The sequence below is a fragment of the Megalobrama amblycephala genome, linkage group LG1 (assembly GCF_018812025.1).
Source record: "Megalobrama amblycephala isolate DHTTF-2021 linkage group LG1, ASM1881202v1, whole genome shotgun sequence".
NCBI classification, from domain to species: domain Eukaryota; kingdom Metazoa; phylum Chordata; class Actinopteri; order Cypriniformes; family Xenocyprididae; genus Megalobrama; species Megalobrama amblycephala.
In genome coordinates this window covers 19,322,725-19,768,512 of record NC_063044.1, presented here as the reverse complement: position 1 = coordinate 19,768,512, position 445,788 = coordinate 19,322,725, and the positions used below count along the sequence as shown (strand labels likewise).

Genomic DNA, 445,788 nt, shown 5'->3' with positions numbered 1-445,788 from the left:
GTGTACAGGTAAAACCAGCTCAAGGAATTCCAAATCACCACTGAGGTTGGACAATGACATCATGGGCTACAAAATGGATCTGTTGTGATAAGATGTTATAGAACCTACATTTGCATGCTAAATGTCTGTAAAATGAAGGATTTCTATGATTGGGTGATGTATCTGAATTTGTTGTTTGTATGAAGATCAGAAATGAAGAGCATAAATGTGACGTAAAGCCCATTCTTTATCTATCCTATTTAGCTTGCTAAAACACAGGGTCTATCCCCACAGAAAAAGCCTTAAGCATTTTTTAACTTTCTTCACAAATTTAAGAGTGTGATGTGAAATGAAGTAGAAGTAATCATTAGTTATCAATGAATGATAAGAAGAGGGAATTGTTGTGGAAATTTTAATTTTTCATATGCTTTTTACCTGTATTCTTGTGAAATATGATGCTTATGGAACATAATGATGATGTTGGCTTCATTGGTAATGTTTAACATAGATGTTGGAAATAGAAAGAGCAAGATATGGTATGGGGACATGCAAGATGTATGTTAAAAACATGTCTGTGCTAACAATGCGTGGAAAGTTAAAGCCACTAAGAGATGTTCCAAATATGGTAAAAGGATAGAGGCTTCGGCCTTGGAGGTTAGAGATATAAAAGTGAGGGGAAGCTTTCGTTCTTGGTCTTACACTCTGCAGCTACTTGTGTTTCTGTATGACCTGTCTGACCTTTCTTGCAAGAAATAAAAGCTTTAAAGACAATTGGACGTGTTTGTCTCTTATGCAGTAGAGTCGGAGTTGACCACCATGCTGCAGCTTTCAGGGTCTTGGCAATCTTGTAGAGCCTTGGGTCTTGTAGAGCAACAATTCTTTTTTTTAGATCCTCAGAGGGTTCTTTGCCATGAGGTGCCATGTTGAACTTCCAGTGACCAGTATGAGAGAGTGAGAGCAATAACACCATATTTAACACACCTGCTCCCCATTCACACCTGTGACTTTGTAACATTATTGAGTCACATGACTCCGGCGAGAGAAAATGGCTAATTGGGCCCAATTTGTACATTTTCACTTAGTGGTGTACTCACTTTTGTGGCCAACGGTGGCTCACTGTGTGTTGAGTTAATTTGAGGGGACAGCAAATTTACACTTATTCAAGCTGTACACTCACTATACTTTACATTGTAGTGTAAGTTGTTTGTAACTATTTCTGAGTGCCTTTTGAAGTGTGTTTCAGGTCATTGTCCTGCTGGAATACCCATGAACTCTGGTGGAGACTTTTGTATGCCTTTGTGTCAACAGTGGGTAACAATCCTTTGTTGTAATTGTCCATTAATTTTGCTCTTCCGTCCATGTCCAGGGAGGTTAGCTACAGTGCCATGGGCTGTAAACCTCTTGATGATATTGCGCACAGTGGACACAGGAACATTAAAGTCCCCCTGTAGTAAACTATTTTTTTTTACCTTAAAACTCATCTTTGATCACTAAAATGACATTTAAAAAAAAATTCAAGTGAAAAAAAAATTCTTCATACCTTAAAATAGCTTGACTGTAACTCTGTACCCTTGCCTCATTTAATATACACGGATCAATGAATATGCAAATTAGCCCCGCCTCCACTCGCACACGGCAGCTCGGTGAGTATAGCCTACTGTTGCTGCAGTGACGATTTGTTGTTTGTCGTCTCCGTACATAAAATAAATGCACATCCTTGAATGAGCGCGGATTTCCAGCGAACTCATCAGGTAGGCTAATATCTATGGTTTGATCCATTCCAGAGGCGGCCAAAATCAGAATTTATAATGGACTGAATATCTCTTTCTGAACTTGCCGTGCGAGTCCACACTGACTGACATATGCACATGAATCACGGTAACACGCTCAGAGCAATATTGTTTTAGCTATGTTTTATAGTATTAAAATATTTCGAAGGACAAAAACATTAACTTTATTGGCTTTACTTCAAGTCAGCTGTACTTTACTTTGGCGCGAGCCGCTATGCGCCGGTTCTGTCATTAATTAATATGATTAGCCTTTTGCTTGACTACGTTATCAAACAGCTAATAATGTGTTGCTAATGTTACACACACCATGTTCCTGTTCGAGAGTCAGACAGCTGCCTTTAAACAATCAGTATCCTTACAAATGCTTTGCACATCAGTGGAGGAAGGCTTATAGTTTATCATAACCTCGTAATAGACTCGCTATATTGATAAATAACACAATTTTTCATATCAACAGAATATATACCGGGATAACCTGTCTTCTCTCGAGACTTTCCTGCTTCAGAGCGGTCATAGTTAATGATATGCTAAAGCCTGCCGGCACGTTGTTGTGATTGGATACAAGGTAGTCTGTGATGTCACAAACACCACCGATTTTAAACCGCGGGTTTTTGGTTTACTGCAGTTTCAAACATAAAATACTCAGCAATGGTGCTGACTTATGAATTTGCATATGGTTTGACTTAAAGCATATTAAAAACACTACATAGACATATAAACAACATTAAAAACTTGATTTTCACCACAGGGGGGCTTTAAGATCTCTGGAGATGGACTTGTAGCCTTGAGATTGTCCATGTTTTTCCACAATTTTTTCTTTATGCTTCTTTCCTTTCTTTACTTCATCCTCAGTGAGAGACACAACACAAAGGTTTAGTCAACTTTTCTCCATTTTAACTGGCTGCAAGTGTGATTACTATATTGCCACAGGTGTCTAAATACAAATTACGGGAGCATCACATTCTTGAAAATTATTTCATAAAATTTTGTCAAGGTGCCAATAATTTTTTCCAGTCCATTTTTGAGTTCTGTGAAATTCTCATGTTTGAGAATTGGTGCTAGAACCACTGCCCCTCTGCCCTCATCAGCTGAGGTGCCCGAGACCCTCTCGACCCCCTCCTCTCCCTTTAACAGGATTTCCATAAAAGTGTTCCATTATCGCTCCGCTAAAGATGCACTAATTCTGTAAATCCGCTCCATGTTTTCCCGCTCGCTGCCCAGCATCACTCACAGTCTGTCCATGCTCAGGCGAGGGTGTGGAGATGACAGTTCCAAAAGTTCAGGTAGATGCATTATAATCCACATACAGACAGTAGTTGGGCCGCGAAATTAGTAATTTGGTGGTTTGTTTTTGTATTTCTGTCAGTAATGTTTTGCTCCTGTGCCTCTAATAATGCTAACAACTTGTACAGAACATTCACGTTCTTGGAAGGGAATTTGAATTTGTGTCTAATCACATTATTTTATCCAATCTTATATAATATAAAGAACACCAAATTTGCTGTTGTTGGCACACTTGGTAGACAAAAAACAATGCTTTCACAAAAAAAGACCAAGGCATAGCGAAGGGAGGCAAACATATTCAAAACTCCAGCACGCCAACGAAAATTAACAATGGATTTACTATGAAGAAGAACAAAAAACGTTACTGTAATTATTCCATGGTAACCACAAATTAACTATAATTCTGCTACAAAAACAGTTTAACTATAGCATTTGTGTGGTTAAATAGAAATGGTAATCAATACACCAGAAACCATGGTTTTATTAAATGGTACAGACTGAGACTCCAACAGCTTTATTTGCTGCTCAGCACTTTTGCTGCCCTCTTAATACAATTCATTTGACAGAAACTTTCCTTTAATGAGCCTTTATCTGACTGAGTTCTTCTGTTACTCACAAATCCTTTAACAATTCAATCATCTCTGTTCAGTTTTTGCAGAATATTGTTTTCATGACTTCAAGGTATTGCACTGTTTCATGATTTTCATCTTCAGAAAGAACTTTCTTCCTCTCCATACTGCACAAGAACTATGACATGCTTATTAATGCAGAACAACTTATTTAAGTAGGCTAGGTTTTCCATTTACCAAAGAAGACCTGGCAAACTATTGAACAAAACTGTCTGAGACTGGAAATAATTTTTATTTTATTGAAATCCTACTGATATGTCATTTGGGTTATAATTTGGAACACATTGTATAGATTTATGCTTTATAATATTAAATTAAATGTATTGTACTTCACTTCAAGATGAAACTGAGGCAGACTCAGAGAGTGAAGAAGATCCACTGAGCATCAGACAGAGAGTAAAAGAATATGCTAGAAATATGCTAAAGACAGACAATAAATGATGCGAATAGAAGAATAATTACAACAAATTAAATTCAATCGGACAAAAATAAGCAGTTTCATCAGCAGAAGCCAGCTTTTTCCCCAATAAATAAATAACATGAAATGTGATTTTTACAAATCTGTTTTGGACTACATCCATATGTGGTTTGAAATCCTATTCAAAAATCTCATTACTAGTTAAATGGTTATTGATATAGGGATTATGTACAAAATATTTTAAATAGGACTTATTTATTGCTTGATTTAATGTTCAATTACAGCTATTTATGTTCAGGTATGTTAAAATGTTAGTACAGCACTTTTGAGCATGAACAGAAAATAATCTTTTCCATTGTTCTCTATTCAGAAGTAGATGTTGGGTTTAATGTTGCATAAAATAATTATTTTGTTTTGGCTACTTCTGTAATATTCTCTATTTCTGTGGAGCTGGACATTTTAATAATGATCAAATGACTGAGTTCCCTTTCGATACTTCACTCGTACTGTGTATGGGGAAAAGTCTCCCTTTTTCCCCATCACTGAAGCCTTTTTCAATAACGCAGTGTAACTGCTCCGTCATTGGTTCACTCATAGACAAGTTGTTGAACCAATGGTGGCGCGGCATAGCTGCGCGGCCTATGGCGAGAAAGCGTGCGAACTTTCCCGCCGAAAGGGCCGGGGTTAAGGGCTATATAAGCAGGCGTTTCGCCATAGAATTTCAGTGCATTCTCCTTCAGCGACGACTTCTACTTCTCCTCGCTGATCTCCGCCTGAAGCCGAAGAAGCTCTCGCCGCCGTCAGAAGAGGCTCCTGCAGCGGACTCAGCTGGACTCGCCGGTCTGAGACAGCGCCGGCGCCCTCTCTGACTGCAGCCTTCTGCGCCATCTTCGAGCCGCCGCCTCCCGCTCCGGCCGTTTCACCAGCGTGTTTCCTGCCGCCATCCGGCGCGCCTTCTGAGAGCTTCTCCGCGGCTCATTGCCGCTCTAAAAGAGCAAACAACAGTGGTTTTCACCGCTCCGCAGAGCTTCCGCGGCCCTCGCTGCTCTAAAGAGCCCCCCAATCGCGTTTTTACTAATGCCACGCCACTCGTGTGGCACGTGCAGAGCCCCTCTGCACGATGATGACGGACACAGCGAGTGCGTCGCTTGACTGGGCAAGTCCCACGCTGACGGTGCGCTCGCTGGAGCCTCATGCCCGCACTGCGAGAGCATGAGTCTCGGTTCCCTGCGCTCACAGGTCGCCTTCTTCACGGAGGGTGATCTCGCCGCTCGCGCCCTCCCGTCTCCTTCCTCCCACGAGCCGGCTAGGAAGAGACAGTGGGGTAGAGCGATACAGCGCCCGGAGTTGAGCGAGCTCACGCCGGCCCAGCCCCCGCGTGCCTCGCCCTCTCCTCTCCCGTCCTGTTCTCCCGACCCGAGCAGCGTCCCTCTGCTGATGCAAGTGACCTCGTCTCGTTTGGAGGATCGGACGATGAAGCAGATGACTCTATGTCCCTTGCTGCCTCCAAAGCGGAAGGATGGGCTGGCGAGCTGGAGGATCCCGCTCCCCCACCTCCTCTGGAGCCCATTGAGCACGGCCAGGGCATGGATGCCGAGCTTTTCCGCATCCTGTCCAGGGCCGTGGAAGAGCTGGACCTCGAGTGGGCCCCTCCAGAGGAACCATCACGCAGCCGCCTGGATGAATGGTTTCTGCCAGGTCGCCACCAAGCACCTCGCCAGCGTTCAGCTCCATTCTTTCCTGAGGTCCACGAGGAGCTGACAAAGTCGTGGCGGGCACCCTACTCCGCCCGCCTCCACACGACTCATCGCTCTGCCCTCACTGCCGTCGACGGTGCCGAAGAGAAGGGATACAAGCACTTGCCGCCCCTGGACGAAGCGGTGGCAGCTCACCTCTGTCCTCCTGCGGCTGTAGGATGGAAAACGAAGAGGTCCCTTCCCTCCAAGCCCTGCCGGACTACCTCTACCCTGGCTGGACGAGCTTACACCTCGGCGGGCCAAGCTGCCTCCGCGCTCCATACTATGGCCATATTTCAGGTCTTCCAGGCCAAACTCCTCCGCTCGCTGGACGAGTCTGGCATAGACGCACTGGCCTTCAAGGACCTCCGCAGCGCCACCGACCTAGCCCTGCGAGCCACGAAGGCGACGGCCCAAGCCATTGGCCGCTCAATGGCCAGCTTGGTTGTCTTGGAGCGCCACCTTTGGCTCAACTTAAAGGGCACCTATTATGCCCCTTTTTACAAGATGTAATATTGGTCTTGGGTGTCCCCAGAATGTATTTGTGAAGTTTCAGCACAAAATACCCCACAGTTAATTTATTATAACCATTTGAAAATGTCATTTTTGGGGCCTGTTTTAAAAAGCGCTGTTTTGGTGTATACCACCTTAAATATAAATGAGCTGCATATCCCCGCCCTGCCTTTGGATGAGGGCGTAACTTGCATACCTATGGCAATAAACAGTCGGTAGAAGCAGAATGGCTGAGAGTGAGAGACCCGCTGTTTTGTATGGCATTCAGCCGTACATGTTTGAACCGGAATCAGACCCAGATGATGAAGAGACTCGGGCAGAAGAAACACAATTGAGAATGGAGCAGGACGTCTCTGAATGGTTATTTGATACATTTATGTACTTATAGAGTTTTAATCGCGTCCCCTTTGCAATTATGGATGTGCAACACACACACACACACACACTGTGATAACGTTCGCGCAATTTTTTGAAACTACAAACACAAATACTGTGATAACGTTTGCTAAGTACAAACGAAATTATATTTATGCGAGGGAACGGTTGCGTCATGTTGACATTACTTGTCGTACAGGTGCTTATGTGGCAAATGTGAGAAGATGGCTACAGAACTATACAAACAAGGTTTAAATTATATACACAGACATTCTACGACGACGACAACAACTTTAGACGCATTTGTTATTGAATTGGCTGACATCGACTGAAATGACTATTTGCTCAAAAAACATTAAATACACTTACTTCTTCTGGAGGTGACGTTGGATCGCGAACAGTAGGCAACGATCCACACTTGAGGATTAACTTTGAAGCAAGACCTGCTTTGAATTGACCCTCGTTCTCAAAACAGTCAGTCAAAAAATGATTCGCGCAAACATAAACGTATTTTGGAATTTTGAGTGGCGCCTTTCCTTCGTAAATAAAATCCATCCACTGCGTTTTCAGTGGCTCTGATGTCGGAAGTAAGTGAAAACTACTATGTTCATTATTACATCCCACAACAGAACACTTATGTTTCTTAGGAGACATTACCGGCTGTCGTTGAAACAATGGAGGATGGTTGACCGATCACCGAGGGCAGGGTCTATGCCAAAACCAGATTGTCAATCAAACCACGTGGGTGGGGCTTAGCGCAATTCTATGTCACAGTGAGAGCAATCTTAGAACAGGGCGTTCTGAGACAGTGCTTATGAATTATTGAGATTGTAAAAAAACCACTGGGTGGATTTTTCTCATTCTAGGGTGGTTTTGCTCACACACTGCCAACACACATTTATGGTCAAACACCATGTAAAGGTGAATTTTGCATAATAGGTGCCCTTTAATTACAATATTAGTGCATGGAAATAGAGCACTTTAAGTACATTATAGAAATGTAATTTTTTTTTTCATCTGGGATATGCAGGGTGCGAACTAGGGAGCTAAGGGGAGCTCGGATCCACTTAATAAGACCCCTGAAAACATGATTTGTGAAATTTTGTGGAGTCTCAAAAAATATTGACAATGTGTTATTTTGACGTGCAATTTCAGTTTTGTGTAATGTGATTGTGAATTATTATGTGTAAAATTGCAAAAATATCATTAATTCATGCATGACGGCGATTTAAACCTAATTCACTTTAATAAAGATAACTATACATGCAATTCTTGTCATGAGCATCAAGGTGTGGGGGCGCTGCGGTGCAAATTCCACTCATGTTTAGTACATCTTAACTCAAAGATTCATAGAAAAAAATATAAACATTGAAGGCCGTTGATCTGCACGTGAATCCTTGAAATCCATTCTGCAGTAAGCATGATATAGCATCATATAGCCACCCTGGCAAAAAGACCCCTCTTGCTCCTTTATCCAGTTAAACTTGTCTGATAAAATGTTTTTTTTTTTTTTGACATTGTAGAGCTGATGCAGGGCACAAATGCAGAGTCCATTCACAACAGATTAAGACAGTGGGATTAGATGATGAGTTTTTGGGGAAACACCTCATCAGCATGGCCACAGATGGGGCTGCAGTTCTCACTGGCAAAACCACTGGAGTCATTGCAAGGCTTAAGCGTGACTTTCCAAACATCCAGTCCATACATTGCTTGGCCCATTGCCTTGAATTGGCTGTTCCTGTCCTAGTGAAAAAAGCATGATAAGTATACTTGCAGCAAGACTAATTATTAGTATATTTAAGTGTGTTATTGATTAGTCAACTTAAAGTGTGCTATTTTGAAACAACTAATTTTGTACGAAGTATATTTTAGTTGTAATTAAGTTGTATTAAAACTAGGGATGGGCAGATCGATATGAAGTATCGATATATCGATACTGACATTGAGTATCGAAAGTATTGATACTCAAATAAAAATATCGATACTAAGGTGTGTTTTTTTTACCAGTGATTTTGTTTAATCAACAATAAAATGTATGCATACAATATGCATTGAATTGGACAAATAACCTATGTTAGCAAATAATTGTGCAGTAGAAGTATTTTCCTGCTCATCTGAACACGCAAATGTTGCAAGTTAGAATCAATCAATCACAGAAAGCGTTCGCTCACTGCCGACACTACATTCAAACGGCTGCATGCGTTTAATATTGTAAGAAACCATTGATGCTTTTGGGAAACGCAGCCCTGAACAATGCTTAACAGCAGACAGAACAACATAATATGTTTGAGTTATTTTACAACAAACAATATGAAATAGTAGCCTAAATAGTTGCAATTACATTTATTTAAATTGAACATTTAAAGTTCGTATTGAAGTTCTGTTCTGTAACTACACTGTCAGAATACAAAGTTTGCATTTTATGGGTGCAACAGCCTGTCACTGGCAGTCCCTTATGAAACTGAACCATTACTACAGTGACCATAGTTCAGCTAAGCATATAGTATTTGTAGATTTCCATGATTACCACTACAAATAAACATTTTAACAATGTGTAAACAATAATATAATCTAATAAATTGCAATTAAGGCATATTGAATGTTAAAATACCTTTCAAATATAATGTTAAGTGGATACTATTAACCATTTTACTCATAGTAATTCAATATTTCAAGGACTTAAATTATTAATAATTTAATAACTTAAATTCAGATTAGAGGTATCGTATCGTATCGCTATCGCTATCGGCGATTTTGGACTTGAAACTATCGGAATCGTATCGAAAACAAAATAAGTGGTATTGCCCATCCCTAATTAAAATACAACTTTAAATATATTTAGTGTACTTTTGTGTGCTAAATTGGAACAACTATACTTAGTACACTTTAAATATATGTCTGTGTAGGGACTAATTACATGCTTGATTAGTGATATTAAAGTGTACTTAATTTGTGTTATAAGTATACTTTATTTGTCTTATAAGTATACTTCATTTGTGATTTAAGTACATTACAAAATAATTACGAGTGTCTTCCGAACACACAAGCAATATACACTGAATATATTATTTTACAGGTAATAGTATATACTGTATGCTCAGTACCTTTGGCTTATTCCAAATATTAAACATTACACACTTTGCAGTCAATAACAATACACTTTGTTATTACTTATACTTTGTATAATATAGTCAACATTTGAAGCGGATCAAAACCTTTAATCAAAGTTGTCCTAACTTTTTTGATCCACTTCAAATGTTGACTACTGTACTTTGAATTACATAATCTCACACAATACAGTTGTGCTACTATTTAAATACAGTTTAACACATTTTCCCAAAGTTGAATGCATTTGTTTTCGAGGCCATTAAAATAAATAAAATGTAACAACATCACTAATGAAGAGACATATTTCATTGACAAATCCAATAGTTTTTATTTAAACTTAGATTCAGCAAAACTTACCATGTTTTTCATTAAAAAAAAAAAATATTGGACCAATGGTGACCCTCTATACACAAATACAAATTACACATTATATTCCATGTTCTGATGAGCTTCACATTGTGTCTGATGGCACAATGATGACCGCAGAGACTCGTGAAGAACAGCATCTGTTGACAGAATATACCAAAGATATAAGACAGCATGTTCAACTCTTTATTCACGTTTACAATAGTCTGTCTAAATCATACATTGAACCAATACTATTTTTGAACAGTAAATGAGGATTAGCAGCAGGGAACTGTATCAGAATGGCATGTCGATATTGTTTTCGGTACAAGCATAAAACACTTCATGAATTAATATCGTACAGAAAAAAAAAAGTTTGTTAACTGGTAGACTAAAACTCACCTCCCAATAGCAGCACTTTTCTCCGGTACTTTCAGGATCGCGTAGGCCATTAGATTAGTTCACTTTATTTCGTTCACTCTTTGCAGATATAGTGCACTCAAATGACATACAGTGGGTACGGAAAGTATTCAGACCCCCTTAAATTTTTCATTCTTTGTTATATTGCAGCCATTTGCTAAAATCATTTAAGTTCATTTTTTTTCCTCATTAATGTACACACAGCACCCCATATTGACAGAAAAACACAGAATTGTTGACATTTTTGCAGTTTTATTAAAAAAGAAAAACTGAAATATCACATGGTCCTAAGTATTCAGGCCCTTTGCTGTGACACTCATATATTTAACTCAGGTGCTGTCCATTTCTTCTGATCATCCTTGAGATGGTTCTACACCTTCATTTGAGTCCAGCTGTGTTTGATTATACTGATTGGACTTGATTAGGAAAGCCACACACCTGTCTATATAAGACCTTACAGCTCACAGTGCATGTCAGAGCAAATGAGAATCATGAGGTCAAAGGAACTGCCTGAAGAGCTCAGAGACAGAATGGTACAGATCTGGCCAAGGTTACAAAAAAAAAAATTCTGCTGCACTTAAGGTTCCTAAGAGCACAGTGGCCTCCATAATCCTTAAATGGAAGACATTTGGGACGACCAGAACCCTTCCTAGAGCTGGCCGTCCGGCCAAACTGAGCTATCGGGGGAGAAGAGCCTTGGTGAGAGAGGTAAAGAAGAACCCAAAGATCACTGGGAGAAAGTCAACCATCACTGCAGCCCTCCACTAGTCTGGGCTTTATGGCAGAGTGGCCGACGGAAGCCTCTCCTCAGTGCAAGACACATGAAAGCCCGCATGGAGTTTGCCAAGATGGTGAGAAATAAGAGTCTCTGGTCTGATGAGACCAAGATAGAACTTTTTGGCCTTAATTCTAAGCAGTATGTGTGGAGAAAACCAGGCACTGCTCATCACCTGTCCAATACAGTCCCAACAGTGAAGCATGGTGGTGGCAGCATCATGCTGTGGGGGTGTTTTTCAGCTGCAGGGACAGGACGACTGGTTGCAATCGAGGGAAAGATGAATGCGGCCAAGAACAGAGATATCCTGGACGAAAACCTTCTCCACAGTGCTCAGGACCTCAGACTGGGCCGAAGGTTTACCTTCCAAAAAGACAATGACCCTAAGCACACAGCTAAAATAACGAAGGAGTGGCTTCACAACAACTCCGTGACTGTTCTTGAATATCCCAGCCAGAGCCCTGACTTAAACCCAATTGAGCATCTCTGGAGAGACCTAAAAATGGCTGTCCACCAACGTTTACCATCCAACCTGACAGAACTGGAGAGGATCTGCAAGGAGGAATGGCAGAGGATCCCCAAATCCAGGTGTGAAAAACTTGTTGCATCTTTCCCAAAAGACTCATGGCTGTATTAGATCAAAAGGGTGCTTCTACTAAATACTGAGCAAAGGGTCTGAATACTTAGGACCATGTGATATTTCAGTTTTTCTTTTTTAATAAATCTGCAAACATGTCAACAATTCTGTGTTTTTCTGTCAATATGGGGTGCTGTGTGTACATTAATGAGGAAAAAAATGAACTTAAATGATTTTAGCAAATGGCTGCAATATAACAAAGAGTGAAAAATTTAAGGGGGTCTGAATACTTTCCGTACCCACTGTACATATATTTTTTATGAGTAGTTACAACACAGCACACATGGACCACACAATGCACATACAAGAAATACAGTTATTAAAAATACTGCTAAAAATGACCATTGTCAGGGTTGTCTTCAGTTCACTGTCTGTTCATCGTCAGTTGACCCAGCTTTCCCATGTTTCTATGTTTCATTTCATCACCTGTTTGTCCCCTCAGTGACTGATTAATTAGTGCTGTGTGTAGTTAATTGTTTTCCATGTGTATATAACCACTCAGTTTCTGTCTGTTCTTGGTCAAGCGTTGTTTAATGTCATGTGTGTTTGTGGCGTGTTTCGGCTCCATGATTCGACTGTTTATTGTTCTGATATATATTGTTCTGTTATATTAAATGTTTTCTGAATAGTTCTCCTGTGTTGTGTGCTTTACTACAGCCTGTTACATACTGTTACATGTGTAAAATAGTAGTAATTTCAAATATGTATTGTCTTAACGTATACTTTAATGTCATTGTAAATTAGTTTCTCTCTCTAAGGCAGTGGTTCCCAACCACGTTCCTGGATCCTCCCCAACACTGCACATTCTGCATGTCTCATTTGTCTGACGCACCCTTTTCAGGTCTTGAATCTCTACTAATAAGCTACTGACTTGAATAAGGTGTGTTTGATTAGGGAGACATGCAGAATGTGCAGTGTTGGGGGCTCCAGGAACGTTTTGGCGCACTGTTGAATGAAATAGAATAATTAGGTTCAAGAATGAAACTATACACATATGAGTATATATATATATATATATATATATATATATATATATATATATATATATATATATATATATATATATATATATATATATATTATGATAGAGACACCGGAGGCAGATATAAAAGCAGTAATGGATGTTTATTGAAGTGATCAGCAGAGCAACAGGTAAGGGAGTGATGATTAAGCAGTTCTTGGATGTAAATGAGAAGGTAATAATCTAGCGTAGCATCAGTTCTGGCAGGTCACGTCAGTCAAGCTGCATCAGCTGACTCCCAGGTGACTTGCGTCTACCTATAGGAATATGACGCCTATTACGGCATCAAGGAGTCATGAGCGAGGATACACAGGTGCATCCTTTTTGGAAGTCTTTCTCATCGTGAAACGTGACGCACACATAAATTCTCCTCCCCCTTCATATCTGTAACAATAATTTAAATATATGCCTTAATGTATGCAGTTTAAATAAACTTTACATCTCACATATTTCAACGGGGCATCTTGTTTTATTAATATTTATAATTTTTTTTTAATATTTATCACCCTTTTTTTTTTTTTTAAATAACCAAACTTTAACAACATGTGGGTAGATCCCTTGAGTGCAGCTGATGACGCTTTGAAGAGACGCTAAAGGGAGCGAGGATATCATTTCACTTTATTCAATTCATCCGTCCTCACATCTTTTCCTTGTTTCCTTCCCTCACATCCTGAAGGGGTGGAGCTAAGACGCGAGGAAAGGAATGGAGGATGCACAAATAAGAATTGAGAAGCACCCGAAGAAAAGAGCTATTTCAAGATGAGCATTTATGGTTAAAATGTATAAAATAAAAAAATAAAATAAAAAAAATGAGCGATGGTTTCTCTAGATAAGACCCTTATTTCTCGTCTGGGATCATGTAGAACGCTTTGAAGCTGCAATTAAACTAATTTTGACCTTCAACCGTTTGGAGTCCATTGAAATCCACTATATGGAGAAAAATCCTGGAATATTTTCATCAAAAAAAAAAAGAAAGAAAAAAAAAAGACATGAACATCTTGGATGACATGGGGGTGAGTAAATTATCAGGAAATTTTAATTAGAAAGTGAATTAATTCTTAAAAAACAGATTCAGTATGTGGCTCATGAGAGATCTGCCCCTGAATGGACGTGTTCTGCTCTCAAAAGCAGAAGGATCTCAAGGTCTGTTTATATATGGATGTCAGCAGATGCTCCAAACAATGTTGTCAGGAAATTAGACAAGATTCTTCAGGATTTTATTTGGAGGAAGAAAATACACTATTTACTGAAAGATATTCTAAACAATAATAGAGAATTTGGTGGCCTTCAAGTTTTACATTTTACAGATCCTAATAATGTGTTTAAGATAAAATAGATAATTGGATTTATTAAAAATAAAGATAGTGCATGGAATGTTTTCATATTTAAGTCTTTGGGTGGCATTCATTTTCTTTTAAAATTTATTCGGTCAATAAAATCCCAGTTAAACTGGCAAACTTTCATAAGCAGGCACTGCTGGCTTGGCAATTAATCTATAAAAATAATGTTTCACCGCATCAATACTTCATATGGAATAATAAAGACATCTTGTACAAAAAGAAGTCAATCTTTAATCAGAAATGGGATGTTGGATGGAATTCTTACTGTTAGTCAGCTGCTTAATGAACAAGATTTACTTTTAACATATTCTGAATTTATCAATAGATTTATGATTCTTGTGAGGCCAAAAGAATATGCTGTTATCTTTGATGCAATCCCTGACAGAGTTGTTACGAAATCCTGGATTCTATCCTATAAATGTTGATCGTCAAACCAGTTTTTGCAGTGATACAATATTTATGGGAGATATTAATATAGTAATAGATAAATGCAGTAACAAATATATATATATATATATATATAAAACTATTTGCCTTGTTCAACAGTGTTTTGATCTACTAAATATGAAAATATTAACTGGAAAAGAGTATGGTAATAACATAAACTTTTTTTTTTTATTAATAATAAAATTAGAGAAGTGCCCTATAAAATTGTACACAGAATTTACCCTGTCAAGGAGTTGCTTGAACATTTCCATTTGAATATTGAAAACTGATGCGAATTTTGTGGCAATGGCCAAAGAATCAGTGACTCATCTTTTTTTAATTGTATATATTAAAAAAAAATGTGTTGGTTGGATGTAATTTATTAATTTAATTTATTAATTTAATTTATTAGATCGTGTATACAAATAGATCTGTATGATGTGGTCTTTTTTTATTTATTTTTTATTCCAAATGCACCATGTGCTTCTTTATACAACTTTTTATTTTACTTGGAAAATATCACATTCATAGTTAGCACTTAATATTTCTGTATATGGCCAAATCATTCACAAAATCATACATAAAGGAATGTTTACGCTCAGGCTCGAAGCGTCTAAGCCAATAAGATTTGCTGAATTATCAACCAATGAAATTGTGCCCCGCCCTTTCGTCCAGACCGCTTGGAATCGTGAATCGTGGAACGCGTTATTGTGACGTCACAGTGCGCGCAGCCGCTTCATAAATCGAGTCAGTCGAAACTCTTTGTCAGAGTTTAAAGCTGCTCTTTGGTCTCTTGCGATCGATCTGTAGTACTGAGTGTTACAAGTCTACCGCTAGAACCAACAGGCAAATACAGTGTTCACAGCTCGTTGAGATGGAGCATCTGGCGACTGTTACATTGGACACTATGTTTGCAATCTTTCCACTGGATCTGGAAAGCTGCAGCAGCTTGGACTCATTCGAGGACGCTCAAGTTGAGCCGCTGAGTGGCGCTGTGAAGCCGGCTGACAGAAAGGCCTGCAGTAGCAGCTGCCAACAGCTCCCGACAGAGGCGCCTCGACCACCGGCTGTCCCTACAGTCGCCTGGGAGGACGATTCAACAGGTAACTGACAACGTTAATAAGTCAAACTGCAGGAGACAATTACTTTGTGACTTCTATGTAACAGCATCAGAACTGTGTTTTTATCTTTTCAAGTGTTCTTGGAAATTTGCTGAGCACAGAAACAATGCAAAACCTGCTAATTATTCACATGAACTCGCTGCATTAGGACAGTTTTATTTGTGAATCATGTAGCTGTAATCTGTGCTGATAAAAACAATGTTTCTAATCAACATTCATTCATATACTCTATATTGTGTTTTTTTTTTTTTTAAATATATTTTTTGCATGTTGTTATTTCCTGTTTACTACTTCTATTTTTATTATTTGTCTTGTCACTGTCATTCTGTCTCTCATGTGTAAACATACCTGGCAATAAAGCACTTTCTCACTCTGATTGTTTGCAGAAAAGCGCACACAAGGGAGGAAGTCAAAGAAAGAATCCATCCAAACCCAGGAAGAAACCCAAGTGTGTGCTTTTGTGCCTGAGGATCCATCGCAGGAGCTTCCACACACATCCAGAGTGGATCCGACAGGCACAGATCCGCAGGAGTCTGAGCCAACAGACCGTGAGTCTCCAGATATTACCACTCTGATTCATGTCTATGTCAGCCTGATGTTTCTGGGTTTAGTTTTCATTTTTCCTCGTCTTCTGCTGGTTCCTCACCTGAAAGACCACCAAAAGATCTGTAAGGTCATTTTTTTAGCGTGTGGAAAAAGCACCAATTACTAAAAACTAAACTAGCCAATCAGATTTCTCTTTACCAATCCCACACCCATACACACACAAACACATTTGACTTCACAACACACAAACGCACACCTTTATTTATTCTCATTCCCTCTTGCTTTCTTAGTATGTCATGAGTGCGCACAGATTAATAACCAATTTTGGGGAAAAACTGGCATTAGGTTAGTGCCCTTTATGGTACACACAATTAGGATAATTACGGTGTGACTTCAATGTGAAACAGCATCAGCACTGAGTTTGTAATCTTTCTAGTGTTGTTGGAAATTGGCCCAGAAACTCTCATGAACTCGCAACATAAAGCAGCTCTACATTAGGACAGTTTTACTAGTGAATCATTCAGCTGTAATCTGTGCTGATAAAAACAGATGTTTCTAATCAATATTCATACACGTACTATCTATTTTTGTATATTGTGTATTTTTTTAAATATATATTTTTTGCATGTTGTTATTTCCTGTTTACTTCTTCTATTTTATTATCTGTGTCTTGTCACTGTCATTCTGTCTCTAATGTGTAAACATACCTGGCAATAAAGCTCTTTCTCATTCTGATTGTTTGCAGAAAAGTGCACACAAGGGAGGAAACTCTTTGCTGGCCTCCGGAGAAGGAAGTGGAAGTCTAAGAAAGAATCCATCCAAACCCAGGAAGAAACCCAAGTGTGTGCTTTTGTGCCTGAGGATCCATCGCAGGAGCTTCCACACACATCCGGCGTGGATCCGACAGGCACAGATCCGCGGGAGTCTGAGCCAACAGACAGTGAGTCTCCAGATATTACCACTCTGATTCATGTCTATGTCAGCCTGATGTTTCTGGGTTTAGTTTTCATTTTTCCTCGTCTTCTGCTGGTTCCTCACCTGAAAGACCACCAAAAGATCTGTAAGGTCATTTTTTTAGCGTGTGGAAAAAGCACCAATTACTAAAAACTAAACTAGCCAATCAGATTTCTCTTTACCAATCCCACACCCATACACACACAAACACATTTGACTTCACAACACACAAACGCACACCTTTATTTATTCTCATTCCCTCTTGCTTTCTTAGTATGTCATGAGTGCACACAGATTAATAACCAATTAAAAACTGGCATTAGGTTAGTGCCCTTTATGGTACACACAATTAGGATAATTACGGTGTGACTTCAATGTGAAACAGCATCAGCACTGAGTTTGTAATCTTTCTAGTGTTGTTGGAAATTGGCCCAGAAACTCTCATGAACTCGCAACATAAAGCAGCTCTACATTAGGACAGTTTTACTAGTGAATCATTCAGCTGTAATCTGTGCTGATAAAAACAGATGTTTCTAATCAATATTCATACACGTACTATCTATTTTTGTATATTGTGTATTTTTTTAAATATATATTTTTTGCATGTTGTTATTTCCTGTTTACTTCTTCTATTTTATTATCTGTGTCTTGTCACTGTCATTCTGTCTCTAATGTGTAAACATACCTGGCAATAAAGCTCTTTCTCATTCTGATTGTTTGCAGAAAAGCGCACACAAGGGAGGAAACTCTTTGCTGGCCTCCGGAGAAGGAAGTGGAAGTCTAAGAAAGAATCCATCCAAACCCAGGAAGAAACCCAAGTGTGTGCTTTTGTGCCTGAGGATCCATCGCAGGAGCTTCCACACACATCCGGCGTGGATCCGACAGGCACAGATCCGCGGGAGTCTGAGCCAACAGACAGTGAGTCTCCAGATATTACCACTCTGATTCATGTCTATGTCAGCCTGATGTTCCTGGGTTTAGTTTTCATTTTTCCTCGTCTTCTGCTGGTTCCTCACCTGAAAGACCACCAAAAGATCTGTAAGGTCATTTTTTTAGCGTGTGGAAAAAGCGCCAATTACTAAAAACTAAACTAGCCAATCAGATTTCTCTTTACCAATCCCACACCCATACCACACAAACACATTTGACTTCACAACACACAAACGCACACCTTTATTTATTCTCATTCCCTCTTGCTTTCTTAGTATGTCATGAGTGCACACAGATTAATAACCAATTTGGGGAAAAAACTGGCATTAGGTTAGTGCCCTTTATGGTACACACAATTAGGATAATTACGGTGTGACTTCAATGTGAAACAGCATCAGCACTGAGTTTGTAATCTTTCTAGTGTTGTTGGAAATTGGCCCAGAAACTCTCATGAACTCGCAACATAAAGCAGCTCTACATTAGGACAGTTTTACTAGTGAATCATTCAGCTGTAATCTGTGCTGATAAAAACAGATGTTTCTAATCAATATTAATACATGTACTATCTATTTTTGTCTATTGTGTATTTTTTTTTAAATATATTTTTTGTATGTTGTTATTTCTTATTTACTTATTCTATTTTTATTATTTGTCTTGTCACTGTCATTCTGTCTCTCATGTGTAAACATACCTGGCAATAAAGCTCTTTCTCACTCTGATTGTTTGCAGAAAAGCGCACAAAATGGAGGAAATTCCTTGCTGGCCTCCGGAGAGCGTGGAAGTCGATAAAAGGATCCTTCCAAACCCAGGAAGAAACCCAAGTGTGTGCTTTTGTGCCTGAGGATCCATCGCAGGAGCTTCCACACACATCCAGAGTGGATCCGACAGGCACAGATCCGCGGGAGTCTGAGCCAACAGACCGTGAGTCTCCAGATATTACCACTCTGATTCATGTCTATGTCAGCCTGATGTTTCTGGGTTTAGTTTTCATTTTTCCTCGTCTTCTGCTGATCTGCACAGGTGTATTTCGTCACAAGCAGATGCTGCTGGAGTTCATTCTCATGCTGTATATTAACATGTTGTTGTGCATTTTTCAGGATCCTTTGAATCTCTTTATGATGTGGTAAAGAAACTGAAGTCGAGACGTGGTGTCAGTTATCATCTAGGATTTCGAAACTCCGATGACAAACGAGTATGTTGCCCTTTCTGTAGACACATATATATTCATATATTCTGTATATTTCTGTCTTTACTCTTTCAGTCCTGATGAAAACATCAGTGTTTACAGTTTTGATCAAAAAGGTACAGACTGTTAGATTAGATGTACACAATCAAAAATAAATCAGTTTACAAAAATGTTCTTCATTTTTCAGGTATTGATCAAATTTATTAAGAAGAACCGGCCTGAGAAACTAGTGGAATTGGTAAGTTGAAAAGACTTTATTCTTCATAAAATGTTTTATTAAATTCTAATTTGGTAATTGATTAAAGTTTGTATGTGGACAGAGTAAGATATAATTGAAATAGCCTAGAAACATCAGTTGTAAAGTACATTGCTTTCATCTTCGGCAGCCCTAGAGTGGAAAATGAAGTGTACCGGGCCTTTAGTTAGGAGATTTGAGATCGGTAAGGAGTTAACTAAGCTTTTGTCAATCTCTTTTCTTTAGCCTGGGTATTCCAACCCTTTAAGTCAAGAGGCAGCTGCAATGTTGATGGTGCAAAAGCCTCCAACTAGCGAGCATCTCGTACAACTATATGATCACTTTGTCATGGAAGATCAAGACATCTTGATTATGGAGTATCCACGTTCCTACATCAGCCTGTTTGATTATGTCCAACGAAACAGCAGTAACCTGACCGAAACCGAGGTGAAACTCATCATTCAGGGGCTCATTGTTGCTCTTCAGCACTGCATGAGTCGTGGTGTTTATCGCGCACGTATATGAAAAACATCCTTGTCCACACAAAAACCCTGCATGTAAAGCTGATGGACTTTGGAGGCGCGCTGCTCGTCGAAGAAAGACGTGAGTCGGCTTTTTAAGCACAGTTCACTGATGACTTATTTACTACAGTTCACTGATGGTGTTTTACTGAACACTGAGCATGTGTTGCTTACAGGAGATGCTGAACCTCTATTAATCAGTGCAATCAGAAAATATGCTGAATGGGCAACAACTGAGGACTTACGCATACTGCTGGATCTGATGGTCCCGACAATAAGTCGTTGCTTTTGGATGAGACCACGCGTGTCCAAAGGTGAGACCAATAACTAGTGTGAAAAACATATAAAGCCCTGACATGAGTGACCGTAAAATTATCAGTGGGCATCCAGAGAAAGTCATAGTAACAAATGCAGTGTATTTCATGGTAACATTACCTTACATGAACTACATGTCTCAGTCAAACATGACCAATCAGATCTCTTATAAAAAATGTTTACAGAATGCCTGGATCTTCTTGAGCACCTTCATGATGTAAAGTCACGGATGACGTTACAGGCTATGTTGAAGCATGACTGGTTTAAAAGAAAAACTGAAGCATAAGAAAAGTAAGTTAATTTTATTTATTTTTTGACAGATTAAGGCCGCCTTGACACCTCTTGACCATAATTAATATCATGCTCTCATTATTTGCCAGGTTCCCCTGCATTGGCAGCTCAGGGCCTATAGTTCAGCTGTATGGGTCATCAGCCGGGGACGGTTCACGCTTTAACCCTGGAGCGTGGATAAGACCACGTGTGTCCAAAGGTGAGACCAACAACAGGTACAAAATGGAAATGACATTGCTTGAAAAACATATAAAGCTCTGACATGAGTGACAGTAAAATTGTTTGTGTCAAACCTTGATTAGTGTAAAGAGATGGAGAGATGTTTTTTTGATAGATTCAGGCCTTCTTGGCACCTCTTGACCATAATTAATATCATGCTCTCATTATTTGGCAGGTTCCCCTGCATTGGCAGCTCAGGGCCTATAGCTCAGCTGCGGGGTCATCAGACTGGGACCCCGGGGACGGTTTACGGCTTTAACCCCGGGACGTTCCCCTTTCACCCCTGCATGATGACACTGATGGCAACTGTCCTCTACTTGTGAACTGTTTGTGTGCCACCAACCTACTCAGAACATTATCGCGTCCCACTGATAGCGGCCTTGTGCGAGCCCCACCTTGCAGCCTGACAGGAAGTGCTGGAGGCTTACATTTGGACTCCGTTCTTCCAGGCCAGACCACCATGTTTCAGACAAGCGTCGTGTCAAGCCCAGCCATTTTCCTGAATTACTGTGGACAGTGGATTTCACACAACTTCAGTGTCACACAATTTAACGCCACACCTTGTACTTGCCTGGAAGCTGGCTTTAATCAATCCTTCCTTAGTGAAAAAATAGCACAATTTATTCAAATGTAATTTAGTGTAACTAAATGTATTTGTGGCACACTGTAAATTGTTATACTTAAAGTCTGTTCAAGTGGATCAACTCATTTTGTACTAAATGCATTTTAGTTGTCCAAAAGCAGTGCTGAAGTTCAGGTTGTATTAATTGTAAACTTGAAGTGTGCTAATGGCATCATTATTGTGTGCTTTTAATACATTAAAGTGATCTTTCAAAATAATGGCACAGCTTAGGAATTTGCCTTTTACTGGTATTTTACAGACACCCCCTAGTATACCAGTAAAGCTCACTTATCTAGAGATCAGAGAGACATTGGGAACAGATATATGTACACCCATGGATTCAAACCCGGGTCGCTGCCACACAAGCGCGCTCGCTTTACCAGTTGCACCACCAAGCAGATTTACACAATGCAAAACTCGGGTTACTTTGTGTTTTTTCTATATTCTTATGTGTAACACTATAAGCAAACATTCCAAAAAATGCTTAAAACTTTAAAAAAGTCCTATTTCATCTTTAATCATTGGTTAACTAATTTAGATGGAAAATGTTTTTTTAGACATTCACCTCAATAGCAATACATTTTAGAGTTTACAGAGTAAACTAGAATTGTCTTGCTTAAACGAATTCAAGAGAAAAACCATGACGGTTAATCGCTACAAAAAACAATTATTCTGTTTTGAAACAAAAGCCAGATTCATTATTATTATTATTATTATTATTATGGTAACACTTTACAATAAGGTTCATTAGTAACATTAGTTAACATGAACTAATGATGAACTGCACTTATACAGCATTTATTAATCTTTGTTAATGTTAATTTCAGCATTTGCTAATACATTATTAAAATGAAGAGTTGTATTTGTTAACATTAGATAATATGCTGTGAATTAACATGAACAAACTAAGAACAGCTGTATTTTTATTAACTAATGTTAACAAAGACTAAAATACAGTTACAAATGTATTGCTCATGGTTAGTTCATGTTAGTTAATACATTAACTAATGAACCTTATTGTAAAGTGTTACCATTATTGTTATTGTACGATTGCTATCTGCATAAACATTTGCATATTTTATTAAACCTGTAAAAACTCTGCTATTATTACAAATGAATGTGATTCTGCTGTTTAATCAATGGAGACTGACTGAAGTGCTTATGCAAATACAGTAGTCAACATTTGAAGTGGATCAAAACCTTTCATCAAAGTTGACCTAAAACCTTCTTCTTAGGACAGCTTCGTTCTTAGGAGAACTTTGATTCACTTTTTTGATCCACTTCAGATGTTGACTACTATACATTTCAGAGAGATAAGATGCAACACGATAACAGGAAACGTCATAATGATGATGTTGAACACCAGGTGGCAGTGTTGTAAGAAAATATTACCCCTCATACTTAACGTTACAAACACGCTTCAAGTTGCAAAAATGCATCAATTACTGTAAATATTGTTTTGTTTTGAGAAGAAGCCTAACGCCTGAAATGATTAATTAACTGTTAAAAATATAATATAAATCCATATATTTGTTTATAAATTGAACTACTGTTTAAACTTAGTTTGAAATAGTCAGACAAAGACTAGACTGCATTTGTAAAATTTCATATTGCATTTTACAGACAGACAGATGTTTGCTCCATTAACTGTAGCACTTTAGAGTGAAACTCCTATTTTTTTGTATCCACTTTTCTCTTTTCGTTGTCTTTATTACCCACTGACAGCTAACTCTTAAAGAGATAGTTCACCCAAAATAAAAATTATGTCATCGTTTACTCAGCCTCAAGTTGTTCCAAACCTGTCTGAATTTCTTTCTTCAGTTTCTTCAACCAAACAGTTGATGGCCCTATTGACTTCTATAGTATCTGTTTGAGATGATTAATTACCCATATTCTTCAAAATATCTTCTTTTGTGCTCAACGGAAGAAAGAAATTCATACAGGTTTGGAGCAACTTGAGGGTGAGTAAATGATGACTGAATTTTCGCTTTTGGGTGAACTATCCCTTTAAGCCTGAAGTACCTGAGGGCTGTTTCATAAAAGATGCTAAGAAAAGCGAGGATTAAACTCCAAAACCTGACTTGAATTAACCTAACAAATGAGTTGGGGCTAAAGCGGTTTCATAAAAGGTAATTGAAGTTCACGCTGTCCCGCTAAATCAATCCAGGTTCACCTAGTCAAGATAATTTCGCGTGCACGCTTTTTTAAGCAGCCCTAGAGGTCGATCATGGATCAAATCGATCCACCATAGGAAACGGCATGTACATTTTGTGCTATTTTATGTGTTTAAGACATGGTGTTTTCAGTGCATAACTTACTTTTCACAAGTTTATTCTCCATCTGTAAATGTTAGAAAGTCATGATAATATTTCCATTTTGCTGCGCGCTAAACAGACGGGACGCAATAGAAGCGCAATAATTCTAAAATATACATTTCGCTAAAATATTTGATGTTGGACATTAAATGTGCCTTATGTACAATTTTAACCCTACAAGTAAGTGTATTTTTATGATAGTAACTGTAAATGGACTATTGTAATGGGGTAAATCAATATACTTTGGGCCAATTACTGAGTTTAGATTCATCTTACCAATTAAAATTTAGTCTCTTCATATTTATTTTAATTTTTAATTTTGTGATTTTAATTTCTGCTCTTCTAATAAACATAAAGAGAACTACAGCTGCCAAACAAAACCAGAGAGAAATGTATTCATATATTTTAAAACAATCTAATTAAATATTGGGCACAAAACATTTAGCCAGTAAGAAAAGAAAACCTGTAGGTGACACACACACACACACACACACACACACATACTGACATATGTGGTTTATGAGGTCATTGTGACTTTTTGGTGGTTTACGGGGACACACCTTTCCTAACATCCAATCGACATGAAAGTCGTGTCGACATCAAATCAGGCTTCAAAAAAACAATTTCACTTTCATAACACACAGATATTAAATATGTGACATTTCACAGTCTTGCGGGGTCGGTCCAAATTGTGGTTTTGTGGTTTATGAGGCCACTTTTACACACAACACACAAACCTAGCCTCAATCCTGGTTTAAGGGGACTGACAAACATTAATAACATTAGTTTGCTCTGCTACTGAAAGAAGGGTCTTCATGACAATAGCACAGCTCCTGGCTTTCCTCAGCTAAAATCCTAAGAAAATCAATTTCACAATTGATTTGTAGCCTAATTATGCAGTAAAATATTATATATGATCTGGGATTATTAAAAGAAGCTGTACCATTTGACATTTTTATTGGAAGGACAATGTAAATGCTTGGAAATATTTAACATCTTTAATTCCATTCATTATTTCTAGTGTGCCTGCAGTTCAATAATCACACTAAGTTTTGTGCTTTGTTACTTTTAATCAGAAATAAAGTATCAGCTTTCAAATTCTATCAGTTTTATCACAAAATTATTTTTTTTCAGCCACAGAGAGACGTCAGTAAAACCCAGTGTCACATAAAGCTTCATTTTTAATCGGTCATGGGAATGAGCAAGGAGACATGCGCAATGCAGACTTGTTAGAAAATGTGAACTCAATGAAATCGTGGCTTGGGGTGGCTTCACTTGTTACCATGTCTTGAGCAGTTCAGTCCTATATTGGTAGTTGTAGCCATTGCAGTGTGAATGTCATCTCAGCTATCACAGCGTAAGAATGTGTCAGCGTGGACACGCATTGTCTACGACAGGCATAGTTCTGCCTCATTGTAGTTTTAGTTGATGCAACAGGTGTAAATATTTATTGTAAAGATGGACGTTGCAAAGTCTGAGATCTTTTCGCTTTAACTAATTTAATGTATTCCATTTAAAAGTGTAAGTCGCTTATTGCAACTATTCGTTCATTAAATGAATAAAATCAATGTAAAATCTGCAATTGTGCTGATAGTCAAGAAACAACACTAATGGTAGTCTCATGTTGCTTACAGTTTTTTACAGACACTAGGACACATTTCTCAATACTTAGGTCACTTTTGCAAAACTCTTCACACAGTTCTCCTAACCAACTTTCAGCTTGGCAAAGCAGTTCATTTCACATTCAAAATGCACTACAACTACCAAAACACTTTATTCAGGTCTCAAATCAACTCATTCTTCCAGAGCACTAGCAAAGGTTGACAGCGGACAAACACACTTTGTCACCCACAAAACAATTACCTAAAAAACACTTAAAGGTGCTAAAGAGGATGTTTTGTTTTATACATTTTTGCAATATTACTTGAAACTGTCTTTACTAACTGATAAAAGACTATTTATTAGGTGCACTGAAAGGAATAATATTAATATACATCATCTGTGCACGAGGTAGGGCCTTAAAAACATCAGCCAATCGTTTACGTGATCATCGCATAAACGATTGGCCCTCTGGCTTGTCAATCACTGCCATTGACGTTCCTTGTGAGAGACGAGTGCGGCTGCGCGCTCCAGTAACTTTCCACACTCCACAGGCGCCGCATGCAATGTTTTTGTCAGGAGACAGGAGTAACAACTGCAGATTATGAGTTACCTGCGGTGAGTCCGACATAATGAATCCACGGCTTTAAGTCTCGCACACACTTAACGATTGTAAGGCTGATTATGAATGTAAATTGATACTTATGACTGATCGCGCTCAAACGCGTCCAGTCAGAGCCAGTTGCGTTCAGTCTGCGATTACAGTCGGTGTTCAAACTCCATGTGAAAGTATATAAATCTGCTTCAGGAGCAGGAAACAATCGCTGTATGTTGAGCTCAGTCAGAATGTTTTAGCTAGTCGTTAAATGTGTGCCCGGCTTAATAACACAGCGAATGCCGGTGGTAAACAAACACTCGTGCACGAGTTTTGGGAGGCGTTCACTCGAAATGAGCTGTGAAGGAGGGGGGTTGTTCTTATGTATGCGCTCATTTCAAAAACTCAGTCGACGAAAAGAACCTCTGTACCACCTTTAACAACATGTAGCATTATACAATGTTTTCTTGTGTAAAACAAGGACACATTTCTGTATATAATTCACTGCAATATATGCTACTGGAATAAATCAGACATGATGCAGAATTCGTCGACATTTTATGTCGTTTATTTATTTTTATTTTTTTGCACTGAGTAATTCCAAAATACAAGAATTTGTATACACACCATCCACTGATACAGATACAATTCAATTGTTTTTATAGCATTTAATTTTAAGATTTAAAATATATTTCATTAAAATGTTATTACTGTAGGAATGTAGAAAATTGCTGTCTTATTCAGTTTTGTATTATGTTATTGTTTTGAACATAAGTTTAACAGTTTTGAAAACAGTATGTAAGCATGTGCAAATTGGCCTGTACGTACAAAGAGTTTTGGCAGTTGTTGTGTCTGAGTGAGAAAAGAACTCATGAGATGTAGTCATTGAATGCATTTTGTGCCAAAGCAATGATAATTGATCCTCAGTTTAGCCCACATAGACTTCTGTTGTGCTCACTGTGTGAAGAGTTTTGCAAAAGTGACCTAAGTATTGAGAAATGTGTCCTAGCGTCTGTAAAAAACTGTAATGTTAGGAGGATGTCGACATGAAAGACTTCTTAGTCTTTCCAGGTTGGACCAAAGCAAACGGGCCAGAACACTTTGTTCTCTGTGTAAGGGAATGTTACTGTTACTAAATACTACATAGTATACGTATTGGTAATTAAGTTGGTTAGTTCATGTGTATTCCAACAAAGTGAACTGCAGCTCTACTCTTTGTCCTAATGACTTTTAAACTTATGTGAATGTCTTTAACCATTATCACATTATAGATCATGAAGCCACTCCTGAGAGAGATCCTCTTTTTAGACTCGCAGTACACATTGCATGAGTCTGGGTTCGGTGATGCTGAGTACAGAGCCATATTTAGGTCCACATTTGAGGCTTACTGTTTGCTATGTTCATATAGCAACTTACATTTTGGCTACGTTCCTATAGCCTGTACTGATATGTTTCAGCTGATAACGTCTCAGTGGTTGTCACATCTATCTGTTTCAAATTATTTATATTTTTTCTTGTATAGAGATCTTGCTCAGAAAATTGATACAGGGAGCTGGACTGAGAAGACTGGGCATGATATTGTGGTGAATAATATATTGCATCATTTGATATTACAATGAAATATGATTGCCTGTAATTTGCATTTCATATACAAGACATGTGACAGAGAAGACAGTAGCTTTGATCTACAGTCATGTTTCATGTATAACTAATCTTACCTTATTTTTTTGGTTGATTTTAGGGCTTGCCACACCAGATCTGTGGAAATGACTGTGGGATTTTTATGCTTATGGTAAAGTGTCCATTTGTGTGTGTGTGTGTGTGTGTGTGTGTGTGTGTGTGTGTGTGGTAAGCAAATGCATGTTTCTGTCAACATAGTAAATAAGATGTTTTCCTTCTTCTGTTTCAGTATACACTCTCCATTGTGACAGGCACAGGGTTTCAATTCCAGGAGGTGAGTTGATTCAGAAGGGTGAAATTGATACTTTAAATGTTTCTTATACACATACTTGTTTATATTGAAGGAAAGGGACAAATTAAAAATATGTGTGTATGTGTACATATACACATATGTAGATAAACAACACAATATTCTAGATTAATCTTGTTAATGTTTGAAAGGTATAGCCAGAGGTTTGCCTTCTGGACTGATGAGGCCAGAAGCTTGTTACAGGGAACCTTTCAGCCAATATTCAGAGTGCCAAGAAAGCGTGCCATCACTGAGGAAATTCCAGCCCACATGCAGGCTGTCTTTGACCGCACTGCACAGGAAAAGAGGTGGTGGACTTCATTGTACAGTCACCGGGAGCTGAACTGCATTTGGTGGTACTTAGACATATTCATCACTCGCAGTAAATAAATCAACCAGGGCTTTTGTTAAAAATATTGTCAACTATGCGCCCCATTTATTGGCAGTGACAGGCCAAAAAAAATCCTGTCTGTGATTGGTCACCTACCTACCTGCCCACACTCTGCCCATGCACTCATTGATCTTCAGCAGAGTCTTCCTCCACCAGCAGTATTTAGGCAGTGCATGCTAATTTGTTTGAGGTTTGGCTTTGAAATAAGCCCTAAATGTATGGGGTGGAATATTTTTGGTTGATTGCTTTCAAAATCTACCTTAGTCTTGCTTGTTTCTCCAATTCTGCATATTCTAGCTTTAAAGTCAGTTGTTCCTTCACTAACGGCGACCACACAATACACTTAAAAATCCTATTACAACAAAATAATTGTAATAATTGTGGCAAAATAATTTCCCCGTAGGACGTACTCAATGGGAAGACTTCAAAGTGGTATCCTCCGAAGTCCTTACGCCAGGTGCCTGTCTACCTTGACAGTGAAGGAACAACAGGACAACCTTTTTGCTTTTCTGAAGTCAGTATTACATAAGACACCAACGAAACTGAGCTTCACAGATGAAGTGCAGTTAATCTGTGGTGGTCTATTTCCAGAGGTATGCATAACAATATAATGTATTGTGCATGTTTCTGCCCTTTCAAACTCTTACTGTATATTATACCATATGCTGCTTATCTACAGACCATATTTCAATTAACAATTTTCTTTTGATAGGCCATCATATATGGCCTGGCTGGGCTTCAGAATTTGTCTCTGAAGGATGCTGAGCAGGTCTTCCTCTCTGGTCCACATTATCATCACAGGTAAGTGTAGAAAATTGAATTGTTTTTACACAATGTCCAACGTATCCTTTTATTTTTTTAACAGCATTTCTGTTAAACCAGCAGTGATTATTTTTTTTATTTACTATTTCAGTGAAGTGGAGGAATTTAACAGAATGATAGAGAAACGATAGAGAAACGATTGAGAAAAGAAGGGAGAGCATCCAGTTGGTAGGTAGTGCTGCTGCATACATCACAGTGTGTGCTTTAAATATTTAAAGGACAGGAAAAGTCAGATCTCTTGCATCTCTCTCTATTATTTTTTTTTTCTCGGTCCAGATGTGCTTTATTGACATGAATGTTTCAAGAACCTGTTCACCCAAATCTTTGAACAGTATGCAATAACAGTAATATGAACATTATTTGGTATGAAGATTGATATAATTTTGTATCGTATATAATGTGTGTGTTCTGTGGTGACTAAGATCTTTAAAATTTGAAATTAAAAATTAGAGAGTTGAACAAGTTCAACTAAATGTTCCTTATTTCATTCACTTCTCTATCTTTCTCTCTCTTAGGAGTCAGTGAAGACGTTGTGCATGAAGTTCTTCCTATGTGGTTCACGTCATGAACAAATTTGTTTTTGTGTGTGTTCAAATTCAACTGTTGCAATATATTATTTTATAAAATATACACAATCTTAAATCTACCCCCAGAGTCATCCTTGTGTTTTCCCTCTGTACTTGAAAATGTGATTGACTGAAAAGGCTATACCATTCCTTGTTTATTTTACTTGATGAGTTATTAAATTATGCAACTTGGACCCAATAATTACTCAACATTCCTAGAAACCTGATTTAATTGCAATAAAGAAAGCAGTAATTGGGTGTAATAAACCTTTAAAAACCTCTTTAAAAAAAAAAAGGGTTAAAATACTGCCTTGGTGGCACTTGTTTCGGTCCTCTAAAACTAGGGTCCTGGAAATGCATTCCTGGGATTGCGGTTCTCCGATTCATTTCGTTTTGACATCTCGCGTGGTTCTGTGTGATTTGGACAACTTCAAGTTACGCCCCTTTCTTGTTACACCCACCTCTTGCAGTCCGCAGACAGATTCTACTGGTTTTAACTGAAAAGAGCTTGCACTGACATATCTTAAAATATGTCAGGGCAATTGTTTGGCACACAAGTAATGTTTTTTTTTCTAAGGCACATTATAAAAAGGTAGTTAAAAATCCTAATTGAAATAAGGCCTAACAGCTTAATCTAAGCCATGTCTGTGAAACCCTGCCATTCTTTTTTATGTATTTAAACATAATGCTGTAAATTGCCAATATGCTTTGTTGTAACTTACAAGATACTTTTTCTATTAATGTTTCCTGCTATTTAGATAACTACCTAATATTACCTCTGATGTTATTTACTAATTGAATAACGTATTTTACTGGTCGAATTATTTAAAAAACATTCTGCACGGTGTGGCAAAAATAATTTGTTATGATATAAACGGCATATACCTTGTCTGTCCACAGTTTCTAATTCAGAAAGGCCTTTTTTTTTTTACTGTCAGCTCCCTAGTTCACTAGTCAGGGTACTGGTCGGGGATCGGCCGTTTTAAGGTATAAATCTTTTCAATCGCAAAACTATTTGCACTGAAACGTTTGCTCCCTAAAGTTCCTCAATTCAGCGTGAAAACGGCATGTTGATGTGCCCACTGTGTTTCTTTAACAGTCATTGTGAAGCGCGAAACAATAGATCTCCAGTTATTTTCTCCTCTGGGAATTAGATTTTTCTTTAAGGATAACTAAAAAATGAAGCCATCTGTTCGCATTATTTCAACTACTTTTTTTAAATGAACAATCATGTTTATCAGCTGGATTTGTGGTGGAAACCTACATTACCCATGAATCATGCTAAACAGAAAATTCCGCCGTGGCCATCACACATTTCGAAAAGCTTCAAATAGGAGCTTAAAAAATCCTTTATCTGTCTTTGCCCATAACAGGGATTTGAAAAGTCAGCACAGATAGGCCTACTACTAAATAGTGCATTCTCTATCAACACTGAATGCAAGTTTCATTTAAAAAGAAAAAGTTTGAACAAAAATTGAGAAAATGGCGTTGTTGTCAAACTACATTTATACGGAAGAGGATTAGGGCCAAGCAATAATAAAAAAATAAAACCATCTTGAGAATAAACTTGTTACTTTTTAAAAAAGTCGTTAAATTACGAGAAAAAAGTCGTCAAATTACGAGAAAAAATTCGTTAAATTATGAGATTATTAAATTTACATTTATTTAAATTTTCTTTTTTTGCTTTTTTTTGCACTTTGTCTATCTTGTAAATTTGTATATTATTATTTTATTCTTTTATGTGTCTTGTCGCTGTCACTCTGTTGCACTGTGGAGCTTCTGTCACTAAAACAAATTCCTAGTATGTGTAAACAACATACCTAGCAATAAAGCTCTTTCTGATTCTGATTCTGAAAAATGTTAAATTTCGAGAAAAAAGTTGAGATAAAATGTTGAGAATAAAGTCATTAAATTAACGAATTTATTCTCGTAATTTAACAACTTTTTTCTCGTAATTTATTGACTTTATTCTCATAATTTAATGACTTTATTCTCAACATTTTATCTCGACTTTTTTCTTGAAATTTAGCGAGTTCTCGTAATTTAATGACTTTATTCTCAACATTTTATCTCGAATTTTTTCTCGAAATTTAACGGCATTTTTCTCATAATTTAACGAATTTGTTCTCCTAATTTAATGACTTTTTTCTCGTAATTTAATGAGTTTATTCTCAACATTTTATCTCGAGTTTTTTCTCGTAATTTAACGAGTTTATTCTCAACATTTCAGTTCGACTTTTTTCTCTAAATTTAACAACTTTAATCTCGAGATGGTTTTTATTTTTTATTATTGCTTGGCCCTAATCCTCTTCCGTAACATTTATGAATGAACCACTTGTTTAAAAATATTCCTGGTCTACTGGCATTTGTCATCTGCCTGAAACATTACCATGCCCATGATAATAAACTATCATTAACTAGCAGAATTTGTCACTTTATATCAGTTAAATTGATTCAAAAATATTTGTTTTGGACCAATAATGTCCCATGCTGGTTGGAAATTGTCACAGACACGTCAGGTTCCACCTCACTCCCTTACCCACGCACTCAATCACCGGAGTACTGATCACCGCCACCTGCAACTCATTATCACAATCATCACCGCACTACTTAAGCCCCACACTCACACACACACATTGTCCGGTCTCGTTCGTTATACACAAGTTGTATACTTACCTCAAGGACTCCCAAAGCGATACTTACCTGTCTCCATACTCTCCATCGTCTCCTGGTCTCCTCGTGTCTCTACCTACCTGTGTGTGTGAGTGTTCCCGTCTGCCAGCTCCAACGTCTTCATCTACCTGCATCTGCAACACAAACAAAGGACAGTATTACCTCTCTTTCATCTCCACGATTATCATTATCCATCATTGCACTTACCCGTTGCTCTGCTGATTATCCAAATAAACATCCAAACTGCTTTTACATCTGTCTCCGGTGTCTCTACTGTAACAGAAGACCGGACCATAACAGCTAACCATCAGCATGAGCCGTCAAGACCCTTTCCAGGAGCTCGTGGACGCAGTTCGGCGAGCACTCACTCCTCAACCACCGTCACCGTCACCAGCACCAGCTACCGCTGCTGCCACCACCTCCACAGTCACCTCTGCATCGCCTGTATTCACCGCCAGTCCCATGGCCAAACTGGCGCCCTACTCAGGATCGGCGGAGGATTGCAGCGGATTCCTCCTTCAGTGTGAGTTGGTCCTGGAGATGCAGCCGCACCTCTACCCCACCGACACAGCGAAAATAGCGTTCATTATTTCCCAACTGCAAGGTAAGGCCTTGCAATGGGCAGATTCCCTCTGGACTCAAAAAGGATCAGTTGTCAAATCCTACGCGGCATTCGTCACCCACTTCAGAGAAGTCTTCGGAAAACCCTTGGCTGATTCTTCAACTGGTGAGAAATTGTACAATTTGAAACAAGGAAATAAGACTGTTAACGATTATGCCTTGCAGTTCAGAACGCTCGCCGCAACCAGCAGATGGAATGAACAAGCCCTCATCACTACCTTTCGACAAGGTCTGGAGCCTAATGTGCGGCTGCATCTCGCTGCATACGAGGACTCCATAGGACTTGAAAGATTCATCCAACTCGCCATCCGCGTGGTTTCTCGTATGCAGTCGTGTCTCCTCGAGCACCAGGGCCAGCCACAGACTACACCTCTCCTCCGTCGGTCCGAACCCGTCAGCTCCCCAGAACCAGCCCCCGAGCCCATGCAAGTGGATAACTCCCGTTTGTCACCCACAGAAAGACAGAGAAGGCTGACCCTGAATCTTTGCTTATACTGTGGATCTCCTGGGCATGTCATCTCCACATGCCCAACCCGTCCTCCTCGACCCGTGGTGAGTGCTATCATTCCCTCTATCCAAAAGATGAAACCACTCACTACTGTAGTAAACCTTACTGCTGCTAATGCTTCCATTCCAGTGGTGGCGCTCCTCGATTCAGGGTCAGCAGGAAATTTCATCTCCGGCGCCCTCTGTCGACACCTCGGGATCAAGACCTCGCCTTCTCCGATTAACTACCAGGTCCACTCTATCACGGGCAAACCCCTGAGCCGCAAGATGATTCGACGCGTCACTGGACCCCTTCAACTGCACGTGGGTATCTTCCACACTGAATCCATCCATCTGCTGGTTCTGGAGGAATCCACCGCTGACGTGGTTCTAGGGCGCCCGTGGCTGGAACTCCACAATCCCAACATCTCATGGCGCACGGGCGAAGTCCTGAAGTGGGGCGAACACTGCTTCCCTGGCTGTTTCCCAGAACTTCCTATTCCAAGATCTCCTCTCTCCACAAGTCTCTCCATCAACGCTACCTCCATCGAAAGTCCTGTGGAAAAACGCTCCGTCGAAGTTCCACCCGACTACGCCCCCTTCAGTGACGTCTTCTGCCCGCAACGCGCCTCCAAGCTTCCTCCACACCGGCCATGGGACTGTGCCATCGATCTGTTACCGGGTGAACCAGTGCCTAGGGGACGCATATACCCCCTGTCAGTACCGGAGGAGAAGGCCATGGAGGAATACATCAAAGAGGCCCTTAATCAAGGATACATCCGCCCGTCTACTTCCCCTGCTGCTTCAAGCTTCTTCTTCGTGGCCAAGAAGGACGGAGGCTTGAGGCCTTGCATTGATTACCGTTCATTAAACAAGATAACTGAAATTCCGGTATCCACTTCCCCTCGTCCCAGCGGCCCTGGAACATCTCCGCGGTGCCACTGTGTTCACCAAGCTGGACCTCCGCAGCGCGTACAACCTCATCCGGATACGCGAGGGGGACGAGTGGAAGACCGCCTTCGTCACGCCCACCGGCCACTATGAATACCTAGTTATGCCGTATGGCCTGGTCAACGCCCCCTCCGTATTCCAGGATTTCATCCATGAGGTGCTCCGGGAGTTCCTCCACAAGTTCGTTCTCGTGTATATTGATGACATCCTCATCTACTCCCGGAGCTTGGCCGAACATCGCCACCACGTTTCGGAGGTCCTCAAGCGCTTACGGCAGTTCCATCTCTTCCTAAAAGCAGAGAAGTGCTCGTTCCATCAGCCCTCAGTCCACTTCCTGGGATATGTGATTGACCACAGTGGCATCCGGATGGACGAGGGGAAGGTTTCTGCCATCCAGAACTGGCCCACTCCAAGTACCATAAAAGAACTCCAACGTTTCCTCGGATTTTCCAATTTCTACCGTCGGTTCATCAAGAATTACAGCACCATTGTCAGTCCACTCACCAACCTCCTCCGGAAGCAGCCCAAGTCTCTGTCCTGGTCCCAGCCTGCCACAGAAGCTTTTGAGTCGCTCAAGAAGGCCTTCACCACCGCTCCCCTCCTCGTCCACCCCAATCCAGACCTGCCATTCGACGTGGAGGTGGACGCCTCCACCACCGGAGTACTATCGCAGCAGCAGGGGAATCCAAGTAGGCTCCATCCATGCGCCTTCTTCTCCCGTAAGCTCAACCCGGCGGAGGTGAACTATGATATCGGGGACCGCGAACTCCTGGCTGTCAAGCTCGCCCTTGAAGAGTGGAGGCATTGGTTGGAGGGAGCAAACCACCCATTCCAAGCTCTAACTGACCATAAGAACCTCGAGTATCTGAAAGCTGCTAAGCGACTCAACCCTCGTCAAGCCCGGTGGGCAATGTTCTTCTCACGATTCAACTTCACCATTTCATACCGCCCTGGTGCCAAGAACCTCAAAGCCGATGCTCTCTCACGTCTCCACGCTCCCGAGGAAAAGAGCGACGAACCTGGACCTATCCTGCCTGAAACCATCTTCGTGAGCCCCATCGAATGGTCAGAAGAGACCTTACCCTCCTCCAATGCCTCCTCACGCACTCCGCCGGGTTGCCCCCAAGGCTTACGCTACATCACCCGGACACGACGCACTCCACTCCTGCACTCCGTTCACTCTTCACTTGGCACTGGTCACCCGGGGGTCAATGAGACCCTCTCGCTGCTTAAACAGCGCTTCTGGTGGCCCAACATGGCCAGCGACGTCAGAAGGTACGTGCAGGGCTGCAGGGAGTGCGCCATCTCCAAGAGCCCACGCCATCTTCCAACAAGCAATCCTCTGCCCGTTCCTGAGAGACCCTGGTCACACCTGGGAGTGGACTTCGTCACCGATCTCCCAGAGTCTGTGGTCACACCTGCATTCTGGTCGTCGTAGACCGTTTCTCCAAAGCCTGCCGTCTAATACCCCTGGAAGGTCTCGACTGCCATGGCCACAGCGGAATTAATGTTCAACCATGTCTTCCGTCACTATGGAATCCCCGAAGATATAGTCTCTGACAGAGGACCTCAATTCGTCTCTTGAGTCTGGAAGGCGTTCTTCTCCTTCCTGGGTGTGACCGTCAGTAGTCTGGATACCATTCTCAGTCGAACGGGCAGACGGAACGGAAGATCCAGGAGATCGGCCGCTTCCTGCGTACCTTCTGTCACGGCCACCAGGACTCCTGGAACCAGTACCTGGGTTGGGCCGAGTACGCCCAGAACTCCCTCCGTCAAGCCACTACTGGATTAACACCTTTCCAATGCGTACTCGGTTTCCAACCCCCACTGTTCCCCTGGGACGGGGAACCCTCCAACGTTCCTGCAGTTGACTACTGGTTCCGGGAGAGCGAGAGGGTATGGGACTCAGCTCACCACCAGCTGCAGAGAGCCCTGCGCAGGCGCAAGATGACAGCCAACCTTCGGCGCTCCCAAGCTCCAACCTACCAACCGGGGCAGAAGGTCTGGCTGTCCACCAGAGACATCAGGATGCGCCTGCCCTGCAAGAAGCTGAGTCCCCGCTTCATTGGCCCGTTCACCATCCTTCGACAGATCAACCCCGTCACCTACAGATTACAACTTCCTGCACAGTACAAAAGAATTCATCCCACCTTCCACGTGCCACTATTAAAACCTCACCACCCTTCTGTTCTTCCTTCCACAGAACCTGACGTGGCAGCCGGCGAGCCCCCCCTTCCACTCATCCTGGACGATGGAACTGCTTACGTGGTGCGAGAGATCCTGGACTCCCGGCGCCGTGGTGGTCTCTTAGAATACCTGGTGGATTGGGAAGGCTATGGCCCTGAGGAACGCTCATGGGTCCCCAAGAATGATATCCTTGATCCTACTCTGTTACAGACTTTCCACACCAACCACCCAGACAGACCTGCCCCACGACCTCGAGGACGACCACCACGACGTCGGGGTCCTCGGCCCTCAGGAGCGGGCTGTGGGAGGGGGGGTACTGTCACAGACACGTCAGGTTCCACCTCACTCCCTTACCCACGCACTCAATCACCGGAGTACTGATCACCGCCACCTGCAACTCATTATCACAATCATCACCGCACTACTTAAGCCCCACACTCACACACACACATTGTCCGGTCTCGTTCGTTATACACAAGTTGTATGCTTACCTCAAGGACTCCCAAAGCGATACTTACCTGTCTCCATACTCTCCATCGTCTCCTGGTCTCCTCGTGTCTCTACCTACCTGTGTGTGTGAGTGTTCCCGTCTGCCAGCTCCAACGTCTTCATCTACCTGCATCTGCAACACAAACAAAGGACAGTATTACCTCTCTTTCATCTCCACGATTATCATATCCATCATTGCACTTACCCGTTGCTCTGCTGATTATCCAAATAAACATCCAAACTGCTTTTACATCTGTCTCCGGTGTCTCTACTGTAACAGAAATCTCCTACCAGTAGATTTATTTTCTGTTGTCTTATGTTTTGAGATTTAGTTGGGCAGCCTAATAATGTTAGACAAACCCAAATGTTTGAGTTGGCAACCCTGCTTATGTACATGTTTTCAGGTGTTTCTTTAATGCTGAACTATGCTTGCTTCCCCCTATAGTTGTATCTGCACGCAAGAATGATCAGACTGAAAATACAGCAAACTCATCAGAAGGCAAGTAATTCAATACAATTGCTGATACATGTGTGAAGTGGGAAAAGATTCATTGGTATTTGCCTCTCCTGATATATCAAACAGTATTTCGGTATAAAAAGTATACTCAAGTGAAAGTATGCATACAGTGTTTGCACATTTTCAAAATAAATAAAATTATGGTTAATTATTTGTTGTTGTTTTTTGTAAAACTAAAATAACAAGTAGATTTATTCTAATAACTGTGGTATGTGTAGCTATTTTCCATTACAAATATCAACATGAATAATATACAAATGTAAATATCCGGGTCAATTTGCTTAAAGACAAAGTAAAATTTAAGGGCTTTTAACTTTACAAGGAAAAAATACATTTATATTTATGCAAAATACAAAATAATAATGTGGCTTTAATAAAAATATAATGGGCTTGCTCATTGAAGTTTAGCCATCCAACTACCTATTATATTATACACTACATAAAACCCATCTATTTTTTTTTTAGCTCATAGCATCCATCCAAGTACTCCTGGGATGGGTTCACAAATGAAATGACTGGTTATGTGGATTGAAAACAGTAGGCTTTTGACATAAACCATTCTTCACAATATGGAAATGAAGTTGATCGAAATGTCTGTTTCAGGCCAATGTTAAAACTGTTTAAAGGGGTCACATGATGCTGCTAAAAAAGAACATTATTTTGTGTATTTGGCGTAATGCAATGCGTTTATGCAGTTTAAGGTTAAAAACACTTTATTTTCCACATACTGCACTTACATCATATAGCATAGCATATTGGCTACAACTAGACGGGACATATCAGATGAAGACTCTTCTCCGCTTCCTCTTCTTGCTCCCTTTAAATACGTACCCTTTATAGACAGTGTTTTTGAGTAAAGACTCTAACACGTTACAATTTTTTTTTTTTTCAAACATCAGATCTCAATTTACCTTTGCATTGCATAGACGAGATGTCCAAACTGCGTGCGGCACTTCATTCACGAGGTTGTCGGATTTATGAGGTTTGACTAAAGCCGGATTCACACTGTGCGATTTATAATAGTCCTTTACGATGGTTGCTTGTCAGACTGTATGAACATGATCCTCATATCACACTGTGGGATCTCAGCTGTCATTAATGTCAGACTGTACGACAGTCAAGACGCATTAAAAACGGACGTGTGCATTGTAGCAAATTAGCTCAAAATAAATATGAATAATTAATCATAACTAGTTATAATTAATTGTTAATATTTGGATCAGTTAATAAAATTAACTTAATGTAATAAAAATAATATTACAATCAATTAACCCGTTGTCCAATGAACACACAGTGTTAATTGTTTATGAATTCTAAGAAATGTTCATTTCCAGGTTATGGGAAATAACAATCTTATTGTACAGTACTACTAAGAGCCTGTAAGTCAGGATCGACATGAATAGGGACTCCAGTATATGAGCGCAAAACACGGACAACTTTACGTGTGACATGAACAAGACTTTATTAACTAAACACTTAACTACTCTAACATTCACACACATACATGCATACAGTTTACCGAGAGAGAGAGAGAGCTAAAGCAGAGTACAGGAAAGCAAGAAGTTACAGCACTGTTTGAAATTCAGCAGATCAACAGCCTTGAGCAAACCATCAGTTTAGTTTTAACAGGCCCTTCTTTAAAAGGGGTAAGGATACTCAGTGTATCAGATAAGGAGACTATGTTTGATACTTGCATGTCTCTCCAAGTTGAATTAAATCTGTCCTGATGCAATTTGTGGAGGCTCCCGTTGAATCTTTGCTAAACTTGTCTTGATGAAAGAGAACCAGTTGGATTCAGAGGATCTTTGGTGAATGGAAGTTTCTAGGCCGAAGCCTGGCACATGCTTGGGGTTTCACAGAAGCTTCTAGCTTCTTACAGCATCATCTTAACATCATCATTTGTCAGTAAAAGAGAAACAGAAGAGAGTTTGATCTTGAGATCAGTGAATATAAGGGGTGAAGATGTCACACCCTCTTGAGGTGTCTGAGCCAATAAGGAGTTTCCCTTTCAGAGGGAAGTTTTACGAGTCTTTGTTCTGTAGCAAGATATTAGCTTAAGACACTGGATTGGATGAATGAGAGAATAACCTTCTAGATTCTTATAATACTAACATGTCACAGAGTTAGTAACATAAATTACCAAATAGGAAATGAATGAAATGATGTTGCCAATGTGATTTGAGTTAACTATACATTTGCAACTATGGAACATTAATACCAAAATAGTTCAAAAGAGAGAATTAATACATAGAATAAAGCCTAATGAAAGGAAAGTCATGAGATGGGAAACATGGATACATGTTTATACATTTCCCGAGTGGTTATATAGAGAATACATAGGATTAAGAGAGTTTATTTGTCCTTCTCAGAAAGAATGAAGTCAGAGTCACTAGTCTCTGCAAAATTCCTCCTGATCGTAAAAGGTCCAAGTATCTGTAACAGGACACCTCGTTCTGCCTGTGGTTTAGCTACGTTTGGGATGCTAGTTGCAGTTTTAGGGGGATGGGTTCACAGAATTTTGATAGAGTGAGTTCATGGGTAATTCATTAAATACAATGAATAATTGTGTGGCTGATTGATCCAGACGCTACAACATTCATTATACAGAATAATGAATATTAACATATATGAGCACAGAGAAAATGACAACAAACTCCCAAGCACAAGGGCAAAAGAATATTTAAAAGAGCTAATAATAGGCTACTTTGATTATGTTTACGAGCACTGCAGTCTCATGATAAACAACACAAACACAGAAAGAATAAAGACAATGTATTTTTTGTCCATTTTTCTTTGAATTTTCAATCTAAACCAGTCTTTTGTCTATTAGAATAATCATGTCATTGTGATAGGCCACACCACTGTATCAGTGTCCAATTTGCACATATAATTTATTTGAAGAAGACTTGATGAAATATGTGTGCATATACCGTGCTGGTTCAGGTTTGGTGAAGGAAAATATGTGAAATATGTCTATAAAAACTTTAAACATGGATACTTTATTCTGTATGAGCTTGGATCCATGTGGCTAGTGTTGTTAAACACAAAGCAAAGTTCCGCGCTAAAACCGTTCAAATGCACGCTAGAAGGCTTGTTCGAGATGCATCGGAGCAGCACGGACCGATTCGGCGGGTGACATTGGAGTGCCACGGGTCTCTCTGCGGGAAGCTGATGCATCTCGAACAAGCTTGGTGTGGTGTGTTTGTGTTTGGCGCTCCGCTGCACCGCTAGCTTTCCTGTGAAATATGAGACGTATACAATGACATAAGACCTGGCTCTCTAGCCCGTGGAAAGACAAACCGGTTCTTAGAAGGCTCGTCAGTTGAACCAACTCCGAACTGGCACTACCTCTGAACTAGCACCCGGTTCGTGCCGGTGGAAAGGGGGTATTAGAATTGGGCACTTTTAACTTATAACGCAGTCATTTTTATTGTAAAATATGTGTACATTTATTCAAGAATTGTTTTCAGGTACTCTTTAGACCTCTGCTCTTTCCAGTGATGACTTCTAAAACCGTTCTCTTTCCAGTGAATCCTCATGTGGACCTTAAGGTCCCCTTTAAATATGAAACTCTTTCCTCACTGACCACATGTAAATGACTTCTCTTCAGTGTGAATATTCATGTGTTCCCTAAGGCTTCGTTACCATGTTGAAGCCATTCCCGCACAGAGTGCAGGTGTAAAGGCAGGAATACAACAAAGCCAACATCAACGAACTAGTGGCACCGAAAGCAGACTGTGGTTTTGGCTCACGTCGGCAGCATCTGTGTCTAAAGTTGCCCTGACACACCAAAAAATGCCTTTCCGAACCAGCAGGTTTCAGTATCTGAACAGCCAATCAGAATGATCAGATGGACCGAGGAGCTCCGATGCCGATTCAACATGTCGAATCAGCCGGAAAAAAAAACAGCCAATGAGGACCAACTTCAGCCGACGGTGTGGGACAGAGATACATTTTTGTGAATACGCACAAATTTTGTATCAGATAGGCGTTTTGTCCACACGGATCCGACGTTTTCGGAAGGTAAAACCGCTATTTTTTTAAACCGGCCCCCAGAGTGGATAAATCTGAAAACGCCGTCTTTGCGTTTTTGTGTGTACAGCCTATCTGTATGTTTTGAGAAACTATGATGTCATCACCCCACGTGTCGACCCTAGTCAGACCCCGCTAACCGCACAAAACAGCAGCAACAAAAATAGCTGACTCTAGATGCTTGTGTTAATGTTGTAGAAGCCACTGAGCCAAAATAAAGCGTTATCCCTAAGCTTTACTATAGTTTGTATACAGCGCGCAAGGTTTATGCTCATGCTCCAAGTCTTATTCGCTGCTTTAAGTGTATCTCTGTGGCAGAATTACAGTGCCACATACTGGTCTGGCATGTAAATACATCGTTTTGATTTGTTTCAGAGGTTTTGTGTGGACACAGGACAAGGAAAAAAAAAAGATTGCATAGGGTAAGCTCCGGCTTTGTGTGGACATAGCCTTAGTCGGCCGACGAACAAAAACTACCCTAAAAAACTACTTAAGGCAGGAACAAACTAAGGTGTGTTCCTGCCTTAAGGCTTTTCTCCAGTGTGTGTTCTCATGTGGACTTTAAGGCTTCTTTTACGACTGAAACTCTTTCCACATTGTCGGCAGATATATGGCTTTTCTCCAGTGTGAATTCTCATGTGGTCTGTAAGGCTTTCTTCACGTGTGTAGCTCTTTCCACATTGTTGGCAGGTGAAAGGCTTTTCTCTAGTGTGAATTCTCATGTGGACTTTAAGGTTTTCTTCACGTGTGTAACTCTTTCCACATTGTTGGCAGGTGTAAGGCTTCTCTCCAGTGTGAATTCTCATGTGGCCTATAAGGCTTCTTTTATAACTGAAACTCTGTCCACATTGTCGGCAGATATATGGATTTTCTCCAGTGTGAATTCTCATGTGGACTTTAAGGCTTTCTTCATGTGTGTAGGGCTTCAAGTAGGGTGCCTGTGTCCGACCCATAAGATGTTCCAACATCAGGTATTACTGGTTTTACTTGAATATGTGCAGCTCTTGCCTGACTTGACTTTAAGGGTATGCTGGCATCTGAATCATAATCTTCATCATATTCTGACTCCGAGTCAGGTACGTATTCCTTGTCAGACATGTCCTCATCATCAGATGATATTTGGTCCAATTCTGGATGTGGAATTTTGTCCTGATCTGACAGCAGTTCATCCTCAGAAGCCTTAGGAGACTGCTGCACCTGATTTGGCGAGAAAGCAAATTATTTTACATGGTGATTGAATCTTTTAGACAGTTCAAGTTCAACACTCACTCAGTAGATACTCACCTGTGCTGTGCTGTTAAAGTCATCTCTTTTAGTTTGCTTGAGGCAAGATTTATGCCAGACCCCTGAACAAACTGTAACACATTGAGTAAAATAATGTTAACACAGCAGGTCTATTTAAGTGGTTAGAGCACAACACATGTACACTCTATACTAATTCACTAAATATCTAACCTGTGCATCGATAGCCAAGCCACTTGAAGGAAGATACGGGTCCCACACAATGAACACACTTGTCCAAGGAGGATACTGTTGCGCACACCAGGCTGTGTTTTTGACACTGTTGGCAAACAATTTAATTGCAGTATTAATTTGTGTCAAAGTTTGGACAAATATATTTCATATTTACATGTCGATATCTAATCACTTTAAATCCAATACCAATGTGACATTTAATTTAGCTCATACATATTACCCTTTTATTGCATTATATTTTGTTATTTATAGTGCATCTTATTTATATGCAGCTTATTTATAGCATATCCTATATGAAGCTATACCTTCTTCAAATTGTAAATTGTAGATTGTGAATTTGTGGTTAGCCTCAATGCCAGGAGCTGACTTGTAGCCCTCTATAACTAATAGGGTGCAAATGTAACCAAACAACTTAGCATTCACATTAAACCAACATGCAGATCCAATGCAGGCAGTCCAAGTGTTTTTAAAAACCAAAGTGAAGCTACTGGTGACAGGACACTCTAAACTGTATGGACCTCCCAAGTCATATTTGGGTGGGGTTCATGGTTTGATACACATACACTCAGATATTATACTGACGGAAGCCTGAAAAAGCATGTTTGAACAATGTCCTTCCATTTCATAGTCCACATAAAGCATGTTCTACTCAGGCGACTGCACACACACACGCATATATGCATATTGAAATGGGTTGGTAGATTTACCATTTTGCCACAAATAACTTCACTAAGTTGTACATTAGATTTAATTTACCTCTCCAACTTTGGTGAGTGGACCGAGCTCGGGACTAGTCTGATTCGGATGGCTGACGGCAGTATGGATGCACTTGCTCTCAGTTGTCAGCTGTAGAAGATGAAACAGAGACAAGGGACAATAAAGAGAAAGTCCTGGGAACGTGATACTAGAGAGGACATTTGCCATCTAAATAAAAAAAGAAACCATTCTACCGTTGACAGAAAGACAGAGGAAAGCCTTGCTTTAAAACTCACTGACAACTTTTCGAAGATATTAACAATCAGAGCAAGATATCTATAAAAATCTATCGTTTGAGAAGATATACCTCTTCAGTATCATCAATTGTGGATGGGGGATTTGTGGTACCACCAATCTTTGGAGCCATTTCGTCATCAAGGCCCTGTAAAAAAGGAAAAACAAAATATTGTAGACTGTGGACTATGAAAACTATACTCTAAAGAACACAGCATCTGATGACTTCATTGTTTTTGTTCTACCAATCTGTAATGGTCAGTATCTTTGCTATGGTGTGCTGGGTAGATGGTGCTAACAAAAGCTATAAAAATCATGTTCCACCTGAAGCTAGATGAAAAATGTACAGTATTTTGGTATGTGAAATGTTCTATGGTTAAAGCATTTCTTATATGAGAACTATCAATTTCACAAAGTCAAATTTTGACCACCTTGCATCTCCATGGCCAGTCTGAGTCACCATAATTATAGGTGATCTCCTCTCCTGGACTTATGTCTCGAACTGCAAACAAACAGAGATGGGGCTTCCCTTGAACAGTGAGGTACTTTATCTTGGCATTAGGATTTATATGGTCGTCATTCACGAGCCTGCCAAGGGACCCATTCTCTGTTGCTGCATCAACACTAGAAAAAAAAACAAGTAACATTTTCAAAACAATCAGTTTTTATACTAATGCAATGTAAATTAACCTGACGTGAGAAAAGAGAAAGAGTCATAATTCTGATTAGATTAACCAGAGATATATATACACGTACCACCACAGTTTTCCATTAAAATGGAACTCGAACATAAACACTTTGAGGCGGTTATGGTAAATTCTCTGTCTCCTCTCACGTTCTTGCTTGTTTATTAGATCACCTCTGTATTCCAATAGAAAGTCTCCTTTTTCAAATGGAACAGAGGTGAAGATGCCATGACCTAATTCAAAGACAAAACAACAAATAAGTGGCAAAAAGTGATATGTATTGAAGTTGAATCATGATTAAACAATCAGAAGATTCAACTTACCTTTTACAGCATTGATGTACTTGATGTCAAGTCCTACTTTATCACTTTCAGCATTAACATAAAATCTTGCATCATCCTTTGGATTAATGCGTCTACGCCGCTGCATGTTTACAGATGTCACAGTCTAAAATACCAAAAGTTATCGTTAGCATTACAGTGTTCACAGGGACAAGCATAATCAGAAAACAAAAGTCTGTGTAAATTAGTAACGTACATAGTTATGTATCTGGACAGAAGCCAGATGATGTGCTAATAACTGCACAATGCATATTTTATAGATTCTTTTAAGAATACATTAAAAAGTGTAACATCATCTTTCTCACAAAGTAACAGGCTGGTGGGAGTCTGTACTACATAACAGGAGGATGACAGTAGCTTTAATCTCCAGCTGTGCCAGACCACATTCAGACTAAATTTCATCCTGCCTCCAACTGATTTTGTTTTCTGATTGTAGAAAGTCACTGACCACATAAGATAATTTCTCTAATCAAAAACCAAATCGAGTGAATCTCTAGTAGGCTTCATAGACCATATTGTTCAGTGTTATCATCCAAAAATAACAGACAGGTAGCAAGAAAAAAAGTTAACTAACAGCAGCTGTGTTTAGTTTTCCAGGATAACATTATAAATTAATACATATTTGGTCAGATTCTCTTCTCTTCATATCATACTCTCTACATTTTCTCTCTCGTTGTGACAGTAATGGGATTCACATTGTGTTTTTGGGTTCAAAGTCCTTTTAAATTTGGTTTCTTTGGTTAATATGAATTGACATTAAAAAGAACCAGGGCATAAAATGTTATCACTGTGATGCTTCTGGCATTAGATTTATTCAAATAATTAACATGCATCTGACTGGTCAAAGAATGGTCCCATACAAGTTCACTAGATTCAACAGTCATATCTTTGGAAAGTAGTTTAAACCCAGACATTATGCTGGTTACTATAGAAACAATGGTGCTTATACTACTGCCTCTGTCTTCAGCTAACTAAATGAACAGTGTAAAGATCTATATTAACATTTTTTTAAAAATATCACTCTACACATTGCACCAAATAAATGTCAGGTCTGTTTCTCCTCATATTTTGTATATTGATCATTGTGGTTGGTTACTTTGGGTACCAATTCATTTATATTTTTAGTACACTAACAGAGCATCATAAACACCTTACATGTATTAAATGGCCTGAAAGTACTCCTATTAATGATATCTCTTGAAAATGCTAAAAGAGGCTTAACGAGCAGGCCATGTGACAACGCGCTGCTCATTAAGCCATGCCATTAGCCACAGCTCAACTTAACCTAGCTAGCTTTCATTTTAAAAACAAAACTACTAAATTTGATCTGCTGGCAATGTTGCTTCTGTCCTCATCTCTACCTGCTGTCCTCCACCTCTTTAGCCTGAGGCTTAATGAGCAGGAGATGTTGATAGCCAATCAAGCTAGCTCAGCTAATATATAGCATTATACACTAATTGTAACTTACAAGATAATTTCTTGCTAAAAGGAAACACTTCTTCATGCAAAAATGCAACAATATTTACAAATATAAATATTACCTGTATGTAATTAATCCATTAAATCCATGATGTCGAGCTGACGCTTCCAGGGTGTGGTCCATTTAAGGTTGCCATGCTCTGGGCGGACCTTCCAGTCGACTTCCGTTTGGTACCGCCCACGTGCGTAAACCAGCCAATCACAAGACGGCCCGCCAAAATGCACCGTGTGTATCAGAAATGTGTATGAAACTGCAATATAGAACCCAGCGATGGGGTCGCTGTTCTGATACACTGGGATACACTCAAAATCAGGTCAAGTGGTAAATGAGGACTTTCAAAGAAAAAGAGAATTTATGTTGTTCAGACACTAACACATGCCGTTACACTCTTTGGTTTATGAGGACTTTGGCATAGTCCCCGTATTACCCTTAGGTCCGGGTAGCCCAGGTGAAATGTCCGGCGTGTTGTCCATGTAAACCACATAACCCAACACACACACACACACACACACACACACACACCTATACTGGTACGGGTGGTTTATAAGGACTTTTTTTCCAAATAAGTTCCATTGTGGTTTATGGGGACCCACCTTTCCCATTGTCATAGAAATTAATAAGAAACATTAAACTGCTCCTTATGGCATGGGGTAAAACGCTGACTGCTCAGAATTTAATTCTAGTGAAGCAGTTTGGAAATATGAAGACCTGACATTCTACAGCACTGTGAGGATGGGGCGGGAGTGGGCGTGTCCTGATTTAATTATGACTTATGAGGACTACCCTGGTTTATCTGGACAGTCACCTACAGTACATCATTAAACATGAGCATCATACTTGTTTAACTTTAACTTTATCATTTAAGTACGTTTTAATACCAATATATAGAAAAACAAAATAAGAAAACAAAACAAAGCAAGAAATTATCAGCAATTGCTTAACCTGGCTTAATCTTATTAAATATTTCAGAAAACAATCCTGAGTTTGTAATGTGAGCTTTAACAGGTGTGAAGTGAGTGAAGAGCAAAGAGAGAAGAGGGGAAGTGAAATATGAAAATAATTTAGCTATAAAAATTAAGAAATAAAAAAAACAAAGGATAGTTTACTAGTTAACCGTCACTGACTAGATCAGTCACTTCCCAGTGAGAATACACATTTATGCATAATTTTTTTTCAACAGTTTGAGATTATGGTTTTATTGTAAGTTACATAAGTAGTTTTCATAATTGAACCTTGAATGTCAGTGTCTTAATTTATTCATTAGATTTTAAGTAGGTTTGTATAAAAAAAAATGTTTTGAATAAAGAAAAATTTTGGCATTTGATGGTGTTTTTTTATGTTATTGTGAAAAAGAGTACGATTGTTCAAGAATTGATTAGTATCTAAATGAAAATTGTTGACCATTTGGGTTTAACTGGACATTGTTTACATACACACACACAACCATAACTAACCCTTCATTATGAGGACAATCTGGGTTTAACTGGACTTCACACACACAAACACACACAACCCTAACTAACCCTTCATTACGAGGACAATCTGGGTTTAACTGGACTTCACACACACAAACACACACAACCATAACTAACCCTTCATTACAAGGACAATCTGGGTTTAACTGGACATCACACACACAAACACACACAACCATAACTAACCCTTCATTATGAGGACAATCTGGGTTTAACTGGACTTCACACACACAAACACACACAACCATAACTAACCCTTCATTATGAGGACAATCTGGGTTTAACTGGACTTCACACACACAAACACACACAACCATAACTAACCCTTCATTACGAGGACAATCTGGGTTTAACTGGACTTCACACACATACAAACACACAACCCTAACTAACCCTTCATTATGAGGACAATCTGGGTTTAACTGGACTTCACACACATACACACACACAACCCTAACTAACCCTTCATTACGAGGACAATCTGGGTTTAACTGGACTTCACACACACAAACACACACAACCCTAACTAACCCTTCATTACGAGGACAATCTGGGTTTAACTGGACTTCACACACATACACACACACAACCCTAACTAACCCTTCATTACGAGGACAATCTGGGTTTAACTGGACTTCACACACATACACACACAACCCTACCTAACCCTTCATTATGAGGACAATCTGGGTTTAACTGGACTTCACACACATACACACACACAACCCTAACTAACCCTTCATTACGAGGACAATCTGGGTTTAACTGGACTTCACACACACACAAACACACACAACCATAACTAACCCTTCATTATGAGGACAATCTGGGTTTAACTGGACTTCACACACATACAAACACACAACCCTAACTAACCCTTCATTACGAGGACAATCTGGGTTTAACTGGACTTCACACACAAACACACACAACCATAACTAACCCTTCATTACGAGGACAATCTGGGTTTAACTGGACTTCACACACACACACACACAACCCTAACTAACCCTTCATTACGAGGACAATCTGGGTTTAACTGGACTTCACACACATACACACACACAACCCTAACTAACCCTTCATTATGAGGACAATCTGGGTTTAACTGGACTTCACACACAACACACACACAACCCTACCTAACCCTTCATTATGAGGACAATCTGGGTTTAACTGGACATCACACACACAAACACACACAACCATACCTAACCCTTCATTATGAGGACAATCTGGGTTTAACTGGACTTCACACACACAAACACACACAACCATAACTAACCCTTCATTACGAGGACAATCTGGGTTTAACTGGACTTCACACACACACAAACACACACAACCATAACTAACCCTTCATTATGAGGACAATCTGGGTTTAACTGGACTTCACACACACAAACACACACAACCATAACTAACCCTTCATTATGAGGACAATCTGGGTTTAACTGGACATCACACACACAAACACACACAACCATAACTAACCCTTCATTATGAGGACAATCTGGGTTTAACTGGACTTCACACACACAAACACACGCAACCATAACTAACCCTTCATTATGAGGACAATCTGGGTTTAACTGGACATCACACACACAAACACACGCAACCATAACTAACCCTTCATTACGAGGACAATCTGGGTTTAACTGGACATCACACACACAAACACACGCAACCATAACTAACCCTTCATTACGAGGACAATCTGGGTTTAACTGGACATCACACACACAAACACACGCAACCATAACTAACCCTTCATTACGAGGACAATCTGGGTTTAACTGGACATCACACACACAAACACACGCAACCATAACTAACCCTTCATTACGAGGACAATCTGCGTTTAACTGGACTTCACACACACAAACACACACAACCATAACTAACCCTTCATTATGAGGACAATCTGGGTTTAACTGGACTTCACACACACAAACACACACAACCATAACTAACCCTTCATTACGAGGACAATCTGGGTTTAACTGGACATCACACACACAAACACACGCAACCATAACTAACCCTTCATTACGAGGACAATCTGCGTTTAACTGGACTTCACACACACAAACACACACAACCATAACTAACCCTTCATTACGAGGACAATCTGGGTTTAACTGGACTTCACACACACAAACACACACAACCATAACTAACCCTTCATTACGAGGACAATCTGGGTTTAACTGGACATCACACACACAAACACACGCAACCATAACTAACCCTTCATTACGAGGACAATCTGGGTTTAACTGGACATCACACACACAAACACACGCAACCATAACTAACCCTTCATTACGAGGACAATCTGGGTTTAACTGGACTTCACACACACAAACACACACAACCATAACTAACCCTTCATTACGAGGACAATCTGGGTTTAACTGGACTTCACACACACAAACACACACAACCATAACTAACCCTTCATTACGAGGACAATCTGGGTTTAACTGGACTTCACACACACAAACACACACAACCATAACTAACCCTTCATTACGAGGACAATCTGGGTTTAACTGGACATCACACGCACAAACACACTCAACCATGACTAACCCTTCATTACGAGGACAATCTGGGTTTAACTGGACATCACACGCACAAACACACTCAACCATGACTAACCCTTCATTACGAGGACAATCTGGGTTTAACTGGACATCACACGCACAAACACACACAACCATAACTAACCCTTCATTACGAGGACAATCTGGGTTTAACTGGACATCACACGCACAAACACACTCAACCATGACTAACCCTTCATTACGAGGACAATCTGGGTTTAACTGGACATCACACGCACAAACACACTCAACCATGACTAACCCTTCATTACGAGGACAATCTGGGTTTAACTGGACATCACACGCACAAACACACACAACCATGACTAACCCTTCATTACGAGGACAATCTGGGTTTAACTGGACATCACACACAAACACACTCAACCATGACTAACCCTTCATTACGAGGACAATCTGGGTTTAACTGGACTTCACACACACAAACACACACAACCATAACTAACCCTTCATTATGAGGACAATCTGAGTTTAACTGGACTTCACACACACAAACACACACAACCATAACTAACCCTTCATTATGAGGACAATCTGGGTTTAACTGGACTTCACTCCATTTACTCCATACATAGCAGGAGTACTAGTATTAGAGTTAACCATACTAAACCAAATCAGCTCTTCTACATTGAAGAGTGAATTCACAAATTATTGTGCATCTTTTTGCTGCCACTGAACCTGCAAAATTAATATGCATACCTAAGGAAATAGTGCTACAATGTGCTGTTGCTACAGTATGTCAGCCAACAAGCATACATGTGGTGCAATACACAGGTTAAATTAACTTGGTTGAAGAAAATTTACACTTCAGACAAGACTAGTTAAAGGTCAATTAATAAAAAATTAACAAATGGTAAAAAAGGCTCAACAACTAAGATATAAAATAAGTACGTTTATGGGACCAAAGTGCAACAGGGTATGGGCCACAAAATTCACTCAGCAACACAGTACCAGTGGAAAAAACAAATTATACTGCCTTCCAATAAAAATGCAATAATTTGTAAATTTCTATAAAAACAATGTTTTAACAAAAGTAAATAAAAGGATGTATTCAACACAAAAATAAGTCCTGAGTCAGACTCTTCTGCTTATAATTTCAGTGGTCCAACAACATTTTAGACAATTTTGCAGAACAAAAGCCACACACATTAATGTAAGGCCAAAATGATCTCTTTAGGAACTCTATAAGAAAATGTCTTTTTCAACATCAAACCTCGGTTCCTCACGAAGCCCCTTATATTTTGGACTGTTATTCTCTCAGAACAGGGTCCTCTGCAGTCTTGCACTGCTCACACTTGGTTTTTGCTGCAAGGTGTCCCTTTTAAATATGGACACACTATTCATGACAGCATTCACTTCATTTGGGCTCCATGGTCTTTTCACAGTTTTCCTCGATTTGGTCTCTGCAAAACAAATAAAAATATACATATATACATATACAGTATGTATATACAGTCAAAGCAAAAATTATTCAGACTCTAGATATAATTTTTGATATATATTTTTACTAGTGGGTGCAGGACACATATAGTTTATTTATGCAAGTGAGGATAGCAAAATAAAGTAAACTGTGACATATTATACCCAAATATTCTTCATACAGTGGACTACCAGTAAAATTGATAAAAATTTGGAACCTGACCATGTTTTGCTTAAGTGTTATTAGGGCTGGACGATTATGGCCTAAAATCAAAACCTTGATTAATTGAACATTTTACCTCGATTACGATTAATGAACAATTATTTTGTTTCTGGGTTTTTTTCCCCCTCATAGTTCACTGACAAGGTTTGTACTGTAAATATGATTGACTATTAAAGGTGGGATATTTTTTCCTATTGAAAGAGCGATCTGACATCGTAGCTCACTACCAGCAGTTATTTTATCCATGTTTGTAACATTTCTTACAGATTTCTGCTCGTTGTAAAATCATATAAAGATAAATTAGCACAGTACCAGTATACGCGTGATTGCGTGTGTGAATTAGTCATGCCGTCTCTATTAAAGGCAGGGTAGGTAAAAAATGTATAAAAAACTTTTTTTTCAAAATTTGTTTAAACTTTATTTATATATCAATACATATTTAAAATGTAAGTACTCTGAAAAAGAAAGTATAAAAATCGAGTGTCTGTAGACCTCTCACGACTGTTTTAAAGACAGCTCATTATTTCCATTCACTCCAACCCCTCCCTTCTGGGCTCCTTCCAAAGCCACGCCCCCAAAACGCATGAACGTGCGACTCCGACCACTGAGCTGGAAGACGCATTATTTACCTGAGACGAGCGGAGAGGAAGGAGCACAGTGCATGTAGTGACATCATGTCAGAATCACATGTAATAAAAATAACTTTATAATTATGAAGATAAACATAATTTAATTCACTAACGAGTTAGTTATCTATAAGGCAAAGCTAAAAACAGGTTGCATGATACACGTTTTTCCATTACCATCATTTACACTGTGATGAAGATGAATTTCGTGTAAGATTCATAACATATACGTTGTTCTACAGATAAACAGAGTAACATACATCAACTCACATCAATATCAACTCACAACTGCATTGCAGACACAAAATAATAACACACACATACAACAAAGTGTGTACGACACACACAGATACAAGATAAAGATAATCAGTAAACATAGGTAGAGAATATAAAAACAAAACAAAGGCGAAAAAAAACGTGCAGGTAAACTTACAGGTGAACATGGTAAAAGAGTTAGACAGAGGGTAAATATAGTTCTAAGAAAAGTTCCTAGATGCGGAGTAACGTTAGGCCTACTATCTGTTAAACATGTATTTAGTTATCTAAAGCAAAAATATGCACAATTCAACACTATAGCTATCATCTTTCTACTATGGCTCGCTAAGTAATGTTATGTTAGCTATATTACGCAGCTACGTGTGCTAATGACACATGCTTCATGAACAAATAAACAAAAAAATATGTATGATCAAAATACAAAAAGAAAGATTTACCTGTCCAGCAGAAATAAAGCCATCAAGGAGTCACTTTTCAGCCCCTTGAGTTCCCTCAGTTCTCGCCATCGCTGGAAAGCCACGCCGATATTAACTCGCGTTTTATTTCTTTGTTTATCCAAAGACTTTTTGTTCATTGCCTTTTCTTGTACTGTTACTGTCTTCCTTTTTTGCCTGGTTTGCCTTCACTAACTGCATAGCCCGGTACTGTGAATTTTGCTTGCTGTTTCTCTGCCATTGTTTTGGTATTCCTAGGATCCATGCCTCTTGAATTCCCCAAATCAAACGTGCGCGCGCAAGTGGGCAGGTCATGTGTGGCAAAAGGGTGGTTGCCATGGTTGCGAGAGAGTGACAGCCGCCTAAGCCAATCCTATGTTTCATCCCGGATGGAAATAATGAGCTGTGTTTAATACAAATTAAACGGTCTAGAGTCACTCGATTTTTATACTCTTTTTATCAGAGTTCTTACATTTTAATTATGCATGTATATATATAGAAAGTTTAAACAAATTTGGAACAAAATTTCTTACCTACCCTGCCTTTAATTGTCTATAAATCTAAATCAGTACTTTAAACTTTGTATTGCCTAAGTATTTCATGTTAAAACTTAACAGAAAAAATATCAGACAATGAAATAATTAATCATGTATATGAGAAGATTCTTGAAATTCTAGATATGTATACTATTTAGAGGGAGGAAGGGGGGGAGAGGGGGGGTACTGTATACAAAATGAGCTGGCCCTGATCCGGCACGGTTCTGGACCAGATCCAGAACAGAGCTGGACCAGATCTGGCCCACATTTGGCCCAAATCGGCATAAAGGAATCCACATCTGGTCCGGAGCTGGCCCAGTGCTGGTCCAGATGAGGAAAAACGGATCCGTGCCGGTATTGGCCCGTTGTGCCAAAAGACACCGGCCCGAGTCCGTTTTACGGATCTGGGCCAGAACTTAAGAAGTGTCTGGGCCAGATCTGGGCCAGATGATTTTTGCTATCTGGGATCCTCCTCAGCCTTTCACAAAAAAAGGAAACAAAAACCCTTGTTTACATTATGTATATTTTTCATATTCAAGATTCATAAGTATTTTGCGCACTTCTCTCACCCTTCAAGAAAGCAACAGAACATTAACACATTGTTTACAAACTATGCTGTACTTCTGACTTATTTTCCAGACCTGTAAGGATGACACCGGTCCGAAATGGAAAGGTGGTCGCCTTGGAGGCTTGGACCTGTGTCTGAGGTGTGCAGAATGCATGTGGGTGTTATCCAATCATGTGGGCATTGTTAAAACAAGTTTAAACACTTTCGGTGCATTCCAAACGGGATATATTGCCCTCTGAAGAGCACTTCGGAGTGAAAATAATCATGGCCGCCATGTTGAAGGGTCGTTCCAAACCGAAGTGCTCAAAACTGGCCACTTCAAAGGGCCCTTCGGAATGAAGGATTTCGAAGGGTACAACTGATGGACACTTCGGGCCCCCATGATCCTTTGCACAGGGAAGTTATTTGACATCACAGAATGGGTAAAGGAGGTTATAAGAGTTCGATTTTACCTAAATGTATATATAGTATTTTTCTATACTACTGTAATATTTATACGAGTTAGATTTGGTACATTAATATGGTCAAAACGACATTGTACTTCAACAAAAATACTTTACAGCTCCCTTTATCATTTCATTCAAATGTTTAAAATGCATAGCCTACATGCGATAAACCTAAAATAAATAAATAAATTAACGTTAAACAAAGGACGCAGCTTGCACAATCTACTCCTCTTTGATTGTCTCGTTAAGATGACGCAGAAGTGCGTTCCAAAAAAAAAGAGTTTTTTTGACCCCTACACCCTTCATCCCTTCGAAGCTCTCACTCCGGAGGGTAAACCCTTTGAAGGGATTAGGGCATAGGGATGAGCCCTTCCGAATGGAACGCAGGGTTAACCTGACTTGCCAAACCCACTTCTTCTTATTCTGGTGTTTTATGGCGGTTTGGCAAACCAACGAAAAAGGTGCATTACTGCCACCTACTGATCTGGAGTGTGGAGTGTACATAGATTTGGAAGAAAGAAATGCAAAAAAAAACAAAACAAAAAAAAACAGATTAACTAAATTCTATATATTGTTCCTGTATTTTTCAGATATTTAAATCATATTTCATATATTCTTGATTGCTTTGACCCGTTTCCTAACAATACTTTTAAAGAAATATTATCAACTCCCAACTGTCCTAATTCTTGTATTAATTTGAATCTTTCCCTTTCGTATGCAGAACACTCATTAAGAATATGTTTCACTGTTTCTAAGTCTCCACATTTGTCACAATCTCCCGATTCATGCTTACCTATTTTAAACAGACTATAGTTTAATGCTGTATGTCCAATTCTTAACCTTGAAATAATGACATCCTTCTTCCTATTTCCAAATCTTTTCCTCTCATTTCCAACATACTCCTGAATCTGAAAAAGATGTCTTCCTTTAGACCCACTATTCCATAACTCTTGCCATTTCTTTCTTACTTCAAATGTTATCACTCTCTTGAATTCAGCTTTACTTAATGCTAATTTAATTTCTATTTGTGTATGATTTAATGCTTTCTTTATATTTTCAAATATATTTTCAAATCCGTTAAAGGATTATTAGGCTGCATAAATTAGGTCAGCCGGAACCGGGAACACTTCCTATAACACCAGATGTACTCGTTACATCAGAAAAAGAATGGCATCTACGCTAATATTAGTCTTTCTGTTTATCCCGAGGTTTACCGTAGTCAACCGGATCCGGGCCGTATCCAGCTGAGACCAAGGACCGGTGCCATGACACGACCACAACGCAGCCCTGAAGTATCAGCAGAGATCGAGTCGACTACTAGATCATCCATTGTGAAGGCCTCATCAACACGACAGCCAGTGCCACAGTTCCTCAACAAACCATCCATACCGGCGTGATGAATACGATCCTCAACTGGACACGACCACAACGCAGCCCTGAAGTATCAGCAGAGATCGAGTCAACTGGATCATCCATTGTGAAGGCCTCATCAACACGACAGCCAGTAGCACAGTTCCTCAACAGACCGTCCATACTGGCGTGATGAATACGATCCTCAAATGGATGGAACTGAAATATATACTTTGAATGATGCGATCCTATCAGACTTATGATAGCAACCTGATTCGTAACAAAGCACTGTTCGCCAGAGGAGGACTGGCCCCCCGACTAAGCCTGGTTTCTCCCAAGGTTTTTTTTTTTTTTCTCTCCATCTTATCAACTATCTGCCACTTGTTTGCCACCTGATGGAGTTTGGGTTCCTTGCCGCTGTCGCCTTTGTCTTGCTTAGTTGGGGACACTTGACATTTGATATTCAACAGTATTCTTGACATTTATTCAACAGTGCTTTGATCTGCCTGCATTGACACTATTATTTAAGAGCTGCTGTGCAGCCAAATTATGTACCAGTTATCAATGTAAAGCTGCTTTGACACAATCTGCATTGTAAAAAGCGCTATATAAATAAAGGTGACTTGACTTGACTTCTTTGCTAGCACATCTACTTCCTCGTTTTCATCCACACCCACGTGTGCTCTAAACTTCAAATACTAAATCTTGTCTATCTTCAGATTTACCACTTAGTATACTAGTGAGCGCAGCCATAGAATCACTACATATCACAGTTCTTTCTGGTTGAACTTCTTCAATCCACTGTAGAGCTAGTATAATAGCTAATAATTCAGTAGTAAAAACTGACACATGATCTGATAATCTTTTTGCAATTTTTATTTTAAAATCAGGAATATATACTTCCGCTGCTGTTCTTCCAGACTCTGCTTCCTTAGACCCATCTGTAAATACCTGCAATACAGAATAATTATATAATATAAGCAATAATATTATATACTGTTGAACTATTAAATCTGTTGGTATATTCATCTCTGTTTTTTTCATTATTTTGTGAATTTGTAAATCTATTAATGGCATAGGAAACAACCAAGAAGGAATTGCTGGTATAGTCTTTCAACTTCAATCTGTTCACCTCCTTTCTTACTACCCAACCAAAACTTGATATTTCTTTGTATTCATATTCCCAACAATCTTTCAAAAGTACTTTAACTGGATGATTTTCTAGATGTCCCTTTACCCCACACCAGTACCTTAATCTCAACTGGAATCTACGCTGTTCTAGAGGCAGTTCTCCCATTTCAACTTGTAATGAAGCTACCGGGGAAGATCTAAATGCACCACAGCAAATACGCAAAGCTTGATTTTGTAATACGTCTATCTTTTTAAGTAAGGTTTTGTTCGCTGAACTATATACTACACTACCATAATCTATGTTTGACCTGATCACAGCACAATAAATTCTTTTCAATGACTTACAACTTGCCCCCCACTCAGCTCCTGACAAGCACCTTAAAACATTTATTCCTTTTTTGCATTTGTCTATTGTTTCTAAATATGAATTCTAAATTTTAAATTAGTATCCATCCACATACCCAAAAATCTTACTACATGAACTTGTTCCAGCTGATAACCGTACATTTTGACATTCAAGCTTGGATTATTTTTCTTTTTCGTAAAACATATTACATATTACCCCAATTATCTGCCCAATTTTCCACCTCATTCACTGCTCTTTGCATTTTATTTTCTACAAATAGAACATTTCGCCCCCTTTTTCAGGAGTCAGTCAGGTCGCACTAACCACCCTATTCCAACGCCCCATGACGCTTTACGCGAATTATGGGTGTTACTTCCGTTAAGCTGTAAACAGTGAAAGACTCGCTCTATGAACGCAGTAATATGTTTTATTCTTAAACTGGGTACAATGAGATGGCATTATTCTACTCACTCTTCAGCCAACAAACATTAAAAGGACATTTAAAGTGTGAAAGCATCAACAAGGTACTTTAACAGACCATAAAAAAGCGTGATTCTTTCCACAGCAATAATAGACGGGTTAAACATAACTATAGTGATATATATGTGCATTATGTAATATATGTTCCTTAATAAAAAATGTTCATGTACTTCAGCATTAATATTTCAAAGTGATTTCCATCATTTTTACAGATAATAAATTGTATTTACCTGTGAAAACAAACCCGGAAAGAGAAAAACGAGAGATTCTTCATGCATTCCAGTTAATTATTAATGTGCAGTATATGTTGTCCTTTTTCATACTATTACAGCGATATGCAAAGAGACAAAATAAAATAATCACGAGCAGCTGAAAAGAACTTTAGCCATATAGATATTCTTGTTTGTTACGTTAAAATACCAAACGTTACGTTATCCTCATGATGTCTGAAAATAAAACATGAAAGAAACATTGACAGCTCATTCAGTCAAACTGACGGATAAGCTTTATTTGTAGGGTAAACTTATGATTTGAAACGATCCGTTTGTCTTTTTAAATGTTAGTTCCCCAAACCGGAAGTGCAACCCATAATTCGAAACACAGTGGGCTAGTCATCCTGTCGATATGGCGGATAAATGACGTCAGATTCATATTCTCTATAACGTCAGAAACTGAGAATATATACTGCATGGAGACAGAACAGGTATAGTTTTGAATTTTGCATAATTGGTCCCCTTTAAAACCTTGAAAGATAACTTTTTACACATTTTATACCCATTTTTAGACTAAAATTATATATATATATATATATATATATATATATATATATATATATATATATATATATATATAAATATTTTTTTTTTTTTTTTTTTTTTTTTTTTTTTTTTTACCTTTATTTAACCAGGAAAGGTCCCATTGAGTTACAGTAACTCTTCTCCCAGGGAGTCCTGGCCAAGACAGGCGGCCAAAAGTTTAAATACATAAGAGACAGGACATATATTACATAATACACCACAAATCTCTATACACTATACATACTAGAGAACAAAACAAGACATTAACGTCAGCAAATACAAACATACAATTGTATAAGATAACCAATTAAAAACAATTGCACTGTTCAGTCAGAGATGACTTTAAAAGGTTTTTAAAAGTATTAATAGATGGAAGCGATACTAGATTTAAAGTATTTTGGAGTTCATTCCAGGTATTTGGTGCATATGATGAGAAAGCTTTTTTTACCAATGATTGTTTTTGTTGATGGAATAATATATATACATATATATATATATATATATATATATATATATATATATATATATATATATACTTTGACCTTTAATGTGTTTCAATTCGGACACATGAATGAACTCTGCTTTATGAACTCATACAACCTTTTTACCATGATTGTTTGTATCATATTTCTCACTGTTAATTTTAATACAAATATAATTATCTGGTAAAACAGTCTGTGCACTTCTGTGATTGTAGACAATGCATGACTTTTATTTTGGAGTGACGACATGACGTCATAAGACTGCGCCGCGCTCCTGCATCTGTTGTGATTCTGCTGAAGAAAGGTTTGTTTTAAGAATTTAAGCTGATTTATTCGATAGAAACAGTTCAAGGTTTTAATATTTTTACAAGCGATGTTAAAATAGTTTATTTACTATTTAATGTAACATTGTGATTCTTTATCTAACTGTAATGAAGGATATTTGTGTGAGTAAAACTCATCCACTGATGAGAAACAGTAAACCTGCGTCTCATTTCTCTCTCTATATATATCATAAATCAGTTTATCATGAACACGAGTTCAGTCTCTGGAGAGTCATGATGGAGAAACTGAACTTTTCAACTCCGAGTCAACTGAATCAAATACTTTGAGAAATGATTCAGTGAATCACGACACGTGCTGCTCGAACAGTGAACATGAACGAGAACAACAAACACTAACAAACTAATCATGTTTTCATCATTCATAAATGCCTAAATATTAAGTTTATTAATTTGCAGCGTTAGTTTTGAGTGTTTTTTTTTTTCTCTAACCGGGTCATTAGACCAATAACTCTGTTATTCTTTTATTAAAGATGGAGTTCATTAAAGAGGAGACTGAAGACATGAAGATTGAGTTTATTAAAGAGGAAAGTGAAGATATGAAGATAATTATTAAAGATGAGACTGAAGACGTGAAGATTGAAGAAACATTGAGTGTGAAACATGAAGATATTGAGGAACAAACAGGTTGGTTTTATTCTCAAAGCTGAACTCAGTCATTTGATCATTATAAATATGTCCAGCTCTACAGAAATAGAGAATATACATAAGTATAATTTTACAGAAACGTGTCCTAATTCACTCAGTTGGTTCATTCACTTCTTCAAGTGGACTTACTGTAGAGCTAGAGTTAGGGTTTGGTTACTTGTAATTAAGCATTATTAACTCACTAGTGTAGTGTTTCTCAACGGGGCGTTCAGAGAACAAGATTTCTGAAAGGGGGTCGTTCAGGTGTTCAGGGGGGGCGTTCACACGTTTACACCAAAGATCCAGGCAAGACAAGATTAAACTTGTAATTACTTGCAAAAGAATTGCCTACAACATTCTAAAATCTGCCAGTTTAATGCGACGTCAAAGCTATAGTTTCTTTTGCAACGACCAATGCTCAGGCGCTGACAAGAATCTCGCAGCGGAGGAATAGGAAGTTGACAAGCCATTAAAAAGTATATTAAATTAAGAACTTATATTTTCAAATATTTTCAATAAATAATTTTAAGCTTTAACAATTTTTTAAATTCATTAAACTAACTTTTATTTATAAGGTGAAACTTTTTAATTTTTTTAGGCATTAATTAACTAATGCCTGATGCCAAAATGTTTTCTTTGTTCACAAAATAATTTACTGGTCAGGCATTATTGTTAACTCGCAAGACTGTAAGGAGAAAATGACAATTTGATGGATAATAAAAATATATTTGGTAATCACATTTAGGTATTAATTCGGATACTTTCAAGATTGTATTATTAAAAATTAATAATACAATATTAATTTAATTATTAATTTACCCTTGTTAGAAGATTGTTTCTATTTTACTAATTATGAACATAAACTAATTTTAATTGTATTTATTATACCACTGATGAATACACAAGGTGTTACCTAGGTATTTAGGCCTATAATTACAACATACTTTCATGAAAAATACATTTATAAATCATGAATGTTTTTTTTTTCTACGGCCCGGGAGAAAGTCGGAAGTTGATTTGTTAGCATATTTTAACTAGATTTTCAAATAGATAATGAAAAAAACTGGAAAATGTTTTTAAATGCTGGCTTTATTAAACTGTTTTAAACATGTCAATAAACAGTCTCATATGCTCATTTATTTTTAATAATTACTACTATTTAATAATTTAACTATTTAATTAATTAATTTAACTATTTTCTAATTTAAGATTTTTACATTTAACAGATTAATCAACCATTTAACATAAAACAAGAATTGCAAAAAAAATTTTTGATTGATATTGGTATTACTTATTCTTCCAGTTTATAATGTGTCACAACAAATCCTGCATTTCAGTCTTCCATGCATAATAGCCTCTGACATTTAGTCACTTTTCTGTTCTAAATCACAGTCCACAAACAGTGAATTCAAAAAAAGATCGGTACACTTTTGCGCGGGCAAATATACTATCATAAAAAATGGCACCGCCGAAAAAGAAAAAATGCAGACAATATTCTATTGAATACCTTAATTATGGATTTATACCTTCTCCTACCAACGCCCAACTCCCAATGTGTTTACTCTGCGAACAAGTGTTTTCAAACGAAGCCATGAAACGTCTTCATGTCTCAAGGAGCATCTTATGAGGATCCACCCAGATAAGGACTGTCCATTCTTCCAGGCCTTAAAACACGAACACAATAAGCAAACAAACAAAATAATATGATAAATGCCATTAAAAAGTTTCCACGATAAATGCTATTAAAAAGTCATTTATTCATTTTGAGCAAAATGCGATTTCCATCGTGTTATTTTCTCCTGTGTTCTCCCTTTTTTCCAAAACGTGACAAATGCCAGTCTCCTTTTTCTGCAGAACGCGATATATCCGCTTAACCAATCACAACGCACCATTCCGCACACTAAACAGTAAGGGATGCTCTCTGAATACACCCGGCTTCCTAATTTTCCTAATCTGCTTTGTACTTTGTGATTGAAAAAACAAAAAAAAATGAAAAATAAATACTTTTGACGGCACTGATGAATCTGTGGTGGTTTCTGCGGAGGGGAAGAGATGCAAGTCATCGAAATGTAATCGTGAGGAGATCAAGAATAGGCACTCGGTGAAGCTGTTGCTTGTTCCATGACAAACACTGTTTCCATTAAGTGTCATAAGTCACACGGGTATATTTGTAGCAATAGCCAACAATTCAATATGGGTCAAAATTCAAAATCAATTTCTCTTTTATGCCTAAAATATATTAAGTAAAGATCATGTTTCATAAAGATATTTTGTAAATTTTTTACCTTAAATATATAAATGTATTTTTGTAAGGAATGTATGCCAAGGACTCCTGTTTGTGTGTCTCTCTTTAAAAGCCAATGGTAATTGAAACCAAGTAGATAACACAATAAATTTTGCATACAAAATCAGAGACTTTACACGCTCAGACCAAGCCTCCAACGTGCTCCTGTTGCGATATTTGCACCCTCTGCACAAATTGAGTTTACAACAAAAACAGCGCACAGGCGCTAGGGCTTGCATAGACTAATCGAGTAGTTGAGAGATCGACTACTTCAACAACTAGTCAGCGCTATCGGAAACCTGAATGAATATTGACCATTTTGGATCCACCAATTGCGCTTCTGATTTGAAAGTGAAATTGGCAGATTTTGTGTGCGCAAGATGTGAAGGATTCTGTGGTCCAGTTAGTACGGAGGTCGGCAACCCGCGGCTCTTTAGCGCTCTCCTAGTGGCTCCCTGGAGCTTTTTAAAAAATGTATGAAAATGGAAAAATATTTTTTGTTTTCATATGGTTTCTGTAGGAGGACAAACATGACACAAACATTCTTAACGTTTTCCAATGCTGTAAAAATGTGTATAATAAATATTAAATTTCAACATTTCTGTCAACGAAGATTTGCGTCATAGCTTGCGACACACGTTTCAGCGCGGCGCGAGGGTATGCATCAACATCACTTTCCCGCCGAAAGCGTGCTCCATCAGCTGGACTGAGTGGCAAAAAAACCTGCTGAGTGACTGGATTTAATTGGGGAAACGTGAGTTAAACAAATGAATTACACTAAAGGTTGGACTTGAAAGTGTTTCTTACAACTTGTCAAATAAACCTAATCCATGCATATTGACATGTAGCCAGGAGTCGTGTTTCCTGACATTTATATATGTCTGATTTGACGCCGGGAAATACATAAAGCAAATCTGCCTGTGAATATTTTATAGAACTACAATATAGGTAGGTTTAAGTCCACGTAATCACTTAAATCAATGTTATATATATATATATATCGTCCAGCCCTAAAACATATAGTTTTACAGTACGTTATAGTTTTTGTCAGTGTTTATTTTAAAACACAATTATGCAGAATATAAGATGGTAAATATTTAATTGATGATTTGTCAACATAATATATAACAATACAATATATATGGTATGACTTTACCTCAAAATCCAACAATTTGACACACAAAGATAAATGCAAATCCATGTTTCTCTGCCTGGAGTCCAGCTGTTTCTGTGAATTGCACCGATCCATTTGCTTCTTTTTTCTGTAGCTTTCAGTAGTTTTTAAATATATACCTCGGGAATACCTCATTATGTAGGTATTTGTAGTCTACTTAGTCATTTTGATAGTAGGCTAATATAGCTAATATACACTTGCAGCCTGTGTTGCCTTCATATAAGGCTTATATAAGGCTTTTAATTTTTTTGCGGCTCCAGATAGATTTGTTTTTTGTTTTTTTTGGTCCAATATGGCTCTTTGAACATTTTGGGTTGCCGACCCCTGAGTTAGTATTTTCACCCCATAATGGCGGCCACGCTACTGGAGCGCCATCTAGTGGCGGTTACCCAAAGAGTATCAAAGTGTCGCCTCCTGGGTTCTAAGCTCTTTGGTTTAGATCCAACCCTGATCAAACACACCTGCCTGCAATTATCAAGTGCCCCTGAAGATCTTAATTCACTGCTTCAGGTGTGTCTGAACTCTGAATGTACGTAGATCTCCAGGAACAGGACGTCTAGTGTTTCATTTCTATTCAACTGTGCTCCGTCTGTTTGACGCACATGTTTGTACTGGTATTCATTCACTGAAATCTGTGAAGTTAACCATAGTTATAGTATAACCAGTTTTGTGCTGAGGAAAACACATCTCATAAGCACTCATTCTTTCCGTCTAATGTCACTAGTGTGATCGCTCTGTACCGGGCCCTGGCCTTCTTGAAGGGGCAGTGAGATCGCTAACCGTGCCGGAGTACAGAATGGCTACTACTATTGTGTGTGCTATGTCTGACATCATCACAACAACAAATATCTTCTATTACTTATTGAATAGTTAAATACTTTCCAATTAATTTAAATAATTTGAGTATATTTAGGTTTATATTGTGTCCGGTTCTCACCTTAGTGATGAACAGACATTGTAGTTTGTAAATTCCTCCATCAATGTCAGCAATCTTCTAACAAGCTGATGATCTTAACCAGATGTGAAAAATAAAGCACACATACAAAATGTGCAGCGATGGGTCCCTTTGGACCAGGTTTGAAAACCACTGGTGTATAAGATCTATAGATGGGCAACTCTGATCCTGGAGAGACACTATTCTGCAGAGTTTAGCTCCATCATTGATCAAATACACCTTTAAAAAATTAACCCAACCCCAAAATGTAATAGTAAAGGCTGATTTTTATTTCTGTGCCGCACCTACACCCGAGACACTGCGCAGTAGTCTATACAAGGGGTGTGCACAAATAGTCCAATATTTAAATATTCAATCTATAATTAATATTTGAAAAAAATAAAAAGACTATTTGAATGTTACTCTGTTGCTTTGCAGGCCGTAATGCAGTCAATTCATGATAAATCCTATGAACTAAAACTTGCAGTTATAACTAAATGCACTGGGTGGTGCTGTGGAGCATGTTTAAAAGGTTTATTTTATTTGATTGTCACAAAATGTTGTCACCTGCCTCGTGAAGTTTGGAATTACTTAGATAAAAATGATCTTACAAAATGGAATTACTTTTGATCAAATGAATTACTGAAACTGAGTTATCATAATATCAGCACCATAACGAGAAAGCACGTGAAATCAAAACACCCGTCGAATGAGGAAAGACCGCTGTCCATCACTGCATTCACAACAGGTAAGCGCAGCTATACCCAAGTGAGCAGAGAAGATAACTTATGTGATAGCAAAATGATTTTGAGACATATGCTTCCTTTAAGTTTCATCGAGGGAGATATATTTACAAACAGAAAATACAAAGTGCTGCTGTTAGAAACTTAGTTTAGCACAGCGTTATGTATTATTGTTATCTTTGTGTCTCTGCAACGTCTGTCAGTGCAGCTTGTTTTCTCACCCGAGCATGTGGATATTATAGTTTTTTTCTCAACATGAACATGTGAAACAATATAAACACGATAATCATATACTGACTTGAGTGTATTATGTACATTACGTTTTGTACGATAACTGGCGCTGTTTGCTGTATTAGTGTTTTTCCCGTTCGCGCTGCTTGAGCTTAAATGCTTTTGTCCTTTATATGTGTAACGTATGGGACGGGACAACGGAGTTGGAGATCCACATGCAGGCTTTATTAATAGGATGAGCGTAGTCGTACAGGCAGAGGGTCAAACGCCAGCAAACCGATACAAGAAGGCAAGGCAAAAGAATAATCCAATCACAGGCAAAGGTCTAGGCAGGCAGCAAAAGATCATCAACAAGGAAACAGTCCAGGGTCAAAAACACTGGCAAGGATCAAGGAACACGGAGACAAGGTCGGATACAAGGCTAAACGATAGCTGTGTCTCATTTTGAAGGCTGCATCCTCCAGAGGTCGCATTCGAAGATTGTATACGTCATTGAGGCTGTATCATTTCAGAAAAGTAGGACTTTCCGAACGTGACCTTTGAATGCGTCCTTCTTTCACAGGAATGCGGAGGATGCATGAGGTGTATCCTTCGCTGCTGCAGATAACCCACAATTCTTTGCGTCGCTGTTAACAACCGTCATTTATTTGAAAAAAATAAATAATAAATGATGGCGTCTGCAAATGTACATACAAGCGAAGATGAGTTTAAATGTAAGTAGTTTCAAGCTTGTTTTTGTTTTAAACTGTTCTGCTTAATATCCTCCTCCTTTGTCTCTGTAACAGATATCTGTTGTACATAAGCCAGCTCCTCAAGCATAACCCAAAATAAAACAAGTAAATACATTTTCTTTTCAAATTACATATAAATTTATTAATAATTTTCATTCATTGGCTGAGAGCGCAACTCTCAGAACTCGTCCTCTTGAGGATGCAGCCTTCGAAATTAAATTAAATGAGACACGGATAATTTAGCAATGGGTGTGTGTGTGAGTGCAACTTATAAAGTGTCACTGATGGGAAACAGGTGTGAGTGAATGATTGGTTCCTAGGTTGGGGATTGTGGGAAATTGAGTCCATATGATGATTATAGAGCATGGACCCAGGGCACATGTAACAATATGTTTTGTTTGCACATATTTTTTAATGCTTTGAACTCGTCTCCTGCCTCTCTCTCCCACTGTAGACCTCGCTGAACCGCACCAGTTTTTTGACCCAAGGGAGGGATTCTAACAGACCAATCACAGCACTTGCGGTCTGGGTAGAATTCACGTGTTGTTACATCTTTTTAAGAGGTGCGCATCAGGCTACGTCATAGGCTACATGTGGTATTCACAGCCAACACCGTACCTACAGGGTACACACGACGCAGAAGTAAAAATCAGCCTAAAGTCTTCAGGAATGCTTGAAAATTACAGGCAGGTGTATTTGATTAGGGATGAAACTTAACTCTGCATAAGAGTGGCCCTCCAGTACCAAAGCTGCTCATCCCTGATCCATAGGATACAAACATGTTGTTGGTTTTGATACTTTAAATGTCTAAATAGTTTTATGTCTATTTTTGCCCTAGACCTGATGGCACTGAAAGAGATGAGTCATGAACTTAATGAAAAGCAAGAAGAGGAAGAACATTATTATAAACATCATGATTTCATGACTGGGGAAAGATCAACACAGGGTTCCTCACTAAAAAGAGATCAAAAGACTGGAACTAAAAGTTTTTTCACCTGCCAACAGTGTGGAAAGAGTTTCAGACTTAAAGAAACCTTTAAATACCACATGAGAATTCACACTGGAGAGAAACCCTTCACCTGCCAACAATGTGGACAGAGTTTCAGACATAAAGGAAGCATTAAAGTCCACATGAGAATTCACACTGGAGAAAAGCCTTACACCTGCCAACAATGTGGAAAGAGTTTCACACGTGAAGAAAGCCTTAAAGTCCACATGAGAATTCACACTGGAGAAAAGCCATATATCTGCCAACAATGTGGAAAGAGTTTCACACGTGAAGAAAGCCTTAAAGTCCACATGAGAATTCACACTGGAGAAAAGCCATATATCTGCCAACAATGTGGAAAGAGTTTCAGTCATAAAAGAAGCCTTATGGTCCACATGGGAATTCACACTGGAGAAAAGGCTTAGAAAAGGAAGAAAAGGAAGACTTGAAATCCACATGAGAATTCACACTGGAGAGAAACATTATGCCTGTCAACAGTGTGGAAAGAGTTTCAGTTGAAAAGAAAACCTTAAAGATGACATGAGAACTCACACTGGAGAAAAGGAGAAAACCCTCTGGAGTCTGAGGCTGATTTGGGGCTTGGAGAAGTTTTGACATGCTCTGACATTTGTGCTTTTTTCAGTTGTTCATAAACCTATTAATGGAAAAAGTGTCATTACACTGTATTCAGCACAAACTAGGCTACAATAATATGTGAGGAACATGTATGTGCATGTTTGTATTTTTGAAGGAATAATGTTTATGCGTGGTTATTGAAAAAACAAAAAACTTAAGTCACTGAAATAAGGCCAAAAAAGTAAATTAAATCTGTGTTCACAAGACTTCTGGTTATTGGGGGTTGTAGACTAGAGTTTTTGCTTAAGAATTATGTAAAAAATTATGCTGACTACTCTTTCATATAAAACAATAGAGAGATTTAAATTTTGTAAGACACTTTTTGTCAAGAAACAGTATGCGAGGAGGCGTGAATCTACATAAATAATGGGCCATTTACACCTAAGAAGACAAAAGAATCACATAATAATGACCTGAAATGACTTGCATATTAATGAGGCCTTTCAGCCAGGTAGGCTGTGAAAAAAACCCTCTGTAATAATGTCTCAGCTCATCATAAACAGCAATACTGTGAAATATTATTACAATTTAAAATAATGGTATTCTATTATATTCTTTAAAATATAATGTATTTCTGTGATGCAAAGTGTCTGAACAATTATGTTACCTCTGTGGCATTTCATATAGGCTTTTAGCTTAAAGGCATGCACATTTGGAGAAATATTGATGGATTCTTATATATTTATGTCAAATTTCTATACTTAGAAGTAATATTTATTGTCATCACTATGAGTGCTGGATACTGTGTTTTTAATTCATACTTGCAGCCGGAGGGCGCTCTCTGTGCACATTTAGTCCACAAATTATTCTAATGAAGAAGAGAACATTTCAGGAATGGTGTTTTTAATTCATACTTGCAGCCGGAGGGCGCTCTGTACACCTTTAGGCCACAAATTCATATAAAGAAGAAAAGGAACTAGGAACTAACGGCATGTCTTCTAGAGATCGCTAATCATGGCTTTACCATCCAAATAAACACTTTTCAAGACAATAAATACACGATTGAGACGATGTATGCATGTATTGCCTCTGAATTTGCCTCTGAATAGCGCTGGCTCCGTGGGCGTGGCCGCATTAGCGGATAATGAGCTGAATCACAGACTTCTGACATGGCTCTCTTTTCATACAGATTACATAAACAGAGAAGGTTTGTTTTCGATTTGACTTGCACGATTTAAAACCTGACATTTCAACGTTTCTTTAGAAATAAGTGTCATTTTTTTTGTCATTCGTATTCAGAAGTTACAGTTCATTTTCTGAGAACTATCAGATTGGACTTCGTTCAGAGGGAGACGAGAGATCATGCATCATGTTAGTTTCCTTTATTTTACAAAAAGCACAACATTGTGTTTTTACTCTGAGTGTACACAAATAAAAGAAGATATTCTATAGTTTCAATTGATATATTACTTATGTCTCTATGACAAGAAATGACAGAGTAATTTAAGTCTGTTTTGCTGCAATGTGAAAAAACACCTGCAAAACGCGCCGGCGCGTTTTCAGACCTCAGAGAGTTAAGGCGGGAACACGCCAAGCCGACAGTCAGTTGTCGGGTAGTTTTTGTTAGTCGGCCGACTAAGGCTATGTCCACACAAAGCCGGAGCTTACAATCTTTTTTTTTTTTCTCGTATCAAGAAATATCTGCATCCACACAAAACCTCTGAAATGAATCAAAACTATGTACATGCCAGACCAGCATGTGGCGCTGTAATTCTGCCACAGAGATGCACTTAAAGCAGCAAATAAGACTTGGAGCATGAGCATAAACCTTGCGCTCTGTATACAAACTACAGGTGCTGGTCATATAATTAGAATATCATCAAAAAGTTGATTTATTTCACTAATTCCATTCAAAAAGTGAAACTTGTATATTATTGTTGGGGATAAACAGTTTAGGACCCTTGAGACCAGATATGTTGAATAAAGACCCGGAGTCAAAGTTAAAAAAATAATAAATTGAAGAAAAATTTAATGAAGAATAGTTTGCAGTTTCATCAGCAGAAGCCAGCTTCAAGACTCACGAGGAGTTCGTAGGCCGCTCTGCGTACATTCACATTTCCACAACAATTATACTCTAACAGAGTCAACTAACTGCGTCATTACTTCAGGTTGAATGATTCTGATTGGCTAAGAAAAATAGACAAGATTAGAAATTTTCTACACGTGGACAGATAGTAAGAAGCATATCTCCCTTCGTCACGGTGATGACGAGGGGGACCCTAGATTTAGGTACCGGATGTCCTTTTTGGGGTCATGATGTGGCGTCTGCTGGTCTCAAGCAGAATGCCAGTTGTCCAGTACAAAGGGACCTGCACAAAACACTTAGCACACATACACAGATATACATGATTCACAGCTTCTTCAAGGCTGAAGTTGATCTGAGCTCTGCTCTGAGCAGGAAACTTTCCCAAAACATACTGATAACATGTTCTTTTCTCTCAGTGAGAGGTACAGAGGAAAATAGATGCTTTAACATACATTGAAGAAGTCATTCAAATATTTTAACAGAAATATAAATGTTGATTAATAACTTAAAAGATATATATTGAAGCGGCAGTGGATTCCAGAATCCACCCCTTCAGTCCCCCCTTAAAAGGCCGATGTGAAGTCTTAAACACCACATCTGGTCTTAACAATTTAGGCTGCTTCAAAATGTAACATTGTTCACCCATGCTCCCCTGGCATGTTACAATTGTATAAAATAGATAATAGGTTTTCCCTCGAAGAGCTTAACTAGAACAGAATATTCTACAGAGCACATAGTGCATTATTGACCTTCAGTCCTTACATATAGTCGTCTTACATCAATCTTTCTTATTCGGTTTTATCATCAAATTTCTTGACTACAAAGCAAATACATATTTATTCTCTGGAAGCCGGGCTAAATGAGCAAGCACTGTTACTGCATTCCTGGCATGGGCCAGACCCCCAGTCACTCCTCAGATACTAAATACAGACATTGCCTGTAATCATAAACACCAGGATCTATACACTGGTTTTTAGAAAAATATAATTTCCAATTCATTATATATTACAAGGTGATGGATCGCAAATCCACTCCTTTCACTATACCTTTATAGATAATTTTTAATATTAAAAACAAAATTGTGGTCTAATTCAAAATAAACAACAAAAAAATAAATAAATAAATAAATAACTAACTAAGACCCATCATAATCCATCTAAGTATTTTAAGTTTCTTAAATCATTGTTCAGTTTACAGTCTATAGACATAGCATGTACCACCTTAATTGTAGAACATCTTTTAAATCTCTTTTTTTAAACACCTTTAAAAATAGAAATAAAAGAAAACAAATTTACATGACCATAACCATTTCAATTATCATTTTCAATAAAACATAGAATTGTGACTTTCAAGTAATAGCCTTTTTTTTTCAAGATTTCTTTTCACAACAGATCTATTATAGCCCACAAAGAAACAAACAAAACATAAACCTAAGCTTTTTCATCTTTAAAACATTTCATTACAAAACTTTCATCAAGTGAAATAATCCTCAAAACATATTAATTCAATTATAGTAACAATTTGTCTTGACTGACATATATCTTTTTCATGGCATTCACTGTTAATAATACCCAATACCTAATTATTATTAATCTGAAACTCAATTTTCACAACATTTCACAGTATTGAGACTGTCAAAAGTACAGCATTCAAAATAATTTAATAATAATTAAGACTTCCTTTAAAGTCAGTTTTAAACTCAAGTTTCTTGTCAATTATAACTGCATAGGCTGACCAAAATCTTAATGACCAAAATCTTAACCCTCTTCTTTGGCAGGGAGCTTTTTCATTTCATTAATCTTGCCACTGCACCAAAATTGTCAAACAAAAACACAAACTGACAGATTTTCTTCCATAACACTTATAAATTATTCAAATTTGTACTATAAGACATTATCAATTTCTTTAAAGCTGTTTTTGAAACAGTTTCTCTCTCTTTTTTTTCTCATCACAATAATTTAAACTGCTTATAATTTTGTCACATCCTATCAAATTGTTAGTCTGCAGATCTAAAAATATATTATCGTTACTGTCTCAGTCCCACTTATCTCTACTGTGTTTCAGAAACCAAAGTATTATTTTTCTCAAATCTCAACCCCTAGGTTACACGGACAGCCTTATAGCTTCTTTCACCTTCAACCCTTATTACATAAATTATATTTCTCTAGGCATCTAATGTCATGCATCCATTTAATGGATGAAAAATAAAACTTATCAGTTATATTCACTCCTCCTTTGTTTGCCCACCGGCCTTCCATAAATTTGAGGGATTTCTCTGGATAATTTACTAGTGACTTAGCCAATGTGTCACTTTGTCTCTGCCATCAAATCTTATAACATTTACGTTTATCATTCTGATCAAACAAAGACAGTGTTTAAATCAGTTGAATTTAGACAAGGGTTTTTAACCCATGAACGGCAATCTTCAATTCCACAATTCCAATTTATATAAATGTTCTTAAAAATACTAATCCAGAGAATAATTAAAATCAACATCATAAATGACAAAAGTCATAATTACCATTAGCAGACAGAGCTGGATATCCAATCCATTTAAAGCTCGTCCCATGTTCTGTATCGTCTGTTCATAAGATTCAATCCGAAATATCGGCTTGTCAAAATTTGTCATTTCACTTAAAGGAGCTGTATGTAGGATTGTGGCCTAAACTGGTACTGCAATCACTATAAAAATACTGTAGAGCGGTGTATCCCCTCCCCCTACCCCCTGACTCGAGGTTGCCAGATGAGCTGCAGGATTCAGCAGAAACGTAGGCTGCTTCAATGAGCTTCCAATGGCAAGTGACGAACAGACGTACACAGTAAGTTTTTTTCCTGTTAATTCTGTTTATGCTTCATGAGAGATATTTTGATAAGTAATTATGTATTTAAAAAATGTACTAATTGTCATTAGTTAAATATAATCGTAAAGATTTATGCTCGTATGTGACAGTATAATCGTAAAGATTTATGCTCGTATGTGACAGACAGAACGGTAACTGTTAGTCTAACTTGTAACGTTATTTATCTGTCATTAATGTAAGTACAAGCACAAGCCTATGTCACTATGTGTAACCAATATCAAAGATACAGCTATTCATTTAGCTGATGCTATAAGTGAAAGTGGCCAGCTGTATTTTTTTACTTACCCTGCAGCACACGTCCATAACGCTAAAATATGTGATGTGAAAGATTACATGACATTCTATTATTTATCACAGGGTTGTTTTCAGTTCCATCAGAAAATATTGTTAGAGTAACTAAATTACATTAGCAATGGTCATACAGGTCAACTTGCAGCATGTGTAACTTAGTCCACGATATACGTGAAGAACAAATGACGAATCATTTTTACTGAGGTAACATTAGGCTACTGTCTCAATTACGTTTCAAATTGCCATAATGGGCGTGCTAATGTTGTTTTCCTCAGCGTCTCAGCATAATGACAGAGCATACGTCCATGTGAGCTAACGTTATGTTACTTTGCACAAACATGCATAACTTTGTTCGACTGTCATGAATATATGAAATGTCCATTGACATCAAGTACAAGTTAGCCAAGCATAGATGAATCTTACCTGTCCAGGAGAAAATTAGCAACGTTGGCGTCTGTGTTCAAATTCTTCTCCGTTTTCAGCCGTCTCCATCTTTCAAAAGCATCTCCAATACAAATTCTGGTTTTATTTCGGACTTTGTCACGACGAATTTCTGAATAATAACGAGGTCTTTTTGATTTAGTAACATTAGACATTTTTATCCAACTGGAGTTAGGGTAGGTTACAGCAAAGCTGGCAACACGGATCCCGAAACACTACTGACTTCGTGATTGGTAGATGGGTGGAGGGAGGCGCATCAGGCCAAAACACAAAATGACAACATCAACATCAGTTGAGGGCTGCAAGTCCACTTTTTAAATGACAATATCCTGGCCGGACTACTTTTGTCAGTGATATAAGTATTTGAAATGAACATGATTTCTTAATGTCTAGTGACACATCAGGGCCATTTTATGATTAATTGAAATAGATTTCTTACATACAGCTCCTTTAACCCATCTGTAATGATAAAACACTCATTCCAGAGGTTAATGACATATACACACTGAGGACAGATTATTTCCCCAAGCTAACACATACAAAACATAAAGTCCAGTCAGCCTCACACACACTAGACACATGAATATGAACCTGCTCATTGTCAATGTTTGCTTTTGGATTTAAATCTAAAAACATATTTGAACTTAACAGTTTTCCTGTAGGTTTTACTCTTATTCAGTCTAATTTGTTTTCAGAAAGGTCAGCTGGGTTGTTTTGGTTCTAATCTCATTGCTTTGTTTAAGCTTTAGCAGGCTGATAACAGACAGACAGAGCACCATCCCTTTCCTCCACTCAAGCAGTCTCTCTCTCTTACTGCACTAATAATCTTTTCAACAGAATCAAAAGTCTGTAACTTAGACAGAATTTAATATTAAATTATTATATGGAAACCTTGGTCATTCACAAAGGTTAAAATGTAAATTTTTTTAACTTCCAAATAAAAGCCATTACCACCATCTAAAATGTTATGCTAGTAGCCATTTTTGAGGTTATCTTTAGTTTAAATGCTGAATGCACTTATCTGTCTCTTGACTCTTCAAAATCAGTCTTTATCTTTAACCACCACCATGTCTACGAATTATTCTCTGCCATGTCCAATGACCTGCAGGAGTAAAAACTATAATACAGACACATTAGTTCAAAATCAACACAGCCTCATGAATTCAGGGATTCACAGTACTGTTGAATCTAAAACTTCTATACAGTTCTTGCCAATAGGGCAACCAACATTATGTTACTAAACTTTACTCTGGTCTCCCCAGAAATTACGGACAATCACCTCATGGTCTCAGTCGGCTCTTGAAAGCTCATTCCCATCGGCTCTTTATCAATAATCTTCTTCTCCTCAGGGTCTTGTCCCCTGGCATAGTTGTGGACTTGTCACAATGAAAAACAAGCCATTTTAGGAATGTGGTTTCTGGTGAGTGGTATAGAGGAACATTTTTGGGGCAGACTGCTGTACCTTTCACAGGTCATCCCCCCTTAATGATGCTGCTGGCCTCACAGACATCCGCTCAACTCTCATACCCATCTCACATAAACACCTCCCTCCAGGGTAGATGCCCAGTGGCGGCGGTAACCCCCTGCCTTAGGTTGTCCTCGTCTGGCCAAAGAGGATCTTACCCGTCATTGAGAAATCACCTCGTGCACACTGGTACCCGCTCTTTCCCATTCCAGATCTTTGACAGTTTTCTTCAACAGAATCAGGTGTTTTCTGGAGCTTTAGGGAAGTTGCATTCAAGAGCCACCAGAGCCATTGGACTGCCTAATAGTGTTAAAACATGGAGACAGGTTAATGACAGCAGTATTTAATCACTGAAATCATTTGACTGTGCATTCTCTGAGCAGCAACATATTAGTGCTGAGACTGTTCTCAGTGAATTTAATTCTCACAGCTGTCCATTCAGAGTAATGTTCTGCCACATCTGTAACTGGAGCCATCGGCCCTGCACATGGTGGTGACAAAGATCAGACAAAAAAATTACTGGTCATAGAATAAATTCATCAAAATAGTCACTTCTATCATTCAAGGTCTGTATTACCATTTTAGAGACCTCTTTATATTCATTGAGTTTTCCTTTGACAAATTTAACAACAAATTTAACTAATTTAACAACTTAACCTCTTTATGGCAATCATTTCTTTTAACATCTCTGTGTCCATGATTTTCAACTTAGACACTGTGCTTTTATAAAGAGCTTGTTATCACTTATGACACAAGCTCAGATAGCAGCCTTTAGCTGACTTTGAATGAGAGAGAGACTCTGAGGATTTCAGGACTGGTACACTGCCTTTTTATAACTTTTAACATCAAACTTTACCTATTTCTTGTAACTCTGGCCCAACTTAAGACTTTGCCAGAATTGACATTTGTTTTCAAATAAACATTATTTTTATATTTGTCTTTGACCCATATATCAGGGAATTTAGGCATTACAAACTTCAGATCAGGTCGAGTCTGTGACACTGGCAGTCTCATGTCACTTTGACCATCATAAACAAACATTTAGAAATTTAAGGTCCTGTGATAGCGATGCGCTCATCACATAAAAACATACTTGAGACTGTTCAAATATTTTTCCATAAATTGAAACTTTCAGAACATCCAATCATCCCTATTTTCATTCTCTACTTACTTTTTATATATTTTTGTAAATCACGTTTTAGATTTATTTTCAGTAATTTTATATTAACCTGTTTTTGTCCAAAACTTATTATTATAGTTTTCCCTTCAAAAGAAATTCCTTTTGACCTTATTGTTATCTCTTGTTCTTTCTCAGTTTCACAAGCTCTCAGACAGAGTGGAAGTCTCTTTTTTGTTTCTTTCTTTCTTTTGTTTACAAAATGTGTGGCTATGGCCAAGTTTCCCACACTTGTGGCATTTTAACGGATGTTTACGGCATGAACGAGCCAAATGCCCTTTCCTACCACACTGGTAACATTCTATGTTATTTTGTAGATTTGTTTTAGCTTCAACCACAGCAGCAGATACTTCGCCTATATTTTGATCCTTATTAGCTTGTAAACGGCTCCAGCATACAGCACACCATTGAAGCAGGCATTCCCAGTTTGGAATGTGAACAGAGCCACTGATAAGCAGTTCTCTGTATACTTTGGACAATCCTCCTGTGGCAGATTCAATCACAATAGCCGAATCATAATCTTCATCATTATCATTGGCAGCACAGTAATTTTCATAAGCTGCTCTGTGTTACACTTGTCCAGGGAAAGGATCCCCGACACAAAATGTATTTTACTTGTCTTTTATAGTCACTGTAAGCCATGCAATATATAAGTTACTGGGGCCCTAGGGCCAAACTCAATTCCCTGAACTCTACGTAATTTACTTGAGGGAACCAGACTTTCTACCAGAACCTCTACATCGGCTATCCCCAAATTTTGTTGCCTAGCAACTGCTTCTATTTTATCCCACAAGACTTTGTTTGGGTTAAACAATTTAAAAGGTTCCAACCCTGCAAGCAAACTGTTTTTCTCAGAGGCTGAGAGTCTAGTCCACTCTCCGAGCTCAAAAGCGGCTCCCACCTCTATGTTTCTCTCAACATTGTCAGAACGTCTGACTGGAGCAGCTGAGACAGTCCCTTTGGAAGTGACCACATTCAGTTCCATGGGGGTCAGATGGAGATTTCTGACTTTGGGACCTGTGTTAGGTTTTGCTTGCATGGTAGGAAGCTCTGGGGTTTCTACATAAGTGTGAAGGGTATTTGCAGCAGCAACATTCAATAAACTGCACATCTCAGTGTAAGGGCTATCAGTCTGGTTCTCAGTCTGTGGGGTGGTGCCTGAAGTGGCAGCTGCCTGAACAGTCTGAGAAAGGAGCTCAGAAGCGGAGAGAGCAGACACACTCTGCAATAATTTACAGCTCATGGCTCTATCTGCTTTTTCACAAACTACTTCAAGTCCTTTACTCCAACTACTCAGATCAAACCCTACATCAATTCCTGTGATTTCACATATTTTATCACATTGGGCAGTCAGACTGTACCATCCCTCAGTTATGTCTGGGATTTTCTTTTCAAGAGTTAAAGGTACACCACCCATTTTACAAATCAAAAAAAAAAGAATAAGCACAAACAGCAAGAAATTTAAATCTTTCAGGCTCTTTCTTGGTCTGTAGCCAGTCAAGTTGTTGAACAACATTCCAATCAGAATCAAAGCCCTGACTAACCATTTTCTTGATTAGCTCTGCATATTTCTTTGAAGTGAGAGCCTCAGAGCAAAGCTGCTTACAGCGTTTACTCCCTTCTGTGTCATCTGTATCAGGACTGATCAAGTTACTCCATTTGTCAGCCATATCTTAGTAAAAGTTAATACTCACCTGAACAGATGAAGGCGGCGATCTTTAAACAACACAGCTTTGGCTTCTGCTTGATGAAACTGCAAAGTATACTCCAAAATCACAGTTACATATACTGGTCCAATCCAATTAGTGTCACAATTTTATTGTTGTCGGGATCGTTCCTGATGCATCCGTGACCAACCAACCCTATCCCTATCTTTATTTTGTCGTATTTAACTAAAAGCTTCTATTCCTGACTACCTGAATCTCTAAGCTCGGGGCGCCCCTGTCTGGAATTGGAGTCAGAGAGCTTTGGTTTGTGAGACACACTAGTAGTAACTTCTTTACAACCCCTTAATGGAGTGTAGTATCCCCACACTGTCTGCCTCTTATGGCTTCCAGTGTCTTTATCAACCCTTTAATAGAGTACAGTATCCCAGCTTACTAGTGTCTTTCCTACCCCTTAATGGGGTGGGGTATCCACCACACTGTCTGCCTATTATGGCTTTCAGTGCTTTCCAACTCCTTAATGGAGTGTAGTTATCACCAACCGTCTGCCTCTTATGGCTTTCGGTAATACACCAGCCTGTATTCAAGGACCTGGTGTCCTACACTCACGTCTGAGTGCGTAAACCCACCGTCTCACTTCCCAATCCTCTCAACTCTTTCAACCAGACAGCCCTAACCAATAAATAAATAAATCTTCCTACCTTGTTTGTTGGTTAGTCAGGGATGTCACCAAAGAATGAATGCTTGCAATTCCTTCACCATAAACTGTTGGGGATAAACAGTTTAGGACCCTTGAAACCAGATATGTTGAATAAAGACCCAGAGTCAAAGTTTAAAAAAAAATAATACATTGAAGAAAAATTAAATGAAGAATAGTTTGCAGTTTCATCAGCAGAAGCCAGCTTCATGTCTCACAAGGAGTTTGTAGGCCGCTCTGTGTACATTCATATTTCCACAACAATTATACTCTAACAAAGTCAACTAACTACGTCATTACTTCAGGTTGGATGATTCTGATTGGCTAAGAAAAATAGACAAGATTAGATATTTTCCACACGTGGACAGATAGTAAGAAGCATATCTCCCTTCGTCGCGGTGATGACGAGGGGGACCCTGGATTTAGTTACCGGATGTCCTTTTGGACTCATGACATGGCGTCTGCTGGTCTCGAGCAGAATGGCAGTTGTCCAGTACAAAGGGACCTGCACAAAACTCTTAGCGCACATACACAGATACACATGATTCACAGCTTCTGCAAGGCTGAAGTTGATCTGAGCTCTGCTCTGAGCAGGAAACTTTCCCCAAAACATACAGATAACATGTTCTTTTCTCTCAGTGAGAGGTACAGAGGAAAATACATTGAAGAAGTCATTCAAATATTTTAACAGAAATATAAATGTTGATTAATAACTTAAAAGATATATATTGAAGTGACAGTGGATTCCAGAATCCACCCCTTCAATATATATATATATATATATATATATATATATATATATATATATAAAACATTGTTTGTACCATATCTGTCACTGTTTTAATATTACTATTTTAATATACAAAAATTATCTGGTAAAATAGTTGGATTTCTATGCACTTCTGTGATTGTAGACAATGCATGACTTTTATTTTGGAGTGACGACATGACGTCATAAGACTGCGCCGCGCTCCTGCATCTGTTGTGATTCTGCTGAATAAAGGTTTGTTTTAAGAATTTAAGCTGTTTTAATCGACAGAAATAGTTTTAATAGTTTTACTAGCGATGTGAAATGAGTTAATTTACTATCTAATGTAACATTGTGATTCTTTATCTAACTGTAATGAAGGATATTTGTGTGAGTAAAACTCATATCCACTGATGAGAAACAGTAAACCTGCGTCTCATTTCTCTCTATATATATATATAATAAATCAGTTTATCATGAACACGAGTTCAGTCTCTGGAGAGTAATGATGGAGAAACTGAACTTTTCAACTCCGAGTCAATTGAATCAAATACTTTGAGAAATGATTCAGTGAATCACGACTCGTGCTGCTCAAACAGTGAACATGAACGAGAACAACAAACACTAACAAACTAACTGACAGTGTTGGTCATCTTACTTCACAAACACATAACATACATAAAGGGTCACACACACACACACCGGAAACCGGAAGAGATGCTGTTACTAGAGCTACATGAAATGTCAAAGACAATCTGGAAAGGAATCATCAGTTTCTTCAGCAATAGCAAAGGTAAGTCTTACAAATTAATACTAAATCGCTATTTAGTGTTAAAATGTACGATACTTGCAAGATGTCCTTAGGCTGAGGAGCATCGGCTCTGCCATCTGAGGAGAGGTCTTGAGGATTCAGTCCAGAGTTTTTATCAGTCTTTTCCATGTTGGATGAGGAGCACATGGCTCGTTTGTAGGCGAGGCCTACAGGCCTTGCAGGCCTCGCCTAGGCCGGCCGCAAGGACAGTCCGTTCGGTCGTTCGGGAGCAAGGAGAAAGAGCGGGAGTGGCACTGTTCGCTGGTTTTTAACCTCTGATCAAAGTCACACCTCTCAGTTGTTGACCGGACCAATGAAGATGTTGTAATTCTGGGTGGCAACACCCCTCCTGTCAGGGCTTTTACAACCCAGAAAGATTAACAAGCTGAGTTCTATAACTATTAAATATTCTTTTAATACTGATGTGTTGCACAGGTATGGATGTACCGCATACACAAGCATTTAAATCTTCCCGCTATGAACGTATAGACACTAAACATGGCATGATTGAAGTTACCGTGCAGGTCATAACATTTAACAATCATCAAACATGTAAATACAATGAGTACAATACAACATCAGTAATAATGGATACCATTTCCTGAGAAGGATTCATTTATAGCACAGTCTGTCTATACATTAATGCCATAGAGTCTGTGTTCTGTGTGGAAAATGCAGGGAAGATGCAGATTTTCTGTGTCTCTACTCTGTTCTCCATGCGGCAACCACATTCCTCAGTGCAATAAACTTGTAACTGAAAACTTCCCGGGGATGGGGACAGACTCCAGAGTGAGCTTAAAACTATTGGTTAACTAACCAAAAATTGTGTCTGATTTGCCTCAGTCATTACACTGCCATATGATATGCATAGAAATAAAAACATATAAAAAATAAATATTGAAAATAAAATTCAAGTGCAAAATTAAGACACACAAATGTAAACTTGGGTAAAAAGAAACAAAGGAGAACCTAGCCATTAGTGCAAATCTCTGTAACTGTATATTAGGCCTACTGTACAATAAACAGAACACTATCCAACTCTTAAATATTCAGTACAGTAACAAAATTAAATATTGAAAATAAATAATGTTCACACACTTTGCATTCAAGTGCAAAACTAAGACACACAACTGTAATAAGAAACAAAGGAAAATCTGGCCTTTAATTAGTGCAATTATCTGTATCTGTATAATACTGCACAATAAACAAGAGCACTATCCAACCCTTAAATATTCAGTAAAGTAATACAAATTGAATATTGAAAATAAATAATATTCAGTTATTCACACACTTTGCAATCAAGTGCAAAACTAAGACAAACAAATGTAAACTTGTGTAAAAAGAAACAAAGGAAGATCTGGCCATTAAGTAGTGCAAATCTCTGTACCTGTATATTATTGCACAATAAACAGAACACTATCCAACTCTCTATGTAGATTAACATGTTGTTCGTTCTCAGTGAAAATGAACAATACATTAATCTATACTAAAATACTCCTCTCATCTAACAACTAAACCAGTGGTTGTAACGTAGGAGGAGAAGCTTTTCGAATCTTTTGTCTGACAGTCTGTTCCTCTTCGGAGAGAAGACAAGCTTGCCCAGGCTGAACAGTCTCTCAACAGGTGTACTAGATGGAGTAGCAGCATTGTAACGTAGTGAAATTTTCTTGATGAGAGAAAATCCACACAGAGAGTTAAAGTTTTGTGCTGAAGATCTAATATAGTCTGCCACCTGGTTTTCTGCTGAAGAGGAGGTTTCCTCCTCATCCTCCTCAAAGGAAAAGAAATCGTTCTCTTTGGCTGAATCTGTGTGATGTGAAGATGTGCTGGTACCTGGCTGTGGTTCTTCAAGGACAATTCTTCGGCACTCTGCCAGCAAACTTGCCTTAGCCTTATCCTTTAACTCCTGTGACCGCAGCCAGCGAAGTTTGAATTTTGGAAGAGTTACGGCAGCAAGTATAGCCTCTTCATTTCCCAGGACATCAGCAAATCTGGTTTTGATAGCCTGAAATGATAAGAATAATAACATTAAATGTAAGTATCAACACAAATCAGTGATATTATTATTATTATTTATTATTATTATAATCATAATAAGTAGCAGTTGTATTTATTATTATGAGTACTACAGCAATGTTCACTTAATAAATAATAAAATGTTAAATTCAAGTTCTTACTGTGACTATGGCGTTAGGAAGGTCCCTCAGTATTTGCAGGTCACTTTTAAGGGCTTCTGTCTTCAGCATTAATGTCTCAATCGTTGGTAGGAGTGTACCATGAAAACAGTTGTCTTCTCCCTGAAGTATATCCAAGGCAACTGTAAGGGGCTTCATCGCAGTACAGTACTCCTTTAAAAACTGGTGTTCCCTTTCTGTTATCGCTGTCAGTCCTAATTTGGAGGAAATGGTGTTAAGGTCTACCATGGATATTTCACAGATTCGAGCCAGGGCATCATAGAAGGAATTCCATCCATTGTGTTGTACAAGGTACAAGCAGCTTTTTTGACACCAACTCATCAACTGTTTCAGAAGCCAAAGCTGATCGACTAGTCTTGTTCCATAGGGCAGTACATTTGGCAGTAGCACTTCTATAAACAGCCTTTGTTGCAGATTTTGACAGCAGCCATTTGTCAACATCTGTGCATGAAATCAGGTTTAGTGTGTGTGATGCACATCTCTTGTGGGGGGGCAAAGTGATCACAACATCACCATCATTATCATCAGTTGCATGTAGAGCATCATTAATGTCTGTAAACGTCACCTCATCCTCATCGTCTTCTTCAGAATCACTTTCCTCAAGTGGCTGGTACCTCTTAAATGCTTTAACAAAATTAGAGCCATTATCAGTCACTGTTGCTGTGATTTTGTGTGTTATCCCATATGTTGAGTGTATATTGTCAAGCTCAACTGCAATGGCGTCATGAGTATGATGCCCCTTAAACCGTCTGCAGGCAAGAGCTGCTTTCTCTCTTTCCATGTTATTTGGATTGATCCAATGTGCTGTCACACCCAGGTAACTTTTATTGTGGGCAGTCCAGATGTCTGCTGTAGTTGAAATGTACTCTAATTCCTCAAATGACGTTTTGAGCTCAATATTCATTTTTTCGTATTCACTGTCTATGAATTTAGCAAAAGTGTTTCGGCATGGGGCAACCCCCTTTCCTCCTCCTCGTATTGGTATTTTAGCAAGGATAGCTCTGAATGACTCAGACACCACAGTGGACAGGGGGAGCATGTTTTCAACAACATACCTTGCAATCAATGTGTTCAGCTCGTGCTTGGTCACCTGTTGCTGACCCGAAAAATCGAGCGTTGCTTGTTTTAACAGAGTGGCTCCGTCTCCTTCGCTGGAGCTCACGCTAGCTGCATTTGTAGCAACAAGTGCCGTGTTAGCATGTGTTGATGTGAGGTGCTTCATAAGATTTGAGTTGCTTGAGGCAGACTTGGATAAAGTCTTTTTTCCTGGGCATAGTGTGCATGTTACATAAACATTCTTGCCTTTAATTTCAATTAACGAGAAGTAGTGCCGGTACTTCCAGTTCGAGAACGCTACCTTTGAATTTCCCCGGCTCGTCGCCATTGTCGCTGACGCTGTCTTGTGTTTATGGTAACGTTAGTCAGATCGTGCAGTGAGACAGCGTGAGCAGGGCACCACCCAAATCGTCATCGCATTTGCAACGGCGTCATCACCCCCACCCCTTCCTCCAGGCAGCTGATGTGTAGCCAAAGCATGACACCTCGCGCTTTATTCAACCAAATTGTAGTAACGCGACACTTTACATTCTCAGTAAAGATAACGGCGTTGCAACGATGGGAAAAGTAATTAATTAGATTACTCCGTTACTGAAAAATAAACCCCGTTAGTAACGCCGTTATACTTAAACGCCGTTACTCCCAACACTGCTAACTGATCATGTTTTCGTCAAAGTGTAATCATTTAAATATCATATATAATTCTTTAAATACCAAATGTAGATAATAAATGCCTGAAATATGAAGTTTATTAAATTGCACCGTTAGTTATGACATGTTTTTTGTTGTCTAAACGGGTCATTGAAGACTTTTAACTCTGTTAATCATTCTCTTCTTACAGATGGAGTTCATTAAAGAGGAGACTGAAGACATAAAGATGGTGTTTATTAAAGAGGAGACTGAAGACACGAAGATGGTGATCATTAAAGATGAGGCTGAAGACATAAAGATTGAGTTTAATAAAGAGGAGACTGAAGAAATAAAGATTGAAGAAACATTGAGTGTGAAACATGGAGACACTGAGGAACAAACAGGTTGGTTTTATTCTCAAAGCTGAACTCAGTCATTTGATCATTATTAAAATGTCCAGCTCTACAGAAATAGAGAATATACAGAAGTATAATCTTACAGATAATATTACAGAATCCATTCATTCCAGCATAATATCATTCAGGTATAAATTCCTGTTTAATTGATCATTAAATGGTTTAATTAAGGTTTGCACATGCTGAATGAATTTCCAGTTTCAAATGATTATTAAACAGCAGCACAAACTCTGTGAAATCAGCAGCTCTTCCGGCGCACTCAGTGTCTGAATTCACTCAGTCGTTTCATTCAAGTGGACTTACTGTAGAGCAAGAGTTAGGGTTTGGTTTAAGGCTGGTTACTTGTAATTAAAGGGTTAGTTCACCCAAAAATCAAAATTCTGTCATTTATTACTTACCTTCATGCCGTTCCACACCCGTAAGACAACATCACTTTAAAATTCAGTGTTTCCATTAAATGTGACCCCTGACCACAAAACCAGTCGTAAGTCACACGGGTATATTTGTAGCAATAGCCAACAATACATTGTCAAAATTATGCAATATTAAGTAAAGATCATGTTCTATTAAGATATTTTGTCCATTATTTTAGTCCGTTATATTCAAACAAATCATGTATGAGCTCTCTCTCTCTCTCTCTCTCTCTCTCTGTGCGCATGTGCGAGTGTGGTGGGTAGAGTAGAGCGTGTTGGTTTGAGTGAGTGTGAAAAACTGTTCTTTTTTCAGTTCTTTTTTTCTATTTTTCCCCTTTTTTGGTAATTTCATTATAATTTAGGGAAGTTTTGTCTTCTAAGCCGCTCACGGCGTTTGTCACGTGACGGTATGATGTATGACCCTGTACAGGTAAACCCACACCTGTCGATGCGAAATGGTTGCAGGTGTGTGGCTGAGCCTGGCGTTAGCGTGGAGGATGTACTCGTGGTGGTGGGAGAATTAGTAGGTTTTGAAAACATTCTCTCAGCATCACGAATGAACAAGGCTATTGTAGTGTTTTTAAAAACGGAGCAGTTAGTGAACCAGCTGACAGAGAGCGGAATCTGGATTAATGAAATGTTTGTGCCCGTGACTCCTTTAGCGGCTCCGGCTACTAAAGTGACAACTTCAAATGTGCCACCTTTCATCTCAAATGAAGCAATTACTAAAGAATTGACACGATATGGAAAAATTGCAAGTCCAGTTAGAATGATCCCATTAGGATGTAAAAACACGGCACTGAAACACGTTTTGTCTTTTAGACGTCAAGTTTTGATGTTTTTAATTTCCCCTGAGCGTACGTTAGAAATCTCGTTCCGTGTGAATAATGAAGAAAATTCATATATGCTGTATGCAAGTACCGACAATCTTAAGTGCTTTGAATGTGGAAACTTGGGCCACAAACGTTTCTCTTGCCTGAATAAGAAAGTGGATAATGAACAGCGTTTGCCTGTCGATTCAACGGAGAGCGAACCATCTAAAAACAACGATAGTACTGATGCAGTGGAAATTACAACGACACCACAAATGCCAGTGACAGAGAAAAAAAGGCCATCTGAGAGAGTCATCGGGCACAATGAGGTGAGTGAAAGCGATGATGATGCTGAAGACAAGCAAGCTGGATGTAGTTATGCTGTTGTCAGGCTTTTAAGTGAAGTTGAAGATGTGGTTAGTGAGAGTGTGACTGATGCACAAGCAGTAGAGGAAGGCTCAGTAGATGAGTTGGATGGGGTGTCTCAATGTACTGATGATAACATGAATGAACAATGGTTTGAAGGAGAAGAGATGTCAAAAGTGATGAAAGAAGATTTGTATACTGTGGCTCAAATTAGTGGGTTTCTTGATGAAACAAAGGGTAAAAAAGTTGAAGTGAGTGATTTTTTTCCAGATTTGGATAAATTTATAGCATCTGTTATGTGGGCAAGGAGACATAGTAGTTATGAGGAGCTTTCACAGCAGAAGCGTTTTAGGCTAAAGAAACATATTACTGCAATCCGACAAAAAAGTGAAACCGGTAAAGGTAGACCAAAGAGGGGGAAAAAAACGAACTAAACACTATGGTTAATATGCTTTTCTTGTCTGCTTTCTTTTTTATCTCTCTTCTTCTGGAGACTTTACGGGTGGGATCTTTGAATGTTAATGGGATGAGGGATATGAGGAAGGCAGAAATGATCATAGAATTCATTAAGTTGAAAAATTTAAATGTGACTTTCTTGCAAGAAACTCATAGTGATGTTAATAATGAGGTTGACTGGCAACTGTGGTGGGGTAATGAGTGTGTTTTCACTCATGGTACTAACTTGAGTACAGGAGCGGCAATTCTTTTTTCTCCAAACACTAAATTTAAAATACTGTCCAAAAAAGAAATTGAACCAGGACGGTTAATAGCAGTTAGAGTTGATATTAACGGTCTGTTTTTTGTCTTTGTTAATATCTATGCGCCTAATAGTGGTTCTGATAGGACAAACACTTTTAAAAAATTGGAAGTTTTTTTAAAACAACAGCAGGCTAATGATTCAATATTTCTAGGAGGGGATTGGAATTGTACACTTGACCCTTCTTTGGATAGAAATGGAGAAGAACCTAATTTTCATTCACCTACTGTTTTAGCTAATATTATTGAAACTTTTAATCTGATGGATATTTGGAGAGAAAATAATCCCTTGGTAAAACAATATACTTGGGTAAAGGTGAATGGGGGGAGAATTTCAGCTGCACGCTTAGACCGATTGTATTTATCAAAGAATAGTAAAAACAGAGTTGTACATACAGCTATTGTTCCCACACATTTTACTGATCATAAGCTTATCACTGTTGACTGCACATTGATGTCTACACGAAATAAGAGTTCCTATTGGCATTTTAATGTAAAGTTATTACAAGACAAAAGTTTTTGTGAATCTTTTAAGCATTTTTGGGAAACCTGGAAAAGTGAAAAAAGTAGATATGAAAATGTAATTCTTTGGTGGGAAATTGGTAAAGCACATATAAGGGATTTTTGTCAACAATATACATCTTATTCAACTTTGTCTTTGAAATGGACTTTGGAGTGGATTGAGAAAGAAATTTTAGTAATTGAAGAGAAAATGATGACAGATAGTTCTGCTAATTTACAAGAGTGGACTGACAAGAAATGAAAGTTGAGTTCTATTTTAAACGAGAGAGTCAAAGGTGCTCTTGTGAGGACCATGTTTTTATCAAGGAATGATATGGATGGGCCTACTTCTTTTTTTTTAACTTGGAACATAAACATGTACAAGAAAAAAAAAAGTATAATTTGAAAAACAGTCATGGTCATAATACAAGTGACCCTGTGGAAATGCGAAGAATGGCAGTGGACTTTTATTCTAAGTTATATTCTGCTGAGAAAACTGACTAGAAGAGGCAAAACGAACTTTTACAGGATCTTCCCCAGTTAACCGCTGAAGACAAACAAACTTTGGAGTCGGAAATTACTTTTGAGGAATTAAGTACTGCAGTATTAGGACTTGCTTCAGGCCGTACCCCAGGTATAGATGGACTTCCTGGTGAATTTTACAAGCACTTCTGGACATTAATTGGAGCTGATTTCTATGAAGTACTAAAACAAGTTTTTCGTGTGGGTTTGATGTCTAAAAGTTGTCAGCGAGCAGTTTTAACATTACTTCCAAAGAAAGGTGATCTTACTTTAATTAAGAATTGGAGACCAGTGGCAGTTTTATGTTCTGAATACAAACTAATATCAAAATGTCTGGCTAATAGGTTAAACAAAGTATTACATAGTATTGTACACAAAGACCAATCCTACTGTATAAAAGAGAGATGTATCACTGACAATTTGCATTTAGTACGTGATGTTATTGATTATGCCTTGAAAAATAATGTTGATATAGGAATTTTATCACTAGATCAGGAAAAGGCATTTGATCGAGTTGATCATCAGTTTCTTTTCAGAGTTTTAAAGGATTTTGGTTTTGGAGAAAAATTTGTTGCAATGATTCAACTGTTGTATAATAATGCTACGTGTATGATAAAGATGGCGGGTGGACTGAGTGTTCCTGTTAAAGTAGAGAGGGGCATAAGACAGGGATGCCCACTCTCAGGTCAACTGTATAGTTTGGTCATTGAACCTCTCCTATGTAAACTAAGGAAAAATCTAACGGGTTTACAGATAAATGTTCCAGTTTTTAATGAGTGTGTAAAAATCTCAGCGTATGCTGATGATATCACTGTGGTTTTAAGAAATGAATATGATGTTCAGGTTTTAACTGATACTTTGGATAGTTATGGTAAAGCTTCCTCTGCCAAAGTGAATTGGGATAAAAGTGATGCACTTTGGTGTGGTTTAGATTATAATAGTCCTAGTCTTCCTGGTAGTTTACAGTGGGGCAGGTCTGGATTAAAGTATTTGGGAGTTTTTTTAGGAAGAGAGGATTATAAGAGGCAGAATTGGGAGGGCCTGTTGGAAAAGGTGTCTGCTCGGTTGTCTCACTGGCATTGGCTGCTCCCCCAGCTATCGTACAGGGGAAGAGTTTTGGTCTGCAACAACCTTGTAGCCTCATCCTTATGACATAAATTGACTGTCTTAGAACCCCCTGAGGAATTGGTGGTAAATGTTCAAAGACGTCTAGTGAATTTTTTTTGGTCTGGCCAGCACTGGCTAAGAGCTCCTGTATTATATCTACCTAGACAAGAAGGAGGCCAAGGATTGGTGGACATTAAAAGCAGCATAAAGACTTTTAGACTCCAGACAATAAAAAGACTACTTTATGGAAAGGATGTAAACTGGGCTGGAGTAGCTTGTTCCCTTCTAAGAGAAGCGGGCAATATGGGACTGGACCGACATCTTTTTCTGATGGACACTGAAGGAGTTGATTTGTCTGGATTGACACCTTTTTATCGGTCTATGCTGAAAGCTTGGAAAAGTTTAAGTGTATCAAGGAGTCTCAAGGATGTGAACAGCCTTTGGATGAGAGAAGAACCCCTGTTGCATAATCCGGTTGTGGACTTAGAGATTTTGAAGTCGGCGTCAATGAGGAATATTTTAAGGAATGCTGGAATTACAAAGATCGGACATTTAATAACAACAAATGAATGGATGTCTGCTGAAATGCTGGCTGCTAAGCTGGGTGTGAGGTCAATTCGTTTGATACAGAGACTGTTTGATGATCTTCTTGATTGTTTACCTATGGATTTTAAACATGGTCTGGAAACATCAAATGAAGACACAGAGGTCTCTTTTCCAGAGTTAAAAATTGCACCTGCTTATGATGCTTTTCAAGAAAGGGAAGGGGCTTTGCTTACCTTCAGGACTCCTGAACTAGAACTAGCACTAGTGTCAAAGTCTCACATATGAACTCTTTAGAAGGACTAAAAGAATCTAAGTGGCAGGAGAGTTTTGGATCAGAAACTTCCCCTAAATGTAGCTGGAGGACCTTGTACAAGGCTCCCATTGAGAAAAGGTCCGGGGACCTTCAGTGGAGAATTGTGCATGGTTTAATAGCTACAAACAGACACAGAGCGCACCTTGATCCACAGGTAGAGGAGGGGTGTCCTTTTTGTGGGCAAACTGAAACTGTTTTTCATTTATTTTTTCACTGTGGTAGACTGGAAGCTTTGCTATCTCAATTAGAAGAATGGTGTAGAATTTTGGGAGAAGTGTTCTCTCCTGTACTTTTTATTTATGGGCCCAAGTATAATAAAAATAGAAAGCAGATTCATGTGATGTTAAATTTTTTGTTTGGGCAGGCTAAAATGGCAGTGTGGCTATCACGTAAAAGTAAACTAAATGGAACGGTGTTAACTGATGCAGTGTCCATTTTAAAATGTCTAATAAAAACAAGGATAAAGGTGGAATATGCTTATTTTCAATTGGTTAAAGACATGGAGACCTTTAAGTATACTTGGGGAGTGGAAAACTGTTTATGTGAAATTGACATTGATGGTTCTCTACAAATGTATGTCTAATTGGTGTATTTTTTGTAAACAACGTTTGAGTAGTCTTTTTTGGTCTTATTTTAATTTATTTTTTTAATTTATTTGTTTTATATTTAATGTAGGATTTATGGAATTATGTAATTTATAAGGAAAATTGTAATTAAAGGATTGTTAAAAGTCAAGTCTCTCTCTCTCTCTCTCGGCACTGATCGCATGTTGTTTTCTGCACAGACACATTTCAGTTGTTTTCACACACATTCAGGACAATGTTTGGATTTGTCCTGTGTATGTTGCTGTGTACTTAAAAATAATAAAAATGGAATGCATAAGAAATAGAGATAACAGTAAAAACTGAGAATTTTGCTATCTGGATGGAATAGCTAGGAAGTTTCAGGGAGATTTTTGTTGTCCGTCAGAGCGGATCTAAACAGATCTTCTTCACAGATCAGGACTGCTGTCTAGCTCTACCTGTTAAGGCACTTCGAACTGATACAAAGTTTCAATCTCCCCTTTTGCCAAGACACCTCAAACTGCACCAATCCCCTTTCCGGAGATATCTTAACTATGCAACGCAGCTCAAATTTCCCCTTTGAAAATGGATTTGTATGCATCACATTTAATGTTGGGGTTGTTTGTTTGGTCATGGGAGCTGATCAATTGTTGTTCATCAATTGTTATCGTGTCACCAGCTGGCAGCAGTAAGTGTGGCACATATTCAAGCCTTTAAAATGGTCGTTTTATAGTCACAGTATTTTCTATGCTTCCGCTTGGCAACATAATTAGAAAATACAAAATTTCTTTTCATTTCTATGCTGATGATTCTCAGTTATACCTTCCATTGAAAACTAGAGATTCTCTGCTGCCTCTCATGGACTGTCTTGAGGATATTAAATGCTGGATGGCAAATAATTTCCTCCAGCTTAACAATAAAAAAACTCTATAGCCAATTACTTAGACAGTCTTACTCCATATATTAAGTCACATGCAAAAAATGTAGGTGTTATGTTTGACTCTGAGCTTTGTCTTGAAAAACAAAAATAGCTCAGTTGTTAAAAACAGCTTCTATCAACTGAGAATCATTTCCAGACTTAAATCAACACTTTTTCTTTCAAGATTTGGAGAAAGTTATTCATATATTTATCACAGCACGGCTGGACTGTTGTAATTCACTGTACTTTGGCCTTCCTCGTTCTTCATTGCCACATTTGCAGATGGTCCAGAATGCAGCAGATAGACCGTTAACTAGTGCAAAAAACAAGATCATATCACTCCAATTTTAGCTTCTCCTCACTGGCTTCCTGTCTTTTTCAGAATTCAATTTAAAATGTTGCTGATTGTTTTTAAAGCAATTAATGGACAAGCACCATCCTATATCTCTGATCTTATTTATTTGAGCTCAGGTCCTAGGTCCCTCAGATCTGCCAATAACTTACTTAGTATAAGTGCATCTACAGATCAGCTCCATTGCATGTTCCAAGCAATCAAGAGCTCAGAGAGGTACATTTAAAGTAGCTAGACAGATTCTGCCAGTGTTGGTTCAGAGTAAACAATGATGTACTTCTGAGTCCTTAAGGTGGAGGGAAGTTAACAAGGGAAGGGCATAAAAATCTGAACTTGAGTGCAGCCCTGGAGTACCTCAACAGGACACTTGTAGATTTATTTGAAATATTAATTTCCGATCATGAGTTTCTAATAATAAGCTGATGAGTTGAACCTAGAGCAAGAATGCCCAATCCTGTTCCTGGAGATCTACATACATGCAGAGTTCAGATCCAACCCTGATCGAACACGCCTGCTTTTAGTTATCAAGTGCCCCTGAAGACCTTATTTCACTGCTTCAGGTGTTTTTGATTAATGTTGGATCTGAACTCTGCAGGAAATGTAGATCTCCAAGAACAGGACGTCTAGTGTTTCATTTCTATTCAACTGTGCGCCGTCTGTTTGATGCACATGTTCGTACTGGTATAGACCCTTTTCACAATGACGTCAGTTAACTTCCGCCTATCCGCAAAGCAGTGTATCAGTTGTTCCGTCTTACCTTCGTGCCGGCAACTTCTCGGGAAAATGCTTTAATAACTTTAAATGCGAACTGTTTATGTCAAAGATTTACACAGTCGGGTTTTTCTGGTAATGATATTTATTAGTTCCTTTCTGTAAATGCCTTGGTTAGGGTTTCCACAAGCAGAAACTTTAGCAATGTTGTGTCCTTGAATTTCTGTCAGAGTTTTATCACAATGATTGTGTGTCCACACAAATCTGTTAGCCTATGTGGAATAACAAGAATACTGTCTTTTAAACAAATCTTTATTTTTAGAAATTGGTAGGCTATGATAATGGATATTGATCTTGTGAGATTTATTTACGAGTATTGGACACCTGAAAGTAGCACATCCACATATAATACTCCGAAAAATTAATTGTGTTAAGATTTTAGATAATTTTAGATCATACCAGTTTAAACTGAACTGCTGCAATATATTAAGATTGTATAACTTGTAAGAAGTGTAAATGAAAATACAAAATGGAAGTGTCCATTTAATGTTATTCCCTGGAGAAATAATTTGATTTCGTTCATTTAATGCTGCTATTATAATGAGTATTGTTGTAAATCCTCTGTATATTTTTGTATGCGACGATCTTGTTCTGCAATAAACGATAAGATGATGACAATGTTTTTTTTACTATGGTGAAAATGCCATGTACACAAGTCAGTTTTTACAACATTAACAGTCTTCATGTAGAAATAGTATTATTTTAAACACAATTTGTATTATTATGTATGTCATATTTATCGAAATAAAAGTGGAAAAATAGACTGATATTTAAAAAGAATAAGCTTATGTTGATCTTCATTGTAGGCACTGAAATAAGTAGTACATACATTTAAATGAGAAGTTTTTTACTGCACGTAAAAGTTGGAAACATGCGTTTATTTCACAAATATATATAAATGGCTTCATCTGCAATAAAGACAGCAAAGTTTGCAAGATACGGGGAGCAGAAAGTGTATGTATGGCGTCAGTACGTATTCAACTCCTCCGACTTCAAGCAGCAAATCACACCGATCAGTAAGTTTGTTTGAGATCTGCAGCTGCCAAATACCTCACCTTGAATTTACATGAAATTAGGCAACTACAGTCATCCTCTAACCACATTTATGGCATATGTACAACTAATGAGTGCACTTCATTCGAGTCGCGCTAGTATTCCACTATGCTGACGGAAGTGAGGATGCACTGCATCGAGTCTTAACGGAAGCTGTGTGACGTCACGTGAAAAGGGTCTATTTGTTCACTGAAGTTTAATGGAGCCTGTTGTCAGAAAATGCACACTTGCATGAATTTGTAACATTTACAGGTAAGAGTATAACCATAGTTATAGTATAACCAGTTTTGTGCTGAGGAAAATACATCTCATAAGCACTCAATCTTTCCGTCTAATGCGTGTGCTATGTCCGACATTACAACAACAAATATCTTCTTTTACTTACTGAATAGTAAAACACTTTCCAATTTAAATAATTTGAGTATATTTAGGTTTATATTGTGTCTGGTTCTCACCTTAGTGATGAACAGAAATTGTAGTTTGTAAATTCCTCCATCAATGTCAGCAATCTTCTAACAAGCTGATGATCTTAACCAGATGTGAAAAATAAAGGATACACACAAAATGTACAGTGGTGGGTCCCTTTGGACCTGGTTTGAAAACCACTGCTGTATAAGATCTGTAGATGGGCAACTCTGGTCCTGGAGAGACACTATTCTGTTTAGCTCCATCATTGATCAAACAAACCTGTAAAAAATTAACCCAACCCCAAAATGTAACGGTAAAGGCTGATATTTATTTCTGTGTTGCACCTTCACCCGAGACTCTGCGCAGTAGTCTATACTAAGGCTGTGCACAAATAGTCCAGTATTTGAATTTTACTCTGTTGCTTTCCTGGCCGTAATGCAGTGAATCCATGATAAATCCTAAGAACTAAAATTTGCAGTTATAACTAAATGCACCGGGTGGTGCTGTGGAGCATGTTTAAAAGGTTTATTTTATTGGATCATCACAAAATGTTGTCGCTTGTCTCGCGATGTTTGTAATAACCTAGATGAAAATGATCTTACAAAATGGAATTACTTTTGATCAAATGAATTAATGAAACTGAGTTATCATAATATCACCACCATAATGAAAAAGCACATGAAATCAAAACACCCGTTGAATGAGGAAAGACAGCTGTCCATCACTGCATTCACAACAGGTAAGCGCAGCTGTAACCCAAGTGAGCAGAGAAGATAACGTACTTGGTTACTAACGTAACCTCGGTTCCCTGAGATACGGAACCAGTACTGCGTATGGGGAAAGGTCTCCTTTTTCCCCATTACTGAAGCCTTTTTCAATAACGCAGTGTAACTTCATCACTCATAGACAAGTTGTTGAACCAATGACGGCGCGGCATAGCTGCGTGGCCTATGGCGACAAAGCGCGTGAAAATTCTCGCCGAAAGGGGCGGGGATTAGTGCTATATAAGCAGGTGTTTCGCCATAGGATTTCAGGTCATACGACTGAAGCGACGACACTGAAGTCGCAGCCTCGTGGCACGGCATGTAAAGCAGCACTCGTTCCATATCTCAGGGAACCGAGGTTACGTCAGTAACCGAGTACGTTCCCTTTCGATACTTCACTCGTACTGCGTATGGGGAACGAATTAAGCCGCGCCGTGCCACGGCAGGGAATGACTGGACTTGTCTTGGACACCGTGAGGGAACCAGTGGACAAGTGAGAAGGCCGGAGCCGTTGAACCCAGTGTTACACTACAGAAGGGAGTTAACTCCTGGAGAAGTATGAAGTGGAGCTCAAAAGAGGCCGCTGTATCATACCGAGAGGACCCGAGCTTGTAAGGTCGGGATATCCAAATTATAAAATCTGACAAAAGTGGACGGCGAGGACCAGCCGGCTGCTTCACTCCACTGGACCAGGCCCAAGAGGAAGCCATTCCTCTAGTGGAGTGGGCTCTAACTCCTAGGGGCAGTTCTGGCCCATAGAGGAGTAACAAAGAGCGATAGCGTCGACTATCCAACGCGAGAGACGTTGCCTAGAGACCGAAGACCCTTTGGTGCGGCCGCCAAAGCAGATAAAGAGTTGATCGGATTGCCGGAAAGGCTGTGACCAATCAACATAGGTCCTCAATGCCCTGAATGTAACCAACGTAACCATTCCAAGGTTTCAAAACGAGTCGTTGGGCCCGAATTCAAGGCACGCAGGGCTCACAGAGAGGGCCTGCAAGTCGCCAACACGCTTGACCGATGCTAGAGCAAGTAGCAGAGCGGTTTTGAGCGTCAGGGGCCTGAGGTCAGCTGAATGCAGTGGCTCAAAGGGTGGCCCTTTAAGAGCTCTGAGGACCAAAGAGAGGTCCCATGTGGGAATGGTGAAAGGAAGAGGAATCAGTCGCCTAGAACCTCTCAAGAAACGTGCCACAAGGCTGTTTCGTTACACTGACTGGCCAGCGATAGAAGCGTGAAACGCTGCAATGGCTGCTACGTAAACTTTGAGCGTTGAAGGGGAGCGACCCATATCTAAACACTCTTGGAGGAAAGACAGTATCGGTGATACGTCACACTAAACTGGGTCTATGTTGCGTGCAGAGCACCAGCCAACAAAGACCAACCATTTCTGGGCGTAGAGGCGTCTCGTGGATGGGGCTCTTGCCTGAGAGATGGTATTTAGCACGTCCCCTGGGAGGCTTGCAGGCTCCCATCGAGGGACCAGAGGTGCAGAGCCCAGAGTTCTGGCTGAGGATGCCAGATTGTCCTGTTCGCCTAAAGGGGGGGGTCCCGTCTCAGGGGGATCGGCCATGGGGCTTCCGTGGAAAGCCTGAGCAGCTCTGAGGACCAAACTTGGCATTGGAGGACTCTGTGCTTGTCTTCCCTGATTCGTCTGATGACCTGAGGGATCAGAGCGATCGGGGGAAATGTGTAAAGGGAGGGTCCTTCGAAAAATAAATTGGGCAGTGAGAGTTGTCTTCTGAGGCGAAGAGGTCTACCTCTGCCCTCCCGGAGATCTCCCAGATTGTGAGAACCCTCTGGGGGTGGAGCATCCACTCATCTGAGGGGACGTTGCTCTGAGATAGCATATCTGCTCCCAAATTCGTTCTCCCAGGTATGTGAGTCGCTTTGAGTGACTGTAGCCTCGGTAATGCCCATTCCAGAAGACGCTTCGCCAAAGCGCATAAGCGGCTGGACGAAAGACCACCCTGGTGATTTATATATGACACCACTGTCATGCTGTCCGACTGGACAAGGATGTGGCGTCCCATCAGGTGTGCCTGAAACGCGTGAAGGGCTTGAATCACTGCCAGCATTTCGAGGCAGTTGATGTGCAGATGGCTTTCCTCGTGGGACCACGAGCCAAAGGCAGGTCTGCCCTCGCAAAGAGCACCCCAACCTGTGTTGGATGCATCTGTCGAGAGCATCGTCCTTCTGAACACTGCCTGTAGGGGTACTCCTTGACTGAACCATGCAGGGTTCGTCCAGGGTTTCAGAGCTGTCAAACAGGCCCGATTGACCCTGAGACGCAGGCAGCCGTGCCGCCAGGCGTGAGGAGGGACCCGAAACTTCAACCAGTATTGTAGAGGCCGCATCCGAAGAAGGCCGAGCTGCAGAACCGTGAAGGTGGAAGCCATCAGCCCTAACATCCTCTGGAAGAGCTTCAGAGGGAGATAGGCTCTGTTCCTGACTGATGCCTTGAGCTGCCGAATGGCCAGAGCACGCTCTGGCGAGACTACAGCCGTCATGCTGGCTGAGTCGAGAACTGCACCCAGGAACGTTATACACTGGCTGGGGAGCAGTGAGCTCTTGGCAAAATTGACCCTGAGTCCCAGGCACTCCATGTGGCTGAGTAGCACAGATCTGTGATGCTCCAACTCTGCTCGTGACTGGGCTAGAATGAGCCAGTTGTCGAGATAATTGAGAACCCAGATTCCCATCTGTCTCAGTGGGGAAAGCGCCGCGTTCATGCACTTGGAAAAAGTGAGAGGAGCCAGGGACAGCCCGAAGGGAAGGACTGTATATTGGTGAGCCACACCCTCGAACGCAAATCTCAAGAATCGCCTGTGACGGGGGGGCTATCTGGATATGAAAGTATGCATCTTTCAGGTCCAGCAAGCAGAACCAGTCCACGGGGCAAACCTGCACGTGGGTCTGCTTCAGCGTTAACATCTTGAACTTCCGTCTCATGAGGGAGAGGTTCAAGAGTCTGAGATCTAAGATGGGTCTGAGACCGCCATCTTTCTTGGGGACCAGGAAATAATGGCTGTAGAACCCCGACTCGCTCTCTGAGGGGGAGACTATTTCTATAGCTCCCTTCCTCAGCAGAGTCGTGACTTCGGCTCGGAGGATGTGTGAGTCGTCCGTGTTTACTGAAGTCAGAAGCACCCCGCTAAAATGCGGGGGTCGTCGGGCGAACTGCAGCGAGTAGCCCCGATTTATGGTCCCTAGAACCCAACTTGACACTCCGGGGATGGCCTGCCAGGCCTTGGCCCGTGTGACAAGGGGTTGAATGGCATCGGATGACAGACCGCAGATTGGGGGCCCATACACCGGAGAGAGTGGAAGAGGAGAACTGCTCTTTCTTTGAGAAGGTAAAATATTTATTGTGTTCGTCATAAGAACGGCGTTTTGCATGGACGCAACATTTTTGGGCCCAGTTAGCACAACGATGAACATATCTCCCACGCCCGGAGTTAAACGGGGCGGAGGGGAGGAGCACTTTGCGGGGCATGAGCGCTGGCGCTGATCCTTAGGAGGTGCTGCCTGAGAGGTAGAGGGGGCAGGCTTGTTCTGCTGAGCCGGCGCAGACCTGGGGCGGCTGGAAGCAGATGCAGAACTGGAGCGCTTGGGCAGGAAGTGTTGCATGGCTTGGGACAATTTCTGTGTTCTGCAGTGAAGCATTCCGTAAAGCCCTCTACCGCTGGCCCAAAGAGACCGGAGGGAGAGACCAGGGCGTCCAAGAAGACCATCTTGTCTAGTTCCTTTATCTCGGTCAGGTTGAGCCATAAATGGTGCTCGAGCACGACCAGGCTGGCCATGAAACACCTGGAGGATTGCCATGGTGTGCAGCGCTGAGGCAGCTTGGCCCGCGGACGTGTAGGCTCTGCCGGCCAGGGCAGAGGTGGTCCTGCAGGGCTTGGATGGAAGGGCCTTCTTCATCTTCCAGCCCACAGCCGCTGGGGACAAAGGTGAGCCGCCACTGCTTCGTCCAGGGGCAGTGGGTGCTCGTAGCCCTTCTCTTCAGAGCTGTCCACAGTGGTGAGAGCTGAATGATGTGTAGTACGTAGGCGAGCAGAATACGGAGCGCTCCACGACTTCATCAGCTCGTTGTGCACCTCTGGGAGAAACGGGGCGGAGCGTTGGTGAGGGGCCTGGTGACGGCCCGGCAGGAACCACTCATTAAGCCTGCTCCGCGATGGCTCTTCTGGTGGGGCCAACTCGAGGTGTAATTCCTCCACTGCCTTCGAGAGGATGTGGAAGAGCTCGGCATCCTTACCTGGCTTGCAGTCAATGGGCTCCAATGTGGGAAGGTGGGCGGGGTCCTCCGTGTCACTGGCCCATCCTTTCGTTTCAGAGGCCGCGAGAGACATGGAGTCATCGAGCGGCTCTTTCTCTGATCCGCCGAATGAGACGAGGTCGCTCGCTTCTGCAGAGGGATGCAGCTCAGGGCGGGAGAACAGGACGGAGGACTGCTTTCTAGTGGGAGAGGGTGAGGCACGCGAGGGCTGAGCCGGCGTGAGCTTGCACAACTCAGGGCGCTGATCCACTCTACCCTGCTGTCTCTTCCTAGGCGCGAGCGGCGGGACCGCCTTCACTGAAGAAGGGCGCGAGCGCAGAGAGGTAAGACTCATGTTCTCGCAGTGAGAACATGAGGTCCCGGTGAGCGCAGCCTCTGCGTGGGGCTTGCCAAGGCAGCAGACGCACTCACCGTGCCCGTCGTCATCATGCAGAGGGGCTCTGCATGTGCCACAAGAGTGTCGCGGCATTTGCAGCAACGCCGCCGCTGTGAAATGCCGTTTGAGGGGCTCTTTTAGAGCGGCGAGAACCGCTAGGAAAAGCTCTTTTAGAGCGGTGATAAACCGCGGGAAAACACTCTGATAGGCGCGCCGGATGGTGGCAGGAGACGGGCTGGCAGGCGGCCGGAAGCGGGTGGCTCGAAACGGCGCTCGAGGCGGCGCTGTCTCCGTCCGACGAGCTCAGCAGTTCTCTGCGGGAGCCTCTTCAACGCCGGCGAGAGCTTCTTCAAGGCGAGCTTCTTCCTTAGCTTAGCACACCGTTATGTATTGTCATTATCTTTGTGTCAGCGCAGCTCATTTTCTCACCCAAGCATGTGGATATTATAGTTTTTTCTCAACATGAACATGTGAAACAACATAAACACGATAATCATATACTGACTCGAGTGTATTATGTACATTACGTTTTGTACGATAACTGGCGCTGTCTGCTTTATTAGTGTTTTTCCCGTTTGCGCTGCTTTTGTTCTTTATATGTGTAACTTATGGGACGGGCAACAGATTTGGAGACTACATGCAGGTTTTATTAATAGGATGAGCGTAGTCATACAGGCAGAGGGTCAAACACCAGCAAACAGATACAATAATTCAAGGCAAAAGATTAATCCGATCACAGGCAAAGGTCTAGGTAGGCAGCAAACGATCATCAACAAGGAAACAGTCCAGGGTCAAAAACACAGGAAAGGATCAAGGAACACGGAGACAAGGTCAGATACAAGGCTAAACAATAGCTGTCTCATTTTGAAGGCTGCATCCTCCAGAGGTCGCATTCAAAGGTTGCATACATCATTGAGGCTGTATAATTTCAGAAAAGTAAGTAGGACTCTCCGAAGGCGACCTTTGAATGCGTCCTTCTTTCACGGGAATTTGGAGGATGCATGAGGTGTATCCTTCGCTGCTGCAGATAACCCACAATTCTTTGAGTCTCTGTTAACAACCGTCATTTTTTTGAAAAAAAATAAATAAATAAATGGTGGCGTCAGCAAATGTATATACAAGCGAAGATGTGTTTAAATGTAAGTAGTTTCAAGCTTGTTTTTGTTTTAAACTTTGTTCTTCCTAATATCCTCATCCTTTGTCTCTGTAACAGATATCTGTTGTACATAAGCCAGCTCCTCAAGCATTACCCAAAATAAAACAAGTAAATACATTTTCTTTTCAAATTACACACAAATTTATTCATAATTTTCATTCATTGGCTGAGAGCACAACGAGGCTGCCGTGAATGTGTTGGCATAGCAACGATATACTTCCTGTTTCCTTTCCTGCCTGTGTGTCCTACAAAAGACGTCTCATTTAATTCTGGCTAAGGATACTCCATATATCGCATCCTTCACAGAATTCGTCCTCTTGAGGATGCAGCCTTCGAAATGAAATTAGATGAAATGAGACACAGCTATAATTTAGCAAAGAGTGTGTGTGTGAGTGCAGCTTATAAAGTGTCACTGATGGGAACAGGTGTGAGTGCATGATTGGTTCCTAGGTGGGGGATTGTGGGAAATGGAGTCCATATGATGATAATAGAACATGGACCCAGGGCACATGTAACAATATGTTTTGTTTGCACATATTGTTTAAAGGTGCCCTAGTATCAAAAATTGAATTTACCTTGGCATAGTTGAATAACAAGAGTTCAGTACATGGAAATGACATACAGTGAGTCTCAAACACCATTGTTTCCTCCTTGTGTAAATCTAATTTGTTTAAAAGACCTCTGAAGAACAGGCGAATCTCAACATAACACCGACTGTTACGCAACAGTCAGGATCATTAATATGTATGCCCCCCAGGGAGCACGCGATTTAAAGGGGCCGCGCAGCCTGAATTGGTGCATAGTTAATGATGCCCCAAAATAGGCAGTAAAAAAAATTAATAAAAAAAAAATCTATGGGGTATTTTGACCTGAAACTTCACAGACACATTCAGGGGACATCTTAGACTTATAATACCTCTTGTAAAAACTGGTTCTAGGGCACCTTTAATGCTTTGAACTAAAAGAAAATCTTATAGGATATAATAAAATCTTAGGATATAATGTAAGCTTGTTGTGTATATTGCCTAATTATAAGTTTGTTCAAAAATCTTGATGAATATAAAAAAATAACGTATTTTTTCGTTTAACATCATTTAAATAAACCAATATTTGTTTTTTTACGAGCCCATATATTCGAATACAAAATTTTGGAAAAATGCCCATCCCTAGTCTATGCGTCGGTTTTTAATTTATACTTTGTGTCGTTGTCTGTGTCACATGCATGCAGAGTCCACGTAGTGTCCACAGTCTTGAGTATCAAGGCAAAAGCCAAAGAACAAGCAGCTTGTCATGTACGTTGTCAGAGAAGCAGCAAATAGGACTAACGACTTTTGTTGCAGTTTGATTGCATGTGTCCCCTTCCTATGGAAGTTGAAAACACTCTGTTACGAGGTTCAAAAGTGTGGAAGGAAGATGACGGGGTCAGTGTGACTTGAACTGGTTTATTCAGTTCTTATATGGTACAAACAAATAAAAGTTGTGCTCTCTGCACTCTCAAAACTTAATCAACATAAAGCGCTTGCAGTCTGGGTAGAATTGACGTGTTGTTACATTTTTTTAAGAGGTGCGCATCAGGCTACGTCATAGGCTACATGTCATACTCGCAGCCTACACCGTACCTACGAGGAACATGTGACGCAGAAGTATAAATCAGCTTCAAGTCTTCAGGAATGCTTGAAAATTACAGGCAGGTGTATTTGATTAGGTATGAAACTTAACTCTGCAAAACAGTGGCCCTCCAGTACCAAAGTTGCCCATCCCTGATCCATAGGGTACAAACATGTTGTTGGTTTTGCTTTAAATGTCTAAATTGTTTTATGTCTATTTTTGCCCTAGACCTGATGGCACTGAAAGAAGCGAGTCATGAACTTGATGAAAGGCAAGAAGAGGAAGAACATTATTATAAACATAATTTCATGACTGGGGAAAGATCAACACAAGCTTCATCACAAAAAAGAGCTCAAAAGACTGGACCTAAAAATTTTTTCACCTGCCAACAGTGTGGAAAGAGTTTCAGACATAAAAAGAGCCTTAAAGTCCACATGAGAATTCACACCGGAGAAAAGCCTTTCACCTGCCAACAATGTGGACAGAGTTTCACATATAAAGGAAGCCTTAAAGTCCACATGAGAACTCACACTGGAGAGAAGCCTTACACCTGCCAACAATGTGGACAGAGTTTCAGTCAAAAAATAAGCCTTAAAGTCCACATGAGAATTCACACTGGAGAGAAGCCTTACACCTGCCAACAATGTGGACAGAGTTTCACACGTGAAGGAAGCCTTAAAGTCCACATGAGAATTCACACTGGAGAGAAGCCTTACACCTGCCAACAATGTGGACAGAGTTTCAGTCAAAAAATAAGCCTTATAGGCCACATGATAACTCACACTGGAGAGAAACCTTTTACCTGCCACAAATGTGGACAGAGTTTCACATATAAAGGAAGCCTTAAAGTCCACATGAGAAATCACACCAGAGAGAAGCCTTACACCTGCCAACAATGTGGACAGATTTTCAGTCAAAAACGAAGCCTTAAAGTCCACATGAGAATTCACACTGGAGAGAAGCCTTACACCTGCAAACAATGTGGACAGAGTTTCACACGTGAAGGAAGCCTTAAAGTCCACATGAGAATTCACACCGGAGAGAAGCCTTTCACCTGCCAACAATGTGGACAGAGTTTCAGTCAAAAATTAAGCCTTATAGGCCACATGAGAATTCACACTGGAGAGAAACCTTTCACTTGCCAAGAGTGTGGAAAGGGTTTCATTAGAAATGAAAACCTTAAAGTCCACATGAGAGTTCACACTGGAGACAAGCCATATATCTGCCGACAATGTCAACAGAGTTTCAGTTATAAAAGAAGCCTTAAAGACCACATGAGAACTCACACTGGAGAAAAGCCTTAAGGCAGGAACACACCAAGTCAGTTGTCGGGTAGTTTTTGTTCGGCCGACTAAGGCTATGTCCACACGAAGCCGGAGCTTACCCTATCCAATCTTTTTTTTTTCTCATCTCAAGAAATATCTGTGTCCACACGAAACCTCTGAAACTAATCAAAACGATGTAGTATACAAGCCAGACCAGTATGTGGCGCTGTAATTCTGCCACAGGGATACAAAAAGACTTGGAGCATGAGCATAAACCTTGTGCACTGTATACAAACTATAGTAAAGCTTAGAAATAACACTTTATTTTGGCTCAGTAGCTTCTGCAGCACGAATACAAGCATCAAGAGTCTGCTATTGTTGTTGTTGTTGCTGTTAGCGGCATCTGACTAGGGTCAAAATAATACGGATAATTGAAAAAATATACTGATAGGCTGTACACAAAAACGCAAAGACGGCGTTTTCAGATTTATCCACTCTGGGGGCCAGTTTAAAAAAAATTGCATTTTCGGAAGATGAAACTGCTGGATCCGTGTGGACAAAACGCCTATCCAATACAAAATTTGTGCATATTCACAAAAATGTGTCTCCATGTGGACGGGCCCTAAGTTTTCTCAGTGTGTTCCACACCGTCAGCTGAAGTTGATCCTCGTCTGCTTTTTTTTTCAGGACGATTCGACATGTTGAATTGGCATTGGAGCTCCTCGGTCCATCTGATCATTCTGATTGGCTGTTCAGCTACTGCCACCTGCTGGTCCGGAAAGGCATTTCATCTTACGCAGGCGCAGAAGGGACGTGCTACTTGTCCGTCGGCTGTCTAGCGTCGGTTTGGTGTGTCAGGGCAACTTTGTACACAGACACTGCCGACGTGAGCCAAACCCACAGTCAGCTTTCGGCACCACTAGTTTGTTGGTGTTGGTAATGACTTCACACAAGAACAAAGCCTTAGGGAATACATGAATATTCACACTGAAGAGAAGTCATTTACATGTGATTAGTGTGGAAAGAGTTTCATATTTAAAGGTGACCTTAAGGTCCACATGAGGATTCACTCGAAAGAGAACTGTTTTAGAAGTCATACCTGTGGAAAGAGCAGAGGTGTAAAGAGTACCTGAAAACAATTCTTGAATAAAAGTACACATACTTTACAACAAAAATGACTCTGTTACAAGTTATAAGTGACCAATTCTAAGACAATTTGAGTTAAAGTCTTGGAGTATCTGATTTTAACTGTACTTTGTCATTATTATTGTTCCTTGTTAAAGATACAGCCATGATATTTTCCCTGATCTTGTATGTAATTATTGGTCCTGCAATAAAAATAAAGATATGAGCAACAGGTGCACTAACACCTCACAGCACCAGTAACTCCACAACCCTACCTAGTGCAGTTTTCCTCAGTGTTACCAATGTCTGCACAGAGGAGACGTTGGACAGCTGCTCGAAGATCTCGTCTTTGAAGAAGACTGATTTTATACTCAAAGTAGTAAAAAGTACTTAAAATTAAGATGACTGTGCATAGCTGCATAGATAGCTGTGCATGAACACACACGAGACAAATACAGCTGATACAAATACATCTCCGTTTACAGTCAATTCGTGCATTAATTCATTGCTTAATAAAATATAAATTTACTGATAATAATACCATAATTAATAAAAAAGTAAAAGAATTATTAAAAGTAATAATGACAATAAATAAATGCATATACAAGTCAACAACACATGAAACAAAAGTTTATTCAAACTTATTGATCTAACAATCACATATTTACAGTCTCGCTGCCATCTCAACACAGCTGTGCCAATTCTGCAGCTTTATTTTGATCAAGCAGCTGACCACCATGAACACCTTCATCCATCATGTCCCTCACTGCTGCTCTTCTCAATGGAGACATCGTTGATCCAGAGCATGAGGAAGATGATGAGGATGGACCCCTGAACCCCTCAACCTTGAAGCAAGAGTGGGAGAAGATGTGTGGGACAATCTGCTGCTGCTGTGTCTGCTGCAAACATTCATGTGCTCTCCATCAGCATGATTAAAATAAACAGATTAAAACTATTCACAATTCATTCATGTCATTCATTTCATATTTTTACAATTACAGGTTAATTTCTGTTCTAGCTTCATTACTTTTGTGGTGTTGTGGTCTAAACCACTGAGCTGGTCAGCAGAAGGTTGCTGGTTTTATCTCTGCAGCATCACCTCCAGTGTGTCCTTGAGCAAGACACTTGGAAGGAGGCGTGATGGAGGGTTTCGTCCATGACACTGAACCATTTCCAGGATCTGCTGTGTCTCTCCATCCTCAGTGCTCACACCAATCTGAGGTCATTTCACATCCTACAATAATGCACAAATACAATACAAAAGCAGTCATTTTTTAACAGCACAGTGCCATTTAATTTCTGTATTAGAAGTAACAAAATGATCTTACTTCATATTTTTGTTTCAGGTTTTCCCTTTTTTTTCTAACAAATGCCACAGTCACCTTTCCTTGCAGGTCCTGCTCCACCACAAAAGCTCTGCAGCAAATGCACAGACATCAAGAATCAGAAAAGTGCTGTAATAACTCTTTTTAAGTTACAATAATTAAAATAAACTGGACTTTAGATTTAAATAGACTTAGGCCCAATCCCAGTTCTACCCCTTACCCTTTCCCCTTCCCCTTTCCCTTTCCCCCTTCCCCTTTGTTTCGCACGTTCACGTGAAGGGGTAGGGGTGTTCCAATTCTCATTTGGTTGGAGGGGAAGGGGTAGGGGGAAGGGCCAGGTAGCCCTTCAAACGAAGATTTTTCGGGACCACACTTCAGACGAAGGGGTATGATAAATTTCCAACATGGCCGACCGAGCGAGCAGAGAGACCCATAAATGTAAGTATTTTTTTACGGTAAACAGTATTTTAGTAATAAATAATCACTTGTTTTATGTTGCCTTTAATCTTGTGTTCATGTTATGTTCTCCGAAAAAAGATTTGTTAAAATCGCTATGAAAAAAGTTCGCTAATGTTTTTTACTTTATGATAGTTCCACAACATATTTTTTTATATTTTTCGCGTTGATTTGACAACATAAATTCAAATCTGGTGGCGGCTAACTTGTCTTTTTGCCGCATGCCTGATTAATGTATTGTTTTGTTGTGGTTACGTCCATAAATACGTGTACGTTACATGATATAAACAAAAAGTGCATTCAGTTTGCGTGCTTATTCATCAGTATTGTATGTTCTGTATCAACCAGGGACTCCTGAGGAAACACGCAGGCTCATACGTTTTCGTGCAGAAAACGAGCACTACAGCTATCGATGGCATCTTAGAAGTGTGTGATAAACATCGGCGCATCTAAGACGTAGGAGCTAGCGACGACTTATGATGACGTGTAACGGTCTAGTAGTGGTGTCCCATTTCTTAGGGGAATATTTTCAGCCCTACCCCTTGATACTCTGTTTCAAGGGGCAAGGGGAAGGGGTAGGCGTAGGGGGAAGGGGAAGGGGTATAAAATAGAATTGGGATTGGGCCTTAGTATTCATTTCTGTAGTATACTCACTCAAAGCCTTTGATGGCATCATTCCTTCATCAGCCTTCCAGTGGAGAGAGGCTGTGTTGACAATTTTAAACAGTGTTGACGGTGAATTCTACTCATAGATCATAATCCATCACTCATAAGTCATAATACTTAAAGATGATGTTCCTGTCAGATGTTAAATAAACATTTAATAAGCACCTTTAAGATATATATGGTTTAGAATATGTAAATCCACTTCGGAGTATTAAGTCATGTGTGTTTACTAGAGCTCCCCTGTTATCTATACATAATAAAACGTGTTTTTACAGTAAAATCACAACTATAGTGTCTAGCATCTTTACACATTCAGCACTTTACTCTACAGTAGTGCAACAAATGTGACTTTAACACAAGGAACCGTGTTTTTGGTTTTCAATACTCACATTTGACAGCATCTGCGTCGCTTTTCTCCTCCGTGTTTGATCATGACGTATCCTCTCCCGTGGCCTCCTGGGATAGAAAAGTATCCAGCGAGGAACACTTCAGAATCTGGGTGGAAGCAGTAGGCCATCCGGGAATTTCTCGACTACTCATTAATGATTACTGAGGTTTCTGACATACTTAATCGCTCACCTACTGCTTTTCCCCTATTATATAGTAGGTGAGTAGGCGGTTTCGGACGCACTTAAAGTAGACGCACGGCCGGATCTCACGAGAATTAGTACGTCACCCAGGTAATTTTCACCTACTCTTTTTGCTTTAGAAATACTTATTCGCTCGCCTACTGCTTTTCCCCTACTAAATAGTAGAGAAGTAGGCGGTTTCGGACGCAGTCACTTACTTTGCTGAGTATTGTTTAGCCCTTTATCTGACCTTGTCTCCGTGTTTCCTTGTCGTTGCCTTGCCTTTGTTTTTGACCCTGGACTGTTTTCCTTGTTTGATGATCGTTTGCTGCCTGTCTTGACCATTGCCTGTGTTTGGATTACTCTTTTGCCTTGCCCTCTTGTATCTGTTTGCTGGTGTTTGACCTCTGCCTGTATGACTGCGCTCATATTAATAAAGCCTGCACATGGATCTCCAACTCTGTTGTCCAGTTCCCTTCGTTACAGTTTTAACTGACTAAAGCCAAACTATTTTGTTTAAACAACAGCATGCTGTGTCCATTTCATCAGGTAAAGACAGCAGCTGAGGTGGCTCAATGCATCATCAAATTCTTCCATCAGTTTGAGGTTCTGAAAAGGATACTGACTGATCCAGGCACAGTGTTTGTGAATGCGGTACTTTTGGTAATACTTGAAAAAAATGTTTCTGAAACATGTTAGTGTTTTGATCTGTGACAAAAATGATTTTTTAAAGAATTTCTTTTAAAATCATATTTCAATATTGGGATAATATAAGTTATATTATGCTCTTTATATTAACAGATAAACAAGAATGTATGTGTCATGCTTGGAATTAAAAGGAGCCTTTGTTCACCGTACCATCCTCAAACGAATGGACTGGTAGAGAGGATGAATGGTACAATTCAAAGGTAAGGGAAATTGTTCATTTAACACATATTTATCTATACTTAATGTACATTATTGTCATATGTACTATATTGTCTTCAATCTACAGCAGCAAATGCAAGTGGGATAAATTAAAATTAAATTAAAAATTAATCTGTTTGGAAGAATTCTACTGTCAGTTAAAATTATTATTTTTTCTTTCTTTCTTTTTCTTTCTTTTTTTTGTGTAGAGCTCTCAGCAAGCTGGTGGCACAAAAACTGGAAAATTGGGATGAGTACTTGGAGGCAGTAATGTTTGGGTTGAGGAAGAAAAAACAAATCACCACTAAGTTCTCCCCATTCTTTTTGATGTTTGGCCGAGAGGCTCTGTACCCAACAGAGGTGCCAGAACACTTCATGGTTGGTAAAGTCATGTCTAAAAATAACTGTAGGTCTATTGATACAGTGTTGAAAACATAGAATGAAAGAATGTAAAAACATTTTCACAGGTAGCCCGCAGTGTTGAGGTTGTTGAGGAGGAAACTGTGTCTGAGAACATAAAACGCCTTGATAAAATTAAAGAAACTGTTCATGGCAACGTCACCAAACAGCAGGAGAGCGCACGGAGGCATATGAAGCACGGTGCTCCTATACCTGCCTTCAAAGTATGGGAGCAGGTGTGTAGGGCAAAACTTTAGAAGCCAACAAAGAAAAGGTGGCAAGCTGGAAGCAAACTTCCTTGGCCCCTTCACTATAATGGCTCTACAGGGAAAAGTGCTGATCTGCTGAAAGAAGATGGTACAGTTATTTACAAACATTGATCACTTAAAAATTGCAAGGGTGGAGATGGCCCGAATCAATGATGTTAATAATGTTACCTCAACAATAAAAAAATTCAGAGGATTGGTCCCAACAAGGAGCTTGAGAGTGAGGGTATCCCTTCTTCGTTTCAAAATTACTACTTTCCAATCCCTAACGCCTAGTAATTTAACAATGACAGCTACAACATTGTTTTGCAACTCAAAGCCAGTCATGCAAAGAAGTTCAGCAATACTACAACAATACAGGTAATAGTATAAAAATGAAACTGCCTCTGTGCAGAAAATGAAAACATCAAGTGAGTTCTAGTAACCATTTCAATTCAACTGCCTCTGGAAGAAAAAATTTGGAAGAATCCGGGAATGTGCTGGATTGTAATGACTTCACATTTTGTAAATGTTGCAAATATGCATTTTTTGAGTAACTGAGATTTGGGGTTTTTTTGTGACTACCGTCAGATTGATCCACTGGCACACAAAGTAATTGTGGGAATCATAAACGAAAACCACCATTGGATGTTGGTGGTGAGAACAAGAGCATTGCACAAATCTCGCTACTTAAATGTCTGTATCTATAGTTATGTATACACTCAGTGTTGGGGAGTAACTTAATTGAACATAATTAAATTACAGAATAAATGTAACTGTAATCCGTTACAGTTACTGAGGAAAAAATTCATACACTTAATTAGCCATTTACTAATTATATTGGGCCATGCATACATGCTCTCACTTATTGTTAATGATATCCACACAATACTCTATATTGTAGAATTTCACTAATATCACTAATAGGCTACCATGGGTTTCTGCCTAATATATGTTGTGTTTTCATGTCAATAATAAAAGGTAATGTACCCACACGAGAAGCGATCCCTCTTCTTGGATCCAATGGGGGAACTGCAAGTAAAATCAAGAAGGCTGTGTTTAAACTGGCACAAAAGATCCGATCCTTTGCACACATCTGACACAGATCGGAATTAGTTGCACACATGTAAACACAAAAATCCACATGAGATCCGCTTTTTCAAATGTGGTTTTAAATCCGATAAATATCCAATCTCTGGACATGCGACATACGTCTAAACACGCATATCCGATTCCCATTGGAATTCCAAGCCACCACACGGCAAGGGCGACACGTTTGCTCACTAAAAGGTATAACTTTTATGTTTATTGTTATTGTATTGTGAAGCAGACGCACTTGTATGCACTCGCACTGAAAATTCGCAGCTTAATTATTGAGGAGGGAACTTTATATGTCTAACGTTATCTATTTTTCTAGAAAGAAATTGGGCACACACACATACATTCAGCAGCTGAATTTCAACATTTGCCCGGTTAATTTAAAAGAGACCGCCGTGTTGTTGTTTTTCTTATAAGCCAAAAGCTACTCTCTCTCTCTCCCTAGCTCGCTTGAATTCAAAAAAAAAAAAAAGGAATTCTAAAACTGATAACTGTATAAAATAACAAACGCAAATTACCTTTTATTTTCCTGTCTATATAAAAAAAAAACACAATCTCCTTATTTTTTGTTTTATCTTTTTTTTTTTTTGTAACTCTGACTGCATGTGCTGAAAAAATTGAGAAATAATATTTCATAAAAACTTTTAAAAATGCCAGAGAAGTACATGCTGTCTTTAAATGCATGCATGCAAAAAAAAATCATAAAGCTGTCATTTGTATTCATAAAGTCAATGTGTAATATAATGTGGTGTAAGTTTAAACGTTAGAAAAAGAAATACATTTTAAGACATTTTGTCATACCAAAAGTGGACTTTTCTGTAGAATGACCCGAATTCAAATAGACCTACTATTTTTACTTGCAGTAAAATCATAATATCAACCTGCACAAAAAAAACAAAAAACAAACAAACATGGTTTCTGTAAAATCCATTATCATATTTAAAGGGATTTTTAAGGAACACGACCTCTTTTAAATCCAATAGGTTTCGTTTAATTTGTCCTTTGTCTGAGTTGCAAGGTGTCAGGTCTGTTGATAAAAGGCAACGCATGGGCGACTGGTTTTTGCAAGTGTTGTTATGGAAATATCAGATGAGGGACGTCAGTAGGACTTTCGCAAACTGGCAAGGACTTGAATGTCCTCAGAACGTCGGTCAGCGAACGTTACAAAGCGGACCTACTGCGGACCTTAACGGACGTTCACAACGTCCGGGGGACGTCCCTTGTTTGCTGGGTTGTTACTAAATGTGAAAATGTGTAAAAGTATGTGTCAAGGACTTGATATTGAATTCTGTAAATTTTAAAAATGCAATAAAAAAAGGAAAAAAAAAAAAAAGAACCATTGCGCATCTTACAGCAAAAAAAAGTACATTTAATCTGTGTTTTTGTCACCAGCAATACAGTACGTTGCTCAGTTTTGTTACAGTAAGTTAAGCTCCGAAAATTTTTTAAAGCTCCAGTGAGTTTCTTCTGTTGTCCTGTTTTGTTTTTGTTTTTTACAAAATCCGGATTATGGAGCTCTCCCCAATTACTCTCTGGAGTCGTTGATTAAGATAAGCCAAAATTATTGCCAACCTCATGAACATGTAGACTACATAATTCGATGAAATATGTATGCAAAAGTGTATTAGTCAAGTATGTTGCTGGGGTATTGTCATGACTGCCTTATGCCCTAATTTAACTTTTTGTGACATTGTTTTGGTATTTCCATTTGTCTGATTTCATCCTCTCTGGGTTGTATTCACTATAACAACCGCATCTCTCTACATTATCCTATTACATGGCTTCTTACCAAATAAATCAATCATTTGACACAAAAATATTGATTTTAAAAAGGAGTTTAGTTTATTGATTTAAATACGATTTTATTGCTTCCACTAAACAAAATAGTCCGTTCAGTTTTTTTTACGGTTGTAATCCTGCAACGTAAACTTCTGTTTAATTATCCGGACTTTTTGAGATCTTCAGTGCTCATTAAAAAAAGTTATATTTAGCTGCACCAGTCACAAAAATGTATATTTTATCCATTGTTAAGTAAATTCATTGTCTCTGTCCCATTAACTCCCTTCCCCTAAACGAGTGTTGTTTTTGTTTTTTAGATTCTACCAACCTACCTGCTAGTAGATCACCAGTAGATCACCACAACCAAAGGCCCTTTTAAGCGCCAACCTATCTGGATTTGGTTTGTCTTTCGGTCTGTCTCTCATTTCTGTCTGTGTCTCTTATCTCTGTCTGCCCCTCTGTCCATCTTAGTGTCTGTCCTTCTTTTTCTGTCTGCCCCTCTCTCCATTTCTGTGATGACCACTACACGTGTCACCGACTGTCAAGATGGCAATTACATGGATGGCTCTTGAAATGAGCTTAGAACATGTCCTGACTGAAGCCAGGGTAGGTGTTTTTTAGATGTTGAATTTTCGGATGCAATGAAGTGGAGTGCCTACATCGGGTCCTATTCTATGTATTGCCACGTACAAAAAACAACTATCCATTGTATCTTAATGGTTGAAGAAATATTTAGGCTATAATAATCACTCTGTAGCTTATTAGAAAACAGTATTATATAAGGCTATTATATAAGCCTTGGTAGCTCAGACTCATTCAGTCTGTGATTGCATCTAGCTGCTCTCAACTGTCAAACATTTTCATGAAAGGGGTGTAGAGTTGGTTTTTACTTTTGAACTCCTTGGTCCAGCCAAACTGAATGCATTGATCAAGGATTCTTTCTTGAATTTTTTTTCCCCCTCAAAATATATAGGGTATAAATTGTATGGTAAGAGTTTTTTTTCTTATCCATTGCATCCTTTGTTAAAAATAAATTAACAGCCTAATCATGATTTTCACTTCAACCCCCAGAAAGAATTCGAGGAGCAGAGGCAAGTTGCCCCTCCGCCAATCCCAAAAAGGGTGTCTTTAGGGCTTGGCAAGCCAAGGGGGAGGCGTGGAGGGTGGCCCAAAGCCTCAGCTACCGGTTATAATATTAATAGTAATTGGTTACACATCATTGTCAAGAAATCAAGTTGTGTTGCTGGTAGACTTAAGTAACATATACTTGTATCCAGATAATGAGCTCATTATAATGAGGTTGAACCATGTGAAATATGTTTATGCAGTATTTGATTTGATAACTGTATTGTATTGCATCCACAGGTTAATTGTACTATTATTTCCATTTATTATTTCCAAGTTCTGTTGTTATTATTTTTTAAATGTAATTTCCACCGTATTTGAAATGTATAGAAATGTAGATTCAACCAAAAAAGTATGCATTCGGTGGTATAACTTGGTTTTATTCCCCTGTGTGCTGTTGTAGTTACACACAACCAGATCGGGAACTACCTGCTCACTGAAGAGCTTCCTGCAGCCAGTCTTCATCCTCAAGAGGAATTTGGTAAAATATGGTCAAATACATTTGAATTATTATTAGGTAATTTTCTGAAGGAGATCTGAAAGCAGTGTTCACACAAATCCTGGAACACCTGTATCATTGGAGACTAGATTGCCATTCATGTAAAATCCTGGCAAAAAAAATGTAAAAACTCGAAAGCTCGCCATACCTCCCATGCCTAGTTACGGGCTGCTAAGCCACAATTGGCCTGTGGCGGTTTTCGGGTGTGGCTTAGCGAAGGGTCAATTGTACCCACATCAACTGCTTATAAATCAGCAAAGCCACGAATTGTGTCCACAATGAGTCCTATTATTGAACCACTTTTTTGTAGTAGTTTCAATTTTGTCCCAATGGAATTCTGTCTCAATTTTCACGTTGATACAGTTTACCCTGATCCATGTTTCAAAGAATGCTGAATTTGGCCCTAGACTGTGGGAAAGTTGATTTGGAAAAGTTTTGAAATTTATGTTACTGAAAGCATTGGCAAGATATTTACCCATTATTATGAAATCATAGATCTGCATAGAAATGGTCCTTTGTCAATTAAATTAATATTTGTCTTTGCAGAAAAAAACATGGAGAGCCTCTCTGCTATGATGTCTGACTCCCCTGAAATCCAGAGGGCATCATCATCATGGACTTTCAGGCAGCAGCAAGCCTCACAAAGATGGAAGGAGGCAAGGCCATTCCACCTTAAATGCCTCATCCAAACTCAGGATGTTGGCCATTTTGTAGCAAGCCTGCGGTTGTTAGGTGAGATCTCATTAATGTTCTTTCATACTTTGTAGGTTTTTAGAGTGCATCACTAATTGATGTCTTCATGTTTCGGATCAGGGGTGGAATCAGGGCTGTTTCAAAGAGTTGATTCAATGACTAAATTGGTTCATTGATTTCGTTCCTAGATGCAGAAGTGTCTACCAGATCAGTGGTTCTGTGAAACCTGCGATACCAAGAATCACAGGAGATGGCCTTGAGGGCTTTTTTCCCATCCACATATTTTGTAAGAGGGGAGGGAGGATACAGCTCACACGACCAAGGTAGGTAATTGCAAAACTCTTTTGTACTCTTGTCCAATAAATCTAGTAGGCTAATTTTGTGTCTATCTTTCCTTTGCTAGCTTGTATTTTGCCAACGGTGAGAGTGACTCAAAAATGTCCCTGTGAAGTCCCCAGCATAACTGTGTCACCTGGCAAAGCGGTCATTTTAATTTCCATCAATGGTAATATTTCTAAACTCTAATCTTTTTTCAATATTCAGCTTTTTTCCCCCTTTTTTGGCTTTGCTTTGCAATGAAAATAACAGTACTCAAAAATTACAGAATATATCTTGTCATTATGATAAACCAACAAAAATATACTTATTTGAACTATGCTGGTGTGATTCTACTCAAGATGTAGCCCAAGTGTCTTAAAGTGTGCCAGCTGATTGTTTCTAAAAGCTCAGGTATCCATGGGTTTGTTTTCTTATAACCCAAGGGCGTTATGACATGCACCAGCCATTGTTTGCATGCCAAACATGCCAGCAGCAGTGGGCTCCAGAGTTCATGGACCTCGTAAACAGTGGATACTGGCCAGCTTCCACCAGCTCTTCTACTTTGAATTCCCTCAATCTTTTCAGCATTGTAAGAGAACTGAAAATCATCGCGCCGGCACTGTCCAGACAAGCCTTTGCAAAGCTCCTGGAGCATCGTACAAAATTTGGTGGGCGGGTAAGTGTTCACCATATTATAGAATTGTTTACCATATGTAGACATCTCCAAAGTAACATTTAATAAAATGCATCTTTCAGTCAGGACCAGTGTGCGGGGACACGCTGCAGCGTAGCTTCCTGGAGTTTTCCTATTGTGCTTTTGAGGAAGATAACTTCTCCTGTGGTGCACCTTTCACCTGCCCCGCTTGCACCCCAGACATGCTGGCAATCTCTGTGGATGGCAACAGGAAGCTATACCGGTTTCTCCAAAACGGAAGGTGATATTTTTTTCTTCCAGTATAGATTGATCTGGATTTTTTTTGTATTCAATATTCAGCATGGATAAATGTTCTGTTTCGTTTCTTCCTCAGCTCCGACTCTTCGTTTTTTGAAGGGGCATTTATCGCAGAAGACACATCTGTGTCTGCATTTGTTGATGTCTTGCATAAAGCTGTGAAACAGGCAGGTTTCAAATTATTTGTTAATTAAATTACTATGCTTTTACAGGCCAGATTTTCTTTGCATTGGTGAAAAACTGCCCTCAACTTCAAAATACAAGGTGTATATACAGTATGTTTATAGTGTGTTTCATTTACATCACAGCTACCTGGACAAGGCAGATGTGGGAGCTCCTCATGGACAGCAGCGAAAGGAGACTCCTAGGAGGACCTTCAAGTTGGACGAAGAGGGCATGGAGGTTGCGGTGTGTCGGCATAGTTTCCTCCTTAAAGTGCTTAATATGTTTAGAGGTGAGATTATAATAAATTGTTTGCTGATAAGTCCCTCTGCTGCGCGTCAGGGTCCTGTTCGCCTTGTCGTTACTTATCCGATATTGACCTGCGGACATTACATTATCCCTTACATGTCTTTTTACAGGGTCAACTGCGGGGGAGGAAGTTGAACAGATGAACAGCTACCTCTCCCGCTGTGCCTTAACGACTAAATACATGTCAAAAGGAGGTGATTGTAGTATTTCTCTTCTAATGTAATTTTTTATTGCTTATTGCATGACATTCACTCAACATTTACTCTCAACAGCACGTGTGGATATGCTTACAATCTATGCTATGGCCTGGAACTACAAAAAAATCACAACACTACATCGGTGAAGGTGTGTTCTCTGTAAATGGTTTCAATTTGTGGTTATTGTGTAGCTTTGTGTAACTGTATTGTTTAACTGTCGCATTAGACTTGCCAGAGGCTTCAGGAGGAGACTGCAAGTCTAGCGGAACTTAAAAAAAGCTTGGCAATAAGGTAATAAGATAATAAGGCACATTACCTCTATGCACGCTTCAGAAATTACAATGCATTTAAATGTCATGTTTACCATCATCATCGGCAGTCATCTTCTGCATCACAGTGTGTCTCAGTTCTCTGTTGCTGAAAGCCACTCAGATGAAGGGCAGATGATGATGGGGTGAGGAGGATATACTAGATCCTGCACAACTGAAGAGCTTATATATGAGAAATCTGTCCATGTTTTACATGAAGTTACAGGCAAAGCACCTGATCCCTTCCTCCACAGTACAGTTAATTGTAAAAGAGATTAATAAGCTCAGTGGAGTGTGCCAGCAGTACACAAAGAATCAACTACAAGTATCTCTTCAAACAAAAACTAAACTCTCTGAGACAGAAATTGAAGATGTTCTGAAAACCCTAGATGGCATGGATAACAGAGAAAACAGTACTTTGAGGAAGATTTTCCCTATGTGCATCCAAAATGCATTTTTCTTGGGATTGATGAAAACAGAAAGGAGTGACATGCCCAGTATATTCCCATAAAAGACACATTAACAACTCTCCTGAAAGAACCTGCTGTGTGGAAAGAATGGTGTACATTTAGGAATGAGAGTACACCTCTTATTTTTAATGATGTATGTGATGGATCTGCTCAACTATGCAAAGGTAAATTCAATTTTACAATCTGGAGCACCTTTAAATTCATTTTATTCTTCTCATACTGGCATTTCTTTCAATGTGTCTTTATCTGTCACAGTGAGAAGGTGCATCTGATTTCCCTTCCACTGGTGTGTAGTACTGGATCTTTTTGGCCTGATAATCATGCTTTTGTGCGTGTTACAGCTGAAGCGTTCCTGCCTGTGAGTCTCTGAGCATCAGCTCCAGTTATTCTTGCCACACAGACCGCCTGAGTCTAATATGGGATTTTATTTTCATTGCATCAACAGATAAATGGAGACCCTCTTTATGAAGAGGACCCATGCTGGAGAGTTCCCTTCGCCCACCTCTGACCAGTTTGGGACGGTGTGTGTCGTCATACAAAACACAAAACATTCATACAGTCTCTCTGCTTCTGTCACACACAGTACCACCAAACACAGTGTGATCATCTTCATCTACATCTCGACCTGAGGACAGTAAGCTGAGCGTCAGTAGTCCATGCCACGTGCTCAGATACCAGCAGAAAACAACAGAAATTTTATTTAGCCATACATATGTTTTTATAAATCATTTTATTCTTTACATATAATTTGATCATGTTTTATTGATTATGCATCATTAGCCTGTAAATGATCAACAGTTGTGGTGTTTTTTTTGAGCGGTTGTAATCCTGATCCACGCTCAGACACAAACACTAGACCGGATGCTGAAGCTGCACTCGCTATTTTCGACAGGTCAGTCTGTTTACGGTGTTCGTGAATTATTGTAAGTACTGATTTAATGTTTATGTTTTTATCTCTAGATCACAATTACACTAAACTATGTCTAATGCATATCTTTATCCAGAATATTCATAATCGTGTTCTTGGGCGGCCCGATTCTCAACAGTGAAAAGGATCATTCAAGGATGTGCATTTATTTCATGTAGCCACGACACAAACAACAAATTGCTCGTCACTATAGCAACAGCAGACTCTCCAAGCTGGCGTGAGCGGGTGGAGGCGGGGCTAATTAGCATATTCATTGATCCGTGTATATTAAATGAGGCAACGGTGTAGAGTTACATTCAAACTATTATAATGCATGAAGAAATTTTTTCACTTGAATTGTTTTTAAAATATATCATTTTGGTGATCAAAGATGAGTTTTAAGGGATAAAATAATTGACTACAAGGGGACTTTAACCATACACTGTTTTATTGTTTTTATCAATTAATTAATATTACCCAGAGCTTTTTCTAATTACAATGTAATTACTTCACCTTAAAATAAATATTATATATAATATATTATCGGCCGACTAGCCTCTTCAGCTAGTTAGCACAGTAATGCATGTAATTACTCACTTAAAACTTTCATTTGGAATAATTAACTAGGTTTCATTTACATCCAATTTGTTGGCAATTTTATTTATTGTATTTTCCATTGCTGCTGACACAGTAAGCACTTTCACACTTAGCAGAGACAGACTTACTTTAAATAGCAATACAAAGGAGGATTTATAGAGTGTAAACTCAATACTAACTTACACACTCTTCTTAAATCTCAGTCATGTCAGTTCATAATTCATAGATATTGGTAAAGTGCTAATGTGTTTTATTGTATGTTTTAACAAAGGCTACACTAGTGTTTTATTCAGTTACGTTCAGCCCAAGCAAAGGCTGGATATCTAGTCTTTATTCGTTTATTATCAAACACTGTGTTTCATATGCTGCATATCATATACCCAACACTTGATTAGTTAACTACTCCACCATGCAGTACTTTTCTTTCCTTTGCTTTTTAAAAAAAAAAAAATTCTCTCAGATTTGTTTTGCCTTCATTGCTGCTTAACAAGTTATCCCGCAATTGGCCCTTCGCCAGAAGTTTGATTGACAAGCGATCTAACCAATCAGAGCGCAGAATCCGCCATTTTGTCCGACAAAGCAGTCAGGAGTTAGAAGGTTAACCTCGGTGGAGTTAAAACTTGAAAAATTGTGTATACTGACGTCTTTCCGCATTTGAAACAACATTCATTCTCATGTTCATTCATGTTTATTTGATGCTATAAATGAACTAGTAGGAAGAGATGATGGGTTTACGAGCCTCTTGAGCTGAGGGGCTAACAGTTACAGCAATCTGTCACGATCATGGTCACGACACATTAAAGAGCCACAAAACGGTTTTTATTGTTTGAATTTCTTAAAACACGACACAGTTTGAAAGCTGGGACTTTGTTTAATATCATAAGTAACCTGCTCTGTCTTGTCTGTCGACGTGTTGTCAGTTTCCTCTTTGCTCCGCGATGTATTTTTCACTGCTTGTGGAGTGACAGCGCCACGGCTTGTCGGACAAAGCAACAGTAACTAAGGGGGGCGGGTCTTTGCGAAGGGTCAATTGCATCTGCAAATTTGTACCTGACGAAGAATTGAGCAATATCTCATGTAGATTTTCTTCCCTATGCATTTTATAATGTCCACTAGGAGTTGCGCTCGACAAATGTTTTCCTTTATTGGTTTTCCCTGAAGAGAGATGCAGTTTTTGAAAAGGAAAGTAAGCGTGATGCACATTCATTGCGTTTTACCATGAAATGAGAGTTTGTGTCTTTATTAAAGGGATAGTTCACCCAAAAATGAAGATTTGATGTTTATCTGCATACCCCCAGCGCATCCAAGATGTAGGTGATTTTTTTTCTTCAGTAGAACACAAATGATGATTTTTAACTCCGACCGTTGCCGTCTGTCAGTCGTATAAAGGCGGGCGTACACGGTACGAATTCTGACGGTCGGAAGATCGTATGTGCACGCACACGTCACGAGTGAGTTTATCTGAAAATCGCACGGACGAGGTGATATACGACACGATTTTTAGACCTGCCGATTTCCGAAGCGAGAGAGAGAGAGCGCATTCGAGCGGAGTGCGAGCTCATATCAGAATACCCTTTGTGACATGCTGGATAGAAAAAAAGGGACATGTGAAATAATTATTTTCTCATCGACTAGTTGTTCAAGCCATTAGTTGACTATTGATTAGTTGATTACATTCAATTTCTTAAATACTGGAGAGAATAAACTATTTTAATAAGCATTTATAGCACTCATGCGCACGCATACAACTTGCCATAAAGGACCGGCAAAAGAAACGATTATAAATTTGACCAAAAAAAACAGCAAGGAGACATTTTAATTGTTTTTTAATAATCTAATGTTTTCTAAATCAATGTCGGCTGCAAAGATGAAGTGACATTGCTGACTCTCACCATCTTCGCAGTGGATGTGCAGAATGCACTTTTCATTCGGATTACATAATCAGAGAGTAGCCCATTTCTTTTCGTTTTGAATTATTTTGTTTAAAAGAAGACATTTCAAGCTTTCTATAGATATTTTTCTCGTGTCTGTGAGGCAAACAGTCTATAGTTTCAGTTCATTTGAGTTTCTGAATAGGCTATATTTGCTTCTTATTTATTAAATCCAGGCAATTGGTTGATGAAACATTGATTAAAATTAAGATACAATTTTTACAAAACGAAATTCACGTTAAAGAAAGGCTTTCTACAAAACAAAACGTATGAAGTGATCAAAATCACATCTGACCCACTCCATGTCTCCAGATGTAGGCTATTGCGCATCTTATGATGTATTGTTCACTTGTCTTAATAAAATAGATTAAATAAAAAAATAAATAACATTATAATAGGCATATTTAAACATAAATATAAAACTAAATATGTTTTCTTTAATGCTACCAACACGTACAGTACAGTAGTTCAGAGAAATTTCATGTCGATCAAGGGCGGATCATGAGTCGAGTCGTATCAAGCATAATTTATTTTTTAACCTGATAACTGTAGCTCTTGGGCGATCCGCTGTAAAATATCATCTCAGACGACCCTGTCATATACACACTGCTTGACGCATCATACAGCACTCGCCCAAAGTTCAGCGAGTTTATCCTCCTTTTCAAATTCGCCGTGGCGCTGTCATCTTCATCTCTATCTTTCTTCTTCTTCTGTGGTTTTTCTTAGCTCCTGATTGGACAACTTCAAATAGATCGAAAAATCGGCTCGTTCAACCGCACACATGTCACGAATTCAAACCGATAGCTCCCGAACTTTTTTGACATGTTTAAAAATAATCGTGAGGTCGGGAAGTGCTCGTAAGGCACTCTGCTCGGCTCGTAATTCCTCGCACACGATACGAGCCGCGACCATGCGAGCATACACGATTTCCACACGATTGAAAAAAATCGCATGCGAATTCGTACGACAGCAAAAAACGCACCGTGTACGCCCGCCTTAATGCATGTTAGTGGGAACTCCATCTAATAGAGTCGAAAAACCTTGCATAGACAAATCCAAATTAAACCCTGTGGCTCGTGAGGACACATTGGTGTCCTAAAACTTGAAACGATCAGTTTGTAAGAGAAACCGAACAGTATTTGTATCATTTTATACCTCTTAATACAGCACTCCTTTAGTGAGGTCTGATTGCGCTCTGACAATGGCAGTAATGTCTCACACTCATTAAGCTCATTAAGGTTTCTCGCACAAACCGATCGTTTCGTGTCTTAGGACATCAATGTGTCGTCACGAGCCGCAGGGTTTAATTTGGATTTGTCTATGCAAGTTTTATTTACTCTTATAGACGAAGTTCCCACTGACATGCATTATATGGCTGACAGACAGCAAAATCATCATTTGTGTTCTACTGAAGAAACAAAGTCACCTACATCTAGGATGCGCTGGGGGTAAGCAGATAAACATCACATTTTCATTTTTGGGTGAACTATCCCTTTAAAATCAAAACATTCATGATTTTTGTCTCATCCGCCCGTGACCCACCTGCATTTAATTAACTGTTATTTTTAATTACCGCCCTGCGGATACCGTGATCCGCGCATCTGTAGTACACACCTATGAAACAGAGATATTTGGTGATCATTTATTTTTCTTCCTTTTTTATTTTGTCTAAACAACAAACCTGACAACCACATAAAAGCACAAAACAGAACCGACAGTCTCTTTTAAGAGCATCACAGAATTTGAATCACTACATAGGCAGCAACTCACACAAATGACCCTTGACACTGAAGACTTTATTTGCTATTGATTTAATTACAAATATGTGAAAGATTACATTTTTAATTTGACTGAATCTTTTAGTAATTTTTGGTATTGAATGAATGAATGAATTTAATATTGATTGCTTTTTTTACTTATACTGAACCTTGAAAGATAACTTTTTACACATTTTATACCCATGTTTAAACTAAAATTTGTCCACATTTTATATATTGGTAAAACACACTGAGTTTAAATGTGTTTCAATTCGGACACATGAATGAACTCTGCTTTATGAACTCAAACAACCTTTTTAACACGTTTGTTTGTATCATATTTGTCACTGTTTTAATTTTACTACAAAGATTACCCGGTAAAATTGTTGGATTTTTATGCACTTCTGTGATTGTAGACGATGCAGCGTCTGAACAGGACTTTTATTTTGGAGTGGCGACATGACGTCATAAGACTGCGCCGAGTTCCTGCATCTGCTGTGATTCAATGAAGAAAGGTTTGTTTTAAGAATTTAATCTGTTTTAATCAACAGAAATAGTTTTAATGGTTTTTAATAGTTTAAAAGCGATGTGAAATGAGTTTATTTGCTATCTAATGTAACATTGTGATTCTTTATCTAACTGTAATGAAGGATATTTGTAAAATTCATATCCACTGATGAGAAACAGTAAACCTGCATCTAATTTCTCTCTCTATAGACCTTATGTAGCCCCGCCCCTTTTTAGCGCTGCGCTCGTTGTCTTTTGACTTCCGGTTTGTATTTCCACAGCGATCTTACGTATTTATGAATGAACTGCTCATTTTAAAATCTTCCCGGTCTACTTACATTTGTTAAGACATCTGCTTTAAACATAACAATGCTCATGATAACTTTCATTAACTCTACAACAGGTAAATCCACTTCACCAGTTAATTATTCTTCAACAGCGATGCCACAGAAATATATGGGCTACCGCAAAAACGGAAGTTCAAAGACAATTTTCTAAAGATGGCGGCGTGCTTGTTTCTCTGGTAAATAAGGTCTATAAATCAGTTTATCATGAACACGAGTTCAGTCTCTGGAGAGTCATGATGGAGAAACTGAACTTTTCAACTCCGAGTCAATTGAATCAAACCCTTTGAACAATGATTCAGTGAATCACGACTCGTGCTGCTCAAACAGTGAACATGAACAACAAACACTAACTAACTAATCGTGTTTTCATCAAAGTGTAATCTTTTAAATATAATCTATAATTCATTACATACTAAATGTAGATTATAAATGCCTAAAAATTTATAATTTAAGTTTATAGCGATAGTTTTGATTTTTTTGTTTGTTTGTTTGTCTAACCAGGTCATTGAAGACCATTAACTCTGTTAATTAAGGGTGTAACGGTACACAAAACCCAGTTCGGTACATAGTCACGGTTCAGTACGGTTTTCTTTACTGCAGGTGGGGAGAAAACTTAACATAAAATTGCTTCTTTCTTTTTTTTTACCAGTAGGCCTAGTTTACTGAACAAATTGTGTTTTTGTCTTTAAATACATTAAATTATAACTAAAAATTTCTTACGGATAAATTATAGGTTTTGAAGTCACGATTCGGTACGGTTACTAAAAGTTAATTTCTCTGGTGAACTAACAAGCTGTGGACACTGAATGGCTTTTCTGAGGTAAATGCTACATGACATATTGTTTACTATCTGATTTATTGACGTCTTTCTGCCGTTGAAACACTGATTGAGCGATTACATGAAATATGGCAGTTTCTGTAAGTTGTACTGTGTCTTTTCTACATACCTTCAGCTGTGTTTTCATGTTTAATTCTGTAACTAGCATTAAAGAAGAAGAGATGGTCATGTTGCCGGTTTTAACAGTGATCTGTCACATCACAAAGAGCGTCAAAACGGCATTTTCTGTTTAAATTTATTGCGATTAATAGGAGAACTTAATGTTGCAATGTTATGCTTCGAGCACCATACCGAAAGCCCTGTACCGAAACTGTTCAGTATGAATATGTGTATGTTACACCTCAACTGTTAATCATTCTCTTCTTAAAGATGGCGTTTATTAAAGAGGAGACTGAAGACATGAAGATTGATTTTATTAAAGAAGAGACTGAAGAAATTATGATTAAAGATGAGACTGAAGACTTGAAGATTGAAGAAACATTCAGAGTGAAACATGAAGATATTGAGGAACAAACAGGTTGGTTTTATTCTCACAGCTGAACTTTTGATCATTATTAAAATGTCCAGCTCTACAGAAATAGAGAATATACAGAAGTATAATCTTACAGAGAATATTACAGAAGTAGCCAAAATGAAATAATTATTTTCTGCAACATTAAACCCAATATCTACTTATGGATAGAGAACAATGAAAGAATTTTTTTTCTGTTCATAATCAAAAGTGCTGTACTAACATTTAACATACCTGAAAATAAATAGCAGGAACTGAACATTAAATCAAGCAATAAATAAGTCTTAATTTAAATATTTTACATCAATAATCATTTCATGTGTGTGTCATATGGAGGAAAGTCAGCAGTGGAAGTGTGTAAAACATTTTGAAGTAGAACCGAGTGAACTGATAATATTTGATGAAACCAGTGAAAAATATTTACCTTGTCATTCGTGGTTCAGGTGTAGGTTAGAAATTAATAATATTGAGGCTAGAGGTGAAATTGTATGAAATTGTCATGATTATCATTTACATGTTTTGTTAATATTCTGTAAATGATTAAAAAGTACTGATACAAACTAAAATAAGTTCAGAAAATTTTGTGTTAAACTAAGGCTACCTTTACACGTGGGCGGCTATTTTCATAAACGGACATTTCAACCTCTCCGGTTTCAAAAATAACATCATGCACACATGTCAGTTTTCAGAAAAGTGTTCATTTACACGTACCCATGTATAAATGACGTCAAGAGTGTAACGAGCAGCTCAAGCCCACGTAAGCCAATCAGAATCCTGAAAATAGCAACAAATCACTTCCTCTTGAAGTGATTCGAAGTTGTTTCAAAATTGCTGATCTCCGAGCACTCATTCGTCTCTGCTCCTCGACATAATGGAGCAGCTGTATTTGCAAATGCAAACACACAAGAAGAGTTTGCACCAACATAAATGCGCCTGCTACTCTGAACCCCATGATCACATGTAAACATAGGTCGCACTTTTGACGTAGCTCTGGCGCATACTGTGATGTTGGCTGCCTAAACACCCGTTTACATAGTTCTCAGTTTACATACAAACGTGCAAACGAAGATTTTCAAAATCTCCACTCTGGCAGTTTTTAGAAAGACTCGTTTTCAGAGGCGAATTCTCCAGATTTTATGAGTCAATAAACATTAAAGGAGTAGTTCACTGAAAAATTAAAATTCTGTCATTGTTTACTCGTCCTGATGTCGCCCCAAAGCTTTGAGTTTTTCTTTTGCTGAACACAAAAGAAGATACACTATATGACCAAATATTTTTGGGATGCCTGCCTTTACGTGCATATGAACTTTAATGACATCCCATTCTTAATCCGTAGGGTTTAATATGGAGTCTTATGATTAAAGCCTTATGAGTAATTATGATTTTATATATATATATATATATATATCGACCCAAGAGGGAATTATGTTGTGAATTATAATCAATTACATATATGATTAGATTTAGTTTAATAGTTGTTTTAGAAAAACTATCCTAGTTTGTCCAGCAAACCATCAGTTTTCTCATAGACTATTATAAAATGAAATTTCACTCTCTGGCCACGAGAATAAATTCCTATTATAGCATCAAAGCGTAAAGCAGTATTGCAGAAACGAAACGTAGAAGTGACTTGGTTTTCTGAATGAGCAGCAGAACAATCAAACATGAATATAATGTATTTAATATATGAAAGTCACAAGGGAGATGTTCAGGAATCTATCGAAATAGCCATAAAATAGACATAGCCATGTCCAGTGAGCTGTTAGTGTCCGCCAGGCCGGAGCCAATGTGAGATTTACAAACAAAAGTTCAATGAGTTAAGGCTTAAACACAGTTTATGGTTGGCCTGCTAATTTTTGATCCGGTGCAGACCTTACAAAACGTACTTACAGTTTGGGGCCCAAAAACAGCTTCTGCTTTTAAAGTGAGAACTGCTTCACCTTTCAGTAAAAGCCTTTGTGCAAATCCAGCATTGAACTCGTGTAGATTCTGGAAGCTTCTTCAGCACCGCATCCAGTGTAGAAAATATCACAGATTATAATGGGTGTTATTATCTTTTGACGCGTCGCTTACACAACTCTTCCGCTTCCATTATGCCGCGCCATATGGCCTTGCCCACTTTGTTGCGTGTTCCCGGGGGCGTGGTTTGCAGGGTTTATGATGTCACCAACCCGGGAAGAAGCTTGTTGTAGTCCAAACCGGTCGTTTTTGTAGGCGTTAAACTGACATAACTTTAAAAGATGATATCTCCGTTTGCATTGAACTTTCAGCGCTGTAACTTTGCAGATACTGTTTATGCTCAAGCAGCAACATTACACACTAACTAAAGTTAAAAAAGTGAAATCACAATGAACCACGGTAATGCTTTAGATTACAGCCCGGAAAGTACTGCATAATTACAATGAATTTACAGTGTAACTTTCGATAATTATATTGAACCTATAAAGTTAGTACGTGTAAGTATAGGGGAACAATATGTAATATGTAAAGGAATAAAGGGGTAACAACCAGGAAAATAACAAATTATTTATACTGTAAGTATTTCAGAACTAAGGGGTACTTATAGTGTTATGATAGACAACAGTCTTATGTTGGGGAGCAATTTAGCAAGAAAATGCACTGATTAAGTTGTTTCAAGGCAAGTAGAAAGATACGGAGCCCCTAAAGGGACCTTTGCAAAAAAAAAAAAAAAAAAATTGACAGAGTTTCGCGTGCTCACGAGAAACTGTCGCGTGCTCACGAGAAACTGTCGCGTGCTCACGAGAAAATATCGCGTGCTCACGAAAACTATAGCGTGCTCACGAGAAACTATCGCGTGCTCACGAGAAACTATCGCGTGCTCACGAGAAAATATCGCGTGCTCACGAAAACTATAGCGTGCTCACGAAAAACTATCGCGTGCTCACGAGAAACTATCGCGTGCTCACGAGAAAATATCGCGTGCTCACGAAAACTATAGCGTGCTCACGAAAAACTATCGCGTGCTCACGAGAAACTATCGCGTGCTCACGAAAACTATAGCGTGCTCACGCGAGAAACTATCACGTGCTCACGAGAAACTATCGCGTGTTCACAAAAACTATCGCGTGCTCACGAAAACTATAGCGTGCTCACGAGAAACTATCGCGTGCTCACGAGAAACTGTCGCGTGCTCACGAGAAAATATCGCGTGCTCACGAAAACTATAGCGTGCTCACGAAAAACTATCGCGTGCTCACGAGAAACTAGTGCACGCGAGTGCTCACGAAAACTATAGCGTGCTCACGCGAGAAACTATCACGTGCTCACGAGAAACTATCGCGTGTTCACAAAAACTATAGCGTGCTCATGAAAACTATCGCGTGCTCACGAGAAACTTTCGCATGCGCACGAAAAACTATTGCTCTGTCAATTTTTTTTTTTTGCAAAGGTCCCTTTAGGGCAGATGGCATGAGGGTAAAAGATGAGTAAACAGTGAGCAGATTTCCGGGTGTACACTATTTTTTTTTAAATACAGAATAGCAAATGGGATTTCCTCTTAAAGGAGCTGTATGTAGGATTGTGGCCTAAACTGGTACTGCAATCACTATAAAAATACTGTAGAGCGGTGTATCCCCTCCCCCTACCCCCTGACTCGAGGTTGCCAGATGAGCTGCAGGATTCAGCAGAAACGTAGGCTGCTTCAATGAGCTTCCAATGGCAAGTGACGAACAGACGTACACAGTAAGTTTTTTTTTCTGTTAATTCTGTTTATGCTTCATGAGAGATATTTTGATAAGTAATTATGTATTTAAAAAATGTACTAATTGTCATTAGTTAAATATAATCGTAAAGGTTTATGCTCGTATGTGACAGACAGAACGGTAACTGTTAGTCTAACTTGTAACGTTATTTATCTGTCATTAATGTAAGTACAAGCACAAGCCTATGTCACTGTGTGTAACCAATATCAAAGACAGCTATTCATTTAGCTGATGCTATAAGTGAAAGTGGCCAGCTGTATTTTTTTACTTACCCTGCAGCACACGTCCATAACGCTAAAATATGTGATGTGAAAGATTACATGACATTCTATTATTTATCACAGGGTTGTTTTCAGTTCCATCAGAAAATATTGTTAGAGTAACTAAATTACATTAGCAATGGTCATACAGGTCAACTTGCAGCATGTGTAACTTAGTCCACAATATACGTGAAGAACAAATGACGAATCATTTTTACTGAGGTAACATTAGGCTACTGTCTCAATTACGTTTCAAATTGCCATAATGGGCGTGCTAATGTTGTTTTCCTCAGCGTCTCAGCATGATGACAGAGCATACGTCCATGTGAGCTAACGTTATGTTACTTTGCACAAACATGCATAACTTTGTTTGACTGTCATGAATATATGAAATGTCCATTGACATCAAGTACAAGTTAGCCAAGCATAGATGAATCTTACCTGTCCAGGAGAAAATTAGCAACGTTGGCGTCTGTGTTCAAATTCTTCTCCGTTTTCAGCCGTCTCCATCTTTCAAAAGCATCTCCAATACAAATTCTGGTTTTATTTCGGACTTTGTCACGACGAATTTGTGAATTATAACGAGGTCATTTTGATTTAGTAACATTAGACATTTTTATCCGACTGGAGTTAGGGTAGGTTACAGCAAAGCTGGCAACACGGATCCCGAAACACTACTGACTTCGTGATTGGTAGATAGGTGGAGGGAGGCGCGTCAGGCCAAAACACAAAATGACAACATCAACATCAGTTGAGGGCTGCAAGTCCACTTTTTAAATGACAATATCCTGGCCGGACTACTTTTGTCAGTGATATAAGTATTTGAAATGAACATGATTTCTTAATGTCTAGTGACACATCAGGGCCATTTTATGATTAATTGAAATAGATTTCTTGCATACAGCTCCTTTAAGATTCATCAGTGGAAAGAAAAAGAAGAAGAGGAACAAGAGGAGGAGGTAGCCAAGCAATAGAAACAAATGAGAAGTGTTGTAACTTTAAATCATATTTACCCTGTAACTTCATGAAACAAGAGTGTAACGAGTTCCGCTTTAATTTACGGCCCGTAATGTCATATTTACCCTGTAACTTCATGAAACAAGAGCATAACGAGCTCCACTTTAATTTACGGCCCGTGATGTCATATTTACCCTGTAACTACACGAAACAAGAGCGTAACGAGCTCCGCTTTAATTTACGGCCCGTAATGTCATACTTACCCTGTAACTACTCGAAACAAGAGCGTAACGAGCTCCGCTTTAATTTACAGCCCGTAATGTCATACTTATCCTGTAACTACATGAAACAAAAGCATATTTCCCATTTATAAATAAAGATTGCAATAGTTCTTTCTACTTTCCTTAACTTTATCAGTGCACTTTCTCGTTAAATTGCTCTCAAATGTAAAATTGTTGTCTATCGTAACACTGTAAGTACCCCTTAGTTATAAAATACAGTAAATATAATTAGATATTTTCCTTGTTGTTACCCCTTTATTCCTTTACATATTACATATGGTTCCCCTATACTTACACGTACTTACTGTATAAGTACACTATAATTATCTAAAGTTATGCTGTACATTCGCTGTAATTATGCAGTACTTTCCAGGCTTCCCTTTAATATATTAAAAAGTCTTCTTTATTATTTCTTAACATAATCTTAAGAACATCTAAGTGTAACTGCTATTTTGAGACACTATGAAATATGAACTTAGATGTGCTTTTAATATACTATCTCTGTATTTAGAAAATTTATTTAGATACTACTTATAGTACATTTGAACCCATAGTGTTCAATCTACAAATGGTAACTAAATACAGAGATAGTATATTAAAAGCACATTTTAGTTCACTGTGGTAAAGAGCATGTTGTTGGTTTTTATGCATTAAATGTCTAAATTGTTTTGTCTATTTTTTTCCTAGACCTAATGACACTGAAAGAGGCGAGTCATGAACTTAATGAAAGGGAAGAAGAGAAAGAACATTATAATGAACATCAGGATTTCATGACTGGAGAAAGATCGACACAGGCTAAAAAGTCTTCCTTACAAAAAAGAGCTCAAAAGACAGGAAGTAAAAGTTATTTCACCTGCCAACAGTGTGGAAAGAGTTTTGATCAACATAGAAACCTTCAAGTCCACATGAGAATTCACACTGGAGAGAAACCTTTCACCTGCCAGCAATGTGGACAGCGTTTCAGACATAAAGATAACCTTAAAATCCACATGAGAATTCACACTGGAGAGAAACCATTCACCTGCCAACAGTGTGGAAAGAGTTTCAGACATAAAGGGAACCTTATAACCCACATGAGAATTCACAATCAAGAGAAGGCTTACACCTGCCAACAGTGTGGAAAGAGTTTCAGACATAAAGTAAGCCTTGGAGTCCACATGAGAGTTCACACTGGAGAAAAGCCTTACACCTGCAAACAATGTGGACAGAGTTTCAGTCAAAAAGGAAGCCTTATAGGCCATATCAGAATTCATTCTGGAGAAAAGCCTTACACCTGCCAACAGTGTGGAAAGAGTTTCAGTCATAAAGGAAGCCTTATAGCCCACATGAGAGTTCACACTAGAGAAAAGCCTTACACATGCCAACAGTGTGGAAAGAATTTCAGTGAGAAAGGAAGTCTTACAGTCCACATGATAACTCACACTGGAGAGAAACCTTACACCTGACAACAGTGTGGAAAGAGTTTCAGTGGAAAAGGAAAGCTTGAAATCCACATGAGAATTCACACTGGAGAGAAGTCTTTCACCCACCAGCAATGTGGACAGAGTTTCATTCAAAAAGAACATCTTAAAAAACGGTGTAAAGGTGTAAAGAGTACCTGAAAACCATACTTGAGTAAAAGTACAGATACCTTACAGCAAAAAATTACTCCATTACAAGTTACAAGTCACCAATCTAATACAACTTGGGTAAAGGTCTTAACTGTACTTAAAGCTGCTGTCTAACTTTTTTGTGTTCAAAATGTACAAAAATTATATAATGAGAATGTACAACATGAATCCATTTTCCAAACTGTGTTTTGTCTCATACTGAATCATTATGGTATACTTATAATAAGTGTTTATATTCAGACTATTTTAGACCGGTCTGGTAGAAACCACTAGTAATTGCGGGAACCGCCATAGATATAAACGGAAAGAAGTAGCTCCGGCTACAATGTTCCTCCACAGGACGCATGCTGTTTTGTTTATTAACTGCTAGAGCGCCAAAAGTGAAGGATTGTAGTTTACTTTCAAATGAAAATTAGCCCAAGCTTTACTCGCCCTCACGCCATTAGTATATGACTAAATTCTTTCTGATGAACATAATTGAAGAAATATTAATAAATATCCTGTTGCATCTGAGCTTTATAATGGCAGTGAACAGGACCCAAGAGTATGAGTTGAAGAAGTGTTAGATCCGTAATTTGAATAGGGAAGGTGTAGGACATACAGCGCAAGCTTTTTGAAGAATAAGGAAGGCGGAAGCACTTGCAAGGTGATCATTTGTGTTTATAAAGCATATACATTGCTCATTTTCTAAAAAAAAAAAAAATTATTCATTTTGCTAGATAAGACCATTATTCCTCATCTGATATCGTTTAAAGCCCTTTGAAGCTGCACTGAAACTAATTTTTCAACCATTATAATCCTATCCAGAATAATCCTGGAATGTTTTAATCAAAATGCATAATTCCTTTTCGACTGAAGAAAGAAAGACATAAACATATTGGATGACATCAGGAAATTTTAATTTGAAAGTGAATTAATCCTTCAATATGTTTTCTCTTGGGCATGCCTGTGGGTGTATGGTCTGTATATCATTTTGTGTGTGTAGTCACTTGTAGAACATGATAATTATGCATGAATTAGACACATGCAGAAAATCACTTTCATATGTGAAAACCACTTACTTTCTTTCTCCCTGAAACATTTTTGGCACAAATTCCACATGTTTTTGTTTTATTTTTTTTTTATTTTTTTTTATTATTATTATTATTATAGGGAAAGTTTTGAATTTGAACAATTCATGCTGTGCTAATTCATAATGTGGCGACTTTCAATCTGTACAAAAAGCTGTGTACCCGTGCACTTTTTTTTTTAACAGTGGCCCGTTACTTTACTTTTTAGAAAGAAATATGGCAAGGGTCCAAAATTCTTCATTTTTAACTATATTAATATATACCCATTGATAACATTTACATCAATAAGGCACATACCTAAAGACGGAAACAAAAGTGAGGCCAGGTGCATTCTCTCTTGTATTGCAGGGCACTGGAAGGAGGAAATGCAGCCACCAGACCTCATAAATAGATATTTGTCAGAATTTGACAAGTACTGGTTTATGTATGATAATAGGTTAAAATTAACAAACATTAGGTTAAAATTAACACATGACACTGAATCGGTTTGCAAATAGTGTTTTGTGGTTTTGAGGTCCCACTTTCTTTTCACTTCCCTTGAATCTGCAAATGCACTGTAATCAACAAAATCACAATTGCCACTAGCAACTCCAAGAGTTGATAAAAAAAAAAAAAAAAAAAAAAAAAAAATATATATATATATATATATATATATATATATATATATATAGAGAGAGAGAGAGAGAGAGAGAAGCCATTTACATGTGGTCAGTGTGGAATGAGTTTTAGATTTAAAGGTAAAATATATATATATAAAGGTAATATATATATATATATATATATATATATATATATATATATATATATATATATATATATATATATATATATCACTGTGCAACATTTGGATTGTATACTGTATATAGTGAGAGTTGTGAGGCAGTTGGTTAAAAATTGGTTAGTTGGAAAATGACTTAATGAGGCAACAGTGTTAATGGCAGGTACTTCCATTATAAATAAATTGGCCCTTAAAGTACACATTTAGCCCATTAGACAACTGATTATCACTATAGTAAACAAAACAATGAATAACCACCAGTGTTAAGCAATTACTTTGCACTGCCACTCTGTCTCTCCAAGTGAGTTCAAGTAGGTGATGCACCTTCTGTCACCATGCAATGCTGAAACAGAAATATCTGAAGTAATAATAACTATAAGACAATTATTGCAATACTGTTCACTCTGCCTTCTGTCCAAACACGCAGCCCTGACATGCTCCAAGTTCTATGGTCCAACCCCCTCATACCAGCAGCAAACGGCACCAGACTGCACATGATCCTGACACCTTAGAGTTTGATAGTTTTTACATTTGGAAGTGGTAAAATTGCAGATAATAACTTTTTTGTATATAGGCAAGAATAAATTCCAAGGTTTTTAAATCTGAGATAACTAAGATTTTTGTATATAGGCAAGAATAAAATGACTCGGGTTACTTGTGTAACCCTGGTTCCCTGAATAGGGAACGAGACTCTACGTCGAGACGCATTGGAAACGCTCCTGCGTAATTGCATGATGAAGCACTTGTGAAATCAAACCAATAGCGTGATTAAATGTCAGAGGCGGGTGATGTCACAGACCAGGAAACTATAAAGCATACCCAGAACAAAGAACGCTAGCTTCTGATGGAAGGACCACCCAGCCGCATTACACACATATATCACACATATATCATGGAGGGGGACCCCCGAGGTTAAAGCCTTTGAGGCAGCCATTCCCCTAGTAGAATGTGCCCTGACAGCCAAAGGAGAAGACTGTCCAGTAGATTCATAAACAAGTGGTTTTTGGGGACCTTAGGTATACGACCAGGTCTAGGATGAAGAAAAGCCTTAAACATACCAGGCGCAAGTTCCAGACATGAAGGAGCAACCGAAAGTGCTTGAAGATCTCCAATTCTTTTGAGAGATGAGATAGCTAAAAGAAAGATGCTAGTTTTTAAGGTAAGAAACTTTTCCAAAGCTTTCTCGAGAGGTTCAAAGCGAGCAGATGCTAACCCTTCCAAAACAACAGTCAGGTATCAGGCCTGAGTCCTTGTACGTAGTGAAGGCCTAAGCCTCAGAGTACCACAAAGAAAGTGCATTACTAAGGTATCTCTTTCCACTGAAGAGTCACCCAAAGGTGCATGATAGGCGGATATAGACGCTACATAAACTTTTAAGGTGGAAGGAGACAAACCATCTGAGAACTTTTCTCGAAGAAATTGCAGCACTAAGCTGACAGAACAATAGACAGGGTCCAACTGACGTTGTCTATACCAGGTAGAAAACAACTTCCATTTATAGGCATACAAATTCCTTCTGGAGGGAGCTCTGGAGTGGAGTATGGTTTCCACAACTTCAATTGAGAGCGGATTCTATGAGCCTAGCCCCCTCAGAGGCCAGGCCCACAGTTTCCACAACTCTGAGTGGGGGTGAAGTATTGTGCTGCCCGCTTGAGACAGGAGGTCCTGTCTGACGGGGATCTCCAGAGGAGACCCGTCGAGAGGAGACACAAGGTCCGCAAACCAGACTTGGGTTGGCCAGAACGAGGCAACCAATATGAGATGGATCCTGTCCCGGCGAACACTCTCCAGAACTCCTAGGAGCAAAGCAATCGGGGGAAATGCATACAGACATATGGCCATGTATGCACCATGACGTCCAGACCCAGAGGGACTGGATGAGTGAGAGAGAACCACATAGGGCAATGAGTTGTTTCTTTCAAAGCAAAAAGGTTGACTTCTGCTCGACCAAAGTTTTTCCATATGAGCTCCACCACCTCGGGGTGGAGTCCCCATTCCCCGGGCCTCAGCCCCTGCCCCCACATTTTGATGCCCCGGGATGTTATCCACTCTCAAGGCAAGGCAATTTTATTTGTATAGCACATTTCATACACAATGGTAATTCAAAGTGCTTAAAGAAGAACCAAATACATAATAATAAAAATGGAATGCATAAGAAATAGAGATAACAGTAAAAACAGAGAATTCTGCTATCTGGATGGAAGAGTTAGGAAGTTTCAGGGAGTTTTTTGTTGTCCGTCAGAGCGGCTCTAAAAGGATCTATCCATCAGAGCGGATCTAAATGGATCTTCCTCACATTTAATTCTCCCAGAGCCTGCTCTACCTGTTAAGGCACTTCAAACATTTCAATCTCACGTTGCCTTTGCAAGTGATCTCAATTACCCTTAGAAAGCCCTTCTATTTACCACAGAGTCAGCTAGCCCCACCATCATGGTTTGTCCCCTTTTCCAAATTTACCAAATTTTAACCTAATCACTTACTTCATAATTCTACCAGCTCTTTCAACCAGACAGCAAGATTTAAAATGCATAAAAAAGATGATACATAAAAGATATAAAATGCATTATAAATGAAAGAAAAGGAATTAAAAGAATAAAAAGATAATACATGTGAAATAATTTGTAAAACAGTTTGGACATAGCACAGTGCTCAGTCAGTAAATGCATAGATAAAAAGATGTGTTTTAAAAGATGTGCATAGATAAAAAGAGGTTCTAGCTGCGACTGGTGTAACAGCTAAAAGCAGACTCTCCTTGCTTTGAGTGAACCCTTGGTATTTGGGACTTAATCTTGATGATCTGAATGATCTGTTAGGCTTATATTCTATGAGCATATCTGCAATGTATTAAGGTCCTAGGCCATTGAGTGATTTATAAATAAGTAACAGTACTTTAAAATCAATTCTAAATGCAACTGGAAGCCAGTGCAAGGACCTGAGGATTAGTGTGATGTGTTCATGTTTTCTGGTTCTGCTCAGAATCCTGGCAGCAGCATTCTGTACGAGCTGCAGCTGTCTTATGGTCTTTTTGGGAAGGGCAGTGAGGAGTCCATTACAATAATCCTGCTGGTGATGAAAGCATGAACAAGTTTCTCTAAGTCTTGACTGGAGACAAAGCATCTAATTCTTGCAATATTTTTTAGATAATATGCTGATTTAGTTATTGTCTTTACATGACTACTGAAACTCAGGTCTGACTCCAAAATCACACCAAGATTCCTGACTTGATTTTTAGTTGTTTGACCCTTCAAGTGAAGGTATGTGTTACTGTTACAATATGTACCAGTCGGAGACAGAAGATAACAGTTCAGGTAGTTTATTGGACACAAGCAGAGATTATAGTGACAACAGGTGAGTAAATAGCAGTTGTAGAAGTGAATGATGAATGAATGGGTGATAATACTGTCCTTTGTGGTTTGCAGGTTGGCAGCGGTAGCAGACTGGAGAATGCTGGCGGATGACACTCACACACAGACTTGGAGCACAGGAGGTTGTACGGAGACACAGGAGACAGGTAAGTAGCAATGGAGTCCTTGAGGTAAGCATAGAGGTAATTTCCTTGATGCGAACGAGACCGGACAATGTGACTGTATGTGTGAGTGTCTTAAATAGTGCTGGTGATGAGTGCACTGATGAGATGCAGGTGGCGGTGATTAGTACTCAGGGGAAGGTGTGCGCTGTGATTGGTGGATGCTGGAGCCTGGCGTGTCTGTGACAGTACCTCCCCCCTCCAGGGCCAGCTCCTGAGGGCCAAGGACCCCTTCCTCTTCCACGAGGGGCAGGTCTGTTGGGATGAGCAGCGTGGAAAGTGTCTAGCAGGTTGGGATCAAGAATGTCGTTACGTGGACTGTTCCTCAGGACCGTAACCCTCCCAGTCCACGAGATATTCGAGCTGACCACCACGGCATCGGGAGTCCAAGATCCCTCGCACCTCGTATGCAGCTCCGTTGTCCAGTATGAATGGAAGGGGGGGCTCGGCTTCGGTCACACCAGGCTCTGTGGAGAGAGGACCAGAAGGGTGGTGAGGTTTCAGAAGTGACACATGGAATGTGGGGTGAATGCAGTACTCAGGTGGTAACTGGAGCTTGTAGGTGACCGGGTTGACCTGCTCTAAGATGGTGAATGGGCCAATAAACCTGGGACTCAGCTTACGGCATGGTAGGTGCAAACGGATGTCCCTGGTGGACAGCCAGACCTTCTGTCCAGGTTGGTATGCAGGAGCTTCGAGCGGCGAAGGTCTGATGTCATCCTGCGCCTACGGAGAGCACGTTGCAGCTGGTGATGTGCCGAGTCCCAGACCCTCTCGCTCTCTCGGAACCAGTAATCCACAGAGGGTACGTCCGATGGTTCCCCGGTCCAGGGGAACAGTGGGGGTTGGTAACCAAGTACGCACTGGAAGGGTGTTAGTCCAGTGGTCGGTTGGCAAAGGGAGTTCTGCGTGTACTCGGCCCAACTCAGGTACTGGTTCCAAGAGTCCTGGTGGCCATGAAAGAAGGTACGGAGGAAGCGACCAATCTCTTGAATCTTCCGTTCCGTCTGCCCGTTCGACTGTGGATGGTATCCTGACGAGAGGCTGACAGTCACACCTAGGAGCGAGAGGAAAGCCTTCCACACTCGGGAGATGAACTGTGGTCCTCTATCAGACATGACGTCTTCGGGGATACCGTATTATCAGAACACATGGCTAAACATGATTTCAGCAGTTTCCTTAGCAGTGGGGAGTCCTTTCAGAGGGATGAGACAACAGGATTTAGAGAACCTGTCCACCACAACTAGTATGCAGGTACATCCATTGGAGGCTGGGAGGTCAGTGACGAAGTCCACTTCTAGGTGTGACCAGGGTCGATTAGGAACAGGCAGAGGAAGAAGCTTGCCGGATGGTAGATGGCGTGGGCTCTTAGAGATGGCGCAGGCTCTTAGAGATGGCGCATTCCTTGCATCCCTGCACGTGACTTCTGACATCGACTGCCATGTTGGGCCACCAGAAGCGCTCCTTCAGCAGCGAGAGGGTTTCATTGACCCCCGGGTAGCCAGTGCTGAGTGAAGAGTGGGCAAAGTGAATAAGTGGAGTGCGCCGTGTCCTGGTGACATACTGCAAGCCCGGTGGGCAACCCGGCGGAGTGTTGGTGGAGGCATTGGAGGAGGGAAGGGTCTCAGTGGATCAGGTGATGGGACTGACAATTATCTGCTCAGGGAGAATGGACTCAGGTTCTTCGGTGTTTTCTTCTGGAGCGTGAAGTCTTGATAAGGCATCTGCTTTAATGTTTCTTGAGCCGGGTCGGTAGGAGATGGTGAAGTTAAAGTTTGTGAAGAACAGCGCCCAATGGGCCTGTCTGGGGTTGAGTCTTTTAGCAGCTCGGAGGTACTCCAGGTTATGGTCAGTTAGTACCAGGAACGGGTGTCTGGCTCCCTCCAACCAATGCCTCCACTCCTCGAGGGCCAACTTGACAGCAAGAAGTTCTCGGTTGCCAATATCATAGTTAACCTCTGCCGGGTTGAGCTTGCGGGAGAAGGCGGCACATGGATGGAGGCGCCTCGGATTCCCCTGCTGCTGTGAGAGTACCGCTTCTACTCCTGTGGTGGAGGCGTCCACTTCCACAATGAAGGGTTTGTCTGGGTCAGGGTGGACCAGGAGAGGAGCGGTGGTGAAGGCCTTCTTGAGGATGTCAAATGCTTCTGTTGCAGCTGGAGTCCAGGACAGAGACTTGGATTTATTGCGGAGGAGGATTGTGAGCGGGCTGGTGATGGAGCTGTAGTTCTGGATGAAACGTCTGTAGAAATTGGCAAAGCCGAGGAAACGTTGGAGTTCCTTCACTGTTGTGTGGGCCAGTTCTGCCACCTTCCCCTTGTCCATCCGGATGCCACTGTGATCGATGTTATATCCAAGGAACTGCACTGAGGACTGGTGGAAGGAAGATTTCTCGGCTTTGAGGAAGAGCTGGAATTCTCTCAGTCGTTGCAGGACCTCCGCAACGTGACGGCGATGGTCGGCCATGCTCCAGGAGTAGATTAAGATGTCGTCGATGTAGACCAGCACAAATTTGTGGAGGAACTCCCAGAGCACCTCATGGATGAAGTCCTGGAATACAGAGGGGGCATTGACCAGGCAGTACCAGGCATCACTAGGTATTCGTAGTGGCCGGTGGGCGTGACAAAGGCGGTCTTCCACTCGTCCACCTCGCGTATCCGGATGAGGTTGTATGCGCTGCGGAGGTCCAACTTGGTGAACACAGTGGCACCATGGAGATGTTCCAGGGCCGCTGGGACGAGAGGAGGGGGGTACCTGAACTTGACGGTGATGGAGTTAAGTGCCCGGTAATCGATACATGGTCGCAAGCCATGTCTGTGACAGTTACGTGTTTAAAGATGTTAAATGGAATGAATGCAACATTTAGGTGAGATGCAGCTGTTGCAGCGTGAGGGAGAACAGACCAGACAACAAGGGATGCAGAAATAACCCAATATTTATTGACACAGGGAGAATTTAGACAATACAAGAGAAACATGAACTCAATAAAAGTAAGAAAAAAATGGAAACAAAAGAAATAATCAAAACAAAACCCATTAACTAGCGCCCATGCCCCTAAACTAACTACTAAAAATAAAATGTAGAAACAAAACCGAAATCTTTGGAATATGCGACGCCTTAACTAAACTTTACTATATAAATAACCAAAATACAATGAACACCCACACACTAACTAACATAGAGTACTAGCTACCAGTTCGAGCCGTCATGCACTACGGAATTAACAATTGTCAGTGAGGTTGAGATTAACACTGAGTAGGGCTGTACATAACAAAGGGATCATTATTTGCCAATCAAGACTGAATCAAGTGGTTAACAGATAACGACTTCTCACCAGCATACAAATGCGCACATACAATGAACATGTGAAACTTGTATCACGCTCTAACTCCATCAGGTTAACTATTACACGAGTGCATCAAACAAATCACAGAAATGCCGTCTCAGTAAACAACAGACTAAGTGAACAGTTCAAAGACTCATAGGTTGGCTGGCTGCTTCTGGCTCAACAAAGGTGAGTGAGGTCCGAAGCCCAAACTCTCACTGCAGGTAGAACGCCGACAAAGCCCTTTAAACGATCAGCCACCCGCAGATTGGCAGAACGCTGGCCATGACGTCAGAACGTCATGACATCACAAGGATGATTGCTGGCTTTCCCATCCAATAAGATCTACCTAAATAACTCAATAGATAGATAGATAGATAACAAAAGAGAGGGAGGAAAAAACAAAAAATACAAAACATATGTGGAACGTAACAGTATGCGTTCACTTTGAGAACTTCATCTTTGTTTCCAAATGCAATGACTTCAGTTTTGTCTTTGTTTAACTGAAAGAGGTTTAGGCACATCAAATGTAGTCGTTAAGTGATAGGGCTAGATAAATCTAGGTGTCATCTGCATAGCTGTGATATGCTATTTGGTTCTTTCTCATTATTTGGCTCAGTGGCAGCATATACAGGTGCTGGTCATATAATTACAATATCATCAAGTAGATTTATTTCACTAATATTATATTCATTCATTACACACAAACTGATATATTTCAAATGTTTTGTTTTTTTTATAATTTTGATGATTATAACTGACAACTAAGGAAAATCCCAAATTCAGTATCTCAGAAACTTAGAATATTGTGAAAAGGTTCAATATTGAAGATGCCTGGTGCCACACTCTAATCAGCTAATTAACTCAAAACACCTGCAAAGGCCTTTAAATGGTCTCTCAGTCTAGTTCTGTAGGCTACACAATCATGGGAAGACTGCTGACTTCACAGTTGTCCAAAAGACGACCATTGACACCTTGCACAAGGGCAAGACACAAAAGGTCATTGCAAAAGAGGCTGGCTGTTCACAGAGCTCTGTGTCCAAGCACATTAACACTCTGAGGTCTGAAAACGCGCCGGCGCGTTTTGCAGGTTTTTTTTCACATTGCAGCAAAACAGACTTAAAATACTCATTTTTTGTCATAGAGACATAAGTAATATATCAATTGAAACTATAGAATATCTTCTTTTATTTGTATACACTCAGAGTAAAAACACAATGTTGTGCTTTTTGTAAAATAAAGAAAACTAACATGATGCGTGATTTCTCCTCTCCCTCTGAACGAAGTCCAATCTGATAGTTCTCAGAAAATGAACTGTAACTTAGTGAATACTAATCACAGAAAAATTAAACTTATGTCTAAAAAAACGTTAAGATGTCAGGTTTTGAATCATGTAAGTCAAATCGAAAACAAACCTTCTGTGTTTATGTAATCTGTATGAAAAGAGAGCCATGTCAGAAGTCCGTGATTCAGCTCATTATCCGCTAATGCGGCCACGCCCACGGAGCCAGCGCTATTCAGACGCAAATTCAGAGGCAACACATGCATTCATTGTCTCAATCGTGTATTTATTGTCTTGAAAAGTGTTTATCTGGATGTAAAAGTCATGGTTAGGGAGCTCTAGAAGACATGCAGTTAGTTCCTGTTTTCTTTTCTTCTATAGATGAATTTTAGTTGAGTTTTTGTTTCTTTAGCGCCCTCTGGCTGCAGTATGAATTGGAAACTCCATTCATGGAATAGCCTCTTCTTCTTTTAGATGAATTTGTGGACTAAAAATGCACAGAGAGCGCCCTCCGACTTCAAGGATGAATTGAAAACACCAGCGCTCATAGTAATGACAATGAATATTAAATAAATATAACTTCTCTGTATAGAAAATTGACATAAGCATATGAGAATCCAATATTTCTCCAAATGTGCATGCTTTTAAACTAAAAGCCTATATTCAGACTCTTTGCATCACAGAAATACATTATATTTTAAAGTATAATATAAAACCATTACTTTATATTGTAATAATATTTTTCTGTATGTTTCATATATTATGATGAGCTTGAGACATCACAGAAGGTTTTTTTCACAGCCTACCTGACTGAAATGCCTCATTAATATGCAAGTCATTTCAGCTCATTACTATCCAATTCTTTTGTCTTCTCAGGTGAGAATGGTCCATTTTTCAGTGGTGATTCACGCCTCCATGCATACTGTGTTTCTTGGCAAAAAGTGTCTTACAAAAACTAAATCAATATATTGTTTTATATGAAGGAGTAGGCAGCATAATTTTTACATAATTTTGAAGCAAAAACTCTAGTTTACAACCTCCAATACCCTAAAGTATTGTAAACACAGATTTACTATACTTTTTTTGGCCTTATTTCAGTGACTTAAGTTTTTTGTTTTTTCAGTAACCACGCATAAACATTATTCCTTCAAAAACACAAACATGTACATACATGTTCCTCACATATTATTGTAGCCTAGTTTATGCTGAATACAGTGTAATGACACTTTTGTCATTTATATGTTTATGAACAACTGAAAAAAGCACAAATGTCAGGGCATGTCAAAACTTCTCCAGGCCCCAAATCAGCCTCAGACTCCAGAGGGTTAATAGAGAGGTGAAGGGAAGGAAAAGACGTGGTAGAAAAAAGTGTAGAAGCAATAGGGTTCACCGCACCCTGGAGAGGATTGTGAAACAAAACCCATTCAAAAATGTGGGGGAGATTCACAAAACCCATTCAAAAATGTGGGGGAGGTTCACAGTGGACTGCAGCTGGAGTCAGTGCTTCAAGAACCACTACGCACAGACGTATGCAAGACATGGGTTTTAGCTGTCGCATTCCTTGTGTAAAGCCACTCCTGAACAACAGACAGCGTCAGAAGCGTCTCGCCTGGGCTAAAGACAAAAAGGACTGGACTGCTGCTGAGTGGTCCAATGTTATGTTCTCTGATGAAAGTAAATTTTGCATTTCCTTTGATAATCAGGGTCCCAGAGTCTGGAGGAAGAGAGTCAAGTCAAGTCACCTTTATTTATATAGCGCTTTTTACAATGCAGATTGTATCAAAGCAGCTTTACATTGATGACTGGTATATAATATTTCCTCTTAAAGAATAGTGTCAATGCAGGCAGATCAAAAGCACTGTTGAATAAATGTCAAGAATACTGTTGAATATCAAATGTCAAGTCAAATTAGGGCTGCACGATTAATCGTATTTTAATCGCGATAACGATATTTGCTTCTCTTGATTGATTTTAAATAATCGTCACAATATTGGCCCGCTCTATGAAAATGAACATAATTTGGAAATAATATTTGGAGTTTTGCTGTTTTATCTTTTGAAGTTCCTAAAGGTTTTACCAGTTTTCATAATGTTGATCAGCTAGAAATGATATATAGCCAGGGATTTTTTTTTTTTTTTGATTTACCATATAACAAAGTTATCATAGTTGGTTAAATTAAGTCTTTGTGCCACCTACAGGCCTTTTGGGTGAAGTGTAGGTTGGTAAAGAACTTGCAAAATAGCAATAATTACATTACTCTTTTTGATAGAATAATCGTGATTATAATTTTGAGCAAAAATAATCGTGATTATCAGTTTGACCATTATTGTGCAGCGTAAGTCAAATGTCAAGTGTCCCCAACTAAGCAAGCCAAAGGCGACAGCGGCAAGGAACCCAAACTCCAACAGGTGACATCAGGTGGCAAATCGGGGGGCCAGTTCTCCTCTGGCGAACAGTGCTTTGTTATGATTTAGGTTGCTATCATAAGTCTGATAGGATCGCAACATTCAAAGTATTTATTTCAGTTCCATCCAGTTGAGGATCGTATTCATCACGCCGGTATGGACGGTTTGTTGAGGAACTGTGCTGCTGGCTGTCGTGTCGATGAGGCCTTCACAATGGATGATCTAGTTGACTCTATCTCTGCTGATACTTCAGGGCTATGCTGTGGTTGTGTCAAGGCACCAGTCCTCGGTCTCATCTGGATACGGCCCGGATCCAGTTGTCTACGGTAAACCTCGGGATAAACAGAAAGACTAATATTAGCGTAGATGCCATTCTTTTTCTGATGTAAGGAGTACATCTGGTGTTATAGGAAGTGTTCCCGGTTCCAGCTGACCTAATTTATGCAGCCTAATAATCCTTTAACGGATTTGAAAATATAAATTTAATTATCAGCTGGCCTGAATTCTGAGATCGCAATAAACGTGAAGGACTATAATGCATTAAGAGCTCGCTTAGGTACTGGGGAGCTAAACCATTTAGTGCTTTGTAAGTACTGTAATTAACAAGATTTTAAAATCTATACAATGTTTAACAGGAAGCCAATGCAGTGATGACAGAACTGGGCTAATATGGTCATACTTCCTAGTTCTAGTAAGAACTCTAGCTGCTGCATTTTGTACGAGCTGTAGTTTATATATCAAGCGGGAGGAACAACCACCCAGTAGAGCGTTACAGTAATCTAACCTCGAGGTCATGAACGCATGAACTAACTCTTCTGCATTCTTCATTGAGAGCATATGTCATAGTTTAGATATATTTTTAAGATGGAAGAATGCGGTTTTACAGATGCTAGTAACATGGCCTTCAAATGAAAGATTGGTATCAAAGAGCACACCCAGGTTCCTAACTGACGACGAAGACTTAACAGAGCAGCCATCAAGTGTTAGACAGTATTCTAGGTTATTACGTGAAGAAGTTTTTGGTCCAAAAATTAGAATCTCTGTTTTTTCTGAATTTAGTAGTAGGAAATTACTGGTCATCCAGCTTTTTATATCAGCTATACATTCCGTTAATTTTGTGAATTGGTAAGTTTCGTCAGGGCGCAAAGAAATATAGAGCTGAGTATCATCAGCGTAACAATGAAAACTAATGCCATGCTTCCTAATGATCTCTCCCAAGGTTAGCATGTACAGAGTGAAAAGCAATGGTCCTAGTACTGAGCCTTGTGGTACGCCATATTTAACTTGTGATCGATATGACATCTCTTCGTTTACTACTACAAACTGATAACGGTCAGATAAGTATGATTTGAACCATGACAATGCAATTCCACCAATGCCAACATAGTTTTCGAGTCTATTTAAGAGAATATTGTGATCGATAGTGTCAAATGCAGCACTAAGATCCAGTAACACTAATAGAGAGATACAACCACGATCTGATAAGAGCAAATCATTAGTAACTCTAATGAGAGCAGTCTCAGTACTATGGTACGGTCTAAATCCTGACTGGAAATCCTCACAGATACTATTTCTTTCTAAAAAGGAACATAGTTGCGATGAAACTGCCTTTTCTAGTATTTTTGACAGAAATGTAAGATTTGAGATCAGCCTATAATTGACTAATTCTTTAGGATCTAGTTGTGGTTTTTTAATAAGAGGTTTAATAATAGCCATCTTAAAAGTTTTTGGTATGTATCCTAGTGATAAAGATGAATTAGTGAAGTTCACAACGTAATTTCGGGAGGAGTGAACCCATCTAATCTTTAAATTAGTGAAACTCAAACATAATCTCAAGAGGAGGGAACCCTAATCTTTCAATTACATCCAGAGCATATAAGCAGCTACTCACCCTGCTCTGGCATCAGTTGTTTCGATATCATCCGGATGCGTCCGTTATCGAAACATGTCCGAACTCCAGCTATTCCCGTCAGACGACGAATTCTCCAGCGTCCCAGAGACGCCCGCTCTTCATCTCCAACCCAAACCAGGTCGTTCCACATTGGATTGTGATCCACTGCCGAATCGCACAGGACGTCAGCTCCAGCGCTCGTACAAGCCGCGCTCAAGAAGACCGCTCTCTCCTCCTCCATCAAGACCGTCATCTTCCTCCGTCTCCAGTTCTCCTTCTCCTCCTCCTCCTCAGTCTTTATCTCAAACTACTCGCCAGGACGTTCCGTTAATTCCCCCTGTTTCAAAATGGACTGTAAACAGCCTCCGTCAAGCACTGGCTAATTCCGGTGTCCATTTCCCACGCAGATCATCAAAGATCCAACTATACAAGCTTCTGACGAGTTCCCAAAATTCTCCCAGCCAGCCCGAACTTCAATCAAAAAATCCTAAAAACAAAATTCAACGCATCTCAACTATCCGTTCTTCCCCGCGGCAGCAGAGTAGTCGCCAAACTCGCCACCAGCACGAGCGCGCTAATCCGACCGCTCGTACTTCCTCGTTCGCTCCCGTCTCGTCCCGGCTGGCAACAGCGGCCGCCGAACACAGTTCTCCAGCGGCTCCGGCTCCAAATAACCCTCAAGTTTTATTTTCAGGTTCAAGATCCTCCAAGCATGACACGGAAATACCTTCTCATTTAATTCCTTTCTCTTCTGTTCCGTCTTTCCTTCCTAATTCTCAAAAAGGTGTGGAATCCAGTGTGAGGCTGCCTCCACTGAATGTTCCGCCCCCTCTCCCTTTTCCTTTTTCTTCTGGTGACGACCACAGCGTGAGGATGCCTCCGCAGTCAGTCCCACCTATATCTCTTCCTATTTTCCACTCTTTTCCACCTGCTGCAACTCATACTAATCAAGATCCTCAGCCCTCTACGTCTATAGCCCCAGCTCGCTGGCCATCTCATTCCCTTGCGTCAGCGGAACATCTTCCACCTCCTCCTCATGCGGTAGCCCAGGAACCTCCTCCAGTGTCTTCTCAACTTCGCTCACTAATCCTAGCAGGTGCAGATATAGATCTTCCTTCTCTTCTTACATCAGTTCCTATCAATGAATCCCATCGTTCTTTCGAATGCGGCCCCTTAACCATACACCTTAAAGACTCCATCCCCACCACCAAACGAGTACTCACCTTTTCAGAATTCTGCATTGCTTTCAGTAGACTAACAGATATCATATGCGCCATCTTTCCCACAAGACGCAAAGAGTTAAATGACTATCTCTCCATTATAGCCGAGCTCAGCCTCTCTTTCGGTGGTAGTCATTTTTACACATACCATAAACTTTTTTCTGCAAAATGCGCCGCTCGCATAACCCATTGGAACCAGTGCCCATATTGGGGGGCTCTCGACCTAGAGCTTTACAATAAAGTTTTTTTGGGCTGCCGAAGTGTCTCTTGTGCCATTTGCAGATCGATTTCTCACACAACTTCGTCTTGTCCCCAAATAACTCCGGATCCCCCAACTCTCCCGGAACCGCAAGCGCCCAAGTCTACATCATATGTCCCACGTTCCAGGAACGAACGCACCATCAGTTTCAACTCAGGGAAACAAGTCTGTATCAACTTTAATAACTTGGGCTGTGTTAGACAACGTTGTCGCTTCCTCCACATTTGTACTTACTGCGGCGGAGCTCATGCCCGTCCTACGTGTCCTGTACGCCGTTCGTCCGCAAATCTAAATAAAAATCTCAAAAAGTATCTCTCTTCTCCTATTATCATTTCTTCTATTGCAAATGAACTAAAAAACCATCCAGACAAAAACTTCACGCATTACCTCATTTCAGGTTTGAAAGAAGGCTTCGATCCCGGCTTAGAAAGCCTACCAAATTCCAGCCTAATTTGCGACAATCTTCAATCAGCCTTAGCCGAACCAGACTCCGTAGAGGCCCTCATCAAAAAAGAAGTTGATTCCGGTTTCATGATTGGTCCTTTTGATTTCCCCCCCTTCAAACTTTTCCGCATAAATCCTATCGGGATAGCCACCAGGAAATTCTCGGGTAAAAAACGCATCATAATTGACCTTTCTGCCCCCCATGGGAAAAATCAACCCAGTATCAACAGCTTAATCCCATTAGAAGAATTCTCACTGCATTATCATGACATAGACCAAGCAATCGATCTCATTAAACATGCTGGTACCGCAGCCTGGCTTGCAAAGGTCGACATAATTTCAGCTTTCAAAGTCATGCCCATACACCCTGATTTTTGGCATTTGTTCGGCATTCGCTGGCGTGAACGATTTTATTTTGCAGTCCGTTTGACTTTCGGTTGCAAAAGCAGCCCAAAAATATTTGACACCCTATCAGAAGCACTCTGCTGGATCCTGCAAAACAACTACGCCATTCCCTACCTCATTCATCTCCTCGACGATTTTCTCATAATTTCCCCCAGCCAAGCTCCCCCAGCAGAACACCTACGCACCGTCCAAAAGGTCTTCTCACAGTTAGGAGTCCCCCTCTCCCCAGAGAAAACCTCAGGCCCTTCTACATCTTTGGAATTCCTGGGAATCAACCTTGACTCCATTAAGTTCCAAGCCTCTCTTCCCAAGGAGAAGATAGACAGAATAATCGCCATTTCTTCAAACTTGCTAGAAGCCCCCCATTGTAGCAAGCGCGATTTGCTCTCTCTTCTAGGACATTTAAACTATGCCATGCGCATAATTCCTCAAGGCAGGCCTTTCATTTCACATCTCCTGACTCTCGCTACTGCAGCTCAAGATCTCGATGATCTAGTAGAACTAAATCCCCCCTGCCAATCAGATCTAAAACTTTGGATTACTTTCTTAAAACAATGGAACGGGCTCACTTTCTTTTACGACAACATTCTGTCCCAAGCTCATGACCTCTGTCTATTCACCGATGCTGCCCCCTCTGTTGGTTATGGAGGTTTCTACAAAGGCCATTGGTTCGCCTCAACTTGGCCACCCGAGCTTACTCTACTCCCCCATTCTGACCAATCAATTGCGCTGTTCGAGCTATATCCTATAACAGTAGCAGCCCATCTATGGGGCTCGGACTGGTCAACAAAAACCATTTGCTTTCTCTGCGATAACCAAACGGTAGTCCACTGCATCAACAAAGGCCGTTCTAATGCTCCAAAAATTATGCCCCTGCTGAGACGCCTCATTTGGACATCCGCTTGCAACCAATTCATAGTAAAAGCTGAACACATCCCAGGCCATAAAAACCAAATCGCTGATGCCCTTTCTCGTTTTCTTTTCCAGAAATTCAGAACATTGGCTCCAGATGCAGACTCCAACCCGACACCAGTTCCTCCCTTTTCAGAACTCATATTCCAGTAGACCATCCTCTCAGTCATCTCCACACCCTATCAATGGAATCAATATTGCAAGCTGTTTCTCCAAGAACTCTTCAATCTTACTGGACAGCCTGGAATTCTTTTAAAAACTTCCATATAATTTACAACATGGCTTTTCCAGATTTTTCCCTCCTCTCAATTACTTCTTTTATTTCCCACCTGAACAGTACCAAATCCATTCAGCCAGGATCCATTAAAGTCTACCTCAGCGGCATACATTTCCTGTTTAAACTCATCCATGGCCACCAGTGCCCCGCCATCTCAAATCCCCAGACATCCCTTCTTCTCAAAGGCCTTCAAAAAACTCACCCTACCAAACCAGATACCAGGCAACCTCTAACTATCGACCTCCTAGGCAAATGTCTGACCACCATCCGCTCCGGTCTCTTTCCTCCAAACATAACCAGAACCCTGGATGCCATGTTTAATTTAGCCTTTTTCGGCTTTCTTCGAGTTTCAGAGTTTACCACAAATTCTACTTTCAACCCAGCTACCCATCCAACATTCTCAGATCTTCAAATTTTAAATCACGACACGATTCGATTCAACATCAAACAGAGCAAAACCGACCAATTGAAACGTGGCCATTCGGTCTTCTTTTTCAATCTGCCAACACCTATTCAGCCCTACCAGTCCCTTGCCGCTTTCCTATCTCAGAGGCACTCACAAATTAACTCTCCGCTCGACCCTCTATTCATCGACGAGAATAACTTCCCAGCTTCTAGACATTGGTTTCAGAAGAAACTAAAATCTGTTCTCACCAGATCAGGTATCCCCACAAAAAACTTCTCCTCCCACTCTTTTCGCATAGGAGCAGCCACCACAGCCGCACAGAAAGGCCTTTCAGAAAACCAGATAAAAATGCTAGGTCGGTGGTCCTCCCACACCTTTGAAACTTATGTGAGATCAAACCTCTTCCATATCAGACAAGCCCACCAAACTCTCACATCCACATAAATCTCGCTGCTTAACAAGCCCCGCAGGGCTCACATACATCTGGATGCAGTGAGGGCTCTCCCGTTCAAATGAGCGTGAGTTACCACGCCTGGCGTGAGCTCTCCCATTTGAATCGCAGTGTGGGCCCCCCCATCCAGATGCAACGCGGGCTCTCCCGTTCGAATTGCAGTGTGGGCCCTCCCGTTCGCTAAACAAGAGCTTTCGTGTTTTATTTTTATCATGGGCTCCCCATTCGAATTGCAGTGAGGGCCCTCCCGTTCGAATCGCAGTGTGAGCTCTTCGTTCGGGCGCAGTGGGGGCTCTCCCTTTCCGAATTGCAGTGTGATCCTTCATGTTTTTCGTCATGGAGGCTCTCCCATTCGGATCGCAGTGTGGGCCCTCCTATCCGAACAGTGGACTGGAGGAACTCTGTTGTCGTCCTTTGGCAGTTGTGGACCATCGTGTTCCCATGCGATTCTGGCCCTCGCTTTAGAGGGAGGGGAGCACTGCGTTCGACACTTTCGCAGGCTCCCCCTCTCTGTTGCCGGGGGAGGGATTATCGCTGTGGATACCGTTCGGCCCGCTTCTCCGGGGACAAGTACCTCCTTCCTCACTCATGACATTATGAGCCCCCTGTTATTCTGACTCAGGGGACTCCATGTCATGAATGCCACGGAGGGACGTACTTCATCTCTTACATGTGTATCCCTCCAGTCCAAACGCTGCTCCCGCAGGAGCAAATTCGAGCGTCACTGCCGCAGCAGTGCTCGCTCACGACCCAGGTCGATAAACGCAGCAGTGAGATACATCAGAGTTCAACCCACTAAAACTCCCCTACAACTCCTCAGGAGCCATCTACAAACACGTCCTCAATATGGTTACTATCGGCTCTTGTCCCATATCTTCATTGCTCTTTTCATACTCTTTTGGGGGGTATTCCATAACGTAAATCGAATCCGTAAGACTACCAGCTTCATTTGCATCTTTCCAGCTTGCTGTCCTAAATGGAACTTGCGCTTTTTGGGGGGTATATCCAAGCTCGAGTTGAAGCTGCTTCCTCGAGCCCCTCCACAGCGGACAGCAAGCCAAATGCGCTTAACCTTATTAGCTTAAAGATTTTATGAGGAAACGAACTCGTGAAGTGAAGTTCACAACGTAATTTCGGGAGGAGTGAACCCATCTAATCTTTAAATTAGTGAAACTCAAACATAATCTCAAGAGGAGGGAACCCTAATCTTTCAATTACATCCAGAGCATATAAGCAGCTACTCACCCTGCTCTGGCATCAGTTGTTTCGATATCCCTCCACCTCCCCAACTCCACCACATAAATTAAGCATCTCATCTATCGTACTCCTCTTTCATGCAATAGTAGTCCCTGGGGGGTATATCCAAGCTCGAGTTGAAGCTGCTTCCTCGAGCCCCTCCACAGCGGACAGCAAGCCAAATACGCTTAACCTTATTAGCTTAAAGATTTTATGAGGAAACGAACTCGTGAAACAATATTAAGAAGAGGATCTATGACCCCTGGAAGCATCTCTTTCAATAGCTTAGTCAGTAAAGGGTCTAACATACATGTGGTTGATTTTGATGATTTAACAAGTTTAGACAATTCTTCCTCTCCTAAAGCTGTAAATTAATTGAATTTTTCCTCAGGGACACTACAATGCACTGTCTGACACGATACTGTAGTAGACGGTTGCATGGTTATAATTTTTTCTCTAATATTTTTTTCTAATCTTGCAAGTAAAGAAGTTCATAAAGTCATTACTGCTGTGCTCTTTGGAAACATCAGAAGTTGAAGCTTTATTTCTTGTTAATTTAGCCACTGTATCAAATAAATACCTAGGGTTGTGTTTATTTTCTTCTAAGAGTTTTGAAAAATAGGCAGATCTAGCAGTTTTTAAGGCCTTTCTGTACTCAATAATTTTCTCTCTCCACGAAATGCGAAATACTTCTAGTTTTGTTTTCTTAATACAATAAGTACAATAAGTGCTTTTGAAGAAAATGATCTAATGTTATGTCCTGTCCTGGGCCCCAGTTTGTCATGTTTCAAGACTATGTGCCATATTACTCTAAGACTATGTGTCTATTACTCTAAGACTATGTGCCATATTACTAGAGATAAGAGCAGCACCATCCCGGGATGGATGAATACCATCTCTTTTCAACAGGTCAGGTCTGCTCCAAAATGTTTTCCAATTGTCTTTGAAACCTATGTTATTCTACGGACACCACTTAGACAGCCAGCCATTGAGTGATGATAATCTGCTAACTATCTCATCACTCCGACGAACAGGAAGAGGGCCAGAGCAAATTAATGTTAATTTTAGTGATCTCCGACTGGCGAAGTCGAACATCATTTGTGCCGACGTGAATAATAATTTTAGAGTATTTAGGAATAGCATTATCCAGCACTTTTAAATTTGCTTTGATGTCAGGTGCTCTGGCTCCCAGCATACATGTGACTATGGTGGCTGGTGTCTCTATTTTCACGTTCCGTGTAATAGAATCGCCAATAACTAGGGCACGCGTGAGAGACTGATGACAAGTTAACAAGCTAGCGAGATGCAAAAGCGTTGTAACAGCGATTTAGATTCAAAGATTACAAGCTAGCGACATCAGATTAATGTGGTAGGCAATAATAATATAAGCAACAATGAATAAAAGTACGAGATTCAATAAAAATAAGAGAAAACAAAGCTATACGGAGACGCAAACCACTCTGAGCAGCAAGGCAGAGGCAGAGAGGCAGAGGCAGAGGCAGACGGGAGCAATGGGGAGCAGTACATAAAACTTCAGATGGTTTGAGGTTTCTTTGAGGTTTTTGAACTTGGTGTAGAATGCCACATAGCAGCTTTTTAGCAATGCACCAAGCAAAAATAATTATTGTTACAAAGAGAACAGATCAAGCGCCGAACAAGGTATAAGTGTGTTTTTCCTAAAGCAAATACTCTGCATTTTATAGAGCCAATTAGATAAATGATGCAGCTATAATTGTGTGGTGTGTTGGTGTGGATGTTTATGTGTTTAACCCTTTCGCGCGTAAGTTTTAAATATTCTGGCTGACCCCCCCAGCGTGAGTTTTTTTTAAGGCGACCGTTATTTAGAACGTATCACTTTATGGTTTCCATGGTGACGCGTCATTGCTTGTTATGTGACACACCGCAGCACTGTATGAATGATAATCTGCTTTCATTTAATTTTTCCTTTGTTATTCAAAATATTCACAAATTTGTTGACTATAGCATGAAATATCTAATATTTCGATTGACAAATATGTGCAAGTGGATGTGTTTTGCAGTTTAAACACCTTTATAACGATCATGTTAGTTGTCATATTAGTTTGCGCCGCACAGAGAATCGGATCTGTTGGATTTACAACCCGTGAATTTATTCACTTCTCCCGAAATACATGAAAGTAAGTGAGTCGGTGAACTGGGGAAGAATAGAGTAAGCTTTAAAGTTACTTTCACAATGTGTATCTGATATGAATAAAACGTATCGTCTAATTATAATGGAAAGGGTTGTTATTTCCGCTTCTATAGACATCATTGTGTATTTTACAAACTCTAAATATATTGTTTTGTTAGTACTCGTGTGTATTTAAATGTCTGAAATCTACAATAAACATTATTTGGTTGAAAACACTGCATATATGTAATATATGAAAAGCGCTGCACGCGTCCGTCTCTGGTTTAGCGCCAGCCAAAGCGCGCACACACATTTGAATTTGGCAGTTGATCACAAGATGCACTGAACGTTCTAATCACACCGGTGTGATCGTACGCTCCTGGGGCCAGCCAAGACTGATCACACCGGTGTGATCGTACGTGTTAAAGGGTTAATAAAAAATAATATTTGAGAGAGAAAAACGTTTCAGGTTACACATGTAACCATGGTTCCCTGAGAACAGGGAATGAGACGCTGCGTCAGAGTGCTAGAGCAACTGCCTCCGCAGGAACCGGTGTCTGAAACACATATCCAATCTCGGCCCATGACATCATAATCATGGGACCTGAAAGTACAGTTGAGCTCAAAAGTTTACTTACCCATTGCAGAATATGCAAAAATGTTAATCATTTAAACAAAATAAGAAGGATCATGAAAATTGCATGTTATTTTTTATTTAGTACTGTCCTGAATAAAGTATTTCACATAACAGATGTTTACTTTAAGTCCACAAGATAAAAACAATGAATTTATAAAAATTACCCCACACTGTGTGTGGTGACCTGTATGACCCCACGACTGTTTTTGTGTTTTGTGATGGTTGTTCATGAGTCTCTTGTTTGTCCTGAGCAGTTAAACTGAGCTCTGTTCTTCAGAAAAATCCTCCAGCTCCTGCAGATTCTTCAGTTTTCAAGCATTTTTTGCATATTTGAACCCTTTCCAGCAGTGACTGAATGATTTTGAGATCCATCTTTTCACACTGAGGACAAATGAGGGACTCAAACTCAACTATTAAAAAGGGTTCAAACATTCACTGATGCTCCAGAAGGAAACACGACGCATTAAGAGTCTGGGGTGTAAACTTTTTCAATTGGATGAACAAGGTAAATTATACTTTTTTTCTACTCTGGTAAACATGCAAAAATATTTTGATGCTTCCGAAGGGCAGTACTACAAAATAAGAAAAACTTGCACATCATCTATCTTCTTGTTCAAAAGTTTTCACCCCCCGACTCTTAATGCATCGTGTTTCCTTCTGGAGCATCAGTGAATGTTTGAACCTTTTTTAATAGTTGAGATTGAGTCCCTAATAGATTACAGCATTAGCAGGGAGAGATTTCTTTTTCTCCTTAAGAAAATTTTAATTATAATTGAATAAATTTAAAGACAGAGACACAGTTAGTTCAGTAAAACATTGTTTAATTAAAAAAAAGAAAAATAGTTTTGATTTCTCACCCTGCTGTACTGAACCAGTACCGAACCGAGGATTGTTTCTCATATATTATAGACTATCAGTTTTCATATTGTATTGATATCCAGTGTGATAGAGATTAAAGAAACTGCTTTAAATGAATACAATTATTCATTTTAATGCACACAGAGACACATAGTATACACAAGACTAGATAATGAATTGAGATGTCGTCACTCTGCTGCAGAATTTCAACGGCATCAATATCTATTCCATGTGACAATATTAGATCTAAAGTATGATCACGACAATGAGTGGGTCCCGACACGTGTTGTCTAACACCAATAGAGTTTAGAATGTCTGTAAATGCCAATCCCAATGAGTCTTTTTTATTATCTACATGGATATTAAAATCACCAACAACAAGGACTTTATCTGCAGCTAGTACTAATTCCGATAGAAAATCAGCAAATTCTTTAATAAAGTCTGTATGGTGAGCTGGTGGCCTGTATACAGTAGCCAGCACAAATGTCAACTTACATAATGTTACGTAAAGCACCATCACTTCGAAGGAATTATATTTGAAAGACTTTTGACTAATAGTGTAAATATTACTATAAATTACAGCAACACCTCCCCCTTTGCCTACTAATATCATTTACAATAAGTGATTTTGAAGAAAGTGATCTAATATTTAACAACCCAAGCTTTATCATTTGTTTATCATTATTATCTCTATTTTTTATTTGTTGAACATCAATTAAATTTTTACCATTAAATGGGTTTGGAAGTTTGGGTTTGTTTTTACTAATTTGGGGTACAGACACAGTCTCTATGTGATAATATCTAGGTGTGAGAGTTTCTATGTGTTGGGATTTATCTGACTTCTGTAACATGAGGCAGCTAGCAGACGGTCAGTTTAGCCAGTCTGTCTGCTGCTTTGTCCTGTCCTGGGCCCCAGTTTGTCATGTTTCAGCTCTAAGACTATGTGCCATATTACTAGAGAGAAGAGCAGCACCATCCCGGGACGGATGAATACCATCTCTTTTCACCAGGTCAGGTCTGCCCCAAAAAGTTTTCCAATTGTCTATGAAACCTATGTTATTCTGCGGACACCACTTAGACAGCCAGCCATTGAGTGATTATAATCTGCTAACTATCTCATCACTCCGACGAACAGGAAGAGGACCAGAGCAAATTACTTCTCCTGACATTGTACTTGCGAGTTCACACACCTCTCTAATGTTAATTTTAGTGATCTCCGACTGGCGAAGTCAAGTATAGAGATTAAAGAAACTGATTTAAATGAATAAAATTATTCATTTTAATGCACAGTAAGCAGCCTTTCGTTAGGATTATAAAATGTGATGTGTCTCTAGAACAGATTGATTTTTATCTCACCCAAACAGGTATGATCTTATGGCCCACCAGAATATCTTTACATTGGAAGATGGGGAATGTCATTCATTTTTTAGTAGAGAATGCTATTTATTTTTCTTATATGAATGTGATTGGTCACCTTACTTGTAATGTTGAAATGTTAATAAACCTGAACTCAACTATCATTATAGACCACTTGCCATTGGATATCTACTCCTTTGTGATAAAATCATTTATATTTGAGAACATTGGCTAATACTTCCAGCTTTGCAGTTTCAATCTGCACTTTTTCCGTCATTTGTTTCAGGCTGAGGATGTTCAGACAGAATCGTGACCCTGTTAGAGGAGAAGGAGGGTGAAAACACGGAAGGTAACATTGAAACCAAAAAATCAGGTGCCAGTATCTCTATCAGCCGAGGAGTTGATGTACTGAAAAACACACTTACACAGGAAATGAGAGAGTGGACATGAATTGAACTGCATCATAACAGGGGAATGGAGCGATGAAAAGAGTCATTTAACCAGCTGGAAGAACCATCAGTTTATCACTCTAAAGGGGTTCACAATCTTAATACTAAATCTGTGACGTGCAGCCTGTGCTGTTCGGATCTGCAGTCTCAGGAGAAATTCTTGATGGTCTGGTCCGATGGTGCTGAAGTTGTAGTCAATGTCTTTGTTGAATAAACTTGCACCATTAATTTGAGCCGGTTGATGGAGACATATCCAGCTGCAGAACTGCAGCACCACAGTTTTAGAACCGCAGCGACAGAACGGAAGTGAGTGGCGGGGCTTAAACAGTCAAATTTGCTCTAGTCATACATTTCATTTTCTTTTGTTAAATATAAGTTGTTTTTACATGGATTTTGATCTGATCGATGTCTACAGTATTATAATACTTTTAAATAAAGTCATTTTTCTGTTCATATAGTCCTAATATGCATAAGATATCATGATGTACAATGAGGAGTTTTAATTACCATGTTAATGGATAATACAAAGTATTATTTCTGTTTTGTTAAGGCATGAACTAATTTGTATAAACTGTGAACAAATACTTTTAACCATATAATTTTGAAAATATATGAATTAATCTGTAACCATATAGTAAAATGTCTCCCTTGACTGTATGTGATATTATTTCCGCATTTTCATGTTGTGAACTTGTGACAAATAGTATAAAGACATGGAGGTATGGGCATTTAATGTCAAAATATAGGCCTACATGTATTTAATCATTGCAAATCCATGAACAAGTGAAACGTGTGGTAGATTTTTCCCTACGCACCTGACTTAGCTAAACCTGGGTGTCCCTGACACCATATACCAATAAACCTGGGTGTCCCCGACACCTTAAACCAATAAATTTATACTCTACTGAGCGTACCTCAGTACCTGTTCGAGTCGGCCGACGTCTCGGCCTGTTTTGGGGGCCTATCACCTGATAATAAACTCTCTAATACTCCACTAAACACTATCACTATAGTATGGAAAGAGTTCTCTAGTGCTTAGTCGTTTGCTGCAGCCTAAAAACCAAACAGACTCCAATCTATGCCTCAGAATATGCTTTAATCACGGCCAGGAGAGTTCTCATCATTCCAGAGAATCTCTCTCCGAACATAGGAATACAACAGGTTTTATAGGATTTCAGGTACACTTCACAGTCAGCATGGCATGATCTATTACTCATTATCATCAGTCTCAATATGATTGGTTTAGATTTAAGGAAAACATCTCAGTTCCTCTGTCCCGCTTACTGCCGGAGTAAATTTAGATTAGGACAACTGAATCACAGGATCATCAAAAAATATCACTGGGTTAATAGTTCAGATTACTCAATAGGTTAAAACAACCTCTCAAAGACTATTTTTTATCCCCAAAAGGGATGCTGTCTAGCCAGCACAGCAGAATGTTTCTGAATCACAACACTCAGTCTTAGCGACTATTTCTCTATTTCAATAGTTAGGTTATTATCATTAGACCTGTAGAAGAAAAGAAATGTTAGTTCATTATAGTTCATTATTAGTTCAAAAATTCCATCACACATGCATTTAAGCCAGACATCAGAAAGTGTATATGGTGAGTGTATGATATTTCTGTCCTGATGTGGTGAACAAATTTATATTTATATTATTATAAGTGTTTATCTGCTATAGGCTATTGAATCATTTACATTTTATCATTAAAGATTTTTTTTTTTTTGCATGTCAAAGATATTTATCGTGTTAATATTAAATAAATATTAATTAATTCAACTTATTAATTTTGTTTTCAGGGATGAAGAGTTTTTTCTGCAGAAATCCCATGATATGGTCTTATAATCTTTAAGTGTTTTAAGATGATCATTTGTTTTTTGCTTGTTTTTATTTTATTATGAGCAGTTTAAATATGTTTTAACCCTATTATTTTAGAAATATTTTTTAAATATCCTATTTGTTTTCATACAGAGAAACACACGTTTCATTTACTCAAGTCTTTTTTTTAAATGGTTATTTTATTTGACATTAAATAGCCTGTGTAATGTTAGGGGTCCACTGGAGGCGAGTGTAGCAGAGAACCCAAGTGCAGTATTTAATGATAATCCCAAGATCCAAAAATACAAATACAAATACAAACATGAACATGAACATGAACATGAACATGAACATGAACATGAACATGAACAAAAACAAGACTTGACTTGAAACAAAACATACACTCACCAACAACGGGTTACATAAATCAAAGCTAGACAAGAGAACAATGAAACATGAGGGCTATTTATACAAAGGGACTAATGACAAACAAGGAACACCTGTGAACAATCAAGACAGAGGACCAATGGCAAGACAGAACTGAAATCACATGACAATGATAGCCAATCAGAACATGACACATGAGACAGGGGAAGCACATGACATGAACATATGAGGGCAATGGAATCACATGACATAAAACATGGCAAACAAGGAAAACAAACAAAGCAATGAAACAAAGCATAACAATGAAAAACAAACCATAAAACGTGAACATGAAACACCACAACAAGACAAGACATGACATTACACTATGTTACATAATTAAAGTATAAAGATTTATAAAAGTATAAAATATAAGTATTATAAAAGTATTATAAAGTATTAGCCTATTTGTAACAATTTGAACATGAAGGAAATAATACGATCAAATATACAAGGCAAGGCAAGTTTATTTGTATAGCACATTTCATACACAATGGTAATTCAAAGTGCTTTACATAAAGAAGAATGATAAAAATAAAACATAAGGAATAACAGTAAAAACAGAGAATTTTGCTATCTGGATAGAAGACCTAGGAAGTCTTAGGGAGTTTTTTTTGTTGTTGTTGTCATTGTTGTTGTCCATCAAAGTGGATCTAAACCTCACACGACAGGACCGCTGTCTAGCTCTACCTGTTAAGGCACTTCAAACTGATTAACAAAGTTTCAATCTCCCCTTTTGCCAAGACACCTTAAACTGTGCCACACAGCCCTAATCCCCCTTCCGGAGATATCTTATCTATGCAACACAGTTCAAATTTCCCTTTTGGAAATTTCTCCTTTGGAAAGTGTCCTGACTGTAATCCAGAGATATCTTAACCATGCACCACAGCTTAAATTTCCCCATGGTTTGTCCCCTTATCCAAATTTACCAAATTTACCAAATTTTAACCTAATCACAAATCCTGTCTTCCTAATTCTCCCAACTCTTTCAACCAGACAGCAAGATTTAAAATGCATTAAAAATCAGAACAAGATGATACATAAAAGATATAAAATACATTAAAAATGAAATAAAAACAGGAAAAATGATTAAAAGAATAAAAAGATAATACGTATAAAATAAAATGCAAACAGTTTGGACATAGCACAGTGCTCAGTCAGTAAATGCATAGATAAAAAGATGTGTTTTGAGTCTGGATTTGAATGTGGCTACTGTTGGAGCACACCTGATCTCTTCTGGAAGCTGGTTCCAGCTGTGGCTGGCATAACAGCTAAAAGCAGACTCTCCCTGTTTTGAGTGAACCCTTGGTATTTCTAAGTGACTTGATCCTGATGATCCTGATGATCTGAGTGATCTATTAGGTTTATATTCTATGAGCATATCTGCAATGTATTGAGGTCCTAGGCCATTGAGTGATTTATAAACAAGTAACAGTACTTTAAAATCAATTCTAAATGTAACTGGAAGCCAGTGTAAGGACCTGAGGACTGGTGTGATGTGTTCATGTTTTCTGGTTCTCCTCAGAATCCTGGCAGCAGCGTTCTGTACGAGCTGCAGCTGTCTTATGGTCTTTTTGGGAAGGCCAGTGAGGAGCCCATTACAATAATCCACCCTGCTGGTGATGAAAGCATGAACAAGTTTCTCTAAGTCTTGACTGGAGACAAAGCATCTAATTCTTGCAATATTTTTGAGATGATAATATGCTGATTTAGTTATTGTCTTTACATGGCTACTGAAACTCAGGTCTGACTCCAAAATCACACCAAGATTCCTGACCTGATTTTTAGTTGCTTGACCCCTAGAGTGAAGGTATGTGTTCACTTTGAGAACTTCATCTTTGTTTCCGAACGCAATGATTTCAGTTTTGTCTTTAACTGAAGGAAGTTTTGGCACATCCAGTTTTTAATTTCATCCACGCATTGGCACAGGGAGTCAATGGGGCTGTAGTCGTTAGGTGATAGGGCTAGGTAAATCTGGGTGTCATCTGCATAGCTGTGATATGCAATTTGGTTCTTTCTCATTATTTGGATTAGTGGCAGCATATATAGGTTGAACAAGAGGGGTGCAAGTATTGAACCTTGAGGGACTCCACGTCATGGATGTTCACTCAGACTTATGGTCACCGATACTCACATAATAACCTCTCCCTTCTAAGTATGACCTGAACCATTTAAGAACCATCCCAGAAAGCCCAACCCAGTTTTCCAGCCTGTCAAGAAGTATGTTGTGATCGACAGTGTCAAACGCAGCACTGAGGTCAAGTAAAACCAGCACTGATAATTTACCTGAATCTGTGTTTAGGCGAATATCATTTATTATCTTTATGAGTGCTGTCTCTGTGCTGTGATGCGGTCGTAAACCAGATTGAAAGTTGTCAAAGTATCCATTCAAGCTTAAGAACTTGTTCAGCTGATTGAAAACAACTTTTTCAATGATCTTGCCTATAAAAGGAAGATTTGAGATTGGTCTGTAGTTGCTCAATATGGTGTTATCCAGATTGCTCTTTTTCAGGAGGGGCTTAACAACTGCAGTTTTAGGGATTTTGGAAAAGTCCCAGAGAGAAGTGAGGCGTTTACCACTTCTAGGAGATCTGCTTCTAAACAGTTAAACACGCTTTGAAAAAAGATGTGGGAAGTGTGTCAAGGGTGCAGGTTGATGTTTTAAGGTGCTGTACTGTGTCTTCCAAAATTTTACCATCAATTGCTTCGAAAACAGACATAATAGCTACTTTCTGAGGTTGTGATCTGATCTGTTTTACCCCAGTGCAGCTCAAGAATGTGCTGATCGCCTTTCTGATATTATTAATTTTCTCAGAGAAGAAGGAAGCAAACTCACAGCATTTGCTGTCTGAGAGCATTTCACTGGGAATCTGACTTGGGGGGGTTTGTTAGTCTCTCTACAGTAGCAAGTGTGGGTGTTTCTGTTTATAATATTTGAGAAGAAGGTCTGTCTAGCTTTGCCTAGTTCCACATTGAAAGCATGAAGGTTATCTTTATAGAGGTTATAGTGGATTTCAAGTTTTGTCTTTTGCCACATGCGCTCAGCTTTTCTGCATTGTCTTTTCATATTTTGCACTGCTGTTGAGTTTCTCCACGGTGCTTTTTGCCTGCCACTCTTCTTCCTGACTTTCACAGGAGCAATGTTATCAATAACATTCTGTACTTTTGAGTTAAAAGAATCAAGGAGAAAATCAACAGAGTCTGCAGATATGCTTGGAGTTAAAGATATAGCCTTCATAAACAGTACACTAGTATTCTCATTTAAGCATCGCTTTTTGACCGAGATAGATCTAGCTTCAACAGTCGGAGAGATCAATAAATCAAAGAAAATACAGAAATGATCTGATAGTGCTACATCCTTAATGACAATGGATGAAATGTTTAGACCCTTACTAATAATTAAATAAAGTATGTCCACGATTGTGTGTGGGTCCATGTACATGCTAAGTCAGATCTATAGTATTCAAAACAGTTATGATTTCTTTTGCCATATTGGATTCTGCATTTTCTATGTGGATGTTAAAGTCTCCGGTAATAGCAAAACAGTCAAACTCTGAGGAAATTGCTGATAACAGTTCTGTAAAGTCCTCAACAATGGCTGGAGAATATTTAGGAGGCCTGTAAATGACTATAAGTAGAATGCGAGGAGCACCTTTTAACACAATACCCAAGTATTCAAAAGACAAGTAATCACCAAATGACACTTGCTTGCATTGATAGACATCTTTAAATAGAGCAGCTACACCTCCACCTCTTCTAACAGCTCTGCAGACACTCATTAAAGTAAAGTTAGGAGGGGCCGTTTCATTCGGGATTGTTGAACTGCAGCTGTCTTCAAGCCATGTTTCATTTAGAAGCATAAAATCTAGATTGTTTGTGGTTATTAAGTCATTGACTAGAAGTGATTTATTTTTAAGTGAACGGATGTTTAAAAGTGCTAACTTAACAGTCTTACTTTCTGTCTCTACAGTAATCTTAGTTTGACGTGTAATAGTCAGCAGATTAAATGGGTTTGCCAAACGGTTTGAGAAGGCCTTTGGCTTTCTATCACATAATAGAACAGAAATAGAGAAAGCAACAGGCACACTGGGTTCCCGCTTGTTCTGTAAACATTTGACAAAGTCACTGTTATCATAGCGGGGACACGACACACATCACTGAGAGCTGTTATCAGTTGTTTTTGGTTCACCTAGAACAGATGGAGGAGGGTGAGGGCCCTGGCGTTGTGGCAGGGGCCGAAGAGCTCTCACAGGAGGAGGGGGAGGCCGAGCTGGGCCCACAGGCTTTGGTGGTTTCGGGGCTTGTCGCTTTTTCGTTGATATCTGGGGGCTCGCAGCAAAAGAATGGCAGAGTTTGGTTCCAGCATAGACCAGTTCCTCCATTTTCTCTGAGAAGCACAGAAGAGGGGATGATGGAGAGAGGGATAATGTGTCCGGTGAGAGAGGCTGTTGCTCTGGTGTTACAGGAGGCTGTAATATGTTGTCCTGGCTTCCCTGGCTGTTTTCCAGAAAGTCGTCCTTGGGTGCTGAATCTTGGAGAAGTTCTAATACGTCACTCTCTATCGGTGAGCTCTGTGGGCAGGGCTCAGTTTGGATTGTGTCCGTGAGCAGTGGTTGTTATGGCTGCATGGTGTTATCATTGTCCTTGTGGGATGTGTGAGCCGCATGTCCATTCAGCTGCTGAAATGAAGTCCTGTGGTCAGTTGCACTCTGTCCAGGTGTGTTTGTGCCTTTCAGATCGAGTGGATTTGCACACACTGCTGAAGGATGATGGAGGGAGAAGTAGATATTGTCTTTTAGCACTCTTGAGCCCAGTTTGTTTGGGTGCAGGCCATCATGTGTGAACAACTGTCTCTGACTCCAGAAAAGATTGAAATTGTTGATGAAATTCAGTCCATTTAAGTTGCAGGTTTTTTGCAGCCATGTGTTAAGCCCAAGCAACCGTGTAAATCTATTTGTTCCTCTTGCTGGGAGTGGTCCACTGATGAACGACTGAACTTTTAGTCTTCTGAGTATTTCAAAAAGTTAATTGAAATCCTTTTTAAGGAGTTCTGACTGCTCCTTCCGAATATCATTCTTTCCCCACATGGATGATTAGTCGGTTTGCAGTTTTATATTTCATCAGAATGCTCTTAAGTTCCCTGCTTACATCAGAAACTGTTGCTTGTGGAAGGAAGCATGTAGTTGTATCCCTGCTGCTAATGTTTCTGATAATAGAGTCACCCACTATCAGAGTCCTGGGCTCGGCTGCTCTCTGAGCTGAGTGCCGCTGCCTGCTCGACCTTGAGAGGCAGTTAGCATCGGTGTTAGCTGCTGGCTGATTTGATCTGTGTCCGATCATGTTTGGGGATCTGTTCTCCAGATGTATTGGCAGCGGTAGGGAGCTAGTGTTTGGGGTAGAGGATGCTACTGCAAAATGTGATACTCGTGACAATCTGATGTCTCGAGTGCCTTTGGGTCTCGCTCCCTGTTTGTGCCATCGATTAGTATGTTGATCAGTTTCGGCACTCAGTATGGTCTGTTTAGGAGCACTAGATTCATGGGACTCACCGGCTGTGTGCTGAGGACGTCCATGACGAAGCTCTGTTGTGTGTTCTGTCTGGTTTGGTAGTCTAGCAAGTAACTTTGTTTCAATAACTGCAATCCTTTGTAGAAGTCTGTGGCAGTTTGTGCAGCAGGTAGATTCTTCAACCAGAGGAGGCATATTATTTCTAATCCTTTTGGATGTAGGCAGCTGTGTTTTCCCTTCTCCGGAATGTAAGCTGATGGTTCCCGTCAGTGGGAGGCTGGTTGGATAAAAATTCCAACCACTGAATTTTTTGTAGCAATTCTTCCAGTTAAAAACTTTGTTGGTGCCAAGATTTGTCGTTTGAGCACTGTGCTGTTTTGCTGTATTTAAAATTAGGAGATAAAATATAAAAGCAATAGAGCAGAGCGCAGAGCTGTAAGCAAGAGCGTCCGAACAGTAGCGAAGCAGGAAGCACGGTCGTAGCCTGCCTTATTTAGGCAGAGTGTTACAGTCTTCACTGCATGTATAATTACAAAATGAACTATAAAACACAGCTCTTCCACTTTTCATTTCCATTTTAAAAATATTAAACATGTGGAAATATGTGCATATAGTCTGCAAATATAAAACACAACCCTGACTCTTTTTGTTAAATGTCAGTTTTAATGGCCAACAATAGCCAAATACCCATTATAAAAGTATAAGCAATAGGTAAAAGAAGCTACAATAAAAATAAAACAAACGATTCAGTCAAACATACAAAATCAGCGCTCTAGTAGGCTACAAGAGTAAACTATAAGTTAAGAGATTAAACTTTTAGTTAAACAAATTATAGATTAATGAGACCAAAGATCACCCATTAGATTTACAAAAGATGAATTATATTTAACCACTACAGAGACATGAGAACCAGCATCAGAGCCAAACTGTTCTTGGCGGGGTATATGAGCGCTGAGCGCCCGGTGATTGCCCGGATCTCACAACTCCAAATAGGTGCTTCTTTTTATCAATAAACCACAAATTTGAGCTTTAAACCAGTACATTCCTACATGCCTGAACACTCTTAATTATACATATCATGACATAACAGTAATATGTTTAAATTTCACAGGTTTTCTGCTTTACTATTGATGCTTGCTGGTTAGTGCGCGATGCAGTCTGGGATACCTGGCTGTCTCAAGTCCGCACAAGTCACCTCTCGATGCATCCTCGATAAAAGGGGCAGATCAAGAACACATCTGGGGATTTGAACTGTACTTGGCTAGATGTGAACTTTGAATCGGAACAGTACTTGGGCAGCAACTGATGACGTTTCACACAAGTACAGACAAGAGCACATATTGAGAAACGGTTAACTATGAATGAATGAGGCATTTCGTGGTCGCTCCTCATCCACAACCTGGATAATTCAACAGCAGCCACAGAACAACAGCACCAACTATAGGTGGAGATGAGAGATTTGGCTGTATCTAACTTACACAGAAGAGACATTTTTTCTTAGCACGTAAGATGAACTACTTATCATGATTTCAGACTGTGGTGATGTGGTTTCTCCACTGCATGGATCTTCATGTGTATCTTCAGGTGGTTTTTAAAAGAGAAACTCTTTCCACACTGATCACACGTGTGCGGCTTCTCTCTGCTGTGGATCCTCTCATGTGTTTTCAGATGTGATGACTGATTGAATCTCTTGTCACACTGTGAACACTTGTAAGGTTTTTCTCCAGTGTGGACCATCTCATGTGTTTTCAGATATGATGACAGACTGAATCTCTTGTCGCAGTGTGAACACTTGTAAGGTTTCTCTCCAGTGTGGATCCTCTCATGTGTTTTCAGATGTTCTGCCCGACTGAATCTCTTGTCACACTGTGAACACTTGTAAGGTTTTTCTCCAGTGTGGATCTTCTCATGCGTTTTCAGATTTGTTGGCTGACTGAATCTCTTGTCACACTGTGAACACTTGTAAGGTTTTTCTCCAGTGTGGATCCTTTCATGTGTTTTCAGATATGATGACAGACTGAATATCTTGTCACACTGATCACACTTGTAAGGTTTTTCTCCAGTGTGGATCCTCTCATGTGTTTTCAGATGTTCTGCCCGACTGAATCTCTTGTTACACTGTGAACACTTGTAAGGTTTTTCTCCAGTGTGGATCTTCACATTTGTTTTCAGATATGATGACAGACTGAATCTCTTGTCACAGTGTGAACACTTGTAAGGTTTTTCTCCAGTGTGAATTCTCTGGCGCTTTTTTAAATCGCTCTGTGTAGTAAAAGTCTTCTCACACTCAAAGCACATGTACTCTCTCACACCAGTATGAATTTTCTCATGTTCTTGTAAACTATACAGCTGTGAAAAACTCTTTCCACACACAGAACATAAATGTGGCTTCTCCTTTGTATGAACTCTCAGATGTCTCTTCAGGGCTGATGACCCTAGAAATGTTTTGTTACACTGATCACATGTGTGTGGCTTCTCTCCAGTGTGAACTTTCATATGACTCTTAAGATGTCCTTTTTGTTTGAAGCTCTTCCCACACTGATCACATGTGAACGGCTTCTCTCCTGTGTGGATTCTCATGTGTGCTTTAAGGTGTGATGATTGACTGAAACTCTTCCCACACTGATCACATGTGAACAGCTTCTCTCCTGTATGAACTCTCATGTGATACTCAAGACTTTGTTTGGTCGATAAACTTTTTCCACACTGAGTACAGGTTGTAGATTTCTTGGTTCTTTTCTTTAAAAATGTCTTTTTAGTCTTTGAGGGACTTAAAGGTTGTTCTCCAGGTTTGTCATGATGTTCCTCCTCCACTTCACTCAGTTCTTCACTCTCCTCCTTCACTTCCATCAGCTCTGAAATGAAAGAAAAAGTCATTTAAATTTTCAGTAAATCAAAATAAAGGGAGAAATATGAAGTTAAAGGTGATAAAATTGAGACTGCTAAAAAACATTACGATCATTTTGATGCATTTGCATAAATTAGTTGCATACGTCCCTGAAACTTTAACATTAATCTTCCAATCGTAAAGGACCAGCTGTCGTTCCAGCGACAGAATCCAGTGGTCTGGGTGAAGGTATAATGTGTGTACGTCTTTTCAGCGCTCCTGTGAAGTTCACTTAATTTTAGAATTTAGTCTCAATTTTACTTTAGCTGCTCGTTTAATCTGACTCCAATTTCAAATGTTTTTACATCAAGATTTGCTGAATTAAGACAATCAGCACTGAATGGACGTCTTCTGGCTACAGAATTTCCCAAATAGCTGCTCTGTCACCTTCCCTTAAATAATTCTTAATAATTTATAAATAATATTAAGAAAATTTAAGAAAACATTGCTCTGAAATATTTTGAGTAATATATTTGATCAATGACAAAATAATCGAATGTGATATTAACAGCCATATTTTGACATCAACTTTTACGTTGATATTTAATTAATTTTCCTGAAAACTGTAATTATTAAGGGCCGGTCACAGCAGACTTCTCCTTCCACTAACTTCCTTTCATACACATGTGAATGTGGGACACCAGAAACACAAGATCAAGTGAAGTTTGCAGTAAAGTGGAGTAGATTGAATATTTTAAAATTTTGGAGTGATTATTATTCATTATTTATGTTTTTAAAAAAATATATCACGTCATATCTTGACCGTTGCCGTCTCTGTAGAAAGTTCACATGCTCAAAGTCTAGACTGACTGCATCTTTAAATGTGTCAGTGTCCTACATGATTCACTCAACCCTGTTGCTTCTGACATGATTTTCCTCCTTTCAAAACCAGAGGATACCAGGAAGTGACATCATCTGGGCTCTTTCGACAGTATGATGGGAGACAAGAAAATAATCTCAATCCATTGTCTCAGTTTTTACACATTAATGACAGCATTCATCAACCCTGTTACCAAAGTTACTGTAAGAAGAGATTTTGATCAAGTTACACTCACAACCCTGTCAGCCATTCTGGACAGTTCATTTACTTCATACATTTTGGTGTTTACAGTTTATTCCTAAAATTAGCAATGTTGTAAACTGTATTGAAAATGCCTCTATTTGGGTAACACTCCTGGAAATTGTGAACCAGATATGAAACAAATATAAAATATGTAAATATTTGGTTTGATCTGATGTTGAAAATCAGTATCAAAATGAAATCAGTAAGTGTGACTTACTGTGACAAGAGATTCAGTTGTTCATCATCTCTGAAAACACATGAGAGGATCCACACTGGAGAAAAACCTTACAAGTGTTCACACTGTGACAAGAGATTCACTCAGTCAGTAAATCTGAAAACATATGAGAAGATCCACAGCAGAGAGAAGCGGCACACGTGTGATCAGTGTGGAAAGAGTTTCTCTTTTAAAAACCACCTGAAGATACACATGAAGATCCATGCAGTGGAGAAACCACATCACCACAGTCTGAAATCATAAGTAGTTCATCTTATGTGCTCAGCAACAGTGTCTCTTCTGTGTAAGTTATATACAGCCAAATCTCTCCTCTCTACCTACCCATTAGCTGAAAGTCTGTGCAATCAGCTAGTCTTCCTGGGGTCTATTCTAAAATGTTACATAACAACAACAACATTTCAATCATCTCAGTAGATAAAATACACTATACACTTCCTGCTTCGCTACTGTTCGGACACTCTTGCTTACAGCTCCGCGCTGTAGCTTCTGGACCAATCAGTCACACAATTATTCATTGTATTTAATGAATTACCCATAAACTCACTCTATCAAAGTTTGGTGAACCCATCCCTCTAAAACTGCAACTAGCATCCCAAATGTAGCTAACACACAGGCAGAACTAGGTGTCCTGTTACAGATACATGGTACTTTTACGATCAGAAAGAATTCTGCAGAGACTAGTGACTCTGACTTCACTCTTTCTGAGAAGGACAAATAAACTCCTTTAATCCTATGTACTCTCTATATAACCACTTGGAAAATGTATAAACATGTATCCAATTTTCCCATCTCATGACTGTCCTTTTATAGGCTTTATTATATGTATTAATTCTCTCTTTTTTTTTTTACTATTTTGGTATTAATGTTCCTGAGTTGCAAATGTATAGATAACTGAAATTACATTGGTAGCATGTTTGGTATCTACGGACTCCAACTTTCGTTTCCTATTTGGTAATTTATGTTACATGTTACTAACTCTGTGACACATTAGTATTATAAGAATCTAGAAGGTTCTTCTCTCATTCATCCAACCCAGTTTCGTATGCTGATATCCTGCCAAAATCAAAAAGACTCATAAAACTTCCCTCTGAAAGGGAAACTCCTTATTGGCTCAGACACCTCAAGAGGGTGTGACGTCTTCACCCCTTATATTCACTGATCACAAGATCAATCCTCTCTTCTTCTTCTCTTTTACCGACACATGCTGATGTCAAAATGATGCTGTAAGAAGCTAGAAGCTTCTGTGAAACCCCAAGCTTGTGCCAGGCTTCGGCCTAGAAACGTCCATTCACCAAAGATCCTCTGAATTCAACTGGTTCTCTTTCATCAAGACAATATCAGCAAAGATTCAATGGAAGCCTCCACAAATTGAATCAGGACAGTTTTAATTCAACTTGGGGAGACATGCAAGTATCAAACTTAGTCTTATTTTTTGATACATTTACTATCCTTACCCCTTTCAAAGAAGGGCCTGTTAAAACTAAACTGATGGTTTGCTCAAGGCTGTTGATCTGCTGAATGTCAAACAATGCTGTAACTTCTTGCTTTCCTGTACTCTGCTTTAGCTCTCTCTCTCTTGGTAAACTGTATGCATGTATGAGTGTGAATGTTAGTTTAAGTGTTTAGTCTAGTTAATAAAGTCTTGTTCACGTCACACGTAAAGTTGTCTGTGTTTTGCGCTCATATACCAGAGTCCCTATTCATGCAGATCCTGACTACAGGTTCTGAGTAGTACTGTACAATAAGATTGTTATTTCACATAACCTGGAAATTAATATTTCTTAGAATTAATAAACAATTAACACTGTGTGTTCATTGGATAATGGGTTAATTGATTGTAATATTAATTATTACATTAAGTTAATTTTATTAACTGATCCAGATATTTATAATTAATTATAACTAGATATGATTAATTATTCATATTTATTTTAAGTTAATTTGCTACAGTGTTACTTGTAAATGTCCAATACTAGCAGAGTCTGTCTAGTACTTTACATGTAACTCTCTAAGCTCTTGATTGCTTGAAATCTTAAAATAAAATAAAATATAAAAATAAACTATAAAAGGATTTTAAATGCTTGAATACGTGCCACACTTATTGCTCCCAGCTGGTGGCATCATGACCATAAACAATAATTAATCAGCTCCATACAACCTCAACATAATCTAAATCAGGGGTTTTCAGTAGAGATGCACCAATACTAGTATCAGTATCGGGCCTACATACAAGCTACTGAAAAATGTAGTTAAACTAGTAGCGGCGCTACATGTAGTTAACTACTCCCAACACTGAGGGCACTCTAGCAAGTTTATCAAAGTGAATGCGTCTCTGAAGTCCAAGGTAACGGATTTAGATGCCAGATCTCATTGACAAATTATCAAGATAGCTGGTCTTTCTGAGAACATCGAGAAGGGCAACCCCACACAATTTGTCTCTGGCCTATTGCCTTCACTATCAGGAGAAGCTAATTTTCCGACAAAGGTTGACAGAGCTCACCGCATTGGCCGCGTCGTGAACAACAGCATGCAAGTTATGATTGCCAGGATACATCATGATACTGTTAAGACTGAGATACTGCATCTCATCTAACCAAAGCCCACTCTCTTTTGATGGGAGTCGTATCAGTATCTTCCCAGACTTTCCAGCAGAGTTATCTTCGCAACGCAAACTGCTTGATGGTCCACAGGAGAAACTAAGAGGTAAAGGAATAAAATATGCCCTGTTGTACCCTGTACATCATGGTAGGACTTAATTCCTAGCTGCTGGTGGCCTGCATAATCCAGATTATATATATTAACAGATCAGTTGGGCCAAAATTAGACAGGTGCATAAATTAGACAGGTGCATAAATTTGGGCACCCCAACAGAAAAATCACATCAATATTTAGTAGACCCTCTTTTAGTAGGAATAACAGCCTCTAGACGCTTCTAATAGCCTGTAATGAGTGTCTGGATTCTGGATTAATGTATTTTGGACCATTCCTCCTTGCACGGACAGCCCGCTTCAAATCACCCCACAGATGTTCAATGATATTCAGGTCTGGGGACTGGGATGGCAGAACATTGTACTTGATCCTCTGCATAAAGGCCCGAGTACATTTTGAGCAGTGTTTTGGGTCGTTTTCTTGTTGAAATATCCAGCCCCGTCTTAACTTCAACTTTGTGAGTGATTCCTTAACATTATTCTCAAGAATCTGCTGATATTGAGTGGAATCCATGCGACCCTCAACTTTAACCAGATTCCCAGTACCGGCACTGGCCACACAGCCCCACAGCATGATGGAACCTCCACCAAATTTTACTGTGAGTAGCAAGTGTTTTTCTTGGATTGCTGTGTTCTTTTGCCGCCATGCATAACGCCCCTTGTTATAACCAAATAACTCAATCTTTGTTTCATCAGTCCACAGCACCTTATTCCAAAATGAAGCTGGCTTGTCCAAATGTGCGTCTGCATACCTCAAGTGAATCTAGCGTTAGCGTCAGTTCTGGCAGGTCACGTCAGTCAAGCTTGCATCAGCTGACTCCCAGGTGACTTGCGTCTACCTATAGGAATACGACGCCTATTACGGCATCTATATATAAGCTCCTCAGTATTATCAGCAGCTATTGCATTTCTCAGGAGCAAATTACCCTCCTCCATCCCCAGCTCCTCCTCTCTTCAGTCAGGATTGGCCTTATTATTTCCCCTGAATCAGACTAATTCTCGAAAAATGTGTATGTTAAATCATGACATTTAATGATATCTGCATGTTGGTCCTGTTCTGTTACCCTGGGGGGTTTATTGCTGCTCTCCCTGCTCTTATCCATGCTAGGCTGCATGGATGCGCAGGGAGTTCTTGCCCAGAACAGAACCATACCGCCAATACAAACTCTATACATTATCTATCATATTTGACGATAGTGGTCCTGACAGAACTCAGTTTGTGGCGTGTGTGCAAAAAAGGCTTCTTTCGCATCACTCTCCCATACAGCTTCTCCTTGTGCAAAGTGTGCTGAATTGTTGAACGACGCACAGTGACACCATCTGCAGCAAGCTGATGTTGTAGTTCTTTGGAGGTGGTCTGTGGACTGTTTTTGACCGTTCTCAACATCCTTTGCCAATATTTTATGTGGCCTGCCAGCCTTAACAAGAACTGTGCCTGTGGTCTTTCATTTCCTCACTATGTTCCTCACAGCTTATATCTCTGCGATAACTTTTTGTAGCCTTCCCCTAAACCATAATGTAGAACAATCTTTGTTTTCAGGTCATTTGAGAGTTTTGAAGGCCCCCATGTTGCCACTCTTCAGAGGAGAATCGAAGAGAACAATAACTTGGCCACCTTAAATACCTTTTCTCATGATTGGATGCACCTGTCTATGAAGTTCAAGGCTTAATGAGATCACCAAACCAATTGTGTGTTCCAATTAATCAGTGTTAAGTAGTTATATGTATTCAAATCGACAAAATGACAAGGGTGCCCAAATTTATGCACCTGTCTAATTTCGTTTTGATGATATTGCACATTTTCTGTTAATCCAATAAACCTCATTTCACTACTGAAATATTACTGTGTCTGAAGTTGCTGATACAAACACCCAAATATTTATAAATGAAAATCATGGAAACTGTCAGGGGTTCCTAAACTTTTGCATACAACTTTAAATGGGGTGTTTTGACTTTCGCAGGGATTCTAGAAGCGAGTTTATTGGGTTAGAATTATGCCAGCTCATCTCTGTATTAGAAATGTTTGTTTTTTCTTTTATTTTTCACATTGACCAATACCTATGTGTGTACTAATTCATTGCGCATTCTACCCTATGGTTTATTTCACGCTGATGAGTTCCACTAGCCTTACGTGGTCATACTCAATTCTAGTCAGAATATGAGTCTGATACTGCTTCATTGGGCTTTGATTATGGGGGCGTATTTCAACCGATCCAGGAAAGACCTCAATTGGATAGACCTACAACCAATCAGAGCTACAGAGTAAGTGATGTATGTTGAGCGACGCATAGTTGTCAACAGAACTCAACTGCACACATGCTGGAACTACTAGAAGATATATACTGATATAGAGAGAGCAATCAGCTGGGACATCTTGTTTAAGATTATTTCCATGAGTAAATGAACCTGTTGTAAAGCACCGCTTGAACCGTCAGCCGCGTGAACGCTCAATTCGCGCCGCGCCACGCCACGCCATTCGCGCGTCAACGGCCGATTCGCACCGAAGGACATTTAGACGCGTTCGGTGTGAACGCAGAGCTGCGCGAGCGCGCTCACCTCACGTGCATCAGGCGCGTTCTCTGAGAGACGCCCTAACCATAAATATCTATGCTTCTAATAACATACTATATACAGAAGGAGCTGGCAACGACCGCTGGTTATGTCGATATCTTCTATAACGGACGCGATGGCGGAATCTACACATCTCAGTTATTCAACAGCCATCATTGTTGTAAACTAATTCAACCCAAGCGCTCTTTGATGACGTGGCTGATTACGTTTCTTTTGAGAATCTGTCAATCATCGCCCTGACAATGTGATTGGTCCGAACAGTTTCTGTTCGGGCATAATTACTCCTCTACGGATCGAGTCCAGACTGAACTTCCCGACCTACAAATGATTACTTTTCACTGGAGTGACAATAAAGAAGCTGTCCTACATTCATTAATCTAACTCTGTTGTGCTTGGAAAACTACAGAAATTGATTGGCAAGTAAAAAAAAAATATCGATCCTTAAAAAAAAAATGGCATGGTGCATGCCTCATTTTTTCATGTTTTTTTGGACATGCCCCCCTACGCTTATCTAATTTTACTAATCTAAACCTGATCTAAAGTCAGTGTTTGGTCAAGATTCTTCAAAATATCTTCTTTTGTGTTCAGCAGAAGTAAGAAACTCATACGGGTTTGAGACGACAACAGTTTTTGGGTCAACTATCCCTTTAATGTTTATTCACACAAATCCAGTGCTGCTAATTTAGTTTGTTAGTTTAATAAAGACGTTTTGAACTTATTTCAGTTCGAATCAGAACTTTTACAGAACATTAACAAAAACATGTAAACGACAACCATGATAACTTTGTCACATATAATTTTCACACCATTTCATCTGCCAGCGCTTATTGATTTCCAACCTACACCTGAACCACAAATGACAAGGTAAATATTTTCACTGGTTTCATCAGATATTAGCAGTTCACTCGCTTCCCCTGCTGACTTTCCTCCATATGACACACACACATTAAATTATAATTTTTTGCCTGATGTAATGTTCAATTACTGCTGTTTATGTTCAGGTATGGTAAAATGTAAGTAAAGCATTTTTAAGCACAAAGCATTTTTTTCATTGTTCTCTATTCAGAAGTAGATGTTGGGTTTAATGTTGCACAAAATATTCTCTATTTCTGTAGAGCTGGACATTTTAGCATCAATAAAACGATGAGAATAAAACCAACCTGTTTGTTCCTCAATATCTTCAATCTTCATGTCTTCAGTCTCATCTTTAATAATTATCTTCATGTCTTCAGTCTCATCTTTAATAATTATCTTCAAATCTTCAGTCTCATCTTTAATAATTATCTTCATATCTTCAGTCTCCTCCTCTTTAATAAACTCCATCTTTAAGAAGAGAATAATTAACAGAGTTAATGGTCTTCAATGACTTGTTTAGACAAAAGTCACACAAAAAAATTAATGCTGCAAATTAATAAACACTTCATATTTAGACATTTATGATCTACATTTTAGTATTTAATAAAATATTGACATGCAAATGATTACACTTTGATAAAAACATGTTTAATTTGTTAGTGTTTGTTGTTCTCGTTCATGTTCACTGTTAGAGCAGCACGAGTCGTGATTCACTGAATCATTTCTCAAAGTGTTTGATTCAATTGACTCGGAGTTGAAAAGTTCAGTTTCTCCATCATGACTCTCCAGAGACTGAACTCGTGTTCATGATAAACTGATTTAAACTGAGAGAGAAATGAGACGCAGGTTTACTGTTTCTCATCAGTGGATGAGTTTTACTCACACAAATATCCTTCATTATAGTTAGATAAAAAAATCACAATGTTACATTAAATAGTAAATAAACTCATTTCACATCGCTTTAAAAAAACTGTCACAACTATAAATCATTGAACTGTTTCTATCGATTAAAACAGCTTAAATTCTTAAAACAAACCTTTCTTCTTCAGAATCAACAGATGCAGGATCGCGGCGCAGTCTTATGACGTCATGTTGTCACTCCAAAATAAAAGTCCTGTTCAGACGCTGCATTGTCTACAATCACAGAAGTGCATAAAAATCCAACAATTTTACCAGGTAATCTTTGTATTAAAACAGTGTCAAATATGATACAAATAAACGTGTTAAAAAGGTTGTTTGAGTTCATAAAACAGAGTTCATTCATTTTTCTGAATTGAAACACATTTAAAGTGTGTTTTACCAATATATAAAACGTGGACAAATTTTAGTTTAAACTTGGGGATTTTATTTAGTTTTTTTGTACCGGAATGTAAAGGAATAAGGATGGCACTCTTAGTGTTTATTCATATATTAGTTAATGAAAGTGCTGCAGTTCCTTAAGTGACTCATTCCATTTTGGTTATTTTATGGTCACCTACAAATGTTACAACTAGGACATTTGGGAAGTTAACAGAATGTCCTATAGTAATAGTCCCCTAAACAGTCCCAGAACGTCCTGAATGTTCCCTGGAGGTCCACTAAGTAACGTCCCCCAAACCTTAAAGGTGCCCTAGAATCAAAATTTGAATTTACCTTGGCATAGTTGAATAACAAGAGTTCAGTACATGGAAATGACATACATTGAGTTTCAAACTCCATTGCTTTCTCTTTCTTATGTAAATCTCATTTGTTTAAAAGACTTCCGAAAAACATGCGGATCTCAACATAACACCGACTGTTACGTAACAGTCATTATCATCATTAACGTGTCATTATCATTTAGTAACGTTCCCACTACGTTCTGATGTGGAGTTCTTTTAAAGGTGCCCAAGAATGCTTTTTCACAAGATGTAATATATGTCTAAGGTGTCTCCTGAATGTGTCATTCAGAACTCCACATCAGAACGTAGTGGGAACGTTACTAAGTAACATCCTTAACACCAGTGGGGACATTCTGAGAACGTTCTGGGAGTGAAAATTCCTAGCAGGGTTATTTCTCACTGTGATTTATTTTAGTTACTGTAGTTTCCTGTTGCTGATTAAATGTCTTCTTCTGTTCAGGGTTTGTGTTAAGAACATGGCTGTTCCAGTTATGGCTAAACAAGCCAAGAAAAAATTGAACAATCTAAAAGAAAAATACAAGGTGTGTGTGAGTGTAATTATATAAATTACAATGCAGTGAAGGGATAATTTTTTTTTTTCTTGTAATAATAGTAACAATAATAATTATAATTATTATTATTATCAGCTGAGGGACCCACCAACAGGGAAAGGGGTAGAGGCGGGAGGAGGAACAGCTGCCACCTGACAGTGGTATTCAGAAATGGATGCTGTGCTCCAGCGGCAGCATTCCATTAATCCGATTAAATAGTTGCTGCTTCCTCCTCTGCCCCCATCCATGCAGAAAGAGACAAAGCTCTACTGAGCTCACTGACCTTCAGCGTGAGCAGGCAGATAGAGATGAGGAAAGAGAGAGACAGGCAGCCACTAAGAGGAAGAAAGAGAGACAGAGACGGACAGGGTACAGCGCTACCTTGATCTGCTTGAGAAACTTGTTAATAAGATGCAATAAAATTTAGTTAAGATTTACTATGATGGATTGAATTATTTATTCATTATTATTATATTGAATTGTTAACCTACACTACATAAAACACGAACAATTTCCAGCCCAGCCGCTAATTAATAAGACATTTTTAAATGTGTGTGAACATACCTGAGATTACAGCTGAAATCATTAGGATTACATACGAGACACACACTCAGAAGGAAGAAGAAATCATTACATTGTAAGTGAATTATTTAGTGGAGGACTGTCAACATGACCTCAATGACATGATGCACAGATGTTGGCATTGCAAACGCGTCTGCCGTAAGATGTCCCACAGGCCAGCCGGTGTAGAAGAACAAGGACTTGAATCTCATGGTTCCAGCCGTGATGCTTTCTCCTCGTCTCAATTGTTGCCCTGCTGAGTCTCAGTGAAGGCACTGCGTCTTCTTCAGAAAAACACACTCGTAAACCTGGCACGGGACTGTTCAGCATAAGTGTAATTAGGAATGTGCATTTTTCCTATAAATACAATCATCATATTTAATGTATGACCACACTTTATTATATTCAAATTTCATTTTACACTTTTAATAAATTGTTTTCTATAATCACAATTTAATAATTGAATGAGTAACATTTACAATAAAAAATATTAAACTCTTAGCCTACTAAAAAATATTAAATGTTTTGTTTACTTGCATTATGTCATAGGTAACCAAGATGAAATGTTGACAAAATATTTAAATATTAACTTAAAATCACAGGTGGACTTCAAGAATAAATAATTTAGATCAAGGGGGTTCTGTTTACAAAAAAAACCCCGAATCCCTTCTTTACAATTAAAAAATGACAAAATACAATAAATAATGTAGATAAGAGTTGTGTGTCCTCGCGTCTTCCAAATTCCAAACAGGACTTTTATTTTAGAGTTTTATTTCACAACATGACGTCATAAGACTGCGCCGCGCTGCTGCTTCTTGTGATTCTGCTGAAGAAAGTAAAAAAAGATAACTCTGTTAATTATTCTCTTCTTAAAGATGGAGTTTATTAAAGAGGAAAGTGAAGATATGAAGATAATTATTAAAGAGGAGACTGAAGACATGAAGATTGAGTTTAATAAAGAGGAAGAGACTGAAGACATGAACATTGAAGAAACATTCAGAGTGAAACATGAAGACACTGAGGAACAAACAGGTTGGTTTTATTCTCACAGCTGAACTCAGTCATTTGATCCTTATTAAAATGTCCAGCTCTACAGAAATAGAGAATATACTGAAGTATAATCTTAGAGAATACAAAACAAAACAATTATTTTCTACAACATTAAACCCAATATCATCTTCTGAATAGAGAACAATGGAAAATATTTTTTTCTGTTAATGCTCAAAAGTGCTGTACTAACACATAACATACCTCAACATAAATAGCAGTAATTGAATAGTAAATCAAGCAATAAATAAGCCCTATTTAAAATATATTGTACATGATCCCTATATGTCAATAACCAATTAACCAGAAATTAGATTTTTGAATAGGATTTTAAACCACATATGGATGTAGTTCAAAACAGATTTGCATTTCATGTGATTTATTTATTTTTTGAAAAAAAAGCTGGCTTCTGCTGATGAAACTGTTTCTTCAATTTATTATTATTTTTTTAAACTCTTTATTCAACATATCTGGTCTTTAACTGTAAAATTTCCCTACAGTATGAATAGCTGAACATACAATATGTAAAAAAACACAGAATCTGCTTTTAATAATAAAAACCAAACATTTTATTCTACCTTCATGTGATCTTTTTATTAACACTTTAATGTGGCTGACTTTCATTTAAAAATAGCAACATTTTGAACAATAAGCTGAGAAAATTGAGCTTTTTTTTAAAGGGTTAATTCAACCAAAAATGAAAATTCTGTCATTAATTACTCACCCTTATATAGGGAGCAATGACACTTCCTCTGTCAAGATCCATAGAGGTACTAAAAACATATTTAAATCAGTTCATGTGAGTACAGTGGTTCAATATTAATATTATAAAGCCATGAGAATATTTTTGGTGCACCAAAAAAAAAAAAAAAAACGACTTATTTAGTGAAACCGATTTCAAAACAATGCTTCAGGAAGCATCGGATCATAAATGAATCAGTGTATCGGATCTGCTGTTCAGAGCGCCAAAGTCACGTGATTTCAGCGGTTTGGCAGGTTTGACACGCAATCTGAATCATGATTGGATACACTGATTAATTTATGCTCTGAAGATTCCTGAAGCAGTGTTTTGAAATCGGTCATCACTAAATAAGTTGTTATTTTGATTTTTTGGCACTCCAAAAATATTCTTGTTGCTTTATAATATTAATATTGAACCACTGTACTCACATGAACTGATTTAGATGTGTTTTTAGTACCTTTATGGATCTTGAGAGAGGAAATGACATTGCTCCTTATGGAGGCCTCACGGAGCCATCGGATTTCAACTAAAATATCTTAATTTGTGTTCCGAAGATGAATGAAGGTCTTACGGGTGTGGAACGACATGAGGGTGAGTAATAAATGACATTATTTTCATTTTTGGGTGAACTAACCCTTTAAAGGCCATGTCTGGATCTGATTCATAGATCACGCTCCAAATCGTGCATGTTATACTTTTGATACCTGATATATTAGTTTGCATGTACTTGATCAAAGCTTTTATCATTTGTTTCTGCTGATCTTGATTCGGAGGTTTTGTACTGATTCAGATGAGTAATAGACCCCCACCATATATAATGTTTTATAACAAAGTTTGGGAGGAACAGGTTCAGATAATTAAACTAATTAGTTCAGGTGGAGAGCATTCAGTTTATCAACGCAAACCAGGACTGTGAACAGAAATTTTAAGGGGCAGTGGCCCAAACCAAAAAAAGGGGCACTAAAGGGATGCTTTGTTAAAACAAATTATTCATTTGTTACAAATATACAATTAAAAGAGAAGACTGCACCTTCACTCTGACTCTTTTTAGTTGACTCTTAAGCCCGGGATACACTGCCCGATTTAAACTGTTAAAGGTCCCGTTTTTCGTGGTTTTTTGAAGCTTTGGTTGTGTTTATAGTGTGCAATATAACATGTGTTCATGTCTCTTACCATAACGTGGAGATGCATGCGCTCAGTGTTATTGTAAACATGTCTTTAATTTTACCCTATCAATTTGGGCCTAAACATAGAACAATGATTCGCTTGGCTGCAGCTAAACCAGCATGTGGTTAAACAGTAAACAACAGATATAATCAACAAATAATTCAAACTGATCATTACAAACACCAACAATTGATGGTGTCCGGTTGAATTACTACACTTTTTAAAAAATTTTGTCGGATTAGTTTCAATTACCATCTAGTTAACAAAGCTAAACAGCGTTGCCCTTTGTGTGATAAGTTACAGAAACTGTTAAACGCACCAACTTAAATAATAAAATACACTTACCGGATATGGTCCATAAACAACGCCTTCTCCAGACAAAGAGGGAACTGCTCCATCTTTCAAGAATAATTTTCTTTGTGCAAATCTGGCATTAAACTGATTGAGATTGAGGAAGCTGTCCTCAGCAAAATGTGCTGCACATAGTTTTACATGTGGATTATAATTTTCGGGAACCGAGTACATAAATTGTAACCATTGATCTCTAAGTACAGCATCCCTGGGAAGGCCAAACAAAGGTGATTGGACTGCGGGATGAAAATAACAGCGTTTCGACGACATGGCGACAAACACACTCTACAAACGCAAGTCTTGCTCTTCTCCGTGGGAGCGCAACACGCCCCCGGGCGGAGGTTAGTCAAAAAACTGTTTTAGTGACGTCATTAAAGAAGGAAGTAGAGGGATGTAGTCCAAACTGGCCGTTCGATGTAGGCGACTTCTGTTAAATAAAATATCTCACTTGGCATTGAACTTTGAGCTTTAAAATTTTACAGATTTTATTTATACTCTAACAACAACATTACACACTAACTAAAGTTTGAAACATGGGATCACAAAGAACGGGACCTTTAACTGTCACCCCCACTTTTTTTATAGACATGAAAATGCACTATCCAAACTTAAATGGTTGTAATTCAAGAATAGTTTGGAAGGTAGACATCTGAACAAGTTGTGTTCCAAATTTCAGGTTGATATCTCAAAAAATGAGCTTTCAGTAAGATTTTGTTTGGGCGCAGTACCACACTTCTTCACTAGATGACACCCAAGCTCCATTACTGACCATATAAAGGCACCTCCATTTCCATATATGGTTTGAGTGATCTGAACCATATATTTTCATTATTTTCATGCAATTTATGAAGTAGACATCCTATATAGAAGTAGTATGGGAAGTTTGTCAGAATTTGATATGAATTCAGCCTCTAATAAACATAAAAACAACATGTATGTGGGTTATATTTTAATTTTTTTTCTATTAAAAACATTTTCAGACCTTTTTTTTCTCTTAAAAATGAATGGATGTTATCTTTTGAACTCCTGGCATGAAAACAAACATGTTTCAACCAATCTTTAATGATTTTTCATGTTCATTGCCATTTCAAAATAAAGGTCTGAATATGCCTTATGAGTATGAAAATATGCTTGTTGCAAATTGATAAATTACTGCTTCTCTAATCCTCTGTAATTTATTTTGAAAATCATGTCGCTTTGATTCCATGTCACATCTTCATTGTTTGCTGCTACGACCCATGTCTACTGACCAGCCACACTGTGAGATGATCATGCTGAATTTATGACACTGTCAGAAAATGATCGTAGGCTATCTTTGGTCACAAGACCTGGAAAACGGACGTCTTTGAACCTCTCTCACTGTACGACATAAGACCACCGATTAAGAGCCACGATCACAGAAATCGCCATGATTGTTTCACGATGGCAATCGTTCATCTGGGACAGCCAAAAATCGTGCAGTGTATCCCGGGCTATAGGCAATATCATCTTAAAATTGAGAATGAATAACAAAATATTTACAGTCACATATTGTTACCTTAATTTAGATTAGTGCTAATTCAATTTACATTTTTGTCTAATTGAATTTAATTTGTTGTAATTATTCTTCTATTCGCATCATTTATTTTCTGTCTTTAGCATATTTCTAGCATATTCTTTTACTCTCAGTCTGATGCTCAGTGGATCTCCTTCACTCTCTGAGTCTGCCTCAGTTTCATCTTGAAGTGAAGTACAATACATTTAATTTAATATTATACTGCATAAATCTATACAATGTGTTCCAAATTATAACCCAAATGACCTATCAGTTGGATTTCAGTAAAATAAAAATTATTTCTCATAACTTTTTAGATAACCAGTCTCAGACAGCTTTGTTCAATAGTTTGCCAGGTCTTCTTTGGCAAATGGAAATCTAGCCTACTTAAATAAGTTGTTCTGCATTATTCAGCATGTCATAGTACTTGTGCAATATAGAGAGGAAGAAAGATCTTTCTGAAGATGAAAATCATGAAACAGTGCAATTCCTTGAAGTCATGAAAACAATATTCTGCAAAAACTGAACATAGATTATTGAATTGTTAAAGGATTTGTGAGTGATTCAGAGCACAGAAGAACTCAGTCAGTTAAAGGCTTATTAAAGGAAAGTTTCTGTCAAATTAATTGTATTAAGAAGGCAGCAAATAAAGCTGTTTGAGTCTCAAGAACCTCTCCATACAGGCTGGCAGTTGAGTTTCCTTATAGGCCTGATAAGACAACAAACCTGTCTGAATACAATAAATACTGTACCATTTAATAAAACCATGGTTTCTGGTGTGTTGATTACCATTTCTATTGAACCACACAAATGCTATAGTTAAACTGTGGTTTTTGTAGCAGAATTATAGTTGATTTGTGGTTACCATGGAATAACTACAGTAACCTTTTTTTTTTTATTATTCGTAGTAAATCCATTGTTAATTTTCGTTGGCATGCTGGAGTTTAGAACATGTTTGCAATGATGAACGGCCTTTAGCAGCCTCCCTTCACTATGTCTTGGTCTTTTTTTGTGAAAGCATTGTTTTTTGTCTACCAAGTGTGGTTATGTGACATACCTGGGTATGTTTAAGAGTAAGTAAGCGGATAACCTCAACTTTCGGTTCCAAAAATGGAGGTAACTTTTAGGGTATGTAAGTAGCCATAGAAACTTGCTCTGGAGCAGGTTATTTTCAAGGGTTAGTTAGCTTAAGAGGAATTCAGATGCGTATTATATTATCAATATGGTTATATTAATGTATCCAAATTTGTTATATAGTTACAGTTATATACACAATGTTGTATTATTGAATATATAAATATTTATTCAATTCTAATATATGAATTTATTTTGTCATCTCACACATGGATCTGCTTTTTATCCTTTATAACAGGACATTTTCTATGCTATAATTTCTATAATAAAATACATATCATATATGTGATATATATTAAATAATTAGCATCAAACAAACAATATTAAGATTAAAAATGAATAGGTGGTGATGTGCACCAAGTAGGTTATGTATATTGCCATTAAACAAAAGAAGAATGAAGTAGAATGGCGTGCTTTTTCGTAACGTCTGTTTCCATGGTGAATCATCGATTCGTCGCTCTGTTGAGAATGTCCAGCGCAGAGCTATTCAATTACAAATTCAGTTGGGCCAGATTTTCAAACCAAGAAGGTTAGCTGGGCCAGTCATTTCAGTGGCGAAGCAGCTCGTAATGACAAATTTTAAAACCAACACAAACAAATTTATTGAAAAACATAAGGTTTATTCATCATTTCTCTTTTAACTTTGATCAGTTTGCACAGCTCCAGTTGTAAGATGCAATCAGGGCTTGACATTAACTTTTTTGCTCACCAGCCACTGTGGCTAGTGGTTTTCCAAAGTTACTAGCCACTCAGCATTTTCACTGGCCACAATTTTGATGTTGGTAAATTACATTTTATATGATTAAAGTTGACTTTGTTATACTTAAATTACTTTATTTTGAGTCATTTTACATGATTTAGAAGATTTAAAACCCTTTCAAACTTTTAAATGCAGATTGACCACCCAAATCAAGACTACATTGTATATCAGCTGGTATGTACAGGTGGGCAAGAGGTGGACAATATGAGCATGGGCTAATATGAGACATTTTATAAGTTATTTGTGTTAGACTATATAAAAGAACAAAGAAGCAAATTACAAAAACAATAGTAAATTCAAAATAATCTTTTTTCAGATACAGTAGGTATATTTAACATATAGCCTACATTTATATAACATCTTTTGTTGTTTGATTAACATTAATAACAGACAGGTAGGCATATTTAATTGTGCTACTGACTGCATGGACGTAACTGATGCATATCCAGTTATTGGCCACCTGTTTACGTCCACTTAAGCCATAACTGACTGTATTCACGTGAGATACTCCATACGATGGATATTTAGACATCTGTGTGCACGTGCATTTGCCTATTCAGGCGCGAGGAGAACTGATCGTTTCTGTTGTGTGTCATTCAGCGCAATTCCGCCTATCCCTCCTTCACTGTATTTCATTAGCAGTTTTACATTTCACTGTTGAGAAAGTCATATTGATAGTAATCTAGGCTACTACCGGCACGCTCTGCATTGTTTGTGTGTTGCTAGACTACGTGGTATGAATTTACGTATGAATGCACGTTTTTGGCGGGACCATATACATAATATTTACTTTATAATATATATAATAATAATATATATATATATATATATATATATATATATATATTAATAATTAAATTAAATTATATTAAATATTAATTTATAAATAATATATATATTTATTTATTAAGTCTATGGGCGGGACCACAGGCTGGTCCACTCGGAGGTTGCTTCAGGACCGCATGTGGCCCGCGGGCCGCCAATTGAATAGCCCTGGTCTAGTGTGTTAACCGGGAACATACTCTGGGTTGGCTGAACTTACTCCCGGACGCATTTTTGGAACCAGCATACCTTGAGTAAGCAAGGTTTGGGTTAATCAACCGAGAGTTCAGGGTATATGTGACAGTAAGTTAACCCTGCTTTCTGGAATACACCACCCCTGATCTGCCCAAAAAATAAATAAATCGGTTACTGTGTTTGTTTTTATAGGGTTAAAGTCCAGATATCAAACTGTAGTGTCTGCATCAAATGAAATGTACAATAGTGATTTTACATAGAAAACCCACTAAAAGAAATGTGTCTGTTTTAATGTTTCAAATTACTTTTCTTTTTTAATTAATTATTTTTTGTGCTATATTAACCCTTTTTGTATTTCACCCATAAACTAAACGCATTAAGCATGTATACCTGTCTATTTTAAAGCATCTTATGCTAATTCAGAACTTCATTCTGTTTCTCCATTAAAATATTGACAGATATCTAGAAAAGTAGTAAAGAACTGTAAGAAAGTCAGTTAAAAGCACAAAGACAAAAATAATTGTTCATATTTGAGGTCCACAAATCCCCTCAGTCTGTTGATAGCAATGAAATGAGCTTTAAGTGTCAATTTACAGCAGATCTGAAGACATCAGCATAATAAATGAGTTGAAAACAGGAACTATTGACATGAAATAAAGAGTGTTTTCAGCAGTTTCTCTGTTAATATTGATGATCCTCAGACTATCAATACTCATTCAACAAGACATTCAGATCATCTCACTTTATTTTGAGTGTTTGCTGATAGAAACTGATTATTGGAGTCAGGATATATGAGAAAATCCTATAAACAGCTTTAATTAAAGACAATACTGTTATTTCTCACAATGTGACACCAATATCTAGATATGCAGTTAATCTAATATTCAACAAATGGCCAGTAAAGTGAGATTTGAAAAATGTTCATATTGATTGTCAACATCAGGTCAAAATACAGATTATTTTACATTTATTTTATATCTTGTTCAAAATTTGCAACAACGTAACCAAAATTTTAGACATGTTTCAAAATAAAAAACAGTAATATCAGAAAACACCAAACTGTATCAAGTAAATTCACTAGAATGGCTGACATGGTTTTAAGCTTGACTTAAGCAAAATCTGATTTATAGTTATTGATAAAGTTGTATTTTTCATAAAATGTAGAAGTTATTCATAAATAAAAGTTGGTGTCAAAATATGTCAATAATTGTGATTCATCAACATATTTAATAATTCTCACTACAGAAACTTTTGATTTGTCTATAATGTTTTAAATATAATAATTGTTTCAGGGACATAATATATAAAAGGCATCAAAGTGATCAGAATATTGTATAGCAGTCGTCTACTTCAGTACATGAAGGTTCACTTTTAAGTTCTTTCACTTCATAATCCTCATTTTGAATTACTTTTATATACTGAAAATTAACTATTTTTGTAATTTCAGAGCTGATGGAAGTGAAGGAGGAGAGTGAAGAACTGAGTGAAGTGGAGGAGAAACATCATGACAAACCTGGAGAAAAACCTTTGAGTCACTCAAAGACTAAAAAGACATTTTTAAAGAAAAGAGACAAGAAATCTACAATCTGCACTCAGTGTGGAAAGAGTTTCTCAACCAAACAACATCTTGATGTTCACATGAGAGTTCATACAGGAGAAAAGCCGTTCACATGTGATCAGTGTGGGAAGAGATTCACACAAAAAGGACAAATTAAGGAACACATGAGAGTTCACACTGGAGAGAAATCACACATATGTGATCAGTGTGGGAAGAGTTTCACAACAAAACAAAGTCTTGAGATTCACAGTGCAATTCATACCGGAGAGAAGAAATTTGCATGTAATGAATGCGGCAAAACATTTCTCTGGGCATCAAATCTGAAGAAACATCTGACAGTTCATACAAAGGAGAAGCCACATTCATGTTCTGTGTGTGGAAAGAGTTTTTCACGGCTGTATTATTTACAAGAACATCAGAAAATACACACTGGTGTGAGAGAGTACATGTGCTTTGAGTGTGAGAAGACGTTTACTGCAGCAAACAGTTTAAAACATCACCAGAGAATTCACAATGGAGAAAAACCTTTCAAGTGTTCACAGTGTGACAAGAGATTCATTCAGTCATCATCTCTGAAAACACATGAGAAGATCCACACTGGAGAAAAACCTTACAAGTGTTCACACTGTGACAAGAGATTTAATCAGTCAGGAACACTGAAAACACATGAGATCATCCACACTGGAGAAAAACCTTTCAAGTGTTCACAGTGTGACAAGAGATTCAATCTGTCATCATCTCTGAAAACACACGAGATCATCCACACTGGAGAAAAACCTTACAAGTGTTCACAGTGTGACAAGAGATTCAATAAGTCATCATCTCTGAAAAGACATGAGAGGATCCACAGCAGAGAGAAACCGCACACGTGTGATCAGTGTGGAAAGAGTTTCACTTTTAAAAGTAACCTGAAGGTACACATGAAGATCCATGCAGTGGAGAAACCACATCACCACAGTCTGAAATCCAATAAGTAGTTCATCTTTATGTGCTGAGAAACAAAGTAGTTTCCTTAAAGCCACAATAAGCGGCAAGACGGTTTGGTGGTTGATTAGTGTCTGCTTGGAAAATCTGAATCTTCTCCTGAACTTCTGAACTTCAGGACCAGCTGCTTTTTCATTCAGATCTGGATCCAGTAGATCTGGAGAAATAAACACATGCACCTGCTTTTCTCCCATCTGTGTTTTACCATCACACACTTCAGACTCGTGCTCTTTAAACCTGGTATCTCCCAGTATAGTGTTTCCAGATAAGCTTTTCACAGAACCATTTCTGTCCATTAGAAGATTACAGATCACAGGATTATCTGGACAGGAGTTGGTATCTGAAAAGTCTGAAATAAAAACATGGAATATGTGATTTAAGTTAATGTCATTCTTCTCACTGGAGGTCAAGAGTAAGAAAAGAAAATGTTTCACAAACAAACATAAAATATTGTTTTAAGTGTGTAAATGAGTCTTAAAGCAGAAGCATGTGAACCTTGTATCCACTAGAACAAACAACTGCAATCATTATAAAAAAACTATTAAGGTACAAGTGATCAATCCGATCAGCTAATCTAAACAATGATCAATCAATATCGGAATGAAATGTTTTGATGTTTGACCTGAGAGCCTGTTCACATTAAAACTGGATTGAGTCTGAATCAGTGTTTTATTAGTTAATTAGTGTAACGCCACGCCAGCAGAGGGAGCCCTCACCTGAGTACTGACTGTGTCTCACTCCTTTTGCTTCTACTCTTACTTCCTGTTTGTTCAGTATTTCAGTGTGTGGCTGTGCACTTTCCCTTTGCGAAGTATTGCCAGTTTATCTGCCTTACCGAGTGTTTTTCTCTACTCCTGCCTGTTTGTTTAATGTATGATTCTGCCTGTTTACCCTGATTACGTCTGTTGGATTTTCCCCTTGCTTTGGTAGCCTGATTTGGACTGATTATTGTGTTTGGACCTTTTGCCTGTTTACCCATCTCTGCCTTTTGGATTCCCCTGATGTTTTGTTCATTGCCACCCAACCATGCAACCCTCCCATCAAAATCAAGGCCATAGATGATAACACCATTGGGGAAGGAATTACCCACCAGACCAAGCCATTAACTCTTCAAGTCAGTTTATTCCATCAAGAATTAATCTCCCTATACGTCACTGACTCACCTAAGCATGAAGTAATTCTCAAATTTCCATGGCTATACATTCATGACCCCATTATTTCCTGGCATCAGTGTGAGTTGATTAATTGGTCCAACTTCTGCAGAAGTCATTGTTTTTCCCAAGCCCCCCAACCATGTTTAACCACGAGTATTAAAAGCCCAGAAACGAACAAGACTGTTAACATCCCCAACTGTTATAACGATCTGGCAGAAGTCTTTAGCAAAACCAAAGCCATGCAATTACCACCTCATCACCCTTGGGACTGTGCTATAGAGTTACTGCCCAACGCCGTGTTCCCGGAAAGTAAAGTCTACCCACTGTCCGTAAAGGAGACCCAAGCCATGGAAGATTATATTGAAGAAGCTCTAAGCTCAGGGTTCATCCGACCCTCAACTTCTCCAGCTGCTGCAGGGTTTTTCTTTGTTGAAAAGAAGGATGGAGGGTTGAGGCCATGCATTTATTATAGGGAACTCAAAAATGTTACTGTTAAATTCCGCTACCCTCTTCCATTGGTTCCCTCAGCCCTGGAGCAGCTCCGTGAGGCCACCATTTACACTAAACTTGACCTACGGAGTGCTTATAATTTGATCAGAATCATGGAGGACGACGAATGGAAAAATGCCTTCCTCACCACTAGGGGGCACTACGAGTACCAAGTTATGCCATATGGGCTTGCCAAGTCTCCCGCCGTATTTGAGTCTTTCATTAATGAGATCTTCTGGGACATTCTGAACCAGTATGTAATAGCTTACATTGTTGATAATTTTATCAACTCGAAATCCAAAGATGAACATGTGAACCATGTCAGAACAGTCCATGCTCGTCTACTCCCAAACCAACTATACGTTAAGGCAGAGAAGTGTGAATTTCATGTCCAACAGACGTCATTCCTGGGCTACCACATCAGCCACCAGGTGGTAAAGATGGATGAATTCAATGTCAAAGCAGTCACAGAATGGCCTCAACCAGCCACTGTGAAGGAACTTCAAGGTTTTTGGGGTTTGCCAACTTTTATAGACACTTTATCAGAAACTACAGTATGATTGCTTCTCCCCTGACCTCTCTCTTGAAAGAAAAACCTACCAAGCTAAGGTGGACAGAAGAGGCCAGCCAGGCATTCAAATTGTTGAAAGAAAGGTTTACAACAGCCCCCATCCTAAAACACCCTAATCCGGATCTCCCGTTTGTGGTGGAATTAGACGCTTCTGACTGCGGTGTAGGAGCTGTGCTCTCTCAAAGTCACGGCCAACCCGGTAAACTATACCCATGTGCATTCTTCTCGAGAAAGTTAACCGCAGCAGAGAGGAATTATGATGTGTGGAATAAAGAACTTCTGTCCATGAAAGCAGCCATCGAAGTGTGGAGACACTGGCTTGAGGGAGCAGTCCATCCTTTTCAAGTAATAACCGACCACAAAAATCTAGAATAGAATGCTAAAAGATTCAACCCACACCAGGCTTGCTGGTCCCTATTTTTCACCTGATTCCAGTTTACTGTGACATATCGACCAGGCAGCAAAAACGGTAAGGCAGATGCAATATCCAGGAGGTATGATCTCCACACTGAAACCCTCACACCAGAATGCATTCTTTCTCCATCTGTTGTCACCTGGGACATAATGGAGGAGATTCAGAGAGAACAACTGCAAGATCCTGCACTTGAGAACTGTCCTCCTAACAAGCAGTATGTTCCACAAAATTTAAGTCATGGAGTAATGCAATGGGTCCACACCTCTATTAGCGCCGGTCATCCAGGTATATCTCGCACCCTTCACTTGCTACAGAATTCATTCTAGTGGCCCTCAATGACTAGAGATGTAACTACTTATGTCAAAGCCTGCCAATTCTGTGCTCAGTCCAAGACCCCCAAAGAATTACCTTCAGGCTTCCTCCAAACGCTACCCATCCCGCAACGTCCCTGGTCCCATCTCTCCATTGACTTTGTAACCAATCTACCACTTTCCAATGGCTTCACTACTATCCTGGTCATAATTGACCGGTTCTCCAAGTCCTGTCGCCTGGTGCCTCTAAAGGGTCTCCCCACAGCTATGGAGACTGCTCAAGCGCTCTTTCACCATGTCTTCAGGAATTATGGTTTACCTGACGATATTTTCAGCGATCGAGGAACACAATTCACGTCCCAAGTTTGGAGAGCCTTCTATAAACACCTGGACATTAATATCAGCCTCACGTCAGTTTATATGCTCAAAATTCCCTGACTCATTCCTCTACTGGCCTGACCCCCTTCCTGTGCGTCCTTGGATATCAACCTCCTTTGTTCCCGTGGTCTGGCGAACCTTCTTCGGTCCCTGCAGTGGATGACTGAATCCGACATAGCGAGAGGGTGTGGGACAGCGCACACGTCCGTCTGCAGAGAGCGGTGAGGGTACAGAAACTCCAAGCCAACCGACGATGTCGCCCACATCCTCCCTACCAACCAGGTCAACGGGTCTGGCTTTCAACAAGGGACCTCAAGCTGCGGCTACCCAGCATGAAGCTCAGCCCCAGGTATGTTGGTCCTTTCAAAATTCAGAAGCAAATAAATGAGTTGATATACCAATTAGAGATTCCTGCTAACTACCGTTTCCCTCCTCAAACTGGTCCACCTGGAAGCTGACCCTTACCCCCTTTCCACCAGCACGAACTGGGTTCACTCTACAACAAATCTTTAAAACTTACTAGTATTCAGAACAGAACAATATTGAAAAATCTAATATATAAACATCAAGCCAAAATGAATTCATTTAAAGCTTGAAACAGAAACCGGCGTTATTGACCTCTCTCATTTGGCACAAATCAAAATGTTATATCACGATGTATTTGGATGCTAAACTATTATTTAAACTTTGTGATTGTACACAGACTATTTAAAATGAGCACTTTTATTTTGACAACGAACAGGCTGCAATGTCAAGTTACTAAAAATTGTTATGTTGTGCGTCCGCGTGAGGCGCCGGGGCGATCACTTGAATTTTCTTATAAAAGCGGAAAAAAATTAAAATACTTAGATGTTTATGGTCATAAGAGTAACATCATTCATTCGAATCTTTGAAGGGTTAACTATATAAGGCTTATTGTTTTTTTACACTCACAATAAAAACAAAACATTGCTTGTAAAATAAAGAAAACAAAAGTAATTGTCGGCCGTCTCCTTTTCCTTTGAGCTTCTCAAAAATGAACCGAAACTCAGCATATGGTATATTACTTGATTTTTTTCTTTCATTTTTTTTAATCTGTTAATCATTTGAGTGAAATATATTTCGTGTTTAGAGCAGCATTTCTCATTTTCGTTTAGTTTAAGTTTTTCAACTAATATTTATATTTTATTATATTTCAGGTTTATTTATTTCGATTAGCATAAATGTTTTTAATAATTTTAGTTTTTGTTAGTTAAAAGTTAGTTAATAATTGTTACAAATGTAGCGCAAAAGCTCCATCTAGTGGCCATTAGTAGATGTGCTGGAAGCAATTGCGCATGAGAAATACGCATGACAAAACAGCTGCGCCACAGGAAGACTGTTCCAGAAGTCGCGATGTTTGGGTTAATTATTAATAACTGTGTGCATCCATTTGAGAAAAGTGAGTCTCTATTTTTTATTACTTGTTTAATATTTATCATTTAATAATAGAAATAGTCTAGTTTTTAGGCCATAAATCTACTCAATAGAATTGATGAGTCATGCCATGATATAAATTGAACATCACATTCAGAGTAGGCCTACTGAGTAATAAAAAAGAGCCTATCAATGACAAAAAACTCTTAATACCACCAACTCTTAATATTGACATAGTATTGATAATTGATAATCTCAAAACAAAATTAGCATTATTGCTTACCGTTTTAAATGCCTGTGTGGGGCAAATTTTAGCACCATTGAAATAAGGTCTTCCACGTCAGTTGCCTTTAAAGACTTAAAAATCTTTTGCGTTGCTCCTAGAAGAAAGAATAACATCGAAGGTTGATTATGTGAAAATTGGTGTTAGATTTGAGATATGGTACCATAACAATATTTATTTTATTTCAAAGTGCAAAATACAAAAAAATGATTGATAGCAGTTGTGGAAAAAACTTGCCTATAATTATATCGCATATAATTAAGTCTTTAAAGGCTAGTTTGCCCTTTTTTCCTTATAAGCTGTAGGCACTCAATACGTTATTTGATGCAACCTTGCGCAACATTTTGCGCACGGCTGCCCCTGAATTTGTTCCTCCAAGCGATCGAAGGTAGTTCATCTGTTAGAAAACAAACAAACAAACAAAAAAACATAATTAAACAACACTGTTATTTGGAATTTTGCCATTATGATAGCAACTATAAAGAATGTTTTGTTTGTTTGAATGGAAACTGTTGAATCCATGGCCGATGTGTTGAAAGTTTTTAAATGAGGAAGAGAAAGAGAGACAGAAGCGCGTTCATCTCCATTGTAAAGATTTATTTACTTTGCAAAAACACCTGTTCAAATATATTTTATTTTGAAATGTCTTTATTGTAATTATAGTTTTTAATTAATTGCTTTTAAACTTAACAAATAAGTTCAGTTTAGGGTTTGTAACTAAAAACATCAATACTTTTCATTTCAAGGCAAGGCAGACATGCACAGGTTTACTAAGAGCAAAAATGTAAAATCAATAAGATAACTGAGGAATTAGTCATCAGATGCCATGTCCGTTATTTGCAGCACAAATACAGCAAAAATCTGTATCTCAAACAGATTAATTTAAATAAGTTATTTCACCACCTGCGTGACATCATTAACCAACGTTTGCATCCGTAGGCTACTATGTTAGTTAAGCTGGAGATCAGGGCTCGATTTCCCGATAACGTTGTCTCTTAGCGCTCTACGAAGACTCTAAAGGTAGACCTTAACTGAAGATGTACCGTTTTTAGGCGTGTTCCCCGAACTATACCTTATGAGGTTGCTTAAGGTATATCTTCTTAAGTGTGACGTTACCAGGTGCTGTCCATGGCGGCGGTGCTGAATTGGTTGATATCGATGGCTCGAGAATCGATAATTCACTCTAAACAGGGGCTGCTTCACTGCGTTATGTGAGAAATCAGTGTTCTTTATAAAAAAGAAGCACTTAGAAGTAGAAATTGCATTTATCAGGACTCATGGGATGTTATAAAATGAATCCAAATTGCAAACTAAATCTATATTGTAATTTATCTATATTCTGGGGGTGCGAAGCCCTCATCAGCGCGAGTTTAAGGCGACCGTTATTTAGAACAAATTTTTAATTCCTTGGAGACGCGTCATGCAGCTGACAGACATGTAGGTTTCGTGTTTATATCGTTTATTTATTTATTATTTATTTTTTTTTTTTATATTTACAAACTTGTTTACTATATCATGAATTTTATGATATATTCTGATTGTAAAATATGTGGAAGTGAATGTGTTTTGTTGCGCGATGAGTTTGCACGGCAGTCAGAGCTGTCGGATATGCGAAATCTTCCCCGAAATACATATAAGTATGTGGCCGGTGAACTGAGAGAAGAATAGAGTAAACTTTATTGTTTCATAAACAATGTGTATCTGATATGAATAAAACACTTCGTCAAATTATAATTGAAAGGGTTATTGTTGCAGCTTCCGTAGACATCAGTGTAATTTGAATTTAACAAATTATAAATGTCTTTTTTATGCGCGGAGCCCCCATTAGCGCGAGTTTAAGGCCGTTATTTTTGAACAGTTTTAATTCCTTTGAGACGCGTCATGCAGCTGACAGACATGTAGGTATCGCGTTTATATCGTTTTTTTTTTTTTTTTTTCATTTTCTTATTCAAAATATTCACAAACTTGTTGACTATAACTTAAAAACACCGAATAGTTGTGATACATAAGCGGGAAGCGCGCGTCTGGCTCTGGATCAGCGCTAAAGCACTTTAGATGTCGCAGATAAAGAGCATTTTCTCGCTGAATATTTTGGTCACTTGAAAGTTTATTTTTGTTATAAATGTTGTTATAAATATAAATAATTGAATACTTGTTTGTTCGTGTATTGTATATTTTATTTGCATGATAGCTAACAATAGTGACATCTAGTGGAGTACATGACTAGCGTTTGATATGTGATTTTTTTTTTTTTATTTATTTATTTTTTTTTTGCTGCGTGAGCAACGGAAAACATGATGTGATGACAATTGAGAGGTGATCTGGGCTGGGTTTCCCGAAACCTTCTTAACTCTACGTCGTTCTTAAATTATACCTTAAGACATATATCACCGGCCACATACTTTTATGTATTTCGGGGAAGATTTCGTATATCCGACAGCTCTATTTGCCGTGCAAACGCATCGCGCGACAAAACATACTTCCACACAGTGGCGTAATTTTAATAAATTACAATATAGATTTAGTTTGCAATTTGGATTCATTTTATAACATCCCATGAGTCCTGATAAATGCAATTTATACTTCTGAAGTGCTTCTTTTTATAAAGAACACTGATTTCTCACATAATGCAGTGAAGAAGCCCCTGTATAGAGTGAATTATTGATTCTCGAGCCATCGATATCAACCAATTCAGCACCAGCGCCATGGACAGCACCTGGTAACATCACACTTAAGAAGATATACCTTAAGAAACCTCATAACATAAGGTATAGTTCGGGGAACACGCCTAGAAACGGTATATCTAAAGTTAAGGTCTACCTTTAGAGTCTTCGTAGCGCGCTAAGAGACAACGTTATGGGGAAATCCAGCCCAGATCTGACACAAAGATTGAGAATTTGATAAGAAGATGTCTCATAATACCTCCTGGATCCTTATTGGAAGGCACACGGTATGTTTGCTTATATTTTGTTCATAATTTAAGGTAGCTACTGTGTCACAGTGTGTATTATGTTTAATAAGCTATGGGCTTAATTGAACGACGTCATGGCAAATTTCACTTCACAAATTTGATTGTAATTTGTATTTATTTTCAGTTTTTTCACTGTGTTCATTTGATGGGTGATGTCGACTGTCTCTACTCCTAAGAAGAAGACATTAAAATTGAAGCAATCAAAGGCATCAGTTGAACCGTGTTTTTTCTAGTCACGGAGAAAAAATTCAGGAGCCGTTATAGTGAAAAAAAACGTGTATTCACATTCCCTGGAAGAGTGACAGATCGTGGAAAAAGAAAGATCGTTGTCAGACTTCGACGTGAAGATCCAATCGACCCCGCTGGAAAATTGCAGCTATTGGTGATGGAGAAGATGTCGCCATTCAGGGAGCAACGCGATTTCGTCGCATTGAAACTCCATTGTTTATCGTGACTGCATTCCTTGCCGTGCAGAAGAGCAATGCAAGAAGTTATTGCTGCAGTGACGAGATAGCCACAAGGCGACAACATTGCAAAGTTTTATGACAATTCGGTTGTCAATAAGAGTTGCTACCTTTGGATTCACAGGTCAGACTGTATCTTTTCAGCTTGAAATTTAATTTCTTGGTTGATGCTGCCTTAACATTTTTTTATAGTTGAAATTGTATGCAAATGGTTGAAACAAATATTTGCTTAGTTTATAGAAGTGTGTAACTTGTTTAATAATTGTCATTGAGCATTTTCTTGTGGTATTACAGCTTGCTATTAGTGTTTAAAGCTGAATAATAGTGTGGTTTAAAGTAAGTTACCAACATGGATCAAAATAGATCAGACAGTGTTTTAGACCAAGTGATTCAAGCTCTTGAAGATGAAAAGGCACAATTAGAGGGGAAATTAGAAACTGAAATTGATGTCTCAGACAGACAAAAATGTGAAGAATGCTTAGGAGAAATTAATGTAGATCTGGAAGTTAATAAGAGACTCCAGGAATCATCATCATGAGTTGAGCAAGAAGTTAGGAGATCAAAAAGAGAAAGGCGTCCAACAGAAAAAAATGCTTGGGACGAAAGTAGATGAGGTCTTGTTAGTGAAGGCATTAAAAGAATCCCTGATGATGACCAAACTTCCAGCTCCAGAGCCATTCACGTTTACAGGTGATCCACTCAAGTTCACTGAATGACGCACTTGCTTTAAAGCTTCGATTGAAACGAACTGCACAACCCCAGCGCATAGGCTGTTCTATCTTAAAAGGTACATAAGTGGAGATGCGCTTAGTGTACTAGAGGGAACCTTTTATAGGAGTGATGAGGATGCATACACTCAAGCTTGGGATGCCCTGAACAAACACTATGGACACCCTTTTGTAGTTCAAAGAGCATTTAGGGCAAAGCTGAGTAATTGGCCAAAAATCGGACCTAAGGAATCACTGAAGTTAAGGGAGTTTAGTGATTTCCTCATCTCCTGCAAAAATTCAATGCCTCATGTACAAGGTCTAGAAGTTTTGGACGATTGTGAAGAAAACCAAAAAATGCTGCAGAAACTTCCTGACTGGGTTACAACACGCTGGAATAGGTACGTCACTAAAGCACTAGATAATGGGAGGCTATACCCAAGTTTCACTGAGTTTTCAGACATTGTGGCAGAGGAGGCATGTAATGTAATCCCGTTTCCTCTCTACATGCTTTAAAACATGTAGATGAAAAGCCTGGGAAGGATCAGAAATGTCTCAAAGCCAGTGCTCTGATGCAAAATGTTAAACCCATTGCAAAATGTTTGAGTGCATTAGAAAAAGAGAACAGCTCCAAACCCAGCCCTTCTGCCACTCAGGATAAGAGACAAATTGAATGTGTCTGCTGCCAGCAAAGTCACTTTATATACAAATGTGAAAAGTTTGCCACAGTGCCTCTTAAGGAGAAGAAAAGATTCATCATCAACAACAAGATGTGCTTTGGTTGTCTCAGAATCGGCCATATCTCCAAAAACTGTAGAAAGCGAGCTACTTGCAACATCTGTAGGCAGTGTTGCACCCCTCTGCACTTCATGAAGAACGCTCTCAAGGAGGAAAGTCAGAAGCTTTACCTGATGAAAGGGCTTCCACTAGCTTATGCAGTGTGGGAATGGACAACTGTAATCGCACAAAACAATGATTGATAGCAGTTGTGGAAAAAACTTGCCTATAATTATATCGCAGATAATTAAATCTTTGAAGGCTAGTTTTCCCTTTTTTCCTTTGAAGCTGTAGGCACTCAATACGTTATTTGATGCAACCTTGCGCAACATTTTGCGCACGGCTGCCCCTGAATTTGTTCCTCCAAGCGATCGAAGGTAGTTCATCTGTTAGAAAACAAACAAACAAAAAAAACAGGGGCTGCTTCACTGTGTTATGTGAGAAATTAGTTGCTTCCACTAGCTTATGCAGTGTGGGAATGGACAACTGTAATCGCACTTCAATGATTGTTCCAGTATGGCTCTCTTGTACAACAAAGGATGGCCAGTGCCGCGTTAAGCCTTCGCTTAAAAAAAGCTCAGAGATGGATCCACCTGCTCAGTAGGGATGGGTACCGAAACCCGGTATTAAATTGACCCCGGGGCTAAATTTTGAAAGACCGGTGTATCGATAAGCTCTGACGTTAACGGTTCTGCTATCGGTACTGGAGAAATTATGAAGAGAATACATGTGCATTTATTATTACTATATAGACATTGTCTTGCAGATTCTATCTCGCCAGAGTCGCCAGCTGTTTCTATATGCAATAATATTAGGACATTTGTCTATGATGCATTTTTGCTTTCGCAAGAAGAGAGATCGCGCTCACGCAGAGGAGCTACAGCGCGCGCAGCCGCTCACATGAAAGCCCTGTTTAATGGTGACGATTGAGGAGAGAACTGAAAAACTAAACGTCTGCATACACTTTAGGCCTGTGCTTTGATATTAAGCTAATTTCATTTTTTATTTTGATGTTGGCTTTCAAGGATCATCAGAAAGAAGATATCTAAGGTAAAACTATTAAAAACTAGCCGCGTTTCGTCTAGCACACCTTCATTCTCTCCACGGCTGCGCGCGTTCCCTAAACTCAAACTTAACGTAAGAATCAGCACAGTCGGTGATTGTTGTAAAATGCAGTCTTTACTGTTGCTAAATTGCAGTAAATGTTTGAAAATTATTATCAACGTTTAAAACGTTGAAAGCACAATAATCCGCGCAAGAGACGTTGTTCCTCAGGCTGAATTGCGGCGCGCGCTTCAAAACGGATCGCAAATAGACAAACAAATTAGGCTACACGTTGGGCTTCAGGTGCACGTCCAAAAGATCAAATACACACAATAGTATGTTAAAATGACCGGACTAGACTGTGTTTAGCTACTTAAATGCAGTTTATATCGGAAGTGTACATGAACAGCTGGGAGAAAATCCGATGTGTGTTAATATCTATTGTCTTAAAGTGACAGCAGTCATCTTCTGACAATTATGCCATCAGTGTTAATCAAACAACAAAATGCAAAGAGAAAATTACTCACAGCACTTCTTCTGAATATAGTTAGCTTTAATGAGAGTTAAATCTATTAATTTATACTGTGAAAACCATGCAGTGTTATTTTACATTTGGTTACTTTACTTAGATTTCTTTTATAGGCTAGGTCTATATTACTTACATGAACACAAGAACAAATGAAAGCACTTTATTTCATTTGTGTCTTTGTTTTATTGTATTTGGCAGTTTGTTTCTTTGTTCATGTTCTTACTGTATCTTATATAAAACACCAAAAATGCCAGACACTATATAATATAAAGCAAAGTTAATTCAGATTTTTTTTATATATATATATATATATATATATATATATATATATATATTTATATATATTTTATATATCAAAAAGTACCGATAAGAATACCGTTAAAGTACCGGATCGATAAGCAGTATCGGTAAGAGTAGTAATACCGTTAAATCCTTAACGATACCCATCCCTACTGCTCAGTGTTGCAGACAAGATGCCAGATTTATTGGATTGTCCTGTAGGGCTTCTAATTGGCTATGATTGTCCAAGGGCTCTGAAGCCAACCCAAGTGATATCAGGAAAAGATCACAAACCATACGCTGTCAAGACAGACTTAGGCTGGAGTATAGTGGGATCCATAGCACCCAATACTTGCTCTAGAAATGTAATAGGGTTCTGTCATTGCATTTCTGTGAAGGAACTCCCAGCTATCACACCTGCCTCTATAATCAGGATGTTAGAAGCAGACTTTTGGGATACAGACACAAAAGAAAAGACAATATCTCAGAAGGACATTCAATTTCTTCAACAGCTGGATGAAAGGGTTCAACACAACAGAGAAGGACATGTGGAAATGCCCTTACCTTTCAGAGAGCTTCCTCAATTACCAAACAATAAGCAGCATGCTACAGTTCATTTGAAGCATTTGAAAAGAAAACTGGAGAAAAGTCCTAAGTACAGAGAGGATTTAAAGTTGGTGATGCCGAAGATGCAGATGCCACACCAAAAGAAGGCAATACTTGGTACATTCCACACCATGGGAATAATTCTTAAGAAGCAGACATTATAATTGAAGCAAACAAAGGCATCAGTTGAAGTGTGTTTTTTCTAATCACAGAGAAAAAAATCAGGAGCCGTTATAAGCACATTTGAATTTAGCAGTGAATATTTGCAGTTTATTTTTTGCCATAATTCTAATCTAACACTGGGTGTATTACAGCTTCAGAATTATATTCGTATTGACTGTCAACAGTGATAAGGTATAGCTAAGAGTGGTCCTAACCAACCTTATGAAAGATAGTTGTACATTTAAGTGACTTATGTATTACCAGCTTGGTCCTTTTGTCCTTATTTCCCAGTTCTGTGTTTAGTGTATTTAGCTCATCCACAGTCTGGCATGGTCCATTTTCCAGGACATCCCCCCCTTCCTCAGTCACTGTCACCATCCCAGCAACAGCAGCCAGTATGCTTCTTTGCATCGCTAAGATGTCTTGCTGGGTTTCTGCAATGTCTTGCAGTTTTTGCAAGACTTTTGTGCGATAGTCTGTGAAGCAATATTGCAGATTGGTACTTGAAAATACAGTACTGTTTTAGTGTGAAAAAAATCAAAAACGTGACTTACTCTTTGTTGCTGCTTCTGAATAACACTGGGGCTCTTCTAAGAGGAGCTGTGAGGCAGCTGTGGCATTACATCAGAATTTACTTTTCAAAGTTTAGAAGTAAATCACTCTATCTAGAATGGTTAATACATTAATATAATAATTAATGAAATTTTGTAAAATACCTTGAAGGAGTTGTGCCATAAACGATGGCCGGGATGCTGGCGGTGATGCTTCTGCTGCAAAAATAAAATCCAAACAGACTTAGCATTCATAAGTTAAAGGGATAAGTATACATAAAAAAGAAAGACAAGTCAAAATGTATCTGTTGCCAGTGAGAAGGCAGAGAGAGAAATATTTTTTTTAATGATGTCTTTATACTTAAAAATATATTTGTATATTCCACAAACCATTGTCCAGAGGGTGAAAATTGGAGAATGGCTTATCTGTGAATATAAAATAAAAAGGAAAAGGCATCTAATAGGTTGGTTAAAAGTTATGTGTTAATCATGTTACATGTTTAAAACTTACATTTGGGTGATTTTGAAACGGTTTTATTCTCAGTTGGGAAAACTCTGCTATCATCTAAAATTAAAAACAGAGTTCACAAATAGAACTGAAATTAATAAAACAATTATGACACATCGTGCAGTCCATAATGTTTGAGATAAATATATATATTTTTTCTTAACCCTTGTGCGATCTTCGTTTGGGGTACATTCAGGGTCTTTGGGGTCTCCAGAGACCCCAGGCAACAAAATTGTTTTTAAATGTAATTTTACTTTATTTATTAATGTTTTTACTTAACATTTGTGCAGTTTTTGGAAGAATTATCATATCTTTTAAATGTATATAAATAAATAAAAAAATATTTTTATACAAAAACAGCTTTTCACCTAAAAAATCACTTTATAAAAGACCCACATTTCTAACTTTCATTCAAGTGGATAACATGGATAATTTGACATGGTTTAGTGTAAGATTTTTGCCCATCTTTTGGAAAATGCAGTTTTAAAAGTTAAAAAAAATATCTTTCACCAGTAAATGGCTGCAGAGCTCCACCTTTTGATTTGTGCTATTTGACTAACTGAAATATATCTTTTCACAAGTTTTTTCAGTTGGATCCATATCTAAATATTATGAAATCACAATTATAAGAATAAAAATTATTTTTTTGTCAAAGTTTATCAGTTTTTTTGACTGAAATTTCTTTTTTTTAATAATCTTACATTACGATTAGACCCTGCTTAGAACATGGACAAAATTCATCCTCAAAAACATTATTGAATACTTACCATCTGAGGAGGAATCTGTTTCAGACAGATATCTTGTTGGCTTTTTGTGTGCCCTCTTTTTTTTCGTTGTGGAGCTTTCAATATTTGAGCCGACATTTCTGGACACCTTTGGTGTATGAGTCTGGAAAATATGTTGTTGGTGTAAAGTATAGTTTGTTTTGTTTTGTTTTGTTTTTTATAAGCAATTTTCTTGATAATTAGATATGATTTTAACAATCATCACTGTACTGAAGATACTGTAGATTAATTTAAATAATGCAAAAACTATTAAATTACCTGTTCTTAGCCACATTTTTTTTATTAGACACCGCCTCCACTTTCCTTTGTCTGGCATTGTGCAGTTTTTTACAAGCTGCCTTATGTTTCCAAATGTCCAGTAACAGAACGTTCCCTGAAAGAAAAAAAAAGGGGTTGCTTTACCATTCTTGAACAGGCAATTGTTCAAGAATGTTGTACTGTAAATGATTGTGAAAGCTTATTGAAACCAAAAACATACCTCTTTGGTCTCTTCCAGCCACGAGGTTGGGACTAGTTCCACTGCACTGTCCTCTGTAAATTCCACCACTGCATATTTTTTGTGTCCATCTGTTGAGATTAAATTAAACACACACACACACATACACACACACACACACACACACATTATATATATAAATGTAAAGATAAAGATATTACATTACAGTTATTCAACAACTTATTGTTGCGCATTTGCGTTTTATAACATTATAAATTTAATGACCTTCACTGTTTCTTGTCCTTGATTTCTCTGAATGTCCTGTAACTGGAGATCTCAACATTGGCAGTGTGTGTGTGTGTCTGTGTTATTTTCGAGAATATATATATATATATATATATATATATATATATATATATATATAAAGAATGTTAGAATTATGTTAGGTCTGTGACTGGTAGGTTTAGGGATGGGTTCCTGTGATGGGTAGGTTTAGGTATGGTGTAGGGAAGGGCCATTCTATAGTGAATTTCAAGATTTTATCAAACATTCCTATATATGACTTTTAAGATGTTGTCTTTGTGGGGTCCGACTAAAGAAGCCCACCACAACGTTGTAAATTCCTGACCTTACTATCTTAGTGGGGCCAGCAGTATAAACCAGAATGTGTGTGTGTGTGTGTGTGTGTGTGTGAGAGAGTGAGAGAGAGATAGAGAGAGAGAGAGAGATTGTGTGATCAGTGCTCATGCAGGATTGCTAAGAAAATCATCTCTTGTCTCTTTTCTACCATTATGGCATTTCTTGTCAGCTGCCATTCTGGAATGAGCTTCATAACTGAATGTCTTGATTGCACTTTGAAACAGCCAAGTATTCTTGAGTCACACGGATCTCTGAAAAGTGGTTCAGTTTTTTCAAAAAGTTTGCACAACAGCATCTGGGAACCTGAATCATCCAATTCTTCTCTCTCTTCGATGGCCTCGCAAAAATGTCCTTCAGCAAGAATGAAGGCATTGTTAGGCCTTTTGATTTTGGACTTGGAAGCCTCCACAGACAGTGGGGAATTCGACATTTCCCCCAGCCGTTTGACCACTTGAGTAAGTGGCTGCTTTCCTGATCTTACGAGACGTTTCAGTTTCCCAAGATAGTTCTCAAATGGGAATGCGCTGCACGCATCAAGACTGCCAAAAGCCATTGCCTGTTCCGGTAGATGTACCATTGAATGTATATTGTACACCATGAAGTGACTTCCATAGAGTTCTTTTGTTTTTCCAACAAAGTATGTCATCAGCTCTTTACAGTAGCTGTTGTGGTCCACTGCCAGAGTAGGGCAGAGCAGAAGACCCAAGGCAACACTGAACGCCATGAAATGTTCATACAACTGGTCCACCAGAATTCCCTTCAGCACGATCTTGCCAGTGTATACAGCAAACTGCCGCAGTTCTGTTGCCTTCCACCTGTCGATGTCTTCTAGGTTCCTTGGTTTTCAAGCAAAACAGCTTGGAATGACCTCCCTAAGTGACAGCAGCCTTTGAGTCACTTCATTTATTTGCCCAGCAGACATTCTCACCTTTCTGTCTCCTCTAACCCACTCTGTGATGAGCTTTTTCATTACACCCAGGCAGGCTTGGTGCATGTAGTCAATTGGAAATTGCTCTACCATGTCCAGTGGGAGGTTCAAAAATGGAGACATTGGAATGTCTTCATTCTCCTGACGTCTTGTCATTTCAGCACGGTATGTGGCATTGGTGCGTAGAGTGAGGTTGTCCACCTCTGGGTAAGTCACTCGACCAGAAACCCATGTGCCCTTCTGTGTGCATTTGTCGCACCCATAATACCCAGAATACTGCTTGATCTTTTTTACCATGGCTCTTGCGGGTGCGTCACACACAACACATCTGATTTTTATGTCTTTTCCATCCAAACCATTTTCAAGCAGTTCCTGAATGTCCTTTATGGCTTCTTCTGTAAAATCCAGGTTTGCTGGTTTGGTGGGTCCAAGTGTCAGTGTTACAGGAAAGACACTGATGGGTGTCAGGTGAATGGCACAGAGGATGGGCCAAAGATGTGCCCTGCTGCTTTTAAAAATGGGCAGGCCATCTATATTAAATGATAGTTCCAAAGTGCTAACTGCTTCTGTTGTCTCCCTTGGATAGCGCTGCAGCTGCATGTGAAGGGTCTCTCTTAAATTAAAATGGACACACTCCACTCCAGACTTTATCACTGATTTAACAAGTCTTGGAGTTTTCAGCAATGTCCTTGCTGTTGATGGGAGCTCTGGGTGTCCATTTGTTTTAAGTCCCCTCAGGAGATCATCTAAGGCATAATGTGTGATTAAGTGTTTTGTTGCCCATTCTTGTAAAAATGTTGTGAGGGAAGTTGAGGATATTTCTTTTTCACTCTCAGTTCCTGAGATGGGATTTCCTTCACTGAGCCCATCATCAACACTGCCAGGTCCAGAACTGCAGCTTTCCTCACTGACCCCAATTTGCACACTTTCAATAACAATTGACAAGTTTTCATCAATGGAATTGATGTGTTGAGGTGCTATTGGATGAGGTGATATTGGATGATCTGATGTTTCTGACGATTCCTCTCCTATAAACCTTTCAGCCAATGATCTCCGTGCATATTTCCACTGCCTTGTGTAGCGCTGCCTCTTGGATTTTGAATCTATTCTAAATTAAAAATATTAGACTTGATAAAAATGTGGTAATGGCATATTTTGCAATATTTCACTGTACCTACACTACATGGCCAAAAGAATGTGGACACTTAAACATCACACTCATTGGCAATCTTCAATCTTCTTATTGAGATTAACAGAGGTTTAGATGTTGATGTTTGGTTGAAAATGTTTCATTTGTGTGTGTGGTTTAGTTTGACTTTTCTCATTTTAGTTCTCTTTCAGTATTGTAGGTGTTTTCAGAAAACTTTTCTGCATTGATAAAGGAAGACATTAAAGATGTCTTTAACATCTAACTTTAAGTCTCAACATGGGCCAGAAAACATTGATGTTATGCTGCATGTTGCTTTATTTAAAAGCAATAACTGTGAAATCAGTAACACAGTGATGTTTATATTATCGCATGCATAATGGTTAACTGCAAGAGATTTGCATTTTACAGTGAAATTGTTTGATCCCAATTGAGGAAATGCCTGTAAAACTTTCCATTTCAAAATTATTTCCATACTTTTTTAAACCTCTCTGTAGATTTTTCAGACCATATTTAAACATAAATAGTAAATAAAGCAATTTTCAGCATAATATTTGGTATATAGCACAATCATATTTTCTGTTTTTGTTGTTGTTGTTTTCTTGAAGTGATGTGTCCTGCATATGCACCTCTGATACTGTCTTTAATGTTGCACTATCACAGCAAAGTCTGATTTAGATGATTGTTTGCTCCTCGTTTGCTGTTTGAGTGGCACATGTACATTTGTTAAGAGAAGTTTAAAAGAGTCATGATTAAGTTAAAGATAAACATTTTTGTGTGTGTAATAAAAATATGCACCTTGAACTCATTGTCATGTTTGAAAATCATTAAATGATTACACATTTTTTTGCCTTGAAATCAATTAAAAATTAATTTTTTAGAAATTTTAGAAAACTGTATTGGGGCAACACAAATATTTCTATATACTTCTTACCTTTCCCTGAACTGTGGAGACCAGAGCAGCTGAGCACACAGTGCTTGCTGAAGCTTTGGCACTGATGGGTCAAGAGGCTGGGGGAAAGGGGAGGGGGTAGAAGAGATTAGTGTTCTTGCTAACAGAAAGTGTCCATAATAACAGTTAAGTTGTGACCTGCCATTAAATAGAACAAGAAGAATTCAGCCCATCTTATTGGGGTAATTTGGATAGATAGTACTGTCCTGAATAAGATATTTTGCATAAGAGATGTTTAAATATAGTCAAAAAATAGCTGAATATATAAAATTGACCTGTTCAAAAATTTGCATACCCTTGATTCTTAATATTGTGTGTGGTTACCTTGTGATGGTTGTTCATGAGTCTCTAGTTTGTCCTGAACAGTTAAACTGACCACCGTTCTTCAGAAAAAATCCTTCAGGTCCTGCAAATTCTTCAGTTTACCAGCACCTTTTGCATATTTGAACCCTCTCCAGCAGTGACTGAATGATTTTGAGATCCATCTTTTCACACTGAGGACAACTGAGGGACTCAATGCTCCAGAAGAAAACATGACGCATTAAGAGCCGGGGGGTGAAAACGTTTGAACAAGAAGATGATGTGCAAGATCTGGAGAATTTTTCTGAAGAACGCTGGTCAGTTTTACTGCTCAGGACAAACAAGGGACTCATGAACAACCATCACAAAACATAAAAACAGTCGTGGATCATTCAGGTAACCACACACAGTTTTAAGAATCAACGGTAGGCTATGTAAACTTTTAAATGGGGTCATTTTTATAAATTCTGCTCTTTTTTTTCTCTTGTGCACTTTATGTAAACAACCATTATGTGAAATGCTTTATTCAGAACAGTACTAAATAAAAAATAACATGAAATTTTCATGATCCTTATTTTGTTAAAATGATTAACATTTTTTGCTGATTCTGCAAGGGGTAAACTTTTGAGTATATATACAGTACAGTCCAAAAGTTTGGAACCACTAAGATTTTTAATGTTTTTAAAAGAAGTTTCGTCTGCTCACCAAGGCTATATTTATTTAATTAAAAATACAGTAAAAACAGTAATATTGTGAAATATTATTACAATTTAAAATAACTGTTTTCTATTTGAATATATTTCACAAAGTAATTTATTCCTGTGATGCAAAGCTGAATTTTCAGCATCATTACTCCAGTCTTCAGTGTCACATGATCCTTCAGAAATCATTCTAATATGCTGATCTGCTGCTCAAGAAACATTTAATGTGTACAATTGTACAAAATATTTGTGTACAATATTTTTTTTCAGGATTATTTGATGAATAGAAAGTTCAAAAGAACAGTGTTTATCTGAAATATAATCTTTTGTAACATTATAAATGTCTTTACTGCCACTTTTGATTGATTTAATGCATCCTTGCTGAATAAAAGTATTCATTTCTTTAATTTCTTTTCAAAAAAATAAAAATAAAAATTCTTACTGACCCCAAACTTTTGAACGGTAGTGTATAATGCTACAGAAGCTTTGTATTTCAGATAAATGCTGTTCTTTTGAACTTTCTATTCATCAAGGAATCCTGAAAAAAAAAGTACACAACTGTTTTCAACATTGAAAATAATCATAAATCTTTATTGAGCAGCAAATCAGCATATTAGAATGATTTCTGAAGGATCATGTGACACTGAAGACTGGAGTAACGATGCTGAAAATTCAGCTTTGCATCACAGGAATAAATTACTTTGTCAAATATATTTAAATAGTACACAGTTATTTTAAATTGTAATAATATTTCACAATATTACTGTTTTTTACTGTATTTTTAATTAAATAAATGTAGCCTTGGTGAGCAGACGAAACTTCTTTTAAAAACATTAAAAATCTTAGTGGTTCCAAACTTTTGGACTGTACTGTATATATATATATATATATATATATATATATACACACACACACATATATTCATCATGGTGTCAATATCATTTGTGTCAATAAACTTGTTTGGTGACAGAATCAAGTTTTCCCACAGTTGAGATTTCAAAAAACAAACAAAAAAAAAAAAAAAAAATGGATTTGAGTTGGGGGTAAAACAACAAAATATTTTATTGAACAGCCATGTCTAGATAGGTAAAACAACATTAAAACATATGAAGTTACCTGAAAGTCTAAGATGACTTGCGTAGCTGCTGTTGACACAAGGAAAGGGGAGAGAAAGTAGAAATGTCTGAATATAATTTAAAATGCATTCAGTTTCATCAGTGGTTTTTGACTAAGGTTATGATGAACATGACAAATCATAGATGCAAGATGCATTTTAAAGAAGAAAAAAAAATCTTCAGTTATTTAAAGAAACCCAAATGTGTCTGATTGTTAGTCATACATATACTTACAAAGCCAAAAACGTTCTGTGCTGGGCTCTTAAAAGAGCCTTTGGGTGTATTTAACTGCTGTTAACACACAATGAAAGAGGAGAGAACATGAGTATACAAATTAAAATGCTTTCAGTTGCATCAGCGATTTCTGACTTCTCAGAATGTGTAGAATTATAACTTACAATAATCAGACGACAATTGACACTGAAAAAGAGAGACAAGAGAATAATTATTTATAGTATAAATTACAAAGTTAATTAAGGCTCTTGAACTATTAATAGCTTCTGAAAGTGCATGAAGATGAGAAGACTGCAGGCAGCAGTGCATCTGATAAAACTTTACAATAACAAGTAAGAAACCATATAAAGTCAGTAAAATACATGGTCATTCTTGAATATAATCATAATAATAACAATAGTAATATGCTAATTATTATTATTATTTGTATTATTATTAATTATAATTAAACTAAAATAATAACAAAACATAATAACTGTTATTATTATTATTGGTATTACTAATACTAGTAACCAAATAACAAGTAAGAAACACAAGGAGATAGAAACATGTCTGAATATGATATAAATTAAAATGCATTCAGTTTCATCAGTGTTTTTTGACTAAGGTTATGAGGAGCATGACAAATCGGAGATGCAGGATGTGTCTTAAAGAAGAAAAAAATCAAACATACTTACAAAGCCAAAAACGTTCTGTCCTGGGCTCTTAAAAGAGCCTTTGGGTGTATTTAACTGCTGTTAACACACAATGAAAGAGGCGAGAACATGAGTATACAAATTAAAATGCTTTCAGTTGCATCAGCGATTTCTGACTTATCAGGATGTGTAGAATTATCACTTACAATAATCAGACGACAATCGACACTAAAAAAGAGAGAAGAGAATAATTATTAGTATAAATTACAAAAGTTAATTAATGATTAAATATTTAAATATTAAATAATATCAATAATAGTGGTAATAATAGGCCTATTAATAGGAAGAATTATAAAAATAATAACATTAAATAATTTATTAATACAATAATAGTATTATTGTTTATACTACTACTACTACTACTACTAATAATAATTATTATTATTAATACTGTTAACAATAATAATTCAAATAAAATATAATAACTATAATATAATCATTTAAAATATAATAATTTTAAACATTAATTAATTAAATATATTTAAATATTAAATATTAATAGTAGTAGTATCAATAATAATAATAACAATAATAATAATTTTTTAATTAAATTAAAAAATGTCAATATTTAATTTCATTATACAGTTCTCATCTTACAGCGGCTTTTGTCTCGCTCTAGAAGTGACGCGTGTGCGCGCTCGCAGCCCTTAAGGCGCTACTTTCCATACAAAGTGAATAGGCCTATATTATAATTACAAAGTGAACATATTATAATTGTAGAATTTATTTCTTTTTACGCAAGGTTAACATGAAAGACATAACTCTGAAATGAAGAGCTTCTCTCAATCCGAGCGGATATGCTTTATTATCCCAAGTGACGTCACACAGACTAACGGCATTTAACGGTATTTAACGCTACCAGGTATTTGACGGTGCTGATAAATGGATAAAAAGACAGAAATCCATTGTTTATGTGAACAATATAGGTACATTTACTGGAAATGACAGTTAATCAATTTTATGACAATTTAAAAGGTTCATTATGTAAAAGTGGCCGTTATTTAGTGGTATACCCTGAGTATAGGCTATAATTAGATTTTATTATTTGCTTTCTTCAAGTTTTAAATGTTATTTACATTTATAGTGGGTTCATACATTTACATTAAAGTCATTTATACATTACAAAGTAATTTACCTAAATCGGTTAAATAAAAAAGTACTTTACCTGAGAAAAACTCGCAGGATGGGATTTCCTCTCACAAGGTACCGGGTTCTGCGCGCGGTGGTCACAAGACCCCAGCTTATATATGCCCGCCGGCAGGTTTAAGAATTTAAATGAAGACAGAAGTATATTATATATATATATATATATATATATATATATATATATATATATATATATATAATGTACATTTTGATACCATGTATATTATATAAACTTAGATTTATTGTATTATATTATATTATTAATTAATTAATTAACAATTGTTTTGGTGGTACCTGGATGTGGAAATATGTATAATATAGTATATAATGTATATAATATTAAACAACCCATAGGTGGCGATATCACTAGTGAGTCGCCAAAGATGCTGGAAGAGAAGAAGCATGTATGCACGAGAGAACTACGTGGGACCATTTGATGTTTTTGACGTGCAAGTGGTTGGAGGTAAGTATAGTATGATATGTGTTATGTTGAAATTGTATTGTATTTTATCGTAGTAGTCATTTGTGGGATATATGTGTGTTTTCCCCCCGACGTGCACCACAGTGTATGCAGTCTATGGTATGCACGCGCTAAATAAAAATACTTTGAAAATGGATCACTGTTAAAATCTATCTTTACTATTGAAACTTAATCAAATGTGTCAGAGAAGCTATATGTTATTAGGTGTTTATTACAAAGAATACCATGACAAATAATGGCTATTGAGTAACGTTAATCACATATTTTGTAGAGGGGGTGAAAATTAATATTGTCACCTGAAATTAACCCAAATTACAGGGGGTAAAAATGACATTAGTGAAAGTGAAGACCAAATATTGATTTTATATCATTTTATTAATTTTGTTTATTGAAAAAAAAGGTGAAAGTGCCATGTGAAGGCCAAGTATGGTAACCCAGAATTTGTCCTCTGCTATTAACCCATTGAAGTTAGTGCACACACATTAGGTGTAGTGAGTAGTGAGGACACACACACACAGAGCAGTGGGCAACCATTCACTTTTGGTGCCTGGTGCAATTGGGGTTTAGGTGCCTTGCTCAAGGGCACCTCAGTAATTTCCTGCTTGTATTGAGATTCGAACCTGTGACCTTCAGGTTACAAGTTCGACTCCCTAACCATTAGGCTTGGTAGGTCTATTTGGAAAATCTGTTGTTTTTATCAATATTTGTTGCTATTTTAATACCCCATACCTGTAACTAAAGAAATATTTAATATATCTTAATATCCTTTTAGATTCTGGTTCTTAAACTTTCTTTTGTTATTGTCATTTTGAAGGCCCTATACTGTTTAATTCTAGAGATATTTGGATCTCAGTATAATTTCATGAATAAATTGTTAAATTGACACCTTTTCAGTGGTCTGAAAAATGCATATCATATGCTAAATTATGACTTTGTTTTTCTCCATAGAGTTCTTTTGATTTTGGACTTGGAAGCCTCCACAGACAGTGGGGAATTTGACATTTCCCCCAGCCGTTTGACCACTTGAGTAAGTGGCTGCTTTCCTGACCTTACGAGACGTTTCAGTTTCCCAAAATCGGTTCCGGTAGATGCACCATTGAATGTATATTGTACACCATGAAGTGATTTATTTTGTTTCTCCAACAAAGTATGTCATCAGCTCTTTACGCCATGAAATGTTCGTATAACTGGTCCGCCAGAATTCCCTTCAGCACCACTGTATACAGGTTCCTTGGTTTTTGGGCAAAACAGCTTGGAATGACCTCCTTCCCTTGGAGTGACAGCAGTCATTGGGTCACTTCATTTATTTGCCCAGCAGACATTCTCACCTTTCTGTCTCCTCTAACCCACTCTGTGATGAGCTTTTTCATTACACCCAGGCAGGCTTGGTGCATGTAGTCGATTGGAAATTGCTCTACCATGTCCAGTGGGAGGTTCAAAAATGGAGACATTGGAATGTCTTCATTCTCCTGACGTCTTGTCATTTCAGCACGGTATGTGGCATTGGTCCGTTGACTTTTTTTTAGCATGGCTCTTGCGGGTGCGTCACACACAACACATCTGATTTTTATGTCTTTTCCATCCAAACCATTTTCAAGTAGTTTACATTTACATTTATGCATTTGGCAGACGCTTTTATCCAAAGCGACTTACATTGCATTATACTATACATTTGTATCTGAGTATGCGCAATCCCTGGGATCGAACCCATGACCTTGGCGTTGCTAGTGCCATGCTCTAACCACTGAGCTACAGGAAAGCAAAGTAGTTCCTGAATGTCTTTTATGGCTTCTTCTGTAAAATCCAGGTTTGCTGGTTTGGTGGGACCAAGTGTCAGTGTTACAGGAAAGACACTGATGGGTGGCAGGTGAATGGCACAGAGGATGGGCCATGACGTCTTGTCATGTGTCATTGGTGCATAGAGTGAGGTTGTTCACCTCTGGGTAAGTCACATGCCCAGAAAGGAAGCACCATAACAGCATCATATAATTAATTACAAGTGACCATCAGATTTTTACATCACTTTGAAATAAAGTTGTAAATCAGATCTGTAAAGCTAAAGCAAATTTCTTTATTGAGATAATTAAAGGGACAAACGGAAATGAAAAATTAATATGGGAAAATTTAAATGATCTGTTAGGACGAAATAAAGATGTAAATTTCAAAGATCTGATAATTTAGACTTTATCGTCAATAGCTTTAACAGATTCTTTATTAGCTCAGTTGAGGATTTGACAATGCATTTTAAATGCCCAGACATCCCATACAAGCCTCTAGATGCTAATAAACCAATATTTAGTATACAGGATATATCTGTTCCTGACGTTATAAAAATAATTTCATTTCTAAGAAGTTCAAAAGCCAGAGATACTTTTGGTTTCACTAAAACTCCATAAAGAGGCTTTTGCAAGCCCAATTGCACACCTGATAAATCTATCTATAAAACAGGGAAAAGTGCCCTCAACATGGAAGGACTGCTAGGATTATCCCAGTCTTTAAGGCTGGTGATAAGACAAAACCAGAGAATTTTTGCCCAATAAGCATTCTACCAATAATTTCAAAATAGCTGAAAAATGGGTTGCCTCACAGTTAATTGAACACCTAAACAGTAGTGATACCCCTTTCCATCCAATGCAGTTTGGATTTCGCAAACATCACTCTACAGAAACAGCCACTTGTTATTTTCTTGAGAATTTAAAAAGCCGGCTTTGTAGGGGCTGTTTCTGGACTTGAAACGAGCCTTTGATACCATTAATCATAATGTGCTTCTTGCTAAATTGACTTATTTTAATTTCTCTGAAAGAGCACATTGTTGGATGCAATCATATTTGTCAGACTGAAAACAAGCTGTACAAATAGGAAATTCACAGTCATCTTATCTTACTTGTTCTGCTGGAGTCCCACAAGGCTCAATACTGGGACCGATTTTATTCAGTCTCTATGTTAATAACTTACCAAATGTCTGTTCAAATATAAAAATGCAATTATACGCTGATGATACAGTATTGTATTCTCACGGCAGCCAGCAGTGGGGCCAGAGCCATCTGTCTTTGTCAGTGGAGATAGACTAGATGTGTTAGAACAATTTAAGTATCTTGGTGTGGTCTTTGATTCACATCTGACATTTAAGCAACATGTAAAAAAAATCACAAATATTATAAAATTTTACTTGTCAAATTTCCAACGTATAAGGCCTTTTCTTACTGTTGAGTCAGCAAAGGCTTATATGCATGCAATGATATTTACTCACATAACTTACTGTTATACAACCTGGTCTCATACAACCGAGAGCATCTTAAAACCCCTCAAGGGTTTTTGGCGACTCACTTAATGTACAATGGCACAGAACTAAATTTAGCCAAATGGTGGTGTCTAGCTCAAGTTAGGAATTGTGACAATTACTTAACCTTTAAAAAAAAACCTTAAACAATGGCTGAAATCAAACCAGCGATGTACCCATATGTAAATAATTTTCTCATTGGATGTCTGTTCATAGTGGCCTTTTAACTTCTACGTGACTGCTGTTTACTGTACTTAGTCTTTGTTTGTTCTGTGTAATATGTCTACATGCATGTTGTTATGTTTGTAAATAATCTGTATTTTGTGTTTTATGATACCTGCCGTAGGACAACGGATGAAATTGTGCTAATTCCGGCATATTTACACTGATGCTCATTGCAGATTTGTTGATCAATGTGCACTGTCCTAATTCAAATAAAAAAATAAAATAAAATAAAATAAAATAAATAAATAAATCATATAATTAAAATAGGAAACAGCCAAGCTGGCAAAATAATATAAAATGTTTAATAGATAAATAAAATTTGTAAATGATTGTCTTGACACACCCATTTTAGATCTTGGAGTCACTACTAATGAGATGATAACCTTAATCAGGTGTGTTTGATTGAGGAGACAATGTGCAGTGTTGGTGGGCCTCCAGGAATGTTGTTGGGAACCACTATCCTAATTGTTTACATTTTGCATAAAGTATAATAGCTGTCATCGTTCAAATTATTAATGCAAGGTTCATCCAAACTGTATTTAATGTAAAGCTCCAATTAAATTAAGATAATTATTCACTCACAAATAAATCTCTCAATGAGTAAAATTGTCTCTATTGACTACACATTATGTACAGTTGTGCTCAAAATTATTCATACCCTTTGTAAATATAATCAAAGAAGGCTGTGAAAATAAATCTGCATTGTTCATCCTTTTGATCTTTTATTTTAAAACTTTATAAAAATCCAACCGTTCATTGGAGAATAAGAATTTTAAATGGTTAATTATACTAATAATAATCTCATTGTGAAATAAATGTTTTTCTATAATACACATTGCTCACAATTAATCATACCCTTTTATTCAAAACTTTTTTAACCTCCTTTTGTCAAGATGGCCATTATATGACTTCTAACAGGGACAGGGATTTTTTTTTTAATCTTTTGCTGTTTGATAGAATCAATGATGCCATGTATCTGAACAAGATGTCCAGGATCTCCGGCGGAAAAATAGGCCCACAATATTCCAGCAGTACATTTCATAGCTCTTATCTTGACAAAAAAAGAGGTTACAAACAGATTAAAAGGGTATGATTAATTGTGAGCAGTGTGTATTAGAGAAAAAAACATTTATTTCATAATGAGATTATTATTAGTATTATTAGTATTATTAACCATTTAAAATTCTTATTCTCCAATAAACGGTTGCAGATTTATTTTCACAGCCTTCTTTGGTAATATTTACTAAGGGTATGAATAATTCTGAGCACAACTGTATGTAATGACAAGTAAGTTTATATTTTTAATTATTTCCCTGGTTCAGAAAGTAACAGTGGCTGTGATAAACTTTCACCTTATAAAGACAGTCTAATTTTGTTTCTGTCAAATATGCCTGCTCCTGAGCAAGTTTGAGCTTAATGACTTCAAAGAATCTAACAATCCTGGATCATCTCTAATCATCAACTGTAAATACTGATGATTAATCCACATACGAAAAACAAACCCCTGTTGTTTACCTGTAGATTATGATTATCATTATTAATTTAATCTCCGATCATTATTTTACAGGTGTTCATCTGTTTCCTTATTTGGCTGGTTTGGAAGGATTACAGAAAAGACACAGATGGTTGAATGGTGAATGACACAAAACAGGCAGAAGAAATACAACAAGTAACAAGGGTTAAGTTAAACATGAACTTTTCGTAGTGTCCATGGAAATGTGCAAAACCAATCTGACTGGCTTCTAGTTAATCCTGCCTGACTGTGTAGTGTCATTTGAACATAAAGCTTCCAGAGCCCTCCAAGTGTCAGTCTCCAGCATTGCAGGCTCATGGACATGTGCTACAAAAATTCTTGGCAAAACTCTCTGCAAAAAAAATAAACCTATATATAATTTACTCATTACTACATGTGACAACAGTGTTTATAGCACCTTAATATGTAATTTACTTTCCCTAATGTTGCTCCAGTCATGTATGACTTTTTGTTTCATGGAACAACACCTAGTTGTGAGCTGTCGACAAAGCCCTTAAGACCACAGTAGAAGTTGTAACAATTTAAAACATTATTTATTATTATTATGAACCTGCATGGAACGTTCCCAGAACGTTCTCTTTCGGTTATAAAAATAAAACCAAACAATAACCAACAGAACGTTCTTATTTGGTTCCCCAAAAAAATAACCAAACGGGAACCATATGGGAACGTTAGGGGAACGTTCTGTGTTTACTGGTTAGACTGTAGCCTAAGACTATCACACGTTTTGAAATTAACTCTCACGTTATTGTTGTTTTACTTCGTCCTTTCATCTCAGTTTACAAACCGACATTTTATTATTACAGTCACTTTCCAATCCGTCCCTTTGCGCCACCTGGCGGTAGTTTTTTTTTTACACACGACTGAATTTCAGTTAACGCAACGGCCCTGCGGCAGTAATACCCATTTTGGTTGTCCACCTACTGTACATGCATATAAATACATATATACACACACACACACTATATATATATATATATATATATATATATATATATATATAGGTGAAAGAAGAAGAAGAGAGGATAGATATAAATCACTCTCACTTCCTCCTCCTCCTGTCTGTTTGGGGGGTTTTCCATGCCCTCCTGATCTCAAACGCGGAGATCAGGAAGGAATGGAAATTCTATGGGAGCTGCAGCATTTATGGACAGAAAGGAATGTCGAACCGTCCGCATGGCCCCTTTCTTAACGCGCTCTCACGGCAGCGGCAGCCCGCCGAAAAGCGCATCCCAAAAACAGCAGCTCCACATACCCAGCAGCCAGAGGAGCGCTCTCTCGGACGTCATCATCATCCAACAACTTATCCTCGTCAGCCCCGGAGGAAGCCGAGAGATAATACAACTCTCTCAAACTTCCCAACGAGCTCACCTGCGAGCCTTATGATTGCAGCCGCCGTTTTGCCTCAGCACAGATGGGGCCAGAATCACCAGGCACAGATGCGGACATCTCTTCCCTCGGGAAGAGTGCTGAACGAGAATGGAGCATCCCGATAGGGAGACGCTCACAGTAAATAACAGAAAACACACAGACAGCACCCTCAAGCACCATCTATGCACACTCCTCTCCAGACAGAAAACCCAGAAATGTGTATATCAAGTATCAAACCCTGGGACACGGATGAACACACTCTCATGAACGTTTGTAAGGCATATTAAAGAATTCCTTACCGGAGTTGACATAGTCGCGATCAGACAGAACAGACCCGAAAGATAAGTTACTGACTGATTCTCTAGGCGCTCCTTATGTACTTCCAGGTCACGCCATATTACGTCATAGGCTGTCGCCAGCCAATGGAGATTGGAGTTGTTGGATGGTTGGCTTTCAGACACCTGGTCACATGGGACGTTCCCCAAAGCAGTAAGTTGAGTTCCCTTTCGAAAGGGAACCGTTCTAGGTAGGGTTGTGGAGTTACTGGTACTGTGAGGTGTTAGTGCACCTGTCGCTCATATCTTTATTTATTATTATTGCATAACTACAAGATCAGGGTAAATATCATGGTTGTGTCTTTAACAATGAAGAATCGTGGCAAAAGATCAAATATCATGGGTTTGTGTACATCATAATATGAGATTATATACACAGAATAAAGCACAATGACAAGGTTAAATATCTGAATAATTCATCATTAAGCTTTTTTAGTTATTTTATTTATAAGCCTGAGGGATGAAACAACTAAATTCGGGATAAATGTCCTAAAGCAGGGGTCTCAAACTCAAATTGGCGGGGGGGCGTTTCTGTGATTGACACCTCATAGGAGGGCCATATTAACATTCAAGTGCAAGAAAGCACAACATTTCAGAAAATTTACTTTCCTTTGCATTATTTCTCATTTACATCAAATTTGCCTACTAAAATATCTTTATACCTATACTATAAATATTCTATTTACCATACTAAATGTAAACAGCAGTGTCTCTCTCATTGTTACAGAGTGTAATATAATTATATAATACTATTACTAATATAATACTACTAATATACTATCAATTGCAATAGTCTGGTGCAACTTCTCACATCCAACAAGGTGCATGGAATAAAAAAATATAGTAATTTAGTTTATCCAATAGTATTTTGACATCAAAGGTTGCCAGTTGGCGGAAAACACCACATATTGCAGCCATGAAAACCAGCAAACAAACTGGGTCAGAGAATGGCAGATTCTACCTGACCTAAAAAGCCTCTGGATCCATCTAAACATCTCTGAACAGCAGCATATTAAAACACAGATAAATCCACTCACCAGCTTACAGTGTGTGTAAGTCTCTTCAGCTTTCATTGTCAATTGTGCTCCCTCTTGTTGCGTCTCCTCAAGCTGGCCACCTGCATCTTTGAACGAGGGGGCGGGGCAAACAATATTTTGAATTTGGACTGCAGTATTTGGAGTGGTATTTTAACCACTGGGTGTCATTCCTATGCAGAGCCCCTTTGAATCTCTATGCTAACCACTTGTTGTCGAGAACAGCACTTAATGTAGCGCGATTTGCTGGCTTATGCGGGTGCAGTTTTGACCACAAAAGATGAGGTAATTTGACTGAATGTCGTGTATTTACGGAATTTTACCTGCTAGAAAGACATGCACAGTTTTAATGTTATTTTAAGGTGGAGTAGATTAAAATGAACGGCAAAACTCAGCATTTTTGTCGTACGTCAGTGACCACTGTTGGATATCAGCCTTCACTTTGGTCGCAGATTTAGTCAGCAAATGAGCAGTGGAATATAGACCGACTGAATGACACATCAAATGATGTTCGCAGAACTTCAGCTTACTTATCTGAGGAAGAAGCGCGGATGATCTGAGAACACAGTGTAGACAGTGAAAGTAAAACATGTTCTTTTAACCCTCTGGAGTCTGAGGCTGATTTGGGGCCTGGAGAAGTTTTGACATGCCCTCACATTTGTGCTTTTTTCAGTTGTTCATAAACATATTAATGGCATAAGTGTCATTACACTGTATTCAGCACTGTCACGGTGCACACAAGAACAAGATGTTAGGATCCAGTTGCAGCATTTATTATAGGGTAATCCAAGGTCAAAATCCAGAGAACAGGCAAGGGTCAAAATCCATATAACAGTCCACAAAAAACAGAAAGCCAGAGGTAACAAAGTGCACGCAACAAATACAACAAACCACAACTGAGGACAGAAACAACTGAGACTAAATAGACAGACACTAATGAACAAACACAAAACAGCTGAGTGCAATGAACGAGGTTAATGAGTCCAGGAGTGAATTATGGGAAATGAAGTCCAAAACAGTGAAACAAAAGTCCATGTTGGAGTGCCCTCTGGTGGCTAAACGGGGCACTCCAACTCATGATCATGACAGTACCCCCTCCTTCCGGAGCAGCTACCAGACGCTCCATGAAACAAAACAAAAAAAAACACAACTCTCAGGAGGGAGGTGGACTGGAGGAGGACCAGGGGGAGGGACGGCGGGCCAGGACCAGAGCCCCCAACCGAAGGCCAGGGGGGAGCCGGAGGAACAGACCACGGGGGCTCTAAGAAGGTCGGGGTCCTGGCTGAATGCCAGGGCGGCACTGGAGGAAATGACCAGGCGGGTTCCCTGGGGTCTGGAATCCTGGCTGGTTGCCAGGGCGGCGCTGGAGGAACTGACCAGGCGGGTTCCCTGGGGTCTGGAGTCCTGGCTGGTTGCCAGGGCGGCGCTGGAGGAACTGACCCGGCGGGTTCCAGCGGGTCAGACGGCCGGGGCAGTGGCAGCAGGGCAGAAAGCCTGGACGACGATGGCAGGACAGAAGGCTTGGTTGATGGCGGCAAGACAGAAGGCTTGGTTGACAGCGGCAGGACAGACGGCCTGGATGGTGGCGGCAGGACAGAAGGCTTGGATGACGGCGGCAGGACAGACGGCCTGGGTGGCGGCGGCAGCAGGGCTGGTGGCAGGGCTGGCCAAGGGCGCTCCGCGGCCGCATCAGGGAGAGCGGGCAGCTCGGTGACGGCCTCCATGGCCGAATCAGGGAGAGCGGACAGCTCGGTGACGGCCTCCGTGGCCGTATCAGGAAGAGCGGACAGCTCGGCAACGGCAGCAGGCTCAGGCTAGGGCTGCTCTGGGACGGCAGCGGGCTCGGGCTGCTCTGGGACGGCAGCGGGCTCGGGCTGCTCTGGGGGCGCCGGCAGGGCAAGGCGCTTCGTTGGCGCCGGCAGGGCAAGGCATTTAGTTGGCGCCGGCAAGGCAAGGCGCTTAGGAAAACAGAGAACAACCTCTGGAACGGACTCACTGGCTGGAGCGGACTCACAGGCTGGAGCGAACTCACTGGCTGGAGCGGGCTCTGGAGCGGACTCACTGGCTGGAGCGGGCTCTGGAGTGGACTCACTGGCTGGAGCGGGCTCTGGAGCGGACTCACTGGCTGGAGCGGAGTCAGGGGAGGCCTCCGTGTCTTGAGGGATGGAAGTCTTCCTCCTTTTACGTGTGGGAAGCGGAGACATGCCCACCTCCTCTGTGGCCTCTGGAGCGGATTCACGGGCTGGAGTGGCCACTGGAGCGGACTCACGGGCTGGAACAGCCTCTGGCTGAACCGGTGTTTCCCAGTGGACTCTACGGGAGAGATAGCGAACAAAGTCCCAAAAATCCAGGACCTGAAGCCCTTCCATCTCCCATTGAGGCAATGGGTCCCTTAGGCACCCATTAAACAGATCCTTAAGGGCCGCCTCATACTCCAGCCCCACCGCCATTGTCCAAAAGAACTGTGCGAAGCAGCCTACCTCCCGTTCCCCCTGCCCAGCTCGTGGCTGGCCGACGAACCCTGAAGCTCATGCTGCTGGATCTCTGCAAAGGTGGTTTGTTCTGTCACGGTGCACACAAGAACAAGATGTTAGGATCCAGTTGCAGCATTTATTATAGGGTAATCCAAGGTCAAAATCCAGAGAACAGGCAAGGGTCAAAATCCATATAACAGTCCACAAAAAAACAGAAAGCCAGAGGTAACAAAAAGTGCACGCAACAAATACAACAAACCACAACTGAGGACAGAAACAACTGAGACTAAATAGACAGACACTAATGAACAAACACAAAACAGCTGAGTGCAATGAACGAGGTTAATGAGTCCAGGAGTGAATTATGGGAAATGAAGTCCAAAACAGTGAAACAAAAGTCCATGTTGGAGTGCCCTCTGGTGGCTAAACGGGGCACTCCAACTCATGATCATGAAAAGCACAAACTAGGCTACCATAATATGTGAGGAACATGTATGTACATGTTTGTGTTTTTGAAGGAATAACGTTTATGCGTGGTTATTGAAAAACAAAAAACTTAAGTCACTGAAATAAGGCCAAAAAAGTTTATATTAAATCTGTGTTCACAAGACTTCTGGGTATTGGAGGTTGTAGACTAGAGTTTTTGCTTCAAAATTATGTTAAAATTATGCTGCCTACTCCTTCATATAAAACAATATATTGATTTAGTTTTTGTAAGACACTTTTTGTCAAGAAACACAGTATGCGTGGAGGTGTGAATCATCATGAATAATGGGTGATTTACACATGAGAAGACAAAAGAATCGCATAATAATGACCTGAAATGACTTGCATATTAATGAGGCCTTTCAGTCAGGTAGGCTGTGAAAAAACCCTCTGTGATCATGTCTCAAGCAATCATGTTGTATATCAAACATACAGAAAAAACAGCAATACTGTGAAATATTATTACAATTTAAAATAATGGTATTCTATTATATTCTTTAAAATATAATGTATTCTTTAAAATATAATGTATTTCTGTAATGCAAAGTGTCTGAACAATTATGTTGCCTCTATGGCATTTCAAATAGGCTTTTAGCTTAAAAACATGGACATTTGGAGAAATATTGATGGATTCTTATATGTTTATGTAAATTTTCTATACAGAGGAGTAATATTTATTCAGTATTTATTGTCATCACTGTGAACGCTGGATACTGTGTTTTCAATTCATACTTGCAGCCAGAGGGCGCTCTGTGCACCTTTAGTCCACAAATTCATATAAAGAAGAACAGGAACTAACGGCATGTCTTCTAGAGGTCGCTAACCAAGGCTTTAACATCCAGATAAACACTTTTCAAGACAATAAATACACAATTGAGACGATGTATGCATGTATTGACCCAGAATTTGCCTCAGAATAGCGCTGGCTCCGTGGGCGTGGTCGCATTAGCAGATAATGAGCTGAATCACAGACCTCTGACATGGCTCTCTTTTCATACAGATTACATAAACACAGAATGTTTGTTTTTGATTTGACTTACACGATTTAAAACCTGACATTTCAACGTTTCTTTAGACATAAGTCAAAAATTTTTGTCATTAGTATTCACTAAGTTACAGTTCATTTTCTGAGAACTATCAGATTGGACTTCGTTCAGAGGGAGACGAGAAATCACGCATCATGTTAGTTTTCTTTATTTTACAAAAAGCACAACATTGTGTTTTTACTCTGAGTGTAAACAAATAAAAGAAGAAAACATTCTATAGTTTCAATTGATATATTACTTATGTCTCTATGACAAGAAATGACGGAGTATTTTAAGTCTGTTTTGCTGCAATGTGAAAAAAATCCTGCAAAACGCGCCGGCGCGTTACCCGACTCCAGAGAGTTAACAGAATAGCTCAGATTGGGGGTTTTAAATTCTGGAAATCTGCCAACCGTAAGCATGAAGCATGCAGGTTTCTATAGAAGAATAAAACGTCATCAGCATGCGCTAGTGTTAAACAAAACACTATGTAGAATCACACTTCAGCAGTTTTAGTTTTTATGTGTGCTGAAAATAAAAAGGAAGCGGCGAAAGAAGGAGGGAAAAGAGCTTGAGGTAAGCTGTTTCAAGTTTTAGTGCCATGTCTCTTTGATTTCATGTCGCATTTTTATTGGCTGTTCAGTAGACGTAGGTCATAGCAGCAAACACACTGTGATGATCATGCTGAATTTATGACACTGTCAGAAAATGATCGTAGGCTATGTGTCACAAGACCGGGAAAACGGCCATCTTTGAACCTCTCTCACCGATTAAAAGCCACGATCACAGAAATCATCAAGATTGTTTTACGATGGCAATCTTTCGTCTGGGACAGCCAAAAATCGTGCGGCATATCCCGGGCTTTAGTCATGGAAATAAGGGTCATCAATGAACATATTTCGTCAATTTTTGGTTAACGAAATTAAGACTGCAGCAAAGTAGTAAAAAGGTTTATCTCGGAACCCACAACTTTAAAAAAAAGCAGTGCCTTTCACATTATTTAAGGAAATATCCATGATCTCACTTTAAGTTATTTTTGCTTTGGTCTTTATTTTTATTGACAAAGTTATGAATAGAAATACAAACACGTTAAGAAAGAATTCTGTCTCCTTTCAAATGGCTACACTGTTGTCCACATTTTTGGGGTTCAGATAGGTGTAGGGAAGCTTCAAATTCTTGTTCCGCTCCTCGATGAGATCCGACAACTTCCTCAGATCCTTCTGAAACTCTTCAATGAGCTTGCAGGGGACCTCTTCATCATACAGATTTTCTGGGAAATGTCCCAGAGGGTACTACGGACAGGGTAACAAGATTGTAATCGTAAATAACATGTTGATAATAAACATGTCTATATCAATGTTTAACAGCACACTAATATTCTGCAAGAGTCCACTGCAACACTATGCTCACAGTTTGCTAAATGTCCTTTGTAATGTAACAGTCAGGTAATGCAAACCAGAGGAATGAAAGCAGTGTAAGTAAGACACTGAAATCCAGAGTAATATCATGCCATACACAAAAATGTTTTCACAGAATTGCAGTCTTTCAACACGTGCTCTGATGATGTACAAACTCACTTGGTCTGCATAATCCTGGGTCAGCAGTCTCAGGACAGCCATTATATTCACCGTCGTGCTCACATCAGGAAGGGTCTCCAGGATCATGTCCTCAGTGGTCTGGCCTTTCTTCTTGGGAGGGGGCTTTCTGAGGGCACTGGGGAAGTTAGGCATCCAGCCGCCTAAGTCAAACTGGGGGGAATGAAGTGGTGAAAAATTATGACATGTAAGCCAAATATTCACAAAGAATAATAAGAGCACATAATTAACATCACTTAGGCCATGAAAAGTGGATATGGACAGGTTTTTCTTGGCGTTGTGGAATACTTGCTCTAGGGGCTTGAAGTATCTTGAGGTAATGTTAAAGGATTAGTTCACTTTAGAATTAAAATTTCCTGATAATTTACTTACCCCCATGTCATCCAAGATGTCCATGTCCTTCTTTCTTCATTTTAAAAGAAATTAAGGTTTTTGATGAAAACATTCCAGGATTATTCTCCTTATAGTGGACTTCAATGCCTAGGACATTTAGCGTAAGTTTTTTGAAGAATACGAAATCGCACTTATGGCGGAAGCACTTGTGTTGCGATCATGTGTGTCTATAAAGCATATACATTTTCTTTTTCTTTTTTTTCGAAAATGACCGATCGTTTCTGTAGATAAGACCCTTATTCCTCTTCTGGTATTGTTTAAAGCTCTTTGAAGCTGCACTGAAACTTTAATTTTGACCTTCAACTGTTTGGAGGCCACTGAAGTCAACTATAAGGAGAATAATCCTGAAATGATTTCATCAAAAACCTTAATTTCTTTTCGACTGAAGAAAGAAGGACATGGACATCTTGGATGACATGGGGGTGAGTAAATTATCAGGAAGCATTTTTATTTGAAAGTGGACTAATCCTTTAATAACAGACAACAGTTAAAAGGCAGACTCCACAAATCTGTTGCGCTCAATTGCCAATCAACTGAAACCCCTCCCCTTCCTGCTCCTGAAGCTTGATTGGCTGGCATTGTTTATGTTTGTTACCCTTTCACATAGCCAGGACAACAGAGGGTTTTTTGAGCTCGGACACTGAACGGACAGCTAGAGGAAAGTTTGGAGCAATACGCTGGATTTGAGAAAAAGTATATGGGATTAGGATCAGGGACTGCAGCTTTAATGGCTCTGTGTGACTGGAAGTGAATTGACTTGTACTAACTGACCTGTCCATTGTTTAGAGCGGCATGTTGGGCTGATGCAGTGAAGACCACCATGGTGACAAACTTGACGAGCTCTGTCACAGTCTGAAGAGATGATGGTATTCCTGTGAAGAAGAATGAAAGGCTGTTTCTGTGAGGAACTCAATTTGGGATGCACACACACACTGAAATGGAGAGTTGAGCCATAAACTACAAACTACTTTTGACTGTTGACCTGGTTCAATTCTAGTCTATGAAACAGTTAATTACAGTGGGGTTTATAAAAGAGGTTGTGCCTCAATGCAAACATGTCTATGCTATGCTGTGCAAATACTGAGATGAACACAAAAAATAAAGGAAACCTTTGGAAATGCATACTCATTGGTCTAGCCTATTTCATTTCCTTTAATCGCTGCCTATTCTAGCTTATGCTGAAAGCTGTATTGTGAACACTTCTTGATATCTAATCGCTAGTTGTATTCCTTGTAAGTCGCTTTGGATAAAAGCGTCTACTAAATGTAAAGGTAAATAACACACCTGAGCCATCTCTTCCCAGGAAGCCATTGGTGAATATCTCACTGATCCATCGCTGCAGCTCTGTGTCCTTCTGCACGTGTGCATCACATTGATAGTAGTGTGATAAGAAAGCCGCAACAAACCTGTAAGCAACAAAGTCAGATGTTTTCCAGGTTTACAGCTTTACTTTTTTTTCTCTTTTTTTTTTAGATTTGCTTTGAATAAATTCCAGCTTAAGAAATAAATGCAATGCGACTTGCAACACAGTACAGCATGTGCTTACTGACTATTAAACCCATGAACCTGTATAATTTACAAACCCGATTCCAAAAAAGTTGGGACATTGTACAAATTGTGAATAAAAACAGAATGCAATGATGTGGAAGTTTCAAATTTCAATATTTTATTCAGAATACAACATAGATGACATATCAAATGTTTAAATTGAGAAAATGTATCATTTTAAGGGAAAAATAAGTTGATTTTAAATTTCATGGCATCAACACATCTCAAAAAAGTTGGGACAAGGCCATGTTTACCACTGTTTGGCATCCCCTCTTCTTTTTATAACAGTCTGCAAACGTCTGGGGACTGAGGAGACAAGTTGCTAAAGTTTAGGAATAGGAATGTTGTCCCATTCTTGTCTAATACAGGCTTCTAGTTGCTCAACTGTCTTAGGTCTTCTTTGTCGCATCTTCCTCTTTATGATGCGTCAAATGTTTTCTATGGGTGAAAGATCTGGACTGCAGGATCCTTCTTCTACGCAGCCATGATGTTGTAATTGATGCAGTATGTGGTCTGGCATTGTCATGTTGGAAAATGCATGGTCTTCCCTGAAAGAGACGACGTCTGGATGGGAGCATATGTTGTTCTAGAACTTGTGTAACGGGGTATTTAGCCCGTCTTATAGGGGGAATTGGTTAGAGCTGCCCTGGAAGACTGAATAACGAAAGGATCTTAGTCCCCGTTTTCAGTGCTTTTAGTCTTGTTATATACTGATGTATATATGTTGTGTCCTACTTTATTGAGATGTACTCTACAGACCGACAAGGGTAGGCTTCAGTTAGCGTAACGTCACAAGATGGCTTCCTGACATAAATGTATATGTGAGACACAGTCTAAAATACTCCTCCCTTAATACACTGGAGGCAAGTACAACAATTAAATAGGATTTATTGTCTGTCTATATTTTCCTTCTTGTAATGAAGTGTTACTTTAATTTAAATCACTAAATAAAAGCAAAAAAATAAAAAAATACAGTCTTTGAGTTTTCTTTTAAACTCACTAGGCCACAACCACCTTCAATGTAAAAGTTATTAACTTTTAACCAACACAAGAGTCAAACATAATGGTTATCCAAAAGAGAAAACACCAGTTATTTTCCGTAAACCCCACTTAGGATGAGTTTTCACTGTGCAAATGATCACCGTTAAACAGTCACACTTGAAGAAAAACAAAAAAACAATGGCATACACAATGAAATTTCACATTAGAAACACTTACGTGATACGTCTCTTTAGGTGTTCACATTTACAGTTCACATTTGGTTCTGTAGTTCAAATGAACTCTCACAGTTCACTGTTCATCAAAATATCAGAAAAGACTTACTTTGGGAAAAAAAACAGTCCATAGAAAAATGATTTGAGGTAAGTGGTCTCGACGTAGCGTGTGTTAAAATAAACTCCTAATTGAATCACTCACCCAAAAATGAAAAAGTATCAAGATGAGTCGACTCCCAAATGAATCAAACTGAGATGAATCAATCTACAATGTCGTTGGATGGCAGGATTACAAAAAATAGTCTGAAACGAATGGCTATGTACAGCAGTTCTTACGCGCGACAACAAGTGCAAAACAAACAAATAACGTGAGACCAGTTCGGATGAATCGAATGAAACTAGTTCGTAAGGCTGCTTCTCAATTAAAATGTAAAGAGTGCAAAACACTGCAAAAATGTGACAAATCTCTTCAATCGTTGTCAATCAAGGAAAAACTGTACTTTAGAAGAAGCACTTACAGTTCTCGTAGCCTTCACAAACTATTAACGTTGCTGCGTCATGGTTGCACAGCAATGCAATCCACGGAGCAAAACGACACAAAAACTCCAATGACGAAATGCGGGATACAGTTCACAAAAACGCTTGATGCTGTCATCCTTTAGTTGACTAAAGCCCCGATTAACACCATCGAACGAGCTTCTCGATCACGACACAACACTCACTTTCTTTTTGTGACACTATCAAACACAGCGTGCATCTCCTCTATCTCTCGCAGTGCGCTCCAAACACCGAATATCAGTTCACCCGTCAAAATAAAAGTCCCCCGAAAATAATATTTTTTTAAAAATATCTACCCGTTACACTTGGATATACCTTTCAGCATTGATGGTACCTTTCCAGATGTGTAAGCTGCCCATGCCACACGCACTCATGCAACCCCATACCATCAGAGATGCAGGCTTCTGAACTGAGCGCTGATAACAACTTGGGTTGTCCTTGTCCTCTTCAGTCCGGATGACATGGCGTCCCAGTTTTCCAAAAAGAACTTCAAATTTTGATTCGTCTGACCACAGAACAGTTTTCCACTCTGCCACAGTCCATTTTAAATGAGCCTTGGCCCAGGGAAAACGCCTGCGCTTCTGGATCATGTTTAGATATGGCTTCTTTTTTGACCTATAGAGTTTTAGCCGGCAACGGCGAATGGCACGGTGGACTGTGTTCACCGACAATGTTTTCTGGAAGTATTCCTGAGCCCATGTTGTGATTTCCATTACAGTAGCATTCCTGTATGTGATGCAGTGCCGTCTTAGGGCCCGAAGATCACGTGAATCCAGTATGGTTTTCCGGCCTTGACCCTTACGCACAGAGATTGTTCCAGATTCTCTGAATCTTTGGATGATATTATGCACAGTAGATGATGATAACTTCAAACTCTTTGCAATTTTTCTCTGAGAAACTCCTTTCTGATATTGCTCCACTATTTTTCACCGCAGCATTGGGGGAATTGGTGATCCTCTGCCCATCTTGACTTCTGAGAGACACTGCCACTCTGAGAGGCTCTTTTTATACCCAATCATGTTGCCAATTGACCTAATAAGTTGCAAATTGGTCCTCCAGCTGTTCCTTATATGTACATTTAACTTTTCCGGCCTCTTATTGCTACCTGTCCCAACTTTTTTGGAATGTGTAGCTCTCATGAAATCCAAAATGAGCCAATATTTGGCATGACATTTCAAAATGTCTCACTTTCAACATTTGATATGTTATCTACATTCTATTGTGAATAAAATATAGGTTTAAGAGATTTGTAAGTATTGCATTCCTTTTTTATTCACAATTTGTACGGTGTCCCAACTTTTTTGGAATCAGGTTTGTACACTGTATTTGTTGAAATATGAATCAGAAAGTGCACCAGGATAGTTCAGCCCTAAAAACGGGATGTCTTATGTAACACACACATTGTACTAAACTGAGGGCCAGTGATTAATATGTTCATTCATTCTTTGTATGTATAATAGTTAATTTGATCTTGTTATTTAGTCAGGCATCAGTCACTCGCCTATAGTTAGGACCCAGAAGGTGAAAAGGACCCGTATGCTGACGCAGTTTAGAATTCAGTTATTATCGTCTTTATTATTACTGCCACGAGACGAACCTAACAGTGATGATAATGCCGCTCTGTCGCGATATTGAGTAATCGCATGTGTGCGTGCATCAAAGAGTAAGTTTGTTCTTTATACTGTTTACATTTGATCGCGCATTTGTCTTTAAAGACGTGCTTATCGCGTCTGCCAAGCACATGTGTCTGTAAGCCAATCTCATTATACGATCACTGTACAGACATATTTTCAGTGTTAATGTCATAACAAATGCGGATATTATTCATTTGCATATTGATGTTTTATCAGTGTGTATATTTATACTTTATTGTTGTTTCCCATTCTAGAACCACACTTAATTAAAGACTGTTCAAGTTTGCAATGAGTGGTCTATGAGTAGTGTGTGCATCTAGCTCCTCCTAAACGGACAACACTTAATTGTTCTGATCGGACACTATTTGGTGGTTGCCACCGGGTATTAATTAGCACCTAAGAGCTGAACAATTCTTTACACACATACAGAGAGTAGCAAGCATAAAGCCTATTTTAAAAAAAATACACTAGATTAACTCCACTGGTAGTCATACCTGTTGATGATGTTCCACAGTTTCATCCCATCATCTCTGTAGTAGTAGTGGGGTACATTCTCCAGGCCTCTCTCAGAGATGTTATCGGGAAGACAGAGGGCGCTGTAGGTCAGGGAGGCGGTAGCACGCTTCAGAAACTTTGCCAATGACTCTCCACCTACTCCTGCATACTAAGAGTTAATGGAGAAAAGACACATGAAATAAAGTTAGGTTAAAAGCTATAAACAAAGATCTGGCACCACAAATGCCATTGTGAGGAGAAATTTGCTGGATTCAACAAAAAAGTATATTGGATTATAACTGAAGTTTGAACCTCTAGTGCCTCTTTAACAATGCTATTTGCATACCATGTTAATGACCCCATCCTTGGATATCAGACGATTCCGGGCTATGATGTTGATCTGGAGTGTGTATCGGATATGGGGAAAGAGGAGCTATAGAAGGAAAAGTAAGAGATTTGCATTCACTGTCATTATTATTTGAAGATAAAAATATATGAATAATGAATTTTAATGTTCTGTGTAGGCTGTGTTCACAGGCTATAGATGAGTCAGACCCGCTCTCCAAAAGGCAAATAGTGAAAGGGAGCAACACCTCTGAGGTAAAATAGACAACTGCGACCACAGACTACAACTGCAAAAACTCCCTACCGTCAAAAATTATACAAGTAACTATATTGCTAAAAGTTTTGGGATGCCTGCCTTTACGTCCACATGAACTTTAATGACATCCACTGCTTAATCCGTAGGGTTTAATATGGAGTTGGCCCATCCTTTGCAGCTATTACAGCTTCAACTTTTCTGGGAAGGCTTTCCACAAGGTTTAGGAGTGTGTTTATGGGAATTTTTGACCATTCTTCTAGAAGCACATTTGTGAGGTCAGGCAGTGATGTTGGCGAGAAGGCTTGGCTCGCAGTCTCCGCTCTAATTCATCCCAAAGGTGTTCTATCGGGTTGAGGTCAGGACTCTGAAGGCCAGTCAAGTTCCTTCACACCAAACTCGCTCATCCATGTCTTTATGGACCTTGCTTTGTGCACTGGTGCGCAGTCATGTTGGAACAGGAAGGGGCCATCCCCAAACTCTTCCCACAAAGTTGGGAGAATGAAATTGTTCAAAATGTATTGGTATGCTGAAGCATTAAGTGTTCCTTTCACTGGAACTAAGGGGTCAAGCCCAACCCCTGAAAAACAACCCCACACCATAATCCCCCTCCACCAAACTTTACACTTGGCACAATGCAGTCAGGCAAGTACCGTTCTCCTGGCAACCGCCAAACCCAGACTCGTCCATCGGATTGCAAGACAGAGAAGAGTGGTTGGTCACTCCAGAGAACACGTCTCCACTGCTCTAGAGTCCAGTGGCGGCATGTTTTACACCACTGCATCCGACACTTTGCATTGCACTTGGTGATGTAAGGCTTGGATGCAGCTGCTCGGCCATGGAAACTCTCTATGCACTGTTCTTGAGCTAATCTGAAGGCCACACAAAGTTTGGAGGTCTGTAGCTATTGACTCTGCAGAAAGTTGGCAACTTCTGCGCACTGTGATTTTACGTGATCTACCACTTCATGGCTGAGTTGCTGTTGTTCCCAATTGCTTCCACTTTGTTATGATACCACTAACAGTTGACGTTTGTCAATATAGTGTATTAAGTATATTAATTAACTCGCTATCATTCTCTCTCTCTGTGGATGTTGTAGTGTCTCTACAGGTATTTAATCAATTAGCTCAAATCATGGGTTGAAATATATATATAAAATAAATCATAAAGCCTTATGATTAATTATGATATATGTTGACCCAAAAGGGAATTATGCACATATATTGTGAATTAATTACAATGGATTATAATCAATTACATATATGATTAGTTCTAATTTAATAGTTGTTTTAGAAAAACTATCCTAGTTTGTCCAGCAAACCATTGTTTTCTCACTGACTATTATAAAAAGAATGTTATTCTCTGGCCACGAGAATAACTTCCTATTATAGCATTAAAGCGTACAGCAATGTTGCCGGATCAAGATACAGTTTATACTCGAATTTTATCATTTAGAATAAAAACGAACACAACTACAGTCATAGCTAAGCTTATACACTAGGGATACATACATGCACTTGAAAGACAATGACGGGTACACTTTGGCACAGTCATATTTTGAAAATAACTGTACATACAATCTCTAGGCATGTTTGTGTGTGTTTGTGTGTGTCTGTGTGTGTGTGTGTGTTGGGTTTTGGCTGGTGTCTGGAATGTGGCCGCATGGCCCCCAACCCACATAGGGTGATTCTTTTGAAGTCCCCAGAGCTGGGGACTGGGGCCTTCTGCGTAGCCTCTGATGGGCCACAAAGATGCCAAAGTCAGTCTCTCCTAGACCAGCCGGAGCCAATTCGTGATTTACATGCGCAGTTCAGGAGGCTAAAAGCATTCTGAAAATTCTAAAGTTGGTTGGCTAAGACTGATCTTATCCAGATGTTACAATGTGACATGTCTGGAACATACCCTAAGAGCCCTCACTGTTCACACGTCAAACCAACTCATTCATGACAGATTCAGTACCTTGTAGAGAGGGTGTGGAGGTGGAAGATTGCGCAACGTCGCCATGGTGAACACCTCTGCCAGCAGGTGAGTTCTCAGCAGGTGAAAGTCGACCTCGTGAACGGCAAACTCTGCATTTCGAATGAAGATCTTGGCCAGTTTCCAGTCTGCCTTTAAATCCGTTGGGAGGAAGATGGGATTCTCTTTGCTGGGCTTTTGCTTTAACTGTGCAGAATGAATTTGAACATGCATGAAAATTGTACAAATGGTTTCTGAGGGAATCTAGGTTATGATTTTTCTCACTTTAAGGAAATGACGAAGGATTTCCATGGCATATGTCATAATTACTCTATGAAGACAATGGCATCTTAAAAAAGAATTTTATTTAATGTTTAATTACTCAGACAGTTTTGCCTACTCAGTTACATATCACCTTTCCTTTGTTTCTTTTTAATAAGTAGATTGTTTACCTCATCTTTCAAGATTATTAATCTGAATTTATTTTTTAATATTGCCCCCTGACATTTGGTGCCTAGGTCCCCCAGGTCCTCTTTCGGTCAATGCACTTCGACGTCACCCTGTATGGGATATCTCTTCTTGAGCATTTCCCAGCTGAAGCAAATTCTAGTCCCACTACAGCTGCGTCAGTCAGCTTTAAAGTCGTCCCCCTGCAGCTGGCCCTAAAGCTAGATGTTACCCCAGCTCTTTCCTCCTCAGCCAAAGGCAGAAGCTTCTCTTCTCTGCCTCCTCAGCATGGTCTATAGGGGCCTTCCTCTGCCTTACTCCTGCTACCCCCATGCCTCTCAGGAAACAAGCTGCTGATGCACCAATGAAGCCACAACACCCTACCTGTACTGGATCTAGTTTTCAGTCCATAGTGGCGGGCTCTCCCCCTTTGGCCACACTCAGGGTGGGGAATGCATTGCCTACTCCTTCTCCAACAGACTGAGTGTGGCAGTCTGATGGGGAGGTATGACATCTGCACATCACCATTCTGTGCCTCTCCAACATCTCTGCCAGTCTGCCCCAGGACCTGTGCCATAAATCTCCCATACAGGTTGATGTCAAAGTGTTTTGAATGATCTCTCAGATCTCTGAGGAAGAACATGAGACGTCCCTCCCCTAACCAGTGGTGTGGATTAGAATTAACTTCAGCAAGGACATGCTCAAGGAGCGATATCTCATACAAGTTTGACATCTCGTGTTCTCCCTCAGAGAACTGAGGTTATATTCATAACCCATGTATTTCTGCACATCCTTGTCACTGTTGCCTATGACTTGCTTAGTTGGATAAATAGGAAATGACACCATTTTCTTTAAGAGCTGCTGTGCAGCCAATATTATTTGCCAGTTATCACTTTAAAGCTGCTTTGACACAATCTGCATTGTAAAAAGTACTATATAAATAAAAGTGACTTGACTTCAAATGCAAGATATTCACCTGTATGGCGATGGGCAGCATCATGCCATGGGGGTTACTGTACAGCAGGACCAGGGGAGCCATGAGGTACTGCTGCCTGCCATTGACTACATTTCCCACCAGCCCGTCCAACATCTTATAGTCAGACAGGAAGATGTTCCCTTTCTGGGTGTGGGAGTAGATCATACCAAATAATGAATAAACACAGAAAATTAGACAAAACCAATGCAAACCAGACCCAGTAATTCCAAATCATGGCAGTAGCGAGTAGTGTACCTTCATCTCCTGCTCCAAGCTGTTCCCTCTTAGGGAGTTTTTGACCATGTCGTCTGTGACGGGGAAATTCTCTGGCAGCTTTGAGCAGCGCTGGATCATCATGGGATTGAGGCCGTTCAGAAACTGGTAGCCAAAGAACTCATCCTCTTCCCAGTGCTTCTGAATGTATTCTGCAAAGCATGCTATTTCAGAACATATGCTGCAGTACAGACAGTACTTTACTTGTAATACAGTCATTTTAAACAGTTCGGTTGGTTTAAGATGATTACCAATGGTTTTCACTCTGTTTTCACAAAGAATTACTTCCAGTTGGCTGAGGCTTTCCCACGATCTTCTGCTGTCAGCTAATCCAGTTAGCTTCAGAGCAGATAACCTACACACACAGAATACACAGGGACACAGTTAAAACATTAATAGTGGAACTAACCTTGATATACAACCTATGAATTACAGCTTTAGTTGTGAGCATTTTTGTAGTTACTATTAGATATATTATTACTGTCTTCAAAAAGACAAAGCTATTTAGGGAATACCATCCACTTACATGCAAAATACACTGAATATAAATGGATCCTGTTTTTAAATCACCACAGTTAATTTTGAACTAAAGCATACTAAAAATTAAATCTAGCTATAAATATTCAGCATTTCCACCAGTGCAATCTATAACTAAAAACACACCATATTTAGACTAACCTACAAACAAAAAACATTGATACAGTCCATTGTCCGAATAATAATAGTGAAATAGTTAAGCTTGCTGTCATTGGCCCACTACTGATGAACTTCTCTAAATGCATCTCTGGAGTTACCATTACGTTGGGTACCCTGCTTTTAGCCGAGTATACATGGCGTATCATTGAAAATGTATCATAGTTCATTTTGAATAAAGCATAATCCAAAGTAATAGACTGACATTGCCTCTACGTCATCTATATAACTTATGTCTCCTGTGGTGCTTGGTGTGGTGCTGTGGAACCCGGATGCAACAGAAATTTGTAAACCGTAGGTGAGAAAAGACAAACATGGTAAAAAAAAAAAAAAGTTAATCCAATAAAGCAGATGCCGTGAATCTAAATCAACACTCAGACACAGTTGTAACAGTGATATTTTTTTAATCAGGAGAATCTGTCTTCTCCCTTATTACCAATAGTTGTGATCTGGAAGAGGTAGCCTATATGGCAAAGATTAACCATGAATAGGCCGACTGTCCACATTGCTTGTAACTGAAATTAGAGTCGACACTGTCACGGTTGATCAATCCGCTGTCTCATTCTGGTGTCTGTGTGTTTGTGTGGGTGTGTCTGGTATTGTTCTGTGTGGGCGTCGCCGCTGATTGTTGATCAGCGGCAGCTGTGTGCAATCATATCTGCCTATTTAACGCCTTGTCTTTCGTCTCGTGTTTGTCAGATCGTTGTTTGGAATCCTGGTGTTGTGTCCTGTGCTCTCTCGTGTTTGTTTGTTCCCCGGAGTGGATTACCTCGTCGTTGTTTCCTGTTCCTGTTCTCCGTCGGACTCTCACTTTGGATTGCACTCACGGATTCGGACGCACGGACTCACGGGCTCACGACACCATCTCACCTCACCACAGGATTCCAGCTGCCCATCGAAGTCCCTGCGTCACCACTCTCCTGCTACTGTCTTTTCTCGTTTTGATGACTACTCTGGTGTGAAGCTCTAATAAAGAGATTTACTTGCACTTGCATCTGTCATTCTTTCCGCGACAGACACCTGTTCAAGACTTGATTTTAATTTTAACAAAAAGGTGAAACAAAACTGTGTTTCCAAAGTAAGCAGTATAGAGAAGTGTAGGTCAAACTGTTTCCCTTTCCAATGCCATTGCCACATCACTTCCTGTTTAAAATGGCTGCCTGCAGGAAAATCCCAAATTGGGCGAAATTCATTCCCTTTAAAGTGTAAGTACAGAAATAGAGTAACTCATAGCCAGTGAATAACAACATTAGTAACCTTATGGCTTCTAGAGTGCGTAACAAAGAGATGAACACTACAGAAGGGTTAAAAATGACTTGGTGACTTACTGCTTTCCAGCACTGAAGTTAAACTCGGTTTCCTTTGTGAAAGAGAATCGGACTTCAGCTGGCAGAGCAAGGGCAGTGTCGTAATCAATAACTTGGGGCGTGCCCTCAGCATACACGCGCCACCTGGGAGTGGAAAATTAAAATAGGTTTCAACGGAAAGAATTAAATTTCACTGAATTTATTTTAATATAACACAGACACTTGTGTTGGTGTGCTGCCCACAAACCTAAATAACTTTTGTTGCTCTTCTAGCTGCCTCATCCTTTGTCTTTGGGCTATTGGGTTGATGTCCTGGAACACGAGTGAAGCTGGAACGCAAATGCCAACATTAATTTACAATCTGAATCTGTTTGCAAAACAAATGTAGGCTATATTTTGTATGTATCATTACTTGATCATAGGATGATGGCTTGTCATCCATGTAATTTTTTTTATCATAGACACTTACATTTTATTACATTAAAATAAAATTTAATCAATTAGCCTATAGCATTAGCCTGTAGCTAAGTCACAGTCTTCTGAGATGCATAAAAAAAAAGATGTCTTTAACTCGTGAATGAATGACAACTACAAACAGTATATCTCTCCATCATATGAAGACTGTAACGTCTGGATGGATCCGTTCAGAGTCAATAAACTTTGGAGTTTTCAGAACGCTTTTAACCTGGTGAACTTTGTTTATAAATCACTAAATCGGCGCCGGACGGCTGTGACTTTCGGCAGGTTTGTGGGCCTGCGATGGTAAACAAAAAAAGTCCAACTTCCTCACTTTGGTGACTTCAAAGGATCACCGCCCCCCCCCCAGATCCACATTCCAACACCCCACACACACAGGGACACACAAAAACACACACACAGACACATACAGAAACACACAATCATACATTTTTAACTGTATATGTGAACTACCACTATGCTGGAATATATATATGATATATTTTAGAGCCTATGCATGTTTCCTAGTGTTTAAATGAGTGTATTTGTGCTAGTGTGCATTTTAATAGGGGAATCCCGTCTGTAAATCATAACTTCTTGTCTATGCGTTTCTGATCTGTCGAGTTTGATCTCGTTTTAAAGCTCCGGACTTGAGCTATTCATTGAGACATGTCACAAAACGGACAAATGCATTTTTCTATGTGTTTAATGATCCTGTGAAGAACACACTCCATCTCGAAATCCGATCTGATAGCCATTAAGTATGCAAATTCAGCTAGGAGACCAAACAAAGCAACTTTGCCCGCCAAATAGTGCTGCGCCTCTATTGGCTGCTACAATTCAGGAGGTGTGTTAGCTTGGGTTTCCATAAAGACAACGACACACACCTTCGCTCGCTCTCTTGTCTTTTCGCGCTTCGCTCTTCTTCTTCGCCTTTGTCTCCCGACTGACTCACGAGCACCTCGTGCACGGACGCCTCAGGTGACCGCGCTTCCCAACCACGCGCGCAGTTCGGGAGGACCACTTCCTTAGACTTTCTCTCTCTTTGGCTAAGTTACTTAAGCTTAAACCTCTTTTGAAAACCCCGCTGGAGAAACCCTCTCTGAAAGGACCAACCCAGCCAGGCTCATTGAAACTGCTACACACGGACTTGAACCAATAAGCAAGTATTATCATTTATCTGAATTTGTCTAAACTGATTTCTGTGCTGGCTCTCTCTCTCTCAAAAGGGTTTACGTTAACTGTGTAATTTGCCATCCTTTGATCATCTTTCTTTCCATGTCTTTTCTTCATTCTCACTCTTGTGTATATATATGTGTATACTTCTGTATATATTTTAGACGTATAATCTCGGTAGCCGTAGCTGCATATATTAAACACATAATTCATGCTCGATTGTTCTGTTGTTCTTTCAACTGAAGACCAAGTCACTTTAACGTTTTTCGATCGCTTTATGCTTTAGTTATTTTCATGGCCAGAAAATAACTCTGTTTATAATATTCTGTGAGGGACTTAGTTTGCTGGACAAACGAACAGTTTCTCTAGATAATTATTAAACCAGAACTAATCATATATGTAATTGATTATAATTCGTTGTAATTGATTCACAATATATGTTTAATTCCCCGTTGGGTTGATATATGAATCATAATTTATTCATAACCTTATGAATTATTATATTCATATTTCATCCATAAATTAATTAATAACTGTACGAACCGCTACATTCGTTACATATTTATTTGGTGGAGAATGCGGGCAACGTTTTAAACTTGGTTTTCGGTAAAAGAGCAATGTAGAATAGTTTTGTATGATTTAATGTGCATGCGCGCTTTATTCAGTGAGAAGACGCACGGGTCCTCACTACGCACCGTTAACAAGCTGCTGTTTGTGTCTAAAAACACTGCAGGCCTAGCCTTGGTTGACCGTGAAATACACTGCAGTCTATTGATATTTCAAGCTCGTATCTGTGAAGGACGACAATCTTTGCAGTAAGTTACAGTTTTGAATATTAATTTCCGCTTGAATTAACAAATTGAATCGTATTCAACGCGTTTTGAAACGAGTTTAGTGGCGAGATTCCCACTAAATCTCTTGAAAGGCCTAAATTTTACCGCTATGTGAATTATTTGTGTCGTCCAAAAAAAAAAAAATTCACCATAGCCGGTTTGCTCCTGGGTTACGTCGTTCGGCCTAGCTAACCAAACCACGTGATCCCCCTTACAAATCTAATCGGAGAGCAGTTCATCTGCTTTAACGATTGATGTGTGAGAGTTTGGAGCTATATCAGCATCCTGATCCAATGTTGATTTGTAACCCGCGGCGAAGGAATCCCGCAAGCGTTACATGTTCGTGTGCACTAAGTCTGCACAAAACTTTGGGACTGATTCCCAAAGTTGTGTACTCGCGATAAGGAGTGCATGTTTAGTGTCCAGTGAATTGGCACCAAAGAATCCGCGAGATTCTATAGTGTAATCGTGATCGTGCAGTTAAAACAGCGTAAGGGCCAGAACCCCACAAGCGCGTTGGTTTTTATATCACGAATTAAAGAAAGGGGATGCAGTAACTCTGACCAGACGCCAGAGGGCAGTCTGCTCAGGTGTGCCACCCCTCCCTACTTATTGGTTGTGTGGACTCAGTGACGCCACCGCGTGGACGTTCTGAGTTAAAGCCGCTCCATATTTTGAACTGAAATTATCTCAAAGTTATCTTTTGCTTCTCTATACTGCGGGGAGTTGTAAAAGTAATTTGCTTTTGGTGGTTATGCTTTCCAATCATTGTTGGAATGTGGTTTACTGATTTAAATTTAATTTAAACACGTTTAAATTTTTAATTTAAATTAAGTTTCCCTTCCAACAAGGGAATTCACTTTCTGAGAGTGCGCCCCCTGGTGGACACTACCAGATAAGTCAATTCTCTTTTCCTTGAATTCTTTCCCTGTGTTCACCGATCTACTCTTATTTTATTCTAGTTTATTTTATTCTACTTTATTTTATTTCATCTATTCCCTTTTTGTCTGTTCTCTCTCTTCCTCTCAAGTTATTTCTTTATTTTTACTTTGGAAAGTCATTCCCTTTTATTACTTAATGTTTCATTTTATTCACTCTTAGCCCTGTGTCCTGTTTGTTATTGCCTAAGTAATAACATTCACGCACACCCAAGCCTCCCTTATTTCATACACTTATTTTAAATTTAATTAAATAACATTTAATTGAATTTTAAAATTAAGTAGTGTCAATCAGTTGGCATTTTGCTCATAAAAGAAGCAATTCTCTTCAAGGAAACTTACAAATAGGGAAGGCTTTCTCCTTTCTTTTTCCCGTTCTGTTATTCTATGCACTCATTTAAATTTGACTGAAAAAGATTTCATTCAAATTTGAATCAAATGCATCTGAATTATCCTCGTTGCTTTCTCTTTTCCCATTCTGCTATTCGGCGCACTCGTTTAATGCAAATTTGAATCAAGTGCATCTGAACTATTTTGTTTTTGTTTTACCCCCTCTGCTCATTTCAGTTCTAGTTTAACTAGCTCATTCTGACTGTCATTGTAGGCTCATTTTCCTTTGTCATACACACTTAATTATTTAAATTTGGTTTAAACAAGAGTTAAACTGAGATTTAAATTTACAATTAAGCTGTGTTTGTGCGACCACTTGTGTATTTGCAGATAAGGCCCTTTGCCGCCTGGTGGTGAGTTGACGGTCGCCCCAGTGAGTTCCAGTGAGTGGAGCTACCTGGCCTGACGGTCTTACACTAACCGTGTGTGAATCGGGGACATTCTGACCTCGTATCACGGGCAACACGCAAGGACATCGGCGAGTTGTGTATCAGGTACAGGGAGGCAACGAGACCCGGGGTGACAACAAACGGCAATTTTGTTTAATTTCCCTGCTCAGGCTTCTGCACGACAGAACCGCCCGTTTGGAGTAACTGCCCGTAAAGGGACAGACTCTGAGTTCAGGGAAAACTCAATTTTGACTGGTCACTCGGGCCGTTGGCGCAAATACCTTACCGAAGTGCGCAATTGTGCCAATGTTCCCTGTTTGAGAGGTTGCACCGTGTTACAAAGGGGACAGGTGACCACGGACACCGCAGTGGAGTGTTTGAACGTCGAGGAAAGGTTGCCTGCCATTGAGTTCTTGTCTGAGCACCCACAATTCACCCAGGCCTAAATTAGTGACATACAGTCACTTCACCTAATTGAAAGCCACAGAATATTACATATTCTTTGATTATTCAGGTGCGGGCCAACCCTTATACTCTTGAGCCATACCATCCCTCTAGGTTTTATGACACAACAGTGCACTCGCCTGACACTGTCATAAACCCAGCTGGAATAGGAAGTTTAAGTTTCACTTCTCCCCTCTAGCCCTTCCGTTTTAGTTTATTGCTATTCTATTTTTATTCCTTTCTATTTGTTTACTGCTCTATTTCTCATTTAATTGCATCCACCCTGTTCTGTTTTGCTTCTATACTGTGTTTGTTTCTTTCAGTTCATGTAAAAGCAGAGCCTGTGAGAGCCATCACGGAAAACTGAGTAATAGATAGACGACCAAGCAGCGAGAGTCATCAAAGGACTCTTAGGTCTACCGCCTGTCAAATTCTTTGTTTAAATCCGGCACTCACCCACACAAATTGACCCGCGTGGTCCTTTTGGCTATTGACAATTAAGTGTCTAGCCTACATTCCACTAACTGTCTGCACCAGTTAACTGGAACCAAACCAAAGAATTATATAATCATGCATTATTATAAGTCGTTAGTTCTGCGCGTGCTTGCATTGGTTCTGTTTGTGCTGTCTTTCTCTCGCCAACAGCAAGCTAACGTGTTCAGAGCAGCCAGCCCCAGCACCCACGGGGACCGACTCAAGACCTGGTTGGGCTCCCTGACCAGCACGTTCCTGCCCAACGCCGCTGTAGATCCCCAGCACCCAAGCAACGAGCAGCTGGACGACAACCTGAAACGACTGATGGCCCACGATCCGACGCCGAGCTACAAAGAATGGGCGAAAGTCATCCGAGCCATCGCCCACAACCTCAAGCTCCAGGCGGAGGATGCCCGGAGGAATCAGGCCCAGATTCATCGTCACCACGATCAGCGACTCGTCGAGACCCAGGACCAGCGTTGGACAGCGGATGAATCCAAACCTGAGCTACAGGAGGAGCTGCAAAGACTTCAAAAAGCCCTTGCAGAGCTCCACCTGGAGGTGGAGCGTAGAGAACTGACTGAAAAACTCCAACACAGCGAAGCTCCCCTAGCCGAAACAGAGACTAAGCCGAAAGACAGACACACTAAAGCCCTGACCTGTGAAAATCATCTTAAACAGGCCCAGAAAGGAGTTATGGCTCCGAAACAACAAAGAAACTATGTGAATGAACTTGACAATGGTTACAGAGAGCTGAAAAGTGGCATGGGAGGGGAAACACACATCACAGAGTTTCCCCTAACCAGTCAAGAAGCCCTAATTCCAAATGGGGTTAAAAGTCCACTGCCCAAAACGTCCAGCGGCCAAGAAACTTTGCCAGCAGCTGTCACATCCAACTGCCAGCACCTGCAACAGGCTCTGAGCCAAAAGCTTTCTGACCCTGCATCAGATCAAGGGCTCCCTGCTGCCATGGACCTAAAACGGGGCAGACTGAAAAACCCATACACTTGCTACAGCCGACTGCAAATGGCCTACTTCAGAGCACGTGGTCAGCCAGCAATGGAGGAAGATTTCATCTTCAACACTCTGTTTCTCCGAGAACTGCACCCTGCGGTGAGTGGTCATCTGGCAGCCTTGGCCTGCTCACGCAGTATGTCTACTCAGCAGCTGCAAAACTTGGTCGATGAAGCTCACTCCAAGCAGAACACTGCTCCTGAAAAGACTGTAGAAAATCAAACCAGTTACACAGTCTCTGATCACTGCCCAGAAACCTGTCCTTACCTTGTTGAAAGACTGAGAAATGAAGCTGAAAGCCAAAATCAGACTCTCAAGTCACAAAGATGTGAGCTGAATGTGCAGTCGCACAGTCCAAATGAGGTCCACCTTGAACACACAGCTCCCACGCACCACACCATTGGTCGAGTGAGCCTGGTACCTCCTGTGTGCGTAGCGCAAATGGACACGTTTCTCTGTTTCACCCACAAAGACCCGCTAGACTGTTTTGAGCCCTTATTGAACGCCAGACCACTGAAAATCTGGGCTCAAGTGTGTGAACTTCTGCCTTCCCAGTCACCCAGGCCACCTGAGCCAGACGGTCAGGTCAAGAGGTCGCGGGAAATCTCCCAGCTAACCGCGGGAACCCCGTCTCAGAGCACAGTTCAAGTTCGCTACCCGGCGCACTTCAACTCACCATAGACTGTAACTCCCTCTGCTCCAAGGTCACGACAGACTCACAGCTGAATGATGTAATTACAACAGATATTCTCACACTGTGGGCAGACAACTCAGCCTTCAGCCACACGCTGTTAAGTGCTCTCAGTGAAGGAACAGCGGACAACAAGCAACATTTGTCAACAAGCAAACACACTTTCCACTAGACTTTCGTCTGCCAACCATGATGACTGTCAAGTACATCTGTGTTTTGAACTTCAAATGGAACAACCGGCATTCAACCCATCACTTCCTGGTCCTTCCAGACCTCCTGATGCACTCTAATGCTCACACGGACAGTGCAAATGAGTTGTTGTGGGCCCCAATGACTGTACAGCTTCCTGTTGTTCCTGTCAACACTGCCAACTTCCTGTCAGGCCAGACTATCCAACAGGTCTGCATCCTGATCAACATACAGGAACCTGTAGTACCACCTTACTCCAAAGGGGGTGCTATTTGGCTCAACATACAGGAAATTGTAGTACCACCTTACACCAAAGGGGGTGCTGTTTGGCTCCACACACAGGAAACGGTAGTACCACCTTACACCAAAGGGGGTGCTGTTTGGCTCAACAAGCAATGTGGTCAAACCCTAAGCCACATGCTGGGCCCCTTTACACTTTCACCTGAAGGCGTGGAACTTGGACTTGCTCTAAAAGCCACACCTCTAACTGAAGTGTCACCCTACGTAGCTCACAGCTGGCTCAACGAATGCATGGTCGCAGACATCAGCATTCCCAAAGCCTACCATCTAGAATGGATAGTGGACCACGGCCCCTATGACTTTAAACTCAGGTTAACAGTCATTAACTTAATACCAGCTGCAATGGTCCCAGAAGGAAGCTCAGACAACGCAAGGTTCACAGCATCCTTGAAGAGCATCTCCATCACTCCCATCAAACTGGTACCCACAGCACAGGTGCGCAGAACGGAGCTGATGGAGGACAAACACCTTGCAGTACCCACAGTCTCTGACCAGCCTGCCTGTGAAACTCAAAAAGGCGCTGCACCTCTGACAGCCAACCTGACAGCTAACACCACAACAACAGAGCCATTCCCAAGGTTTGAGCCTAAAGGCCAACAGATCCAGAAAGATGCAAGTGCCCTAAAGAATGACGCAGACTGTCAAAGACTCAGAAACGTCTTGCACAAATTCAAAGTGACATTTGACAAAGACCTTTTATGCTGTGGTCTCACTAAACTTCACACAGTGCATAGTGCAACACACCCAAATGCTCCTCCCACCTTCATCAGGCAGTACGAAGGTCACATCGCCCCACATGAACCAGTGCAGGAGTTTGTTCATTCAACAGAAGGAAAAGGTGTTATCTGCCCATGCAACAGCACCTATTCAGTCCCTACCTGGTCCATTGTCAAGCCAGACAACAAGTGGCGACCCACCAGCGACTTCAGGAAGCTGAACCAGCAAGTGCCACTGCCACAACGTGCCAGAAAGCACAAGTCTGCACAGAGCAGAGATTCAGCTGCCTGCCAAAACGGCTATAACAGCACACCAGCATTGACACTTGAGATATTGGTACCCCAACAACAGCAACCAACCTGTCACAGGTACCTCAAAGAGAATGCGTGCCAAGGAATGCCCACGGCCTACGGTGATGGACGTTTCTACATCCATAAGGGCATCCCACAGGCAAATGCAGGGGTACGATGGTTAAGAAACCAACCCTGCCAACCACAGAACAGCAGGTGGGGTCCCCAGTCATGTCAGTATGGTGAAGCAGCAGCTACCCTCAAAACCCTTCACATCTCCTCAGCTCATAACATCAGAGAACGCATGTGCACAGACTCACACTTTGCCAGACCTTGTTTCACATGCCATCTTCCGAGCTGGAAACAGACTGGTTCCAAAACTAAACACAACATGCCGGTGAAACATCAACACATGTTCCAGACAAGTGATCACCTCACCCAAGCACACGACCTGATCGTTTACTGGGAAAAGGTGAAAAGATGCTTAAAGCAACCAGGGCGTGACAAAGGCGTGAACGACCAAACTAATGCCCTTGCCAAGACTGGCACCCTGCATAACAAACTATGGTCACACCCACCCCAGTCACCCACCCTTAGTGTGGCAACAACTACCCGCAGCCAGCGGACTGTTCCCGCAACATTTCCCGCCTTACTGCCACTGCCACTGACAACCAAACTTGCCAACACTTCCATGCGAAATGCTTTGCACCACCACTCATACCCCTCCAACCTCCCGTTCACGGCATCTGGTCCCACGACGGCCCCTGGCCACAAACAACTACATGAGACCAACCACATGCTGTGTGTGGGAGTGAACTTTCTAAAATATGTCCCTGATGCCCTCACAGTGCCAAAGCTTATACTGCCACAGGGCCAAAAGGGGGGTGAACGGATATACACCCACAGCACACCATGTGCCAAACACCATGGCACCAGAACTGTTTATGAGACTTTGAAACAAGTGGTGTACTGGCCCAGCATGCAGAAAGATGTGGCAGAGTATGTCAGAGAATGTCAGGTTTGCTGTCAAGTCCAAACTGCAAACGCAAGTCACAGAGCTCCACTGCAAAACCGAGGAGTCACGTTTCCACGGTCAGTCGACCAGAAAGACTGGACTGTAAAACCTCCTCTGATGCTCATGGCCATCACAGACACCATACAGGAGTCAACTCAGGTGTTCCCCACAGAACTACTGATGGCACGGCAGGTGCCACTGCCGCTGCACCTGTACCAACCAGGAGGCTCGGGTCTCATCCCAGCCTTCCCCACTCATCAGCATCGCAACAAGCTCCGCCTACAGCTGAGAGAACCACTCGCAACACAGAGCCAAACCCTGCAAATCACCTGCAAATCCCGGAAAGGTATTGTGATGGTTCTCTGTAATCACAGCTTCCTGCTGATCCAAACGGCGAACTCAATGAAGCAACTGTTTACAGCCTTCCCAAATGACTTTGCCCAAAAGCAGCTGGTCATAGCTCTGATGACAGACCTGCTGCGAGAAGTTAGCTTCTCTATGGACAGAGTGGCTATGAATAGGATCCCTCAGTATCCTACACAAAGCGTGCTGGACTTTGCTACTGGCAGACCCACCAAGACTGTTCCAGCCCACCTCACTGACTCCCTGGATGCTGCCATCCTACTGCACGTCGACCCTGAGCAGAATGAGTTGGCTGTCCTTCTCAATCTACCCAGCGGTGAACGAGATAACATCTCCAGACCCAAAGACAAGGTCAATATCAGGTGGTGGCAATGTAACACCCATGCCAAGAAACAAACCTCAGATGTGGTAGCCCACCACAACAGCAACCCACGGCAGTGCCTGGCTCCCCACTTTAGCAGGTGTAGTTTCACCAAAGACTTTCAGTACTTCTGCCCAAACCAGCTCTTCCTCAGAAACCATACTGAAGGAATGGGCCGGTTGCAGCCCATGACCAGCGACACACGCTGCCCGGCCAAACCTCACACCCCAGTCATCGGAACACAAGCTGAGATGGTGGGTGATCAACTGCTCATCCACACCCCCACTCATGCTGCCACCCTAACCTACAATCAGCACAGCACCGCCACTCGTGTCAACCTGCCCAATCCAAGTAAGTGGATCCAGGTACCCCTGGGTTCCATCCTTCATCGCAGCCATCTGGCAGTGTACTGTCTCTCAAGCAAAGAAGACCAGTCAGAACTGGAAATCCCATCCTCCTCCAGGAATCACCATAACGCCTTAGATCCAGGACTGGAACTGAGGATTGACAAAAGGGGGTCCCAGCTAAGTGACAGTACTCCCATCGATGCAACCCTCCAAGCACTCTCACGACTGCCTGTCCTGACCAGCTCACCTAGAGCCCGAGCTTGGACTGCTGCCAGCACAGTCCGTTGCCTCCCCATGGCAATCAAGTACGCGACCAAAAGGGATGCAAGAGTCCACAGACAAGTGCCCATCCGCCCTTCCTCAAGGACCAGTAGGAACCACCTGCTGTGTGACCATCCGGATCCATGTGCCATCAAACTTGGTTAACGTCCAACGAAGTCCGCACAGGAACTTCGTTGGCCGAAAGGGGGACTGTAACGTCTGGATGGATCCGTTCAGAGTCAATAAACTTTGGAGTTTTCAGAACGCTTTTAACCTGGTGAACTTTGTTTATAAATCACTAAATCGGCGCCGGACGGCTGTGACTTTCGGCAGGTTTGTGGGCCTGCGATGGTAAACAAAAAAAGTCCAACTTCCTCACTTTGGTGACTTCAAAGGAGCACCCCCCCCCAGAGACTGACCAGATCCACATTCCAACACCCCACACACACAGGGACACACAAAAACACACACACAGACACATACAGAAACACACAATCATACATTTTTAACTGTATATGTGAACTACCACTATGCTGGAATATATATATGATATATTTTAGAGCCTATGCATGTTTCCTAGTGTTTAAATGAGTGTATTTGTGCTAGTGTGCATTTTAATAGGGGAATCCCGTCTGTAAACCATAACTTCTTGTCTATGCGTTTCTGATCTGTCGAGTTTGATCTCGTTTTAAAGCTCCGGACTTGAGCTATTCATTGAGACATGTCACAAAACGGACAAATGCATTTTTCTATGTGTTTAATGATCCTGTGAAGAACACACTCCATCTCGAAATCCGATCTGATAGCCATTAAGTATGCAAATTCAGCTAGGAGACCAAACAAAGCAACTTTGCCCGCCAAATAGTGCTGCGCCTCTATTGGCTGCTACAATTCAGGACGTGTGTTAGCTTGGGTTTCCATAAAGACAACGACACACACCTTCGCTCGCTCTCTTGTCTTTTCGCGCTTCGCTCTTCTTCTTCGCCTTTGTCTCCCGACTGACTCACGAGCACCTCGTGCACGGACGCCTCAGGTGACCGCGCTTCCCAACCACGCGCGCAGTTCGGGAGGACCACTTCCTTAGACTTTCTCTCTCTTTGGCTAAGTTACTTAAGCTTAAACCTCTTTTGAAAACCCCGCCGGAGAAACCCTCTCTGAAAGGACCAACCCAGCCAGGCTCATTGAAACTGCTACACACGGACTTGAACCAATAAGCAAGTATTATCATTTATCTGAATTTGTCTAAACTGATTTCTGTGCTGGCTCTCTCTCTCTCAAAAGGGTTTACGTTAACTGTGTAATTTGCCATCCTTTGATCATCTTTCTTTCCATGTCTTTTCTTCATTCTCACTCTTGTGTATATATATGTGTATACTTATATATAATCTAATATATAATCTCGGTAGCCGTAGCTGCATATATTAAACACATAATTCATGCTCGATTGTTCTGTTGTTCTTTCAACTGAAGACCAAGTCACTTTAACGTTTTTCGATCGCTTTATGCTTTAGTTATTTTCATGGCCAGAAAATAACTCTGTTTATAATATTCTGTGAGGGACTTAGTTTGCTGGACAAACGAACAGTTTCTCTAGATAATTATTAAACCAGAACTAATCATATATGTAATTGATTATAATTCGTTGTAATTGATTCACAATATATGTTTAATTCCCCGTTGGGTTGATATATGAATCATAATTTATTCATAACCTTATGAATTATTATATTCATATTTCATCCATAAATTAATTAATAACTGTACGAACCGCTACATTCGTTACAGACACAAGTGTTTGCTTAAAGGAATTCTTCTGCAATATACAAAAGTGTGTGTGTGTGTGGCCCTTTTTGTGATTTATGAGAACACAAATATGTATAATGGCATTGGTATTACACTGGTATTACGACGTAAACCTTTCATGTGTCCTCATATTTAAAATACTAAATGTTTGTAAAATGCAAAAATGCAGACAGTTTTCTGTGATGGGTAGGTTTAGGGGGAGAGAATGTACAGTTTATACAGTATAAAAACAATTTGATAGCAAAACAAACCTGTGCGTGTGTTTATGTTTGTGTTTGTGTCCACGCAGTACATTTGCAAGACATCACCACTGAACTTTCAAGTACACTGGTAAATGAGAATTTTGCCCATGACCTGAATTGGAATTGCCTACCTTTAGCAGGTCTTAAAACGAGCCTCTCGTTGCTGTCAAGCCAGCTGTAGCACGGAAACAAAATCTCGTCACCTTCGGGCGTCTTGATCAAGATCTTATCGCAGAACCACTGGTTGTGAAGAAGACCCATAAACGGCTTAGAGTAGATCTCGACAGATACGAGCTCTCCCAGGGACGCCTTACAGTGTATCTTAAATGCTCGCTCCTGCACAGACATATTTATGAGGGCTTATTAGGGCCATTGTAGGTAAAATAATAATAATAATACAAATAATAATAATAATACAGAGTTGGGGGAGCCATGTGGTTCCTTGACACTATTTTCCCAAGTTTTTTCTTGCAAATTTGTGACTTTATAATCACAGAATATTCAAGTTTTTTCACAGAAATTTACTCCTCCAGCTCCATATTATTATTAGGGGCCAAGCACCTATTGTATCTGTTAGATTTCTTTTTCTTCTTCTTCTTTTTCTTCTTCTTCCGCTCTTGAAGTCTATTGCAGCCCATAGAACCGCTTGCGGGAAAGTTGTGAAATTTGGCACACAGTTAGAGGACAGTCTGACCTTTGTCCATAGCAAATTTGGATTCTCTAACTTAATCCCTCTAGCGCCACCAGCTGTCCAAATTTGCACTTATGTTTATGCTAATAACTTTTGAAGGGCTAGAAGCAAAATTCTTTTTTCGTCTGATTCCTTGGCTCATGATGATTCGAATGCACCCTATGACATCATTTTCCATCATGAAAATTTTTCCGCCATTTTGAATTTTCTGAAAAACCTACTTTTTCAAACTTCTCCTAGGCCGTTACTCTGATTTTCATGAAAATGTAACCAGATCATCTTCAGACCATGCCGACAAAAATGTATTGAATTCAAGTCGATTCATCAAACCGTTTTCGTAAAACACGCGAACGAATTCTATGTAGTGCTTGCGAAAATAGACATAAGGCTGTATTTCCGCAACGCTTTATCGTATTCAGACCAAACTTCGTACATGTCATCACAAGCATGACCTGAGGCATCATGCAGTGTTTTGGCTCAGCGCCACCTACTGGAGTGGAGATATGAAAAATGGCTATTTTTGCTTATAACTGCTGATGGGTTTGACCAAAAATCATAAATTTGGTCTCGTTAGATTTGGGGCATCATGTCGAGTCGAATGATATCCAATTTTCCCATATCGGCCATTTTGGCCGTCTGCCATTTTGAATTTTATGCTAAAACGCTGTATTTAATGAACGCATTAGCATATCGATACGAAACTCGGTATGGGTCATCAGGACAATGCCCTGAAGGAGCCTGAGAGGTTTCGGACCAGTGCATCCTTGTGGTCACAAGGTATTAACAAATTTACAAAAATGCTAATAACTTTTGACTATATTAACTGATTGTAATAAAACTGGTCTCAATTGATTCCTTGGGTAATGCCAAGAACACAAATATCAAATTTGCCATAGTCGGCTGAACTTCCTGTCCGCCATATTATTATTAAAAACCTACTTTTTGAACTCCTCCTAGACCGTTGCTCCGATTTTCACCAAAATCGAACCGTATCATCTTCAGACCATGCCGACAAAAAGTTATGTATTTCAAGTCGATACATCAAATCGTTTTCATATACCGAAGCAACTAATTTGAGGCATGATGCAAAACCCACTCTTGAAGCTGTATCTCTGCAATGCTTTGACATATTGACACCAAACTTTGCGGTTGTCATTGTCAACTCACTCTGACCATACCGCATGAATTTGGTCACAGCGCCACCTATTGGTGGAAAGTGATAAACCAGTAAATCTTTATTATTGACTGTATATGTGATTTTTCAGCTCTTTTGCCTAAAATGATCCTAATAGGTCTTTAATTGCCCACTGTTGCAGTTTGTCTGATGCTCACGGCCATGTTGGCTGGCTTGTTGTGCCGCTTTTGTGCTTGGCCCCGTAATTGCTGCTTGCAGCTATATTTATTATTATTATTATTATTAATATTATTATTATTTACCTACAATGGCCCTAATAAACCATTGTACATTTAGGAAGATCATTTTAAGGTAAATAAGGTTATCATTACTCCATACAGCGTTTATACTCACTCTTTCAAATATCTTCCATTAAATGTAGTTTTCTGACTGACGGTTTTTGAACCAAAACTCCTTACGGTTGGTTTAATTGGGCGCACTTACCGATCCTTGCCGAAACCCCTGAAGGTGGTTCAGATTCTGTTCCTCACTCTCAGCCTTAGTACCACGCAGCTGGATGTAGATGAGGCTAGTGGTGCCCGCCAAGAGCCCCTTTCCTGTGTGCACCGTTACTGTGTAGATCATCATGGCTGCTCTGCAAAGACATGAAAATCAAATATTGATGTCACTGTCACTGTCACTTGATGGAGGATCTGGTGAAGCTATCCGTGTTAGATATAGATCCGGGTCGCTAAAGACCCAAACATGTAAGAATGATTGGCAAAACATTGATGCATTTAAGGGTTAAAAAGTCAGTGTTGGACAATAAATGTTAACAAGAACAGTTGGAACTGGGCCATTAATCTGTAAAACAATGGACTCAAATGAAGTGAATTCAGGCACAGTTACACGCAACACTTTCCATGTCATGAGCCAGGTTTGATTGTTTTTTTGTTTTGTTTTTTTTCCTTCTCTGTTCATCTTGGCTGATTCGTTTCAGCTGTTCATCATTTCTGCCTGCTTTCACGTCCGCACCTGATCTGTGTTGATTGGTCTGGTTATTTCTCCCTGCTGTCTGTTCATGTCTGTGTTGGGTAATTATCTCACTGTTAGTGAGATAGGGAGGGAAATTTTGTGGACGAGGAATGCGCTCGGGAGAGGAACATTCCTGTCTGCAAGTTAGAAAGTCCTACCCCTGTGTTTGGACTAGACGGCAATGAGCTGCCTGGCATTCACCATGTCACCGTACCAGTGATTCTCACCATCTCTGGCAACCATCAAGAGACTATTTATTTTTTGTGTTTTTCATTCAACTGTTGCCCCTATTGTTTTGGGTCATCCCTGGCTCGTCCAACATAGTCCTCATATTTGTGAGGAACCCCGCATCGGCCACAAAAAAGGAATCCGACACGCCTGGGCGAAGGTTAACGCGTGTATGTCTTTTCAGCGTCTCTGAATGTTCACTTAATTTCACTCGTTTAATCTGACTCCAATTTCAAATTATTATTACTCTTAGGTTGTGTTTCCAATTAGAAATTAATCATTTGTTATGTATTAATTTAGATATTCGATTATTCTGATTACCTTATATCTTCAATTATTTCGTTCACTGCAGTCCCAGTATCGCTTTAGAAGAGTTACTTCAGCCAATTGAGCACTCTTCCCAGACACAAACTTGTCATTCTGACCTTAAACATTGGATGCAGGGTAAATATCTACCTTTAAGTCGGTCTGCTTACTCGTAACAAAAAGCATAGTTTTGATATAAAACTGCAACTTATTTAAGGCAGTGATTGTCAGAAATCGAAATAGACTTAATTGACTATGCTCCATCTATTAAACCTTTCGCATGAACAATCCTGAACACAGATTTGAGGTAATACCTTCGCTTTGATCTACTAGAAATAATGGATTAAGAATAATACAGAATCAACCAAATATAACATTTTATTTGTCAAGGAAAAATATATCATGCCAATTACATTACAATTAGACAATTAGAAGCCAATTCAGAAATGTTAAATGCATAACATCAATTACTCAAAGAAATGCATATACACACAGTTATACGTGAATGTCTTCAGACATTCACCCATCTCTGTATGGGGGTTCTGGTTACAGAGGGTCCCACATGACTGCTTTGCTCTTTACCTTTTATACCAGGACCAGAACAAAAGGATCGTAAATGTTTATTACACCAACACCTGTTTTGGGGGAGAGGAGAAGAAATACCACCCAAAAAGAGGACAGAATTTTCCTTGGTTTTCCATCTTCTTCATAATTCTAGTGACTGTTGTGAAATTGAGACCATTTTACCAATCGCACTGAGACTTTTAAAATGATACCAAACATGAAAAGGGAAAAACAATAGATACACAAGTTACATTATACGTTTTGAATAACTTTCAGTCAGGGAGAAGGAGAGTTTGTGTGTGTGGTGCGCCCTTTTGGAGTTAGGGCAAGGCGTTGCCCCTTGCTATTTCTCTGAGATCTTCTTCTCTAGGTGAGTTTTATTGCTTTATTGCAGGATGCTTGATCTAAATTTTCGTTTAGCAGGGAAATCAAGCCTTACAGATTAATTGGGTCGAGGGGACTATTCAGTCCTGGAATTTGTCATGTCATGTTCAATGTCTTGTGTCTGCTGTCCCTGCTGTTTCTTCTGTCTCTGTTTTACAGGAGGAACCTGGTGATTTGTCTGGAGTGCCGGAGGAGTATCACGATCTGCGGGCGGTCTTCAGTTTTTCCTGGGCTGCATCCCTTCCTCCTCACCGCCCGTATGACTGTAGCATTGAATTACTTCCCGGTACCACCCCCCCCCCGCGGTCAGTTGTACTCGTTGTCCGCTCCGGAGTGCGAAGCTCTTGAGAAATATGTTTCTGAAAGTCTCGCCGCAGGGACCATTGTCCCATCCACCTCGCCCGCCGGCGTGGGATTTTTCTTCATGAAAAAGAAAGATGGGTCCTTGCATCCTTGTATAGATTATCAAGGGCTCTATGACATAACAGCCAAGAACCATTACCCCTTGCCTCTTATGTCATCGGCCTTTGAGATCTTGCAGGGAGCTCCAATTTTCACAAAGCTTGATCTCCGCAACGCTTAACATTTGGTGCGTATAAAGGAGGGCGACGAATGGAAGACGGCGTTCAATACACCGCTTGGGCACTTTGAATATCGGGTTCTTCCATTCGGCCTGGTCAACGCACCGGCTTTTTTTCAGGCACTGGTAAATGATGTCTTGAGAGACATGCTGAATATTTTTGTTTTTGTCTACCTTGATGACATCCTAATTTTTTCACCCTCTCTCCAGGCACACATCCAGCATGTTGGTCACGTCTTACAGTGCCTCTTAGAAAATAAGCTCTTCGTTAAGGCAGAGAAGTGCGTTTTCCATGCCCAATCAGTAACATTCCTTGGCTCAGTGGTGTCTGCTGAGGGCATCAGTATGGACCCAGCCAAGGTGTGTGCGGTAAAAGAATGGCCCGTTCCTGATTCCCGAACCGCACTACAACGTTTCTTGGGGTTTGCTAATTTTTATCGCCGTTTATTTCAAATTTCAGTCTCATTGCCATGCCCCTAACCGCTCTCACCTCCTCCAGGCGCTTTGTCTGGACCAAGGCCGCCCAGCTCGCATTTAATAAGCTTAAGGAGCTGTTCACCACAGCACCCATTCGGACACCGGATCCTGGGAGACAATTCATAGTCGATGCCTCTGATGCAGCTGTTGGCGCTATACTTTGTCAACGTTCCCCCGTTGATGAAAAGGTCCATCCTTGTGCCTACTTTCTCATCGTCTTTCACCAGCCAAACGTAATTACGATATCGGCAATCACGAGCTTCTCGCCATTCGCCTGGCGTTGGGTGAGTGGTGCCACTGGCTAGAGGTTTCCGCTGTTCCGTTCATTGTATGGACGGATCATAGGAATCTCGAGTATATTCGAACAGCAAAGCGGCTAAATGCCCGCCAGGCTCGTTGGGCGCTTTTTTTTGGCCGCTTTGATTTCACCATTTTGTACCGGCCTGGCTCAAAGAACACGAAGCCTGACGCTCTATCTTGTCAGTTCGGTACCTCGGAGAGCGCATCCTCCACAGAACCTATCTTACCAGAGGGTTGTGTGGTGGGGGGCGTGACTTGGGGTATCGAGAGACAGGTCGAGGTGGCTTTAACTAATGTTTCTGTTCCTCGTCAATGCCTCCAGGTCAGTTGTTCGTTCCACAGTCCATGCATCCCGCTGTCCTCCGCTGGAGACATTCTTCTAAATTGGTTGTTCATCCTGGGGTAAGAGGAACTCTCGTGGCTGTCAGTCAATGTTTTTGGTGGCCCTCAAGGGCTCGTGACATGCGCCGGTTTGTCGCTTCGTGTGCTGTCTGCGCACAAACAAAGTCGAATAATTCTTCTTCCGGGGGACTCCATAGACCTCTCCCGGTTCCGTCCCGTCCATGGTCTCATATCGCCATGGATTTCGTTACCAGTCTTCCTTCTTCAGCCAATAACACAGTCATCCTTACAATTGTAGACCATTTTTTGAAAGCCGCCAACTCCGTTACGCTCTGTAAACTCCCCTCTGCTAAAGAAAATTTGGCAAATTGTCATTGAGCACGTCTTTCCTCTGCATGGTCTTCCCTCAGACGTCGTCTCGGACAGAGGCTCTCAATTTGCATCTCAATTCTGGAGGGAATTCTGCCGGCAGATTGGTGCTTCTGCCAGCTTGTCGTCAGGATTCCATCCTCAAGACAAATGGGCAAGCAGAATGTACTAGCTAGATTTTGGGTCGGATGCTCCGTACTTTGGCCTTTTGCAACCCTTCGTCCTGGAGCGAGCAGTTACCATGGGTTGAGTATGTCCATAATTCTCTCCCCTCTTCTGCCACCGGGTTATCACTGTTTCAGTCATCTCTCGGCTTGTCTCCTCTGTTTCCCTCTCAGGAGACTGAAGCCTCTGTTCCTTCGGTCCAAGCGTTTATCCGTCGTTGCCAACGCACCTGGAGGACAGTGAGATCCGCTTTATGTTGCAACAGAGAGCGCACTCGTTGTACTGCCAATCGCCATTGCATCAAAGCTCCCAGATACGTGTGCAGTTAAAAGATGTGGTTGTTCACCTGGGATTTGCCCCTGCAAAGTGAATCCCGCAAATTGGCTCCATGCTTCATCGGTCCCTTTTCCATTGTCAAAGTCATTAGTCCTGTGGCCGTCAAACTCAAATTGCCTCCCAACTTGCTCCACGTCCACCCAGTCTTTCATGTTTCTTGTGTTAAACCAGTTGTTTGCGCTCCCGCCCAACCCACCCATTGTCCAGTTCTGGTCGAGGGTTCCCCCCTTAGGAAACTGTTGGATGTGCGCCGCCGGGGGGCTACCAGTATCTGGTTGATTGGGCGGGTTACGGTCCCGAGAAGAGGAGCTGGATTCTAGCCCGGGACGTCCTGGACCACTTGCTCATTGATGACTTCCTTTGCTCTCGCCAGTCCTGTTCCTCATGAGCGCCAGGGGGCGCTCCTCGGGGGAGGGGTACTGTCATGAGCCAGGTTTGATTGTTTCTAATGCTGCGTTCACACTGAACGCGTCTGGGGTGTCAAATTCGTGTCTGACGCGTCTAGTTGGACGCTTGAACATTTTGAAGTCAGATGCACGTCAAATTCGCTCTATTCACGCGTCTAAACAAAGTGTGTTCAGATGCGAATTCGCGTCATGTGAGGGGCTTCCATCTCTTTCTGCACAGATCCTCTGAATAAATCATCTCGTCAGTTGGAAACTGGTAGCGGCAATTTAACTCTGTTATGTCGGCCGGCTTTTGCTAGCTAGCAGGTGGGCTATGATCAACGGCTAAAATCTTGCAAAGCGTTTTACAACTAACCAAATTGTCCGATTTCTTCGCTTATCCTCTTCCAGGCAAGGTCCTTTTTATTCCTGTCTCGATAAAAATATGATGACACATCATAGGTGGCCACACACAGACTATTATCATTGTTCTGGTCTCCACCGCTAATCACGTCATAAACACGTTACCAAAGCAGAGTCCCTGATTGGTTAACGCGCCGCGAATTTTCGCCAAAGTTCAGATTTTTCAACTCGGGCGTCTAGGGCGTTAGGCGTGTGAACCCTCAATTGGCGCCGCGCCACACTATATGCTTGATTCGTGTTGCAGGATGACTAGACCCGCGTTTACATTGACTTAACATGTAAATCAGACGCCCCAGACGCGTTCGGTGTGAACGCAGCATTAGTTTTCTGTCTTTTTCCCTTCTCTGTTCATCTTTGCTGATTCATTTCAGCTGTTCCTCATTTCTGCCGGCGTTCGCGCTTTCGCATCTGCACCTGTTCGGTGTCTGTGTCAGGTAATTATCTCACAGTTAGTGTGGTGTGCTATTGCAGTATCTCTCTACAACCGTTATAACTCTACTTGTGTGTGTGTGTTATCAGTCTGAGTCCCAGTACCTGAACTCGTGGTCCGTCTGTCTGAGACTTCTGTCTGCAGCCCTGGTCTCTACCATGTGACACTGTCCCATAAAATACATGTTTTACTGCTCTATTTATTACAATGATTTTATGTATAATAGAGTTTTAATTGGTTTACATGTGTTTTAGTCCATTTTATTCCTCTTATCTATTTAATGTGTGTATGTCTTTAAATGTGTATGGGTCTGCCTGTCATGTGACTGATCACATGACAGGAACAAGGAAGTAAGCCAGCATAAAGGAGGCAGCATGGCAAACAATCAGCCCCCTCATTACAAACGTGATCACGTGTAGCTGGACCGTGGAGTTACATTTAGTGAGTTACACTCACCTCTCCAGCAAACCACATCACTTTTTTCATTGGATTAACACTTCCGTGGACTTTGTATATACACCGGTGGACATTTCTCACTTTCACATTGGGACTTTATCAGCACTCTACTAGGACTCTTAAGGACTGTTTTAGGGTATGGTGCAAACGGACTCCACGCTTTTAAACAGCCTAAGTTATTCTAGTTTTATTGTGTTGTTTTAAGTTCCTTGTGAATATTGTAAATATACTTTTATTTATTCATTTGTTGTCTGTCTCATCTTTTTAAACACTCTAAAAGCTCACACAGTATAATCTGACCCCAATTTCAATCAATGTAAAATCGACCGATAGGGCCGATCGTTACAACCATCTACCAGCCTTGGTGTTTTCCTACCTCCTGAGACTCTCCAGATTGACCACCAAGCCTTTGAGAACTTGGGCTTCCTTCAGGGAACAAACTGTTGCTTTCTCTTCTGTTCTCCAGCTGCAGCGCGCTGTGTGATGACGCCTGGCAGTCTGTTTACGTTGTATTTTGCTTGGGACTCTGAATAAATTCTTTTAACTTCCTCCTTTTGCCTCTGGGTCTTCTGCAATCCTGCATAACATTCCAATTCTCGTTGTAAATGACTGCAAGACCTCCTAAAATATTTTTCAACATTTTCAGTTTGTTCAAATGTGTTCAAAAGTGAAAGGGTCACTATTGGTCATGTGAATGTAACTGTAAGTCACAAGTATAGACAAACTCTTCCCTAACCCTGATTTAACCCTAAATAACAGTGAATAGTGAACAGCACAGCAGCACCTAACCCTGGTTGTAAGCATGTGTGAAAACACCATTTGACCAATTCATTCAATTCAATTCATTTAGTTTGCTAGATTTGTAACCAGAATTACAGAGTTTGAATATAAAAATACAGCTAAATACAAAAACCAATAAGACTTACTTTAAAATTACAAAGAAGAAACTGTTAGTATGGATATCAACTTTTAACATAACGAGCTACATGTTTAATTACAGATTATGATTATTCCTGTAATTTTACATATAATTTATATCTAATTTAAGAAAACAGAAAAAATACTATATAATACAGTAATTTTCCTGTATGAAAAATGATAAAACACTTAAAATAGGTCAAGTTGTTGATTTACAGATACCGTTTGTAATTTTACATGAATTTGTCATTTAAGAAAAAATGTTATATAAATAATGCAGTAATTTTCCCATATTAAAAAAATGAGAATTACTGTAATTTGTCATTAATGAAATAATCCTTAAAATAACTCAAACGATTAATTTAAAGATTTGTAATTTTACAATAACAGAAAACTACTGTAAAAAAGGTTATTTTCCATAAAACTAGGATTTTTTACAGTGTGTGAACTCACCTTGTCTGTCCTCGTCTGTTAGCGACACAAATGTTTTTGTTCCTGAAGGATTTACAGACCTTCTTATACTCTGGGGACAGGCTGGGACGATTATTTTCTGGGCGTCTGATGTGATTCCCTTGTCCAAACCTGTTTGATGGATTCAGTTTCAGTTCAAACCCCACCTTTATCAAACAGGACCGTCCACACTGTTTGAGTTTGGAGCTTTGTTGAGTTGATTGACTAATTACAGTAATTATCTTTTTTATATATATATATATATATATATATATATATATACACAATTACTGTATTTTTACATTATATACAATGCATGTAAAATTACAAAAATAATCTGTAATTAAATATGTAGATAATATTAAAGGTTTATGTCCATAATAACAATTTAACATTTATCTTTGTAATTTGTAAAGTAAATCTTCTTAATTTTAAATTTAGGTGTATTTTACATGGCATACAGCCATCTTAATTGGTTACATGTCATCTGATCAGAATGTGCATTTGTTATTTGTGACAGAAACCCTAGACTGAGACATTTGAAACTAGAAAAAGCAGAACATGGAGAGAATGGTCTGAAATTACTGAAATGAATCCCAGCATGCAATGTGTTCAAATTTGGAAAATTTTGAATCCTCAGGTTTGTCAAAAGCGCACATCTGTATGGTGGAAACACCTTGCTGTGAGGTGACAGTATTAAAGTACCTGTAAAGCAATATTAATATGTGTGTTCAATATAACAATATAACATAAGTGACATATTCAATATGTGTTCTGAGTTTGTCACTCCACAGAAAAACGTGTTATTAACCACCTTTTGTCCGTTGTTCATGTTAGTTCATGTTAGTCCTTAATGAAGCTACATTATTTTAATAGCTTATTAAAATTGGCATTTGTAGAATGACACCAACTCCCAGAGTGAAAAGAACCCCAGAAATGTGAAAAGGGTCCATTATATTTCATCAGCTTCATAAAATAGTACACACCTGTCTTCACGTGGTGGTCGCATCATCATGCTTTGGGGCTGCTTTTCTTCAGCTGGAACTGGGGTTTTAGTGAATGTGGAGGGAAACATGAATCCAAGTATCAGTCAATTTTGGCACAGAACCTTCTGATGTTTGCTAGAAAGCTGCAAGTGAAGAGAAATTACACGTTTCAATATGACAAAAATCCATAACACATCTAAATCAACAGAAGAATGACTTCAGCAAAGAAAGATGAAAGTTTTGGAATGGCCCAGAGACCAGACATGAATCCTAACAGTGTTTTTTCTATGAAATGTGTCACTTTGGTTTTCAGTAGTATTGCTGGGTTGTAAATTTTACATTTAAAGTTCTGCAATAGTTCTGATATGATTTATCTTTTCTTTTTTTTTATCTCAGATACCAGCTCGTGATTACCGAATTATATTCTCTTTTATATTCTCTTCTAGCATTGGAATGGTTTAAAATCTATTAAATGTATAAACTAGCAAGACAAAACATGTGCAAATTATAAGCTTTCAATCTATGGTGGTTAAACTTGCAATTAATCTGTGAAACACACGCATGCCGAACCCTGGGGCCTGTTCCACAGATCACGGATCCACAACAATCCATTTAACCCCTAGAAGTTATACTAAAACTGCTTTGACAAAAATTAATTGTTTTATAAATTTACTTACCACAAACGCACTTGAATTGCCAATAGAACTCACTTTTCATTAGGTCCTATAATTTTTCATGGGAGTATTCGGGACAGGTCATTATAGCAGGCTGGAAAAAAGGTTTTAAAAACAAAATGAGAATTATGTACCATATACATTCATTAATGTTCTTTTAAAGGAAATAGTTCATTTAAATTTGAACCAGACAAGTTGAAAAGACAGTTTGAAGATAAAAAATATGATTGAAACCTGATACTTTTTATGTGTAACAGAACAATCTGACAATTTGATACTTTAAATTTTGGTACAGAAAAGTTGTTTTATTTATTTTATTAGAATTTGTATTCCTACTGTCCTTTTATGTAGTTGTTACCACATTATGTAGTTGTCTAATCACATTTATTGAATGATTTCTGATTCATAACATTTTTCAGATACAAACCAATAAAATTAAAAGGGCAAAAATTAACCCAAATTAACTAATGAAACTATACAGATAAAATACAAGACAGTTGTATTATTTAGCATATTCCATCTGCTTAGACCCCAGTAACAGACATTTGTTAAATGTGTTTAAAGTAATAACATCTGCACTAAAGAGATAACCAAAACAATAAAACATAGAACACATATTTTACAGATTTATAGAAATTCAGAAACTGTATCCAACATCCTTTACTCCTCGTCTCGAATGTTGTAAGATCTGTAAAATACACACACACACACACACACACACACACAAACAAATAATACATCAGCATAATGCAAAGTCATAAAATTACTTTTTTCTACAAAACATTACATTCAAAAATCTATACAGCACCTTTAAGTTACTGACCAACAAGGCATCTGTCTGTTTAAGATGTACCATATGTAAAATGTGCAATATGGGTATTATTTACCTTCCTTTCCTTGTGCATATCATAATAATAACAACACATGATGGTTTGATATTTAATAATAACTACTGTACTGTACAAAGGAAGGGATCCACTGTAACTGCATTACAGTAAACACATTTCCAGTTTCCTTTTTAAGATTTCTGGGGTATTCACCATTATGATATTATATCAATATGGTTTTAAGGGTTTGTTGACCTTAAAATGAAAATGAAGTTGAGGTAACCACAACTTAAAAGAAAAAAAACAGCCCAAACTCACGCCATAGGAAGGCAAATATTCTATCACCCTGCCCTAGATCACAAATTGCTGTCTTAACCTACCCTTTCCTGAACAGCTTGCTTGTATTGTTAAGCTTGTTTCTTGCTGCTCCTCTTAACTCATTAATGTTTGCAGATGGACACTTCTTTAAAGTGTACTCTAATATTTTACAGAGGAGTTTAACTCTTTCATGTCTATTAACTCTGCCTCAACTGAAGACTCATCTTTATTATGGGAAACAGCCAAAGCTTTTTCTAGAGGCCTTATTATATCATACACACTAAGTAAAAGGCGCAGACAAGCCAAACAAAAAGAGATCTTAGAATCGAAGCTTAAGGATGCTGAGAGATTATACATTAAAAAACCAACCCCTGGTAAGATGAAGGAAATTTCTGCACTTAGATCTGCTTTAGATTCTCTTCTAACAAAACAAGCGGAAGTTAAATTACGTTTTGCTAAACAGAAAATATTCGAACATGGGGATAAAGTGGGGAAATATTTGGCATATCTAACGAAGAAAAAGTCTGACTCTCAGTCTATCCTGTCCATTGTTGATGGTAGCGGTAAACGCTTCCTGGACAGCTTATCTATTAATAATATATTTAAAGAATGGTTCGAAAATTTATATAAGTCAGAATTAGAAGGGGATACAACACAGTCTACAGAGCTTTTCTTTTCCACCCTTAACATACCCACTTTATCAGAGGATCAGACCTCATCCCTTAACGCTCCCATATCTAAAAAGGAAGTTTTAGAAGCCATAAAGGCTTTGCAATCTGGAAAAGCACCTGGACCAGATGGGCTAAGTTGTGAATTTTACAAAGAATTTAGAGATTTATTAGTTGACCCCTTGCTAAATATGCTCAATGACTCATTTGTAATAGGCCATTTGCCACAGTCCCTGAGAGAAGCAAATATATCCCTGATTTTGAAAAAAGGCAAGCAAGCGGAGGACTGTTCGTCATATCAACCTATTTCACTGCTAAATGTAGATCTGAAGATTCTTTCTAAAATATTAGCAACATGATTAGGATGCCTTCTCCCTGCTCTAATAAAGGATGACCAAACAGGATTTATTGTAGGACGTAACTCTGTCAATAACATGCGTTGCTTGTTGAATGTGATACAGTTTGCTAAACAGCGGTCAGTAGACGGTCTTGTGATTTCTTTAGATGCGGAGAAGGCATTCGATCGCATCGAATGGCCCTACTTATTTCATACGTTATATAAATTTGGTCTTGGTGAGCACTTTATTAAGTGGGTCAAGTTATTGTATAATGAACCTCTTAGTGCCGTGCTCACTAATGGTTGTCGCTCCTCTACATTTAAAGTTGGGAGAGGGACAAGACAAGGCTGCCCTCTCTCACCTCTTTTATTTGCCTTGATAATTGAGCCATTGGCAGAGGCTATAAGATCAAATAATGAAATTTGTGGGTTAACGATAGCAAACAATCAACATAAGATTGCCTTATATGCCGATGATATTTTGATATTCATGGTGAATCCTGATACCTCTATCCCAGCTCTCTTAGACACAATTGACAAATTCGGTACATTTTCAGGATATAGAATTAATTATTGTAAGTCAATGGCAATGCCTATAGGTGGCTTGAAACAAATACCCCAAGGTTTACCATCCTTCCCATTTAGATGGACCCCTGAGGGTTTAATATATTTGGGCATTAATGTTACCCCCTCCTTTGAACAGATGTATAAAGCAAACTTTCTCCCACTTTTTGAACGTATTCGGTTGGACTTAGAAAGGTGGAATGTCCTTCCTGTTTCTTGGTTGGGGCGGATCTCCCTCCTGAAGATGAATATTCTTCCAAGATTACTTTACCCCATTCAAATGATTCCAATAAATTTTACACATAAAACCATTAAGAAATTGAATGGCTGGTTTAGTTCCTTTATATGGGCCAAAAAAAGAGCACGTATAAAAATTTCAACATTAATGCTTTCATCTTCAGTGGGAGGTCTCGACCTTCCAGATATTCGGAAATATCAGTTAAGTGTTCATTTGCGTTACATTTCTGACTGGGTACATAAAGGGTCCAGAACAGTGTGGTTTGATATTGAAAGTTCACTTAGTAAACTTCCCTTAGTAAATTTGCTTTTTCTTAAAAAGTTTAAATCCTTGAAAGTCGTTTGTAGTAACCCCATTACAATAAGTGCTATCAAGGCATGGCAAGTTATTAGGCGTTTGGAGGGCCGGCTCCAACTCACCTCAATTTTTACTCCCATTTGTGATAACTATGACTTCTTGCCAGGGACTGTAGACCCAAATTTTCGAGCCTGGGCACATAAAGGTCTTGCCACTTTACGTGATCTATTTGAGGGAGGCACTTTAATGTCATTTGACCAATTAGTCATTAAGTATAGTATTCCACGACAGGATTTTTTTCGTTATTTACAATTGAGAGACTTTGTGAAAAAGGACACTACTTTGCTCACAAACCAGGACACTTCGGCCGTGGAGAGACATCTTTTTTCACAAATGAACAGTTCTGCTGGTTCTTTTTACAAGGTTCTCAAGGACTGTGGTGTCTCAAATACAGATTCCTTGAAGGAGACATGGGAAAGGACACTTGATATACAAATCACAGACGATCAATGGGAGGAAGCATGGAAGAATGCTGGGACCTTAAGCATATGTAATAGAGTAAAAGCAATGCAGTTGAAAATTTTGCACCGAGCTCACATTTCTCCTTCACGGAGGCATAAGTTTAAAGAAGACTGCTCGCCAACGTGTCCAAAATGTAAAACCGAGGAAGGAGATCTTATTCACTGTCTCTGGTTCTGTAGGGAGATTCAGAAGTTTTGGATTATGGTTGAACAAGAACTTAATGCTATTTTATCTATTAATATTGGCTACGGTCCAAAACACTTGTTGCTTGGAATATACGATGACATTATCGTAGACAAACATAAAAAGGCGCTTTGTAAATTCCTAACATTCTGTGCAAGAAAATGCATTCTTTTAAATTGGTTAGTCGATAAAGCCCCTTCTAGGTCCCTATGGCACAGGGTTACATTGGAATATGTATCATTAGACTACTTAACCTGTGCTTCTTATAATAAAGATATCCTCTTTCATAGAAGGTGGGACCCATTTTTGGTATATATGGGCTTAGATATATCCTCTATTCTTATTAGAGGGTTTGTTTAATGAGGTTTAAATATGTGCGGCACATTGGAGCAAAAATGTCTAAGGTATGTTGTTTGTATGTTGATGTCATTCTCTATCTCATTTATTTCTTAAATTGATTTAATGAGGTGGTAAGCCTTTTTTTTTTTTTTTTTTTTCCCTCTTGTTCGATTTTAAATCTTGTTTTGAAATATTTAAAAATTAATAAATATACTTATTAAAAAAAAAAAAAGTGTACTCTAAATAAATAAATCAGTTAAATCAGTTATGAGAAATATTTAGTGCCACAATAGACAAGTTTACACGATTCAGTGATTACAAAATAATGTAAGTAGTACCATGCCAAAAATGGCATTGACAAGCTTCTTGGTTTCACACTGTCTGATGCACCTCCCTTTAATCCAGTTAATGAGTGTGTTGACAGCTCCTCCCGTGTGAACATCACTCCAAGCAGATCACACATGTTTTGTAGGTCTCTGATGGTTGCATCGCATAAGCTTTGTTTTCTTCACTGTAACTCCATCAGCAATGCTCACCTAAAACATATATATATATATATATATATATATATATATATATATATATATATATATATATATATATATATATATATATATATATATATATATTTGTAGAACATCTACAGTAATAATGGCAACACTTTACAATAAAGTTAAACTAACCTTAGTAAACTACTTTAGATAACATGAACTAAAAATAATAATACTTCTACAGCATTTAATAATCTTCATTGATGTTAATAAATATTTACATGTGTTCAGTTTGTATTTATTCCCACTTCATACTTTCAATAACAATCATTTATTTTGATAATATATGTCAACGCTTGCCTATTTCTTCCCCCAAATTTTATTCAGACTCATTTATTCAAATTGTGTAAGTGAAATTACACGTGAAAGACTTTTTTATTGTATAATAATAATTTACATTGTTTTATACGCTTTTCATAGCACAGACTGATTTATTACATGAAACAGTTCAATAATAGTGGGGTCGTCAGGGACGCAAAGGCAGTTTTTTCCACCTTTTGACCACTAGATGTCGTTAGTGTGCACCATGTTGAAAAGCTTTGAGTAATGAACCTTTTTACAATACACTTGAGGGGAAAGCCTCTGTGCTTCACAAAGCTTCATTTCGCCATCACTAATTTTCGGGATCCACAAGTTTCAAGTAGACATAGCAGAAGCTAAAGCAACATATCCAATGAATGGGCAAGATTAACACAGGGAAGAAAAAAAAAAAACTATTTAAAATCCAACAAACACCCCTCATTTCCACTGCTCTTTTATACTCTTGGCCCCCTCCCTTAGTATTCAAACGGACCAATCATAACACTCCATTTGTTAATCAGTACATTTCACACTTCACATAGACTTTCAACCTCACAAGTCACACCCAAGATGAAGTTTTCCTTTAACCAAAGGCTTCCCCCCATAATAATTCATCAAAGTATACATGTAAAATACATTTTAATCCACACATCCTTAATTGGGTATCTCCTCCCCTTCAGGATGCAATAAAACTGGTTTCCTGTTCGTGGGTCACTCCTTTTGGGCTTTCCAGGAACCGGTAAGACACAGAAACGAAACACACACACTAAAGGGATAGTTCACCCAAAAATGAAAATGTGATGTTTATCTGCTTACCCCCAGCGCATCCAAGATGTAGGTGACTTTGTTTCTTCAGTAGAACACAAATGATGATTTTTAACTGCAACCGCTGCTGTCTGTCAGTCAAATAATAGGAGTGAATGGGAACTTCTACTATAAGACTAAATAAAACTTGCTTAGACAAATCCAAATTAAACCCTGCGGCTCGTGACGACACATTGATGTCCTAAGACACAAAACGATCGGTTTGTGTGAGAAACTGAACAGTATTTATATCATTTTTTACCTCTAAAACACCACAATGTCCAACTGCATTCAGCACTCGCTTAGTGAGGTCTGATCGCACTCTGACAACGGCAGTGATGTCTGGCACTCATTAAAGTATATGCACGAGACATCACTTTTGACTCCTAAATGAAGAACCCCAGAGGGTTAAAGAGATGATGTCATTTCCTTTTATGTTACATTTTGTGTCATAACTGTGTCAGAAAAGGACCATTGACGTAAAGTAGGCATGTATAGAAAGGTCTGGCTGATTATTTTCAAATGAAATCTAGTAGTCTATCTAAAGATTTTTATTTTAACTGTTTTACCTTTATTACTTCGGGACTTTTATATAAATTTAACAACTCCCAAAAATTACTCTTTTTTTTTTTTTTTTTTTTTTTTGTCAGGGCCGGCGCGTGCCTATAGGCGAACTAGGCAGCCGCCTAGGGCGGCAAAAAAGAGAGGGATTTAGTTTTTAAGTTAATTAATTTATTTTTGGGACATTCGTTTGGAATTATTACACGTATCAAAAAGTTAGTTATTCTAAATCTAAATTATCTTTCTATTAGCTGTCCCTGGAAATGTCCCCGTTTTATAGGTCATTCAAAATAACCCGCAAATACATTGCAAAAAAGCCCGACCAACATAGCAGCCTGTTGGTTATCGGAGCAGTCGTGTAGTGATTATTTTCACCAACAGAGGGGGCTGTGCAGCTACACTGTCATTGCTACACTTGCAAATGGTTTACCTCAAATTTAATGGTTGGTGTAACAATACTTTAAGTAGTTTTTAATGACAAATTAAAACATTTTAAGAATGCTTATCTCTGACAATAAAAAAAATATATATTTATTCTGATGAGGTTATAACTGTATTTTGGTGTTCTGTGTATCAGTATTAATCTCTCTCTCTCTCTCTCTCTCTCTCTCTCTCTCTCTCTCTCTCTCTCTGCATTAGACAAGAACAAAAGTAGTGCTGGGATAGATGTTTCAGCTACTATCAATGACTCAGATTTTTCTAACTCATCAGAGTCATTTAAGCAAGCAGCATCTTACTCCCCTACATCATCTTCCTTGTCGTCTTCATCCTCCTCCTCCTCCTCTTCTGATTATCAGAGAAAAAACGGAAAAAAGCGCAACAAGTACAAGAAAAAGAAGAACCAGAAAGGGAAGAAAAAGAAGAAAGAGAAGACAAGGAAGGAAAGAAACTTTGTAAAGTGTTTTTTGGTGTGTAACTTTTACCTTGTAACGATCAGCCAAATTGGTTGAGTCACATGATTTAAAATGGGGTCAGATTTTACTGTGTGAGTTTGTTAGTGGTTAAAAGAATTAGACATAAAACGGTGATAAAGTTAAATAAGAATTGTGTATTTACAATATTCACAGGAACTTTAAAACAACACAATAAAACCAGGAAAACTCAGTCTGTTAAAAGCATACAGTCCCAAGTACCATACCCTAAAACAGTCCAAGAATCCTAGTGTGCTGATAAAAGTCCCAATGTGAGTGTCCACCAGTGTATATACAAATGTCCAAGTAGTGATAGTCCAAAAGTTGTCTGGAGAGGTAAGTCCGCAAATGGTAACTCCACAATCCAGTTAAGATGACTGTTAGTGAGTCTCTGGGTGCTTCTCAATTCTTATTTGTGCATCCTCGTTTCCTTTCCTTGCTTCCTTTCCTCGCGTCTTAGCTCCACCCCTCCAGGATGCGAGGGAAGGACGCAAGGAAAAGACGAGAGGACGGAGGAATTGAATCAAGTGAAATGACAAATCCTCGCTCCCTTTAGCGTCACTTCAAAGCGTCATCAGCTGCGCTCGAGGGATCTACCCACATGTTGTTAAAGTTTGGTTATTTTAAAAAATATAATAAATATTAATAAAGCAAGATGCCTAGTTGAAATATATGAGATATAAAGTTTATTTAATCTGTAAAAGTAAAGCATACATTTAAATTATTGTGACAGATAAGAAGGGGGAGGAGAATTTATGCGTGCGTCACGTTTCTCAATGAGAAAGACTTCCGCAAAGGATGCACCTGTGTATCCTCGCTCATAACTCCTCAGGAAGCCTCCTCACTCCTCGATCCTCGCCTCCTCGCGGTGCGATTAGAGAATTGAGATGTCCTTTAAGATGGCTGAGCTCGATTGTTTTCCGGGTCATAGGATGGAGGACGGAGGAGCGAGGAGACGAGGAGGGATATTGAGAAGCACCCTCTGTTTGTTGCCATGCTGCTCTCTTTATACAGATATTTTTCCTGCTTCCTGTCATGTGACTGGTCACATGACAGGCCAACCATTCATCTCTTAAAGACATACACACTTAAAATGTTAAGAGGAATAAAATGGACTAAAACACATGTAAACCAATTAAAACTCCATTATACATAAAATCATTGTAATAAATAGAGCGGTAAAACATGCATTTTGTGTGACAGTGTCACAACCTTAACACCTTTAACCTTATTATTTATTATTCTCAGGTTAGGTTGAGTAAGTCAAATCTGACCTAAATCATAAGCATTCAAACAATACTTACAATTTGTTCAGAAGACTTCTGTGTGGTCTGTTCGTGCTCAAGGGTTTAGTAATAAAAATATCGGTAGACAGTTATTTGTAATTAATGTAGTAATAGTTTTAATTACAATTTAACAAAAGTAAAGGCAAACAAAGGTTATTAACAAAGTTTAACAAAACAAAGTAAAGTTTCAATCAAAGGTGTAATAAGCAGGGCTTCTAGCGTCGAGAGACACTGCTCAATCAGTATCTGTCTGGCCAGTCTTCTCATCAGTCTTTTATACTCAAACAGTTCACTGCCGATGTTAACTTCTCTTCTGCTGTCATCAGTTGGAGAGCTGCCAAGTCTTCCACAATCCTTTTAAGGTGTTTCTGACGTAGCCTGCTTTTCCTCCTGTTAGCTCTCCTCTTGGCTCTTCTCCTCTGTGTCCGTCTTCTTTTCGTCTGTAAAATATGCCTTATCTACAGCATTACAATTCCCTTGTATCTAATACATAAATGCTTTCTACTCTATGTTACTTTAATATACTATACACCACAGTGTAATAGTTAACATATACTGTACACCCCGCTGGCCAGGCATGCATGACTCATAGTTTAAAGGGCACCTATTATGCAAAATTTACTTTTACATGGTGTTTGACCATAAATGTGTGTTGGCAGTGTGTGAGCAAAACCACCCTAGAATGAGAAAAATCCACCCAGTGTTTTTTTTTACAATCTCAATAATTCATAAGCACTGTCTCAGAACGCCCTGTTCTAAGATTGCTCTCACTGTGACGTAGAATTGCGCTAAGCCCCACCCACGTGGTTTGATTGACAATCTGGTTTTGGCATAGACCCCGCCCTCAGTGATCTGTCAACCATCCTCCATTGTTTCAACGACAGCCGGTAATGTCTCCTCAGAAACATAAGTGTTCTGTTGTGGGATGTAATAATGAACATAGTAGTTTTCACTTACTTCTGACATCAGAGCCACTGAAAACGCAGTGGATGGATTTTATTTACGAAAGAAAGGCGCCACTCAAAATTCCAAAATACGTTTATGTTTGCGCGAATCATTTTTTGACTGACTGTTTTGAGAACGAGGGTCAATTCAAAGCAGGTCTTGCTTCAAAGTTAATCCTCAAGTGTGGATCGTTGCCTACTGTTCGCGATCCAACGTCACCTCCAGAAGAAGTAAGTGTATTTAATGTTTTTTGAGCAAATAGTCATTTCAGTCCATGTCAGCCAATTCAATAACAAATGCGTCTAAAGTTGTTGTCGTCGTCGTAGAATGTCTGTGTATATAATTTAAACCTTGTTTGTATAGTGTGTATCCACACGTATATATATATATATATTTTTTTTTTAAAGATATTGTATTAAAAACTGTGTATGTTTACTTGGCAAACGTTATCACAGTATTTGTGTTTGTAGTTTCAAAAAATTGCGCGAACGTTATCACAGTGTGTGTGTGCGTGTTGCACATCCATAATTGCAAAGGGGGCGCGATTAAAACTCTATAAGTACATAAATGTATCAAATAACCATTCAGAGACGTCCTGCTCCATTCTCAATTGTGTTTCTTCTGCCGGAGTCTCTTCATCATCTGGGTCTGATTCCAGTTCAAACATGTACGGCTGAATGCCATACAAAACAGCGGGTCTCTCACTCTCAGCCATTCTGCTTCTACCGACTGTTTATTGCCATAGGTATGCAAGTTACGCCCTCATCCAAAGGCAGGGCGGGGATATGCAGTTCATTTATATTTAAGGTGGTACACACCAAAACAGCTCTTTTTAAAACAGGCCCCAAAAATGACATTTTCAAATGGTTATAATAAATTAACTGTGGGGTATTTTGTGCTGAAACTTCACAAATACATTCTGGGGACACCCAAGACCAATATTACATCTTGTAAAAAGGGGCATATTAGGTGCCCTTTAATATAAATTTCATACTATACACCACAGTTTAATAGTTCCTTCTAACATAAACATATACTGTAAGTAAAGTAGTCATATACAAATTACTTTAACATGGTTAAGTATACATGCATACATAATAGCAATTAATATCATTAGTTTGCTTTTCTACATTACATCATTTCAATACATTTTAATGCATTATCACTAATTGGGTTACATAAAACTACTACAAAGCAAAAACAACTTTAAACAAAATAGAGTAATTGCATAATCATCATATTCATCAACACCCACTCCTTGCAATTATTCTATTTCTCTAGGTTTGCAGTTTCAAACTCAGATACGGCACAACAAGGTCTTTGAATTTATTGTATTTGGCAAGCAGCATGTACACTGTTCCATCATTTATTAGCAAATTGGTGTGAAATACATCCATGTAGTGTTCCACCCAAATGCGGGTGTTTCTTGGTTTCAAATTCACCTTATGAATTATTGTACCTTTAACAGCATCACCTGGGGGCCAAATCTTTGTGCTCTACTTTAGGATAGTCAAATACTGGCCAAATTTTGATCTCAATAGCTTTCCATTTGTAATTTCATGTACACACATTCCAAGCAAGCGCCCTTTAGGATCCTCACACAGGAACATTCGGCTCCTCCTCTGGCTCAGACAAGGTTTGCAGTAGCCAAGCAAGGGAATCTGGTCTTCCAGGCAAAGTACCTTCGAGACTTGTGCCGTTTGCCTGTTCTTCGGATCCTTGGGGCGTAAAGGTGACTTGTTTGTTGTCTGATCTTCCGTCTCCAGAAAATCCACAAACTTCTCTGTCTACAACAAAAAACACCCCATCAAATTTAACCAATATTATAACTTCTGTAGTATATTTGCTGTGCAAGCAGTGCACAAAAACCTGGTCCCCCGACTGCCATGCCTTGTGTGCATCAAATCATTGTACCAATCTTTGAATCTGGGTTCAAAAATTTTTAAATTGTTCTTCCTCTAATCAATTCAAAAGATCTCACACTATACTCAATGGTTTCATCATCATTGTACCACAGAATATATGCCATACTTTTATAACAATCTTTACACAAATCCCCCATTACAAGGTTTACTCTTGGGTCCATCAGTGTCTGGCAGCATCTCATACATTTTCCATCATCAATAACCACCCAGTAATTAAATCGTCTTGTCAAAAGTTCTCCCCCGGAGCTCTTCTGAGTTCCTAGGAACATTAAATAAGTTATATCCAAAATGTGTTCCTTTTCCATTCATTGACATAATCAGCATATGTGTTAATTTAAATTAAATAAATATAAAAAAAAAAAACTAATTATCCCTTTACTAATACATAACCATTTTCTATAATTTAAGTTATTATCAGTTACTTAAAACCCAATAATTTATTTAATTCATTTCAGTCCTACACACAATATATTATTATAGTAAAATTCAAAAACATATTTATATTCATTATTAAGCAGTATAATAGTAAAATAATAATTACCAAAATCTCCCAAAGAGCCTCACTGATCTCAGCTGAGGTCTCAGCACCGGTAGATGCACGGTTGTCGTTACTTGCCATTTTGGTCTAGCTCGTGTACTTCTCAGTTGCAGTATGTCTTAATGCCTAAATTAATGTGTATGCAAACTATATAGAACTTATTCTAGTTCTGCCCCTCCTTTCGGAGTGGTTCTAGATCTAGTCAAGGCCTTGCAGTGCTTCTGACTTACAATGAGAGCCTGTTTGTCCTCCTTATCTGCTCTCTTGCTTTGCCCATACACCTGCTTGATAAACTTAAGGAGTCCACAACAAATATATAAAGCTCTCGTTACCCCTCCAAAGCCGGTAATTTCTAATAGAATCAAAATACCTATAATAGCTCCCACTATCAATATAACATACCAGTGATCAATTATCCACTGTATTGCATTATATGTCGTAGTAACCACTCCTTTTCCTACATTAACTATTGTTTCAATTGTTTCTTTAACATTTTGCCCACTATTTTCCATCCTTGAAATATTTTACTTCCTATATGTTTCCAGTCTTGGGTAGTCCATTGTCTGTATCCTGAATTTTTTTATGCATATTGTTGTCTAGCCACTGCCCAATAGAATGGGTAAGGAGGCATGCATCTCCCTTTATCCTCTTCATTATAAACAATTTTGTTATCCATATGTAGCGAAAATTAACTCAAAGGGGAAATATTAATAATTATTCATAACTCATTATGATTATTAATTATGATTAATTATGAATATGCAAATCCGTTAATCAGATTAACTGGACGTAGCTACATTAAAATTAACATTACAATCAGTTAACCTGTTCATCCAGTGAACGCTCAGCGTTGATTGTTTATTAATTCTAAGAAATGTCAATTTCCAAGTTATGGAAAAATAATATTTCTTATTGTACTGTACTACTCACGTAGTCCGGATCTATCACTTAAGAGGCAATTCATTAGCAGACGGAGTCAGAACCAAACGTGTATTGTGCACAATCTTTATTAACTAACTCACAAACACATAACATAACATACATAAAGGGTCACACACACACACACACACACACACACGCAAGTCAGAATGAGTAATGATAGTGTTGAACCGGAAGAGATGCTGTTACTAGAGCTACATGAAATGTCAAAGGCAATCTGGAAAAGAATCATCAGTTTCTTCAGCCATAGCAAGGTAAGTCTTACAAATTAATACTAACTCGCTGTTTAGTGTTAAAATGTACGATACTTGCAAGATGCCCTTAGGCTGAGGAGCATCGGCTCTGCCATCTGAGGAGAGATCTTGGGTGATTCAGTCCGAAGTTATTGCCAGTTTTTCCATGTTGGATGAGGAGCACATGGCTCGTTTGTAGGCCCAGGCCTGGCCTAGGCCGGCCGCAAGGAGATCGATTCGGTCGTTCAGAAGCAAGGAGAAAAAAAAAGCGGGAGTGGCACTGTTCGCTGGTTTTTAACCTCTGGTCAAAGTCACACCTCTCAGTTGTTGACCGGACCAATGAAGATGTTGTAATTCTGGGTGGCAACACCCCTCCTGTCAGGGCTTTTACAACACAGAAAGATTAACAAGCTGAGTTCTTGAATCAGAACTATTAAATATTCTTTTAATACTGATGTGTTGCACAGGTATGGATGTACCGCATACACAAACATTTAAATCTTCCCGCTACGAACGTATAGACACTAAACATGGCATGATTGAAGTTACCGTGCAGGTCATAACATTTAACAATCATCAAACATGTAAATACAATGAGTACAATACAACATCAGTAATAATGGATACCATTTCCTGAGAAGGAATCATTTATAGCACAGTCTGTCTATACATTAAAGGTCCCGTTTTTCGTGGTTTTTTGAAGCTTTGATTGTGTTTATAGTGTGCAATATAACATGTGTTCATGTTTCGCGTGTAAAAAAACACAGTATTTTTCACATAATTTACTTATCTGTATACCGCTGTTTCCACTGTCATAAAAACGGGCTGATGACTTCCTTGTTCTATGAAGTCCCTCCTTCAGAAATACGTAACGAGTTCTGATTGTGCCAGCGGTTCCTGTGTTGTGATTCGACAGCTCTGAGCGCACTGTGCCCGGAAAAGTCACGCCTCTTACCATAACGTGGAGATGCACGCGCTCAGTGTTATTGTAAACATGTCTTTAATTTTACCCTATCAATTTGAGCCGGAATCAGACCCGGTGATTGGACTGCGGGATGAAAATAACAGCGTTTCGACGACATGGCGACAAACACACTCTACAAACGCAACTCTTGTGTATTCCTGTGGGCGGAGGTTAGTCAAAAAACTGTTTTAGTGACGTCATTAAAGAAGGAAGTAGAGGGATGTAGTCCAAACTGGCCGTTCGATGTAGGCGACTTCTGTTAAATAAAATATCTCGCTTGGCATTGAACTTTGAGCTTTAAAATTTTACAGATTTTATTTATACTCTAACAACAACATTACACACTAACTAAAGTTTGAAACATGGGATCACGAAGAACGGGACCTTTAATGCCACAGAGTCTGTGTTCTGTGTGGAAAATGCAGGGAAGATGCAGATTTTCTGTCTCTACTCTGTTCTCCATGCGGCAACCACATTCCTCAGCGCAATAAACTTGTAACTGAAAACTTCCCAGGGGATGGGGACAGACTCCAGAGTGAGCTTAAAACTATTGGTTAACTAACCAATAATTGTGTCTGATTTGCCTCAGTCATTACACATATATATAGGTTTATAAGAAGTAACTTCATATGCCAACATCCTATTAATTCCCTGATTAATATCCATTCTCCTAAGGTTACTGCCTATAGTTGTATTTAGATAGGCCCATCCAGCATACACACGTCTTTTTACCTTCAAAGTAATAAACAGTCCATAAACTCCTGTCAACTGACATTTCTTCCTGGTCATCCAAAATGCCACTGACATTGACTGACATTCTATATTTTGGTGTTGGCACATTCTCTCTATTATGGTATTCAGGAATTTCTTTAGGAATAGCCCATATTATTCTACTATTATTTGCATATCTCATTCTCACTATAGGTAAGGGAAAATATCCTCCTAACCATGTATTCTTGTATTGTATTCTTATACCATTATGAGTTTCTTTATTTTATTTTATTTTTTTCAATTATTTTAGCTTTCATGCTTTTCACAGTAATCCTCTCCAAAATATTAGTTCCAATATCTCCCAATAAATCCCATAGTCTGAATTGTATTATCATTTGATCTGTCTCAGTCCCATTGTCCATAATCACCTTTTTCCACAATTCATTATTTCTCTCCATTATGGCTATTCGTAACCCTTGCCATGTTTGACCTCTTGGGTTTCTCCAAAAAGCTAACCAGTGTTTAGTTTTGTCCTCTTCTTTCCAAGTGATTCCAGCTCTAGCCATATAATCTTTCCCACAATTCCATTTTCTAGACTTGTGGTCGCATGGGCATATACTTGTAGTATATTTGTTCCCTCTTTCTACACAGTTTTCATTCTCAATCATTTTCCTATAGGCATCCAATGCCTTTAATCTCCAAATGGTATGTAAATCCCAATTATACTGAGTACCATCACATTTACTTAAATTCTTTTCTGGACAGTCTTCCCAGAATTTATGTGTTACAATACTAATTTGGTATAGGGTTCGTAATCTTCTAGAGTATCGGCTAATGCCTTCAGCAATTTCCCCCAATCTGGTGGATTCATTATACCACTTTATCCATAAAAATGGATCCCACATCTTTTTTGGCGTTTCATACATGGTATACTTATTTCTAGTAAAGTATTTTTCACAATTTCTCTGAAAATTTCTTTTAGGATTATACAACCCCCACTTTTCTATTTGTGATCCGCCAGTAGCTGGTGTGACAATTTGGGGACAATTTGAGGTTCCCTAGTCTCCATAATAATTTCCTTTTGATGTTCCTAATAACATCCATGCTTCTCTCCAGGTCCAATATATTCTATTCCTTGCATCTTATGCCAAATCCAAATTTTCTTTCTTTGTGTAATATTAAAGATGTTTGTTCTTGTTCTACATTTCACTAATGTATTTTTTCCCACTGTATAGTTCTTTACTATTTCTTCACATCGGCTACACTCCTCCAAAGTTCTCTGTTCACATGAGCCAAAAATGAATCTTGTTTCTATAGTACAGTTTGCTACTTCTCTTATAGTAATTTCATCCACTAACATCAATTGTGTGGTGAAATCAATTAAAGGCCAAATTCCTGTTAGAATTGCAATCCCTACTACTAGCATTACCACCAGACAAGGCCTAGGCAAACACGGTTTCCTCCATTGTTGTAATTTTCTTGCCCATTCTTCTCGTTCGTCTCCGTCTTGAAATTGCATCATTCCTGAAAAATATAATAGAAATTTTAGATCACCAAATAATTCCAATTCATTTTTCAGGCCGAAACATTCTGCCTTTTTCGTCAAAGCAAGTTTTTTAGGCTCTCTAACTCTCACCCTAGATCTCTAGGGTCAAGTAGCAGCCATTTACTTTGAACATCCTCCATATTTTTCTTCATACGGTAGGACCATAAATAATCGATGCTAGAATTACCCAGCTGTTTCTGATAATTTGTATTATCCACGTACACCTTTGCACCTTCAAGTCTGCCTTTACTAGATAAATCACCAAAAGTCTTATTCCAAGACCACACTCTATGTCTAATGTACACCAGCAATTTCCGTTGTTTAATGTCTTCAAGACATTCCTCACATTTAATCCATTTCATTCCTGTCCATAAACATTCACAGGCACCTTTCCTTTCCCCAAGTCTTGAGTCATTATCACTTCAAGTTTAGGGAAAATAATCCTGCATTCCTGGCAGATAACACATAATGCTGCTTTTATGCCTCCAGGGCATTTGAAATATTGGTCTCTTTGTACTTTGGACATTGTTTGTGGTTTGCTGTCTTTTAATTCCTTTCTGGATTTTGGTTTACTTTTAGCTGGCCCATCCCACCAAATATATTCACCAAAGCTACCACAAATTACACACATTCCTCCAAAAAATGCTTTATCACATTTTATTTTCACAGGTTTAGCTAACCTGCCTGTTTGTCTAGCTCTTTCATGTTCAACATTTGTGACTATATAATTAGCTTCACATTTTGTCATTAAATTGGTTTCAATTCTAATAACACCTCTTTGATTATGTATTTCTACTAACTTAAAGGGGTACTTCACCCCTGGAAAGATGAATGTGTATTTAAAATTGGTCATTTATGTAGTAGAAATGTGAAATTATTTTTGAATTTTGAGCTTTCTAGACTGAGAAAAGGCAGAAAATGTATTTTTGACTAATGTGGATGAAAGACAACAACTCCCAGAATGCACTTGTTTTGCTGCCCTTGCGAGGCCACGCCCAAACCACGCCTATCGGTTACAGGCTGCATTCAGGAAAATTCAAACAAATAAATCGTGAGTTAGTTCATACATTTACAGCGAAATGGTGCTAAATTGCTTTGTACCTGGATGTACACCCAAAACCAGGAAAGGACAAGTAAGTTTCCATAATTTTCCGATTAAGTTAAAGATTTGGAGCGATGTAAACAGTGGCTGCGGGCCATCAAACACCCGAAGTTTGGAGATGACACCGTTATAGAAAACCTAAAAAACCGCAGAATATGTAGTCTCCATTTCAAGCATGAGGACTACGAACCAAATATCTTTGCAATGAAGAGAACCATTCTGAAGGACACCGCGATACCATCGATATTCACTTTCCCAGAGGACGAACAGCCTGGGCATCTGGTACTAAGCGTATTCGCCTAGAGGTAAGACTCGCTGATACTAGACTGATAACACAGTAGCCTATATGTAGTGTTGTAGGTAGCAGTAAAACTGCAAACTTAGCAAAGTAACGTTAGCTAGACAATTACATATAAGTTGCATATAAGTTGACCGTTATCAAAGTAAAGCCTCTGTTCTGTAAAACTGAGTTTATTTATCTATTTATGCTAACGTTACCACAAAAGCCTGTTGCTGTATTGGTTGAGATGACTGCAGAGACCGATACATTTGCGAGATGAACCACTGATGTAGTGCAGACAAAATAAAGTGAATTACTGTAAGCTTAAAAATATAATTGACACCCACTTTTGATAAAATCTTTGATCTATATCCGTGAGTAACCTCAAAAGCGCATATGTAAGGGCGTGGTGAAAAAATGCGGAACTAGCTGCTATTACTGGCTGTAGTTTTAAGCCTCTGGCCAAAAAAGCCTCCGATGACGCAAAATGACGATTTTTGCGTCATCGGAGGCTTTTTTACAGAATAAAAATGCATAAATCTCTCATCTCGGGCTGATATGAAGGGGGAAAGCACGCTAATTCGAAAATACTAGTGGTATTCTACTAATACAAAGCTTAATGCTAAATCCTGAAGTAACCCTTTAAGCAGCTCTTCTTTATCTTGTTGATAATTCTCTTGTTTAATTTCTTTCTTTGCCTCCTTATTCCTTAACAAGGACCAAATTTCTTTTATTCCAGAGGCCATTTTCAGCTAATTCTACTGTATATTTATCAACTAGCCTGATTATTTTATCTTTTTTAGTAATTAAATCTTTAAATGGCTTATTTGTATTTTTATTGTCCAACCTGATCCAGACATAATCTCCTACTTGGCAATAGTCTTCTGGCTGCTTTTCCCGTATGGTAGTCTTTCGTTTAACCTCTGTAAGATTAATAAAAAACATCAGTTCTTCAATGTGTTGATCCCACTTGGCATGGTTACAGCTGGCACTAATCCAACTTTTGATAGTGCCCACAGCTCTTTCTGCAAGGCCATTGCTCTCTGGAGCATATCGCAAAGACTTAGTTAAGATAATATGTTTTCCAGTTAGAAAATCTTCACACTGTCTGCCAACAAAATATGTTCCATTATCCACACGTACACTTTCAGGATGGCCCCATGCAATCATTAACTCCTCAATGGCCTTGATTATTGCATTAGCTTTTGTTTCTTTTAAAGGCTTTGCCCAAATTCGTCCTGTAAATCCATCCACTGCCACCAATAAATATTTATTCCCTGCTTTAGATCGAGGGTTCAAAGGCCCTGCAATATCCAAAGACCATTCTTGATTTACTCTTTCTGGTGTTATACTTCCATAATCACTTCTGCATGTTCAATTGGTTTACCTTTTGATTTGGTATAACCGTTCTCTTTCCAAATTGGTAAATTATCGTTTATTCCTTCCACCACATAATTACTATCTGCAACTAAAATCGCTTGTGAAATTCCAAGGTTTCTCAGTGCTTTGAGTGCTTTCGCTACTCCCATTAATTCTGCGTACTGAGCTGTACCTTCTGTAACTCCCTTTTCAGAGACCCTGACCTTACCGCCTTGCTTCACAATGAAAGCCCAATGAGCTTCCTTATCTTTACTCGTTTTAGAACCATCTGTGAAAACAACTGTACTTTTATACACATCCAATGTCTTTCTCTGACATTTTTTTAATTCTTTATGTCTAATTATTAAGTCTGGATCCATGAGCATATGTGACCTGATCCAGCAAAATGAGTCACAGTGACCCAAATTTCAAAATTGAGCTTTAAAATGATATCCTAGTCAAAGTCATACCTTGAATGGTTTTAAAGATATACCCATTTGAATTATGGTCGTCTGCCCACTTTTTCCAATTGAAAACCTGAGAAAATCGCTTTCAACGTTTTTGGCCCGTTTTTTTGTTGATATCTTTCAAAATCCATTGCATTAAAAGGGATAAACTATTTATTTTACAGCTTAATTTGACCAAAGACATTTTTATATATATATATATAAATGCTAAACCAGGCTGAAGCTCAAATTATTTGAAAGCATTTATTTGAATTAACACTTTAAGACCTGAAGGCTTTTTTAGAGGGTTTTTTTTTTTTTTTTTTTTTTTCCCCTGAGCGACACACACAAAAGTAAAGACTCATAACTCCAAAACTGTAGCAAAGAGAGTCAAAAGGTAGGTATCATTTGATAGAAAACATTTAAAGTTTTAAGAAAATATAAATTACATTACATTTGGACATTTTATTGCTGAGAAACAGCTGATAAAAGACAAAAATATATAGGCCTATACTTTTTTTAAAATAATTTTTCTTTTTTTTATTTGACATGGAATAACTCAGGAACACATATTTTTTGGTGATGCTCTCCTATATGTGAGCTGCATCTGGTTCAAATTTCGTGGTGATAGCATAAAGAAGCAATTTTTACTTTGAAAAATTGTTGTTCATTTTTTCCGCAGCCAGGTGGCACCAACGGGCGGTAAACTCCGGTTTAGAGGTGCTTCTCAGCACTCGTTAGGAGTTTTTCAAAATGGTTAGATGCATTAAAAAGATGAGATTCTAAGCTTTAAAATGATATCTATTTTGTGTTATTCCACGTTGGAAAACGAACATGGATGGGTCCGGGATCATTGGATACACCCTGCATCCCGGAGAGATGAGAGACATGTTTTTAGCCAAGTATGTTAAATCATTCCGTGAGTAATATCTTGTGATCAACGCAATATATTATATTGATTTTGGATTCATTTTAATCTTGAGAGTCTGCTTTAAATATTGATGTGCCATTTTTATGATCTGTGCATTTTTCATGAAGTTATGAGCACGTGAAATATACACACTTGTATTCAGTTAGCGCATGCAACGTCAACTGGCGGCCCGCGGGCCAAATCCGGCCCGCCAGAGATTTCCATCCGGCCCCCAGAATAATACTGAATTCAGGAATAGCCTTGTAAGAGGAAAAAGTTTAGGGCTGGTCCGAATACCATTTTTTGATGAACATCGACTATTCGAAGCTTCGGAGAGAGGGGCTGAACATATTTTTCTCTCTAATAAAGGCAGGAATCTGTGTCTGTATATCCGTTTGCATTTTTATTATTTCGAGAACCGTTCATCCAATCGACTTCACAGGGGAGTGCAGTGTCGCATTTGGTGCAATATAGATGGACACGCGAGACGCGACACATTCAGAATTAATAAACTTTTAGTAAACTACAGTTAGAGCAGCGCGAGCGAGAAGCGGCGCACCTCACGCGGGCAGGGCTTATGCTCCGAGAACGGACACTGCACTAGTGATATAAAACGCACACACACAGGTCTGTTAAATTAAGCAATACTTTTAAGGTAGTCTAATAATTGTCTGACTAACAAATTGACACAGAAATTTAAACAAAGAAAAACGAAATTAAGTTAAATTAAAAACGAGATTAATTTAGATTGATAATAACGGGTAAAAATGCTAATACATTTTGTCTATTATTCTATTTTCCACAATGTCAAAGCAACAAAACACAAGCTCAGACATGCACAAACTCCGCTGTTCTGCGCTCTAGCCAGAGAACACTCCCGTTGCTGGAACACGCGTCGGTTCTATTTCTAGCATGCATGCGTTTTCTGCGTGGCTCGAGCGCGCCTGAGACGCGTGTCTCAGTGTGCAAACTCCAACCTGTTAAATATGGGAGCCGAAATAAAAACGGACACGCCACGCAGCTGAGTCGCTCACGCAGCCAGTGTGTCGCCGGCCTTATTCAAGGGGGAATGAGAACCGTTTTTTATTTTTAATCTAACGAAACAAAAAGCCTTCTGAAAAGTAGCTTGTGCCATAGCCTGCCTTCAGTCAAGAATGACGATAAACGCGTTCTCTCATTGAACATCTTTTATTGTTTCACATGCTCATTTTTTCACAAATGTCAAAATTTTCCTCGCCTGGGATTTGCGCACAATTGCGTGACAGTGATGGACAGCTTGAAAGCCTCACAAATATGAAGCCTAAAATATCGCTATCGCCCCCTGGTGGCTTGCTGCAGTACAGGTAATATGTAAAAAATAACATAAATTTGGAATTAGAATTAGTATATCAAATAATAACATACAGTATTAGGATACAATTCGAATTTTATTTTATATTACGAGTATCTGGCCCTTACAGTGTCTGCAGTGAAAAATTCTGGCCCTTGGACAAATATAGTTGATGACCCCTGAGTTAGCGGCTGTGCTGTTTTTGTTGTAAACGCATATTACTCAGACTCATTAGAGGGTGAAAACAATGCAACAGAAGCATGTTGGAGGCTTGATATTAAAGCTTAAAGTCTCTGGTTTTGTATGCAAAAAGAATTTTTGTGCTACCTTTATGGATTAAATTTTTATTGGCTTTTAAATTGAGACACGCAAATGGGAGTTTACAGGAGGATGGCTGGACCGATCACGTGCCTTCTTTAGCCCGCTGCATTTTGTAGGATTATATTCTGTTTTTCATGCTAATTTTTAATTATTTTTATGCCAGAATAACACTAGCCTGCTATGCCAGCCCATGTAAACTGGCCAAACATACCCATAATTCTTTGCGTTCTGATGACGTTGCCGCCCAGTTGGTCACATGTCTTAGCGATCTCTATTCTTGAGTGCACGCCGCTATCTCTGTGCTGTTGCGTGAGTCGCGCAGCTTTGCCACAGATTTTGATAGGTGGTCAGCAATAATAAAACAGACAGTGTGTCAAAGGTATTGGCTAGGTAGTTGTGAGTGCAGGTGCGTAGTAAATTGTTATTTCTGAGGTATAATGATTATAATAGCCTATTTCTGAGCTAAACACGCGTTTTTATGGACACACAGAAGAAAGCCTTGTCTATAGGCTCTGCCTCGATTTGTGTCTCAAATCATTCGTTAGTCTGGCTGTTTGAGAGATAGAGATTGAGAGATAGAGATCAAGAGATAGAGATTAAGATTAAATGTACATTTAAAAGTGATTATAGTTGCAATAAATGCGTTAAATCCATCGCAGCGAAGGACTATTATTCTGCTGCTCTGAACTGCGGAAGAGTTGATGACGGCACAGTTTAATGTTTGGTTGACCAATCAGCGGAAAGGGGCGTTTCATTCCCGCCCACATGTTGAGATCAAATATTCAAGTTATTTATTCATTTTCTACCCCCGAACGAAAAACGAAAAATCAAGCCGAATTCTTGTTTTTCGTTTTGTTTGAAAAAAATGAAAAACGAAAAAGGTGCCGTTTTTCATTTTACGATTTCATTTTTAAATCAAAAAACGAATGACCAAAAGATACACGGACAGCAAAGGTCCGTGTACTTTTGCGTCCATTCCTTTTTCGTTTTTTAACCACGTCAAGAAAAACAAAAAACGAACGGTTGTTGTATTTTTAAATGCTATGGTGAATACAAAAATTAAAATTAAAACCGAATACACAAATTTCATGTGCACAAAATAAATATTGACTTATTTTCAGATTTTTGTTTATTACGTTTTGCATCTTTATAAACCAAAATTAAAAAAGGACAGATTAAAGTCGAAGAAATGTCAATTTACAAGTTTTCTTTTGTAAAATTGTTGTTTCCCCCATACTTTCGAGAGCCATGTCTCTGAAACATGACAATACTTGACTTAGGGTGACCAACTGGCTATTGATCTGTTGCAGGACAGTAGATGTGATTTTGCGGGACACATGAAACAGATAAATTTACAACTATTACGCTATGTAAATATTATTTACATTTGTTGGCAAACTTAACACATCTATAGTTATGTGGTGGCACAGAGTTAGACCCTTTTGACTCCACACAGAAACAGCAACGCGTGCGGCACAACATCACTTTGTTGCAGAGACGCTATTGGTTAAATGCCGGCAAAGTAGAACACAGAAGCAGCTTGAAGCGGAAAGCGCGAGTATGTCTGCGGTCTGGAGTAGGGTGACCACCTGGCTATTGATCTGTTGCAGGACACTATGTGACTTTGCGGGACAAATTTACTACTATTACGCAATGTAAATAGTGATTTACACTTGTTGGCAAACTTGGCATATGCGCCGATTAATGTTTCTGCCGGTGGGTGCCCATAATGTTGCGCTTATGGCAACATTAAATCCTGGAGAGAAGATAGATTCACGACTGCATGCAGGAGGACAAAGTTTGAGCGCGCAGATGTAATATCTGAGCGAGAGCACGCGCGCATCCAGTTTTGTGCAAGGGAATCCGACTGTGGGCGGAGAGATTCCTGCTCGCGTATTTGATGCGCTCTCGACATTTTTCATTATAATAACCCGCATTACATGAACTATTAACGTGTGAAGAAAGTCGTGTCTGAATTTCGCAATTTTGTATTGGTTAAAACAAATGGAGAATATCTCGTTTTTCTGTAGGTGCTCGACCATTTCGACCATGTGTGGCGCTTGATCGTCGCAGTTTGTTGGAAATATTTAACATCAGGATGGATGATTACATGCTTTAATCGATTTGGGCAGCTTTGAGCAGGTCTTGAGGTTCTTATCCAGTAGGCCTATGTGAGATGAAATCCTTGCTGGTGTAGTTGTGTTTACTGACTTTGATGAGGCCCGCTCTTTGCCTGTCCAGTCAGTTGTATTCAGAGGGAAAACCTCTCTCTATGATTGCGTTGGTTGGTTATTTTCACAGCTAGAATATGACGGCTGCACAAATAGATTTTTAAATGCTCCCAATTTTTATTATATTTCTTATTGTGGTATTGTAATTTCAGGGATGAAAAAAATTACAGACATAAATGAAATGCGGGACACTAAGTTACTTAAGTCTTGCGGGACGCGGGACAAAGCCCCCAATTTCGGGATGGTCCCGCAAAATGGGAGACGGGTCGGGTGGTCACCCTAACTTGACTTGATTTCCACCCCCTTCTCACTCACAAGGGGTCCGATACTGCTGCATGTCCAAGAGATGCTATACTGGCGGCAAACGCGTCCAGCGAAGCGGGACATTCTAAGTGCTTAACGTGAAAAATCCTTAATGTGGCTTTGTAGGTGATATTGGCGGAGCAAATTCACTACACCTTATAAGCAGCCCACTATGAACACAATTAATAACACGTTAAGCATTTTCCTAGAAAATAAAACACAGTTATGAAGAAAACGCTAATGCATTAAGACACGTACCGATATTAAATGACCAAAGATATGCAGAGCAGGTCGAATATTAAGGCAACGCTCAACGTTCAGCGTTTTCAACTTGTAGAAAACCATTATAAACGCTTAAAATTATATTGTCCTTCCATTTTGTTTGCGTTGCCGTTATAGCAGATGCTGTTGATGACAAGAAAATGTGCTAGAAAATGTAGTTTCTCCCTGGTTGTTGTTTTAGTAGGATTAAGCCACGTAAAAGTGCATATTGCAGGTTAAACATTTTTTTCGAGATGAATATATAACCTTGTACAAAAATACCATATAAAAAGGTACTGCAGGGTTTAAAAATGTTTTGCAGTACATAAGGGCATGAATTTAGTAGATAAAGTGACGGTCTCTGTAAAAAACGCATTTTTTTCAGCGTCGTGTCATTTTACGTCAACAGGGAGTCGTTCGCCGAGCTCTGTGTTGACTCAGTGCAGAGTAGGTTGGTATTCAGTGACAGCGGTCGTGAATCAGTGTGTTTTCGGTAGTTTTTGTATTCTATTTATCATCGTCAAGGTAAATTATTGTGTTTGTGGAGGTTGCACAAACTCCAGCCTGTCAGGACATCGAGTCCAGAGGTTTAATAACAAGAAAAAGGCCGTGCTATCTTCCGTGCCGGGGTGTGTTTTGTGCAGGTGAAGAGAGAGGACTTCACTTCTGCATCTGCTTCGAAAAACGCGTTCATTATAGACCAGAGGATCATCCCGGCGATATGATGGAGTTCAACATTGTAATACTACTGTAAATGATGATTTTAAATGAATAAACTTTACACACGTGATCGTGTTCGATATGTAAGTTTTTTTGCTGCGTGAGCAACGGAAAACATGAGGTGATGACACGAATTGAGAGGTGATCTGATCTGACACAAAGATTGAGAATTTGATAAGAAGATGTCTCATAATGTCTCCTGGATCCTTATTGGAAGGCACATGGTATGTTTGCTTATATTTTGTTCATAATTTAAGGTAGCTACTGCCCAGCAAACATGCTTCTTTGGGGCCCGTGTGGGGCCCCAGTGGGACAGCCCAAAGTGTGGGCTGACTGTGGGCTGGCCCACACTATGCAGAGTGGGCCCCTGTTGGGGCCAGAATTGGGCCCACAGCAAGCCCCTTAGGGGCCCGTGTGGGGCCATTGCGGGCAGCCCACTGTGGGCCCAGATACCGGTGTGAAATGCGGGGCACGTGTGGGTCCCGCACTATGGGACCCAGGTGGGGACCCAGTGGGACAGTCCAAAGTGTGGGCTGACTATGGGCTGGCCCACACTAAGCAGAGTGGGCCCCTGTTGGGGCCATTTGTGGGCCCACAGCAAGCCCATACTGTGGGCAAAGTGTGGGTATACTGTGGGTACACTGGGAAAAGAGTGGGCATACTGTGAACAATGCACAGATGTGTAAGAACATACCTTTGGCTTTAACAAACAACAAGATTAGTTTGGTTCTACTTTGCATTTGCCACAACACACACAAAACAAGTTAACTTGTTAAAAGAATAAATTAGAAGTCATATGTTTCAAATAATTTCATTTATTCACATTCATGTAAAAAAAAATATATATACACAACACATTACCATTCAAAAGTTCAGTAATATTTTTAAAATACTTTTGAAAATAGTTCTTTCTGCTCATCAAGGCTGCATTTATTTGATAAAAAACCCCAAAACATTAAAAAGAGTAATATTCTGAAATAATATTAACTTAAAATAACTGCAGGGCTCGACATTAATGCTTGTCCAGGACAAGTGGATTTTTAATATATTTTACAAAGTAAAATTTTCCTGTGATATTAAAACTTAAAGAGGAAAGTGAAAGAGAATTGTACTTGCCCGACTGGACAAGCAGCCTGATAAATTATATTTACAACAGAGTTTGTGAATGACCGATTTACTCGTCACAGGAAAAGGCTTAATGTCGAGCCCTGAACTGTTTTAATATATTTTACAAAGTAAAATTTTCCTGTGATATTAAAACTTAAAGGGGAAAGTGAAAGAGAATTGTACTTGCCCGACTGGACAAGCAGCCTGATAAAAACGGCAATAACAAAAAATAACTAGGGAATCACCAAAAACACAAGAATTGTTCTGGATTCATTTAGTGTAAATGGCGACTGATAGTAAAAAAATAATATAATATATAATGTACTGATGGTAACAAGTTTGCGCTGTTGAGACTCGCACAGCCTCTCGAGGAAAAATCGCAACAAATGTGCCCAGCTCACTCAAAGAAACTCAGTTTTAGGGTTAGTTCACCCCAAAATTAAAATTCTATCATTAATCAGTCACCCTCATGTCATTCCACACCCGTAAGACCTTTGTTTATTTTCGGAACACAAGTTAAGATATTTTTTATAAAATCCAATGGCTTGTGAGGCCTGCATTGAGAGCAAGTTAACTTAGACTTTCAAATGCCCAGAAAGGTAACTGTTACTAAAAACATGTTTAAAACAGTTCATGTGATTACAATGGTTCAAACTTAATGTTATGAAGTGACAAGAATACTTTTTGTGCACCAAAAAGACTAAATAACAAGCATGTATCATACGATCTCAAACTGCCAAAGTCATGTGATTTCAGTAAACAAGGCTTCATTGCATCATAAGTGTTTCAAGATTTCAATGGTACAAGTGACTTTGGCAGTTTGATGCACGCTCTGTCTGAACGACTGATTTGAAACAAAAGATTCATAAAGCTTCGAAGCTTCATGAAGCAGTGTTTAGTTCAGCGACGAGTGCTAGATATTGTTGTATGAAGTCGTTATTTTGGTTTTTTTGGCGCACAAGTATTCTCTTCGCTTCATAACATTAAGGTTGAACCAATGTAGTCACATTAACTGTTTTAAACATGTTTTAGTAACAGTTACCTTTCTGGGCATTTGAAGGTCTAAATTAACTTGCTCTCAATGCAGGCCTCACAAGTCATTGGATTTTATCAAAAAGATGAACGAAGGTCTTACGTGTGTGGAACGACATGAGGGTGAGTAATTAATGACAGAATTTTCATTTTTGGGTGAACTAACATGACCAAGAGTGCTGAATTACCATCACAATTAAAAATGTGACACTGATTTCATTTCATTGTTTGAATTAATGACTCAATGACTCACTCATTAAGACAGTGACCTGCCGCCACCTACTGGCAGTTTAGTTTCATGTTTAAAAGTATCATTCTTTCCAACATTTTTTTTATTATCTAATCTCACAACATTTTTAAATGCAGTTGTAATTTTTCAGTGTAAATTATTTAATTTGACTGGTAACAGTGTCTTATTACACTAATTTCATTTATTGATCAAATTTAAGAATTTAAAATGAAAGATGAAGCATTTATTTAATAATGGGGAAAATGCCTTTTATAAAGGTAAAAATATCATAAATATGCAGATTTATATGTCACAGCCGGCCTTAACACTGATGCTGCAGAATAAATTATATTTACAACAGAGTTTGTGAATGACCGATTTACTCGTCACAGGAAAAGGCTTAAAGGAGCTGTATGTAAGAAATCTATTTCAATTCATCATAAAATGGCCCTGATGTGTCACTAGACATTAAGAAATCATGTTCATTTCAAATACTTATATCACTGACAAAAGTAGTCCGGCCAGGATATTGTCATTTAAAAAGTGGACTTGCAGCCCTCAACTGATGTTGATGTTGTCATTTTGTGTTTTGGCCTGACGCGCCTCCCTCCACCTATCTACCAATCACGAAGTCAGTAGTGTTTCGGGATCCGTGTTGCCAGCTTTGCTGTAACCTACCCTAACTCCAGTCGGATAAAAATGTCTAATGTTACTAAATCAAAAAGACCTCGTTATAATTCAGAAATTCGTCGTGACCAAGTCCGAAATAAAACCAGAATTTGTATTGGAGATGCTTTTGAAAGATGGAGACTAGGGCTGCACGATTTGGGGAAAATGTCATATTGCGATTATTGAGGTCAATATTGCGATTGCGATTTGCGATAGCGATATAATAAACAAATAGTATCATGAGTCATCTTGCTTGGTTCTCAATGAAAATACACACACAGATTACTGATAATGCTGAAATGTGTATTTCTCAACTCAAACTAGCAACAACAGCAAACAAATGCACAGCGTTTTCAAATTAAAATATTTTTATGAAATTAAATAACATCTTTGCATTACTGCAAACTTGTTATAATCCCATTTAAGATATTTGTTTATTTACTAATCTGTAGTGGTTCAACGGATCACAAAACTCACAGTTCGGATCACATCACGGTTATGACGTCACAGATCGGATCATTTTTCGGATCAGCACAAAAAAAAAAAAAAAAAAATTGGATGGGGGTAACTTAACTTTGCATTTATTACTTAGCCCACTTAAACTATTCTGATACCATAGCATAAACTGCTAGCCTAAATAATACATTATTAAAGGCAAGTGAACAGACTGTAAAAAGAACAAATACTGTACACCAATTACAACAAGCATAGATAAATACTACATAAAGTTACAAATAAAGTATAAGGTCTAACTGTAGTATTAATTTTCATGCACAGAAATGTAATAATTAAATGTAAAATGACACTGTTCATTGTATAAATTTAATATAGATTAATCTTTGTTAAAGCTGTGTTTTGTTGTTTGATTTACATGACAGACAACAGCAGGTAGCCTATTTATAGGTTGCTGTCACTTTAAGAGTAAGACATGCACGCACACATCGGACAGATACATCCGAATTCTCACCTCGTTCAAATAAGACATAACTGAATGTGTTTACATGAATACTTGCTGAGAGGGGTATTTTGACTGACATAATGCGTGTATGTGACCATCCAAGTGCACTGAGGACGCGAAAGAGAAATCAATTTGGAGTTCGCGAGCTATAACGCGCCTCTCTTTCTCTCTCTCTGTGCGCGCGAGCCTTGTATGTATGTGCGTCATGTGCGCACCGATAACAGCGCTGCGTGCGATACCGAATTAAATCCTCTTTCCTCTTCAACCACTACTAATCTGGGTTTATAATCTTATAGCCAAAATATCGCCATATAACAGAGGTAACGTTAGCGTTTTTTCTTGCCACCAGTTCAGTGACCGTTTGCTCCGCATCCATCTTTACCCGTTCTCTGCGCTGCACACCGGAAAAGTCATGACCATGCGCGCCACACATGCCACTGCCTAAACTGAAACTGACTGGTCTTCTTTTTATTAGCGGTGTATAAAATGGGCAAACAGCTCTCAGATAATGGGTTGTTGTGTCCACACATGTATTTTTTAATTTTTTTATTTATTTATTAACTTATTATTATTTTATTTCATAAAATCGCAGCATTTTGCGTCATATAATCGCACAAGCTTGACATCGCGATTGCGATTGCGATATGATTAATCGTGCAGCTCTAATGGAGACGGCTGAAAACGGAGAAGAATTTGAACACAGACGCCAACGTTGCTAATTTTCTCCTGGACAGGTAAGATTCATCTATGCTTGGCTAACTTGTACTTGATGTCAATGGACATTTCATATATTCATGACAGTCGAACAAAGTTATGCATGTTTGTGCAAAGTAACATAACGTTAGCTCACATGGACGTATGCTCTGTCATTATGCTGAGACGCTGAGGAAAACAACATTAGCACGCCCATTATGGCAATTTGAAACATAATTGAGACAGTAGCCTAATGTTACCTCAGTAAAAATGATTTGTCATTTGTTCTTCACGTATATCGTGGACTAAGTTACACATGCTGCAAGTTGACCTGTATGACCATTGCTAATGTAATTTAGTTACTCTAACAATATTTTCTGATGGAACTGAAAACAACCCTGTGATAGCCATTGGTGATATTGAATTTGTCCCGCGTTATAATTGCTGTGGCAAATGTTTTGGTTATTTGTTAGCCTACTTATGACAAAAACTTTAGTACTTGTAAATCGATTTTTTTTTTTTTTTCGTATTGAAAAATAAGGAATTTTTATTGAATGTCATGTAATCTTTCACATCACATATTTTAGCGTTATGGACGTGTGCTGCAGGGTAAGTAAAAAAATACAGCTGGCCACTTTCACTTATAGCATCAGCTAAATGAATAGCTGTATCTTTGATATTGGTTACACATAGTGACATAGGCTTGTGCTTGTACTTACATTAATGACAGATAAATAACGTTACAAGTTAGACTAACAGTTACCGTTCTGTCTGTCACGTACGAGCATAAATCTTTACGATTATACTGTCACATACGAGCATAAATCTTTACGATTATACTGTCACATACGAGCATACATCTTTACGATTATACTGTCACATACGAGCATAAATCTTTACGATTATATTTAACTAATGACAATTAGTAAATTTTTTAAATACATAATTACTTATCAAAATATCTCTCATGAAGCATAAACAGAATTAACAGAAAAATAACTTAGCCTACTGTGTACGTCTGTTCGTACATGAAGACAAGACTGTTTGCCATTGGAAGCTCATTGAAGCAGCCTACGTTTCTGCTGAATCCTGCAGCTCATCTGGCAACCTCGAGTCAGGGGGTAGGGGGAGGGGATACACCGCTCTACAGTATTTTTATAGTGATTGCAGTACCAGTTTAGGCCACAATCCTACATACAGCTCCTTTAATGTCGAGCCCTGAACTGTTTTAATATATTTTACAAAGTAAAATTTTCCTGTGATATTAAAACTTAAAGGTCCCGTTCTTCGTGATCCCATGTTTCAAACTTTAGTTAGTGTGTAATGTTGTTGTTAGAGTATAAATAAAATCTGTAAAATTTTAAAGCTCAAAGTTCAATGCCAAGCGAGATATTTTATTTAACAGAAGTCGCCTACATCGAACGGCCAGTTTGGACTACATCCCTCTACTTCCTTCTTTAATGACGTCACTAAAACAGTTTTTTGACTAACCTCCGCCCACAGGAATACACAAGAGTTGCGTTTGTAGAGTGTGTTTATTGCCATGTCGTCGAAACGCTGTTATTTTCATCCCGCAGTCCAATCACCGGGTCTGATTCCGGCTCAAATTGATAGGGTAAAATTAAAGACATGTTTACAATAACACTGAGCGCGTGCATCTCCACGTTATGGTAAGAGGCGTGACCTTTCCGGGCAAGGTTCGCTAAGCTGCTGTCGAATCACAACACAGGAACCGCTGGCACAATCAGAACTCGTTATGTATTTCTGAAGGAGGGACTTCATAGAACAAGGAAGTCATCAGCCCGTTTTTATGACAGTGGAAACAGCACCTGCCTGATCTCCAGTCTTCTGGTTCTTCTGCTCCTTCCACCATCCCGGTCTCTTCCATTATGGAGCCATGATTTAACAGGAGTTTCCTCTTCGGAAGCTGTGGCCTGGCCGCTTTTTGTGCGCTTTTTTATCTAAAGTGAGAAAAAAAAAAAAATTGAAACATTAATTTAAAAACAAAAAACAAAACACGAGTTTTGTATACATTACATTTGTGTTTTCCCAAGGGTTAGGACATTTCCAACCCAGGGTACAATCTTTTGAGAACATCTAAATGCACTTTGACTGGAGAAACCTGAGAATAATTTGAGCATAGCTGTCAACCCTCCCGTTTTTTCCGGGTTTCTCACGTATTTTAGGTCTTTTCCCGCTGTCTTCCCGTTTTAGTATTTTCCCGTAAAATATCCCGTATTTTTACGCTCTGATTGTGTTAACTCAGAACACGCAACTATCTGTGTCTGTGAAGTGGTTTGCACTTGACCACGGGCGATGCACGTAGGCTATGCATGCGCCAATCGCGTCTTTCCGCGCTCATGGAGTTTCTTTGAAAGGCTTGCGGGAAATTAAGTATATAAATTGTAATGGACATCGGGAGAAATAGGAACACGGGGGCACCACGATACAACTGCAAATGAAGCAGGGATATGTTGTTACACCAGATTATAAATCATTTTTGTTATTTTTTATATATTATATATATATATATATATATATATATATATATATATATATATATATATATATATAATTTGTTTTTATTAATTGTTTTGGGGCATTTTATTTTGAAAATGTTGCGTGCTTTTATTAAATATAGTATGTACGTCGGCTGACGTCATACGTAGGTAAGGTTTTCAAAACGCAGCGCAATCGGAAGTTCATCCTCTTTCCTGCAATGCCATCAGAGAGGAGAGGCAAAATAAGAGCATTTGTGGATAACGGTGCCTGTCTGTTTACTTGTTTTGCTGCACAGGCACTGAAATTAAATGACCATTGGTAAAAACCAGCTTTGTTTCGAGAGTCCTTATTCACCATCAAAAATTCAACACAACGCAGAGGAACAACCGCTACACAAAGGGCACTTTCACTTTCACGATCAAAGTGCACGCCACTGATAACCATTGTAAATGCAGTATTAGAGTATACACATAGCAATTAAATGCGCAGTTCTCCTCTCGTGCGTCCTCCTCACTGGACAAGGCAATATCACTTTCGTTTCGCTTTCAGATATATCTTTTATAGATGCCATCAATGCTTTTACCTTTCTAGATGTATTTACCGAAATCAAAACAGTCCATAAACTATAAATCCTCACGAAAACTTCAGTCAAGCCAGCTTGCGCGTCAACCTAAGAGATCAGCCTCCAAATTTCTCGGTTTCTGAATGGGCGGTTTGGCTTGATTGACAAACGCTAACGTTCGGGCATGATTTATATACCACCGACCTGTCCTAAAACGTTAGCAAGCTTTGATCGATGGTTTGGAGATCGCGTGTTTCTCCGTTCGAGAGCGCATTTCCGTTGATTGTTTACGAACGAAAGCTCACAGAAAATGAAAAGGGTCTCATTTGAAAGAAAATATCCTAAGCTAAAAGATGATATAGAGTGACTGATTGAAGCAGCCCTTATCAAAAGTGCGGGAGTCGATTTCTGTCTTTTCAAAACTGTGGGGGTCCTGACCCCCTGTCCCCCGTGCCAACGTAATAATCGTGTAAAAAAAAATCCCTTATTTTGGGGATGGATTCCGGGAAATCTCCCTTCAGTGTTCAATGTTGACAGAGCAAGTGAGCTGGAGACAAGTTCAAGTCAATACCCAAGAAACATGAAGACTGTGGCCTTTCTTGTTTTAAGTTTCTTATATTTTAGGTAAGGTCTTTTACTTTCATGATACAGCAACTTTGGCATGAATACTGAGTTTTGATTTAACAGCCATGCTTTGGACAATCCAATATAAAAACACTTTAATTTCTAAAATAAATGGGTATCTTAATATAATGGCCCGTCCTTGATATTTATCAGGACTTTTGCTAATCAGAAATGCATGATAAGTTGTATATAACTCTCTGGTTTATTAACAATTACCTCTTTATTAACTCTCTTGTTTAAGAATTCAGTTTGGTAATGATATGAGTGGAAAACAAATCCAGCCTGATGACCTCAGGGACTTCATAAAAGACAGATACTTAAGTTATAAAAATATACTGGCTTAATGCTTCAAAGATTTTCTTTTAAGGTAAGAACAGAAATCAAAGACTTTCCAAATGTTTCTGAATTCAATGAAGATGCTTAATACTCTCATTTCCACAGGGTGAGCCTAACATTGAGCAAACTCCAGCTATGATGAAATACCTGTCATTCTACAGCGAGCTAATGGAAGATCCACTCGACTTTGCTGTGGGTCTTCTGCCCTGTGCCAGACTCTGTTTTGAGATTTTTAGCCAGCCACACCCACCTTCAAATAATGCATACTACACTTGGAAGAAGGAGAATATGGACAGCAATCCTGAGGAGGACTACGAAGCTCTGCTGAACAAGCATCTGGACACAGATGAAAAAGTGGAGAAGGCCAATACTATATTCCATAAACAGATGCAAAATGAGCATGATTTCTTCTACTCATCTTGAGTGGTTGATGGCTGGTTAGTAGTTATGGAGTTTTTCTACCAGTATAAACAGCAATGCCATACTAATATGAAAAAAAAAAAAAAGTTTTACTTTGCATGACTCGCCACTGGTGAAAGAAGTCAGAAATCCTATTGATGGTTATCCAGGGCAAATATTGTGTATTACTCATGTTTGATTGTATTTCATGTTTGATTATTCATCTTTGATTGTAAGATCTGTAAAAGAACAAAATTCAAGGAGATGTTTTGTTTTATTAAAACTATGTAGACCATGAGGGGCATGGTTGTAAAATTGTTTGCTTTTACCATCTGTAACTTCAGTGTGATATGTATCTCAGCCATTGATATAATTTTCACACAATCATGTGATACAAATTAAAGTTGTTTTGAAATCTACAACTTGTCCTTCTGTAACATCTTAAACAGAGAGGCCAGATATCTGGCATGAATGGTTGTAGCCAAGTGTAAGCAAAGACTTGCGTATCTGATATTCAAGTCAAGAATATCTTTTTCAGACGTAAAAATATTCTCAAGAAAATAGTTAGATTGTTAACTTAGAATTCATCTTAATAACATTCTTGATTGTGTAATATATGTATTTTTAAATTATTATCATTATGTTTCATGTATATATAAATAAAAATAGGCAGTATGCAGGCAGGCAGATGAAGACAAAGACGAATAAAGTTCCAATACAAGGTTTAATATAATCCAAACAGGCAGAGGCACACTTAACTGAAACAAAACCAAGACACAACAAATGAACTGAACTTATATACACAGATGATTAGCTAAAATGATAAACAGCTGTGATGATTAGTGCAGTGTCCATGGTGACTGATTGTGGTGGGAAAACAGAAGGACACTTCATATAATATTGAGTTACAAATATACAATCAGGAGACAACAACATGAACAGGCAAACAGACAGTGATCATATTAAATACAAGACAAAACCAAAGCAAGCATGGATCTGAAGTTTAAAGTATGCAATCAGTATAATATAATATAATATAATATAATACTTTTGTAACTATTTTCTTGGGAAAAAATATATATATTGCACAATCAGAATGTTAACATTTATCTTAATAACATATCTTAATTTATCTTAATATTCTTAACTATTTTCTTGGGAATATTTTCATGTCTGAACAAGTCAGTCTTGTTCCTCAGAATTATTTATCATTAACTAACCAAATGATCCAAACCTAAGTTGCACATAATTCTGAGTAACCTGACTGACTTGTTCAGACATGAAAATATTCTCGAAAAAAGGTAAGAATGTTATTAAGATAAATTCTAAGTTAACATTCTGATTGTGCAATATATATATATATTTTAAATATTATTATTAATATTATTATTAACATGTTTTATTTATATAGTGCCTTTCAAGAACCCAAGTACACTTTACATAATATTGACAGTTACAAATATACAATCAGGAGACAACATGAACAGGCAAACAGACAGTGATCATATTAAATACAAGACAAAACCAAAGCAAGCATGGCTCTGAAGTTTAAAGTATACAATCAGTTAGAACATAATGTAAGATTTACTAACAGTTTGCATTAGCACAAACCCTATTTTGATGTTAAAAAAACTACTTTTCAGGATTTACTAAAGACATGCAGTGAAAATCTAAGCACCGGAAATGCATGGACAGGGTTGTTTTTGTGGCTAACATTTTTACAAATGCAATGTCTGTGGAAGCTGCAGTAATAATCTTTGCCATTATAATTAGACAACGCAATATATTCATATCAATTCATATTCATATCAGATACATATGTGCTTGCTGTGAGTAAGGCAAACAACTATAAAGTCTACCCTGTTCTTTTCCCAATTCACCGGACACTTACATCTATCCGTGTATTTCGAAAGAAGTGGAAGAATTCAAGTGTAAATCCGACAGATCTATTCTCCTGACCGTGGCATAAACATGGCTCACGCATATAGTTCAACTACTAACGCGATCATTATAAAGGTACTTGCACAACAAAACACATTCACTAACACATATGGCTTAAAATAAATATATAATTGCAATAACACAATAAAAATTAATTCAAGTAACGTATGAAAAACAAGTAATCTTATGGTTTTATTGTACAAAACTGTCAAAATGCATAATGTATTGAATTGTACAACTAATGTTCCCATTCAGTCGGTCACGTTTGACGTACGTCAGACAGACCGACGAATAAGAATTTCGCCAGAGAGGCCAATCTACTTCGAGTGTAACTAAACGAGCCAATGCACATTGGCATGCAATCATGCGCATCAGCTGCTCACCTCGCAGTGCGGGTATATAATGAGCAGTAGGTGCATTGCATCTTCAGCTTTTCGCTTCAGAGCCGAACTACTACAAACAGTGGTGTCTACGAGCGAGTGTTTTTCTAAACAAACAACGAGTCAGCTCTTCTGGTTTGACTGCTCTTCGTTTGGTGCAGGAGGACAGCACAGCAGCGGGGTCGATCTCTCTTTTTTCTTTCCTAGCTCAGTCGTGGGATCAGTTGTGCGAACACAGGGATTTGGTGCTCAGACACCTCAGCCAGTTGGGTCTTCAGGTCAACTGGGAAAAGAGCAAACGCTCCCCTGTGCAGAGGATCTCTTTTCTCGGTATGGAGTTGGATTCGGTCGAGCAGACAGCAATGAAAACTGGGGACATTTCCTATTTTAGGTGAACAAAAATCTCATTTGTTATTTAAAAAACAGGGACAATACATTTTTTTATGTTTTTGATTTTAATTGTTATGGGTTCCTTATAGGCTATTATTACATGAATAATTATGATTTAGTTTTATTATTAGGATTTTTGCTCTGGTTTAAATACAACCAAAAAAACTTTTACACGATTAATAGTAACCACTGTGAAAGCAGTTCTAAACAATACTGTTATAGCCTAACATTCGTGTGACTTTACAAAAACATATTACATTTCAAAAATAAAACATAAATAAGCCTATAAGAAAATAAATATTTAACAAATATGTTTTAACATTATTGAATTTAATATTTTAATTTTCACATGCTGTTTTTAGCTACTGTACAGAAATTAGGCCACAACTGTTTTAACTTTTAACTAATTTTAACTATTATTTTGCATTTTAGACTTAATTTAAGCAAAAAGTATGTGTATTATTTTATTTTATTTTTTATTTATTCATATCTGAGTGTACCTTCATCACGTAATTAAGACGTGTGTGTGGAAATTGCTGCGTTATGACTGCGGAACTTTTTTGGACGTTTAAAATTGTGCAAAACAATCTCGCACCCTGTTGAGGCTCTGTTATAAAACATACAAACAGTTTGAATAGTTAGTATGTTACTAACCTTGAAACTGATAACGATGTTTATTTTGATATTTGACGATAATGGCGCTTTGCTCTGGTCCAGATCCAGATTACGTTCCTCATGAAGTAGCGGCGCGCGCGCGACCAAGTGTAGCTGCACAGCCCCCTCTGTTGGAGAACATGATCACTACACAATTGCTCCAACAGGCTGCTGTATGCTCGTCGAAACAGACTACAGTCTATGGAACAGACTGATGAAAATTTGGGACATTTTCTCAATATGCAACGTGCGGGACAAGGAGTTAAAATGCTGTGCGATACAACGCAAAGCGGGACGGGTGGTCACCCTAGTGTTGAACAGCTTGAACACATTCAAAGACAGGACAGCGGTCCCACTGAAATTCTTTCAGAGGCTCCTGCAGTGGCAGTAACCCCGCCTGGTTTGCTTCATATGAGACCGCTTCAACACTGGCTTCACAGCCGAGTCCCGAGATGAGCGTGGCAACGCGGCACTTTCCGGGTGGCAATCACTCCAGAGTGCCACCAAGTCTTCGGCCCGTGGTCGGACCCCTTGTTTCTTCGGGCTGGAGTGCTCCTAGAGCAGGTGTCTCGGCATGCTGTGGTCTTCACGGATGCCTCTGCCACCAGCTGGGGTGCATGCAGTGTCAGGGGTGTGGACGGCATTGGGACATCAACTGCCTCGAGTTGCTAGCAGTACGCCTTACCCTGTGCAGCCTCAAAGGGCCACTATGGGGCAAGCATGTACTGGTCCGTACGGACAACACTGCGACCGTTGCGTACATCAACCGTCAAGGTGGTCTGCGCTCCCGTCGCATGTCGCAACTCGTCCGCCATCTCCTCCTCTGGAGTCAGAAGCATCTGAGGTCGCTTCGCGCCATTCATGTCCCCGGTGTGTTCAACCATGTGGCCGACGAGCTCTCACGAGCGGCGCTGCCGGGAGAATGGCAACTCCACCCCCAGATGGTCCAGCTGATCTGGAGAGAGTTCAGAGAGGCTCAGGTAGACCTGTTTGCCTCACCAGAAACCTCCCACTGCCAGTTGTTTTACTCCCTGTCCGAGGGAACACTCGGGACAGACGCACTGGCACACAGCTGGCCCGGGGGCCTTCGCAAATATGCGTTTCCCCCAGTGAGCCTACTTGTGCAGACATTGTGCAAAGTCAGGGAGGACGAGGAGCAGGTCCTGCTAGTTGCGCCCTATTGGCCCAACCGGACCTGGTTCCCAGAACTCTCACTCCTCATGACAGCCCTCCCTGGCCCATTCCTCTGAGGAAGGACCTTCTTTCTCAGAGACGGGGCACACATTGGCACCCACGTCCAGACCTCTGGAAACTCCATGTCTGGTCCCTGGACGGGACGTGGAGGTTCTAGGTGACTTACTCCCCGAGGTACTTAACACCATCACTTCGGCATGTGCACCGTATACGAGATGTGCTTACGCTTTGAAGTGGAACCTGTTCGTCGAGTTGTACTCTTCTCGCCGAGAAGACCCTCGAAGATGCTCGATCGGAGTCGTGCTTTCCTTCTTGCGGCAAGGGTTGGAGCGTAGGCTGTCCCCCGCCACCCTCAAAGTCCATGCTGCTGCTATTTCTGCATACCATGACCACATAGATGGCAAATCCATTGGTAAGCACAACCTGGTCGTCAGGTTCCTTAGGGGGGCGAGACGGTTAAATCCTCCTCGACCCCCCTCCATACCCTCTTGGGACCTTGCTCTGGTGCTTCGAGCACTTCAGCTTGCTCCCTTTGAGCCTTTGCAGTCAGCAGACTTAAAGATTCTGTCTATGAAGACTTTGCTGCTGGTTGCATTGACCTCCATCAAGAGGGTAGGGGACCTGCAGGCATTTTCGGAAGACGAATCGTGCCTTGAGTTCAGGCCGGGTGACAGCCACGTGGTACTGAGACCCCGGCCTGACTGTGTGCCCAAGGTTCCTACCACTCCCTTCAGGGACCAGGTAGTGAGCCTGCAAGTGCTGCCCCCTGGAGGAGGCAGACCCAGCCCTGGCTTTGCTCTGTCCAGTCCGGGCTTTGTGACTGTACATAGACAGAACCCAAAGCTTCAGGACCTCAGACCAGCTCTTTGTCTGTTACGGAGGCCAGCAGAAGGGAAAGGCTGTCTCCAAGCAGAGGATGGCCCACTGGATAGTGGATGCCATCGCCCTGGCTTACCAAGCTCAGGGCATGCCCTGCCCACTCAGGTTGCATGCGCACTCCACGAGAGGTGTCGCATCCTCCTGGGCGCTGGCTCGTGGCGCCTCACTGACAGACATTTGTAGAGCTGCGGGCTGGGCGACACCTAACACGTTCGCTAGATTTTATAGCCTTCGTGTTGAGCCGGTCTCCTCCCGTGTTCTCGCCTCAGGTAAGAGGCACGGAGAGGCCCCTGGTTTAGTGTCGGCTTGCTGCGCTTACATGAGCTCTTTACTCCAGAGAGTCCCTACAAGGCAGACCCTGTCAAGTCCTCCAATCTCCCTTCGGCAGCCAACATGGCGGAGCGTCTGGCGCCAGGCCTATACTCCGTTGCATCCTTGAGAACCGGGTTTAGGCTGGGTACCATATGTGTGACCCTACAGGGATCCCATATGTCTAGTTCCACGGTTGCTCCTAAACGAAGCCCGTGTCTTTCCCTCTGGGAGAACCCACCTCTCATCGAGTTGGAGTCACCCCAGTTCTTCCATATGCAGTTAAGCCCCACGAGGTTAGTCCATATGTATTCTCCACAACTCCTTCGGGGGAAGGATGTGGCTTCTGCAGTGTTCCTTCCCAGCAGAAGAGTAAACTTTCCCAGTGTTATCCAATAGTCTCACTGAGTGGGTTTTGGGGAACAGCAGTGATCGACACTCTGTGTCAGCCCTGTCCCACCGTCCTCAGGCAAGAAGGTTTAGCTGGCTTACAACAGAGCACTGGAAGGGGCAGCTCCTGTGGCGCTTTGGTAGGGATTCCTATTTGTCGGTCTGTCCGATGTACATGAATGGGAACGTCTCGGTTACAAAGGTAACCCTCGTTCCCTGAAGGAGGGAACGGAGACGTACGTCCCGTCGCCACAGTCGTTGTACCCCGCTGATGCTGCCGCCTGCTCGGTTCGGCTCCTCAGCGAAAACCTGAAGATGCAATGCCCCTGCTGCTCATATACCCACGCTGCGAGGCGAGCAGCTGATGCATATGATTGCATGCCAATGTGCATTGGCTCGTTTAGTTACACTCGAATTAGATTGGCCTCTCTGGCGAGATTCCTATTCGTCGGTCTGTCTGACGTACGTCTCCGTTCCCTCCTTCAGGGAATGAGGGTTACCTTTGTAAACGAGACGTTCTTTATGTATTATAACATGTGCCTGCAGAGGGCGCCAGTGGCCTGACGATTGTTTTTTTTTACACTTTAAACGTGATCTAATCCTTGTTTAAAGGATTAGACCACTTTCAAATAAACTTTTCCTGATAATTTACTCACCCCCATGTCTTTCTTTCTTCAATCGAAAAGAAATTAAGGTTTTTGATGAAAACATTCTAGGATTATTCTCCTTATAGTGGACTTCAATGGCCTCCAAACGGTTGAAGGTCAAAATTACGGTTTCAGTGCAGCTTCAAAGGGCTTTAAACGATACCAGACGAGGAATAAGGGTCTTATCTAGAGAAAGGATTTCGAACAAAAATACAACTGTATATGCTTTATAAACACAAATGATTGCCTTGCACGTGCTTCCGCTTTCCGTATTCTTCAAAACGCTTACACTGTATGTCCTACGCCTTCCCTATTCTACTTACGGAACAAACACGGCGATCCCTATAATGCCCCCGGGGTGCTTTTAACATGTATTGATAAAGGAACGGATAGCTTTTCTGACCTGCAGTATTCTGATATATACAACTACCTTATCTACTTTCCCTCGTCCTACTGCAGAGACTCTTTAAAAGCCTACAAAAGTCTGGAGGGGTACAAATGGACACAATCTAATTTTGTGATGAATATTCAACTTTAGAGTCTGCCGGCTAAATCCTGCTTCATCGTCATTGGAAGTGTTAGGTAACGTAATCAGCCCTAGCTGTCCTTGTTTGTAGGTAGCCAGCATAGCTGTATCACCGTGAGTACAGTAGATATCCTAAATGTTATGAAATCTTAACCCGTTTAATCCCAAAGACATGAAAATATCCAAATGAGGTGTCATTAGTTGCCCCTTGAAATAAATCAATAATTCTTATATAGCCTGAAAATTCTTATATAGCCTATCAGCCCAGTTATTTAAAACATTTTAAACTCTTTCATATCATTTTAGGGTTACTATTAAACGTAAAAACCCTTATACAACACTTATAGGAATACTGAGATAAAAGACAATGAAAATAAAATACAAATACAACCATCTGTTGTTTTGTTGTGCTGGTTAGCATGTTTTATTGCAGTCCCGTCTATCGGGATCCTTAGGAATATGATAAAATGATTTCGCCTTTGCTTTCCCCCGCCTGTTCTGTCATCCTGGCGCACAGCAGCTGTCCACCGTTTTTGTCAAAAGAAGACAAAGGGAGAGGTCCGTGATGCCTGTTGACCATCGACACAGAGCAACAAAGCTGTCGAGTGGCCAGTAAACGTCAGCCAGGCCAGAGCCGACTGTGAGATTTACATACGGAGGTCAAACGTCAAAAGCTTTTCTGAGGCTTATAGTTGGTTTGATGATCCGATCTTTTCCAGACTCTGCAACATGGAGCATTGTAATCAGTTTAAAAGTCCAATCCGAATGAAAATGCTCCATATAGCACCTCAATCTGAATAAAAATGCCCAAACCGAATGAAATTGTAATCGCTTTGAGAAAGGTGGGATAAAGCTTTCTATAAACCAAACAAAATAAAAATTCTGCCATGTAAACACGTTAAACCGATTACTTTGCGTCTACGTCATCACGCCAAGAGGTCAGAATGCAAAATGGCAGTGGCAAAATCAAACTGTGCCCATCTTTTCCTCATACCTTCCATCAGTAATATGCTACAAATTCACGCTGTTGCTTGTTCACTTTACATAAAAATAGCGTGCATAAGAAATAATGGAACTCCATGTTGACAGGAATAAAAGACGGCAAACAGGACATAGGCTAATGTGTGCATGTCCCAAATTCATTCCGACTGAAAGCGCCAGCACATGTAAATACCAAATCGGATTAGATAACGTCTTGTGTAAACAGTCCACTGAATCTTTCAATCAGAATGACAAAAAAAAGTGTACATGTAAAAGTGACTACTTTGCACGCATCACCGGATCCAAAAATGCAAAAATTGTACTCGTTGCAAGCACAAATTCTGACCTACATTAATACAAAATCAAAATTTTGTATTCACAAGTATGTCTCTATTTGTACAAAATGCTGCACATTCATGTAAGTCTGGATTTTGCACACAAAAGTTGTATTAGTTTAAATAATGCACATTTGGTAGTTGTGCACACATTAATAATTAGCACCAGGCTAATTCATTGGTAGTTGTTTGTGTGTGGGTTGTGAAATGCTTGAAAACCACAAAAAGAAAGTCTCAAAATGCAAATGAATCAAATGAGATCAAGTCAAAAAAAAAACAAAAAAAAAACACGTCAATGAATGCACGCATGTCACCTGATCCACAAATGCACAACTTCTTTGTTGAATGCACAAATTATGATACACTAATAGAAAACATTTATATTTACAAAAATGTCTCCATTTGTACAAACTGCTGCACATTCATTTAATTCTGAATTTTGCACATGCAAGTTAAAAGGCATTTGTTTGTGGATAGTAAAACGTATCTGCAACATTCTGTTCCTCAGAATTATGTGCAACTTGCAGGTGCATTTTGATCATTAGGTTGGGTAACAATAAAGTTACACATATTTCAAAGGAACATGACTGACTGACACTCCTGAAAATATTCTTGTGAAAAAAAGTTACGCAAGTAAGTTTCATCACATCTGATCCATTGTCACGGATGCTGGCAGGAAACATACGAAGACCAATATTCAAACAATATGAAGAGTTTGGTTCCAAAACGCAATAACTCCATTTTGGTTATTTTGAGTAAAAAGGTATTTTCTTTACCAAAAAATTGGCAAGATGAAAACCCCTATTTTCTGTTTCAAACTTTCACATAGCATCTTTTGGATATAAAAACATTAAAAAATTCAAATCTACATTTTGATTTAAAAAAGTTTATTATAAAAACATATTATTTTTTTTCCCAAAATGCAATAAATCCATGACACTTTTTTTTTTTCAAAATGCAATTAATCCATCAATATAAAAGTTATTTTTCAAACTGAAAATACACAACAAAGTAAGTTGATTCACATATATGACAGAGTCTAAACTTTGCCAATATTTATCTTATATTCAGCCAATTTACTAAAAATACATTCAGCCGTCGCTCCAATGGTCATCTTGTTAATGTTATGAATTATTTGTCATTACGGATTAAAGAGTATCTGGCGCCACCGCACGGTTAAATAAACACATTTGCCGAGTACATTGGTATTAAAAACGGCTTTTAAAAAAGCCTTTAATGTTTACAGTGTGTGGAATGGTGCGCTGTGATTGGTTGAGAGCGGATATATCACGTTCTGCAGAGAAAGGACACTGGCGTTTGTCGCGTTCTGGGAAGAAAGGAAGAAAACATGACAGAATAACACGACGGATATCGCATTTTGCGCAAAATTAATAAATGACTTTTCAATATCGACCAGATACAATACTGATTTTGGTGGAAACTCAATTTTTTGAAAATGGCGTTTATCGCGTTTTGGAACCAAACTCTTCATATAGTCTTTAATCCAAGCATATACAACAGGAGAACTGACATAACGCACCTTAACATAGACGAGAATGGACGAAGACTGAGGGAGAACACAGAGACTAAATGCATGAAGCAAACAAGGGAGCAAATCAGGTTATTAACCCTCTGGGGTCTGAGGATTTTTGGGGCCCTGGATAAGTTTTGATATGCCCTGATATTTGTGCTTTTTTCAGTTGTTAATAAACATATTAATGGAAAAGGTATCATTACACTGTATTCAGCACAAACTTGGCTACCATAATATTAGGGCTGCCCCCTAATAGTCGACTAACCGTTAGTCAACTTGAAGAGGCTTGGTCGACCAAGATTTTATTAATCGGTTAGTCGCAGGAAAAAAAAATCTCCACAGGAAGTGGCGAGGTCACGCAGTCCTAGAGGCACAGATCATTAACTGCAGGAAATCCAAACATTCACCTATCATTTATCGACCTCAAATATGGCTTATCACTTGAAACATGTAAGTCGCAACTTTAGTCCATTCTCTTTAATGTTTGCCTATAGATAAATGTGCGCTATTATTTGGCGCATATCCAAGTGTTTGTGTGGAGAGCGTGTTTACTGCATGACATGGAGGCGCCGGTGTGATCACTGCACTTAACTTAAAATACTCCGTCATTTTTGGTCATAGATAAGAGTAATGCAAAATGTAAAGGGTCTACTTTTATTTCTGTAGACTCACAATAACAGCAAAACGTTGTGCTTTTGTAAAACAATGAAAGCAATCAGGATGCGTTTTCTGATCTCGGTCTCGGTGAGCTTGAGCTCGTAACAAGCATGAACCGAAACTCATCGTATAGGCTGCTTTCCTCACAGACACAAAAAAATATATCTATAGCTTGGAATGTCTACTTTTAAACGAGCCAATTCAAATGGAAAATAAATATTCTCAGATTATGTAATCCATATGAAACTTGCATATATGCGCGTCCACTACTGCGGAGATGAGAGATGAGTCAGCATTGTTGACTTAATCTCTGCAGCCGAAAACACAGAAAACATTATCAATAAATTATTAAAATGTTTAGACAGTCTCCTTGCTGTTTTTTCACGACACATTCATAATCGTTACGTTTGCCGGTGCACTGTGGCAAGCTTTATGCGTGTGTTTGAGCACTGATTAGGCTATGTATACATAAGATTAAAGGCTCATTATTATGATTTATGGCTTATTAATATAAATGCGCGATTAGTCGACTAATGGCTTAAATGAACGACTACTGGTCGACTAGAAAAATCTTTAGTCGAGGGCAGCCCTACATAATATGTGAGCAACATGTTTGAAAAAACCCCCCCAAAAAACTTAAGTCACTGAAATAAGGCCACAAAACTAATAATATATATGTGTTCACAAGACCTCTGGATATTGGAGGTTGTAGACAAGAGTATTTGCTTCAAAATTATGTAAATATGATCCTGCCTTCTCATTCATATAAAATAATATAGAGATTTCAATTTGTAAGACACTTTTTGTCAAGAAACACAGTATGCGTGGAGGCATGAATCTTCATGAATAATGCTGTGATTCACATCTGAGAAGACAAAGACCCACATAATGACCTGCATAATGATCCTCATAATGAGCCCTTTCAGTCAGGTAGTTTATGTGAAAAAACCCTCTGATAACAGGATCATATCAGATGTATTAACGTAAATATAATGTCCACTCTTGACAAAAAAACATGATTTTTGTGATATCATGCATGCACGTATTATTGCACATGTGAGGAAAATTTTGTATAGGCCTATTATAGTTTAAATTACAGTACCAGTCAAAAGATTGGACACATTACTAGTATAATGTTTTTAAAAGAAGTCTCAAGTCTCTAACCAAATAATGGGTTTCTATTTTAATGTACTTTAAAATATAATGAATTTCTGTGATGCAAATCATCTGAACTTTCATGTTACCTATGGCATTTCACATAGGCTATTATATTATATTTTATTATATTTGCAAACTATACATCATTAAAAATATCTGAGACTCAAGCTTCACATTTTGACCTCTGTTTTACTCTTATATTGACAGTAATTTGTTAATATACGTCAGGAGTTATGAATATGAAAAACAGAGTCGTTACCTTTGACAAAACAACATCCATCAGGCTTTTAGCTTAAAAGAATGCACATTTGGAGAAGTATTGATGGATTCTCATATGTTTGTCAATTTTCTATACAGAGGAGTAATATTTATTCAGTATTTATTGTTATAACTCTGAGCGCTGTTAACTGTTTTCAATTCATACTTGCAGCCAGAGGGCACTTTGTGCACATTTAGTCCACAAATGACTCAGTGAAGAACAGGCATACCATGTGACATTCCAGGAACTAACAGAGGCTTCCAGAGATCGCTATAATCATGGGTATAACATGCAGATAGACACTTTTGAAGATAATAAATACACGATTGAGACAATGTATACATGGATTGCCTCAGAATTTGCATCTGAACAGCGCTCGCTCCGTGGGCGTGGCCGAATTAGTGGATAATGAGCTGAATCACAGACGTCTGACATGTCTCTTTTTTCATACAGATTACATAAACAGAATATTTGTTACATGATTTAAAACCTGACATTTCAATTTTTCTTTAGACACGAGTCTCATTTTTTTGTGATTAACATTCATTAAGTTACAGTTCATTTTCTGAGAATTATCAGATATCAAATATCAGAAGTTTTGACATGCCCTGACATTTGTGCTTTTTTCAGTTGTTCATAAACATATTAATGGAAAAAGTGTCATTACACTGTATTCAGCACAAACTAGGCTACAATAATATGTGAGGAACATGTATGTACATGTTTGTGTTTTTGAAGGAATAACATTTATGTGTGGTTATTGAAAAAACAAAAAACTTAAGTCACTGAAATAAGGCCAAAAAAAGTATATTAAATCTGTGTTTACAATACTTTAGGGTATTGGAAGTTGTAAACTATAGTTTTTGCTTCAAAATTATGTAAAAATTATGCTGCCTACTCCTTCATATAAAACAATATATTGATTTAGTTTTTGTAAGACACTTTTTGCCAAGAAACACAGTATGCGTGGAGGCGTGAATCACCACTGAATAATGGGCCATTCTCACCTGAGAAGACAAAAGAATTGGATAGTAATGAGCTGAAATGACTTGCATATTAATGAGGCATTTCAGTCAGGTAGGCTGTGAAAAAAACCTTCTGTGATGTCTCAAGCTCATCATGATATATGAAACATACAGAAAAATAAAATAATAAAAGCATGCACATTTGGAGAAATATTGGATTCTCATATGCTTATGTCAATTTTCTATACAGAGGAGTTATTTAATATTCATTGTTATCACTATGAGCGCTGGTGTTTTCAATTCATCCTTGAAGTCGGAGGGCGCTCTCTGTGCATTTTTAGTCCACAAATTCATCTAAAAGAAGAAGAGGCTATTCCATGAATGGAGTTTCCAATTCATACTGCAGCCGGAGGGCGCTAAAGAAACAAAAACTCATCTAAAATTCATCTATAGAAGAAAAGAAAACAGGAACTAACTGCACGTCTTCTAGAGCTCCCTAACCATCACTTTTACATCCAGATAAACACTTTAAGACAATAAATACACGATTGAGACGATGAATGCATGTATTGCCTCTGAATTTGCGTCTGAATAGCGCTGGCTCCGTGGGCGTGGTCGCATTAGCGGATAATGAGCTGAATCACGGACTTCTGACATGGCTCTCTTTTCATACAGATTACATAAACACAGAAGGTTTGTTTTCGATTTGACTTACATGATTTAAAACCTGACATCTTAACGTTTTTTTAGACATAAGTTTAATTTTTCTGTGATTAGTATTCACTAAGTTACAGTTCATTTTCTGAGAACTATCAGATTGGACTTCGTTCAGAGGGAGAGGAGAAATCACGCATCATGTTAGTTTTCTTTATTTTACAAAAATCACAACATTGTGTTTTTACTCTGAGTGTATACAAATAAAAGAAGATATTCTATAGTTTCAATTGATATATTACTTATGTCTCTATGACAAAAAATGACGGAGTATTTTAAGTCTGTTTTGCTGCAATGTGAAAAAAAACCTGCAAAACGCGCCGGCGCGTTTTCAGACCTCAGAGTGTTAATATGCGTCAGGAGCTATGAATATGAAAAACTGAGTCGTTACCTTTTCATTGAAATATGAGCGTCAGCCTCAGCCATTGAGAAAAACTCCTGTGAGATTATCATGAAAAAACTCGACAAAATAACATCCCTCAGGGCTTTTAGCTTAACAGTATGCGCATTTTGAGAAATATTGATGGATTCTCATACGTTTGTCAATTTTCTATACAGAGGAGTAATATTTATAAAATTTTTACCCAAAAAGCGCCGTTGTCATCATATTAACGCTGTATACACTGATCTACTGTGTTTTCAACTCATACCTGCAGCCGGAGGGTGCTCTGTGCACACTTAGTCCACAAATGACACATGATGAAAGAGAGGCATCATGTGACCTTCCAGGAACTAACAGTCTTCCAGACATCACTATAATCCTATGCTATAATCATGAATATTACGTGCAAATCAACACTTTTGAAAGTAATAAATACACGATTGTGACGATATGTGGTTTATCTGTGTTCTTCACGCCATGTCAGGTATTCATAATAGTAGATTATATTTATAATGCAATGCTAATCGAGAGTGCTTTTCTCATTGTGCAAAATAGCCTAAAATGATATATTTTCTGTCTGATTTTTGATCCGAAGCCACATCACATCACAGAAGGTTATTTAAAACACTCGACTTGTATGTTTGTAGCAAAATTGTGGTTTTAATCTTATACATTTTCGTGTTTTGTTGGTGTACTAAGCTAACATGCTAACGAGCCCAGAGATGCACCTGTTCTGAGCTAATGCAAATAAATCATTTTGAATTGTACAGCTCGCTGATTTTTTTTCTTCTTTTTTTCAAGAAGGGCATTAGATATAGTTTCAAAGAAGGTGAAGTGAGAAGTTTGGTGAAAGAAATGAGGGATTAAATCTTGAATAGGACATCGTCAGTATAATTATAATAGAGATAAAAGAAAAGAATAATTAGAGCCATAAGCAGGCCGGAGAGGTGTGAATGTGTTCAGGGGAGACTGAAACTGAATGGGGCAGTTAGCACCACAAAACAATATAGACAATACACTTGAATAGATGACAATAAACATCAGTTAACATTTTAGAGTTTTTTCTAAATAAAATCACATGACATGGTCTTGAAAAACATTTAATAAAACTCAGAGTTTTAAACTTATCTTCAGAATGTAACATGGCCAGACATGTGGCTTCAGCTGCAGTGCATTTCTAGATTGCTAAAAGACCAACTTCACTTTTATTTCCATAAAATAAAAAAATTAAACATTGTTTTGAGGGACATACTCAGTGTTCATGAAAAAAAACTCTATGTATTGCTCAAAGCAACAGTCAGGACTGCTGATCTGCACTTCAACTTCACTACACTAAATACATTCTCTCTGCGCTGTTCAGTGAGTCACTCATTTTTGGCACACAGATTTCAAGAGTTGATCAGCTAAATAAAACAGGCGGTGTGCCAAATAGGCTAGGGGTTGTTTTGACAGCAGATGCAATGTAAATGAATTAATATTTAATATGATAAACTAATTCCACCGCACACAAATATGGGCAGAAGAAAGCTATGCCCTGTAGGGTTTGTGTTGAGCCATTCATTAATCTGGTTGTTTGATGAGAAATAGACCCAGATGAAATGGCCGATACGTTCTCTCCGCGCTGTCCAGCAGAGATTTTTAGAGTTGGTCAGCTAAATAAAACAGCAGTGTGCCAAATACAGGCTAGGAGTAGTTTAAATCAATATTTAATACGATAAATTAGCATTTCACGGCTCGCGAATGAATGTGTACACAGAAGAAAGCTCTGTCTAGGCTCTGCTCTGGCACGGGCTGTTTGATGAGAACTAGATTAAATGTAGTTGCAATAAACTCTGTAATAATCTGTACAAATGTATCGGATATATATAGGCTACTGTTGTGTGGAGCTGATTCTGGAGCTAAGAACTGATGGCGCGGCTTGATCTTTGGTTGACCAATCAGCAGAAAGGGGCGTTTTATTCCCGCCCATGTAGAGATCGAATATTCAAGCTGGTTATCCATTTTGGTTTTATTGTTTTTCCATTTGGCGGATTAGAACAAAGTGTGATTAAAACAAAAATAAAAATATGAATATGTGATAGGGTCGAATATGTGATAAATGAATGCTTTCTTCGTTTTTCCGTTTATAGGACAAAAACAAGAAAACAAATTATCCGAAGGTACACGGACCGTCAATCCAGAGGTCCCCTCATTTAACACTTTATTCCCATTAGTACTCATGCTCTTCATGACCCTTCAGTTTCAGTTTCAGTTTATTGATTTATAAAGCACTACTAAAACAACAGAGCGTTGACCAAAGTGCTGTACAATGAAGAAATTCTACATAAAATAAGACATAGCACCAAACAAAGCTCTAAAACAGTACACACAAAAGCCTTATCTCTAGTCACACAATAAATAAATAAATAAATAAAACTCCTGCCAACTGATGTGTGTAGATAAACTCCAACCAGTTGGAAGTCAGTGAGATGAACCAGCTGGACATTATTATTATTATAATAATGTTACACTCTTTCAACTTAAACACTAAATTCACAGCTACTCAAAACATCTCACCTGCACTTTAAGGATTCTGCGTCAGACGTTTTTCTGACGTCACAACGCACAAGCATCTTGAACTTTCTGCTTGAATCGATTTTCTTGGACTGAAAGGTAGGTTGAACTTGGAAATTTGTTTTACTTTATATATTGGATAATGCAACGTTTGAATGTGTGTTTTACAGTTCATTAACGTTGTTTGTGAACACGAATACTAACAGAATCGTAATTAATTGAATTTAAAATGAATTCCTCCTTTACAGTGTATGCAGCGTGAGATATTTGAAATGCTGTGGGCGGAAAGCGTGTGTGGTGCGGGAGAAAACGCCCGAGGCACAGTGAGGATTCCTGCATTATAATATGGACTATAGAGGGTACGCACTTGATGTCACTGATGACCGTTACGACTGCGGTCACGCCCACTGAGTGGCAAGGAGAATAATCCTGGAATGTTTTCATCAAAAACCTTAATTTATTTTCGACTGACGAAAGAAAGGCATGAACATCTTGGATGACATGGAGGTGAGTAAATTATCAGGAAATTTTAATTCAGAAGTGAACTAATCCTTTAATTACTAAATAAGTAACTTACTAATTACCAGAGGTGGAAGTAAAGAATTACAGCTACTCACATTACTGTACTTAAGTAGTTTTTTCATTTTTTGTACTTTTATGAGTATATTTTTAAGTCTATAATTTTACTTGTACTTAAGTACAAATTAAGCTGAGTAATGTACTTAGCTACTTTTAAAATCACAATTCCGAGTAGCCTATGTAGCATTCCCGGCTGAACAGATGCTTATAAAGATGTTTATAAAGAATTTCCAAAAACACCATAAGAGCTGAATAAAGACAAACAAACAAAACAAACAATCATTAGACATCTGCCTGCAAATTGTATACAAATATCCATAAATCTATAAACGAATACACATTTGCAATTAATTGACTTACATCAGGGCTAAAAACGGAAAAAAAAATTCAATCGTTCCACTCTGAGCAGAATCGGTATGTGTCTGCAAATATAGCAGACAATATAATCCTGACATGGAGGCGCAGGCGCGATCACTGGCGCGTGAACTGGAGCGCACCTTATAGGCTAAATTAACCGACACTCAGCGTTTAGGCTGCTTTCCTCACAGACATGAGAAATATACAGAAAGCGTGAAATGTCTACTTTTAAACTAAATAATTCAAAGCGAAAAGAAATATGTAGGCCTAATCCAAATGAAATGTGCATCTCTGCGGAGATGATGAGAGTCAGCAATGTCAACATCTTTGCAGCCGACACTGATTCAGAAAACATTAGTTTATTAATAAACAATTAAAATGTCTCCTTGCTGTTTTTTGTCACTTAATTTTTGCCTACATAATTATTACTTTTGCCGGTTCTTAATGGAAGGTTTATGCGTGCACTGTGCTATATAGATATTGTGTAAATGCTCATTATTATGGTTTATTCTCTCCAGTATTTAAGAAATTAAATGAATTTAAATGTGATTAGTCAACTATTGGCTTAAATGAACTACTACTAGTCGACTAGAAATGTATTTCACATATTTTAAATCCAGTATGTCACAAGGGTTTGAGCTTGCACTCCGCACCCATGTTCTGACACAAACACAGAGAGAGCATTGTACATTATTATCAGTTTAAAATTATATTACTAACCTGCACTATTTCTTTAGAACAAAACTGTGCAGCAGGTCTATCATCTCTAGTCACACACTTCAGCTATCCTATGTGTCCCACCCCAACACACACCAGAGAAAAAACTTTGCAGGTCATATGGCTGAGAGAGAGCATACTCACATTCAGTAAGCTTATAATGCCGCATTTTATTGTCAGTAAACGTTGTTAAAAAAATGGCATAAGTGGAAAAATTAAGTCATTTTTTTCATAAAACGGCAATTTAAATATGTTATTTTTATAGTTTATATAAAAATGACCAAATAAAAGGGTTGAATAAGCTGATCTAGCATGTTAAATGGTGGCATCTTAGTAAATGAATGGTACACCCCCTTAAAGGTGCCCTAGAATTAAATATTGAATTTATATTGGCATAGTTAAATAACAAGAGTTCAGTACATGGAAAAGACATACACTGAGTTTCAAACTCCATTGTTTCCTCCTTCTTATATAAATCTCATTTGTTTAAAAGACCTCTGAACAGGCGAATCTCAACGTAACACAGACTGTAATGTAACAGTCGGGATCATTAATATGTACGCCCCCAATATTTGCATATGCCAGCTCATGTTCAAGGCATTACACAAGGGCAGAACGTCTGGATCTGTGCACAGCTGAATCATCAGACTAGGTAAGCAAGCAAGAACAATAGCAAAAAATGGCAGATGGAGCAATAATAACTGACATGATCCATGATATCATGATATTTTTAGTGATATTTGTAAACTGTCTTTCTAAATGTTTCGTTAGCATGTTGCTAATGTACTGTTCAATGTGGTTAAAGTTACCATCGTTTATTACTTTATTCACGGAGACAAGAGAGCCGTATTTTCATTTTTAAACACTTGCAGTCTGTATAATTCATAAACAACTTCATTCTTTATAAATCTCTCCAACAGTGTGTAATGTTAGCTTTAGCCACGGAGCACTATCAAACTCATTCAGAATCAAATGTAATACATCCAAATAAATACTATACTCACATTATCCGATGTATGCATGCAACATGCATGACGAACATCTTGTAAAGATCCATTTTGAGGGTTATATTAGCTGTGTGAACTGTGTTTATGCACTGTTTAAGGCAAGCGCGAGCTCCGGGGCGGGGGAGCACGAGAATTAAAGGGGCCGCATCCTATATATCAGTGCATAGTTAATGATGCCCCAAAATAGGTAGTTAAAAAAATGAATTAAAAAAAATCTATGGGGTATTTTGAGCTGAAACTTCACAGACACATTCAGGGGACACCTTAGACTTGTATTACATCTTTTAAAAAGAAGTTCTAGGGCACCTTTAAGCTCACAGAAATGGTTTGACCCAAGTTGTCAGCAGCCAATGACACTGACTTGTTCAAACAGATTTTTCACACGTATTTCACATACACGTAGCAGCACGTGAGTGTTGTTTGTATTTTGCTCGTGATGCGGTCAGAACTGTTTGTGCTTTTTTCTCGATTATTTTATACAATCATAAAATAATATGGTTTGCTGCGTTAATGGTCGAGACAGATGTGCACGCATGCGGAAGATAAACAGAACACACGTTGGATCGTCTTGGCATTGACTAAAAGTTTTGTTCGTGAGATTTACTATGATTATGGCTGGAGAATATCCCTCTCAAGACACCACAAACTCCAACAGCACTGCTTGGATATTATAACTAAAACTGCTGCATTTTGGACACGGGCTCATTTGTTTGTGATATGATCATATGCAGTTTTACATAAACGCTGCCCAGGTTGCATAATTTCTTGAAGAACGATGATGGAGAGCAGATCATTCAGAAGAAATGTGGTGCAAACAATGGATAATATATCGATATTTAATGGATTTAATGCTTTTGTGGACAAAAAGTACTGTTTTTTTTGTTTTTTTTTCAATGGACACTCATGGACATTTTACCCAAGTGCAACGGATTGGATTTATTTTGCGATCACTATTTCATAAAGGTATGAAGTCCCGTTTGATTTTGTCATGTTGTCATGTGCAAACCTGACACAAATTACAATTACTGGTGCTGGAGCATATCGTAAAAAAGACGCCGCAGATTGACTAAACCTTTATAAACCTTTATAACTTTCTAATGATATAACATCTTTATTAACTAATAAAGATAAGTTATATCATTAGAATATTAATATTTCAGATAGTATCTCCTTTGCCTGCTAACATGGTCACGTCGAGCTAGGCGGGCGTGGTTTCAGTAACCATGACACCTCAGTTCAACTACGTCCCGCCTCTTTGCCCATTTTCAGTTATCCGGGAGTGACGTGCGGTGACGCGCAGCTAAGATGGCAGCGGCCTCATTTTCGCCTCAAAACTGCTCTTCAGAAATCTACGAGTGACGTCACAGACACTACGTCCATATTTTTTTACAGTCTATGTCTGACACCTGCGAGGAGTACAGTGTCCCGTAGAGTACAGTGATGAGCTCCCCATTACACTAAAATTAACACACATCAGATACACTGTACAATGTGTTGAGCAGCTGGGGGAGGTTATGGAGGAAATTTCCCAATGAATTTGACTGTTTTTTTGTTGTAGTTTTTGTTGTGGATGTTTCACTGGTTCCATTTTTTTTTTAAATTAGTTTATTCAAGTTCATGTTCATTTTAAATTTACATAAAACATCAGTTAATACATTTTGCTTTGTTGTTTTTTTTTTCCTATGAAATCTATAAAAGTAATTTAAATAATCATAAAGTCTGTGTTTTATCATTTCCCTACCATAAATTAATGCTGCTCTGATCTTAATGCTATCAAACACATAAATATGACCATTAATCAACTTCAATTTTAAATTACTAGTTGTACTAATAGTAATATTTTCTCTCTCTCTTACTTTCTTTTTTTATAAACAAACATTTAATTGTAATCTTATTTTAACAAGTAATACATTAGAACTGTGTACTAAATTAATAGAAACTGGGATAGGCTCCAGCCCTATGAAGGTCATACAAGGAATAAAGTGAGAGAAGAGAGAGACTAAATTAACAAATAACGGTCACTTATACGATATTGAGAGTAAAACAGAGATAAAAAATTGAAGCTTGAGTCTTAGATCTTTTTAATGATGTATAGTTTGTCAAGGTTATTACATTATATCTAACAGTAAATTAGAGCTAATTTAAACAAAGGAGCTAAAGTGTTAAACAGTGTAAGTGGTTAACAGGTTAACAGTGAGGGTGGGGTGGGGTTTTCTAGTGCAGTTAAAGACAAGGGGATATAAATCTCAAACTATTTGTATTTTTTATTTACAAGACTATCTGTGGTCTAGCTCCATCGTACTTGTCTCTTAGCTTTTCAAACACAAATGTTTGTTACAATCTTCGATCAAACAATTTGTTATATCTTAAAGTTCCTCGAGTTCGAACAGAGCTAGGTAAAAAAGGTTTTAAATATAATGCTTCCACTGTTTGGAATACCTTACAAAATGTCTTAAAGCTGACTGTGCTTCCATCACTAAATGAGTTTAAGTTACTTTTAACAGATTATGTGTTTTATCCTTTGGTAAATTGCTGCTGTGATCCTTGATTGTTTTTTTGTTTGTTTGTTTGTTTGTTTTTTGTCTTGATGTGTATTTGTATGTCTATGTTATTGCTGCTGCTTTCTTGGCCAGGTCACTCTTGTAAAAGAGATTTTAATCTCAATGAGTTTTTTAACCTGGTTAAATAAAGAAATTAATTAAATTAATGAATCTTTATTATTTAAAGTGCCATAATAAAAAATTTAATAAAATTAATAAAATTAAAAACCATTTAAATGATTTAGGGAGATATGAGTCATTTTAGTGCAGATCATCCCATAAACATTTTAAACAATACAATCACTGAATATGGCTGTGAACTGTGGATTCAGTAGAGCATCCTTTTCTTAAGGCAGGAACCCACCAAGCCGGCGGTCGGCCGACTAAGTTTTCTTAGTGTGTTCCGCACCGTCGGCGGAAGTTGGTCCTCGTCGCCTTTTTTTCGGCCGATTCGAAATGTTGAATCAGCGTCGGAGCTTGTCTGTCCGTTGGGCCATCTGATCATTCTGAAAGGCATTTCAACTCGCGCAGGCGCAGAACGGACGTGCTACTTGGTCGTCGGCTGTCTAGCGTTGGTTTGGTGTGTCAGGCCAACTTTGGACACAGACGCTGCCGACGTGAGCCAACCCTGCAGTCTGTTTTCGTCGCCACTAGTTGATAGGGCGTCGGCTTGGTGTGTTCCGGCCTTAAAATACAAATGAGTCGTACTACAAAACTTTAAATCTAAACTGGGTCAGTATTTAAAGTATTTAAGACAAAACTATGCCATTTTCAGATAACAGACCTGTCGAATAATAAAACACCAAATGAACAACATGGTAACTTTTTTTTTAATTGCCCTGCCCTTCTGTATATCTTTACAGTGTATTTGTGTGTTCACCCTTACTATATGAACTTAAGTTTGAGCAGTGGTTGATTTTCAAAGTTAGCAGAGTTCATCCTTGCCCACTCTGCCAATGATGATACTCCAAAGGTTGCTTGCCAATATAAACCAACCCCCATGCCTCTATGATATTCAGATCTGAAGATATCCCTCTTTTGATTTGGGTTGCTAGGGTGCTCTAAATCATTGCTAGGGCGTGGCTATGAAGTCTTGAAGGTGATTCATGATTGGCCGTTTGCTGCCCCGAGTCTATGCCCTGAAGTCTATGACCATCATATGCTACACAATTTTCCATGGAATCTGTCGGCTCAAATCTGCAGACTGGCTCTGACTTTTGTCAACTAGCGTCAACTTGTTCAGACTGTAAATCGGGGGGAAAATCGGGGCAAAAATCGTGTAGTGTATTCCAGCCTTAAGTGATCATTTTATGATCAAATGGGGGATTGTTAGATAATCTTATCAGCCTGACTTTTCTTTCCCTGTTTCTCCCTGTTTTCTCTCACCTGGTCTTCACGGATGCAAGGGTAGAACGGAGACTAGTTGGTATGGTTTCGTCACACATCTAATTTTAATGTACACAATGTATATATTTGTGTGTGTTTCTTGGAAAGCAGCCAAGAAATGGTCCCTGCCTTTTGTATTGCAAGTAGAGAAGGGGTCTTCTTGGATCCCCAGGCAGGCAGGGGGACTGGACCAGATGTTAACCATATTTAGACTTGTTTTTTCTATATGTACCACATTCCTATATCATGAAAGTATAGTCTCATTGGACAATTGCTACACCACCCCCTGAACATGGATAAAAGCCATGTACTGAAGTAAGATTGGGAGGTTTTGTGAACGGATTGGCTTCATGTTCATGACTCTTTCCCATAGGCCTATGCATTCAATGAGTGAAAAAGACAAACTGAGAATGAGGCACGATTCGGGACAATAAACGTAAGATTAAAATAATCTTACACATTTTGATTCACAATGCTCTGTTGGAGCATCTTAATGGCTGCACTTTGTTCTACACTATGTTCCACCACTTTAAGACAAAAAGATTTGTTGTTTGTTGTGTTTTCATGTTCAAGAGATTATAAGCTAGATGCAGCTATTTTGTGTTCGCATCGAATGTTCTTCAACTTTGATTGATCTGTTGAAAGCAGTTATTTTGAGTTAGATGCATAAATGTTATCCTCCTATTCAAATTTTACATTGAAGGGGTGCATACAACATATTTGCCCACCGGCAACTATAGTTGCCGCACATTCAAATATGTTTTTTAAGAAAATAAAATAAATATTATATATGCAGGAAAATAAATGCAGAAAGTGTTCACATAGGACACTATTAACAGGAATATATGCATGAAACCATTCAGAAAAATTTGGGCACAAATGGGTTACGATATCCCTCTTTGGATTTGGGTTGCTAGGTGCACTTAATGGTTGCTAGGGTGTGGCTATGAAGTGTTGAAGGTGATTCGTGATTGGCAGTTTGCTGCCCCGAGTCAAATGAGCCCACCCTCATATTTCTATGACACTTTTATCCAAAGATATTCCTTTGATCTTTTTCAATGGAAGTCTATGGAACTTGTTGCTATGGTGCTCTATATGGTTGCTAGGGCATGGCATGATAGCTTCACAATGATCCTGAGAGACTGATTGGTTGCCTGAGTAAAATGAGCCCACCCCCTTGTCTCTATGACATTATGATCCAGAGTTATGTTCAATACAAAATCCCTATGTAATTTCCCATAGTTGGAAAAACACCGTTTCAGGGGCACGGCTTCACCATAGTATGTCTATGGGGCAAATTTGGGCAGCTCTTGCACCCCAGGGGTACAACTTACACCCCATTGAGATATGGTCTGACAGAGCCTGCCAGCCTCTTCAAACGTGGTACCCACATGTTTCTACAAAGGCAGTGTACATTGAAGTTTATATACATTTTAGGGGGCAGTGTTTAGGGATAGAGACAAAGCACCAGGGAGACGACCTTAAACAAAGCATGCAAATGAAGTATTCAGGTATAAGAACCTGCCCCAGACTCTAAAGTGTCACAAGTCCTAATCCAACCAGTATAACTATTCAAAGAATGGGACAGGGGCTCCAAGAGCCATTAACTCCCTCGGGTCGGCGGTCACGCCGGCGTGATCACCACGTTTTTTTTCTAACCAGTGTGAAAGAGACTCAAAATACTCTGTCAATGTTGCACATACAATTAAGAGTTATACACCATTTTAATCTGTGGAATAATCTCTTTTTTTTGTGTACACTCAGAGTAACAACAAAATGTTGTGCTTTTTGTAAAATAAAGAAAACTAACATGATGCGTGATCTCTCGTCTCCCTCTGAACGAACTCCAATCTGATAGTTCTCAGAAAATGAACTGTAACTTAGTGAATACTAATCACACAAAAAAATAGACTTATGTCTAAAAAAACGTTGAAATGTCAGGTTTTAAATCGTGTAAGTCAAATTGAAAACAAATATTCTCTGTTTAAGTAATCTGTATGAAAAGATAGCCATGTCAGAAGCCCGTGATTCAGCTCATTATCCGCTAATGCGACCATGCCCACGGAGGGAGCGCTATTCAGACGCAAATTCAGTCAATACATGCATTCATCGTCTCAATCGTGTATTTATTGTCTTGAAAAGTGTTTTGAATAGCCATAGTTAGCGATCTCTGGCCTCTGTTAGTTTGGTTAGTTCCTGGATTGCCTATTCTTCTTTAGCAGGCATTTGTGGACAAAAGGGGCAGAGCGCCCTCCGGCTGCAAGTATGAATTGAAAACACAGTATCCAGTTTTTTCTGTATGTTTGATTTACACCATGATGAGATTTGAGACATGATCAATAGAGAGTTTTTTCACAGCCTACCTGTCTGAAAGAGCTCATTATTTATGCAGCTCATTAGAGCTCTTTATGCGATTATTTTGTCTTCTCAGGTGAGAATCACCCATTATTCATGATGATTCACGTCTCCACGCATACTGTTTCTTGACCAAAGATGTTTTAGAACATTTAAATCTCTCTATTGTTTTATATGAACAAGCAGGCAGCATAATTTTTACCTCATTTTGAAGCAAAAACTCTAGTCTACAACCTCCAATACCCAGAAGTCTTGTGAACAAAGATTTAATATATATTTTTTGGCTTAAGTTTTTTTGTTTTTTCAATAACCACGCATAAACGTTATTCCTTCAAAAACACAAACATGTACATACATGTTCCTCACATATTATGGTAGCCTAGTTTGTGCTGAATACAGTGTAATGACACTTTTTCCATTAATATGTTTATGAACAACTGAAAAAAGCACAAATATCAGGGCATGTCAAAACTTCTCCAGGGTCCCAAAAATCCTCAGACCCCTGAGAGTTAACAACAAAATGTGAGAATCTCAGTAATCTGACTCATTAGACTAAATACAATGTACTTCACCTTAGTATTTCATGTAATGTTATATCAAGATGTAGGATCATCATATCTTAAACAGATTCTTAAATGTGTAATCCCACACTGTCAAGCTGTCGGGCTGCAGCGTGGGCTGCAGCAGTGACCAGGGCTTGCTCAGTGCACCTATTCTGGTATGCTGACTCACAGCCATGCTTTCCAGGTCTTTCCGGATGTGCATGGGAAACTTGGCAGTATGGAGCTATATTGGTGTCAAAATATAGAATGCCAAAAGTGCCAAATTCTGCATAAAGATTTTTCCTCTCTCACTACCCTCAATGGTGGGATGGCTATGCGTAGACCACACTCTGCATGTGAGGCCAAGGCACTCTTAATGCATGAGGGAAGTTCTGAGCTGGGATTGAGCTGCGCTTGTTGACTACTGTGATCAAAGTCACGGTGCAGGCCCTTGGCCAGACGATGTCCACCTTGGTGGTCCAGAAGCGCCAGAGGTGCGAGAGGTCGCCAAGCTATGCTTTCTTGATGCTCCCATCTCATAAGGTGGCCTTTTCGGTGATACCATCAAGGACTGAGCCCAGCAGTTCTCCGCAGTCGGTAGCAGACCGGGGAGCTTCCCCTGACGTATCATCTGAGTTCCTCGTGGGCCGCCCCTCAGTCTGCTTTTCACCAAGCTTGTCATCCCCTGCAAAGAAGAAGAAGAAAAAAAAAAACTCTGGCACAGCCTGCTCTACTGTGTCCACCGCAGAAAGACGCCGCCACCCGTCTCTGCTGCTGTTTAAGTGGTAGGTGAAATATCACCCCTGAGACGGGCGACCCGGAGATGGTTGGGGCAGCTCTCCCTCGGAGGAGGAGGGCCTGGCAGAGAATTCTTTGAGTTTAAGACTTGATGGAGCACCCATGCTCCCATTTGTGCGTCTCTCTTTAAGAGCCAATAAAAACTGAACCCATATAGGTAGCACAAAAATTCTTTTTGCATACAAAACCAGAGACTTTTACCTTTCATATCAAGCCTCCAACATGCTTCTGTTGCGTTGTTTTCACCCTCTAATGAGTCTGAGTATTATGCCTTTACAACAAAAACAGCACAGCAGCTAACTGAATACAAATATGTAGATTTCACATGCTCATAACTTCATGAAAAATGCACAGATCATAGAAAATGGCACATCATTATTTAAAGCAGATTCTCACAATTAAAACGAACCCAAATCAACACAATATATTCCGTTGATCACAAGATATTACTCACAGAACGATTTAACATACTTGGCTAAAAACATGCGTCTCATCTTTCCGGGATGCAGTGTGTATTGAATGTTCCCAGACCCATCAATGTTAGTTTTCCTAAGATTCCTAAGAAGTGCTGAGAAGTGCCTCTAAACCAGAGTTTACCGCTGTGGGCGCCATCTGGCTGCGAAAAAATGAATAACAATTTATTGAACTATACTTTATGCTATCCCCACAAAATTTGAACCAGATGCAGCTCACATGTAGGAGAGCATCACCATGTCAGCAGGCAGCGGTTTGAGGATCTTCTCGAGTTTCTTTTTAATAACAAAGTTCAGAATTCTTAATGTGGTTCAGATAATTCATTCACCAGGCTACTGTGGGTAGGTTTAGGAAGAGGATAGGTATCAGATAAGAATTTATTAAGTCCAATTTCATACAAATATGAAACTATGCTTGTAACCTCAGATAAGAGCTGTCATTCCAAACACACAACTTTGCTATGCTGTTTGCTAATTTTCATTGGAACTATGGTTTTGGGAAACACTGACATGTTTGTGAGAATCTGATGAATGGCACTCCTTAGAACACAGCAAGGAATTTCTTTCAGTTTTGATTCTAAAGCAGTTGGGTGTGGTAGTAGGTAATAGAGTGTCTGTCATAGTGTTTAATGCATGTTTGTGCATGTTTATTGCTTGAAAAGAAAGAATTCATTGGAAACAGTTATTTTTCCGAGAGCACATACTTCCTCTAGCCCTCATTACAGTCCGTATAAATAGAAGTGCAGTCCTCAGTTTGTCATTGAAACAGTGGATGAGCAGAGATTTTACCTTTTTTTTACTTTTTCCACTGCATGAAACCTGCCTGAACCATGTCTACAGTGGACAGAGAAGTTGTTCTGGAGGCCCTCTCTGCTCTCACAGGTTTTACTGTAAAGACTTTTTCAACAAATTCATCATTTGCTGAGAAAGGTCTGCTCAAGTCTGCGAAAACTTTGGAGGCGGAGCCTCAACTCGATATATACAATTTGATCACTACTGCCTTATTAGGCCAAAATGTCGTTACAACAAAAGCTGCTGTGCAAAGCTATTCTCTGCGCACAGATTTGAGCAAGGAGATATTTGTAAATATGGATGAATTCTTCGATCCACGCTTTGATCATGATTTCACACATTTAACAGACAAGTCTATATGTATGCGAGGTAATGAGCCATACAAACGCCCATGTGGATGGTACCGTAATGCACCTCTCCTGTTAAAGAGAGGGAGATTGTGGAGAAGTCCATTCGTCCTTATGGTATTCTGCTGAAACAGGTGTAAAGGATGAAATCTTAAAACATGACTGTCATCCTTGTTGATTTTCTGGTTGTATGGGACTTTTTTTCATAGGGCTTTTTGAGATTATTAGGGATTATGATGATGGTTAGTATTGCTTTAATTTTTTTTTTTGTGATCACCTTTTTTCATTATCTTTAACAAAATAACATCCATTTAAACAAACAAACAGGGAAGAGGAGCAACAGACATATCAATAATTTTACAATTTATTTGTCATTCCTTTTATATAGTCTAAAATTTTGAAAGAAAAACATTACCATGCATCAATTGTACTAGGTTTAGCCTTGTTGATTTGTGCTGTTGTACTTTCACAAGCCACTATTTTAAGGAGGTTATGAATCCAAAATGGTTTTTCACATGTGCGGAGTAAACCTGTTTTGTATTGTTGTTGTCTTTGCCGCTGTAAAACCAGCATACAACATTCTCTTCTTTAATAAACGTATACAGGAGTTAGAATCATTGAGAAGACTTAAACCTGGATTTGACATGTCGACATAATTTGTAGTAAAAAGGACAAAACAGAATCCACATGAGTCCACAGGCTGACAACAACTGGACATTCCCAAAAAAAGTACCTGATGACATAGTGTTACAGATATGGCAGTTAAAGGTTGATTATAGTTTTTGAACCTCTTGTAAGATATTGCTGTATTTTTTCTTAAAGTTTTTTCAGTGGATATGACCAAAATTAACATGATGTGGATTCAATATTTATGCATGGCTAGAAACTTACAATGTTGTCAGTTTAACCTAGACTTGATTTCACATGTATGCCACAACTCCAAAGGTATTTTGTCAGGTTTCTCAGATCATGCACATTTACAACCACTGTCTAAAAAAAAGAAAAAGAAAAACTGTGAGTGAGACACTTTGAAATCATTTGAAGCATTGTCAGATCACTTAAATCTTGTAAGATGACAATCTGTCGTGTAACACATTTCCCCTTAACGGATGTCGGTATGCTGTATGACATGAGGAGACCTGTTCATTTGAAAGACATATAAAAGGGAAGAGTAGAGTCTGATCACCCTAGCTTTTCAAGTTTGTGCTAATAATGAAAGTTTGCTTAATCAGTGTAATGGAATGTTTATATGATTGGGAGGGTTGAAACGATCTAAGGATTCTTAATAGCAACCTGTGTGTGTGTGTGCAGCTTCAAGAGCAAACATACATCTGTGTTCTTCATATTTTTTTTATTGCTTTTATGTTATTTCATTAACATATTCATATATTAATTTACTTACTATTTGTTTTTCAACATTATTTTTCTGTTACTGTTTAATCATATGTTGTGTGCTGTATGCCTCCATCTCAGGTTTTTTAATGTCACAGAATGGTGTTGTGAAGCAGTAATTTTCCATTGCATTTGCTTTGGTATCAGAGCACTTGCTGAATTTGTGCTGGTCAGACAAACTCTGGCTGACCATTGAGAAAAACACAACTAATATTATTCAATAAACTCTTTTGATTTTAACCATTACTTTGTGTCAGATCAGTAAACTACAATTACAATTCACAGCAGGCACCTCAGCATTCAAATATAGCCATTTTAAAACTCCATATCCCAGAATACACATACATGATAGCAACGCTGAGCATACAGACTAAAAATCATACATACAGATGTGACCATTGAGTGGGTGTTTTTTCCCATGGTATGCCGGGGAATCCTGTCAGCACATTTATTTTAGAATTTAAATAAATGTGTTATGTTCACAGAATAGTGCATGGACCAACATACTGTATCTACAGGCCAGACCAAATTAATAACTGTTGTGACTGTGCGAAAACATCCACAATAAAATATTAATAACCCTCTATATGGTACCAAGTTCCCATATGGCAACAATTAATTTCTACTCATTTCCTTGTTATTTAGAAAAAATACAATATATTACACCATGGGAATTAAAAGGGTAGGCCTTAAGGTTGCCAATGATGTGTTGTTTTTAATTCCCATGACATTTGAATGTCCCTCAAAAACTCTCTTTCCCACTGTCACCCTCACACGGAAGACACCTGTTGAAGAGCTCCAGAAATTACTCTATTTAGCTCATTTCTAAACATCTCTTCTCAAGGGGGATTTTTTTGCAGCAGATTTGATAAGTAAATTAGAAAGTTTTATTCACAAATCAACTTTGTCTATCATAATTTTACTGTAAATTGAGAAAATATCAATGTTGTCATTAAATTTAACAAGAAAAAAATGAAAACAAAAGGGGATTTAAGCCACTTTTGCTTGTGGATGAAAATTTTTGCATATAAAATAAAGATATTAAGAACATATTCAAGAGATAGCGATTTTGGATTTTTGTAATAAAAAAATTATATCTTTAAGCATAAAACTGTGGGTCAGATTAGTAGTGTTAAAATATAAGAACTTAATGAAGCCAAATTGGTTGGTTATACTACAATAACAAAATAAATGGGCAGCGTTTTCTTAAACAAGACCACAAATTAGAAAGTTTAATAAAATATCAACATATTTATAGATAATTAATTAAACCTGTCACTCATATCTTTTAAGTTGTTGCGTCTGTGATAACGCGTCGGTCACATGATAACATCAACATACTTAACGTGATCAGGCTATATAGCACCTACTCTTTTAATTGCTCGTTAAGTAAGTACTATTCAATTTAGGTACCTGCTCAGTGAATATGCAGTTTCGGACACAGCATAACACTTTGTGTTTATTTACTCAGTAAATAAGTCATTTTGATTCTCCAGTAAATGTTTCTTAATTTAACTTCCATGACGCATTTAGAAAATATTTTATATAAACTTTTTCATTTGTACCTGTGATGTCAATGTTCTCTGTTCATTTAATTATTGAGGCGATTATTTCTTCTTAAAGGTCATTTAAAATGGCCTTGTATTGTACACACACGTTTCAGATCATGTACTGGATTTAGCCAGAGGCTAATTTTCATCTGTAGTCCTTGGCAGATCACCACTAACAAAACTCAAACCTCCTTTATTTGATAAAATAACACAAGACAAATTCTACATAATACATTCCATTCCAGTGTGTAGTGCCTTCAGCGAAAAAAAAAAAAAAACTGATTTACCTTCAATAATGGTTCTGGATTGGCTTTTTATCAAAAATGCTCTTTTTATCTGGTCTTTATCTTATCTCACATCAAACATTTGTGAATGTAGAACTTGAGAAATGCACCTAGAAATAAAGAGCTATAGCGTAAAGGCCGGAATACACCAAGCCGACGGTCGGCCGTCGGGCAGTTTTTCTTCGTCGGGAGACTAAGTTTCCTCTGTGTGTTCCGCACCGTCGGCTGAAGTTGGTCCTCGTCGGCTTTGTTTCGGCCGATTCGACATGTTGAATCGGCGTTGGACCTCGTCGAGCCGTCGGGCCATATGATCATTCTGATTGGCTGTTCAGCTACTGCCGCCTGCTGTTTCGGAAAGGCATTTCATATCACGCAGGCGCAGAACTGATGTGCTGCTTGGCCGTCAGCTGTTTAGCGTCGGTTTGGTGTGGCAGGGGCAACTTTGGACACAGACGCTGCCGACGTGAGCAAACCCCGCAGTCTGCTTTCGTCGCCACTAGTTCGTCGGCGTCGGCTTGGTGTGTTCTGGCCTTAAGTTCTGCCAGGAAGACTCAATATTACGTCATCAATTAGTTTAGAGCTAACCAATCATTATCTTGCACTTGGAGTATATAAGATTGCTGACACATGTTTGAGTCCACAGATGCTGACGAAAACCTTCACCTCAATCCTCCCCACCACCACCAGGATGGTCCCTGTCCATACCTCCCGGGGGTTGGCTATGCCCCTGCCTTCATCTTCAGGCAGGAAATGCAGAGTCCGCAATCCTTTAGGATCTGAGCTACGGACGGGGCCTACGCCAAAGAACTTTCTTACATTTTGCTTGCTGATTGTTAATAAATATGGTTGTCATGTTATCTTACCTCCCCGAGTCTTTCTGGTAGAAACTAAAATACCTTTAGAGGGTAAGGAAATAATTCAGACCTGCTGAACTGCTAACTGTCTGATTCCTGTGAAGGGTTGAAAGGTTATTTAGGTTTAAAATTTACAATAGCATTTTCAAATCTATTTTTCAATTTAATTACTTTGTGGTCTCGGACGGACTCGACTTGGACTCGGCCATTAAGAAATCAGACTTGAGTCCAACTCAGCCTCCTTTTGGACTCTGACTCGATTGGTTAAGGATTTGGTCTTGACTCGAACTCGACAAAGGTGGAATCGGACCCAGCTCTAACTCTTGTCATGTGTTCTCCAAACTCATCAGGCATTATAGGAGAAGACAGAGCTGTTATTATGGCAAAAGGAGGTTGAAAAAAGTATTGAATGCAAATGTACCATTAATTATGGCCAACATGTATTAGAGATAAAACATATTTCATAATGAGACCCCCCCCCTCCATTCAAAGCTGCTTTACAGTGATAACAAGAATATTATGCACTGTTTGTCAATTTTGTCATTGTTCAGCAGTGCGTCAGTTAATTCAGTTCAATTGTTAAAAATCCTCAGTTATTAATTTAGTTAATTTCATCTATACAGCATCTTTGTAGAAAACAGTGACTTCATCATCCAGCTCTGTTGAGTTCTCATATAATAGTGTCAGTGCAGTTGGATCGATAATAAAATTGAATAAGTGTCCCCAACTAAGCAAGCCAGAGGCGACAGTGGCAAGGAACACAAATTCCATCAGGTGACACAATGGAGAATTTTTTTTTTTTGAGAGAGAAACCAGGCTCAGTCACTCATTTATCCATCAATGAATAATAATTAATAATAATAATTCCTTACATTTATATAGCGCTTTTCTGGACACTCAAAGCGCTTTACATATTGAAGGGGGAATCTCCTTGTAACAAAGTTTGTATAAGCAAGGAAGGAAGAGGACAGGGTCGGCTTGACTACTGACTGCTTTTTATTATAATGAAAAAATAAACAGTGTGCAGTGAGCTCCAGTCTGTGTGTGCTTGTGTGGCAGCCAGTAGTCCTCTTCTCTCTCACTTGCTCCTGCTTCTCCTGGCGTTTTATACTCTCTCCACGCCAATTACTGAAACAAGAGACAGGTGTTTATTATTTACGCTTAACCCAATCAGGCACTGCGCATCTCCTACCTCTCTCTCCTGCTGCAGACTCCGCTGAACCACGCCCCCCTTGCCACACTCCTCAACCACCACTAACACATTCAGAATATTAATCAAGTTCCATCTGGTTGAAGATCGGATTCATCACGGCGGTATGGAGATGGGTTTTGCTGAGGATCCATGCCGCTGGCTGTCAAGTCAACAAGGCCTTCTCCAGAAATTGTGTAGTTGACACAATCTCTGTTGGCAGTTGCAGTGGTAATTGCACTTGGACTTATCTTGAACTTGGTCATTGGTCTCACCAAAACTTTTAGTTTTAGTTGGTCTCTACCAAGTCCAGCAATATATGTTTTTTTTTTTTATATAAATGTTATTTAGCAATTTGACGTATCGACTTGAAATCCATAACTTTTTGTTGGCATGGTCGATTTTGGTGAAAATCTGAGCAACAGTCTAGGAAGAGTTAGAAAAAGTAAAAAAAAAAGGATATCTTTCAACTCGGCATGATGCCCTGAATCGAACCAAATTTATGATTTTTGGACAAAGCCATTAAAAGTTATAAGCTAGCAATTTCATATCTCCGGACCAGTAGGTGGCACTGCGCCGAAGTGTCTGTACCAAGTTTGGTCTGAATATTTGCTATGGACACAGGTCAGACTGTCCTCTAACTGTGTGCCAAATTTCACAACTTTCTCGCAAGCGGTTCTATGGGCTTCCATAGACTTCCAGAGCGGAAGAAGAAGAAGAAGAAGAACAAATTAAAAAAAAGAACGCCAACAGATACAATAGGTAATAATAGGTAACATATACAATAGGTAATAGCTGCAAGCAGCAATTACGGGGCCAAGCAAAAAAACAGCACAACAAGCCAGCCAACATGGCTGGGAGCATCAGACCAACTGCAACAGTGAGCAATTAAAGACCTATTAAGATCATTTTAGGCAAAAGAGCTGAAAAACGATATATACAGTCAAAAATAAAGATTTACTGGTTTATCACTTTCGACCAATAGGTGGCGCTGTGACCAAATTAATGTGGCATAGTCAGGCCACACTCCCTAAGGATATGATATGTGACAATGACACTCCCTAAGGATATGACTCCCATGAAAATAAGTCAACCAGATCAAAAGTTATAAGCATATGAAAAAAATAATTTTCCACTAGGTGGCGCTGGTGCAAAACTTCTCAGGCTCCTTCAGGGCCTTGTGCTGATGACTCATACGGGTACTCCAATGCGTTCATAAAATACAGCATTTTAACACAAAATTCAAAATGGCCAATGGCCAAAATGCCCGACATGGGAAAATTGGATATCATTCGACTCGACATGATGCCCCAAATCTAAAAAACAGCTGTCGGCCATACAAAAACAGCTGACCAGCTTTATTATTTTTGGACAAACCTTTCTGAAGCTATAAGCAAAAACAGCCATTTTTTTGTATCTCCAGATCAGTAAGTGGCACTGTGCCGAAACTCAGAATGTAGGCTCTGGTCTTGCTTGTTATGATATGTACAAAGTTTGGTCTGAATATGATAAAGCATTGCAGAGATACAGCCATGAGTCCAAATTGAGTGCTCTACATTAAATTAATTTTCGTGTTTTTTGAGAATGGTTTGATTGACCAAAAAGCTTTTGATAACTTTTTACCGGAATGGACTGAAGATGATCTGATTTGATTTTCATGAAAATCAAATGAAGCGTCTAGGACGAGTTTGAAAAAGCAGGTTTTATGCAAAATTCAACATTTATACATTTTTCAATCAAATATAATTGCCTATTATATAAAATGGTATAAAATGCCTATTTTTAACTTACACATGCTTTTTGAATTGAAAAAAATGAATAAAATGTGTTTATTTCAAACATTTGTATTATTCTATAAATAAATTAATTGTGTACAGTGTTTTAGTCATTCCGTTTCCCTTTTTTGACATTACTTCAATCTATCACCATGGCAACACCGTTCGAGATATCCATTATCCATTCTCAATTTAACATCTTTAATGTCTTAGCACCATGGTAAAAAATGTTTGGTCTAAATCGAATAAACCCCCTAGAAGTAGTAGTTTAAAATTCAGAGCCTGTTTATTCAAAAAATCCACATTCAAACCAAATTATCTGACTTCCTGTTGGTCTGAGGTAATGACTGTAAATTAGAAAGTTATCCAGTTTAATGAGAACAATATGTATACCGAGTTTGGTGACTGTAGGTTAAACTAACCCCCCCACTTTTGTCATCACGATTCTTTTCAAAGGTCTACATCTGCCATGTTTTGACATTATTGTGGTGAAGTTTGAAGCAAATCGGATAAAAATAAGATGGTGATCTCAAAGCATTTTGTGACACACTTCCTGCTGCCAGTTGATGGCGGTATAACTTTGATTCACAATAGTCACATCCATGTGATCGGACTACTACAACCAACACACTTGTGAAGTTTCATAAAGATCAATCAATGTATGCAGAAGTTATAACACACTTCCTGTTTCCCTTTTCTCACCATAAATTTGTTGCCTCGCCATGGCCAAACCGTTCGAGATATCAAAAATCTATAGATCTATAGATATATAGACCAAGTTTTCGGACCCAATTCAAGGGGGTGCTCTCGAGCCCCCTGCCACGCCCGGGTACCAGCTTCTGCCCGGCTGTAATGGCCGCGGGTTCTGACCCGTGTGCAAAATTTCAAGAGTTTTTGAGCATGTTAAGGGCCCCAAAAACCCCAAAAACTTAGAATAAATAAATAAATATAGCTGCGAGCAGCGATGACGGGCCAAAGCCCGGTGGCACCGCCACCCCGGTGGCTTCAGGGCAACTGTGCATGGCGGGCAATGGGCATTTAAAACAGTTAAGCATAAAATGACTATGTCAAATTCACACCACATTTACTGCACTATAAGGTGGCACTATAGAGCCCCTACTCCCTGCTCGTTTCTAAGGCTTTGCCCATGTCTACTGGCTAACAATCCTGATGTGTGTGTGGAGTTTCAAACAATTTGAAGCATGCCTAAGAGTCTCAAAAGCATTCAAAACCAATATTAAAGTTTGATGCGTTGCCAAGGCAACTGTGTTTGAGATATCACGATTCTTTTCAAAGGTCTACATCTGCCATGTTTTGACATTATTTAAATGAAGTTTGAAGCAAATAGGGTAAAAATAAGATGGTGATCTCAAAGCATGCTGCAAGTAACACATTTCCTGCTGCCAGTTGGTGGCGCTATAACTTTGACTCACAATAGTCACATCTATGTGATCAGCCTTGTACAACGAACACACAGCCGAAGATTCATCAAAATCAATTAATGTATGCAGAAGTTATAACACTTTGTTTCCCTTTTCTTGCTATAAATTCATTGCCTCGCCACGGCCAAACCATTTGAGATATCCAAAATCCGTTTGCAATTATAGAACTTCAATGTGTTAGCACCAAGTTAAAAAAGTTTGGTGTAAATTGTATAAACCCTGTTGGAGTAGTAGCATTAAATTCAAAGCCTGTTTTTTTAAAAAAATTAACATTCAAACCAAAATAGCTGACTTCCTGTTGGTCGGAGCTAATGAATGTAAATAAGAAAATTGTCCGGCTTGATGAGAACAATATGTGTACCGAGTTTGGTGACTGTAGGAAAAACTAACCCCCCCACTTTTGACAAAAGGTGGCGCTACTGAGCCCCTCCACCACGCCCATTTCTATGGCTTTGTCCATGTCTACTGGTTGACAATATTGATGTGTGTATTGAGTTTCATGCAATTTGAAGCATGTTAAGAGCCTCAAAAACACTCAAGAATATTATTAAAGTTTGAAGTTGCCATGGAAACAATATTTAAAATATAAAAAATCCTGTCACAGGTCTACATCTGCTGTGTATTGACATTACACTGATGAAGTTTGAAGCAAATCAGGTAAACATAACAGAGTGAACAATGCATTTTGAAAGTGAAACACTTCCTGCTGCCAGTTGGTGGCGCTATAACTTTGACTCACAATAGTCACATCCATGTGATCGGACTACTACAACCAACACACTCGTGAAGTTTCATAAAGATCAATCATTGTATGCAGAATGTTGTATATTAATATATATGAGCATGGAGTAAATGAAAACAAACTCCCAAGCACAAGGGCAAAAGAATATTTAAAAGGGCTAATAATAGGCTACTTTGATTATGTTTACGAGCACTGCAGTCTCATGATAAACAAAACAAACAGAAAGAATAAAGACAATTAATTTTTTGTCTATTTTTCTTTGAATTTTCAATCTAAACCAGTCTTTTGTCTATTAGAATAATCATGTCATTGTGATAGACTACACCACTGTATCAATGTCCAATTTGCACATATAATTTATTTGAAGAAGACTTGATAAAATATGTGTGCATACACCGTGCTGGTTCATGTTTGGTGCAGGAGAATGTGTGAAATATGTCTATAAAAAATTTAAACACAGATACTTTATTCTGTATAAGCTATGAGCCACGTGGCTAGTGTTGTTAAACACAATGCGGAGCTCTGCGCTGAAACCGATCAAATGCACGCTCCGCCAGTATATTATAACAATTGTTTTTTTTTATGTGTTTGTATTCAAACTCCAGTTCTGACCGCATCACGGGGAAATACAAAAAACACTCATGTGCTGCTGTGCTGAGGGAAACATACATATGGCTTGCGTGTCCGAATGCAGAGGTGAATGAACAACAATTTTGTGACATTTGAATTCTCTGCTGTAATGCGATCTCACGCAAACATATTTTCCATTTGTGCTTGTAGATTACAGCAAAACAAACCACATGCACCCAAGCTTTTGCTCTGGTCACGTCGCAGGAAAACATATTTTTGTGTTGCAGCACTGAGGAAAGGAGCACCAACGATATGTCTCTGAATGACAAGAGACCGAGGTGAGAGAAGTGATACTTCCTCATGCTGAATATTGAATATCGCTGAATACCGATGACGTCAGATTTTGTGACGTTGCTCCGACTTTGCTTTTCAAATCGGAAGACAGAAATTGGTCTAAAAAAATGCAAAATAATTAATTTAAACTTTTAAATAAAATTAATGAGCACCTTTAGTGTTTTCAATGATGTGCAGCCTATACACATCTGTTCACAGCTCTGGGGTTCCATGACCCTTTAATGTTAGTTCCCTTTCAGTCGGTCACGTTCGACGTACGTCAGTAGTGACCGACAAATTGGGATATCGCTAGAAAACCCTATCAGCTTCGAGTGAACTAAAACAAGCCAATGGAATTGGCGTGCGATATTTGCATAATGCGCACGGCCTCCATCAGGTGTATATAAATAGGAAGCAGATGCAATCGCACTCTTTTTTTCGCTTCGGAGCCAACAGTTGGTGTCCAGCTTTCAGACTTCAGAAGAGTGAAACTAAACAGCCTTCTTGAAGATTCAGCATCTGTTTGTTTTGATGTTAAGGCACAACAGCGAGGTCGCAAGCTTCCTGGGGAGCCTGAGCTTAAGCTCTCAACTGCTGTTTTAACAGCAACTGAATTCCCATATAAAACGCAGTTGTCTAAAAAAAGCAAAAAGAGCTTCACAGACAGACACTGTGTCTTTTTCAAGACATCATTCTGTCTGTGCGTTTCTGGAGGCGGTCGTTTCCTATCCTCACTGACGGCCACAATCACTTTCTCTCATGTCTGCTTAGCGTGCTGAGACTGTGTTTGTGGCTGGTTCATATTCTCTTATGAGAATATGCCCACGTCGGCACGTTGTTTGTCTCGCCTTTCTCGTAAGGGCTTGAGCACTCGAGCTGCCGGCTGACAGCGCGCGTTGCCATAGCAACCCAGTGCGTTGTCTGGTGCTCTAGATGCACGGTCGAGACTCGAGTGCCTTTAATGAGGTGGAGTCCCCTCACTTATTCCCCTATCTAGTTTATTTTTCTGAATCAGAAAAATACTACTTTGGTTAATAAGCCTGGGTGACCAGAGGACCACAGTGGGGCAATACCCGCCGAGCCATTCTCCATGGACCCCCCACTCCTCTAGTGCATCACAAACATGTTGTGACTATGTTCGTGGGTGGTTCATGTTTAGTACAACATGGCCATGTCGGTGCCCAGTGCGCCGTGTGTCGTCCAGTTGGACGGCCACGTTCACTGTCCAACATGGCTGGTAGCTTCTGCATGGATTACTGGTCCTTCTCATGGGGGACCTAGCGTCTTAGTCAGGGCTCCAGCAGAGGATCAGATGTCGACTGCTACATCGGAGAGAGTATTGTTAGGCTCTGAACATGAAGATGATGCTGAGCTCCCACGGTTTTGATGTGCTCGTGCTGAATCAGATTCAGACTTGACAACCATGCTTTCCCGGGCCCCTGGGGGCGTCGTGCGACGCATACTTGCCTTGCCCTGCCCTGCCCTGTCTTTAGCCCGGACGTGCATGGAAAAACTTGGAAGTTTGTAGCCTCTTTTAGTCTCAAATATGGAACGCCAAAAGGGCCATAATCTGCATTACAAGTTTTTTCTCTCTCACTACCCCTTAGGGTGGTGTGGCAGTGCTATGGGCACACCACCTCTGCCCTGCATGGGTCTTGGCGCCCAGCAAGTCCGTGGTAGGCCAAAGCACTCATTGCATGTGGGTAGTTCTGAGTCGGGGTTGAGCTATGCATGATGCAAGTCATAGCGCAGGCCCCTGGCCAGACAATGTCCACCATGGTGGTCCGGAAACACCTCTGGCTAGTCTTACTGGGATGTGTGGTCATCAAAGTACACTTTCTTGATGCGCTCATCTCACAAGCTGGTCCCGTTCACATGCCGTCCAAGTCGGGTCCCCGTACTCTGCTTCGCTGCCCCAACCCCTGGTATGTCTGTGGTGTGTTTGGTCCCGCTGGCTCGGTGTCTGGAAGCCTGGATAGCGCTCCCCAGCCCGTCCGCTGGCTCATTTGTACTATCAGACTTGGCTATGCAATTCAGTTCGCTCGGCGTCCCCCGGTTTTCAGGGGTGTCCACTACACTCAGGTGTCACTGGACAATGCTCCTGTTCTCCGGGTGGAGATTGCGGTCCTCCTGGCGAAGGATGCAATCGAGCCGGTCCCTCCAGTCGATATGAAGTCAGAGTTTTACAGCCCCTACTTCATTGTACCCAAAAAGGGCGGTGGGCTACGGCCAATCCTGGATCTTCGCGTCTTGAACCGGTACCTTCACAGGCTGCCGTTCAAGATGCTCATGCAGAAGCGCATTTTCGAATGCGTCCGTCCCCAGGATTGGTTTGCAGCGATTGACCTGAAGGACGCGTACTTTTATGTCTCGATTCCACCTCGCCACAGACCCTTTCTACGGTTTGCGTTCGAGGGTCAAGCAAATCGGTACAAAGTCCTACCCTTCGGGCTGGCCCTGCGCCCCGCATCTTTACGAAGGTTGTGGAGGTGGCCATTGTTCCCCTTAAGGAACAGGGCGTTCGCCTCCTCAACTACCTCGACGACGGGTTGAACCTGGCCAGCTCGCAAGAGCAGTTGTGCGAACACAGGGACATGGTTTTAGCTCACCTCAGCTGGTTGGGTCTTCGGGTCAACTGGGACAAGAGCAAACTCACCCCCGGGCAGAGGATCTCTTATCTCAGTCTCGAGCTAGACTCGGTCGCCTGGACTGCGCACCTCACAGAGGAGCGCATCCAGTCAGTGTTGAACTGCCTGAGTTCGCTCAAGTGCAGGACAGTGGCCCCACTGAAAGACTTCAGAGGCTCCTGGGGCATATGGCATCTGCAGCCGCGGTCACGCTGCTCGGATTGCTCCATCTGAGGCCGCTTCAACACTGGCTCCGCAGCCGGGTCCTGAGATGGCCGTGGCAGCGCAGCACGCTCCGTGTCCCCTTGACACCAAGCTGCCGTCGTACCCTCATCCGGTGGTCGGACCCCTCATTCCTGCGGGCGGGAGTGCCCCTTGAACAGGTGTCCAGGCATGCTGTGGTCCACACAGATGCCTCTGCCACCGGATGGGGGGCCACATACAACGGGCATGCAGTTTCGGGTCTTTGGACGGGGCCTCAACTGCACTGGCATATCAATTGCCTGGAGTTGCTAGCAGTACGTCTTGCACTGGGCCGCTTCAAGAAGCTGCTGTCAGACAAGCACGTACTGGTCCGCTCGGACAGCACTGCGGCCGTTGCGTGCATCAACCATCAGGGTGGTCTACGCTCCCGTCGCATGTCGCGACTCACCCGTCATCTCTTGCTATGGAGTCAGAATCATCTGAGGTCGCTTCGTGCCATTCATGTTCCAGGTGTGCTCAACCGTGCAGCCAACGAGCTCTCACGGCAGCCTCCACTTGCAGGCGAGTGGCGACTCCATCTCCTGCCGGTCCAGCTGATCTGGCAGCACTTCGGCGAGGCCCAGATCTGTTTGCCTCCCCAGAAACTGCCCACTGCCAGTGGTTCTATTCCCTGACCGGCAGCACGCTCGGCACGGATGCCCTGGCACACAGCTGGCCCCGGGGCCTACGCAAATATGCGTTTTCCCCTAGTGAGCCTTCTCGCACAGCTCCTGTGCAAGGTCAGGGAGGACGAGGAGCAGGTCTTGCTAGTGGCTACATACTGGCCCACTCTGACCTGGTTTTCGGACCTAATGCTTCTCACGACAGCCCCTCCCTGGCCGATTCCTCTGAGGAAGGACCTCCTTACTCAGAGACAGGGCACCCTATGGCACCCGCGTTGACAGAACACGAAGCTTCAGGACCTCAGACCAGCTCTTCGTCTGTTACGGAGGCCAGCAGAAGGGAAAGGCTGTCTCCAAGCAGAGGATGGCCCACTGGATAGTGGATGCCATCGCCCTGGCGTATGAATCCCAGGGCGTGCCTTGCCTGGTCGGGTTGACAGCCCACTCCACCAGAGGAGTGGCCTCTTCCTGGGCGCTGGCTCAGGGCGCCTCGCTGACAGATATCTGTAGAGCTGTGGGCTGGACAACACCCAACACGTTCGCTAGGTTTTATAGCCTATGTGTAGAGCCGGTATTTTCCCGTGTACTCGCTTCCACCAGCTGGTAGACGCGTTGAACCCGCTCTAAGTGTCGGCTTGCAATGCCATTCCCGCCCCCTGGGCCGGATACGTGCATCTATTGACTCCAGTCGTGTTCCCCGCTTGGCGAAGCCTGTCGAGTTTCTCTGCCTCCCCCTTTGGCTCGGACATTGCGGAGTGTCTGATGCCAGGCCAACATCCGTCACTGACGTTGTCTGGGTTCCATATGTTGTGACTCCTCTAAGTGAGCGGTCCCATATGTGCAATTGTCCATGGTCAAACTCCCTTCGGTGAGCCCGTGTCTTTCCCTTAGCAGAGCCAGCTCTGCTGTCACCTGTCAGATGAGTCTCCCCCTACCCAGGTGGAGCCATCCCAGGGACTCCATATGCGTACTGCCCCACAGGCCAGTCCATATGTGTATTCTCCACGTAAACTCCTCCCCCACAGGGTAGGTAGTGGCCTCCGCAGCGTCCCCTATGGGTTCGCTTTCCCAGTGTAGTCTAGTTTACTTAGTGGGTATGTCGGAACAGCAGTAGACTCTCTCGGTGTAAGCTCGCCCCCTTCACCGTCCCAATTGGTGCGACGAGTGGCTAGAGCTTGCGCTAGGCACTGGAAGGGGTTTCGTAACTGTGGCGCTTTATTTGGGATCCCAATTTGTTGGTCACTACTGACGTACGTCGAACGTGAACGACTGAAAGGGAACGTCTCGGTTACGTATGTAACCCTCGTTCCCTGAAGGAGGGAATGGAGACATACGTCCCGTCGCCACAGTTTCTGTACCCTCGCTGTTGTGCGGACACCAGTTGTCTCCTCAGCGAAAAAACTGAGTGCGATTGCATCTGCTTCCTATTTATATACACCTGTCGGAGGCGGTGCGCATTATGCAAATATCGCACGCCAATTCCATTGGCTTGTTTTAGTTCACTCGAAGCTGATAGGGCTCTCTAGCGATATCCCAATTCGTCAGTCACTACTGACGTACGTCTCCGTTCCCTCCTTCAGGGAACGAGGGTTACATACGTAACCGAGACGTTCATGTTAGTTCTTAATGATACCACATTACTTTATTTTAATAGCATAAAGGCATTTGTTGAAAATTACATAAGCCAAAATTTTAAAAGGCTTTTAAAGTATTGTTAGTTCATGTTAACTATAGTCTGCAGGATAGTGTTAATTTCTACACAACCTTATTAAAGTGTTCCAGGTACATTAAACATAATGCTTACATGGAGGGACTACCCTAGAATATCATGCACTTTGCCAACTTTTTCTTATTTTCCCTGGCATTTCTGGACTGGTGTTAAAGACTAGTGCATCTTCAAGCCTAAATTCAGCATGAGAAAATACTTAAGTACAGTTAAAATCAGATACTCTAAGACTTTAACTCAAGTTGTCTTAGAAATGGTCACTTTTAACTTGTAATGGAGTCATTTTCGTTGTAAAGTATGTGTACTTGTATTCAAGAATTGTTTTTAGGTACTCTTTACACCTCTGCTTTTTCCACAGGTACGACTTCTAAAACAGTTCTCTTTCGAGTGAATCCTCATGTGGACCTTAAGGTCCCCTTTAAATATGAAACTCTTTCCACACTGATCACATGTAAATAACCTCTTCAGTGTGAATATTCATGTGTTCCCTAAGGCTTCGTTCCAATGTGAAGCCATTTCCGCACAGAGTGCAGGTGTAAAGGCAGAAACACACTAAGCAGACACTGATGAACTAGTGGCGCCGAAAGCAGACTGCGGGTTTGGCTCACATCGGCAGCGTCTGTGTCCAGATTTGCCCTGAATCGGCATTGGAGTTCCTTGGCATCAGAGCTGTTGAATCGGCATCGGAGCTCCTCGGTCCATCGGTCCATCAACATGTCGAATTGGCCGGAAAAAAAAAAACAGCCAATGAAGACCAACTTCAGCCGACGGTGCGGAACACACTGAGAACTGCTATTTTTTTTTAAATTGGCCCCCAGAGTGGATAAATCTGAAAATGCTGTCTTTGCGTTCTTTTGTGTGTACAGCCTATCTGTATATTTTGAGAAATTATGATGTAATCAGCCCATGTGTCGACCCTAGTCAGACGCCGCTAACAGCACAAAACTGCAGCAACAACAATAGCAGACTCTAGATGCTTGTGTTCATGCTGCAGAAGCTACTGAGCCAAAATAAAGCATTATTTCTAATCTTTACTATAGTTTGTATACAGCGTGCAAGGTTTATGCACATGCTCCAAGTCTGATTCGCTGCTTTAAGTGAATCTCTGTGGCAGAATTACAGTGCCACATACTGGTCTGGCACGTATATACATCGTTTTGATTTGTTTCAGAGGTTTTGTGTGGACGCAGATATTTTTTGAGACAAGGAAAAAAAAAAAGATTGGATAGGGTAAGCTCCGGCTTCATGTGGACGTAGCCTTAGTCAGCCGAACAAAAACTACCTGACAACTGACTGTCGGCTTGGTGTGTTCCTGCCTTAAGGCTTTTCTCCAGTGTGAGTTCTCATGTGGTCTTTAAGGCTTTCTTTTCGAATGAAACTCTTTCCACACTATTGACAGGCTTAATGTTTCTCTCCAGTGTGAATTCTCATGTGGATTTCAAGTGTTCCTTTTCTATTGAAACTCTTTCCACACTCTTGACAGATGTAAAGCTTTTCTCCAGTGTCAATTTTCATGTGGACCGTAAGGCTTTCTTCACGTGTAAAACTCTTTCCACACTGGCTACGTTTACATGCACCAATTTTCATCAATCCAAATGAATTGAATCCGACTGCAGATCTGTTTACATGTACTCTAAACATTGTAATCTGATTCAAATATCCGTTTATATGTGTATATATATATATACATTCCGATGAAAACTTTGCGCGCGCGCTCTGCATGTGTGACGTCATATCAATCACAATTGTGGTAACCCAGGTTACGTCAACAGACGATGATCATGTATCGACGATAGCCAGAGATATTGTCAAATCTTGGCAATATGAAGAGTACTTGGGATTTCCAATTAATGTAGGCCTGTTACATTACTATTAGATTAGGCTTCTTTCTTTCATTATTAAATGAATATTATAATAAATTTGCCCCGCAATAATTTCATAGCGCATCACCACATAACTGACGTGCTCTGAGGATAATAAGATTAGGCTATTTGCTATCTTTTAAAATGTTGGAGATCTTATACAATGAATAGGCCTATAAAATTATTAAGAGTGTAGGCTATAATATTGTCATCAATTAAAATTAAGCGCAACTTTACTTCAAGCACTGACTTTAAAAAAACAACCTGTTTAACACAAATACTGTTATTCTCATTTGTTTCACTAGCCATGTACGGCCACAAGAGAAATAATGGAATAAATTTAGACAGTTATATAACGTTATCAGCATTTTATGTTGAAATTCGTCTCTGAGAGAATATGGTCCGTTAATGCAGCGTCAGACAGCTCCATCACTTTTTACTTTCACTTTCTGTGTACGACCGCGGTTGAGACCTTTTCACCAGCATAACTCTTGCGCAAAGTTTGCACGTTGCTTCTTGTGTGATATCCATTGGCTCCCATTCTTGTTTTTTAACAGAAAGAATTACAATATTATGACGAAGGGATACATACTCCACTGCCTGTTGGCATACATCTTTACAACTAAAGATGTGAACGTGAATTTGCGCACTGCGTGATGCGTGTCAACACTGCACTGCGCATGTGCCCCAGAGACTTTTGAATACGATTGAGAAAGTAGTCGGATTCAAGCGTTTACATGGTAATTTTTTGCTGTTGGATCGGATAAGACAAGGAATAAACCACCCCTTCCAATCCGATCGAAATTTAATTCGGATCGAGCTCAATTGGATCGATTAAGGTGTGAACGTTTTTCAATCCGATTGAGCCGTCAATCCGATTACAAATGGATTATTTGGGTGCATGTAAACGTAGCCAATGTTGGCAGGTGTAAGGCTTCTCTCAAGTGTGAAATCTCATGTGGACATTAAGGTTTCTTTTTTGACTGAATCTCTGTCCACATTGTTGGCAGGTGAAGGGTTTTTCTCCAGTGTGAATTATCATGTGGCCTTTAAGGGTTTCTTTATGTCTGAAACTCTTTTCACACTGTTTGCAAGTGTTAGGCTTCTCTCCAGTGTGAATTCTCATGTGGTCATTAAGGTTTCTTTTATGACTGAAACTCTGTCCACATTGTTGGCAGGTAAAAGGTTTCTTTCCGGTGTGAATTCCCATGTGGATTTCAAGTGTTCCTTTTGTATTGAAACTCTTTCCACACTCTTGACAGATGTAAAGCTTTTCTCCAGTGTGAATTTTCATGTGGACTGTAAGGCTTCCCTTTTGACTGAAACTCTTTCCACACTGTTGGCAGGTGTAAGGCTTTTCTCCAGTGTGAATTCTCACGTGGACTGTAACAAATATATACAACACACAATATAACAAATACACCTGCCTGTAATTTTCAAGCATTCCTGAAGACTTAAGGCTGATTTTTACTTCTGCGTCATGTAGGAACTGTGGACGAACCAGACAAATTAATCATTCAGATTATTCTTTCAAAACATATTTCTAATTCAGAATCAAGGTTCCGGCTCCAGCTCGTCTACAGAGAGAACCAATGCTGATTATTTTTACGACACCCTATGCTTCCTGATAGCAGGAGAAGTGACAAACCAAAGGGTCACCCAAGAAGATAAAGATTCTTTGATCACCAGATCAAAGAAACAGAGAGACAATGCAGACCCTTTTGTTTCCTTACTTTACAGAAAAACCAAAGAGACTGTTCTACAAATAAAACTGAATCAAAATTGTTCCAACAATTTTAATGGACTTATCAAACATCTTTTAAAGTCCCTGTAAAGTCAATTCTGAGAATTCTTTCTAAACACTTTATAAATGTTACAAATGTATTGCTGAAACACATTACAAAGTCTGTGAATTGTGTAATGCTTAATTGTGAAGTTAGAGCATTAAACAGTTTTTCACCAAGTGTCTGCTCAGGATTTTTTGGGCGGAGCTATAACGGGGGTCTGATGACGCACATCGTCCCCCGAGCATAGCCCCTCCCCTAACACTATATAACTGTCGATGACGCACCGAGCGTGGCACCGCATCTACAGCGGTTCACTCGCTCAATCTCGAGTGTCATTACAGTCATACAGCCCTTTGCACATTTAGCTAGTAATGCCTTCGTCACGCAAATGCATATTACATGGTTGTTATAATATACAATATGCTCGGTCTCCTTATTTAAATTTCCTAAAACGATGATATGAAGGATTCTAAAGTGATCGTTCTACACCAGATAATTTTACAAACTTTAATCAAACAGCTGGGATTCACAGATAATCCGCTGTTTTTGGTGAATGTGACTAAACAGACCTCGCCCCCCTCGCTGCAAAGTTCAACCAACGACTTTTGCCGCTTGAACTCCAGCTACAAAGAGACTTCCTTTCATTGTTCCACACGGACCTGACCCTGGACAAATCATCGACTTGGGAAACCCTTCTCTGCACGACGAGGGAAATTTCACATTTAAAGTCAACGCAAGCAAGTACCTCCAGATTAAAACTGAACTGGTGCATTTAAATTAATGATTCATGGTTCGTTCGGGTCTTTGAAATGCATTGATAGGAATTCTGTTAATCATATCACACTCTCTCTCTCTCAAATCTCTTTCTCTCTCATTTCCTTCTTACTGCAACGCATATGAATGTATGTGTGTGTGTGTATGTGCGTGTGTTCAGAGGTGGGTAGAGTATCCAAAAACTGTACTCAAGTAAAAGTACAAGTACTTATAGAAATATGTACTCAAAGTAAAAGTGAAAGTAATAATCTTAATAGTTACTTGAGTAAAAAAGTATCCAACGAAAATCTACTCAAGTAGCTAGTTACTAGTTACATTTTATATATATATATATATATATATATATATATATATATATATATATATATATATATATATATATATATATATAAACAATCAGCTTTAAAAACAATCAGCAACATTTTAAATTGAATTCTGAAAAGGACAGGAAGCCAGAGAAGAGAAGCTAAAATTGGAGTGATATGATCATATTTTTTTGCACTAGTTAACAGTCAAGCTGCTGCATTCTGGACCATCTGCAAACATGCCAATGAAGACTGAGGAAGGCCAAGGTACAGCGAATTACAATAGTCCAGCCGTGATGTGATAAATGTATGAATAACTTTCTCCAAATCTTGAAAGGAAAGTGTTGAAGTCTGGAAATGATTAAATGATTAAATACATATTAAATGCGTATAAAACGATATGCAGACCGCCCCTTGGGAAATCTGACCATAATGTAATTCATCTTTTGCCCAAATATAAGACTGTATAGTGAAGAGGGCAAATCCTGTTGTTAAGCAAATACATGTGTGGTCTGATAGATGTAAAGAGCAACTAAGGGACTGCTTTGAGGAAACTAATTGAGACTTTTTCTTTCAATTATATCAGGATGCTGATGAACTTACAGACACTATTACATCATATATTAAATTTTGTGAAGATGCTGTGTCTGAAACTAAAACTGTGAAATTTTTCCCAAATAACAAATCCTGGGTATCGAAACAGCTTAAAGGATGCCTTAATGAGAGGAAGTTTGCCTTCTGTTCTGGTAATATAGATCTATTGTGTGAGAAATGGAGACAGTTGAGGGGGAAAATTCTTAAAGCAAAATTTTATTATAAAAATAAGATAGAAGGTCAATTTTTAACTGGCAATGTAAAACAGGCATGGGAGGGATTAAATACATTAATGAGTAGGTCTAAAAAAACAGGATGATAGTTTTGTAAGTAAAAACCAAACTTTTTTATTAATGATCTGAATAACTTTTATGGCAGATTTGAAACAGATTTGAAAGGACGGTAGGACAGAATGTGATGTGATATGCAGTAATCTCCCTGTAGAAACATCAATAGTTATCAATGAGGCTGATTTTACTGCAAGCCTTAGAAAATTGAAGCCACACAAAACCACTGACCAAGATGGTTTAAAAGCCAGACTTCTTAAAGATTGTGCTCCTCAATTAAAAGTTTTTACAAGGCTATTTCAGATTTTAGATACTTGTACAGTGCCAAAATTATGGAAATATTCAATAATAAGGCCTGTGGCAAAAAAGCCTGGTGCGAGTATATTAAATGACTTTCAGCCTATTGCAATAACTTCCATACTATGTAAAACTATGGAGCAATCTTGGTTAACCACCTAACTTCAACTGTGGCCTCGAGGTTAGATCCACTTCAGTTTGCATATAAGAGTAACAGAGGCACAGATGATGCTGTACAGACCCTGCTAAACACAGTTACAAAACATCTTATGAATCCCAAAGCATATGTTAGAATTTTATTTGTGGACTTCACATCGGCTTTTAATTCAATGAAGACACACATTCTCTTAAAAAGGCTTGTTGATCTTGATGTTAATACAGGGTTAGTTTAATGGTGTAGTGATTTTTACTTTGTCCATCCAAGGACGCAAAGTAAAATAGGGATTGGTACTCATGTCACTGCTGACGTTGTAATTTTTGGATCACACGTCTCTTAAGGTGTGGTTATGAGTACATCAGATGACCACTTCCCCCTTTTTCCCTTGTTCAGGGCACCAGTCAAGGTCTGTTACCTTGGCAGTATGAGAACACTCCCAACAGGGGCTTTCATTAAAGTGGTCAGCTGATTTATCTGAAAAATTTGTGAGATCGCTAACTTGTAGAGCCTTTTCTGTATTATCAGCACAAGGAAGACACAAGTGTAATAAAATAAATTTTATTAACAAAAGATAAACAAGAATAACTAACACAACTACTAAATGAATACTATGAATGATAAAGGAATAAAGTGCATAAGATACATAGAATAGAAGTGATTAAGTTGGGTGTGGCTATGGAAGAGTTACGTTATCTTATGGAAAGATAAACTGTTTCTCTGAAAATAATAAGGTGGAGAACCTTATTATGCACCAAACAAATAAACGAGAGATTATTTGTTGACTAACATCAGCTATATTACATCTAATGGAAATTATGAAATTATATACTGATAATATACAACAATGCCAAGGTCTCTGGAAAGAGGTTTGGTTAAGTGATGTTTACGTTCCACTTGGTTGAGTCCGATGACAGTGACGTCTTCCCCTGGTTGTGCTGGGTGACAATGCAGTGGGGAGAGGAGCCAGAATCTGTTTCAACAGTCTTGAACACGAAGCTCTGTGGGATGCTGATCTCCTGGAGCACAAAAGGGTCCTAAAATCTGGAACACGCAGATGAGGCCCTGGTGTAGGTGCAGAAGGTCCTTAACAATCTGGAACACGCAGACGAAGGTACCTTGAAGTGAAGGTTTGCTCTCCTGAGCTTAACCTTGTTGCAGATGTCGTCACTGTCTCACTGGACAGAAACTCTGAACGTAGTGTTTGTTGATGTCTCTTTCCTCACAAGCTGGAGGCTTAGAACGTAGTCGTCTCTGTTGCTGCCTCACAAGCTGTAGACTCAGATCATGGGATCGGTTGTTGTCTCTCTGGATGGACCAGAGGCTCAGAACGGTGTTGTTGTGTCTATCCTCGTGCAGGACAGACTCAGAACAGTGTATCTGTTGTGTCTCAGCTTCGCAAGCCGGGACTCAGAACAAGGAGTGTCTGTTGAAAGGGTACCTTTATCCCTTTCCGATGAGGAGGAGATTGCAATTTGGCGCTTCTCCATTCGAGTGCTGTGATTGGCTGCTGGCATCAGAGGGGACACACAAAGTGTGTCCCACCCTTCTCTCCCCTGTGGAACTCATTTGCACAAAGTTGGCACAAAGTTTTTCTAGGCTTGATTTTTTACAAAGCACAAAGTTGGAAGTCTTTACAGTGTCTTTAAAGTTTACCAATGCATTTCTCACTTTCCAAACAAATAGAGACTAAACATGATGGAAAAAGATTGAACTGTCATTCAATTGTACATTAACAGCTGAATTTGTATCAGATGTTGCACTACAAATAGCTGTCACTGAGAATACTTATTTCTGTGAATAAGTATCAAATGGATGTGTAGTTTGCATCAATTCTAAGGTTTTCAAACATAGTTTTGAATGGATTTGGATGGATCTTTTGATCTCTCTTTGTTTCACCCATTGCTGCTAAGGTCCAGAGGAATTTTTATGGCGGGTCTGTGGCCAACCTCAGGAGGTAGTCTCTAGATGGGTGAAGGGCAGAAACTGCCTGTGGACCAATGAGAAGTCCTGTCCTTCCCAGGCTTGGTACAAGAGGTCTTCTTCTTGCCCTCTAAGAGAGGTCTGGATGTTGTCCTTACATCTTTATCTGATGGCGTTGGACAGTTTGTTTGTGTTAGTCCACCAAGATCCAATCAAAATGTCGCAAACATTTGTCCGCTGTTACGGACAGAGAGGGGCCCGTCCATAAACTGGGCCCTAGAATGTGCTGTTCACTACAATGGATTAGAAACTTTCTTTCCTGCCGTCCACAGAGGGTCTGTGTCAGAGGTATTATGTCAGACGTCCTCACTTTAAGCACAGGTTGCCCACAAGGCTGTGTTATTTCTCCTGTGCTCTTTTCTTTATTTACAAACAAGTTTTTGGTTCAGGAAGAACATTTTAGATGATTAAAATATGCAGATGATATGGCCTTAGTTGGCCTACTGGACAAAACTAACTCTCTGTATGATGTTGCCTATTTGTCTCACACTAAGGCCCTTGAAACTTGGTGTCATTTTAGCCAATTAGAAATTAATGTTGTGAAGACAAAATGATTAATTATGTGTAAAAAAAGAGATATGACAATCCAGACAATTTCACTTGTTGGTCAACAAGTTGAAATTGTGGAGAATTTTAAATATCTCGGCTCAATCCTGGACTCACAGGTGAGTTTTGTCGATGCCTCTGAGTATATCTTTAAAAGATGTTCACAGCAATTATTTCTTCTAAGACAACTTAGTGGCCTTGGAGTTAGTCAGCATATTTTAGAACTTGTTTACAAATCTATTGTGGAGAGTGTACCGTCTTATCATATCCCTGCCTGGTATGAACATTTAAACTGCAGATCTAGGAATAAGCTCACCAGAATTGTGTCAATGGCAAGCAAAAGTTGGCAGACCACAGAAGCCCCTAGGACAACTTTATGTTGAAAGGGCAAGGAATGAAGGCGAGAGTGCAGATAGTTCTCAGCCTCTCTTTAGCCAATTTGAGCCCCTGAGATCAGGTAGGTGCTACAGAATACCTCGTGAACAAAAATGTGTTCAAGCGATCATTTATTCCAAATGCTATTAAAATTCTTAACTCCGCAAGTGTTTGACAAATGAAATGACATGGCATGAAATGTGAATTTGTCTGTTTTCTTGTTCTGTTTTTGCTGTTTTTTAAAGCAGAACTCAGTAAGATGAAGGTTCCTTCAGTGAATCACACTGTCGTAAATACTCCAAGCACAGCTCTGGACTACAACGACTACAATGCAATAAATAACTAATTACCTTGATTCCAAAGCTACTACTTCTTCTCCCAGTGGCTGAACACCAAGACCTTCATTTGAACCATATCTAAGGTTGAAATATAAATAAAATGAATGTCAAAATTAATTCCTAAAGTCATAATTTGTAAATGTAGTTGGGAAACATGCTGCTTACGATCCGACTCTTCTGTGATGCAAGACACTGGTATCTGTGGTTGTCTTTGCTGTCCCTTGCTTGGCGTAGAAGTTGTTTTCCAACGTTTGTAACTAAAAAAAAAGTAATGCAGTCTTATTACAGCACATTGTCAATAGTATGTAAATCTTTCAAAAGGAAATGAATATTCAATTTGGACAACAGTCAGGACCAATGCATGCCTTGGCATTAGCTTTGAAATCTTGCATTGGTCTAAAGTGAAGCCAGTCACTGATGCAATGTAAACAATATTCTGGGAATTTACTGTACTATTGAAACTATCGGTTGAACTGCAGTTGTCTCACATAAAGCCCATACATGACAAATAGAGAAACACTCATCAATCCCACCACGTAGTAACATAGCGGGCGAATTAGCATGCTTGCTTCTCTGCGAGCCGATAAGCTAAATACATGCCACATAACAGTGGCTATATCTCGATGGACATGAAATAACAATAGATCTAATGGAAACAGTAAGAAAATAAAGTTGTTTGGCAAGGTTACTTACAAGTTCAACAACATAAAATCCACGTCGGAATCGGTTTGAAGTCCTTCGCTCTGTTTCAGTTGACGCCATTCCGTAAAAGCTGGTCCAAGGTTGACTCGAGAATGAGCTCTCTCTTGGTCTAGTTGACGTTTTCTCTTCCTAGAATCTTCGGTCAATGGTTTCCTGTTTTTTTAGTGGCTCCTGATGATGAAATGTCGTTTTAGTATGATCGTGAGGTCGCTATGTGTATATTGAATTACCGTAAAGCATTTTGTCACTCTCGCGTGAACGTGAGACGAGATTGTGTCGGGTCGGCGCAGCTCAACTTGCAAGTGCTGTTTTCTGGCGTAGACGTGCCAGAGGGGGTTAGTGCACGGTTCAAACACACCACTACAAGTCAATTAACCATTGTAAGGACTTAGAAAACTATTTATGAAGGTAAAAAAGTTACTTGTGCTGGTGAGCCAAATACAATTTTTCACCTTGGTGGACAATAAAGATATACAATATAATACAATACAAATTCTCAGTTGATAGAAGCTGTTTTTAACAACTGAGCTAATTTGTTTTTCCAAGACAAAGCTCAGAGTCAAAGATAACACCTAAATTTTTTGCATGTGACGCATTTTTTTCCGTTTCCATTGTCAAAAGTACCGTACCGTACCGTACCGTACCGTACCACTTTTTTTGGACCCTTTCGTTGGGGTACCAAGCACAACAGTACCGTACCAAAAGGGTGGAGCTACACTCTGCAGAACGTTGATTGGTTGACAGAGAATCGTCACTTGCGTGTGCTACAAAGGGAATGACAACACAAGAGGCGCACAAATGTGGTTCAGACAACGCGTGCATTAATTATCTTCACTTCATGTAGGCTATATAACAAAACAAAATATAAAACACAACCCTGCCTCTTTTCGTTTTTATTTAAAAAATATGAAACCTATTAATGTGTGGTTCAGGCAATATGTGCATATGTACTCTGATTCTGCACTGTATGTAGCCTATAATAAAATGAAATAAGACAAAACAACCTTCTCTTTTTGTTAAACGTCAGTTTTAATTATCAATAATAACCATTATAAATAAAATATGAGAAGCTATACAATAAGAAATAAAGACAAGCAAACAATTCAGTCAAATGTACAGCGCACTACAACAGTAAAGTTAAATAAATATATAAAGTTATAAAACTTCATTTTCCCCTCGGCCAAAACGATTTGCCCGGGAACAAATTATATATTCATGAGACCAAAGATTGCCCGTTATACACAAGATGAATGATATCTTGTTTTTAACCATTACAGAGACATCAGAGCCAGCGGCGAATGTCAGAAGGACTAGCCGAGGTACAGCTGCTCTCGGCTGGGTACATGAGCACAGAGCGCCCGGTGATCGTCTGGATCTCACAACTCCGACAACGTCAGATCAAATTTTCGAATAGGCGCTATCTTTATAAATTAACCACAGATTTGAGATTTAAACAACTACATACTCGCCTGAAAAACTTTTAAAACTACATTTCATGACACAGTAAAATAGTTTTTAAATTACGTGGGGTTTCTCCTCCGCTTGCTGATAGGTGCTACGGTATGGACGTCTGAACTTTGCGATCTTGGTATTCTGAAACGCCGAATGCAAAGCTCGTCTTCTTTTTGTGACAGACAGCCTCAAGCCGAGAAGCAAGAACAAGATCTGCTGTAGTATGTCCTCCATTGTTGTTTACTATATCGTTTTCTTCTTCGCGCGAGAATGACGTCGATCACTATTTTCTGGCTACACAACGCAAGCCTGATCAAGGTGTACCGCTCCGAACTGTACCGAACCGAACCGTACCGCTCAGTGGAAACGAGGCATAAGTAATCTAATTTCTGTTTTTGGAGGGTCCAAAAATAATCACCTCAGTTTTCTCATTGTTAAGCTGGAGGAAATCATTTGCCATCCAGCATTTAATATTCTCAAGACAGTCCATGAGAGGCTGCAGAGAATCTCTAGTTTTCAATGGAAAGTACAACTGAGAATCATCAGCATAGAAATGAAAATAAATTTTGTATTTTCTAATTATGTTGCCAAGCGGAAGCATATACAAATTAAAGAGTAATGGCCCCAATGTTCCAATGTTTTCTTATGTTCCAGAAAATACTGTATCTATAAAAAGCATTTTAAAATGCTTGAATATGTGCCACACTTACTACTGCCAGCTGGTGGCAGGATAACAATTGATGAACAACAATTGATCAGCTCCCATAACCAAACATACAACCCCAACATAAAATGTGATGCCGTTGAAATTTCTCCTTTGGAAATGGATTTGTATACGTTGCATAGTTAAGATATCTCCAGAAGGGGGACTGGGGCTGTGTGGTGCAGTTTGAGGTGTCTTGGCAAAAGGGGAGATTGAAACTTTGTGTATCAGTTTGAAGTGCCTTTACAGGTAGAGTTAGACAGCGGTCCTGATGTGTGAAGGAGATCCATTTAGATCCACTCTGATGGACAACACAAAACTCCCTCAAACATTATTTCTGTTTCTTATGCATTACATTTTTATTATTATGTATTTGACTCTTCTTTATGTAAAGCACAAAGAATTACCATTGTGTTTTAAATGTGCTATACAAATTGCCTTGCCTTGCCTAATTCAACTCAAATTGTGGGACTCGTGTATTAAAGAAATTCAATGCACACAGACTGAAGTACTTTAAGTCTTTGGTTCTTTTAATTGTGATGATTTTGGCTCACATTTAAAGGGGCTCTATGTAAGATTTTTACTTTAATAAAGCATAAAAATACCTCAATATGTTTGAACAGAAGAAGGGATGTTTTGAAAAAAAAATTTTTTTTTATTTTGTTAAAAACTACAGTGGAGCTATATACTATTTTTTGGCAGCTGTTACAGAAACTTTTTTACAAAAAATCTTTTGATTTAACCTTGAGATTTGAAGTATTAGCTTAGATATTTGCACCACTATTTACAATGACAATAATAATTCTTAATTTCTGATAGAAATGCAAAATCAATTGGTAGTTATTAATAGAATAACGAGACACAAACCTTTACATTCAATCGTGTTTGGCCCCATTTATTTTTGATCACAGTGCATACACGTACAAACTTTTAGTCCAAAAGTGCGCACATTTGTAGAAATACACTTTTACCTCATATTTCATTAGATAGAATATAAGCCGGGCGTACGCAGGGTTTCATAATTACCAAGGTCAGAAAATGTTGTTTGTTTGGGGGTACGGGGGCAGGGTCCCCTAGAAAATTTAGATTTCCCTGGTGGGTGGTTCAGTGTTTTTTTTTTTCTAGGCTTGATTGTGTTTTTGGGGCACAGTTTAACATGTCTTAATGCTTCGTTTTTTTAAAAAAGCCATATTTTCCATATATTTTACCTTTATTCTACACCTCTTTTTCCAATGTCATTTGAACGGCTCGTTTGACTTCCTGCTTCTATGAAGCCACTCCCTCCGACATACTCAATGTGCTCAGATTGGTTGGCAGGTTGGTAGCTGGCCCAGTGTATCGTGATTCGCTGAAGCGTCCGGAAACGCCACGCCCCTAACCATTTGTTGTTACCAGAGCCGTTACATGTGCTTCAGTCGAAATGTAAATAATGGCGTCTATATTGCTGTATCAAATTGAGCCGAATCAGACCCAGATGAAGAGGGTCAAGCAGAACCTCTGCAATCACGGCTTTTAAAGGACGTTTATGAATGCATTTCATTTAACTCATCCATTGTGAAGACATCATCAACACAACAGCCAGTAGCACAGTTCCCCAACAGACCGTTCATACTGGTGTGATGAATACGATCCTCAACTGGACACGACCACAACGCAGCCCTGAAGTATCAACAGAGATCGAGTCAAATAGATCATCCATTGTGAAGGCCTCATCGAAACGACAGCCAGTAGCACAGTTCCTCAACAAACCATCCATACCGGTGTGATGAATATGATCCTCAACTGGATGGAACTGAAATAAACACTTTGATTGTTGCGATCCTATCAGACTTATGATAGCAACCTGATTCGTAACAAAGCACTGTTCGCCAGAGGAGAACTGGCCCCCGACCTGTTTGCCACCTGATGGAGTTTGGGTTCCTTGCCGCTGTCGCCTTTGGCTTGCTTAGTTGGGGACACTCGACATTTGACTTGACATTTGATATTCAACAGTATTCTTGACATTTATTCAACAGTGCTTCTGATCTGCCTGCATTGACACTATTCTTTAAGAGCTGCTGTGCAGCCAAAATTATGTACCAGTTAACACTGTAAAGCTGCTTTGACACAATCTGCATTGTAAAAAGTGCTATATAAATAAAGGTGACATGACTTAGCATTTGCGTCAAAATGTTTAGATATGCTGTCACTGCTGTTTGTTAGCTTTCAATATACAGTTTTGTCCTGATTAAAGCTTTACTGTAGCCGAATACATAACTGAGTAGTCACATTTTTGTAAAGGTAGCGTTTAATTTATAGCATGAACAACTGTTTGTCTATGAACATAGAAGTTTGTTGGTGTTTGTAGAATTTAGCTAACTGGCTAGCAGAGCAAAAACACATTGGTCTTTGTTTACGTCCTTGATGCAACCAAAAAAAATAGCAACAGAACTATACGTTTAAAAGACATGTACAAACAATAAAACGTACTTACAGTTTGGGCCAATAAACCGCAGCTTCTGCTTTTAAAGTGGGGACTGCTTCTTTCAGTAATAGCCTTTGTGCAAATACAGCATTGAACACATGTAGATTCTGGAAACTGTCTTCAGTGTCGCATCCAGTGTAGAAAATATCACAGATTATAATGGGTTCTGTATCTTTTGTTGCGCCGCTCGCGTCCAGTGTACACAACTCTTCTGCTTCCATATGCTACGCCATATGGTCTCGGCCACTTTGTTGCGTGTTCCCAGGGGTGTGTTTTACAGGGTTTATGATGTCACCAACCCGGGAAGAAGCTTGTTGTAGTCCAAACCAGTCGTTTTTGTAGGCATTAAACTAACTTTGAATCACTAGGCCATAGGGAAAATTGAGGCCACGCCTCAATTTATAGACAATGTTCTATAAATGAACATGCACCCCAGGACATTGTGCGTATGATTATAACTGTCTTGTAAAGTGTCTTTTGTTTTGTATTTTTTTATGCATGTCTTATGTTCGAACTACTAGTTCATGTAACCTCACATATATTGTGTCTCCAATCAAATTAATGCTCATTTCATGAGTTACACTTTCATGTATAACTTCCTCATAGGATGCATTTTGTGTTTGCTGTATTAACTGGAGTATAAATGAACACAATCCCAGGCCCAGTTTAATCATGCTTAAAAACAAGAGCCATAAACTCCCCCACAGAGGAATTTACTTATTGATCAGGTTGACCCTAAAAGGTGTAACTTCTCCCAGACTTTAAATAGTGACACACAGCTCCCCCTCCCTCTCTCTTGCCTCCTCCAGCCAACACTCCACATCTGTTGGGTGCTTCCCGTCCAAGCCTCAACCTGCACCCCATGTGCTTACCTAGAAGAGAGAAAGAACTCTTCCCTACTACAAGAGTCAAACTAACCATGCAAGTTTGTCATTAGTTTCTTCATTCAGCACAGGAGAAATCCATGACTTACGAGTGAACGCTGACGCTATTAGCTGCCACTGCTCAGAGAGGGCATTTAAAAACTTTCTAGTACTTCTAAATTTTCCTACACTTGAATGAATGAATGAATGAATGAATGCATTTATGATCTGTTTTAAACTATTTTAAGGAGTCACTATGACTTGTGTGTCCATGCTCTTTCCAGGTCCAAGCTAATGCCCAAGTGGGAGTACCAGCTGAAGTAAAGAGCAAAACAGGGCCAATAAATTACACTGTGTGCTGAGACATCCCATCTAAAACTGATGTATTTAACGTGGTTAATCTGAAGTGTTATTATGGACACTTTATTAGGGATTTATTATATATGTCAGCTGTCTGGGAATAAACGTGTTCCCCTGTCTTTCTGTTGCCCCGTCAAGTGTTTGTTTTCCATTTTTTTTGTCTCGCAATAGTTCCGCCACAACGCATCAGAGAATCCCTATGATGTAATCAGGATCATGACATTTTCCATAAAAGAAGGGGATTTACCGTCGTTCTGGAGCAACACTCAAAATGCTCTCTTTGGATAATTAAACACGATTGTGCCATTCTCACTCCCTGTTTTTGTCTGTAACTGTTTTTTTATCCTTGTGGAAATATCCAACCTGGTGGCATTATTTTGCCTTGGACTTCGTCACAGGACAGTGTTGTTCCTCAACATGCTCCCAAACTCAAAACGACTTAAAAGGACAATCTTGCACACACACATACAGTGGTGTGAAAAAAGTACTTGCCCCCTTCCTGATTTTTTAATTTTTTTTTAATTTAATGTTTTAGATCATCAAACAAATATAAGTATTAATCAAAGATAACACAAACACAACATGCAGTATTTAAATGAAGGTTTTTATTATGAAGGGAAAGCAAAATCCAAACCCACATGGCCCTGTGTGAAAAAGTGCTTGCCCCCTAAACCTAATAACTGGTTGGACCACCCTTAGCAGCAACAACTGCAATCAAGCGTTTGTGATAACTTGCAATGAGTCTGTTACAGCGCTGTGGAGGAATTTTGGCCCACTCATCTTTGCAGAATTGTTGCAATTCAGCCACATTGGAGGGTTTTCGAGCATGAACCGCCTTTTTAAGGTCATGCCACAGCATCTCAATAGGATTGAGGTCAGGACTTTGGCTAGGCCACTCCAAAGTCTTCATTTTGTTTTTCTTCAGCCATTAAGAGGTGGACTTGCTGGTGTGTTTTGGATCATTGTTCTGCTGCAGAACCCAAGTTCACTTCAGCTTGAGGTCACAAACAGATGGCCGGACATTGTCCTTCAGGATTTTTTGGTAGACAGCAGAATTCATGGTTCAATTTATCACAGCAAGTGTTCCAGATCTTGAAGCAGCAAAACAGCCCCAGACCATCACACTACCACCTCCATATTTTATTGTTGATATGATGTTGTTTTTCTGAAATGCTGTGTTACTTTTACGCCAGATGTAATGGGACACACACCTTCCAAAAAGTTCAACTTTTGTCTCGTCAGTCCACAGAGTATTTTTCCAAAAGTCTTGGGGATCATCAAGATGTTTTCTGGCAAAACTGAGACGAGCCTTCATGTTCTTTTTGCTCAGCAGCAGTTTTTGTCTTGGAACTCTGCCATGCAGGCCATTTTTGCCCCGTCTCTTTCTTATGGTGGAGTCATGAACACTGACCTTAAAGGCACTCTAAGTGATCCTGGGTGGAGAAACTTTCTGTTGACGTTCTTAGTGTTGTCAAACAAAACAGAGGCTAGCTAGACCCTCCCTCCTCCTCCTCCTCCTCCTCCTCTCCCTCCCCTCCGTGCTTCTTGAAACAGTCATGAACGCGCATTTAAAATCATTCTTGTCGGTTATTGGCTGGAGCATTTTTATTATGTTTCGTGGTCCAGGCTGCACCAGTTTGTATTTGTTGCCGTTTTTGGAGCTTGTGGCGACTACAGAGACCGCATTTTTTTTACAGTGTGTTTAGGGGACAGGCAGCTAGCAGATAGTGAGTTGATGTTTGCTGCATGTTTTGGCCTAAAAACGCGTGAGATCACTTAGAGCACCTTTAACTAAGGCAAGTGAAGCCTGCAGTTCTTTGGATGTTGTTGTGGGGTGTTTTGTGACCTCTTGGATGAGTCGTCGCTGTGCTCTTGGGGTAATTTTGGTCGGCCGGCCACTCCTGGGAAGGTTCGCCACTGTTCCATGTTTTCGCCATTTGTGGATAATGGCTCTCAATGTGGTTCGCTGGAGTCCCAAAGCTTTAGAAATGGCTTTATATCCTTTGACTGATGGATCTCAATTACTTTCATTCTCATTAGTTCCTGAATTTCTTTGGATCTCAACATGATATGTAGCTTTTGAGGATCTTTTGGTCTACTTCACTTTGTCAGGCAGGTCCTATTTAAGTGATTGTGAATAGGTGTGGCACTAATCAGGCCTGGATGTGGCTAGAGAAACTGAACTCATGTGTGATAAACCATAGTTATGTTTTAACAGCGGAGGCATGCACTTTTTCACACAGGGCCATGTGGGTTTGGATTTTGTTTTCCCTTCATAATAAAAACTGCATGTTGTGTTTACTTGTGTTATTTTTGTGTGACGTGACAAACATGCAAAAAAATAAAATCAGGAAGGGGGCAAGCACTTTCTCACACCACTGTATACATTTTTATATATTGTTTTTCTGTTTCTTCTTGTATAATACACTCTGGGTTGGCATTTATTCTTTGTTTTGTGGTTATTTGTTGTATCTGCACTCATTAAAAGTTTTAAGAGGGAAAATAAACTTTATTTGTGTAGCCTGCCTTATTTAGGCAGAGTGTTACAGTATTTACTGCATGTATAGTTATTATGAAACGAACTATAAAACACAGTTCTTCCACTTTTCATTTCCATTTTAAAAATATTAAACATATGTGGCAATATGTGCATATAGTCTGCAAATATAAAACACACTCCTGACTTTTTGTTAAATGTCAGTTTTAATGGTCAATAATTGCCAAATACCCATTATAAAAGTATAAGCAAAAGGTATAAGAAGCTACAATAAAAAAATAAAGCAAACGATTCAGTCAAACATACAAAGTCAGTGCTCTAGTAGGCTACAACAGTAAACTATAATGCCTAACTATATAAAGTTAAGAGATTAAATTTTTAGTTCAACAAATTATAGATTTATGAGACCAAAGATCACTCATTAGATTTACAAAAGATGAATTATATTATCTTTAACCACTACAGAGACATCAGAGTCAGCGGCAAACGTCAGAAGGATAAGCCAAGGTTAGGCTGTTCTCGGTGGGGTACATGAGCACCCGGTGATCACCTGGATCTCACAACTCCAAATAGGTGCTACTTTTTATCAATAAACCACAAATTTGAGCTTTAAACCAGTACATTTCTACATGCCTGAAAACTCTACATATCATGACATAATAACAGTAATACGTTTAAATTACAAGTTTTCTGCTTTACTAATGACGCTTGCAGGTTAGTGCGACATTTTTTCTCAGCACAAAAGATTAACTACTTATGATTTCAGACTGTGGTGATGTGGCCCTTCACTGCATGGATCTTCATGTGTATCTTCAGCTGATTTTTAAAAGAAAAACTCGTTCCACACTGATCACACATGTGCGGCTTCTCTCTGCTGTGGATCCTCTCATGTGTTTTCAGATTTACTGACTGCGTGAATCTCTTGTCACACTGTGAACACTTGTAAGGTTTTTCTCCAGTGTGAATTATCTGATGTGTTTTCAGAGATGATGGGTGAGTGAATCTCTTGTCACAGTGTGAACACTTGTAAGGTTTTTCTCTAGTGTGAATTACCTGATGTGTTTTCAGAGATGATGGGTGAGTGAATCTCATGTCACAGTGTGAACACTTGTAAGGTTTTTCTCCAGTGTGGATCCTCTCATGTGTTTTCAGATATGATGACTGACTGAATCTCATGTCACAGTGTGAACACTTGTAAGGTTTTTCTCCAGTGTGGATCCTCTCATGTGTTTTCAGAGATGATGACCGACTGAATCTCGTCACACTGTGAACACTTGTAAGGTTTCTCTCCAGTGTGAATCCTCTGGTGCACTTTTAAATCACTCTCTGTAGTAAAAGTCTTCTCACACTCAAAGCACATGTACTCTCTCACACCAGCGTGTGTTTTCTCATGTGCATGTAAATATTGCAGCTGTGAAAAACTCTTTCCACACACAGAACATGAATGTGGCTTCTCCTTTGTATGAATTTTCAGGTGTTTCTTTAAGGTTGATTCCCCAAGAAATACTTTGCCACATTGGTGACAAGTGAACGGTCTCGCTCCTGTGTGGATCCTCATGTGTTCTTTAAGGCATGATGATTGTGTGTAGCTCTTCCCACATTGATCACATGTGAACGGCTTCTCTCCTGTGTGGATCCTCATGTGTGCTTTAAGACTTGATGATTGACTGAAACTCTTCCCACACTGATCACATGTGAACGGCTTCTCTCCAGTGTGGATCCTCACGTGTGTTTTAAGGCTTGATGATTGACTGTAGCTGTTCCTGCACTGATCACATGTGAACGGCTTCTCTCCTGTGTGAACTCTCATGTGAACCTTAAGATGTTGTTTGGTTGAGAGACTCTTTCCACACTGAGTGCAGGTGAAAGATTTCTTGGCTCTTTTCTTTAGAAATGTCTTTAGTTCTTCACTCTCATTGCTTTCTTCCATCAGGTCTGAAATGAGAGAAAAAAAAAAGTCATTTAATTTTCAGTACATAAAAATAATTTAAAGAGAGAAATATGAAGTGAAAGGTAATACAATTGAGACTTGCTGTGATAGACAACTGCTTTAAAATATTCAGATCATTTTGATGCACAGTCCAGAATTAATCATGTATTGATTAAGATTTTATAACATTTTATTTTAAAGTAAAATAGTATCATGCCTACACAATTAGACATTTAGAAGTCAATTTAAAAATAAGAAATACATAAATTGCTCAAATCATAAATTTAAGCATAATAAATGTATAACTGACTGTGGGACACTGCAATGGCTGATCTGCCATCTTCATTTAATTACCCAGGCCAAAATTGATTTTTGGGGTATTTTTAATTTAAAAAATTTTGGTAACATATGATTAGATTTTATCACAAGTTAAAATTGTAGAATTTTTTTAAAACTATTTATGATGGGTGAGACTATACAAACTATACAAAGATGCCAGAATATGCTTGCAGACAAATATAACAATGCTATAAGGAGAATACAAAGTATAAAAACGAAATCAAGGGGAAAGGGTGAGGGAGGGGTGGGACAAGTTTGGTCAAGGCGTGTCCTGTGCTCTTTCTCTGAGATCTCTCCATGGGGTGTTTTATTGTTTTATTGCAGGGTGTTTTATCTCAGCTTTTGTTTTAGCAGGAAAATCAAGTCTTACACATTTTTTTAATTTAAAACATTAGAGTATATTCCTGTAGTATTTAATTTATTTTCCTAAACCTATGTAATTATTAAGGGCCGTTCACAGTAGTCTTCTCCTTCCACTGTCTTCCATTCATACACATGTGAATGTGGGACACCAGAAACACAAGATCAAGTGAATTTTGCAGTAAAGTGGAGTAGATTGTATATTTTAAAATTTTGGAGTGATTATTATTCGTTATTTATGTTTTTAAAAAATATATCACGTCATATCTTGACGGTTGCCGTGTCTGTAGAAAGTTCACATGCTCAAAGTCTAGACTGACTGCATCTTTAAATGTGTTATTATCAGTCTCCTACATGATTCAATTCTGACATGATTTTCCTCCTTTTAAAAACGGAGGATTTCTTAAAACTGTGACGCCCAGGAAGTGACATCATCTGGGCTAAAATATATAAAAGAAAAAGAGATTATACTAAGTTTATATTTTAAAAGATTAAAAACATCTTGTTGACAAATGAGTAAAAGCTAGTGGTTTGAAGGAAAGTGGTATAAAGATTTAAAAAGATTTAATATGACAATTAAAGAGTATTTTGGGCTTCAGTGTGATCCTTCAATACAGTGTTTGAATGTCATCAAATGATTCTTGTTCTAAATGTGCCTGAAAAGTTTTTTTCTTTTTCAATTAATTATTTTTTTGCAACTCGCATTCAAGTCTTCGCTGAGGAGCCGAGCCAAGTGACCCAGCCGTTCAGCGGAACAGCGATTGTGGCAAGGGGACGTAACGTCTCCGTTCCCTCCTTCAGGGAACGAGGGTTACATACGTAACCTAGACGTTCCCTTTCAGTCGGTCACTTTGACGTTACGTCAGAGACTGATGAAATGGCGTCCCTACTAAAATGCCACAATAGCTGTCTTCCAGTGAACAGTGTGAGAACAGTACCTTGCCGTGAGAGCATGATAGAAGGACCATACACACAGAGCACACTGGGTAGCATACCCAAAAAGTATGCTAACAGGCTGCCTACTCTCGGAGATTTTACAGAAGTACCCGCATAGCAGTGATACTAAGGTAACCAGCCCGCAGGGTGGATTTACATGTCAGAATAGTAGGTGGCTTGCTAGGGGAAGACACATGCTCCAAAATTGGAAACTAGACTAAAATTGGAAAACACACGTGGGGTTACCCAGAGGAGAACCACAACACATGGAAGCACCTAGTCTAACATAAGGGCTGACCGGAGGGACTCCAGGGCAAAAAGTTTAGTAGACATTGACAGTGCTGGAGGAACCGAGGGTTCTGAAAGGAACTTACTGAGAGAGAGCGCACGCATCCAATCCGTAGAGTGGAATGGCACAGCAAGTGAATGACACAGAGCAGATCCAGCTACTGGCCTGAAGGGGCGAGTACACGAGAGGATAACGGCTCTACACGGAGATTATAAAATCTCGCAAATGTCACCCAGCCCGCATCGCTACAAATGTCTGTCAGCGAGGCGCCACGCGCCAACGCCCAAGAGGAGGCCACACTCCTGGTAGAGTGAGCCCTCACTCTTAGGGGGCATGGCAGGTCTTGAGCCTGTAAGGCTAAGACAATAGCATCCACTAACCAGTGGGCTAGCCTCTGCTTGGAGACAGCCTTCCCCTTCTGCTGACCTCCATAACAGACAAAGAGCTGGTCTGAAGTCCTGAAGCACTGAAGGAACTCCTGAAGGAGTTCTGTCTACTTAAGTGCGAAGAGCACGTACTAGAGAGAGCAGTGCCTGGGCTGGGTCTGCCTCCTCCAGGGGCAGCGCTTGCAAGTTCACCACCTGATCCCGAAACGGGGTGGTGGGAACTTTGGGCACATATCCAAGCCGGGGTCTCAAGATAACGTGAGTCGTCCGGCCCGAGTTCTAGGCATGCTTCGTCAACAGAGAAAGCCTGTAGGTCTCCAACCCTCTTAACAGAAGCCAAAGCTAACAGGAGCGCAGTCTTCAAAGATAGAAACTTTAGCTCAACTGAAAGCAAAGGTTCAAAGGGAGCTCCCTGAAGTGCAGATAACACTAAAGAGAGGTCCCAAGAGGGAATCTGTGAGGGACGGGGAGGAAAAAGTCTCCTCACTCCTCAGGAACCTAAAGACCAGGTCGTGCCTCCCCAAAGATCTACCTTCAGCAAGGTCATGATGGGCGGCAATAGCGGCCACATAGACCTTAAGGGTGGAAGGAGACAGCCTTCGATCCAACCCCTCTTGAAGAAAGGAGAGCACAGACCCGATCGGACATGTTCAGGGGTTCTCATTCCTGGAAGAACACCAGGTGACGAAGAGGTTCCACTTCAGCGCATAAACCTGTCTAGTAGACGAAGCTCGTGCTGAAGTGATGGTAGCTACCACCTGAGGCGGTAAAATAGCTGGCAATGGGCATTGTCTGGAGAGGCAAACAGGTCTATCTGAGCATCCCCGAACCATTCCCAAATCAGTTAGACCGACTGGGGATGGAGTCTCCATTCCCCGGGGCGTGACTGCTGTCGTGAGAGCTCGTCGGCTGCACGATTGAGTCAGCCCGGAATATGAATGGAACGAAGCGACTTCAGATGCTTCTGACTCCAAAAAAAAGGAGATGGAAGGCGAGTTGCGACATGCGGCGAGAGCGGAGACCGCCCTGACGGTTGATGTACGCTACGGTCGCCGTATTGTCTGTTCGGACTAGTACATGCTTGCCTCTCAGCAGGGCCTTGAACTGGTGCAGAGCAAGGTGTACTGTCAGCAACTCGAGGCAATTGACATGCCACTGAAGTTGGGGTCCTGTCCAGGAGCCTGACGCAGCATGACCATTGCACATGGCACCCCACCCTGTAGCAGAGGCATCGGTTGACACAACAATATGCCTGGACACTGGTACTAAGGGAACTCCAGCCCGAAGAAAAGCCCGGTCCCACCACAGGGAGAGAGTCAAACGGCAGGCCGGAGTGATGGTCACCCGAAGCGTGCCCTGATGCCATACCCATCTAGGGACTCGGCCATGAAGCCAATGCTGAAGCGGTCTCATATGGAGCAACCCCAGCGGAATAACTACCGCTGCGGAAGCCATATGCCTGGTTCAAAGCTCGAAGGTCCAGGATTGGCCGTAACCCACCTGTTTTCTTGGGTACAATGAAGTATGGGCTGTAAAAACCCGACTTCATCTCGGCTGGAGGGACCGGCTCGATCGCGCCCTTCGCTAAAAGTGTAGCAATCTCCGAGTGCATGACAGGGGCATCTTTGCCCACCATCGTACCGCGGATCCCCCGAAATCTGGGGGGACGCACAGCGAACTGAATCGCATAGCCGAGCCTGATCATTTGAATGAGCCAGCAGGACAAGTTGGGTAGCTCTAGCCAGGCTCCCAGAAACCGTGCCCAGTGGGGTCAAAGGAACAGACGGCCCTGGTATGGGAGGCATAGTGTCCCGTGGCGAGGGCTGCGTCTGAAACCGTGGAGTGACATAGGGGGCTCTGTGAGAAGACAAAGCGTTCTCGGGCTGGCTCTGAAAAGGGGGAGAGGGGAGGGGGGGATGAGAGTGGTGCGGAGAGACAGAGCACACTGGCATCCACGCCCTCTTGGTACCCGGAGGCAGAGGAAACAGGTCTTTTAGTGAAGATTTGGGTACCACTGGCAGAGCCAGTGGCGAGGATGGAGTGAGTCTCCCTGGAGAGATGGAGTGGACTTTAAGGTTTCCTTTTTGACTGAAACTCTGTCCACATTGTTGGCAGGTGAAAGGTTTCTCTAAAGTGTGAATTTTCATGTGGACTATAAGGTATGCTTTTTGACTAACTCTTTCCACATTGTTGACAGGTGTAAAGGCTCCGGTATACTTCAAACGAAGTTCTTTTTCGTTCTTCGTTTAGGGGTAAAAAGAAGTTCGAAATGCGTGACCAGCGATATACTGTAAATGAACAATAGACACCGCCCACACTGCTGAGATTGACGTTTAGATGAATATTTAAATATGTGCCATGCACTTTCTTCTCAGTAACAAAATAAACACAACAAAACTGAAAAAAAGCAGCAAGCATTTATTATAGAAAGCATAAGAAACGCGTCTGATCATAACAGCATGGGAATGTTAGCACGAGCTCTGCAAATTAGCACTCCAGTCACGTCACGTCTTCATATAACACTTTATTCAATAGATTGCTTAAAATCAAGCAGCTTTACAGTATCAAACATGAAAAACAGTTTTACTGCCTCATTTTTTTTTTTACAAGCACACTATCCAGTGCGTTCATGTTTTCACCCGCAGAGATCTTACCTCGACGGGATCTTACCTTCAAATACACAAAATGAATCAGAGACGTGCCCACGCGCACACCTCCTGTTATGTTATCCAATGGTGACCAGTGGTAGTAAGAAGGTGTTTTGCAGCTGGAACAAACTTTTCCTGAAAGTTCGCTTTGGCAAGCCGTTTCGAACTATCAAAATGAACACAAAACGAACTTTGTTTTGGCCTGATTTTGTTCGAAATGACGTCACATCAGTTCGTGCTTCGATTTCGTTTGAAGTATACCGGAGCCTTAAAGGATTAGTTCACTTTTAAATAAACTTTTCCTGATAATTTACTCACCCCCATGTCATCCAAGATGTCCATGTCTTTCTTTCTTCAGTCGAAAAGAAATTAAAGTTTTTGATAAAAACATTCCAGGATTTTTCTCCTTATAGTAGACTTGAATGGGCACCAAACGATTGAAGGTCAAAATTAGTTTCACTGCAGCTTCAAATTGTTCTACACAATCCCAGTTGAAAAATAAGGGTCTTATCTAGTGAAACCATTGCTCATTTTCTGAAAAAAATAGAAAATTATAAGTTTTAACCTTAAATGCTCATCTTGAACTAGCTCTCTTGTTCTTCTCCTCTATTAGAATTCCAGCAGTGTAGACACTGCTAAGCATAATACTGCCCTCCACAGGCCAAAGATTGAACTAATTTTTATATGCAATATGCTAGTTCAATAGTATATTGAACGTTTGGTGCCCATTGAAGTCCACTATAAGGAGAATAATCCTGGAATGTTTTCATCAAAAACTTTAATTTCTTTTCGACTGAAGAAAGAAAGACATGGACATCTTGGATGATATGGGGGCGATTAAATTATCAGGAAAAGTTTATTTAAAAGTGAACTAATCCTTTAAGGGTTTTCTCCAGTATGAATACTCATGTGGACTGATGGGACTTTCACTAGTGTGAACTCTCAAGTGGACTTTAAGGCATCTATGTTGTTTAAAACTCTTTCCACACTGTTGGCAGGTGAAATAACTTTTAGTTCCTGTCTTTTGTGTTCTTTTTCATAAAGAAGACTTTTTAGCCTGTGTTGATCTTTCCCCAATCAAGAAATCATTATGTTCATCATAATGTTTTTTCTCTTCTTCCCTTTCATTAAGTTCATGACTCACCTCTTTCAGTAGGTCTAGGGCAAAAACAGACATAAAACAATTTAGACATTTAAAGCATCAAAACCAACAACATGTATGATCTATACCAGGGGTGTCCAACCCTGCTCCTGGAGAGCTACAATCCTACAGATTTCAGCTCCAACCCCAATCAAGCACACCTGAACCATATAATCAGGGTGTTCAGGGTTGCTTAATAATTTTAATAATTACAGACAGGAGTGTTGGAGCAGGGTTGAAACTGAGGTCTGCAGGACAGAAGCTCTCCAGGAGCAGGGCTGGACAGCCCTGATCTATACCCTACCCTATGGATCAGAGATGGGCAGCTTTGGTCCTGGAGGACCACCGTCTTGCAGAGACTTGGGGTTAAATTTTGAGGTTGGCTTAAATTTTGCATGTGTGTTTGATCGGGGATGGAGCTAAGCTCTTCAGAATAGTGTCCCTCCAGGACCCTAGTTGGCCATCCCGTCTAAAGATCTTATACTCAATACACCAGTGGTTTTCAAACCTGGTCCAAAGGGACCCACGACTGTACATTCTGTATCTCTTCTGTATTTTTCACATCTAGTTAAGATCATGAGTTTGTTAGAAGATTGTTGACATTGATGGAGGAATTTGCAGTTTTAATCACAAACTACTATTCCTGTTCCAGACCTGCCAACCTTGGAAAAATTTTTCGAGTACCAGTGTGACGGGACAGGACACGGGGTTTTTTTTTTTGGGGGGGGGGGGGGGGTCATATATTTTTTTACATTTTTGAGAATACAATACACAAAGCACAAACACACACCCATCTTCGTTAATCTAATTTTGACTGTTATTTTATATTTTCACTACACCTGTTCAAAAGCATTTTTTTTATTCATGATTAATATTGCATTGCATAATGTGTGCTTATACAAACTGACAACCACAAGTGAATCACATTCACATATTTAATATGGACTAAAAAATTGTGTTTGCAATTTCAAGTAGGTTATATTTACATACAACTAACCTGACAGTTGAGTCTTTTACACAGATTTTGTAATGAAAACTAGTCTAAAATTAAGAAACCCTTAGAAAAGAGTAAACATTGAGTTTATATGTGATTCATTTAAAATAATTTATTATTCCTATATCCAAATATGCTAAAATATTTGGATATTGGAATAATATTGGATATACTAAATCCCACAGAAAAAAAAGGTATCTATTTGTAACATGTTTGTATTGGCTAACCTTTAATCAGCGAATGTTTGTCTTGTTCAAATACAGCATATTTATAGAAAACAGTTAACAGTGAATAGACAGTACCCATAAGTGCAAAACGAATCGAGAATTCAAGAATATCAAGAAGTTAGTTATATAACGAGGGGTTGTGTTAACTAAAGAGTCCGTCATTTACCGAAACTTAAAAACACGGGTGGATAATTAAAAATGTTTTCTGACAAAAAAAATAACACAAGCAAGAACAAATTTTAAACCAAGCACGTCAATTTTCATTTTACAATGATCTTCCCTCTCTGTGCTCGCGCGCGTTTGTGTGTATGAGAGAGAGCTCGCGCAGCACTGAGACAACGGTGCTTTTAAATGCATAAGTAACTAATGTGCTAGTTTTCTTACAAAATAAGTAGGCTATGTAACATAATTAGGTACTTTAGTTAGTTAACACAATAACGCAACACATGTAGGCTATACGTATCAAGAGAATAAATAAATAAACGCCTGTTTCTCCAGACTGTTTCTCGCGCTTGTCAGTCAGTCACACATCACAGCACTTTCATAATCACTAAGCCATATAGCGATTTCAATTTTATTTAGATTTGTTGTTCAACATTACTTGAGCATGTTATACCCGTTTACCTCAAGGAGTCAGAAGTACCGTGACTGCTGTACTGTCCTCACCTGAGAATTCAGTCACTGAGACTGCAGGAGTGGAAGGAGGATCGCGCGGGATTTTGTGTTGCTGTCGATTTGCAGTCTCTTTTTATTGATAGGCCGTACGCATTTGTCAATCATCCACGCTTGCTATTTGGGGAAATGAACCCAGCGATATGATTGGTCAAACTCTTTCTTTTGCTGGATTTGAGCACTACGCGTGCACAGAGGACTCACCGGGTTTTTGCGTAGTATAGAGTGACAAATCGTACCAGCGTACTTTGAGGTCAAAATGCGTACCTGCTACGCAAAATGCGTACATGTTGGCAGGTCTGCTGTTCATCAATAAGGTGAGAACTGGACCCGTTATAAACCTAAATATAGTTTAATTCATTGAAAAGTGTTCTGTTCTATTAGTTATAGAAGATATTTGTTGTTGTAATTATGTCAGACAAGCACACACACATAAGTAGTAACCATTCTGTACTCTGGCAGGGTTAGCAATCTCACTACATCCGTACCAAGCCTAATCCTAATCCAACCGTGCCTCTTCAAGCAGTCCAGGGAACAGTACTGAGCAATCACACAAGTCAATCGAATCAGACTCAGGGGGTCAAAAGTGCTCGGTCTGTTTTCGATTGTCTGGTACAAGTACACCTCTAATTTCTTATTTTAAGACACATTTTGAGATTTTCTGTCATTTATGACATCACACTTTCCCGTTATTGACAATTTTCCAGCAGACTGTTTTCACTGGTATACGGTAGGGGTGCTCATCTAAAACAGTATAAAACCTGCAGATCAAAACACAGACGAAGTAGCAGAAACAAGCGATAAAAGCTTTAATCAATTACATACAAACTAACACAATCATCAATCATTAATCAACACTAAAATCAAAGCTTTTTAATGTTACTGAATGAAATATAGAGCACATGAAGAGGGGGGGGGTTGATGGATGTGATCTATGAATCTGATCCAGACAAGGTCTTTATAAGAAATTATAAAAAAAAAATCCTCAGCTTTTTGTTTAAAATGTTGCTTTTTTAAAAATAATAATAATAATGATGATGAAACGTAACCACTTTAAAGAGTTATTAAACAGATTGCATAAAGGTAGAATAAAATGTTTGTTTTGTTTTGATTCTTTTATTAAAAGCAGAGGCTGTAGTATTTTTCTTGACATATTTCATGTTCAGCTATTCATACAAAATCTTCATCACTGGCTGGCAACTTTAAAAAAAAATGCTTATGAGATGTGGCATACTAGTTTTCCTTATCTGCTTTGTACTTTGTGATCAACAAAAACAGAAAAATGAATACTTTTGACGGCACTGATAAACCTGTGGTGGGGAAGAAATGCAAGATATCGAAATGTAATCATTTATGCAGTGCCGGCCCTAGTCTCTTTGGCGCCCTAAGCAAGATTTTCTTTGGCGCCCCCTTATATTGCGATTTATCCACAGGGGCGAATCTAGAAAATTATTTATAGGGTGGCAAAGGGGTGGCAACACCAAAGCAAGCGCTCATGCATAGTTTTTGGAGATTTATAGCCATACATACACAATTGTGTTCACAAACATTGCATTACCACAAAGTATCCATATACTGTTTACAATTAATAAATAACAAAATTTCAATATCCATCATGGCACCAAGTAAATACACTATATGAAAAATTTCTAAATGAGTCTGAGAAAGTGGTGGTTTTCACCTTGCCACTTTCTTGGTAAAGAAAACACCTTTTTACTCAAATTAATCAAAATGGAGTTATTGCATTTTGGAACCAAACTCTTCATTTAGTAATGAGGAAATTTCACAAATGGACTTATTGCACAGGTGGTAACCTATCACGGTACCACACTTGAATTCACTGAGCTCCTGAGAGCGACCCATTCTTTCACAAATGTTTGTAGAAGTAGTCTGCATGCCCAGTGCTTGATTTTATACACCTGTGGCCATGGAAGTGATTGAAACACCTGAATTCAATGATTTGGAGGGGTGTCCCAATACTTTTGGCAATATAGTGTGTCAAGCTTGGTAAAAATATCTCATTGAGTATGTTTACATGGACAACAATATTCCGATATCAACGCGATTAAGACAATACTCCGATTAAGATACTACCATGTAAACAGCTATTTTTACATGACTAAAGTCATACTCGTAGTGAACACAAATCGAATTAAGACAGGTGGAGTATTCCTACTTTAGGTCACATTATTGGAGTGTATTATAAACATGTACACACCTTAATCACACTATTAATGTCATGTGGGAGTTTTCGCCGCACTTTGCTACAGGACACATAATACACACACGACAGTGGTCAACCATTTTGACGGCAAACAAGAAAGCAAGCTTCAAGTAAGAAGCCTCTCACCTCATCTCTCATCTAGTACCTCTGAGTTTGTTAAGATGGCATGAATGAAATGTTGCCAAATTAAAGTGCGTAGGAGGCCTGTTGCTGGAGAATTTGTATCCATCATCGTCTATTTACAGAGCCCCACACATGAGAGGGAAAACAAATAGTAGGCTAAATCGTGCAAACAATTTACTAATTCATTCCCTCCATTTACTAAATTGTGCGCATGGTTTACTAATTTGTTCCCTCGATTTATAAATCATGCACATGATCAAGTAAACGAATTAGTAAATCATGTGCACAATTTATTTATTTTTTCTTGCATTCATATGCAGGGCTCTGTATCCATTTTCGTAAAATTACAAATGAAACACCCAAAACTGTATATGGTACCATAACGAAGACGAACTGTGCGGTGATATGTGAAATTCTGTAGAGGACGTCGGAAGGCGTGCCGTGGGGATGCCATTAATCGATCTATGTTCTATAACATGTAGAACAGGAACATGAAAGGAATATTCTAAAAGCAACTAGAAGGCCTTAATCAGATGATTGTCTTATTCAGAATAAGGTCAATAATTGTAATAGTCTGAAAGCAGAATGTCATATACACCTAAGAAGGCTTGATGATGAGTTAATCATGGGATAATTTACATTTTTGGGTGAACTATTACTTTAATGTTCAATTACTGCTATGTTCAGGTATGTTAAAATGATAGTACACTTTTGAGCATGAACAGAAAAACTTTACTTTTCCATTGTTCTCTATTCAGAAGTAGATATTTAATGTTGCACAAAATATTCTCTATTTCTGTAGAGCTGGACATTTTAATAATGATCAAATGACTTGAGTTCAGCTGTGAGAATAAAACCAACCTGTTTGTTCCTCAGTATCTTCATGTTTCTTCAATCTTCATTTCTTCGGTCTCATCTTTAATAAACTCCATCTTTATGTCTTCACTCTCTTCCTCTTTAATGAACGCCATCTTTAAGAAGAGAATTAACAGAGTTAATGTTTTAGACAAAAACACTGAAAACTAACACTATAATTAACAATTTATATGTAGGCATTTATGATCTACACTTGCTATTTAATTAATTATAGATTATATTTAAATGATTACACTGATGAAAACATGACCAGTCAGAGTGTTTGTCATAGCTGTCAACCTTCCCGTTTTTTCCGGGTTTCTCACGTATTTTAGCTCTTTTCCCGCTGTCTTCCCGTTTTAGTATTTTCCCGTAAAATATCCCGTATTTTTACGCTCTGATTGTGTTAACTCAGAACACGCAAGTATCTGTGAATGTGAAGTGGCTTGCACTTGACCACGGGCGATGCACTTATGCATGCGCCGAACGCGTCTTTCCGCGCTCATGGAGTTTCTTTGAAAGGCTCGCGGGAAATGTAGTATATTGTAATGGACATCGGGAGAAATGGGAACACTGGGGTACCGCGATGCGACTGCAAATGGCACTTTCACTTTCACGATCAAAGTGCACGCCATTGATAAGCATTGTAAATGCAGTGTTACAGTATACACCAATTAGACGCGCAGGTCTCCTCTCGTGAGTCCTCCTCACTGGACGAGGCAATATCACTTTCGTTTCGCTTTCAGATATATCTTTTATAGATGCCATCAATGCTTTTACCTTTCTAGATGTATTTACCGAAATCAAAACAGTCCATAAACTATTATCCTCACGAAAACTTCAGTCAAGCCAGCTTGCGCGTCAACCTGAGAGATCAGCCTTCAAATTTCTCGGTTTCTGAATGGGCGGTTTGGCTTGAATGACACACGCTAATGTTCGGGCATGATTTATATACCATCATCGACCTGTCCTAAAACGTTAGCACGCTTTGATCGATTGTTTGGAGATCGCGTGTTTCTCCGTTCGAGAGCGTATTTCCGTTGATTGTTTACGAACGAAAGCTCACAGAAACGTGAAAATGAAAATGCTCTCATTTGAAAGAAAATATCCTAAGCTAAAAGATGATATAGAGTGACTGATTGAAGCAGCCCTTATCAAAAGTGCGGGGGTCGATTTCTGTCTTTTCAAAAGTGCGGGGGTCCTTACCCCCTGTCCCCAGTGCCAACGTAATAATTGTGTAAAAAAATCCCTTATTTTGGGGATGGATCCCGGGAAATCTCCCTTATTTTCAGTGTTCAATGTTGACAGCTATGGTGTTTGTTGTTCTCGTTCATGTTCACTGTTTAAGCAGCGCGTGTCGTGATTCACTGAATCAATTCTCAAAGTGTTTGATTCAATTGACTCGGAGTTGAAAAGTTCAATTTCTCCATCATGACTCTCCAGAAACTGAACTCGTGTTCATGATAAACTGATTTATGATTTATATAGAGAGAAATGAGACGCAGGTTTGCTGGTTCTCATCAGTGGATATGAGTTTTACTCACACAAATATCCTTCATTACAGTTAGATAAAGAATCACAATGTTACATTAAATAGTAAATTAACTCATTTCACATCGCTTGTTAAAAAAACAAATATATAATTCATTAAACTGTTTCTATCGATTAAAACAGCTTAAATTCTTAAAACAAACCTTTCTTCAGCAGAATCACAGCAGATGCAGGAGTTCGGCGCAGTCTTATGACGTCATGTCGTCACTCCAAAATAAAAGTCCTGTTCAGACGCTGCATTGTCTAAAATCACAGAAGTGCACAGAAATCTAACTGTTTTACCAGATAATCTTTGTATTAAAATAAAAAGGGACAAATAGGATACAAACAAACATGTTAAAAAGGTTGTACGAGTTCATTCATGTGTCCATCTAAATTGAAACACAATTTTCTTTTTAAATTGTACATTATACAGTATACACATGCAATAAAATAGGGGGCATACAGACATCACAAAAGATTATAATAATTAAATCAACACAGTATTACATTTCGTCAATGTAAATTAAATTATAAATTTAAAGGTTCTTTGCAACAGATTCAAGGATGTTAAACATTTTTCCGACACCTTTGATTTGAAATGTTTTGACATTTTCTTAAATTAAGTAAAAACTAAAATTGGGTTTACAGTGGATAATTCTGGCTTTGTAAAGATGAAATTTACCCAGAAGACAAAGCAGTAAAACAGTGCAATCAAGTATAACATCCTTAGAATGAAAATCAGACAAGAAAATTATAGATTCAGTCATTTGTACCAGTTTGTTAGCAGAAGAAAACTAACATGGTAACTTCTGACCAAAAGGACTTAGAGAATGGACACTGATAATACAAATGTAGTGTTGATTCTTCTTCAGGATTACATAAGGAACATAAAGAAAGACACATTCTCAGTAAACCTGCTCAAAAATAAACTACAAGGGTAATACCTATGAGAAATTTTAAAATGGAGTTCTTTAATTTTGCTTTTAATCAAATTAAATCAGAGTTCAGATAACAGATAGTCCATGTAGATTGTGCTTTAGGGAAGGTTATTGAAGAAAAATCATTTCTAATAAAGAAGTTATTGCATTTTTTATCTAATACATGAACACCATTGGTTGCAAGTGAAGGAATATGATTGTTTAAACAAATCTTTAATCAAAGTTTTCAAACTGCCAGGAATACTTTTAATCATCTTATTAAAGTCTCTTAATGAAATTGTTGCACCTTTCAAAGACACATCATAAAAAAAATGAGAGAAGGTCTCCTTGAGCACTAATCAAATCAGAAACAAATATATTTCGACTCACCCATTCCTTTAAAAAAAAAAGGGATTTATTACATTTCCATTATTCCACATAATAAACTTGTGTGGGGAAAGATTATGATTGAAAGCATCTTCCAGGATTATGCAGCTTGTTTGTGGAAATTCAAGAGTTTGATAGGTAATTTTCTGCAATTAATATTACAAGATAGTAGGAATTTAAGGCCACCACAGTGTTTGAAGATTAGGTTAGGTTATTCAAAACCAGGGTAATCCATTAGTAGAAACACAACTCTTAATCCAGTTAATTTTGAATGTCTGGTTGATAGTTTGTAAATCTAAAGCATTAAGACCAAATCTAAAGTGTTACCCTCCTAGTAACTTCTTACCAAGGATTTTCTTTGAACACATTTCATTTTTTTTTTTTTCTCCAAATAAAACAGAACAACAGAGAGTCAATAGGTTTAATAGTTTTATTATCAATGTCAATATAAAGTGAAAGAGCAGGGTAAACTAGGTGTGATATTCCCTCAGCCTTAGTCAGCAGGACTCTCCTGTCTCTCTGCAGCCAGCAACATAGTATTTTCTTAGTTTTATCTAACCTTGGCTGAAAATTGTAATGAAGACGTTCTGAACCTGATCTGCAAATATCGAGCCCAAGATATTTTACATGCCGTTTAACTGTAATGCCATCGACAGAAACTTGATCTGAATCATGTACATACAAATATTAAAATTACTTACGGCAACATAGACTTGTGATTCATTTTTAAGAAAAAGACTAACCGATAACTGAATAATTACTAAAGAATTCTCTCCAATATTTATGCCTTCAATATTTGAGTGTTTTATATGCAAGCTTAGTAGCTCGGCAGCCAACAGAAAAAGAAAAGGTGATGGGGCATCCCTGGCCAATACCTCGATCCACAGAAAATCTGGGGGAAGTGCCGGAAGGTAAGGAGACACAACTATTAATTCCACTGTAAAGAGTACGAATCATTTTAATAAAGGATCTAACAAAACCAAACTTAGAAAGGGCTTCAAAAATAAAGGAATGCTCAACTGTATCGAAAGCTTTATAGAAGTCGATAATCCAAATGAACGCCTCTTCGTTTATAAATTCAGAATAATCTATGATTAATCTAATATTACTAGAGATATGTCTACCTTTTAAAAACCAGATTGAGTGTTAGAAATTATGTCTGCTAAACAAGGTTTGAGCTTTTCAGCATATACAGAAACCAATAACCTATAATCAGAATTCACAAGGGTGATCGGGCACCAATTATCTAAAAATTTGTTATCCTTATTAGGCTTGGGTATAAGAGAGATGAGGCCTTGTTTCATTCTGCCAATTCACCTTTCAATGCACACTCAATAAGCTTCGTAAGAAAGATGCTTAATAAAGTCCCAAAAGACTTAAAAAATTCAAAGGGTAACCTGTCCGGCTCTCTTTGTTATTTGGCATTCTTTTTACTATATTATAAAGATCATCTATATTAAAGGGTTCCTCACAAAGTTTTCTGTTGTGGTCATTCATTTTAGGAATCACAGATTGAATTTAATGAAAAAACTAAGATGAAGCATTAGGGTCAAAAGAAGATTTTGATCAAATTTAAATACATGGGAAGAAATCAAAAAAGGGTCATTAAATAATTTATTATTAATACAAAGAGAAGAGATTTCTTCTCTAGGTTGAAAAAATAAGCAGAATTTTCCCCCAAACTCAAGCTATTTTGCTCTTGATCTAATAAATGTGCCCCTTGCTTTCTCTAGAAAGAGTTCATCCAGATTGGCTTATAAATTATAAAGAGATTCCTTGTCATCCTCTCCAGGGGAAGTATTCTTTAAAATGTTTTTTTTTTTTTTTTTTTATTAAATCAATAATTTCCTCATTTTTAACAGAAATTCAATTTTTCCCAAATTTTACAGAGAATTTCCTACATTCATATTTAAATAGCTACCATTTAGTAATGGCCGAGATATTCGCCTGAGATTTAAAGCTTTCTGCGATACTCACTCCAAAGGAACTACATGGGCCAAGAGTGCCAGTCAGTCCATGTAATTAAATCTCTGCTTCTGGGTAAAATATACTGCGCATCAGAAGTTTGTAGAGACGTGGCAAAGATTGCAGCCAGGAGTGAAGACCCTGGAACTGAATGCCACCATCTTCAAAGAACATTCTCTGCACAGCGTTACATTCCTCCACCACCACTAGACACTGCGTCTTTAGACAAAATGACTTTAGACTTACGGAACAAACGCGGCGCCAGTTTCGTTTTTTTCCGTAAGTTGAATAGGGAAGGCGTAGGACATTCAACGTAAGCGTTATGAAGAATGCGGAAGCGGAAAGTACGTTCAATATACTGAACGTGATATTTGATATTTTGTTTATAAAGCTTAAACGGTTGTATTTTTTCCGAAAATGACAGATCAATTCGCTAGATAAGACCTGTTTAATTTTCTTAAACACATCAAACGTTTCAATGTGTTAATGAATTTCACTGTTGTCACAATGTTTGTTATTCAAACAAAAAGTAATTAAACAATTGTGTGGGCCTGGTTGTTTGTGTATTTCATTAATATAGTTAAGTAGGAGGGTTTCAGTTACCAGCATTTATATTAAAAATGAATTACATGTCTGTAAAACTAACATTTAAAATTAAATATTTATAACTAGTCGATTTGTGTCAAAACCACACAAACAAGAATTGAATCGCCAAATTGGTCGCAATACCCAACTCTAGTTGATTGTGTTATGGGGGATATGGCCTGTCACAGACATACATATACTTTTCAGTATTTACTAACCTAAAAGACAACTGGTGTCGGCTTGCATGGGCAAGTTACAGTAACATTTGACACAATGTCTGGAATATGGCACTGTCAATGTATGGGCAGTAAACACAGATTGAGTTGTGTCCACAGATATTTATGCATGTGGTGGGTATTCCAGGATCATCCGTCAGAGGAAGAGGAAATTCAATTGCAAGTCCTGAAGAAATAGAGGACCTTGAGAAGAAAGAACAAGAGAGGGATGATGACATACGACCATCAAATGAGACAGCATCAGCAGTCATTAAAATGGCAGAGTACTTTTTGGGGTGCAAGAGAATTCCTGAAAATCTTCCATAAGACTTAATTGTAAAGGACAAGGTGATACCTGAAAGCTTAGTGCCTAAAGAGACGCAGTGCCCTAACTGCCCAGGACCATGATACCCTAACCTCAGTGATGCTATCCTGAAGACAAAGCATGCTACCATTTATGGTTTGTTTTCTGTGCACAGAGGTATTTGTCACACTTTTGTGAGTTATCTGCATTAATCCTCGTTAGTCATCACGGTTTCCCATTAGTTAAGTCTTGTCAGCTGTTCCCGTTTTGTAATCATTATCTGTGTATTTAAGTTTCTGCCTGTTCTGTGTTCCTTGTCGGTTATGGTTTGTGTTTGTAGCACACTATTGTGCTTCTGCCTACTTGTTGGATTAAACCCTGTTTATATTTGTATATCTGCATTCGTCTGCCTCCTTCGTTCCGTAACACTTAAGGCTATTCCTGTGACAAGATTCCTATGGGGTTATACATAGTTAATTGTGAAATTAACTATGTGCAAATTCATAAGTCAATAGCATTCCTGAGTATTTTCACCTTAAAAGTCCAGTGAACCACAGTTGGACAAATTTAAAAGAAACCTTTTAAATGCATTTGTGTGTAAAATGTTTTGAATGCAAATTTATTTTATTTTAACATGAACCCCTGGTTTCACAAGGCTTAAGCTAGTAGACTACAATGCATTTACTGTTATAAATAAAATCAACTCGGACTGTACTTCTCTATAGGACAACACATCAAACAATTATTTGATATTAATTATTTGATATTAACCTTTTCTTCCTTTTTATTCTTCCACCATGGCCCTCTCTGTCAGAAGTTATTTCTGACGTATAGATATCACAGTCCACATACTTTTAAAGCATCTTCTGCGATTCTCTAGGGTTTCTAATAATATAGATAAATTGAGCAAAGCATGTGTAGTATCAGTGTATTGAGATTATAAAGATGTAATTATTTTTAACCCATTCTTACCACACTTTTTGAGCAATCGAACAGGCTCCAAGAGTTTCCATCCATCTTGTACAGGCTCTTTTGTCTTTACTGCCATCTTTTATTTTGCTAGGTTGTAATTTGGCCAGTAACACTTTTGTCCAATTAGCCAATTTTCTGGGATAACATCTGTGTCTGGAAATTCGATCAGTGCAAAACACTGCTTCACTTTATCCATTATCTGGTTTGCCTGGAGAAATGTTGACCCCAGCTGTGATTAGTTCTGGGTTGCTGCATGTTCAGCTGCGTGTTCACAGTGGAGTAAGAGTCAGGCATGAACTGATTTATTTGTAGGCTATATAATGAAAATAATAGTAAGAGTGGGTGTGGCATTGGGCCTCTGAGGTGATTTTCTTTTTCTTTTCTTTTTTTTTTTGAGGAACAGAAAGAAAATAAGTAATACTCCATAATCTCATAATGTTCAGTCTTTTCCACAAACTTTCAAACGGCTGGTTTACCCAAAAATGAAAATTCTGTCATCATTTACTCATTTTCATTCATCTTAGAAACACATTAAGATATTTTTTCAATGAAAGAGATTTGTCAATTCACTGACGATCCAGATAACCAAAACTTTATAGATCCAAAAATATCATTAATATAAGACTTGAAGAGACACAATTCATTTAATTATAAAACATAAGAAAAATTGGAGAAACTTTTTCTTTCTTTAATATTGTCTTTATCTCTAAGTCTAAAAATGAAAAGAAAATGTTTTTGTATGTGTTTTTAATTTATTTTGAGTGTTCCGTTAAGTTATGTTTGTGAAAAAGGTGTACTGTCCCTTTAAGCCCGCTCTTTCTAGAACATGCTCTAGAGCAGAGGGAGAATTGAATTGATGAATACAATGGTCTCGCTCGTTGCTCTCTGGCGGCTGTGAAGCTAGTCTGCTTCGCGAGGCGCCATTTTCAAACAGTGTTTAATCTTTAAATAGTTACCGGAACGGTTCCTATCAATTGAACATTCTACGTTTTGTGAAGAAACGTAAATCTTCAACCGGGGTGGAAAAGTTTCAACTAAGGTGGACAGAGAAGATAAGCTACATCGGATTGCTTGTCAACTCAGTCGCCAGCCCATGTCACGTGGGAATGGTGAGGGGTGGAAAGAGGAAGAAGGGGAATGGGAGCAGATAAAGAGCAATAAGAGAAAAAGAAATCGTAAACTTAATTAAGAGATTGACAGCGATATGGATAGAAATGTCAAAAGTAGAAAAGTGGATTACCAGCAAAATGAAGAAGAGTTTAAAGTGCTCTTTAAAGTTAGGGATGATAGTGGGGGTTTTGGAACTATTAGTCCATTGAAGATTTCAAGTGCTATAAAGCGTGAGATAGGTGATGTTCGGCAAGCTAAGACTCTAGCGAACGGTATGTTAATGATAATGTGTAAAACAGCTGAACAACAAACTAAAGCATGTAAAGTGAAGCAGTTGAGTGGTTGAGTGCAGAAGGTTTCATTCTTGGATCTAATGGGGTAAAAGGAGTTATCTATAATGTGTCGTATGAAATTTCTGAGGAGGAACTAAAAACCAGTTTGAAAGGAGGAAAGGTGGTCAGTGCTTCCCGGATGGGAAAGAATCAAAGAGATGAAGGAAGAGAAAGCTCTGCGGTATTATTGACATTCATGGGAAAAGATTTGCCAGAGAAAGTCACCCAGCCAGCAATGACACGTGGGGCCCAGATGGGTTAACTACGGGTTCCATGGGTACTGTGTGGGCATGGGCTTTGGCTGGGTGAAATCAGCGGGTCCCATGTAGGTTTTGTAGTACGAGTCCCACATAGGAAGCCCATATGAGCTGATTACATGGGCCCCATAAGGGACAGGCATGGGCCAAGTGGGCATGGGTTTGATCTGAGAACACATATATGGGTCTTGCATGGCATATTTATGGGCCAAGTGGGCATGGGTTTGAACTGGGAATGCACATATGGGTCCTGCATAGAATTTTTATGGGCCAAGTGGGCATGGGTTTGATCTGGGAACACATATATGGGTCTTGCATGGCATATTTATGGGCCAAGTGGGCATGGGTTTGAACTGGTAATGCACATATGGGTCCTGCATAGAATTTTTATGGGCCAAGTGGGCATGGGTTTGATCTGGGAACACATATATGGGTCTTGCATGGCATATTTATGGGCCAAGTGGGCATGGGTTTGAACTGGGAATGCACATATGGGTCCTGCATAGAATTTTTATGGGCCAAGTGGGCATGGGTTTGAACTGGGAACACATATATGGGTCTTGCATGACATATTTATGGGCCAAGTGGGCATGGGTTTGATCTGGGAACACATATATGGGTCTTGAATGGCATATTTATGGGCCAAGTGGGCATGGGTTTGAACTGGGAATGCACATATGGGTCCTGCATAGAATTTTTATGGGCCAAGTGGGCATGGGTTTGAACTGGGAACACATATATGGGTCTTGCAGGACATATTTATGGGCCAAGTGGGCATGGGTTTGATCTGGGAACACATATATGGGTCTTGAATGGCATATTTATGGGCCAAGTGGGCATGGGTTTGAACTGGGAATGCACATATGGGTCCTGCATAGAATTTTTATGGGCCAAGTGGGCATGGGTTTGAACTGGGAACACATATATGGGTCTTGCATGACATATTTATGGGCCAAGTGGACATAGGTTTGATCTGGGAACACATATATGGGTCTTGAATGGCATATTTATGGGCCAAGTGGACATGGGTTTGAACTGGGAATGCACATATGGGTCCTGCATAGAATTTTTATGGGCCAAGTGGGCATGGGTTTGATCTGGGAACACATATATGGGTCTTGAATGGCATATTTATGGGCCAAGTGGACATGGGTTTGAACTGGGAATGCACATATGGGTCCTGCATAGAAATTTTATGGGCCAAGTGGGCATGGGTTTGAACTGGGAACACATATATGGGTCCTGCATAGAAATTTTATGGGCCAAGTGGGCATGGGTTTGAACTGGGAACACATATATGGGTCTTGCATGACATATTTATGGGCCAAGTGGGCATGGGTTTGATCTGGGAACACATATATGGGTCTTGAATGGCATATTTATGGGCCAAGTGGACATGGGTTTGAACTGGGAATGCACATATGGGTCCTGCATAGAAATTTTATGGGCCAAGTGGGCATGGGTTTGAACTGGGAATACATATATGGGTCTTGAATGGCATATTTATGGGTCAAGTGGGCATGGGTTTGAACTGGGAATGCACATATGGGTCCTGCATAGAATTTTTATGGGTCAAGTGGGCATGGGTTTGAACTGGGAAAACATATATGGGTCTTGCATGATATATTTATGGGCCAAGTTGGCATGGGTTTGAACTGGGAACACATATATGGGTCTTATATATATTTATACAACAGTTCTGTCTGGTTCTCGGATCTGATTGGCTGATAGCCATGCGATATTTCAGCGATAACAGCACTCCTCCTACCTTTTCACCGTTTGTATCACTCCGCTTGAAGTGACCGTCATGGCGGCCGACCAAATCAACCGCAATTTTTACAAATACTACTTGTTGTACCACAAACTGTAGTTTTAATAGTTTTTAGGCAAGAATGTAGTTGTTTAGACCTGAAATATGTGACTCATATTTAATAACAGCGCCTATTTTACAACTTGTTTTGACGTTTTCGGAGATGTGAGCTCCAGGGCGTCAGCGGCCATTCAGTGCTTCTGTAACTGCCGAGAACAGCTTAATCTCGGCCAGTGCTTCGTGGATTTGCCGCTGGCTCTTATAGTGGTTAAACATGAGACATTATTCAATTTGAGTACATAGAACAGGCAATCTTTGGTCTTTATTAATCTATTATTTGTTCCAGAGCAAGTGGAATTGTGCTATGTTAAATTTGATAATAATAAACAACGTTATGTTACATCATTATATATAGCATATTGGCTTCAACTAGATGGGACATATCAGACGAAGACTCTTCTCCGCTCTTCAAATAGGTAAAACATTAAACTTTATAAACATAGGGTTTTTTGAGTAAAGAAAACGCTTTACAATTTTTTTTCAAACATCAGATCTTTATTTACCTTGGCATTGCATAGAGGAGATGTCCAAACTGCGTGCGCACTTCATTCACGAGGGGAGGCGTATTAATGTAATGAGGTTTGATTGACAGTTTGAGGATCCAATGGAGTTAAGAGGTTTTGTCACAAGCTCTTTAAAATCCTTTTCATTCGTTAAATATTTGTAAAACCCACATACAAGCGTAAATGTTTATGCCAATAACTAGTGCTTTGTTTGACTGAACTGTACAATTGTGCTTATTTGTTGTTCAATAAATATTATTTTATATAAATATGTCCATTAGTAAGTAATATGGATTGAGTGAAAGTTACATTAATACGCCATTAGATGGCGGCAACACTTTACAGGAGGAATGAGTCAGTGAAGCACAAGAGACTTTTAAATTGAAAGGAACTTTTGCAAAGGAAGTTGTTTTTAGCGCTGTGGTGTTATACAAAGATCGTTTTCCTCAGAGGACATTCAAACGGACTTTTATAATGGATATAATATTATGGACATCGACTTGAAGAATGAATGTAATGCAATATATCAGACAGGTAATAGCCTACTCTCTCTCTCTCTCTCTCTCTCTCTCTAATACTGTATAAAATTCAATGTGTTTCAATGAAGCGACTCGACGTTCCTTCGTTACTAGTTCTAAAGAGACGTTTTAGAGTTAGTAACGGAGGCTTGGTCCAACTGACAACTTGAGATATGAATCCATGGCGGAAGGAAGTAGTGCTGCACAAAAGAGGGTTTTAAAGACACTCCGTTGTTGTTCTTATTTATTTACACACTCGTGGCATCGAACTGTTGTATAAACGCAATATCACACTCGTAGCCGTGCGATATGGCTGTATATCAGCACGCTTTGATTCGTCCGTAGGCATGAGGCCGCAGGCCGAGTGCCGTAGGTAATCACTGCGTGCTGATATACAGCCATATCGCACGGCTACGAGTGTGATATTGCTCATATATCTATGGGTAAAAAAGAACATCGACAACACAAACGCCATGACTGTTTTGGATGTATTTTTTGGAGAGATGTTTTGTTTTCTTTTTTTCAGACATTTTTAAAAAATATATTTTTTTTTATTTATTTACCGGTACGTTGTAAAATTAAATTTGTTAAAGATTATGTTTGTTGTTCAATGTATTATATAATGAGTGTATTTTGTATTGTATTTTTGGAGGGTTTTTTTTCAGAGATTTTTTTAAAATATATTTTTTAGTTTACCGTATGTTGTGACATTGTTTTTTAAAGATAATTTTTGTTGTTCAATTTAATATATTTCTTGCAGTTCAAAGCATCAAGTGTCTTGTATTTATCTTGTACTTACATTCATTCTTCATTTTTAATTTTTCTTAGATTGTTTCCTTAAATGAATGGCTGGGCTTACCTTGCATGAATTGCCCAGTTAGGACCAACATAAGATCCTTACAGAGCCCACTTTAAGCCCATATGGGCATTCACGGTTGAATCCTGGTGCAAGCCCACTTTAACCCTCTGGAGTCTGAGGCTGATTTGGGGCCTGGAGAAGTTTTGACATGCTCTGACATTTGTGCTTTTTTCAGTTGTTCATAAACATATAAATGACAAAAGTGTCATTACACTGTATTCAGCACAAACTAGGCTACAATAATATGTGAGGAACATGTATGTACATGTTTGTGTTTTTGAAGGAATAATGTTTATGCGTGGTTACTGAAAAAACAAAAAACTTAAGTCACTGAAATAAGGCCAAAATAAGTATATTAAATCTGTGTTAACAAGACTTTTGGGTATTGGAGGTTGTAGACTAGAGTTTTTGCTTCAAAATTATGTAAAAATTATGCTGCCTACTCCTTCATATAAAACAATATATTGATTTAGTTTTTGTAAGACACTTTTTGCCAAGAAACACAGTATGCATGGAGGCGTGAATCACCACTGAAAAATGGGCCATTCTCACCTGAGAAGACAAAAGAATTGGATAGTAATGAGCTGAAATGACTTGCATATTAATTAGGCATTTCAGTCAGGTAGGCTGTGAAAAAAACCTTCTGTGATGTCTCAAGCTCATCATGATATATGAAACATACAGAAAAATATTATTACAATATAAAGTAATGGTTTTATATTATACTTTAAAATATAATGTATTTCTGTGATGCAAAGAGTCTGAATATAGGCTTTTAGTTTAAAAGCATGCACATTTGGAGAAATATTGGATTCTCATATGCTTATGTCAATTTTCTATACAGAGAAGTTATATTTATTTAATATTCATTGTCATTACTATGAGCGCTGGTGTTTTCAATTCATCCTTGAAGTCGGAGGGCGCTCTCTGTGCATTTTTAGTCCACAAATTCATCTAAAAGAAGAAGAGGCTATTCCATGAATGGAGTTTCCAATTCATACTGCAGCCGGAGGGCGATAAAGAAACAAAAACTCATCTAAAATTCATCTGTAGAAGAAAAGAAAACAGGAACTAACTGCATGTCTTCTAGAGCTCCCTAACCATGACTTTTACATCCAGATAAACACTTTTCAAGACAATAAATACACGATTGAGACGATGAATGCATGTATTGCCTCTGAATTTGCATCTGAATAGCGCTGGCTCCGTGGGCGTGGCCGCATTAGCAGATAATGAGCTGAATCACGGACTTCTGACATGGCTCTCTTTTCATACAGATTACATAAACACAGAAGGTTTGTTTTCGATTTGACTTAAATGATTTAAAACCTGACATCTTAACGTTTTTTTAGACATAAGTTTAACTTTTCTGTGATTAGTATTCACTAAGTTACAGTTCATTTTCTGAGAACTATCAGATTGGACTTCGTTCAGAGGGAGAGGAGAAATCACGCATCATGTTAGTTTTCTTTATTTTACAAAAAGCACAACATTGTGTTTGTACTCTGAGTGTATACAAATAAAAGAAGATATTCTATAGTTTCAATTGATATATTACTTATGTCTCTATGACAAAAAATGACGGAGTATTTTAAGTCTGTTCTGCTGCAATGTGAAAAAAAACCTGCAAAACGCGCCGGCGCGTTTTCAGACCTCAGAGTGTTAAACCCCTTTAGGCAGGTGGGGCCCAAATGGGTCTGACACAAATTGCCCGGTTAAGACCCACATAAGACCCTTACAGATCCCACTTAAAACCCACCTGGGCATCCATGGCTGGCCCCCATGTGGATCCCGGGTGCAAACCCACTTTAAATCCCTTTGGGCAGGTGGGGCCCAAATGGGTCTGTCATGAATTGCCCGGTTAAGACCCACATAAGACCCTTACAGATCCCACTTAAAACCAACTGGGCATCCACGGCTGGCCCCCATGTGGATCCTGGGTGCAAGCCCACTTTAAACCCCTTCAGACTGGTGGGCCCCAAATGGGTTTGGCATGAATTGCCCAGTTAGGACCCACATAAGACCCTTACAGATCCCACTTAAAACCCATCTGGGCATCCACGGCTGGTCCCCATGTGGATCCCGGGTGCAAGCCCACTTTAAACCCCTTCAGACTGGTGGGCCCCAAATGGGTTTGGCATGAATTGCCCAGTTAGGACCCACATAAGACCCTTACAGATCCCACTTAAAACCCATCTGGGCATCCACGGCTGGCCCCCATGTGGATCCCGGGTGCAAGCCCACTTTAAACCCCTTCAGACTGGTGGGCCCCAAATGGGTTTGGCATGAATTGCCCAGTTAGGACCCACATAAGACCCTTACAGATCCCACTTAAAACCCATCTGGGCATCCATGGCTGGCCCCCATGTGGATCCCGGTTGCAAACCCACTTTAAACCCCTTTGGGCAGGTGGGGCCCAAATGGGTTTGGCATGAATTGCCCAGTTAGGACCCACATAAGACTCTTACAGATCCCATTTAAAGCCCATCTGTGTAGCCATGTTGCAAAGCCCACTTTGGACCCCTTTGGGCAGGTGGGGCCCAAATGGGTTTGGCATGAATTGCCCAGTTAGGACCCACATAAGACTCTTACAGATCCCATTTAAAGCCCATCTGTGTAGCCATGTTGCAAAGCCCACTTTGGACCCCTTTGGGCAGGTGGGGCCCAAATGGGTCTGACATGAATTGCCCAATTAAGACCCATGCAGTACCCTTACAGGTCCCACTTTTAGTACGTCTGGGCTTCCACGGCTTGCCCCAATGTGGATCCCGGGTGCAAGCCCATAATGGGGCCCACATTTGCCGCCCATGAAGCCCTCATCTGGGCCCCACATGTCATTGCTGGCTGGGCATGCTAGGATATCTGTGTTTCAGAGTCAGGAAGTATGAAAGACCTCCACTGAGATGTTATAAGTGTCAGAGGTTTGGACACATAGCAGCGGTGTGTAGAGGTAAACGAAGATGTGGAAATTGTAGTGAAGATCATAACATTAAAGAGTGTAAAAGTCAGACTAAGTGCTGTAACTGTGGGGGAAATCATATGGCTGCATTCAAAGGGTGTCCCTCTCATGAAAAGGCTATGTTAGTGCAGAAAGTAAGGGATGAGAATAAGATATCGTACGCAGAAGCAGTGAGAAGGATTGAGGGAGTAAGTGGTAGTGGTCAAGTTATGGGACCAGAGAAGCCACAGCAAGTGTTCTCAAAAGTCCCAGATGATTACATAATGATCAAAAAGAAGTCATTTTTGGCTTTTTTTTTTTTTTTCAGAAGCAGTGTGGAGAATTAAAGAGTTGGCAAAGAATAAATCAGATGTGGTAAGAGAAGTGATTGCAGTTGCAGATAAATTTCTTGTGATCAAGGACATTCACCCAGAGATGTTGTATAAGTTCATGCATGAAGGATTATTAGGGAGTCAGCAGGTTTTTATTAGGGAGGGGAGAGGCAAGGTAGTTGAGGAATATGTGACAACTGAGAATGAGATGGACAGTTAAGTATATATTTATCTGTTTATACTTTTTCTACATGTTTTATATTCTGCAATGGAATGCTAGAAGTTTAGTAGCCAATGGGCAAGAATTTAAAAGATTTATTGATGCTTTTAGTGAAAAACCTGATGTGATTTGTGTCCAGGAGTCATGGCTTAAACCTTGTTTAGATTTTGTTATTCCAGGATATGATAGTTTTAGAGCAGATCGAGTAAATATTGTTGGAGGTGGTTGTGTCACCTTTATTAAAAATGGGTTGCAATTTAACAGAGTAGAGATCAGCATAGAACTTGAATGTGTGGTTGTTGTTGTATGGTCAGAGCAGGGAAGGATTTCAACATTTAATTATTATAATCCAGGGTTGCAATTAGAGGAATAAATTCTAGAAGGAATCATGGCTAAAATTGAGTTGCCAGTGATTTGTACTGGGGATTTTAATGCTCATAGTGGAATTTGGGGCAGTAATTCTCGAGATAGAAATGGTTCAGTCCTGGAGGAGTTTATTGATAATCATGGATTGGTAGTGTTAAATGATGGTAGGCCAACTTGGTTTCAAACTAGTCGTGGGACAACTTCATGTATTGACTTAACCTTTACTTCCCCTGAGCTTGCCATAGTGGGAGAATGGGATATAATGGATCGGTATACTATTGGAAGTGACCATGTTCCAATTTTAAGTAGGATTGGGAGAAGATTAATTAAAGAAATGGGGTATAGACCAAAGAAATATAATTATAGAAAAGCAAAATGGGTTGAACTTAAAGAAAGGATGCAGGAAATGGTGCATAATGTGTTTCGAGGCGATTTAGATGGATGGAATAGGTCAATTTGTGACATATTAATAAAGGCTGCAGATGAGTTTATCCCAAGAGTTGAGTTATCAAAAGAACGCCAGATTGTACCCTGGTGGACTGAGGCGTGTACTCTTGCTGTTCGAGATAGAAATAAAGCATATCGAAGATTGAGGAAAAACCCAATAGATGCCCATGCAATAGTATATAAGAAATTGAGAGCTAAAGCTAGAAGAGTCATAAAAGAAGCAAAGAGAGAGAGCTGTCGCAAATTTTGTAGTGCTTTAGGAATGGAAACAAATGTTAGGAAACTCTGGTTGTTAATTCATAAAATGTCAGGAGTGTATAAATCAAGTAAAGTTCCAGTTTTACAGATTGAGGGACAAGAAGCAGTTATTAGTAAGGATAAAGCAGAGATGTTGGTTAAAATTTTTAAGGAAGTGCATAGTTCTAAGAATTTAAGTTTAGCTAGTAATAAAAAGAGAGAGGAAAAATTGAAGAATGAGAATTTTAAATTGGAGTATAATAAAGATAATACAAATGTAGTGAATGATTTCTTTTCTATGGGAGAACTAAAGCAAGCTATTCTTAAGGGGAAAGATACAGCACCTGGAAGAGATGGGATAGGATATCAGATCCTTCGTAACTTGGATGATCAAGTTTTAGAAGAATTGTTGAGGCTTATAAATACTATATGGGAGTGTGGCAGATTGCCAAGGGAATGGAAGCACGCAATTATCATGCCTATATTGAAGCCTGGTAAAAATGCAGGAGATCCTAATTCTTATCGTCCAATTGCTCTTACGTCTATGCTTTGTAAGGCAATGGAACGAATGATAGATTAGTTTACATTTTAGAGAAACAGGAGTTCTTTGATCCTTATCAAAGTGGATTTAGAATTGGTAGATCTACAATGGATTCTGTTTTATTATTAGATGTAGAAATTAAAAGAGCTATGGCTAAAAAAGAAGCAGTTGTGGGTGTTTTTTTAGATATTGAAAAAGCATATGACATGGTATGGAAGGAGGGGCTGGTGATTAAGTTGTATGATGCAGGGATTAGAGGTAGGATGTTAAATTGGATAAATAATTTTTTGAAGGAGCGCACTATTCAAGTAAAAGTAGATGGATCTCTTTCCAGTGAGGAAAAGTAGTGTAATCAGGGTAGTGTAATCAGCCCAGTGTTATTTAATGTGATGATAAATGATATTTTTAGTAAATTGGAAGGGAATTTTGGTCTGTCATTATTTCCTGATGATGGGGCTGTATGGAAGAGAGGGCATAATTTGAGTTATATTTTTAAACAGTTACAGCAGGCAATTAATACAGTAGAGACTTGGGCAGAGGAATGGGGATTTAAAATTTCAGTTGCAAAATTTAATATGTAGTATTTGGTTTTAAAAGAGTTAATCCAGAGCAGGGATTAAAGATTTATAACTCTCCCATTGAAAGGGTTAAATCATTTAAATTCTTGGGAGTTTGGTTTGAGGAGAGAAAGACTTGGAGGGTTTTCATAGGTCAAATAGTTTTAAGATGTGAGAAAGTTATTAATGTTTTAAGATGCCTAGTTGGAAGAGACTGGGGTGCGGATAGAGATACGTTAATGATGATTTATAGGGGAATTATCAGATCCAATATTGATTATGGATGTATGGTTTATGGGGCTGCAGAAGAAATCTGTTTTAAAGAAATTGGAGATTATTCAAGCTAAGGCTTTAAGAATTTGTACTGGTGCTATGAAAACAACACCAATTAATGCACTGTTAGTTGAAATGGGAGAGACTTAACTGAAGTTAAGAAGAATTAAGCTATCCCTCTTCTATTGGTCTAAACTCAGAAGTTTTAAATGCACAAATCCAGCTAGAAAATTGGTTGAAGATCATTGGGAGTTTCAGAGAAGGGATGGAAGGGATAGAAAGGGGAGCATGATGTACACTGTTGATAAGAGAGCTCAAGAATTGGGTAAGAAAGATTTTATAATTGGGCATGCAGTTAGCTGGTCTCCAGTCCCACCATGGTTGCTGCCAGAGCCTACAGTTGATTTCTCATTGTTAGATCAAATGAAGGAAGGAAATGGTGATCCTGTAGCCTTAGTCAATGAACATTTAAAAAGAATCTGGTCAGATTTTGTGCAGATATTCACTGATGGGTCTATGATTCCACTCAACAGAAAAGCAGCAATAGGGTTAAATATCCCTCAAGTTCGTTTTAAACTTGTATTACGTTTGCCAGATAATATGTCAATCTTTTTGACTGAGCTATTTGCAATTTTGTGGGCCCTTGGGTGGGTGGAGGGACAAAGACCGGGGAAATATGTTTTATGTTCTGATTCCACTGCTGCACTAATGGCAATAAAGGGTAGGAGGAGTGAAGCCAGATCAGATTTAGTTTTAGAAATTCTTGTTTCAATGTATCGGGTGATAAAATTGGGGTACACGGTGGGGTTTATGTGGGTTCCAGCACATAAAAGGGATTCAGGGTAATGAAGAGGCTGATGAGATGGGGAAATTAGCTACACACAAGAGTGAAGTTGACTTGAATGTAATGTATGGAAGAGTTGAGTGCAAGAGTTTTATACAGCAAAAAATATCACAAATATGGCAGAAAGAATGGGAGGAAGGGAATAAGGGCAGGCATTATTTTTCAATTCAGCCTACTTTAATGCACACAACATTCACAAAATTAGAGAGGAGGGATAGTGTGATATTCACAAGATTACGATTGGGTCATTGTGCACTGAATTTTGGGCTGGCAAGGGTTGGCAAGCATCCAGATGGCAGGTGTTTGTGTGGAGAGCTGGAGTCTGTGAAACATGTAATTATGGAGTGTGTAGCCGCATGTTTTCTGAGCTGTTGGAGTCTGGATTCCCATCTATATCTTTGAAGCTAATTCTTGAAAATAAGGACTTTGAGACCACAAAGATTGTTTTAAATTTTTTAATTCACACTGGTCTTTATAAGAGGATTACATTTTTAAGTGGAAGTTCATCAGATGACCTGAGGAGGGCAGCAATACGCCTTTGAAGCGTCTAAGCTGCTGCAAATTTCACAAGAAGAAGAAGAAGACGTCATAAGACTGCGCCGTGCTCCTGCATCTGTTGTGATTCTGCTGAAGAAAGGTTTGTTTTAAGAATATAAGCTGTTTTAATCGATAGAAACAGTTCAGTGATTTATAGTTATAGTGTGTTTTGTTTTAAACAAGCAATGTGAAATTAGTTTATTTACTATTTAATGTAACATTGTGATTCTTTATCTAACTGTAATGAGCAGTATTTGTGTGAGTAAAACTCATATCCACTGATGAGAAACAGTAAACATGCATCTCATTTCTCTCTCTATATATCATAAATCAGTTTATCATGAACATGAGTTCAGTCTCTGAAGAGTAATGATGAACTTTTCAACTCCGAGTCAATTGAATCAAACACTTTGCAAAATGATTCAGTGAATCACGGCACGTGCTGCTCGAACAGTGAACATGAACGAGAACAACAAACACTAACAAACTAACTAATCATGTTTTCATCAAAGAGTAATCATTTAAATATAACCTATAATTCATTAAATACCAAATATAGATAATAAAAGCCTAAATATGAAGTGTTTATTAATATGCAGCGTTAGTTTTGAGTGTTTTTTAACGGGTCATTGAAGACTATTAACTCTGTTATTCTCTTCTTACAGATGGAGTTCATTAAAGAGGAGACTGAAGATATGAAAATAATTATTAAAGAGGAGACTGAAGACATGAAGATTGAAGATATTGAGGAACAAACAGGTTGGTTTTATTCTCCTAAAATGTTCAGCTCTACAGAAATAGAGAATATTTTCTACAACATAAAACCCAACATCTACTTCTGAATAGAGAACAATGAAAAACAAAAAACTTTGAGCATCTTAATGTTCAGAAGTGCTGTACTTACATTTTAAAGCAGAACTCAGTAAGATTTGCGAAGCTCCCCCTACAGTTTCCTTCAGTGAATCACACTGTCGTAAATACTCCAAGCGCAGCTCACCAGCGCAGTAGTTTTGCAAATACAGTACAAGAGGGAGGAGGTGGGTAATTTGCAAATACAGTACACTAGATGGAGGTGGGTCATTTTCGAAATTGTCTTATAAAGTCATAATATATATATTGTTTTTGAATTACCGTAAAGCATTTTGTCACTCTCGCGTGAACATGAACATGAGGCGAGATTGTGTCGGGTCGATGCAGCTCAACTTGCAAGTGCTGTATTCTGGCGTAGACGTGCCAGAGGGGGTTAGTGCTCGCCTCAAACACACCACTACAAGTCAGTTAACCATCGTAAGGACTTTGAAAACTATTTATGAAGGTAAAAAAAGTTACTTAGTTCTGCTTTAACATACCTGAACATAAACAGCAGTAATTGAACATTAAATCAAGCAAAAAAAAATATTTTATAAATAATAATTTAATGTGTGTGTGTCATATGGAGGAAAGTCAGAAGGGCAAGTGTGTAAAACATTTTGAACAGAGTGAACTAATAATATTTGATGAAACCAGTGAAAATAATCATCTTGTCATTTGTGGTTTGGTGTATGTTGGAAATCAATAAGCGCTGGCAGATGAAATGCTGTGAAAACTACATGTTGAGACAAAATGATCATGGTTGTCATTTACATGTTGTTGTTAATGTTCTGTGAAAGTCTGATTCGAACTGAAATAAGTTCAGTTAAACTAACAAATTAAATCAGCAGCACTGGATTTGTGTGAATAAACATTAAAGGGAAAGTTGACCCAAAAATGAAAATTCTGCTGTCGTCCCAAACCCATATGAGTTTCTTACTTCTGCTGAACACAAAAGAAGATATTTTGAAGAATCTTGACCAAACATTGACTTCCTCAGTAGAAGAAAAGTACTGGAGGTCAATGGAAACTGTAAGCTGTCTGATTACCAACATTTGTGTTCAACAGAAGAACATAATGGTGAGTAGATGACAGAATTTTCATTACTAACCCATTAATATTGCAAGCCAGAAGTCACAATTTTGATTGTAAGTGCCAAATAAATACAAAGTCGGACATGGGTCATTGTTATGTGCTCATAAATATAAATTTATGTGTAACTCCTAAATGCAATGAGATATTTTTATTAAGCTTGACACACTGCTCACTGTGAGGACACATCAAAAAATTGGTGGTGCTATAATTGAACAAAACATGAAATTTGCTTTTTCTACAGTACCATTGTACCCTGAGAAACAAAAAACGTCACTGCAAAATGATTTAAATCCGTGACTCTGCAATGGTTTTGCATATTGACACCAAACTCTGTGTCATTGTTATGCCAAACTGACCACATCAATTAGGTAACAAAGCCACCTACTGGTCAAACACAAATGGCAGTTTAATTGGTTACTTTATTTTAAGATGACATTTACATTGTAATCACTCAAAGAAGAACTGAGTAATTTTAAAGGATTAGTTCACTTCAGAATTAAATTTTCCTGATAATTTTAACTACATTTATTTACTATAGAGCTAGGGTTGAGGTTTGGTTTAATTTCATAATTAAGCATTATTAACTCATTACTATAGTGTGTAACTACATTACTTTAAATGTGATTTGAATAGGATTTCAAAACACATTAATATAGCTTGAAATGGATTTGTATAAATTGCATTTCATGTGGGTTTTTTTTTTTGTTGTTTGTTTTTTTTTTCCCCCACACTTGCTAAATCTGATTTCAATCAGATATGCACAAAATCAGATTTGGACTGACAGTGTGAACGTAGCCCAAGACTTTGTTGATGTTAAATTACAAACAGATTTTTGATATCTCGATTGCTGTTGCCATGGCACCGGATTTATTTGAAATTTAGATCGGGGGCGCGAGCACCCGATTTTGCTATCAAATCATTAGTCATCCACTAGAGGGTGCAATTTGATGATTCTCCCAGCTAATCAATGTCTATGGTTACAGCAGGTTTGGTGCAACTGAATTTGAGTAAAAACATATAAAAACAAATTGGACTGGTGGTTTGTAAAATTAAGAATATTAGATTTATAAAAAGTGAGATTAAAGGGTTATTTCACCCAAAAATGAAAATGTCATTAATTACTCACCCTCGTGCCGTCCCACACCCGCAAGACCTTCGTTAATCTTCAGAACACAAATGAAGATATTTTAGTTGAAATCCGATGGCTCAGTGAGGCCTGCATAGGGAGCAATGACATTTCCTCTCTCAAGATCCATTAATGTACTACAAACATATTTAAATCGGTCCATGTGAGTACAGTGGTTCAATATTAATATTATAAAGCGACGAGAATATTTTTGGAGTGCCATTTAGTGATGGCTGATTTCAAACCACTGCTTCAGGAAGCTTCGGATCATAAATGAATCAGTGTATCGAATCTACTGTTCGTAGCGCCAAAGTCACGTGATTCCAGCCGTTGGCAGTTTGACACACAATCCAAATCATGATTCAGTACAACAGAGCTGTTGCAAACATATCCACATCGCCATGATCAGATGCTTTCTTTATGCTGCCACCGCTGTCATTTTTTGTTGTCTGTTTATTTTGTTATTGAGAGAAAAACGTGCAGTACTTATCACATTCTATCAAACGCCTCTCAGGAGTGCGGATGGCATTGGCAGATTCAGTGAGTTTCCCGAGTTTTGGATTATATAACATGGTCTATTTTGCAAACAACTGACTCTTGTCGATCTGATGCTAAAGCCCCGGGTATACTTCACTTTCCTCGCCCGGTCGTGTCCGCACATTGCCTGGCAAGGCCAGACTGATATCTCTTCTACAAGATATATCAGTCTGGTCAGTCTGCCCTCCATCGCGATTCGAGTCCAACTCCAAACCGTACCGTGCATTTAGATTCGTTTATTTCAGTGACACAAACAGCGTCACTCTAGTGTGGCGAAAGTCCCTTCAATATCAACAAAGATTGTGCACGGGAGACCCGAGAGTTTGTTCTATTCAGCCGTGAATTCAGTTTTAAATGACCAAAAACACATTAATTATTTACTTTTCGCTGTTGACTCTCTTGTCGCTTTGCTAACGTCATATCCGCCCTTCTCTGATTGGTTTACTCCGCTTCCTGTTTGCTCGGATTTGCTCCGCCCTAGAAATCGAATTGATTCAATGGCCGACCAGACTCATCCGCTGGTACAGTGGTGAGGCTGGATTTTCCAGGCAAGTCCGCACATCCTTCAAAGTATATTAAATGGATGCGGATGCGTGCAGATGACCGAGTTCAACACATGCGCAATACAATTTTTTTCTATACTCTTTACCAGACTTGGTAATTACTATTGGTGCACCTAGCGCTTCTCCGGCTATGCGTAAGTTTACGTTCTGAGATAACGCTGACATCTGGCGGTTGGGTTTATAAGCACAATAGCACAATTCGACTTGCTGTGGAACAAATAATAGATTAATAAGACCAAAGATTTCCCGTTTTATGTACTCAAATTGAATTATGTCTCGTGTTTAACCACTATAAGAGCCAGCGGTAAATCTCTGAAGCACTGGCCGAGATGAAGCTGTTCTCTGCACTTACACAGCCCCTGAATGGCCACTAAATTAATTGTAAAATAGGCACTATTATTAAATATGTCACATATATATATATATATATATATATATATATATATATATATATATATATATATATATATATATATATATATATAATATGTATGGATTATGCAGGCCGCCAGCAGCTAGGAATTAAGTCCTACCATGATGTACAGGGTACAACAGGCCATATTTTATTCGTTTAGCCCTTAGTTTCTCCCGTGGACCGTCAAGCAGTTTGCGTTGGGAAGACACCTCTGCTGGAAAGTCTGGAAAGATACTGATACGACTCCCATCAAAACAGAGAGCGGGCTTTGGTTACGGGCGAGCCGCAGTATCTTAGTCTTAATAGTATCATGATGTATCCTGGCAATCATAACTCGCGGTCTGTTGTTTACGATGGGGCCAATGCGGTGAGCTCCGTCAACCTTTGTCACACGGAAAATGATCTTCTCCCGATAGTGAAGGCAATAGGCCAGAGACAAATTGTGTGGGGTTGCCCTTCTCGATGTTCTCACAAAGACCAGCTATCTTGATAATTTGTCAATGAGATCTGGCCTCTAAATCCGTTACCTTGGACAGTTAGGTCACGTGAGGTATCAGTCTTTGGTATTGGGGGTATTTTTATGAGTACGTGTACAAGTATATGAGCTTGGTATCAGGCCCGATACTGGTATTGGTGCATCCCTACTGAAAACCCCTGATTTAGATCATGCTGAGGTTGTATGTGTAATCACGGGAGCTGATTAATTATTGTTCATGGTCATGATGCCACCAGCTGGCAGCAATAAGTGTGGCGCATATTCAAGCCTTTAAAATAGTCCTTTTATAGTTTATTTTATAAAAAACTGACAACTGACTACAGGGGCCTGTACCATGATGGTAGATGAACAAACTCAGGGTTATAGGATTAGTTTCGAGTTGACAAAACCACACCACTCCAATCCGGCTTTGTTGGTACCATGATGCTGATCATCAACTTTCTCTGTCAACTCAGGCTTTGATCCTGAGTTTGTGGAGCGCGTGCACATGAATCCGTGACATCAGTGGCAAACAGCCAATTACATGCCTTGCAACAGAAATAAACTGTGATTCACTTCTTGCGAGAGAGCCAGCGTGATTCAAAACTCTTTCGCTGAAAATGAAGAATTTAAATGCATTTACACTAATGGAAAATACTTGTCTGTGAAAGAGGACAAATAAAAAAAAAGATCTTTCTCTATCAGTGCAAGTGAAAGTTGTGAAGTTAGTTAATATATAGCGATAGAGACTTAAAAATACAAGGTGTATATTTACTCCTTATTTAGGCCTATATTACATATGATCTATATATATTAATATTCATTGAAACTAAGTGCTTAATAACTACTGTTACACTAAATTTGCATGTGTGTAATGGATTAATAAAAATATAGATCATATAATTATACAAATCATATATAAATTATATTATCATTAAAACCAGACAATTTCATCGTTAAATATTTGTTGTTACTATATAATGACCTTTAATTTAGAGGAAGAGAAAAGAGTGACTTTATTGCGTTGGGTGTGTCAGTGTCACTTAGCTTACATCTGATTGGTCCAATTTCAGTTTGAGATCTCTAACCCAGAACATAACCTGCCCCGGAGCAGGTTAGCCGTGGAGCGTAAGTTACTATGGCGATGAACACCGCTAAAAGTCAAGTTACTTTCATGGTACCTAAAACCCAGGATTGGCGCAAACTAATCTGAAACTTACCTGGCTAACCAGCTAATCCAGCTTCATGGTATAGGCCCCAGGTCGGCTCCATAGCAGATTTCAAGCAATCAAGAGCTTAGAGAGTTACATGTAAAATACTAGACAAATTCTGCTAGTATTGGACATTTACAAGTAACAGTATAACTGTAAAATGTAAGTTTTGTGCTGAGGAAAGCACTTCTCATTAGCATTAATTCTTTAATTGTTATTATTTTTTTTAAGTTGCCAGCCATCATCAGCATTTTTGATTATTATTACAAAACTTTAATGACCCCAGAAGATTTTGTTGTATGAATAGCTGAACATGCAATATGTCAAGAAAAGTAACAGATGATTGCATTAGTTTGCATGTACTTGATCAAAGCTTTTATTGCTTCTTCCTGCTGCTGCTTCTTCTGTGTTTTGATCTGGAGGTTTTGTACTGATTCAGATAAGTAAAAGCACCCCTACCGTATACCAGGAAAATTCTTTCAATGGCGGGAAAGTGTTGTCCTAAATTATTCTCAAAATGTGTCTTGAAACCGAAATTAAGGGTGTACTCGCACTAGGCAATCGAAAACGTGTGAGCACTTTTGACCCTCAAAGTCTAGTTTGTTTGGCTAGTGTGATTGCTCCGTACCATACCCTGGTCTGCTTGAAGAGCTTAGGCTCGGTACGGCTGTAGTGAGATCGCTAACCTTGCCGCAGTACAGAACAGCTACTACTTTTGTGTGTGTTATGTCTGACATCATTACAATGACAAATATCTTCTATTACTAATAGAATAGTTCACTTTTCAGTTAAGTTAATTAATTCAAGTAGGTTTATAACAGGTCTGGTGCTCGTCTTATTGGTGAACAGGAATAGTAGTCTGCAAATTTCTCTATCAATGTCAGCTCTCCTCTAACAAGCTGATGATCTTCACCAGATGTGAAAAATACAGGAGACATACAAAATGTGCAGTGGTGGGTCCACTTTTTGAAAACCACTGGTGTATTGAGTATAAGATCTATAGACGGGATGGGCAACTCTGGTCCTGGAGAGTTTAGCTCCATCCTTTATCAAATACACCTGCAAAATTTAACCCAACCCCAAAATTTAACCCTTATTCTTGAGGACCGCTTGAAAATTACAGGCACGTATATTTAATTAGAGATAAAACTTAACTCTGCAGGTCCTCCAGGACCAAAGCTGCCCATCCCTGATCCATAGGGTAGGGTATAGATCAGGGGTGTCCAACCCTGCTCCTGGAGAGTTACCGTCCTGCAGACTTCAGTCCCAACCCTGCTCCAACACACCTGTAATTATCAAAGAACCCTGAACATCCTGATTAGCTGGTCCAGGTGTGTTTGATTGGAGTTGGACCTGAAATCTGCAGGATGGTAGCTCTCCAGGAGCAAGTTTGGACACCCCTGGTATAGATCATACATGTTGTTGGTTTTGATGCTTTAAATGTCTAAATTGTTTTGTCTATTTTCGTCCTAGACCTAACAGCACTGAAAGAGGCTAGCCATGAACTTAATGAAAGGGAAGAAGAGAAAGAACATTATGATAAACATGATTTCATGACTGGGGAAAGGTCGACGCTGGCTAAAAAGACTTCCTCACGAAAAAGAGTTCAAAAGACAGAAACTAAAAGATATTTCACCTGCCAACAGTGTGGAAAGAGTTTTGAACGACATAGAAACCTTCAAGTCCACATGAGAATTCACACTGGAGAGAAACCTTTTTCTTGCCGGCAATGTGGAAAGAGTTTCAATCAAAAAGGAAACCTTAAAGTCCACATGAGAATTCACACTGTGGAGACCCCATTCGCCTGTAAACAGTGTGGACAGAGTTTCAGTGAAAAAGGAAAACTTGAAATCCACTTGAGAATTCACAAAGGAGAAAATCCTTACACCTGCCAACTGTGTGGAAAGAGTTACATTCAAAAAGGAAGCCTTAAAGTCCACATGAGAATTCACACTGTAGAGAACCCATTCACCTGCCAAAAGTGTGGAAAGAGTTTCACTGGAAAAGGAAGCCTTATAGCCCACATGAGAATTCACACTGGAGAAAAGCCTTACACCTGCCAGCAGTGTGGAAAGAGTTTCAGTGAGAAAGGAAACCTTACAGCCCACATGAGAATTCACACTGGAGAAAAGCCTCATACCTGCCAACAGTGTGGAAAGAGTTTCAGTCGAAAAGGAAAACTTGAAATCCACATGAGAATTCACACTGGAGAAAAGCCTTACACCTGTCAAGAGTGTGGAAAGAGTTTCAGTCATAAAGGAAACCTTATAGTCCACATGAGAATTCATACTGGAGAGAGCCCATTCGCCTGCCAACAGTGTGGAAAGCGTTTCATTGGAAAAGAAAGCCTTGACATCCACATGAGATCTCACACTGGAGAAAAGCCTTACAACTGTCAAAAGTGTGGAAAGAGTTTCAGTCATAAAGGAGGCCTTAAGCGTCACATGAGAACTCACACTGGAGAAAAGCCTTACACCTGCACTCTGTGCGGGAATGGCTTTTCACAGAAACATTCCCTTAGGGAACACATGAATATTCACACTGGAGAAAAGCCTTTTACATGTGATCAGTGTGGAAAGAGTTTCACACATAAATTGTCACTGTATTTTCACATGAGAATTCACACTGGAGAGAAGCCATTCATGTGTGATCAGTGTGGAAAGAGTTTCAGATTAATGGCTAGCCTTAAGGAGCATATGAGGATTCACTCGAAAGAGAACACAAACAGAAAATCCTTGTTTAACCCCTGAAAACAATTAATTTCTAACAGTCAAAGTCCATTTAACAAATAAAAGAAAAAAAGTAGTGTGTATGTGTTTAAGTTAGTTTTGTAATAAAACAACTGTGAATAAGTAAATAAAGTTTGTGACCGTTTTTTGTCTGTTCAGTGCTCCGTTCATTATAGGTCATGGAAATTCAGCTTTTTAGTTTGTGAAAGTCAAGGAAAAGTCAGGGAATTTGACACATGGCTTAGAGTGGGAACCCTGTTTACATACAGTAAATATAACGTAATAAATTTAATAAAACATTTAAACGTGACATCTATGAAATACAGTGTATACAAAGAGAATCACAATGCTGACAAGCCATGCTCAGTAACAACTTTTGGATTTGAAATAAAAATAAGTAAATGTTGTTTGTGTTAAAGGTTGTACAGAGGATGTTTTGTTTTATACATTTTTGCAATATTACTTGAAACTGTCTTTACTAACTGATGAAAGACTATTTATTAGGTGCACTGAAAGTAATAATATTAATATACATCATCTGTGCACGAGGTAGGGCCTTAAAAACATCAGCCAACCGTTTACGCCAGTGGTCTCAAACTGCCGGCCCGCGGGCCATTTACGGCCCGCCCTCCCCCTCTACCCGGCCCGCAACTGATCTCAAAAATAAAACATAATCCGGCCCGCTAAATTATTAATATTATTATTATTATTCTCTAGTTGCTGCCTGTCTGATATGCAACGAAAAAGTTGCGGTTTTATGAGGGCATTCACATATCGCGTCACATAAGCGGCAGCGCCACATTCTCTTTCTTTCCAATGCGCTTTCGCTCCAGTGGCGTCTGTTGTTGCTACGTAACCATGAGCCGCGCTCTCAACCGCGTCGCTTCTATTATGAGCGCGCTTGCCTAAAATTACGGTAAAAGCACTCGACTTTAAGTCACGAGCGCCGATATAAACCACCAAAACACATCCGATGTAACCATTAAATGTTACTGATGCTCAAACGGCATCTTGGACAAATGTGTCTCAGCTGTGTGAGCAGAAGCGCTGCCAGATGTCTGTCAAGAAACAGAAGAGAGTACAAATGTATTCAGGGATTGTATTTGTTCAGTATAGTGTTGTTCAGTGCAAGATTTTAATGTTATTTAAGCTAACATAAAGTAAGGGAAAATACTTCCACTAAATGTTAAAAACTAATAATGTATGTAACAATGAGAGGTTTTTATTTTTTGGCAAAAAAAAAGTTGATATATATAGCACCAGTTTTTTTGTTTATTTCTGACCCCTCCATGCCACAAGTGTTGCTGGTTTTGTTCCTAAATTACTAATTTTTTATTCCATGCACCTTGTTGGATGTGAGAAGTTGCACCATTGCAATTAATAGTATTATATTAGTAGTATTATATTAGTATATTAGTAATATTAGTAATAGTATTATAAAATTATATTACTCTGTGTAACAATGAGAGAGACACTGCTGTTTACATTTAGTATGGTAAATAAAATATTTATAGTAGGTATAAAAATATTTTAGTAGGCCTAATGAAATTTGAAATAAATGAGAAATAATGCAAAGGAAAGTAAATTTTCTGAAATGTTGCGCTTTCTTGCGCTTGAATGTTAATATGGCCCTCCTATGAGGTGTCAATCACAGAAACGGCCCCCCGCCAATTTGAGTTTGAGACCCCTGGTTTACGCGATCGCGTAAACGATTGGCCCTCTGGCTTGTCAATCACTGCCATTGTGGGAGACGTGCGCGGATTGGCCCTCTGGCCTGTCAATCACTGCTAGGGCTGGACGATGTATCGAATGCTTTTGTCACACGCATTTCTTCAGTAAAGCCGGTTCCCGGATTACCGCTAAATCGCCATCACCTGGTTTCAAATGGAGCGGCATTTAATAGACAGAGCCGTAGATCACTGATAAGCCACGCAATATCGCGTTCAATATCGACGGCGATACATATCGATATTGAACGCGATATTGCGTGGCTTATCAGTGATCTACGGCTCTGTCTATTAAATGCCGCTCCATTTGAAAGCAGGTGATGGCGATTTAGCGGTAATCAGGGAACCGGCTTTACTGAAGAAATGCGCGTGACAAAAGCATTCGATACATCGCCCAGCCCTAATCACTGCCATGACGTTCCTTGTGAGAGACGCGCGCGGATTGGCCCTCTGGCTTGTCAATCACTGCCATGACGTTCCTTGTGAGAGACGCGCGGTTGCGCGCTCTAGTAACTTTCCACACTCCGCATGCAATGTTTTTGTCAGGAGACAGGAGTAACAACTGCAGATTATGAGTTAACCTGCGGTGAGTCCGACATAATGAATCCACGGCTTTAGGTCGCGCACACACTTAACGATTGTAAGGCCGATTATGAATGTAAATTGATATTATGACTGATTGCGCTCAAACGCGTCCAGTCAGAGCCAGTTGCGTTCAGTCTGCGATTACAGTCGGTGTTCAAATTCCATGTGAAAGTATATAAATCTGCTTCAGGAGCAGGAAACAATCGCTGTATGTTGAGCACAGTCTTAAGCCGCCTTTCCACTGCACACGACAAACGTCAGCCGTTGGACCGGAAGTCATTCATTTCCAATGGAGAGTAGTCCGGGGGCTGCGTGGAGTTCCGATCATATGCGAATGCGGAAATTTCGGATCCGATTTGAGCTTCGGATGCTTTGAAATATTTGAACTTCTGCGGCTAGACCGTATGCGACCGGCCGACCGGATATGATGTATTCTAATCAAAACGATGAGCGCGAAGTTAGAATTACCAATAGTTTAACACTTTAACGTTATGTAAACACTATTTCTTTAAAATAGTGGTTATTAATAATTATGTAAAAAAAATAAATTTTATGATTATTAAACCAATTTTTACGTTGATTAGCTCTATAAAATATACTAGTATGTTTTTATTTTAGATGTATTGAGGGTAATTTGCTTTATGGATCTATTCATACATGCATTAACGTTACATTCATTAAAATCGTTCAGTTTACCATGGTGGTTGCTGGATTGGAATAAGCCGAGGGTAACGGTTGCTTCACTACCAATTTCAAAGTTCCATGCGACTGCCGCTAGGGGGCGAAATGCGACAATCGGATGCGAATGTCGTGTGCAGTGGAAAGGCAGCTTTAGAATGTTTTAGCTAGTCGTTAAATGTGTGCCCGGCTTAATAACACAGCGAATGCCAGTGGTAAACAAACACTGAAGGAGGGGGGTTGTTGTTCTTCCGCATACACTCATTTCAAAAACTCAGTCGACGAAAACATCCCCTGTACCACTTTTAAACAGCCACAGATCAGTTGCGCACTGCAAACCTGGCATCTGTGAAAGCACAATTGCACGTGCTGCTCCTGCATCATACTGCAAAGGCGTGACGATGGTGCGTCTCCGCTCTCCTCCACTGGCCTTCCTGTGTTGTTTACCAACATTTCATTTTGACAAAAATAATACCCAAAGCTTAAAACGTAAAGAATTACCTACGTGCAGACGCGTTGCAATAGGGCAGGCAATTGCCTGACACCCCACATTTTGAGGGAGTCCCCAAGGGCTGATCATTTAAACAGTCAGAAATGTTAAAGGTGCCCTAGAACGTTCTTTCACAAGATGTAATATAAGTCTAAGGTGTCCCCTGAATGTGTCTGTGAAGTTTCAGCTCAAAATACCCCATAGATTTTTTTTAATTCATTTTTTTAACTGCCTATTTTGGGGCATTATTAACTATGCACAGATTCAGACTCTATATACAGTGCATAAACAAAGTTCACACAGCTAATATAACCCTCAAATGGATCTTTACAAAGTGTTCGTCATGCATGCTGCATGCATGCCTCGGATCATTTGATTCTGAATGAGTTTGATAGTGCTCTGTGGCTAACGGCTAATGCTACACTGCTGGAGAGATTTATAAAGAATTAAGTTGTGTTTATGAATTATACAGACGGCAAGTGTTTAAAAATGAAAATAGCGATGGCTCTTGTCTCCGTGAATACAGTAAGAAACGATGGTAACTTTAACCACATTTAACAGTACATTAGCAACATGCTAACGAAACATTTAGAAAGACAATTTACAAATATCACTAAAAATATCATGATATCATGGATCATGTCAGTTATTATCGCTCCATCTGCCATTTTTCGCTGTTGTTCTTGCTTGCTTACCTAGTCTGATGATTCAGCTGTGCAGATCCAGACGTATAATCCCTTTCATAATGTTGGGATCATGGGCTGGCATATGCAAATATTGGGGGCGTACATATTAATGATCCCGATTGTTACGTAACAGTCGGTGTTATGTTGAGATTCGCCTGTTCTTCGGAGGTCTTTTAAACAAATGAGATTTACATAAGAAGGAGGAAACAATGGGGTTTGAGACTCACTGTATGTCATTCCCATGTACTGAACTCTTGTTATTCAACTATGCCAAGGTAGTTTCAATTTTTGAATCTAGGGCACCTTTAATATAAACATCTAGCAACATCTCTTTATCCTCCGTAGTTGCGGCTGTCCTCTCTTATGTTTTTGCCGCCTCGCCTCAGCCACCTTTTTCAAACTGGCATAGAGCCAGTAAAAAATGCATGATTTGATTTAACATGAAGATGATTATCTGTCTGGCATAGCCACTCGTTCTAACATCAACTTAGATAAATGTTCGCTATGAGGCGCATATTCAAGGGCAAATTCCAAACGGCATTTTTGAGCCCTTGAAGGGCACTTTGAGAAAAGGACGCCATTACTGTTTCAAACGAAAGTGAACAACTGAATCCCTTTACTCTAAGGGCCTATTAGTGAAGGGTACATGCAATGGTCACTGAGAGGAAGTAACCTTATCATTTATGGTCATGTGACCCAGCGAATACTAGTGATTCATTTTTAAACTTAGATGACGGGAGAGTTGGGGTGTATGGGATTTTTTCAGACTGGTTGTATTTTTGAAAGCTTCCGACAGCAACAGGGCCAGCACAGTGTTTGACCAGTTTGTTCAAGCCACAGCTAGGTATGGGGTTCCATCTCGAGTTAGATGTGACCACAGAGGAGAAAACAATACAGTTTGTTTGTTTATGAACCTCTATCGTGGATCTGAGAGAGGAATTGCCATCCGTGGTAGAAGTGTGCACAACCAGAGAATAGAGAGACTTTGGGGAGATCTTTGGCAGGGCATGACTAATGTGTACCACCAGCTTTTCTCCTTTCTCGAGAGTGATGGAGTCATTGACTGTTCCAACGACCTACACAAGTAGGCACTGCATCATGTGTACATTTCCCGGATTAACTGGGACTTGGAGGTTTTCAGGGAACAGTGGAACAATCATGGATTGCGCACTGCTGGTCACCACACACCATATCAGATGTTTGTCAGAGGCAAACATCATCACTCACTGCCATGACAGAGATTTTTGGGGACGCACCTGCGCAAGATGGTGCAATTCCTGCTGTGGATTGGCAGGAAGTTGTTACAGTTCCTGCTAACCAATTCAGTCCAACTCAGACGCAGATGCAACAACTGCAGGATGTGGACATTCTTGCAGGACCTGTTGGTAGTCCAGCTATTGATGCACTGCAAACCGTAATTAATATTCTGCAACAGTAGCTTCCTGTTGATTTGGTTCTATTGTGATAGGGCTGATTAATGATTTATCGTGTCCAAAATAAGACATCTGTGTTTACATAATATGCAGGGAAAAAAATAGTATGCTAAAATCATGTGCACAATTTACAAATTTGTTCCTTCAATTTACTAAAATGTGCACACGGTTTACTATTTCGTAACCCTAACCGTAACAAGTTGGTAACTTGTGCTCACGTTTTAGTAAATCAAGGGAACGAATTATTAAATTGTGTGCACATTTTAAAAAATTTCTTGCGTGTTATATGCGGGGCTCCGCATATGTGTGTTCTGTGTATAAATTATGTGCATATAAATACACACACATACAAGTATATATGCATGTATGTATGAATTGGAGGTCGCGTTAACCGAAAATGATCCGTCATTGCATGTATGTATGAATATATATTTTATATTACACAAATATAAACATTTTTTAAAAAAATTCTTAAATATATACGAGTGTGCTTTTTTAAATAAATATATATATTGATCATGATTAATACATTTTTTTTGTTGTTAATGGTGTCGTTTAGTTCAATTTCTGTTATGTCTGTATTCTCATTTGTTTCTTTAGCTACTCATTTGTTAATCACGTTCAGGTGTTCATACAGGTTTTAAACAATGAGGGTGAGTAAATGACAGAATTTTCATTTTTTGGGTGAACAGTCTCTTTAAGATAGGACGTTTCTTTAATTTAATCCCTGTGAAGCATCAAGTAGTTAATCAAAAACAGATATTCATTAAATTTGCATTGATCAAGAAGCACTTCTGTACCCTGTATCCTGTTCCCTAATCAAATGTTTTTAATGTTAGAAAACTTCAGGTGTGTAGAATAGTGTTACAGCTAGAATGCCTACTAATGTGCAAAAAGGGGCAATCGTATCTTGATAAAAATATTTTTCATAAAACTGAAGTCTAGATATTTTCTTTGGACTACACAAGAAAAGGAAGATAATTACAAAAGAGAAAAAAATGGATCTTTAAATGTGGCAGGGGTAGACTACTTCTGCTGCTGTCAGGAAAGTTCTTATACATGATCTGAAAGTCTTAAATATTTAAATGTCATATTTAAGTACTTTACGTCTTTAAATTCATTTATTGGTAATAGAGTACCTCAGGGATGACGTGTTTTTGTAGGCCAACCCGGAAGTTAGTGGCGCACGGGTTCCCTCGGTCGAAAGCCCATTCATTTTTTCCCTGTGTTTAACAAAGGGTTATGACACTTACATGTTTTGTCTATCAAGATAATCTTTACAAGTTAAAACAACATTTATAGATTTTGAAGCCTAAATAAAGTCGTCAGATATAAAAAGCTAACAGTAGGCTATAAACGGACTACAGCACACCATGGTCGCGGATCAACGTCGTCACCACCAAACTTCTTCAAACTGTATTTAAAAAACAACTTAATTTAAAAACATGCTCGCTGATTATGATCTGCGCTGTGTATGAATACTTATCCACTTTTTCATGAGAAATGCTGTCCAAATGTCCCATTTGTCATCTAAAGTCCCCGCCAAAGGAAGTAGTCCCTTTTAGCACTTTGTTAGCAACCGCTGATTTTAAGACACAGTAAAGGTTTAAAAAATCACAAGTGGGTTATAACTGATGTGTTTTATGTCATAGATCAAAACGTGAAAATATTTAGAGGCTTTTTTAACCACAGACCTTATTTCAGGCGATTTAGCAAAAACCCATTCAAAAAACCCATAGACTTTATGGCGTTGGAACCGGAAGCCCTAAAATGCTAACTCGCTTCCGGATTTTGCCTACAAAAATGTGTCATCCCTGAGGTACTCTATATCGCCTGCATGTTTGTCTGATGAGTGCATAATAAGCGCCGCCTGCTGGTGATAGCTGTAAGCAGAAGAAAAGCTCACATTGTTTTCCCAAAGATTGCACTGTCCATGTTAAACCTGCACTGATTGCTTACCTTCACTATAACTGATTTTCCCACACAAATGTTAAAGCATACGTTTGTTCACTGTTACAGCTATAAAGTCCATTACTTAGTTTATTTACAAAAAAATCCATTCATGGAGGAAAAACTAGGCAATTTTATCAAATTTATCTAATTTTATCTAATCTAATTAAAAAATTTAATGTAAATGTCTTTATACAAAAAAGACAACATAGAAATGTCCCCCTTATGTTCACAAAAATGGTTTAACCCAAGTCTTCAGTAGCCAATGACAACAACCCATTAAAACAATGCGTTTTTAACGCGTATTTAACGTGTGAAATAATACGTTAAATAGGTGTGAAATATGTGTGAAATACACGTCAAATACACGTATTCAACACGTTGATTTTTAAATGCGTATTTAACGTGTTGTTGACGTGTTAAAATTCACGTGTATTTGGCCCTCTCGGCTTTCCATAATCAAGCGCATGTTTACATAGAAAAACAATGGCAAAGTAGTGCATTGGAATAGAAAAACGAGTTCTGTGTGAACGGCCCCTTAAACTGCACTTTACCGCACCAAACTGGTAGATCTACATTTGTAACATGTTCTCTTGACAATATATAGACATTGTGACAGGATTTACCCACCTATATGACAGAAATAATGAGACGGTCAAAGTTGAGCCCCTCTAGATAGTCTTTTCGTCGCGGCTAACCGTTGTGATACCTCCATAAAAGAGAAAACATTTTTCAATTAATGTTTTGATGATTATTTATTTCTTTATATTTTTGGTAAACTATTTGAATGTAAACCATTTTGAGTATGTTAACCCTGAAATGAGGGAAACTCTGGGCATCCTCAAAATCAACATTTCTTAACTTTTTTCTGTACAAAAATGCTAAACTTTGACAAAAAAATTTGTTATTGTCATAATTGTGATTTCATAATATTTAGGGTCCCACTTTATATTAAGTGGCCTTAACTACTATTTACTTACATCAAAAAATAAGTACAATGTACTTATTGGGTTCATATTGAATTGCAAAACACATTTGCAGCTATTGAGGTGGGATACAGGTAAGGTTACGGGTAAGAAAAAAAAGGCACAGGTCAGTTCAAATACAGACAAAGAAGAGTTGAAAATAGTCATACAAGAAGCAGGTCATTATATAAAAAAGGGTAATTTAGGAAAAACGGTAAATGGTTAAATAAAGAGATAAAATATCTTGATTCTCGAACACATTTCCACCCTTATTTTATTACTACCAAACCATTAGTCGGTTCGGTAGTAATAAAATGAGGGTGGAAATATGTTCGAGAATCAAGATATTTTATCTCTTTCAACCTCACTCATTATATTACTAAAATCTGAGTTTGAGATAAAGGATATAAAGGGTTTCCAAATAGTCTCAAATAGGGACAATTTACCTTTTAAAATATATGTAATATTTTCCATTGACAAACAAAAAGACATTTTATTAATCCACTGTACAACAGATGGCCTTTCCACTTTTTTCCAATACATAGCTATTAGACGCTTTGCTTGAAGTATACACATGTCAATAAGTTTACGAATGTTGCTACAGTGTACAATATTTTCTGGGAAAATTCCCAAAATAAAAAATTCTGGATTCATTGGAAGATTAACAGATACCATCTGAAAAATAAGTGAGACTACCTCTTTCCAAAACTCCTGCACCATAGGACAACCCCACATGCAGTGCAAAAGTGTGCTTTTATCAGATGTGCATTTAATGCATATGTCTGGAGTGTTCGGACAAATTTTGTTTAACCTAACTGGAGTAAAATACGTTCTCAAAATCCAGTTGTACCGTATTAATTTAAGATTAATGTTAATAGTTTGCGCTAGAGCTTTTATACATATTTTTCCCATATATCTCAGGAAATGTTCATTTTCTCTCTAGTGGATCAATTTGGATTCTGAAGATTCTTTAGAGTATGACTCTAATAATTTGTAAAACATTGATATTAAGCCTTTAGATTGGGGTGACTTCGATAGTAACATTTCAAGAGGAGTCTTGCTGGGTTTTGTAAGCTTTGTACCTTGGTGGGAAGAAACAAGGCTCCTAAATTGAAGGAATTTAAAGAAATGTTTTTTTGGGAATATCAAACTGTGCCACAATCTCTGCAAAGGACATTAAGTCATTTCCTATATAAAAGTCTATATAAATTTTTTTGCAGTCCTTTATCATACTGTAATGACCCAGCATTCAACACCAGCAGCTGGTTGCATTATGGGTATTTGTTTGTTTTGAGTTGATTTATGCATTATTTAAGCAAGATGGTTGGGTTTTTGCTTTAGCAAAGTTATGTGTGTTTATGTTCAAGTTAGTTTGGGTTGGTTTGGTTCATTTACCACCTGGTTATAAAAAGTGTGGCTCTCACCGTCATGGAAAGAGATGTGTACAGGAGGGACTAGGTGATCTGGCCTTGCCTGTATAGTTCTTATTCCGTGTTCAGCATAAAGAGGAGAAATGACAGTACTGCCTCCTACTATTTAATTCTGCCTATACAGACACTCATGATCGTGCGGTGTATGGGACGTGAGCGTTCACAGTAGCATTTAGCATAGTACAAGTATACTGGTGTAGTATAGCTCCGGTCAGCCCCATGCTTTACTAAATAACTGCCAGTTATTACAATACCATTGCTTAAATCCTGAGTCTGATCTAGCTGGTTTAAAACTCTCATTTCCCCATATTGGGGTAAACCATGATAAAGTATTTGTCCGACCTCAATAATTATGCACATCACACCAGACTTTAATTGTATTAGTGAGAATAGGATTGAGATACAATATCTTTGCTTTTACGAAGAGTTTTGAAATATGTCGAATAAATATAAAGATTAAAGGGTAATTTTGACTTTATAAAGAAAGACTCGATGTCCAACCAAGATGGGCGGGGTTCAGAAGAAAAATAGTATAAAATAGATCTCAATTGTGCTGCCCAATAATACCACTGTAAATTGGGAAATTGGAGACCACCCCTATTGTATGCTAAGTATAATAATGGCAAGTTAATGCGAGCTCGTTTATTCCAGATAAAATCAGTGAATAGTTTCCGAGTTGACATAAAAAAGGAGAGTGGAGGACACAGGAATATTTTGAAAGAAGAATAGTATTTTAGGTAATATGCTCATTTTAATTGCATTTATATGTCCAATTAGTGATATGGGTAGACTTTTCCATCTGTCAATGAATTTGGAGACATTGCTTAACAGGGGTTGGTAATTTTCTGAGGATATATAATCTACTTTGGCTGTGATTCTCATTCCTAAATAAGTAAAGGAGTCTACTATATCAAATTGAGTAACAGCTGGTAGTTGACTGTCCTCCTTATTCAATAAAAGAATACATGATTTAGACTGATTAACTTTATAACCAGAGAAGTTACCAAAATGTGAAAGAAGTTGTATTAGGGAAGGAATGGAGTGGGCCAAACTTGTTAGGTATAAAATGACATCATCTGCATACAAAGAAATACATATATCTGTTGCGTTTAATCTGATGCCTAGTATATTACAGTGAGACCTTATTGCTATAGCAAGAGGCTCAATTGCTAAAACAAAAAGAAGAGGTGATAGGGGGCATTCTTGACGAGTGCCCCTTTGGATATTAAAAGCCCTAGAGACTATACTCTTTGTAAGTACTTCAGCCATAGGATGCGTGTGAAGTATCTTAATCCATTTACGGAAAATTTCTCAATCTTTTCAAGACCTCAAATAAATAGGGCCATTCCACCCTGTTGAAAGCCTTCTCAGCATCCAGGGACAGAATGGCCATATCAGAAGCTCCCTTTTTAAGATATAAAATGTTAAGCAGAGTTCTAACATTATGGAGACCTTGCCTGCCTTTGATAAATCCATTTTGATCTCGATGTATTATATTGGGTAAAAGTACCTCCAACCTCCTTGCCAGAATTTTACTCAGTATCTTAACATCTGTGTTAAGTAATGAAATTTGCCGAAATGATTCACATTTAGTATTTATTTTATTAGGCTTAGGAAGTAATGTAATTAGAGCATTTCTTAAAGAGTCTGGGAGCACACCATTTTCAAAAGATTCTTTAAACATTTCTAAAATTGGTGGGACAAGTTTTCTTTTAAATGTCTTGTACAAGTTTATGTTAAGACCGTCTGGTCCCGGTGTTTGACTATGACAAGTTAAACTATCTATAGCCTATAATTTCTTCTTCTGTTATATCTATGTCCAGGGACAATTTTGCCTCTTCAGAAAGACTAGGTATGGATAGACTATCTAGAAAGGTTGTTTGTGCACCATTGTTTGAATATTCAGAGGTGTATAAAGTTTCGAAAAAGCATTTAAAAGTATTGTTTATTTTAGACGGGTCATTTGTGATATTCCCCTTATTATCTTATATATAAAATGTATTGTTCTTTCAGATTGTTTTTGTTTAATTCTCCAAGCTAACAGTTTCCCCGCTTTTTCACCTTGATCACAATAATTTTGCCTTAACATCATAAGACTGGCGGCTGATTTTTTGGCAGATAATTCATTGTATTTAGTTTATTTAAAGGGCACCTATTATGCAAAATTCACTTTTACATGGTGTTTGACCATAAATGTGTGTTGGCAGTGTGTGAGCAAAACCACCCTAGAATGAGAAAAATCCACCCAGTGTTTTTTTTACAATCTCAATAATTCATAAGCACTGTCTCTGAATGCCCTGTTCTAAGATTGCTCTCACTGTGACGTAGAATTGCGCTAAGCCCCACCCACGTGGTTTGATTGACAATCTGGTTTTGGCATAGACCCCGCCCTCGGTGATCGGTCAACCATCCTCCATTGTTTCAACGACAGCCGGTAATGTCTCCTAAGAAACATAAGTGTTCTGTTGTGGGATGTAATAATGAACATAGTAGTTTTCACTTACTTCTGACATCAGAGCCACTGAAAACGCAGTGGATGGATTTTATTTACAAAGGAAAGGCGCCACTCAAAATTCCAAAATACGTTTATGTTTGCGCGAATCATTTTTTGACTGACTGTTTTGAGAACGAGGGTCAATTCAAAGCAGGTCTTGCTTCAAAGTTAATCCTCAAGTGTGGATCGTTGCCTACTGTTCGCGATCCAACGTCACCTCCAGAAAGAGTAAGTGTATTTAATGTTTTTTGAGCAAATAGTCATTTCAGTCCATGTCAGCCAATTCAATAACAAATGCGTCTAAAGTTGTTGTCGTCGTCGTAGAATGTCTAATTTAAACCTTGTTTGTATAGTGTGTATACACACGTATATATATATATTTTTTAAAGATATTGTATTAAAAACTGTGTATGTTTTCTGTAAAGACAAGACATCAAAATTGCTATGTTTATACAAAGGCCAGCACATCGACACGAAGCTGTAGAACGAGGGATATTGGCGTGCAGACAGAAACATCACAGCTATGCAGACAGTTTTATGTCACGTATTATTTTTTGCAACAATTACAAATGTAAATAAATTAATACCTGTTCTATCTCCCTGCAGCATATATTTTCTGGTTCTGTAGCCATCTTCTCACATTTGCCACATAAGCACCTGTATGACAATAATGTCGACAAGTAATGTCAACATGACGCAACCGTTCCCTCGCATAAATATAATTTTGTTTGTACTTAGCAAACGTTATCACAGTATTTGTGTTTGTAGTTTCAAAAAATTGCACGAAAGTTATCACAGTGTGTGTGTGTGTGTGTGTTGCACATCCATAATTGCAAAGGGGACGCAATTAAAACTCGATAAGTACATAAATGTATCAAATAACCATTCAGAGACATCCTGCTCCGTTCTCAATTGTGTTTCTTCTGCCGGAGTCTCTTCATCATCTGGGTCTGATTCCGGTTCAAACATGTACGGCTGAATGCCATCCAAAACAGCGGGTCTCTCACTCTCAGCCATTCTGCTTCACCGACTGTTTATTGCCATAGGTATGCAAGTTACGCCCTCATCCAAAGGCAGGGCGGGGATATGCAGCTCATTTATATTTAAGGTGGTACACACCAAAACAGCTCTTTTTAAAACAGGCCCCAAAAATGACATTTTCAAATGGTTATAATAAATTAACTGTGGGGTATTTTGTGCTGAAACTTCACAAATACATTCTGGGGACACCCAAGACCAATATTACATCTTGTAAAAAGGGGCATAATAGGTGCCCTTTAAGTTTTTTTCAAAAGTTTAATTTTTGTATCAAGTGTAGTCAATTCTTTTTTGTAGCCTTTTGATTTACTGCTTGTGACAACTTTAAAAGCTTCCCATCTGATACAGGCTGAGGTTAGCGTTGTGTTAATATCAAAATACATTTCTATCTGTTGTGTGATATTTTCACAATGTTTTGTCTAGGAGCCATTTAGGGTGAAATCTCCATATTGGAGGATTACCTAATAATGTAGGGTCTTTATAAGTAAATAATATAGGGGCATGATCTGAAATTACTATTGTATCATAAAGGCAATCAGTCATACATGACATAATTGTTGCTGAAATAAGAAAATAATCAATACTGGAATAAAATTGGTGTGTTCTAGAAAAGCAAGAGTACTGAATATCTTTAGGATGTAATTGTCTCCATATCTGTATATGGAGCAAGATCTCCATGATCTGTGCATTTATGCCTTAAAAGAAATAGAAAATAAGTATAGAGATTAAAAAATGTCAGTTCTTGTGTGTTTTATTGACCATCAAAAGCTTTTGATTGAGTTAACCAAAAAAAAAAAAAGTTATAACGAGAGGTGTCTGAATGCATTGTGAGAATTGTGTCCTATTGATATGCCCACCAGTCACTGCAAGTAAAATGAGGTTGTTGTTCAGCACATAAAGATGAACCACTCAGACTGTGGTGATGTGGTTTCTCTAGGGCTGTTCGATTCCGGATTTTTTGGAATCAATTCCGATTCCTCACTGTTATTTTCGATTCTTTTTTTTATTTTTTATACCAACACCGTGTCTAACATTGTCGCGTCTTACCGTGCCACAGCAAGGAAACTCTCTACACCGGGCGTGACAAAGCGACCGTTGCAAATCCATTTGTCCTTCCTATTAGACGAGTGCTGCTTGGTCATAAATAGAACAAGGCATTTACTTTGGGGATTTGTCATGTCATGCTTCCTGCATCAGGTGTAGACACAGTGTAAAGACTAGGAATATGTTCACCATATATATGCATGCGGTAGATTCTATTTACATACATACCTACACACACACACGTACACATACACTTATGTATGTGGATAGATTTTTATTTATTTGTGGTTTATATATTTCATCCAGTATCATAAAACTATATGATACTATAGCTAAAATTCCTGTTAAATTCTAAAAACATTTTGTTCAGGAACAGACTCATGCACACTTTACACAATTGATGGCTGGATCAAACGCTTTTCTCCCTCCCCATCCTCTTTTTGGAATTGTGATTAAGAAAAATTAAAACCCTTCCTAAGTTAATGAGGCTAGGCTACCTAAATCTGACTAACCACAATCATTAGTAATTTATTGAGCAGTTTGATTTACATTCCCCTGTCTTTTAAACCTTCAAATCAATCTGCTTGTGTATCTGACGTAAAATGGTGCGTCAGATTAGTTAATTGTTACCTGATCCTCTGTCACCTCCTTTTTGTCAACGGCCCTAAGTGTTACAGTAGACTGGAGACAGACACAGATGTAATGGGTAACAGTTTGTTTTATTAGACCACAGTAGAGCAGGGTGAAACACACAGGTGAGTGAACTGGTAGCAGATAGACTTGAGCAGGTAATATGAGGTATATTTACTGTCCTTTTCTTTGCAGGTAGATACACGCTGGAGCTTGGAGATCGCTGGAGAACTTGGGAGCTGACGGGGACACACTCACACAGCAGACGAGGCACACAGAAGGAAGAGACACGCTGGAGACAGGTGAGTATGCGAAGAGGAGTCCTTGAGGTAAGCATAGCATTGAGGGTATGCGAACGAGACCGGACGTGGAGTGCTGTGTGCGTGTGTGCTTTATGGTGCTGTTGATGAGATGAGTGATGAGGTGCAGGTGGCGGTGATCAGTACTCTGGAGAAGGTGCGCGCTGTGATTGGGTGACGTTGGAACCTGACGTGTCTGTGACACTAAGGTGTTTTATCATTGGCAAATTTTTTATCGCAAATTTGGCATTTAACTTAAAGTAAACTGTAAAGTAGCACCAGACTACTGATGTTGACCTTGCGGCATTCTTCTTTGCGTGAGTGTGATTTGATTGTTGTTGTCAATTGATTTATTCTTCTTGTCCTAAACTACAACGTGTAGGATCAAACCCCACCCAGCAACCGATTCTAAAGATTTCTTTGGGTCAGTCATTGCACTGATTGCCTACACAATGCTGAAATAATCATCCTACCCTAAACCATACTCAGTGTCACAACGTGATTGTGTTGACAAATGAAATCGGATACAGGCCGCGGTTTGTGTTAAAAAAAAATCTTAAAGAGGAGTCGAATGGAATCGACTCTCAATTCCCAACGCTTCGGAATTTATTATTTTTGGAATCGATTCCCAGCCCTAGGTTTCTCCACTGCATGGATCTTCATGGGTATCTTCAGGTTACTTTTAATAGTGAAACTCTTTCCACACTGATCACGTGTGCTTCCTCTCCAGTGTGAATCCTCTCATGTGTTTTCAGAGATGATGACTGATTGAATCTCTTGTCACAGTGTGAACACTTGTAAGGTTTTTCTCCAGTGTGAATCCTCTCATGTGTTTTCAGATGTGATGACTGATTGAATCTCTTGTCACAGTGTGAACACTTGTAAGGTTTTTCTCCAGTGTGAATTCTCTCATGTGTTTTCAGATGTGATGACTGATTGAATCTCATGTCACACTGTGAACACTTAAAAGGTTTTTCTCCAGTGTGGATCCTCTCATGTGTTTTCAGATGTGATGACTGTTTGAATCTCATGTCACACTGTGAACACTTGTAAGGTTTTTCTCCAGTGTGAATCCTCTCATGTGTTTTCAGATGTGATGACTGATTGAATCTCTTGTCACAGTGTGAACACTTGTAAGGTTTTTCTCCAGTGTGAATCCTCTCATGTGTTTTCAGATGTGATGACTGATTGAATCTCTTGTCACAGTGTGAACACTTAAAAGGTTTTTCTCCAGTGTGGATCCTCTCATGTGTTTTCAGATGTGATGACTGTTTGAATCTCATGTCACACTGTGAACACTTGTAAGGTTTTTCTCCAGTGTGAATCCTCTCATGTGTTTTCAGATGTGATGACACACTGAATCTCTTGTCACAGTGTGAACACTTGAAAAGTTTTTCTCCAGTGTGGATCCTCTGGTGCACTTAAATGGTTTTCTGAAATAAAAGTCCTCACACTCAAAGCACATGTACTCTTCTTACGCCAGTGTGTATTTGCTCATGCTGATTTAAATATTGCAGCAGTGAAAAACTTTTTCCACACACATAACATTAATGTGGCTTCTCCTTTGTATGAATTTGCTGGTGTTTCTTGAAGTAGGATTTCACACTAAATGTTTTGTCACATTTAATTCAATTCATTTTATTTCCACTGCATCTATACATGTTTACACATACACATATACACACATGCACATATAACACAACTATATATATATACATACATACATACATATACATGCATACATACACATATAGGTGTACACATACATACATACACATACCTACATACACACATACATGAATGCATACGTGCCCATACATACCCACACATACATAGCACGCACCTACCATGTATATGTATAGCTTTCCTGTAGCTCAGTGGTTAGAGCATGGCACTAGCAATGCCAAGGTCATGGGTTCGATCCCAGGGATTGCACATATTCCGATACAAATGTATAGTATAATGCAATGTAAGTCGCTTTGGATAAAAGCGTCTGCCAAATGCATAAATGTAAATATGTGCACGCACGTACACACGCCTGCCTACGTAAGCATTCAACATCAACATGCGCATAAGTGCAGATATTATTTCTGCTAAAGGTAAAACCTCAGCCGCGATATCAGTCATTACTATAATTTTCCAGCAGCTTACATTTTAAATTTCTTTTAAATATGGATAGTGAGGCAGACAGTTTAATATCATTGTCTAACTCATTCCATATTTGTGGTCCTCTATAGCAGACACTTAAACTAGTAAATTTTAAGGTCCTGATTTTCCCTTTTAAAAGAGACTTTTTCCTTGTATCATGTTGGTGCGAAGATGAATATAGTGGAATAAGTTCACACAGTCGGCTGTTTAATTTGTGAACAGCGCTATACATTATACATGCATTATGGTAGAAGTTACTTTCAGGAAGCTTTAAAAGACCATATCTATGGAAGAGAGGATTTGTCAGGGAGTTTGGCATGGACCAGGTAATTGCTCTTAAGGCTTTCTTTTGTATTACCTGAAGTATTACTAATGGATGTATAAAAAGTTCAAAAATGTATATCCACTTGGTACACGCTCACAAGAGTAGAACTATGAGGAAAAATCAATTATAGAGAATAATTTGTTTACATGATGCATAATGTATGTTGTGTACCTCCACAGTTGAACAACTGGACGAATTAAATCTGGCAGCAGGTCTGAGAGTTGCCTTGAGATGGGAAATCTCTAACTGATCTCCCAAACTCAGCTCAAGTAGGGCCTCCTCACGCCAGAGGGACACCTCAAAATATTATCATAATTCAACTTTATGTATAAAAGCCTTAGTGACCTTTTAGCTTATTTATGAAAAAAAAATGCAACAAAAATTATGACTGAGATTATCTTAATATTCTACCATTTTTTGAGAGGAGAGATACACAGAAAGGGAGGAAATTAATTTAAAAATTGTTATAGATGGAAGAGCTTACGATAAGATTTACTGAGGGCTTGGAATAAGTGGGAGAAAGACAGTCACATGACTTTTTAATAATGAAAGCAAATGAGCAAAAATGTGTGGTTATAGAATTTTCATTTTGGGGAAAACAAAGTTGAATTTAATTATTGAATAAAATTTTATTATCTTAATTCACTCACTTTTCCTATTTCTCCTTTCAGGGAGATAAATCCTCCTCTTGTGAACAGATCTTCCTCTTCCCCAGTCATGAGGACTGTTGGAGGACTGAGGAGATCTTTCGCTTTTTTTTTCTGCTGCCTCTAGCAGCGTGAGCCGTTTTAAATTTCTTTGCACCAGGGCCAAGAAAAATACACTCACGTCCAAATTTTAAGGACAGGGTGTGATTTTTTTTTTTTTTTTTAATATAATTTTTTAATATAAGCCTCCTCCTTTTCAAAACTGGGGTGTCCCCATCAACTGGAGCTATAAATGCTCTCTCACCATTGGTCCACTTATAGTGGTAGTTTTAAGAGACTTGATCTCAGTTTTGCCTGTGGACACCTCATAGGTTTTCGCACTGTGGTTTGTGCGGTTCTCCACACAGATGAGGCTGGTGGGAGTGGGCCGGCTATATGGTGAGCTTGTAGCTGACATTCTGGAGGATATGAGGAAATACACATTGATTTAATTAGCATTAGAAGTGATTGGTTCACCATTCAGTTGGTTTAGTGCAGGTGTGTCAAACTCATTTTAGGTCGAGTTAAAAAAAATTACTTTACACTTTTCTACCAGAAAACTTCCTCTTAGACCAAATCCTGTCAGAATATATTTTATTATATGGAAATTTCCCACTAAACAATTCTTAATATAACTTGATTTGAGGTAAATATTACTTCAGAAAACACTTTCCTGCCAGAAAACTTCCTCTCGGACCAAATTCTCATTCATTTAACTCATTTTTTGTAAAAGATGTCAGCCTGTCTTGTCACTGTAATACTATATATATATATATATATATATATTTTTTTTTTAGTTGTGAAGTTGTAACTTTTACACAGTTTGTAGAAAAGTAAAAAGTCTCACTTCAGCTGGGTGTTGTTGCTGCTGAATGATGAAATGAGTGGGGGTCAGTGGTCTTGAACTTGGCAGCAGAAGATATCACCAAGGCACATGAGGCCTACAGTACATTGGACACCTATTATAATTATGCATTTATTGAAATGAAATGATTTTTTAATTTTTTTTTATTATAATTTATGTATTAAAATAACTTATTTTTAAATAAATTGCATTTATTATAATGCATGCATTTAAATGAAATCACTTTAAATGGATTTTATGTAATTAACTTATTTTAATAAGTTAATTATTTTAATTAATTGTATTTATTGTTTTTAAATCCATTTTAATGAATTATATTTAGGGGCCAAGCCCCAAAGGGGCTGTAGCCCCTATTGTAATTGTACGTTTTCCCTTTTATTATTATTATTCTTCCTCCCGAATGGGAGTCTATGGCAGCCCTATCAACGGAACATGAGAAAATGATGAAATTTGGCACACTTGTAGTGATGGTCATGTCTAGAAATCTGACCAATTTTGGAGTCTCAAGGACCAACTCTATAGCGCCACCACCAGTTCAAAAATTCAACATTCTAAAGGTTATAACTTTTGAACCATTTGCTCTAGAAAAATACAATTTAGTACATCTGATTTGTCTCTTCATGCTGATTCTATTCAAATTCTTACATTAAGTCTCCACCCATTACAGTAGCGGCCATTTTGAAAAGTACAGTAGTCCGTTTTTTCGCTACTCCTCCTTCAAAATTTGTCCAATTTTGTCCAGACTTTGATCAGGTGATCTTTGGTCTGAGCCGCACAGAAATGACTGAGCAGATTTTTTTTTATTCATCTTTGTTCAAAAGTTATGATGTCACGAAGTTAATGAGGTTTACCCAAAATTGCTATAGAGGCTGTATCTCAGCCAAACTTTGAGCGATCAAAACAAAAATTCGTACACTTGATCAAGACCATGATCTGAGGTTCCTTGCCGAATTTGGGAACAGCGCCACCTACAGGTCATGAGATCTGTAAAATGGATATTTTGGCCAATAACTTTTGAACACTTTATTAGAAAATCAAGATCTTGGTGTCTATGGATTCCTTGGGCCATGCCGAATCCGGGAATATTGAATTTGTCAACATCGGATGAAAAGCATGTCCGCCATTTTGAATTTTGTCATAAATTTCAATATCTTTTAAACTATTTGACATATCTTCACAAAAATTAGTATGTATGACCTTTAGTAGGTCCCGAAGGTACCTGAGAAGTTTCAACACAGCACCACCTACTGTTCCACAGATATAATGTTTTTTGCAAAAATGCTTATAACTTTTGAAAACACTTTCCAAAACGTGTATACTTTATGTCATTTTATTCCCTGGCTAATGCCAATTCCAACGATGTGTCATTTGTCATTTTCCTTAAATGTACCTGTCTGCCATATTGAAATAAATGAAAAACAGTTTTTTCGCTACTCCTCCCACAAATTTTGTCCTATTTTGTCCACAATCAGCTCAGAAGATCTTTGGACCGAGCCGCATAGAAATGACTGAACGGATTTTTGATATTCGCTACCGTTCCCGAGATATTTGTCTCTGAATGTGACCTTCCTTGTGATTGTTATCTTATGCTAGTTAGCTTAGCATGCTAATTGCTTAGCATGCTAACCAGTTGTCATTCTTTTTAATGTGGCTCTTCAGCTATCAAGTTAACCATGAGCTTCATTAGCATTAAGTTAGCTTGGCATGCTAATATGGTTAGCATGCTAAGAAATGTTTTTTTTGTAAATTCTTTGTTACACTAAAAGTTCTCTTCCACAACATGTTGAACATGTGTCATAATGTAGCTCAATGTGTAAAGCCAGGTACCTGACGAGCCCTGTACCTAAAGATAGTGGGTTCGAATCTCGGGTGGAGTGGTTTTATGAAATTGTGTGTTTTGATTCCGTTATTGCCTCTAGATTAGAAATAAATGCTTTTTGTTTCATGCTGTGTTCATTTTCATCTAAGCTTCTGTACTTTCTGAGTTCATTCTCGCCCATAATTCTGAACCAGGTGTTTCATGTTTGTTCATTTTCTGCTGTTTTTCTTCTTCCTGCTCTGTATTGCGCTACAGCATGATGAGCTGCAGAATGATCTAAAGTAAAGTTATTAAATATAACATTCAGTGCAGTTTCATAAAAATTCTTCTTTTTGAGTCCATTTTCACATAAACTAGTGAACTTCGGCAGTTGTGTCAACAGTCACCTGCACAGTGGTGCAGTGACATGCGCAATGGACACTGGACCTGGAGGTTGTGAGTTCGAATCCCGTGTTGGGTGGTCATTATGCAATTGTGTGTAATGAGTCATTTTGATTCCTTTTTTATCCAAATAAGCATTGTACTAATCTTTATTCCTCTTGAATTAGATACAAGTGTTTTTAGTTCATTCTGTGTTCATTCTCATCTGAACTTCTATTGATTTTCATTTCATTTCCACCTGTCCTTCTGAACCAGCTGTTTTGCATGTACATTCAATTTCTGCTGTTTTTGCTCTACCTGCTCCGTATTGCGCTACTGCCCCTTCTGGGGCTTGGCCCCGAATTGCTGCTTGCAGCTATATTTACAATTATTTTTTTTTACAATGCTAAAAACAAAGTTGCAAATACTGACGTTATGAGTTATAGTGTAAAGTTAACGCTATATGCTAGTTCCATTGACGTAACAGTTACGTTTTGCAGGTGCATACTGAAAATAAAGACTAACTTACCACTCAGAAACGTCTATGGCCAATCGCAACAAAATTGGTTGTTCCTCTACATCTGCATCTTCGTCAGAAACAGGCTCAAACATATAAGGTTGAATACCAAAACTCTCCATCGTTCACGCCGTACAGTACAGATTTGTTCGCTATCAGTGTGAGCTACTGGAAGGAGCCGAACAGTGAAACAGCCAATCAGAGCGGAGCACCATATTACTATTCATGAGCCTTCCAAATAAGGCAAAAACAGACCTTTTCATTCTAGGGGCTATTTGTGGGGTTATAAATGGAGCTGTAAAACCATATCTGGACAATTTTCGGCCATAAAAAAGCCACATACCCTCTATGTAGATATCAGGGAACAATTTAAAATGTTTTTTCAAATCACTCAAGGGCACCTTTCAAATAAGTCTCTTTTGTTCAACAAGGCTGCATTTATTTGATTGTAAATGCAGAAAAATGGTTATATATTCACTACATATATTATACACTATATTTAATACATTCACATTGATCTGTTTATTATGTGAATAGTAAAGTATAATTTATTCCTGTGATCATTTTCAGCATCATTACTCCAGTCTTCAGTCACATGATCCTTCAGAAATCATTCTGATATGATGATTTGCTGCTCCAGAAACATTTATGATTATTATCAATGTTGAAAACAGTTCATATATTTGTGGAAACTGTGATAGATTTTATTTTCAGGAGTCTTTGATGAACAGAAGCACGTGCACTGTGCATTCCCCCAGTCATATTGTCAAACATAAATACAATTTAAATAATGGTTTTCCATTTTGATATACATAAAAATATAATTTATTCCTGTGATCATTTTCAGCATCATTACTTCAGTCTTCAGTGTCACATGATCCTTCAGAAATCATTCTGATATGATGATTTCATACTCAGTTATTAATGTTGGAAACAGTTGTGCTGCTGAAACTTTTTTCAGGATTCTTTGATGAATAAAAATTAAGAACAGCATTTATTTAAAATATAAATCTTTTGTAACAATATACACTACCGTTCAAAATTTGGGGGTCAGTAATTCTTTTCCTTCTTTTTTGAAAGAAATTAAAACTTTTATTCAGCAAGGATGTGTGAAATTGATAAAAAGTGATAGTAAAGATATATATTGTTAGAAATTATTTCTATTTTGAGTAAATTCTGTTCTTTTTATTAATCAGTGAATCCTGAAAATAGTATCACAGGTTCCAGAAAAATATTCATCAGCACAACTGTTTCCAACATTGATAATAACTGAGTATTGAATCAGCATATTAGAATGATTTCTGAAGGATCATGTGACACTGAAATAAATAACACATAACAATTGCTGCAATAAAAATGTTCATTTTACATATTTACTAAATTAGAATTAATTGAATGCAAAAAATAAATAACTTATTTCATGTTATGACCAAACAAAATGTTTATATTTGTTTTTATATTATATTTTATATAAATATTATAAATTTATAAAAATTTACCAAAACTTCCAATTATTTCCCATAAATTCTCATAAATTCCTGTTAAGTTTCCAAATTGGAATATTTCCAAAATTCCCCAGGTTAAATTCCCATGGAAACCGCCCCTTTGCAAGCCTAGTCAGGAAATATGGCTCTATATCAGCAGGTATCAATAGTCTATATTCGTCAATCAAAAGGGAAAGCTGTTTTGACTCTGCTCGCTTTCATTACTTTCACGTTTATTCCCGTGCTCTGATTTGTTCGCTAAGATGAACAGCCAATCACAGAGATCTCTCTCACTGACGGACACTGATTCAACATGCTCAATTGGCCAAAATACCAACAATTCGCTCATCTTCTGAACACAAATTAAGATATTTTTGGTGAAATTTTTTTGTGTGCCAGAAAAACAAAATAGCGACTTTTCAACAATATCTAGTGATGGGCGATTTCAAAGCGCTACTTCGAATCTTTTGTTTCGAATCAGTGATTCAGATCGCGTGTCAAACTGCCAAGCTGAAAAGATTTGAAGTAAATCTTGGGATTTAAGAATCGATATCGGTTCGTAAAAATGAGAATCCATTAAAATCGAGAAAGCGATATTTTTTCCCAGCCCTATAAAGCGACGAGAACACTTTTTGTGTGCCAAAACAACAAAATAAGGACATTATTTCACAGTATCTAGTGATGAGCGATTTCAAACTTCATGAAACTTTACGAATCTTTTGTTTGAATCAGTGGTTGTGCAGTGCTCAGACTCTAGCTGTGGGTGCGAGCGACTCACGCCGTGTTTCTGGATGGCCACGTTGGTGAGGTGCACGAACATGTTGTCCAGCTCACTGGTGCTGGGCGTGTATTTGACCGTGCAGAAGCGGCAGAAGCCCAGTTTGTACCTGAAACACAGAGCGGTCAGTGCGGACGGAGCGATGTGGTGGCGTGCGGCGGTCACATACTCACATGTAGCACTTGAGCGGCCTGTAGCTGGTCACCAGCACATACAGACGTAGGTTGAACTCCCTCCCCGCCGATCAGCAGAGGGTTGTCGATGTACAGAGAGATGACGTACGCCTCCTTCCCACTGTTCGCTGCCACAAACCTGTCAAACGCCAGCAGTTCAGACTGAAATCCAGCTATTTAATGTGTTTGACTGAAGATGAGCGTCTTACGTGGACGTGCGGCTGTCGCGGGACCACTTCTTGATCTGAGAGAGCTTGTTGATGAGGAAGATGCCCTTTCCCTGCGCCTTCCAGCACGGCTTCGTGATCCACGTGCTGGACGGGCTCTTCCTGAACTCCTCCACGAACAGGTTGTAGTCGGCCGGCAGCATGAACGTCACCGGCACGAAATCTACGGTCAGAGTCATGGTCAGAGTCTCAGCACTGAAACAACTTTTAAATACATAAGTAACAAACGTGCTAGTTTTCATACAAAATAACTAAGTAACATAATTAGGTACTTTAGTTATTAACTCAATAATGCAACACATGTAGGCTACGTTTCTCCAGACTCACGCTTGTAATGGTGCGTTCACACCAGACGCGAATTAAGCGTTAAGCACGAGTGATTTACATGTTAAGTCAATGCAAAGACGCAAATAGACATCCTGCATCGCGATTCGCACAAATGATGCAGTGTGAATTGAGCGTTTCGGCCGTTTGACATCTTCATTCTTTTATAGAAACAGAAATAAAACGGATCTTGCTTGAAAGAAAGTGAGGAGGTCGGACAATCTAGTAAGTTGTAAAAAACGGTCTTTACTCACTTTGAGCTATATATGTGTTAGTCTCAGTGCACTGGATCTGTGAATTATGTCTTAAAGGGACTAGTTCACCACGTAAAATATCCTACAATGCAATGCAAAAACCAGGGAGCATCGATGATCACTATGTTTCCTTACTGGAAATTTGCTCACATTTTCTGAAGGACGAAACATCTAAATCATTCAAGCCAAATCAATAAACATTATGCATGCAATAGAAGTTTTGAAAAAAAATAAAGACATTTAAATATTTTTCTTTAAGCCTGGACTCATTCGGCCTGATTACATCCACCTGTGTCTCAGCTTGTGAACTCTGCCTGCATAAGCCCCGTTTATTCAGTCATTCATTGCAAAGTAGTTGTAAGTTGTAAATGCCGCTCTGCAATTCTGAGCATTCTCCTGTTTTCCCGTACCTTGGTTTTCGATTCTCTGCTTGTTGTTTGGTTTCTCTGTTTGTCTCTGCCTTGGACTCTGTCATTGTTTGCACTGTTTACCATGTGCTCTTGACCTTTCATCTGTTTGGATTATGTCTTTGGATTAACATTTAATACATTTCTGCATTAGGATCCTCAACCTGTGCATTTCAGATCAGTTCATGACACAAGTGAATGAATGTTGTGATAAACTTATGTTTAATGTAGTAATTAATGTAGTAATGTAGCAAGATCAAGATGCTAATCCATCTGAGAATATAGAGGATAAATGTTAAATTATTTGAAACACAGGAAGTTGATCAATCAGTAATCATGAGAATTAATAATGAATTAAACAACATATTCTAAAGATATATATAATCTTGATTCTGCCTTTTTTTAATAATGTATTTTAATGTGAATATTTTAGTTAAGCCCCTTACTCATCTTATTAATGTTTCTATAAAATGGGCAGATAGTTGTATAAATGCATTGATAAAGCCTATTTTTAAATTCAGATAATATGATTAATTATACACCAATTAGTATTTTTCCAGATTCCAGAACAAGAAACGTGTGAAAAAAAATTGTGTGCTTGGTGTCCAGATGCCTCTTGTTTAAACTTAAATACTAAAATATTTTAATAAATTATTAAATTTTTAAACAAATTACCTGTAAAAGAATCTTTGAACATTAGGATTAAAGATGAGGTTATCGAACAAGTTTCATAGGAAAAATACCTAGGCTTGATTTTAGATTCTCGTGAAATCTTTTGAGGTTTTTGTACAGTTTTGTACAGTAATTCCTTCTGATGTATTTGGTAATACTTGAGTAATTACTAGTGGGTTACCATGATCTTCACTTTAGAATACTGATCCAAATAATCAGTAGTTTCTTTGGAATGATGTAGTACCTCTTGAGTTATTACTTTCCAATACTTTGCAAAAAAACTCAAAAGTTTACAATGACTCCAACAGTTACTAGAGAGTTATCATGTTTCTCACTTTAGAATACTAATCCTGATTAGCTAATAGTGAACTATCACATTCAATTGAGTGTTATTACTTAATTCATTAATCAAAGTTTCTTGTTAGTTGATAGTAATTACTAGAGTGTTAATAATGCATTACCCATTTGTTCCTGTGTAGTTATTCATTAATGATGGAACAGTATCGTACTCGGTTACTAACGTAACCTCGGTTCCCTGAGATACGGAACGAGTACTGCGTATGGGGAAAGGTCTCCTTTTTCCCCGTTACTGAAGCCTTTTTCAATAACGCAGTGTAACTGCATCGTCATTGGTTCACTCATAGACAAGTTGTTGAACCAATGACGGCGCGGCATAGCTGCGCGACCTATGGCGACAGAGCACGCGAATATTCCCGCCGAAATGGGCGGGGTTTAGGGCTATATAAGCGGGCGTTTCGCCATAGGATTTCAGGTCATTCGACTGAAGCGACGACACTGAAGCCGCAGCCTCGTGGCATGGCATGTAACGCAGTACTCGTTCCGTATCTCAGGGAACCGAGGTTACGTTAGTAACCGAGTACGTTCCCTTTCGATACTTCACTCGTACTGCGTATGGGGAACGAATTCAACCGCGCCGTGCCACGGCAGGGAACGACTGGACTTGTCTTGGGTACCGTGAGGGAACCAGAGGACAAGTGAGAAGGCCGGAGCCGTCGAACCCTCGTTACACTACAAAAAGGGAGTTAACTCCCGGAGTGGCATGAAGCGGAGCTCGATAGAGGCCGCTGGATCATACCGAGAGGACCCGAGCTTGTAAGGTCGGGACGTCCAAATGATAAAATCTGACAAAAGTGGACGGCGAGGACCAGCCGGCCGCCTCACAGATGTCTTTAATCGAAACTCCACTAGACCAGGCCCAAGTGAGCTCTAACTCCTATGGGGCAGTCGAGGCCCATAGAGGAGTAACAAAGAGCAATAGCGTCGACTATCCAACGCGAAAGACGTTGCTTTGAGACCGAAGACCCCTTGGTGCGGCCACCAAAGCAGATAAAGAGCTGATCAGATTGCCGAAAAGGCTGTGATCGATCAACGTAGGTCCTTAATGCCCTGACAGGGCAGAGTAGTTCCAACTCTTGCTCGTCCGACGAGGGAGGAAGCGCTGAGAGGGAAATAACCTGTGCTCTGAATGGAGTCGAGAGCACCTTAGGGACATAGCCATGCCTAGGTTTCAAAACGACTTTGGAGTCGTTGGGCCCGAACTCAAGGCATGCAGGGCTCACGGAGAGGGCCTGCAAGTCACCAACTCGCTTAACCGATGCTAGTGCAAGTAGCAGAGCGGTTTTGAGTGTCAGGGGCCTGAGGTCAGCTGAACGCAGTGGCTCAAAGGGAGGCCCTTTAAGAGCTCTGAGGACCAAAGAGAGGTCCCAGGTGGGAACAGTGAGAGGACGAGGAGGATTTAATCGCCTAGAACCTCTCAAGAAACGCACCACGAGGTTGTTTCGTCCCACTGACTGGCCAGCGATAGGAGCGTGAAACGCTGCAATGGCTGCTACGTAAACTTTGAGCGTTGAAGGGGTGCGACCCAGATTCAAACGCTCCTGGAGAAAAGACAGTATCGGAGATACGTCACACTCCACTGGGTCTATGTTGCGTGTAGAACACCAGTCAACAAAGACTGACCATTTCTGGGCGTAGAGGCGTCTCGTGGACGGAGCTCTTGCCTGAGAAATAGTATTCAGCACGTCCCCGGGGAGGTTAGCAGGCTCCCGTCGAGGGACCAGAGGTGCAGAGCCCAGAGTTCTGGCTGGGGATGCCAAATCGTCCTGTTCGCCTGAGAGAGGAGGTCCCGTCTCAGGGGGATCGGCCACGGAGCTTTTGTGGAAAGCCTGAACAGCTCTGAGGACCAAACTTGGCTCCTCCAGAGCGGGGCCACCAGGAGGACTCTGTGCTTGTCTTCCCTGATTCGTCTGATGACCTGAGGGATCAGAGCGATTGGGGGAAAAGCGTAAAGGAGGGTGCTGGGCCAGACATGGGCCAGCGCATCTTCCTCCTTCGAGAAATAAATTGGGCAGTGAGAGTTGCCTTCTGAAGCGAAGAGGTCTACCTCTGCCTTTCCGAAGAACTCCCAGATCATGAGAACCGTCTGGGGGTGGAGCATCCACTCGTCTGAGGGGACATTGCTCCGAGATAGCATGTCTGCTCCCAAGTTTGTTCTCCCGGGTATGTGAGTCGCCCTGAGCGACTGAAACCTCGGTGATGCCCATTCCAGAAGACGCTTCGCCAGAGCGCATAAGCGGCTGGACGAAAGACCGCCCTGGTGATTTATGTATGACACCACTGTCATGCTGTCCGACTGGACTAAGACGTGGCGCCCTGTCAGGTGTGCCTGGAACGCATGAAGGGCTCGAATCACTGCCAACATCTCGAGGCAGTTGATGTGCAGATGGCATTCCTCGTGAGACCATGAGCCGAAGGCCGGTCTGCCCTCGCAAAGAGCGCCCCAACCTGTGTTGGACGCATCCGTTGAGAGCACCGTCCTTCTGGACACCGCCTGTAGGGGTACCCCTTGGCTGAACCATACAGGGTTCATCCAGGGTTTCAGAGCCGCCAAACAGGCCTGATTGACCCTGAGACGCAGGCGGCCGTGCCGCCAGGCGTGAGGAGGGACCCGGAACTTCAACCAGTACTGCAGAGGCCGTATCCGAAGCTGCAGAACCGGGGAGGCGGAAGCCATCAGCCCTAGCATCCTCTGGAAAAACTTCAGAGGGAAATAGGCTCTGTTCCTGACCGATGCCGCGAGCTGCTGAATGGCCAGAGCGCGCTCTGGAGATACTACAGCCGTCATACGGACTGCGTCGAAAACTGCACCCAGGAACGCTGGCTGGGGAGCAGTGAGCTCTTGGCAAAGTTGACTCTGAGACCCAGGCACTCCAAGTGGCTGAGTAACACGGATCTGTGATGCTCCAGCTCGGCTCGTGACTGGGCTAGGATGAGCCAGTCATCGAGGTAATTGAGAACCCGGATTCCCATCTGTCTCAGTGGGGAAAGCGCCGCGTTCATGCACTTGGTAAAAGTGCGAGGAGCTAGGGACAGTCCGAATGGAAGGACCATATATTGGTAAGCCACACCCTCGAACGCGAATCTCAAGAATCGCCTGTGATGGGGGGCTATCTGGATGTGAAAGTATGCATCTTTCAGGTCCAGCGAGCAGAACCAGTCCCCGGGGCAAACCTGCGCGAGGATCTGCTTCAGCGTTAGCATCTTGAACTTCCGTCTCATGAGGGAAAGGTTCAAGAGCCTGAGATCTAAGATGGGTCTGAGACCGCCATCTTTTTTGGGAACTAGAAAATAACGGCTGTAGAACCCCGAATTGCTCTCTGAGGGGGAGACTATTTCTATAGCTCCTTTCCTCAGAAGAGACATGACTTCGGCTCGGAGGACATGAACGTCGTCCGTGTTGACTGAAGTCTGAAGCACCCCGCTGAAGCGTGGGGGCCTTCGGGCGAACTGAAGCGAGTAGCCTCGACTTATGGTTCCCAGAACCCAGCTTGACACTCCGGGGATGGCCCGCCAGGCCTCGGCCTGCGTGACAAGGGGCTGAATGGTATCGGGTATCGCGGAGGGGGGGTGGAACGAAAGAGCTTTTGGGGTGGTCCGGCCGTGGCGAGACTTTGCCCCATCCTCTTCCTTCCTGAAATATCAGGAGGGCTTAGGAGGCGTCAGGTCCAGCGTAATCTTAGGCCGGGGTCCCTGACGTTGCCTCGGGAAGGAGGAGCGCTTACGATGGCGCTGTTCCTTGGGTGGTGCTGCCTGAGAGGTAGAGGGGGCAGTTTTGTTCTGCTGAGCTGGCACAGACTTGGGGCGGCTGGAAGCAGACGTGGAGCTAGGGCGTTTAGGCAGGAAGTGTCGCATAGCCTGAGACGACTTTTGTGCTGCAGTAAAACACTCCGTAAAGCCCTCTACTGCTGGCCCGAAGAGACCAGAAGGAGAGACCGGGGCATCCAAAAAGGCCGTCTTGTCCATCTCCTTAATCTCGGTCAGGTTGAGCCACAAATGGCGCTCAAGCACGACCAGGCTGGCCATGGATCGTCCAATGGCCTGAGCTGTGGCCTTTGTGGCATGCAGGGCTAAGTCAGTGGCGCTGCGGAGGTCACGGAAGGCAGGTGCATCGACGCCGGACTCATCCAGAGAACGGAGGAGCTTCGCTTGAAACACCTGGAGAATAGCCATGGCGTGCAGCGCTGAGGCAGCCTGGCCCGCGGACGTATATGCTCTGCCAGCCAGGGCAGAAGTGGTCCTGCAGGGCTTGGATGGAAGGGCCCTCTTAGTTTTCCAACCCACAGCCGTGGGGGACAGAGGTGAGCCGCCACCGCTTCGTCCAGGGGCGGTAAATGCTCGTAACCCTTCTCTTCAGAGCCATCCACAGAGGTGAGAGCTGAATAATGCGTAGTACATAGGCGGGCAGAATACGGGGCGCGCCATAACTTCGTCAGCTCGTTGTGAACCTCTGGGAAAAACGGTGCGGCGCGTTGACAAGGGGCCTGGCGGGAACCCGGCAAGAACCACTCATCGAGCCTGCTCCGTGATGGCTCCTCTGGCAGAGCCCATTCGAGGTCCAAAACCTCTACTGCTTTCGAAAGGATGCGGAAGAGCTCGGCATCCATACCCGGCTTGCAGTCAATGGGCTCCAGCGAAGGAAGGCGGACGGGGTCAGAATCACCGGCCCAACCTTCGGATTCAGAGGCCGCGAGAGACATGACGTCATCAAGCGGCTCGTCCTCAGAACCGCCAAAAGAGATGAGGTCGCTCGCATCTGCCGAGGGACGCAGCTCAGGGCGGGAGAACAGGACGGGGGACTGCTCTCTCGGGGGAGAGGGTGAGGCACGCGGGGAAGCCGGCGTGACGTCATCCAACTCCGTGCACTGGGCCACTCTACCCCGCCGTCTCTTCCTAGCCGGCTTGCGGGAGGAAGAAGACGGGAGGGCGCGAGCGGCGAGATCGCCTTCACTGAAGAAGGCGATCCGCGAGCGCAGAGAGGCGAGACTCATGTTCTCACAGTGAGAACACAAGGTCCCGGTGAGCGTGGCCTCTGCATGGGGTCTGCCCAGGCAGCCGACGCACTCACCGTGACCGTCGTCGTCATGCAGAGGGGCTCTGCATGTGCCACACGAGTGGCGCGGCATTTGTAACAACGCCGCCGACGTAAAAACGGCGTTTGAGGGGCTCTTTTAGAGCGGCGAGGGCCGCTAGAGCAGTGAAAACCGCTGTTGGAAAGCTCTTTTAGAGCGGCAATAAACCGCGGGAAAATCGCTCTTTTAGGCGCGCCGGATGGCGGCAGGAGACGGGCTGGCAGGCGGCCGGAAGCGGGAAGCGGGCGGCTCGAGACGGCGCTCGAGGCGGCAGTCGACGAGGGCGCCGGCGCTTCTTCCTCGGCGAGCTCAGCAGTCCGGTGCGGGAGCCTCTTCGACGGCGGCGAGAGCTTCTTTCCAGGCGAGCTTCTTCCAGGCGGCGAAGGCTTCAGCCGGAGATCAGCGAGGAGCGATGTGAAGTCGTCGCTGAAGGAGAGAGAACTGAAATCCTATGGTGAAACGCCCGCTTATATAGCCCTAAACCCCGCCCATTTCGGCGGGAATATTCGCGCACTCTGTCGCCATAGGTCGCGCAGCTATGCCGCGCCGTCATTGGTTCAACAACTTGTCTATGAGTGAACCAATGACGATGCAGTTACACTGCGTTATTGAAAAAGGCTTCAGTAACGGGGAAAAAGGAGACCTTTCCCCATACGCAGTAAGAGTGAAGTATCGAAAGGGAACCTTACAAGTCTTCAGTGTGACATGAGATTCAGTTATTCATCACATCTGAAAACACATGAGAAGATCCACAGCAGTGAGAAGCCACACACGTGTGATCAGTTTGGAAAGAGTTTCACTATTAAATGCTACCTGAAGCAACACATGAAGATCCATGCAGTGGAGAAACCACATCTCCACAGTCTGAAACCACAATAAGTAGTTCATCTTTATGTGCTGAGAAACAGCCAAATCTCTTCTCTCCAGCTATAGTTGGCGCTGTTGCTCTGTCTGCTGTTGAATTATCCAGGTTGTGGATGAGAAGCGACGCTTGTACAGTAGTACATAGTAAAGTGCTATATAAATGCCTCATTCATTCATTTATTAGTTAACCATTTCTTAATTTGCGTTCTTGTCTGTTTATATGAAAAATCATCAGCTGCTTGCTCGAGTACTGATCCAATTCAAAGTTCACATCTAGCCAAGTACAGTTCAAATCCCAGGATGTGTTCTTGATCCGCCCCTTTTATCAGGGACTTTTGAGGACTTGAGATGGCCAGGTATCCCAGAATGCATCTCGCACTAACCAGCAAGCGTCAATAGCAGATTAGAAAACCTGCATAATTTAGACATATTATTATGTTATGTCATGATATATAGTTTTAAGGCAAGAATGTACTGGTTTAAAGATCAAAATTGCTGTTTATTGATAAAGATAGTGCCTATTTTAAAAAATTTCTGATGTTTTGGAGTTCGCTCAGCGCTCATGTACCCCGCAGAGAACAGCCTTACCTCGGCTAGTCCTTCTGGCGTTTGCTGCTGACCCTGTAGTGGTTAAACATGAGATATAATTCATCTTTTGCATATTTAACGGGTGATCTTTAGTCTCATGAGTCTATATTTTGTTACCTGCCAAATCATTTTGGCTGAGGGCTTTATATATTTAGGCCATTTAACTTTACCTTTGTATCCTACTAGAGTGCTGACTTTGTGTTAGATTATGTTTGTTTACTTTATTTCTTTTTGTAGCTTCTTACACATTCTGCTTATACTTTTATTACTGCTACTGTAGCCAGTTGACTGAAGCAAATGTTTAATATTTTTTTATTTCCAAGGAGAAATGTTCTGTAAATTTAGTTAACTTCAGCAAAACTTGTATCAAATTAATTTTCATTAAGTTCTGTATTCAATGGTTCCGATCGGGAGTTCCTATCAATTGTTGTAGGTGGGGCCTTAATTAGTGAGACACCGAAGGGAAATATAGCGCTTCTCCTTAGTATGTTCATGCTCAGACGCAAAGTGTATGCGGACTGAGAAGCAGGTAGTTTTCTCTTTCTCATAAATCCTGCATTAACTGTCTCTTTTTAGTGTGATCGCTACATTTATGATGTTAAAACACTGTTAAGAGTTTCTGTCATAACTTGTATTCGTGTGATTAGCGTATTTTCTTTGAAAGTAGTACTTTTAACCGTGTTAAAAGTTTGCACGTGTATTTTTCCATGCAGGAATAAGAGAGTAGGCCTGATTGTGTGTATACTAATATTGCCTCACGCTACTCTGTTTAAGGGGATTAAATCCATTTGAACCCATCATCACGTTTGTGGTGTGGTTGTGATTTCGTGGTGTCTGGAGGTTACCACTTGAAGTCTGCTACACTACTATTGATCATTAAAACTAACATTCAACAAAAAAGATATAGGGTTGTGTTTTACGTTTGCCACACGTTTAATATTTTTAAAATTTAAACAAAGAGAGGAAGAGCTGTGTCTTAGTTTGGTTATAAATATACATGCAATGAAGATAATCAATGAACATGTTGCCTGAACCACATGCATGGCTATTGATATGTTTAAGATTTTTTAAATGAAAATGAAAAAGAGTGATGTTTTATAACATATTTCATTTTATTGTTGCCTTTTAAATCATATCATCAGCTGGATTAAAACACTCTATAATACCCCAACAGCATCAGTCGTAACTAATGTATTATATCAAATCAATTTTACTTTAAAAGAGGTACCAGGCAAGGCTGCCCACTATCAGCGCTACTCTTTGCTGTCAGGGTATGTCACAGCAGTCTAACAGAGGAAGAGGATGGTAAGACAGGTGAGATCAGACCCAGGCAAAGCTACGCTGAAGAACCAAGGAGATGGATGGGGTTGCAGCAGACAATGACAACAGGCAGTAGCTTGAGGCACCGAAGGCTTGAAATTGAGCTGCAACTGAAGCTGTATCAGTCTCACTGCACGGCCTTGAGGACAGCAGTCAGGGTGGGTCGGGATGCAGGACAGGAACGGAATGCCTCACCGTTGATAACTGTCTGTCTTTCAGTAACATCCGATTCGCGCCAAGAGCAGCCAAAAATATCTCACGAACCACGAAAAAGGGGATTTTATAAGTTGAGTGCAACATAATAAAAGAACAACAAAGAAATAATCTTACCTTAAGCCAGGGGTCTCAAACTCAAATTAACTGGGGGCCGTTGCTGTGATTGACACCTCATAGGAGGGCCATTTTAACATTCTAGCACAAGAAAACGCAACATTTCTGAAAATTTGTTTTCCTTTGCATTATTTCTCATTTAAACAGCAGTGTCTCTATCATTGTTACATACAGTAGGCATATTAGTTTTTAACAGTGCAAACAGTGCAAATATTTTCCCTTTATTTTAGCTTAAATATCAACAAAATCTTGCATTGAACAACACTGTACTGTACACATGCAATCCCTGAATACATTTGCACACTATTCTATTTCTTGCCAGACACCTAGCAGCATCTGCTAACACAGCTGAGCCGCAGATATCGTTTGAGCATTGGTAACGTTTATTGGTAGCATCGGACGCATGAAGATCCATGCAGTGGAGAAACCACATCCCCACAGTCTGAAATCATGGGTCAATATGGGTAATGGAGTCCGAATGGAAATGAATCAATATTCCGGTGATGGCTCCCTCCGGTGGTCCGGAGGATGGGCCAGAGGAGCCACATTCATGACAGTTTCAGTAACCATGGCATCTCAGTTTAAACCATGTCCCGCCTCTCTGCCCATTTTCAGTTACAGCTAAGACGCACAGCTAAGATGGCAGCGGCCTCATTTTCGCCTCAAAACTGCTGTTCAGAACTCTATGGGTAACGTCACAGACACTACGTCCATATTTTTTTACAGTCTATGAGATTCTAGAGTTCTTACTAGAATTAGGAAGTTTGACCATATTAGCCTAGTTCTGTCATCACGGCATTGGCTTCCTGTTAAACATTGTATAGATTTTAAAATCTTGTTAATTACTTATAAAGCACTAAATGGTTTAGCTCCCCAGTACCTGAGCGTGCTCTTAAAGCATTATAGTCCTTCACGTTTATTGCAATTTAAGAATTCAGGCCAGTTGATAATACCTAGAATATCAAAATCAACCGCAGGTGGTAGGATCCTTCTCCTATTTGGCACCTAAACTCTGGAACAATCTTCCTAGCATTGTTCGGGAAGCAGACACACTCTGTCAGTTTAAATCTAGACTAAAAACGCATCTCTTTAACCTGGCATACACATAACACATTATCAATTTATATTTTCAAATCTGTTAAAGGATTATTAGGCTGCATAAATTAGGTCAGCCAGAACCGAGAACACTTCCTATAACACCAGATGTACTCGTTACATCAGAAGAAGAATGGCATCTACGCTAATATTAGTCTTTCTGTTTATCCCAAGGTTTACCGTAGTCAACCGGATCCGGGCCGTATCCAGCTGAGACCAAGGACCGGTGCCATGACACGACCACAACGCTGCCCTGAAGTATCAGCAGAGATCGAGTCAACTAGATCATCCATTGTGAAGACATCACCAACACGACAGCCAGTGCCACAGTTCCTCAACAGACCGTCCATACCGGCGTGATGAATACGATCCTCAACTAGATGGAACTGGATTAAATACTTTAAATGTTGCGATCCTATCGGACTTATGATAGTTTCCAGAATCGTAACAAAGCACTGTTCGCCAGAGGAGAACTGGCTCCCCAATTAAGCCTGGTTTCTCCCAAGGTTTTTTTCTCAATTTTAACACCTGTTTGTCACCTGATGTCACCTGTCGGAGTTTGGGTTCCTTGCTGCTGTCGCCTTTGGCTTGCTTAGTTGGGGACACTTGACATTTGATATTCTGGCCACTCCAGTTATCTCTGTATGTATATTTTAGGCAACAATAAAATTAACATATTAATACCCATACATGTGGTTCAGGCAACACAGTCAATGATTATCTTCACTGCATGTATATTTACAACCAAACAAACTATAAAACACCATTATGGTATTGTTACAATATGCTGGTGTATAGACAAGGCAGTACACGGAGATCCACAAATAAGCGTTTTTACTCAACGAAGGAGAATACATACATCCAAACACATACAATATAACGTTAACATAAACAGGTAACAATTAGCATAACATTAGGTAACGAATAAGAACAGACAAGGAGTGAAGGGAGTGAGTCCATTATAAAGGCAGTGCTGATGAAGGAGTCCAGGTGCATGTGCGTGTGGAAACAGGAGGATTATGGGAAATGGAGTCCGGGAGACACGGGAACTGTGACAGGTATAAAACAGAACTATAAAACTCCCTCTTTTAATTTACATTTTAAAAATAATAAACATATGTGGTTCAGGCAATATGTGCATATAGTTTGCAATCATAAAACACAACTCTGTCTCATTTTGTTAAATGTCAGTTTTAATGATCAATAACAGCCATTATAAAAATATAAGCAAATGGTACATTTACATTTACAGGTGTAAGAAGCTACAATAAAAATTAAAGCAAACAGTTCAGTCAAACCTTCAAAGTCAGTGCTCCAATAGACTACAACAGTAAAGTTAAATAGCCTAAATATATAAAGTTATGAAACTTTACTTTACCCTCAGCCAAAACTATTTTCCAGGGAACAAATTATAGATTAATAAGACCAAAGATTGCCTGTTACAAAAGATGAATTATATCTCATGTTTAACCACTACAGAGTCATCAGAGTCAGCGGCAAACATCAGAAGGACTAGCCGAGGTAAGGCTGCTCTCGGCGGGGTACATGAGTGCTGAACGCCCAGTGATCATCTGGATCTCACAACTCCGACAACGTCAGATCAAATTTCCAAAAAGGTGCTTTCTTTATCAATAAACCACAGATTTGATCTTGGTTCTGTTGCTCTGTGTCTGCTGTTGAATTATCCAGGTTGTTGATGAGGAGCGACCCCTGATGTGATTGTGAAGCACCTACGGTGTACAGTAGTACATAGTAAAGTGCTATATAAACGCCTCATTCATTCATTAGTTATCCATTTTTTAATATGCGTTCTTGTATGTTCTTGTGAAACGTCATCAGTTGCTGCCCGAGTACTGATCCAATTCAAAGTTCACATCTAGCCAAGTACAGTTCAAATCCCCGGATGTGTTCTTGATCCGACTTTTATGGAGGATGCATCAAGAGGGGACTTGAGACAGCCAGGTATCCCAGAATGCCTCTCGCATCAACCAGCAACAGTTAAACTACATGTCCAGACATAATAACATGGGGGACATTGGGGGGATATTTTTCTCAAAGTGAGCCGTCAGCTCCAGTCCACTACAATTTGGAGTGGTTAAGGCCGGGGTATATGTCATTTCCCACGTTCTGCGCCATCTCGCGCACAGTTGAGTGTACAAGCCTTTCAAAGATAGGTCTTTGCCCGTGAGCGCAGAAAGACAGTGCGCCATCAAGCCCCGGGTATATTTCACTTTACGCGCCTGGACATGTCTCGCGTACAGTTGTGTCCGTGCATCTTTCAAAGTATACTAAACCATGGATGCACGTGGATCACTGAGTTCGACACATGCGCAATAAAAACATTTCTATACTATTACCAGACATCATGTCATCAATGGGACATTTGCTGCCTGAACACCGTTTATCCCTTCACAATGGGGTATAGCGGATGGGCACGCAGGGCTGTTAAATTATTGTTATTATTATGCTACTTTTATTATTAAATTAATATTGCAATTCATTTAACCGACGCACTGCGAGCATAATAAATTATTAGTTAGATGGTATACTCCTCATTTAAAAAAACAACTTGTTTAACCTTATAACACTATCAGTCCCGCTAACGGACCACTGGGTTGTTAAAGGGTTAAACTTGTTTGCTTAAAATTTTTGTGAATAATTTGCTGATGCAGGTACAAAAATACGTTTTGTAAAAAAAATATATAAATAAATAAAACTTGTAGCCCATGGTGCCAACTATAGCTGGAGATGAGAGATTTGGCTGTGGCTAACTTGCACAGAAGAGATTTTTTTTGTTCAGCACATAAAAATGAACTACTTCATTTCAGACTGTGGTGATGTGGTTTCTCCACTGCATGGATCTTCATGTGTATCTTCAGCTGATTTTTAGAAGAGAAACTCTTTCCACACTGATCACACATGTGCGGCTTCTCTCTGCTGTGGATTCTCTCATGTGTTTTCAGAGATGATGATTGATTGAATCTCTTGTCACAGTGTGAACACTTGTAAGGTTTTTCTCCAGTGTGGATCCTCTCGTGTGTTTTCAGATTTACTGACTGAGTGAATCTCTTGTCACAGTGTGAACACTTGTAAGGTTTTTCTCCAGTGTGGATCTTCTCATGTGTTTTCAGATGTGATGTCACACTGAATCTCTTGTCACAGTGTGAACACTTGTAAGCTTTTTCTCCAGTGTGGATCTTCTCATGTGCTTTCAGATGTGCTAACTGACTGAATCTGTTGTCACAGTATGAACACTTGTGAGGTTTTTCTCCAGTGTGGATCCTCTCATGTGTTTTCAGATTTGATGACTTATTGAATCTCTTGTCACACTGTGAACACTTGTAAGGTGTTTCTCCAGTGTGGATCCTCTCATGTGCTTTCAGATTTGATGACTGACTGAATCTATTGTCACACTGTGAACACTTGTAAGGTTTTTCTCCACTGTGAATTATCTGGTGCTGTTTTAAATGGTTTGCTGTAATAAAAGTCTTCTCACACTCAAAGCACATGTACTCTCTCACACCAGTATGAATTTTCTGATGTTCTTGTAAACTACACAGCTGTGAAAAACTCTTTCCACACACAGAACATGAATGTGGCTTCTCATTTGTATGAACTGTCAGGTGTCTCTTCAAGGCTGATGACCTTAGAAATGTTTTGTCACATTGATCACATGTGTGTGGCTTCTCTCCTGTATGAACTTTCATGTGTTCCTTAAGATGTCCTTTTTGTTTGAAGCTCTTCCCACACAGATCACATGTGAACGGCTTCTCTCCTGTATGAACTCTCATGTGAATCTCAAGACTATGTTTGGTTGATAAACTCTTTCCACACTGAGTGCAGGTTGTAGATTTATTGGCTCTTCTTTTCTTTAGAAATGTATTTTTAGTCTTTGAGCGACTCAAAGGTTTTTCTCCAGGTTTGTCATGATGTTTCTCCTCCACTTCACTCAGTTCTTCACTCTCCTCCTTCACTTCCATCAGCTCTGAAATGAAAGAGAAAAAAGTCATTTCATTTTCAGTAAATCAAAATAAAGAGAGAAATATGAAGTTTAAGGTGATAAAATTGAGACTTGTTGTGATAGACCACTGGAACAAAACATTACGATCATTTTGAAGCATTTGCATAAATCAGTTGCATATGTCCCTGAAACTTTAACATTAATCTTCCGATCGTAAAGGACCAGCTGTCGTTCCAACGACAGAATCCAGTGGTCTGGTGAAGGTATAATGTGTGTACGTCTTTTCAGCGCTCCTGTGAAGTTCACTTAATTTTAGAATTTAATCTCAATTTTACTTTAGCTGCTCGTTTAATCTGACTCCAATTTCAAATGTTTTTACATCAAGATTTACTGAATTAAGACAATCAGCACTGAATGGACGTCTTCTGGCTACAGAATTTCCCAAATAGCTGCTCTGTCATCTTCCCTTAAATAATTCTTAATAATTTATAAATAATATTAAGAAAATAAAGAAAACATTGCTCTGAAATATTTTGAGTAATATATTTATCAGTGATAAAATGATCTAATGTGATATTAACAGCCATATTTTGACATTTGATATTTAATTAATTTTCCTAAAAACTGTGTAATTATTAAGGGCCGTTCACAGCAGACTTCTTCCATTCATACACATGTGAATGTAAGACACCAGAAACACAAGATCAAGTGAAGTTTGCAGTAAAGTGGAGTAGATTGTATATTTTAAAATTTTGGAGTGATTATTATTTGTTATTTATGTTTTTATAAATATATCACGTCATATCTTGACGTTGCCGTGTCTGTAGAAAGTTCACATGCTCAAAGTCTAGACTGACTGCATCTTTAAATGTGTTATTATCAGTGTCCTACATGATTCACTCAACCCTGTTACTTCTGACATGATTTTCCTCCTTTCAAAACCAGGGGATTTCTTAAAACTGTGACGCCCAGGAAGTGACATCATCTGGGCTCTCTCTACACCATGATGGGAAAGAAAATAATCCCAATCCATTGTATCAGTTTTTACACAAATTAATGACTGCATTCATCAACCCTGTTACCAAAGTTACTGTAAGAAGAGATTTTGCTCAAGTTTCACTCACAACCCTGTCAGCCATTCTGGAAAGATCATTTACTTAATACATTTTGGTGTTACAGTTTATTCCTAAAAATAACAATGTTGAAAACTGTATTGAAAATGCCTCTATTCGGGGTAACACTCCTGCAAATAGTGAACCAGATATGAAACAAATGTAAAATACATAAATATTTAGTTTGATCTGATGTTGACAATCAGTATGAAAGTTTCTCAAACTTCCCTTTACTGAGCTTTTGTTAGAAAAAACAGTATGTATAATTTCATAGTTTAACTGCATATCTAAATATGCAGAAGTGTTTGAATCTTTCTAACATGAATGTTGTCATTAAAAGTTCAGTATGTATTTGATAGTTTATCTACATGTGCAAGAACATGAATGTTGTTCAGCATCATGAATGAATGAAGAATAAACACCAACCTCTTTGTTCTTCAGTATCTTCAGTGTGTTTCATTCTGCAGGGTTCTGGATCACTCATGTTCTCTCTGTCCTCTTCAATAAACTCAGTCATTACTGGTTTCAGCTCTTCCTGATGCTCTGATGCTCCTCTGATGGGAATATTCTAGCATTTATTGGAGAATTGATGTGGGAGGAGCTTCACTGATAGTGACCTATAGTGGGCGGAGCTTCACTGACTGAACCACAGATTGGTTGGAGGAGATGATCTGCCCAAATCAAAAATATCAGTTACTTTGTTTTTATAGGGTTAAAGACCAGAAATCAAACTGTAGTATCTGCATCAAATTAAATATACAAAAGCAAATTTAAATAGAAAACCCATTAAATGCAAGTGTCTATTTTAATGTTTCAAATTACTTTTGTGAAAACCAAATGTTTTAATGTGCCATCATCATTTAGTGTAACAGATATATTTATGTCAAAATGAAACAACATTAATTTTGCCCAGTACTTAATAAAGTATATAAAAGAATAAGAGATCATACTGAATTTCATTATATTTTAAATTATTAAAAAAACGTCTTGCTGACAAATGAGTGAAAGCTAGTGGTTTGAATGAAAGTGGCAAAGAATAAAGATTTAAAATGACAATTAAGGAGTATTTTGGGCTTCACTGTGATTCAGATTCTTGTTCTAAATATGCATGACAAGTTGTTTTTTCTTTCTTTCTTTCTTTCTTTCTTTCTTACTTTCTTACTTTCTTTTTTTTTGCTATATTAACCCCTTTTGTATTTCACTCTTAAACTAATTGCATTAATCATTTATATCTGTCTATCGTAAAGCAAATTAGGCTAATTTAGAACTTTTTGTTTCTAATTCTAACTTTATTTTGTTTCTTCATTAGAATAATGGCAAATATCTAGAAAAGTATAAAGAACTGTAAGAAAAACATTTATGGCATGAAGACAGAAATAAGCAGACATAAACACCATCAAATCCCCTCAGTCTGTTGACAGCTATGAAATGAGCTTTAAGTGTCAATTTACAGCAGATCTGAAGACATCAGCATAATAAATGAGGTGAAAACAGAAACTATTGACATGAAATAAAGAGTGTGAGATAATCTGCTGATGATCTGAATGTCTTGTTGAATGAGTGTTGATAGTCTGAGGATCTCACGTTATTCTGATTGTTTGCTGTTAGAAACTGATTATTGGAGCCAGGATATATGAGAAAATCCTATAAACTGCTCTAGTGAAAGACAATACTATTTCTCACAATATGACATTAATAATACAAAAACCAACACTAATGACACTCATCTTCATCAACTACTGCTAAATAACTATGAAACATTGTATGATTTTATGATAACATTCATTATAATAATTTGAGAAGTAACTCTTAACAAAGCTCATATTAATCTATTATACAACATAAATATTACAAAACACACACAAATGTCATATATAGTCAGTTGGTGTGTCTTTTTATCATTCAGCTTTAACCCTGTGATTAATCAGGTAGGGTCAGGATAGTCAGATCTGCCTCAATCCTAATGTTCTCTCCCGCCGCAGCTGAAGATCTTCAGGAATGATGGAGAAGACTCTCTTCTGCTTATTCTGTCTTGAGACTCAGTTTAAGTAAAGCTCTCTGTCATTGGGTGATACATCACATGATATTCCAGACTGGATGCTGACATTGGCGGGAAGTTTAACTTTACAGAGAGTGGCTCATGATGGCAGCTGTTATTAGTCCAGCTTGTGAAAGAAAAAGATAAAAGTTTTCAGAAATATAAACCAGGGGTGCGTTTCCCAAAAGCATTGTTTGTGAACTATGGTCGTAACACCTCTAATGGTAACGACGGAACTTGCGACCGTAGTTCGCTTTGGGAAATGCACCCCAGAATGGGAGTCTGTGGAGTAAAAGGCTTCTTCAGATGCTGAACTGCATTAAGTGTAGAAGGAGAAATGATTGAGGGACGCGTAACAGCATCTCCAATGTTGCTGGATAAAGCTAATTTCACTGCTGCAATCAATGTACTTATTATTAGAAAACCAAACTTTCAGTTCATATATATTATATTGATGTGGTATTTAGCAGCAGTGGTTGATGAAGATGAGTGTCATAAGTGTTTGTTTTTGTGTTATTGGTGTTTTATCCATGTCATATTGTGAGAAATAACAGTATTGTCTTTCAGTAGAGCAATTTTTAGGACTTCAATAATGTGTTTCTAACAGCAAACACTCAGAATAAAGTGAGATGATGTGAATGTCTTGTTGAATGAGTGTTGATAGTCTGAGGATCATCAATATTAACAGAGAAACTGCTGAAAACACTCTTTATTTCATGTCAATAGTTCCTGTTTTCACCTCATTTATTATGCTGATGTCTTCAGATCTGCTGTAAATTGACACTTAAAGCTCCTTTCCTTGCTGTCAACAGACTCAGGGGATTTGTGGACTACAAATATGAACAATTATTTTTGTCTTTGTGCTTTTAACTGATTTTCTTACTGTTCTTTACTACTTTTCTAGATATTTGTCAATATTTTAATGGAGAAACAGAATAAAGTTCTGAATTAGCATCAGTTACTTTACGATAGACCGATATAAATTCTGAATGCATTTAGTTCATGGGTGAAATACAAAAAGGGTTTAATATAGCACAAAAAATAATTAATTGAAAAAGAAAAAAACTTTTCAGGCATATTTAGAACAAGAATCATTTGATGACATTCAAACACTGTATTGAAGGATCACAGTGAAGCCCAAAATACTCTTTAATTGTCTTATTAAAAATTTATACTTTCCTTCAAACCACTAGCTTTCACTTATTTGTCAACAAGAATATTTTAATCATTTAAAATATAATGAAATTTAGTATGATCTCTTATTCTTTTATATATCTTAAGAACAGGTCAAAATAACTGATTCCTTTTTGCATTAAATATTTCTGTTACACTAAATGATGATGGCACATTAAAACATTTGGTTTTCACAAAAGTAATTTGAAACATTAAAATAGACACTTGCATTTAATGGGTTTTCTATTTAAATTCGCTTTTGTACATTTAATTTGATGCAGATACTAAAATTGATTTCTGGTCTTTAACCCTATAAGAACAAACACAGTAACTATTTTATTTTTTATTTAGGCAGATCAGCTCCTCCAACCAATCTGTGATTCAGTCAACAAAGCCCCGCCCACTGCAATTCACTTAATAAAGCTCCTCCCACAACAGTCACACCATCAGTGAAGCTCCTCCCACAGCAGTTCATCAATAAATATATTCCCATCAGACGACCATCAGGAAGAGCTGAAAACTGCAAAGACTGAGTTTATTAAGGAGGACAGTGAGAACATGAGTGATCCAGAACCCTGCCGAATGAAACACACTGAAGATACTGAAGAACAAAGAGGTTGGTGTTTATTCTTCATTCATTCATGATGCTGAACAACATTCATGTTAGAAAGATTCAAGCACTTCTGCACATTTAGAGAAACAGTTAATGTTAATTTTTAATACTCAGTTTGAGAACCTTCATATTGATTTTCAACATCAGATCAAACTAAATATTTTACATTTGTTTCATATCTGCTTCACTATTTGCTGGACTGTTTCCGAAGTTTAGGCATTTTCAATATAGTTTTCAACATTGCTAATTTTAGGAATAAACTGTAACACCAAAATGTATGAAGTAAATGAACTTTCCAGAATGGCTGACAGGGTTGTGAGTGAAACTTGAGCAAAATCTCTTCTTACAGTAACTTTGGTAACAGG

General features: G+C 39.2%; 6 protein-coding genes, 4 long non-coding RNA genes and 2 pseudogenes across 17 annotated transcripts; 5 read left to right on the top strand and 7 right to left on the bottom strand.

Annotated features, from left to right (window-relative positions):
• Nucleotides 1-20,280: 20,280 nt before the first annotated feature.
• LOC125245288 lies at nucleotides 20,281-21,939 on the top strand. Its single transcript, XR_007179471.1, has 5 exons — nucleotides 20,281-20,371; nucleotides 20,466-20,603; nucleotides 20,790-20,895; nucleotides 20,985-21,094; nucleotides 21,290-21,939. It is a non-coding gene; the product is annotated as an uncharacterized LOC125245288 (long non-coding RNA).
• A 20,847-nt stretch (nucleotides 21,940-42,786) lies between these two features.
• On the bottom strand, nucleotides 42,787-47,053 carry LOC125244988 (serine-aspartate repeat-containing protein G-like). Its single transcript, XM_048155399.1, has 8 exons — nucleotides 46,984-47,053; nucleotides 45,425-45,548; nucleotides 45,172-45,334; nucleotides 44,489-45,039; nucleotides 44,182-44,271; nucleotides 43,405-43,510; nucleotides 43,234-43,304; nucleotides 42,787-43,146 (listed from the first exon to the last, which is right to left on the bottom strand). The coding sequence occupies exons 4-8, from the start codon at nucleotides 44,546-44,548 to the stop codon at nucleotides 42,859-42,861; spliced, it is 615 nt and encodes a 204-aa protein (XP_048011356.1). The 5' UTR covers nucleotides 44,549-45,039; nucleotides 45,172-45,334; nucleotides 45,425-45,548; nucleotides 46,984-47,053; the 3' UTR covers nucleotides 42,787-42,858.
• Nucleotides 47,054-60,819: 13,766 nt separating this feature from the next.
• LOC125244278 lies at nucleotides 60,820-105,560 on the top strand (annotated as a pseudogene).
• Nucleotides 105,561-117,142: 11,582 nt separating this feature from the next.
• LOC125245364 lies at nucleotides 117,143-119,895 on the top strand. 2 transcript variants are annotated; one of them, XR_007179504.1, is made up of 4 exons: nucleotides 117,143-117,275; nucleotides 117,382-117,926; nucleotides 118,018-118,120; nucleotides 118,208-119,895. It is a non-coding gene; the product is annotated as an uncharacterized LOC125245364 (long non-coding RNA). The 2 variants fall into 2 exon arrangements; XR_007179503.1 differs by lacking the exon at nucleotides 117,143-117,275 and having other exon boundaries at nucleotides 117,292-117,926.
• A 3,512-nt stretch (nucleotides 119,896-123,407) lies between these two features.
• LOC125244772 (gastrula zinc finger protein XlCGF8.2DB-like) lies at nucleotides 123,408-132,168 on the top strand. 5 transcript variants are annotated; one of them, XM_048155019.1, is made up of 3 exons: nucleotides 123,408-123,469; nucleotides 125,016-125,163; nucleotides 131,065-132,168. In XM_048155019.1, exons 2-3 carry the CDS (start codon nucleotides 125,016-125,018, stop codon nucleotides 131,820-131,822), a joined length of 906 nt encoding a protein of 301 aa, XP_048010976.1. In that variant the 5' UTR covers nucleotides 123,408-123,469; the 3' UTR covers nucleotides 131,823-132,168. The 5 variants fall into 5 exon arrangements, with proteins under 5 accessions (XP_048010976.1, XP_048010969.1, XP_048011003.1 ...); XM_048155012.1 differs by lacking the exon at nucleotides 123,408-123,469 and adding an exon at nucleotides 123,819-124,628; XM_048155046.1 differs by lacking the exon at nucleotides 123,408-123,469 and adding an exon at nucleotides 130,044-130,098 and having other exon boundaries at nucleotides 125,035-125,163.
• Nucleotides 132,169-162,896: 30,728 nt separating this feature from the next.
• On the bottom strand, nucleotides 162,897-169,831 carry LOC125256388 (zinc finger protein 271-like). Its single transcript, XM_048172759.1, has 2 exons — nucleotides 169,808-169,831; nucleotides 162,897-167,817 (listed from the first exon to the last, which is right to left on the bottom strand). The coding sequence occupies exons 1-2, from the start codon at nucleotides 169,829-169,831 to the stop codon at nucleotides 166,600-166,602; spliced, it is 1,242 nt and encodes a 413-aa protein (XP_048028716.1). The 3' UTR covers nucleotides 162,897-166,599.
• A 17,635-nt stretch (nucleotides 169,832-187,466) lies between these two features.
• LOC125244357 (gastrula zinc finger protein XlCGF57.1-like) lies at nucleotides 187,467-400,557 on the top strand. Of its 3 annotated transcripts, none has more exons than XM_048154449.1 (3): nucleotides 187,467-188,362; nucleotides 300,375-300,396; nucleotides 399,713-400,557. In XM_048154449.1, the coding sequence occupies exons 1-3, from the start codon at nucleotides 187,540-187,542 to the stop codon at nucleotides 400,431-400,433; spliced, it is 1,566 nt and encodes a 521-aa protein (XP_048010406.1). In that variant the 5' UTR covers nucleotides 187,467-187,539; the 3' UTR covers nucleotides 400,434-400,557. The 3 variants fall into 3 exon arrangements, with proteins under 3 accessions (XP_048010406.1, XP_048010410.1, XP_048010416.1); XM_048154459.1 differs by lacking the exons at nucleotides 187,467-188,362; nucleotides 300,375-300,396 and adding exons at nucleotides 392,123-392,171; nucleotides 393,262-393,341 and having other exon boundaries at nucleotides 399,157-400,557; XM_048154453.1 differs by lacking the exons at nucleotides 187,467-188,362; nucleotides 300,375-300,396 and adding an exon at nucleotides 391,938-392,171 and having other exon boundaries at nucleotides 399,157-400,557.
• On the bottom strand, nucleotides 198,579-201,351 carry LOC125245418. Its single transcript, XR_007179524.1, has 2 exons — nucleotides 201,240-201,351; nucleotides 198,579-198,744 (listed from the first exon to the last, which is right to left on the bottom strand). It is a non-coding gene; the product is annotated as an uncharacterized LOC125245418 (long non-coding RNA).
• On the bottom strand, nucleotides 203,081-210,243 carry LOC125245377. Its single transcript, XR_007179512.1, has 4 exons — nucleotides 209,042-210,243; nucleotides 206,907-206,983; nucleotides 203,301-203,389; nucleotides 203,081-203,195 (listed from the first exon to the last, which is right to left on the bottom strand). It is a non-coding gene; the product is annotated as an uncharacterized LOC125245377 (long non-coding RNA).
• LOC125244167 (hydroperoxide isomerase ALOXE3-like) lies at nucleotides 224,425-252,196 on the bottom strand. The gene is made up of 14 exons (XM_048154191.1): nucleotides 252,050-252,196; nucleotides 249,872-250,076; nucleotides 237,295-237,376; nucleotides 237,069-237,191; nucleotides 235,299-235,402; nucleotides 235,030-235,199; nucleotides 234,775-234,918; nucleotides 233,355-233,558; nucleotides 231,144-231,230; nucleotides 230,797-230,966; nucleotides 226,633-226,754; nucleotides 226,120-226,220; nucleotides 224,938-225,108; nucleotides 224,425-224,652 (listed from the first exon to the last, which is right to left on the bottom strand). Exons 1-14 carry the CDS (start codon nucleotides 252,191-252,193, stop codon nucleotides 224,473-224,475), a joined length of 2,007 nt encoding a protein of 668 aa, XP_048010148.1. The 5' UTR covers nucleotides 252,194-252,196; the 3' UTR covers nucleotides 224,425-224,472.
• LOC125244054 lies at nucleotides 359,343-442,390 on the bottom strand (annotated as a pseudogene).
• On the bottom strand, nucleotides 424,000-425,402 carry LOC125245102 (polyglutamylase complex subunit TTLL1-like). The gene is made up of 3 exons (XM_048155558.1): nucleotides 425,226-425,402; nucleotides 425,017-425,155; nucleotides 424,000-424,952 (listed from the first exon to the last, which is right to left on the bottom strand). Exons 1-3 carry the CDS (start codon nucleotides 425,384-425,386, stop codon nucleotides 424,896-424,898), a joined length of 357 nt encoding a protein of 118 aa, XP_048011515.1. The 5' UTR covers nucleotides 425,387-425,402; the 3' UTR covers nucleotides 424,000-424,895.
• Nucleotides 442,391-445,788: the final 3,398 nt, after the last annotated feature.

Bases quoted from the DNA above. Each gene is read 5' to 3' on its own strand.
- LOC125244988 (XM_048155399.1), bottom strand. From the start codon at position 44,548: ATGGCTCCAAAGATTGGTGGTACCACAAATCCCCCATCCACAATTGAT. The intron at 43,305-43,404 runs GTTAGATATTTA...AATGTGTTACAG, and splicing joins GCTTGGCTATCGATGCACAG to TTTGTTCAGGGGTCTGGCAT. The intron at 43,147-43,233 runs GTGAGTATCTAC...TCGCCAAATCAG, and splicing joins ACTTTAACAGCACAGCACAG to GTGCAGCAGTCTCCTAAGGC.
- LOC125244772 (XM_048155019.1), top strand. From the start codon at position 125,016: ATGGCGTTTATTAAAGAGGAGACTGAAGACATGAAGATTGATTTTATT. The intron at 125,164-131,064 runs GTTGGTTTTATT...TTTTTTTCCTAG, and splicing joins AGATATTGAGGAACAAACAG to ACCTAATGACACTGAAAGAG.
- LOC125256388 (XM_048172759.1), bottom strand. From the start codon at position 169,831: ATGGGTTCACCAAACTTTGATAGA. The intron at 167,818-169,807 runs GTGAGTTTATGG...ACATTTTTAAAG, and splicing joins GTTCACCAAACTTTGATAGA to AAAAGAACCAAGAAATCTAC.
- LOC125244357 (XM_048154449.1), top strand. From the start codon at position 187,540: ATGAGAGTTCATACAGGAGAAAAGCCGTTCACATGTGATCAGTGTGGG. The intron at 188,363-300,374 runs GTAACCTGAAGG...TCAACCGTCAAG, and splicing joins AAAGAGTTTCACTTTTAAAA to GTGGTCTGCGCTCCCGTCGC. The intron at 300,397-399,712 runs GTCGCAACTCGT...AGCCCACATGAG, and splicing joins GGTCTGCGCTCCCGTCGCAT to AATTCACACTGGAGAAAAGC.
- LOC125244167 (XM_048154191.1), bottom strand. From the start codon at position 252,193: ATGATGATCTACACAGTAACGGTGCACACAGGAAAGGGGCTCTTGGCG. The intron at 237,192-237,294 runs GTTTGTGGGCAG...TTCCACTCCCAG, and splicing joins GAGCAACAAAAGTTATTTAG to GTGGCGCGTGTATGCTGAGG. The intron at 226,221-226,632 runs GTGTGTTATTTA...TCTTCTTCACAG, and splicing joins CCTGGGAAGAGATGGCTCAG to GAATACCATCATCTCTTCAG.
- LOC125245102 (XM_048155558.1), bottom strand. From the start codon at position 425,386: ATGCTGCCGGCCGACTACAACCTGTTCGTGGAGGAGTTCAGGAAGAGC. The intron at 425,156-425,225 runs GTAAGACGCTCA...GGCGTTTGACAG, and splicing joins CGCGACAGCCGCACGTCCAC to GTTTGTGGCAGCGAACAGTG. The intron at 424,953-425,016 runs GTGAGTATGTGA...TCTGTGTTTCAG, and splicing joins AGGCCGCTCAAGTGCTACAT to GTACAAACTGGGCTTCTGCC.